The following is a 573222-nucleotide window of genomic DNA, read 5'->3' as shown; positions in this document are numbered from 1 at the left end:
GGAACATTCTGTTCCTCGGTTTCAACTTGTTTCAGAAAACAGTGGACAGCATATTGAACATCTTTTGTGCCAGTCACACGGAAGTTAATAATCCGATTTGATTTAGACTGATGTTGTTTGTGGTTTTTGGCCTCAGGACATTAAAAACCGATGTGAGTGATGCTTTTTATGCAGGTTTTGGCCTCAGGACGATTAAAAACCAATTTTTCCCATCCAATATGGTATGACCCTGTCGTGGTGGGTGGGCTTATGAAACTAACAGTATCACACTTATACACCCATGCAGTTCATTTAACGTCAAATGTACACCTTCAGCGTTGTTGTATGATTCATTTGTCATTTGTAGTCGACCACTATTAAATTATAATGCTTACAGCTCCATCTATTGCTACATTTTGTAACTATTATTTTTCTTCTACCATGCGTTTTCTCCCTTCTCCATTAATATTCCTCTTCTATTTGATGTCCTTCTGACCAGTGTGTTATTTCTACATAGGTTTGAAAGTTTAACTTTAATTATAATCAACTTGTACAATGAGTACTATGCATAATTTCCACGATTACCCTTAGAGATAACAGTTTTTCCTCTCTCATTAAGATGCATACCATGCCTTGTAAAGAGGTCATGGTCCATATTCCGTCTGTGTAGGAAAAGTATATTCTGAAAGGCTTGGCAGATTTTTTAATACAGTCTGTTTGCTTTCCGAATCTCTTTGTTTACACAAGAGTGTTTTGGAAGATTGTATCTGTGCAGTATTTCTACAGCAATCGTTGTTTGCTTCTGCAATAGCATCAGTGTCTTCCTTAAGCATCTTGTGGCTCCTTTGAGATCATTTTCATAAACGTTGTTTGCACCTTCTATTAATACCGTGCACCACTTGTTATTGGAGCAGTTCTGAAGATTTCACACAAAGGAGCTCCTAGTGGCTTCTACTTGTTAATCATTTCGTAAAATGTTTGCAATTCCTGTGCCATGACTTTCAGAATACATACAGGTTTCTGAGTTTTTCATCAGTACATTACATAAAGATGCCTTGTTGTTATTATTGTTATCATCTTATTTGCTACAGGTGGAATAAATGAAGGTTTATTGGCTGCATTTAATGAAGTTAATGATTGTTCTGTGTTGCTCTTGTGTTTATTATTTCTTCCACTATTATATTTCCGTTCTTAATGATCTTTGAATTAGTTATGTTTGGCATCAAATTGTCTTATATGTTGTCCAGCTGCTTTGCTGGGTGGTAATGTGCTTGCCTCCCATGTGGCGGGACCCGGTTTGATTCCCAGCCAGATTGGAGATTTTCTCCGCTTGTGGACTGGGTGTTGTGTTGTCCTCATCATCATTTCATCCTTATCACCGGCACGCGAGTCGCCCAATGTGGCATTGACTGAAATAAGACTCGCACTCGGCGGCTGAACTTCCCCGGATGGAGACTCCCGGCCAACAACACCATACAATCGTTTCATTTTTTTTGTCATATTTGTTACTTGGCAGCACATGATACTTCATCCCGGGCATAGTACAGAAATTTCTCTTGCACTCTTTGATCTTAAACAGTTCATTATTTTTTGACTTCACAGGATTCTGAATAATATTCCTTAACAAATCTTCAACATATTGACGTAATTTTTTGCGTCCTTTTAATTCACTGAGGAGTGATTCTGTCATGGAAAGTTCCACACCTTCTATGCACTTTTGAACTGCTGATTCACGATCGTTATATTTTAGTCCACAGTGACACCTTATTTTCTCTTTTAGTTCTTTTTGCACGAAACCTTAGTAATGGCACCATTTCTGGAATGCTGGACCTATTCGGATACTTTTTATCACGTTTTCATGACACAAAAGACACTTGGTACTGATAAAATTATCATTAAATACTGAGCGTTTTGCCACAACCCGTATACCTGCCGCCATTCTGCATCCAAATTGGATCTATGACGAGGAGTCACATTTTAACGGTGATTAATATCAGCAGGGGGACGTAAAGACAAATTATATACGTTGTGAGGGAAAAGGAAACAACTGACGCAACAAAAAACTAACAGAGGAAACGTGATGTGCTCGACTTACAATGACAGGTTTACTTACACTATGACATTTTTGTTTGGGCCGTTCTAGAATTTCTGCATAGTGAAACAAGGTGATAAAATATCCATAAAGAGCAGTGTTATACACCGAAAGCAAAGAAGTACATAAAAATATAATCTCTATGCTGGCTAAGCCATCACATAAATCTTTAAGTGACATAATTTTCAGAACATATCCAGCTAATAGAAAAAAAACAGGAACGCATGAAGGAAGTGTTCTGATTCCACGCCTCAATGAAAACAATATATTTCCTATGGCTAATGTAACATAGAATGAAATGATTACCGAATTTTGTTATTATTGGTCCACCATAGAAACAGCTTGATCGAATACTAAGGATATATTTTGGAAAAACGTGAGGAGGGTGACGATGATGATGCTGGTGATGAGGAAGAGAGTGCACTCCAAATGTGTAGTGATAAAAGATTGGATGTAGAGGAGAAAAAAAAAGACTAAAAATGATTGCAATTCCGAGCCAGGTTATAACAGCAAACTACAATTGTCAGCATATTCACAAGATCATTGTACATTTTCTTTGTAGTTTCATGACTTGCAAGAGCTCTACACCAATTTTAAATGCTAATTTTCGGAAGTGGTTCGTCTCAGTTAGGGATTAAGTGACAAAGACGTCTTATGTTAAGGGCTGCACCGAAATTTTTTTTAAAAAAAGAATTTGATGTGAGAGCAGGTGCTTGAGAGATTGTCAAAGTGAATCTCACAGTAATGAAAAAAGACTGCAAACTGCGTTGATGTTGATAATAACCTATTATTGAAAGATGTCCTAGGCAGGACAAATATGATTCAGCTCAACATGACTACTTGAAAGTGCTGGAAATATAGAAGGATGCAATGAACAATTTTAGCGTTGCTGAAGAGCAGTGAAGTCATTACCAAAAAGAAATAATAAACCATATAGCAATGGACATTTCAGACACTCCAGTAACAAACATGCTGAAGACTAAGAACTGTAACAGGATCACCAAAAGAGCAACCTGAGACCAAAAAGAAAGTTTCTCAACTATGATGCCAGTGGCCTCAGATTAAGTGATTGTAACGCCAAGGGCAAAGGAAATAAATGCTTTACTGTAGAGTCTGATTATCTCCTCTGAGTTTATGAAGGTGAAGAATACGGTACTTATAAGGTGACAATGAGTATAAACAATGTTAAGGAGAGTACCAACATTAAGAAGTTTAAATTTAAAAATGTCTGTATAAGCAACAAAGAGGGGGAGGTGTTAATTGACTGCGTTTGTCAACTTAATTTATTACAACATAATGCTAATGATACAATGGATACTCTACGATTGCAGGATACACATGTATAATAACAAGATTTGACAACAACTTTGTCTCACCATAAAAGTATTTTAAGATTACTGTTGAGGCTAAAGATGTGAAAACTGAAACAGATATTTAGTCCCACGTAGCTTCTGGAAACTTCTGAATTTAGACGTGGTAGTTGGGACCATTTTTGTAGGCTAAAATACACCTGTATACACGAGCTCATGTCATGCTCAATTTCTGAAATTTCGTGTTGGAGAATACTTTTGAAATCGTTTAAATGTACTTGTCCTCAGCTCACTTTACATGATATCAGACACAACATTTCAAAACGAGCAAGTTCAGCGTTTGACATTACTGGACTGACACGAGTCTCCCGTACTGCAAAGTCACTTGCGGTGTGAATAGAAAATTGGTTGTGGGCAAAGGATGTATGTAGCGTGCTTTATTATATGCCGTGCCCCAGTAGTACAATGTCCACTGACACTGTTAGTGATAACGATATTATAATACAGTATCCCCGTGTGAATATGGCCTTAAAACTTAAGTCTCCAAGCGACTGAGATACTCTGCGACCAAGAGACCCGACATGTGTAATTAGATGGGGTCATTCAGATGGGGATACTGCAGTAGTGGCGTGCCAGAGTCGCTGCGACTTGGATACTATGTGACCCGACATGCTAGTCGCCGAGTCTCCCAGTCTCTCAGTTGCATTCATACCGCTGGGTTGCGTAATGTAGGAACAAATGTTTGATTTTAAATTCGTAGGAAAAATGGAGAAATATTCGGAATTGTATATTTACAAATTGAAAGGGTATTCAAGGAAGGAGGTGACAGAGAAAGCATGGCACGAAGTAGCTAAGGAGGTGGATCATTAGATAGGTTCAGTATCAATAATTAACATTTCTAACATGAAATAAATTCGCCATACTCACTATGCTTTCAAATCCATTTTACTGAAAAACTAATCAACGATTTAAAACTGCCCACTAAACAATAAACGTAACAAATACAGAACTAAAATGGTTTTTATTACTTATCAATACACTAATAAAAACGTACAGAAATACACATTACACATAAAAAGTTTTGTAAAGAAAGACAATTACAGTAGATCTCATCATTATTGATGCAGTACTTGCACTGCCATGGGAGGGAAGCACAAGGTGTCGAAAAGTAGTTGGCTAAATAATTTCTTACTTCTTAAGCTGTAGGATGGAGATGCAGTGCAATGTCTTTCCTTGACTGTATTCTGACTGTTGGCGTTTCAGTCTTGTTGCATTGTTACTCATCACAATTGTATTGGATACCTTCATGTTTTCCATTAAATTTTCCAGTATTACTTTATTATGTAACCACTCTTTCTGTAGTTCGAGAACGAGTAGGACTGCTCCGGACTTGGAACCTCTGTGTTAGGATTCCAAATGCGCATTCCATGCAATTTCTTCCTCTGCTAAATCTACGATAATAAATTGTCCTTCACATTATCGAGTGTCCTTTGTGGGTACGGTATCATCAAGCAGCATGACAATGGAAAAGCTTCATCTCCTACAAAGTAATATTGGAAATGACAGGGTGTCCCATTCAAACCTCCCTGATTTCAAAGAAACAGGAAAAAGGATGCACAATATACACGACAATGAAGAATGCACCACATTGCAGAGCATTTCAAAGAATTTATTTATTTATCATCAATACACCTTTACATGTGAACCATTTGCAGCAGGAAGAATATCGAGTCTATATTCAATTTCTTGCCAGGTTCTTTGTAGCATTTCCTCTGTTATTGTTGCAATGGCATTAGTGATACGATATCGCAATGTAGGAATATCGTCCACTTTAGTCACATACAGGCGGTCCTTCACGAATCCCCACATGAAGAAATCCAGTAGCATAATGTCAGGTGAATGTGGTGGCTAGGCAATGGGTCCACTGCATCCGATCCAACGATTAGGAAATTTCCTATCCAGGAACTTGTGAACAGCCGTTGAGCAGTGCGGCGGGACTCCATCTTGTTGGAAAATGATCTTGGGTTGAAAGTCTTGTATCTGAGGGTACACAAACTGCTCCAACATGTCCAGATACACTGACCCATTCACTGTTTGTTCTGCAAAGAACGGTCCAACAATTCTTTCGGGCATTAGCCCACACCAGGTTTTAGTTTAGGGTTATCACAAACATGTTTAATGACAATGTGCGGATTTTGCAAACCCCAAATCCATACAGTATGCCTATTAACCCTTCATGATAGATGAAAGGTTGCCTCATCTGAGAATAAGTATCTTTCCAAGAAGCTGGAATCAATATCATTACGCTGCATCATATCCGCAGCAAATGGTTGTCAGCGTGGTTTGTCGTTTGGCATCAGATGTTGCATAAATTGCACTTTGTAAGTGCACATATGAAGACGCTGGTGAACTACATGATGCAATGTTGACTGAGGTACTTCAAGTTGCCTAGATGCTTGCGGAATTGACTTAAGTGAGCCACTGAGAAACGTTTGCCTGATGTCCTCCACTGTGTCTTCTGAAACATCGTAACGTGCACCACCAGAATGTTTCAGAACACCTCCTGTTGCCAAAAACTTCCGATACCATTCCTAATTGTTTTCACATGACGTGGATCACATTAATACACACACGATAATTTTTTTGCACAGTAATCGGCGACTTTGTTTCTGAAATCCACACTGCTGCTTGCGCGCACTACTTTGGAGTCACCATTTTCACTACATGCAACTTTATTCTGGCGACAATACTTGGCACATCTGACAAGAGAATATAAATTCTCTGAGATGCTCTACAATGTGATGCAGTATTCATTGTCGTATCTACTGTGGTTTTTCTTTCCTGGGTCCTGGAAATCAGTGAGGTTTGAGTGGGACACCCTGTATATTCATTTTCATCAACTTGCAATCTCGAAGGCAATGGCAAGTTTAATCTTCCATTTGTAATCCAATGTTTAGTTGTTGAAGCACGAAATATCCCTTCCATCACTATTTCTACCTACATTATCGGTTTCAGTGTTAATGAATAAACCTTCAGCATCACTGCATGCTAACAATATTGTGGAGTGGTACTGCTTATAGTTGAAGTTACTTGAACCCGTCCCAGGCAATTTTTCAATGCGAATATGTTTCCCGTCCAATGTAATTGAGCAATTAGGTAACTTTTAACCTACAGTTTATATTATTCTCAGTGTAATTGAAATACTGTATTATAATATCATTACCACTAACGGAGTCAGTGGACGTTGTACTACTGGGGCCACAGCACACAATAAAATTCGCAACATACATCCTTTGCCCACAACCAGTGAAACTGATTTGATTTTCTATTCTCACCGTAAGTGACTTGGCAGTATGGGAGACTCATGTTTTTCTGAGTCTCCCAGTCTCTTGGTTGTTAGGTAGTTGGAGACATGAGTTGATTCTAGGGTCATCACCAGGATTCTGAAGTCTTCAGCCTATGTTTTTAGTAAGCATTTTTCACTAATAAAACTATAAAACACGCTGTCTTATGTAATGGGCACTTGACACATATACAGATATGCCCAAAGATGTACTGCAGCGACAAAACTGGGCTGTAAGGAGTCTTAAAATGTCTGAGAAAACTTAAAGGGACTGTAATAAATTATTTAAAACTGGAAAGACTGCAAATGCAGTAAAATATTTATAGTAACATTTTGCGCCATTAAGATACAAATCATAAGTCGGCATTTCTGATTAATTGCCACTGATGAGCAGAGAATCCAAAGAAAGTAAAGCAAATGGTTTTTTGTTGAGCACATATTATGCGTATTTATCTGCTGTTTATAAGTGTGAATGAATATACATGTGTATAAACTGTCAAAACTTTCCTGAGCAATGGACTTCGTTTCAAAAGCAGCAGGTAACAAAAGGGAACCATCAGGGAAATGCTCCTGTTGGGGAACAAAAAAGGTGAATATGTTCTTGAAAAGATTGACAGAAAAGTGGGGAGCCAACTGGCTCAATCCTCATTCCACTATCCTCACCCAAAATTTTGGCGTGTGAATATATTCACACTTTTCTGTGCCGAAGAAGAATAGCAGAAAGGCAGTGATAGTGCAAGAGAGAGGAGACAGTGCATGCCAGTGGGGGAGAAAGAGAGAGGGGACAGTGATAATGGGAGGAAGTGGCAGTGAAAGAGAGATGGATTAGGACAATAGCAGTGGAATCCAAAGAGATAAAAGGTATTGATAATCAGTGAGAGACAATGGCAGAGAGGAAGAGACGGATGTAGATAGAAGCAGTGGGACCAATAGAGAGCGAGGAGACAGTGGAAATGAAGAATACTGATGAGTGGAGACAATATTTGAGTTAGAGGGATCTGGAGCATCCCCAATCATAGAACTTATACATGTAGGTACAGGGGATGGCGCATTTTGCGTCGAAATTTTAAATGTGTAAGTATAGAACAAAAAGTAAGTTGAACACTCCAGAATTTTCGAACATCCAAGGTGTGGTGGAGTCAGTGGCAGTGGGAAAGAAAGAGAAACGGAGGCTGTGGAAGTGAGAGAGGATACAGTGGCAGCAGTCCTGAGTGGGAGAAAAAGGAGACAGTGGAAGGGAGACTTATATAGACTGTGACACTGAGAGGGAGATACTCAGTATGAAGGCTTAACTACAGATGAAGTCTGGGTAGAAGGACTTAGAATGTTCTGTGTTAAAAAAGTACGAATATGTGGAAATTTCTTGGTGAGGAAAATGGAATGAGGAGAATGTTTGTCCTTTTTTGTGCTCTGACTTGGGCAGTTTTCTGCTGGTCATTCCTGTTTTTAGTGTCAGAGGCATTTAAATCTTTATTCAGTGATATACTATAATATTCCTTCAAATATAGAACTACTTGATTGTTTGAAATGTTAAGATTTTAAGATAAACTTTTTGTGTAATATTCTCATGGCTGTGATTTTGCAATTCACCCTACGCCTTTTTTTGGAGCTTAAGCAATTTTTCTATGTGTTTGTGTATGTATGTTAGCAACACCATTTCAAATCTGTACCATATAGACATAAAAGACCGTGGCACAGGTCCAGTAATGTGTTTTTCTTTAATGTGCTAGTAATCTTCCTTATTAAGAATGTGATGGAGCTAATATTTGCACATAGATTACCTGTGTGGTGTTTTCAAAACAAGTGCTTGTCTACTTCCATTCACAAGAACTTGTAACTGCCTGTCTCATTTAAGTTTGTATTCTCAACTTAAAGGCTAATTTTTCAGTGGTGATATGTCTACTGGCATGGACCTGCATTTACATTGTCTTTGTTCCATTTATGAAATTTTTTTTATACATAAATTCAGGCTTACATGCTTAATATTCAGAACAAGTCTTTTTTCCAGTACATTCTCAGCACTATAATTAGTAATAAGAGATTTAACATCACTACATATGATGACATTTTCACCCTCTAGTGTATCCACTTCGTATATGTAAAGTATGAAAAGCAGTGTGCCCAATACTGACCCTTGAGGCATATTACAAACAATATTTCAATATTACATTTTCATTCATTTATAAACATTCCAATGGCGAAGCATCATTAATTCAATTGTAGAGTGGTCTATAATATCACGTTGAAGATTGATAACATTGATATGTATACATTTTGAATGAACAGTTAAATTGTTTTGTGTTATTCTCTAGATTTATTTGTTTTTATTAAGCTTAATTTAATGTCATAAAACATTTAGTATTTATATTACAAATTAAATCAACAGATTGGCAGATGAGGTAGTAATGTTGTATACATTTTTCTTCCAATTTATATTTATATAAGATATTCTTCAGCTCAAGATACTACAGCACTGACATATGGAAACAGATGATGCACACAATATATTCAGGTTCTTAATATTATTTTCATACACTCTTCCAAACGTATGATACTAATACAGACATACAGATAATAGTAAGTCCCCCTTTACTCAAACCAATATAAAATTTGTATCACATTAAATAATCATTAAGTGGTTTCTGCAATGTCTTTTCCTTCCTATAGCCCTATAGACTGTTAGGAAGACACTTTACCAATTTTAAACCTGAGTATTAGGGATATCTTTCAACAGTTCTCAGTTGTTGTGGTATACTTCTCAGTAACCCTTTATTTCCTGGATCATATGAATGAACATAGGTTTTTTCTAGTAATTTATTGCTTTTGACTAATGAAATTATTGTTCTGTATTTACACATAGCTGGAAAGGCAGGTATTTCTGCAAGAAGCAGTTTGTTTTTAATGAAGGATGGTCATAATGACCATTCTTTTGCAATATAAAAATAATTTTGTATTAATGCTACTAAAGTTACCCCAAACCACAGACCATATTGTAAACATAATTCAAAAAGAGCATGGTACACTGTATACAGAGATTGTTTGTTGGTATGATGTACAAGCTGTTAAATCATATATGAATGTTGCCCCCACTGGAGCTTATTGTCACATAAAATTCCTCAAAAAGGTATGGAAGTAACTTCTTCCAGTCTTGTTTCAACATTAAATATACCTGTGATCTTCCTTTCCCTTATTAGTGAGCAGCATGAATATCATCATTTTAAGATTTATTATTAAGCCATTCTGCACAAGGCACTGCACTGTGTTATTTGTTGAAATAAATGCACCTCCTTCCACTGTTTACAGATTATTCTGTACATTTATTAATGTCATGGCATCAGCATGCAGTAATTTTGTTCCTTCTCTATTACATATTATTTATAAAGTGATTGAACAAAACGGGACCAAGTATAGATCCATGAGGTACACCATCATAAATAGCTGTGTCCTGATTGCAGGTCTGCATGTGAGCTCTGTAGTAACACACATCTCTCAGTTTACAAAATTTGGCTTTATTATCTGCACTGTGTGTCCACTTATGAGACAGCTTTCAGATTTTTCTGTTATTGCCGTATGGGTGATTGTGTCGAAACCTTAGACAAATCCAATAACGTAGCAGATACTGAGTTTCTTTTGTCTAATGCATCTATAATAGGTCCTGTTAGGTTAAAAATAACTATTTTTGTACATTTCCTTTTTTTGAAACCATGTCGGGCCAGAATCAGAGTACCAAATTTCTCTAGGAAACTACTGTGCATCTGCTATTAAAAAAAAAGTATTTTTGAGGAAATATATATTATACATACTAGTCTATAATTATTTCTGGTAGCTTTGATGCCTTTCTTGTTTATTGGTACTACTTTTGGAAGTATACTGAACTCTCACCAATCTGGCACTCAGTAGTCTGGCCTCTCAGTAATCAAACTCACATCCACTCTCTGGTCACTCAGGAAGAAATGAAGTGCACACCAATGAATTATCTTCTGCAACAATGTTGTTAGTTAATTCAGTCTTAAACCATGATATACATACTTGAAATTGTGGTTTTCTTTGCAGTTCAGTATCTTGGCTTCTGGAAGGAAACACGTTGCAGTATGTCACAACTGTAACTCTAAATTTTAGGTAAGCTGAACCGAGGTTTTTTGCAGAAAGCCATCGCTGCTGAGTATACTGCTAGATTAATAACTGTTTATGACATAAAAAAGAAAGATGTTATTCAACAGTATGAAGATGGTTGTTATAATAACAAAAAAAAAAAAAAAAAAGAATTCCAGTCAGTGCCCTACTATTAAAGGTAAAAACAGTTGCATTTAACAAAGGACTTGTAAGCAGTAACTTGTATGCAGCAACATAGTGTGCAGTAGCTGACAGTCACCGGGGAAAGTCATTCAACTAACAAAAAACATGTAGAAGAGTCTGTGAAGAAGATTTGGAAGATAATAAAAGAAGAATATTTAATTGCTGATATCTTGTACAGTGCTGATGAAACCAATCTGTTTTACAAGATGGTTCCTTAAAAACATTAGCTGGCAAGAACGAGAAGGGAGTTCATAAATACAAACAACAGAAATAGCATGTAACATTAATGGTATGATGTAAAGCAAGTTGGAGTGATAAATAGCTGATATTGGTGGCTGGAAATCCCAAAATCTTGCATTAACAGTGCAGTATTTTTCTCAGAAGAAAGAGTGGATGGATTGAGAAATATTATTTGGTGGCTGTACCAGCTGCGAGAAGAGACCTGAAGAAGAAAAAACTTCCACAGATGCTATTCAGATAATTGAAAATGCTCCCAGCCATCCTTCTGATGTGACTCTAAAGTATACAAGCACTCTTTCTTCTGCATGCACTCAAAATGGCCACACAGTTACGAGTGCATGCCTATATAATAGTCTTAGTCTTTATCCACATTTGTTTGTTTTAATAAATGTCAGGGTGCTGATAACCTCACTGCTGGGTGCCCATAAGATCCCAAAACACACACACACACACACACACACACACACACACACACACACACACACACACACACACACACACACACACACACACATAATTTCTTCCACCCAGTGGAACTGCCTAGATTCGGCCAGTGGAGCAAGGAATTATGGAATCAATTAAATGTCACTAACAACATGGAATCCTTGTCTTCCTGCTGAATGAATGTGGAAATGACTCTACCAATGGTATGTTGAAGGTGTGAAAAACAATGAACGTATGTGATGATGTTTTAAAACACCAAAAGTATGGGCTAAAGTGGAGAGCAATACCATAATGAAGAGCTGAAGTAAGTGATGAATCCAGTACCGAGTGACAATGATGAGCCAGTCGATTTATAATCATCAGCTGCTGACACTTTGTACAGCAACATGTACCACAAGCTTCCATGAGGAGGAGAAATTGGTGAAGAAATGTTGTTAAGTGGCTGAATTTGGAAACCTGTGAGGGAGACCAAACATCAACAGATGAGGAAATAATTAAAAGCATGCATGAAATTAATGATGAAAGTTATGAAAAAGAGAAGATTGGAGGAGAGAGCTTGAATATTTCTCACACTGCTAGTGCCGAAGCTGCAGACATCTTCCTGGAATACATTATGCACAACAACCAATTACGTGCATTACCAATGTAATTTTTGTAAGGTGGTTGTATGGTAAAGTATGCCACCATTGTGTATCATTATTGTGACAACTAAAAATTTAGCACATGTTTCATAGTTTGTGTACACTGTATACAGGGTGTTTCAGATGAAAGGTCAATACGATATACTGAGTACAGAGAGTTGCAGGGGAATGATCAATATTCATGAATATGTCAGGTATGATCATTTGAAGCATTCACACTAATGAAGATTATGCAGATGTGGTGGATGTTTATGGGTTCTGAAATGGTAGTGCTCCTGATGCTGTCGAAGAGTACTGTCAATGGTAATGTGATGTCTATGATAATGCTTAGAGATGAATGAGTTTAAGATATGTATTTTTCAACTGTCAGATGCATTTTCTAATGTTTACTGATTGATGTACATGTGCTAATCAAAAATAAATTTAATAATACAGAAAATAAATAACATTGTTTATTTTTGTAGAAGAGCATATATCCTTATGTTTTTGTTGTTGTTGTTGTTTTTTTTTTACTTCAAATGAGCATTTCTGCCATATGCCTGAATATTGACCATTCTTCTAGAGTACCCTGTATGTAATCACTCAAGGACTCAGTTTTCTCTAAAAATGAATGTATCTTTGAATTTAATAAAGTAGAGTCCATATCTGTTATTTCATCCCTCACACATTTTTTTAGGTTATTTGGTATTTCATTATCTCCCGGAGAGTTTTCAGATTTTTGTTTCTCAGTGATTTCTATGATTTCATGTTTTGTCACTGAGCAGGACGGTTGTCCTAGTATTCTAGGGAGCTTTACCTTTGGACCTTGATTTCTTTCCCTTTGAATTTTGTACAGCACATATGAAGTTTCTCTGCTCCATCTGTAAATATGACGTTCTGTTTTCATTCAGTTAATAACATTTGTGTAATTTTTACTATACTTTTCAGTGTTAATAATATCCTATGATCTTTCATTTTATTTTTATGACTCTGTTTATCAATTGGCTTTTACCACTCTTATTAATTGCTTGTATTTCCTCTGATATAGTATATATGTCTCTGTATTCTCTGTATCTCTGACTTTATTCAATCTAGTCCAGAGGCTATTATTTCTTTGTTAATCCATTGCCTATGGTGACCTGCTTTTCTTGATAAATTATTTTGGGGAAGATTACATCAAAGTGATCCATTTATATTTTAAGAAATGCACTATATTTTTCATTTGCTCCTTATGCTTGTATTGTTTCAGTCCAACCTTTTTTCCTCAATGTTATTTCAAAACTGTTCATGTTTTGTAGACTGATAACCCTGACTTCTCTCATCTTAAGTTATTTGTTTTGTAGAGCTTCATATTTTTTTAGATGCAATGCATTAACCCAAGATGATCAGAGACTGCAGAACTTTTACTCCAAAATCATTGATCAGTCACTACAGTAAGTAAATTTATTATGATTTTCATAATAATGTTTCTTTCCGTTCTTCTTCTTATGTTGATCCTGTACTCATGTCTATATATTAGTCTGTGTGCTTAATATATTTTTCATTTTAAACTTCAATAATAATTTTGCTAGTTTTCTTTTGAGGGTGAGGGTGGAGGGGTGGGGGGAGGTTGCAATATTCTCAAACACACATAATTAATTTAAAAAAAATCGTTTTTGTATGAAGCATTATACTGAATGTTGGATATGAGTATTTAAATGAAAGAAGATGAAGTTCTTTTTTCGAGCAAACAATGGTTTGCTGAATAATTTCTACTTATCTTGTGCAGTTGGATTTATTCGTCATTGCTGATCAATCTAATGCATTATTATTGTTTGCTACAGTAGATATTGGTGTGACTTTCTTGGAATATGTTCCATTCTTATGACATTAAAAGCAACTTTCCCACAACAAATATTCTTTTCCAACATTCGTGATTTATTTGCAGTTTCTTTACATCCAAATTATAAAATTTTACATTGACAAATATTGAAAAATTACTGTAGAGAAATGAGCAAAATCTCAAATGCCCAAATGCTCGGACAGTTTTATGTGTGATTACAATTTATGTTATAAGTAAATTTCAATAAAAAAGATAATACAAATAATTTCTCACATGGCACAAAGGTCAACAGAGAACAAAGGTGTCTTTCAAATACGGTACTTTTTTTTCATAAAATATTATGTTATGACTGTTTTCAATTGATTAGTATTAGAACGTGGAAATTATGGTCAGAATTAAACTAATATTTCATTTGCCTACAAGAGTGACAATTTATTCGTCAACTACAATTTATCTATATAAAATAAATTACACCATTTTGTATTCAAAACTACTGAATAACACATGTTTACTTCATGAACAACTGATTACCTCATTTTATACGGTGTGAACAAAAAGCCTTTTAATGTACATTCTGTTTTGTATCAAATATCATTAAACAATAATTATTGCACATTGAAAATCAAGACAGGACCAAAAATACATAACTACATAGCAAAATTACACTATATTGGGCTGTTTAATTATCACATGTATCATGTAGTACAATATTTGAATCTCACTATATTACATTGCTACTTCCACCTTACATTTTGATGTGCAGAAAAAGGGAACCAGGTCATAGTCTCCTGACATTAGACTGCTTTATTTTGCTCTTGCTCACTAATGCATTACACATCTGGTAGTGTTACACTCCGGAGCACTTATACTTCTAGTATTTTGTAGTTTTGGTGTAGGACTTCAGTGCTATTTTTCTTTTGATGAATCTTGAGTTGTTAAGAATATGTTGTAGTTGGAGATGAATATATGATCAATTTCCAGTCATTATTTTGTATCTTGAGTCTCTTCTGCTTCACTGTCTGTGACATAAAAAATATTTTGCTAATTAGTGGGAAACTGCCCATAGACTCTCTGGAGACCACATTGGCTTCCTTTCTATTTGTTCTCATTTTCTCACTGAAGTTGCTGATAGAATGAAGATCCAAATCTTGTTTGAAAATTGTATTGCATAAATGAATTTCTGTCTTTGTGGACCTGAAACTATTAAATTGACTGGACTGAAATGTATATACATGAAGTTTTCACCTGTATAATATCCTAATTTAGTATATAAAATGAGAAGATTAACTTTGCCATTTGCAACTGATTACATTACTTTAAAGAGACTTAAAGAATATTGTAATGAATACATGTAACAATAAGAAATGTAATCACAAATGTAGGTCAACATAATAAAAAAAAAAAAATGTGTTGATGCCTCAAGTTCTCTTGGGGATTGCATAATTTACTTGTATAGTGTATCCCCTACTCCCACATGAATCAGGTATCAGGTACATTATGTAGATCTATGAACTTATCAGTTACATCTCAATCCAAGGAAACTCTCAAACAAAATTTCATTCAGTTTATGTCAATTAATGTCTGTTTCTGGTACCAGCAGGTGTACACATTATTCAGTATACTCTTTGTTACTCTATTTGGCATTTGTACGTGGTTTAACTCAGTGCAAAATTTGACAATATTATCTGTACTGATTAGTCTTGAAACTGATGATGGCAGTTCCCTAAAAAGCATTAGTTCCATTTGATGCAGAATAACTGAGTGCACACTGGACAGTGCTCTCTTTGTGTAAGTGCTCAATGATCACTGATCTCTTTCAGGACTTCCTGATTTCTGTAATGAATATAAACCTTGTTTTTTTCCACATGTCTGAAGGTTCTCCTATGGATGGGACTGACATTACATAATAAATAAATAAATAATTCTTCAGAATGTTTCCCCTTTATTCTTGCAGCATTTGGCATTTTGTTCATAGAAAAAACACACTTGACATCCTACATTGATACTAAATTTTCAGAGCTGTGGATTAAACTAACAAGGGTAATAGGAAAATCACACAGCTTTTATAAGGCAAGGCAAATTGTGAATTGTTTACAATGCACATGGTTTGCATATGGGAGATGTGTCAAAAATTCAGGTATAGCACTAAAATTAAGTATGTATGTACACACAGTCTTAGTGTATGTAAGAAGGTGTATACAGCTCAAATTACTAGCCTGCCCTGCATGAATTAATCTGGTCAGTAATAGTAATGTGAAAAGTGAAATGTGTTTTATTCATCTCATAATGTACACAATTTGAGAACATATGTCTGATGTACAGGAGACATGTCAAGGTTACAATTTGCTTATTTAAAATTTTGTCACACTTACAGTCATACTTTGTGGAGCATTTGCTTACTTGCAATTTGGCAGACTTACAGTATTTACATCTACTATAACTATCATAAATTTTTATTCCATTTTAGGAATCCAGCTCAAAGTATCACTTCATCCTTCATGAAATCTTCCACAGAGTAGTAACATTATTCAATTAGAAAATCTTGTAACTTGCTTTTTAACATACACTCCTGGAAATTGAAATAAGAACACCGTGAATTCATTGTCCCAGGAAGGGGAAACTTTATTGACACATTCCTGGGGTCAGATACATCACATGATCACACTGACAGAACCACAGGCACATAGACACAGGCAACAGAGCATGCACAATGTCGGCACTAGTACAGTGTATATTCACCTTTCGCAGCAGTGCAGGCTGCTATTCTCCCATGGAGACGATCCTAGAGATGCTGGATGTAGTCCTGTGGAACGGCTTGCCATGCCATTTCCACCTGGCGCCTCAGTTGGAGCAGTGTTCGTGCTGGACGTGCAGACCGCGTGAGACGACGCTTCATCAAGTCCCAAACATGCTCAATGGAGGACAGATCCGGAGATCTTGCTGGCCAGGGTAGTTGACTGACACCTTCTAGAGCACGTTGGGTGGCACGGGATACATGCGGAGGTGCATTGTCCTGTTGGAACAGCAAGTTCCCTTGCCGGTCTAGAAATGGTAGAACGATGGGTTCTATGCCGATTTGGATGTACCGTGCACTATTCAGTGTCCCCTCGACGAACACCAGAGGTGTACGGCCAGTGTAGGAGATCGCTCCCCACACCATGATGCCGAGTGTTGGCCCTGTGTGCCTCGGTCGTATGCAGTCCTGATTGTGGCGCTCACCTGCACGGCGTCAAACACACATACGACCATCATTGGCACCAAGGCAGAAGCGACTCTCATCGCTGAAGACGACACGTCTCCATTCGTCCCTCCATTCACGCCTGTCGCGACACCACTGGAGGCGGGCTGCACGATGTTGGGGCGTGAGCGGAAGACGGCCTAACGGTGTGCGGGACCGTAGCCCAGCTTCATGGAGACGGTTGCGAATGGTCCTCGCCGATACCCCAGGAGCAACAGTGTCCCTAATTTGCTGGGAAGTGGCGGTGTGGTCCCCTACGGCACTACGTAGGATCCTACAGTCTTGGCGTGCATCCGTGCGTCGCTGCGGTCCGGTCCCAGGTCGATGGGCACGTGCACCTTCCGCCGACCACTGGCGACAACATCGATGTACTGTGGAGACCTCGCGTCCCACGTGTTGAGCAATTCGGCGGTACTTCCACCCGGCCTCCCGCATGCCCACTATATGCCCTCGCTCAAAGTCCGTCAACTGCACATACGGTTCACGTACACGCTTTCGCGGCATGCTACCAGTGTTAAAGACTGCGATGGAGCTCCGTATGCCACGGCAAACTGGTTGACACTGAAGGCGGCGGTGCACAAATGCTGCGCAGCTAGCGCCATTTGACGGCCAACACCGCGTCTCCTGATGTGTCCGCTGTGCCGTGCGTGTGATCATTGCTTGTACAGCCCTCTCGCAGTGTCCGGAGCAAGTATGGTGGGTCTGACACACCGGTGTCAATGTGTTCCTTTTTCCATTTCCAGGAGTGTATTTATCTCCATATTCATTATGTCACACCCTTTTATTGTGTTGTGAATTTTCATGGCTATATACTGAGGAGTATGAGCATGCAGTTTTAAGCAATGAGAGGTGAAAATAATGTTCTCTTTATATCTTGTGTCATATGAGTGTTCAAAATGATTTTTTTTAATAGATCAACTCTGCCGCATTGGAAAAGAACCATCTCAAATATGCATAAAGAAGGGACAGTTAATAGTTTTAGGTCTTTAAATAATGGTCAACATGATGCCCTGGCTGTGCAGAGCAGTTGCTGTGACTGATTCTTTTTTGCAATTTTAATATTCGTGTAACATTTCCCGAGTTTCCCCAAAAAATTATTCGATATCGAATAACCAATTCAAAGTAGCTATAATATGCTATTTTCCTGGTGGCCATATCAGTGGCACAGGCTAAAATTTCCATTGCAAATGCAAGGATATTCAATTTATTTGCTAGATATTGTATATGAGAATTCCAGCTCAAAGTTCTGTCTAAGTTTATTCCCAGAAATCTGACTGAATCAAGTTCTTCCATTTTTTGATTGCTGTGAGTGACACAGATTTCTTCAGTTTTTGAATGTTTGGTTTTAAAGCTCATCATGTTTTTTAAATGTTTTGCCTTAAGTCATTTTGACTGAACCATGTTTCCAGGTTACTTAATATATTTATGACACTCTGTGGTATGTTGTCAGAATTTTCATTTTCAATTAGGGCAAAAATATCATCTGCAAACGAAGTTAAATGACTATTTATATTGAGATGCAAGTCATTTACATAGAATAGGAATAAAATGGGTCCAAGGATTGAGCCTTGAGGAACACCCCGTGACTCAGTTTTCCACTCATTTGTAAAAATGTCTGTTTGTGTCTGTGTATGTGCTGATGGATATGTGTGTGTATGTGTACGCACGTGAGTGTATACCTGTCCTTTTTTTCCCCCTAAGGTAAGTCTTTCCGGGATTGGAATGACTCCTTACCCTCTCCCTTAAAACCCACATCCTTTTGTCTTTCCATCTTTCCTGATGAAGCAACCATTGGTTGCGAAAGCTTGAATTTTGTGTATATGTTTGTGTGTCTATCAACCTGCCAGCGCTTTCGTTTGGTAAGTCACATCATCTTTGTTTTTAGATATATTTTTCCCACGTGGAATGTTTCCCTCTAAAATATATATATATAAAATAGAAAGAAACTTCCAGATGGGAAAAATATATTAAAAATATATTTAAAGGCAAAGAGTCAAAGAGTCTGTCTGTCTGTCTGTCTGCTTGTGTCTGTGTGTGTGCAGATGGATATGTGTGTGTGTGTGTGTGTGTGTGTGTGTGTGTGTGTGTGTGTGTGTGTGTGTGCGTGAGTGTACACCTGTCCTTTTTTACCCCTAAGGGAAGTCTTTCCGCTCCCGGGATTGGAATGACTCCTTACCCTCTCCCTTAAAACCTACATCCTTTCGTCTTTCCCTCTCCTTCCTGAAGAAGCAACCATCGGTTGCGAAAGCTAGCAATTCTGTGTGTGTGATATATATATATATATATATATACATATATATATATATATTTTGCAATGCTATGGACTACAAATATCTACATTCATACAACCTTTCATGTACAACTAGTACACTTTAATAAACAAATAATTCTAAGAGGTATTCATTTACAGAGTAGAAACTGTGGTCCATAAGATTTGACTTCAGCTTTTTTCATTTGAACAAGCTGTCTTGCTTTACCAACTTGATGTTTTTAGGAAGGTGGTTGTACAATTGTGTGCCTCTATAGACACCTGGTAGGCTGATGTTCTGGCATATGAGACGTGAATGTTATTGCCATTTCTTGTTGTGTAATTGTCCACAGAGTTGTTCAATTGATAGGCATTGGAGTTCTTAAAAATTCTTTTACAAAGACCAGGCATGGAAGATTCAGTATCTTTAGAGTAGGAAAAAGAGAGCGACATGAACCTTGCCTCTTTATGTTGCAGATGATTCTGATAGCTTGTTTCTGGGTTTTGTAAACAGATTGACTACAGTGTGCATTCTCCCAAAATATTAGTCCGCATTGGATTGCTGAGTGGAAATGTGTGTAAGATGCCTGTATTACTATTTCTCTATTACAGTTTGTGGTTAGTATCCATAGCGTGTAACACATTGATGATAGCTTGGTTGTAAGAGCTTTAATGTGTGTACTCCACTTGAGATCATTCTGCAGATATATACTTAGGAACTTAACATCATCAACTAATTTTACAATTTTGTTGTTTATAGTGGCATATGTGAAAGTTCATGGCCACTGTTTTCCCAGCGCTAATTATAAGTTTATTTTTTTCAAACCAGTTTGTTAGCTCCAGCAATGACGCATCTGTAGTTGATTGAAGCTCTTTTTGGTCTGACCCTGTAATCAGAATACTGGTATCATCTGCAAATAAAGTTTTCTGTTTGGCATGGACAGTGTCATTCAGGTCGTCAATATACAAAAGAAAGAGGATTGGACCTAATGTTCATCTTTGTGGCACACCATATTCTTGATGGCAGTTTTTACTGATGTGTACCGTATTTTGTTGTTCTTCAAATGTTTTCAGTTATTGTGTCTTGTTTGAGAACAACTTTTTGTTGCCGGCTAGTAAGATATGCTCTAATCCATTCATATGGAATACATCTAATTCGCTTTCTTTCCAACTTACGTAGTATAATACCATGATCTAAAATGTCACATGCTTTGGATAGGTCCAAGAATATTCCAGTAGCGATTTCATCTACAGCTTTTTGAATGGAGTGCAAATATTCATAGACTGCTGTGGTTGTGGATCTAGATTGCCTGAAGCCATGCTGATGATTTGACAGCAATGAATTTTTGTTAACAAACTCTAGCAACCTATTATAAAAGAGCTTCTTGAAGATCTTTGAGAAGCCACTAAGCTGTGCTACAGGTCTGTAATTGTTAACATTGTCTGTGGCTTCCTTTTTGGACAAGGGGGTTACTTTTGCAATCTTTAGAAGGTTTGGAAAGGTACCTGAGGAAAAGGAGTGATTAAAAATATGTCTCAGAGGTTTTACAATATGATACCGAGTTTGGTTTATAATACAATCTGGAATCTCATAAAAACCACATGAAAGTTTCTTTAATGAGCTCATTGCCAGTATGAGCTCACTCTGTGTGACCTGCTTGAGAAACATAGACCCAATGGGAGGTTTACAGTTCTAAATGTAGTTAATATTAGCATTCTGAAAGTTGCTTTGTATAAGATCATTTGCAGCTTTGCCAAAGAACTCATTGAAGACATTTACTTTTTGCTCATAATTTGCTATATCTAAATCAGATTTTGATACATTGAAGCTCTCAGATATTTGAGCTGGATTTACAATGGATTTTTCCTTAAGTTTGATTTCTAAAATGTCTTGTGTATGATTTTGGGCACTGTATTCAGGCTTAACTACAGACCATACTGCCCTTGTTTTATGTTTCTGCCCTAGAATGAATTTGTTATTTGCCATTTGTTTTGAAGCTTTCACAACTTTTTTTAAAAAAAGTTTTATAGTTTCAAACATATTTATTTCATTATCAAGACCTTGTGTAGCTTTCCTTTCAGTCAACCTAAATTCACGTGCATTAACTTGTTCCCTTTTAATTTACAATAAATTTTCAGTCCCATGTTTGAGTTGGCAGTCAGGAAGCATAACTATTTTTTGTTTTGTTTTTTGTATCATGTGTATGAATAGGATGATTTCCCACAAATAATTCCTGGTAGTTAGATAATAATGATCTTATAAATACATAGGGATGGGAGAGTTAATATTTGAAGTTTTCTAAATCATGGGTAATATGGTTTTTTATAATGTACAGTACACATATTCTGGATGATTAAAATATATCTTTAGTATGTGCACTATGTTAACTGAATTCCCCGCCTCCCCCCCCCCCCCCCAAAAAAAAAAAAAAAATAAAAAAATAAAAAAAAATTAAAAAACAATATCATGCATCATACATTGGTGTGCAGAAGTAAGTTACTGCCAAGTAACATAGCTTGATAAAACTTGGACAATACATAGGAAGAACTGCCACAGTATAGTACAGAAGGTAACTAAAAGAAATAGACAATGAGATCAACAGAAATTGCACTTTTTTTCACAGACAATAATTACTCTGAAGTTACTATGATTTATGATGGTTTCCTGGGTGTTACAAAAAGGTCGAATACGGTTCTTAATAGGACAGCAGTGCATCCTTTGCAACATGCTATCATGCTGGCCACAAAGTTGGTAAGTACTGAGCATGGGATACAGTGACCATGATGCTCAGCTACTGAGCGTTGACATGGAAAATAGTAAAATCATCCCCAAAAAAGTATTTCAAAGAAGAAACTTTTCAGATGGCAATATTATGATTTTTAACTTCGTATTAGCTAAGGAAAATTGGGACAGTGTTTACATGCAAACAACTGTTGATAATATCTTCTTAAGCTTCCATAACACCTTCCTTTATTACTTTAATACAGCATTTTCTTTTGAAACAAAAACTTCAAGCAATCAAAATAGAAAGTCGTGGGGAGCAAAAGGAATCAAAATTTCTAGTGAGAGAAACAGATTTCTCCAATATTGCTCCAAAAAATACATAGTCACTGAAGAATTTTCTGACTATTGTAAAGCCTACAAAAAAACTTATCTTAGTGTGATTAGTCGGGCAAAACTTTTATGGAATGACAATTTAATAAGAAACTCTTCCAACAAAATGAAAGCTATGTGGAAAGTTATTAAAAAAGAAACTTGTAGTTCAACACCTAAAAAGGAAAATTTTTCTCTAACACTTACTGACTCTAAGGTCACAGATCCATACACAGTTGTAAACAAGTTCAATGAATATTTCACCTCACTAGCAGAAGATCTCATTCAGGCAAACTGCAAGGTATCGTTTTTCAATTCCACCAATACGTCAAACAGCAGTAATGCTACAATGTTTGCTTATGAAACAAACCCCGATGAAATTATGAACATAATAAAACTGTTACACAATAAAATCTCTAGTGGCTATGATGAAGTACCTGACCTCATATTAAAGGTGTGTGCTCCCCATATAGTAAAGCCATTATCAACCATCTACAACCAATCATTAAAAACTGGCATTTTTCCAGATGCTCTCAAAATAGCTAAAGTCTCACCATTACTAAAGAAAGGTTCCCCTGATTTAGTATCCAATTATAGACCATTATCCATATCAAGCATCTTTTCAAAAATTCTGGAAAAACTTTTTTATGACAGGCTTGTAAATTTCGTAAAAAACCGTGCACCAATCAGCGTTCAACAACATGGTTTTAGTAAATCTTTATCCACCCAGACAGCAATTTTTGAACTGTTGGACCACATACTGAAATCAATTGACCAACATAATATAGCTGCAGGTATCTTCTTAGATCTCTCTAAAGCCTTTGACGTACTAGATCATAAAATACTGCTTGCTAAATTGGAAAGAAGAGGAATAAGAGGTGTGGCTCACAACTGGCTATGCTCTTACCTACAAAACCGCAGACAGAAGGTATCACTTCACTACGATATTAATGTACAGAGTAAAATAAATAATACAGTTTTCCTCTCGGAGGAAAGAACAATAAGATATGGTGTTTCCCAGGGTTCTGTTCTAGGGCCATTACTTTTCCTCATTTACATAGATGATCTTGTTGAACGTATGAACCCACAAAAAACTATCCTGTTTGCTGATGATACAAGCATAGTGTTGACTGGATCTAGCCCTGAATCCCTTCAGACAATATCTGATAACTCTATGAAAAAACTTTCTGAGTGGTTTAACAAAAATGGCCTAATTGTTAATAGTGGGAAAACTGTATGTATCAACGTCCATCTAATTCCCACATCCAGTCAAAAAACTATCCAAGTAAAGTTAAATAATGAAAAAATTGAAAATGTAAATGCAACAAAATTTTTGGGTCTATGGGTCCAACAAAATTTAAAATGGGACATACATATAAACAACTTATCAAAGAAACTCTCATCATTGTGCTATGGACTAAGAATACTAAAATGTACTACAAGTAAATCCACACTAATGCAAGCATACCATGCACAGTTCCACTCATTACTCTGCTATGGAATCATCTTTTGGGGAAATTCAACTCACAGCGCAAATATATTTAAACTACAAAAAAAGAGCATTGAGGATAATCTGTGGCCTCAAAAAGCTGGAATCCTGTAAATTTCAATTTATAAAACTTAATATTCTAAGCATCCCATCCCTATTCATTCAAGAAACAATCCTATTCACCAGGGAATACCTCTCAAGAACAGGCAAATTAATCCAAAACAATGATATACACAGTCATTATACCAGAGGGCAATCTAATATCCATCAAATTTTTTCAAGGACATCATCATACCAAAAATATATAACTCATCTGTGTGTCGTATTACACAATAAAATTCCAGAACAAATAAAAACTGCTCTAGATCCAATATTTAAAAATAAACTAAAGGCATCTCTGACAAAGCACTGTTTCTATTCAGTACAAGAATTCCTGGAAATGAAAAATTATAAAGTTCCTTTGTAAAATACTGTGATTAGAGTAAAACATTCTGTAGGCAAAATAATAACCTAATTTCTACTATACACAACTATGTTTCAGTTTCACTTCCCAAAATTGTTCAACTCACTTTATGAATGTACAAGTACACATTCTATTAGTATTAAAACTTAATTGTCTGTGAAATCTCAATGCTAATTTCATGTTTAATGTAGTTTTTAAATGACATTGTCCTTCTGTTGTGTTTCCAGTCGACATTTTCACTATTCTGTAATCTCAGTGACTATTTGTGTAAATTTAAAGTAGCACTACATTGCCTACATGTTTCTTAGTTCCCCATGTAAATTGTTTGTATTTTCTGTATGTGAAGTTACTATATTCATCAATGAGCAATTTTGTGTACATTTTTTTAAAATGGCAGTCCATTGCCTATTTTTTTTCCCTCCAAACTACATATTTGTTAAGAAAAATGACTTGTCCTATATCATGTGTACTTTGTACAATATGTGATCCACAGGATAAATAAATAAATACAAGAAGTTCTTGTGGTATGGCATACCACTCCTTCACCAGTGCAGTCAGCAACTCTTGGATGGTGCTTGTTGCATGTGGATATCCTACAATACGTCTCCCAATGCATCCCACATGGGGAATGACCATGTACCCCTGTACAGTGTATGATTCACAGGACCAATAAATAAATATACAATACATTTGTCATACATCCTCTCATTCTGAGAGCTCTTCCACCTGTATTGTACAGTGCAGTTGTACATTGTTATCCATAACAATGAAGTCAGGGCTGAATGTACGGCTGAAAAGTTGGACTTGTGGAAGGAGTGCAAAGTCACAATAATGTTGACCAGTGAGTCTATCATGTTCAAAGTTTTGGAGGTCAGTACGCACATGCAATGCCTCCCCACACCATAACACCTGGACCACCTAAACAATCATTTTTGACAGAATTCCTGAGTGCATTATATGCTTTCACCTCCCACCATATGAGGGTAAGTAATACTTTAAAATAGTTTTAAAAGTTTCCAGAAAAGACGTCAAAAATGAAATCTCATCATTAAAAAACCAAAACTTTGCAAGTTGAGATGGAATACCAACTACAGTTGTTAAAGCATTACACAATATAAGTGCATACTCACTAACACAAGTAATTAATCAACACCTTAAAAATAAGGCCACTTCTCAGAGATACTGAAATATGCTGAAGTTAAACCACTTTTCAAAAAGGGATCAAGAGAAGACATGGGAAATTAGTGTCTTACCTCAGTTGTTGTTGGAGGGGTCTACAGTCCACAGACTGGTTTGATGCAGCTCTCCATGCTTCTCTATCCTGTGCAAATCAATTCAGCTTCAGATAACTACTGGAACACTCATCTATTTAAACTGCTCACAGTAATCATCTCTTTGTCTCCCTCTACAATTTTTATCCCCTAACACTTCCTTCCAGTATTAAATTGATGGTCCCTGGATGTTCTACACTGTGTCCTATCAACTAATTCCTTCTTATGGTCAAGTGCCACAAATTTCTCTTCTCCGTAGTTTTATTCTGTACCTCTTCATTAGTTAGACAATCTACACATCTGATCTTGAGCACTCTTCTGTAACACTACATTTCAAAAGCTTCTATCCTCTTTTTTTCTGAATTATTTATCAACTACATTTCACTTTGTACACTGCTGTACCTTCAGTAAGGACGTCCTAACGCTTATGTATATTTGATGTAAAAAATTTCTTTTTTTCAGAAATGCTTTTCTTGCCATTGCCTCTGCCAGTCTACAGACATCTGTCTCAGAATCTGGCTGAAAACCCAAAGAGATTCTGGTCATACATAAAGCACACCAGTGGTAAGACACAATCAATACTTTCACTGCGCAATAACAACACTGAATTCACTGACGACACTGCCACTAGCACAGAGTTATTAAACACAGTTTTCCGAAACTCTTTATCAAAGAAGATGAAGTAAATATTCCTGAATTCCAGTCAAGAACATCTGCCAAGATGAGAAACATAGAAGTAGATACCATCAGTGTTGCAAAGCAGCTTAAAAAACTTAATAAACAATACCCAAAAAGGGAAGAAGGAGTAATCCACTGAATTACAGGTCCATATCACTAATGTTGATTTGCAGTAGGGTTTTGGAACATATATTGTGTTTGAACATTATGAAGTACCTCGAAGAAAATGATTTCATGACACATAGTCAGGACAGATTCAGAAAATATAATTCTTGTGAAACACAACTAGCTCTTTATACTCATGAAGTAATGGGTGCTATTGACAGGGAATGTCAAATGGATTCCAAATTTTTAGATTTCCAGAAGGCTTTCAACACCGTTCCTCACAAGTGTCTTCTAACGAAACTATATGCCTATGGAACATTGTGACTGGATTTGTGATTTAGTCACAGTTCATAGTAGTAAAGGTAAAGTCATCGAGTAATACAGAAGTAATATCCAGCATTCCCCGAGGAAGTGTTATAGGCTTTCTACTGTTCCTGATCTATATTAACAACATGGGAGACAATCTGAGAAGACCTCTTAGATTGTTTGCAGATGATGCTGTCATTTACCATCTTGTAAAGCATCAGATGACCAAAACGAATTGCAAAATAATTTAGATAAGATATCTGTATGGTCAAAAAGAGGCAGTTAACCCTGAACAAGAAAGAAAAGTGTGAAGTTATTCACATGAGTACTACAAGAAATTCGCTAAATTTCAATTATATGGTAAGTCACACAAATCTGAAGGCTGTAAATTTAACTGTACACTTAGAGTTTACAATTACAAATAACTTAAATTGGAATGAACCCTTATATAATGTTTTGGGTAGAGCTAACCAAAGACTCCGATTTATTGGCAGAACACTTAGAAAGTGCAACAGGTTTACTAAAGAGAGTGCTTAGACCATGCTAGTCCACCCTATTCTGGAGTAATTTTGTGTGGTGTGGGATCCGCATCAGGTGGGACTGATGGAAGACATTAAAAAAGTTCGAAGAGGGGCAGCTCATTTTGTATTATCACAAAATAGGGGAGATGGTGCCACAGATGTGATACGTTAATTGGAGTGGCAATCATTAAAACAAAGGCATTTTTCATTGTGACGTGATCTTCTCATGAACTTTCAATCACCAGTTTTCTCCTCCGATTATGAAAACATTTTGTTGACATTCACCCACATAGGGAGAAATGATCATCACAATAAAATAACAGAAATCAGGGCTCTTACAGAAAAATTTAAGTGCTCATTTTTCCTGTGTACTGTTCATTAGTAGAGTGGTAGATAGATATATTGAAGGTAGTTCATTGAACCGTCTGCCAGTCACTTTATTATGAATTCTTTATTATGAATAGCAGACTAATCATGTAGATGTAGATATCTTCCCAACTTTAGTTGTCATCAGTTATTTTACTGCCTAAATAGAAAAACTCATTAACGACTTTTAATGTCTCATTTCCTTATCTAATTTCCTCAGCATCAGCTGATTTATGCTAACTATATTCAGTCATCTTCATTTTGCTTTTGTTGATGTTCATCTCATATCTTCCCTTCAAGACACTGTCCATTCCATTCACTGCTCTTCCAGAGTCCTTTGGTGTCTCTGACAGAATTAAAATGTCATCGGCAAACCTCAAAGTTTTTGTGTCTTCCTCTTGAACCTTAGCTCCTACTCCAAATTTTTCTTTGGTTTCCTTTACTGCTTGGTCAGTGTACAGCTTGAATTATATTGGGGATAGGCTACAACCCTGCCTCCCTCCTTTCTCAACCATTGCTTCCCTTTCATGTCCCTAAACTGTTGTAAATGCCATCTGATTTCTGTAGATGTTGTAAATAGCCTTTTTTTCCCTGTATTTTACCCCCACTATCTTCAGAATTTCAAAGAGAGTATTCCTATCAACAATGTCAAAAGCTTTTTGTAAACCTACAAATGCTGTAAACGTATGTCTCCCTTTCCTTAACCTATCTCCTAAGAGATGTTGTAGGGTCAGTACTGCCTTGCATGTTCCTATATTTCTCCAGAATCCAAACTGGTCTTCCCAAGGTTGGCTGCTACCAGCTTTTCCTTCCTTCTGTAAATAATTCATGTTAGTATTTTGCAACCAGGACTTATTAAGCTGACAGTCTGGTAATATTCACAACTCTCAGCATCTGCTTTCTTTGGAATTGTAATTATTACATTCTTCTTGGACTCTGGGGGTATTTCACCTGTCTCTTACATCTTGCACACCAGATGGAATACTTTTGTCATAGCTGGCTTTTCCAAGGCTATCAGTAGTTCTGGTGGAATGTCATCTGTTCCTTTCTCACAGTGTCATCACTTGTACAGTTTCTCTATCTACTCTTTCCATCTTTCAGATTTCCCTGCTTAGTATAGGATTGTATTTTCATCTGAGCTCTTGAAATTCATACAGTTGCATATTTTTTTCTCCAAATGTCTCTTCAGTTTTCCTACAGGTGGTATTCCCCTAGTTATGTAAGCTTCTAAATCCTTACATTTGTTCTTTAGTCATTCCTGCTTAACCATTTTACACTTCCAGTCAGATTCAATTTTTAGATATCTATATTCCCTCTTACCTGCTTCATTTACTGCATTTGTTATAATCTCCCTTTATTATTTAAATTTAGTATGTCCTTTGATATCCAAGGATTTCTGCTAGGTCTTGTCTTTTTACCTATTTGATCCTCTGCTGCCTTCACTACTTCATCTCACAAAGCTACCCATTTATCTCCTGCTGTATTCCTTTCCTCTCTTTCAGTCAGTCTTTGCTTAATGCTTCCTCTGAAATTCTTAAAAAATCTGTTTTTTTCACCTTATCCAGGTCCCATCTCCTTAATTTCCAAACTTTTTGTAATTTCTTCAGTTTTAATACACAGTTCATAAACAATAAACTGTGGTCAGAGTCCAAATCTGCCCTTGTAAATGACCTACATTTTAAAATCTCATTCCAAAATCTCTGTTTTATAATTACATAATCAGTCCGAAACCTTCTGGTATCTCCAGATCTCTTCCACGTGTACAACATTGTCTCATGATACTTAAAGCAAGTGTTAGGAATGGTTATATTATGCTCCATGCTAAATGAAGCTTCCTCTCTCATGTCTTTCCCACAATTCTTATATACCTAAAATTTTTCTTTTTCTTCCCTTTCCTCCTATTGATTTCCAGCTCCCCATATAAGCCCCCCTTGGATACTAAAATTAAAAATAAAATCTTATTGCAATCTAGTGTTATACACTGTTTCCTCATCTACATGCACATCTGTGTGCTGCAAATGACAGTGAGGTGCATGGCAGAGGATACACCCCATTTTACCAGTTATACCAGTTATTAGGGGTTCTTCCCATTTCATTCACATATGGAGTGTGGGAAGACTGATTGTTTGAATGCCACTGTACATGCAGTAATTATTCCAATCTTATCCTCATGATTCCTAGTGAGCGATACGTTGTGGTCTGTAGTACATTCCCAGAGTCATCATTTAAAGCTGGTTCTTGAAATTTTGTTAATAGAATTTCTCAGAATAGTCTATGTACATCTTCAAGAGTCTTCCAGTTCAGTCCCTTCAGTATCTCTGTGACACTCTCCCACTGACCAACAAACCTGTGACCATTTGTGCCACCCTTTTTCTGTATATATTCGATGTCCCCTTTTAGTCCTACTTGGTACGGGTCCCAAATACTTGAGCAGTAGTCTAGAACCAGTCATCTGAGTCATTTGTAAGCAATCTCTTTTGTAGACTGATTGCACTTCCCCAGTATTCTACCAAAAACAAAGCCTACCGCCTGCTTTACCCACGACTGTACCTATGTTAGCATTTAATTTCACATCCTTACAAAGTGTTACACTCAGGTATTTGTATGAGTTGGCAGATTCCAACAGTGACTCATTGATATTATAGTCATAGGATCCTGTGTATTTTTCGTTTTTGGAAGAGCACAATTTTACATTTCTGCACATTTGAAGCAAGTTGCATATCTTTGGACCACTTTGAAATCTGATCAAAATCGACTGAAAATTTATGCAGCTTCTTTCAGATGGTACTTCATTTTAGATAATTGGATCATCTGCTAAAAGCCTGAGGTTACTATTAATATTGTGTGCATGATCATTAATAAACAACATGAACAGCAAGGGTGTCACAACACATCCCTGGGCACACCAGATGTTACTTCTACATCTGACGATCTCATCATACAAGATAGCATGCTGCACCCTTCCTACCAAAAAGTCCTCAATCCACCCACAAAATTCACTTGATATCCCAAATGACCATACATTTGACAGTAAACATACGCATAGCAGTGAGTGGCGTGAATGGAGGGACGAATGGAGACGTGTCGTCTTCAGCGATGAGAGTCGCTTCTGCCTTGGTGCCAATGATGGTTGTATGCGTGTTTGGCGCCGTTCAGGTGAGCGCCACAATCAGGACTGCATACGACCGAGGCACACAGGGCCAACACCCGGCATCATGGTGTGGGGAGCGATCTCCTACACTGGCCGTACACCTCTGGTGATCGTCGAGGGGACATTGAATAGTGCACGGCACATCCAAACCGTCATCGAACTCATCGTTCTACCATTCCTAGACCGGCAAGGGAACTTGCTGTTCCAACAGGACAATGCACGTCCGCATGTATCCTGTGCCACCCAACGTGCTCTAGAAGGTGTAAGTCAACTACCCTGGCCAGCAAGATCTCCGGATCTGTCCCCCATTGAGCATGTTTGGGACTGGATGAAGCGTCGTCTCACGCGGTCTGCATGTCCAGCACGAACGCTGGTCCAACTGAGGCGCCAGGTGGAAATGGCATGGCAAGCCGTTCCACAGGACTACATCCAGCATCTCTACGATCGTCTCCATGGGAGAATAGCAGCTTGCATTGCTGCGAAAGGTGGATATACACTGTACTAGTGCCGACATTGTGCATGCTCTGTTGCCTGTGTCTATGTGCCTGTTGTTCTGTCAGTGTGATCATGTGATGTATCTGACCCCAGGAATGTGTCAATAAAGTTCCCCCTTCCTGGGACAATGAATTTACGGTGTTCTTATTTCAGTTTCCAGGAGTGTATATATAGTGACTTTAATATTGATTTCTCAAAATCCAATAAATTCAGAGATTACATTAATCACTACAATTGTTCATTGTCAGTGCAATGGTAACTGAACCAACTCAAGAAACACCACCCTCTGCATCTACACTCCCGGAAATGGAAAAAAGAACACATTGACACCGGTGAATGGAGGGATGAATGGAGACGTGTCGTCTTCAGCGATGAGAGTCGCTTCTGCCTTGGTGCCAATGATGGTCGTATACGTGTTTGGCGCCGTGCAAGTGAGCGCCACAATCAGGACTGCATACGACCGAGGCACACAGGGCCAACACCCGGGATCATGGTGTGGGGAGCGATCTCCTACACTGGCCGTACACCTCTGGTGATCGTCGAGGGGACACTGAATAGTGCATGGTACATCCAAACCATCATCGAACCCATCGTTCTACCATTCCTAGACCACAAGGGAACTTGCTGTTCCAACAGGACAATGCATGTCCGCATGTATCCCGTGCCACCCAATGTGCTCTAGAAGGTGTAAGTCAACTACCCTGGCCATCAAGATCTCCGGATCTGTCCCCCATTGAGCATGTTTGGGACTGTATGAAGTGTCGTCTCACGCGGTCTGCATGTCCAGCACGAACGCTGGTCCAACTGAGGCGCCAGGTGGAAATGGCATGGCAAGCCGTTCCACAGGACTACATCCAGCATCTCTACGATCGTCTCCATGGGAGAATAGCAGCCTGCATTGCTGCGAAATGTGGATATACACTGTACTAGTGCTGACATTGTGCATGCTCTGTTGCCTGTGTCTATGTGCCTGTGGTTCTGTCAGTGTGATCATGTGATGTATCTGACCCCAGGAATGTGTCAATAAAGTTTCCCCTTCCTGGGACAATGAATTCACGGTGTTCTTATTTCAATTTCGAGGAGTGTATTATTGATCAGATCTTGAGAAATATGTGCAAATACGCCTATAACATACAAGTTGTAAACACAGTGTTTAGTGATCACAGTGCTCAAATTCTTGCAATGAATATTTCAGGACACTCAATTCACAGTAGAATATGACACACTGTAAGGAATTCAGTACAAAAAATTTGGAATATTTCTGTTCTCTTCTAAAGGGTGAAAGTTGGAAAGATATATGTGACTCTAATGATACCAGTGAGAAATATGATAAGTTTATGGCTACATTCAAAAATATTTTTGAAATGGCTTTTCCCAAGAAAATAATTACATTTAACTCTACTCAAAAAACAAACAAGTGGATTACAAATCGTATAAGGATATCATGTCAAAACAAAATGAGATTGAATGAGTACTCCAAGCAAAATACTAATCCTGATTTTATTACGTATTTCAAAAGATACAAAAGGATACTAACACGGGTTACTTCAAAAGTAGAAGAACTAGAGAAAGATAAAATATTGTGTAATTCCAAGAATAAAACTAAAGCAACCTGGCAAATTATAAGGAAAGAAATGGGCATCAGGCCAGTTAATCACAGTAATATAGAGTTGATTATGAATGAAATTAAACTAACTGACCCCAGAAGTGATGTTGTACACCAACCTACATTATTATGCATTTTGATTATGTCAACAATGTAGTCAAAATGACTACTGTATTGTAAATTAACTAGGTTTACCACTATCCTACATCACTTGTACAAACAATGTACTAAAATGACTCTTGGACAAATAAATGAATAAACATTCACAAGTAACTGGACTCTAGCTTTGGTGGCACTAACAGTTTTTACACATGAGCAAAATTTCTTTGGGTTTTTTGAAATATCATTTGACAATATTCTGCTATGGTAGTCATTGAAGGCATCACGCATTGCTCTCATGACAGCCAAGCATGTTTCATTCAGCATATCTCTTCCTATAGCCCAACACTTTGTTTCACACCAATTGTGCAGTAATCTTTGTTTCTTTTGAAGTTTCTTTATAGTGAATTTATACCATGGAGGTTTCCTACCATTTTGAAATGTTCTGCTGGATGCATACATATCTATCCAATGCATGGTCAACTATTCTTTAAGTTGAGCCATAGTTCCTCTACATTCTACTGCCCTGTGATGAAAGTTTCAAGTTTCTCACTGAGATGTGACACTACTGATTTTTTATGTACTTTACTGAACGTACATATCTTTCTGCTTGTTTTAGTGGTCTTTTGTACTTTGGCAGTCATTGTTGCCACAACCGTGTCATGGTCACTACACCAGTTTTGATGTGGACATCCTCTACGAGGTCAGGTCTGTCTGTTGCCACTAAATCCAGTTTATTCCTATTATGAGTGAGGTTCCTAACTTTCTGTTCTAGGTGGTTTTTGGAGAAGGTATTTAGTAAAGTTTCACAGGATGTCTTATCATGCCCACTACTAGCAAATCTGTAATTTTCCCCATCAATTGTTAAATGATGAAAGTCTCCACCAATGATTACAGTATGATTAGGTTACTTACATGCAAGTGAACTGATGCTTTCTCTAAAGTTTTTGGTTACATCAGATGAGCCTGGTGGGCAATACAAGGATCTAATTATCATTTTATCCCAACCCTGACAGGGAGTCTTGCTCAAACAGTCTCACATGCACCTTCAGTTTCTATCTTGATGGCTTTGATTTTCTTGTCTGCTGTGACAAGTAACCACCTCCATTAACAGTGAGCTTTATCATGTCAATTTTATGTGGCAGACAATTACATAAAGGCATATGCTGTAAACTACAAACAACTTGCTTCATTGCATTAATCAATAGATATCCTTTCCATAATATTATAATTATTCCATCCTGGATTTTCCATTGTTTGATTTTAATCAATAGATGTTGTTTATGTATTGACACAGAACCATACAAGCGAAGCAATGTATTTAATTCAAGACTTTTTACCCCATCTTTATTTGCAACAACCACATTACTCAATAATATCTTAAAAGTTTTTCTGTTTCCAAACAAAGCTTAGAAAGCCTTTCCAGTATGCCAATTATGTGGAAGTCAAATGGTAAGGATTCCAAGTAACACTACCTGGAGTAGCTGCTGACACTGAAAAGACATCACCTGCCAGATCATCTTGAAGCTGGTAAACTGAAAATGACGCTCCCTTGACAGTAAGGCCACACATAGTGCATCCGATTCTAATGAATGAGCCTTTAACAGACTGGAATTTCAAAGTTATTAACATAGATTCCAATCTGAAAGATACCCTCATCTATTCCTGCTAATATTGGAACCCCCTGACCACTGGGGCAATTTGTAGTTTACTGTACAAAAGAATGCGTTTGCGTCCAAACTCTCTGAGTTTTAAGATCATCTGCCAGCATTGTTACTCCTCAGGTGAATGCAAATAATTGAGAGAGCACGGTGATAGTACTATTACATTTAGGTGCCAGAGATTATTAATATCAATATTGAAACAATGGAAAATCCAGTATGGAATGTAACAATTTTATGAATAGCAAAGTTGTCAGTCACCATATGGCAAAGATGCTGAGTCACAGGTAGGCAAAACAAAAAGACTGTCACAGATAAAGCTTTTGGACCCTAAGACCACACACACACACACACACACACACACACACACACACAGAGAGAGAGAGAGAGAGAGAGAGAGAGAGAGAGAGAGAGAGAGAGAGAGAGAAGCTTTATTTGTGACAGTTTTTGTTGTTGTGCCTATCTGTGACTCAGCATCTCCACTACATGGTGAGAACCACAAGTGTGTGGTCACTCAAGGGAAATGGAAGTCCAGCTAGAAGGGAAAGTTAGGGTCAGCCATAGAACACAGCTGTTCAGCTCTCATGTAATAGGCCAGCCCAGTAGTTGGCTGAAAGTGAACATGATGGCTCATGTAATGGTGCAAAATAGAATTGACTTAAGAACAAAAAAATTACTAAAGCAATATTTTTCATAGCACTTGCCATTTAGATTGCAATATAATCTGCAACACATTATGTGAGCTAAATGGAAAGAGTGTCAGATTCTTGACTGACAAAAATTTTTAGAAAATGAAGTCCAAATGTTAAAAAATAATAGAAATGAAGGAGCACCATCACAAGGGAGTAATGGGGTAGGACTGCATTGATATTGTGTGTGTGTGTGTGTGTGTGTGTGTGTGTGTGTGTGTGTGTGTGGCGAAGGGGGGGGGGGAGACAAGTTGCTAGGTTGCTTGCATTGCTAATACCAGAGCCAGACGAGAGATGTACATCATTAAACATAATGCCTGCTTAAGGGAATATTTAAAGCCTTGAAAGCTTCTTGACAGCTAAGTGGCCATTTCAAAAGTGCACCTTGGCACAACAGCTGGTTAAGTGGGTAGGAGAGTTCTGCTAGGTTTGCACTGAACAGTTGATCTTACCTTGAAACACATGTAAGTCCTCGATGGTCATGGGTGGCTATCACTCCCGCATAATCCTTCATCTTGGTTTCTGTCCACTTAGTGAGAGTTTAAACCCTAAATATGTCAAAGGAGATTATGTACAAAAACACTTGTGAATGTTGCATTCAAGCTCTCTTTGTGACAGCCTCTGGAAAGAAATCTCAATGTTGTGAAGGTGATCCTCTCGAGTTGCATCTGTCACCAAAAAATGGTTGAGGTACCTAGTACAGTTGGGAATATCATGTAGCAGTTGAGCCATGAAATATTAAAATACGGCAGAGACTGAAAAGATTCTAAGAGATAACAGTTGGCTTGTTTAACACTAGATAAGTCTGTGATACTGCATCCAATGGGATTTGGAAATATGTGTTTATGAGGTCAGTTTTAGTGAATAAGATGCCATGACCTCAAGTTCCAAAGAGATCATCTGGGATCAACAAAGGATAAGTTTCCACTTCATCATAATCTTTGAAATCACCATTAAGTCTCAAGGCACTATTAGGTTTACATATTGTTGCCAGGAGAGTGGCCAATTGATGAGGGGTGTAGATGGTAGCACATCTCCATGAATGAGCCTATCCAGCTCTGTTTTGAGGGTGTCCTTGAGAGTCAAGGGCACCCCGTGAGCTTTGATAAAATGTGGGACAACTGTCACTAAGAATGACATGACCTTCAAAATCAGTTGTCTTCTCTACTCCAAAAATTTGAAGTTAATTGTAACACAGAGTCTTTAAGATAGTACAAGGCCCATCATTTTGTGTAGGATGAACTCTTTCATGATTATAAAACCAAAAGTGTGGAAGGAGTCTACCCTGAAGACAAGTCAACTACTATCAGAAAATTTACTGGCTATATGTTATATGTAAGTAAAACTGGAAACTTTACTAGCAGAGGCAAATGATGACATTCATAGGCTCAAAGACTTATTTTAGTTGGCTGTAGTGGCAATGTCCCTAAATTTAAGTAAGTAGATTGGTGCAGCAGTGACACAGTAGCACTGTGTCATTCTCAGTGAATTTATCCAAGAACATTTTCTGGGCTATGTTTTGAGATGTAGGTACTTCTGTAGACTGCTCTCTCACTTGTCTCACTTATACAGGTTGGGACATATCTGTATTGGAGCCGATACAACATACCTCTTTCAAGGGCCTTTTTCTTCCACACCTATGGCATTTTATGTGTTTCTGGGGAAAGCATTGCGTGTATGATATAGGACACAATGTTTATAGCTGGGCAACAGTGTTACTGCTGATGTGGCTTATTGCCACTGATGTAGTTGTTTATGAGGTTGTCTGGGCCACTGACTTGGGGGCCCTGCCAGAGGGATGTAACACCCCTGTAACTGGTGCCAAGAATTGCCTGCCGTGATGTCTTCTTTCATCATAAACAAATTCTGTGTTGCATGGAGCGTTTTGTGGGTTTCAGCTATTTACATAATTTCCACCAGAAATGAATCTGATTTCTTCAATATGTGGTTTCTCACTTCTGAGTCAGGCATTAGCCACAATATTGTGTTCTTGATTGGTCATAGGGTAGCTTACATGCTGGAGTCTGCTGTGGTCATGTTGTTGGGTTGGATTAGTTGAGTTACTTATGTTATGGATATTTTTGTAGTGGTACTTTCCCAGTGGGACTCTGGGCCCATGTCACAAAAAAGGAGACAAAACATTAGTAAAAAACTGATGACCCAATTCATTATTGTTAATATTTTGAAATTGTCTTAAAAAAACATGTAAAATAATTTTTATGCACTCAGTAGCAAAAAGTTGGATTGCAGTTATGATAATCAACTGAAAAACGTAATATTTACATTGACAGTTGATATCTGTTGTCAATAAATCAACACTCACTACCATTGGGAATATTTTATGACTTGGACAAGCCTTTAGATTGTGTGGAACATGATACCTTCAAGCAAAAATTGAAATATTATGTAATAGTAAATGCAACAGGTTCATGATTTTTTTTATCTGAATGACAGGAAGTATCATTTCCAGGTCAATAATATAACAGACACTGAGAATTTGAAGCAATCAGACATCTACATCTACATCTACATCTACATCTACATCTGCATCTACATCTATACATAGCAAGCCACCCAACGGTGTGTGGCGGAGGGAACTTTACGTGTCACTGTTATTACCTCCCTTTTCTGTTCCAGTTGCGTATGGTTCGCGGGAAGAACAACTGTCTGAAAGCCTCCATGCTCGCTCGAATCTCTCTAATTTTACATTCGTGATCTCCTTGGGAGATATAAGTAGGGGGAAGCAATATATTCAATACCTCACCCAGAAAGGCACCCTCTCAAAACCTGGTGAGCAATCTATACCGTGATGCAGAGTGCCTCTCTTGCAAAGTCTGACACTTGAGTTTGCTAAACATCTTCGTAACACTATCATGGTTACCAAATAAACCTGTGACGAAACGCGCTGCTCTTCTTTGGCTCTTTCCTATCTCCTCCGTCAACCCAATCTGGTACGGATCCCGCACTGATGAGCAATACTCAAGTATAGGTCGAACGAGTATTTTGTAAGGCACCTCCTTTGTTGATGGACTATATTTACTAAGGACTCTCCCAATGAATCTCAACCTGGTATCGGGCTTACCAACAATTAATTTTATATGATCATTCCACTTCAAATCATTCCGCACACATACTCCCAGATATTTTACAGAAGTAACTGCTACCAGTGTTTGTTCTGCTATCATATAATCATACAATAATGGATCCTTCTTTCTATGTATCCGCAATACATTAAATTTGTCAATGTTAAGGGTCAGTTGCCACTCCCTGCACCAAGTGCCTATCCCCAGCAGATCTTCCTGCATTTCGCTACAATTTTCTAATGCTGCAACTTCTCTGTATACTATAGCATCATCCACGAAAAGCCGCATGGAACTTCCGACACTATCTACTAGGTCATTTATATATATTGTGAAAAGCAATGGTCCCATAACACTCCCCTGTGGCATGCCAGAGGTTACTTTAACGTCTGTAGACATCTCCCCATTGATAACAACATGCTGTGTTCCGTTTGCTAAAAACTCTTCAATCCAGCCACACAGCTGGTCTGATATTCTGTAGGCTCTTACTTCGTTCATCAGGCGACAGTGCGGAACTGTATCGAATGTCTTCTAGAAGTCAAGGAAAATAGCATCTACCTGGGAGCCTGTATCTAATATTTTCTGGGTCTCATGAACAAATAAAGCGAGTTGGGTCTCACATGATCGCTGTTTTCGGAATCCATGTTGATTCCTACAGAGTAGATTCTGGGTTTCCAAAAAAAACATGATACCCGAGCAAAAAACATGTTCTAAAATTCTACAACAGATCGACGTCGGAGATATAGGTCTAAAGTTTTGCGCATCTGCTCGATGACCCTTCTTGAAGACTGGGACTACCTGTGCTCCTTTCCAATCACTTGGAACCTTCCGTTCCTCTAGAGACTTGCAGTACATGGCTGTTAGAAGGGGGGCAAGTTCTTTCACATACTCTGTGTAGAATCAAATTGGTATCCCATCAGGTCCAGTGGACTTTCCTCTGTTGAGTGATTCCAGTTGCCTTTCTATTTCATGGACACTTATTTCGATGTAAGCCATTTTTTCCATTTGTGCGAGGATTTAGAGAAGGAACTGCAGTGCGGTCTTCCTCTGTGAAACAGCTTTGGAAAAAGGAGTTTAGTACTTCAGCTTTACACGTGTCATCCTCTGTTTCAATGCCATCATCATCGTTCCGGAATGTCTGGATATGCTGTTTTGAGCCACTTATGGATTTAATGTAAGACCAGAACTTCCTAGGATTTTCTGTCAAGTTGGTACATAGAATTTTACTTTCAAATTCACTGAACGCTTTATGCATAGCCCTCCTTACGCTAACTTTGACATTGTTTAGCTTCTGTTTGTCTGAGAGGTTTTGGCTGCGTTTAAACTTGGAGTGTATCATAAGGCTTCTCTGTTGTTTTTGATATTTATAAATGGCCTTTCACTGGCAGATGCAGTTTTCTTCATTTTTTCAGATGATAGAAATATAGAAATAACAAGTAATACCAGTTCCATTAGTAAGTCTATTGGACATGCAGGTGGATTATAAAGATGTAACAATATGTATAACATTGCACACATCAGTGAGCATACCTGCGATGGAACAAGGGTGAAATTGTAGGCCAATCGCATGAGCTTCCACAGTGAGATACACTCCTGGAAATGGAAAAAAGAACACATTGACACCGGTGTGTCAGACCCACCATACTTGCTCCGGACACTGCGAGAGGGCTGTACAAGCAATGATCACACGCACGGCACAGCGGACACACCAGGAACCGCGGTGTTGGCCGTCGAATGGCGCTAGCTGCGCAGCATTTGTGGAGAACCAAATGGGAAATGAAATGGAGTTGCACTTTTAGTAAACAAAACCATTGTTGACAAGATAACAGTATTAGAAGAAATTTCAAGCAGAATTGCACACTTGGTCCTAAAAATATCAGACAGGTATAAGATCAAAATAAACCAACATCAAGAAGTATGAAGAAGAAACACTAAAAGCCAGTCTTGAGTATAAGAAAGAGCATGAAAGACAACATCAAGAAGTATGAAGAAGAAACAATAAAAGCCAGTCTGTTCTATGAATGTCTGAACGAAACATATGAGAATGGCAGAGACTGTTTTTATACATTCATAATTGGAGACTTTAATGCCAAAGTTGGAACATACAAATAAGGTGATTCAGTTGCTGGCAAATGTGGAGAGATTGGTACAATTTGCAGAATGCATGAAAACAACAATTATGAATATGTTTCTCAAGAAGCACCCAAGTCACATATGGACTTATAGGAGCCCTAACTTTGAAGAGAAAAATGAGATAGACTTCATTCTCATCAATAGGCCTCAAAACATTAAAGATGATCATTGATCATTGATTAGCAAGAGCAAGATTTGAATTTAATACAAAACATGAAATATTAAAATTAATTAAATGAAAAAGTAAAATTTTAAATTTCAAAAATCTTGGAGAATGGAAAGAGGACTTTCAAGAAAGAATTAATAGAAAATTAAAAGAATGTGAAGCAGAAGAAGTATCAAAGGCACTAATTATGACAGTTGAAGAAGTGGGTGGCTTATTAAAATCTCAAAACCAACCCAAGAAACTGACAAATAAAACAACAGGTTTGATGGAAAAGAGAAGAAAAATGAAAGTTGATATAGACAAAGATAATATAGAACATGCAGAGCTGTGCAAAGGTCTGAGAAAGAGCATGAAAGACAACATCAAGAAGTATGAAGAACAAACACTAAAAGCCAGTCTTGAGTATAAGTCTAGTTTAAAGAAAGCCAAGTGAATGCTTATGATTGGAAGGAATCAGCTAATGGCATTAGACACAAATCAAGGATGAATTACAGATAAGAAAAAAAAATAGTTGAATATATTGAAAATTTCTATACTAGCCTATACAGTAAAATCAATGATGATACCTTGATCCTAGACAAATTGGATGCTTCTATCTCCCAAATTCCAGAAATGCACTCATCAGAAGTCAAACATGCAACAGACAATATGAAAAAAGAGACTGCTCCAGGTAGTGATGAACTCCCAGTCGATGATCTTAAGTTGATGGATGAGGAATCCATAAAGTATTTAGCTAAGATATTTTCAGGTTGTTTGCACCATGGAACATTACCAAGAGACTGGAATAAAGCCAAAATAATTGTAACACATTAGGAAGGTAGTACCAAAGATATAAAGAACTATCACCCTATCAGTTTACTCTCTACAGTGTACAAAGTGTTCGCTAGGATCTTGGCTACCAGATTGAGCACTACACTTGACCAGGCTGAACCCATTGAGCAAGCCAGTTTCCAATCAGGATTTAGGACATTTTCCATATCTTCATGATATGGGAAATAATTAGTAGGACAAATTAGTACCATCGACCCCTTTGCCTTGCTTTTATAGACTTTGAAAAATCCATTGATTCAGTCACTCAGCTATGTTTGCGGCTCTAAAACAACAAGGAGTAAAACAGCACTATATGAAAATCCTACATAACATTTACAAAACCTCCACAGTCTTTGTGAGCATTACCAAAGATAATGATGAATTTCCCATTGAAAAGGGTGTAAAGCAAGGTGATTCTATACCTCCCAAACTATGTTCAGCAGTCTTGGAAACAGCCATGTCTAAATAGAATTGGGTAGAAAAGGGAATTCAAGTTCTCAGAAAAACGCTGAACAACTTGAGGTTTGTGGATGATATTGTCCTATTTGCAAATGACATAGAAGAACTTCAAGTATTAGTTAGTGAACTTGCATTAATGTGCTCTGAAGTTGGACTAAAAATGAACATTGATAAAACCAAGATAATTATCAACAAATGGACACCTGAGGGAAGTATATCTGTTGGAAGTACACAACTCCAAAGAGTCACAGAATATATCTATCTGGGTCAACTGATAAACATGAAAGGAGATTTAAAACCAGAAATATTATGATGAATTAAACTGGGCTGCTAAGCTTATGGGAGGCACTGTTCAATTTTGAAATCTAAGATGTCAGTTGAGCTGAAGAAATCTATTTTTGACCAATGTATATTGGCAGTAATAACTTATGACTGGGAAACATGGACATTAAATGAGTTCATTGATAGGAAGCTAACAATAGCCCAAAGAGGAATGGGAAGATCAATGTTGGGTTACATGAAAGAAGACAGGAAGAGAGCAGTTGAAAAAAGATGAACAAAAAAATGGCTCTAAGTACTATGGGACTTAACTTCTGAGGTCATCAGTCCCCTAGACTTAGAACTACTTAAACTTAATTAAGGACAGCACACACATCCATGCCCGAGGCAGGAGTCAAACCTGCAACCATAGCAACAGCATAATTCCGGACTGAAGCGCCTAGAACCGCTCAGCCACAGTGGCCAGCTAAGACAAACAACGAAAGTTCATCGACATAATGGAAAGAGTGAATACATTGAAATAGCAGTGGGCTGGTCATGTTGCTCAAACCAAAGATGGTCGATGGGCTAAACAAGCCTTAGACTGGAGCCCAATTCACCAAAAAAGACCTAGAGGAAGACCACCAGACAGATGGGACAGAGATATAAGGAAGACAGTTGGATTCATTTGGCAATGGGAAGCTCAGGCTCAGAAGTAATGGAAGATCTTACTGGGATGCTTTGTTACATGCTGACTCAAAGAGGCCACATCATTAAGTGATAGAACTGGATGGTGGTGGTGGTGACGACGATGATGAAATAAAGTAAGATGAAGAACAGTACTGCAGAATATCAGTTCCCATATTGGTTGTGGCTGCTGCATTAGCCAAAAACAATTTTAATACTCATCTGATTATTTGAAGACTCTGCAGCTCAACTCACCATTGAAATATGAGAGGGGTGCTTATAATTTCTCACACTAAAATTTAATCTTATGATATTTGGTTAGCTTAATGTGCAACAAACACACTGTAGTAGCTTCATTGTTGGGACTCTTGGTTCCCACCTGTGAGAGGCAAGCAAGGTCTGACATTTTCAGTAGCGCCTACTGCTGCAATGGAGATAACACGTGAGTGGCTTTAAAATTCTGCTTTCATCTCAACAAATCTTCATCTGAGGCTTATACAACATTACAGGAGACCAATGGGGAGTCTGTTCTTCCCTACAGCACAGATTGAAGGTGGTTTAAAATATTTAAAGAGGGGAGACAATCAATTTCAAAGATGTGTGGACCCGGTGCTCCAGTTACTGCTCTTACGGAAGAAAACATCAACATTGCTGCTGTCGTTGTGAGACAGGATCAACAAATTGCCTTATGATCACTTTCTGAAATATTGAACATTTCATTGTGGGCCACCCACACACTGGGGACAGAAAAATTACACGACACATGTTTGTGCATGACGGGTTCCAAGTTTGTCGATTCCCGAACAGAAGGACATTCGTGTGCAGGTCTGCATGCAGTAAAAGTTGATGTTGGAGGAATATCTGGAGTTTCTTTCAAATGTAATCACTGCTGATGACACTTGGCTACATCATTTTGATCCTGAGAGCAAACAGGAAAGCTCAGTGTGGAAATTTCCTTCATCACCAATGCCCAAAAAAGCAAAAGTGGTTGCTTCTGCTGGGAAAGTTATGGTTATCTCATTCTTTGATATTCATGGAATGGTTTATCAGCATGTTGTACCTGCACATACATCAGTGACTAGACAATACTACAGGCATGTCCTGAATATCCTGCAAAAATCAGTGTGAAGTATATCCTTCACCCTCCCTATAGTCAAGATTTAGCCCCATGAGACTTTTTTCTATTCCATAACATGAAGAAACAACTTTGTGGGAGGCATTATCAATCATCAGAAGCAGTGACTGTGGAGGAAATTTTGAAGGAGCTCTCATAAAATGGTTTCCAGCAAGTATTTGAAGACTGGCAGAAACACTGGAACAAGTACATCACATTCATGGGAGACTACTTTGAGAAGGACCATCAAAACTATGAGGATGAGTAAAGACACATTGTCAAGAAAAATTATGATAATTCTTTATTGAACAGCCCTCATATATTATAAGGTAGGAGGTATGAGGTCTGGGTATGTGGAGTTTCAGGGAAGATATTAATTTGCAATTGAAACAATCTCATAATTTAAGGCCAGGTACAACATCATCTACAATTAACTTCACATTCTAAAATTTAAGTTCTTTGCTAAGGAAGTCATACTTAAATGAACACTGATTTCACAACTGATGAGAATGCATTGCTTTTCACTTCCATGTTTCATTAATAGTATAGAATTAAATATAAATGATGTTTGTTTTACACACAGATTCACAGTAATCAATCCAAAAACTACAACTCCACCTCATGACTTCAAAAAAACTAGACTCAACTATTTTCTACCAAATGTACACAAAGACTGACTCTTGAAATACTACTAAACAAAGACATTACAGCTCATTTTATTTTACAGGTCCGACTTGATCACATAAATTTTTACATTTCACTATGATTGGTTTTGGCTACTGCCATCTTCAGATCATAAAATATTCTGATGTAGTATCAATGTCAAAGTAAAAATGTAGGTATATAGTAAGCACTTACTATGACCTGAATCTTTTTTGGTGAAAATTTCCTCCAATGGCTGACACTCCATTATCATCCCCATTTGACATCTAATTCTGGACATTAATCTGGCCAGCGACATCTCCTGTTCCCAGGCAGGATGTCCACATTGTCACCTGACTGAATGCAAGATTTTTTCATCGATGGCATTGCCTGCTCTGCACCTTTGTGAGGGTGGGGGTGTCTCTGCGATGATGATCAACCATTAGAACACTAGCATTCATCTTTGATATTTTGATCTTTGACTCTGCTCTCTTTTGTCTTTGCTTCTGCTGTGCACCATTACAAGTTGTTCAGTTGTATTGTGCATCTATGTTTCATTAAAGTTATTGATAATGAATCACTTGTTGGTGTTTCACATTTTCTACCACATCACTGTTATGACTGGAATTACTACAAGTTCTTTAAAATCAAAGATAAAAATGTATTTCCAAAATATTGCTGAAAACTTAAAATGGAATCAAATTTCAAATGCATTGTCCCAAACATATTGATCCCAGTGGCTCCCTTTTTCAGCATAGACTTGCAGTTTTCAGTAAAAGATAATTGAACAATGAATGGAATCATAAATTTTGTTTATAAGTATATTTATTGCAATCTACTACTGAACAGGTCACTGTGTTATAGGTTCATTATAGGTACTTTATGTTCAAATGGAAATATGGATGTACTGACAGTTATAAAAGTGCCTACATCTGGCACGAACACCTACAGTGGGAAAGCCAATTATATCATAGGCCATTTCTGTGAACTTCTGCGATGGGCAAATATATGGCTCAATCTCAATTGCTATTATCCAACTTACCTCTGCAACTGGGCTGCTACTGGTACTGCTGTTTGTATGTACCAAATTAGCCTTCCGTTGCATAGTGTCTTGGTTGATCAGCATATTGTTTCTACCACTATATAACTTAAGTGTAACTGTGCTTAATATCAATTTCCAAACACGTGTACAATAAGGAAGTAGTATTGTAAACTGGGGTGAGGTTGGTCCTGCAGGGTAACATTGTGCCACTGTGGGTAGTTTGTTATAAATTTGTTTCCTGACAGACGTAGTGGGGAAATTATCATTTTGATGATTAGCATCTACTGTAGAATGTATGTTGGTAACATTGCAACTGGTGTTTAGAACTTCAGGAAAATTCCACTAGGGGCAGCAATAGTATGTTTTGGATCCATCATTTTCTAGGGGAAAAAAATGAACTTTCATGTCTGTGACCCAGAAGATAGCAGACAAAAATCTGGTAGCAAGTATTTGGTGCTTGATACTGTGCTAATGATGTTACAGTTTGAGTTTTAATGCTGAAAGCTCATATTTCTCAATTAATTGATATATAAGTGAAAGAGGTAATTTTGTGGTTAGCAAGAGGTGATTTTGGTCCTGGAAGAATGTCATCCCATTGTCTACTTCAGTAATAAAATGTTGACATACATAACATTTTACAGACTTTCTTAACATGAATTGTCTTAAATGTTTTCCATTTCTTGCCTATCAGTTCATAATCTCCAGAAAGCCAAAACATGTGCCTGGACCTCATTCATATGTTGAGTATCCACCAGAAACTTTACAAAAATGCCTGAAGACATCAAATGCAAGCATCTCTCACATCATGCAGCTGCGGAGAAATATGGTATACTTCAGCCAATTGAACAAATCAATTGAAGGGTACACACAGCTCTGATCTTGGAGGGTGAAGGGTGTTTACTCAAGAGGAAGAAGAGAGTTTTAAGAACAATGCCTTGAAACTTGCAGAATTTGGGTTTCCTGCAACTAAAATAGATTTAAAGATTTTGTGCCAATTAGTTCTTACTGGAAACAGACAGAAGTGTTCCCAGGTTTAAAAATAGTTTTCCAGGTTCAGATTGGGTGCCATCCCAGTCTGAAAGTGCATGTTTCTTCGAATACACAAAGGGTATGAGCTGCTTCAGCGAAGAAGTGCTTGAAGAGTACCAAGACAATCTGCCAAGAAAAGTTAACAATATTCCACCAGCACACATATGGAATTATGATGACAAACCTTTGAGACAACCGAGCGAGGTGGCACAGTGGTTAGACACTCGACTCACATTCGGGAGAACGATGGTTCAATCCTGCGTCCGGCCATCCTGATTTAGGTTTTCCGTGATTTCCCTAAATGCAACACAACACCCTTTGAGACAACCCAGACATGAGACAAGTCATTTATCGCAGGGGATCTAAAAATGTAGAGCAAGTTCACAATCCACAAAAATATCTGTTTCAGTGGTGTTTGCAGCCAGTGATAGTGGTGTACAGATGTTGTATACAAAGACAAACATCTGTGGGTCATTGGGATGCTAAATGGACCCAAATATTGTCATTACAATGGAACAAGTAGTGGCTGGTTGACAATGCCAAATTTGAGACTGGTTTATGAAGGTGATGGTACCAAGACTAAAAACGAGCCCAAAAGCTTCTCACATCACTGAAAAAGTCCTATAAGCTTAAGAAGAATTTCATATTAACTTCATGCCTGCAATCAAATTGTACAGATGTAACACAACCACTGGATGTTGCTGCATTTAGTCCATTGAAATTGGCATGGCAAAATATTCTCCAAGTGCAAAGAGATTTTGAGAGTGGTAGCAAAACACCTGAAATTCCTGAAGATTTTTTCCTTTGTATTTAAAATAATTAATTGCAATAATCTCACTAAATGTGAAGCAAAATCTTATTTCAGATTTCAGGAAATTTTGTATATAACCCATAAATAAACTAGAACTCCTGAGCAATATTTTGATATGCGTACAGTAGGAGATTCATTTCTACTTCTGTCAAGCAAAAGAAGAAGTAGCTAAGTGTGCCTGATGGGCAGAGCATTACTGTTGATGATTTGAGGAAGAAAACTGACATAGTAAAGCTAAAGAAGCAGTCTGGACATTCAAAGTAATTGGTAGTCTAAACTGATAGTGATTATTCAACCGAGCTTGAAGATATGAAACTGGTATCTGGTGACTTGACTGAGACCTTCAGTGATGCATAGACTGAAATGGCTACTAATGAAACATCTTGTTTGGTGTTATAAAGAATTGAAGACTGGTGACTTTGTGGCTGTTAGATACAGTGGAGAAGAGTATCCAGAGATTAGCTGGAAACGTTCTGCTAATGACAAGAGAGGACCCACTGTTAGCTGTATGATAAAGTTTGGAAGAAGATGGAAACTGCCTGCTAAAGAAGTTTCTTTAGAATTTGAATGGCAAGACATAATCAGAAAAATAGTGCCTTCTGCACTGTTGAATAAAAGAGAACACTTCATTGTACCACAGTTAAATTCTTTTGTTTAAGCAGAATGATAGAGACAAACTGATGAGGATTTACAGTGAACTTTGTAACTATTGTTCTGTTTTAATGAGATGACTTTATTATTGTACTTAATTTTGAAAAGTATTCATTATTTTTTTTCTTTCTTGAGTTAATTTTGAGATTATTTGCCATTGATCTCTGTATTTTGTCCAAGTAAATAATCATTTGGTATACTTGTACATAATATTTTCTTTCAGTTTTCTTTAACATTCATTCAACCATACTGGGTTTGCGTTACATCATTCCAGAACAAAACATTCACCTATAAGTGCAGAATTCATAACATCGACTGAACTCTCCCCAAGCTTGGGGGAAATTGTTCTACAAATTTTGGAGTATGTGTCTCAAAATGTATTAAACTTATTTTATTTCTAAAAGTAACAGGTAATTCCTACATTCCTTAGGTATCACACAGTTGTATGTTTCCCAATTCTGCTCAAATTTAAATAGCTGTAAGCAAACTACAATGTAAATGGAACCAAAATGTGTATTAATCTCACCTTGGTTTGAAGTACTTGGACATATATTAATTTCAGTCCAGAACTATTGCTTATAGTATATCTGTCAAGAGCTGCTACTGTTTGGTGTCAAGGACTAACAGACAATTTTAATTTGTTTTCACTGAAAGTTTATTTGTGTTTAATAAATGTTATTGCTCCTAAAGTAAGAGATACAATAGTGACCAACATATTTTGTTGTTAACACTTCCCACTGTGGTCAGATATTTCATGATTGAAGCCATGTCAAAATATCTGTGAACTCAGTTGTGTAAATAAATGAAAAAACAGCATCTGAATCACATTTTTTTAATTGCAGAATATCAGTTTTGATATGTCTTGTAAATTATGTTCCGGCATAGATGGGTTTCCGTATCAGCTTTGACAGCAACTGTTTGTCCTGTATTAAGTTTGTCATTTAAATTTTCTAAAATTGCTTGATTTCTTTGGTCTATACTTGGGGATGCAATTTCAAGTTGAGTTGAACAATTACTGTAAATTAAAGGAAAAGAAGGGAAATCCATTATCTATTGTGCTAAAATCTATTATTTATCACAATATAGTAAATAACTAGCTTAGTGCCCATGCTTCACTTGTGTATACGTGTGGCCTCCACAGGTTTGTTTGTGTTTCTTTAACCAGATTTTTTGTTGTTCACCAACTGCAACACATGCTAAACTTTTCACATTAATTAAGGTCATAAAATCATGGTCTTTTCCGATGTACTTTGATCAAACAGCAATTTTGTAGCTTGGGTCAAAGTTTTTGTTCATCAAGTTTTGGTGTTCTTGTGGAGATATTTCCTACAAACTTTCATGCCCTACCAGATATTTCTTTATATCTAATTGAGAAATGAAATATCAATTTTCATAGCTTTAGCTTTAAAATTTTTCAACACAAATACACATTTCTTTGAAAATTTTCATCACCTATTTCACTCCCTTAAGGGCTTGAAATCCAGAACCAGTGAAATACTTCTTTTATTCCTAACAGAGAAGCCAAATACAGATTTTCATAGATTTAGCTTTGAAAGAGCTTTAATAATGAATACATGTTGGAAACTTTTCATCCCCTATTCCACATCTTTAGGGGACTGAATTTCCAAAAACACTGAAAAATGTATTTTTTATGGGTAACTGAGAAGTTAGACACAAATCTTTATACATGTAGCTTTAAATATGCTTTAGTAGTTTCTTTAATAATAATTTAGTTTCAAAAAAATTTCATCCACTATTTTATGCCCAAAGGGGTTAAATTTCCAAAAATGTTTGAAACGTAACAGCCCATTTAGACCCACTTAAAACATACATTCTCCAGATGAATTCGGAATTACACATGCACACAAAATATGTAACTTGTTTACAAAAAATTTCAACTGCAACAATAACAGTTTGATTTCATTTACCTCAAAGCGTTGAAGCTCTGTAAACGAAGGGAACATTTTCCATGAAGGAAGCCTCAAGTAATTAATGAGATATGTAAATGCATTATTGTAATTATTTATTCAAGAAATTATATTCGAATAGTATCACAAATATGACCCAACATAGAATTGTACTTGCTGTTCTGGAGTAAACACACGTTTATATATGTGTTATCAGTTTTATATGTTAATTTTAATTGTTAGTTAATCAAAAAATGATTCTAAACAATGCCAAGGAGTGTTTAGGATTGTTTGGAATATATATAGGGGTAGCCATATTGGCAGAGTCAGTCAGCCTGGTTTTGGTTTTTGAGCAGTGAGGATGCAGCTAATGGATTTAGGACAATGACTGCAGCAGCTCATGAGTAACTATGAGTAGCCCCATTATTAAGTAAAAACAATACGAGTAGTTAAGTTACGTTTTACAGGTATGTGGTGGAGGAACTGGGATGCAGTGTAATTCTGTAAACTGATCTTGTAGTTTGTTTCAGAGTTAATTTGTTTGTTGAAGTATTATTCCATTTTTTGACAACTAGACAATGAAGAAAATAGTAACACTATAAAGAAGGACTTCATGTTGTTTATGCAAAACACAATGTGGAAAAAACTGAGTACAAAATTTATTTAATAGTTTACTTGTGGAAAATTTTGACTGCAGTTCTTATTATGGAGAACAATAGTGAAGTTGACCTTAATGGGGAGATTAATGGAAGTACGCAAAATAGCGTAGATGTTCCTGATAACAGTATGAGTATTAGTGCAACGAAGCAGGAAATAGATAACATGGGAGGGGTAGTGATCACAGTAGTGTATGTTCATCCTTTTGTGGATTTGAACCATATGTATCAGCCTTGGATAGTTTAGTTCAGCTTATAGAAGAACAAAAATGATCAATTGATGAGCATAGAATCACTCTTGGTTAAAAGCTTGATTCCATTGAGAAAAAATTAGATAGACAAGGAAATCAAATTCGCAAGATAAAAGAAGAGAATTTAGAAAGATGCTGGGAAAATGTATACGAGAATACCAGAAATGTGTTGACTATGGAAGGGGAAATTGTTATCTTGAAACAGGAACACCAAGATTTCAAAGAGAGGTTAGATTCCAAGGAAAATTTCGAAAAAGTTGCAACTGTAGAAGTGTTACAATTGAAAAAGCTCAACAAAGAATCTGTAAAGAAATTCACAGAAACAGACAAAAGTATAAAAGATTTCACAAACATCACAAATAATCATTTTGCAGAATTGAAAGAGGAAGTAGGAACTTGTTTAGGCCAAATTTCGAACTTCAAATCTAAACTCCAAGAAATCGAAGATTCCATTGCAACAAAACCTTTCTGTAGTTACAGCTTATTGTGGAACAATGTCAACCCAAAAAATTTTCAAGGAAAGGAAATATACACCCAGTAGATTTCATGTGCCAGATAAAAGATGACTTCATTGATAAAATGAGCGATAATTTGAAAATTAAATTTTTTAAAAAGATTTTAGATGGAGAAGCATTGTCATGGGTGAACCAAGCAATTAGACCTGAAATGTTATTCAACAATGTAGAACGAACTTTCACGAGTAAATTCTGGTCAGAAATTAAACAAGCCAGAATTGAGTCAGAATTTTTGAGTGGGCCAAATTTCAAGCTGGGCAAAGGTCGCATGAGAATCTTTTGTGAACAACAATTATGAACTTCTGTGCATCTTCATAACCACAGGACAAGATGATCCAGATAGATGCACTAAAATGTAGATTGCTGCACAGGGTACAGTGGAGTCTTGTCTACAGACCTGATGACACTGTTGAACAGTTTCTTATGTATACAAATAAATTGGACTTAGCATGGGAGAGAAATGACAGATCTAATGACAGACCGGATGATAGCAGGAATAACAATAACAGAGCTTTCAATGATCATTTTAACAGTAGATTCAGAAATTGTGACAGAAGAAATAGGGAGAGAAATGATAGGCAGAGACCAGAGAATAGGAATTTTGAACCAAGAAATAGGCAGTGGGGGCAAAATTAGGAAAACAATAGAAACAATTTCGGAAATAGAAGAAATGCTCTGGTAAACCAAGACCTATCTCTTTCAGAGCCTGGCGAAATGGTGCAAATAGACATTGGGATTATAATCAGGCACACTGTAGTAACTTCAGAAGGGGAAGAGGCAGAACAAATAGGTCATACCAAAATATTGTACCCAGTATACAATCTAAAGAGAATAAAATAAAGTTTGATAGGGCATTTTTGGAAATTTTTTATCTGAAAACAAAGATGAACAAAAAAGTAGAAAACCTGAATTTTAATTATCAGAAAACACTTTGACAAATTTTTTTAACAGTAGTAATGCAATAGTAGTTGCTGACAGTAACGAGAACAGATCTGATGAGTATGGTTTAGTGAGAATGTTGAGTGACTGTCAAATGAGTGAAAAAGCTGATACTGGTGCTGTAAGTGTGGATGCTGATGTTCATGTACTTGGCAATGAAAATGAGAATGACAGTGTAATTCCAGATGAAATTCCAGTAGACAATAGACAGAAAAATGAGGATGTCATAGAACAGAGTGGTCACAGTGTTGAGTTTGTTGAAGAAGGGTGTGGAGAGAGAAATGAGCTTTGTGTTGAAAATAATATTAAGTGTGATGATAATGTTTCTGATGATGGTGATAATGATGTTGTTGATGATATGTTATTTACAGAATTAGATGGGATGGTATATGCAGAAGTTAAGGTAGATGATTATGTGCTGAATGATTCTGAAAAATCTGATGTAAGTTTGAGTTATGAATTAGAAACCAGTAGAGCAGTACTAGATAGATTAATGTTGTCAGTTGATGTTAGTGATGTTGTGACTGAATGTGTTGGTGAAAATGGAAAAGAAGATTTAATTAGTGATCAGTACTAAGTGTAGTTAGTGACTATAGTAACAGATGTAACCATAGTAACCAAAAGTTTGAAGTCATAAATGAAATTTGTCAAAATGTGCATTTAGGAAAGGAAAGTTGTTTTGGAAATTTGGAACAGGTACCTAATAGTAATTCAATCAGTGAATGTGTACAAGTAGTGGAGAAAGAGAGTGTGTGTGTTGAAATCAGTAGCTTATAGACAGATTTGAGAGACTTTTGCAAAAACGATTACTCAGTTATTGAAAGTAACACAAAACGAAATGAACAAGCAGCAAATGTAAACTTATGCTAAAGAAGTTATGTCCTTAGCCACTCAGACAAATCCATGATATACACTTTGTCATGCCATGCTATGCTATGCTATGAATACTTTGATCCAATAATAATAATAATAAAAAAAAACATTAGTTGAAAGAAAATTACAACTCATAAAAAGTGCAGTTAATGTTCACTGCTTTCTGCAAATTCAAACACTGAGAAGTGCATAATTGGATAATTCAAACTGTAAAACATTTTTTGTAGTTTATATTCATATTTCTTTTATGTGTGAATATTTGCATATTTTTACCTATATTTTGTCTATTCATAGAGTGGGGGTTGAAAAGGGTATATTTGAACATCTGTGTATGCTTTTACCAGGCATAGACTGGGGGTTGTTTGATATTTATGTAGGACCATTTGAATTTGTTGTTATTTGGACTCAGGAATGTTACACAGCTGAAATTATACAGACAACTTTGATCACACATGTAACATCACAAAAATTGTTTTTCCTCAGGAGGTTGCAAGCTCTTTCTGCAATTTGGGCATAGCGAACCCAAGGCTTGGAGCTGGTGTGACTCTTTCCTTTTTCGAGTCACATCCACTCTTACTTTTCTGTCGAAACTCACCCTCCTTCCTCTGTCCATATCCTCCAATAATTAGCAAGGCAATGATTGTATTGTTTAAATGAATACAGCTAGTCAGAAAATGTAATAATTCAACATAAGTACGATTTTTTAGGAGAGTTGGTCTGATATTTACTTGTGATGTCTGTGCAGTTATACTGTAGTTCTGTTACTTTACATTTTGGATATAATACTCTCATTGTGCTGATAATGTTATACTCTCCTTGTGCTGATGATTTTGTAAAAAGTTGAGAATATGTTTAGAATTGGTGTGAAGTTTACTTAAGATATTCGTGTAGTTATTATGAAATTCTATTACTTTACATCTTGGATGTGATTACAATTTGGTTAGAGTGTTTGCAGACTCATATGTGTTCTGATTTAAACAGTAAGACTGAATAGACATGCTAGCTTGTCTGTTTATTCATTGGCACTAATGTGTACATGGCAAAGGAACATTTCTCAGAAAGAAATTTATTATGTTTATATTACTAGAATGGCTCCGTCTGTGGAGCATGAGGAAGATGGAAAATTTTGTTGGAGGTAGTTGTTGGGACAGAAGTGTTTCTGATTCACAAGTTTTGATATTCACACAGAGATTCCTAAAAGAATTACCTAATAAATATTCAGTGGGTGTTGATGTGATACCAGATGCTATTATCAAAGCTAGTGCAACATTTATTGTGGAACTACTAACAGACATAGTAAATTCATCTTTTAAGAGTGGTGTATTTCCAAATAATCTAAAAACTGCAATAGTAACACCTTTGCATAAGAAGGGTGCAAAAAGTGATATTGCTAATTATGGAGCAGTCTCAGTTTTGTCAGGCTTCTGCAAAATTATGGAAAAAATGTTCCTTAGAAGATTAACAGTTTTCTTAAATAAAGAAAGCCTAATAAGTGACTCCCTACATGGGTTCAGAGCTGGAAAGTCAACTCAGTCAGCAATTTTTGCCATCTTAAATGAAGTATTAAAAGCAGTGGATTATAAACAACATATATCTGGGATATTTCTGGATCTAAGTTAAGCCTTTGGTGTAATTAATCATTCTCTTGTCTAAATTAAGTAATTACAAAGTTAGAGGCCAGTCTGAAAAGTGGATCCAGTCGTACCTCAGTAATCATCAGCAGATTACAGAAATAAAGCACAAACATAGTGGAAAAACAAAAAAATCTAGTTTTTACAGTGATGAGCAGAAAATCAAGTATGGAGTCCCACAAGGGTCAGTTCTAGGACCTGTCCTATTTCTGCTGTATGTAAATAACTTGGGTAGCAAAATAGATGATGGAACTGCTGTACTGTTTGCAGATGACACTAATATTCTAATGAGGAAAATCTGCAGGAGGCTGCAGTATCAGTTATGTGTACCATAACACACTGGTTCAAGACCAATAGGCTCATCATAAATTCTGAAAAAAACTGTGGCATTTAACTTTCATACCACATAAAACCTCCATCCTGAAAACCCTCTTTTCACTATCAAAGGAAAAAATGTGTTGAAGATCAGTCATACAAAATTTCTAGGTGTACATGTTCAGGCAGATCTGAAGTGGGAGGTACACCTAAACAATAGAGGCTGAATTCACTAGCATATGCTGTTATGATTCTCACTCAAAATACAAGCTGTTCATCAGTGCTGACAATGTATCATTTCAGTATACAGTCGCTACTTATGTACGGAATAATTTTTTGGGGGAATTCCATAAATTTTACAAAAACATTTTAAATACAGAAAAATATTATTAGGGTGATAAAAAAAAGTGAAATTTAAGGATTCCTGTAGACATCTTTTTAAAACTCTGAAAATATTGCCAGTGCCTTGCTTGTATATGTACGAAATACTAATTTTCACAAAAGGGAGCATCTTAAAAAAGGAAAATCTCTTCAAACACAACTATGATATACACACATATGAAACTAGACAGAAGATGAACCTACACATGAACACAGTAAGTACAAACTTATGCAAAAGAGGAGTTTATCATTCTGGAGCTATGTTATATAACCATATGCCTTCTTACCTAAAATGCATACCAACATTAAATGCATTTAAAATAAAGTTAAAACAGTTCTTGCTTGACCATTGCTGCTATTCTTTGTCTGAGTTTATGGAACATCATAATAAGTAAACCTCATTTACCAAATTTCACTAATTGTCAATTCATAATATAGTTTACATTGTGCTTATCATGTCATCTCACTTAATAACTGCTATTATCACATGTAGAAGCAATGTAGTACACCAACCTACATTATTATGCATTTTTATTATGTTAACAATGGAGTCAAAATGACTACTGTATTGTAAACTAACTAGGTTTACCACTGTCCTATATCACATGTACAAACAATGTACGAAACTGATTCTTGGACCAATAAATAAATAGGTTTTATTTTCATGTTATTTCTACCACTTCAATGAGTATTATGATCAACCATTGGTAGTCTTATTTAATTATTCTTTTGCCATCTTAGTACAATAAGATAGGAATGATGTTTGCTACATGTCTGGTATCTGTATATGTCAAGCTATCTCCTTGGTATAGATATGAGGTGTTCTTTGTCACAATGTCTACACAAATCTGAAAAACTGCTTAGCTATCAACTTCATGTGATTCAAAATGTTTGAGTTAGGTACTGTTCAATACTGCTGAATGTTATAGCAAATCATTGCTTTACAATATATACGTAAATCGATTAGGTTTCTAAGCATTGTAACTTGAGATTTCCATAGACAAGTGTTAGCTTACAATCTGATTTATAATGAAAACTGGTTAAATTTCTCCATTATCTTATTGAAAATACTCTGATGACCACTAATGATTCTGATGTAACGAGTAGCAAAGGAAAAACTAAAGATTGAGAATTTGTACTCATGGTATAGTTATTGCTCTTGCAGACATCTACTTTCAATTGAAGTCTAGTTGATTCATTATTATGTAACTGATGATAAAATATATACATATATATCATACCTTTAGAATGGCTGAACTAACCATTTTGCTCCATTATTATTTTTTTTTTTTTTGCCATTTCATATGTAACTAGTGGTACTTTACCCTTTGCCATAACCTATGTGGGAATCTACCTTACCTATGCCGAGTTTTCTAAGCTATCGGATCTTACGATCCTGCATTATGTCAAATGTGGTGATGGTCAATGAGAAATCTGTCAACTAGTTGTTAGCAGTATGTGTTCTGGAAGTAACCTACTGATACTCAATTTACCAATGTAAATTGAACTCTACAGTTGCATGTGACTATGTTGACTCACAGTCTCTACTGAAAAAGGCTGAAAATTTGGAAAGTCTACATCTAAGCTATGAGGACATGATGCCTTTGACAGTTGCTGTGGGCAGATCCCTCTATCTGTCCTGGTGGTTTCCCCACCTGAAATGTTCATGTCAGTTCAGTTACTCTGAAGTCTGAGTTTGACTTATTTATATGTAGGGACTTTTGATCCTGCAAATGATACAGTCATTATGTCTTGATGTATTTCAACACTTGAAAACTGACTTAATTTTTCCATGAAAATAGATGTCTGAAAGGCTAACAATTACTGTTCTTGTAAGTTGCTTGACAAACACTTTTACATGATATGACACACACGATAGTCATTTTGTTTGACTTAATCTATCTAGACTTAATATAATGATATACTATCACATGTAATATAATTCTTTTAATCATCCATTGTCAATGTATTCTCAAACTTATGAGAGTTTATTCATATGCGCTGCTGCGTGAAATATCTTCCACCTCTACTTATACAATGATATACTGTCATGTGCAACATGGTTATCACCAATCACTCATTATCAATGCTTTTTCCTTTCAAAAGAAATATATTTACTTTAATTAGATGTACAACTTATGGGAACAAAGTTAGAACTAGCAAGGTATAAGTTGTCTAGAAAAAATTATAACTACAAAAATAACTGTTTGATCTCATTTACCTCAAAGTGTTGAAGCTCTGTAAATGAAGGGAACATTTTCCATGAAGGGAGCCTCAAGTATTTAAAGAGATATGTAAATGCATTATTGTAATTACGTATTTGAGAAATTATACTCTAATAGTATCACAAATACAACCCACATAGAATTGTACTTGCTGTTCTGGAGTAAACATATGTTTATATGTGTATTTTTAGTTTTATATGTTAATTTTAATTGTTAGTTAGTCAAAAAATGATTCTAAACAATTTTGAGGATTGTTCAGGATTGTTTGGAATATATATGTATAGGGGTAGCCACATTGGCAGAGTCAGTCAGTCAGTCTGATTTTGGTTTTTGAGCAGTGAGCATGTAGCTGCTCCATTTGTATTGGAAGTATTGTTCACTTCTGTAATGATGCTTTGACTTTGTTTTGAAAGCATAATAAATATATCGAAACATTGTAAAAGATTAATTATTACTTTAACATTATAGTTAAATTTACAATGACTGTTAATGGATTCAGGACGACGACTGCGGCAGATCATGAGTAACTATGAGTAACCCCATTATTAAGCAAAAACAATACAAGTAGTTAAGTTACATTTTATGCTTGAAACATTTATTTCTGACTGAGAAACCAAATACTAATTTTCATAGTCCTAGCTTCAAAACTACTTTAATAGTTATGTATTTTCAGGAAAACCTTCCATCCTACATTTCACACCCTTAGGTGTGGAATTTCAAGAAATCACTTCTTAAACTATGCCTACAGTATAAGATCAACATCATTTCCAAATTTTGAGTTTCTATCCTTAGTGGTTTGGGCTGGGTGCTGATGAGTCAGTGAGTCAGTCAGTCAGGACTTTGTCTTTTATACATAGAGATTGTACCAAAAAGGAAATTTAGTTGAAAAAATTATAAAATTGTAAGTATTTACCTCCAGAAGGTAAAATTCCAAGTACTTCTTCTAGATAGACTTGAAAGGAAGACTTTTCTTCTACTTTTAAATTACCTATTGGTAAGAGATGGAGTTTTGCCTTCTGAAGGTAAGTATTGACTTTGCAATTTGATGGTTTTCTAGTCAGTTTTTTTTTCTTTTAAAATCTATAAGTGGGGAGAAAAGCTGCCTGGAAAAAAATCACTGCTCCTCTTCTTATACTATTCAACTGCTCATTTTATATGTAAAACTTTTGCACTTTTATATTTTTAAATAATGACAGTATTTGGAATAAGTGCAGTCACTGGGATAAGGGTAGAAGTTTTAAATGATGACAGTATTTGGAATTACTGTAGTCATTGGGATAAGGGTAGTTGTGAGAATGAAGAAAAAACATCTGTAGAAGTAGGGTACTATGGCATTCTAGAACACTACTGAATTATATAGCAGAACACAGTTGTACAGGAATTGGTTTATTCTGTAAAGTGAATTTACAGAGCTTCCATATGGTTACAATGCCAAGAACACACTACTCTTTTCTGCTTTTTCTCCTCTGAGGACCTGCTTCCTGGGTCTTTTGAGAATTTTCACTGTCTAGATGCTCTTCCAGATCCTTAAAAAATGATGTGAAACAATAAACATAAATTTGTGATACACCCTTGTACATACATTTACATGTCAAAAAATGGGTTTTGCAGCAGAGATCAGGGTCTGTCAGTAGGGCCACATAACCTATAACTTTAACTTAAGAAACATTTTCAATTACAGTTAGAACATTATACTGTAATAGCAATAGTTAAATCAGAATTCAAGGTGAGAATGACAAGTATTTTTGTCATTTCAGAAAGTATGTTCATTTAATAAAGTTAACTTGTATGACAGGCAGAGATAATGTACTCTTGTAGTGGTCACAGCTATTATCTATGACAATATGACAATGATACATACAAATTATCCAGTTAATAAATATTTTAAAACAAATAAAATGGTATTTGTAATAAGATAATCTGAAAAGCGAGTGTCTTGTTTGTAATTAATAAGTTAGCTTCTTAAAATATAAGTATGAAGCTGGGCATCTGTGATGCCCTTTCGCCTGTGGTAAGTGAATATTAAACAATATATATATAATAGAGGGAAGCATTCCATGTGGGAAAAATATATCTAAAAACAAAGATGATGTGACTTACCAAACAAAAGTGTTGGCAGGTCAACAGACACACAAACAAACACAAACATACACACAAAATTCGAGCTTTCATAACCGACGGTTGCTTCATCAGTAAAGAGGGAAGGAGAGGGAAAGATGAAAGGATGTGGGTTTTAAGGGAGAGGGTAAGGAGTCCTGATGAAGCAACCGCTGGTTGCGAAAGCTCGAATTTTGTGTGTATGTTTGTGTTTGGTTGTGTGTCTATCGACCTGACAGTGCTTTTGTTTGGTAAGTCACATCATCTTTGTGTTTAGATATATTTTTCCCACGTGGAATGTTTCCCTCTATTATATTCATATCATTAATTTGAACCCAACAATTAAATTTGTTATTGTCACTGTTGCATTTCGAAATCTTTTCTGTCGTCTTATTTCCTCTTTGTTTTTGCCAGTAGTTTCACTTTGTATTCACCTTCTCCTTTTTACCATAAGCTACTGTACAATTTTATCCTGCCTATTTATACCCAATAATACGTAACCCACTTCCAAACCATAACAAAAAAAAAAAAAATATTTCCGCTTTCAACACTACCGCTGCTATAAAATCAACCGTTTCTAGTTCACAAACAGTTCCTTTCACCTATGAAACAACGATTTTGGCTAAATTTCGCTTTATTTCCATTTCCGTTTTTCCCACATCACTGGTCATTTTTAGCAGCTTCCCACAGGTTTTAACATCATTACTTCTTCGTCAGACAATTGTTAGCCTCATTTTCGTAATCTGCCACCACAAAACCACTTCTTTTAATACATTTACATGGAGTTTTTTCGAAAATTTCCCGAAGTTCTCCATCCTTTAACGTTTTGACGGCAACACAACCACCTAACCATTATGCACATCGTTGTCTGCCAACCCAAGTTCACCACAGGATCAACATAGCCCAGCTTTAACAAACACTTTTTCGCCTTTTTTCACACCAGATCACCAGGTGCTTTCTAGTTCACCTTTATCTCCCCCATATATTTCTATTTTCATTTTCATTTCAGCCTCATGTTACACTTTCCACCTTCTAATACCATGTCATCCTCACAACACCCCCACAACGATCCCATTAAGTTTTATTTACATTCCCTCCACAAACATGCCTTTGCCCTAGTCAGACTATGCTCTTATATTTTATTTTTTCAGGCTTGTCTGACATTTGGTATTACCCCCAAAGGCCTCACACTTAAAGTTCCCATCTCTGGCTGCAACCCTTCTTTCCATCAGTCCCTATACCAGTTCCAAACTGAACAATCCATTGCCCTCATCCACCTAATCCTTCACCTACACAAGAAACCCTGAAGTAAGTCTTTCCGCTCCCGGGACTGGAATGACTCCTTACCCTCTCCCTTAAAACCCACATCCTTTGACCTTTCCCTCTTTCCTGACGAAGCAACCGCCGGTTGTGAAAGCTCAAATTTTGTGTGTGTGTGTATATATATAGTTGTGTAAAATCTGAATATTTGTAATAGGTATGGTGCAAAACCCAATATTGTGCCTTATTAGGTACAATGGTACATTTGTATCATGTATATGTAATCACACATGTATATATGACTGTACTAAACTTGTAAAAAAATGCTATGACGTTTGCAAAAGACATCAGTTTGTGTCTACATGCAAAAAAATACAATAAATAAATAAATAAGTTAACAGCCTCTTTCACATTAAAATTTTCCACAAAAAATAGTTTTAGCACAAAACAGATATGCAATGACACAAGCCAGTTAAAACAAAATTCCTAACAATTTCTCATTCACTCCTCTAAGTGGGATAGTGACTTGAAAAATAGTATATTTGATGGGGCACATGAGTATTTTGTAAGGAGTCTGCTTTGTAAACTGATTGCATTTTCCACGTATCCTACCAATGAACTGAAATCTGGCAGCTGTTTTACCTTGGTTTGAGTCTATGTGACCATTTTATTTCATATTCCCACAAATTGTTACAGCCAGGTGTGACATGGTTTGTTGATATTGTTGTCATAGGATACTACTTTTGTGTGTTTTATGAAGCACACAATTTTACATTTCTGAACAGTTTAAGCTAGCTACAAATCTTTGCTCGAACTTTGAAATCACATAAAGATCAGACTGAATATTTGAGCAGTTTTTCAGAAATTACTTCAGCACAGGTAACTGCATCAGATGTGTAAAAAGTACAAGGTCATTATTAATATTGCCTGCCAGCTCATTAATAAACTACATGAAGAGCAAGGCTCCGAGTACACTTCCCAGAGACATGTCTGATAATATTTTGCATTCTCCCTACTAAGAAACCCACAATCTATCACAAGTTTTCTTTGATACTCCTTATGATCATACTGTATTGTGTCTGGGATGCAATGACCACTACAGAGAGATGAAAGAGCTGTTCTTCTAATGGTCAGGATGATTATGGCTCTCCCACTAGCATTGCAAGTTCAAAGGACTGGCAAGGGCTATGGGAGTGAAGGTGGCTGCAGCAATACAGATTGAAGGCATGTAAACTCTCTATTACTCCATAAAGCTACAGCAGTTACATGTGCATGCTCTCATCTGGAAATGTGGCCCAGCGTTGACCCATGGCATCCCTGTTCCATGGGTATAGTCAGGTGTCAATCTCGTGGCCCATAGTGGTTAGAAATGGTGTCACAAGGACAGCGGTAGATGCTGTCCCAGCAGTGTGGACCCATCATATGTTTGGCATACCGCATAGGGCTGCATCATATTGTCGGTTGTATATTATTGTTACACTGGTGGGGGGAAGGCGGGTCTGTGTCATGCCCAACTGAGGTGAGTGTGAGGAGCTGCTGGGCCCCCATGTCTTGGTGACTAGAAGGGCATTGGTTCAACACCAGTTGGAGGCAACCTGCAGCAGGAAGAACATCGGTGGTTTCACAGCAGCAACCAACACACAGAAGACACTGATTTGAAGTCCGGCTGTGTCAACATCCCAGCGTGGCTAAATGAACATTTTTTATACATATTTGGGCACGATTTATTGCAGTGGAGGATATGTACACAACCCGTCAAGCACTGATGAAAGATCTCAAAATGCTAGTTTTTGTACCAGTGCCCTGGTTGTGATTGCAGAGCTGTTGGTATGGCATGAGTGCTGAACTTGTGGGTGTTGACAAACATTCAGATTTCTGCTTCTGGCCTTAGTTTGTGTCCGTGCTGCAACATTCTTCCCTTCCTGGAGAAATTAGGCCCACTGAATTCCTGAGTGGCTAAAATCTGCCTGCAACCAAGAAACTGTTCTTACATTTCATATTCTATAACACACTAGTCTGTATTACAAGTCCTAAATTAGCTACAGTGTGTTATTCCCCTTCATTCCCCAATTTATATTTACATTATTTTCACTGTTCCAGATTCTTGGGCTTAAACACTCTGACATGATTATGAATGATAAGTTTCTCTATATTTCATATAGTCCTAGTTACAGACTGAATTCTGTAACACTAGTCTAACTGACATATTACAACACTTTAACTCTAATGGTTATTTTTGTCTACACAATTCACGCTTTGGTTCATAGTTCATATTCCACTTACTGCTTCATGTAACACTTTCTATGCTGTCTCACTGAGTATCTACACAGAGCTAGTTCATAAAACATTTACAGTCCATGACATTCACTTATTCATTTGGTAGCAGTGGTATACTGCCTCATAAAGATAGGAGTTTAGGGACCTGCGAATAATCCTACATTATGAACTATGCACCCACTCCTCCTCATCTGCTATCCTACTTAACCTTAAAATGTACCACATAACTTCTTCAACCTAGTTATCACACTTTGAAAAAATGATCAACTTGTTGCACTATGTAACATCAATACTTCCCTACCAGAATAAATTAAACACAATTAAGTTTCTACTAAAGTCATTACAACAGTAGACATTCCTTGAAAATAGAAAGCTTACTTACAATTAAGCACTTATTCTCACTTTAACTACAGTACTTAATATTACAGAACGTATACAGTAACCTATCTTCATCACATATCACTCATTGTCAATATTTCCTTCACACATCACTTTTTTTAACAAATTATGTTATCACTTTGTTGTGAAGTCACCAACTTAAAGTGGAGGAATTCAACAAGAGGAACATAAACCTAAACTATTTACTAGAAAATCTGTTGTAAAGCCACTAAAGCTGCATTTGTAATCATAGTGTTTAGAGAACTATCACTCTAACCTTAGACTATATCTATCACCCAGAGAGGCCTGTCCAGGATATCTCTTTTTGAGCTTTTTGATATCACTGACATGTCTAATTACAGGTGCTTTCCCAGCCAAAACCTGTGTATCTTACTACCAAGCAACAATACTCGATAATCCTCCTTTGTCTTAACTCCCTAATACAGTATGTTCACTACAAATCCTCAATGCTTCATAATAAATTCTTAATGTCTCACCTCACAATTACCTGAGAGATTAGTCCAGCATATCATTCTGCATGAGCCCCTTGACATCACTGACTTATTTAACCACAGGCACTTCCCAGATACAACCTGTGCCTCTTAATACACCTATGATACTTCATAAAATTTGCTAGTACCCAACACATTCTCCCTTACATCAATTCTGACTGTTATCCCAGGTGGGTTTTATGGTCTCCTATGACATTCATTCCCAACATATTCTATACAGGAAAGGAAAAAGGGACAGTCACAAAACTAGAAAAAATGAAAACAAGGACGCCACAAGAGTTTACCAAAAGCACATGCTGCTACTTGCTTGTACTGCCTATGACCATACAACCCACTAAAAAGCAAACACAAACTCCACCTAAGGGGCCTGTTGGACCCTCTGGTACTGACTGACCACAATGTTGTCCCCTGCCAATCGTGGCATTGGATACAGTAAGATGTGTAGGGTCAGCACAACTCTCTCCTGGTCAAAAACAGTTTTTGTGACCTGGAGCCACTACTCCTCATCCAAGTAGTTCCAAAATTGATATCACAAGGCTGAGTGCACCCTGTTCCAGTTCTCCCACAAAGGAAAAATTGCTGGCAGTACCAGTAATCCAATACAGGTTCTCTGCATGGCAGTCAGGTGCAATGAACGCTCAGCTACAGGGACAGTCTGCCAATCCCAGTTCTGTCAGCAAAATGTTGTGATGCTGCAAGAACTGGTAGTTGGTACAAAACATGAAGGCAACAAATGGTAACAAACAGTTTATTAACTTCTATGTTGGATGGGCATAGATACAGTGTCCACAAGAGGTGAGCAGTGGCAAAGGTCAGTGACCCAGACTGGGACAGCAGGCAAAGAGGCGCTGGTGTCAGAGCTTCCTTCAGTATGACATGGCATCGACCTTGCAAACTGTACATAGTTTAGTCTCACACAGCATCAGGAGGCATGCTTCTGTTCTCATAGCTGTGTTCAGTACAGGCCTTCGTCTGGCCCCAGTGGTGGAAGTTGGTGACAGAGGGTCAGACCTGAGTCCATTGACTTGGAAGCAGCAGCAGATGCTGGTGGACCCTGGTGGCTGGAGCCGAGAATATGTTAGTTCAACCTCTGGCCCATCCAGACTGCTGCTGAACACTGCAGAGGGTCCCGACAAGATGATGGGTAGATGTTGACGGATGTCAACACACTGAAGATGCTGATTTAAAGCCCAGCTGTGTCAACATCCCAGGTTCGCTGGACAGATGGCTTTGATACACAATTGGGCATGGTTTATTGGAGCTGAGCTCATACATGCTATTCACCAAGTGCTGTCAAAATATCTCAAAAACACTAGTTATTGCACCAGCACCTGGGTTTGATTGTAGAGCTGGTGGCATGGCATAATTGCTGAACTAGTAGGTGTCAGAAAGTGCTTGGATTTATGCATCAGGTCAGCTTTTGTCTGTGCTGCTTCAATACTTTCTTTAATAAAGGCTGATATGGTACTGAATCAAATGCTTTTCAGAAATCAAGAAATACTGCAACCACCTGATTGCAGTGATCCAAGGTTATCAAAATGTCAATAGCATGTACAATGCTCAGGAATGGATAAATAAATAATCGTATGAGAAAAGTGTGGACTGGGTTTCACATAGGCCTAACTGACAACTTCAGCATCCAAGCAAGTTTCACTTTTGGGTTCAAAATCAAAAGATGGATGGCAAAGGTATTGGATGGTAGTTTTGTGTATCACATCTTCCGCCCTTGTTGTAGAGAAGTGTGACCTGCTCTTTCTTCCAACCACTCATCACAGTTCTTTTTTTAGAAGGTGAGAGATCTACAGTATGCAATATTTAAAAGTAGGGGGCTACCTCAGCATCAAATGTTGTAGAAAATCTGACAGGAATGCCAATGGGCACTGAAGCCATGTTAGATTTAGCAGATTCACAGTCACTGACACTAATACCTGTGTCACTCATGTCTGCTGTGGAGGTAGAATTAAACTTAGGTTGTTGTTGTTGCTGTGGTCTTCAGTCCAGAGACTGGTTTGATGCAGCTCTCCGTGCTACTCTATCCTGTGCAAGTTTCTTCATCTCCCAGTACCTACCGCAACCTTAATCCTTCTGAATCTGCTTAGTGTATTCATCTCTTGGCCTCCCTGTACGATTTTTACCCTCCACGCTGCCCTCCAATACTAAATTGGTGGTCCCTTGGTGCCTCAGAACGTGTCCTACCAACCGATCCCTTCTGCTAGTCAAGGTGTGCCACAATTTTCTCTTCTCCATAATTCTATTCACTACCTCATCATTAGTTGTGTGATCTACACAACTAATCTTCCTGCTTATTTGTCTGTGTGCAAATGCCACAAATATTTTCAAAAATATTGGCGCAATTGAGACTGCTCTGTCACTTTGGGGAAGTTGTTTGGCCACTTTTTTGAAAACTAGGATAACTTTTGATACCTTGAATAATTCCAGATATACTCCAAATTCTACACATTTATTAAAAATAAAAGCTAACGGTGTAGAGACTGAGTGCATTGTCTTTTTAATGATGTAATTCAGCAAACAGTAGCAGTCCATACTTTTAGAATTTGAAAATTTGGAAACAGCTTTTATTATATCAGCAGATGTGATGATACTCCATTGAAATATCTGGTTACCTGGCAGTGGGGCTCCAATGAAGTCCATTGCTGATGAACGTGTTGCTTTAATATTGTTTCCTGTTTCCTTAACTGAGTTTAAAAAGCAGTGATTTAATTCCTCGGGTTCTAGCAGAGATGCTTGTGTGCATTTTGACGTGTCCCCCCCATTTTATTATTTACCATGCTCCTTTGCATTTATTTGGGGCCTTTTCTATATAGTTTTCCACTGTCAGTTTTTTTTTCTGTGAGGAGCTTAGTATTGTAGAATTTTATGCATTTAAAATAGGACCTATATATGTTCTCTCTCTGTTCTGTCCTTTGGGTACAGGCATGCTTATGACTCTGGTACAACATGGGCATGTTTACTCTGATTTCACAAGTTCTTCAGAAAACCAGTTCAGCCTTTTATTATTAGGTATCCTTGGATATCTAATTTTTTTACTGGAGAAAAAAATACTAAAAATATGTATATTTCTTTAAAAGTTATTAAAGGCCATTTCAGCTCCCCTTTTCCTCAAGTAGCAATTGTATATGAAGTCCCAGTTTGCACTATCTAGTCTCTCAATAAATGCTTATATGTTCTCTTCATTTTACTCTTAACTGCGCCACTTTAGGTTCTTCGATTTTAATTGGTTGTCTCTTATACGGTGCAAGGAATAAAGGCTCATGAACTACCAGACCTTCTCCTGCAAGCCTGTCTGTGAAGTCTTTCCTATGGAAACTGAATATAATATTGTCCATGCAGGCATTCTTACATGTAGCACAATCATTTGTGCAATATGGGTCCAATCATTTTAGCATATTCAGAAATTTCTTTGTGATTTGCCCCTCTGTGTTTGCCATTTTTATGTTAAAATCACCACATACAGCAACTTTTTGCTGTGAGGAGCTTAGCTTTGTAGAATTGTTTTCTTTTAAGATAGGACCTATACATGTTCTCTCTCTGTTCTGCCCTTTGGGTACAGGCATGCTTATCCATTTTCTAACAATTAAGTCACATTTTTCAATAAAGAAACTTACATCTCCATCTGGAGACCTACACAGACTATCATTTACTATATTTTCATTCTCTAGTTTTACACAACTAAACTCCCCACCCAGTTCTGAGCAATAAGTAGATAAATCAGTTCTGGTAAATTTTACTTCTTCTTGACAAAAATTTCAGTCCCACCATTCTTTCTCTGTTTTGTACACATTATGTCTGCAACTACATACCATTGGGGGTATGTTGTATCTTCACAGTTTTACACCTTCACTATTTCACTTCTGCAGTGTACACAATGGACAGACTAATCATTACTATCTTACACTATGCCAGCCTCACTTTGTAGCACCATGTCTGTCCAAGGCAGCCAGAATAATAAAAAAAGAGCAAGCAGGAGCAGCAGGATGGTCCTTATATAATAAAAAAGTTCTATATTATAAATTTATGCTACCTGATTTATGAATACACAGACATTTTATGATGTCCTGTTTAGCATGAAGGAGATCACCTCTAGTGTTTACCTTCTAGGTATTGTTTTAGGCTATGTAGATATAAAGAGACTAAATAACCTCTTAATTTACTTCTGAAAACTAATATCTTCTCAATGCATTTTTGCATTTATTATACAAAATGTATCCAGGAGTTGAGGGATCTCTTTTGCTTTACTGAGGCCACTTTGTACATAGATAATAATAACCTCTATTTTTTGTATTGTCATCATGTATGTATCTATTTGACAATGTAGTACTATTTGCTTTCAAGCACATAACTGTTGCAAATATATGTAGTTACGGGACAGTCACAATATTGTTGTTGTTGACTTCAGTCTAGAGACTGGTTTGATGCAGCTCTCTACGCTACTCTACCCTGTGCAAGCTTCTTTATGTCCAAGCAACTACTGCAACCTACATTCTTCTTAATCTGTTTAGTGTACTCATCTCTTGGTCTCCCTCTACGATTTTTACCCTCCACGCTGCCCTCCAATACTAAATTGGCGATCCCTTGATGCCTCAGGACATGTCTTACCAACCAATCTCTTCTTCTAGTCAATTTGTGTCACAAATTCCTCTTCTCACCAATCTATTCCACTTCTCCTCACTAGTTGTGTGATCTACCCATCTATTCTTCAGCAGTCTTGTGTAGCATCACATTTCAATAGCTTCTGTTCTCTAATTGTCTAAACTATTTAAAGGTCTCTAAATATGTTTCTGCAAGGTTGTCTTGGGATCAGATTTGCAATGCATCTACCAGACTTCTTTTGAAGTTTGACTAACCTATTAATACATACATACGCTTCAATTCCTCAGACTATAAGGCACTATGATAGGTGTGGTAGACTAGGCCATAGTACATTGTTAACTGTGTGTCTATGTTCACTGCCTTAGACACTATCTCTTTAAGAATATGCTGGTGCTTACTATTGAACATTCTATGCTGTTGTGATTGTCCCATATCAAGTGTTTATGGCAGCCAAGAATTTGTGATTCCCTACTTCTTTGAGAACTGAATTACCTAGTTCACGGGAGATATTGTCTGCCTATGTAGTTTTAGTTGCTTGCAACTGTATATATGTTGCATGATTTGTATTTACAAACAAGTTTTTTTCACTGAAATATTTATAAGCCTCATTCAAATTTGCAGCAGCACTTTTCTTTGGATTATGGTTTTAGGGCACAAAACAGCTATGGTCATAAGTGCCCATTCTGTGCCTTAGTGAAGGGTAAAAACAGGAATTTAAATCAACAGCAATGGGAGCAAAACTTAAGGAGAAGGGAAACTAGAGACAGAAGGAAATCTTAGGTAAGTGCTATTGAAGGGGGGGAAGGTGTTTTCCCCGAAAAGAGCTTCAAATGACCAATGTCATCTCACTAAAACTTATAAACTCAAGGACGTGATCGGCTGAGCGCACATCATCTGCTAAAAGGTTAGTTGGTTGATTGGATTAAAAGAGGGGTGAAGGGACCAAACTATGAGGTTATCAGTCCCTTATTCCAAATAAAACAATGCCATAAGTGTGAGAATAAAACAAATGAGACTGACAACTCAAAACGAAATGAAAGGAAAAATCACGAGAACGATGAAGGGCAACAGACATGTAAGTGAACAAAAGGGGACAAGAAAACAACAGAAACACAAGAAACAGGATGAATAGATTAAAACAACAAAGCAGATTGCCATGGCTGGCTGATCACGAGAATAAAAAAGGAGAAGCCAGACACTCTGCAACACATTAAACCTCCACCCTAGAAGCACTCGGGTGGAGGACACAGAGGGACAAAGGACATGCGCTAAGACTTAGATCAAATGATAAGACCCACCCGCAGTAATAAAGTATAAAACTAAATCAGCCAAGGAGGTGTTGTCTGATAAAATTAGCGGCGCCATCAAAGTAGAACAGTGCACCAGAATAAGGGTCACTGTCAAGCGGGCACCGCACCGACACTCAGACAGGTCTTCACAGTGCAGAAGGTAACTGTGGGTTGGCCAAGTGTGGCCAATGCAAGGCCGGCAGAGGACAACTGATTCCCTGCAAGAGGCCCGCATGGAAGACTTCCACACATTCGTAGTCTCCTTAATGACACACAGTTTGTTTTGTTGTTTTGTGTACTGTTATGCCATTCATCTCCCAAAGCCAAAAAACAATATGGTGTAAGTGAGAACACAGGTCAGGTTCAGAGGTGCCTATCTCAACAAGCAGTTTCCGTGTAGCCTGTTTCGCCAGCCTGTCGACAAGTTCGCTGCCTGGGATGATGACGTGTCCTGGGGTCCACACAAACACCACTGAACGACAGGAACAGTCCAGGGCATAGATGGACACTACCAAAGGATGGCAAGGGTAGCATTGGTCAATAGTTTGTAGGCTGCTCAAGGAGTCAGTACACAGAAGGAACTATTCCCCAGGGCATGAACGGATATACTGAAGTGCACAAGAGTTGGCCACCAGTTCTGCAGTGAATACACTGCAGCCATTGGGCAAGGAATGCTGTTTAAAATGGCCTCTGTGGACATAGGCAAAGTCAACATGACCATCAGCCATCAAGCCATCAGTGTAAACCACTTCAGAGCCCCAGAACATGTCAAGAATCGAGAAGAAGTGACAGCGGAGAATGGCATGAATAACTGAGTCTTTAGGGTCATATGAAAGGACCAGATGAATCTGCAACTTAGGTGTACACCATGGTGGTGTATGGGGATGGACCTGGATGGGAAGTGGTAAAGGGAAGGACTCCAGTTCAAACAGAAGAGAATGCATGAAAACGGCAATTTTTAGCCTTGACCTGGGCTGCTGAAGTGGGAAATGAACTGCCGTGGGCTGCCGAAGTGGGAGATGAACTGCCGCAGGTGGAAAAAGGACACGGTAATTTGGATGCTCAGGAGAACTATGAATGTATGCAACATAACTGGCGAGCAGTTGTGCATGTCAGATCTGCAATGGAGGGACTCGGGCCACCACCAGGATACTGGTCACCGGGCTCATTCTAAAAGGTCCCATTGCTAGGCAAACACCACTGAGGTGCACCGTATTCAGTACATGCAATGCTGAGGGCGCCACCGAACCATAAAACACACTCTCATAGTCAAGGCAGGATTGAACAAGGGCTCTGTACAGCTGAAGCAGTTTAGAGTGATCTGCACCCCAGTTGATGTTGCTGAGGCAGTGGAGAGCACTGAGGTGCTGCCAGCACTTCTGCTTAAGCTGATGAAGGTGAAGTAGCCGAGTCAATAGTGTGTCAAAACCCAGTCCTAAGAATCGAAATGCCTCCACTACAGTGAGTGGATCATCATGAAGGTAAAGTTCTGGTTCTAGATGAACAGCACGACGCCGACAAAAGTGCATGACACACGACTTAGCAGCCAAAAACTGTAAGCCATGGGCGAGAGCCCATAACTGTGCCTTGTGGATGGCTCCCTGTAGGTGCCACTCAGAAACATCAGTGCTGGCAGAGCAGTACAAAATGCAGAAGTCATTTGCATACAGAGAAGGTGAGACAGATGGCCTACAGCTGTTGCTAGACCATTAATGGCCACTAAAAATAGTGATACACTCAATACAGAATACAGAGCCCTGAGGGACCCCATTCTCATGGATATGGGTGGGGGTGGGGGGGGGGAGGTAATGGGAGTCACCAACTTGGACATGGAAAGTACGGAGCAACAGGAAATTCTGGATAATAATTGGGAGCGAGCCTCTGAGACCCCAACCGTATAATGGGGCTAGGATATGATGTCGCCAGGTGGTGTCAAATGCTTTGCGTGGATAAAAAAAGATGGCAACAGGGTGTTGGCATCTGGAAAAGGCTGTTTGGATGGCAGACTCAAGGGACACAGGATTACCAGTGGTAGAGCAACCTGGGTGGAAGCAGCCCTGATATGGAGCCAGTAGGCCATGAGACTCCAGGACCCAACACAACCGCCATCACACCACATGTTCCAGCAGCTTAGAAACAACATTGGTGAGGCTGGTGGGCCGATAGCTATCCACATCAAGTGGGGTTTTGCTGGGTTTGAGCACCAGAACGATGGTGGCCTCCTGCCATTCTGAAGGAAAGACACCATTGCACCAGATGTGTTGTAGATAACGTGAGATGGGTCTTGTAGTCAGATGAGATATGTTCAGTCATCTGACTGTGGATCCGATCTGACCCAGGAGCTGCGTCGGACCAATGTGCTAGCTCCTACTCCATAAATGGGGCATTACGGGGTTCATTGCGGCGTGTAGTGAACGCCGTTTGTGGGTGCGGAAGGCAAGGCGGGAGGGGGGGGGGGGGGGGGGGTGTAGTTCTCCGACACGGAGGCTCGAGCATAATGCTCAGCAATTGTGTTGGCATCAGTACATAGCAAGCCATTGATGGTAATGCCAGGGACACCTGTTGGGGTCAGGTACCCAAAAATTCGTCTCATCTTTATCCAGACTTGGGAAGGTAACATAATGGCACACTATGGTCGACATGTGCCTCTCCCAACTCTCCTGTTTCCATCGTTTTATAAGATGGCATACATGGGCACGGAGCTGCTTAAGGGCTACCACATGCTCTAGGGAAGTGTGCTGCTTATGTCACTGTAGAGCTTGCCAATCCTCTGTAATTGCCTCAGCGACTTCTGGCAACCACCAAGGGACTGTCTTTCGCTGGGGGCACCCTAAAGAGCAAGGGATTTCATTTTCTGCCGCAGAAACGATTGTGGTAATCACCTGCTCAACCATCACATTGATGTTTCCATGTGAGGAAGATTCGTTGGTGACAGCAGAGGTGAAAGTTTCCCAGTCCACCTTGTTTAAAGCCCTTCTGGGCAGGCATCCATGTGCCTGACGCTGGGGCAGTGACAGGAACATGGGGAAGTAGTCACTACCACACCGGTCATTATGTGCTCTCCAGTGGATAGATGGGAGAAGTCCTGGGCTGCAAAATGATAAATCAATGGCCAAGTAACCACCTTGAACCACACTGAAATGTGTGCCACCCCCAGTATTTAAGAGGCAGAGATCAAACTGAGACAATAAAGTTTCAACATCTTTGCCTCGGCCAATAAGCACAGTGTCACCCCGCAATGGGTTATGGGCGTTAAAATCTCTCAAAAGTAGGAAAGATTTAGGGAGTTGATCATTCAGTACAGCTAATACATTCAGGGGTACTGCACCATCTGTAGGAAGATATACATTGCAGACAGTTATTTCCTGCATTGTCCTTATTCTGACAGACACAGCTTCAAGAGGGGTTTGAAGGGGTACAGTTTCACTATGGACTGAGTTTAAGACATAAACGCAAACTCCACCTCACACTCGATTATAGTCACTATGGCTCCTTAATATCCCTTATAGCCACGGAGGGCAGTGGTGTGCATTGCTCGGAACCAGGTTTCCTGGAGGGCAATGCAGAAAGCAGGTGTAAAGCTTAACAGTTGCCAAAGCTCAGCCGGGTGGTGGAAAAAAACCACCACAATTCCACTGGAGGATGACATGATTGTGAGACTGGGAAGGGATAAAATACTCGATGAGGCAGACTATGCCTCAGGGTCACCTGCTGCCACCACCTAATTTCCTGAATGGCCTAAATCCATCGTGTCTGAGGGTCCGGCGAGATCTAGGTCCTCAGCAGACGCCAGAATCTCCACCTCATCTGCAGACACAGAGCTTGTAGGTAGCAGTGGTGTGGGTGCCACCACAATGCTCTTGGACTTGGGGACCTCCTTGTTGGATTTCTCTCACTGCTCCTTGGGTTTCCCTGTCTGGGAGGACTTCACTGATTCAATCTCCAGTACTGAGGATGAGCATGAAGCCTTACGGCCAGTTGCTTTTGACCTCTTCAGCCACTAGCAGGTGTCATCTTTCCCACTAGCAGAAACCAGGGAAGTGAGTGACCCAAGGGACCCATTCCTAGCAGGAGGAGCCAACGAAGACTTAGGCTTCGCTGGCGCAGAAGTGGGGACTGATATCCGCGATGGTTTCGGGGGTGTTGCTCCCGAAGTATGTGGGGCAGCTGCAGCAGATAGTAAAGTGCCCTCCCAGGTGGAGGGCAGGTGGAGTCCTTCAGCTCTGAGAGGTGACTGGGGTTGGTGGAGCTGATGGGGCTAGAACTGTTGTACGTTCAGGATGTAGACATTAAATTTCCTCTTAGCCTCAGTGTAGGTCATTCAGTTCAGGGTCTTGTACTCCATGATTTTCCTTTCTTTCTAGAGAATCCTGCATTCAAGTGACCAAGACGAATGGTGCTCTTTGCACTTGACACAGATGGGAGGCGGGGCACGTGGAGTATTGGGATGTGAGGGGCATCTGCAATGTTGACATTTGAAGCTGGAAGTACAGTGGGAAGACACATGGCCGAACTCCCAGAATTTAAAGCACTGCATTGGGGGAGGCATATAGGGCTTTACATCACAGCAGTAGACCATCACCTTGAACTTCTCGGGTAATTTGAAGGCCAAGATGAAGGCACCGTTGGCAACCTGATTATCCGTCAGACCCTGATGGACATGCTGACCAAAATGTACACCTCACCACTCTAAATTGGCACGCAGCTTATCATCAGTCTGCAAAAGAAGGTCCCTGTGAAATATGATACCCAGGACCATATTTAAGCTCTTATGGGATGTGATGATTACAGAAACATCCCTAAGCTTGTCACAAGAAAGTAATGCCCATGAGGACATAGGATGCTGGTTTGATCAGGACTGATCCAGATCTCTTTTTGGACAGGCCTTCCACCTCCCCAAACTTGTCCTCTAAATGCTCAACAAAAAACTGAGGCTTCATCGTCATGAAAGATTCCCCATCAGCTCTCAAACATACAAAGTACTGGGACGAATAAGAGCCACTGCCATCCTTAGCTTGATGGTCCATGGTGTGGCCAGGGAGGGAACGATTTGGGGTTGTACCTGTGTGTGTTGAATTGGGCCCATGAATGCGTAGAGACTGCTGGTGTTTGACCATCAGCAAGAGATGATGTACTATGCTTCATCATGTGTCATCCACCCTGGTGCCACCCATTCTGAACAGGAGCCCTCCCCACAGGCACCACCCAACTGCAGCAAAGGTCACCTGGCAGGGTAGCCATTGCTGGGTGTCCCGATGCCCCAGGGTGACAGGCATCTACTCATTGGCATATGTGGGGAGTTAAAGGAGCAGGTATCAGCAGAGTGATCCCTGTGTGGTCAGGGGGCTACAACCAACAGGGTACATGGTGGCCCCACCACAATGGACCAGTGACCAGCAACTGTGCTGGATATCAGGTGCAACCAAGCAAACAAGTCCATTATCATCGTTAGCATAGAAAACACTACTGCGCAGTTGATGGAAAAATAAGCACCCAGGTGGATGACCTTGCCCAACAGCTGGAGAATGAGCAGAAGTGCAGATCCACGTCGATGAAGGATGTGATATGTCTCAGCGCATGATGGACACAACGCACCATGTAAGGTGCCCTTCCCCAATTGGCTCGCTCTGCAAAAAATTTGGAAAAATGAGGTCAAACCCTACAGGGGACCATCACATACAGGCCAAAATGTATGAGACTCCTCTTAGTTGCCTCTTACGACAGGCAGGAATACCTCAGGCCTATTCTAACCCCCGGACTCGCAGGAGGTCCTTAAGAGTGAGGGGATGGTAGTGGGGAAATGGAACGGGTGATCTTTTAGCTGGCCAATCCAACGACTGTGGTGCTAAAGGTGAGATCACAAGTCTGCATGGCTACCTCCTTAGTAAGTCAAGGAGAGGCGAGGACAGTACTATTTTTACCTCTTGGGTGCACAGTGGGCTTTCTACTAGCAAATAACTTATGAACAGGAAAGTTAGAGACTTTTCCTTCACTCAGATTTCCTGAATAAATCTTTTAAACTAGGGCAATCTCTAGCAGAAGCAGTGTGGTCACCCATACAGTTAATGCAAAGAGGGGATGGGGGTGAACAGTCATCCTCGTTGACATCCCTGCAACAGCTAACACATTTGGCTGTATTGGAACATGACTGGCTGTTATGATTAAACGTCTGACACTGATAGCAACACTTAGGGTTGGGGGTGTAAGGATGAATTGAAATGATCTCATATCCCGCTCTGATGTTTGATGGACGTTGAACTCTGTCAAACGTCAAGGAGAGAGTTCAGGTTAGTACCAATCCCTTTTCATTACTTGATGGACGGGCATTACTCCATGCTCAGACAGGTAATTTTGAATGTCCTCATTTGATAATCCATCAAGTGACTTGTGTAAACCACCCCGCACAATAAGTTTAAAGTACAGTGCCATTCCACCCGGACAGGGAAGGTGTGCAGCAGTGTAGTGTGAAGAAATTTTTGTGTTTGGAGGGCACTGTGTTTCTAATAACTAGGTGCCATTTTGTAACCTGGAACAAAACTTTATAGGACCTACAATTGCGTCAACACATTTCTAAATAATGAAAGGGTTGACTGTTGAGAAGTCTTGACCTTCATCAGACTGAGAAACAACTAGGAACTTTGGCACTGATGGAAGAATTTTCTGTGGCTGAGACTCATCAAGCTTTTTCTTGTAGATAGAAGTTGTAGAAGTAGAGGGACTGATGACCTCAGAAGTTAAGTCCCATAGTGCTTAGAGCTATTTGAACCATTTTTTGTAGAAGTAGAAGAAACCATTCTGAAAGTACCCCCCCCCCCCCCCCCCCAGCATCTCCAATGGCACACTCCTTCCTAGTGGGAGCTCTCTATGAGGGTACTCCCACCTTGGGTGATTGTTCACATCTCAGGTCACTCCACCAAAGAAACAGATGGAGGGACCAATTGGCACATTTGGAAGGTACCAGCTCAGGTAATCTCCCTTCACTTGGCCTGATCTTCACCGGGGTTATGTATGTGTCCTACTTGTCTATCCAGGACAGGGAATTATGTGTTACCCCATCACCAGCTACATGCGGGAATGCATGGATCGGCCTTTAGACACACACAGGGAGGAAAGAAAGAAAAAGGGAGAAACAAAGAAAAGGAAAGAAGATAATTCTCAAACGTCACAGCAGAGAAGAAGGTAAAGAGACGAATCAAGGAAAGAGGCAAAGTGAAGACAGATACTTTACATCATAGAGATAAAAAAAGAGAAACAATTTCATTCATTCACAAGCATCCATCTCTAGACATAGGCGTAAAACATATTCCCAAATAGAGGGAGAAGGGGAAGGGAGATGGGGGAGAAGGATCAGGGAAAGGGAAGAATGTGGAAAGGGAAGGCATGCAGCCCAGAAAGGAAAGAGAGCTGCATGAGTTCGGGGTCCCGTGCTCACCACACACATATCCACAAAAGAGTTTTTATTTATTTATTTATTTATTATTTGTCCCATAGATCAAATCAGTACAATGGCTTGTACAACTGATATGGGATAAGTCAATACAAATATACAGTTTCCAGGAGTCTAAAACAGTAAACAAAAACACAGAAGAATGATTATTTTACATTACTTACAAAATTATGTTACTTAAAGTTACGGCTTTACAGAGAATTGTTATATGATGTGACAAAATTGACTTAACAACATTCAGCTTTGATACATTATCATGCACAAAGACAATTTTGATTCCAAATATTCCTGGATGGTATAAAAGCAGTCTTTTATTAAAAGAGTCTTCACTGTCTGTTTGAATTTATTTACTTCTAGGATTTCTTGTATAAAAGTTGGAAGATGATTATATACACTCCTGGAAATTGAAATAAGAACACCGTGAATGCATTGTCCCAAGAAGGGGAAACTTTATTGACACATTCCTGGGGTCAGATACATCACATGATCACACTGACAGAACCACAGGCACATAGACACAGGCAACAGAGCATGCACAATGTCGGCACTAGTACAGTGTATATCCACTTTTCGCAGCAATGCAGGCTGCTATTCTCCCATGGAGACGTTCGTAGAGATGCTGGATGTAGTCCTGTGAAACGGCTTGCCATGCCATTTCCACCTGGCGCCTCAGTTGGACCAGCGTTCGTGTTGGACGTGCAGACCGCGTGAGACGACGCTTTATCCAGTCCCAAACATGCTCAATGGGGGACAGATCCAGAGATCTTGCTGGCCAGGGTAGTTGACTTACACCTTCTAGAGCACGTTGGGTGGCACGGGATACATGCGGACGTGCATTGTCCTGTTGGAACAGCAAGTTCCCTTGCCGGTCTAGGAATGGTAGAACGATGGGTTCGATGACGGTTTGGATGTACCGTGCACTATTCAGTGTCCCCTCGATGATCACCAGAGGTGTACGGCCAGTGTAGGAGATCGCTCCCCACACCATGATGCCGGGTGTTGGCCCTGTGTGCCTCGGTCGTATGCAGTCCTGATTGTGGCGCTCACCTGCACAGCGCCAAACACGCATACGACCATCATTGGCACCAAGGCAGAAGCGACTCTCATCGCTGAAGACGACACGTCTCCATTCGTCCCTCCATTCAAGCCTGTCGCGACACCACTGGAGGCGGGCTGCACGATGTTGGGGCGTGAGCGGAAGACGGCCTAACGATGTGCGGGACCGTAGCCCAGCTTCATGGAGACGGTTGTGAATGGTCCTCGCCGATACCCCAGGAGCAACAGTGTCCCTAATTTGCTGGGAAGTGGCGGTGCGGTCCCCTACGGCACTGCGTAGGATCCTACGGTCTCGGCGTGCTTTCGTGCGTCGCTGCGGTCCGGTTCCAGGTCGACGGGAACGTGCACCTTCCGCCGACCACTGGCGACAACATCGATGTACTGTGGAGACCTCACGCCCCACGTGTTGAGCAATTCGGCGGTACGTCTACCCGGCCTCCCGCATGCCCACTATACGCCCTCGCTCGAAGTCCGTCAACTGCACATACGGTTCACGTCCACGCTGTCGCGGCATGCTACCAGTGTTAAAGACTGCGATGGAGCTCCATATGCTACGGCAAACTGATTGACACTGACGGCGGCGGTGCACAAATGCTGCGCAGCTAGCGCCATTCAATGGCCAACACCGCGGTTCCTGGTGTGTCCGCTGTGCCGTGCGTGTGATCATTGCTTGTACAGCCCTCTCGCAGTGTCCGGAGCAAGTATGGTGGGTCTGACACACCGGTGTCTATGTGTTCTTTTTCCATTTCCAGGAGTGTAATTTTATTCCCATACACTTGACACCATCACTGTACAGTTTTGTTGAGTGGGTAAGTATTCTTAGAGAGGTTTTTGATCTTGTGTCATAATCGTGGTAATCCATATTTTTGCTAATTTTGTTGATACTTTTTTTGGTAAAGAATAATAATTCTAGTATGTATTGGCATGGGAGTGGAAAATATTTAGTTTCTTAAATAATGGTTTACAAGTGTCTCTTTGTTTTTTGAACATAATTGTTCTGACTATCTTCTTCTGCAGTTTGAATATCTTAATTGATTCAGAATTTTGGCCCCAGAAGATGATTCCGTAGCCAAGTACAGAGTGAAGTAGTGCATGGTACATTGTGGTTAGGGTACTTGTGTTAGTGACATTCCTTATTGATCTAATCATGAAGCATACTTTACTAAGTTTTGTGCTGGTAACATCAATGTGCCTTTACCATGTGAGCTTTTCAGTAATAGTGACGCCCAAAAATTTTATTTCATTTTCAAGTTTAACATTATTTTTTTCCAGTGATATAGTTGGTAGTAATGGATTTCTGTTTTGGGCCGTGTGGAAGGTTATTCCAATTGTCTTTTTTGCATTTAGCAGCAGCCTGTTACTTTGAAGCCATCGACTTATTTGATCTGTGGTCTTATCTATATGAGATTGGAGAATTTGTTCGGGTGCAGATATGAGTATAGAGGTGTCATCAGCAAACAAAAGGGTTTTTGTGTTTGGTAGGCTGTGAGGAAGGTCATTTATGTAAAGTAAGAACAGCAAGGGGGCCCAGGACGGAGCCTTGGGGAACGCCTTGCTTTATGGTATGCATGGAGGAATGTACAGTGCTAGCTGTACCTGAGAGCTTAGTTTCATTTAATTCGACATACTGCTGTCGATCTTCCAGATAGCTTTTAAACCAGTCATAGGCATTTCCTCTTATTCCATAGGAATGCATTTTTTGCAAAAGTATACTATGCTTAACCATGTCGAAGGCCTTTGTTAGCTCTAGGAAGACACCTATGGCTGGGAGTTTTTTGTCCACAAGCTCCAGTGCATGATCTAGAAATTCTTGTATTGCATCAGTTGTAGCTTTCTTACTTTGGAAGCCGAACTGAGCAGGTGACAGGATATTTTCTTTGTCTAGAAAGAACATGATTCTTGTGGCCATTATATATTCAAATACTTTACTAAAAGTTGAAAGCAGTGCAATGGGTCGATAATTACTGGGATCCTCTCTGCTTCCTTTTTTGTGGACAGGTATAATTTTTGCAATTTTGAGCATACCAGGAAATGCACGATTCAGGAATGAGAAGTTTATTATATGGGCTAGGGGTTGACTGATAAAGTTACTGCAATTGTGAAAGAGGAAGCATGGAATTTGATCTTGTCCAGCAGATGATTTTTTAAAATTCTGCTGTGAAGTGTCTTTTCTATTTCAGTTTCAGATGTAGGTCTTAAAAATAGAGTCTCAGAGCATAAGTTTGGTTCTAGTTGTAAGGGACAGCTATTTTTAAGATGGTTAGCCAGGTTTTCTACTGTTTCTGTAAAGTAGTTATTGAATTCCTCTGCTGTTTCTTTCCCACTGGAGACTAATTTTCCATTTATTTTTAAGCTAATATCACTTTGTAGTTGTTTTCCTCTATTAGTATTCGTATTAATAAGTTGCCACATGCTTTTGCTCTTATTTGATGACAATTTGAGGCACTTATCATTCTGTAGCTTTTTGGCTGCATTTACTACGTTCCTTAATATCTTTTTATATAGAGTAAAGTATGACTTAAATGCTTCACTACTGCCTAGTTTGGATTTGCTAATGTAAAAAAGTTCTCTTTTTCTTTGTGATGATCTAATGATTCCAGGGGTGATCCAGCTGGAGAGTTTCCTATCTTTGTTGATATGTTTTGTTTGTAAGGGAAAGTGGCAATTAAAATAATAACAGAAAATATCCAAGAATGCTTCATATTTGCTGTCTACTGTTTGAGCCTCATATACATCTTGCCAGTTTTCATTTTGTATATCAAAGAGGAAAGTATGCATGTGGGTTTTATTGTAGTTTCTCCTCTGTACAGTGATTTTATTGTGTTCATGACTGTTATTTTGCAACCAGACCTGCATAATTAATGCATTGTGGTCTGAAAATCCTAGTTTGACAGAGGATACAGTACAATTTATATTGCTTGCCACTTGATCCAGACAAGTGGTACTGTGATTTGTTATCCTGGTTGGAGTGTTAACCATTAGGTCTAGGTTGTAGCTGTTCATAAAATTTTTAATGCTTAGATGGCTAGAGTTTTCTGAGAGAAAATCTATATTATAGTCACCACATATTAGAACACTATATGATTTTCTTTTACTTAGATTTTCTATTACTGGTGCTAGATTTTTGTAGAAAGTCCCTATGTTACCAGAGGGTGACCTGTAAAGTGCTATTATATAAACATTTAGATCTGTAAGCTCTATACCTGACAGTTCTATATCTTTTTCAATACTATACAAATTGCAAATATCAAGAGGTGTAGCAGTAATGTTGTCTTTTACAAATATGCAACTACCTCCACCTTTGTAAGATGTTCTTGAGAAGTGACCTACGAGTTTAAAATTTGGTATCAAAATACCTCATGAAATGTTCATTAATACATAATATCTGTGTATCTGACAGTTCACTTGCACTTGATAACAAAATTTCTAATTCATTAAGTTTGGTTTTGAGCCCTTGTACATTATGGATGTATACTTTTAGATCAAGATTTTTTTTGTTTAATTTTTTTACACATTGGTGAGGAGGTTCAGACTTTACCTTATTTACTACAATTTGCTGATGGAGTCCTTTGCAAGTTTTATGGTCTATCTTTAACTTGTTTGATGATTCTATCTTTAACTTGTTTGGTGATGCTAAGTTTTTTGTTTTCTCAGAGGGGGATAGAAAAAATCCTCCTTCTTGGGTATATTCCGCCTTGATCTTAAATTAACTCTTACAGGTGTAACTGCTGCAGTCCTTTGTGGATCTTCTGATGTCTCCTCTCTCCTGCTTTCTTCATTCTTGTCGAGTTTGCTTTCCTCATTTTGGACCCCCTGGGGGCAGTGGCACTTTATTCCATTTCTTCTACTGAGTCACTTTTTACTATGAGTGAAATGTCATCTGCAAACATTACTACATTTTCAACAATGGCTTATACCATACAGTTTACATCTAGAATGAAAAGAAAGGGTCCCACAACTGATTCCTGAGATACACCAAACTTTGATAACTAAAAATTAGAGTGCATATTTAAATTAGTGCCTTTTGCCTTATGCTTTACTTCTACACACTGCTCTCTGTTTCCTATAAATGGTTTTATAATGTCAGGTACCTTTCCCCTGATACTATAATAGCTTATTTTGTGTATTAGCCTGCTGTGACATATACATTAAAATGCCTTTGGGAGGTCAGGGTAAAATTCACAGGCTTACTTTGTTCAATTGTTGCTCCAATAACACTGGCTATGAAGTTCACTGTGGCTGTGGTGGTAGACCTACATTTTATAAAACCAGGCTGTGCCTCACTGAGTATGTTATTCTTTTCGATAAAATGTAATATTGTATCTTTCAAGACTGTTTCCACCATTCTGGATAAAATGTGTGCAGCAGTAATTGGCCTATAGTTGGCAGGATTCTTCTTATTGCAATCCTTATGAATGAGCACAGCCTTGCTCTTTGTCAGACATTTAGGAATATCTCATTTTTCCAAAGCTGAGTTAGTCAAATCAGTCAGTAGTCCCACAAACCACTGAGCACAGTACTTACTAGACAACTTGCTATTCCATTGAGACCTGTGTTTTTTGGCTTTGCTGTCCCTGGGTTACTTGTTGGCAGCAGGAAAGTATATTCTGTGATATTAAATACATTATTCATATTTCAAGCAATGGAAACCCCAGGTAGGAATATCAACATGTGGCATTCCGGCAGGTTGACATGTCTTCTTTATGGTTATCACTCATATTTCCTGATACTTGGGAGGTATTGTTTTCTTTTATGAGTTCCTCCACTATTTCAACATAATATTGATTAACAATACTGCCACTGAGTGAGGTGGCGCAGTGGTTAGCACACTGGACTCACATTTGGGAGGACGATGGTTCAGACCCTTGTCTGGCCATCCTGATTTAGGTTTTCCACGATTTCCCTACACCATTTCAGGCAAATGCCAGGATGACTCCTTTGAAAGGTCATGGCTGACTTCCTTGCCTAATCCAATGGGACTGATGACCTTGCTGTTTAGTCTTATACCCCAAATCAATCAAAGAACCAACCTACCTACCAACAATACTGTCAACGACATTTGGACCTCTACAAAGCTTTTCACCTTTCTCTAAAATATGTTACTATTATCTTCCCTATCAGAACTTTTCCTGTGCCCTTTAGTGTGGGAGGCTGAAATTTAATTTTGGTAAAAACAATATTTAGTTTATCTTATGATTCTACCATGGGCTCTCTTATTATTTCTATAAGTGTTGAAGCTAGCTGTCGCATTGTTTTCAAATGCCATCTTTAGATCATCCCTTGATTTTACAACATCAGTTGTGATCCCTCTCTTACTATTTCTCTTATTTGGATTTCTGGAGACAATGGGGCAAGCAATATTTATGTGGTAGACTAATGTTGAGAAAAAGTATTTCCACCTCTTCACTATGCACTGAATATATTTCCCTCAAGTTTCCTCCCTTTAGCAATGTTTTTAGCCTACTCAAATTCTCTGTTCCCAAAATTCAAACAGTATTTTTTCACAGCAAACACTGATTGCTGATATTTCAACTACTTGTCTATAATGAGCTCGAATTGTACTGTTTATTACTTTCGCTGTTTGCCTATTCCATTCTCTTTAAAATGCATTAAAATATGGTTTTCTTTTGATCTTAGCTAGCAATGCATTAAAGAGAAGGTGTTAGTAGTTTCATTAATTCATTTCTGCATCCTTTAAGTAATATAGATGATATGCAATCCCAGATGATTTTACTTTAATTTTTGAGGTTATTTTCAGTACTTCATACTCTGTTACACTCCTGACAGTAAATGAAATGTTCATTTTAGCCCAGTTTATTGATGATGTTGAGTCACAGATTTCTTCTTTGTATGCCTTAGTAAAATGATCTATGACAGCCTCACATACTGTGTTTGGCTCACACACTTCCTAGTGATATATTACTGCAACTTGGATATGCTCTGTCTTTTAACATTCACAATTTACTAAATTCCAGGATGTTTTACAAATATTACCTGATTGACTTATCTGTTCCGTATAATAATGTGGTTTTAGAGTCTTTATGATTTCCTTATATACTTCGTTAGCAATTAATGCTATATGGTGTCCCTGGTTTCATGTTTACTTTTAATTTGTCAATTTTAGGAGAATTTTAAGATTCTCTGTATAGTCTGCTTTCCTTAGTGCTTTTACCATTACATGTACCCAATTAAAACTCTGATTAAATATTTCATAGAAGTGACCCTACTTTTCAGTAATATCATCTGCTAGGCTATGTGACAAGTCCTCCTCTAGCTTATTTCAGTTAATTTTTCTTTTGTATGTGAGTAAGCCATTGTCAGTATGAGCTGGGAAATATTTTTCAGTAGTTCTCGTCTTGAATCCTTCCCTATTCCAGTTTGTAACAACATAGTCAGGCAAAGTCTGTGAATCAGTTTTTATTCTGGTTGGTGGCAAATTTGTATGGCTATGGTTACAGCAGTGTAACAAGTCAAAATACCTCATGATTTACATCGTAGCTTAACGACTCTGTGTTCATTGTTTCATTATTATAATCTGGTTGCTGTTAAGAGTTTATACAGAAGTTCCTCTAAATTACAGAAGAATTCATCTACATCACTGGTTGGTGATCTATGCGGGCCAATGATTATTAAGCTGTTTTTACCTAGCTTTATTTTATTGTTGCTGATTCAAAGGGCACCTCCATGGTGAGTTTGTCAGCCCATTCAATGTTTTCACATTGAATGTTGTTTCTGAGATAAACGTCTGCACCACCACCTTTGCGTATCTTTCTACAACAGTCATCCACAATTTTGTACTTATTTAACTTAAAACTCCAAATCTCTTTGGTCTTGCACCCTCATTCATTCACTATATGTAATTGTTGTAGTTATTTTTCTTAATTTTTAACACAAAAAACTCTTACCCTCACAGTTCAAATGTAATTCATGTTTGGTGTACAGGCTTTTATATAATTTACTTTTTTCTAGAATATGATGTTTTTTGTAACCTGAGAAAATTGATTTAATTCTCACATTTCTCTCTGGTAACACGAGTTGTATACTAGTTTCGCTGATTTGGCATGGTAAAAACAATAGTGTTTTTCAAATTGCTTCATTCTAGAAAATTGGCCAAACCTCGTATACAAATATTGGCTTCATTGCATCTCATATCATGTGTGCCTGTTACACTGGTGATAAGAGCACGGTCATGCAACATCTAGGTCTGCTATGATGTTTTTTGTTCTCACTCAAATTTAGATTCTTTATTCATCATTTAGAATTATTACATGCTGTAGACTTTGCTGTACGCTGCTAACTTGAATACTTATTTATGGTTTAAAGAGCATCAGCTAATTAGGTGAAGAGTCACTGACATATGTAGGACTAACTTGAGTTGTATATCAGTGAAATGTGTTGGAACCCTTGCTGTAAATGTTGTATATTAATGATTTGGCAGGCAGTATTAATAGTAACTTCAGACATTTTTGCAGATTATGCTGTTGCCTATAGTGAAATTCTCTCTGAAATAAAAAAAAATATGGACAAATGTTCCACTGGATCTTGATAATATATTAAAGAGATTTACACACTGACGCTTCAAAAATATAAAACTGTGCGCTTAACTAAACAACAGAAAATTTTGTACCCTTTGAATATGATATGGTATTAACAAACCAGATTTGGACGACTATTAATACAAATATAAGGGTATTTTTCTGTAGGGATATCAGGTGGAGGATTGGGCTTAGGTAAGCTTTTTGGCTGACCTTGCTTTATTGATTGGGTACTGAGACAATGGAATCAGTGTGCAAAGGGCACTGCCTAGAAAGCACTCTTCTGTTCTATCTTAAAATATTGCTCAAGTTTTTGGGAGTCATAACAAATAGGACTAACAGTGAATGTTGAACCCTTGCTCACTAATCCATTGATTTATTCCTTCATTGCGTGAAAATAATATGAATACGTTGTAGTCCCCTACATATTACTCCAATAGAGACTGTGAAGTCATGATTAGGTCAATTACAGAGCGCACAAGGGCATTTTAGCAATCATTTTTCAGCGTTCCATATGCGAGTGGATTGTAAAGCATGTCCGATAAATGTTGCAATGAGGTGTACTCTGTGCCATGTATCTCATAATGGTCTGTGAACTATCGATGTAGATATTTTTTGTATGCAAACTTGGGCAGCTGTTTTATTGTCGGTAGTTTATATTGCTTTTTGACTGTTACTGTTCTGAACAATTTCTTCTGAAGCTATTTGATTAGAGCCCATTTTCTATAATAGATGAAAGAATTCAATTTTATACAAGAAACAGTTATTCTGCTTGAAAAGTGCAATATTACAAGTTAACGTCAATGTCGCACTTAAATTTATTATAAAAGGATTAAAAAGACTACTTATTTTTTGATATGCATAATTTATTTAAGTAATGTACTAGGCTTACCTGATATGTGGCTCAATTTACTCTGAATATATGAGCTAGTACAATGACCTTCCAAATTTGTTACCAAGTCGATTCAAACAGCGCGCTTCGAATAGGAACTGCTACACAGTACCACATGCAGTGTATTCCAGAGATCTGAGCGAAGGGATATGCATGTTCGGTTCACTCGGTAACATGTAGATAGCAGCACAGAACTGTACGTCAATAATAACGAAAATCGTAAATCTGTTTAGTTTTACAAGTAAAAACCAATATTTTTATGATTTATATATGCACTGTAGTATAGAAAAGTTGGTACTCGACCTCTATTTTGTCTTACCCTTCACGCGACGAGGGAAATGATTTAATTTGTTCCACTTTCATACAAGAAATCGGTGAGTGGTAAATGTTAAAAGTAGCTGAACTGGTTTTATGAGGATAAGCCATAATCTGCAAGGTGTGTAGAAAGATAAGTATGCGTCCGCTGTATAAAGCTTTGACCTTTTTATTTACTTTGTGCATGTGTGAAGCTCTTATTAATGATGCATGTTGCTTGACACCTATTTTAATAAAATTAGAAAGGTACATAAATCCTTAATATAGGAATATTCCTGCGAATAAAGGAAGAAGATTCACCCAGTCACTCAACGAAAGATAGTAACTCAATTTCTTTAATAACACATCTCTTGTGTGTACCGATGGAGAATAGTCGACAACTTTGTTTTAGAGGAGAAAAATAAATATTGAGGAAAAAACTGTTATAATAATACGCTGGACGGACGTTATATTCTGTGTATTGTGAGAAACCTCGTTTACATTTGATAGGGCATCCTATGGGGGAAAAAATGTGCACATGGTGAGTCGCAACTAGTAAAAGTACATAAGCACTTCATCAACCCATTTTCGGCACGCAATTTGATCTATAGCGCGACTGTGTGTCACTGACGGTAATCAGGTTACGTACTCCCGATTTTTCATTTCAGTTAATTGAGTGAAATGGAGATACATGCCTGTGTTACTATGCAGCTGGTTATAAATTAAACCGCCTGGTTAATACTGTGTCTCTCGGAGTCCCACCCACAAACACCACCACTTTATCACCTGCTGTTAATAACACCTGATTACCAATGGTGTCAACTTGGGTGCTCGATTAAAACTCTTAAGGTTGCAGCTAAAGTACTAAGGATTTAAGTGTCATATAAAAATTCCTGAAATAAACATAATTCACTGGATTAGCCTACTGTGTTGTTTGTGTTAGCTTGCCAATGACAAGTTAATAGTCTGCACTGCGTTTGAAATTCAGAGTTTCTCTCAATCACTTCACATTCAATTTTTTTATGTTTTTGGTCACACAGGGATCCCCTGTATTTGTTCATTACACCTCTGATCTGCTCACTCCATGTAATCCATACTTGTTGTGTTTTGTTCAACCACATTTTGTCAGAGATTATGAACATCATCAGCACTTGAAAGGGCACTAGAATGCTACCAACAGGAAAGAATTTGTTCATTGTTAAGGATAAAGATTGGTGACTTTTATTGTTATTTGTCATTATTTTAAAGTGATGTAATAGTGTAACGAAGGTTATGCTAAATTCTGTTTGTTACCTTTGTCGATTTGGTTATGATAAAAATATTGTAAGTAATATGGAGCCAGCACAGATAGTAGGCCTAATGTTGATTTACATGCAGACAGCAATACCCTAAAGTTATGAATAATTTGCATTTTCTAACATCATAATTAGTTTCACACAAAAGGAATGCATAGAGAGTTGATAATTTTTTACTGGTATATATAATTGTATGTGTTTCTTTAGCTGGCTATCAAGTTTCAGCTGATGAGATATTGCTTATTTATTAATGAGATTTCTACAGATGTGAAGCCTTAAATATTATTATAAGGCATAAAAATCAGTAAATATTCAGCTTAAGTAACTAGTAATAAATCATTATGTAGACGACTTCTTTGTTTTACTCAGGTACCAATTACTAAACCTGTTACAGATCTTCCTATCGTTTTTGTATTTATTTATTGTTTTTGTCTTCGTCACATTATCAGAAAATCTTAAAATTTCAAGCCACATTGCTGCAGTGGTAGAATGATTACAGTCACATCAAGTTTTTTGTTTTGACTACAGATATGTATGCAGAAACAAGAGCTGTCACTTTCTAAGTTCTGTACCATTGTAAACTTACTGATTCTGTCATTGAATCTATTTGTACACGACTTTTCTGGATTAACGATAACACTATGGAGGTAGAGAGATGTTTGGCACCTGGAGTTACGTAACTGTAATATCTCTGAACCATTTCATAACAATATGAGGTGGAATGAAGATTTTTCAGCTGTCTTCAACAGAAATATTTGTCCTGCTTTAACATAAATATTTGTTTCTTCTGTGTATATTTATGATGTTGGAGGTGCTGAGGAAACAAATATTTTTGTTCATAGTTCAAACTCCTTGGCTTTGTCACAATTCATTTTGATCTTGAAATTTAGGGATTTCATTGAGGATCACTATATATTCCACAAAAGATTTATTATGCTTCTGTAAGGTTTCTTTCTCTGCCTCCTGAATTGTTTCTACAAGAAAAATACATACTTAAAGTTTACTATCATTAGCTATCGGTCCGTTATGATCCAGTGAACATTGTCCATTTATGTAGGCCAAGTCAAAAATTTGAGAGAGAGAATAAAGATATAGCAAATTAATCATAAATTACAAATCTAGTGTACAACACAGCTTAAATAGTACAATGATACAATAATTTGAATTCCTGTTTGCAGATGCTAAAAATAATTTATTTACTGGGTGAAAGCAGTTGCCCATCAAAAATGACTTAAGCTTATTTTTAAAGGATTTTTTTATTTAGCTGGTGTTTTAAATGATTGAGTTGGTTGTTGAATAATTTATACTGTTGTATGTGAAATGTTTTTCTGATACAATACTGGTATAGACTGAATCATGTGCTCCTTTTATGTTGTGGCCACGGACATGTTTATTTTATTGTAGTTTCTCATTCATGTTTGAAAGCTGCTCATTTTCAAATTGGCTGGATTTGTAAATATGCAGGCGGGACAGACTCATTATTGTCAACTGAATGAAGAATGCTCTGGATCATTGTAGATTGTTTCTATTACAAAGATCTCTGGCAGGCCTTTTAAAGACTTCATTTGAAGGGGGATAAGTTTTCCCAGAACATGGATCCACACTGAAGAAATGTAATTATAATATACTTGAATCTCTGTTGACCTGATCCTACTCTGATTTTGCACCCATAGACCCTACCAAACTTTGTTTCATTTCACATCATAATCTCATTTCAAACTCTTGCAGAAGTGAGCAAGTGTGTGAATTCTTGGCTGCACATTTTTTTTTTTTTTTAAATCAACATTTTTTTTTCATTTTTTAAAACAGTGACATCAAAGTGTACAGTGCTGTTTAATGGACATCATGCTTTAGCTGTAATTAAACTACCTATGTTGTTTGCAAATAATTATCCTTTTTTTTCTACCTCCAGTGTAATTGTTTACATTGTTAGTGTAGCTTGAAAGAAGGAACAATTAAGGCCTAAGCCAGAACCTTGGATAAATGTATTATTCTAATCACATCTTCTGTCTGTGACTCAGCATCACCACTATAAGGTGAGTAGCAGTTTACCCTTTTCATAATATTGTCATTATTCCATCCCAGATTTTCCACAGTTTGATTACCAGTCTTACATTGTACTAAGAAGAGAGTTGAACACAATTATTGTCATGCTCACTACTACCAGTTTGTTGTGCTGTGTAGGGTGTTGTTAGCCTCTGAGTAACACCTGCCACATGCAATTTGTCTTGAACTTCTTTACTTAATTAACCAGCATTGTCATTTAGTAGTCCATGAGTGAACCTACACTTTCGAATGCCGAAGAACATGTTCCAACACATCACTTTAGACTTATGCCTTATGAAATAGAACTACCAAAATTTCGTGTAGCTGTCCTTGCACACAACCACATAGTTCTTCATTTTTAAAGATGAGTTCATGTGCTTTGCCATAAATGCATGGCACCAAAAATTCCTTTTACAGAGGAACAGTTATGCCTCATTTCTTTGACATGGTGTTTCTGCTGGTGTCCCTGTCTGTCATGGTACAATTGCAATAACGAAATCTCTTCAGTGGTGTTGACTTCAACAGTGTTTTTGTGTAAAGTGAATTGATTGTCCACTTTACCTGATTTCCAAAAGGCTCTGTGGCTCCAACAACAATTTTAAGCCAGCATTGCCTTATTTATGATTTAAATTCACCTATTAGATGACTTTTTAAAGATTCAGTTCATGTCAGCTAATGTTAAAAAAAAGTTTCTAGACAGCTTAGGAACATCTACAGAATGATATCTTGCACATCAGTTTCAGATTATGACCAGTTTTTATTGGCCTTTCCCAAAGCCATGAAGTTTCTTTTCCAGCTGCATTTACACCACCTGTCAAATTTTAGAAAATATGTAAAACAGTCTGAACAGTTGGTTGCATGCCTTGTAACTCTGTAGTCGACCCATCATGTTGCTGAATCTGCTTCAGCTGAGTATACTTCTTCACAGACAACAACAACATAGCACTAGTTACTTCACAATTATAATTATGTCTGTTTAAATTTTTTCTTTGTTTTCCATCAGAAATCTACTTTTTGCAGTCCTTTATCCATTGACCCTGTCTTTTACAGTAGTTCTTGTGTTAAAACAGTTACTTTGTACTAATGAATGTTGTACATAACTCAGCTGATCTTTATGTTCTCTATTTTATCCCCTTGCCTCTGAATTTCTACATTATCATGATTCATATAATGTTATTAGAGGCCTGGTTTTGCTCTATAGGTGTCAGTGATGCAGGAGGGCCTTGCTTTATTCATTTAACAAGTATTGGAAATCATTGAGCAGATTTTGGAAATGACTTCTACATGCCATCAAGTCTGCTTAGTTAACCTTCGTACATATCTTGCCTTGAATGCATGAGAAGTCAGAAGCTTTCTGATTTACCATCATAGTAAGTGCAAAAGTGATCGACAGTAGCAAATTTTAATAATACATAACTTTTAAAATGTCAGACTTTCTCAAGCATTTTACATATTATAAACACTGAGATTAAAAAATGTCATGGTTTATCTCCTAATATTGTATTGGACCTACTTTTGCCTAGTGTCATGCAGCAGCTTGATGTGACATAGACTTAATAAGTCATTAGAAGTCCCCTGCAGAGATATGGGGCCATGCTGCATCTACAGCCGTCCATAATTGACAAAGTGTTGCCAGTGCAGGATTTTGTGCATGAACTGACCTCTCAATTCTGTCCCATAAATGTTCAAAGGGATTCATGCCAGGTGATCTGGGTGGCCAGTTCATTCACTCGAAATATCCAGAATGTTCTTTAAACCAGTTGTGAACAATTGTGGCCTGTTGACATGGCACGTTGTCAGCCATAAAAATTACACTGTTTATTTGTAGCATGGTCTCCAAGTAGCCGAACAGAACCACTTCCAGCCAATGATCAGTTCTGTTGCTCCAGAGGACCCAGTCCATTCCATGTAAACACTGTGCGCAGCGTTATGGGGTCACCACCAGCTTGCACAGCACCTTCTTGACAACTTGGGTCCATGTCTTTTTGGTGACTGCACCATTATCGAACCCTACCATTAGCTCTTACCAACTAAAATCGAGATTCACATGACAAGGCCATAGGTTTACAGTCATTTAGGGTCAACTGATATGGTCTTGAGCCCAGGAGAGGCACTGCAGATGATGTGCTGTGAACAAAAGGCACTCACATTGGTTGTATGCTGCCGTAGCCGATTAACGCCAAATGTTGCCACACTGTCCTAAGATACTTTCGTCATATGTCCCACTTTGAATTCTGTGGTTATTTCATGCAGTGTTGCTTGTCTACAATGCAGGAAAAGATAGATTGCTACTTACCGTAAAGAAGACATGTTACTGTGCAGACAGGCACAATTAAAAGGCCCTTACATAAAGCTTTCGGCCACAGCCTCCATCAGCAAAAGAGAAACACATACAAGCAAGCAGGTCTCATGCACACACAACTGCCAACTCTAGCATCTCAGGCCAGAATGCTTAGTGTAGCTTATCTATTAGCACTGACAACTTGGCACAAACACAGCTGCTCTCGGCCATCACGTGAAGGTTGTTGGCCACTACATTGTCCATGGTGAGAGGTAATGCCTGAAATTTGGCATTCACAGTACATTCTAGTAATATTGAATAACCAAATTATTTCCGAAATGGAATTTCCCATGAGTCTAGCTCCAACTTCCATACAAACAGTGAAAAATCCATGATGGAATAACACAGTATTATGAAAGAGGTACATTACTACTTACCATATAGCTGAGAAGCCGAGTCGCAGATAGGCACAACAAAAAGACTGTCAAACAAGTAAGCTTTGAGCCAAAAAGGCTTTCATTGGTATTAGACAACACACTCTCTCTCTCCCTCTCTCCCTCTCTTTCTCGTGGAGAATGTGATAATGTGATTCAGTTGCACCAGTCCTGGGTGGTACTGAGTCACAATGGGAATGCTCCTATGCGGCTGGATGGTGAGACCTTGGGAGGCCGTGAGTGACTAGAGAGATAATGCACGGGAGATCTGTTTCTGTAAAAGGTTGGGAGGGTAATTGCTGTCTGTGAAGGTCTCAGTGAGACCCTTGGTGTATTTCGAGAGGGACTGCTCATCATTACAGATGCGACAGCCATGTGTGGCTAGACTGTATGAAAGGGACTTCTTGGTATGGAATGGGCAGCAGCTGTCAGAGTGGAGGTATTGTCTTGCAGATGTCCATTGCCGTGCACTGTGGATTACTTCTCCTTTGAAGGCATCACCTAAAAACAAAGCCAGGGTATGCAATGGGCACCTGCATGACACCATCTTATGCCAACCTTTTTAACCACCAAGATTCCTAAGCCCCCACCTGGTTCAGATTCATTGATGACATCTTAGTGATCCGGATTGAGGAGAGGACAGCCTATCCACGCTGTCCCAGAATCTTAACACCTTCTTCCCCATTTGCTTCACCTGGTCCTTCTCAACCCAGTAAGCCACATTCCTTGATGTTGACATCCACCTCAAAGATGGCTAAATCAGTACCTCCATCCATATCAAATCTACCAACTACCAGCAATACCTCCACTTTGACAGCTGCCACCCATTCCTTACAAAGAAGTCCCTTCCACACAGCCCAGCCACCCGTGGCCATTGCACCTATAATTACAAGCAGTCCCTCTCAAAATACACCAGTGGTCTCACTGAGGTCTTAACAGGCTGTAATTACCTTCCCAACCATGTACAGAAACATATCTCCTTTGCCTTATCTCTGTAGTAAACCTCCTAAAGTCCCACCATCCAGCGACAGAGGAGCATCCCCTCGCAACTCAGTACCACCCAAGGCTGGAACAACTGAATCACATTCTGCTACCTACAGAACAAATCATGTGATCTACAAGCTAAGACACAACCACAGTGCTGCATTCTAGGTGTGCATGACAACAAACAAGCTATCTATACACATGAATGGCCACTGACAAACTGACCCAGAAACAGCTGGACCAGTTACTAAGCAAGCTGACCAACACCAGCTTTTCTGAATTGTGCAGGTGGTAACTCTCCCTGCAGCATATCCTACGTTCCTGTAACCCACCTGGCCTCAACCTTCATTAGTCATTGTCCTACACCCACATATCCCCTACTGTGTTCTCTCTCCGCCACTACACAACTCTTTATTCCAACTACAGTCCTGCAGACATTCTACTTCTCACATTTCCGACTAACCTATCAACTGCACCTAGCTGCTTTATGTTCACTCCACTCCATCCCTGTATGCTTCAATAAGCAGCACTTTACCATTCCCCATCCCTACCCTGCTATCTCTCCCATTCCCATGCCATCCTCTTCCCTAACCCCACCCCTCAGATTGATTCTCCCATGATGCACTGCTGCTGCTCCCAGCAGCCAAGTCTTTCTCTCTCTCTCTCTCTCTCTCTCTCTCTCTCTCTCTCTCTCTGTGTGTGTGTGTGTGTGTGTGTGTGTGTGTGTGTGTGTGTGTGTGTGTGTGTGTGTGTGAGAGAGAGAGAGAGAATATTGCCAATGAAGGCCTTTTTGACCAAAATCTTATTTGTTTGATAGTCTTTTTGTGTTGCCTATTTGTGGCTCAGCATCATCAACTACATCACATCACATTGAAAGTCTGTTAATTCCCATTGTGTGGCCATAGTCACGTTGGAAACCTTTTCATGTGAATCATCTGAGTAAAGAATGACATCTCTGCCAATGCATTGGACCACAAAATGTGCAACAAAGAGAATTCTCAAAGTTTGTTTCTCTGCCAATGCATTGGACCATAAAATGTGCAACAAAGGGAATTCTCCAAGTTTGTTTCTGCTCATTAGACCAAGTTGTTCCGGCCTTCAGATTTTCTGCCCAGCCAACTGTCAAACTGCAATTTAAAGATTGTGCATAAAATAGAAAATACTTGGCTAAACACCCAGAAGCAACCCTTAATGTTTTAGTTTTACTGCAGGATTACTCCATGTCAGTTCAGTAAAAAAAAAATCTGGATCAACATCTCAGATTTGAACTTTGCTCATGTGTTCTCCCTGTGGAAGCAATAACCATACGAGATTTCAGCATGTTATCTCTGTTTCTTTTTTATGGTACTTTAGATTTGGAAGCTTGGCCACTTGTAACATTGTGATGACACAAATTGTTGCTTGCTTACACTTGGATAAAAGTTACCATTTTTTATTTACTACCCAAAGAAGGTAAAATTTGGAGGTCGTACACTCTAGTATAAGGATTGTAAGTAAAACTGTCAATGCCTGGAGAGAGAAAAAACAAATATTCTTAAATTGAATATCACACAAAGGAAAAAGAATAACCAAAAAATTGTTTCTCAGGATAACAATCAAAGCATGAGCTGTCGCTTGGAAAATAAAATTAATGGTATTTTTGTCTTTTATTCCAACAAACAACTGTTCCTAATTTTATCTTGAAAATCTAAAATTAACTGTTGAAATTTCATTATTCCTGAATAATATAACTGAAATTTTAAGTGCAAATGGCTCTGAGCACTATGGGACTTAACATCTATGGTCATCAGTCCCCTAGAACTTAGAACTACTTAAACCTAACTAACCTAAGGACATCACACAACACCCAGCCATCACGAGGCAGAGAAAATCCCTGACCCCGCCGGGAATCGAACCCAGGAAGCCGGGCGTGGGAAGCGAGAACGCTACCGCATGACCACGAGATGCGGGCGAAATTTTAAGTGATTAAACTAATAAAAACAAGCTAGCATGACCAACTTTATGTTTAAGAAACTCAAATTAATTCATTTTTTAAAAAAAATATCACTTCTTACAGTAGGCGTAATTTATACAATAACTTTTTTCTGAATAGAGCACATACATTCCTTTGAAAATTGGTAAGTTCTTCCAGTTTGTTTTAGAACGTTCAATAACATCAAGAGTGCTAGTAAAGGGAACTAGGCAAATATCCTCTCATTTGGGCCAAGTGAATGGCAGCGAAGGTCCTGAAGGAGGCATAAATTATATGGTAACATCATTGCACCACTTATTGAAATATTTGCAGGCTACATGGATTGATGGGATCAGATTATCTTTTCTAACAAAGGATAGTAATTTATTCCACAAATTAGGTTTGAAGGTGAGCTCCACATCACTATTGATACTCCCTCCTCTCACTTTCTTTAAACAATATAATGGCTTAAACTTCTGGAAACTTTAGCAAAGTTTGAAATTCTGCAAAATCAAAGTGTATTTGATTTATAGATTCTTCTTGAATAAAATAAAACTTAACTTTGGTAATATTAACATTATAAAACTAAAGCAAATTTGATGCAGATAGTATTTGGTTTCCTCAATGTCTTGGTAAAATTTCCTTTTACGAATTCTTTTAACCCTTCTCAATTTTTCTGTGACTAGTTGCAGTGACCACTCAGTTCTGACATTAAAATCATTTTGATGAAGACATAAGTTTATAAAATAAAAATTTTTTTTTTATTATCCTGTAGAACCATCTCAAAATTATTTTTTTAAGCATTGGTGTATGTTTCTGTGATGAATTCAGGCACAGTTCTTGCATTTTGTGGACCATACACACATTGTTTCACATCATCGGATATAATGCCAAGACACTAAAGTAATCTTACATTACATTTTTTTTTTAGATTAATTGTAATAATATGTACAGTGCAAGAGTCAGATGTCCAGTGTTATCACTGTCTTTGTCGTGGATAGTAAAAGTAATTTTCACTCGTGAAAGTTAAGGGTTTCATCTTCATCACAGTTACTGTACTAGTGTTTCTATTGGAGGGCATTCATTACAACTCTGTAGCATATATGGAGAGGTCACATTTTCACATAATAATATTTTTGTTTGATCTTTATAGCTTTCTACAAATGCTACTGTGTTGATTAATAAAATTATGCTATGATGAATGGCTAAGACGTACTAAGAAGGTACCATTAACACCTGTTAAAACACACCACTTCAGGGTAAGTGAACCCAACACAGGAAAAAGTACTTTATTGTCTAGATGTTCAATACAATTGGAATAATTTTTAAGTAAATTGCCTAAAAATCTAGATTTGTTATTCATTAGATTAGATTAGATTTACTTTCATTCTAATTGATCTGTAGTAACTGGGTCCTCCAGGATGCAGAACATGTCAGAAAAACAACAATACATGACAAATATTTACAACAAAAACAAATGAGCTAATGTACTATTCAACGGGTCCCAAGTGGAAAGATCGTCATTTTTTTCATGAACACTATATAAAAGAATCATTTTGCAAATACTAATGCATTGAATTTAAAATAAAAAGGTTTATTTATTGATTTATAAGGTAAGAATATAATAGAGGGAAACATTCCACGTGGGAAAAATATATCTAAAAACAAAGAAGATGTGACTTACCAAACAAAAGCATTGTCAGGTTGATAGACACACAAACATACACACAAAATTCAAGCTTTCACAACCAACGGTTGCTTCACCAGGAAATAGAGAAGGGGAGGGAAAGACGAAAGGATGTGGGTTTTAAGGGAGAGGGTAAGGAGTCATTCCAATCCCGGGAGCGGAAAAACTTACCTTAGGGGGAAAGGAGGACAGGTATACACTCGCATACACACACACATCCATCCGCACATACACAGACACAAGCAGACATTTGTAAAGGCAAAGTGTTTGGGCAGAGATGTCAGTCGAGGTGGAAGTACAGAGGCAAAGCTGTTGTTGAATGACAGGTGAGGTATGAGCCGCAGCAACTTGAAATTACCGGAGGTTGAAGCCTGGCGGGTAACGAGAAGAGAGGATATACTGAAGGGCAAGTTCCCATCTCCGGGGTTCTGACAGGTTGGTGTTAGCAGGAAGTATCCAGATAATCTGGACGGTGTAACACTGTGCCAAGATGTGCTGGCCGTGCACCAAGGCATGTTTAGCCATAGGGTGATCCTCATTACCAACAAACACTGTCTGGCTGTGACCATTCATGCGAGTGGACAGTTTGTTGCTGGTCATTCCCACATAGAAAGCTTCACAGTGTAGGCAGGTCAATTGGTAAATCACGTGGGTGCTTTCACACGTGGCTCTGCCTTTGATTGTGTACACCTTCCGGGTTACAGGACTGGAGTAGGTGGTGGTGGGAGGGTGCATGGGACAGGTTTTACATTGGGGGCGGTTACAAGGGTAGGAGCCAGAGGGTAGGGGAGGTGGTTTGGGGATTTCATAGGGATGAACTAAGAGGTTACGAAGGTTAGGTGGTAGGTGGATGGCGGGAAGACACTCTTGGTGGTGTGGGGAGGATTTCATGAAGGATGGATCTCATTTCAGGGCAGGATTTGAGGAAGTCGTATCCCTGCTGGAGAGCCACATTCAGAGTCTGATCCAGTCTCGGAAAGTATCCTGTCACAAGTGGGGCACTTTTGGGGTTCTTCTGTAGGAGGTTCTGGGTTTGAGGGGATAAGGAAGTGGCTCTGGTTATTTGCTTCTGTACCAGGTCGGGTGGGTATCTGCGGGATGCGAAAGCTGTTTTCATGTTGTTGGTGTAATGGTTCAGGGATTCCGGACTGGAGCAGATTTGTTTGCCACGAAGACCTGGGCTGTAGGGAAGAGACTGTTTGATGTGGAATGGGTGGCAGCTGTCATAATGGAGGTACTGTTGTTTGTTGGTGGGTTTGATGTGGACGGACGTGTGAAGCTGCCCATTGGACAAATGGAGGTCAACGTCAAGGAAAGTGGCATGGGATTTGGAGTAGGGCCAGCTGACTCTGATGAAACCAAAGGATATGAGGTTGGAGAGGAAATTGTGGAGTTCTTCTTCACTGTGAGTCCAGATCATGAAGATGTCATCAATAAATCTGTACCAAACTTTGGGTTGGCAGGGCTGGGTAACCAAGAAGGCTTCCTCTAAGTGACCCATAAATAGGTTGGTGTACAAGGGGGCCATCCTGGTTCCCATGGCTGTTCCCTTTAATTGTTGGTGTGTCTGGCCTTCAAAAGTGAAGAAGTTGTGGGTCAGGATGAAGCTGGCTAAGGTAATGAGGAAAGAGGTTTTAGGTAGGGTGGCAGGTGATCAGCGTGAAAGGAAGTGCCATCGCAGTGAGGCCCTGGATGTGCGGAATATTTGTGTATAAGAAAGTGGCATCAATGGTTACAAGGATGGTTTCCGTGGGTAACAGATTGGGTAAGGATTCCAGGCATTCGAGAAAGTTGTTGGTGTCTTTGAAGAAGGATGGGAGACTGCATGTAATGGGTTGAAGGTGTTGATCTACGTAGGCAGAGATACGTTCTGTGGGGGCTTGGTGACCAGCTACAATGGGGCAGCCGGGATGATTGGGTAAAAATTTTAGGAAGAAGGTAAAAGGTAGGGGTGCAGGGTGTCGGTGGGGTCAGGAGGTTGATGGAGTCAGGTGAAAGGTTTTGTAGGGGGCCTAAGGTTCTGAGGATTCCTTGAAGCTCCGCCTGGACATCAGGAATGGGATTACCTTGGCAAACTTTGTATGTAGTGTTGTCTGAAAGCTGACGCAGTCCCTCAGCCACATACTCCAGACGATCAAGTACCACGGCCGTGGAACCCTTGTCTGCCGGAAGAATGATGATGGATCGGTCAGCCTTCAGATCATGGATAGCCTGGGCTTCAGCAGTGGTGATGTTGGGAGTAGGATTAAGGTTTTTTAAGAAGGATTGAGAGGCAAGGCTGGAAGTCAGAATTTCCTGGAAGGTTTGGAGAGGGTGATTTTGAGGAAGAGGAGGTGGGTCCTGCTGTGACTGAGGACGGAACTGTTCCAGGCAGGGTTCAATTTGGATAGTGTCTTGGGGAGTTGGATCATTAGTAGGATTAGGATCATTTTTCTTCATGGCAAAGTGATATTTCCAGCAGAGAGTATGAGTTTAGGACAGTAAATCTTTGACGAGGGCTGTTTGGTTGAATCTGGGAGCTGGGGCTGAAGGTGAGGCCTTTGGATAGGACAGAGGTTTGGGATTGGGAGAGAGTACTTTCTGCTGGAAATATCACTTCATCCCCTTACTGAATCAGTTAGTATGTGTTTAAGTTAGTTCCCCTTTTTTAGGCTTGGTTATGCTAAGAAACACTTTTATTTAAAAGATTCTATGTGAGCAAACCATGCTAAGTGCTCAGAAACTTTCAAAGTATTTCAGTGACACAAGAATAGTTAGCAGCTGAATGTCTCTTCTTTGTACCTTGATGTAAGTTGTTCCCTGTGTTATCAACCAGCAAGTCCGTACCCAGCAATTGTGTAATCATTGAACTAAATACGGCAGAACATGTTTCAATATTATTTATGCATCCTTAAAGACCTATAGCGCCATTCTTTTGGCACAAATGAGAGGATACTTTCCCAGTTTCCAGTACTCATGTGGTTGTTGTTGTTGAATGTCCTGATACATAAACTGGGTAAACATAACATTTTTCAAAAGAACTTATGCTAAGTGTGAATTTTAAGAACTTTCTCTCCAGATTGTTACATGAAATTTCATGTGAAGTGCCAGAAGTCTGTAACTTGCTGCTAGGATATTGGGGCACTTTTCTGGCCAGCTTCTGGTGAATACTGGCAAAAATATGCTGAGTTCTTAAAAAGTCTTAAATAGTCTTAAATAGAGGAGCCCAGCATATTTTTGCCAGTATTCATCTGAAGACTTCGTGCTGAAATATTGTGGCAGCAAGTTATGGACATCTGGCATCCCCTCTGAAATTTCATGAAACAAACATATTGCTGTTAGAAATTATATCTCCTGTATGTAGTGTCATCTAAGAATATGAATACACTTGAGCTCTTTAAAAATTTTATCGGTTGAGGCTATTTCTTTTAAAACTAATTAAATTTTTTTTATTATATTATCCGGGATCTCCGAAATTTCAGTGGTTTATTGTAGTTTCTCAAGTAAAAATTCAAACCTTTATTTGTTACAAAAAATAAAAGTAATAAAGTAACAAAAATGCTTTAATTTTATTTTTCCAAGTTACAGCTTATGCTTTAGAGAATATTTTGCAAAACAAATTTTTAGAGATAATTCCTTTCCCTTTACGTAAAATTCAATGTAATGATGAACCATGTCTTTTACTTTTTTAAATAAAAAAAATGTAAGTACACATTTTTATCCCTATCCGGACAGTTTTCTTAAAGGTATGAAGTGTTCCTTAAAAAAAAAATCTTATACTGTAGAGTATATTACGACCAAATTTCACACAAACATAAAAAAAGGGTTGTTTATGTTCTAAGTTTGAGCAGGAATTGTTTTTGCCATTACTCCATTAAATTGAGGAAACTTCCAAATTTGAAGCACCATGAAATGGAAACAGAGAGAGAGAAAATGCTAAAATATGATACGATTATTTATATCCATAGGTTGAATAAATAAGGAGTTTCATCTAGACTTGTGATAGTGGATGAAATGGTCTGCATGGCTTGACATGGGATGAACCTGCAACTTCCATAGAATTCCAGTCTTTCTACTTAGTCTGATTGGTTCCATTCTTTTCATATGTTTTTAGAATTTTAGCCTGTGTCTTTTCATATCAAATGAATGTTGCTATACTTCACAGTTCCTGTATTTGCTTTTAGTCTTTCTGTTCCTTCTTCAACATAATTTGGACCAGAAATTTTGTTCTCTCTTCTAAATTTTTTCAGTGTTTCTTTCTGTCTTTTTCTTTTTTGTGGTTATCTCAGCACCATAAAGACACTATGATTTGATGGCTGTGTTGTTTTTATGCAAAGTTTATAATATATTTAAAATATTATGGCTGCCCAGAACATGCAGTGTAATTCATAGACTCTGGAATTCAGTTTTGACATTTTTTTAGTCCTCCTTATAAATGTACACTTCTGTAGACATGCATATTCAAATACAGAGATATGTAAACAGGCAGAATACGGCACTGCAGTCGGCAGTGGCTATATAAGACAAGTGTCTGGTGCATTTATTACATTGATTATTGCTGATCAAGATTTGATTGAGTTTGAACATGGGGTTATAGTTGGCAAATGAGCAGTGGGACACAGCATTTCCGAATGAGTGATGAAGTGGCGATTTTCCCGTACGATCGTTTCAAGAGTGTACTGTGAATATCGGGAATCCAGTAAAACCTGAAATCTCAGACAGTGCTGCGGCTGGAGAATGAACTTGCAAGAACAGGACCAACAATGACTGAAGAGAATCGTTCAACATCACAGATGTGCAAACCTTCTGCAAATTGCTTCAGATTTCAGTGCTGGGCCATCAACAAGTGTCAGTGTACGAACCACTCAACAAAACATCATCTATATGAGCTTTTGGGGCCGAAGGCCCACTCTTGTACCCTTGATGACCGGTGGAGGCTCTGTTATAGTGTGGGGCATGTGCAGTAGGAATGATATGGAACCCCTGATACCTCTAGATATGACTGACAGGTGACACATATGTAAGCATCCTGTCTGACCACCTGCATGCATTCAAGTCCATTGTGCATTCCGACAGACTTGCGACACCCCACAGGCCCAGAATTGCTGCTGAGTGGCTCCAGAAACACTTTTCTGAGTTGAAACACGTCTGCCGGCTACCAAACTCCCCAGGCATGAACATTATTGAGCATATCTGGGATGCTTTGCAATGTGCTGTTCAGAAGAGACCTCCACTCAGTCGTACTCTTACGAATTTATGAACAGACCAGCAGGATTCATAGTGTCAATTCCCTCCTGCACTACTTCAGACGTTAGTTGAGTCCATGCCATGCCATGTCATGTTTATGGCACTACTGCATGCTCGCAGGGGCCCCAACGTGATATTGACAGTTTCTTTGGCTCGTTAGTGTATATAACAGTGAAGATACTGTATCCACTTTTATTGACGTATTTGACTGTGAACTTTCATGTCACTAAGCTTAATTTTTAGAGTCAGTATCCTGTTACTTCCGTGGCAGCTACATTCTCTCCTGTCATAGTAGTGGGTAATGATTTTTTTTTTTTTTCTGTTGCATGCTTTATCCACTATTTTGGTCATGCCATGTGTCTAATTCCCAAATGCCCTCAGGTGTCTGACAATTCTTCTGTGAGTATGTGTGCAGTGAACATGAGGCCCCAAGCCATTGCTGTACTTCTTCCTTTCCTGTGCTGCAATGTTACTCTATATCTTTTCTCAGGCTCTCTCTCTTGGACAGAATCCCTGCTGGAGACTTAACTTGCTCATAGGATGTTGACATGGATTTTCCCACTCTGTTGTTGTTGTTGTTGTTGTTGTTGTTGTTGTTGTTGTTGTTGTCTTCAGTCCTGAGACTGGTTTGATGCAGCTCTCCATGCTACTCTCTCCTGTGCAAGCTGCTTCATCTCCCAGTACCTACTGCAACCTACATCCTTCTGAATCTGCTTAGTGTACTCATCTCTCGGTCTCCCTCTACGATTTTTACCCTCCACACTGCCCTCCAATGCTAAATTTGTGATCCCTTGATGCCTCAAAACATGTCCTACCAACCGATCCCTTCTTCTAGTCAAGTTGTGCCACAAACTTCTCTTCTCCCCAATCCTATTCAATACCTCCTCATTAGTTACGTGATCTATCCACCTTATCTTCAGTATTCTTCTGTAGCACCACATTTCGAAAGCTTCTATTCTCTTCTTGTCCAAACTAGTTATCGTCCATGTTTCACTTCCATACATGGCTACACTCCAAACAAATACTTTCAGAAACGACTTCCTGATACATAGATCTATATTCGATGTTAACAAATTTCTCTTCTTCAGAAACGCTTTCCTTGCCATTGCCAGTCTACATTTTATATCCTCTCTACTTCGACCATCATCAGTTATTTTACTTCCTAAATAGCAAAACTCCTTTACTACTTTAAGTGTCTCATTTCCTAATCTAATTCCCTCAGCATCACCCGATTTAATTTGACTACATTCCATTATCCTCGTTTTGCTTTTGTTAATGTTCATCTTATATCCTCCTTTCAAGACACTGTCCATTCCGTTCAACTGCTCTTCCAAGTCCTTTGCCGTCTCTGACAGAATTACAATGTCATCGGCGAATTCCAGTCACCCATTACTATTAAATTTTCGTCTCCCTTCACTATCTGAATAATTTCTTTTATTTCATCGTACATTTCTTCAATTTCTTCATCATCTGCAGAGCTAGTTGGCATATAAACTTGTACTACTGTAGTAGGTGTGGGCTTCGTATCTATCTTGGCCACAATAATGCATTCACTATGCTGTTTGTAGTAGCTTACCCGCATTCCTATTTTCCTATTCATTATTAAACCTACTCCTGCATTACCCCTATTTGATTTTGTGTTTATAACCCTGTAGTCACCTGACCAGAAGTCTTGTTCCTCCTGCCACCGAACTTCACTAATTCCCACTATATCTAACTTTAACCTATCCATTTCCCTTTTTAAATTTTCTAACCTACCTGCCCGATTAAGGGATTTGACATTCCACGCTCCGATCCGTAGAACGCCAGTTTTCTTTCTCCTGATAACGACATCCTCCTGAGTAGTCCCCGCCCGGAGATCCGAATGGGGGACTATTTTACCTCCGGAATATTTTACCCAAGAGGATGCCATCATCATTTAATCATACAGTAAAGCTGCATGTCCTCGGGAAAAATTACTGCTGTAGTTTCCCCTTGCTTTCAGCCGTTCGCAGTACCAGCACAGCAAGGCCGTTTTGGTTAATGTTGCAAGGCCAGATCAGTCAATCATCCAGACTGTTGCCCTTGCAACTACTGAAAAGGCTGCTGCCCCTCTTCAGGAACCACATGTTTGTCTGGCCTCTCAACAGATACCCCTCCGTTGTGGTTGCACCTACGGTACGGCCATCTGTATCGCTGAGGCACGCAAGCCTCCCCACCAACGGCAAGGTCCATGGTTCATGGGGGGTTTCCCACTCTGTTTCATTATTTTACAGTAAGTTTTTTGGTTGACTTATGTTTGGAACCCACATATGGGTTTCTACTCTGTTATTTCAAAATTGGCTTGCTGTGAGGCATATTTTGTACAATATTCAGCATGGTAGCAACTCCATTGGTATCTACATGGTTGTAGCTGTCTGACTATACGGGGAATGCAGAAAACTGTCATACAGAGTAGGCATCAGGGCAAATATTTGTCGCCATTAAAGACTTTAAGTTATCACCAGGTCGCCAAGAGACTCTGGCAGTCCCTTCAGACAGACCAAAATTTTGTAGTGGGAACTTGCCCTCTTAGGCCACACCATGGGAGGAAGGCAAAATAAAGTGGCTTGCAGAAACTTACTTCCCTCAGTTTCTGGTTTGCACTTTGCACGTGGACAAATTATTGATGTGGGAAGGGGGGGGGGGGGGGGGGGGTCCAGTCTCTCTACTAAGCCAGTGTTCACTGTGGAGGATATTGAAAGCGTATTTGGAGACATTTCTTTCTTTAGTAAATTATGCCGTGTTTGCATCTTAATTAAAGTGGTGAACCCTACTCAGTCCCATGCATTACTCTCTGTAACACCCTGGAGATCCCAGATCCTCCCACGCTGTCCGACTCTCAGCTGATGTTCATTGATGTTGTTCTAACCCCCATTGGTGGCAGATAGTGATTCTGGGGTATGGCCTGGTGTGTTTGTGCTTAACAGGACATTCTCAATGTGATAATTGATGGAACTGCATAGATATTTCTGTCACCTCCCAGAACAAAAAAACTAATTTCTTCGTGTTCTCTCTCCAAGAAATTCATTTAACTAATGACCATTCACCAACTCTTCGAGGATACCATGCATTCTGTCGGAACCATATAGTTCCTGAGATAGCATCTCCAGGACACTGTAAGTTGGTTTTCACAGATGTCATCAGTGAATAGATTCCCCTCCGTCCCACAAGGGAAGCAATAGCAGTACAACAGCAAATGAACCTAGTGATAATCACTTGTCACTTTATTTCCTCTCAGGGTGGGCACTGGCATACCTTGAAATTATCACCTTAATCCAACAACTTCCACCCCCTGCCCCCCCCCCCCCCCCCCCCCCCCCCCCACTTTTTCTTCTACTTGCAGATTTCAGTGTGCATCATGCCCTGTGGGGAAGTACTATATTCGGTTGGAGCCTTCTGACTGACAATCTTCTTTCCAATCTTGATGTTTGTCTCCTCAGTGATGTTATTCCTACTCATTTCAGTGTCACACATGGCACCTTTTTGGCTATCAGCCTTATGACCTCCTTTCCCAACTCGTGGCTTTGCTATGTTAATTATCTCTTTAACCATGACCACTTTCTGGTGATCCTGTCACTCCCTGATCAGAAGGCAAAGGTTGGCATACTGGGCTCTTTGCAGAGCCAGCTGGTAGCATATAACTCTGCTGGTGCCTTTACCCCCTCTCTGTGAGGAGGTTGCGCCCAAGAGGTTGTGGGAGATGCCTCTGATTTGACCACCCACACAACTGGAACTGACATTCTGCTTTCTACAGGCCCCCATCCAATGCTGACTGAAGTCATGGTGGATCAACAGCATAGCTCTGAAACATCTCGGGCGACACACTCACAATACTTTTCAGTGGCTTCATGCTAGCGCTCACTGCCTACTCAAAAGTAGTAAGAGGAAATGCTGGAAGTGTTAAATTTCCTCCTCATGAATGTATGCTTCTTCATCCCAGGTGTGGGCTCTCCCTCAGTAGCCTTGTGGGCTTCCAGTTGTTAACTGTTCCAGGTCTTTTCCATATGATGATATTTCTACCAGTGCATTGTTTCTTGCTTGAATACTTCCCAACCCACTTTGTGAGAGTCTTCGTTATCTTCTTACGTGGCTACCTTTCAAACACATAGAAGTTGCAGACATCTGTCTGTCTTTTATCTCCTGTCTCAAATCTTCCAATAATTGGTAACAGGTTCTTGACTCATCACTTGTTACAGTCCCAGTTTCCGATTTGATTCATAATCTGATGATCTAGCTTCTGACTGTTACTCAAAGGTTTCATATACTCGGGTCTCTGATGGTATTTGGCCAGAAGGTGTTTTTTCTTCACATTAGCGAGATGGCATCGTGTTATCACTCCTTAAACCAGGCAGATAAATCCCGTATGTCAACAGCTAATGACCGGTTAGCCTCACCAACATGCTCAGCAAAGTGCTTGGAAGGATGGTAGCTCAACAATTATGCTGGGTTTTAGAATTGTGGGGACTTTCTTTTCCATATCAGTGTGTTTTCCATAAGGGATGATCTACAATTTACCATCTGATTAGGTTGTAATCAACAATCAAACAGGCTTTTTCTGCATGCCAACATCTCATTACATTCTTCTTGACTTACATAAGTAATAAGACACTGCTTGGTGCCACACATTTTAATGCTCCCTACCAATTTTTATTCACCAATTTTTATGCCATCAGTTGTTTCAGGTTGGAGTTGATATATTACTCAGATCCCGACAACTCTCTCTGCACATGACGAAGAAATTGAAGAAATGTATGATGAAATAAAAGAAATTATTCAGATAGTGAAGGGTGACGAAAATTTAATAGTCATGGGTGACTGGAATTCGAGTGTAGGAAAAGGGAGAGAAGGAAACGTAGTAGGTGGATATGGATTGGGGCTAAGAAATGAAAGAGGAAGCCATTTGGTAGAATTTTGCACAGAGCACAACTTAATCATAGCTAACACTTGGTTTAAGAATCATGAAAGAAGGTTGTATACATGGAAGAACCCTGGAGATACTAAAAGGTATCAGATAGATTACATAATGGTAAGACAGAGATTTAGGAACCAGATTTTAAATTGTAAGACGTTTCCAGGGGCAGATGTGGACTCTGACCACAATCTATTGGTTATGAACTGTAGATTAAAACAGAAGAAAATGCAAAAAGGAGGCAATTTAAGGAGATGGGAAGTGGATAAACTGAAAGAACCAGAGGTTGTACAAAGTTTCAGGGAGAGCATAAGGGAAAAATTGACAGGAATGGGGTAAAGAAATACAGTAGAAGAAGAATGGGTAGCTCTGAGGGATGAAGTAGTGAAGGCAGCAGAGGATCAAGTAGGTAAAAAGATGAGGGCTAGTAGAAATCCTCGGGTAACAGAAGAAATATTGAACTTAATTGATGAAAGGAGAAAATATAAAAATGCAATAAATGAAGCAGGCAAAAAGGAATACAAGCGTCTCAAAAATGAGATCGCCAGGAAATGCAAAATGGCTAAGCAGGGATGGCTAGAGGACAAATGTAAGGATGTAGAGGCTTATCTCACTAGGGGTAAGATAGATACTGCCTACAGGGAAATTAAAGAGACCTTTGGAGATAAGAGAAACACTTGTATGAACATCAAGAGCTCAGATGGAAACCCAGTTCTAAGCAAAGAAGGGAAAGCAGACAGGTGGAATGAGTATATAGGGGGTCTACACAAGGGCGATGTACTTCAGGACAATATTATGGAAATGGAAGAGGATGTAGATAAAGATAATATGGGAGATTCGATACTGCGTGAAGAGTTTGACCGAGCACTGAAAGACCGGAGTCGCAACAAGGCCCCCGGAGTAGACAACATTCCATTGGAACTACTGACGGCCGTGAGAGAGCCAGTCCTGACAAAACTCTACCATCTGGTGAGACAGATGTATGAGACAGGCGAAATACCCTCAGACTTCAAGAAGAGTATAGTAATTCCAATCCCAAAGAAAGCAGGTGTTGACAGATGTGAAAATTACCGAACTATCAGTTTAGTAAGCCACAGCTTCAAAATACTAACACGATTTCTTAACAGACGAATGGAAAAACTAGTAGAAGCCGACCTCAGGGAAGATCAGTTTGGATTGCGTAGAAATGTTGGAACACGTGAGGCAATAGTGACCTTACAACTTATCTTAGAAAAAAGATTAAGGAAAGGCAAACCTACGTTTCTAGCATTTGTAGACTTAGAGAAAGCTTCTGACAATGTTGCCTGCAATACTTTCTTTCAGATTCTAAGGGTGGCAGGGGTAAAATACAGGGAGCGAAAGGCTATTTACAATTTGTACAGAAACCAGATGGCAGTTATAAGGGTCGAAAGACATGAAAGGGAAGCAGTGGTTGGGAAGGGAGTAAGACAAGGTTGTAGCCTCTCCCCGATGTTATTCAATCTGTATATTGAGCAAGCATTAAAGGAAACAAAAGAAAAATTTGGAGTAGGTATTAAAATACATGGAGAAGAAATAAAAACTTTGAGGTTCGCCGATGACATTGTAATTCTGTCAGAGATAGCAAAGGACTTGGAAGAGCAGTTGAACGGAATGGACAGTGTCTTGAAAGGAGGATATAAGATGAACATCAACAAAAGCAAAACGAGGATAATGGAATGTAGTCAAATTAAATCGGGTGATGCTGAGGGAATTAGATTAGGAAATGAGACACTTAAAGAAGTAAAGGAGTTTTTCTATTTGGGGAGCAAAATAACTGATGATGGTCGAAGTAGAGAGGATATAAAATGTTGACTGGCAATGGCAAGGAAAGCGTTTCTGAAGAAGAGAAATTTGTTAACATCAAGTATAGATTTAAGTGTCAGGAAGTCTTTTCTGAAAGTATTTGTATGGAGTGTAGCCATGTATGGAAGTGAAACGTGGGCGATAAATAGTTTGGACAAGAAGAGAATAGAATTTTTCGAAATGTGGTACCACAGAAGAATGCTGAAGATTAGATGGATAGATCACATAACTAATGAGGAAGTATTGAATAGAATTGGGGAGAAGAGAAATTTGTGGCACAACTTGACAAGAAGAAGGGATTGGTTGGTAGGACATGTTTTGAGGCATCAAGAGATGACCAATTTAGTATTGGAGGGTAGCCTGGAGGGTAAAAATCGTAGAGGGAGACCAAGAGATGAATACACTAAGCAGATTCAGAAGGATGTAGGTTGCAGTAGGTACTGGGAGATGAAGAAGCTTGCACAGGATAGAGTAGCGTGGAGAGCTGCATCAAACCAGTCTCAGGACTGAAGACAACAACAACAACAACAACGACAACATCCCGACAAACCTAAGAGAACACCATTCTGCAGTGCTTCGTGCTGAGTGTTATTCTCTTGCTCATCGCCATTAATACACTAGTGAGCTCCATCAGACCAGTGATCATCTCTGTGCTGTATGTCAACAACTTTTACATTTGGTGCAGCTCCAGTCTGTAGCTGTGGTTGAACACCAGTTCGATGACACATTCCAAAGGCCCTCCATTTGGGCCCGTTTTCTTGGCTTGCAGTTCTCTCCTGCAAAAACACAAATCGTATATTTCTGTTTCATATCGTGGCCCATCTTGACCCAGACCTCTGTTTGGGTACAAAACACTTTGATGTTGTTACATGGGCCTAATATTTGGGAGTTCTCTAATAAAAAACTAACTTGGTTGCCCAATTCATCAACTGAAGACTGGATTCACGTGAAAGATTAACACTGGATTTCCTTGCCCACACTTGTTGCGGTGCGAATCGCAGTGCTCTCGGCCCTGATCTCATCCTGATTGGACTATGATTGCCAAGTTTATGACTCAGTGGCACATTCAGCTTTGAAATTATTGGTCCAGTCCATAATTGTAAGACTGGTCACTGTAGCCTTCTGGACTAGTCATGTAGATAGCCTCCTTACTTACGCAGAGAGTTTACCTCTTCAGTTCTGATGGTACCAACTCATGTAATCACCATTTAACGATTTCCCAAACATTCAACTTATCACATTATTTCTTTATACAAGGGGTATCAACCACCTGACAGCTGGTATGCACCTTGAGGTCGATAGCCGCAACCTCCACCGTTTCCAATTAGAATGTGCTCCCAATATTTTTCACACACTCCTTCCCTCTAGGTTAGTACACCCACCACAAATTAGGACAGACTTATTTCAGGGACCACAAATTTCAGTTGCCCTCTTGACCTTTTGGTATCTCTGTTCTGCAGAAGTATCAGAGTGCTTCTGTCATGTATGCTTACACTTCTAAAACTGTGGATAGGATGGAATGTACTCTGTACACTTCTGCTGGTCAGGAAGAACATTTGTTGCCAGGAACATGTAGTGTTTTTATGGTGGGGCTGATAGCTATGACAGAATCTTATGGTGTATTAAACAGACCTCCATCAACAGTGTTTTAATTTATAGTGACTCGGTGAGCAGTCTCACCCCTTGGTTGGTACATCACATCTTTCTCCATCCTTCCCTAATCCAATGAGACTAATGACCTTGCTGTCTGGTCTCCTTCCCCAAAATAACCCAACCCAACCAAAAGATGGCACTATTACAACCATAATGATGCCAAAGACTTCATTTGAAAGCAGACATTTTTACTGAAGCTGGTCTGACAGTCTCTGTTAAGATATTCATCTACAGAGTAGGAGGAGCTGCCTATCGAAAAGTCTCTCAAACTCTGTTAAGCTGTGCTTTATTTGGAACCAAGTTTTTAATGGTTTTGGAAATATATTGGCAATGTTTGTTCCTGCACATTAAGCCCATTTTATTTTAACAGGTTAAGTAATTTTAGGTTTTTATGTAGATTGTTCATACTCCTAGTATTGACACTATGTTTTGAGCTATTGGTGGGAAATACACATACATTACTTGCAACAAATTTCCTTAAGGAATAAATATACTGAGATGTGGTGGTTAGAATACCAAGTTCCTTGAACAGGTTTCTACAGGATATTCTTGAAGCTGCACCACAAATGAGTCTTATTACATGCTTTTGCACATTAAAAGCTTTTGCTTGGTTTGTTGAGTTACTCCAGAATATGATCCCAAATGACATAATAGAATAAAAGTAAGCGAAGTATGAAACTTTTTTGTATTTAGATCTCCTAAATCAGACATCATTCTCACTGCAAATACAGACTTGTTTAGGCGCTCCAGCAGTGCTGTGGTATGCCCTTCCCAAGTTAATGTATTACCAACTTGTAATCCCAGAAATGTAGCACTGTCACACTCTTCGATCTGCATGTCTTCTTATGTTCTACTCATGCTGGTAGGAAATCTCTTACAGGTTCTGAACTACATGTAGTGGGTCTTTTCAAAGTTTAATGACAGTGAATTAGCTTTAAACCATTTATTAATGTGCATGAAATTTGATTAGCAGCCATTTCTAAATCTATACATGACTTGCTATTTACTGCAATGTTTGTGTCATCTGCAAACAAAACAAATTTAGCATCTGGCACTATAATACGTGAGAGGCTATTAATGTACACAAAGATGGAACCTTGAGGAGCACCACACTAAGACTGATTGCTTGCTCCACAGGCATTTCGCAGCAACGCCCTTCGTTTCCTGTTAGTTAGGTAAGACTTAAATCATTTCGCCCCAGTGTTGGTAACTCCATAATATTCTAATTTATTTAAGAGGATGCTGTGATTCACACAGTCAAAGGCTTTTGCAAGGTCACAAAATGCCAGTAGTATCTATTCTGTTGTCTAATGACTTGCGTACATTCTCACTGTTTGTGTAAATAGCTTTATCTGTTTCAGACAACCTAAACTGTGACTTGGACAATATATTATATGCAGTCAGATGCTTAAGGAGATATTTAAACACAACCCTTTCAAATATGTTTTAAAAAGCCACAAAATAGAAATCAGTTGATAATTTGATGGTATCTCTTTATCACCCTTCTTTTAAAGAGTCTTAACTTCAGCATATTTTAGCCAGTCTGGAAATGTTCCACTGAGAAGAGATTGATTACACAAATAACTTAAGACAGAACTCAACTCACTTGAGCACTGTTTGAGTAACTTCAGTGAAATGTCATAACCACTAGAATAATTTGATTTTAAAGGTTTTTATGATGGATCCTGCTTTGGGAGATGTAAGTGTCATTTCTGTTCTGCTGAAGTTATTAGTAAAGACTTGTCTCAGATATTCCATTGCACTGTTAACTGAACCTGATAACCCCAACCTGTCAGTAACACAAGTACTTGTTTAAGAGGTTTGCAACACTACATGCTCTTGTTACCAATGTCTCATTTATTTTTCCAGCTATCTGTTTCTCCTCCTTTTTGGGTCCATGTGTGTCTGTCTTCACTATATCCTATATAGTTTTTATTTCGTTATCTGATGTAATTATTTTTTTCTCTTTATAAAGCCGTTTAGATTTCCATATTACTTGCTTCAATATTTTGCAGTATTCTTTGTAATGCATTACAATGCTAACATCAGAGGTGTTTGCAGATAGTAGATACAGCCTCCTTTGTGTCCCACATGATTCTTATTCCTTGTGTAATCCGTGGTTTATTTTTAGACTTGAGTTACCTTTAGGAAAAAATCATTTTCAAAAGAGGAAGTACTGTTATTTATGAATGCTTCGTATTTTTCATTTGAGTCACAAGTATTGTAAAAATCTATACAGTTCATGTCTTTGAGTACTCTGCTAAAATTCTCAAGTTTTGACTGACTTATTACCCTTCTGTACTCAGATTTAATAGATTTTTTGTACTGACAAGTGCAGAATGTGCTGCATGTGATGATCAGATAGCCCATTTAGTACTGATTTTGTGATATGTGTTGTTTGCCTAGATTTTCTACAAAGATATTATTAATAGCAGTCTCAGAGCATTCACATATCCTAATTGCAAAGTTCACAGCAGGAATTAATGGAAAGACACTGTTACTGATTGCAGTAATTGTTCAGTAACAGAGCTATTCAATAAATCCACTTTAAAATCACCAGCAACCACGGTTTCCTTTTTTTTTTAATGTGAGTTCAAGATTTTTAATGAAGAGTTTAAAGTTTTCGCATGGTGCTCTGCATATACTTACTATTGTAAAGAACTTGCTATGAAATTCTAATTCTTATGCTTAAGCTTCTAAGTGCTGCTCTGAGCAAAATTAATTAATAAGCAGTATTCTTGAAATTAAAACAGTTTCTGCTGACAAATGTGGCAATCTCTCCTTTCTCCATATTTTCTCCACAGGTGTAAAAAGCTAGCTTGAATCCTGCAACATGTAACATACCTTTGTCATTGTCTGCTTTTCAGAAGTCCAAAAAATGGACTCATTAGAGAGAGAGAGAGAGAGAGAGAGAGAGAGAGAGAGAGAGAGAGAGAGAGAGAAGGCTGATTTGGTTAGAAAATATAACTGCTTGCAATGGGCAACTTGCGCTTGCACAGTAGCATGCACAATAAACAGTGTTTGAGAGCCAAAGTGATTTATATTTTGTGGGCTTCATTTTGTAACAATGTCTACACTCACTCTCTCTCTCTCTCTCTCTCTCTCTCTCTCTCTCTCTCTCTCTCTCTCTATGTGGGTTATGACCAGTACTTTATGCCTCCATGCAAAATGGCATAATGTGGCTGATGGGTTTCTGGACCCTGTGTGATGTCTTTGAACAGCAGTCAGTATATGTCAGTATAGAAATTCATTCAAATTTATCAAAGCTGAAAAAATAAAAATAAAAACAGTGTACACAGAAAACCATGGGGCAAAGTTGATCTCTTGCTCGTTTTTAGAGTTGCAAAAATGTGTGTGACTTAATGCAGTAATGTCAAAACTGAGAAATTCCATTCAGAGTCAACACATGGAAATCTGAAGTTTGGAGCTGTCTTCGTTCTTTAATGTGTGATCATACATTGGTTACACATTTTGGAATTTCAAGTATAGATTATATAAACATCCCCTCCCCTCTTACAGTTCTTTTGTTGAAGTGTAATATTTCAAGAAATGGCTCATGCCTCATTGTTTTGAAGGTAGTAAAGTGAAATCCAATTTGAGACAGGCAAAAGTATCTATTTATCAAATTGTATATAGGAGGTTTAGAAAATCTCTTTCCATGGTGTCAGACATGCAAGTAGGCTAATGATTAGAAAACAGAGCAGAAGGTGTTTGTGTCAGTCTCAACATAAAATTTTAATATGAATCTTGTTGTAATCTCTTCTAGATGTGTAGTCTTCACAGTGCAGAAATGCCTCGCTGTTAGGAGTGTGAAAGGAGAAATACATGTTGAATGCAAATTGAAGCTGCATTTGTGTGGAAATGAATATGAACTTCATTTTCATTGATTGTTAATTAATGCTTAACTTATCTGATGTAGTGTCTTAAAGAGTGATTTTTTTCTGCAGTTCAACAATGGCAGATGAGCAGCAATTCTGTCTACGCTGGAATAACTTCCAGATGAACATAACATCCCAGTTTGAGGCATTACGTGATGAAGAAGACTTTGTGGATGTGACATTGGCTTGTGAGGGACAGCGTCTAAAAGCACATAAAGTTGTATTGTCAGCTTGTAGTCCTTACTTCAAGGAACTTTTCAAGGTGAAATACTATTGAGGACCTTTACGATTTTATAAAATTTCACTTAATCTGGAAATATTAGGTAGGGAGTTATTTTGCAAAGTAGTCTGTGGTATTTGTAGATTATAATTCATCCTACAGTGTTGAAATGTTATCAGTGACTGCAGAATTATGTCAGAAGGTAATTGGAGTGACTGTAGCACATTTTGACTCAGTGACCCCATTGTACTAAAATTTATGGTGTGCTATGTAACAGAAATGAGAAATAGTCAACTATTTCTAGGAAGAGATCTTTTGTTTTCGTTTAGTAGTTCAGGTGAATAAAATTTCTTTGTGCACATAATGAATTCCTTTCACCCTATGGGAGACAGATGTTTAGCTTCCCGTGTCCAACCCCCTCTCCTCCCAGTATCTTAAAAAGAACATATGTGGACTTCATTGCAGACGATTTTCATTTCACTTGTCTGTATTTTGTAGCTCTGGTGTAAAATATTAATTTGTGTGGGATGAAATACATGTTGTTAATTTCTGAATTACTGGAAAATAATTAATATTTTTCATTGGTTCACTTGCAATGCTTTCTATGATTTCTTTTTTATGGAGTTGTATATGAATTTATCTATTTTTGCAGAGTAATCCTTGCAAACATCCTATACTGTTCATGCGTGATGTGGAATTCAGACATTTGAAGTCTCTGGTAGAGTTCATGTATGCTGGAGAGGTCAATGTTGCACAGGCACAGTTATCAGCGTTCCTTAGAACTGCAGAATCACTACAAATACGTGGACTCACAGAAGCACCACAGAGGCATTCAAGGGTGAGCAACAAAGTTTTTCTTAGAAATTTACTTTACCTGTTCCTACAGTTTCTTTAGAGGAAAACTGTATATGCTTTATAAAGTAGTTGTTACTGCAACTTGTCATATTGTTTGAGTGCCAGAAGATATTCACAACTACTGGACCAGTGGTCCAATTTCCAGTCTGACGTAATTTTACACACAAGTTTCTTATACAATAATAGTAACCTACAAAAAAATTTGAGCTCAAGATACAAAAATTAAATGTTTATGTGCTGTTATTAGGGCAATGTATAATGTTATGCAAGCTCTACAACAGTCTCAACCAAATTTAAGATGGCTAAGAATTGAAACTAGTGGTACTTCAGAGGAGATATTTGGAGCAGATTCACACACACATGAAAATTTCAGGACAACGTCAATCACTATTTTCATATTACGTAAGGTCAAAGTTGTGGAGGAATCAGCCAGTGTTCTTGTTTGATTGCAGTCATTTTTGGACAGACACAATTTATTGAGTGATCTTAAGCAGTCACACAGTGAAGTTAAGTGTTACCAGTTGTACCAATTAGCAGCAGTTGTTTGAGAATATTCTATAAGTTCCTGATACATAAACATGCCATAAAATTTTTTACACCAAATTAGTGCATACCTTGATGTGTTCTGCTAAATATTACCACATATTATTTTCTTTACTTTTGTTTCATTAGAAAGAGCTGTTTTTGTCATCAGTAGGTGATTTTTATGAATGTACTCCACATGTTATGCAATTCAGTATTGAAAAATTCCTGGTGCTTTTAGAAAAGAAAAAACAACAGCCCAGTGGGTTAAATTGGGTTTTGGGATTTTTTTGTTATTGACAATTAAACAGTGCAATTTAAGTGCCACTCATTTTCTCCAACAACTGTCAAATGTTTCGTAGCCCTGGACCTTTTTAAAGCAGACAGCATGAATATTGCAGAAGCTGTCAAAGTATGGATGGATATTTTACCGATGTGGAACCCTATAGGAATGTAATGAAGAGCGAAAGGAACAAGCGCTAGAACTCTTTCATTGTCTTGTTAATAGATTAGATTCAAGATTCAGGGGGAGAAGATTATCTGCTGAACAAGAAGAAAGTGTAGAAAACTGGCTTGCAGAGCTGCATCCAGAGTGGATTGGAAGTTTTATGTCTTTTGGGAGTGATGATTATGATTATTTTCCTGCTACTACGTTTTCTGATGCAGGTGTAACTTAGTTCATGTACATCCATACTCCGCAAGCCACCTGACGGTGTATGGCGGAGGGTACCCTGAGTACCTCTATCGGTTCTCCCTTCTATTCCAGTCTCGTATTGTTCGTGGAAAGAAGGATTGTCGGTATGCCTGTGTGGGCTCCAATCTCTCTGATTTTTATCCTCGTGGTCTCTTTGTGAGATATACGTAGGAGGGAGCAATATACTGCTTGACTCTTCGGTAAAGGTATGTTCTCGAAACTTCAACAAAAGCCCTTGCCGAGCTACTGAGCCGTCTCTCCTGCAGAGTCTTCCACTGGAGTTTATCTATAATCTCCGTAACACTTTCGCAATTACTAAATGATCCTGTAACAAAGTTGGATCTTCTCTCTCTCTCTTCTATCAACCCTATCTGGTACGGATCCCACACTGCTGAGCAGTATTCAAGCAGTGGGCGAACAAGCGTATTGTAACCTACTTCCTTTGTTTTCGGGTTGCATTTCCTTAGGATTCTTCCAATGAATCTCAGTCTGGCATCTGCTTTACCGACGATCAACTATATATGATCATTCCATTTTAAATCACTCCTAATGCCTACTCCCAGGTAATTTATGGAATTAACTGCTCCCAGTTGCTAACCTGCTATTTTGTAGCTAAATGATAAAGGACCTTTCTTTCTATGTATTCACAGCACATTACACTTGCTACATTGAGATTCAATTGCCATTCCCTGCACCATGCGTCAATTCGCTGCAGATCCTCCTGCATTTCAGTACAATTTTCCATTGTTACAACCTCTCGATACACCACAGCATCATCTGCAAAAAGCCTCAGTGAACTTCGGATGTCATCCACCAGGTCATTTATGTATATTGTGAATAGCAACGGTCCTATGACACTTCCCTGCGGCACACCTGAAATCATTCTTACTTCGGAAGACTTCTCTCCATTGAGAATGACATACTGCTTTCTGTTATCTAGGAACTACTCAATCCAATCACACAATTGGTCTGATAGTCCATATTCTCTTACTTTGTTCATTAAACGACTGTGGGGAACTGTATCGAACACCTTGCGGAAGTCAAGAAACACGGCATCTACCTGTGAACCTGTGTCTATGGTCCTCTGAGTCTCGTGGACGAATAGCGTGAGCTGGTTTTCACAGGACCGCCTTTTGCGAAACCCATGCTGATTCCTACAGAGTAGATTTCTAGTTTCCAGAAAAGTCATTATACTTGAACGTAATACGTGTTCCAAAATTCTACAACTGATCGACGTTAGAGATATAGGTCTATAATTCTGCACATCTGTTCAATGTCCCTTCTTGAAAACAGGGATTACCTGTGCCCTTTTCCAATCCTTTGGAACGCTACGCTCTTCTAGAGACCTACGGTACACCGCTGCAAGAAGGGGAGCAAGTTCCTTCGCGTACTCTGTGTAAAATCGAGCTGGTATCCCATCAGGTCCAGCGGCCTTTCCTCTTTTGAGTGATTTTAATTGTTTCTCTATCCCTCTGTCGTCTATTTCGATATCTACCATTTTGTCATCTGTGAGACAATCTAGAGAAGGAACTACAGTGCAGTCTTCCTCTGTGAAACAGCCTTTATTCTGTCATCCTCTGTTTCGGTACCATTTTGGTCGCAGTGTGTCTGGACATTTTGTTTTGATCCACCTACCGCTTTGACGTAAGACCAAAATTTCTTAGGATTTTCTGCCAAGTCATTACATAGAACTTTACTTTTGAATTCATTGAACGCCTCTCGCATAGCCCTTCTCACACTACATTTCGCTTCATGTAATTTTTGTTTGTCTGCAAGGCTTTGGCTATGTTTATGTTTGCTGTGAAGTTCCCTTTGCTTCCGCAGCAGTTTTCTAACTCGGTTGTTGTACCACGGTGGCTCTTTTCCATCTCTTACGATCTTGCTTGGCACATACTCATCTAACGCATATTGTACAATGGTTTTGAACTTTGTCCACTTATCCTCAACACTGTCTGTACTTGAGACAAAACTTTTGTGTTTCAGCCGTCAGGTACTCTGAAATCTGCTTTTTGTCACTTTTGCTAAACAGAAAAATCTTCCTACCCTTTTTAATATTTCTATTTGCAGCTGAAATCATTGATGCCGTAACCGCTTTATGATTGCTGATTCCCTGTTCTGTGTTAACTGTTTCAAATAGTTCGGGTCTGTTTGTCACCAGAAGGTCTAATATGTTATTGCCACAAGTCAGTTCTCTGTTTAACTGCTCAAGGTAGTTTTCAGATAAAGCACTTAAAAAATTTTCAGTGGATTCTTTGTCCTTGCCACCCGTTATGAACATTTGAGTCTCCCAGTCTGTATCCGGCAAATTAAAATCTCCACCCAGAACTATAACATCATGGGGAAATCTACTCAAAATATTTTCCAAATTATCCTTCAGGTGCCCAGCCACAACAGCTGCTGAGCCAGGGGGCCTATAGAGACATCCAATTACCATGTCTGAGCCTGCTTTAACCGTGACCTTAACCCAAATCATTTCACATTTCGTATCTCCGTCAATTTCCTTCGATACTATTGCACTTCTAATCGCTATAAACACGCCTCCCCCTTCACTGTCTAGCCTGTCTCTGCGGTATACATTCCAATCTGAGTTTAGGATTTCATTACTGTTTACGTCTGGTTTCAGCCAACTTTCTGTCCCTAGTACTATATGGGCGTTGTGACCGTTGATTAATGAGAGCAGTTCTGGGACCTTTCTATAGACGCTCCTGCAGTTTCCTATTAGCACATTAATATTGTTATTCCCTGTTGCATTTTGCCTACTCCTATCTTGCCGTGTCTCAGGAGGCGTCTTGTCCGGCCTAGGGAGGGAATTCTCTAACCTAAAAAACCCCCATGTGCACTCCACACGTACTCCGCTACCCTTGTAGCCGCTTCCGGCGTGTAGTGCACGCCTGACCTATTCAGGGGGACCCTACATTTCTCCACCCGATAGCGGAGGTCGAAAAATTTGCGCCCCAGGTCTCCGCAGAGTCATCTGAGCCTCTGGTTTAAGCCTTCAACTCGGCTCCAAACCAGAGGACCGCGATCGGTTCTGGGAACGATACTACAATTAGTTAGCTCTGATTCCACCCCGTGAACGAGGCTTTCCGCCTTCACCAATTCCGCCAACCGCCTGTACGAACTGAGGATCACCTCTGAACCCAAACCGCAGGAGTCATTGGTACCGACATGAGCAACAATTTGCAGTCGGGTGCACCCAGTGCCCTCTATCGCCGCCGGTAGGGCCTCCTCCATATCTTGGATGACACCCCCTCCAGCAAGCAGGCAGAGTGAACACTTGCTTTCTTCCCCGACCTTTCCGCTATTTCCCTAAGGGGCTCCATCACCCGCCTAACATTGGAGCTCCCAATAACTAATAAACCCTTCCCCCCGTGTGCCTGCTCGGACCTTGCTGAAGGAGCAGCCACATGTCCTCCCACAGGCAGAGCGGGCAATGCCACACGGCCAGCCTCCACATTTACCCTCCGCCTTGAATGCCGCTGAACCCGCCACTCCCCTTGGGGAGAGGGTGGCCCAACCGCGCCCAGTACCTGCGAAGATGTCTAGACAGCAGGGACAGTGGGTGAAGCATGTAACACCTGGGGGGTACCTTGCGACGCATCAGACTCCCCTCTGCTGCTACACTCCGAAGCAGCAGCCTGAAGACGGCTGACCGCGGCCATCAACACGCTCAGCTGTTTGCGAACAGTGGCCAACTCCTCCTGCGTCCGTACACAGCAGTCACACATCCTATTCATCCTAAGGAATCAGTTTACTGTAGAGAGTTAATCAACTTTTAACTAGACTGCTAATTCACTAAAGGTGGCTGTTTATTGACTAAACTGTGGTTGCTAGCCACTTCTTGTAGAAAACAATGAAAATAGCACTACCTGTCTCTGCACTGTATTGAAAAGAAACACAAAATCAATGGAACACAATTAAAAGCACTCGACAATTAAAGCTTCCTAAAAGCAATTGCCCAAACAAATGGTAGAAGATAATGGAACTGAAAACTGCAATAAAAAAAGGAAACATACCAACACAGTTCATTACTTCTGTGAAAGCCTCATCTCTTGCCCCACCAGCACTATATTCTCCTGCAGGCGTCTTTGATCAAAATTAAGAGTTAATTTAGGAGAGGAAAGTGAGGAGAAATTAGTGATGATCTTTTTTTTTTTTTAGGAGCATGGTTTTTTAGTTCTGGTTAAGTTGCAACTACCCTGGTATGAGCCACAGTTTTCGTAGGGCTAAGCTCTGCACCTGATGCTTTTTTGTTTTGATTTAAATCATCCTTTTGCTTGTAAAGTCTTGGACGTGTATAATAAATATTTCTAGACAAACTGTGCAAGAAGGAGATTTTGCATGGTGGTGGGTTGAACGATATGACGAATAGTGGCACATGTTGATTGCAGCTTGGTTGGTAGGTTTGTATAAGTTGGTGGCAGTTTCCAACAGTTAAAATGTAGTGCACATGCATATAGTCAGTGTGCATCTGGAGCAAGTGTCTAGGATTCATTTGTGTAATCATATGTAAGTTATTAGCAGCCTCTTCTCATTTTTAACTTATTTCCACCTTGGAATTTCACCATCATAAAAACTTTTAGCTGTGATTAAGTATAGACATAAAGTAAATATATTGGCAAATATAGAAGATTGTGACACCTAAAAATAACAAAAACTGTCAAATAGTAAATGTAACAACAGTTGGTGAATATTTCACAGTAGTATTTCTGAGTTCATCCAGAGGGTCTCCAAAACAAGCAAAACCTCTTTTTAGTATAAAAAAAACTACTCTATCTAACTAAACAAAAATTAAGGAAATAGGTGGTGACAATATGTAGCAACAGAATAAAACCCAAAGGGGAGGAGAGACATAGGTCTATCAATGAAATGATTGACATACGTATAATTATTTGAATATGGAACTGGTGTATGCCTAATGACAAATTTGATAAGATATTTAGATGTGGTTGAATAGTTACCACTTCTGAAATATTCAAGAATACTTTCTGCAACTTGATAAAACTGATAGCAGGTAACTTCTCTGCAGAGCCACTAAATGGCACTCCTATGCCACAAATTTTAAGTGTATTGGGCACAGAAAGCTATGTATCTAATCCAGATATCTCTCTTGGATTACTACTAGTTTCAGTTCTAAGGCATATTAAAATTGGTCTAAACTTTTGTATAACACACATACAATTTTGCAGCCTACCACTGATAGTCTCCTAAAACTTTCAATGTTTGTATCTTGAGCTTAAATTTTTCCCACTGAAGTTTTATTATACAGACAAGTATGTGCAAAATTTTATTCGGGTTGGAAGTGGTGAGGTGAGGTGAGGCTGACTCATAAAACTGATCCACTTAATGTGAAAGGGTCCTGTTAAGCTTTATTCTGGATTTAATATTCTACACATGGCAGCTTTTGTCAGTTTGACTGCTTAGGGAACCTTTTAGCAGTATTTCTCACTGCCTGCATTGCACTCAGTATATTGAAGGTGCAACTGTATAGGATTGAACTACTGACTGAGAAATACTACTGTTAGACATACAAAGTGAAATGGTAACAGTCAGAATGTCATTTGTACGTGCACTTGGTACTTGTGACTCTGCAGTTACACATTTGAACAACAGAACTCCATTTTTGTAATAAAAGGGAAAGTTGTAGAGAATTCATTGTAATCTGAAAGTTATTCCATGTATTTTTAAAATATCCTTGATCTTAAGAGAGCTATCCATTGTTTTTGCTTTACCGTATTGTACAGGGTGATTGTAGTTAAAGCTATACTTTCTAAATGCTGTAGGAATAATACCACTGGTCAGGATGATGTCAAATTGCAACAGAATATTATTGAAGAAGGGGGAAAACGTATAGCAGAAGGAAAAAAAAAGTGTGAGAATTGATCAATAGATATGTAAATGAAAACACCTGTCATGTGCGTGACCCATTGAAGTTGGTATAAACACACTAGGTACATGGCTTTTCCTCCTTTCCCACGTGTGACAGTCACTATGACTGTCTCAATGCAGGGTCGCACTCTGCTTGTAAAGCTGTATTACAAGAATGATGAATGTGCACACGTTGATCTGCAGAAGTTCTGGACACTGAAGAGTTTGATAAAAGGCGTTGGTTCGATGATTGCCGTGGGTCTGGAGAAAATTGTTCGAAAATTTGAAAAGATGGGTTCTTTTTGTGTGCAACCTGGTAGAGGGAGGAAACAAATTAATTCTATGTCAATGGAAGCAGTGGCCACATCAATCCAGAAGGAGATGAGTGGTGGTGTGCAAATGTGTAGTGCACGGAGAATTGCCCGAACATTGGACATACACGTGAGCACGGTGTGTAAAATCCTACGAAACATCCTTCTTTGCTATCCATTCAAAATTACCCAGGTGCATGAGTTGCTTCCTGTTGAGCTGCCAGCAAGAGAGACCTTTGCTTTAGAAATTCTTGCTCGAATGGAAGTGGACAGTGATTGGCTGTGGAAGATTTTGTAGACAGAGAAGCCCACTTCCATTTAACAGGATAGGTCAATACACAGAATTGTTGAATATGGGCAATGGAAAATCCACACACAAATCAAACAGTACCACTTCGTCCTGAAAAGGTCACTGTGTGGTTCGGGTTTTTGGCATCATTTATCATAAGGCCATATTTTCTTGAAGAGACAGGTGCTTCTGGTCCTGTTACCTGTACCGTCACTGGTAAGCACTATGAGTGTCTTTTGCACAATCATGTCATTCCAGCTCTCCAACAGTGTGGATGGGATCATTATTATGCAACATGGCGCACCTCTGCACATTGCAAATCCAGTTAAGCAGCTGCTGAAGCGCCATTTTGGAAATAATATAATTGTTGTTGTTGTTGTTGTGGTCTTAAGTCCTAAGACTGGTTTGATGCATCTCTCCATGCTACTCTATCCTGTGCAAGCTTCATCATCTCCCAGTACCTACTGCAACCTACGTCCTTCTGAAACAGCTTAGTATATTCATCTCTTGGTCTCCCTCTACGATTTTTACCCTCCAATACTAAATTGGTGATCCCTTGATGCCTCAGAACATGTCCTACCAACCGATCCCTTCTTCTAGTCAAGTTGTGCCACAAACTCCTCTTCTCCCCAATTCTATTCAATACCTCCTCGTTATTTATGTCGTCTACCCATTTAATCTTCAGCAATCTTCTGTAGCACCACATTTCATAAGCTTCTATTCTCTTCTTGTCAAAACTATTTATCGTCCATGTTTCACTTCTATACATGGCTGTATTCCATACAAATACTTTCTGAAACGACTGCGTGACACTTAAATCTATACTCGATGTTAACAAATTTCTCTTCTTCAGAAACACTTTCCTTGCCATTGCCAGTCTACATTTTATATCCTCTCTACTTCGACCATCATCAGTTATTTTGCTCCCCAAATAGCAAAACTCCTTTACTACTTTAAGTGTCTTATTTCCCCATCTAATTCCCTCATAATCACCAGACTTAATTCGACTACATTTCCTTATCCTCGTTTTGCTTTTGTTGATGTTTATCAGCTGCAGTTTCGCTACAGCCTGGTCGTCCCAGTCACTTGACCTTAATACATTTGACTTCTGGCTGTGGGGCTATCACAAAGATGTTTTGTTCAGTGTTCCGATTGCAAACTTAGCTGCACTGAAGGCATGCATTGTGCAACACTTACTGAACGTGACCCCGGAAACTCTCCGATCAGTTGTGAAACATATGTTTCTCAATTTCAACTTGTTGCAGAAAATGGTGGACAGCATATTGAACATGTTTTGTACCAGTCACATGGAAATTCATAATCTGATTTATGCTTTTTATGTGGTTTTTGGCTTCAGGACAATTAAAAACCGATTTTTCCCCTCCAATGTAATATGATCTTTCTGTGGTGGATGGGCTTACGTAACTAACAGCATCACACCAGTACACCCATGCACACCAAGTAGTAGAGTTTGTTTAACGTTAAATGTAAACTGTAGGCATTGTTGTATGATTCATTTGTCACCTGTAGTCGACCACTGTTAAATTATGATGCTTACAGAGCCATCTATTGCTGCATTTTGTAACTGTTTATTTGTCTTATGCCATATGTTTTCCCCCTTCTCCAATAATAGTCTGTTGCAATTTGATGTCATTCTGACCAGTGGTGTTATTTCTACAACGGCTTGAATGTTTAATTTTAATTATAATCACCTTGTATGTGTCCCAAGAATAAATCACTTTTAAATAAAACTTTGTTGGCCGTATTTGGTTATTCTTTTTTAATAACTGATTGTGGTCTTGCACTGCATGGTAACTACCAAAATATAGTATTAAAGAAGGAGAAGACTGAAGAAATCCAACATGCGCTCATGAAAGAATTTTTTATATTAAAATGAGTGACACTGACAGCCCTAAAGAATCTGATCGTGTTTATGATAAAGGAAAATGGCATAGCTCTTGATGCTGTCTTTACATCAACTCAGAGGTGTAATTTACAGTTTGCATGAACTTTAAGGTGTTGCCACAAGAGCCAATAAATTAACAAAACGTATCATAGAAAGAATGCCAACATAACATAATAGGCTAGTTAAAAATATCCTCTCGTCAAGTGTTTGCAGCAAAAAACACACAGAAAACATGGTAAAATGCATGAGCTTTTAGAGCCAGTGGCCTCCCCAGGGGGCTCACCACCCTTTGGCGGGTTTGTGCTTGTCTACCATGGGGCCCCAGCCTTTGCAGCATCGTTTCACTTCCATGCTGCATGTCTATCCTCTTGCTATTCTTTTTCCCCTCCCTTGGGGAACATGTCTGGGTTGCTATTGGGAATGTTCCGCATTGTCCATCGCTGATGTAAGAACAGTCTCACCACTGTTTTTCGCTACCTTTTTCTTTTTACCTTCTCCTATCCTTCCACCATTTCGAATTTGAGGTTCCCCCCTCTTCCTCCCCATGCGCTTCTGAAGGCCGATCCACACATCTTGACGTATAACAGGTGACAGGGTAACACGTAATTCCCAGCCCCAGCTCAACAGGTAGGGTTCGCGTGTAGCCCCTGGTACAGGCCATGCCCAGGGTGGAGTGATTGCCTGAGTTGCTACCTTCCCAAATTGCAGATTGATACCTCTGTCAAGTGTTTGGGAGGTGTGAACAATCACCTAATGTGGATGTGCCTCTTCTCAAGGGGGGCCGCCAGGGAAGGAGTGTGCCTCTGGAGACGCTGGCAATCGTGGGGATTTTCTCGCAATGAGCCAATCATCTTCACAGTCAACCCCTGAAAAATGTAAATGGAGTGAGGCTAACAATTCAAAGACCCTCCCAGCTGCACTACGGTTCCTCGTGATTTCATGTACTGAAGACTGTCAGTCTTTTGCTACGGTAAATCAGTTTATTATTATTAAGAAAGGTGTTGATGCAATTGCTGGCCCTGTGAAATCCTGCTCTTGTTTATGCAATGCATGTTGCTTTTGGAGACTACTTCTGATTCTCAAGCACAACAACTGCTTGCAGCTTTGCTCCTCTGTGGTTATCCTGTTGTGTTGAGGCCCAGAGAACTCTGAATTCTTCCCATTGTGTTCTTTACACTAGGCTGCTCGAAGGTCTGACCGTGGCCAAAATCCAATTGTACCTATCTGATCAGGGAGTTACCGCCATCCATCGGGTGATGTAAAACATTGATTCCTTCTTAGTGTCCACATGCACTCTTTTCCTCACCTTTGATAGAGTTTTGCTTCTGTCCAAGATCAAAGCAGGTTATGAAATTATCACAGTTCGACCATACATTCTGACCCTGATGCGCTTCTACCGGTGTCACTCTCAAATGTCATACCCAGCCAAATGTGTAACCTGTGGTAGGGGTGTGCACGAGGGCGATTGTCCACCTCTTTCTCTCCGTTATATCAACTGCAGTGGTGGCCATGCTGTGATCAAGCAAGCTGGGATATTTTTTTACTTCCAATCCTCTTTTGCCATCTGCATCCTTAAAATTCGTTTTTCTTTTTGACTAATTACTATTAACAGACGTGAGTATGTATGGTAAGACAGAGATTTAGGAACCAGGTTTTAAATTGTAAGACATTTCCAAGGGCAGATGTGGAATCTGACCACAATCTATTGGTTATGAACTGTAGATTAAAATTGAAGAAACTGCAAAAAGATGGGAATTTAAGGAGATATGACCTGGATAAACTGAATAAACCAGAGGTTGTACAGTTTCAGGGAGAGCATAAGGGAACAATTGACAGGAATGGAGGAAAGAAATACGGTAGAGGAAGAATGGGTAGCTTTGAGGGATGAAGTAGTGAAGGCAGCAGAGGATCAAGTGAGTAAAAAGACGAGGGCTTGTAGAAATCCTTGGGTAACAGAAGAAATATTGAATTTAATTGACGAAAGAAGAAAATATAAAAATGCAGTAAATGAAACAGGCAAAAAGGAATATGAACATCTCAAAAATGAGATTGACATGAGGTGCAAAATGGCTAAGCAGGGATGGCTAGAGCACAAATGTAAGGATGTAGAGGCTTATCTCACTAGGGGTAAGATAGATATTGCCTACAGGAAAATTAAAGATACCTTTGGAGAAAAGAGAACCACTTGCATGAATATCAAGAGCTCAGATCGAAACCTAGTTCTAAGCAAAGAAGGGAAAGCAGAAAGGTGGAAGGAGTATATAGAGGGTCTACACAAGGGTGATGTACTTGAGGACAATATTATGGAAATGGAAGAGGATGTAGATGAAGATGAAATGGGAGATACGATACTGCGTGAAGAGTTTGACAGAGCACTGAAAGACCTGAGTCGAAACGAGGCCCCGGGAGTAGACAACATTGCATTAGAATTACTGACAGCCTTGGGAGAGCCAGTCCTGACAAAACTCTACCAGCTGGTGAGCAAGATGTATGAGACGGGTGAAATACCCTCAGACATACAGAACAATATAATAATTACAATCCCAAAGAAAGCAGGTGTTGACAGATGTGAAAATTACCGAACTATCAGTTTAATAAGTCATGGCTACAAAATGCTAACACGAATTCTTTACAGACGAATGGAAAAACTAGTAGAAACCGACCTCGGGGAAGATCAGTTTGGAAACTGTAGAAGTACTGGAACACGTGAGGCAATACTGACCCTAAGGCTTATCTTAAAAGATAAATTAGGGAAAGGCAAACCTACATTTCTAGCATTTGTAGACTTAGAGAAAGCTTTTGACAATGTTGACTGGAATACTCTCTTTCAAATTCTAAAGGTGGCAGGGGTAAAATACAGGGAGCGGAAGGCTATTTACAATTTGTACAGAAACCAGATGGCAGTTATAAGAGTAGAGGGACATGAAAGGGAAGCAGTGGTTGGGAAGGGAGTGAGACAGGGTTGTAGCCTCTCCCTGATGTTATTCAATCTGTATATTGAGCAAGCAGTGAAGGAAACAAAAGGAAAAGTTCGGAGTACGTATTAAAATCCATGGAGAAGAAATAAAAACTTTAAGGTTTGCCGATGACATTGTAATTCTCTCTGAGACAGCAAAGGACTTGGAAGAGCAGTTGAATGGAATGGACAGTGTCATGAAAGGAGGATATAAGATGAACATCAACAAAAGCAGAGCGAAGATGATGAAATTTAGTCGAATTAAACTGGGTGATGCTGAGGGAATTACTTTACAAAATGAGACACTTAAAGTAGTAAAGGAGTTTTGCTATTTGGTGAGCAAAATAACTGAGGATGGTCTAAGTAGAGAGGATATAAAATGTTGACTGTCAATGGCAAGGAAAGTGTTTCTGAAGAAGAGAAATTTGTTAACATCGAGTATAGATTTAAGTGTCAGGAAGTCGTTTCTGAAAGTATTTGTATGGAGTGTAGCCATGTATGGAAGTGAAACGTGGGCGATAAATAGTTTGGACAAGAAGAGAATAGAATTTTTCGAAATGTGGTACCACAGAAGAATGCTGAAGATTAGATGGATAGATCACATAACTAATGAGGAAGTATTGAATAGAATTGGGGAGAAGAGAAATTTGTGGCACAACTTGACAAGAAGAAGGGATTGGTTGGTAGGACATGTTCTGAGGCATCAAGGGATCACCAATTTAGTATTGGAGGGTAGCGTGGAGGGTAAAAATCTTAGAGGGAGACCAAGAGATGAATACACTAAACAGATTCAGGAGGATGTAGGTTGCAGCAGGTGCTGGGAGATGAAGAAGCTTGCACAGGATAGAATAGCATGGAGAGCTGCATCAAACCAGTCTCACGACTGAAGACCACAACAACAACAACAAACAATACGTGAGTATAACCTGCATTTTCATAAAAGAGAAAAGTTGGGTCTCAGTTTTAAAGAATATAACAACAGATCTAATTTTGTGCTTAGTTTTATGTATGTAATTGATTTTCTAATTTAGTTTGAATATTACTAGTTACTATCTACTATTAGTTATAGGGTGAAATCAGCAATTGTTTCGTAACTTTAATTCTACTGTTGACTTATAAACAAATTTAAATGCTGTACTGATTATAAATATTTGAAAGACGAAATACTAGGAATTTTAAAGTACCTATTTGGCTCTCTTCCGAAACATGATTGCAAAACCAGCCCTTCATTAATTCCAAAGTAATTAACAGTTTTGCCCAAAGTATTGTCTCATACTAATATTTGTTAATTTCTTGATTTGAACAAATAATTCGGCCTGATTCTCGTAGAAGAAGAAAGTGTTAAAAGGAACAAATTTTTTGATGTATCAGTTAATTTAATGAGCTAAGTAATTGTAACTTCTGAAAATTTAATTTTGAATAATGTTTAGTTTCAGTGCCTATTATTGTGAGGATATATAAGGGTCCGAATGCTGGTCACGAGACAGTCAGTCCACGGCTGAGTCTCAGACGAGAAACCTATGTTGGTTAGATCAACAACAATGCGTCCATGAAATAAATGTAATCCATGAAATAAGTGTAACACTATTAGGCTGTGTGTTGAAACAATGACAGTGTCTGCTCCATACGTACCATTCTATTTTTCAAGAACTGTGAAATCTCTGGTTAGGTTTCTACTGGTGATAGGTGTTCAATAGTAAACTAGTGTAGCAGTATGAGGAGGTTTGTCTACAAACTATTAATGAGTCTTATGGAAAGTTAAAACAGTATCGAACTGGCCATATTAAGTGTGTATATTGGGGGGGGGGAGTGAAAAGTGAAAGTAAACAACTGTGAATTGCAAATGTGCACCTGTCGGCTACATTATTTAAAGTAGTCAGAGTTGTACTTCCACGCCCCATTTTTCAGCCAGTGTCTCAGTGCAGTATGTTGACACAGAGGACAACAAACGGAGAAGCAACGAATGCAAACAGTCACAACGCCATCTCATTTCGAGATTGTCCCATGTATCTCGATGAGTGGGCTTTTCAGGAGTTCTGGGTAAAAGAAAAAGTTCCTTGTCCGCTCGCTTGCAAGTTAGTGGCTAGTCGCAAACACTGCGTTATACCATCTGGCACTTGCAGTACTGTTTTTGGTACTTCTTGCTCCATAAAGGACATGGCCACGCAGACATGTGACTTCAAATTCTGCTCTGGGGTTTTGAAATTGCCCATTATCAAGGTAGCATCGCTGTCCCCTCGTCCCACTGTGCAACAAGCCATCAAACTCTTACTTCAAGGGGCGATGACACCAGCTGCGCAACCAGCAGGCTGGAAAGGACAGGAGTTCTCCTGTGAAGACTTCTTATGTCCTTCCAGCCAACCAACACCTGAGTCTTCCTCTGCCAACCATAAAGGCTCGAAGCAGTCCATCAAAAGGCGAACTGTATTCTTCTTCACCAACTTGAAGAGCCTCTTTGACAGTGTTGCTACTTGATACCTTCGCACAGCCGGCCTTCCTGTCGCTGATGCATGCCACCAACCATTTTTCTGCATTGGACTCTGCATACTGACAGCACAAGAGAGCAGATGCTTCTGTGGATCTCATGGAGCCAGGATCCTCCTGCCTCTGTGTCCTGTAGCTGCGAGTCTTTGAAGGCTGTCACTCGGCAATCACTGAGGTGACACCTCTTTATTTTTTCCTTATCATGATTCTCCTCCAATGAAACATTTGCAACCTTCGATCTAACAAAGAGGATTTACGGCTGCTTTTAGAATTGCAGTGTCCCCTTGTATTCTGCCTTCAGAAAGCAAAATTGCATCCTCATGACCACGTTGATCTTTCACATTTCTTCCCAGTCTGTTTTGACCTTCCCCTTGAGGCCAGCACTCTACCTCATGATGGGGTCATCCTGCTCATACGGGACAACGTTCATAGTCAAACCATCTACCTGACTACCTGCCTTCAAGCTGTTTCATTTCTCCTTTTCCTCCCTCACATGACATTTTTCCTTTGTACCGTTTATATCCCTCCGTCATTCGATGTCACCAGGGCAGGCTTCCTCCAGCATATTTGGCAGCTACCTCACCCATTTCTGCTGCTTGACGATTTTAATGTGCACCATCTCCTTTGGGGTTCTCCCAGAACCTGTCAAAGAGGTGCCCTCTCGGCTGACCTTCTCCATCAACTTAACACAGGAGCACCCATACTCCTTTCCGATTTGACTCACACCTATTACCATTTAGACCTATCCTTCTGCACTGCCCAGCTTGCCCATCTTCTTGAGTGATCTGTTCTTTCTGAGACCTACTCAAGTGATCATTTTCCATGCGCTATCTGTTTGCTGACTCCTACCCCACCTGCGTGCATACCCAAAAGGCAGCTTACTAAGGCCGACTGGCAGCTTTACTCCTCCCTGGCGACCTTCGAAGAACAAGATTTCGCCAGTTATGATAACCAATTGGAATATCTTAAAAACGTTATTCTTACCACTGCAGAATGTTCCATTCCTAGCACCTCCTCTTTACCATGCAGTGTCTCAGTCCCTTGGTGGACTGAGGCATACCGACGCAATTTGCAGCCGAAGATGTACTCTCCATGTTTTTAACAGCCATTCTATGGTGGCAAACTGCATTCATTATAAACAGATGTGTGCACAATGTTGTCGCATTATTGGAAATAGCAAAAAAACTTGCTGGATTTCATTCACTAGTTCTTTTAAGAGTTCCCCCGCATCCTCCGTCCCGGGGCCCAACCTCCGATGGCTCTCTGGAACCACAATCCATTCCCCAATTTCTGGTCTCACAGCAGCAGACAATGTCATCATGGACACTATTGCTATCTCCAATACCTTGGGCCACTATTTTGTGGAAATTGCGGGCTCCATTGAAAATGAGCAGAGAAGGCTTGGGCGATACTCTTCTCTTGTCAGAATCTGAGTGCTACAATGCCACATTTACTATGAGGGAGCTAGATCATGCTCTCACTTCATCCCGATCCTCTGCCCCAGGGCCAGAGACTGTTAACAGTCAGATGTTGCAGAACAGTTCTCTTGAAGATAAGCACTTTCTGCTTTCTTCGTACAACCGCATCTGGGCAGAGGGCACGTTTCCCAGACGCTGGCATGAAGTCACTGTCATACTCATACCTAAGACCGGTAATAACCACCACCTTCCTTCTAGCTACTGCCTTGCCTCTCTCAGCAGCTGTGTAGGTGCTGGAACATATCAGTCATGCCAGGCTGACATGGTGGCTCGAGTCTCATAATTTACTAGCCACTGCACAGTGTGGATTTCGAGTGTGCCGTTCTACAGTTGACCACTTTGTCACTTTGTCCACCCATCTCATTAATGGTTTCCTGTAGAAATCCAAGGCTGTGGCCATGTTTTTCGATTTGGAGAAGGCCTGCAACACCTGCTGGAGAACTGGTATCCTCCGTACTCTCTACACATGGGGCCTTCCATGGCCGCCTGCCCTGTTTCATTGAGGAATTTTTAAAAGGGGGCTTCTGCCTTGTCGGACACCTTTATCCAGGAAAACAGTGTGCCTCAAGGTTCCGTCCCGAGCGTCATCCTTTTTGCTATCACCATTAACCCTATAATGGCCTGTCTCCCACCAGTCATAGCCAGCTACCTTTTTGTTGACGATTTTGCCATCTATTATAGTTCTCCACGGACCTGCCTCATTGAGTGACGTCTTCAGCAGTGTCTCGATCGTCTTTACTCTTGGAGCATCGACAATGGCCATAGTTCTTCTGCTGACAAAGCCACTTTGTATGAATTTCTGGTGATGCAGTTGGTTTTTCCCACAATCTTCAGATATTGGGCCTGTTGCCCTTCTGTTCGTTGAAACTGAAATTCCTGGAGCTCATTCTCGATAGGAAACTCTTCTGGTCCTCCCATGTGTCTTACCTGGTAGCCTGCTGTACGCGGTCCCTTTTTGTCTTGTGTGTTCTCAGTGGTGCTTCCTGGGGTGCAGAACGGACCACCCTCCTCTGTACTGGTCCCATGCCCGTTCAAAACTAGACTATGGGTGCTTTGTTTATGCATTTGCACATCTGCCCCTCTTATGCCATCTGAACACTATCTACCATCGCGGCATCTGTTTGACCACTGATGCCTTTTATACCTCCTCAACAGGTAAGCATGCTGTTTTGTTTCCCCTCCGTGGCCACCTATCCTATCCCTCCTTCAACTATGACTCCTTTGATCACCAGTATGGGGTGTATCCCTCTTCCCTGTTATCTCCTGGAGTTCGCTTTTGGCTCTTGCTTCAGCTGTTTAACTTCACACTGCCTGTAACTTTCCCGGTGGGTGTGCACCCTCACTACCTTGGCTTTGTGCGGCGGCCCATGTTCATTCACCTTGGCCTTCATTCACTTCCTAAGGACACTACTCAGAGTTCACTCAATCACCTTCAATTTCATGACCTTTGCATGGAACTTCGCGATAGTACCTTTGTGCATACTGATGGCTTTCAGACTAACTGTGCTGTGAGGCATGTCTTCAACACTGGCACCGATGTTTTTTGATATCTTCCTCCAGCACGCTGCTCGATATTTACAGCAGAGCTCACTCATCCCTTAGTGCAATGGGTCCATCCCTTAGTGCAATGGGTCCAGGAAAACTGTCAATTGCTCACTCTTGCTGGGGCACTGTAATGTTTATATGGATTCCCGTCATATTGGTCCGCCAGGGGACAAGGCTGCTGATGCTGCTGCCAAGAGTGCAGTCCTCGTACCTCTGCCCACTAGTTCCTATGTTCCCTCTGATGATCTCTCTGCTGCTGTCAGGAGGTGGTGTCACTTCGGCATTGCCATTGGTCCTTCCTTCGTTGAAGTAAACTCAAGATTATTAAGACTCTCCCAGCAGCTTGGATTACCTCCTCTCGGCCCTCTCAACAGGAGGAGGTCATTTTAACTAGGTTGTTTTTTTAGCCATGGTTATTTATTAAGTGTCACTCTCCCACCACTTTGTACAAATTGTGCTCAAGTTTTAACTGTCAGCCATTTCCTGACAGAATACCCATTTTTTAACCATTTACATTCCCACTTGGGTTTGCCATAAGAGTTATCGGTCGTTTTAGCAAACGACGCAATGACTGTTGACTGTGTTTTACTTTTTATTGGTTGTAGCAGTATGGCAAAGGCCATTTAATTTTTAGTTCTGGACCTCCGTTTCTGTATGGTGTCTTTTATAGCTGTATGGTGTCTTTTATAGCCCTTTCTCCAAATCCCTGTTTTTAGCTGTCTTCTCTTCTGTCAACTGGGATTGACATAAAGTAGTTTTTTAACTGCTCACTGTCTTAGTATTCTGTAGTTTTGATTTGGGTGTGTAAGGTTCCAAATGATTGGAAAAGAGCACAGGTAGTCCCAGTCTTCAAGAAGGGTCGTCGAGCAGATGTGCAAAACTATGGACCTATATCTCTGACGTTGATCTGTTGTAGAATTTTAGAACATGTTTTTTGCTCGAGTATCATGTCGTTTTTGGAAACCCAGAATCTACTCTGTAGGAATCAACATGGATTCCGGAAACAGAGATCGTGTGAGACATAACTCGCTTTATTTGTTCATGAGACCCAGAAAATATTAGATACAGTCCCCCAGGTAGATGCTGTTTTCCTTGACTTCCGGAAGGCATTCGATACAGTTCCGCACTGTCGCCTGATGAGCAGAGTAAGAGCCTACGGAATATCAGACCAACTGTGTGGCTGGATTGAAGAGTTTTTAGCAAACAGAATGCAGCATGTTGTTCTCAATGGAGAGGTGTCTACAGACGTTAAAGTAACATCTGGTGTGCCACAGGGGAGTGTTATGGGACCATTGCTTTTCACAATATATATAAATGACCTAGTAGATAGTGTCGGAAGTTCCATGTGGCTTTTCGCGGATGATGCTGTAGTATACAGAGAAGTTGAGGCATTAGAAAATTGTAGCGAAATGCAGGAAGATCTGCAGCGGATAGGCACTTGGTGCAGGGAGTGGCAACTGACCCTTAACACAGACTAATGTAATGTATTGCGAATACATAGAAAGAAGGATCCTTTATTGTATGATTATATGATAGCGGAACAAACACTGATAGCAGTTACTTCTGTAAAATATCTGGGAGTATGCGTGCGGAACGATTTGAAGTGGAATGATCATATACAATTAGTTGTTGGTAAGGCAGGTGCCAGGTTGAGATTCATTGGGAGAGTCCTTAGAAAATGCAGTCCATCAACAAAGAAGGTGGCTTACTAAACACTCGTTCAACCTATACTTGAGTATTGCTTGTCAGTGTGGGATGCGTACCAGATCGGGTTGACGGAGGAGATAGAGAAGATCCAAAGAAGAGCGGAGTGTTTTGTCACAGGGTTATTTGGTAACCGTGATAACGGAGATGTTTAGCAAACTCAAGTGGCAGACCCTGCAAGAGAGCTGCTCTGCGTCGCGGTGTAGCTTGCTTGCCAGGTTTCGAGAGAGTGCTTTTCTGGATGAGGTATCGAATATATTGCTTCCCCCCTACTTATACCTCCCGAGGAGATCACGAATGTAAAATTAGAGAGATTTGAGCGCGCACGGAGGCTTTCAGACAGTCGTTTATCACGTGAACCATATGCAACTGTAACAGGAAAGGGAGGTAATGACAGTGGCATGTAAAGTGCCCTCTGCCACACACCATTGTTGGCTTGCGGAGTATAGATGTAGATATAGTAGAAGTTCCAGTTGGTTTTGCACAGGAAAAGTACTGGTGAGGTTTAGGAAATAGGAAGAGTTACAGAAAAATTGCCCAGAACCCAGTCTCAGGAGAAACTTACTGAACAGGGTGAGGAGGAAAGACTGATTGTTGGTGCCTGAACTGAACTGGACAAGATTTGAAAACCTGAGAACTTAGAAGGTGGAAAAAAGGTGTAAGATAGGTAATAACCAAGAAAAGCTCACTAAAAAAATCGACAGGTCAGAAAATGACAAAGGAATAGTTGTTGAAAAGAAATGCTGAGACCAATGAAATTAATGTAAATTTAAGGTAGCTATGATGTGAGGACAAAGCACATGTCATAAAGCTGATTGCCACCTGCAGAGTTCTGAGAAATGGGTGTCAGGAGTAAGGATCCAGAGGGCACTTATAGTGATATAAGCACTGAGGTCATGTTATCGAGCATGCTCGACAAAGGTTTTGTGTGTTGCCAGTCTACGCCCTGTCTCTGTGTAAATTAATTGTAACCATAACTTGGTAGTAGTCATACCAGCATAGAAGATTGGATAGTCTTTACATGACAGGTCATTTCACATGTGGATCTCCCTTTGATGGTGTGTATTTTGCAGTTACAGTGGTGTTGTATGTAGGTGATGGAAGGAGGATGCATGTGCAAGCCTTACACTGGGGATGGTCACATGGGTAAGAGCTATAGGGCAGGGAAGTGGGTGTGGAAGGACCATAGGGTCTGATCAGGTTATTGTTAGGCGGGAGGAGGGGGGGGGGGGGGCTAAAAGCTAATCTAGATGATATGGAGAATATGTTGACAGAATTGAATGGACCTCATTTCAGAGCATGATTTAGGAAGTGGTAGCCCTTTCTAAGTAGCTGATTAATACATTCAAGACTAAGACAGAACTGAGTGACAAGAGGCATATTTCTAAGTTGTTTTTGGAGGGCTGTGAAGGCTGAGGTGTGAATGGTGGTGTATTGCTGTGAAGTGTCTGCATCTGAGCAAATAAGTTTGCCTCAAACATAAGACTGTGTGGGTCAGAACTTTCACATTAAATCTACAAATAAACAACAGTACTTACATTATGACATTTGTTCGCTTGCTGACACTTAGTACTGCCCTGATCTTTAATGTATTAGCTAACCACTTTGATAGGGCTATGACTTCCTAAAATCATGCCCTAAAATAAGGTACATTCTGTCAATATTTTGCTCACCTCACCTAGAATAACTTTTCGTTGCTCCCCTCTCCTTACCAGCTTCAATCTGTGCAGTATCCTGGTCAGACACTACACTCCTTCTGCACCCCATTTTCCTACCCTATGGTTCTTTACCAAGTGACTGTCTTTCCTGTAAGACTTGCCAGATGCACCGTCCAACCACCACCTACACCAGCCCTGTAACTGGCAAAATATATATCAAAAGGGAGAGCCACTGGTGAAAACACGCATTGCATAGCAGCTGTTATGTAAACACTGTCCAGAGTTTCCCAGAACTTTGGAAGTAGGAACCAGCCTTGTAAGATGTGCTTGGTGCTGGCCACCTAACTGGCTTAATTTTCTTTATGTTCTCAGCATTTCTGTTCAATAACTATTCCTTTTCATTGCTCCTTTCTTATTTTCCAACCTGTCCATTTTCCTCTGCCCCACTCATCTGTCTGCCACAGAACGCACTTAACTTTTCACTTGTATTGGCTTTTTCAGTAATCTCTTTTTGGTTGTGATCCTATCTTCCACCTTTTAAGTTCTCACAAGCTCCTGAACCAGGGTTCTGAGCAACTTTTCCATAAGTCTTCCCATTTTCTATAGCTCACCAGTTCTTTCCCTTCAACCCTTCTGTCAGGAGGAGTCACAGTCCCAAAAGCTTGTTCATTTCCACTTTTTTTTGTTTCTTTTTTCCCTGTCACATGATGAGTAGCTTTCTTTGTCCTGTTGTATTATACTTTTATACATGGAGCTATTTGTGTTGAAGAATGTCCACAGGATTGTTCTAAAGCAGTAATGCTGACAACTAGAGTACTAAGTTAATCAGTTACTTATTTTGTGTGGATGCAATAATGCAAAAGAAATTTAGGGTAAATCATGCATTCTGTTTGAACATAAAATCAAATATCATGTTAACAAATTAAAAACTTTGTCCCAAGTGTGATGAAATGGAATGTATTAGCATAGATGTGGCAAAACTACCAAAGTTTCTTGTAGATATATCTGATGCATAAAGTGTTATGACTGAAAGAACACAGACTGGATCACTGATACATGTTTATTACACACACCACAAAAATCAAGGTCCAGTTCACAAACCAAAGTCCATTTTTATAAACGATGTCAGGTAGTCTGGCCAAGCGTAGACAGTAAATGATCGAATATACCAAAGTTCTAGTCCATGATTTGGAGCATGGTTGTAGCTCTGTCATTGGCATAGGTAACAGTGTAGTGCAGCGAAGTGAGGTGAATTGGCTGTAGTGGCCTGTGTACTTCTTTAAATAAGGATGCTTCGCATTTGTGTGAGCACGGTGGTGGCCGAAGGCGAGACTCACTTCCAGATCACAATGATTTATCATATATTGGATGTATCAAAGTTGGCCTGTCTGGCCAGCCAGCAAATCTTTCCAACACGCTGTGGCTATTGTTGTTGTTGCTGCTGCTGCTGCTGCTGCTGCTGCTGCTGCTACCAATCTTTTTGGTAGAGTGGCTGACGTAGCCATAGCCGGACACGGTGCTGCCACTGGTTGGATTGTCTTGCATCTTATATCCTGCTACGATGTGAAGTGGTGGTCACAACATAAACAAAACACGAAGAAAATACATTCCCCAAAAAGATTTCATTTAATCTACATTTCGCAAGGAATGTATTATGTTAGCTTTAAAAATCTTTGGAACATAATAACATAGGAAAAATGGAGTTTTAATTTATTCAATGATACATGCTGTATTATTGAACTGTGGGAACAAAATAGGACAACTACAACTCTTGTTCAGTCCAATGGAAGAAAAATTCAAGTAAAGGTGCCAAAACAAAGAAAATGTTTCATCTAATAAATGCAAACAACTAGGTCAGTGGACAGTTCTGAAGCACTAAGCCAAAATTGTGAGTAGAAATGCTATATTTACTTAATGTGTCTGGGACATATAAACTTGTAAGCACATTGACACAAGTAAATGGTATGATTAAAAAATATTTCCAAGAGAATAGCTGTCAACCTATTGGTCTAAAAAATGTATTATGTTATTGTTTTGTATTGAATAAGATGCATAAGAAATCTTTCAACTAACTGCCATTACTGGTAAATCAATCCAGGCATATGCAATGGATTAGTAAGGGCAGAATTTGGCTAAAGTTTATGGCGGTCTATCAGTGTGCTGTGTTAAGTAGACCAGATGTCAGTCACAAGTTCTTAACCAAATGAGATCCGTATGCTGGAAAACACTAATTTCTCACAATGTATGGATTTCCCCTACTTCTCTTTTTGTGTCTGCCAAAGATTGACAGTTTGTGTGTGTGTGTGTGTGTATGTGTGTGTGTGTGTGTGTGTGTGTAGTACTTTTCAGTATTATGAAAAAGTTGCAACTCCCCATGTAGTGGAGATAATGAGTTGCAGATAGGCTCAACAGAAAGACTGTCACAGATAAAGCTTTCGGCCCATAAGGCCATCAAAAATAAATGAAATGTGTGTGTGTGTGTGTGTGTGTGTGTGTGTGTGTGTGTGTGTGTGTGTGTTTTGTCTATTTTTGACAAAGGCCCTGTGGCCCGAAAGCATTATTTGTGACAGTCTTTTCATTGTGCATATCTGCAACTCAGCATCTCTCCTATATGGCGAGTGGCAACTTTCCTTTTCATAATTTTGTTACATTCCATCCTGGATTTTCCATTATAGTACTTTTCTCAAATTTATCATATTGAAACATTTATTGATGAGTTCTGTTTGAAATACAAAATCATGGTTGTGGTGACAGGCTAATCTGCAGCAAAGTCTGAGGTCAAAGTTAGATTGAAAAGTTACAGTTTGCTTATGAGTTTTTGAAGCCAACAAATATGATTCTGAAATCCTGTTTGTTTTAAGGACTGGTGTGCAATGTATCCCGAACTGTATGTTAGGTATGGAGCTGCTAGCTGTATTTGCCATGAGCAAAGCTTAATTAAATAAATTTGTATAATTATTCTGAGTAATGATTACTACGGGTTGTCCTTGTCTTGTGGTATAGTCTGCAGGTTATAACATAAACTGTGATGTCAGCTAGCTCAGTCAACATGCACATAGTCTTGTGCTGGTTTTGTATGATGGGGAAGGAGCTTATTCAGACCTGTGCTGACTGCCTTTGCATTCACAGAGCATCTCTAACCTTGATTAAGAAAACATAGAGTTGTGTATGTAAGCTTATGAAGTACGTGTCTGATCTAAATTGGCCTATTTGTTTTAAACTTGTTGAGTCATACTGAAAAACAAATACTGCCTGAGGGAGGGCCAGAGGATATAACAAAGAAGCTGGATCATTTTCGGTGTGAAATAAAACTTTCTCAGAAGAAGCTGCAGTGGAACCATGGTTAATTCATTGGACAATATATTTCCATGGTATGAATGATGAATACACTTTGTTGAGAACGAAGCTTCCAGTTTTGAAATTACACTTTGTTGAGAACGAAGCTTCCAGTTTTGAAATGGAAGATAAATTTTTTAGGTAGGCTCCACAAAAGATTGTTGGCAAATAGAGATACAGATGGGGAAAATGGCAGAAAAGCTGAAATTATTTATGAGAAAGGACTATGCTGTCAAATTGTGGGTGCAATATTTGAAATAAGTGTGGAAAGAGTGGGAGGTCTATTATGTACTTTAACAAGACTTATGCGAACTCATTATGCACTGCATGTTCTTGTAGTGCTGATAAGAACAAAGGCATCATGCACAACTTTCAAAGGTAAAATGAACTGTCATTGTGAATGCCGGTGGTGCTAGGTGTTCACACCAAATGAATTATTAATAATTAAGTACAGGGTGAGAATATGTGATTTTGCTTTTCATAGTATTGAAGATAATCCATCGCCTAACTTTTACTCTCAGAATGACGAAATAATTAATTTCATGAAGTTGTATACAAAGCAGAACTGTGCTCTTTTCTTAAATAAGCAGAAGAAGATTCAAAACATTTAAAATTGATGTTACCCATGCCAAATATGAGCTATCAAATCGTAGGTCATCTCTGTACCATCCAAATTTAAGTTCACTCCATCTGCTCTGTGCTACAATGAAACACTATTTACAGACGAAGAATATTACTTTCATGTTGTATGGTATAATTAAAATAGAAAAAGAATGGTTTTGTGTTATGAGTTTAAAGAGGATTATCTTTTAGTTGAACAAACAATTGACAAGTGTACAAGCCAGTTCCACTGAGAGCAAAAGTAATAATGTAAGCATAAGTGATATTGGAAGTGACTTATAATGTGCCGACAATAGCTGTTGACAATATCGTTATCTAAGTGTCCTTAGTCCCCTCCTACAGTCCTACAGGTGTGTGCAGCCTGACACAGTAATATACACTCCTGGAAATGGAAAAAAGAACACATTGGCACCGGTGTGTCAGACCCACCATACTTGCTCCGGACACTGCGAAAGGACTGTACAAGCAATGATCACACGCACGGCACAGCGGACACACCAGGAACCGCGGTGTTGGCCGTCGAATGGCACTAGCTGCGCAGCATTTGTGCACCGCCGCCATCAGTGTCAGCCAGTTTGCCGTGGCATACGGAGCTCCATCGCAGTCTTTAACACTGGTAGCATGCCGCGACAGCGTGGACGTGAACCGTATGTGCAGTTGACGGACTTTGAGCGAGGGCGTATAGTGGGCATGCGGGAGGCCGGGTGGACGTACCACCGAATTGCTCAACACGTGGGGCGTGAGGTCTCCACAGTACATCGATGTTGTCGCCAGTGGTCGGCGGAAGGTGCACGTGCCCGTCGACCTGGGACCGGACCGCAGCGACGCACGGATGCACACCGAAGACCGTAGGATCCTACGCAGTGCCGTAGGGGACCGCACCGCCACTTCCCAGCAAATTAGGGACACTGTTGCTCCTGGGGTATCGGCGAGGACCATTCGCAACTGTCTCCATGAAGCTGGGCTACGGTCCCGCACACCGTTAGGCCATCTTCCGCTCACGCCCCAACATCGTTCAGCCCGCCTCCAGTGGTGTCGCGACAGGCGTGAATGGAGGGACGAATGGAGACGTGTCGTCTTCAGCGATGAGAGTCGCTTCTGCCTTGGTGCCAATGATGGTCGTATGCGTGTTTGGCGCCGTGCAGGTGAGCGCCACAATCAGGACTGCATACGACCGAGGCACACAGGGCCAACACCCGGGATCATGGTGTGGGGAGCGATCTCCTACACTGGCCATACACCTCTGGTGATCGTCGAGGGGACACTGAATAGTGCACGGTACATCCAAACCGTCATCGAACCCATCGTTCTACCATTCCTAGACCGCAAGGGAACTTGCTGTTCCAACAGGACAATGCACGTCCGCATGTATCCCGTGCCACCCAACGTGCTCTAGAAGGTGTAAGTCAACTACCCTGGCCAGCAAGATCTCTGGATCTGTCCCCCATTGAGCATGTTTGGGACTGGATGAAGCGTCATCTCACGCGGTCTGCACGTCCAACACGAACGCTGGTCCAACTGAGGCGCCAGGTGGAAATGGCATGGCAAGCCGTTCCACAGGACTACATCCAGCATCTCTACGATCGTCTCCATGGGAGAATAGCAGCCTGCATTGCTGCGAAAGGTGGATATACACTGTACTAGTGCCGACATTGTGCATGCTCTGTTGCCTGTGTCTATGTGCCTGTGGTTCTGTCAGTGTGATCATGTGATGTATCTTACCCCAGGAATGTGTCAATAAAGTTTCCCCTTCCTGGGACAATGAATTCACGGTGTTCTTATTTCAATTTCCAGGAGTGTATTTTAAGGTGATTAGCAGTATGGGACTCACTCACACTTCTAGTCCCCATGCACTGCTTTCCATGAAGTGTAGCTCACATTTCATGTAACACCTCACCAACTACAAATCATTTCCTAAGTGTTTGTTTATTTTGGAGGAGGAGGAGGAGGAGGAGGAGGAGGAGGAGGAGGGGGGGGGGGGAGATTAGATTATGATTTTATTACATTCTGACTGCTAGCAAGTCAAGAAATTGTTTTCCCATTAGTAACAAACATTTATTTTTCCTACAATCAAAAGAAAATTGTCTCATTAGTATGACCTTGGCTGCCCATAATCTGCCTTCTGAATCCCCATGATTTATTGTAACAGGCATTAACATATTGTACAACCTCTCGTAAACTTTTTCCCACAATTGTTTGTTTCGTAATATGTTTTAAATCCTATTTCAGTGAGTTCTGCGGAATTTTCTTTTTGAAACAAGTAAGTGTATGATGAGCTTGAGCAAGTTCTAAATGAATCTCAGACTAGAGGATACATTTTTAAATATCTAAATGTGATGGAGGTAAATAATGTAGGGCGAGTCACCGAAATGGTACACTTTGTTGGCTACTGTCCTAAGATGTAGACATGCTCGCACCATCTAATATGTCTGAGACCTGCATAGTATGCCATTCAGTTCAGTATGGAATGTTGGCGAGTGCAAGTGCATACTGAGGCAGTGGAGGAATTCTGTTGTGGCAGAGCATTGTGGCTGTCCAACTTGATGTGGAGGACACCAGCATTTTCATGTTCCAGACAGAAGGACAATATCCAGGTGGATAAAACAGTGGGGTGAGACAGGTTCTGTAACCAGTGCAAAACATGATGGAGCTGAAGAGGTAATTCGAATGCCGGAAAATATCTGATGAGTTCATACAGCTCTGCAACAAAACCCCCAGCAGTTTGTCCATCACCATTGCAGAACATTATAAAGCCCTTGCAAGTCTTTGCAGGGGATGAAGAAACAGTTTTTAAAATTTCATCCTTATAAACTGCAAGTTGCTCAACAGTTACAGCTGACAGATAAAGTGAGTGGTTGCAATTTGCGCACATTACTGGACAGAATTAACAGGGACAACCGCTGGCCTGCATGTGTCAGTTTTGTTTGGTATGTGTCCATGAATAACAATTTCTTCATCTCACAACTGCAGAGACCGTGGTTTTAGATGTGATATGGTTTCAGAAAGATGAGGCTGTAGCTATTAAAGGTAATGTCAGTGTAAAGTATGTGATATAAACTTGTGAGTGGACTGTTGACCTTCCCCCAGGAAAGATTTCTGCTACTGATTTGATAGCAGTGTGTGTGTGGTCCTGGGATTGTCATGGAGGAAATGGAATGAGGGGAAAATCCCCATCCCTATCTAGGATTGAATGCAGGACTTCAGGATCATAAGAATTTCAGAGTATTCAGTGTCATTGGGTTGTTCATCAAAAAGCTGCAGCTGATAGGAAGTACTTTAACTTAAAGCTCAATTCAGTGCTATTGAACTTCATTAAATTAAGCTTTCTGAGATGTTGATCCTTGAAAAACTTCATGTGAATATAATTTTTTAGAATTAAATATTTGAAGCTTAACTACATGGTGCAGCCACATTAATGTTACTGCTGCCTATGTTAGATGTCAGCATGCAGTAAAAAATCGCAGATGGCTAGTGGCATCACTAGCAGCGGAGCATATGTAAAGCATGTCGGGAAGATGTGGAAAACAGTTCAGTCATTGTCATAATGGGGAAACAGAGTGATTTTTGTGGCATCCGAAATGTGGAAGCACTTTTGAAACAGTGAAGTTTGTAAACTGTTCATGTGCCACAGTATACTGTGCGTGGCAAAATGATGCTGTGCAAAACTGCTGCTGAGTGACTGTGGTGCATCACAAGCTGTAGATGACGTGGATGAATGATGGCTGCAGAGATGTGTTTAACTGTTTAGCAATTCACTGCCCAGATAAACCAAGGGGCTACCAACAATGTCTCGTCAACAACCGTTCAGCAGTGTTGCTGTGTATGGGCTTCTGCATCAGGCACCTGGTTCATACACCCATGCTGACTGCTGTTTGTCAGCAACAAAAACTGGAATTTACATGCTAGTACTGCAAATGGCTGTCCACTGAGTGGCGACTGGTGCCCTTCTCAGGTGACAGATAGCCATTTGTGTATAGGGTGTGAAAAGTCTGAAAGCAAAATACCCTTCAAGAGTTGTCAGAAGGATTGAGGTTGGAGGAAGGAGTGTTATGGCCTGGTGAATGGTTTCATGACATTTCCTGGGTGATCTTGTTATTCTGGAATGCACAGTGGAGCAACATAAAGTATGCATCTATCCCTGGGGCCATGTCCACTCCTACATGCACTTTATTTTTCCTCTGAATGTTGACATCTGCCAGCAGGACAATGCAACATGTCACACAGTGCACATGCATAGTTGAAAGAGCACCAGGATAAGTTTGCAATACCCTTAAGGCCACCACAGTCCCTGGATTTAAACTCAATCAAGAGTGGGACCACGTTGATCGGGCTGTTCGTGCCAGGGATCCTAAGCCAAGAAGCTTAGCACAGCTGGCCACTGCAGTGTACTTGGTAGTTTCCAGAACCTCATTGACACTCTTCCTGTACATCTTTCAGTGGTCTTTGCTGCAAAAGATGGTTATTCAGGCTTTTTACAGGTGCTCACATTAATGTGACTGGACAGTGTAAATATGTAACAACCAGAAGGTTTTGAAGAAGTGTGTGCCAAAAATGAGCCTTTGTCAACTTAAGTAAACACTTTATTGCTGTAACAAACATTTTCTGTGAGTCATAAAGAAATTGGGTTTGTGAACTTCATTGATGGCTTAATTTTTAGTTGTTTTTTCTAACAGTTTATAACAAGAAAGTGATGAAACAAAAGTGAAGCTTGACAGTTTCTTTGGCATAAAAATAAAACAATATGAACGGAGAATTATGAAATACATTGAGATTTGTGTAACTTTTGTGATATGAATGAACAGAAAAACATCCGTCTGATGGATCTACAGAGGCACTTTGCTTGCTCTCCAATAGTACCACTATTTTGCCTGCTTTTATTTTACTTTGATGGAGCACCAGAATGAATAATCTGTTTCCAAAAGGCATATGTCGTGTACTATTTTTGATGCTGTTGGGCTTTTTACCGCCAGCAGTTTTAATAAGTCCATCTACTTTCTTTGTTTTTTAATGGAGAGTGACTCTTTTTCTGCTTATCATTTGTTTTTTCTTTTATAGTTTGATGGAGCAACATCAGATACTGGACACAGCCGGCGTGGTACACGCAGTGGCATTCCGACATCACCTATAGCAGGAGCTCCAGAAGAAGATGATATTCTGAGCCTAAGCCCTCCTGCCTCCCCATCTCCTCCTGCCAAACGCCCATGTACAGCACCAGATCCAGCAAATATCAAGAGAGAAGCTCCAGATATTGTTGAGGTGTGTATGTGCCTTTTTGGCAGATTTTTTTTAATGATAGAAAGAAAATTATACACTTTCAGAGTTACACAATGAAATCACCTGCTGTTTTAAGTGGAAAATAACAAAGTCGACTGAATGTGTCTGTGACAAAAATTTCCATATAGAAGTAGAATGTCATAGAGAGAATTAAGATGAATAACAATGTCTCATCAGTAAACTGGCCACAGTATAGTGGAGAACATAAGTAGTTTGATATGAACCTCTGAAAACATAGGTTTTTTCAAAAGTTTTTGATATTCCATACAAGTCAACTTGTTTTATTATGAAGTAACTGAAATGCTGGCAATGAGTAAACTGCTATTGTCAGTTACGGTGAAGTAAAGTGGAGTGGAGTCACTGGAGCAAGCCAATGTTTTTATGTTAATATTCATATTGTACATTTGTGATATGAACATGATAATGGAAAATTTTGTGTGGAATAAAGATAATTCAGAGAGTGAAGGTAACCAATCACCGTACAGTTAAGGCAGTTTGCAATTGATAGGCACATAAATGAGACTGAAAAAGTTGCCAAGCTTTGGACATTGCCATCCTTCAGAGCTCTCTCTCTCTCTCTCTCTCTCTCTCTCTCTCTCTCTCTCTCTCTCTCTCTCTTTCCATCTACATCTTCCCTCCACCCCTCTCTCATGCCTTTCTCATCTCACTCACTCCATGTGCCACAACCCCTCACCCCATTCAAGTTACTTTGTACAGACAATGTAGTCGCCTAGGACACTGTAGCCGTGTATTTTTGTGTGAATGCGTGTTTTTCAGCATATGACAGATCGGCACAGAATTTGATATCCAAAAGCTGAATGATGTCTTCAACCTCGTATACATCGTTGTCAACCATTTAACATCTGAACTATGTGGCGATTAGTTATATTTACTCCTTCCGTTGTTAGCGTTTATGATATGACCACATCAGGTGGAGACACTCAGACATCTTACAACACGCTAATCTTTTGGATGCCGCATAATTGTGGAATATGTATCATAACAAGGTGTCCCCTTTATATGCCGTACAATATATTTGTTTGCTCTGTAGTCATTTTCTAATGTTTGTATGCATTAATGCTTCTTAGCATACTGACTACATTTGTGACCAGTTTCTGTGTATTATTGTTATTATCGTTGTTATCATCATCATCATCAGCAGCAGCAGCAGCATCGTAAGTCGCCCCTCAAAGAGAGCCCTAAAATACAATCAGTTTTTATGGCTTTTTTCTTCCAGCTCTTTATTCTTTCTTCCCAAAAACCTCTCATATATTCACCGACTTTCATCTTCCTCTCTTCTGTCCTGTTTCTCATTGGATACTTGCTCAAAATTTTGTTTTCTGATTTTATAACCTGCCTTTACACTGATGTGACAAGTCATGTGGTGACATATGCACATATACAGATAGTGGCAGTATCACATACATGAAATATAAAAGGGCAGTGCATGGCAGAGTTGTCATTTATACTCCAGTGATTCATGTGAAAAGGTTTCCAGTATCATTATGACTACATGGCAGAATTAACAGGCATTGAATGTGGAATGGTAGTTGGAGCCAGATCCACAGTGTCAACAGTGCGCTAAGAATGCCACTTTTCAGGCATTACCTCTTACCACAGACAATACAGTGGTCGATAGCCTTCATGTAATGGCCTATAGCAGCGGTGTTTGTTTAGAGTTGTTCATGCCAACAGACAAGCAACACTGCCCGAAGTAACCACAGAAATCATTGTGTGATGTAAGACAAACATATCCCTTAGCACAGTGCGGCAAAATTTGGTGTTCATAGGTTATGGTGACAGATGAGCAATGGGAGTGCCTTTGCTAACAGCACAATGTTGCCTGCAATGCCTCTCCTGGGCTCATGGCTCATGCCCATATTGAGTGGACCCTAGATGACTGGGAAACTGTGGCCTGGTCAGCTGAGTCTCTGTTTGAGTGGGTAAGAGCTGATGGTATGGTTAGAACTGCTGCAAACTTCACAAAGCCATGTACCCCAGTTATCTTCTTGGCACTCTGCAAGGTGGTGGTATCGCCATTATGGTGTGGGCTGTGTTTTCGTGGAATGAACTGGGTCCACTGGTCCGATGGAACAAATCATTGACTGGAAATGGTTGTGTTTGGCTACATGGAGCCCATTTGGAGCTATTCATTGACTTCATGTTCCTAACCAACAATGGAATTTTTATGGATGACAGTGCTATGTCACCTGGCCACAATTGTTCATGATTGGTTTGAAGAACATTCTGTACAGTTCAAGTGAATGATTTGGCCAGCCTGATCACCCAGCACGAATCTCATCAGATTTTTATGGGACATAATTGAGAGGTAAGTTCATGCACATTCACAGTTATGAACTGCTACAGATGCAGCATGGCTCAATATTTCTGCACAGAACTTCCCATAACTTGTTGAGTCCATGCCATGTCATATACTAAGCAGGCAAAAAGTATTATCCTGTATCCCATGAATTTTGTCACCTCATGGAATAACTGTCTGTCATGTTTTCTGAGATGATGTTTATTTTCTTGAGGTCTTTCACTGTTTCCTTTACACAGCAGGTTTTCACTGTATTAGTCATCACTATGTTAAAAATCTTGTTTGTCATTGTCTCTTTGTTCACCCTGTGTTCATGTCCATGGAACTTTGGCCTCCTCCTCCTGTTGTTTCTAGTTGTCATCATTTGTACAGTTCTTTTTTCAGTCTCTGTATCCAGATTCACTCTTTCTGAACTGGTCTATAGATCTTTCTCATTGTTTTCCTCTCTTTGTTTTCCATTCTTCCCTTGATTGATGTCATTTCTGGGGCATACAAGACTAAAACAGTTATTTTTGAATGAAATTTTTTGAAAGAAGGTGTGTCACAATCTGCAACATTGCAGTTCATAACCATTTAATTTGACTTTATCACAAGTTATTTGCTGATGTGGATGGAACAACATATTTTCAGTAGCCCTATTTCAAACACTGCTGAGAGTCTTGTACACTAATACACTCTTGTTGACCAAAAAAAACAGTTTTTGAAAATAATGCTAGTATTTAGCACAAAAACTTCAAAATGTACAGATCTGACATTAATACTCCTAGTACACTTAGCTCCTTTAGCATATATACATTGTTACCACTCGAGGCACAACCATTATATAAGTCATGAGCAGTTAAATGGTTAATGTTAAAAGTGAGTGCCTAACATGGTGTGCCAAAGGGTACTTCACAACTTCAACGTCCTATAACTTGACTTGTGATTGACTTGAAGAAAAAAATAGTCAGTCTGATGCACCAACTAAAAAAGTTTTATATGTAAGGTAATCAATAAATGTTTTGCCTTTCCAGGTGACAAGAGCAACATATGTGAACAGAAATCTATGTTATTGCAGTGTGGCAGGAGCACCATAAATGAATTGAAGACTGGAGTCTGTACTGGACAAGATGCAGGGTGCGGCTTGGTTTATTGAAACGAAGTCGGACACACAAGTTCAGAGAAAGTTCAGGATGCAATACAGGAAACCACCACTCTCTGTCATCCATAAGAGAACGGCACAGGAACTTCATGCAAACAGGAAGCATGGATTTGAAGCACTATGTAATTGTGACAAAGATACGAAGAGAATTCAACATGTTTTCCAATATTCACCACATAAGCCTGTTCATAAGACATCAAAAGAACTGTGAATCCTTTGTACGACAGAGCAACAGATACTCAAAAAGTGCACAAACTGCAGTAGTTACAAGAAATCAAACCAGACAAATACTGCAGTAATGGCCTTGCAAGATGTTGCTAATTTAATTTTACAGTTTTGCAATATGATTTTGCAGTTGTGCAAGATTTCTGACATTCAGCAAACTATTGCTTTTACGGTTTGATTCATACCACTGAGAGCAATGTTTATTAACTATTGAAGAGAGTACAGTGGGTATTTCTATCGATCAGCTGATAGTGTGTTCAACTGATACATCTGGCTCTACTGCATTCTATGGCTTGTGGCTAATTCTAATGGAAATGACATGGCTTGAGGCTAATGGTAATGCAAATGAATGACTGTGCCACGGTGCTGTTAATTGAACTCACTTCACTAAATGGTACCTTTTATTAGTCAATCTGGCATATTCTGCTTGTTCTGATGTTTCTTCCATGAGCTACCTTGGATAGTACACTTTACATGGCAGTTGAACAGAGCGGTTTTTGCACTGTTTGCTATCAACTTTACTATCAAGTAACCTCTCGCAAGAGTGAAAAGAAGCCGAGTGTCGGATTCAGAGATGTAACACTGGTTTTACTGAGAGAAATGGTAACTTTGATGGCAGCTCTGTGAGCTGGAAAGAGAGGAAATGTGTAAAGTGAACTATCTGATAAAACTGGAAAATTACAACAGTCACCTGAATCTATTTTTGTGTACAGGAGTTCATCTCAAAGTCTTTTGTCTACTGGTAATAAGAATGGAACAAATCTGCCACTGACAAATTGTTGTGCATGTTTTGTTGAACTCTGTGCAAAGTATTAAACAAACAAACTTATACCCACATCAGAACACAGCTTCTCATTCTCCATCAGGAGTAGGATCAAGGGCTCACAGTTAGCAAGATACAATGGAATTGGAATATTTATACTCCTGGTGATTTTCTGCAAGCCAGAAATAAACCCTACTTGTCTAAGAGGAGTCGCCTGCCACATCTTTAGAAAACTTATGAGTAAAGGAGGTTTTACCTTTTTGATGAAGTTCTTACACTATACTTCATATGACCCTCAGTCACAGTGAAAAGAAAACATTTCATGTGCAAAAAATCATTATCTGAGATGTATATTCAGATCTAGTGACTTTTTTCCATAGTGTAGGTGATTTAGCATCATCCAGTTTTATGAAATATGTTAAGAGCTGCTCTAGATATGCCTGGGATTTTATTACTTGCATTGGAAAGTGAACAAATTATGGTAGCCACTAAGCTAAAGAGAAAATAGCTTCGAAAAATGTTTCTGGGTTTGCATTAGATTTGCTCTGAAAAGTCACTGTAACAATTAAAACATTATATATAGTCCAAATCTGGCCAAGAGACTAACGAGGAGGAATACTGATGTCAGCATACTGCAGCAGCACATACAGGACTTTGATGAATGAAATACTCATGAAAGGAAGGACGCACAACAATCTACAGTTGCAAACAGATAATGACAAAACGAAAGGGCAAAAGAGACATTGTAATGATCTACATGTTGCACAACTCTGCATTTATAGAGGCATATTCACAGAACAAGTCATGCAAAAGTGATATGATGATGTGGATCATCCAACAGATATGAGAGAGATGGACAAGTGATTTCCATTAGCAGTCATAGTATTTGTTCTGGAGTGAAATGAAAAAGTACTATCACAAGCTTCTTCACTATTAACTGGACATTGCACACTTTAATGTACACATTATATTTTACAACATGATGGTGAAAATTCAGAATGGAATTAATCACTGGTCTCAGTGACCAGTTAACTGCATCTCTTTACTACAAATATCATCTTCAAACACAAAAAGTGTGTAGCCTCACAGTATGACATTTTTTAGATTTTTTGAAAAAAAATGTAACAGAAAAGACCAAAAAGAGTGTGTAATATAACTGGATTGATAAAAAAGCTACTCTCAAGCAACAGCAAGAGAAAACACAAAAAAGTTATGGAAATTTGCAAACTTTTTGAGCCAGTAGCTCCTACTTTTGACAGAAGGGTTGAAAGGGAAGGAAGAGGAATGAAGAAAAAGGACTGCGAGGTATAGAAAATGGGGAGAGTTACAGTGAAGTCACCCAGAACCCTGCATAGGGGGAGGCTTGCCAGAAGAGTTGAGAAGGAAAGGCTGCCACATTTCCATAACTTTTATATGCATCTTTTCCTCTGGCAACTCTCTGAATAGATTTTTTATCCATCCATTGGCAGTAATAGTGGTAACAATGTATATATGCAACAGGAGCTAAGTGTACTAGGAGTATTAATGTCAGATCTGTACATTTTGAAGTTTTTGTGCTAAATACTAGCAATGTGGCAACATGATGTCACTTTTAGAATTCCATGCAGTGGATAGGATTACTAGCGCTTCCTTGATGTGATTTATACGGCAGAAGTGGTAGTGTATGGGCCTCTTGGCTTGCTTTCTATTGTTGCATTGTGTTTCGATATAAGTAAGTACACGCTGTCTGACAAAAAATAGAACATATTCACATGGAAAGTGGTAGTGAGAGAGAATCTCCTCCTGTTCGTCTGAAACTGAGGACACTGTGCCTCTTGATTCTTATTCTTTGACATCTCAAATGTTGGAAAGTCAGTTTTGTCATTGCATACCTTTGCCTTCCAGAAGTACAACTGCAGCAATAATGAAGGCGAAGATGACATGCCACCAGGGAAGAAAGACAAGTTTGAGGACAAATTTCTGTGGTACAAGATGGAGCCAAAGCCTCAGGTTATCGATTTCGATAGAATGCATTCAGGTGTGACTTCCAGAAAAACACTAGTGCACTAAAAGTTTTTTTAGAGATTATTCACAGAGGAGTTTGTCTCGATTACTGTAGATGAGACTAAGTTACTACACAGTTTGCAGTACTCTCTTTGTGATAAAAGCTGTTTGAAGGCCTGGAAAGATATGTGCCTAGTAGAAATGTATTATTTCCTGACAGTATGTCTTCTCATGACAAGATTTATAAACCTAAAACATTCTGAATATTGGTCAAATATTGGTCTCTCAGAACACTAATAGTGGATTAATGTCTCATGACAGATATTTATTGTTACTCGGAGTGTTGCATTCCCACAATAACAATATTCCTGCTCAAGCTGTTTTATATCTAGGAGGGAAGTTTAGGACAGCACTCACTCCATTCCAAATGTTTCATCATTACAAAGTCCCCCATTTTTCAAGGGAAACTTAGGTTTCAGATGCGCATTCCATCTAGAAGTCATTCTGGTATTAAAATGTTTATTCTGTGTGGTTGTGAAACAGGTTTTATACTTGACTTTTTAGTTTATACTGGCACAAAGTGCGACATAGTAGTCAGTGAATGCTACTTGGGAATTACAGGCAATATTGTGACAACACTTTTCGAACCTTATTTGGAAAGATGGCATGCGCCATATGTGGATAATTGTTGCACAAGTACATCTCTGTTCCCCTTCTTCCACAAAACAGGAAGAAATGCAGTAGGTACAGTTACCTTGAACAGGAAAGGTGCACTAAAACTTGAGGCCAAACTGTGAAGAGGAGACAGAATTTAGGTCAGAAGACATGATGAAAGACATATGTCTGACAACATGTCGTACAGCTGGAATGAAATCGGGGCAATATGGGAAAATGGACTGCCAAAGTGATACAAAAAGTTTGAATGAAAATGTGTATTGAAATGTAATGAGATTATTGGTCCAGTGGACAAAATAAACATGCTACTTAGTTCAGTGGAATGTGTTTACGAAACACTGAATTGTAAATGTGTTACATTCACACATTATTTACAAGTTTCGCACCGAGAAGAGTACTTCACTTGTACCAAGAAAGGAAATCAGCAGGAGGTTGCTGGTCAAATGAGGAAAAGTCTTTGTGGCTTTTAGAACGGCATTTTTCAAGCTCCATCGAATCATCAGTAAAACAACATGGATCTGTAAGCAGATGCATCATATGCAGCAAAAACAAAAAAAAAATTAAAGGAATCGTGTTACTGCTATAAACAATGTGAAATGCGACTGTGTGTTGTAGCTTGTTTTGAAATATATCACACAAAAAAGTCTGAAATGTGCTTCTTTGTAATGTTATCTGGTTTTAGGAACTCCATCAATAAAGATTATTAAAACTACACTTTATTTTAAAAACTTATTGGTGAGAATAAATTCAGAAGAGCCGGCTATGATAACTCGATGCAGCAGATGTGGCAGTATTCAGCGTCATATCGTGTTTAACATGGCAAGCATACTGCATGGAGCAGCCATCACACACACGGATGTGCGTACTGTTGTAGCAGTGAAGGATTAAAATACAGTTAGCATTGAAGGTCCGCTGTCAAAAGTATCAGAAATGAAAGAAGAGTCTCAAGCTTATTTGTCATAGCAAAAGAGCTATGTGATGCAATATCATACCAAGTAAAGCTTTTCATTAGTAAATTTCAGTTCTATATTACCCTTTTTGTTGTAGTACTTTGTGGTATATGTGAATAATTCCCCAATATAAGCATATCCATTTGTAGGGAGGCAATATCTAAAAACTAAACTATCTACAGGTGGCAAGACTACTTCTGTCATGAGTGCCAATACTAACATTTTTCAATTCATAAGCAAAAATGTTGTGGAAACATGCAAGCTTTTGAAATTTTTCTAATGGTTATTGTTGAGGCTGAAAGGTGCTTATCAACTCTGAAGGTGATGAAGATATTTTTAAGAACAACACTGATTGAGACTAGGTTGAGTGTATTAATAGTGCACACTGGAGGAAAGAACATAATTCAAAGCCTGTCTCATTTCAGTGAAAAGGCTGTTGACTGTGACTGCTTTGAAGAAAGGCAGAAGAATGGACAAATAAAATTGATATTGATTCAGGAAAATGTAAAGCTAAAACTGAAGAAAGAAAGAAAAAAAAATCTGCAGTAGAACAACAGCCGAAGAAAGCAGGAATAACACAACTTGATGTAACAAGCAGGAAATATATTGTCCAGAAAATTCACAGTTGGACAATTGCCCTGGTAGAAAAACTCAAGAAAATCCAAACAACTTGGTCTGATGAGTGGAAAAGAGCCCATTCTGAGAGACTGATAGGAATATGGGCACAAAGAAGCGGTGTTTTAACTCTGAAAAAGCCTTTTGTTGTACATCTTGTGGTCCAGTAGGGCCCAAACATACTATTATTATTATTATTATTATTATTATTATTATTTTTATTACCACCACCACCACCACTGCTGCTGCTGCTGCTACTACTACTACTACTACTACTACTACTACTACCACAACTGCATTAAATTGAGCAGTTGACAGTTTTATTCAAATCTATCCAACTGCCAACTAGTCACTGTGAAAAATGTGTGTGTGTGTGTGTGTGTGTGTGTGTGTGTGTGTGTGAGTGAGTGAGTGAGTGAGAGAGAGAGAGAGAGATAATAGTTTTTCATTTATTTAGTATCGTATCTGAATTTATTAGTGTGCAAAACAGTGTTTCCGCTTTTCATAAAGCTGCATAATGATCTAATATTTTCTGAAACTTAAATATTTTTGTATGCTTCTCATAGCATTTTTGGAATAAAGCCATAAAAAGTTATAAAATAATTATCTGTAAACTAATGTTGTAGCCAAAACTGGAAGTCCCTGACTATAGCAGTGATGGAGAAAGCAGAACTGAAAGTGGAAATGGAGCTCATTATGGTGGAATAGAAAATCCTCTTGATGCGAAATCAGCATATGCAACTGGAGGACTACAAGGTATTGTGTGTGTAATTTTATGTATAATTGTCACTTTTTCCTTTCATTGTGAATACTTCAAAGTGTGCTAACAGGAAAAACAGTCAACAACTGTTGAATGCATGACTCACTTTGAAATGACAAAAAAACTAATATTTCTTTTGCTTGCTAGTCATTTTAGTGAATGCTTGTATTATAAAACAAATGGGATACAATAGTATTCATGTCTACACTCTTGAGTTCGATGTTCTACAGATTACGCATCTTACTTTTATGAACACAAGTTTACTGGAACTGTATCACTCCACACTGTATCTTTAGATCATATATTCATTTACCATTTTCAGTACCCTCTGTATACTAACCTTCCCCTCTCCCACTCCCACTCCCACCTCATATTTTTTTACTACCTACTATTCATAATATTGCCCTTATACATTACTTCAGCACATTAGTGTACTACTTACTGTTACCAGATTTGGATTGCTCAATTTAGCTACTATTCTATTGTTTTCCTCTGTTTGTGTGATATACTGCTTGTTAAATACACACAGAATTGATTACTGTAAGATCTGGTGAAGTGCTTGGTTTAATACACCCAGCGCCAAAGGTTATTGTACTGTAATATGTATTGTCTGAGTGATTAGTGAAAAATTCACACTGACAGTCTAAAGACAGAAATAGTATGAACATCTAAAGGCGGAATCCAGTTATTTAGGGCGCTGTGTCTTTGGTAGTATATGATGATATGTAGAGATATTAATAAATGATTGGTAGAAATTCAAACTCCGTAGCATTACTGAAAAGGTAGGTCAATGATGAGAGCTAAGTTCAAAATAAATAATATGCATTGAAGAGTAACAAGAACTTGATGGAAAAAATTGAAATGGAAGTAGAAAAGTGTGTAACAATAAATCAAATAAAAGAGATAATTGATCCTTCTTTATCCCACCAATCCTTTCTTACTTTTCCTAAAGTCACTCCACTGTACTTCCACATAGTTACCCTGTCAGTGAATGATGGATAGTTTTCCTAGGTTGGTGCTTCACTTTATAAAAGCATCTGCAGATTCATAATGCCCTCTACAACATTTAGTTGGTGGAGTCTTCTAGATCAAAAAGACACATTAGTGTAATGCCAACTTCAAATCACCAGTTATACAAACGGCATTCATAGTGATAAATGCAAGAGAACAATTAGTGATACCTGTTTATGATGATTGTGCATCGTGATGACTGTTTTATTTCCAAGATGCATATGCTGTGAAGGTACTATTTGTTGTTGTTACACTGAATTAGTACTTGTGCGTTGTTGGCATCACAGGCTGTTGTAAATAATTTTTGGAATTTTCCAGATCTTAGACTAGATCTGAAGGCTTAAAACATTTGATCATTTATAATCATCCTAATCTGTCCCTTAGGAAATCTGTAATGGGCCTAGCAGTTTTAACAAAGTTTGGCTGAAAGCTCCCTAGCAGTTTGCCTTATTCCAGGAGACTGTTGGCTCATTTGGTCATTGCTGGGAAATAATGGACTGCTGCCAAAATCATTTAGAAATCTTATATGTCTGTAGCCAAAAACGTAAACCTCAATACAGTGTTGATCTCTGATCAGCTTAATACTGAGTTGTCTATCCAGTGAAGCCAAAAACTCAACAAAATCCATTACTGTGATTCAGATATCGGGTTTCAGTGCTAATTTCACTGATTTTACTTCAGTGAACAAAATGTCTACAACATGTATAGATAATATTTTAACCAGTTGTATTTATAACGAGGCAAATAAGTTTTATTCAGATAGGACTTACTGATCATTCTGCTCTGTTTATGGAGTTACGTAGGGAACTAAAACATAACAAGTCCAGATTTTGTTACCTATGTAAAAAATTACAAAAATATATAAAAAAATTGTGAATGCAGCAAAAGAACTGGCAAATAATAGATTTATTTTGGATTGTGACAACAAATCAAAGGCATTATGGTCAGTGATCAAAGTTGAAGCAGGTTCCACAGCCAGAGGCCATGATATTTCCAAAATCAAGATAGAGGATAAAACTATTGTAAAACCTACTCAGATTTCTGAATTATTTAATGAATTATTTATGAATGTAAACAAAGCTAACCTCAGTGAAGAAGATTATTCAGATAAGGTAAATTTCTTCAACAGTGAACAGTTTGAGGGTGAACCTTTCAGTACATTTACCAAAACTACTGTAAAAGATATAGAAAATTAATACCAACAAAAGTGTTAAAAACAGTGTCTAAAATAACTGCACAACCACTATCTACAATAGTTAACCAGTTACTTCAAGGAGGTTAGTTTCCAGACTCATTGAAGTGTGCAGTAGTTAAGCCACTATTCAAAAAAGACACAAAAGAACATATGGGAAACTATCGCCCAATCTCACTTCTTCCATCATTATCAAAAATATTTGAAAAGGTCACCACCATACAAATTCAAAATTTCATAAAGAAATTTAAAATAGTCTCAAAAAATCAGTATGGATTTCAAAAAGGCAAAACCACACTATCTGCTGTAAACGATTTTCTAGATAAAATTAGCTTCTCTCTAGACCATTCACTGTACACCACAGGAATTTTTTGTGACCTATCAAAGGCCTTTGATAGTGTGAACCACTACTTCCTACTCTGTAAACTGGAAAAGTATGGAATTTCGGACATGGTACTAGAATGGTTTAAGTCCTCTCTAACAAACGGAAGACAAAGAGTGGTTATATCATCAGAGAGAGGAACTTAATACTTTAAAGTGGAAACCATTTCACATGGAGTACCCCAAGGTTCTGATTTATGTTCCATTCTGTTTCTGTTTTCATAAATGATCTACCATTTAATATTTGCAGATTATACATCTGTAATCATTGAAAGTAACAGTACTGACCAAATTCTCCAAACTGTATTAAATACTTTAGAAAAATTGAATACCTGGCTTAATTTAAACGGGGTAATATTAAACATAGAAAAGACTCTGTTAACGTAGTTTGAAACAATACAAGCAAAATTAAAAGATATTCAGGTCAGTCACAGAAACCAGGATTTGCAGAAAGCTAGCTGTGTGAATTTCCTAGGAAAGCAACTGCATAAAAATGTGTCATGTGGCTCACATATACAGTACCCTGCAAATAAATAGCGTAGCATTTGCAGTGAGGGTATTGTACAATGCTGCCAGTATGGGCATAAGTAAGGTGGTATATCACAGCTACTTTGAGTCAGTAAAAAGGTGTGGAATTGTAATCTTAGGTAATCAAACCATAAGTGCCAAATATTAAAACTTCAGAAGACCATTATTATAAACATACACAATGTAGGGTGATGAAAATCGTTTCGCCCACTCCTAAAAAATCTAAGTATGTCAAGTGTTCCCTCACTATACATCTGTGAGCTGATTACCTTTGTGTACAGCAACCTTGATTTATTTGTAGCAAATTATTTCCAACATGATTACAACACAAGAAATCAAAATAATTTTATGCTGACCGCCCACTGTTTAAAACTTTATGCTCAAACTTCGCATTATATGGGCATGAAAATTTATAACAGAGTGGAAGGAAGATAATTGCTCAGCATAAATTTAGAAACACTAAAAAAATCCTATGTGAAAAACTAATGCAAAAATGTTTTTATTTATTGGAATAAATTATGAATGACCACCTGAAAATTTGAGCAGGAGAGCATAAGTACTTAGGACTGTTAATCTTTAAAAGTTTGTTACTTTTTAAGAAAAATATTAATTGCTTAATTAATTATCCAGTACAGTATATTATATTTCTGATATTGTAAAGAAAGTTGGAAACCAGTTTTTGTGTTTTGTCGAGTCTCCTGGTTGGTAGTGTGTTTACATTTTGCGGCGTTTGGTTACAGTTGTAGCGGTTTCAAATACAAGTACTGTTAAAGTTGTTTGTGCACTGTTATATATTTATAAACTTTAATAGCTTTTGATGGTGTTTTGTGCTGTTTGTGGTGAAACTACGATTTAATAAATGTTTGCTCGCTTTGTTTTTTAGAGTTTTCTGTGCATTGAAGTTGTTTGGTAAATTTTGTGCTTTAATTTTCAGCTGATGTTTCTTATTGTTTCTAGTGAAAAATTTCAGTAAAATTTTCATTCATTCTTTTAAGTTCGTTGAGTATTCCAGTTTCCACTTGAATTTTTGGTTTCAGCTAATAAATTTTGTGAAGTTGGTATTGGTATTAGTTGTGGTTTAGTAGTATTAATAAAAGTAGTTGCTTTCTTAGTATAGAGAGAATTGTGGGAGCACTATTGTTAGTTCTGTAAATGGTTTTAGTGGTGTAACTGAACTTAAGCAACGTAGATGCTTTTTAACTTCAAAATTTTGGCATGAGTGAGAAGTGTGGGCTCTGTCATAGGTGTGGGATTTATTCAAAATATTTTCATTGTGTGTGTGTGAGGAGGGGGGGATGCAGTGGGGAAGCCAGTGGACATTCTAGCAATCTAGCAAGATCTTCTCCTGTGAATGCAGAATCTGTAGAAGAAATAAGTTGATATAGAAGCAGGAGCATAAGATCTGTGCCCTTTGGGTGTAGTTACACTTTGCAAAGGAGGAACTAGATAGGTTGAGGGTGAAGGATGATGGGGAATGGGAACTGGCAGTTGGCATGAAGGCAGGTAAGAGGAAGAGGTATTCAGAGAGTTGTACTTTGCGTATATGCAATAGATTTGTCCAACTGTCAGAGTTGAGTGGAGAGGAGCCTCTTGTAGCTGTAGGTGTAGGGAACGTGCAGCAGTCCTCAGCAGTTAGGAGGCCTAAGTCAGTTGCAAAGTCTAACAGTACGGAGGTGGTTCTGCTGCTAGGTAGTTCACATGGTAGAGATGTGGGCCAGCAGTTGCAGGATGTGTTGGGGAGTGAGTACCAGGTCACCAGCATTGTGAAGCTTAGTGCAGGGTTGGCTCAGGTGACTGACAGCATAAGGGAGTTAAGTAGGAATTTTACGGAGGAGGATCAGGTAAAGATAGGGGATGGAGCAGAGACTAGTCTTCATAGGGACGGGGAATATGATGTAGGTGGTGACTTGCTAAATATAGCTACTCAAACTGGTGGCACTAATGTGCATTACGTGCAACTGTTTCAGCGTCATGATCAGCCTCGTCTTAAATGCAGCTGTTGGCATTTTAACATGGGGCTGGAGAAGGCACTGATGGCAGAGGGCATGCGGAGTGTATACGACCTGGGAGATCCAGGGAAAAACCTGGGAATTTTTTCATCCAGGAGAAAACCAGGAAAAACCCGGAAATTTTTTAGAATTCCAGGCATTTTTCATTGTTTTAGTTTTCAGTTAAATTTTTGTGATTTTGACTGATAGTAACTAATACTCTAACAAAGGATATTACTGTATCCTGCTTCTGCAGAATAATACTGCAGCAACAAAACATGAACGAGAGGGAGAAAAATGAAAATAGAACTTAAGTTGCAAAGGAAATGTGCCATATACAACAACAAAAAATGCCGCTCAGACAAGTGTCTGCCAGCAGCAATGTGTATCGAAGGCTGTGTATCGAAGACTATGCAATCTTCCTATCAATAAATTGCTTCCGATGAGTGTGACGTGACAACTGTTTACATTAGATTTGTGTGAGCAATTGTGGGCAGGCTCTTGTGCATGCACAGTGGAGTCACATATGAGTAGTACCTTCTCCCACTTCTGACTACATATGTGTGATTGGGCGCCACTACCTAGTATTGTCCTGGTTCAGAAATATCGTAGATCCGAGGCTGATGCACAGAGCAGTCTGAGTTGTAGTGGGGAGGTGGGTAGTCTCCACGTGACCAGTGTTTACGTTTAGTGATTTCGCTGTGTCCTCTTCATTTATTGCTCTCGCATCAAATGAAAACAAAACAGATTTCAGTGGCCAGGAGCTACCACATGAATTAAAATATGTTCGCATAATTGCGGAAGGCTAAAATATGATACTAGTTTCAGATTTTATTTCCACCTTTCTGACAGTCAAGTATTAACTGCCTTGCAGAACAATGAAACTATTTTTGTCGGTTTGCTAAAGAGATTTGGCTTTTATTAATCTTTTTGACTGAGGCAGTCAATTTATTTCAAATAAAGTGTTTAATTTCACACTGTTGGCTAGTTTCAACTGTTCGCTGCATTTTAAGTGCATGTTTTCATCTACTAGCTCGTTTGGCATTATGCTGTTATAAAGAGCCACACATGAGATAATACAGTACTGGTACTCCAAGAAAATTTACATCTCAATCTGGACATACGAATGTGCTCTTTAAGCTGAATTATGAATTTTAGTATGGTTCATGAAATTCCAATGCTCTTGACGTACCCTCTCGTGTCTTGTTTCTTTTATGACATAATGCGAGATCTTTTAATATTTTACACGTATGAACATACGGGCTTCCTGCATCATCATAGCTGCACAAGCATAGTGACACCTGTTATCTCTCTGCCAGCTTCTGAAACGAACCAATTTCTAACAGGTCTCAGGAAAATATTTCAAATGGTTTGAAAAGAGTTACTTTCAAAGTAAATGTCCTTTTACGTAAGATGAACTACTTGCAAGAATGTATTATTAATTTCTTAAATCACAGAGCGTTTGACTCTCATTGAAAAATCAACTTTCTGATGATGACCACCTAGAAGAATTTTGAACTCAGGAGATCAGACATTTACGCCGTTACTCAAAATTTTACTGGCTCACTGGCACATTTGCGTGATATATCTTAAAGTGTAACATGCACAAAAAAGATAAGCATTATATGTGGAAGCTTAGCTTCTCTTGCAACTTATTAATCTTAGAGACCAGTATTATATGTGAAAGCTTTGCTTTTCTTGTAGCAACACTATGTATATTAATTTAAACTATTAACTTTTCATATGTGTGTGTTTGCACTACTTAAAAGTGATCTTGCTATTGGCTGACTGCATCACGTGTCCTGTGCTGTCATCATCTGGTGAGATCATGTAACACGAGCTATGACTGGCTTACAAAAGCGTGTCACAATCTCAATTTCAATGCTTCGGAAAGTAACATGCGGTGTTTGGTGGAATTCAAATTCATATATTTGTAACACAAAAATATGCAGTGTACATGTTGCTGCGCTTCAAAGATCTTTCCAAAACATGTTCCCCCCCCCTCCCCCCACCCCAAGTTTCGTTTTCTAAAGTCACAGGAAATTCTGCATCAGTGTATAAAGCCATAAACATTCAAATGATTAATAAGTTTTACAGTGCCAAGGAAAATTATACTGTCATTTAACATGGAAAAATGGTTTTTCACCCTGGAAATCCAGGAAAAATCCGTGATTTTGTTTTCCTTGTCCACGTTTACACCCTGGCATGGGTCACATTGCAGTGATGCCAGTTTAGTCTATCAGTAGAGTGGGTTTCACTAGACATGGCCTTCACCTCAATAGGTATGGGAAGGGGAGGCTGGCAAAGCTTATAGGTACTGTGTAGTGGGTGGTGGTGGTATCACTCGTGGAAACATTCCTGTAGTAGTTGGTGTTACAACTGCACCTTTTATAGACTGAAGTCAGCTGATAGGTGTACCTGCTTGAAGGAAGTCCCTCTAGCTAAGGAATCACCTTCAGAGGACATCATGTTTCCAAGTAGAGAAAGAATTAGCATATTTCATCAAAATATAAAAGGTATTAGAGATGAAGTTAGTGAACTGCTTATAAAAGTTGACTCTGAAATTATTGGTACATAGGAGCACCTCTTGAATAACTTGACAATTCAGAGACTTCCTTTACCAGGATACAGATTAGCTGGCTGTTTTTCGAGGAGTTCCTTGCGGATTGGGGAAGTGGCAATATATGTAAAGATAGTATTCCTTTTGAGGCCATAGACACATCACGGCACTGCACACATATATGACTGTTGTGCAGGGGCAGTTGAATGTAGTAAATCTGAACTTGTGTCTTTTATTGTTTATAGGTCCCCAACTCTGACTTCAGAGCATTTCTGCTCTAGCTAGAGAGGGTTCTTGATTTCATTTTTTGGGAAGTACCAGAAATTAGCTGTATATGGTGACTTCATTATTAATTTTGTATATGATTATGCAAGAAAAAAAGGATGTTGGTAGATCCACTAAATTCATATGGTCTGATGCAGACTGTGTTTTGTCCAACTAAGGTGCAGGGGAACAGTAGCATAATCATAGACAATATTTTTATTCATTCGTCATTACTAGATGGGCATTCTGTTAATAAAAAGGTGAATGGCCTTTCAGACCATGATGCACAAATTTTAACACTAAAAGGCTTTTGTATTCAAACAAATGTCATTTAATTACAAACTATGTTGGAAAGTTAATACAACGGCAACAGTGAGTTTTATAAACTTCGTCAAGGAACAAGAGTGGCAGAATGTTTTAGTGCCCATAATATAGATGACAAATATAGTGCTTTCCTTAAAAAATTTCTCATGGCCTTTGAGAGATTCTTTCCATTAAAATGTTATAAATGGGGTACCAGCAGTAAAAGGCAGCCTGGGTGGCTGACTGGTGGGATAAGGATATCATGTAGTACAAAGTGGGAATTATATGAGAATGTTAGAAGCAGTCACAATCAAGCTACAGTAGCCCATTACAAACAGAATTGTAAGGTGCTTAAAAATGTTATTAGGAAGCAAAGAGTATGTGCTACACAAATAGAATAGCTAATTTACATGATAAAATTAAAACCATATGGTCTGTTGTGAAGGAAGTGTCTGTTCAGCAGCACAAGGTCAATGATATAAAGCCAGTTTGTACCAGAAATATTTCTGTTGCTGATAAATCAGATATATGTACAGTATTTAACAATCACTTTCTGAGCAATGCTGGTGAACTAAATAAAAATTTAGTTTCTACAGGGAATTGTATTACTTTTGGGAAATACCTTTCCAAGATTGATGTCTGAAATGCTCCTCTGTGATACAGACAAGGGGGAGATTGAGTCAATAAGTAAATCAATGAAGACTAAGGCCTCTCATGGATATGATGGAGTGCCTAGCTGAATATTAAAGTACTGTGCTGCACATGTTAGCCCTGTATTTAGCTACATTTGTAATTTTTCCGTTAGGAATGATCATTTGCCTGAAAGATTAAAGTACTCAGTAGTAAAGTCGCTTTATAAAAAGGGAGAAAAGGATAATCAAGACAATTTTAGACGTATTTCTATGCCATCAGTGTTTGCTAAAGGTATTGAAAACGCTGTGTTCGTAAGGATAATTGATCATTTCATATCACACGATCTGCTATCATATGTGCAGTTCGTCTTTAGAAGTCACTTAACATATTCTCTCTTCTCTGTGAGGTACTGGATGGGTTAAATAAAACGTTTTGAATGCTAGACATGTTTTTTTTTTTATTTAACTAAGGTGTTTGATTGTGTTGAACACAAAATATTGCTCCAGAAGTTGGTTCATTATGGAATAAGTGGACTTCACCTCTTACTTTAACAAAAGACAGCAAAAGGTCATTATTCACAGTGTTGAGAATGGCTGTGATACGGGGTCTGAGTGGGTATGGTCAAATGGGGGTACCCTAGGGATCAGTATTGGGGCCACACCTGTTCCTTATTTATATAAATGATATGCCCTCTAGTATTAAGGATAACTCTAAAATATTTTTGTTTGCTGATGACATTAGCTTGGTAGTAAAGGATGTTGTGTGTGACATTGGCTCGGATTCAAGTAGTGCAGTTCATGACATAAGTTCATGGTTTGTATAAAATAAACTAATGCTGAATCACAGTAAGACTCAGTTTTTACAGTTTCTAACACACAGTTCAACAAAACCCAAAGTTTTAATTTCACAGAATGGGCATATAGTTAGTGAAACTGAACAGTTAAGATTTCTTGGTGTTAAGATAGATAGTAAATTCTTGTGATAAGCCCATGTCCAGGATGTTTTTCATAGACTTAATGCTACCATTTTTATTATTTGAATGGTATCTGATGCAAATGATCATTTTACACAAAAATTAGTCTGCTGTGTTTATTTTCATTCACTTAGGTTTTATGGTATTGTATTTTGGGGTAATTCTTCCCATTCTAAAAGGATATTTTCGGTTCAGAAATGGGTGGTTCAGGCAATAAGTGGTGGAAGTTCGCGAACCTTTTGTTGACCCATGTTCACTAGTGTGGGTCTTTTGAAATTGGCCTCTCAACATATATATATTTTTAGTGTTATTTCTTGTTAACATATCAACTAATTCCAAAGAATAAGCAGCTTTAACTCTGTTAATACTCAGCAGAAATCCAACCTTCATTTGGATCACACTGCCTTAATTCTTGTGCAGAAAGGTGTGCAGTATATTGCTGCATCTATTTTCACTAAGCTACCACAAGAATCCAAAAATCTTAGCAGTAATCCACGCACTTTCAAATTGAGTTTCCTCGTGGGTCACTCCTTCTATTCTGTTGAGGAGTTCTTTGAAAAATTAAGCTGATTTTTTTTTTTAATGTTGATTGCATATACTTAAACTTATGGCATGACTTTTTTGGGTTCATAAACATTTTACTTTTATCTCATATTACTTTTATGTTATAATTGCATGTACTGTCATTTTCCATGACCTTGGAGATTACATGATGTGTAAGCAAATAAATAAAGTCAACGACTTGCAGTTGGATGTTATGAGATAATAAATGCTTATTCTATTCTATTCTATTGTGTTGTGTTCTGTTTGACACAAAATTGGGTTGAGTTAAGGTAGGCATTGGTGTAATAATGAACTAGAAAATAGGAATTTGGGTGAACTACTATGAACAGCTTAGTGAAAGGATTGTCATAGTCAAACAGTGGAAAATCCGGGATGGAATAACAACAGTGGATAAGGATAGATCACTACTCACCACGTATGCGAGGCATCAAATGACATTTAAATGCAAATTAAGATATCAGACAGAATCATCCCCCCTCTCCTCTCTCTCTCTCTCTCTCTCTCTCTCTCTCTCTCACACACACACACACACACACACACACACACACACATTGTCACTGTTGTCTCCAGGTTTCCAGATCCAACATTTCACACTCCAACTCTTAGATTGCAAGAAGTTTTAAGTTTTGCTATTTCTGATGATTTCATTGTCCATGGAAAATACTTTTTTTTTCTTCTTCAAAATATTCTAGAGAATGTCTTGAACACTAGATTCAGAGCTGTTGCCCTGTGCCATTTGTGACACGACGAGATTGACACACTGTGACAGCACATCCACTATTTACTACTGTCTGCTCGGAACTGGTATTTTAATCATTTGCTGTTACATTTCTGCAGTTTTTGCAGTTCACAGTTGCATATTTCTGAGCATTTTAAAACAAGTAGATAATATTTGCATCACTTTGTATCGTACCAAGATCTGACTGATTATTTGTGTGCAGTTTTTTTCAGGTCGTAATTCATTGTAGGTAACTGCATGATCTGCAAAAAGTCTAAGGATGCTATCAATATCACTTGCTAGATCACTAATATATAACATGAAGAGAGAGAATCTCAACACACATCTGTAACACCCAGCTGAATTTACATTGGAATGGTGTAGTGATTAAGAAAATGGACTCACCTTCTGGAAGACTAAGGCTCAAATACCTGTCCAGCTATCCAGATTTATGTTTCCTAAATCACAAAAGCTTGAAGTCAGAAAGGTTCCCTTTTTAGGGTGTGGTCAGTTTCTTTCCTTGTTGTTCCCCAGTCTGAGAATGTTCTTGCTATCTAATGATCACAAGCTTATCCTACCCCATCAGAAGCCAGGCCACCTGGTAAAGCAGGCCTGTCAATTACAACTCTGCTGCAAACAGTGAACAGCCTTTTATGTTGGTATGACCACCAGCTCGCTATCCTGCAGGATAAATGAGCACCACCAAACTGTTGTCAAGAACAAAGTTGACCACCAGGTGGCACAACATGCTACTGAGCACTAAGCACCACTTGCTCCATTTCAATTTCTGCTTCACAATCTGAGCCATCTGGATCCTTCCCTCCACCAACAGCTTCTCTGAACTACGCGAATGGGAGTTATCCTCACATCACATCCTCTACTTCCGTGATCGCCTTGTACTCAATCTCAGGTAACCCATTCTTTGCACACCATTCACCCAGGAGTTTCCCCTTCCTCCATCCTGTTGTCAAAAACTAGCATTGTCATTGCTCGTCTAAACAACACCATGTAGGGGCATAGGTGAGTGAGTGAGAGAGAGAGAGAGAGAGAGAGAGAGAGAGAGAGAGAGTGTGTGTGTGTGTGTGTGTGTGTGTGTGTTACTCTAGCTCATCAAAGGATAACTCCGAAATCCTGCAAGTTTTCTTTCCTTTGTTGGTGCATATCAACTACTCAGCACTTCTGCTTTAACCCTAAAGTGTCACCATTTGCAAGATCTTACCTACAACATTAATAATAAAAAATACAGAGTTTTGCTCTTCATTGCTGCACACACTAAGGATACCCACTGATGACTTCTAGATCATGAAGGTAGTGCTATGCCCTTTGCATAGCACTAGCCAGTTCGGACAATCTATTTCTGGGCCACTGACATTAAAGTATACTCCATGTCTCCTTCCTGTCCTTCCCTTTGTCAAAGATTACTACCATGCACTTTACTAGATCCTGAAACATGACTTTTTTGCAAAAGCAGTAAACCATAATCATGATAAAAATGTGAATGGTTGTTTTAGTTAACCCCTTCTGTTATTACCCACTGCTCTGAGTCCTCCAAGTAATCTTTACTTGTGCACTCTGCATTAGTTATGAAGAAGGCTTTAGCTGCCTTTTTGAACAAATGTACTTAAGTAATGTTTTTGTTTTTCATTTTTTGGGCAATTTATTATACAGTTTCATTCCCTGATGTATAATACTGTTTTGTGCTTTGTTTCTTGTTTCTTAGTCTGTGGTAAATGTAAGTTCATACTGACTCTTGTTCCATAATTATGAGTAGAACTAAAATTGGAACACTGCCCTGATAGGCACCACAGATTGTTATATGTACTCATGTGGTGCAGTGAGGATGCCCGGTTTTCTAAATAGCTCTTTACAAAGAGCCTGTCGTCTGCTTATAATTATTATTCTTATGGCCCTTTCCTGCAGTTTTAAAAACAGTGACAATGTTTCATGCTTTTGATCACCAGAAAAGACTCTCATAGCTAAGAATTGATTAACATAGGAGTTGTATATCACGACAAGACATTTTGCTGCTACAAATTGATGATAATACCCTAAGAACATGTAAAATACTGATGACATTCTTTTTGTCAGTGTCTTTGTGTCCTCATTCCACATTAGTTGGTACTCAATATTCATCCCTAAAACTTTTGTGCTTGTTACACAATCTGTAGATTCATCATCTATGGTTAATGTGACGTTGTTTTCCGTCTTTCTACTGATATGCACTCTGTACATCTCCTTTGTGTTCAGTGCCAATTTATTATGTGCTGCCAAACCATAAGCATCTGTTTTGCTTTCTATACTAGGAGCTCTGGCATTTTATCAGTGACCATGATGTTGCTGTCATCAGGAAAGAGAACATTTTCTCCGTGTCTGATACTATATGGTAAACATTGATATAGATTAAAAACGGAACTGGAGCCAATACACTATCCTGAGGAACACCTATGTTTATTTTTTAAAGGACGTCCTATTCACCATTGACTGTAGAAATTATTCATTTTCCAATTGCAATGTCGGACTTTATGCCATTTCCATGTGGTCCTGCAAAAGCTAAAAGAATATAAAAATGAATTACAGCGTGTCTATACAGAACTGTATAAACGTGTCATGCAGACAGAAGTACAATACGTGTGTATGTATTTCTTGTTTGACAGTTGTTTTACAAAAACATTATCAGCAGATAGGCAGACTATCTCTACCTTTTGCACCCTTTGTATCAGTTAACACAGGAACCATTTGTTCGCTGTATTCCTCATAGCCAGTGCTTCTAGCTTGTTTAGCAATATTTAATGGTCAAACATATGAAAAGAGTTGGACAAGAACATGCCTGAAACAGTCATCCTTGTCAAAGGCTTCAAGTATCACTTTTGTGAACTTGGTAACAGCCGATGTTCTACTTTTTCCACTTCAGAAACCAAACTGTGATTTGTTAAATATTAGGTAACTAATTAGTTGATCCTTCAGAATAGAGTAAATGATTTTTGGAAAACAAGACAGTAGTGAACCTGGCTAGTAGTTTTCAGTACTTTCTGCATTATCTTTCTTTGTACTAAAGGATAACTTGTGCATGCTTTAGGAACTCTGGAAAAATACGTGAATTGAAGGACTCATTTATTATCTTTGTTAATCAGATTTGTATGCGATCATACACCTCTTCAGAACAGAAACATTACTCTCATCTAAACCAGCTAACTTCTTGTTTTTTAATTTCTTTACTGTTTTCCAGACGTCTAGCTGTGTTGTGGGAAATGCAGTTACATGTTTCATAGATCATTTGAACGCTTCTCTTATTGAAATGATGTGAAATGAGTCAGTTTACATGGTGTATATATACTTGATTGGTGTTAACATTAATGAATTCATTTTTTCATTACTGGTTTCATATTCAGTACCTGTGTTAATATACTATTCTCCACATAATATTACATTTGTTTTGGGTGTGAGATTCTTTCCAGAATGTTGGTTAATTTGTTAAGGAAAATTCCCACATCACTAAGTGAGTGGAACACACATACACAGAATAATTTACTACTTGTAGGTGTCTAACTTTGTTAGTTAAACGTCTGCCAATCAAAAGGTTTATCCACACCAATTGCAATCAGATCATCTCTAGCTTTAAAATATGTGCCAACTCTGGTATAAATACATGATCTCCTTACATTTAATGTAGTTCTACAGCAGCAACTAGCATGTTCATGTGATGACAACACTATATGATGCAATTCACTATTTCTACCCCAGTGCTCTGTAAAGTATTCCACCACACTGGTCAAACATTGTAATTCAGCTCCAAGCTGGTGTATGTTATTTGTAATGAACTACATATTTTGGTGAATAATAGATACTTCCAAACAAATTTCTGTGGTGTTTGTGCACTCTGATGTGGAACAATCTATCTTCTGGACACACCATGAAAAAAATCCCTAAAGTGGTAGAGATAGTTACAGAAGAGCGGAACCTGTTGTTGTGACCATATTTTGTGTAGCCCCACCTCCCAATAGTCCCCAGTGATACCAGTTTAGTGTGCACCCGATCAACAATTGTCAATGCCACCTACTCCTCTGTAGTGACTTACCAAACACCAGTGTCAAGACAAGATCAATTGTACCACTGGAACAGACCAGCCATGCCCACATTGATGCCACCAGTTAGGGAAATTATCTTACTCAGGTCACCACCTGTGTTGTATGTCCTGTCCCTACCCAGAGCTGTTCCTTGCCCCATCAATTATCACTACCTGATCCTCCTCTGTAAAATCCATACACAAAGGCCCTAAACCTTAACCTAGAACCAACTAGCCCAGCACATGGCTTGAAAATGCTGGTTACCTGATACCCTTCCCCTAACTTCTCCTGCAACTGTAGGCCTACATCTCATCCAGGACTGCTGCCAGCAGCAGTACTCACTCTTCCTAACATTTGTGCTCTTCCTGGCCTTCCTATATAGGCATAGTGTCTGTTGCACATTCCCTACTTCTACACCATCTTAGACTTTTGCCCCCCTCATCTCTGGCTGCTGTAACCTGATCACATCCTCTTGCTAGCCTACCTACCAACTGCCAGTTCCCAATCCCCCCCGGCCCTCCCCACCTCTTATTTCTTTCGTCCTCACTGAGTCTGATCTTGATCGAAATGTGGCTGAAGAGCAAAGAATTTACTTTCCTGCTCCTCTATCACACTATTATTGTTGCATATTTTACGGTTCCAGGAGATGGCCTCAGTGATGTTCCCATAGTTCTCCCCACTACATTCCCCAAGTAAAGCCACTTGCTGCTCGCACAGTGCATCCCACTATTTACTTTCCTATGACAACTCCCACTGTTTCCACTCATGGTCAAACAAACATCTAAAGCAAAGGCGCAAAAAAAAAAAAAACTGCCAAACTAAAGGGATACAATGAGATTTATTATGTTTACTTCACTATAAAAATAATGTAACATCTGACAATGTGTTGCCTTTGTTATTGGCATGAGCTCTGTTATGTCAGATGTATATAAACAAAAATGTTGGACAGATGTCACACATAACGGAAATTCAAACATGAGATATTTCGTAAATGTCAGGCAGAAATGCCAATTCTCCATTCGAGCAACAACAAAAGAGACACAAGTGCAGTTCCTCACAGCAAAAGGTATGTATAGATATACATGCAGATGTGTGCAGTTCATTGTAAGTGTTTAGTTCAGTACGTAAACTTAAATAAGACCATTGGAAAAACACTATACAGGCAAACCTTCAGGGCAATAACCAAAAAATATACTGCAAAAGCTCTTAAAAATGTGAAACATGTAAAAAAAGAACTCAGATGCAATAAAAAATCATCAAAACTTATGTTTTAATGAGTAGAATTATTGCACTTGTCGCTTGACCACAATCTTGCCAAAAGTCTTTGTTGAAAGTCTCCTTTATAGGAGTTTTGTGGTAGAGATTCTCAGCAATTTCCACTGAAATACTACGACTATGATTTCCTACACCAAGAAAAGGCTGCTATCAAATTCTGGCAATGTGTCTTCACTGTTGATTTTAATGATTTTATATGTATTATAACTTAATACATATACATCTTTCTGGGTGATTTGTTATGTTGCTTTGGAGATGCAGCAGATACATGATGAAATGCTGAATTGGAATGTTCATAAAGTTGTGTTGATAACTACCATCCTATATATCTCTTGTAATAATATTTCGAAAATAGTAGAAATTGCTTGTACCAGCAAATTTGCCAATATTTCACCTGCAGTGGAACTCTGATAAATACTGGTATGGTTGCATATATATGCTTGAAGCACTCTTTTATGTTTTTCCAGTTGTACCATTCACATCAGTTGTTCTGTTTCTTGTTATGTGGAGAGCCATGAGAGGCTGATTTCTGTTATTGTACAGATGTTTATGAATAAAGCCTTATTTGTTACTTGGATTGGTTTTGTGTATTGCTTGGTTACTACACGACTGGCAACATGTTTGGAATGATTTCCATGTGTGCTGTCTCTTAAGTGTGGTTTCGTCAAGTTCATCGCTTATGGACACAGTACTACCGGCCGTAATTGAGCAGCTTACTTTGGCAATGACCACTTTGTCGGCTTCCATTAACAGACAGGTACCATTCCACCGATCCGTCCACCCACTTTTCCTCCTTATGATGATTCATCTGAGGTTTGTAATCTTATGAAAAGAGATTAAAATAGAATCTTTTGGTTTTCAGCATGACAGACTTGAATTTGTGCTCTGCCTTCTTCGTCTCAAGGGTTCCACCTAAAGCTTGTCCCTGGGCAAGAACCAGCAATTCTGTATCTTTTTTTTTTTTCTTTTTTTTTCTTTAAAATCACTTGAGCAGTTTCCTGTCCAACTACCATCGCAAATGAACACGTCATAGTGACATGAGTTGAATTCTACTGATGCCACAAGAAACCAAATCAGTCATAGATGGTCTGGGCAGCCAAACTTCATGGTCTTATCCATAAGTGTCAGTTCAGTACTGGTTGTGCAGACTCTATGGTGCACACCACAATTATCTATTTAGCTCCAGACAATGAAGTGCGGAAGAAGATTTTATTCTATTGAAAACCTCCTTTTCGTGGAAGTTTTTCAAATAGCACAGTCTTTTGAAGTTTCTCAAGCAGTGGGTGATCAAATTGAAGTGTGGGGCGTTGTGGCAGTAATGTCACAAGCTGGGCCCACTAGGATGACAGATAGCTTTCATGAGAAAGCAGGAGTGGCGACTGGGCTATTTGTGATGCCGTATGGCTGACGGGCTGGTGTCATGCCACTTCGATCAGTTGTGCCCCCCGTCGCTACACCCTGCCCCACTGCCCACCATCTCTTGCCCGTTCTTGCCTGCTGTGGAGGCACCCCCATCCCATTGGCTGCCTCCTCCATGTGTGGACCCCTCGTGTTCCAGCTTCCCAGTACTAGGTGCCAGAAGAAAGTCCACATCGCCTCTGTGTGTCTTTCGCCAAAGGTTGCTCGGGGTTTGGACAAAGACCTTCACTGTTTGACTCTAATACTTCTGACTTCTTCCAAGTTGTTTATTGAGTTAAGTGTTTCTTGCCAAGTGCTCTGGCTACATGTTGAAACAGGTGCTGCAGTGATGTCATTGAATTATCAAAATTTTGCGAATTTGGGCTCACTTCCATTGACACCAGTCACACGGAAGCTGGTCAGTTATAACAAACGAAACATTGTGCTGTTGGGACGACTTATGGCACCTACCTCTTACAAGTCAGTAGTTCGTTCCATTGCATTTTTGGTGGTTGCAGTGCCGGCATTCAGAACTTGTTTGGGATGGACTCATTTCAGGCATTTGGATTTTCTGTCACTGACACAGTTCACCCTGTGTCCAGTTAGGTACTGTATTCTCAGTTGCAAACATTGTGTGAAGAGTTTTAGGAGTTGTTTTTGGAAGTTAAAAGGGTTTGCTACAAACTTTTCTGCTCAGATTTCTTTGAAATCCATGGTTTGGACTCCTTTTTGTTGTGCATGTCCTGTTCCTGTCGCCATGAAATCTCAAGTGAAAGCAGAATTGGACAGCCTTCAATCTCTAGGGGTGGTGCAACTTGTTATGGATAGTGAATGGTCATCTCTGCTGGTTGTAGTTCAGAATCCATCAGGGAAATTTCGCCTGTGTGGTGACTTCAGTACTACTGTCAAAACATGTCGATTGCGGATACTTATCCTCTCCCTCGCCAGAAGGAACTGTTGGCGAAAATATTGGGTTGCGAGTACTTTTCTAAAATTGATTTGTCTGAAGCATACCTCCAGGTTCCTGTGGACAAAGAATCTTTGTGAATTATGGTTTTAAATACTCCTTTTGGTCTCTATCAATATTTGTGCCTTCCGTTTGGTGTCACCAGCACCCCTGCTATTTTCCAATTATTTTTAGAACAATTGACTATGCCTGTCCCAGGTTGCATTAATTATGTGGATTATATTGTTGTCTGGGCTCCTCCAGAGCTAATCACTTGAAAAAAATTGCGCACTTTGTTTTCTGTCTTACAATCTGTAGACCAACAGTGTAATCTCGCGAAATCTCGGGTTTTTCAACCTTCTGTTGTGTATTTGGGTTCGAGGTCTAATGAGATGAGGTTTGCCCTCTTCCAGACCACATCTCCCATTACGTCTATGCCTCGCTCATCCACAAAGGAGCTTAAGGCCTTCCTAGATAACCTAATACCGTAAATTCATGCAGGGGCGGCCACATTAAGCCATCTGTTGTATACCCTGTTATGCAACATTGTGCCTTTTTGCTGGAGCCCAGATTGCAAATGTTCTTTTCAAATGTTGAAATCCAAACTACTCTTGCCACATTGTTTAGCTGTGTTCTCTCCGGACCAGCAGTTTTTGCTTATCAATCCAGCTCAGCAGTGTTACTCTCATGGAAAAAAGATGCTCTTGTCATAGTCTATGCTCTCCGGAAATTTCATGGTTTTTTTCCCTCTATAGTTTCAAGTTACACCTTATTGCTGACCATAAACCCTTCATTTCTTTGTTTAACCTTCGCATTTCATTTCCTTTTAAGGCAGCACACCATCTACAGTTCTGAGTGCTGTTCTTGTCTCACTACAATTACTAAATCCATTTTCAACCTACTTGTAAACATGCCAATGTGAATGCCTTGTCTCGCCTTGCTGTGGACTCTGATCCCAATTTTGATTGCGAAGAATTGCTTTGCTTCCATCTTGATTTTGAAAATGCAGGCCACAGTCGAGAGTTTCCCAATTACCAGCTCATGCACGGCAACTGCTGCCCAATTCTACACCAGGTGGTTCAGTTTCTTCAACAGGGCTGGGCAGATAAATCGCCAGATTGGGCTCCATATCCCCTGTTTTGGGTGGTGTTTTGCTGTTGTTGACAAAAGACCTAGTCCCATTCTAAACAAAAGACCTCTCTCGCAGAGTAGTCATTCCCACTGCGTTACAGGCGAGGTTCTACGCCTTCTCCACTAGGGCCATAGGGGAGTTTTGTGCACTAAACTATTAGCTAGGGGACATGTTTTTTGGCCAAGGATTGGTGGCAAAATTGTTCATTTTGTTGTGGCTTGTGAGCAATGTACCCAACAACAGGCAGCTCCCAGGGCATCCCTGTCCCCCTGTGCCACTCCCTGCCAGCCTTGGGAACGCATTCCTGTAAACAATGAAAGTCTCTTCGTGAATTCCTGTTGGCTCACGGTTGTGGATGCATTTTCCTGGTTTCCTTACATTCTCATGTTTGTTTCTACATTGGCGGAGGTCACAATTCTTACACTTTTGATGATTTTTTTTTTCTAATGAGGGGTTGCCCTGTGCTGTAGTTTCTGATAATGGGCCCTAGTTCGTTTCTAACACCTTTCAGATGTTTTGTCCCTGTCATGGCATTCATCATGTCATGGCTCCCTCAACCAAACGGCAAGGCAAAATGACTAATGCATGCATTCAAGTCCCAAATCAAAAAGTTTGTTGTAGATTCTTCATCAGACGATGCCCTCCTCCGTTTTCTGAGCAGCTCTGTCTTCATGCCTACAGGGAGCTGAGCCAGACCACTTTGCTTCACAGCTGAAGCCATGCATGCTCCTCAACTTCTTGCCCGTGTTGCTCCTGTCACAGGCGGGTTCGTCCGTCTGCAGCCCACCAGGATCACCAGTGTGGGTGCGAGATTTTGGTTGCTTGCTCAAGTGGATACCAGTCACTATTGTCAACTGCTAGGGTCCACCACTGGGGATGCTGTCTTTTTGATGTCTGTAGGCCTGACGGACTGGTGTCATGCCACTTCGATCAGTTGTGCCCCCCGTCGCTACACCCTGCCCCACTGCCCACCATCTCGATCCCGTTCTTGCCTGCTGTGGAGGCACCCCCGTCCCATTGACTGCCTCCTCAATGTGTGGACCCCTCAGGTTCCAGCTTCCCAGTACTAGGCGCTAGTCTGTCTCCAGCCTTGGTCCATTGCTGCAGCCTGCTCTTCCAGTTGAGCCCCCTCCATCGGCCCCCTCACCATCATCACCTCAACTGTCATCACCAGTAGGTCCAGCTCTGTCTCCCTCACATTGGGACCTGTTTGCTGATGATGATGCTCAGATGACTGTCACCCTTCTCTCTGGTGCTGTCATAAGGCGCTGTACAAGTCCATTGCCCTCAGGCTTGCCTATGTCCAAGCACATTCTGGCACTGTGCTCTGGTGCCTACCTGGCACATCATGGCACCGGCTGCTGCCACTCCAGATCCAACAGATGCGTCTCTTGTTGGGCTGCTGGTGGCTTCTGCATTGCCTGGGCACCCAATTTGCACGAGGGAGAGGTGTGCTGTATCCTGCTACTAGTGAAAACACACACACACACACACACACACACACACACACACACACACACACACACACACTCTCTGTTCTCAGAGCTTTACTGTTTATAAATTATATTAAAGACCTGCCTAGTATCATGCCGTGGAAATCTGTTCTGTATGTTGTTGATACCAGTTTCATTGTGTGTGCTGCGAGCTGCTCCAAATGTGGTGTTGCCATGCCTGTGTGCTTGTATCAACCACCAACTGTAGCAGCGTGGGCTGGCAGGTGGCGGTCGCCTGTGTGAGGTGTGTGCTCGGCGCAATCTACACTATGCTGTCTATCAGCAACTCTCACATATATCTGATCAGAGCAGTGCTTTCTGACCCGCTTTTTTTTTTTTTCTTCCAGTTGTATCATTCACATCAGTTGTTCTTTGTCTTGTTGCGTAGGGATCTAAGAGAGAGTGATTTCAATTATTGATCAGAGGTTTATGAATACGACCATATTTGTATTACTTGATTACTGCACTCTTCAATGGTTACTACACACTTCTGGAATTCCAGATGTTTCAAGACGCATGTCTCAACAAGATTCCATTCTCAGAGCTTTACTGTTTATAATTTATATTAAAGACCTGCCTACTATCATGCTGTGGAAATCTGTTCTGTATGTTGTTGATACCAGTTTCATTGCAACTGCAAGTGACATAGAGGCCCTAAAGGAGCAAAGCTGAGCCAACCATTCTAGTATCTGGTTTAAAGACAACGAATTAACTGTAACCAGAATAAAACTGAAAAAAATTTTCAGATCATGCAGTACTGACAGTGACTGTACAGCTGTTAAACTTCAGTGTACAGTGTTTCCTTCTGAATTAACCTGAAACCTACACACAGATTCTTTATGCACTTAGTTATAAAGAGTAATACACCTGTTATATAAACATAGAGCATGTATGAGTGAAAACATGATGCTCAGCTCCTATGCATTGTTTTCATAGCCACATAACACACTGCAGCTCCATGGGGGTAAAAAGAGTTTTTGTGTGGCAAAAAGAGGCTATCAAATTGTAGCAGGTGTTTTCAAAAACAATGTATCTTGTAGGGTGCTGTTGGAGGTGTCACAAAAGTCCCATCAGTGTTTCTACTTAGTTGCCTAGTCTACGCAGGAGAAAACCAAGAGATCTATAAATTAAGGCAATCATTCCATTGTCACAATACATGTCACAAAGAAAAGATTGACCAGCCCTTTACAAGACTAAGCAAAACTCACAATAACTTTAAATATCTTGGAGTAAATGCACTGCCACCAGAAGCACATAGTGCCTCATTAAAAGCCACTTTCTATCCCATAGAGGAATTTTTTGATTGTGCAAAAGATGATTTAAAATTTTAACTTAAACTCATTTATGTATGTACACAAATCCACCAGATCTAACCATTTTCTTTGCTTAAGATGTAGGAAAAGATAGATTGCTACTTACCGTAAAGAAGACTTATCAAGTTGCAGACAGGCATGGTTAAAAGACACTCACATAAAGCTATTGACCACAGCCTTCATCAGAGAGAGAGAGAGAGAGAGAGAGAGAGAGAGAGAGAGAGATGCACGCGTGCGCGCGCGCACACACACACACACACACACACACACACACACACACACACAGCAACTACACCTCACAGACACATGACTGCCAACTCTAGCATTTTGTGTGTGTGTGTGTGTGGTTTATTGACAAAGGCTTTGGCCAAAAGCTACATGTGAGTGTATTTTTTATTTGTGCCTGTCTGCAACTTGATGCATCTCCTTTGTGGTAAGTAGCACTCTATCTTTTCCTACATTGCTGATATTCGTACCTGGAGTTTCCATTGTTTAATTTTCCTTATTATTATTATTAGTACACGTCACATTATGTATTATTCAAGTTGCACTAACTTTTAACATCAATAGCATGCAAAATGCTTGAAGATGAAATTAATAATAAAAAATCAAAAAAGTCTGACGGCTTAAATGCTAGTAACGTGGCTGTCACTTGTATATAACCTTATCTACACAGAAAATATCAATTTTCTCCTATTACAGAAGCTTGCAAAGAAACAGTAATAAAACAATGAAAGAGAGCTTGATAATGTTTCTGTTTCTTAACTGGTAGTGTTAGACAAAGAAGTGTTTTGATTATTATATTTTGATTTATAGGTGTATTTTGTATAGCCTCCGACTAGCATAGCAGTTTTCCTTCTTGTGTATGCTCTTACAATATTCTTATTTGAGGGAAAGTATTGTACTTAATTCTGTCAAGACTGTCAGTTATCATTAAGTGCAAATTATACATTTATATTAAAAAATAAAAGCTTTAGGAAGTTTGAAGTTGAGAAAATGTTCAGGTAGCCTAGAGAGAGAGAGAGAGAGAGAGAGAGAGAGAGAGAGGGGGGGGGGGGGGGGGAGGCAGACATCCTCTAGTTCAGCAGAGCAGGGTATAGTTTTGGATAACTCACTTGTAATTCCATAATTCCTATTGTACTTTTCTCTTCCATGAAAATTTCCTCTTCTAAACACTTGCCACATGTGTGAATTGTGCAGATTTTTCCTATGTAGAATTTTATTTTCATCTTACTTGACAGTGGCCCACCAAATAAAATAGTACAGTGATTAAGGTGTTGGACTTTCTCTAAAGAAGATTGGGATTCAGATGCCAACTTTGGCCATCAAGATGTAGGTTTCCATGGTTTCTCTAAAGCAAATGTCCTGATTTATTCCTTTGAAAAGGCCATGGTGATGTTCCTTTCACAATTCAGGCTTGTGTGCTCTCTCTAATGACTATGTGGTTGGTGAAACATAAAATTGTAATCTTTTTTCCTTATTATTGTAATCCATATCTCTAGTATACAGTAGCATTACACCATGGAGAAGGCCAATAACAACTTATCCCTCAGCCCTACACCGTTAAAATTATTTTTTATGGAAACATTTAATTTTATTTAAAGCAAATGTAGAGTTGCCCACCAGTATCTTATATTTGATAGGGAGTCTTATTATTTGCAGGTGGAATGGAAATGATTCCTGGAACATCCGCTGCACACAATTTCCTCTCAGACGTGTCAACACTGCCACAGGAGCCAGCTTCACAAGGTAAGTACCCAAATAAGACTCTGTCCTGACAAACTTAGTGTTATGTTTGATCCTGAGGGATATCCTGCCTGCTTTCCTGTTTTACTTGCCCTTCTCCTCACCAGCCGACACTTCCTGTCCATTTTCCCGTGCGGGTGTCCCGGGGGTGCGGTTTGCAGGCGGGAGAGCTCTGACACGGTTGCTTGTTGTGTGTGTTACAGCAGCTGACCACCGCAAACTGCACTCCCTGGACCCGCGGCCGTGCCCCATCTGCTACCGCATGTACAGTAACCTGTCGAACCTGCGCCAGCACCTGCGCCTCATCCACAACCCCCAGACCGTGGCGTGCCCCCTGTGTAGCAAGCCGTTCAAGACAAAGCTGTACCTCAAGCGTCATCTCATGAGTTTCCACGAGCTGCTGTGTGGACCACCGAAACAACAGCAGCAGCCTCCACCACATGCTGTTCCTGCTACAGCAGCCAGCTCTGGTCTAGACTTCTTCCCTCCGCCACCACAGGTTGTTTTGTCTGAAGAGAAAGAGGAGTTTATTGGGGCCAATGGAGGTGGTGGTGGTGGTGGTAGTAGCAGTAGTAGTGCATCCAACTTTCGTGCACCACCACCTCCATTTGCCTCCCAGGACTCTACTGTTTTTTCTGTTGCTCCCACAGCCAATAAGCAACCTGCCAACTAGTGAAATTGTTGCCTTCAGAAGTGGCCCAGTTCTTTTTATTTCTAATACTGTTCATTATGTAATTAAAAAAATAATAGAGCATATTGCGTCCTCTGGATCATTTTCTCAGTCTGTGCTTAATGATAGATGATGCATCAGAGGTTGATGATACTCCAGCTACTGTGTAGTATAATAGTGGTGCTCACTGAGCTGGTTGGTTCTGACCATGTCACTGTGGGGTTACTGATGTGCATAGTTGTGTAATAGGAGCCAGTTTTTTTTTAATGTATCGTAAAAGTGAGTAAAAAGTGCAGGGAGTAGTCTACCTACTTCCTGTTTTGTGCAATAAGCCTCTTGGCAACTTGTAATTGGTTATCCATCTTTGTATGCTTTACCATGTTTGGTCAAGATAAGAATTTTGTGTCTTGGAGCACTGCATGACTTGGTGCAAGTTCATGGGGCATTGTGAGGGTAATTTTTTGTTTGTTAAATTTGTACCTATATACATTGAATTATGCACATAATCTGATGACTTGGATATATGAGTGTTGCCATAGGAGTAAGATTGAAAACTTCGGGAATGTCTTGAAGTTTACTCACTATACGAGTAATATTTTAGACTGAAACCAGTTTCCAGAAGTGCTTATACAAATTTTGTTTTGCCTCATCGTGTAACTATAGGAGAGAATAGTACAAGACTTGCAATTAAAGCAGCTTCAGTACTACAAGATGTCTGGTTTGAGTTAATTTTACCAAAATTGGGACAAAAATTACATGTCTTCTCTTCAGTTCTTCAGGCTTTTGTAGTTTTCAGAATATCATTCCACAGTTTACATATTTTAGTGTAGATATGATTCTGGTGTTATTGGGAAATCTTAAGTAGCTCAAAATTGCTGGTTTTTTTATTTGTTTGTAAGGAGTGGCCGGGGAAGCCAAAACCAAGACCAATATGAAAAATGCATACCTGTGCATGTCTTGAATCCTCTTGTACTACAGATTGCAAAGTTCATGATTCTTCTCGTGTGATTTCTACTCAGTTGCAGGATCTTTTTGATCTCCATAAATCATAGATTTTTAATCATTTACACAGCATTGTGCTTAAATATAAGTGATAGATAAAAGTTAGTGAACTATTTGACTGATTGGGATATGCAGTTCTTTGACAATCAAAGAACTGCGACTGACGCCCAAGCAACTGGGAACTGACATGCATTGAGACTAGAAAATAATGCATTGATAATGGCTAGGCACTAGCCAAAATCTGGATTTGCCAAATAAAACATGCAAAAAAGGATGACTGACTGCTGTGCTCTATCATTTATAAATCTCTGCTTTAGTTGGTTTCAGTTACTGAATTTCAATATAGATCAGAATCAATGTAAAAGGCAGTTAAAGTAAATTGCTGTTGTGATATTTTCTTGGAGATCATGCGTCATATTTAGAGGCCTGCGTACGTAGAGTCATGTCACAGTTATTATCCATGGAACATGCAAGTAATTGTTGCATCTGACGTGAGAAACAGGGATCATAATTGTGAATGTGTATAGATCAGAAAATGAAACTCTGAGAACTACAGTTCCTTTGTTGGCAGCTATAGTCAAATAGTGTAGGTAGAAAAGGACATGTTAGGAGGGGTGCAATATAAGAGACAAAAATAAGTCATTGTTATGTTATCCATGTTCAGTTTGCAGATGTTAAGATCTTATCTGTACATATCTGCAATTATATCTGAAGAAACAGTGAATGATTTTTTTTAAAATCTTATCTGTACATATTTGAAGTTGCATCTGAAGAAACACTGACAGTAGTTATTTACTGCATGTCATCTATCTGCATTGTGTTATTCTACTTCCCTGTGAAGAAGTGTGTTATTTCAAAAGTTCAAAATTAATTTTTTGATGTTGCATTCATAGCTGAGTCTATTTTAGCTGAACAGAAGTACCTCTTTGAATGTCATCATAATTAACACTTTCTGCTCCTGTTTTTGTTTTGAGAGTCTAACGTTTCTTTGGTTCAGTTTTTCCTTATTTCACTTCTTTCCCTCTCCAGTATCCAGTTGTTCACCAGTTAAATAGGGCTATAATTGATTCCACTAGTCCGCCCCTGGTAGCTGAGTGGTCAGCGCGATGGAATGTCATGCCTAACGGCCCGGGTTGGATTCCTGGCTGGGTCGGAGATTTTCTCCGCTCAGAGACTGGGTGTTGTGTTATCCTTATCAACAACATTTCACCCCCATCGTCACACAAGTTGCCGAAGTGGCATCAACTCGAAAGACTTGCACCAGGCGAACAGTCTACTCGACGGGAGGCCCTAGCCCCTCGGCATTTCCATTTTATTGATTCCACCTTTTTTAAATTCAATTTTTGCTGTCAGTTTTGTCTTTCCTTGTGCAGAATTTAGATGTTTTCAACACATCTGAGCAGTTTTCATGTACTTCATCCCATTTGTTCCAACATGGACTTTGTTAGTTCTTCCAGAAATTATATTTTCCACTCTTTTTGTTCAGATGTAATTAAATGTAATTATTATCAGTACTAGATAATCACATCAAGTTTCTTTATCATCATCTCACTCTTAAAATATTCTCTCTCTCTCTCTCTCTCTCTCTCTCTCTCTCTCTCTGTGTCTGTATGTGTGTGTTTGTTTCTCTGTCTCTGTATGTCGGCCTGCCTGTTGTTTTATTTATTTACCTATCTTTCCAGCAATAAACTGTATAATGATCACTATATTGTGAAGGTACCCATATTGCTTTCAGATTATTAAAAAATTATGTCCTCTGTTTCTTTAACTCATGTCTGGACAACTTGTAGTACTGAAGCAATCTTTGAGGAACTGGTTTTGAACAGGAGAGAGACTACTTGATTCATTACACTTCAGCTAGAACTATATTCATAATATTTTTTAATCTTTACTTTGATGGCATCAAAGGGAAGAGCCTTGTTATGCATATATTACAATATTATCTACAGATTTTATCTGTAGTATCCTTTGTGCAGGATTTCTGTTTTGTGGCAATTACTTTACACTGCAGATTAGACATCAGTGATGGTAGTGTAAATGACAGAGTGGTTCTTTTCGTGTTCATGTGGATAGAACATGAGACTAAAGAAAAGTGAAAAGATTTTTTTCTCTTTCACTTCGCAATAATATTTGCCTGGAAGACTGTGTAGAGGACAGACTACAGTATTAAGATGCTGTTATGTGTATCTGAGAGGAAAGAGGCTTGTATATTAACTAATATATGGAGCATAATTTATTTTTTATGCCTTTAGCAGTTATACAGTTCCACAGACATATCACAGGTGAAGCGGTGAGAGGTTCCTACATCTTTCACTGCTGGTGTATATTTTGTTTATTTCTACACACTAAACTGTTAACCTCATATCACAATAAAGGAAGCTTGGTCAGCTTTTTTGCAAGAAAAGTGGCCACAGATTTTCAAGCATTATTTTTTTGTGATGTCTTTTACTACTTACAGTTTGAAAGTTCTGTTGAACTGAGATTTTTATATAAACTGTTCATGACAATAGGCGTTTGGCCGCCTTGTCTTGCAAATCCTGGCCAAGCTTCGTCAACAGACAGGCTCAACTCAGGTTAATTGGTAGAATATACAGACTGTACATATACTATATTGCAAAGCATTACACGCTTAACATACAAGACTAAAACATTATGTTGTTCTGTTATGTCATAGGCATCAGTAGAGTTTATCAGATGTTTTAAAATGCTTTGGTATTAAATTGTATATTACAAGACTTATGGTACTGTGTGACAGATATTTGTACAATGCTGCTTGAAGGAGTTGATATTTTACCAAGAATTTAGCATCCTGTTTTCTTCACACCATTGTTTAAGTCTTAATTGATATGTTTACTTTCAGTGAATCTGACTATCCTCAGAAAACAGTAAACTTTCTTGTTCTTAAAGTCTAGGTACAATTGGACTAAAATGTGTTGTTACTGTTATTGTTCGGTAACTTCTATCATACCTAAGTGCATGTACTTAACAAGAGGCGTGCCTCAGCATAATGCTGCCAGTGTGCGTGCCTTTCTCTCAGATTTTGTCATAAGAAAGTGATAAAATCACATAGCTATTTGATGTACTATTACATGTACTTAATACTGGCTGTGCAATTGAATGGACTCCCCAAGTATTTGCTTCATAAGTTCCTTATAAACCTGTAGATTCAGTAACATACTCTGAAGTAACAGTTCTTTCAATGTGTAATTGTATGTAAGCTGAAGTAATCAATCTGAGACCAGTGTTGGCATTGAATAGTAGCCATGAATTTAATTTGCTTCCACAGACTGGATTGAATGCAGTTTATTAACTCAGGAAGAAAGTTCTGAAGAACTGAGCAGGAAGTCTAAACTAGCGCTTAAAATAAGGACTTAGGAATTGTGAAGCAAGTTAATATTATCTAAACCTACAATGAAATTTGCTACCCATATCCAAACAGATTATTATGTTAGTACACAATAAAGCAATGAAAAGCTGTGTTTACTCAGAGTGCTAATAGAGGACAATAGTAACAAGAGAAATGCAGTACCCCATGTAATTTGAAAATAGGTATTGCATGTTCTTGTTGTGTTACTGATCCAGGCTTCATTGATCAGTAGACATGACTTGTACAGCTGAATGATTAATCTTTTTCTGCTGCAGTGTGTTGTGTTTCTTTTTGGAAGAAAATTGTATGAACAAATTTTCGTAATGTGTGTGTGTGTGTGTGTGTGTGTGTGTGTGTGTGTGTGTGTGTGTGTGTGCACAGAGAGAGAGAGAGAGAGAGAGAGAGAGAGAGAGATTTCATGAAAGTATGGATGCAGTTGCTTGCATTTGCAGCAATGTATGTTGTATTAAAGAAAGTGTCTTGTTTTAGAAAACTGGCATTTGTGATTGGTTGTGACAAGTTATTGCATGAAATGATCATTTTTAGAATAATTTTGTTGAAATATTTATCTGAGTAATAAGGCTGATACTGTTTTCATACTAAATAACTTTTGTTTGTAAAATGTAGTATTAACTGTACACGATTCTCATGAGAAGTAAACTAATTAAATATGTTCCTCTGTGTATTGTTCAACAAGATGCTTAGATTGTTAATCGGTAGAAGTGTTCATAACAAACAAAATTTTCATGAAACTTTTAAATATTGTAGTAGTTTGATATTAAGTGATAGTTCATAAGCAATGGGAAGCAAAATCATAAATAAGGAAGTTATTTATGGATTTCTTGTTGAGTACAATTAGAAGTAGCAGAAAAGGGTACACAAGCTCATCCTTGAAGTTGCATTTTGTCTCTGTGTAACTACCTACTTACTCCACTCTTTGCCCCCGTCTATTTTCCCCCCTCTCTCTCTTAAAGCTCTTGAGGTATTTGGAATCTTGGTGGTTGCCATCCATTTTCAGTAATCATTTGTCAAATAATTTTGTTATTTGTTGTTTACAATATTGGCAGCTTTATGTTCTCACACAACTGAAGCATATACTGATAAAGTGTAGTAACTACTTGAATTCCTCATTTTTCAAAGAGAGGAAGTTCATGTTTGTTTTAGTGTGAGTAGCTTGAATATTTCTGTTTTAGAAAGAAGCTTGGACTTTTTCATGCTATTTAACGTGCTTCTCATGATGATCTGGTACGTTGGTTTCTTGTATTATTGTAGTGCTCTATTTGTGGAATCCTTATCTGATAAATTTTTCTTATAATTAACTTATATTCTGGTAGTTAAATGTGTATAACATCACATTTTGCCCCTATTGCTGTAGATAGTGGTTTTATATGCATTACTAACGACTGTGTTACGAATCAGATGTCTTTAGTAGACTTGCAGACTAGTCAGGATTTTGAGAAATGTAACTTAAGATATCAATGAAAATGACTCGCATACAGGCAGTCTGACAGTCTTTGCCATTACTTTACTGATAATTTTGCTATGATCGGAAAGTTTGGCCCAGAACTAAGTAACTCAAATCAGGCAAGTTGAGCATTTTTATAAGTCTTGAAAACATATTGTAGGTGTTTTTCCAAATTATGCGGAATAAGAAATGATTTCCTGCAGCAAGTTATTGAATACTGAATTTTGATATTTTTGTTTTCTCTTGTTAAATGTGGCTTCTTTAAGCCAAAAATGTTTGACCTACAGTTACCACTTGTGGCTTAGCAATCAATTGAAACTTTCTGAAAAGAGAGAAATTTTATTTTCAGTTCTTGTGACATGCAGTTGAGGAAATATATTGTGAAGCAGAATTTAAATGTATTGCTTGTAAAATGTGATTTTTTGAGATTTCCATCATTTGTTATTGACATGTGGCAACTGAACATTTTAACTGTGCATTTTATCATCTGCCTGCATGTCTATAATGATTAAAAATTGTCTTCTTTGAGAACCACGTGGATATTAAAAATGTATTGACACACACTGTGCAACAGTAGCAAACTTTTAACATCTATTTGACTTTGTGTGTCCTATTTACCTTAATGGACTGAACAGTGCACGTTTTGTTTTTCAAAGCCCTTGTTGTCACTAAGTCATAAAGCCTCGAACACGAGATTCAAGCAACAATGAACTAACTAAACAAGAATAGAGTGTAGTAACGTTAAAAAAAAATGTAGTTACCTGTTTATAAGAGATGCGGGAAGTGGTGACCATGAGCATCCAAGCCACTTCACTAGCAGTTTGATTAGAGATAATTAACTGGTACATGAAGCACACTGGTCTTTTGTTTGGGGCTGTTTTAAATGCATAAAGAAAAATAGATAAAAATCAAACAATATCTGACATTTTGTCACGTATTTACGAGAATTGGATTCCCGAGTTGTTATATAACAATGGATTGCTTCAGTGAAAACAGACAAAGTTCAAAATAAAACTCTTCGAGAATTGTAATTGGTATGTGCTAAACCATTGACATACGCTACTGTTGATGAATCAAAGCAAAGTGGTGCAGGGCTTAAGACACTGGAGTTGCATTCAGGAAGACTGGGGTTCACATACTCCCTCCAGTCATCCAGATGTAAGTTTTCCATGGTTTTCGAAGTTTTGCATTACCAACCATGAATTACAGCTCTGTTGACCTCATCATTAATGGGACATTAAATTATATAGTCTCCATTCCTTCATTGAAGAAGAATCTGAGAAAATAGTCTGTCCGTAGAGGAATTTCGGTCTTTGTATGTTTATTATTTCTATGGGCTTTTGTGAAAGCTTGCACTGATGTCAAAAAGACTGAATTATTTTTAATTAAGAAATTGGGACTGAGTGGACCTCAATGGAAGTGGTGTTGGGAGTTGTTCCGGAAAAAGACAGGTAGTACTGAATGCCAAGTTCTCATTAGAAATTGTAACACGCAGTTGGCTGCTGATGTGCAGAGTTTAGTGTCATTGCTATGGGAAAAGATGTTGTCAAGAGTTCTCCTGTTTTACTCTTCCCTTTCATTATCTTCCATTATCTGCTTATTTAATTGGTCTTGCCTACACTAATGTGTTATCTTTCTTGCTGAGACGCCATTATTAAATGGAAGCTGCATTGAGCAAAAAAAAAATTTTTTTTCTGCAACTGGCTTTTTAAAATGAGATACTTGGCTCTATTGGCAACTAACTCTTTTCAAATTTGATAAGAGTTTTTTAAAATAGTGTAGCATTTTCATTGTCTGAATTAGACTTCCCTTTTATTTTGAAAAAAACATTCTGCACTGACCATGACACAAGCTCAAATGGAATTCTTACAGGGAAAAAACAGTAATTTAGGATTTTGTCTGTTTGTGGATGTGGCTAAAGTTTCTTGTAGTGGTGGTTCTATTGAAAATGTGCATCATTTTTTACTCCTGAAACAGCTGATGTCTTTTGTTTGGCATGAGCTAAATGAAATTATAATCATAAACAGCTGATTGCCGATGAACTTGTCGATTCAATACCAATATTGGTACTGTTTGTTTTAAATAAGTATCATTAAAAAGCAGCAACCACCTAGAATTAATACTTTTCTTTAGAACTAATCCGTATCTTTACAAAGCTGTGAGCTCATAATGTCTCAGTCTTTCGACAAAATTGCAGGAAGTAGTAGTTGTTATGTTTTACTGAGAATGAGTGCAGTTTTGTCTGTGTGTGCGTGTGTTGTGTTTTTCTTTTTTGCTGCTATGCTCTTAGTATGTGAAATACCTCAACTGCTGCAGTCACAGAACTACAATGGATTCTCTCTGAGACATAGAAAGGAAGAGCATCTGAGTAGACAATCAAAGACACAAAACATGGGTTTCATGTTAAGTAACTCATCACAATAAAATGCCATTGTCTTTCATACAGAAAACATATATGTGCAGTGTTTTGATTGTGTACTGATAAAAAAGTTACGCAAATCACAAGAAAAGTTTCACCATTTTTGCTGATATTTCTGTGATCTGAAGTAAATAAATAAGTGTTGTGTTAATCTATGAGAGAGGATCTGAATGAAATCTCTGAATTTATGAAAGATCTAACAACTTTTGTGAAGGTGAGAAACTGGCATTGAATGAAACAATTTAGATGGCCATTTTGATGAAACAGCCCTAGCTATGCTGTGGTACATGTTCCGAGTGCATTAGTGTATCTGCTGTGCAGTAAAATCCTTTCTGCTGTGTAATTCTAATTTCAGAATTATTTTATGTAACAGGCAATGACACACACACAGTTCCCAATGCTTTACAAAGAATGTCTGTGTCTAACAAACTGTGGGTCTTTCTTTTCAGTAATATTACTCTAAAGTTTGTAGAAAATGTGGGTAAAAGGTTTGAGTATGTTGGGAGGTTTACTATGATTTGAATTGCCTGGGTGCTAGGTAGGAAACCTTCATAGATATGTAGATATCTTGGAAGTATGGCTAGCCGTAGTGGCCGAGCGGTTCTAGGTGCTTCGGTCTGGAACCGCGCGACCACTACGGTCGCAGGTTCGAACACTGCCTTGGGCATGGATGTGTTATGTTCTTAGGTTAATTAGGTTTAAGTTGTTCTAGGGGACTGCTGACCACAGATGTTAAGTCCCATAGTGCTCAGAGCCATTTGGAGGTATGATTTGCACACCGGTATCATTACACATCATTGCAGGTGTTGTATTTATAAATGTGATTTTGTATGTTCTCAGTTGACACTGTATCTTCTGAATGAAAGTTTAATTCTGCTAACTACCCTGACCCTGTGGTCAAATCGTTCCCTACCACATCATTTATCCTAGGTATATTTAATCAGCAAGCAGGAGAATCCTTGTAAATTTTGGAAGAGTGGAAGGGGAGAGGTAATGATGAATTGAAGGTATAAATTGATCTCTGAGATGTATTTACATGGATCAGTAGAAACATCATTGTTCATAAGGTTCAAATAAAAACTGGTCTGAAATAAAGATTTAATAATTTTTCAAGCAGTATTTATTGGTATTTGTGGTGACTGAAAATACTCATGATTGAAAAAAATAAATATTGAATTGTGCACTACAAAGATTTGGCAGGTTTTTTCTGTGGCAGCTTTACTGATACTGATCAGTTAGTAATTCTTTCGCTTAAGATCGAAATGTAGTCTCTCTCTCTCTCTCTCTCTCTCTCTCTCTCTCTCTCTCTCGTGTGTGTGTGTGTGTGTGTGTGTGTGTGTGTGTGTGTGTGTGTGTGTGTGTGTGTGTGTGTGTGTGTGTGGGTGGGTGGGTGGGTGGGTGGGTGGGTGGGTGGGTGGGTGCACGCGCTCTCCTTATTGCAAAGATTCAGCAATATTAGGAAAAGGATAGATTGCTACTTTTCTTAAAGATGGACAGGCACAGTAAAAATACTTACACATTACAGCTAAAGGATAGATTGCTACTTTTCTTAAAGATGGATAGGCACAACAAAAATACTTACACATTACAGCTTTCAGCGAAAGCCACACACACACACACACACACACACACACACACACACACACACACACGGAAACATACCTCACCCCACGTGACCACAACTAAAGGCAGCTCCAACCTGAAGTATTTTGGTGTTAACACAGTAATTTTTCCCTGTACTGTATCTCTTCAGTAAACAGTTCAATTTACATTGTAATGTCTCTGCAGACAGTGTATCAAAATCTTCATTCTTTCTTGATTTCCTATATTATGTTGAGGTAATTGTTAGAGAATTACAGAGCCCATTTGTTTGTAAGTAGCCTCAGTACAAGATATTTATATATTTTATCCCAGTATTTGTTCTGCCCCATATGGATCAAGGTCTCAAAAAGCATCATAAGTAAAAAAATGTACATTTTCAGTACAGCGGGATTACTGGCAGATGTTAACAAATAGTCAAAGTTTGATTGCTTGTTAAGCCATTATCTCCTTTTGAGTGTGATACAGTGGGCCATAATTTTTATATTTACATCATTTCTGTAGGTGCACATCTACTGCAATGCGGCAGCATATCAGTTATTTTTGGAAAGGAATTCCAGATTTCTCCTGCATTTTTGCTATACTAAACTGTGGTTGTTGCGTGGGGTGTTCTTATATTTTGTGTAAGCACAAAATTATAAAAAAATGGAACATGAACTTTTAACAGTAAAGGCACTAAGTAAATATATCTTAAGTGAATATAAAATTTTCTAATGAATAGTGAGTTAGACTTTCAAATGTCATGGAGAAAGAGCCTTTCTTTAAAATGGGTAAAAAATGAAACTTACGTTTGTTTATAACAGTGTGATGTATCTATGGTAAAAATTAGTATGATAATGAAAAGATTGCTGCAGAATCATCATTTCTTTTTCCTGTATTACTTGTTCCATAATATTCTAGGGAGCATGTACTTGCCATATTTATAGGTTATGGTTTTATCTAATGCTTTGGAGACACTCGTGTAATTAATCTCAGATTTCAAATAACTGTTATTGTGTATATTTGTTGTTCTTCATGGTCAATTGATCTTAAGCGTCATCAAAATTTGCAGTAATAAAATTGCTACTTCTATTAAAAGTATTGTCAATTTGCAATGTAAATTGATTCTTACTGAATTAAAATTAATGAAAATGCTCAATGTTTAAATTACTTGCAGAATCTCATCCCTTGTGTGTAAAAAAAAAAAAAAAAAAAAAAGTGGACTTTCCACTATCAACATCACAAAGATAACATTATAATAATCACTTTAATTTGATTTATATGATTTGAAATGTAGTTTGTACCATAGGAAGCTAATAGGTGTGCCAGTGTGTTCAGCCAGACCACAATAGAATCTAATGAACAAAACAGTTTTATGAAATACGTCCCATACAAGATGTGTTGTAATGATAAGAAATGAACACTAATGTTCACTGTTTACATATACAAATAACAGGGCATTGGAGTAGTTCTTTTTTAGACCTTCCTCAACCCCAATCCATCTTGTCTTCACCTTCCAAACCCCATCATCCTCTCACTATTTATGTTTCTTTACACTCACTGGACAAGATTTAATGGCTGCAAATGCAAAATTTTTATGGTGTGCTCTGACTTGAAAACAGCTTTGTGCTGAGTGTAGGAAAGATGGTAGTACCACATTTACAAATAGTAACACTCATACCATAAAGACAGAATTGAAATTAGGATTAATAATGTTTGACAGAGCACAAATTTATTAACTGTTGACAGTGGAACAGTTGTATCATGGTTTGTACTATATATTATGAATTACCAACATTTTAGGTTGTGACTTCTATATTTCTGAGCAATGGCAGAAAAACAGATTAGAGAAAATTGAGAACTGGTAGGTACGACAAATGAAAAAAAAATAAAAAAATTCTTGAACCCCATTTTAGAACATTGTCCAAACTAACACTTATTAGTTACTCAGTAGACAGTTGAGGGAATATTATACACAGCCAGAAAGAAGGCAACACTCTCAATGACAAGGTCATTTTATTGACAAGTGAAGTGACAGGTTGTTCATCATTGTAGTAGTGTACAACAAATTCAGACCAAACGAAACACTCATCACAGTAAAGAGTGCCTAAATAGTCACATCAGTACACAGTGTATCATCATACAGTAGCAGTGCAGGCATGTATTCTCATGTGCAATCAATCACGAAAGTGCTGAATGATATCCTGCAATAGACTGTCCCAAGAATCTTGCACCTTTTGTTGTAATTTAACATTGGTTGTGGATGCCATGGAACATGAATAAGTTCCCACTTCATCGTGTCTCTTATCTGCTTAGTTCATGAAAGATCTAGTAATCTTGCTGGCCAGAGTAGTAGCACTTCACAAAGAGCATGCGTCACGGCAGACATATGTGGATTTGCATTGTCCTGCTGGAAAAAAATGGATGGTGTTCCTGTTGAAGAAATGGTATTAGCACGGGGATGATGGCCTCTGTAATGTAGCAGGCACTTGTTACTTTACACCACAGAAACGCCAAATGTGATCGCATGGAATGGCCTGGGATGGCACATGTGCATCACGGACAAATGCACTCTGGAATAGGCAGCTCACTGGTTCTGTGCCATACACTAGATCCATCACTCGCATACTAGCAGAATCTCATATAATCACAGAAGACAGCAGAATGCCATTCCACTCTCCAGTCAACTCTTTCACAATATCAGAGTTGCCATGCTTTGTGATGTTGTGTCATTGCTAACTTGGCCAGAGTCACATGTGATCTTTATCCTACTCCAAACAGGTAGTTCTCAATGGTGGCTTCTGATGCAACATGTGTCTGGATGTCATCCCTGGATTATGTTCAGTTGGCCATTACTGCTCACACAATGCATCAATATTGACATTTGTCTCTACTACACAGCTGTCAGAATCTGGTCTACAGGATGGGAGAGGAATGTTCCACAGATCACTCTTGAAAACAGTGACACACCACCAACACATTGTGCCCAACATTTGCAGTAGTCGGTTTGTGGGTCCATCCAGCTTCGCACAGATCCACCATGCAACACCATTCATATAGCTGAAACTGTTCAATATAATTACATACTAGTCAGTGGGGCGTGGTTGTATGCTAGAATGAATGTTGCAAACATTTCAGAGTCAAAATGGAGACATAGACAAAGGTTTCACTAACAGTAGAACCCCTCACAAGGGAACCTCCTCATCGCACCCCCCTCAGGTTTAGTTATAAGTTGGCACAGTGGATAGTCTGTTCGCTGTAATAAGTTTAGTGTCTGTTTTTTGCAAATGCACCGCAAAACCGTGCGATTAGTAGACGAAAGGACGTGCCTCTCCAATGGGAAATGAAAACATTTGATAGCAAGGTCATAGGTCAACAGATTATCCACTGGAAAACACGTCTGATATATTCTATTCTACACTGGTGACGGCATGTGCGTCACATGACAGGAATATGTTATCGACCCACCTAACTTGTACACTTGGCGAATGGGTAAAAAGATTCTTCTACCTTGCCCGATTTAGGTTTTCTTGTGGATGTGACAGTGTCACAAAAAAGTGATGAAACATAAAGAGTTTGTCACATCAACTGCAAGAAATGAATGCAACAGTTTCACAGTAGCACAGTTTTCCCTGTGCTCTGTCAAAACATATGTTTTTAACGTTTTCAAATTTTTCCGTGTGTAGACCGTCAAATCCTGCATATGTCCAAACAAAACTGAACATGTCCTGGAATTTTGGAGAGTGAAGTTGATTGTGTGTGAGTGCCTGAACTTTGATAATTGTCTGTAAATAAAAAATTAAACTTTTCACTTGAGGGAAGACTTGACCCAAGTTCCGCAGCTGCTCATGCTAACCATGGCACCAGGGCGCTCCTCGATGTTGTCTATCTTGCGCATGGACTAATCACTTTGTATATTTTGCTTATTTTTTCATAGTTCTACACAACTTCTTCCTGGTTTCTCGATTGATCTGTGTTCAGTTTTTCAAGGCCTATCCACTGTGCCAACTCATAACTAATCTGAGGGGGGTGCGATGGGGAGGTTCCCTTGTCAGTATGCACATATTATACCTTGGTGGCACTGAACACAGACCTTTTTTCCCCAGCAGAGTATGAATGAAATGAATATTGAAGTAGTAAACCTTCACTTTAAACAATGGAAAATCCAGAATGGAATGATGAGAATATTACAAAAAGGGTAGATTGCTACTCACCATCTAGCAGAGATGTTGACTTTCAGACAAGCACAATAAAAGGACTACTAAACACGTAAGCCTTCAGCCATAAGGCCTTCAGAAATAAACATACACATTCATGCAAACGCGGCTTATACATGCATGACCACTGTCTGTGGCTGCTGAGGCCTCAGCTTGTGGTCGCATGAGCTGTGTGTGTGTGTGTGTGTGTGTGTGTGTGTGTGTGTGTGTGTGTGTGTGTGTGTGTGTGTGTGTGTGTGGGAGGGGGGGGGGGGGGGTTGGTGTCTATTTCAGAAGGTGGTCTTCTGGCTGAAAGCTTACGTATTTAGTAATCTTCTTGTTGTGCCTTTCTGCGACTCATCATCTCTACTATATGCTGAGAAGCAATCTATCCTTTTCGTAAATCTTCATTTTAATTAGATAACCATTTTCAAGATTGAAATAGTGAAATATAATTTTTATGCTTTAAACTTGGTATTATTTATAAATATAGGAAGGAAAGTTGAGGGAGAATGTAAATATTTAGGAGTGAAGGAGATCACTCACTTCATAGCAGAAGCACTGAATCAAAAACAGGTACACTCAAAAAAGAATAGCAAATTTATTTATTTATAATCATGCCTGATGGTTGAAATATTTTTCAAAGTTTGCGGGATGCTTAAGGTCACTAGTGTACCTGGAAGTTTAATGTTAGTTTTTACTTAAACAAACACACACACACACACACAGACATCAATATTATTTTCCTATGACTAGACATTTACATAAATTCCTTACAGTGTCAGGCAGAATATCATGTGAACAGTTCTAATGAGCTGGTAAAAGATTCCCTAGTACCTGAATAGGTTTATTAATAAAGTGTTTAACACCTTTAATGTGACGATTATGATGAGAATAGTAAGTGGGAGAAACGTAGCTCTAAACTCCGTACGACTTTCCTTCAGATATTCACAAAACATAAAAGTGAGGAAACCTCAGTGGGGGGCCATTAACTATTGGGTTTTCAAAACAGTTACCAGAAAATAGAGCTAAAAATGGAAGATAGTTTCATATTTCTGTGTAAATCTGATTTGTTACACTTCCGTGTATGCATGTGACCTTGTGATAACAGATGTGAGAAGAAGTCATTCGTATACTCAGTGTGTTGTGTAATTTTATTCATCTTATTACCACTTGTTTTTTCCCCTTTATTTACCAAGTGAGCTCTTGGAATTTGAAAGCATATAATCGCTCAATTCATGCGGTTTAGCACTACTTATTATTTGAAGTGTATCGAAATGAAATTGCTATAACTGATGTACTATCCCGCATTGTGTCATCCATGTGAACATTTTTGAACATTTTGAGTAATGATAGTGCTGAAAACATTGAACATAATTTAATTGTCTCATACACTGGAGTTTTCTGATATAAGAGCTGTGGAGGGATATTATGTAAATAAAATAGAAAGAAACTTCCACATAGGAAAAATATATTAAAAACAAAGATTCCAAGACTCACCAAGCGGGAAAGCGCTGGTAGACAGGCACAATAAAATAACACACACACACACACACACACACACACACACACACACACACACACACACACACACAAAATTTCGAGCTTTTGCAACCGGCGGCTGCTTCGTCAGGAAAGAGGGAAGGAAAAGGAAAGATGAAAGGATGTCGGTTTTAAGGGAGAGGGTAAGGTGTCATTCCAATCCTGGGAACGGAGAGACTTACCTTAGGGGGAAAAAAGGATAGGTATATACTCGCGGGCGCGCACGCGCACGCGCACGCGCACGCGCACGCGCACGCGCACACGCACACGCACACGCACACACACACACACACACACACACACACACACACACACACCACTGTGTATGTATGTATGGATGGATGGATGGATGGATGGATGGATGTGTGTGTGTGTGTGTGTGTGTGTGTGTGTGTGGTGCGCGCGAGTATTGTTGCATCATGTTACATTTATTTCTTCACTTTTGAAATATATTCACCATTAGTTTCTAGACATACTTTAAGAGGACATTCAGACTCAGTCTGTGTCTTATGAGTTACAGTTTCTGATTTGTTGTGTTAGGTGTGTGGAATTAGTAATTTTTAACTGTAAGGAATGTTGTCAAAGTATGTATTGGAGAAGAGGGTGAGAGGTGCAAAATAAGAGCTCCAGCGAGGTCACGGCATTGGACTGTCCAGTCAGATTTAGTATTCATAAAAATTCATATTTGAGGTTGTATGCACAGATAGGAAGACATGTGGAGAAGCCCTGTCATGTATTAAAACAATCTTATTCCAAGTTGCACCTTCAAAATCTTCTATTTGTGAGAAAACACAATTTTCTTTGCTGTATCTCTGAGGAACGAAGGTCTAACAATACAGTTTTGGAGATGGTCGTTCCCATATCGTTTTGCAGTCATCTACATTCTGACTGGTTTTTGTGATCTTCAGCTGCAGTAGCTAAGCAGATTGCTGTACGTATTGTTGTGAAATATCACCTTGTCAATGAAAAGACTATGGTCGTAAGGTTCCTTCATTATCAAAGTAAAAACTCAACATGCTGTGGTCTGTTCTTTGACTTAATCCTGCATGTTAGTGAAATTTTGGAGTTGTGACATTGTAAAAAATTAACAAAGGACAGTTTGAATAGTAATATTGAAGTACTCAGTGATGATCTTGTTAGGACATTTAACACACGGGCCACAGACTGTGTTTTCCTATAAGGGCCTGGTTTGCACTGGAGATTTTCCTGTTGCTCTGAATCTAGTTGCTTTGAATAGTTTTGTCCATCGATTCAAATCTCTTATCATTTGCAGCCCTTTTTCCTGAATATGACATTGCCATTTATGTTACATTGGTACAGTTGAATTCAGTTTGCATGCCACAACACCAATTGTGCTCTTTGTTGCATAATCCACTTTTCCTAGTGTGTGACTACTTGACATGTACCACCAACAAACAACATTCCTTAATTCAGTTTTAACCAGGCAGGCCGGGAAGGGGGAGGGGGGATTTGAGATGAGATGGTTCTCACCTAGTGCACAGGCACAGAGGTGGGCATGAAAACAGGCCAGGGAAGGGGAGAGGGAGAAAGGTAATTTAAGAACTACCTGTTGTATTCCTAGCTTCTGCCTACGAGAAGAAGTGCACACTGTTGCCATTGCCATTTCTTCCAAGTAGCATAGTGAAGAAATAGCTACTACCAAACAGATGTCTACTTCTAATGTGATTTAAATCAACCCGTGGAAACTCCAGGTAGGAATTTCAACAATGTAGGAAAAGGCAGATTTCTACTTACTGCAAAGAAGACACAGGGTGCAAGTAAAAGACACTCACATATAGCTTTCAGCCACAGCCTTCATCAGTAAAAAAAAACACACACACACACACACACACACACACACACACACACACACACACACACACACACACACCCTGACCATCAACTCCAGACGGTCCAAGATGCTGGAATTGTTGGTGGTCGTGTGTGTTTCTGAAGGCTGTAGTCGAAAGCTAAATGTGAGTGCCGTTTAATTTTGCCTCTTTAATGTGATTTATATTCACTTTGTTAACACAACTGTTGCTTAAACAGATTGCTCATGATCAGTGATGAAGTTGTGCATTTGATTTATGGCATTGTACAACGCTTGTGCAAGAAGTTCATACCGCTCAGTTGTAAGTGTGTGCCACTGTCAAATGCCGAGTGGCAGTGCTGTGAATGTGCTTCTCATGTGTAAACAGCACATTGTAGAGTGAAGGTGTTGTGCACATGGTTTAGACCTAAAATGGATCAGCAAAAATGGCTTTGAGCACTATGGGACTCAACTGCTGTGGTCATTAGTCCCCTAGAACTTAGAACTACTTAAACCTAACTAACCTAAGGACATCACACACATCCATGCCCGAGGCAGCATTCGAACCTGCGACCGTAGCAGTCGCACGGTTCCGGACTGCGCACCTAGAACCGCGAGACCACCGCGGCCGGTGTGGATCAGCAAATGAATGTGCTGTTCCATTTCAAACTTGGAAGAACATTGAAAGCTACTCATACTGACAGCAGTTTATGAAGAACTTGTTGTCACCTTGAAGTGTGTTTGTGTGTTGTTGAAACACTTCTGTGATGGGCACAACACTATGGAAGACAAGGAAACAAAGAAACCTTTGTACCAGGATTGTTGTGTGACATTGCAAATGATAACAGTGAAAGTGGGCATTTGTTGTAGCAGGTACACCAAATGAGGCGACTGGACCCTGCTCCACAATAATGTCCAACCACACTGCCTTTCTGGTGCCGCAGTTCTTATGCAACATAGGAGTTTCGTCACTCGATCACCTACCGTACTCCGCATACTTGCCTCCCCCGATTCTTTCCCCCAAATTGAAAACAACCCTAATGGCCTAGAGGTTTTTGGACAGCCAATGTGTAGGACTTGTACGTCTGGTAGCAGACGTGCATTACTGTCCATGGGGATTACTTTGAAGGACAGTAACTGCTTTTTTCAGACAAGCCAACAATCCATTTGCACTATAGACACATTCACTGAAATCTTGACAGAGGTTGTAAGATCTCAAAGGCTGACGAGCTGATGCTGAAACAATATGTTATTTGAGATACGGATTTCTACAAGGTGAGGACTGGAGCGAGACAAGGTGGTGGAGGTATTGAGCAAAAGAAATGAAGAGGATATGTGATATACTTGCCTCTTTAGCCAGTACTTTTGCTGGTGGTTGGTACAACCTGTTGAGAAAATTTAAAAAAAATCATTAAAAAGCCTTGTGTAGCTGATTAAAAAAATGTGGAAATTGTTAGTCATTGTGAATTGTGGTTTATTTCTCTCATAACATACATAATCTAAATGATTTGATCCAGGTACAGGAGACGTCTCAAATTTTTGTAAAATTTCACCATATACAAAGAACAGCACACATTAAGAAACAGCATAATAATAATAATAATAATAATAAATAATAATAATAATAAAAATTCCATATCAAAATCCTTGCAATCCAGGAAACATGATTTACGGACGAAAACCATTTTGATACAGACAACTACAGGATCTACAAAGGAAAACCAACAGTTAAAACTAATGAGAAAGGGCTCAAACAGTTTGGCACAGCATTTGCAGTCCACAAATCTATCAGCGACTCTGTCATTGACTTCCAGTCTGCCTCAGAACGTATGTCAACGCTCTCCATCAAATCGGCCAACAAAGCATATACCTTGATCAACGCACACGCACCCACAAATAACTATAACAAGAAGAACCGCCAGAAAGTGGATGACTTCTGGAATGACCCTGAAGAGACGACAAACAAAATTGCCAAACACCATGTAATAATATTGTTAGGCGACTTTAATGCACAATTAGGTAAAGAGAAAAAATACAGGAAAATCACCGGAATCCATACAGCTCACAAGAGAACTAACAAGAATGGGGAAAGATTGATAAGCTTTTGCGAAAATTTCGGCCTCGTAATTATGTCAACACAATTCAAAAAACCCAATAAGAAACTGTATACTTGGAAGTCGCCCAACACAATGTTGGGTGAATTCCAGATAGACCATGTGGCCATCTCCAAGAGTAACACAGCAGAAATTCTGAATGTGAAAACAAGAAGAGGATTTTTTGACTCGGACCACCATCTTCTAGAGATAAAGGCCAGAATAAAACCCAATAGAAAAAAGCCAAAACTAAACAAAGTGCTGAGACCAGACCCCGAATACATAAAACTCAACAAGGAAAACATCTTACAGGAAATTAGTCAGACAAACACCACAAACTGGACAGAACTTGTGGACGTCCTCAAATCCACGATGAAATTGGGTCAACTTCCGAGAAGGAGAAAACACAGGTGGTTGAATATAATATGTGACCAAGCAATAGAAGAAAGGACCAATGCCTGGCAAAACTTCAATAGTCGCAAAACATCAGAAAATTTGCAACAATTTCTAGTAATCCGAAAACAAACATCGAAAACTATTCGGAGGGAAAAAAGAAATTATGACAAACGGCGATTAGATGAGAGAGAACAAGACTTTAAGAAAACAACATCAGGAATTTTTGTAAGACATTTAAAGAACATATTTCAGGATACCAGCCACCCAATATTTGTTTCAAGTAACTGGCTGGGTCACTAGAAACTAACACGAAGAATAACTGCCAAATCCTCACAGACTATTTCAAGAAACTTCTCAACTGCGAAAGACCTACAGAGGATATTCACTATGAGACGTCTACACCAAATCCTGACGCTAAACCGCCAACCATCAACGAAATAGTAGAAATTATCAAGACACTCAAAAACAATAGAGCCCCAGGAGAAGATGGAATTATTGCAGAACTATGGAAACTAAATGATGAAAGATTAACAGGAAAAATTCACAAAATCATATTAAACATTTGGGAAACAGAACAGATCCCTTCTGAATGGAAATGCGCTCTCATCCATCCACTCCACAAAAAAGGCGACAAAATTGAACCAAATAATTACAGGGGTATCTCACTCGTACCGGTCACATATAAAATCCTATCAAAAGTTCTCATGAATAGATTAGAAGAACAAGCTGACCCACAAATATGAGAATACCAGGCTGGTTTTCGCAAGGGACGACATGCATAGAGCAGATCTGGAATCTGAAAATGATTCTCCAGATGAGAAACACCCGAAACACAAAGGTTACTTTTGTAGATTTTAAAAAAGGCCTACGACTGAATAGACAGATTAGCGCTCTGCAAGATGCTGGAAAAGTTCAGCATTGACAGAAAGACAAGAGCAATCATTCGGGAAACATTAACTGACACAGTCTCCAAGGTTAAATTTATGGGGGATATCTCGGAACCATTTGAAATCCAAACTGGAGTGCGACAGGGTGACGGACTTTCACCATTACTCTTTAATATCATTCATGAAAAAAATAATCAGGACATGAGAAAAAGAAGCCAAAGGAATCCAAATTGGCATTAGAAAAGACAATAGATTCAATGTGAAGTGTTTAGCTTTTGCGGATGACCTTGGAATCCTCACAAATAATAGAAAAGAAGCCACTAACGCCATAGAGAAGTTACACGAAATTGCACAAAGAACTGGCCTGCAAATCTCATGTGAGAAAACCCAGTACATAGAAAGAGGGCCACAAGACAAATTGCCTATTGTGACAACCCATGGGAAAATCGTACAAGAACCATATTTTAAGTACCTGGGAGAAATCATCCAGCCATCAGGGATCAAACTAAAGGCCAATGAGGAAAGAATAAAAAAACTACAGAAAGCATATAAACTCACGTGGAACTATTATAACAAAAAGTCCATATCCATTAACGCAAAATTGAGGCACTACAACACTGTCGTACTTCCGGAGGCACTGTATGCATCAGAAACAACACAAAGGTGGGCAAACCAAAATCAAAGAAATAGAGAAACAAGAAAGGAAAATTCTCAGGAAAATTTTTGGCCCGATACAAGAGCAAGGAATCTGGAAGAAGAGACCAACATCAGAATTATATAAATACACAGACAAAATTAGGGATACAAGAAGGAAAAGAAGAATGCAGTTCTACGGACATATCCACAGGATGAACGAAAACAGAATTTCAAAGCGAATTCTTAAAGTCATCAACTCAGGCAGGGGAAAAACAAAATGGATAAAAGAAGTTGAAGAGGACCTCAGACAAGCACACACAACAGTAAACGATGCAGAAAATAGAACTGAATTCAGGAACATCATCAAAAAACATAAATTTGACACCACAACACAAAAGAGACCAGGATGCAAATGGACAGCGGAGTGAAAGAAACAACACAGTGAACACATGAAGAAAATTTGGGCTCAGAAAAAAACATAAACAATCATCATAAAGGAATTCAAGTTCAAACACACTCTTAAATGGGAATAAGCGAAAATAATAATAATAATAATAATAATAATATAACTTGCTCAAATTATCATTTCATCCTCTATGAATTCTTCTGTTGAATAGTAGCGTTTCTCCCAGAGTATCTGCTGTAGCATCATTTTTAAATTTTCTGGCTTCATATTAAATGTGTTTTTGCCCATTAACTTGTTATACATTATCTGATCAAAAGTATCCAGACACTGGGATGAACATGGCTTACAAGTTTATGACGCCCTCCATCGGTTAAGCTGGATTTTACTATGGTCTTGATGACAGTTTTCTCGCAGGCAAATGTTCAGTCAAGTGCTGGAAGGTTTCTTGAAGAATGGCAGCCCATTCTTCAGAATGCTGCACTGAGGAGAAGTATCGATGTCAGTCGGTGAGTTCTGGCATGAAGTCGGCATTCCAAAACGTCCCATAGGTATTCTATGGGATTCAGGTCAGGATTCTGTGCACACCAGTCCATTACATGGCTCTTATTGCTGTGTAAACGCTCCACGAAAAGCCGTGCATTATGAACAGGTGCTCTATTGTGTTGAAAGATGCAATCAACATCCCCGAATTGCTCTTCAACAGTGGGAAGCAAGAATGTGCTTAAAACATGTGCTGTAATAGTGCCACGCAAAACAACAAGGGATGCAAGCCCCTTCCGTGAAAAACATGACCACACCGCAACACCACCACCTCTGAATTTTATTGTTGGCACTACATGTGCTGGCAGATGATGATCACTGGGTATTCGCCATACCCACACCTTGCTATCAGATCACCACATTGTGTGCTGTGATTCATCACTCCACACAATGTTTTACCACTGTTCACTAGTCCAAGTGAGGTGTCATTTGGTACTTACTGGAGCAATGTGTGGCTTATGAGCAGTCGCTCAACCATGAAATCCAACTTTCTCACCTCCCGCCTATCTGTCGTAGTACTTCCTGATGCAGTTTGGAATTCCTGTGTGATGATCTGGATAGGTGTCTGCCTATTACACATTACGACCCTCTTCAACTGTCTGCAGTCTCTCTCAGTCAACGGACAAGGTCGGCCTGCATGCTGTTGTGCTGTATGTGTCCCTTCATGTTTGCACTTCATTATCACATCAGAAGTTCCAAGCATTTTGAATGTTTGTTATTGAAATGTACCGTATGGGTTTTTGCAATGTTCAGTTTCAACCCATTTAAATGGAATCAGTTTTTAAGGTGTCCAGTGTACATATGATGGAGCTTGGGATTTTTTTGTGCATCATCATCTTCAATTAAAACAGAAGTATCGTCTGCAAACCAAACTGATGGGGAATTTATATTTATAATTCACTGCATCTGAGGTGATAGTTGCCCTTTGTTTTCTGTTGTGATAACTATGATGTTAGCCAATTTAGAGCATTGTCCTTAATCTCGTATTTGTCTAATTTGTAGATAAGGAAGACATTGTTCATGGAGTCAAATGCTTATGTGAGATCACAGAAGATATGTGCAACTTTACTCCTCTGATCCAATGATTTGCCTCTCTTTTCAATAAAGTTATTCATTGCATCCAGAGTATTTTTTTTCCTGGTTGAAATCCAAATTGGGTACTTACAATAATATCATGTTGTACAATGTAATACTTTTGACAGGACTGGAAGAATAGACATAGGCTGATAGTTTCTCAGATCTTCACTTGACCCTGTCTTAAACAGAAGTCTGACTTCGACATACTTCAAAACATCGGAAGAGCATTCGAAAGACTGGTTGAATATTTTAGTTAGGTGCTATTATGCTACACACTGTTTTGATCGCTTTAGTGGGTATCCCATTCCACCCACAGAGTTTTTATTTTTTAATAGTTGTATAACATTTTCCACATTCCTTATTGTGACTTCTTTTTAAATCCATAAGCTACTCAGCCTCTTGGTGGATTCCAAAGGGATTTGTTTAACTCTGATACTCTGCTACATCAACATTTGACTTTGCCACATATATAAATAATTCATTTAAACACTCTGATATTTGAGCCGTGTTTACAATAAAGCTATCATCTACTTTAATCCTAGCTATTTCATTAGTACTAACTCTTAACACCTAACTCTTATTTGACAACAGGCCACTCTGCTTTCCAGTTCATTGTGGAGTTTCCACTTCCTGGCATTAGAAATTTTTATACCGTGGGCTATACACTTAAGTTTATTAGTCATTTTGTTGCATGTGGTTCTAAGTGGACAAGTTTCATTAAATATTTCAAGAAAGCAACTTAAAAAATTGTTAAAGTTACTATTACTCGAAATACAGCTGTTGTAAGGCCATTCGATGACTCTTAACTTATTTCTAAATGTAAATGATTTTTTTTCACTGAGGTTCTAAATCCTATGGCTTTTGTTACATGAAATTTCATTCTTAATTTTCGGTATTTCAGTACATAATGCATAGATTCCTAAATCTATGCAAGATTTATAAACATATTCAAATACATAATTTGGTATAATACTATCAATACAGGTGTGCATTTACTCTAGCGGGTTGCATGAAGTTTATTTTGAAGTTAAAGTTTTTTATTAAGTCAATGATTTGGACATATCATTGCTTTCAGCTATAATGTTATTAATGAAGTCAGCAGCAATTACTATTGTTTTCGTTTTTTCATTACTGAGCTTTTCAAGTAGGCGATGAAATTTCACCAGAAAGGCTTCAGTTGTGGCTTTCTCTGGTACTCTGTAAATAGGAACTACTATGAAATTTAGGTCCCTCAGTTCGATATAGTTTCTTTCAAATATACACTCTTCGTTCAAAAGTATACAATCATTTCTTATTTCATATTTTATATCAGAATAAATTAGTATGCATTTTGCCTTTAGATAACTATACTTTGTTCCTTGAAGTTGAGCCCTTTTCTGAACAAATGTTTGTCCTACTATTGGTCATTGGCTCTCAAGCGTCTGCTGTAAGTAGGCCTTACTTGTGTGTTAGGTACTTTATTTATTTTCTAGTACAAATGAAACTTGGACACATACTGAAGCATCAAAAGTTGTAGTTCTTTTCAATGTTTGACCCATGTAGTTCTTGTATCAATTTTTACTTTACTTCTCGGTGGCTCAGTTATATTAAACCTACTTAGAAAATTATAAAATTTACTTAATCTCCTAAGAAGAAAGGTAGCTTTTTGGTGGTAGTGTTGGGAGGGGGGAGGGGGGGCAGAGTAAGTTTGCCAGTACTGTCAGGAAAGCAGGATCACCTAGGTACAGCTTTGATATTTCAGCACAATATTTCCGTAAGTTCATCATTTAGACATAAGGAATTGAGGTAATGGATGGTAGTAATTGAAACCATGTGCCTGAATTCCCACAACCAGAGTCTGCATTCCAAGTAAGTGATCAGAGGCGGGGACAGAAAGAAAAGTAGATAAAGCAATAATAGTTGAAAAACTGAACTTTAGCAGCACATTTTGTGTAGTTACTAAGCTGAAATGTGAAATAATCATATATTCTGTGGATGTTTGCCAGAGCATGTGGCTCCTGAGATGTAATTCAGTAGTTACAGCACCTTTATAAAATGCGAAACAATAGCCACACTGCAGTCTGTAAGTAAATAATCCTTTTTTGGTGGCATAGGTACTGCTGCATCAGGACCTAATGCAGAATCACTGGCCATTAGTGAAAATGTGTGCCAGACTGGGACTCGAATCCTGGACCTCCTGCTTACTAGGCATTTGCATTAATCACTGCACCATCGGTACACAGTGTTTATCGCAAATGCGCGTACTATCTCAGCATATTCCCTGGCTGACTTACACTCCCACCTATCCACTGTCCCCATCCATGTCATCTATACTCATTAATTTTAGATTCCTGCTGGAGTTAGAACATAAAATGCACCTGCATTGAAGTGTGTTGATCTACTGGCTATCAAGGCAAATATGCATGCATTTCTACATCCGAATGGTTTTAGATTTGGAGGTTGCACACCAGTTGGATGAAAGTTGATAAGAAGTAATTTTTTACAGAGCATTCAGGGTGATTGTGAGGTATAAAGGCATCTAAGACTTTGTCCTCATGTAAGAAGCCAAGTAAAACAGATTAATTTGTTGCAGACAAAGGACATTTATAATTTGAAAAAGATACCAGCTGTCAAAATGGAGAGAGAGATACACTACGGCCATTAAAATTGCTACACCACAAAGATGACGTGCTACAGACATGAAATTTAACCAACAGGAACAAGATGCTGTGATATGCAAATGATTAAAAAAAAAAGTAAAAGTGTCCTGCCAAACAAGAGCACATAGAATACTGCAGCTTACTATAAGAGATCTGTTCATTAATACTTCTCTTCTAATAGGAATGGCTACTATAAGTGGTTTACTTGTTAAAATACTCATTTATATATGCATCACATCAGTACTCAATAGAAGAGAAAGTTTTACTGTATATGAACACATAGATCCTGCCTCTCACATCCAATTTACCTGCCTATTTAGTTCAGTTGTCCAAGGTTTTTTCCTTTTTCTGCTATCCATTATTCAGTTTTTCTCTGTTTTTTAGTTTCTCTATCATTAAATGCTGAGGTGGTAATTCTTACATTTTAGTTGAGACATGCTGTGTTCAGTAAATATCATTTTTAGATATGTACTTACAGCATGTTACCTCGGTGATGACATGAAGGCGTGCAAATAAGTTCTGTAATTGTTTACTGCATACTTTCTATAATGTTATCTAGTACTAGTAATCAATGTGAAAGGCAGTACGATTATTATTCACTGCATGTGGTCGGAAGATGGTGATATACTGTTTATTTGGACTGACGTGCAATCTGTCTCATTTGATGACATTTGAATAGTCTTTTCAGTTTGACAGGGGATGTAAATCAGAGATAGGTATGGTATTTTTCATGTGCATTAAGTATTGTCCAAAATGGAAGCAACATTTAGTGCCAGAAAAACATTCTAAGACTGTGAGTGGAAACTTACTGCGCTGTCCATACTCAGATCAAAGCTTGAACTTATATTTTTTAAATGAATTTCTTGTGTCATTTGATCTGTGTGTGTGCACTTGTTATATTGAATTGGAGTGAAAACAAGAAATTTTATATTAAATGCAACTGCTTTACAAATTTGAGTTCATTTACTCAGTTGTAGATTTGTGTTTTGCACTGCTTTAGTTTTCAAAAATCTTTCAAGCACCCATTAGTTTTCTTATCCATTGATAAACTTTATTATCTGGTGTCTTTGTTGGAAGTGGCAGTCTAGTGGGAAAGCACATGCCTAGAAACCTAAAAGTCATGGGTTCAAATCCTGGTCAGACCATGACATTTTTCAGTCTGCGTGTAACCTAGCCTTCACCTCTCAATGATGTGAAGATAAGCCAGGAATGACACATGGTTTGGATTCCACATTAAGGTGTAGATACTTATTCCCAGCTACAATTACTGGACTAGGTTAGGGACACACAAGTCACCTAAATGGCGTTCATTTGAAAGACTTGCACCAGGTGGCTGCACAGCCCTCTTGAGGAATTCTCAGCCAATCATGCTGTATGACCCCTTTTTTTATTAGGGTTTCTTTGATTGGTATTTATGCAAATGTATAATTCCTCCATTGGATAAAATCTTTCAGTTTGTATATATAAAGCATATGTGCTTGTATGTGATGGATTTCAGCACTGATTGATTTATTCTGCATCAACTCTGATTAGATTTTGCCACTGTTGTTTTACAGTGAAATTTTCTTTTGTAAGCATAGGAACCACACACAAAAAAAGCTCTCTTTTATTAATTATTTTTAATCTTTCACTTGCAAATGTTTATGAGTGTATTCTTTGTGTTATCAGATTGATTCTAGGCAGCAGTCGCTGAAAGCAAGTTACATAAGTAGTTGACTGGCAGAAACACTGCGTGCTACTTTCTTCAGTTACAGTTCCCTGGGTCATTAATTGCTTCATCCTGTTCTTGGATTACCAAGCTAAAATACTTACCTTTATTGATGATGGATATGTGATATTGGAGCCCAGTTGAGATACATTGACAGAATGAATGAGAAATGTAATTTTCACCAAAATCATTAATTGGTTGTCTGTACATGATTTGTCAGAAACTAAAAAAACACACTGTTTCAGTTTTGCACAACGCAGTGTAAACACCACAAAACACGTCAGAAATGAAATACAGTAAACTGAATGTTCAAAATTCGTGGATATGCATATTGAAAAAACTGCTAGTGATGGTGGTGGTGGTCTCCAAAGACTGGTTTCATGCAACTTTCCTGATAGTCTGTCCTGTGCAAATCTCTTCATCTCACAGAGTTGATACAACTGTTACACCATACAAATCTTTCTTCAATTCAGTACATCTTAATTGCTTATATAATCTACCCATTTAACATTTACCATTTTTCCGTAGCAACAATTTTCAGAAACTTCTGTTCTTGTCTGAACTGTTTATCATTTAAAGTATATATGATTTCAGTATTTCATTTCCTAATCTTATTCCTTTAATATCACCTGAGTTTTTTTTACTACATTTAATGAACAGTGTACTTATTTGGACCTGGTAAAGACTCAAATGATATAAACAGTTTTTCAAAAATAATCCAGTCACAGAAAATTCACTACAAATAGGAGAACAACTTATCCAAGCCATTTCAACACTGCAAACAGAAAAATAGGGTAATCTCCTCGAAAGTTGGGACATGAAATGTAGCAATCAGGAAGCCTGGAAATTATTTAAAAACCTTGATACTAATCTTACAGTTCCATCCTTAAGATTGGTCATGGTCACACTGACCAATTAGCACCCCAACAGCTGCTGAATGGCAAAAGGTCAAACATAATGAAACTTGAATGGAACGAAGAATAGAATGATTATCTCGACATTCTGTTTACATGTGAATTGAGAACTGATATTGATCAAATCCTTGGGTAACAGAAGAAATATTGAATTTAATTGATGAAAGGAGAAAATATAAAAATGCAGTAATGAAGCAGGCAAAAAGGAATACAAGCGTCTCAAAAATGAGATCGACAGGAAGTGCAAAATCGCTAAGCAGGGATGGCTAGAGGACAAATGTAAGGATGTAGAGGCTTATCTCACTAGGGGTAAGATAGATACTGCCTACAGGAAAATTAAAGAGACCTTTGGAGAAAAGAGAACCACTTGTATGAATATCAAGAGCTCAGATGGAAACACAGTTCTAAGCAAAGAAGGGAAAGCAGAAAGGTGGAAGGAGTATATAGAGGGTCTATACAAGGGCGATGTTCTTGAGGAAAATATTATGGAAATGGAAGAGGATGTAGATGAAGATGAAATGGGAGATATGATACTACATGAAGAGTTTGACAGAGCACTGAAAGACCTGAGTCGCAACAAAGCTCCGGGAGTAGACAACATTCCATTAGAATTACTGACAGCCTTGAGAGAGCCAGTCCTGACAAAACTCTAACCATCTGCTGAGCAAGATGTATGAGACAGGTGAAATACCCTCAGAGTTCAAGAAGAATATAATAATTTCAATCCCAAAGGAAGCAGGTATTGACAGATGTGAAAATTACCGAACTATCAGTTTAATAAGTCACGACTGCAAAGTACTAACATGAATTCTTTACAGACGAATGGAAAAACTAGTAGAAGGCGACCTCGGGGAATTTCAGTTTAGATTCCGTAGACATATTGGAACACGTGAGGCAATACTGACCTTATGACTTATCTTAGAAGCTAGATTAAGGAAAGGCAAACCTACGTTCCTAGCATTTGTAGACTTAGAGAAAGCTTTTGACAACATTGACTGGAATACTCTCTTTCAAATTCTAAAGGTGGCAGGGGTAAATTACAGGGAACGAAAAGCTATTTACAATTTGTACAGAAACCAGATGGCAGTTACAAGATTCGAGGGGCATGAAAGGAAAGCAGTGGTTGGGAAGAGAGTGAGACAGTGTTGTAGCCTCTCCCCGATGTTATTCAATCTGTATATTGAGCAAGCAGTAAAGGAAACAAAAGAAAAATTCAGAGTAGGTGTTAAAATCCATGGAGAAGAAATAAAAGCATTAAGGTTTGTCGATGACATTGTAATTCTGTCAGAGGCAGCAAGGGCTTGGAAGAGCAGTTGAACGGAATGGACAGTGTCTTGAAAGGAGGATATAAGATGAACATCAACAAAAGGAAAACAAGGATAATGGAATTTATTCGAATTAAGTCGGGTGATGCTGAGGGAATTAGATTAGGAAATGAGACACTTAAAGTAATAAAGGAGTTCTGCTATTTGGGGAGCAAAATAACTGATGATGGTCAAAGTAGAGAGGGTATAAAATGTAGACAGGCAATGGCAAGGAAAGCATTTCTGAAGAAGAGAAATTTGTTAACATCGAGTATAGGTTTAAGTGTCAGGAAGTTGGTTCTGAAAGTATTTGTATGGAGTGTAGCCATGTATGGAAGTGAAACATGGACGATAAATAGTTTGGACAAGAAGAGAATAGAAGCTTTTGAAATGTGATGCTACAGAAGAATGCTGAAGGTTAGATGGGTAGATCACATAACTAATGAGGAAGTAACACTTTAACCAACAAAACAATCATGTGTGACTTCGCTGGATATCCATCATGCGACGAGAGGTGGAAACATGTAATGCACCCAGGAACATTGTGAAACATGATAATATTGGTGGTCCAGGAGTTAGTGTTTGAAGGCATTTGTGAATGGGATTATTGACCACAAAAAACTTTGAATTGCACCATATGAGCTGTATATATGTTAGTTCTCTGTGATTTATTCCTGTTTCATTGCTCACCTGGAAGAATCTTCAGGGATGTGATTTAAGTTATCAAGAAAGGTGGCATGATGATAATGCACTGTGTTTGCAATTGGAACAGTGCGGCTCAAATCCCTGTCTGTCCATCAAGATTTAGGGTGTTCATGGATTTCCTAAATCACTTAAGGCAAATACTGAAATGGTTCCTTTGATCAGCTTCCCCTTCCTTTCCAAGCCAAGTTTGTGCTGTCTCTAACAACCTTGTTGCTACCAGGATGTTAAACTCCAGTCTTTGTATCCTCCATATTCTTGTGATATAAGTGAAAGATACACATTGACAGAGATAAGCAGCTGCTTTAAACAAATTCCATAAGAAATAATAGCAATTAATTATTTAAACTGCTGTCATCTGTTTCTGCTTACACAGTCTGTAAACATGCATAATAAAATTGCCAAGAAACCTGCTGTTCTGGGGAAACGTGAAAAAAAAAAAGCTTTCACTGTTTTTGTTGTGCTGAATATCATTAATACAACATGGCTTTGCATCTATCCATTACTGTAACAATAGAACCATTAATAGAGAATTTCACGTGCTGTATGTTTCATGGTTTATATAGTTTTTATTTATAATCCACAACTCATACTGGTCTTCACTTGTGTTCCATTTTTGCCACATTTATTTCCTTTTTGTGTAGAGCATTTCAGAAATACCAAGAAAAAATCATTAAGCAAATAAATGAAGAAATAACACACAATTCAGTAAACAAGGCTACTATTGTGATACGACAACGTATGTAAAACAAGAGTAGGTTAATATATGAGACAAGTTTGGTGGGTAGCTCTAGACTGTTTTCTTTCCTGCAGAGGTCAGTGACGATTGAAATCCTAATGAATGTTTATTGGAGAAATATGTTTGTGAACAAGTGACTGGTAATTAAATTACAAGACATGTGATTTTCTGCTAGAAAACTTGCTTGTCTCTTTGTGTGCTAAATTTTTGTTAGTATTGGCATTTTACTGAAACTAATGGCACATTTGGAGCAAATATGTTGCATTGAATTGTACATCACACCAGTAGATCACCAGCTAGAAGCATGTGGAAGATTAAATTGGTTTCTGGTAGTAACAGGAAAGAGATAGAGGAAAGGGGTGTGGGGGCAAGTAAAGATGAAAATGTTACCAGTTAAGTGCAGTGACTATCACCAGATCAGTCTTAAAGTTTGAACACATTAGTTGAATATGAGTTGTCCATGTAATAGTTCAGCCAAGAAAGTGTTTCCCTGATGTTAAAGACTGATATATTTCGAGGTTTTTTAAATCATCAACTCTGTTGGAGCCCTGAAAACACTCCATCAATTTATTTTCATTCTGTAATATCTTCAGTTTAACTGAAGTATTACTGCTGTAGCATTGCTGAAAGACTAGGAGGGTTATACAATGTCAAATTGATACAGAGTCTAAACCACACCATCTCAGATTTTGGTGTACTGTTGCCCAAAAACAGGAAACAGCGGTTTTTATATTTCCTGTAGAAGTTTTCCTAATTGAGCTACAGACTTGGGACAAGTACTATTTTACAGCATTTTGCATGCCCTTTTGCATGGTATACAGCAATATATCAGTTAATATAAGAAAATTCTTTTGAAATTTAAAAATTTTAATTTAATTTTGTTCCAAAAAGTACACACTTTAAATTTTCAAATTTATTCCATGAATAGCTAGTATTATTGTAAATCACAGGTCAAAATATAAATATGGGATGATAGTTTCTTCATAAATGAAAAAATTAAGACTGAAGCTCTATTTCCAATAATTCGACTGTGTGCTAATGTTAATTATTACAAGATTACTAATATTGACATTTTCGTGAAAATAAACATGAACACTTGTGATAAAGATTCAAGTAAATAGCCCACATTGAAACTAACTATTAAGTAAAAAGAGCTGTTTATCCTTTTAATTTTGAAAAGGCTTTATTTGTTTGATACACACCATTATCAAATAAACTATAAGTTTTTCAAGTAGAAGTCATGGGATTTACTTTCACCAGAACATCCGTTACTCATACCCAGACAATATCAGTTCTCCTTGGCTCGATGAAGAAAAGTCACATTTACTTACCAAGTTTTTAATTTTTCTGCAAGACATAACCAAGCCACAAGTTTGCTTGTACACAACAGTGATGTGGCTTTACATGTCTTCAAATTTTAATTTATTGGCAGGCTTTGACACCTCCTTTTTGCAAACTTCTGAATCCAAAGAAAAGTTTTTCCCAACATTTTTTATCCAGCTTTTAGAATGAATGTGTGGTACTGATGCGTTCCTTTGTTAGTAAATGCTTGTTCAAACCTAATATTTGAGAAACATGATTCAACCTAGTCTTGTTGGGTTGAATATGTAAAGTCTGCATTGGTAATGTTTTCTATTGCCCTATCAAAAAGGTGCAGTGGGATTTGTATTTGGTTCTCATTGGGTGTTTTCAAACAGATCCTCCAATACCATCAAAAGCCCTTTTGCCAAGTGCTTTGGCAAAAAGGTGCCTCTCTGCTTCCACTTTAAAATATTTCTCATGGAAACAGAGATTTAAGAAGTTCTTTCTGGTTTTGTATTGGACAGCAGACCCATCTGAAAAATAGAACATCTCTTTTGGAAGCTTGTGAAATTTGGCTGTCAGAAAAGTAATTACACTATTGGCCATTAAAATTGGTACACCATGAAGACGACGTGCTACAGACGCGAAATTTAACCGATGGGAAGAAGATGTTGTGATATGCAAATGATTAGCTTTTCAGAGCATTCACACAAGGTTGGTGCCGGTGGCGACACCTACAACGTGCTGACATGAGGAAAGTTCCCAACTGATTTCTCATACACAAACAGCAGTTGACCGGCGTTGCCTGGTGAAACGTTGTTGTGATGCCTCGTGTAAGGAGGAGAAATGCGTACCACCACGTTTCCGACTTTGATAAAGGTCGAATTGTAGCCTATAGCGATTGCGGATTATCGTATCGCGACATTGCTGCTCGCGTTGTTCGAGATACAATGACTGTTAGCAGAATATGGAATTGGTGGGTTCAGGAGGGTAATACGGAATGCCATGCTGGATTCCAATGGCCTCACATCTTTAGCAGTCGAGATGACAGGCATCTTATCCGCATTGCTGTAACGGATTGTGCAGCCATGTCTCGACCCCTGAGTCAACAGATGGGGACGTTTGCAAGACAACAACCATCGGCATGAACAGTTCAATGATGTTTGCAGCAGCATGGACTATCAGCTCGGAGACCATGGCTGCGGTTACCCTTGATGCTGCATTACAGACAGGAGCGCCTGCAATGATGTACTCAACGATGAACCTGGGTGCATGAATGGCAAAACGTCATTTTTTCGGATGAATCCAGGTTCTGTTTTTGGCACCATGATGGTCGCATCTGTGTTTGGCAACATCATGGTGAATGCACATTTGAAGCATGTATTCGTCATAACCATACAGGCATATCACCTGGCTTGATGGTATGGGGCGCCATTGGTTACACGTCTCTGTCACGTCTTGTTCGCATTGACAGCACTTTGAACGGTGGACGTTACATTTCAGATGTGTTACGACCCGTGGCTCTACCCTTCATTCGATCCCTGCGAAACCCTACATTTCAGTAGGATAATGCACGACCGCATGTTGCAGGTCCTGTATAGGCCTTTCTGGATACAGAAAATGTTTTTACTGCCGCCCTGACCAGTACATTCTCCAGATCTCTCACCAATTGAAAACGTCTAGTTAATGGTGGCCAAGCAACTGGCTCGTCACAATACGCCAGTCACTACTCTTGATGAACCGTGGTATCGTGTTGAAGCTGCATGGGCAGCTGTACCTGTACATGCCATCCAAACTCTGTTTGAGTCAATGCCCAGGCGTATCAAGGCCGTTATTATGGCCAGAGGTGGATGTTCTGGCTACTGATTTCTCAGCATCTATGCACCCAAATTGCCTGTAAATGTAATCACATGTCAGTTCTAGTATAATATATTTGTCCAATGAATATCCATTTATCATCTGCATTTCTTCTTGGTGTAGCAATTTTAATGGCCAGTAGTGTAGTTTTTTTGAAAATATATACAGCAACTGTGTTGTGCTCTAGTGAATCTGAAACATTGTATAACTAAGGTGCTCAGTTTTGTTTTCCTCTCAGAAATATGTAACAGAGGGATGGATTGTGACCTGTTGGTTTGTTCTGTGGTAACTCTGAGCTTTATCTTGTAGAACTGTGCTGCAATTTTCAGAAAAATCAAATGTGACAATGAATTCTGATTCTTTCAGATTTTCTTTTGTGCAGTTGAGAAAATATCAGTGCTTCTTGGTAATAAAGTCATGCTGAGTCAAAGAGGACAACTTGCAGCAGAATAAATTGATAAACTCTTCTCAATCTTTTGCCAAAGTCTCTAAATGACAACAGTCAACTGAAACCCACTGGAGAAAAACTGCACTTTTTCGGTTGCATTTTCAGCAAAGGATTCTTTCAAAATTTTAAGCATCTCAGTGCAACCTGGACAGTAAGCACATTCCCCCATGTTGCAATAGATAAGTAATGGGTTACAAAACACTTTTGCGAGGCATTGCTTGTAATTTTGAATTTTACTTTTTGTTACAGTTTTGAATTTAGTGATTTGTGCACACACAAACAGTATGTGTGCCACTTTGCCAGCTAACATACAACGTTTAGGTCTCAATTCATTAGAGAAACCTATTTTTATGCTGGAAAACTTCTCTTTAAACTCTGTGTATGCTTCCTTAAGGTTACACACTATGAGTCTTTTCAAAATAGTTGATTTACTTTGGTCTGATTCAGTAACTGTCACATAGTCTTTAATTCCTGGTATTTTCCTACTAACTAAATCATCTTCATGAAATGAACATACAATTCCCACTGTCTCTGTTGGCAAGCTTTTCCCTGGTTTTATTCACATTTCTCAACATCAGTATCACCGTCTGGTGACACTCTTTCAGCAGAAGCAGAAAAAAGTATATGTTTCATAGTTGTGGAAATTTTTCTTATTTTGTTGTGCAGTACTTATTGTATTTCATTTTTCCTTTAGCAGTGGGAGACTTGCCCAACTGTTCAAGAGATATATCAAATGATTGAACATCCTCTGAAGTAGTTATAAATTCTGTATCACTGTGCAGTAATGTTTCTGAGTGAGAATGATCATCATCAACATTATTGTCAATTAGGGAGTGGACTGACATTTTTTGACATAGTAATTTCCTTCCTGCATTTATCAAAGGTTTTTGAACCACTGATTATTTGCAGATACAATTAGACATTCATGATGTGACTTTTGGACCTTTTTGCTGTCTCTAACAAAGTGAATTGTTTTCCATAACGGGTTCCATAACTGTATTCTCAGTGAGTCTGTTTCCATTTTGAGAGGCAATGTGTCAATTTCCATCTTGGGAGAGGAGGGGGAGGGGGGCGGGGCACTCAAACACACTTAATGTGAAAGTAGATGTAGAATATCACTTGTTAAAAATTAGCCAATAACTTTTGCATTCAGAAATGAGTTGACATATCTTAGTAAAACAATTTTCTTCTTCTTCTTCTTCTTCTTCTTCTTCTTCTTCAAAGTCGATACCAAAAGTACACCTGTGCCAAATTTCAAGAAAATCTGAGATGGTGAAATACAAAAGGTCTTTTTCTGTGGTGAATGACCATGGACTACTATGCGGTAAAATTAGAAGAGACTAATCTTTATTGCCTTTTCTTCCACCCCCCCTCCCCCCAGCTCTTTTTGATCTTTTACTTACTTCACATGTTTTATTTTGTTATAACTTTTTGCATGCATTATAACTGCAGCAATAACCTGGTAAAATTTGCTATGATAGATTTCTGACAGCTGTTTTTGCTCTGTTCACAACTACACCACTGAAGCATATTATCACCTTCACCCCTCAATCTTATGACCAATCATCACATTTTCTTGTCTTTCAGTATCAAGAGGAAATAACGTACTACATGACAATGTGTCTCCATACTATTCAGGAGTGTCTCTCATAGGTATCGCAAGTAGGGGATGAAGAGGAAAAGGACTTGAATTGAATGAGGTTGCGATGGCTGAAGGGACATTTGATTTGACCCTAAAGGCCACATTACTTTACAGTAATTGATAACAACTGGACATTTTGAGAAATTACTGATCTGATGATGTCAGTGGGATGTAGGTCTGTCCTTTGCTGCTGTTATAGCATCTGCCCTTATTTCATCATCTGCCTCAATTGGAAGACTTTCCATTAACTTGCAGGAGGTTTCTGTTTCTTGTGAAGAAATTGATGAATCTGTCTCATCATCTTAGTAGATCAGAGAATGAGGAAAAGGTAAATTTTGCAGTTTCACGGTAGCCTAAATTAGTAGGACAGTGATTTTAATATGTTTCAGGGTGTCTGTTTCATCCTATGTTTTATGTCCTCAAGCAGCTGTGCATACCTGCATAATTTTTTTATGTTTCTCTTTTAATATGTTTTAAGCAGCAACAAATTGATGCATTCAAAAGTGTAGGAATAAGAATGTTTATACAGGTAATATGTGACTTGAATATAATATGTCGATACAGAAAGATACTGGAGACTCACTGTTGAACAGCCTAATGTAAAGATATCCATCTGTTTTGCCCATGTGTGCTCTGTTGGGTTGAAATAAGGGCTTTGCCTCACTGCTAGATTTTATTGTCTCCCATTTCTTCAAACCTCTCTGTAATGATTTCTAATTTGCCATGCTAGAAATTAAATCATCAGTTCTAAAGTACTGGCAGAGAATTTACAGTATCTAATAGAGTTCAGCTTCATGCTCCAAGAAATGAAGTTGATAGAGTGAGCCCAAACCACTACAATCCTGTTCATACCACGATGCTTCCTCAAACAAGTTTCTACTGTAAATATTGTGATTATTACTGTTTTCTTAATAACATTGACAAGACTAATGTGTATTCATTGGACTGTATTTGGCAGTATTTGATGCCTCATTTTCATTTTTCTGAAATGGTCAAATAATGTGTCTGGTACTAATGTAATCAGATTTGCCCCACAACTTCTGGATAAGTTTGAAGGTGCCAACAATTTTGCAACATATAGCCATGCACAACATACATCCAGTTCATTTTTCAGAGCTAGATAGCCTATATAACAGGAGACACGTGAAATTAATGTAATTACTTTCAGAATGGGTGACATTGTGGAGACTTACAAATATCACTTTAAATACCTTCCCCTTATGTTATTGTTTGTTCGTTGATGTGTCCCCTGAAAACTCTAAAAGCAAAAATTATTATACTTGAGGAAAACAGTGGAACTGGTTAATTTATTTCTGTAAATTAATTTTACCAGATAGACCAAAAGGGATATTAATTACTCTAGAATAAAAAACGTAACAGTTATCTCAAGCAAGGGTGTAAATGATAACAGTTTATGACAAACAGTTTTGTACGGACACTAGTGCTCTATCAAGTCAGAGAATTATCTTGAATTGGACCACACCACCACCCGAGATATAGTGCTTGTGTGTCGTGTGAGATTTTCCATATTCTCTCACTCTCTTTGAACAAACTATTAGTCCTAGAGAAAAAATGAAGTGGACGTATTTTGTAGAAAGTTCAATATAATTTAATTTTGTACTGGGAAATGTTTTTGCTAGAGACCCTGGTTTTCTAGAAAAACACACTGCAATTCCCACACTGAAACCCCACTGATCAGGATTTTTAGTGCATTGTTCATGGCACAGGCTTGTACCATATTACAGTAATTTGCAGCTACATGAATTATTTCCCATATTGACAGTTTGTGATCTTCATCAACAGTTCTGTTATGCCATCTGCTTAGTTAACTGTTTTGTTAATATTAATTATTTAAACTTTTCTTTGAGGGTAGTGAAAGTAGAAAGTCTTTTGTATACATTATGCAGAAGCTAATTACATATACAGTGTTATCTAAACTTAATGCTTAAATACATAGTAGTTTCATATTGAGAAAGCTAGACAAAGAAAATGATTTAATTGTTAATTTTATGGAAATTAACACAGACATGTATTTTACAGTTTGTAAGTGCACAACTAATCTGGTACCTTACATGCCCAGTCAGTGAAGACAAAAAAAGTTCGACCATGGGAAATAATTCCTGTACCTACAAATTTGCAAGGGCTGCAATGAACAACATAGTAAAACTCCTTGAATGTGGGGGCAGGGGTTCACTTGAATGATACTTCTGTATATTTTCCTTTAATAACTCAAAAACTGTGACTCCACCAAAAATTTATCCCAGTACAAAATAAAATTACATTAAATTTCCTACATAAAAATCTGTATTAATTTTTTCTCAAGGACTAGTAGTTTATGTAAAGATAGTGAGAGAATATAAAAAAAAATTTCAGGCAGTGTGTGTGTGTGTGTGTGTGTGTGTGTGTGTGTGTGTGTGTGTGTGTGTGTGTGTGTGCGCGCGCGCGCGCACTGGAGCTTAAGTGATTTTTGTAGGCCTATTTGAGGTAATTTTCTGACTTGATGGACCCCAAGTGTCCTGTATCAAACTGTTCATCTTGATTTCCTCTACACCACTGTGCTACACTGTAAACAGTTATTGTTTACACCTTGTAGAGGGCGATCAGTATAGTGCCTGGAGAGACACATAGAAATTGCTTAGGTACTTGATGAAGTGAGGAAAAAAAATGGAATAATGCTTGAATATCTCATTATAGGTATCGTCAGAACATTCTTCATTGGCATAGATTTCATCACAAGCACTCCATATTCAGTGAAAGTATTCATACTTAAACTGTGGTATACAATATGTCTTCCAGTATTCAGCTTCTGTGAGGTATAACAGTGATCTTCTGAAGAGTCTCCCCTATTTGCTGGATATCCCGTTTTATAGCAACTTTTTTCATTCCTCCTGGCTCCCTTACTGAGAGCTTTGTTTCTCATGTATATTTCTTATGATCATTGTTATAAATATGATCCCCCAAAGTATTATTGATGGCTTAAATTGCCTGACCAACAGATCTTGAAAAGTTTTCATATAATAATTGATACCATTGTCAACATAAAGCCTATTCTCTATTCACACTTCTACTGAAAGAAGGCAGTTTTGCTCAAGAGAATGTGAGGAATGGAGAAAGAGTGACTCACAGCCTATCCGTCTATCCGTCTAGAGTGCTTGTGAGGGCAGGGGCGGGGGGGGGGGGGGGGGGGGGCGGCATTTGTTTCTCAGTCGGTACTGGCAATTGATGGATGCACTCACCTCTTAGCAATCAGCAGTGCACAGAAGTAACAAGGAGACTTATTACTTCAACCAACTTCGTTAAGAAATGGAAGTACTGAGTATTCTTTGAATACGTTCTTGAATTTACATCACAAATGAGTCTTATTAAATGCTTTTATTCTCTAAAAACATTCTCTCTTTGTGGAGTTACCACAAAATATGATACCATATGACATAATAAAGTAAGAAAAATATACTAGTTTTTTATGTGTATATATCCATTGTCACACATTCCAAGAAAAAGTTATTTATTGTGACTAAATTTCCTATAAACCACCTTTAAAATCATGGTCAGATGTTGGTTATCTCCCTTAAAACCATGATCAAATGTTACTCACCGTAGTCCATGAACGTATCATCAAGTTTCCTGATCATAAAAGAAGTACATGTAAACTATGTCACTGAATATAAAAATCATCAGCTCCAACACATACATCCCTTTCAGGATGAGAATAAAACAGATGTGATCCGTTCTTTACATTAATTTGGATTTTTAATGTGAGACAATATGAAATCAAGATTGTGCCCCCCACCTCTAGAGCCAGGTGAGGAAGCGCACTTGCAAGTGGGGGTGTTTGTATGTTGCAGGGGGGCTGGCCCCGCGCAAGTATCGCTGGGAGGACCCACGTCCTTGTCCTGTATGCTACCGCATATACAGCAACAACAGCAACTTGCGGCGACACATGAAGACTGCACACCCTCCATATACACCAGGGTTGCAGGACGACAAATATTCATCTGCTGATTTTCCATGTCTGGGAAGTGCTGCATTTTAGCCAAAGCAGATCTATAATGAGCATGTAATCAGTGCTTGAGAGCGCGGCACAAACGCAGAGATTTTTCATCAGTCTGGTAAAACTGAATTGGCAGACATGATATGCAAGAATTCACTTAGCACAAATTTTACTCATTGTTTGTGAAGATAAGACTGCTTGTGTGCCTGAGGAACACAGCTAGAAAAGGACTTGCACAGGGCTGAGCATCACTTGAGGAAGGTGGTGTCAGATCTCCAAAGCAAATGAATGGCCACTGTTGTTGTGTGGGTAAAACTGGTCTTAGATTGTAAGATGAAGTAAAAGTATTAGTGTCATTACTAGCATTGTGTTCTATTTCTTCACTCATTTCACGTGAAGTCTTGGAGAGTCTATTTGCACTGACAGATATCTAGTACTGTTGCTGGGTTTATAGTTAATAGAATGTATTTTTTAAAAAAAATTAAATCTGTTGGGGAAATGAAGGCTTACACACCTACTTGAATAAACCTTCACAGGAAAACAGCAATGATAATATATTTGAATGTATTTTAAATGAAAGAATGTTTTGTAAGCCATTACTCAATCTATATATACTGAGAAATATCTGGTATTGAGTAATGGCCATTTCTACATGTGTAAATGAATTTTTTTTTCGCTCTGGTTTATGAATCTTAATCAATTGTTACCAAAAATTTTGGTACCCTTTTTATGTCATCATCCTCCTCAATTCCTTACATTTCTTTCCTCCGAACCTCCCCTTTTGGTGTGAAAGTAATTAGTAGTCTAGAAGTGATTATAACTAAGAGCCTCCTAAAATATCTTCAGTTCTTTTATCTGTTAGGTAATATTTTATTTTGAACCTTATAATTTTTTAATTGACATATCTTGCCTCCCCCACCCCCTCCCTCTCTCTCTCTCTCTCTCTCTCTCTCTCTCTCTCTCTCTCTCTTTCTGTCTCTTTCACTCTTCCCTCTCCCTCCCTCCCTTTTTTTAATTGTCACAAGTGGTCATGCTCTAACTTTCAAAGAAACTATTTTTAAGTTATTCTTTTTACGTCGCTAAAAATACTATTAACATTTTGTCCTAAAATGTCTTCTTCTGATCTGTCATTAGTTTAGTTGGTATGTTACTTGTACATTGCAGATACTTTGTGACATATTTGATAGTGGTCTAGTGGTCTAGTGTATGACCAGAAACGTGTTCTAATCAAGCAGTCAGTGGTTAACAGTAAGATTAATCCATATTGTTGCTTTCCTTATTCACATGGTGTATGTTAAGATGTGAAGCTGCAGACACTTCCATCAATATTTTTGTCTTTGTCACCGAAATTAATAATGGGGATACCCTTGTTGTTAATTTCTGTGAGCAGACAATTTCAATAAAAACATTTGTTAATATTAGATCTCTGCTCCATAGACAGTGTCTAGTTTCACGAGACTTCCATCAAAGCTGCTCACTATTAAAAATGGTTTATATTAATTAAACAAATCTAATTCGGGAAAGTACTGTTGGAAATTATATGCTTAAAATTATTTATTTTTTGTTGAGGAAAAATATATTAGTAGATTGACCCATTTGAAAAAACACCAAAGAATCAGTAATTATCTTTACAATTAAGTGAGATACAAACAGTTGCATTGTACTTGTAATCGTTAAGATTGAATTACTGAAATCAACGTATATAGTTCTTTTTATGAAATGAATAATTATGTATGTTTGTGGAGGTAATTGTCATGAACTACAGCAGTAACAACAAAATGTATGCATTAACTTTCAGATTTTACATGCAATGCTATTTCTGTTGTCTTTCAATTACGAGAGTAAAATTTGTGGTGCATATTGCTGTCATTTTTTGCCTCCTAATTGAACGTTTCTTTCAGTAATATAGTTACATTTTGAGTTAACACGCTGTGGCATCAAAAAGAAAAGATCCAATATTTATTGGAGTTAAAACCCAATTTTTTAAAGTAAAGCTGATGTCAACCTGAAGGTTTTGTAATACTACAGTGCTTTACTAGGCAAGGTCCAATTGGAGTCGGTATTCCCTTGCCTTCCTTAGTCAGTTATAGGGGGACACCAAAACAGAATTTTGAAATCAACATACAATGCTTACATTAGATAAATTTACACTTCACATTAACAGTGCTAGAAAAAAAAAAAAAAAATCATCCACACCCAACAATAACAACAATAGAAGCAGCATCAGCATGACAAATCTAGTGTCTTTTGTGTGAGTTAAAGAAAGGTGTAGATAGGGAAAGGCATATGAAAAGAGTAGACACAAGGATAAATTATTCGAACAAATAGTTGAGAAAAATTCAGCCATTGATGTATTTTAATTAGATTTCATAGTAATTTATCATCCTCCGCCATGTTTAATATTCTCACCATAGTCAACATAATCATCTCGAGAGATTCAGTAACTATATAAATATTTAAGATAATTCTCATTTATTGTTCCATACTAGTTGCACATTCTTAATTAGATTACATGTTTTGATCACTCAGGATCATCTTCAGATCCAATAAAGATCGGTTCTGGTATGTAGTTCTGAGTAGGCAAGACAGGTTGCTGTTGCAACTGCTTGAATCTGAAGATGATCTTGAGTGACCAAAACATGTAATCTAATTAAAAATGTGCATCTGAAATGGAAAAATACATAAGAGTTGTTTTAAACAATCATACATTTTTCTCTTTCTTGATTTTCCTTTGACTATCAAGAAGGTATCCCCAATACTGAAAGTTTGAGACGCAACAACCCATGACACCATTGCCCAAGACATCATAATTTCTCCTATTTCTTCTTCTGATAATTACAGACATATCTTTGCCCTTGTGGTAGACCATATCTATTTAATTTACTAATGAGCTAGTGAGGAAACTCCTATCAAGAAGGTAGTTCACAAAGACAACAGATAGGTCAAGTGTCACGAATATGGAAAAAGACATTAAAGTTGCTGTGAACTTGACCAATAGTGAATTGTGCAAATTTAAATGGATGCAGACAGTCTTTTAAAATAGCTTTACCTAGCACAGAATATATATTTTGCTTGGTTGCATGTTCGTTTTTCAGTTATCATGGTATATATGTTGTGTCTTTGATTGAACAATTGTGTATGCCAACAACTTAATTGTGTCTTTCTTGTAACATTAGATCATGTTGCGGCCATTTAACAGAGATCTGTACCTTGTTAAATGATGGAAGTAGTAAAGGTAGCAACTTACCGTTGTCGTCTACAGGCAGATAAAAAAGAACAAAACTGTTATTGAATCCTTTTTCTGATCTAAACATACTGGACAATCAAGCTGTAGTCCTGGCACCAAAACACACACATAGTAGGCAGTCACGCTCCAGTGCTGGCACAATGTTATCAGCTTGGACAATATAACCATACAGGTGTGAGCGAGTGAGTGAGTGACTGTCTCAAATGCTATGAAGAAATGCATGTATTACAGGTGAATGACATTAATTCCCACCTAATTATACTTACAGTAAATAAAATAAGTTACTTTGAAACCAGTATGTGAAGAGATATAACAAGCAGGCTATGTAGAAAGGAGAAGAACTGTGGTCAAAAATAATAACAAGCAAAACCTGAACACACTGCGAGAAGAGGATAGGGCAAATGAAAAATGAAAAGAGCATCTTTACGCTAAATACTATTAAAATACAAGGTACTATGTACTTTTGACTCACATACAAAGAAAAGTAAAAAATCTGGTTTTCTTTCCATTTTGTGGAAGTATTTATTCACCACTGGTGTTGAGTAGCTTCCTTCTTTTCTTCAGTTACATTATTTTAATTACATCTTAAATGACATTTAAGATTTCAGAATATAACTTTAATTAATACAAAAACCATAATGGTTTTGCATTAAAAATTTGTCCCTTATATTTATTACAAAGGCTTAGTGGAACGAGGGAGCATCCCTTAGTGTGGTGAAATCTGAGCTATGTGCATATTATTTGAGCTGGATCCATCTGGCATCAGTTTATTGATCTGCCAGTGTGTTGGATAGCTCCATGTCAATACTAAAAAGCATAAGGTAACAGGCTTTACAAAGCAGTCTCAAACTTCTAAGCAGAATAAGGCAGTATCCCATATCTATGTGATACCTGGGTTCCAATTGGCTAACTGATTAAAACTAATTGACAAGTGGTAGAGCAGCTTTATACCTTGGGTTTGTAATCAGTATGGCTGACACAGAAAGAGAGAGTTTAATTATAAATGATGAATGCCTTGTGATGCAGATTTTGGCATCATTGAAAAGTTATAGCAATGTTCACAGTATGTTTACAACCCTCAAGAATGGGCAAAGCTGATTTAAAATGCAAGGAGAAACAAACCCTCCTCTATAGGGGAAATGCAGAAAGAGGATTGTGTTATTTTAACTTTATTAACAAAAAAAGCTAATAAAAACAAACAAAAACACTTCTGGCATCAGTGTGAACTTCAGAAAGGCATCTGTTCTAAGATACCATGTATGGTTCATGTATAGAGATACAGGTAACTATACTGCCATAAATGTACCGAAGGATAAAGGTAAGGTACAGAAAATAAATGGCACTTTTCTGGAACCTAAGTATCCCAATGGTAGGTCCATCAAAGCTGCCAAACAGTGTGCTATAGTGTCGTGTTGAAGTTTGTATCTCCGTTTAACCACAGCTTTTATCAAAATTTGAAATCAGGCAATGGAAATGAAACAGAAGAAAATAAAGCAAGAAAATTGTGTAATTTAGTTTTTTTTCTGTTATATTTTAAAACATGTGTTGGGTCGGCAATATCATCTATATGTCATTAGTCAAGTGTAAGTTTTTTACAATTATTGTTGTATTCTGCATCACATTTATAGGAAGGTAATACATTACCTATATAACCTAACCCTTAAAATATTTTCTGATTTTTATATTTTCGATAAAATTATAGACAATCTAACAAAATGTTAAATATCTCAAAAGTACGTTTTTGAGAGATATCCTCTATTCCACTAAGCCCTTCAGTTCTTAAATTCTTAAAAGATTTTACTAATAATTAATTGTTATGTATCACTACTTTGTTGGTTTTTACTTTCGTAGACTAGCAAATATGAGTATACTTTTGATAGTACTCATTACATATGCACCTGTTCTTCTACGCAAACATTTCACCAGTGTGTGGGCCAGGAAGACAGATTCTGTATGTTCAGACCTTTTTCTCTCATCAGACTGGTAATTTAGTACATGAATGAGCATAATTATGTAACTGTATTTTGTTAAGTATCCAGAGTCTGTATATTACTTTGATGTGGACATAATAGTATTACAGCATTAGTCTTCTGCAATACTTCTTGTTTATAGTTAGTTCTGATATTGTCATTTGTAGATTTTTAATCATTAATGTCATAAATACTTTAGTGACATAAGCAATTACAAGACCACATAGTAAGTTATTGTCTTCCATTCCCATGATGCTTTGTTTAAAGCATATTATCATTTTATGGCAGAATATCAGCTTTTGATGTGATCTGTGTCATGGAAAAATTGGCAGCTGTAAACAGTAACAATTGGGAAATGTTCATTTTTATTAAGCTTTAAGCTGTTACTGTTCAGCATAGATGAGCGTAGGTATTATAAATATCAAAGTGTTTCAGGTATCTTGTCAGTCATTGAGTCTTATTTCTTCCCTCTGGTTAAGGTATGCTCATAAGGGTACTGTATGTGGAACACCATTTTTATTCTGTGGATATTTTTTTAGCTGTAAAGAAGATGACTCATCAAAAAACAGAAGCCTTAAGTGATCGACAGGCACGCACATCGAGTGATTTCCTTCATTTTTAAGTGTCAACATTCTACCAGAACTTTCAAACAATAATAACAATTTTTATTTTGTTTACTGCTGACAGTAAATTAAGTAATTGAGCAGATGAGCTTGCCATACCAGTTTTCTTACTTGCAACTATGCAGTGAAATCACATTTGCTGCTATGCGGTGACTTCACATTTGTTATTGTGTTAGTAGAAGAGCATCATTTGTAATTTAGATGGCTTGGGGATATGGTAGAATGCTCCAATTTGGTCCTGTACGTTTAGTTTGATTTGCCTCTTTGAATAACTGTGTTGTGATTTCTATTGACATCGATAGCTTACAGTCATTGAAAGACGTTATTTTACTCTTGTGAAGTATAGTTAATATCAAACAAATTCTTTAAAAAATATGTTAACTCTTTTTTGCATAAACCGTATCACATTGTGTGATGAATCACTTCCATTTTCACGTTCATGGCACCTTTCTTTGGGCGCTCTGCCCGAGGACTGTGTGTTGGTGTGTGTTGTTATCATCATCATCATCATCATTTCTTTGGGTAAACTCTCAAAATGGCTCTTTTTTTTTTAAAAAAAAAGAAAGAAAGAAAGAAAAGAAAGAGGTTTTAAGAAGTACACTATCTAAGTGTAAACATGTACCTGCATTATTGCATTTGTTTCTGAATATCATTATTTTCATTTCTAGTTAAAATGGAAATATTGACATTCTGAAGCAGATCTGTGTATCAGATTGATTTTTTTAAACAATATAAACCTTTAAAGGAATCTTGGAATGCTTGTAGAATTTTCTTTCTATTGGTTGCTTTGTCATCTGACACCTTAATTGAGGAAAACCAACATTTTTACCATCTTTGGTGGTGGTGATTTTGTGAAGGTGCACCATATAGCTTCCATTACACACATGAAGATATTTTGGCATCATTTACTATGTTGCACTAATCATTTAACATTCTCTCTGCATGTCAGATGTTTCACTTAAGACTTCTGGGTTCCAAGCTTCATTTGTCACATGCTGAAACTACTATATTTTAAAGCAAAATTGCATCAGAACACTATAAACACAGATCACCAAGCAACTTGATTTTCAGAATTTCACTGAAAAGCTCAGTTTTTAATGATATGTGTCCCAATGTAATAATTTTAATATTATTGTATTATAATGCGACTGATGGCAGTATATAACAGATTATTCATAGCAGTCATGGTACCTGTGCTTAAGCACTGTGGCCACAGTTAATTGTTTAATTAAATGTGTTTTACTTGCCTGTTCATAAATAAATTCTCATAATCTTCATTTCTGTAAATTTGTGACTTCCTGCTTGATAAGACTCCATCCCACACACAGTTACTTTGCTACCTGTTTATTACTTTTTTCTCCACCACTATTACCTTTTCTTGTGATTTGCCGTGGACTTCTTCTGCACAACCACATTTTTATTCTTATAGTTTCATACACTGTGTTTAATTTATAGCTCTCCTTTCATTTAGTTTCCTTTTTTTCTGTACTTATTTCCCACTTTTCAAATATGTTGAGTCCTTTTGTGTATTGTTTTGTTTTTGTAAACTAATCTTACCATATTTTTGTCTTGTTACTTCTCTGTTATACAACTTTTGACTATCAGCCTTTCTAATTCTGTGCATTATCTTCAACAGAAATTAATTAACTTCTGAGGGATATAAAACTTATGTCTATTGTGGCACTTGCTTTTTCTTGAGTTCCTGGTCTTTTATGACCTGATATTTTTGGTGACTTGGGGAACTTCCATAGGAGAATACTAGCTTTTTGTCCTTTGTTCTCTCATTCATTAACTGAATAATTCTAGAGTGCTTACTGTTTATTGTCAATGAAGATTATTTCGTGACTTCACTGCAGCCACTTGACCCATTCATTATTCACTTCAATAGTCATTTCGTAAATAACTCTCAGAGACTGTGAATGTGTGAAACTGTTGTGGAGGGATGGAAGTCGCTCATCATCAACGTGCACAATAAGGGACTGTGTCTTTTTGTTTGTTCCATCCCCTTCAAAATTTCTGAAGCCATCTCTTTATTGCTCTACCTAAAGACCTTTTGCCTCTTTGTTTATGTTGTATTGTTTTTTTAGTGCCTATCGCATCTGATATATGGTTTATGTGTTCTTTCCATTTTATCTTACATGTTGTTATTGTTTCAGTTTTGTTCTGCATATTCAGTTCATATTGAATGTTATCAGTTCTCTTTTCATCCATTAAAGTATACCCAGCCATGTATCTAAGGAAGTTTATTTCACATGCTTCTTTTCTCTTTTAATTTCTGTTCTTAATGATCCAATTCTCATATCCACAGAGTAGTACAGGTACAACCATAACCTTAGAAAACTTCCATAGAATATCTCTGTGGATCCAATTCTCATATCCACAGAGTAGTACAGGTACAACCATAACCTTAGAAAACTTCCATAGAATATCTCTGTGGACTTTCTTCCCAGTGTTCTGCTTATAATTCCACAGAAACGGTTGAAGAGTTCTAACGTATTTTTTATTTCATTGTTTGCCATATATGTAACATCTCTGTGGATCCAATTCTCATATCCACAGAGTAGTACAGGTACAACCATAACATTAGAAAACTTCCATAGAATATCTCTGTGGACTTTCTTCCCAGTGTTCTGCTTATAATTCCACAGAAACGGTTGAAGAGTTCTAACGTATTTTTTATTTCATTGTTTGCCATATATGTAATATTACAATTTTGAACTTAACTTGCGTGATGCCCGAAAAATGCCATTGATTTTCTCTTTGGAATGAAGATTGTATTCCCTGGCTGTTTCTCCTTCTTCTTCTTCTTCTTCTTCTTCTTCTTCTTCTTGTTTTGGCAATCTGAGGATCTAGTTTATTTGTGTCATCTTCATGACTTCTAGTCTTTCTCCTTGCCCAGCATTTTTCCATTCTCGTATTTGGCTACCTTCTATGCTCTTATGTCCATGATGATTATGTTCTGGGTCTAGTTTTGTGCTCCAAACCTGTAAAAACCTAAATTTTTCACTTAGAAATCATCCTGTTGTATACGTCTGGTTCCTGTGTTCCCATTTCTTCCAGATCCTTCTGTACCTCATGGATTTGGCATGCTTCGTTTTGTTCACAAGAAACTGTGTTATTTGCTCTTTCATCGCCCCAAGGTCCATTCTTAAGGTGTATCCGAAGAACGTACTACTTCTTTTCTTGATGATGTCCAACAGTCCCGCTATCTTGGTTTTCAGTTCCTGGTTCGCTAATCTTCCAAATTGGCCAATTTCTGTTCTTTTTGGTCTCAGTACCTTCCTGAGAATTTTTTGTTCCACCAATTCTAGTCTCTTGAGCACACCTGTTTGTACTAGGTTAAGAGTTTCTGCTGAGTATAAGGCTCAGGGCAGATGACCATCTGGTAATATCTCAATTTCGATTGACTTAAATATTCTTCATATTATAGACATTTGTAGTTAGTTTGTATGCTAAATGTGTTTGGTTTATTCGTGCTCCCATTCTTTCCTTTTCTGTGAGCCCAGTTTCTATCCATTCTAGGTATTTAAAACTCTTCACCTTCTGAATTTTCCCTCCTCCTATTGTCATCCATCTACAAGCTGCCATGATGTTTGTGATGTAGTGCATCTTCTTGATGAGGTCTGTATGACTGCTTAGACAATCTACCTGTTTTCCTTTTTTCATACACCTTAGTCATATTGTACCCATTCCTTTGATATCTCGTTGCCACTATGTGATTGTCTTATCAAGTTCACAGTTAAAGAGCAAAGGGGGGTATAGTTCTAAACTAGAAGGCCTCCGAAAACTTACCTTTGAACTTACCTAGGATGTTGTGTTGCTTAAGGTGTGTTTAATTAGTTCTCTGGATTGTCCATCCAAACTCATATCCTCTAAAATTTGGAATGGTGTTCGCCTATTTACTGAATCATGAGCGTTATTGAAGTCAATGAATGTGCACAGAAAAATTTTGCTCCTCTGTTTTTGATATGTGATTATAAGTTTCAGATTCAAAATTTGTTATACACCCAATCTCTGTTCTAAAGCCTCCTTGATACTCATCAGTTTGTGAATGTAGCTGTTTTTCCACTCTGTTTAGCAATGCTTTTGAGGTTACCTTGTCTGTCATTGGTACTGACAATATTGCTCTGTAGTTCTCAGGCTCTGGCTTACCTCCTTTTTATGTATGTGGATGTATTAGTGCTGACATCCATTCTTCTGCCAGCTGATCTTCATCCCAAATTTTACTTGAAATATGTGTCAATTCAATGATCATATTCTCATTCACATACTTGAAGAGTTTTCCAATGAACCCGTTTTCCCCAGGAGCTTTATTATTCTTCAAGGTATTGATAATGCTCCTAGCCACATATAGAGATGATGGTTCTGAATTGGCGTTTGGTTCTTTCTCACAGTAGCTGAATGTTCCAGATGGTGGTTGACAATACAGGAGTTCTTCAAGTTACTTGCCCAATATCTGTCTGTCTTCTGTGCCTCTATATATTACCTTTCCTTCTTTGTTCTAAGCTGAGGTTTGGTGGATCATATCTACTTAGATTAGTTTTGAATGTTTTATAAAATTCTTGTATATTGTTCCTTTGTAAGACTTCTTCTATTTGAGACTCATATTTTCTCTGCAGCTTTCTGATAATGTGGTGATATGTTTCATTACTTTTTGGAATGTCTTTACATTTAATGGCTGTTTTACGTAAATTAAAAACAGCATCTTCTAGATTATTTTCATTCTATTAATTACATGATCATCAACAAAAAGCACTATATTAACATCCATGTTATTAATTTTAAAATGTGTTTTTGTCTTTACCCAATCTTTTTTTACATCATCGGTATATTAAAAAGTGTTTGGTGAAACAGGCACCATTGTCTAAAACCTTCATTTATTTCAGCCATATTGTGTCTGCCGTCCATTGTTTTTAATTTGTATTTTGTTATATATAAACATTGTACAGCAGTTACGAGATAGAATTCCTCTGTTTCGTAAAATTTCACACAGTTTGTTTTGATTTACTTTAAGAAGTGTTTTTTATTGGTTGTGTCATAGTGGACAAGCTTTACCTTCAGGAAACAAATTAAGTACTGCCAGTAGGGATAGACAGAACTACACACATACTACCCTAGCTTTCAGAACTGTTAGTTCCTTCTTCTAGGAGGAGAGAGAAATAAGTTAGTGAATGTTAAAAAGAAAGAGAAGGCACCTAAGACCCCAAGATGAGATACATTTAAGATTCAAAATTTGACAACGCTTTGCTTTTCACTTTCATTAAAATGGCTCCATCTTTTTAATATCGTAACATTACCCAATCCAGAAGTAGTACAAGTGAAACAGGGGGAAAAAGGTTAAACTGAAGTTGTCAGGAGTGAAAGTTTCTGTTTGAGGATGATGAAGCAAATTATGAAATGAAAATAGATGAAGAATTATGTGCTATGTGTGTGAAGAAGAAAATGTCGCTCACTGTCCAACATTCTGATGGAGGCAAATGATGTGCAAATTACAGATGAGATGTGGTATGTAATATGTAACAACCAGATTTAAGTTTAAAAGTTCTGTGCTGCAGGTAATAAGTTCAACATAATAAATAAATACAAGAAGACTATCAAAAATTTGGGCTGAGATTGTAGGTACTGGGAAGAGACAAATAAAGCAAATAAGAAAGGAAAGGAAAAGCAAGATTTTAGAACAAGAGAGAGGGATAATGTAATTAAGACCAGTTAGATATGAGATGCTTGTTAGAATTGTGTCTTATTTTGAATTCTCTCTGAATGTGTTTGATGTTTTATTTCATTTAAAAATACTAATTCCATGTGACTTTACTACCTTTTTATAAATTGATCCTAGTTTTTACACACACACACACACACACACACACACACACACACACACACACACACACACACACCACACACACACACACACACAAACAAGCTGAGACTGAAATTCAGAATTTGTAGATGAAAAATGTACACTTACAAAGAGATGTCTTAACTTCAGAATTTTGTATAGCTCTTATTAATTTTCTGATACAGCTTACTAAAAATGTGAAAACAAAATTACTATTAATTCTTTTTGACACCATACGAGTGGTATTTGAAAAGTCCGTGCAATTTTTTAACATAGTCTCAATTTAGACTTATACACTTTGTCCAATGCTGTTCTAATTCGTTGATCCCTTCCGAATAATAGGGATTGTCCAAGTCTGCAAAATAGCTGTTAGTTGCTGCAATCACATCCTTATTTGAATAAAACCTTTGTCCCGTCAGCCATTTCTTCAAATTGGGGAACAACCAGTAGTCCAAGGGAGCCAAGTCTGGAGAATAGGGGGGATGTGAAACGAGTTGGAATCCTATTTCTATTGATTTTGCGACCACCACTGCTGAGGTGTGTGCTGGCGCATTGTCGTGATGGAAAAGGACTTTTTTGCGGTCCATTTGTGGGTGTTTTTCTTGCAGCTCGGTTTTCAAACAGTCCAATAACGATGAATAATATGCACCTATAATAGTTTTACCCTTTTCCAGATAGTCGATGAGGATTATCCCTTGTGAATCCCAAAAGACAGTTGCCATAACCTTTCTGGCTGAATGAATGGTCTTCTCCTTTTTTGGTGCAGATTCTCCCTTGGTAACCCATTGTTTAGATTGTTGTTTGGTCTCAGGAGTTAAGTAATGTATCCATGTTTCATCCACAGTGATGAAACGACGCTTAAAGTCCTGCGGATTCTTCCTAAAGAGCTGCAAACCATCCTTTCAACACTTCACACAATTCCATTTTGGTCAAGTGTGAGCAATCGTGAACCCATCTTGCAGATAGCTTTCTCATGTCCAAATGTTTATGCAAAATATTACGTACCCATTCATTCGAGATGCCCACAGCACTAGCAATCTCACACACCTTAACTCTTCTGTCATCCATAACCATATCATGTATTTTATCAATGATTTCTGGAGTCATAACCTCCACAGGCCGTCCAGAACATTCAGCATCACTTGTGCCTATATGGCCACTCTCAAAATTTTGAAACTACCTGTAAACTGTTCTAATCGATGGTGCAGAGTCACAGTAATGTTTATCAAGCTTCTCTTTAGTCTCCTGAGGTGTTTTGCCTTTCATAAAGTAATGTTTAATCACCAGACGAAATTCTTCTTCATCCAGTTTTTGACAATCACTCAACTTCCTTGATTCACACGAATGCCAAACACAAAGAAATTGACAAATATAGCTGTAACTTGGGGTACGTCATTTCCAAGGATGCTAGTAACTAAACCTGACCTCGATACGCGCCAATGGTGCCATCTCTAGGACTTTGCGTGGACTTTTCAAACGCCCCTTGCATATGCTATAGTATTTGGCATGCCTTATAATATATTATTCAAAGATTTTTTTTTACTGTGATGTGTCCTTGCTTGTTTGACTTGGCGAAATGTAATGTCTTAATATAAAACATTTGTTGCTACTGTGTTACATCCCACTTCTTTGTCTGCTGTACATTAATAAATTATGAGACAGAATTCCTGGCCAGTACTTACATTCAGGGGCAAAATGTGTTGTGCACTAGACTCTTGATACTCCGGGCATTCCTTGCATATGTGAGTGCCGGATTAGTGGAAGTGTCAGATTATTAGAATTTCTTAAATTTAGTGTAAACACCTAGGAATTATACTTTATTAAATCCAAAGATACATTCATTTTAGTAGAGAACTTAGTCCTAGAGTATGTACATATACAATAGTATCACTATGAAAAATATCCCAAATTTTTAGTTGTCACAATGATGACGCATGACTTCATTATGGTTTGTCACACAATGGCGTTACAAGCATTATATCAGTACTGCGTGTTTCTGATTGTTGCGTAATGTGCTCCAGAAAGACATCTACAGCTTCAGTACCAGCAGTGCAACATATCTTCATATTCTCTCCTCCTATGTCCTCTCTTTCATCACTTTCATCATAACTTTCCTATTCACTTTTAATTATCTCTTTATCTATTAAAGTATTTTTTTAAATGGTTGCTTATCCAGCATTGTACTCAGCAGCAGTAGCTTTCTTTGAAGAACCTCAGTTCAACTTATCTCAAATCTCGGGTTTTTGCTTGAGGTCTAACATCGCATATTTCCTCTTAGAAGCTGTCATACTGAACTATAAAAAAGGTAGAATTTCAAACAAGTATAGCATTGTTTAATATTGTAATTAACTAACAACATTATTGCACATGAACATTTATTATTGTATGTGTCATTTTTGCTTGGATCAGCTACAGACTGGATGTGGGCAGGGTTACTGAGAGGCTGAATTAGTGAGAGCTTAGTGTACTACCGATAGACATATACACTCCTGGAAATGAAAAAAGAACACATTGACACCGGTGTGTCAGACCCACCATACTTGCTCCGGACACTGCGAGAGGGCTGTACAAGCAATGATCACACGCACGGCACAGCGGACACACCAGGAACTGCGGTTTTGGCCGTTGAATGGCGCTAGCTGCGCAGCATTTGTGCACCGCTGCCGTCAGTGTCAGCCAGTTTGCCGTGGCATACAGAGCTCCATCGCAGTCTTTAACACTGGTAGCATGCCGCGACAGCGTGGACGTGAACCGTATGTGCAGTTGACGGACTTTTAGCGAGGGCGTATAGTGGGCATGCGGGAGGCCGGATGGACGTACCGCCGAATTGCTCAACGCGTGGGGCGTGAGGTCTCCACAGTACATCGATGTTGTCGCCAGTGGTCGGCGGAAGGTGCACGTGCCCGTCGACCTGGGACCGGACCGCAGCGAAGCATGGATGCACGCCAAGACCGTAGGATCCTACGCAGTGCTGTAGGGGACCGCACCGCCACTTCCCAGCAAATTAGGGACACTGTTGCTCCTGGGGTATCGGCGAGGACCATTCGCAACCGTCTCCATGAAGCTGGGCTCTGGTCCCGCACACCGTTAGGCCATCTTCCGCTCACGCCCCAACATCGTGCAGCCCGCCTCCAGTGGTGTCGCGACAGGTGTGAATGGAGGGACGAATGGAGACATGTCGTCTTCAGCAATGAGAGTCGCTTCTGCCTTGGTGCCAATGATGGTCGTATGCGTGTTTGGCGCCGTGCAGGTGAGCGCCACAATCAGGACTGCATACGACCGAGGCACACAGGGCCAACACCCGGCATCATGGTGTGGGGAGCGATCTCCTACACTGGCCGAACACCTCTGGTGATCATCGAGGGGACACTGAATAGTGCACGGTACATCCAAACCGTCATCGAACCCATCGTTCTACCATTCCTAGACCGGCAAGGGAACTTGCTGTTCCAACAGGACAATGCACGTCCGCATGTATCCCGTGCCACCCAACGTGCTCTAGAAGGTGTAAGTCAACTACCCTGGCCAGCAAGATCTCCGGATCTGTCCCCCATTGAGCATGTTTGGGACTGGATGAAGCGTCGTCTCACGCGGTCTGCACGTCCAGCACGAACGCTGGTCCAACTGAGGCACCAGGTGGAAATGGCATGGCAAGCCGTTCCACAGGACTACATCCAGCATCTCTACGGTCGTCTCCATGGGAGAATAGCAGCCTGCATTGCTGCGAAAGGTGAATATACACTGTACTAGTGCCGACATTGTGCGTGCTCTGTTGCCTGTGTCTATGTGCCTGTGGTTCTGTCAGTGTGATCATGTGATGTATCTGACCCCAGGAATGTGTCAATAAAGTTTCCCCTTCCTTGGACAATGAATTCACGGTGTTCTTATATCAATTTCCAGGTGTGTATAAAATTAAAAGTGACACGCTATCTGACTAATAGTTCCTTCCACATGGAGAAGACTGGGGAGATTGGGGAAGGTTTAAAAGGAAGGGCAAGTTACTCAGACCACATGATGAGAGACACACACTTGTAATGAAGACAAGGACAAACAGATCGAAAGGGGAAGTATAAATAATGAAAAATGACAGACAAGAATCACTAAAAATACACAGACAGAAAAAAAAAATTGTGCCAGAAAGATGATTACATATATCAAAACCTACATTATTCTGTCTTCAGGAAGGATATGTGACATCTAAAACTCATTTGAAATATCTGCATAAGTGTGTTCATAGAGCAGTGAACATTGTCATGCAAGTTTGTATCACTCTGTTGCCTTACTATGCTTCTTTATTGCATTATAAATTAATCTGCCATCCGTCCCCAACTATATATGACTTTTATATGTATTATTAAAATTGTATATTACAATATTAAAAGCTGCACACATATATAAAAATAATATTGTGTGTTCTATCTGTTGCATTATAAGTGGCACAATCTATATCACTTCAGGCAGCAGGGTTACCTTCATAGTCTCGGATGTTATTGAATTTAGCATATGTTAAAATTCAGGAGTAAGTAAGAAACACACATTTTTTTGCTTTCTCCAAAATAATTCTTGCCCTGTGACATAGGCCTCAAAAAATGACTCTGTGATCACCATTTTGAAGATGTGAATTTCAGAAGAATTTTTAAATTGCTGTGTCTCTCTAACAGTTCTAGATATTTTGTTACAATTTTTTTTTATTTGAAAGATAATTGCTTTATGATTACAATGGTATCCTCCATTTGGACATATCTGTCAAAGTTCTTTTACTGTCACCTTTTGAATTTTTGTTATAATCTACAGATTTTTTTTCTTCGAAAAAACCAATCCAGAAAAATCTAGATTTATCTGTTGATTAGTACCATGCAGTACTATATTCTCTGTAAAGGAGAGCTTCCACTTTTAAGTTGGACAGGTTTTATTTTATAAAATCATTTTTTTTAACTTTCAAGTGTAATGTATGTTTTCACTGAAGTTGTTTCTTACTAATTTATTTGTTACAATGTTTATTTCTACTGTCTTTGTTGCAGTTATTTCTTTTCACTTTCATTGTTGCAGGTATTTCTTACACTTCGTTGCAGTTTCTTGATAGTATCATTGTTGTGATTGTTCATTGCAGGTTTCTGTATTGTAGTTGTTCAGTGCTAATTTGTTTACTGAAGAGGCTTCTAAGAAATCTGAGACCATCCAGTGAGTTCTGTGTTTTCGTGAGGAATTTGCATGTTGACACAGTTGTAGTGTGTTATTTGAAAAGGACTATTTGAAATGTCTTCTGACTGGGGCCACAGGAGAGTGAAGTGTGCTGACTATTTGCATATCCATGAAAGGGTGATATAGAAGACAAAGAAGGAAACAGACATTGTTCAGGTTGGGAATAAGTGCTCACATTTGAAGACTCTGTTTCAAAGTGAAGATCTTTCCAGAGATGACTTTTTGTGCTCTAAATGTTTTGACAGAATAACAGGAATGATAGTATGTGGACAAGGTGAAGCTTCCCATGGTGCAGATGATGCAGGTGTTAGTCCTGTTAAGAAACCGTGGTCAGTGAAGTCGGGTCATAAGCTCTATGCATCAAGAAAGCGCAGAGAAATTATTAAAGCTATGGATGAATAAACTACATCAAAACTGACCACATGCTTCAAATTAGAAATTCCATCTTCAGAAGAAAATGAACCATAGCACTCGTGCACCTCTTGCCAGGAATTTTTCACAAAAATCATTTCAGCTGTTGAATATTTTGCATCCTACATTGAAAAAGTGCAAGTTTTAACTATTATTCCAGAGACATTTTCAAAGAAAACAATTTTTAACCACATTCCATCAATATCAAAGTACAAGGTAGACAAAGCAATAAATGTGAGATCTGTAAAAGGAGTCTTTGGAAGACCAGATCCCTATTATGGTCATCCTGTAAAAGCAGCTCAAGTTCAAATATTGCAGTCATTTTATCTGGAAGATAAACAGGACTGTTCTCACCAGAGTGCCAACAGAAAATACACTATAACTGTGACAGTTGAAGATCAAAAAGTTGTGAAAGTGAAGAGATATATGACTTGCAATATTAAAAAAACTTTCGCAATTTATAAGAACTTCACCTATCGGAAGATCAAAATTTTATGCACTACGACCTAAATGGGTAGTCCCATGGCCACACCTTTATGTGTGTACTGCACAAATTTTGAACTTTGTATTGTAACTTTGAAGAACTTACTAGAGCACGTGACATATGACACGTTGTTTCGGCATATGAAGTCATTATCAATCTGTGATGTAAAGCAAGAGACTTGTTTGTTTCAAGAATGTGGTGACTGTCCTGGAAAGGGAGGGTGTTCTGTACAGACACTTGGCCTGGAAGATGTAGCAGATAACTCTGCAGAAATTACATATGTGACGTGGGAGGAAAATAAACTAATTAAGAAAACTGTTACCTTTGACAGTTTCATTGATGAACTTGGTAAATGGTCCGTGAAAGCAGTAACACACCGGCATCTGAAGAAATTGCAACAACAACATGTTGCAGAAGTGGAAGGGTGTGTACAGGCTGAATAACTATGTTTAGTGCTTCATTGTGATTTTGCTGGGAACTGGTCTGTAATTCTCCCACAAGAAGTACAGGGGTGTCATTGGAGTAATGACCAGGTTTCAGTTTTTACAGGAGTGACAAATTTTCAGACCAAGACCACAAGTGTTGCAGTTATAAATCATCACACAGGACATGACCCAGCACATGCTTTGGTAGCAATGCGCAAAATTCTTCAACTGCAAACAAGGGCAGAAAAGATCTTCATTATTGCTGATGGTTCTGTTAGTCGTTTTAAAAGTTGTTACCAGCTGTTTGAATTGAGTAAGTCACTTGTGCCAACTGACTGGTCACAGGAAGGGGCCTTGTGATGGTGTAGGCCTGCTGAAGCACCTCACTACAAAACAATCTTTCCAGATCAAATACAGCTGTGATTCAGAATGCTGAGGTTTTTATGAGAGTCATGAAATCTTACACATCCACAGCCCGTATTCTTTTGTCCAAAGAGGAAATCGAAGAATTCAGTGAGTAGAAAAAAGAAGAATGGTCCAAACAAACTACTCCTGTGAAACGAATTCAGAGGACATATTTTTGGACTCAAAGTGATGGGCGAATTCGTATTGTATGCACTTTAAAGAGCAAGAAAGAAAAAATTTCATTCATTCGGCCAACACCTCAGAAACAGCAGGATAATATTCAGATTCACAGCCTGAGAAGGGGAATGTTTAATGTTTGTGGTGTGTGTATGTGTGTATGACTGTGACTGGAGGATTGCAGAGATCATAGACACCAGTTATGAGTTAAACGAAATTGTAGGGAACTTTACACTACAACTACCCCCCTTGGCCTAGCTGCTGGATATAGGTTTCCTGCTGAAGGACAGCAACAACGCTATCAATGCTCACTTCCTGTTCACAATGTTTTATGTTTGTAAGTGCTCCAGTTCCTATTGGTGCAACAGGGAGACATCACTTCATATCAAAGGAAGATACTGTAACAGTGGAATACATTTTTAGTTTATTGACAGACTGATATTAGTAAAAAACAGTGTGCACTGAAGTTGTATAAATTGAAACCTTTAAGTTTTTGGGCCTTTCACATACATTTTGGAACCATTTAAAGTGCCTGAAAAATGAGTCTCTTACTCATCTTTCAAAACTAAAATTATGTTAAATAAGGCTAAGTTTTGACATTTTTTGGCCTTTTATGTGATAATGTGGTAACAAAACAGGCTTTACGTATGGCAAAAATTTCAGTTGTTTCTAAAACCTGTTCAGGAAAATGTGAAGAACTAGTGGACATTATGGAAAGGAGAAAATTAATGATACTGGGGATGATAGAAACAAAATGGAAAGGGAAAGGTATGAAGAAATTAAGGAAACAGTACACACTGTATTGGCGTGGAAATAACAAAGAGATGAAGAATGGTGTCAGTTTCATTGTGAATAAAGCTCTGGGACATTCAGTACATTAGTGGGAGACTAGTAAAGATGACTGTACATTTAGGGAGAGAAAAACTAACTTTAGTATTGGTGTATGCACCTCAGACTGGATAAGAACCAGTTTATTGTAGGTTTGGAAAAAGTCATTAGTAAAGAGAGAGTGATCATTATAGGAGACCTAAATGCATAGATTGGGACAGATAGAACAGGATATGAGAATGTCATGGGACCCCATGGATATGGTAGAATAAATATAGAAGGGGAGCATCTCCTTGACTTCTGTATGAGAATGGGTTGGTGGGGAAAAATAGTTTGTGTGAGAAGAGGCAGAGCCGTAAGACAACACGATACAGTTGAGATGGATTACAAAAGACAGTAATTGATTATGTCATCACAGATGAAGAGAGGAGTAGAATGGTAACTAATGTCTAAGAAGTCCCTCGTGAGAGACTTGACAGCAATCACCATCTATTAGTAGTGGACCTGAGAAACTTCCATGTACCAAAAGTACAGACCAAGAAGATCCCAAAAATCAAAGTATGGGAACTCCAGAAAACAGAGAAGAGATCCGAATATCAGAACCAGATAAAATTTGTGTTACCAAAAGGTGAAAGTAAAAATGGAGATACAGAATGGACCAGACTAAGATACACATTTGTAAAGGAAGCCATTGAAGTTTGCAAAAAGACAAGTATTATGACAAGATAAAAGGAAACACCTTAGTGGAATGAAAGTATAAGAGCAGTAATCAGGAAAAGAAATCTCTTCAGGAAAGAGAGGGATAGAGAGAAAAATAAAATGGATAGGCAAAGATCAGAAACCTCGAACAAATGTACTGAATCAAGAAACTGGAACTTAAAAGAACAGTTGCAGAAGAAAAGACCAAGGCACTGAAGATATTCACTCAGAAATTGGAGTAGGACAGTAGAGGCAATAAGAAACTGTTGTATAGGGTTATCAGGGGTAAAAGGAAACCAATGAATACCATAAAAGCACTTGAAGATGAAAATGGAAGTCTGGTTTGGACAGAAAGTGACACGAAAGAAGTCCTGAAAAATCATTTTGAGCACCTATTAAATAGATCAGTTGAAGAACCAAATATTGAACTGGAAATCCACACTTATAATGAGGAAACTCCCATCACCTGGGTAGGAACAGAGGCAGCCTTAAAATCTGTGCCTAAAGCAAAATCTTCAGGTGCAGATGAAGTGAAGGTAGACATGCTAAAGGCAGCAGGTATCCAAGGCATACAATGGCTGCACCGAGTACTCAATTCCATATGGGCAGATAACAAAATACTTGAAAATACTTGCAGTTTGGAGTAAGAGTGTAATAATTCTCCCGTTTAAGAAAGGTAGCAGGCGGAAACCCACCAACTATAGAGGAATAACCCTATTGTCTTATGGCCTGAAAATACTTGAGAAGATCGTAGAAAAGAGACTGAGAACTATCATAGAACCTTAGCTGGAGGGGGAACAATGTGGCTTCAGAAGTAACAGATCAACAATAGATCTAATTTTTAGCACCTGCATGTTGATGGAAAAGTATTGGGAGAAAGGCAAAAACCTGGTCTTTGTATTCCTGGATATAGGAAAAGCCTGTGATAGTGTTGTAAGAGATAAGATCTGGTAATGCCTGAGGAAAAAGAATGTGCCTGTCCCCACTACTATTCATCACTGTTACGGATACTATAATGAAGAACGTCAAGGAGACATCAGGTGAACTGAAGGCATTTGCCTTTGCTGATGACATCGTGATATGGGGTGAAACTGAATAGGAAGTACAGATCAGACTTGATGAATGGAAATCTCAGTTCCAGAAATATAACCTCAACATCAGCAAGACCAAGACAGTGGTGATGGCAGTCTACAGATATGGACAACCAGCAAGTGTAAAACTAGGAGACCACCAGCTAGACTGTGTGGACAGTTTTCCTTACATTGGATGTTTAATCTCTAGTGATAATTTGGTCAGAAATGAAATCACCTACAGAGTGCAAAAAGGATCTGAATTCTACCAACAAGTAAGGTCACTTTTATGGGATGACTTGAATCCAAAACCAGCCAAACTGATGACGTTCAATAGCTATTTCATATCAATATGGACCTATGGTTTGGAAACATGCACCCTCACAAAAAGAGGATCACCAAAGCTGCAAGCATCAGAGATGAAATTTCTTAGGTCCACTGTCCAGAAGAGCAAGATGGACAAGTTAAGGAATGAGGTGGTGAGGAAAGAAGCCGGAATAAAGACATCCCTATTAGATCGAATTGGCGCATCTAGACTTCGATGGTACAGGCATGTGATGAGAACGGCGCCAACCAGAACAGGCAAAATAAATTTGGAAAGGCAGGTGGATGGGGAGAGACCTCAAGGAAGACCTCGAACCCGATTGATAAACTTGATTAAGGTCAATCTAATGCCCAGAGGATAAACACTGGATGATGTCCTCTGTGAACAGGTGTGTTTGGACAGGACGAAGTGGAAGAAGCTCATTATAGTACCCGGGAAACTGGAACTGTTAAATGATGGTGATAAAACCTGTTCAACCTAAAAGTGGAAGCTCTCCGTTTCACAGAATATAGAGCTGTATGGTACTAATCAACAGGAAAAAAATAAAAAAATTAATGATTGGCATTTTTGGGGAAAAAATAATTCATAAATTGTAAAAAAAAATCAGAACGCTGTAATAAAAGAATTTTGACAGATAAGTCCAAATGGAGGATTTATTTGTAATTATAAAGCAGTTATCTTTCAAGTAAAAAAACGCAACAAAATATATAGAATTCTCCAGATATTATTATTACTATTATTATTATTATTTTGCAAAATTTGCATCTTTAAAATGGTATGCACTTTTGGAGGGCTGTATCTTGGAGCAGAATTTTTTTTTGAGAAAACAAAAAATACATGTTTCTTACTTAGTCCTTCATTTTAACGTATGCGAAATTCAATAACACCCATGACTCTGAAGGTAAGATTTTTTTTCTAGCCTGCCTGAATTAATATGGACTATGCTAAGTCATTTTAGATGACATACATCTGTTTAAAAGTCTACATGTTTTGTGTATCTCTGTTCTGATCTTTCTTCACTTTTTGTAAATATATTTATCTTATGTTGCTTCACATTGGGGCATCTGTAGCATCTGGGTGACAGTAAATTGAGAGTAAAATATAATTGCTTTCAATTCCTAATCTTTTTGCTCTGTGGAGTGCAGTTAATTTACCCCTTCAGTAGATATTTTGGTTGTGTCTGGCCAACATAATGTGAAATTCCATGTTAGATCATCAAACTTCTAGATGGTAGCTATTTTTAGTATTGATGTTATGCCTGAGAGATTCATCCTTTGTGCAACTTTCTGTAGACTTTCTTGTAAACTATTACCTTCAGCGGATAAATTTGCAATATTATAAGAATAAAAAAGAAGCAGTCAATAATGATTACACAGAAAGTATTGTTAATTACAAATATTTGGGTTGTTTCCAATTAAGATTCATGCAGACCCTTTGCACCCATTATCAGATGTCAACCATTATTTCTCTTGCTCTTGAGCAGATTGAGCTCAGGGAAAGTGTGTTCCTGTTACGTAAAGGTTATAACAGTATAAACTTTTACCCATGTGTACTGTTTGCTTGAGAGTAAGGGAAATTAAGCAAAGAAATTAAAAAAGGTCCCACAGGGCCCAGAATGCCTGATGTAATACAGCAAAGCACAAACATCTTTGATCACCTGTAATTGCAAAATTTGGGCAGAATTAAGCACTAATGATCAATGGGAGTAACCTGCAACTTATACTTTTGCTTGTATAACTTGGGTGTTTGTTGCATAGGGATAGACAAATTGACTGTCACTTTTCAAATTTAGTTATGTCCTAACAGTATGTTAATACATTCTCAACATGTAGATACTGAACTGACTTTCAAGGAGGGACATCCATATCATTGATGGTGTATGTTTTTTCATTCAAATCCAAAATATGATTATATTCAGTTTGCATAACAGTATCTCCAATTTTTTTTCCACCCGTAAGTGATGGAGTCTTGTAGCATTTAATACCATTGAACATACTGGAAATGAATAGAACCATTATTGGGAAGCTGTAAATTTTAAAAAGATTGTGATGATAAAATGTTAGAAACTATACACACACTCGTTTTTAAATAATACAGGCCTTGTTGTGGTTGTTTGTAAACCATTTCAGTTTTGGCACACAGTAGTTTTTGCAGTTAATGTTACAGCACTCAAAGCAGTGATGAGTAATTTCACATTAACTTAGAAAAGTGAATCAATCTGATTGTCTTTCTAGTTAGATTATAGCACCAACAATAGTCAAAAAATAAGAAATCTGTTCCTGCCCAGAGGTGATTCCACAAGTTTTAGTCTTCTTTTTCATTTAACCCACCTACTCCACTTTACCTTTACTCTTGAACCCAGGCACTGCTAGCATGCCGAGTGTTTCAGCTGGACTTGCTTGCCAGGAAACCGTGTGGGCTGGTGTCCACCAACACTGCTGCGGCATGCCATGTCTTCCTGGTCCAGGGACCACTCTGCCCGATACTTTGGAACTCCTCCTAATTTTGTTGGTGATGAACAAGACTCAAAGGAGATGGTAAGTCTTATAAAAATAGTTTTTATATGTTATGCTTTCTGTTAAAGTTGAGGTGAGGTGTATAACAGCTTCACTTTATAAATAATAATAATAATAATAATAATAATAATAATATGTCAAGTACCAGTTACTCACATGATAGATGTCATAAACTATTTACAGATGAATGGAAAGACAGGTAGAAGTTGACTCTGGGGAAGATCAGATTAGGTTCCAGAGAAATACTGAAACACGTGAGATAATACTGAACCTGAAACTTCTCTTAGAAGATAACTCAGAGAAAGACAGATCTGCATTTGTAGCACCCATAGATTCAGAGAAAGCTTTTGATACTTGGGAATGAAATACATTCCATGAACTTCTGAAGGTAGCAGAGATAAAATACAGGAAGAGAGAGGTTACCTACAACTTGCACAGAGTCCATACTGCAATTACAAGTAATGAAGAGGATTATTTTAATACAGAAGTTGAGAAGGAAATGAGACTGCATTATAGTCTGCCCTTATGTTATTCGACCTGTACAATGAGCAGCTCAGAGAGGAGAAATAAAAACTTTGACATTTGAAGATGATATTTTAAGTCCCACAAGAGACAGCAAAAGACTTGTAAGATCAATTAAAAGCAATGAATAGTGTGTTGAAAAGAGTTTTTTGGGGTGAATATCCACAAAAGTAAAATAAGGGTAATAGAAGGCATTCAGATTAAATCATTAATAGATTTTAAAAAATCTACTTCACTTGCCATTAATTTCTTATCTATTCCACAGCCAGTTTTGAAACCTAAAGCTGTAGCTTAAAGTGCCACCAACTATGAGCAAGAAGAGGAGCTACTGGTGTATGAGTACTATGGGGTTAACATAATGTAAAAGGTAAAGCCATGAAAAGTGGCATACTCATACAAATGTGTAGCACTCAGAGGGTCACATTCACTTTGAACAAATGCATGGGGCTGGAACAAAGACGCTAACATAGAAGGAAGGTTCTGGACAAAAACGAATGTGATAGTGGATAAATAAATAAATCACTGCACTCATGCCAAGGACCAGCAGTCACAGCGCCCGCCTTGACAGTATGACACAAAAGTGACCAGTGCAGTCAGCCAGGGAGACAGCTGACCACAGTGGTGGAAGTGAGTAATGTAGGAGCCAGTGAGGTGGGGAAACCAAGTAGACAGCCTGAAAAGCAGGGGAGACAGAGGCTGATTAGTCCATCTGCTACGTAAGTGTGGCTTGCAATATCAGTGCAGAATAGAACTACAAATATAAGAATAAATATAATAAGATTAGTGTTTGGCAAAAATGCCTGGAAGTCAACATGACAGAGTGAATTGGAATAAAAATATAAAAGATAAAAATACAACTAAAACAGGGGAGACAGATAGTGTATGGAAATATATCAAAAAATTAAGCAATATGACAATGACAACAGGTGAAGTGTGGCAGGAGAATGATGTCAACGATTAAGATCGGTAATAATGTATAGACTAATCTTAAACAGCCAAAACAAGTCTAAGTATAACAAGTTTAGTCAGAATTAGAATGAAATACATAAAGGAATAGCATCACACCCATATAAACAGCATGGTGCATCTTTGCAGCACCACACATAATAAAAGTAAGCAAGGAGAAAAAAAAAAGACATACAAATTAGGACTAGAGAAAGCAAGTAAAGAAATTAAGCCTATGTCTAGTGGTTGAGGACACTTATGATTTGGACATAATGCAGTGACTGAGTCGTTAAAATGAAATAACATAAATTTGATACGCGGCATCGTTCTCCTACCACACTTCACCTGTTGCTGTCTTATTGCTCAATTTTTAGATACATTTCCATATACTATCTGTGTCACCCGGTTTAGTTTTAATTTAATAGTTTTATCTTTTTATTCTAATTCACTAAGTCAAATTGACTTGTTGGCATTTTTGCCGAACCTCATGTTGTAATATTTATTCTTATATTTCTAGTTCAATTTTGTATCAGTCTTATGAACCACATATATGTAAGTGGATGGACCAGTCAGCCCCTGTTTCCTGCACTTTTTCGGCTATCTGTTTGGGTTCCCCACCTCATTGGCTACTATGTTGGTCACAGCTGGCTCCGTGACCAGCTGCATTAGTTTCTTCCATGTTGTGCTGTTGAGGGAGGTGCTTCAGTTGCTGGCCCTAAGCATGAGTGCAGTTACTCATTTATTTACTTATTTCTCTACTATCGAGTTCATTTTTGTCCAGATCCCTCCCTCTAGGTTAGTGTCTTTCCTCCAGCCACATGTGTTTGTTTGATGTTGGTGTGACCTCCCCATAACTGACTGTACTGGCCACCACACATTTATGTTTTCATAATCATGTGAGTACACCACTTTCCATGGCTTTGCCTTTCAGTTTGGTATGTCAACCCAATAGTTTGTATGCACTAATAGTTCCTCCTCTTGTCTGCAGTCCGTGGCACCTGAAGACAAAGCTTCAGGCATCAAAACCAGTCATGCAATAAATAAGATATTTCTGGCAACTAAAGCAAATTTATCCTATTAATATCTTCCTCAGTTGTGGATGTTTGCCTGATATTTTATACCAAATTAAATCAGGTGATACTGAGTGATCCACATTAGAAAATGAAACACTAAAAATAGTAGAGGATATAAATTGCAGGCTTGCAGTAGTAAGAAAAGTTTTCCTGGAAAAGAAAAATTATTTTAAAAATTAATTTAACTTTTAAGTGCTGTAAGCTGCCCTCTTTTTTATATCAGTTTGGTGGAAACGTTTTATTCTGGCTTTCTGATATGTTTAGACATTGGACATGTAGATTAGTCAGTTCTTGAAAGGCAAACTTACTCTGAAAATATATGCATTATTAGTTAGAGGCTCAACAGTTTAGCCTGTATCCTACATGCCCTATCTACTCCACTCCCACTACAACAAATCAGTCTTATCCAAAAGCTATCAAAGTGATTTAGGATATAAATTAGGTAACACCCTTGTATGGCACACTCGATTTTATTTGTTCCTTGTTTGCATATCACTTTAACACGCTTTCTAACACCACTTGGACTACACTTGCATATACTCATCATTCATGATATAAAATGAGTTAGCCATTGCAATTCTTTTTGTTACAGTCGCCTTTACAACATTAAACATTTTATAATCAACAAATTAATATTTTTAACACAGTTCGCGCAATCATGCTCTCATGTATATTTGTGTCTTGCTCATGTGATGGTTCTGGATATGGCTTGAGTGTAACAGACTCACTGCCTGCCTCCAACCAATCTCTAGGCTCCCACTTCTAGAACTATGGAGCATCCCCATCAGGGATGTCACTGTGCCATAGCAAAGAGGCATACTCTGATGTAGGAAAAACCCCAAGGGATAGATTCGATCAATTGAATGCCGGATTGTCCCCCTAATTTTTTTTCCAAAATCGCTGCAAAAATGGCAATGGTGCCCTCATTTTCACACAGTATCATTCTTCAGTAACAGTAGGATTATCTCATACACGCTCCACAGCCATTTATACCAAGTAATTTGCAAAATCTTTACAAAGTTTGAAATATTTGACAAAAATGTTTGGGAAATTCATTAAATTCTTTTCAGTATGACATATCAAGAGTGGAATTCCATATTTCTAGCTGATAGGAGAATGACACAAAACAAATCTTGAAATTCAAAAACAAGTCACTTATGAGATCAAAAAATTTATGAACAGTTCAGATTTGTTGCAAAGTACTACATTTTTAGGCAAATGCTTTAATTGTAATGTAGTTGGTCATATCAAACATAATAAATTCTATAAAAAGCAGGGAACGTGAGAGATACAATTTGATAGCTTGAAAACTTTTCTCTGGAACAAAACATAACACAAAATACTAAAATGATCCTAAGCTTTTAAAATCATATTTTTTCACTGGGCTCTGATCAATGTAAATGACTATATAGACAAACGAAAACAGAAAATTTTGCTATAAAGAAAGTACTGCATTTACAGAAAATAGAACAACTTTACGCATTTGTATGCAAGTTTTTGCAACCTATAGTAGACGCACAGTGGGATAACAGTTGTTATGAAAGGGAGCCACACACAAGAACTGTGAAGCAGAACAGTGCTGTTCATAGCTGACTGCACATCTCCTTGCTGTCATTGTCACCTGAGGAGGTTTGGGTACCTCGTTTGCCATCAGTGCCCTGTCGGCTGCTGTATTCTCCCCTGCAAATGGTTCCTTCAGTCAATGCCTAAAACCTTGTTCACTGTGTAATCTGCCCCTTCCTCCCCTTGTTATCTTGCTGTGCAGCATCATTGTCCTGGCAAATGCAGTGCGCAGTCAACGCCAGTTCCCAGCACGAAACAAAATTCATTGTATGCGCCGTCTGCTTCTGTGGTAACACTTTACTGTTGCTTGTACTTGTCACGCAACCTAGCAAGCGTCACAAATTCTATGCTTGCCTCCCTGTTAACTCGATCATCACTATGTTTTAATATTTTTAATATGCAACACTCTAAATACTTGGCTGTGTATATTTATGTTCACATTGTGCAGTTGTATCAATATACATTTAACACTTCCGCTATTGTTCTTAATGATAATTAATATTTCCATAGTGCTTCATCTTTTTAAAAGAAACATTTCGTTACAACTATGTTTCACTGCTGATTATAATTAACAGTCACAAATATTACACATCAAACACTTCATTTATAACACTAATTGTTTTCACTGCTCTTCTCCTCTTCCTCTTCAGAAAGAGACAGTTCCTTGGTAAAATATTTCTTTGCATTTTCAATGTGTTCATTACCATGGATCCTATCACCCTGGCACATGTCAAGTTCGAAAGTATTAGAATGCTTCAAAGCAACAACCCTATAGGGTTCCTTCTGCACATGGTGAAACACTTTTTTAATCTATCATCCCTCTGTGATTGAACATGTGTATTAAAACAGGTCCCTAACCATGTACACTATAGGATGCACTATCTTGTTATATTGTCTTTTTCGTGCTTCAGCTCTCCTGTGAAGCATTTGTTTGGCCCTTTTAATTTTTTCTGCCCTATATTTAGCAATTAATGCAGTGCTACCCTGTCAAATGTGTTTTCATCAACCAATTGGTGGTAAAATCACAGAGACCAATGAAGCTTCTCAGCTGCTTCCTATTTCTTGGTGTCAGAAAATTTCTTATTGCTGTAAGCTTCCTGGGTTGGATTTTATTCGTGCTGGCCTAATAATGTACCCCAGGAAAGGTATTTCTGAATTCTGACATATGAAAATTAAGTATGGCGCCTGCATGTTCACATCTTTCTAATATCTCCTCCAAGATCCTTAATTGTATCCTTCACATTTTACTGGCTGCTAACATTGATAGCATTTCAGCTGCTTTTCTATCAATATTCCTAATTCCGTATATTTTGCTCCTGACTTCTTCCCATGAGCTCATTTGCTTCTTGTGCACTGACAGGAATTGTACTCCTGTGTCTATGGTTTACTAAATTTTCCTCTTCCATTAAATCTTCACTCAGCTAGCTTTACAAATTGACCAAAGACTAGTTGTGTGCCCACATATTTTAATTTCAGTTATTAGAATAATTACCACCTTATCTTTTACACAACATCTTCTAGTTTATATTCTTGTTTTTCATGTAGTTATTCACCTTTATTACATAAATATTTCTTTCTACTCGGTCTGTGTTTGGAGGCCCTACCATATATGTTTCACAGCAGATTCTGCTCCACCGCTTTGCCTCCATCTGTTGTAGCTTTCTTCATGCATGCTACATGTTTATTCCCCTCTACCACTTGTCCCTCACTCATCATGAGACCTGAAAGTGTTACTGCTGTGTCCTCGACCTCTGCTGGTTCTCTATTTGTTCACCCATGTTCGTAATGTGTTCCGCGCTGTGGTGCTGCATCCTGAAACAGTCTTTGGTCACTTCTGGTGGCCTATCTTCCCACTCTGATTGTGTAAATGTAACGCTGGCCTGGCCCACAGAGTCAGTAATAGTTTCTATTAAATGATTACATACTTCATGTGGCAGCCTTTGTATTACCCATCACACCACATTTGTCTCATCATACAGTGTGTCAAGATACTGATTCCTCTTTAATGGAAAACTACATATAGAGATTAATATGTCATCGTGTTTGCTCATAATAATATTTTAGGAACATCATCTCAAATTCTGAGTAGGTTAAATGTTTCTTATCTAAGTGTGTGCCCCAGTTATATGCTTTGTCCTCCATTTCATTTATGACATAAGCGATTTTATTCCTTTCATCCCATGATTTTGGTGACAATCCCTGGAAATTCCTTATAAACTAAACAGGGTGCAGCTTGCCTCTGGGGTGGAATTTACCGAACTTACAACTGTTTCTGAACTCCACTTGAGGGTCACTTTTGGTCACAACTGCAGTTTGGCCACGTAATGATTTCATTTTGCTGCTCAGTCTCTCAGTTTCAACCTACTCGGTCTGTTGATTGATATTTTGTTGTACTTTCTGTGCTTTGCTGCCGCCTTGCTCCATGTCTTTCAACTCATTCTTGATCTCTTCTACTCATTTATTAATTTCCTCTCATCCTTGTGCTTTCATATTTGTGAAAACAGCTATCGCATTTATCTTGAGTGTTAGGCTCTTCTGCATCTGTTTTTGTAGTTCTTTTATTGGTGTGACTACTTTTTCCTGTTTTCCCACTTGCAATTATACCTCCTTGTTTACTTTCTCTTGTTCTTCCTTCTCTTTCTTTAATTCATTATCCATCTCTTTCTCCCACACTTTAAACCTTGCCTCAGAACTTGCAAATTGTTTTCCATGATCTTATTGAAGTGCTTTAATGTCTGATTTAAGTTCACTTGACATTGATGATTTCGTTTCTTTTGCTCCCCTGTCTGCTTTTTCATCTAACTACTTGAATGCCTCCATGAACCAGTTCCTCCTCTTGGTTTGGACATTCATCGAAAACATCTTTGATGACCCACGGCTTCCTGCCTCTCTGTGTGGTCTGACTTCCTGCACTTTCCTGCTCCATGCTGTCTTCGAAGAATAATTTTGTTGAGTTAGCTGTCAGACTTTCTTTCCCTTCAGATTCATTTTCTTGTTTAATTTCACTACCTTACAACCAATTTTCCCATTCTTCTAAATTTGATTCATTTGAAGCACTATTCTGTTTGATTTCCTCTACAAGCTATATTGGTTCCATTTTACACTATTTGACATTTACTACTATTTTTCTGAATATTATCCCAAATTTACTAATATCCACAGTTCTAAAATTTCACTGTTTCATCACATACAATTTTACGTATACTTAATAGATTATGCAGCACCTCCCATTGAATATTTACGGCTAGATTATTAATCAATATTTACGGCACTGTTTTTTCGTTAATGGCCTACAGCAACTTACAACACTTACGTTTTGTACTTGTGCTGCTGTTGGCTGCTGGCTGATGATCATTGTGCTGTGACATCTGCTTGATCCGTTATTCGTCAGTTTGTCTGCTTTCTTCATCTTTCTTGCAATGGCTCTTCTGTCATATCCAAAATGTTTAGGAAACTGTTCCTTCCTTTGTTCTTCTTACAATTGCACCCAAGGTTCTTGCAGTCCAGGTTGTCACACGTCGCCATGTGTATGCTGCCTCCTCCCCCTTTTTTTTATATCAGTTTACTGGAAATTTTTCCAGTTTCAGTCTGGCTCTTTGATATTTTTAATACATCAGTAGTTAGAATCTCAACTCTGTAGCCTGTGACATATGCCCTATTTTCTGTATCCACTCTTAACACAAAACAGTCCCATCCAAAAGTTATGAAAGTGATTTAGATTGTAAATTAGATAACATTTGTACAGAACACTTGATTTTATTTATTTTATTTGTTCCTTGTTTGCATATCACTTTAACATGGTTTCTAACACCACTTGGACTACACTTGCATATACTCATCATTCATGATATAAAATGAGTTAGCCATTGCATTCTTTTTCTGTATGATCGCCTTTTCATTATTAAACATTTCATAATTGACAGGTTAATATTTTGAACACAGTTACCACAATGGCGCCCTCATACTTATTTGCTTCCCACAATCGTGCTCTCGTAGCACATTCATGTCCATTCCTAGCTATGGATCAAGTGCAACAGACTCACTGCTTCTCACCAACTGATGTCTAGGTGCCCACTTGCACCTTCCAGGACTATGGAGCATCCCCGTCAGTGATGCCACTGCACTGTAACAAAGAGGCACCCAATGCTGTATCAAAAAGCGTAAGGGTAGATTTGAACTGTCGAATGCTTCATCGACATATGTACCCTTATAGTGCTAGACAATTTTTTCTAAAAGTATTTGCATGGAGTATAGCCTTGTATTGAAATGAAATACAGGCAGTAAATAGATCAGGCGAGAACAGAATAGAACCTTTTGAAGTGTAAAAAATGGTGGGATTAAGTGGGTAGATCAGTTAAGTACTGAAGCGATACTGTGCTGAATTGAGGAGAAAATAAATTTATGGCACAATGAGACTAGAAGAAGGTAACAACTGGTAAGACACACTCTGAGGCATTTAAGAATCCTCATCTTGGTAATTGAAGTAAGTATTGGGGATTGAATTGCAGAGTGCGACCAAGGCTTGACTATACTAAGCAGATTCAAGTGGATCTGCAATGCAGTAGTTATGCAGATGTGTAGAGGATTACATACAATAGATTAGCTTGAAGAGCTGCACCAAACCAGCCTTTGAAGAAAAACAATAACATTAATAAACTAATGATCTGAGCCATACATTGTATCCTATTTCCAGGGGAAATAGGAGGGAGCATTATTTAGTTCGTTAGTTAAATTTTCCATAGATTATGATCATGATACATGCAGTAATGTGGACTGTGTTAACTAACTTAATATTGCACACACAATTAAACAAAAAACATTTACAGGGTTAGGTGCTGGCTGCTTATGAGTTTGTAATGGACTATTTATTTACATTTCAAGAATTCCTCTATGACGTAGTAGTAGTTGTTACAGAGAAACAACTTAAATCTACATTTGGAATCACTTCTGCTGTTTGTAAGATATTTTATTCTCAAAGACAGATCATCAAGAGTTTATGGTTGTGTATATCTCTTGTGTGTGTGGCAAAGTTGATACATCAGAGAGTGCCAATCATTCTAGTACTGTGTTTATAAATATCTCTATTATTCTCTAACTGCAGTGGATTGTAAACAATGAAGTCCATCAACGAATAAATGTACCTTGAGTCTGCGGTTAATGTATCCAACTGCTTAAATAGATACTTGCAAGGTCTGTATGTGTGAACCCTGTCATAATTCTAATTACTCTAGTAATAGAATGAATATCTTTTGTTTTATTGAGGAGGTACATTAAACTATTATCGCTTAGGACACAATGAAAAAGTACAAAATATGTTAACATACTGATTCTTATATCTTAAAAATTGGAAATTATTCTCATGGCAGAACTAGTTCAATCCAAACATTTTAACTGGTCTGCTGTATGGTTTTTCTGCTTATAAAGTTGTCATCAATATGCAAACCCAAGAACTTACAACTTTCTGCTTTGTTGTTATTTCTTGTTAATACACTACTAGTGTTACCTGTTAGTGTCTATTAATAGGGAAGGTGGTGTATTTTTGTCTGTATAAACCTGGATGAATAGTGTGTTTTCTAATCACATTTATGCAAACCATTTAGTAACTTAAACAAAATATATTTTACTATTTTTTCTGTTAATATTCCATTTCTTGGTGTGACAATAATCTTGCAAAACATATTAAAAGAAGTAATTGTGTTTTTCAGATTTGAATATAAAATGGCAAATCATTAACATGGAACAAGGACAGCAGTGGTCACATGATTGAACCCTGCAAAATACTTTTTGCGATATATCCCCATGCGGATGACGGGTGTCCCCCCTTATATTATCTGAACATCCTAGTGTAACTTTCAGCACACTGTTTCATAAATAGTAACTAAACCATGCACCCCCCAAAAACGTAATTTATTATTTTAAATTGTATTATTTGCTGAGTAAAAGTATTGGTTGCTGCCCTAGTAGTGCAACCCTTTTGAAACTTAAGCTACTATTGGTGACTATCCCATTACTACACAAGTGGCTGACAACCCAAGAGCACATCACCCTATCAAAAATTTTGGACAGTAACAAAAGGAGTGAGGCTGACTAGTAGGTATTGACATCCATGCAGTCTCCTTTCTTATAGAGAGACATAACAATGACATATTTTATTCTGTCTGGGAAAATACTCTGAATTAGTTATAACTGACACATATTTTTGAAAAATCATGATTTGCACAATAACTGTGTGTTACTTTATTGAAATCAATCAGTTTCAGTTAGAGAGTAGGTCATCCAGTGGTGTGTATATAGTTTGAAAGAGACCATAATTTGGCATTACCAAGCACAATCATCATATAGGTATACAATATTCATCACATAATATTTGCTTACAAAACATCTTCAGTTACAGGATATATGTCGAATCATGATTACTTGAATCTATGTCAGTGCTGAAGACCAACTACAATATGCTGGAAAGTATCCAGTGCAGACAGGTTTTGGTAGAGTTGGTTGTTAATGTAGATTCAGGATGTCACAATTTGAATTGTGTGCTGTAATTTAAGTCATTTTGTAAGTGTAATACTTCAAGTAATTTCATTGTTTTTCCATTAATTACTCTTATAGTTTTCTCGAGTGTTTCTGGACTGTATGTGCAGCTCGTTGACATAACACGTATCATGAGCTGACAAACCATTTGCCACGAGATGAGCTTGTTGTATGCACACATTCTCTATCAGGTAATTTCCAAAATACCGTATGGGGACTGCATACTGTAACTGTAACAGATAATACCTTTCCAATATTAACAGGCCTCTTCATTCTGATTTGTACAGAATTTACTTACACTGACAGCCAGAACATTATGACCACTGCCAAAGAGGTAGAAGGATAGTGGAACCACCACTAGACACTAAATGGTTGGATGACCATGGCTCTTCATGCAGCACAGGGTTCAGAGGTTTGTCTGCTCTGCAAAGTAGGATAGATGGTGATCTGTGGCATCTCTGTTGAAGGAGCACAAAGCTGGTGAACGCATAACTGTTTTGGAGCACACTGTTCATTGTAAATTGTTGAACATGGAGCTCTGCAGCAGACAACCCTTGCGAGTTCATATGTTGACCCAACAACATTGTAATTTATGGTTACAGTGGGCATGGGACCATTGGGATTTGACCATCGATCAATGGAAACATGTTGGCTCTTCAGGTGAATCACATTACATCGATGGTTGTCTCCATAAACGCTGTCATAAATGGGAACGGCGGCTCAAAACGCGGAGCATGCCATGGACGCAGGCTAGTGGAGCAATATTATGCTATGGAAGAGATTCTTCTGTGCTTTCATGGGACCTGGGGTAGAAATCAAAGACACGCAGACAGCTGCAAAACACCTACATCCGTTCACATTTGATGTCTTTCCCAATAGCAATGTCATCTTTCAGTAGCATAATTGTATGTGTCTCAGAGCTGGAACCATGCTACAGTGGTTTGAGGAGCATTACAGTGAAATCACGTTGATGTCTCAGGAACCAAATTCACCTGATATAAATCCTATGGAGCCCGTCTGGCTCACTATCTGGCACCATCACTGCATACACAAATCAGCGGCCCACTATTTACGTGAATTATGTAACCTGTGTTTAGAAATCTAATGTTGCACACCCGCACAAACCTTCCAACGAACTGTTGAATCCCTGATACTCAGAAACAGTGATGTATTTTGTTCTAAAGACTGACAGACAAACCATTAAGCACATAGTCATAATGTTTTCACTCATCAGTGTAGTTCTGTGTTTTTCAAAGTCTATTTAGTTTTTAGGAATGCGGTGGCTTCTTTTCTATCCCTAACAGATCTACATCAATACGTATCTGATTTATAACCCCTTACTTTAGGATTTTCTATCCCTGTGCTCTGACAGACAAATGCTGTGAATATGTTTACAGTTACTGAGTCTGCAAAACAAACTAACGACTCCTTTACTTTATTTTTAACCCCACCAATATTTTGATGAAGCAAGTTGATTTTCCCTTTCTCTTTACCTTTCCGTGTATTCTTAAACGATGAATTGGGAGTCTCTGACAATTAAATATGTTTAATACTTTCTTTCTGAATTCCAAATTTAACCTAAAAGAGAAGTCTCATCTGGCGCCAACAACCAGAAGGATTAGCCTTTGTGTGGTAGTAGACACTTTATGCTGCTTTCTTATACTTTCTGCTAACAGATCTAGCTTTTCTTTAAACCTCCTATTCAGTTGTAGATGATGAGAAGAATATTTCCATCTTCCTGTAGCATCCACTGGGCTCAACAGTATAAGATTTTACAGTCATCACAATGAGCCTGCCCAGCCATTTACTCACCCTACAGCATAGTTAATTCTGGCTGGTCATGGTACCAAAAAACCTCCATGAAACCCACATTTATGTGTTCAGCATCAGCTCCTATTTTGCACAGGTTACATACCAGGTTGTTTCAAGCTCTGTCGGTCAGCACCTGGTCATCTTTGCTAGAATCCTTAAACATTTATCTTAGCTTTCTGTTAGATGTTGAGATTAGCACTTTGTTTCACAAAATTTGTGACCTGGAAAACTTAATTTTTCCTGTAGCTGTTGAATTACATCTTTCTTATGACAGCTGTCTACCAGCAGATAGAGAGAGAGAGAGAGAGAGAGAGAGAGAGAGAGAGAGAGAGAGAGAGAGAGAGATAATATATCTAATTTTCATTGATTATTAGATATTACACTGTGTAGAAATGTTAATTTTTTGATCTGGACTACTCAGTAAATAAGTTTTGGCCTCTTCATTCTAGGTGCCTTTGGCTGCTGGTGTCCTGGTACCTGCTTCTCTGCTGCAACGAGTTAATCGAGCTGACTATCGGAAACTCACCCGCGGTCTTGCATCAGCTCTTTTCTCACCCCTTGAACTAGGATCAAGTTCAGTGACTGGTCAGCGGTGGACTCGAGCAGGTTATTGCTCAGGCCGACCAACGAAACCTGCTCTGGATCGGCGTCGTGTGGAAGCCATTCTCGGTGTGTCTATGTTGATACAGTTGTACCATTCTTTATAACTTAATATCAGAAAAGAAGCATTAAGTAGACATTAGTGGGAAATAGTAACCTAAATCATAGAAAGTAATATAAATGCATGAGAAAAAATAAGAGGTGATGATTTTTGAATTGGTGAAGATAATTCAAATAAGTAACAAATAAGAGAACATATTAAGGAGGACACACAAGGAGAGTGAAAGAATGTAGAAGTAGAAGAAATTTTATGATGAGATTCTGGGTATGATGGGAAGGGATGTCAGTGAAAAGTAGTAGAAGAAATGTTAGGAAAAATAAAATAAAGATATGTAATGTAATAGAGAAACAGAAATATAAAATTTTATTTTTATTAACGGCTAAGATGTAGTTCATAGTAGTGTAGTTTGTATCCTCCTACCCAGTCCTAATTTCATATCCTGGTTTCCACTCCTTTTTTGCAATACTTAAAACAGTTTACTTTTTTTTCTATAATTACACTATACATGATACCTGAAATAAAAGCTCATAAAAAGGTTAGTGAAATTCGAGCTTTTGAAGGTAATTTTCATTCTCTGAATTCAATGTCACAAAGAAGAAAAGTAGCAGTTTCATGTGTTGCTGCAGTCTTCGCATATTTTGTTAGTGCAGGGCATTTGTCAGTGTACCTCACTTATCTTGTACTGTCGGTTGTCTTCACCAGTTCCAGTGACCATCAATATGATAAAAGTATTCCTCAAGTTGTATAGAGTTCTTACTGCATGCCTTCACTAACTTAATTCTTAGATTTCCTTTCAATTTTTGACTATTTTGTATGATTCATACATTTCAAGATATAACTTCTTACCTCTCTGCCCAGTGTCTTGTGATATATCTGTATATTTATTTCATGTTCATTTCCTTTCTTTGAAGCTAATTTCTTTCCCACTGTTTCATATCTTGACCAGCAGTTAAACTCAAGATGTCACCTTAAAATGTAAAGATTTGTCCTCCACTACTCACTATACAATCTTTCATAACGCATATGTTTCATATTGTTTATTATCCTTACACTCTTCATGTTAACTATGTTACGAGAAGAGTTCTTACCGAGAATGTTTTAAAGTATGTATGTATACACATCTCATTTTTTCTGACTTGTTGTTTCACTTTTTTAAATAGTTTAGTTGTATTCACCTTGTTTTAATCTTATTGATTATTATAAGACAAATAACGCATTTTAGCACAGTAGCAACATTGTTCTCCTGTCTTCACAGATGCTGCGTTAGTGGGGAGTTATACATGACTTTCAACACAGTAGCCCCTTAGAAGTTTTGTATTTCTTATCCAAGAACCTAAGCAAAAAAGAAAACTGACAAACTAGATGCTCACAAGGGCAAACTCAGACACTGTGTAGTCTGTAGACTGCACTTCAACAATTAGACAGTTTTCAGGATTGAGTAAATCACATTACTAATAGCGTGTAATCTGTCACTCATGCCTCTATGAGGGTCTACCCAAAATCTCTGAGAATTTCATTGTAAGAGTCAGAAATCTATAGTTACGTCCTAGTGTCCTCCATCACCTTCAAAGTAGTCACCTCAGGTATGCATGCAATTATCCCAGCGCTGTTCCCATTTTTGGAAGCATTACTGGAAGCCCTCGAGGTGAAGGGTGTTCAGGACCCATTGTGATTCCACATGGATGTCTTCAGTCGAGTCAAAATGTTGCCCTTGCAAGATGATTTTCATCTTCAAGAGCAGGTAGAAATTGAATGGCGCTAGATCTGGGGAGTAGGGAGGGTGGCAGCCATTTCCATGTTGTTTTTCACCAGGAATTCTTTCACAACAAGTGAAGTATGTGTGGGTGCCTAGTCATGGTGCACCAACCAGTCTTTCTTTTCCCACAACTCTATCCATATGCACTGAACATTTTTCCCTCAGTTGCCTCAAAACCTCACTGTAAAACTGCCTGTTGATACTCTAACCATGTGCAATATAATCCTTATGCACCATTTCCCAAATGTTGAAAAAAATCATCAGCATTGACTTTGTTTTTCTGTGAACTTGTCAAGCTTTTTTCAGCATTGGAGAAGATGGCGTTTTCCATTGTGATGACTACTGCTTCATTTCAGAACTGTAGACCCAAGATTCATCACCTGTTATGATTCTAGATAAGAATTTTGGACACTCTCGAACTCTTTGTTGCAGTTCAGTGCACGTCTGAATCCTGAGGCTTCATTGGACGATGTTGAGAGGGCTGTAATTTGTCATGTTCAGTTCTTCAGCTAGAATTTGTTTACATGTGATGTATGACAGCAAGTCTGTTACAAACATCGTGAATTGTCTGCCTTCAGTCTTTGTAAAACACTTCATGCACTTTCATGATAATGTCCGGTGTTGTGAATGTTGACGATTGACCAGAATGCTTGTCATCTTTGACAGATTCGTGGTCTTCCTTGAAGCACTTGAACCAAATGTTCTTGTTTGTCTTAGTGCACTCTCACCAAATGCCTCTGTCAGCATGCAGTGAGTTTGAGCTGCAGTTTTCTTCAACTTCAAACAGAATTTTGATATAAATCTCTTGCTTCTTCACTTTAACCATTTCACAATTTGCAGAAACACTGAAACACATCCTGACAGGCACCACTACAACTCACAACTACATCCGCCAAAGATGGCAGAACTTTGTGCCACAGTAGCTATAATGTCTACCTCTAGACACCTAGCAGCGGAATGTCGTACTGCTACTGGTTTGGGTAGCACCTTGTATAACAAAATCTTCAGGGTATCACAGAAGACAGCCCATTCATTGTTGGAACAGGCAGTCTACTATAATGACAAATGATTGGCACTGCAGGCTCAAGGGCAGCTTATCTGCATAAACAACATGCATGCCTTGAGGCAGTGTGTTGATAACTTGACCAATCATCGAGGGAAGGTCCACAATTATAGTATGGGAACATGTTGCAATACTGTGCCAACAAATCACCTTCCATGAATCCAGTTCCAGGAGAACGAGGGAGAACAGATTTCCATTCAAGAAATGATTAGGACAATAACCTTCACTACTCATTGTCTGCAGTGGGTAAGTGGATACCATGGTATTGATGGTACATGATAATATCCTTCACCAGACTTGTTTTATTATGGTATCCTGTGGAAACTTAACTGAAAAACCAAGGATAATCTGCTTGCCTTTTTTCAAATAAAATACACACCAAAGGCCAATATCCTGGCATGGGGAGGTCACAAATAATTGATCCTCTCCTTAAACCGGGAAACAAGTGCACAAATCCTAACTGTTGTTGATTTCGTCGTTACTGTTGTTATCATCATCATCATCTCACCCTTACCAGCTACATTGATAACCCACTAGAATAGGTGACAAAATGCCTCCTCATCAGCTCTCTAGTATCAAAAATCTTGTAAGATGATTCCTGTCTGTGCTTAGAATATACCATTCAACTCTGATAATATACCCTACTGGAGCCATCCCTACAGGAAATGTTTTTAAATGAGCAGTGTGATGTAAGTGTCTTCTTTGGTACTGAAAAAGGCATGGAGTAATACCTGTAGACACAACATTATCAGCAATTATCCAGATGAGGTTTCTGCCTTTGTTTCCCCATTTTTGTGCAAATCTTCTGTGAGGCAGTGACAGTGGTTTTGAATATTTTTGGCCATAACTGTAATTCTTAGCTGACATAAACAACATCTTTCCTGCTACCCACTCAACAAGAATAAGCAGAACATTTGTTGGTAACTGGAAAATAGGAAAAAACTGATTATGTGTAATTGCTTTTCACTTGCTGACATCTCAGGTGGTATGCCGAAAAAGAGCTAACAGCAACTCTTAATGAAATAGGACTGAAATCTAACATACCACATTTAAATTAAAAAAGAAATCTTTCAGAGGTAAAAAACTCTCTATTAATTCCCAACCATCTCTCTCTCTCTCTCTCTCTCTCTCTCTCTCTCTCTCTCTCTCTCTCTCTCTCTCACACACACACACACACACACACACACACACACACACACACACACTAGCCACTCACTCACTCTGTATATAACCTCCTCCCTTCCCCACCCCTTCTTCGCAAAAACACCTAACAACACCTTGCACCTCTTGGAAATGAAAAGGCTATAATGTTTCCATATCAGAATACAATTAATTAAAAGTTATAGGCATTTAAGCTCAGTAGAAGCTTGCTCCCCATTAAATGAAAACTACGTTAAATTAATTTCCAGTTGTCACGTGTTACGTAAAACAGGCAGGCACAGTAACAAACACACATATGCCCTAATATCTGTGAAGCAACCAGTTGTAAACACTTCATAGTTCCATAAGAGAAACACAAACAAAGCATCAGTATTATGAGAGCCATAGAAACTCGCACATCTTCCTATTATCATGTAGGGCCCCTGTGAGCGTGCAGAAGTGCCGGAACATGACATGGCATGGACTCAACTAATATTTGAATTAGTGCTGGAGGCAATTGACACCAAGAATCCTGCAGGGCTGTCCATAAGTTCAGAAGAGTACAAGGAAGTAGAGATCTCTTCTAAACGGCACGTTCCAAGGCATCACAGGTATGCTCAGTCTGGCGATTTTGATGGCCAGCAGATGTGTTTAAACTCAGAAGAGTGTTACTGAAGCTACTATGTAGCAGTTCTGGACTTATGTGGTGTCGCATTGTCCTGCTAGAATTGCCCAAGTCCATCGAATGCACAGTGGACATGTCTGGATGTAGGTGATTAGGCAGAATGCTTACGTATTTGTCGCCTGTCAGAATCATATCTAGATGTATCAGGGGTCCCATATGACCAACTGCACATACCCACACCTTTACAGAGCCTCTACCAGCTTGAACAGCCCCCTGCTGACACGCAGGGCCCAAGGATTCATGAGGTTGTCTCAATAACCATACATGTCCATCCTCTCAATACAATTTGAAACAAGACTTGTCTGACCAGGTAACATGTTTCCTGTCATCAACAGTCCAATGTCTGTGTCGGTAGGCCCAGGCAAGGCATAAAGCTTTGTGTTGTGCAGTCATCAAGGGTACATGAGTGTACCTTTGGCTCAGAAAGCGCATATTGATGATGTTTTTTTTTGACTGGCTCACACGCTGCCACTTGTTGATGGCCCAGTATTGAAATCCAACAACTTGTGGAAGGGTTGCACTTCTGTCACATTGAACGATTCTCTTCAGTCAGTGTTGATCCTCTTCTTCCAGGATCTTTCCCTGCAACAGCATTGTCAGAGATTTGTGTTTTACCAGATTCCTGATGTTCATGGTACACTAGAGAAATGGTCGTACAGAAAAATCCCCACTTCATTGCTACCTCGGAGACGCTGCATCCCATCACTCATGTGCCGACTATAACACCACATTCAAATTCACTTAATTCTTGATAATCTGCCATTGTAGCAGCAGTAACCAATTTAACAACTGTGCCAGACACTTGCATTATATAGGCGTTGCCAACTGCAGCGCCATATTCTGCCTGTTTACATACCTCTGTATTGGAATACACTGCCTATACCAGGTTCTTTGGCACTTCAGTGTATATCTACATCTATTACAGCTATACTCTGCAAACCACATGAAGTGCATGGCAGAGGGTACATCCCATTATACAATTTATTAAGGTTTCTTCCCATACTGGTCACATATGAAATGCGGGAAGAATGATTGATTGAATGCCTCTGTGTGTAAAGTATTTATTCTGTTCTTATCCTCATTATCCCTATGTGAGTGGTACGTAGAGGGTTGTAATATATTCCTAGAGTCACCATTTGAAGCTGGTTCTTGAAACTTTGTTAATAGAACTTTTCGGGATAGTTTACACCTAACTTCAAGAGTCTGCCAGTTCAGTTTCCTAATTGTCTCTTTTACACTCTCCCATGGATCAAATAGGCCTGTGACCATTCATGCTGTCATTCTTTGTATACATTCAGTATCCTCCATTAGTCGTATTTGAAATGGGACTCACAGACATGAGCAATATACTAGACCTGGCCACACGAGTGATTTGTAAGGAATCTGCTTTGTAGTTTGATTGCACTTCCCTGGTTTTCTACCAACCAACCAAAGCCTACTACATGCTTTATGCTCAACTGAACCTGTGTGATCATTCCATTTCATATCCATATAAAGTGTTAAACTCAGCTATTTATATGAGTTGGCTGATTTCAACAGTGCCTCATTGGCATTAATAGTCATAGAATACTATGTTTTTTGTTTTGTGAAATACACAATTTTATATTTCTAAAAATTTAAAGCAAGTTTTCGAACTTTCCACCAGTTTGAAATCTTACCAAGATCAGACTGAATGTTGATGCAGCTGCTTTCAGACAGTACCTCATATGGAAAACTGCATCATGTGCAAAAAGGCAGAGGTTACTATTAATATTGTCTTCTTGGTCACTAATATACAACATGAAAAGCAAGGCTCCCAACACGCTTTCTGAGGCACACCTGTAGTTACTTGTATGTGTGAATATGACACTTCATCCAAGATAACATTCTGCATCGTCCCTACCAAAAAGTCCTCAATCCAGTCACAAATTAACTTGATACCCTATATGATCCTTCTGTTGACAATAAGTGTAGATGTGGCACTTATTCAAATTCTGTTTGGAAATCAAGAAATACTGCATCTATCTGGGTGTCTTGAACCACAACTTTCAGTATGTCATGTGAGAAAAATGCCAATTGGGTTTCACATGATCAATGTTTTCGGAATCCATGCTGGTTAGCATGGAGGGGGTCTTTCTGTTTGAGAGATCTCATTATGTATGAGTTCAGAATATATTCTAAGGTACTACAACAAATCAGTGCCAAGGATATTGGACACTTGTTTTGTGGTGATACAAGAATTAAATTGGAGCAATTCCCCTGCGTTTTTCCTTTGTAAGGGAACATTTGAAAACAAAGTTAATCATTTCAGCTTTTGCTGTGCTGCCCTATATTGCAGTTCCTCTCTCATTCACTAGGGACTGGACACTAACTTTGGTGGCACTAACAGAGCTTATATACAATCCACTTTTGTGCCTCTAAAAGCCTTGACATATAATCAGAAGATCTTTGGGTTTTGTGAAAGATCATTTGACAATATTCTGCTACAACAGTCCCTAAAGACTTCATTCATTGCTCTCTTTCATGCTCAAATGAATTTCATTCAGCATCTCTACCTATAACCTTATGCTTTGTTATCAAAGCTTGCTCTGTTTTTGTGACCATATTTTAAGATTGTTGTTGTTGTTGTTGTTGTTGTGGTCTTCAGTCCTGAGACTGGTTTGATGCAGCTCTCCATGCTACTCTATCCTGTGCAAGCTTCTTCATCTCCCAGTACCCACTGCAACCCACATCCTTCTCAATCTGCTTACTGTAGTCATCTCTTGGTCTCCCTCTACGATTTTTACCCTCTACGCTGCCCTCCAATACTAAATTGGTGATCCCTTGATACCTCAGAACATGTCCTACCAACCGATCCCTTCTTCTGGTCAAGTTGTGCCACAAACTTTCGACTACATTCCATTATCCTCGTTTTGCTTTTGTTGGTGTTCATCTTATATCCTCCTTTCAAGACACTATCCATTTCGTTCAACTGCTCTTCCAAGTCCTTTGCTGTCTCTGACAGAATTACAATGTCATCGGCAAACCTCAAAGTTTTTATTTCTTCTCCATGGATTTTAATACCTACTCCAAATTTTTCTTTTGTTTCCTTTACTGCTTGCTCAATATACAGATTGAATAACATCGGGGAGAGACTACAACCCTGTCTCACTCCCTTCCCAACCACTGCTTCCCTTTCATGTCCGTCGACTCTTATAACTGCCATCTGATTTCTGTACAAATTGTAAATAGCCTTTCGCTCCCTGTAATTTACCCCTGCCACCTTCAGAATTTGAAAGAGAGTATTCCAGTCAACATTGTCAAAAGCTTTCTCTAAGTCTACAAATGCTAGAAATGTAGGTTTGTGCTTCCTTAATCTAGCTTCTAAGATAAGTTGTAGGGTCAGTATTGACTCACGTGTTCAAACATTTCTACGTAATCCAAACTGATCTTCCCCGAGGTCGGCTTCTACTAGTTTTTCCATTCGTCTGTAAAGAATTCACGTTAGTATTTTGCAGCTGTGACTTATTAAACTGATAGTTCGGTAGTTTTCACATCTGTCAACACCAGCTTTCTTTGGGATTGGAATTATTATATTCATCTTGAAGTCTGAGGGTATTTTGCCTTTCTCATACATCTTGCTCACCAGATGGTAGAGTTTTGTCAGGACTGGCTCTCCCAAGGCCGTCAGTAGTTCCAGTGGAATGTTGTCTACTCCAGAGGCCTTGCTTCGACTCAGGTCTTTCAGTGCTCTGTCAAATTCTACATGCAGTATTGTATCTCCCATTTCATCTTCATCTACAGCCTCTTCCATTTCCACAACATTGTCCTCAAGTACATCGCCCTTGTATAGACCCTCTATATACTCCTTCCACCTTTCTGCTCTCCCTTGTTTGCTTAGAACTTGGTTTCCATCTGAGCTCTTGATGTTGATACAAGTGGTTCTCTTGTCTCCAAAGGTCTCTTTAATTTTCCTGTAGGCAATATCTATCTTACCCCTAGTGAGATAAGCCTCTACGTCCTTACATTTGTCCTCTAGCCATCCCTGCTTAGCCATTTTGCACTTCCTGTCGATCTCATTTTTGAGACATCTGTATTCGTTTTTGCCTGCTTCATTTACTGCATTTTTATATTTTCTCCTTTCATCAATTAAATTCAATATTTCTTCTGTTACCCAAGGATTTCTACTAGCCCTCATCTTTTTACCTACTTGATCCTCAGCTGCCTTCACTTTCTTTCCCCCATTCCTGTCAATTGCTCCCTTATGCTGTCCTTGAAACTCTGTACAACCTCTGGTTTAGTCAGTTTGTCCAGGTCCCATCTCCTTAAATTCCAACCTTTTTGCAGTTTCTTCTGTTTTAATCTACAGGTCATAACCAATAGATTGTGGTCAGAGTCGACATCTGCCCCTGGAAATATCTTATAATTTAAAATCTGGTTCCTAAATCTCAGTCTTACCATTATATAATCTATCTGATACCTTTTAGTATCTCCAGATTCTTCCATGTATACAGCCTTCTTTTATGATTCTTGAACCAAGTGTTACCTATGCTTAAGTTATGCTCTGTGCAAAATTCTACCAGGCAGCTTCCTCTTTCATTTCTTTGCCCCAGTCCATATTCATCTACTACGTTTCCGTCTCTCCCTTTTCCTACACTCGAATTCCAGTCACCCATGACTATTAAATTTTCATCTCCCTTCACTATCTGAATAATTTCTTTTATTTGATCATACATTTCTTCAATTTCTTCGTCATCTGCAGAGCTAGTTGGCATATAAACTTGTACTACTGTAGTAGGTGTGGGCTTTGTATCTATCTTTTTTGGATTTTAAGATTATATTTTAATACTAAGGGTATATGAGAGAGGTAGTCATAAAATTTTAACTATCACATGAAAAACATGAAGTTACATAATTAATAGTTACAGTGTGGAAGTTTTGTAACAAACATATATGAAAAGGCTGCATGTAGAATCATGTTTTTGTGTGTGTTTGTGTTTGTGTGTGTGTGTGTGTGTAGGGGGGGGGGGGGGGTGATCTTGGTGCTCTGTTCCTATTTGAACTAGAAACATGGGGTAAAAAATTTTGGCTTAGCCTAGACTAGCACCCATTTGTATAACCATTCAAACATTAGTCTTCCTGTATCTATGTTACAGCATATTAAGCAATGTTTGAACAGTGAACCAGAGCTGGCACCCAGGCAAACTGTGTGAATCAATTAATTCATTTTGCAAAAGACCATAACTGGGCTGAAAGTAATGCTCAGCTAATAACAGTATTTGTATGTACACATGTCGAATTTTATGTGGGAGAACAACTGCCCTCATTCTATTTTTACAAGCAAAAACAGTCACCTTTAAATAACTCTGGACTGGAGCAAGACTTATGCTTCAAATTTGGTTCTCTGGTGTATCAGACCTTGATCTAAGATAAGCTTCAATTACTTGAAAACTCTTGCTTCGTTTGGAAATTACATGCAAAAAACATATTTCTGGCAGGTTTTTGCAACATGCAATAAAGTCATCCAAAATGTAGCTTGTAACATTTGTTTTTATATGAACTGAATACACGGAAACAGTTTAATGTGAATCAAATAAATAAAAAATCCATTCTTATGATAAAATCTATCTTCATTCATTGTTTACTTGCAAAAAAACATGTTTTTTGTGAGGGCCTTTTTTTACATGTGCCACCTCTGTGCTTCATACTTGTGCGAATCAGTTCAAACTTTGTAAGAAGTTATATCAATACATATAATTAATGGGTGTCCTGTTATTTTGTGAAAGCCTCGTCCATTGCCTTGATATAAGCAGCGTGGTTCAAATGTCACTAAAAAAATCGATACTGAATCAGTCAACCCCAGAGTTAACAAAAATCTACTTCAGTTGCCAATCTGTGGCAGATTATTGTCAAAATTGCAGTAGAGTAAAAGTTGGGAACCAGAATGAAAAATACTGCTATCATGGTACAGAAAAGGGAAATAAGTCCTGGGCAGAGTTACGGATATAAAAGAAAGGAAGTAGCTTTTTGACTTATCTGGCAGCTTAAGAGAGATTTAACTCAAAACATCTTGATACATTTGCTGTTTTTTTATGTGGTAACCCTACTTCCCCAATGCAGCAAGCTCTCACAGCTGCAAGGTGTCGGCTCATCGGCATCTTGAAATTAACGGCTAAAGTCCCTGATACTGAGACCGAGATTCAGAAAATTTGTCAGCCATTGTAAGCAATATAACATTTTATCTTATGGCTGAAGAGCATACATGTAGTACCTAAAAAAGTTTTTGGAGGTATTAAATTTCTGGGGATGGATTTGTTCCTTGGGGGGGAAAGGGGGGGGGGGGGTTGTAAAACAGTTATTGCTTTCTGGGTTAGTGGGGAGGGGGAAGGGATTTTTTCCCTGAGGTGACCATTTCTACCCCAAACACACCCCCTGTTATATGTATAGTAGGGGTGAAAGAAGAAATAGACACAAATTTATGGGCTTCTAGAGAGTAAAATGCATCTGAAATTGGAAGTATTGGAGGGTGGAGTGCATCCATAATAGGAAATATCCCAGAGTAATATGACAAATGACATGTGTAGATTGCACAACACAAAACATCTACATCTACATCTACATCCATACTCCGCAAGCCACCTGACGGTGTGTGGCGGAGGGTACCCTGAGTACCTCTATTGGTTCTCCCTTCTATTCCAGTCTCGTATTGTACGTGGAAAGAAGGATTGTCGGTATGCTTCTGTGTGGGCTCTAATCTCTCTGATTTTATCCTCATGGTCTCTTCGCGTGATATACGTAGGAGGGAGCAATATACTGCTTGACTCTTCGGTGAAGGTATGTTCTCGAAACTTTAACAAAAGCCCGTACCGAGGTACTGAGCATCTCTCCTGCAGAGTCTTCCACTGGAGTTTATCTATCATCTCCGTAACGCTTTCGCAATTACTAAATGATCCTGTAATGAAGCACGCTGCTCTCCGTTGGATCTTCTCTATCTCTTCTATCAACCCTACCTGGTGCGGATCCCACACTGCTGAGCAGTATTCAAGCATTGGGCGAACAAGCGTACTGTAACCTACTTCCTTTGTTGTCGGATTGCATTTCCTTAGGATTCTTCCAATGAATCTCAGTCTGGCATCTGCTTTACCAACGATCAACTTTATATGATCATTCCATTTTAAATCACTCCTAATGCGTACTCCCAGATAATTTATGGAATTAACTGCTTCCAGTTGCTGACCTGCTATTTTATAGCTAAATGATAAGGGACCTATCTTTCTATGTATTCGCATCACATTACACTTGTCTACATTGAGATTCAATTGCCATTCCGTGCACCATGCGTCAATTCGCTGCAGATCCTCCTGCATTTCAGTACAATTTTCCATTGTTGCAACCTCTCGATACACCACAGCATCATCTGCAAAAAGCCTCAGTGAACTTCGGATGTCATCCACCAGGTCATTCATGTATATTGTGAATAGCAACGGTCCTATGACACTCCCCTGTGGCACACCTGAATTCACTCTTACTTCGGAAGACTTCTCTCCATTGAGAATGACATGCTGCGTTCTGTTATCTAGGAACTCCTCAATCCACATGACATGATGGCAGGTCTCATGTAATACAGCATGACATCATGTAACATGTTACTTGACACAATGAATTATATTACATGACATTTGTACTGATACTAACAAGTAAAAAAGCACAAATATGTCAAGATGTTTTGGTTTAAAAGTTTTTGAAGCTGTCAGATAAGTCGAAAAGCTAGCTCCCTTCTCTTACAGCCCAAACTCTGCGCAGGACATGTTCAACTTTTTTAGTTCTGTAATAGGAGCCTTTTTCATTCCGGTTTTTTATTTGTTTGTTTACAGGCACTTATATGCATTCATGGTACACTCTGACACTCCCACATCAAAATATTATAACGTGTCACTAGAGGGGCAAAAACAGAATAGTGCAGCCCATCTCCACTGTATCAGTGGGCTGTGCCATCTTGTTTTGGCCCTTCTAGTGACTTGTTATGGTGCTATTGTGTGGGAATGTCAATGTGTACCATGAATGCATTAATTAGGTAACATCATTTTTATGTGCTGATTAAAACATTATCACCCATTGTCTTAATATGTTTTAGGCTTTGTGTGAACAAATGTGAGAGATTGAGTTTTAGCAAATATCTTATGATGATATTATTTCTGTTTAAATATTGTAACAACATTTGTCTTCCAGAGCACTTTCAAAAGCGCTAATAACTGTGCTTTTAAGTGTCCCAAATGAACAAACCAGAAAACACTGTACAGTGTATGGCAGAGAGTACTCATGCCAAAGCGGTCCAGTTGTAACAAGAGTCAAGTCAAAATCCAAAAGTAGGGTCATCAGTGAAGTACAACATTTAGCATTGAAAGCACTTCCTTACGAACGCCAGTGTGCAGCCAGAACAGAACAGAAGTGATCTCTTGGATGGAGAGTGCTGGGATTTAAACAGGCATCAAATATTTCATAACATACAAACTTTATAAACATAAGGCATTCTCAGAACCATCCAGAAATGATAAATACTAAAATAATAAATAATTGATCGTGGTCATGTTTGAACTAGAGACCCGAAGCATGCCAGCCAGTGACGCTAACCGTTACATGCAGCACAGCTTGTGGCAGTATTGGTGATTAACTGTCATGTATTTGACTTATTATTTACATGCCTCTATACACAACCTAACCTCTCATTTTATTCTTGTAGGGATTACACATGATATCTTATGGAACAGCAGAATTGTTGTTAAGTCTTCCTTGAATACTAATACTCCATATTTACATATCACAGTTTTGTATGAATATTGTCACATTCCCAATTATTTTCTGTGATCATCTTTGTTACATTTTTATTTGGACTATACCAGTCAATTACAGTACAATCGTAACAGTGGGTCTATGAATTTGTTCCTGCTTTATGCCTCAAACTCTCAAACAATATTCAAGAATTGGTTTACATCTACATCAAATGGATACTTGGCAAATAACACTAAGTGCCTGGAAAAGTCACCCAGAACTGCAGGTCAGGGGAGACTTACCAGACGGACAAATTTATTTTGTCAAAAATTGATTGTTTTCGTGTTATATAGGTATTTAAGTTGAATTTACAGCCTTTAGATTTGACAGATTTATCATGTAACTGAAGTTTAATGGATTCCTCTTAGCACTCATGTGGATGATCTAACACTTCATTATTTAGAATCAATTGCCAATTTTTGCACAATCAAATAACTTTTTTAAGCCTGCCTCTTATGGTTTTACCATCAGAAAGTGTCTTGTGTCTTGAACTTTGTTTCAACTTCCTCAACCTGGTGCCCATCCTCTTCTGGACGTGTCCAACACATACCAGTTTTGTGACAATCTTCTCACCATAAGGCTGAGTAGCTACTATACTTTATATGCTTTTGAGTCTCCATCACCTAAGAACTTGGTGTAACACACTCCCCTTTCATTCACAGATAGACTAAAAATGTCAATATCTGCAGAGACCTCCATACCACCACTTATTCCTTCATAATTTCTTTCACAGATATGCCCTTCTTTAGTCCCTGATTTGCACTTATAACAATGTTTGGTTAAAATCTGGAGATCTATTACCTTTCCAGTATCCACACTGGTCACCATAGCAACAGAATTCTTTGAACTGTAGCTGTGCTTCTGCCAAGGGCCATCAAAAGCTACTGGTATATCAGTCACACCATCATTTATTTCAGCAGCTTTGTTTGCAGCACCCTTCATTGACTCATGTGCAAGAGATTCCATGGCAGCTCCAATAAATCCTGCATAATTGTCGATTTTACAGGGTGGACATGGCATATTCATCATGGCACACATTGCTTCTGTTGCAGTGTGTCCTTTGGCAATAGCTCTCAATCCATAAAACCACCGAACGTTTACTTCAAAATAATTATCTTTAGACTTATCAGAATTCCAAAATGAATGAGCATATTTACAACTGGCACAATTAATGATAAGTTTCCTGGCTAGCCCATTTGATACCTCACTGTCTTCATGTAAACTAACTGGACCTCCACATATTTTACAACACACACATTCACCTAACACTCTTGTTAGGACGCATAAATCTAACAGAATATAACCTAACTTACCATTTACATCACTTTTGTTTTGAGAAAACTATGTATAACAACGTTTTGTTTTAATCTTCGAAGTACTAATGGGTGTTTCTCTAGGTAACTGATGAGTTTGCCTGTATTTCATTGTCTGTAACTTCACACGCCACATGTGGAACACAATGTTTCCCTTTATTCAAAAGTCTATTACCATGAAACCCACATTTCTAAAAAACACTTTGTTTTAGCATCATACTTTACTTTTTGAGAGATTTACCAATCTGTTTCTCACTTTTCCTCGGAGAAACGGTAGCACTTTGACATACAATGCATGTTTATGCTATGAAATGATATGATACTGTTTTGACAGTGCTACCAAAACAAACACGTAATTTAACCTTTATAACACAGCAATGCACGTAAAAATTTTAAAATTTTCAACCAGTGTAGATTATATTTAAATAAGTAAAATAAAATACTTCCCATGTGAGTTTTGGAAAATTGCATATTTTATAATGAGAGAAAAATCCAAAAATGTGAACAAAAAAAATTTTCTTTTGTAAGTCCCCTTAAGAATTCAGTCAGGAAGCAGTGTAAATCAGAAGCATAAAACAGACAGGCTAAAACTCTACTATTCAGTGGCGTGTAACTAAAGGCTTCAAAGATTAGTGACAGCCTGACCAGAAGGTGCCTGGCTGTGGTATTTACAGGCAGTCTCACATCAGTAGAGAGCTCCATGTGACATGCTTGCAGCGGCAGTGCCTCGAATGGAAGCAAATTGTTGCTTCAGTATGTAGCCTGAGTATCTAGGACCTGTTCTCCATACCAGTACTCAGCTTGGTGGAGAGTCCGAATCACTGTCAGATACTAATCCCTCTCCCTGCCATTTTAATCAGTATATACAACCAGAAGTGGCAGGCCTGTGCCAACTTTGTTGAGAGGAAACGGGGGGAGGGGGGGGGGGCACTAGAAGCCCTGCTAAAGGCCCATGTAGAAGGTCATCGCATGGGTGCCGACTATGTAGGAAATGTGCACAATTATTTGGCCTCCTTGGTCACCTGGGTCTGAAAATAATCCACCTCATTCATAATGTGATGAGGGGATTACTGGTGTCAATGGGAGCCACAAATGGTCTACGGGGTGGAAGTGGTTTCACCTCTGTCAGTTTCCATCACTAGCCACTGTCCCCCAAGTGTTGGTGCTGTACATGAGAGCAAAAGTTGCAGTGGCAGCAGGCAGCCGTGTCACTGGTGTCATGGCATATGTTGCGCATTGCCAGCAGTGGAATGGTTGGAGGGAGGGTTGATACCCCTCGCTGCAGATAGAGCTGATTTTGAAGCTTCATTAAACATCCCTGACCATCTACAGCCTTCAAAACACAAGTGTGCAGGGTCTGCACATGTGTAAAAGCTTTGCTGATTTGCATCTGTTTACCATGGGGGTGGACTGGTGGGTTCTGAGGAAGCTGGTCATTGCTTCACTGGAATTGCTGTTGTTATTATTTTGTGTATCAATGTTTTGGAGGCCCTGACCTCCTGCTCAGCCTCTGAATTGGATACAGGACGAAAAGTGATGGTGGTAAGTGCCAATGCATTTACAAAAATCAGTAAACGCAGATGCCATGAATTGAGGGCCATTGTCAGAAACCAGGGTGGAATGGACAAGGCATAGATAGTAGCTACTGTGGTACATTGTTCCCAATAACTATTCAGTGAAATTAATATGGCAGGTGTGGCCAGGGTTTAAAGACTGTGCTGGGGCTGGTTCATTATGGCTGCAGCTTCAACAGCAAGCCAGTACAGAGACGCCACACTTGCTTTCGGCCTGAACATTCCCCAGTGAGGGGCTTCAGTACCCCATGGCACAGCGTGGTAGAGACTTCCAAGTGGCATTCAGAATTGTCTGTAGGTAACAAACTCACAACACCAATGATGTTAAACCAGTGCCGTAAGAAAAAATAGTTGTGCAATTCTGGTCATTGCCCTTAGGCAGGTGCTCCAGCTGACCCCACTGTATAGAAGACTTCATACTGTGGAGTAACAGATTGCCACATGTTTTTCCACATTCTGTAATCAGGAATTTGTGAAGCATGTGTCACTAATTTGCATCTAAAGTAGAACACAATGCTTCATGCCTATCAAATGCTGCTTCTGGGTCACACAGCAAGTGGAACAGGTTGTCAGCTTTTGAAAGCTGCATGATGGGTTGGTAATGGATCTTGTAGATTTAGTTACTAAGGAAAAAGACCACCATCGCAGCCACTATGCTGTTTTATCGAGAAGTTTGGTATGGGGACCAAACAGCAAAATGAAAAGCTTGTGATCAATGATCAGGTGGAACTTGGTACCATAGAGATGCACATAAAATTTTGTGTTGCCATATATGATAGCCAACACCTCTATCTCAATTTGCAAATAATTTTTGTAGTGCTGCTTTTAATGTTTTAGATGTGATTTTAATGGGCTGTTCTGTGTCATTGGCATATTCGTGGGACAACATATCCCACCAATGACACAATCTAACTCATCAGCAGCAAGTGTTAAATGTTTCCTGGGATGGAACATCACTAAACAATGATCCAACCTAAGGCTCTTTTTAAGTTGCAAGAAAGGCTTCTGGCACACACCTGACATCATCTTTTTTATGCACGTGGGAAATCTAGGCTGCATTGGGAATAAACTTTACATGCTAATTGACTTTGCTGAGGAGTGACAGTAGTTTTTTGAAGGTCTTAGGAGCTGGTAAGTTAGTGATTGTGTCGGCATGATCCTATGTGGAAGTGGTTCCTTCTTTACATAATATATGTTCCAGGTACTTGACACTCGACTCAAAGAAACTGCATTTGTCAAATCGACAACGAAGACCATAGACCTAGAGCTCCTGAAACAACATTTGTGCAGGTCCTGCTCTCATGTGGTTCCAGTAATTAGTGAGTGAGTTAAAACACAGTTGGGGATACCGTGGGTGAGTTGCTCTGGGTATCTCAGAAATATTGCAGGAGTGCTTGTGACCCCAGGTGACAGCCTTTTATAACAATACATGCCGAATGGTGAATCGATCACATAAAACTCCTACATCTGATCTTCATTAGTCATTTGAAAGTAGGTATCAGTGAGATCTATATTTGCAAAATAATGGTCCATAGCTAATTTTGCCAGCAGTTGCTCTGGCTGAGGAATTTGGTACAGACAGACATGTGCTTGAGCATTAGTGGTAGACTTAAATCACCAAATATTCTGAGTGATCGATTTGGTTTCTTAAATATGACCATGGGGATAGCCCATTTATTAAACAATATTGGAGATATAACTCCCATACTTTGCAACTTATCTGGTTGCCCTTTAATTTGTTTGTTCATGCCAAAAGACCCCAGACAAGTTCTAAGAAACTTAGGCAGTGCCATTTGCTTTAAGGATATGTGGCCCTGGATCTCTATTGTACAAAATAATGTAGGTTCAAACAGTTACTTAAATTGCTCACATAATGTATAATGTTCTGTGAAAGCTAGCATGGTTGATGCTAATTCACCTTGTCCTGAATTTGAAAACCAAAAAGTGCAGAAGTTTCTAAGCCAAAAACGTTAGTCGTCATCCTAGGGTTGACCGCTAGCTGGATTAGCTGCCCAGCTACATTTTTATACTTGGCTTGGATTATGATCTAAGCCTGCAATGGGACTGACTGGCATCTGTATGTCAATACCCTGCATTGAAGGGACTTCAGATGATGAGAGATATTGTGCTGGTACATGCCCTCATGTACCAGCACATGCCATGCCAATGTCTAATTGGAAATCTCGTGTTACCCATTAATTACCATTGAAACATGAGTATTGACATCCCATCTACTGCTGCCAAGGGCACTGGCGAGATAGTGTGCAGCGCACTGACAACTGAAGTTGTTGGCCCATGCTCGCTGAAACAGACACTCATGAGGTGATCCAGTTTGCAGCATGCGAAGCAAGTGATGTCATGGAAAAGTCAGTAATGGGTAGTGACAGCATTGATACTATGGGCTGCAATCCAGACATGATTTGATGGCACAAACCTTTTTTGGACCCTTTAAAGATAATGGGGAGGAAACTGTTTTATGAGCTTCTGCTCGTTTTGGGACACATTGATGGCGAACAAAACAATTCTGTTTTTGCTTGTCTGTGGACAATAATGGTGGTGGATCCCTAACTACTGAATCCTGTATCACTGGACTACATCTACATCTACATGGATACTCTGCAAATCACATTTAAGCGCCTGGCAGAGGGTTCATTGAACTACCTTCACAATTCTCTATTATTCCAATCTTGTATGGCGCACGGGAAGAATGAACACCTATATCTTTCAATACAAGCTCTAATTTCCTTTATTTTATCTTGGTGATCGTTCCTCCCTTTGTAAGTTGGTGTCAACAAAATATTTTCCCATTCGGAGGAGAAAGTTGGTGATTGGAATTTCATGAGAAGATTCCGTCGCAACGAAAAGCACCTTTCTTTTAATGATGTCCATCCCAAATCCTGTATCATTTCTGTGACACTCTCTCCCATATTCCGCACTAATACAAAATGTGCTGCCTTTCTTTGAACTTTTTCAATGTACACAGTCAGTCCTATCTGGTAAGGATCCCACACCGCGCAACAGTATTCTAAAAGAGGATGGACAAGTGTAGTGTAGGCTGTCTCCTTAGTAGGTCTGTTACATTTTCCAAGTGTCCTGCCAATAAAAGGCAGTCTTTGGTTAGCTTTCCCCACAACATTTTCTATGCGTTCCTTCCAATTTAAATTGTTCGTAAATGTAATACCTAGCTATTTAGTTGAATTTACGGCTTTTAGATTAGACTGATTTATCATGTAACTGAAGTTTAACACGTTCCTTTTAGCACTCATGTGTATGACCTCACACTTTTCGTTATTTAAGGTCAACTGCCACTTTTCACACCGTTCTTCTAAATCGTTTTTCAGTTTGTTTTGATCTTCTGATGAATTTATTAGTCGATAAACGACAGCGTCATCTGCAAACAACCAAAAATGGCTGCTCAGATTATCTCCCAAATCGTTTATGTAGATAAGGAACAGCAAAGGGCCTATAGCACTACCTTGGGGAATGCCAGAAATAACTTATTTTTTTACTCGATGACTGTGTGGTACAGTGTCAAAAGCCTTCCGGAAATCCAGAAATACGGAATTCATCTGAAATCCCTTATCAATAGCACTCAGCACTTCATGTAAATAAAGAGCTAGTTGTGTTTCACAAGAACGATGTTTCCTAAGCCCATGTTGACTGTGTGTCAATAGATGGTTTTCTTGGGGGTAATTCATTATGTTCAAACACAATATGTGTTCTAAAATCCTTCTGCATATTGACGTTAACGATATGGGCCTGTAATTTAGTGGATTACTCCTACTACTTTTATTGAATATTGGTGTGACCTGTGAAACTTCCAGTCTTTGGGTACAGATCTTTCGCCGAGTGAATGGTTGTATATGATTGTTAAGCATGGAGCTAATGCATCAGCATACTCCAAAAGGAACCTAATTGATATACAGTCTGGACCAGAAGACTTGCTTTTATTAAGTGATTTAAGTTGCTTCACTACTCTGAGCATATTTACTTCTACGTTACTGATGTTGGCAACTGTTCTCAATTCGAATTCTGGAATATTTACTTTGTCTTCTTTTGTGAAGGCATTTCAGAAGGCTGTGTTTAGTAACTATGCTTTGGCAGCACCGTCTTCAGTATATCTCCATTTGTATCACACAGAGAAGGCATTTTTTCTTGCCACTAACATACTTCACCTATAACCAGAATCTCTTTGGATTTTCTGCCAGGTTTCGAGACAAAGTTTCGTTATGGAAACTGTTATAAGCATATCGCATTGAAGTCGATGGTAAATTTCGAGCTACTGTAAAAGATCACCAATCTTGGGGATTTTGTATCTGTTTAAATTTGGCATGTTTGTTTTGTTGTTTCTGTAACAGTGTTCTAACCCATTTTTTGTACCAAGAAGGATCACCTCCATCGTTTGTTAATTTATTTGGTATAAATCTCTCAATTGCTGCCAATACTATTTCTTTGAATTCAAGCCACATCTTGTCTGAACTTATGTTATTAATTTAGAGTGAGTGGAGATTGTCTCTCAGGAAGGTGTCAAGTGAATTTTTATCTGGTTTTTCGAATAGGTACATTTTTTGCTTATTTTTTGAGGATTTGGGGATTACAATATTCCAATCTTGCTACGACAACCCTGTGTTCACTCTTCCCTGAATTGGTTTTGATGCTCATTATTAACTCAGGATTATTTGTTGCTAAGTATGTTTTCATAACCGTGTACTATTCGTGTGGGCTCATGAACTAATTGCTCGAGATAATTTTCAGAGAATGTGTTTAGCACAATTTCGGATGATATTTAATGCATACCTCTGGAATTAAACATGTATTTTCGCCAACATATCGAGTGTAAATTAAAGTCACCACCAACTATCATCGTATGATTCGGGTAAGTGTTCGAAATCAAACTCAAGTTTTCTTTGAAAATTTCAGCAACTGTATCATCTGAATTGGGAGGTCGGTATAAGGATCCAATTATTATTTTATTCTGGTTGCCAACAATGACCTCTGCCCATACTAACTCACACAAAGTATTTACTTCAATTACGTGACAAGTTAGACTACTTCCAACAGCAACCCCACTGCCAACCATATTTAGCCTATCCTTTCGGAACACCGTTAGGTTCTTTGCAAAAATTTTGGCTGTGCTTATATCCGGCTTTAGCCAGCTTTCAGTGCCTATAATGATTTGAGTATCAGTGCTTTCTGTTAGCGCTTGGAGCTCTGGTACTTTCCCAAGACAGATATGACTATTTACAACTGTTATACCAATGGTTCTTGTATCTACATTTTTCCTGTGTTCAGCCTACTCCCTTTGTAACTGAAGCCCTTCTTGTCTTTTCTTGAGACCCTCTAACCTAAAAAACCACCCAGTCCACACCACAGAGCCCCCGCTACTCGTGTAGCTGCCTCCTGCATATAGTGGACACCTGACCTATTCAGTGGAACCCGAAACCCAACCACCCTTTGGCAAAAGTAGAGAAATCTGCAGCCTACATGGTTGCAGAACCGTCTGAGCCTCTGATTCAGACCCTCAACTCGGCTCTGTACCAGAGGTCCACAATCGGTGCAAATGATCAGCTCTGCTTTCATCTTGCAAGCAAGACTGGTAGCCTTTACCACTTATCTTAGCCGTTCGAAACCAGAGAGAATCTCTTCTGATCCAAAGTGACACACATCATTGGTACCGACGTGAGCCAGCACCTGCAGTTGGCTGCACCCTGTGCTCTTCATGGCATCTGGGAGGACCCTTTCCACATCTGGAATGACTCCATCCAGTGTGCACATGGAGTGCATATTGGATTTCTTACACTTCTTGTCAGCCAAGTCCCTCAGGGGCCCCACAACACGCCTAACGTTGGAGTCCCTAACTACCAATAATCCTACCCTCTGCGATTGACCAGATCTTGCAGGCTGAGTGGCTTCCTCTGAAACAGGACAGGCGACAGCATCTGGCTCAGTGACAGTGTCAGCCACAGAAAAACTGGGAGGCCTTATGTGCAGCCACCTGAGAAGTCTTTCGCCACCTGCTTCGCCCCAGGGTGACCTCCCACTCGACCACAGGTGAGGGGTCAGCCTCAGTGCGAGCAGTAACTATGTTGGCCATTGGTGAGGACCGATCGGAGGACTCTGACGTGCTGGACGTCCGTTGGATCCTGCGGCCGGCCCACAACAGTGATACCCATCCACTGCAGCCCCAAGCTGTGTAACCGAAGCCATCACAGCCTGATGCTGAGAGCGAAGTGTCACCAACTTGGCTCGCATCCGCACACAACAGTCACAGTCCCTGTCCATACTAAAGACAGTGGAAAACTAAACTATGCAGATAAACGTACTATCAGCACGTGCTGTGCAACTCTACTGTAGAACCTGACAAAAATGCACGAACTGGATGAACGGGTCCTCGGTAATGCTGATGATGACATTGACTAGAAGTCATCTGTTGATCATAGAGCACAATGTCAACTAATACTACTAACAGTGGCAACACTAGAAGAAGTGTGAAACATAGCTTGTACCAATGTAGTTACATTGTGAGGTTTGGTAATTTGTAACACATCTCTCTGGGCTGGATTATACAGCTCTAAGGTCTTTGTACTAACTTCTCTGTCAGTAGTGAGGCATATAATATCATGCGTGAAGGGTACCACATGTGTTGGGCCACACTGTTGAGAGGAAAAAGCATACTTATATGTCAAAATCCTACAAGACAGCAGCCCATACTGCTTAGGAATGCTGATGTTGCTCAAAACATTCATTAAATTGTAGTCTGGTCTCAGTGACATGGGTTTGACGACTGTAATAATCAGTCAGCAAATCAAAAACCTCAGAAAGACTCAAGCCACTAGGTTCCTAGAGTGAGCATAGTTTCTACACAACTGCATACAATTAGTTACTAGAAGACAGTAAGAGCGTGCACTGACATTTAGGGTCAGTTATTTGGCTTATATTGCAGTGAAACAAAAATGATGTTAATAGATCTCCAAACTCTTGTCTTGTCAAAACAAGCAAATGGTATAGGGGGGGGGGGGGGGGGGGGGGGGAGCAAGTAAACTGCAACTGCTGGCTGTTGTTTTTAGAGCAATTGTAACAGCAATTTCTGCTGTTGCTGGTGGAATTCCATGGTTTTTCCTGTTGTTGCTGGTGTTGCAGCTGTTGTTGGTGCTGCTGCTAGGAGTCCTACTTTTTTCTTGCTGTTGCACTTGCAGCAGTAGTTTAAACTCAGGATCCGTGTTCCACTGAAACAGTTGCATAGTGAGAAAGTTCTCATCACCACTTTTCTATCCTACTCTCCACAGATAGAACACAGTTTATGATCACTCACACTGGTGATAACAACTCGGAGACTGAAGCAGCAAACAGATGATCCCAGAGGTTGATGATGTCAGAGTACACAAAACGGATGCCTAACCATAAAACAAGTCCAGGGTATATCAGAGTTATTTTAAGCATATACAACATTCCAGGGAGCAATCCAAATCACAAACATAAAACAAGGAAGGTCAAAACTCAACTGTTCAAAGGCCCATAATTAAGGGCTTCAAAAACCAGTAAGAGACTGACCAGCAAGTGCCAAGCTAAGGCATGTAGAGGCAGTCTCACATCAGTGGACAGCTCCATGTGACATGCTTGCTACAGTGACGCCTTGGGCAGCAACACACTGCTGTTTGAGTATGTAGCCTGAGTATCTCTGACCTGTTTTCCACATCAATACTCAGGCTGCATGGGGAATCTGAATCAGGATCAGATACTAAAATGATTAAGCCGTGTCCCAGTTTATTCACTTCAATGAAACACACACAATGTGACTACTTTTACATCTACATCAACCTAAATACTCCACAAGCGACTGTACTGCACATCGTGAATGGCACGTTGTACCATTGCTAACCATTTCCCTTTCCTGTTCACTTGCAAACGGAGCAAGGGAAAAACAACCGTCTATTTGCTTCCATGTAAACCCTCATTTCTCTTATGTTGTCTTTGTGATCATTACACAAGATGTATATTGGTGGCATAGAATCGTACTGCTCTCTATCGCAAATGCTGGTTCTCTGAACGCTCTCAGTACTGATTAGGGAAAAGAATGTCTTCAACTCTCCAGGAATTACCATTTGAATTCACTTTTCATTTCTGTGATGCTCTTATCCTGATTGAACCTACTTACTGGTAACAAATGTAGCAGCATGCCTCTGACTTGCTTTGATATCTTTCTTTAATCTTGACGTGTATCCCAAATGCTTGAGCAATACTCCAGAATGGGTCTGGCAAGTGTTCTGTATGCAGTGTCCTTTATAGATGAACTATGACAAGCAGTCTTTGTCACAATTTCATAGTTCACTACTGGCAATACCTTTGTCTCTAATGAACATTGACAATTTAGGATAACATACTGGAGCCTATTACTTAAAAAGATTTCAAGCTACTGATGTACGAGAACTTATTCAATATTCCTTTGTTAACAGGCTAGTGTGTAGTGTTGTGCCAAGTAATTTCTGGAAATCTAGGAGTATGAAATCCGCCTGTTGCCCTTCAACCATGGTTTGCAGGGTATCATGTGAGAAAAGGCAAGTTACGTTTTTCACAAGTTGTGTTTTCTAAATACTTGGCAGTTTGTGGACAGAATCTTTTCTCTCCACAAGAAATTTATTAGATTCACACTTAGAATATTCTCAAGAATTTTGTCAGAAAGACATGAGGAGGAAGAGACTAGTGTTTAATGTCCCACAAGCTTGGATGAGGGAAGGTTGGGGAAGGAAATCAGCCGAGCCCTTTCAAAGGAAGCATCCCTGCATTTGCTTAGTGATTTAGGAAAATCACAGAAAACGTAAATCAGGATGGCCGGACTTGGGTTTGAACCATCATCCTCCCGAATGCAAGTTCAGTATGCTAACCACTGTGCCCACCTCACTCATGGGGGATGAGGGTTGTGAATGAGGGATATTGGTCTGCAGTATTGCAGGTGCACTAGGTAACAGATTAGCAATAAATGCATGTTAAGTGAAGGGCTAATGCCAAAGAGTATTTTCTGTAAATAGTGTGGGGATTTGATTTGGACCTTCAAATTACCTGTTTTTAACACTTTAAGTTGTTTTTCAGTACCAGTGATACTAATTTATGTGTCCTCTGTATGGAAGTTTGTGTGGTGTATGATTTTCTTGCATGAATGATTTTTTAAGTGTGAAATTTAAAACTTCAGCTTTCCCATCACTGTCCTTTACTGCCACAACAGGCTGGCTGCTAATTTATAATGGTGCAAGTTATTGTATGCCAACAACTAACATTGCATGATCAGAATACTTCCACACTACAGAAACTTTCTTTGAATAATTCTACAATTGTTACCTTGGAATCAGGTGCCTGGTAAAAATTTATGATGGTTAATTTTCATTCATCTAGACCGGTTACTCAGTCCTGATAACTTTGCAGTCGGACCCCATTTTACCTGGATACACACATTGTTTTTGTCAATTGCAATGAACCATCCCCATCCTATGATGTTTAATCAGTCTTTTCGAAATATGTTCCATGCCGTGATAAATGTTTTGGAGGTGCCTCCTTTGTAGTTCATCCAGCCCTCAGTTCCGTGTATGGGTATGACAGCTTTCCTGGAGAGCAGTGGATTCAGGGAATTTGTTATGAATGCTTTGTCAATTTTTTGTTAAAATCTTGATATTTGAAATATCTTCATTTTGTATGTGGTCTTATTTTGTTTGTTGTATATTGAATGGTGAATGTTCATCAAAGGACCCCTATCACTTGCCCTAAAAATGCAATCAGCACTTACTGTGCTTCCTGAACAGCTGCTTCCTTTCTATATTGCACACCATACTGTAGGTCCGAAAATGGGCAGCCAAGATGACCACAGAATTGATGGAGCATCTTGTTGAGATCCTTCTTTCAGCTCCAAACTGAAGGATCCCAATCAATTCTGTCAAATTGTAAGCTCTGCTTGTACCCTGCAAACAAAGTCAGCAGTCTTCATCAGTTTCACCAGCTGTCTGCAGGAACTGAGGATGGCCTTAGAACTAAAGTAACAGGCATCATTGGTGCCAACATGTTCCACAACTTGGCTTTCTCTCCATCCTTGGCATATCATCAAAACCATTCCATAAATCAAGAAGACATTTCACTTACATCATTGTGCAACATGTACTGATATAACAAAAACAAAATTTCTTTGTTATCAACACTAGCTCTGTGTAGGGATGAGAAATTTTCTCGTTTTGCTCATACTGGTTCTTTTTTGGCACTTCCTTGTGGCTGTCAGAACTATTTTGTTTATAAGGTTTATTAAATATTTTCAGACCTGTAAGAGTGAGTCAGCCATTCTCTGCACTTTTGTTGTAGCTAACTGCTAGATGGCACCATTCTCACTGCTAGATGGTGGCATTCCCTCTGTTTAATTCAGTTTTAAACATTACATCAGTTCACAATAAGTAATCAGTAAACAATTAGTAAACAATTAGTAATCAGTAAACATGACTATGGCTCTCTCCACTTGTGCTAATGAAAAACAGTTTGTTGTAATCTGCTCTTTTTTTGGTTTGAGTAACACTAACAAAAATCCATAGAACACTTTCAGCTCTATATGAGGGCAGCATTTTACCGTGGGCAAATGGATTGCCAGAGCATTTAACAGTGCACAAGCAATGGAACAGGCTTGAAGAACAATGAAACAGCAGGGTCCATCCACGTTCATTGCTAATGCCATCATTGAACAAGGCTGATTGACTGATAAGTGACTGTCAATGAAGTCACAAACCATGTGGGCTTTGGTCATGGTTCTTCATGGGAAATAATGCATAATAGATGTAACTTTCATAAGGTTTGTGTGATATTGGTACCAAACTAAGGGGAGAGCACAAGAGCAACTGATTGAGTATATATCAGAGCCCATGGGACTGATAAACTAATGTACATGAAACTTTTCAGGAATTAATCATCACTAACATTAAAATATGATTATTACAACTGATACCGTTATAATAAATATTTTAAAATTTTGGTCACTTGGAGAATCTCCCACGACAGTATGTCATCCAGTATTAATGTACTATAGATTCATCACTTCCAACTAGAAAGCAAATACCAGATCACAAAATAGCAACATCTTCATTGGTGTGTCATTAGTTTGTTTCACTAAAATTCATGTTAAAGAGGCCAACAGTTTGCATCCAGTCAAGAGGCAAAGGAAGTGGTGCATACATGACTTGTTGCTCAACTGAATACTATTTTTTGTTCCTTAGGTCATTAGAAAACTTGTGCAGTGATGGACAAAGTGCCTCAAAGATCTGGATGAAATCCGGGTGATCAAAAAGTCAGTATAAATTTGAAAACTTAATAAACCACGAAATAATGTAGATAGAGAGGTAAAAATTGACACACATGCCTGGAATGACATGGGGATGGTGCTGGACAGCAAAATGTCAGTGACTGTGCATGACAATCGCGTATAAAAGGAGCTGTAATTATAGAGAGAATCAGATGCGCCAGCAGTCGCAGCATGTTGACGTTATCTGAAAAGGACATTTTAGTGAAGCTGTATTATCAGAATGGGGAATGTGCTAGTTCAGCGTTATGATCCTATTGCCAAAGGAAGGGGATTCGAATGGGTAAAGGTCCGTTGACAAATGCAGCTGTGGCGAGAATGATTTCGAAGTTCGAAGGCATGAGTTGTTTAGACGATAGACCCCATAGTGGCCGACCAAGCACAATGCGTAATGCTGCTGAGACACTTCAGGAAGAAATGGAGACTGTAGCGGGTTCATCTATGCATGGGGAAGTCAGCGCTCGTGCAGTCACACGTCGCACTGGCATTCCATACACTATTGTTTGGTTGGCACTTAGGCGTACCCTCCAATACTACCCGTACAAAATCCATCGGTGTCATGAACTGTTACCTGGCGGTGCGAAGCCCATTTCGTGCTCTGAGGGTCTGTCAACACCCACAACTGCAGAATTTGGGCTACCGAAAATCCTAGATCTGTCGTGGAAACTCCATTGCATGACGAGAAAGTCACGGTATGGGTTGGATTTACCACATCCACCGTTATCGGGCGTTTTTCTTCGTGGAAATGTGTGATTCTGGTTTTATAACTGCTACCATGATGGGTGAGAGGTACGCCGATATGTTACAGAATCGCATCATCCCCAGCCTGGCTGATAAAGACCTGCTGGAACGTCATGCTTGGCCTCCCAGGTCCCCAGACCTCGGTCTGTGTGATTATTGGCTTTGGCGTTACCTGAAGTCGCAAGTGTATCGTGATCGACCGACATCTCTAGGGATGCTGAAAGACAACATCCGACTCCAATGCCTCACCAAAACTCCGGACATGCTTTACAGTGCTGTTCAAAACATTATTGCTCGACTACAGCTATTGTTGAGGAATGATGGTTGACATATTGAGCATTTCCTGTAAAGAACATCATCTTTGCTTTGTCTTACTTTTTTATGCTAATTATTGCTATTCTGATCAGATGAAGCACCATCTGTTGGACATTTTTTGAACTTTTTTTTTTCTTCTCTCTCTCTCTCTCTCTCTCCTCTCTCTCTCTCTCTCTCTCTCTCTCTCTAATAAACCCCATGTCATTCCAAGCATGTGTGTCAATTTGTACCTCTCTATCTACATTATTCCGTGATTTATTCAGTTTTTCAAATTTATACTGACTTTTTGATCACCCGGTATTTTAAAAAATAATGTCATTGTAATTGTTTTTGCTGCTGCTGTAACAAATTACACACATAAAAAAAAGTTTTTCATCGCCTCAGTTCCAAGAGTTCTGGAACATGTACAGAAATTTGGATTAGAGACCAACATAAACATTATTTCTGCCCTTTTTATTGCTCATGAAAACAACACATTGCATGTTGCACCACTATACAGCGAGACCTTCAGAGGTGATGGTTCAGATTGCTGTACACACTGGTACCTCTAATACCAAGTAGCCCGTCCTCTTTCATTGATGCATGCTTGTATTCATCGTGGCATACTATCTGCAAGTTCATCAAGGCACGGTTGGTCCAGATTGTCCCAATCAATGGTGATTTGGTGTAGATCCCTCAGAGTGTTTGGTGGGTCATGTCGTCCATAAACAGCCCTTTTCAATCTATCCCAATGTGTTTGAAAGAGTTCATGTCTGGAGAACATCTGACCACTCTAGTCGAGTGATATCGGTATCCTGAGGGAAGCCATTCACAAGATATGCACTATGGGGGCGTGAATTACCATCCATGAAGACGAATGCTTTGCCAATATGCTGCCGATATTGTTGCACTATTGGTCGGAGGATGGCATTCACATATCGTATGGCCATTATGGCACCTTCCATGATGACCAGCGGTGAACGTCGGTCACACATAATGCCACCCCAAAACGCCAGGGAACCACCACCTTGCTGGAGTCGCTGGACAGTGTGTCTAAGGCATTCAGTCTGACCGGGTTGCCTCCAAACATGTCTACAACTATTGTCTGGTTGAAGACATATGCAACATTCATTGCTGAAGAGAACTTGTTGCCAATCCTGATCGGTCCATTCGGCATATTGTTGGGCCGATCTTTACTGTGCTGCATGGTGTTGTGGTTGCAAAGATGGACCTCGCTGTGGACGTTGGGAGTGAAGCTGTGCATCATACAGCCTATTGTGCACAGTTTGAGTCGTAACACGACATTCTGTGGTTGCACGAAATGCATTATTCAATATGGTGGCACTGCTGTCAGGGTTCCTCCAAGCCATAATCCATAGGTAGCAGTTATTCACTGCAGTAGTAGCCCTTGGGTGGCCTGAGCAAGGCTTGTCATCGACAGTTCCTGTCTCTCTGTATCTCCTCCATGTGCAAATAACATTGCTTTGGTTCACTCCGTGACACCTGGACACTTCCCTCGTTGAGAGCCCTTCCTGACACAATGTAACAATGCAGACCATCTAGGCATGGTTGAACTACAGACAACACAAGCTGTGTACCTCTTTCCTGGTGGAATGACTGGAACTGATTGGCTGTTTGACACTCTCTGTCTAATAGGTGCTGCTCCATTCATGGTTGTTTACATCTTTGGGTGGGATTAGTGACATCTATAAACAGTCAAAGGGACTGTGTCTGTGATACAGTATCCACAGTCAACGTCTATCTTCAGGAATTCTAGGGGTGATTCAAAACTTTTTTTGATGTGTGTATAAAAGCTGTTTTCAGATACTTAGTGACTTACTTTCTGTTATTCTGCTATATTTGTGCATAGTCTCATCTCTCAAAGATTGTTGGCAATGTCTCTCATAGTTTAATTCTTTATGACAATAGTTTCATTGAGAGTTGTGGGAATTATATTTGGGAATCTGGTAGCAGCAGTGCACAGAAATGCAGGCTAGTTTTTAGAATTTTCAAAACTTTTTATACTGTTTTTTATTGAAAAGGAAGAAGGAATAAAGTGAAGAGGAGAACACTGAAATGAAAAAAATGTTAGTGACGTAAATGGTTAACTTGTTGGTTTCTAGGTGAATTATTCTCTGTTTTAGTTACTTTTGTTTACCATTTTTTCCCTTTTCATTTTTCTTAGATTTTTTTCCCCTGTTTTTTAGTATTGTATCCATCTTTAACAACAGGAGTCCTTCTATAATGAAATAATAGGCAACCAGTTGCATATAAGAAATTTAATTTCTTGGCTGGTTTTGGGCACTTAGTGCCCTTCTTCGGAAGGTCCAGTCACATGTTCCAGCCTCAAAATGCGCTCCACACTTTGTTTTTGCCGACAGGTTCCCTACTTTGTTATGTTTCCTCTAAGAAGAGATTGCTATTTGGAAGACAGTTAAATGTACTTTCATGCTGCATGTTCTTAGTAGCCCTTTGCTTTTTCATTTGTTAGAGATTACAGTATTCGGTAAAATATTGTCAACTGCCACTTCAGACTTTTCTTATAATAAGAAAGGTAAGGCTGACTTACACTCAGATGTTGAAGTGCTCTCCAGAGTGCTTTACAAGGCATTATCTGATGGGAGATATATCCTGGGAACTGGCTCACACAACAACTTATATGGCGGTGTTCACACCAGCTTTATTTTTTTATTCATATACAATGGACTGACAAATGTGAACATCATATCAATAAACAAAAAATAATCCCAGGGACAAAGGGAGACTGAACATTCGGCCTTGGATTTGTGTTATGATCATTACGCGGAAAAACATTTTTTTGTAAGGGAAATGGTGAATCGTGTGCTTTGAATAAAAATCCTTCTATAATTTATCAAAAGGTTTAGACTCGGGAATATAATGTGTGGTTAATAGTAATGTGGCCAGTAACACATCAAAAGAGGGTGTGAGAACTGTGGTAATCAAAACAGAAACTAAAAGATGAAAGGGTGCTGGCCAGTGAAATTTGTTGATGCAAATTAGCACAATTAAATTTGGTTATATAATTTGTAAGACATGTAGGTAGTATAATTTCTATATATTTATTACATTTTTACATATCCTTTACAGCATATGTTGGTACACATTTTCCCACCATCGAGCGCAGCAAAGTGAAGCAGGTACTGGCATACAAGTGTAAAGAAAGTGCTGCTGCGCTGAGGGTACGTGGATCTAAACTCCTTGGACTCAAGTAAGCATCTAGTTTTAGTGTTTAATATATTAAGAACAGAAGTAGTTTCCAGGCTCTTGTTAGATTTCTTGAGTTTGTTCTGCTTTGTTCACTATTTTACAATAATTGTGTTAACCATATGTCCCACAAAATTTTTCCATTCTATTCTTTATATGAATATCTGGCAGACGCTCTTGACCCACATCTGATCCGTGATCCATAGCTCCAACCTTCTTTTAACGGTGGCAGGAGGAAAAGAGCATACAACCCAGACAACATCTTTGTTTCTTCAAAGGTAGCTGTACAGTGTATGAAGACTGTAGGAGAGCCCATCCCCCGTGCACAACATAGACCTGTCATATGCACTGTGAGTCCTGTAGTAGTGCCTGAAGTGGTACCATTCAAGAGGAGGTTTAACTTCAAGAAGGCTGACTGGCAGACATTCAGTGAAGAGCTTGACTCAAAAGTGATAAATATTCCACCGCAACCTGAAATGTATGAAACCTTCATCAAATGTGTCCAACAAATTTCGAGGAAAACTTCCGAGAGGATGCAGAACTCAGTATGTTCCAGGCATGTCCAGTGATGAAAAACTTTTGTTAGAAAGATACCAAACTCTCTATAAAGATGATCCATTTGCAGAAGAAACAATCCAAGCTGGTGGACTATTGCTGCAAGCCATTTCAGCAACTCCCAAGGCCAAGTAGAGTAACCTGGTAGAGAACCTCAACATGAAGCTGAACAGTAGACAAGCCTGGAAACTGCTTAAAAACCTGAGAGGCGACTCTGTAATATCACAAGACAATTTTACGAGTGTGACTCCTGATACAGTGGCAACCCAGCTCCTGTGGAATGGCAAAATAAAAGGAAGGATGCCCCAAGACGCTCTTCTGCATGATCCAGAAACAGATCATTATTTTCTTAGGGCTCCCTTCTCCATGGCTGAACTTGAAGCTGCCATCTCCAGTTTGAAGATGCATAAGGCTGCAGGTGTCGATGACCTTAGAATTGAACAGATAAATAACTTCAGCTGTAAAACGATGGAGTGGCTACTAAGCCTAATGAACACTTGTTTTGCCAAGCTACACATCCCCAAAATGTGGTGAAAGTCTCGATCATTGCAATACTTAAGCTTGGGAAGGAACCAAATGATCCAAAAATTTATTGACCTATCTCCCTTTTATGCCACGCCTTCAAGATATTAGAATGGCTGGTACTTGACCGAATCAGTGCCACCCTCAAAGTGAAGTTTATATCCCACAACAAACAGGCTTTTGTGTTGGCGAATCATGCTGCAGTCAGATCTTGAATCTAACGCAGCACATCTAGGATGGTTTTGAGTGTGGTGAGATCACTGGAGTCGCTTTTGCTGATCTAACAGCTGCGTGCGACATTGTGAATCATAGGAAACTGTTAAAGAAAGTGTATTACCTTACTAAGGACTACCAACTAACACCCCTTATTAGCACCTTCCATCAGAACAGTAGGTTCCAAGTTTCATTACAGGGTAAGAGGCAAACACAGAAGAATGGTCTCTCCCAAGGCAGTGTGCCTGCTCCAGCACTGTGCAATATCTGCACAAATGATCAGCCAATACCAGCAAGTACTAGGCTCTTCATCTATGCTGATGGCACAGCAGTAACTGTTCAGGGGCAAACCTTTAAAGAAGTAGAGGGAAAACTGCCTCTAGCAAAGGATGAACACTCCAATTACTATGATACCAACCACCTGAAGCCCAATCCCGGTAAAACTCAAGTGATCACCTTCCACTTACGAAACAGGGAAGCGCAGCAAAAGCTAGACATCAGATGGTGAGGAGAGCAACTGAAATATTACCCAACACCAGTGTACCTAGGTGTCACACTGGACAGGGCTCTAACGTACAGGCAGAAATGTCTAAACGTAAACAGAAAGCTATTGCTCACATGGGATACTTAAGAAGCTGATTGGCAACAGTGGGGAAGCCAGTCCACACCTCCTAAAGACTTCTGCACTTGCACTTTGTGTATCAGCCGCTGAGTATGGTGCTCCTGTGTGGATCACTTCAGCTCATGCTAAGCAAGTCAATATTGCGGTCAATGATTCAGCAAGGATCATCTCAGGATGCTTGAAGCCAACTTCATTTCAGAAATTGTATCTGATTGTTGGAATAACACCACCCAACGCGTGGAGGGCCATTGTTGCAGACAATGAGAGAACAAAGCAGGAGAATGACCGTTAACATCCTCTGTATGGTCATCAGGCAGCAAGATCCCACCTTAAATCTCGCAAGAGTTTCCTTGCTAGGACTTTGCCAATGAAGGGAGCACCAGTGACAATTCGTCTTGCAACATGGAAGAGCTCACTGCCTGTAGACATCTCTCCAAAAGAACAACTAGCTCCTGGCACAAACCTACAATACCCTGTATGAAGGTCCCTCAACTGCCCAAGAATTGGCATCCCCTGACCAACCTGAAGAAATGAGGAATCCTTCCAGCGAGTGCTGACACCTTATGCAACTGTGGGGCTGAAGAAGATCCAAGCTCCTGCTTGTATGCCCCCTCCTGGACAACCCATGCACAATACAAGATATTTACAAAGGAAATGACAAAGGTATCACAGCTGCTATTTTTTGGAAATGCTGACTGGACACACAAATGAATGATGAATAGAGTTAAGAAAATGAAGATCTGATATGGTTGTGGCATAGGAATAAGTTATTTATTAATACTTGACTTCAAAATATTGAAAGATCTTAAGTATTCCATTGAGGAAAATGTGGTCATTGCAAAATGCAGAATGGAATGTAGTATGTATTTGATGGGTACTACTAAGTAGACAGAAAGAACTGAAAAGCAGGCAGTCCCATAGGAATGATGAGGAGTTTATTAAGATGATCCTACTGGTATCTGTGAATCAAAGAATAAGCATTAGCATGTGATCTATTCCTGAACTCTTTTCTGTTTAAACAAATACTATTTCTGTTTCCCATTCAAATATTAGTAATTTTACAATAAATATCTATTTCTTAAACAGGTGACAGAGTTTGTAAAACATTATAACACAACTTGTAGGATGTTCTGTTCTGTTTAACATAATGTTCTGTTTCATGGAGTGGATTGCATCCTCCTCCTCCTCCTCCTCCTACTACTACTATGACGCCATGGAAGAGTTCCTTTTTGTAGACAATGTCTTCAACTTTGATGAGAAAGTCGTTCCCTAACTGTATTAATGTACACTTTGCAGACCTCATCTTTCACCAACCATATATAAACAATTATTTTGGAGGATACAAGGACTGTTATAAGTTTAATCATTGAAGTCTGTTACTATTGTCAACTGTTGATGGGCTTTTATTCTAAGGCAAAAGTTCTACCTTTTACATATGAACATATTTAAGGTCATTTAACAGAGTAAACAAATACAGCACCATTCTTACTTGTTTTCCATGCTATGCTGAAATCTCTTTATTTTCTTTGAACGAAGATAGTAGCTGGAGAAATAGTACTGTTCTGTGGATAATGTGTTGTCGTCACCAATACAAAAATGTTTGCAAGAAGTGGATTGTAAGGTCCTGTAGCTTAAGCATTTAATATCACTGGAGGATACCAACTCAGTTTAGTGTTGGAAGGCTATGATTTGATTGATAATTCATAAGCATTATGGATATTAACAGGACTCTGTAAGAAAACTCAGTCATCAAAACTAACATGTGGCTCTCAGTAGAAGTAGTTTCCACTATAATGTTTTAATAGTGTGGTAGATTGCAGATATACTAATCAAAGCCTACATCTGAATTAATAACTGCCCATAGTTGTATCTTTGAAGTTACATTTAATAACAATGTACCATGTAACAGTTTTTGGCAGGCCCCAATTGAACAGTCTGTAATAGACTACCAATACAAAGAACACACCTAATGGCCCCCACCCCTCTGAGTCCACCCTCTCTCCTTTTGCTCTTCAGTTTATTAATCTCACATCAGAAAAAGTACCACTTCATAAATGGCTCAAGGCTCGTCAATCAGTTTTACTGAATTAGCAAGAGATCATCCATTAACAAGTATTCCAGTATTTTGGAACACAAATTGCACACTTTATTTGTTAATTAAGAGAAACTGAAGGCGTGTGTGTAATATAACTCACCAAAGTATATGCCAATATCACTGAACAATATTTTTTTCTGAAATTACTTACATCTTACAAAACAAAACACACTTTTGCTCACCATTTTTACTAAAGGTATGGAAGTTATGTTAGTGGTACTGGAAACTTCAGTTAAGCATATGTTTCTTTTATAAATAGTTTATTGAAATATTAATGAAGTATCAAAATGCATAAAAATAATTTGCTGTACTTGTCCCCAAGCACGAGAGAAGGTTTTTAATTACTTCATCTGTGAATATTGCCTGTAGGTATCCAATAATTTGATATTAAGACCGTTTCAGTTTCTCATATGAATCCTACAGTATTCGTCTGAAACAGAGTCAACTGGAGCTTTTCTTTGTTTCAGTGAACTTCAAGACCAGTAGCACCTGTCTGCACTCAAACCTGGATACTCTGATAACATTTATAGTCTATAAACAATAGCATGCCTTTGTAACAGCTGTCAATAATCACAACTGTACGAGGTGTTTTGTTCTGAGATTCTGTAAACTATGATACTTGAACTTGGTTCATTTGCACCTATTTTAAGTTGTTAACATTGTTTTATATTAGACTATTTGAGCAGTTACACTGCATTTATCATTTTTTATTCTATCTAGTTTATGTTTAATTATCTCTCTAGCTATTTGGCCATGTCTGTTTTCAACATGCATTATGTCACTGTGGATGTACCAGGCACATCTCAGTCTGTATTATGTGACAAATTAAATATTATTTGCCTTCTGAGACTGGAGAGAACAGGTTTTTAATATAGATATGTAATGTGCATTAATGTAGCAACAATTATGAACATCAGAAAGATCTCAATGTTGCTACACTGGAAATGAGTTTTGTGGCTCAAATTAAATAATAATAGTAATAATAATAACAATAATAATCATATGAAATGTGCCTTACTGAACTGTCTTTTCCCTGAGTAGCAGGGCTCAACTTGATTAAAACATTCCATCATGTTTTTATATCTGAATAATACTGGTAGCTATCATATGATCATAAATTGAGGTATGATGAAATGTTTTTGCTCTGTAGTTAGAACTTTTTGTTAACTTCTGATAAATTTCTACTTTTTTAATGGGAAAAAGTTGGAAAACTCTATGTTTTAGTGTGTAGGCACTATTTAGCATGTCCTGTTGTATTTGGATCCATCATTGTAGTGACAGTATGTTAGGGAGGTGATTGTAGTACTTAATCTGGAGCAGTTCATTTCTGAATGAAAATAACCAGTTCAGCTGCTATATGATGCCAGTATAAAGGAAGTAATTTTAAGTTTTCAGATGTCTGCATGCTGATTCTTTCATTGTGAAAAAAAAACACTGTGCATTGATAAAATAAAAAAGAAGGCTTATTTGAATTGCCATTGGCTTATCTTCCTAAGTTATTGGGAGATGCCTATTCAGATAAGGCACCATACATATTTCATTGGAAGTGTTTCATATTGGTCATTTATTCCCTGTGTGAGACCTTGTATACATCTTAAATATAATGTTCTTTGCGTTCCATTTGTATGTATCAGACTGAGTGAAATGTTATAAATGTTCCTGAGTTGTGTAGTTGCTATTGTTTGTATACATATAGGATTGTCACACTTCATTTGTGAGTACTATTTTGACTGGGAAGAAGTTAGTTGACAAGCATAAACCTGAAGATAGTACTGACTGATCAGTAATTTTCTGCATTTGTTTCTACTTGGGGACACTTCCATTATTTTAATGTTTTAAAATACCAATTTTATTGATTAATGTTAGATTTCAACATTCCTCTTTTACTGGCAGAAGTTCAGATGTGTATGTTTTATATTGGTGTGGTTTAACACTGTCATTGTGGAGTATTTATATCGAATAGTAGCAATGCCAACTCTTCTCTATAAGAATTAAATCTGAATATGAAAGACAAGTGTTAAGCTTGAGGTCAGACAGTTGAAGTTACTGGGAGATATTAAAGACCATAGATATGGACTGTATCCATGAATAAAGAGAGCTCAAGCAACAGGCTGGGGTAAAGTAGTTGGCATGATGAGGCATGTGAGTATAACTTGAGGAAAAATGACAGTAGCGATGACAAATCTGTAGCAGTAGAGTGCTTACAGTAGTAGGCATCATGGGGCATGTGGTTTTAACTTGAGAAAAAAAAAATGACAGTAGCAGTGACAAATCCAGAGCTGTAGAATGCTTGGAGAGTCTTCAAGCCTTCATAAAACTCACTCTTCAGGCTCACTCAGACTAGACTGCAATTCGTGAGTACAATGAACCTATGCACAATGTGGTCACACAGCTCTGTGCTTTGTTAGTCCCAGTATTCTGTTAGGCAAGAAAATGAATCTATGTATATCGTATAATCACTGTGAAGGGAAAGATAAACCTGAAGTTTGAAGAATGTAAAAGCAGGTGTTCTTCGCCACTTATCCATAATTCCACCACCATGCTAGATCCACTCCACACACACACACACACACACACACACACACACACACACACACACACACACAGAGAGAGAGAGAGAGAGAGAGAGAGAGAGAGATGTTCTTGTTGCAAGAGCTCCTTACTGGGACTTAGTTATTCATTGTTACTGTTCATGATTAATGTCATAAATGTTACTATTTGCTGCTCACCTAATAGTGATTATACAGGTCCAAGATGACGAATGCCGTTGGGTTTTCCTATCTGATAATACTGAGCAAGATGACACAGTTGTTAAGGTTTAGGGCTCATATTCAGTTCACCTTGCCATGCAGATGAAAATTTTTGCACAGTTTCCTTCAATCAGTTGATACCTTGGTGGTTCACTGCCAATATCCAATATCCTTGTTCACCAATGTCCTATTTCATCTTGTGCTCCTTTTCTCTCCTCTTTTTTGTTTACTGTATACATATCCCACAGCGAAGACCAATAACACAATTTTTCATTGTTTAATGTAAATTTTCTGCTTCTTCAGTGATGTAAGTGTTCATTTATTTCATAGAATTTGCATTTAGCAGCTAGGTGAAAAAAAATTTCAGCCACGATCAGTTTTTCTTTTATAGTCAATGTATGTGGGATATTCAATAATTGATACAAACTGTTGAGAAAAAAGGAGAATAAAAATGTATTCAGTGGCAGTTAAATTTGTGCTTCATTTGAATATAATCTCCACCAGTCTTAAGACATTTTACATTTTTCCCACAGCTCTGCTGCCTTTCTAATTCCAGTAGTGAAGAATATTGACTTTGTTATCTGAGTCTTTTATGCGCAGTGCATCTGCTCATCTTACAGCTTTGCTGTCTTCTAACTTGGTACTGTGTAAAACTGTTTTAATGGTCAGATCAGATGAAAATTGGATCGGTTAGAGGCCAGGATTGTATGATGTATGTGGCATCTGCCAATTCAAATTTTCTGTCCTCGTTTTCAGGGAATTTTAGGAATGGTCATTATCATGCAGCAATTTTATGAGTTTGTAATTCCTGCCACCACCTTTTACATATTACAGTAATAGAAATTCTTCTGTGGGATAGAAAGAGTTGTCAGGGGGAAACTTTTTCAGTTTATTTTCGTTTTACTTTGTTGTCTGTCAGATATTTTATATCACTCGGTAAGTGATCAAAAATTGTTGTTGCAGTATTGTGCACCACTTTATGTGCTAAAGACAACCTTAATGTGGAGTAATGACTGTCATTATTTCGTCTAGTGTTGCAATTATGTACACCACTGATCCTTTTGAAATGTAGTGGGGTGTTTACAAGAAACTTCAGTAGGGAATAAATATATACTGTTAAACTGTAGTCTGTATGCCAATCTCCTTAAACATATGTCTACAAGATGGCCATGGGTGAGCACCTCATTTTATTCTTACAGCACATTTATGGGCAATTAAAACCTTTGTTAAAGACGAGTTACCCTAGAACATTATTCCACATGACATTATTGAATGAAAATATGCAAAATATTTCAATTTACTGATTTGTGTGTCCTCAAGAAGCGTTAGTGGGCAAGTCAAAATGATTCCATTGAAGTTTCTTATGTTTGAATTCAGGGTAACAGAGGAAATTCCAAATGCAACCTCAGGCTGTAACACGCTAGAAAGTCATTACCAACCACTAAAATCTGTTGTTTGAGTGCGTAACAAATGCAAGCATGAATGTCTTTTGAACTCGAGTCAGTTGTCTTGGACCAATCTTGAGTATGATTAATTATAATTATGTTTATCATGAATGACTAATAATAATCAGTAGTTTTCCCAGTAACTCATTGTCCCTCATATGCCACAAGAGACAGTCGTTTGTGTGTCACATATGACTATTATTTTCATTATTAGCATAGGGTATGAGGAAACAATTGACCTCTTCTCAAGCACATTTAACTTACTGACCTTGATAACATTTAGGCTTCATGTAAGCTGCTGCTGCTAAGTTATTTAACTATGATATTAATTACACTAATTTAAAATTGTAGAAAATGAGACATCCAACAGTAAGAAGACATGTTGTCTGTGCACTACTGCACAGTGGGGGAAATAAATCTAATGGCAACCACTTCTTCACTATTTGGGCAGTGCCAAATTAGAAATTTCTATTATTTCAACCCCCAAACTACAATACTTATGGGCATAGCAGGTTAATATGTGTCAAATCCCACTACCTGTAGTTGAAACTGTTTTTTCTTTAGAGGGAAAGAAGTAGACCAAGGTAGTGCTGCACCACTTGATTTTTCTCTGGTATCAAAATGCATGTTACACTACTGCACATCATATACATAACTTTTTGTAATGAACGTCTTTTAAGGCAAAATGCCATTACAATAGAATTATTATTATTATTTTTAGTGCACCAGTTTTCAGCTGTATGTACATTTCAGATTTGGTTTAGTAATCACACTCATGAATCTTCAATTACAGCTAAACTAATGTGATTTAAATTATATTTCTGAACACTTTAATCTTGTTGTGTTAATCTGTGCTGCATTTTCTTTAGCTAAATATCATGTACCAAATTTCCATCAGTAGTTTGTATCCTACAATTTGGTTTTATCTTAGTTATCCTATATTTGTTTATTTTGTTTCCTTTCGATTTGGGAATATTAATCCTCCATTATACGTATCATGTGTCAGTCATGCAATTTTTGCAGAAAAATGTGAAGTTTATAAATGTATGTCCATTTTGCTTTTATTAGACTCAGTGCTGAAATGAGGGTCACTGTAGGTAGGTTAAGTTGTTACACTCATTAAAAGTTTCCTATTTGGTTACCATGTTGGTGCCTGACTGCCACTAAATTAGTTTTCCTCCCATGATCCTTTTGTAGTCTTCAAGGAAGTCTAGAGTGTTTTGGAATAAAATGTGTCAGGTTCCTTGCCAGATTTGCTGTAGAATACCACAAGAATTCCACTGTAAATATTCCAGTCAACTGAATATTTTTTTTAGTTGGAGAGTTTTGTAAGAATAACTTAATCTGAAATTAATGCTGTAGGAAAAGATTTACTGTAAAGAAGATATGATAAGTTGTAGACAGGGACAATTAAAAGACATTTATTCAAGCAGACCCGAGTGCCAGATATGGTAATCATGTGTGCATGAAGTATACCTGCTTGTGTGTATGAATGGTGTGTTTCTCTTTTTTTGATGAAGGCTGTGGCCAAAAGCATTATGTAAGGGTCTTTTAATTGTGCCTATCTGCAACTTAACATGTCTTCTTTAAGGTAAGTAGCAATGTATCTTTTCCTACATTGTTGGTATTTCTACCTGGAGTTTCCATTGTTTAGTCTGAAATTAACTACCCTCATTTCAGTATTTGCACTTGGAAATACTTGTATGTATATGGTAAGTTACTGTTCTTTTTCTTGTGCCTTTGTCTTGCATCTATACACAGTCAGCATGGTTATAAATGCATTTAGTAGGGTTAATTTTAAGGGGTGTCTTAATGCCCTTTCTGTTGCCACTCGTTACCCCCAGGACAGAGTGTGTGTACACCAACTGTCTGCGTGGGGTATTAATCTTGTGAAAGTTTTCGAAATGTTTTTGAATCATAAAACTGCAGTGGGATTTTGGTGACTAGCCCAGTATTGACTTAGGCTGATGTAGTAAACTGCCTAAAAACAATATCCAGGCTTGCCGGCATACCGACCCAAGTCCTTAATCCACCAAGCAGATTCGATCTGGGGCCAGCATATGTGACCATCCCAGAAGCAGCACTTCAAGATGCACTGCTCTCTGTGTGGTTTGTATTGTAAATTCTTCATGCACAATTTTATGTTTATCTGACTTTTTGAGGCTGGTTTTTTTATGCATCTCACCTTTTCATTCTCATTGCCTTTGTGATTTCTCCTTCATCCTTATTTTACCCAGCTCCCACATTTGTTTCATGTTTTCCATATTTGTCTTTTGCACATTTTGTGTGTCTGAATTTCAAGGAGTGCTATTAAAAGTTGGTATCAGTAGTCACATAATGTCATCATCGGTTAACCATTGCTGTGTTTAATCAAGCCATGAACACACTTCTCAGATATTTCAGCACTATTTCCTTTGAGGCTGTTCAGTTATTAGTCTTTCCTGTCTCTTAGTTACTGTTGTTACTTATATTTGATATTTTACCGAGCTCCCACATTCGTTTCATGTTTTCCATATTTGTCTTTTGCACATTTTGTGTGTCTGAATTTCAAGGAGTACTATTAAAAGTTGGTATCAGTAGTCACATAATAGCATCATCGGTTAACCATTGCTCTGTTTAATCAAGCCATGAACACACTTCTCAGATATTTCAGCACTATTTCCTTTGAGGCTGTTCATTTATTAGCCTTTCCTGTCTCTTAGTTACCGTTGTTACTTATATTTGATCAGATTTTATACACAATTCATCAGTTATTTCCACAGGCTAGCTTAACATATCAGTTCATCAGGGGTTTACTTTGTTTGCTCATTAAAAAAATGGAAGCTCCAATGTACTGTAAAAATCAGCCAAATATTGATTAACCTCTCTATTCTCATTAAGATCTTCATATCAAGTAGTATGTAGTAAACCTTATTGTATCAAGAAATAATTTTCCTACAAAACTTTTGAATCATAGAATTGGAATTAGTTTTGAGCTAATGAGATAAAACTCTTTATATTAATATTTATTAACAATTTTAACCTGGAATGCTTTTAAGTGGTTTGTGGGTATAGAATGATTGTGCATAAAAATAAAAGTGAGTGTTTTCAAGCAAAGAGTACAATTTGTGTGGTCGGCTTATCTGCCCCTTCCAATGAATAAGACACAGTAATGATTAGGGACGCTATTTATGTCTTAAAACTATAGGTACCATGTGAACTTAATATTTTGTGTGGCATGTAGGAAAAATAGATCTTTTCAAGTTAAGAGTGACACATTTCCTTCAGTCAGTTTGGTGGGCTTAGCTCCTCATTCCAGTGAATAAGACAGATAATAATACATTACATTATTTGTGTACAAAACAAAACTGTGGCACTTTTTAAATATAATTTTATATAACACACTATATTTAAATACCCTAGTTACAGAAAACTCTACAATATTTTACATAGTGTCTCCTGAGGTTGACCATTCCAAAATAACAACATAAAAGTCAGACACTTCATTGCTTTCTTAATATCTTCAAGTTTCTTTGCATTATTTGGGACATGGCCTTGTGAATGTGCTCCTGGCATAGACAGTTGGATATTTTGTACTGTTGGCAACATCACTCTATGCTCTTGCTATGACTGCTCCTGGGTTTACTGGTTTCACTCTGTGAAGGACTCGTAACCATTTTCAAACAACATCAAAATTATACAGGTTGAATACCTCGTGTATAAACACGAGATCTGCTTCCTTTTTCTGCAGAGTGCCGTACTACCACCAACTCAATTTCAGAAAAACTGTGACATTATGCCATTTTCCAATTCCTGACTCAATTTTGTTAGAAGTGTATGCAATATGGGAAGAGAAGTAAGTAGTATACGGTTAGAAAAAGACATTTAGTTACATATGTCAAATGAAAACTTTCTTAGTTTATAGAATCAGATCTTCATATCTAATTCAGATACCTCTTTGTCATTGCTGGTATTATAACTTCATACTTACTCTCCTTTCAAGTTCTCAAAAACAATGCTGTTGCCCATATCATCTGAGGAACTAAAAGTGACAGATATGAATGCATAACCTCACCTCACTACCCCAAGAATACTTCTGCTGTTGTGTCCAGTGTGTGGCAGGAACAGTGGCCACTACAAAGCAATAATTACGTCAATATTAATATAATAGATTTTCTGTAGAGGAGTAAAATACCTAAATCTGTGTAGTGTTGATCATCATCTTATCGGAATGAGAAAAAACGGAGGGTGGTTTGTGTCATGTATACGTAGTGACAGGAAGACTGAATAACTGTTAACTTTATTGACAACTCAGACTCAAAACCATTTTCTCATTTACAGTAGTGAAATATTACATTTGTTCAACTCAACTTTACCCGCTGTAGTTGTTGTGTATTGTTTTATCAACTGTTAATCTGACTGCATGATATAAATGTGCACTTTGTCCCTTACTTGTTCAATAATAATAATAATTTCAAGTGTTTCAATGGCCTGGTGCAAGGCTTTCAGTTAGATGCCACTTTGGCAGTTTGTGTTTCCCTAACCTATCCCATTTATCCAGCCAGGGAAAGGGGACCTACAGTTTAATGTGGAATCCAAACGTGTCATTTCTGGTGACTCCTCACATCATTGAGAGGTGAAGGCTAGGTTAATATTTGGACTGAAAAATCTGTGACCCAACCAGAATTCAATTGCTGCAACCTCATGGTTTCCAGGTACACACTTTACCACTTGATCACTAGGTCTGACTACTTTTTCAATTATTAGTAAAAAGTCTCTCTAGTTTAATCTGTATTTCATTTCATTCTTTGGATTGATATGACTTTGTGTAAGTACTTGTGAAGCGGAATGCATACATCTGAAATCATGAACTACTCCAAAGAGCTCCAGTAATACAGACCAAAACAAATCTGAGATGAGCAATGAAATACTTTGACAGAATTCTGAAAGGTGTAGATACTCAGTTTTTTTCATGTGTAGCTTATAGTAAGCAAACATACAGACATTGTGGTGATGGCTTTAAAATGTCTTCCTAGATTTTTGGAAGATCTGATATCCAAGGTGTTGTGCATTTTTTTTTAGAAATTACTATTTGTGTTTTATATTACATAAAAAATTTATTATTTATAAATGTAATATGTTCTCTTTCTGTGTTTCATATCTGTGGTATCTTTGAAATGTCATGTTCACATTTAGTGTTCAATTCCGTTTTGTAAAGAAACCAAAGGAAAAGTGCAAGTGTTTCGCAATGAATTGTGGGAACTTATGTTTTGCATTTGTTCCAGAGCATTTATGCTTCTCACAATTTGGGGCTGTTGCCATAAAAATATTCATTAGTTACCAGATACTGTACAGGTTAGACCACAATTTTATTGCAAATGGTCTGTTATCATGCATGTCAAGCAGCAGACTTTATTATTTACTGTAGGTTTAGTAGATGAAGAGAACTATGTATATTTAATTTTGCAACCTCTAAAAAATATAATATCTAAGTACTGTATTTGACTCATACCTTTAAACTTTGAAATCTTAATAAAGTTTTCCAGTTTGTAATATTGTGACATTAAACAATCTTAAACATGTGATCTAAAATTGTCAGAAATTTTGAGAATTGTTTAGTAGAACAATAAATTAATAGACCAGTTTTTCTTTCAAAACATTTTAGTGGTACAATGAATCTTGCTGTTACTAGATGTTATAAACTGTTGACTAAATTGTAGAAAATATTTCGTCTTGTATCATGTTGTATATATTGTTATGTGCTGAAATTAATAAACTTTGTTAAAATACAAGAACTGACAAAAGGGTTAGTGTCTCATTAGTATAGAGTTGAAATATGTGTATTAAACATTCATAGTAATATGTAAAGCAGTACATTACTCATGTTAATATGTATATATTACAAAATTTTAACATAAAATTTCTATTTTGTATGCTTCAATCAGTTTTCATTTATCATGGATGGAAATATATTATGAGATTGCAGCCTATCTGTAACCTGCATTTTTATTGACTCTTCCATACTAAATGTTTATAGTATGTGAAAAATGAGTGCTATACATATTGAAATACATCTTAATATATGGCTTTCTTGTAAAAATCCCCATGACAGGTGGTTGTAATCTTAATGTAACTATGGTCTATTTTTATGAGAAATTGCTGTACATTATCAGTTCTAATAACGTAACTGCATCATGGGCACAAAACATTGAAAGTGATTGTCTTCATTAGTACAATGGCAAGTCAAGAAGTAAGTTCCCTAAGTGTAACTGAATATGCCTCAATAAAAAAAAGAAATTACCATTTTTATGTTACTTCCACTTTTTTTGTTTTTTGTATTACTACAAAAGTTATTTATGCATTTGGTATAGTCTAAAGTGGAATTTCGCATTCCAGTAACAAAAACTGGTCCACACTGAGTATAAGAGTGTTGGGCCTCTTACCTTGTGACTAGACTAATAACCAAGAATGTTCACAATTCATGTTCTATACAACAAACAAATTAGTTCAGAAAAGTACAAAATAAGTCTGTCACAATGTACTTTTCTGTATGTTGAATATGCTTTCAACACCTAGCTTTGGAATAATTTGTTGTACACATGATGATCCTGTTGTAAATGACTTCCTATGGCACTCATATATTGCATTCATCATTTTGTCCACTTTCATCTTCACTACAGTTGAATTCCTCTCATCCCTCTCAGCCTGAGTGACCAGGCCTTCCTTTTTAAACCTCCTCAATCCATCCCTCCCTACTAATAGGGATAATAATGCCATCTCTTGTATAAAAAAAGATACAATGCAGAAACCACATAAACTTTGAGAAATGTGCGCTAAAATAGGCATGTGGCAAGATTTGCTACATATGCTGGTGTAGAGCAATAATCAAGAAGAAAATGAGCTCCAAGACCTCATCACCTGTTATTGGTGATTTCTACCCAGCACAGTTTTTGGGCTGGAAAATTGATGGTGCAAGACTTTGACAAACTCAAGGAGTATTTAACACTTTTCTCTCAAAGCATACCTCATGAGACTTACGAAGATTCACACAATTTTTTATCATACGTAGTAGACTAAGAAGGAGAAGAGACGTTTACTTCTTGCCCAGTGAGGCAACAAGATTCACAGATGGCATTCTGTTGATAGTGAACTGGAAATGTACATGCTGGTTGATCTGCAATATCATGCAATGTATGAGAAAGAATTCATGTCATTTCATTTGAGACCTATGATTCAACTGATCTGGGTAGATTATAATAAGTGCATCCGTAAGCCATAGGTTAGCATCAGCGGTTTCTGATATAAAAGCTTAAGAATTGATTTCCGACGAGCAACATAAATTTTTTTCTGTCAAGGGAAAATCTCAGAAGGTATCAACAGAGCCTCTTGACAGTTAATGGGAAGCTTTTTGAGAAAATAAGCAGTAAAAAGTAAATCTGAGTTGCAAATTACTTAAATGCTGTTCAGTGCATATTGAACGATACTGTGTGTAAATAGTGGATCTGTGTAGTCACAAATGTCCTAGAACATAAAATCTGATGTGACAAACTCTAATTTAATTTTCATATTGAAAGAAAACAAGAAACATAAAAATGAATGATCTAGACAAAGTGTTTTCAGATCTATGTTTATAGTGTAAATTCTTGGCAGGCCACAGTATATAGCCACAGTATATAACTGCTGGCAGCAGTGGTCACGGCAATGTATGGTCATGAGAAGACCAGGCTCCAGATGGCCACATGGCACTACTAAGAGGCAAAAACATTGTATTTGGCTTATGGTGCATTGTGCTACATCTGAAGGAGCAATTTCAGGAACAGCTGGCACCACAGTGAGACAACAGACTGTTACAAATTGGTTACTTCAAGGACAGCTCCAAACCAGTCACCCTGTAATTTTCATTCCAATGACCTCAAATCGCTGCCATTGGGAACTTCAGTGGTGTCGAGTGAGAGCTCATTCAAGGGCAGTGTGGTGGTCTGTTATCTTTACTGATGACAGATGGTTGTACGTCGGTGCCAGTGATGGCTGTGTGTTAATTAGGAGGAGGCTAGTTGAGTGCCTGCAACCATCCTGTATGCGTGCTACTCACATTGGATCTACATCTGGAGTTGTGGTCTGAGGTGTGATTTCATATGACAGCAGGAGCACTCTCGTGGTTATCCCACCCACCCCTGACAGCAAATTTGTACTTCAGTCTGATGATGTGACCTGTTGTGCTGCCATTCATGAACAGCATTTCACGAGGTGTTTTCCAACAGGATAACACTCGCCCACATGCTGCTGTTGTATTCCAACGTGCTCTACATAGTGTCAACATGTTGCCTTGGCCTGCTCAATCACCATATCTGTCTCCAGTCGAACAAATATGGGACATTACTGGACAACAACTCCAGCACCATCCACAACCAGCATAAATATTGTCCCTGTATTGATTGACCAAGTGCAACAGGCCTGGAACTCCATCACACAAACTGACATCTGCCACCTGTACAGTGCAATGTATACACGTTTGCACCCTTGCATTCAACATTCTGATGGTTACATTGGTTATTAATGTACCAATCTTTCATATTTGCAATGGCTTATCTCACCCTTACAGTAACCTGCAATATTGCATTGTTACTCACTTAAATACACTGATCAACCATAACATTATGACCACCTACCTAATAGCCGGTATGTCCACTTTTGGCATAGATAACAGCGATGATACTTCATGGCATGGAAGCAATAACACCTTGCTCGATATGTTGCTGGAGGGAGCTGGCATCGCATCTGCACTTACAAGTCATGTAACTCCTATAAATTCCGGGAAGGGTGCCCGATGAGCTCTGACACCACATTCAGTAACATCCCAGATGTGTTTGATTGGTTCAGATCTGTTGAATTGGGGGGCCAGCACATCAATTGGAACTTACCACTGTGTACCTCGAATTACTTCACCACACTACTGACATTGTGACACTGCACATTATCTTGAGAAATCAAACTGCCATTGGGAAACATGATCATCATGAATGGGTGTACACAGTCTGCAACGAGTGTATAGTACTCGTTGGCCGTCATGGTGCCTTGCACAAGCTTCACTGGATCCACGAATGCCCATGTGAATGTTCACCAGAGCCTAATGGAGTCACCACCAGCTTGTCTCCAGTGCACTGTACAGGTGTCAAGGAGCTGTTCTGCAATACGATGGATTTGTGCCATTCCATTGCCATGGTGAAGAAGGTATTGGGATTGATCAGACCATGCAATGCTCTACCACTATGCCAACGTCCAGTGCTAATGGTCTTATGCCCATCTCAGTCGTTGTTACTGATATTGGCACACGCATGGGTCATCGGGTGCGGTGGCCTATTGTTAAGAGTGTTCGGTGCAGTGTGTGCTCAGACACACTTGTACTCTGCCCTGTATTAAAGTCTGATGTTAATTCCACTACAGTTTGCTGACTATCCTGTTTTACCAATATGCCCAGCCTACGACGTCCGACATCCGTAATGAGGGGTGACTGCTCAGCCCCACAACGTCTGGACGTGCTTTCACCACATGGTGAAGACGCTCACTACAGCACTCCTTAAATATCTGACAAGTTGTGTAATTTCTGAAACACTCATGCTGAGCCTCTGCACCACTGCAATCTGCTTGGTCAGACTCAAATTGTGCATGTTTCCCATTCTACAAGCAGACAACATGCTCACTGATACTACATGCAATGTACTTTTGTCTGACTAACAGTCATTCCTTGCCAAGTGACACTGCTATTGTCTGGTTGGGTTTGTTTCGATAGTTGGTCACTGGTCATAATGTTCTGGCTAATCAGTGTACGTTAGCCAGAAAAACATATTCCTGAAACTTCATTACCCCACATTATTTTTTTTAATTGCATTTTTGTACATCACTGTACAATAAGTCAGTGGAAGAGCAATGCATGACTTCATTCTGTGTTGTGAAAGAATGCAGTGTATCTATTTCTGAAATTCATCTAAACTGACATTTATTCTTTTTTTCCCCCTAAATAAGCAGTTTGTTCTTGTATAATATCAAAGCAAATGCTCCATGTCTATTTTGATAGGTTAACAGAAAAGGAAGACATTTAAAACAACCTATCTGTTGTGCTTCTGTAGTACAGTTACAGTGTAACACTATTTTGAGATTCACACACGTACTGCAGAGACTATACATTTTCTCTCAGGATGCGCTATGACATTCTTGAGATTTTTTCTCAAGGTTCTTGAGTGACAGATCTTCCCTATCCTAGTGAATGCTCCTGTGGACCACTGTCAATCATTCTTTTATATGTTGTAGTCCATATTTATTGCTTTTTTATGAAGCATCTTTTACAAGCTCTGATTACACCATTACAGCACTATCAGTAAAGAGTGTGTGGTTTTTGCAAAACTTTCAAAATTTAAATGAACTATAAAATGCTCACTAATTGCTGACTTTTAATTATATGCTCAATGCAGTTTTTTGTAGTTGCATTAGAGGCAAATCAAAACTTGCTGGTAACGTTACACATAAAACTTTACTTTCTTAGAACTAGTGCAACCACCAAAATACAAGAATAATTATTGTAATATAAAGTATCTCTGAAAGCATTTTGAGTTTTCTTTAATTCCATTGGACATGATTTCATGTCTTTCTGGTTTTAATAAAATTGCATAAATGCCACCAGCTTTTTATAACATTGTCTGCAATATGTAGATGTATGTCCCTCACATGCTTCTACCAGTGCCTCAAACCATTAGGCCATGAAATCAAAGATGTCCTGCAGTGTGTACCTTGAGAATCTCCCTCCATGCATGCAGATTTTATGTATGGCCACAAAGAATCCTCAACAATTGTTTGGGAACCACACTAAACAAGTTGCTGGCTGACTATATCCCACACATGTTCAGTAGGCAACATCAGGTGAACATGCATGGCAGGAACACTACCTGTAGTTCTTCAAAGAAGGCTTGCATATTTATCACTACATGTTGTGGTTGGGCACTGTATTACTACCAAACAGCTAAGATGTGTCTTTGGCCGAAATAGCAGCTACTCCTCAACTTCACATCAATACTTTTAAGTTGAGATTGCACATTGGTGTACGATAGAATCCCAAACCATCATTCTTGTCTGTCTGCTATGTTGCCCAACAGTTCATGACTTACAGACTGTGGTCACCATTATAACAACTAATACATGCATAGCCATCACCACAGGGCAGACAGAAATGGAAGCCGTCGAAAAAAAAGGTACAGTTTGAAGCTCAGCACACCAGCAGTGCCCCATGGCAGTCGGTCTGAGATATCTGTTTTCTAATCAGTGAAAGCTAGCACAGTGATGTACTAACAGTGCAGTTCACAGTAAATAGAACTGAACCATCAACACAGATGGCAGTAGGTTGAACCTACCTAGATATTAGCTTGCACCCGTGACATAAGGATGTGATGACATGGCATCATACATGCACAGAGAAAGAACAAAACACTGTCAGTATTTATTTTGTTTCTATATTATGTTTTAGGCTCTAGTGGCCAGCTTATCTGCAGTATAGTCTAGGTCTAGGTTAAGTTGAAAGGTGGCACTGTTGTTATGAGTTAGTGAAGCCAACCATTGTCAATATGAAATATTGGTTTGTAGTGACATGGTTTTTTAGCTTAAACTAACATTATGGTCTTGTTGTGAGTTGTTAAGAGAAAAATGCTATTATGAGAATAAACGTAATTCTTTTAATGACATGTATTTTAAGCATATTGGATTTCAGTGAGTGTTTTACTTTCACCATTGTGAGTCAAACGACAGACATTTATCAGCAGGTTCAGTATTTCCAAGTCAGGTCTGCTCCTGCTACAGTGCTCCGCCATTTGGGAAAACATTGGAGACAAAATTGTACAAACTATCATGTTGACAATGTGAATGTGATTCGGTTGTGTAGACACATTGCTTAGTCCCGTTCATTCTCATTACATGTAGGACTCTATTCTATGCTAGAAGAACTGTAACATTATGAACTGAAATGTCATGGAATGAGAGACCCATTTCCTGGAAAAAGATAATTCTGTCCTACTACTCCTTCCTCAATTACTGATGTTACTGAGGCATATTGGTTGTTGCATTCACTTACATGTATGCTGTCTCATGGCAGTAGCAGTTCCTTACTTCTTACTTTAGATTCATGTAGTGATGAAATTTTGGCAGCCATTAATGCATTATGCGGTACAGAAAAGGAAATGCAAGGGAACTGAAGGATTTTTTAAAATTTTGTAATTTATTTGTATTTTTCAATTAGAATAAATTTTGGGCAGTGAAATAACAAAAAGCAATAAATATTAGGACTGATAATCTCTCTCTCTCTCTCTCTCTCTCTCTCTCTCTCTCTCTCTCTCTCTGTCATTATATTTAGCTCACAGAATGTTTCTGAAATTTGTACAGAAAGTGTTGTAAAAGTAAGCAACAAATAATATTTACTATATTGGCAGTTTATAATGTACCTTTGAAGTAATGTAGTCTCTGCCTCCTTTTATTACCCACCACACCCTCTTATTTCAACACTATAAAATTAGTAGCTGGGTAGCCATGGTCTGTCCTCTGTTCTCCCAAATGCCCTATTCCCTTTTCTTTTCTTTCATGAACATTGTGTTCATTGTGTATGAATTATTATAAGACGTGAAGATGTTTCATAATTTTGCTCTTATTATTTATTTCTATCTGAAATACATGATTCATATTTAAGGAACTTTACAGTTAATTCAATAATGAAAGAATTAAAGGTAACAGCTCACCATAAGTGTAAGTGTGTTGAGCACTAAACAGGCTCAGCAAAACACACACACACACACACACACACACACACACACACACACACACACATACACACACACACACTGTGTCAGCCAACTAAATTATCCTGTACTGCAAGTGAATTGGGAATTGTGTTGGGTGGAATAGATGAGAGGAAGAAGAAGACAGGAAGTGAAGAGAAGCTGGGAGCCAGAGACAGTAAATGACAGGATAGGAATGTGGCCCCATTGGGCTCTCTATTGGCATATGAAGTGGAAGAGTAGGTGTGTAGGGAGATTAGAACAGAGGGAGAAGGGGTACTGCAAAGAGAAAAAGTGTAAGTGTAGATTAATGAGTGGAGTAGGAGGCACGGAGAAAGGAGTGAAAGTTTGCGGGATCGAAGGTTGTGTTGCACATTCAGCCTACATCAGGATGTAATCTGACTGCTGTCTTAAGCCATGGCATGTGAGGTTTCTGATTTTTATATCAATTTCATATACAGTATGAAGTGAAATTTGCACACTCAGGCTTCGCAGCACGATTCCTCACATGCCAGTGATAAAAAAATGTCTCTCACAAAATTTCGGCTGGCGAGTACATCCAACAGGAAAAAGATGTTAAAGAGAGGCAACTTGGTAATGCTGTAACCACATGTGTGGTAACTACCTCTTTCAGCACATATTAGCTGTGCTGTATAGTTGGTGCAGTCGATAGAGTTTTGGGTTACCATGCAGGAGGTCAATGGTTCAATCCTGGGTTGAGGCATATGTTTTTTATTTGATAAAAGTAGTCCAGGTGGTGTGGTGTCTGGTATCTTAATCGCCAACAGCGATTGCAGCAGTTCCTGTGGAAAACATTTGCACTTACATACTACAATCGCAGAAATGGAAGATTGGTCAGCTTTGAAAGAAGCCCTTTCCACGTTGTGGGTGTGAATTTATTCGCACCACTTCATGTACTAGATGCAAAACCTGTTTTTTTAGTACCCTCCTCCAGTGCTTCCATGGATTAGTACTAACTATTATTCTTGCCTCGTTCATGTCCATTGCATTTTGTTAGGACCTTACGTTAGCAGTAGGACTAGCAACATGCTTTGCGAATAATGTCCAAACTTGGTTACTATTTGTATGTGTTAGCACCATAGTCTCACTAATTATGCCTTTCAACATTGAGTCTAGTAACCGCATGCTATTTAGTACGTATCTCAATGCATTATTTTTATTATTATTATTATTATTATTCTATCAATGGGATTGTGTAAACATCACGTCTGTTACTGTTAGGGAAAGAGTGTAATTCAAAACCAGACATTTCACAATTAGTAATGTTAGGATGAATCATGCAGACCAATATCTGTCAGAGGAGTAATCCACATTGATGGAACAGTGCACAGGACTGACAGTGCATTTATACTGTAAGCGCTGTCCACCAGACAGGGACCAGTTTCAAGTGGAGTAATGCACCCGTGACAGACCCCAATGTACATGAATACACACATAGAATTTTCTCACTGTAAACCTCAAAACCAGTGTGGCAGACATATGGCCCACAAAAACAGTAAATATGTGGATATGCTTATGGTCCTTGATGCATATGATAACCACGCTGGTGTTGCCACTCATAAATATACTGCTAGATATCCTGGTTGACACCATACAGATAACAATGTGTTTCATCATCTGTACATTCACGAGTCAGGTTCTCTCCTTCCACCATCACGTGTCAGAGATCATCCATAGACTCACCGTACTCCAGCTACTGAGGAAGCTATTCTGGAGATCATACACCAAAAACCTCAGCGAAGTACACATAGTGTAGCAAGGCAGTTGCCTGTCTCACAATACACAATCATCAGTGTGCTGCACGAGCTTGGGCTGCACCACTATCATTGTGATTTCATGCAACACCTGCATCCTGCAGATCATCATTGGTGGATACAATTCTGTGAATGGTTCCAACAACAACACGAAGCCAACAATGACTGATGACTACGTAAACACCGTAATATGGTAGGGTGCAGCACCATTCACTCAGGAGGGTGTCTTCAATATGCATTATGCCCACCATTGTTGTGAGATTAACCCGCACGCTACCCGTGACTGTGGATATCAAGTTCACTTTGGTATCAACTGGGCCAGAATATTGGGTGGCAGGTATTTGGGTCCCTACATGTTGCCTGCCTGGTTAACTGCGTGAATGTATAATTCATTCCTCTAAACTACCCACCTGATCCACTGGAAGATGTTCCACTACATGTTTGGCAGAGGATATGGTTCCAGCATGATGGTGCACTCCATAATGTGCGACAGTGTTTGGACACTGGGGAAATGTCATGGACATGAAGGTCCAGTTGTATAGCCACAATGTTCACCTGACCTAAATCCCCTGGATTTCTTCCTGTGGGGGCACCTGAAGGAATACATGTACTCTACTCCACCAATGAATGTGGAAGAATTGGTAGCACATGTTCACGCTGCTGCTGTTACTTTGGACACAGGTTTGCTGTGACTGGTCTAGCGCTGTATTATCCAGCAGGTTGTGCAATGTTTGGATGACAAGTACATGTGTTATTGTACTGTACCCTCATTTTTAGCATCTCAAAATTGATATTGTTTTTGTAGTTATAGTTTGTAGTTGTAGTCAGGCAGTAGTAGCCGAAAGAGACACAAGCAGGAACAGGGAAGAAACTGCTTGGAACAGAGAAGAAACTGCTTTTGTGACATTTACGAGTTCCTAACCAGGAGCAAATTTTATAATATCATCTGTGTGCTTTTAATAATTTAGTTTCTTGAGTTTCTGCTTGTAAATTTAATATCTAATAGCCACAGTTCTTGCGTTTTCATTTGCGTTGGAAAGTAAGTCGATTTTGTGACACGTTGTTGTTGTTGTTGTGGTCTTCAGTTCAGAGACTGGTTTGATCAGCTCTCCATGCTACTCTATCCTTTGCAAGCTTCTTCATCTCCCAATACTTACTGCAACCTACATCCTTCTGAATCTGCTTAATGTATACATCTCTTGGTCTCCTTCTACGATTTTTACCCTCGACACTGCCCTCCAATGCTAAATTTGTGATCCCTTGATGCCTCAGAACATGTCCTACCAACCAGTACCTTCTTCTTGTCAAGTTGCACCACAAACTCCTCTTCTCCCAATTCTATTCAATACCTCCTCATTACAGAATGAGATTTTCACTCTGCAGCGGAGTGTGCACTGATATGAAACTTCTTGGCAGATTAAAACTGTGTGCACCGACCGAGACTCGAACTCGGGACCATTGCCTTTCGCGGGCAAGTGCTCTACCATCTGAGCTACCGAGGCACAACTCACGCCCGGTCCTCACAGCCTTACTTCTGCCAGTATCTCGTCTCCTACGTTCCACACAGTTTTAATCTGCCAGGAAGTTTCATATCAGTGCACACTCCGCTGCAGAGTGAAAATCTCATTCTGGAAACATCCCCCAGGGTGTGGCTAAGCCATGTCTCCCCAATATCCTTTCTTTCAGGAGTGCTAGTTCTGCAAGGTTCACAGGAGAGCTTCTGTGAAGTTTGAAAGGTAGGAGACGAGATAATGGCAGAAGTAAGGCTCTGAGGACTGGGCGTGAGTCGTGCTTCGGTAGCTCAGATGGTAGAGCACTTGTCCGCAAAAGGCAAAGGTCCCGAGTTCGAGTCTCGGTCGGTGCACACAGTTTTAATCTGCCAGGAAGTTTCACCTCCTGATTAGTTATGTGATCCACACATCTAATCTTCAGCATTCTTCCCTAGCACCACATTTCGAAACCTTATATCTTCTTTTTGTCCGAACTATTTTTCGTCCACGTTTCACTTCCATACATGGCAACACTCCATACAAACGCTTTCAGAAACGACTTCCTGACACTTAAAACTGTACTCGATGTTTTCTCTTCTTCAGAAATGCTTTCCTTGCCATTGCCAGTATACATTTTATATCCTCTCTACTTCGACCATCATCAATTATTTTGCTCCCCAAATAACAAAACTCCTTTACTACTTTAAGTGTCTCATTTCCTAATCTAATTCCCTCAGCATCACCCGACTTAATTCCACTACATTCCATTATCCTCCCTGTATTTTACCCCTGCCACCTTTAGAATTTGAAAGAGAGTATTCCAATTAGCATTGTCAAAAGCTATTTAGTACGTATCTCAATGCATTATTTTTATTATTATTATTATTATTATTCTATCAATGGGATTGTGTAAACATCACGTCTGTTACTGTTAGGGAAAGAGTGTAATTCAAAACCAGACATTTCACAATTAGTAATGTTAGGATGAATCATGCAGACCAATATCTGTCAGAGGAGTAATCCACATTGATGGAACAGTGCACAGGACTGACAGTGCATTTATACTGTAAGCGCTGTCCACCAGACAGGGACCAGTTTCAAGTGGAATAATGCACCCGTGACAGACCCCAATGTACATGAATACACACATAGAATTTTCTCACTGTAAACCTCAAAACCAGTGTGGCAGACATATGGCCCACAAAAACAGTAAATATGTGGATATGCTTATGGTCCTTGATGCATATGATAACCACGCTGGTGTTGCCACTCATAAATATACTGCTAGATATCCTGGTTGACACCATACAGATAACAATGTGTTTCATCATCTGTACATTCACGAGTCAGGTTCTCTCCTTCCACCATCACGTGTCAGAGATCATCCATAGACTCACCGTACTCCAGCTACTGAGGAAGCTATTCTGGAGATCATACACCAAAAACCTCAGCGAAGTACACATAGTGTAGCAAGGCAGTTGCCTGTCTCACAATACACAATCATCAGTGTGCTGCACGAGCTTGGGCTGCACCACTATCATTGTGATTTCATGCAACACCTGCATCCTGCAGATCATCATTGGTGGATACAATTCTGTGAATGGTTCCAACAACAACACGAAGCCAACAATGACTGATGACTACGTAAACACCGTAATATGGTAGGGTGCAGCACCATTCACTCAGGAGGGTGTCTTCAATATGCATTATGCCCACCATTGTTGTGAGATTAACCCGCACGCTACCCGTGACTGTGGATATCAAGTTCACTTTGGTATCAACTGGGCCAGAATATTGGGTGGCAGGTATTTGGGTCCCTACATGTTGCCTGCCTGGTTAACTGCGTGAATGTATAATTCATTCCTCTAAACTACCCACCTGATCCACTGGAAGATGTTCCACTACATGTTTGGCAGAGGATATGGTTCCAGCATGATGGTGCACTCCATAATGTGCGACAGTGTTTGGACACTGGGGAAATGTCATGGACATGAAGGTCCAGTTGTATAGCCACAATGTTCACCTGACCTAAATCCCCTGGATTTCTTCCTGTGGGGGCACCTGAAGGAATACATGTACTCTACTCCACCAATGAATGTGGAAGAATTGGTAGCACATGTTCACGCTGCTGCTGTTACTTTGGACACAGGTTTGCTGTGACTGGTCTAGCGCTGTATTATCCAGCAGGTTGTGCAATGTTTGGATGACAAGTACATGTGTTATTGTACTGTACCCTCATTTTTAGCATCTCAAAATTGATATTGTTTTTGTAGTTATAGTTTGTAGTTGTAGTCAGGCAGTAGTAGCCGAAAGAGACACAAGCAGGAACAGGGAAGAAACTGCTTGGAACAGAGAAGAAACTGCTTTTGTGACATTTACGAGTTCCTAACCAGGAGCAAATTTTATAATATCATCTGTGTGCTTTTAATAATTTAGTTTCTTGAGTTTCTGCTTGTAAATTTAATATCTAATAGCCACAGTTCTTGCGTTTTCATTTGCGTTGGAAAGTAAGTCGATTTTGTGACACGTTGTTGTTGTTGTTGTGGTCTTCAGTTCAGAGACTGGTTTGATCAGCTCTCCATGCTACTCTATCCTTTGCAAGCTTCTTCATCTCCCAATACTTACTGCAACCTACATCCTTCTGAATCTGCTTAATGTATACATCTCTTGGTCTCCTTCTACGATTTTTACCCTCGACACTGCCCTCCAATGCTAAATTTGTGATCCCTTGATGCCTCAGAACATGTCCTACCAACCAGTACCTTCTTCTTGTCAAGTTGCACCACAAACTCCTCTTCTCCCAATTCTATTCAATACCTCCTCATTACAGAATGAGATTTTCACTCTGCAGCGGAGTGTGCACTGATATGAAACTTCTTGGCAGATTAAAACTGTGTGCACCGACCGAGACTCGAACTCGGGACCATTGCCTTTCGCGGGCAAGTGCTCTACCATCTGAGCTACCGAGGCACAACTCACGCCCGGTCCTCACAGCCTTACTTCTGCCAGTATCTCGTCTCCTACGTTCCACACAGTTTTAATCTGCCAGGAAGTTTCATATCAGTGCACACTCCGCTGCAGAGTGAAAATCTCATTCTGGAAACATCCCCCAGGGTGTGGCTAAGCCATGTCTCCCCAATATCCTTTCTTTCAGGAGTGCTAGTTCTGCAAGGTTCACAGGAGAGCTTCTGTGAAGTTTGAAAGGTAGGAGACGAGATAATGGCAGAAGTAAGGCTCTGAGGACTGGGCGTGAGTCGTGCTTCGGTAGCTCAGATGGTAGAGCACTTGTCCGCAAAAGGCAAAGGTCCCGAGTTCGAGTCTCGGTCGGTGCACACAGTTTTAATCTGCCAGGAAGTTTCACCTCCTGATTAGTTATGTGATCCACACATCTAATCTTCAGCATTCTTCCCTAGCACCACATTTCGAAACCTTATATCTTCTTTTTGTCCGAACTATTTTTCGTCCACGTTTCACTTCCATACATGGCAACACTCCATACAAACGCTTTCAGAAACGACTTCCTGACACTTAAAACTGTACTCGATGTTTTCTCTTCTTCAGAAATGCTTTCCTTGCCATTGCCAGTATACATTTTATATCCTCTCTACTTCGACCATCATCAATTATTTTGCTCCCCAAATAACAAAACTCCTTTACTACTTTAAGTGTCTCATTTCCTAATCTAATTCCCTCAGCATCACCCGACTTAATTCCACTACATTCCATTATCCTCCCTGTATTTTACCCCTGCCACCTTTAGAATTTGAAAGAGAGTATTCCAATTAGCATTGTCAAAAGCTATTTAGTACGTATCTCAATGCATTATTTTTATTATTATTATTATTATTATTCTATCAATGGGATTGTGTAAACATCACGTCTGTTACTGTTAGGGAAAGAGTGTAATTCAAAACCAGACATTTCACAATTAGTAATGTTAGGATGAATCATGCAGACCAATATCTGTCAGAGGAGTAATCCACATTGATGGAACAGTGCACAGGACTGACAGTGCATTTATACTGTAAGCGCTGTCCACCAGACAGGGACCAGTTTCAAGTGGAGTAATGCACCCGTGACAGACCCCAATGTACATGAATACACACATAGAATTTTCTCACTGTAAACCTCAAAACCAGTGTGGCAGACATATGGCCCACAAAAACAGTAAATATGTGGATATGCTTATGGTCCTTGATGCATATGATAACCACGCTGGTGTTGCCACTCATAAATATACTGCTAGATATCCTGGTTGACACCATACAGATAACAATGTGTTTCATCATCTGTACATTCACGAGTCAGGTTCTCTCCTTCCACCATCACGTGTCAGAGATCATCCATAGACTCACCGTACTCCAGCTACTGAGGAAGCTATTCTGGAGATCATACACCAAAAACCTCAGCGAAGTACACATAGTGTAGCAAGGCAGTTGCCTGTCTCACAATACACAATCATCAGTGTGCTGCACGAGCTTGGGCTGCACCACTATCATTGTGATTTCATGCAACACCTGCATCCTGCAGATCATCATTGGTGGATACAATTCTGTGAATGGTTCCAACAACAACACGAAGCCAACAATGACTGATGACTACGTAAACACCGTAATATGGTAGGGTGCAGCACCATTCACTCAGGAGGGTGTCTTCAATATGCATTATGCCCACCATTGTTGTGAGATTAACCCGCACGCTACCCGTGACTGTGGATATCAAGTTCACTTTGGTATCAACTGGGCCAGAATATTGGGTGGCAGGTATTTGGGTCCCTACATGTTGCCTGCCTGGTTAACTGCGTGAATGTATAATTCATTCCTCTAAACTACCCACCTGATCCACTGGAAGATGTTCCACTACATGTTTGGCAGAGGATATGGTTCCAGCATGATGGTGCACTCCATAATGTGCGACAGTGTTTGGACACTGGGGAAATGTCATGGACATGAAGGTCCAGTTGTATAGCCACAATGTTCACCTGACCTAAATCCCCTGGATTTCTTCCTGTGGGGGCACCTGAAGGAATACATGTACTCTACTCCACCAATGAATGTGGAAGAATTGGTAGCACATGTTCACGCTGCTGCTGTTACTTTGGACACAGGTTTGCTGTGACTGGTCTAGCGCTGTATTATCCAGCAGGTTGTGCAATGTTTGGATGACAAGTACATGTGTTATTGTACTGTACCCTCATTTTTAGCATCTCAAAATTGATATTGTTTTTGTAGTTATAGTTTGTAGTTGTAGTCAGGCAGTAGTAGCCGAAAGAGACACAAGCAGGAACAGGGAAGAAACTGCTTGGAACAGAGAAGAAACTGCTTTTGTGACATTTACGAGTTCCTAACCAGGAGCAAATTTTATAATATCATCTGTGTGCTTTTAATAATTTAGTTTCTTGAGTTTCTGCTTGTAAATTTAATATCTAATAGCCACAGTTCTTGCGTTTTCATTTGCGTTGGAAAGTAAGTCGATTTTGTGACACGTTGTTGTTGTTGTTGTGGTCTTCAGTTCAGAGACTGGTTTGATCAGCTCTCCATGCTACTCTATCCTTTGCAAGCTTCTTCATCTCCCAATACTTACTGCAACCTACATCCTTCTGAATCTGCTTAATGTATACATCTCTTGGTCTCCTTCTACGATTTTTACCCTCGACACTGCCCTCCAATGCTAAATTTGTGATCCCTTGATGCCTCAGAACATGTCCTACCAACCAGTACCTTCTTCTTGTCAAGTTGCACCACAAACTCCTCTTCTCCCAATTCTATTCAATACCTCCTCATTACAGAATGAGATTTTCACTCTGCAGCGGAGTGTGCACTGATATGAAACTTCTTGGCAGATTAAAACTGTGTGCACCGACCGAGACTCGAACTCGGGACCATTGCCTTTCGCGGGCAAGTGCTCTACCATCTGAGCTACCGAGGCACAACTCACGCCCGGTCCTCACAGCCTTACTTCTGCCAGTATCTCGTCTCCTACGTTCCACACAGTTTTAATCTGCCAGGAAGTTTCATATCAGTGCACACTCCGCTGCAGAGTGAAAATCTCATTCTGGAAACATCCCCCAGGGTGTGGCTAAGCCATGTCTCCCCAATATCCTTTCTTTCAGGAGTGCTAGTTCTGCAAGGTTCACAGGAGAGCTTCTGTGAAGTTTGAAAGGTAGGAGACGAGATAATGGCAGAAGTAAGGCTCTGAGGACTGGGCGTGAGTCGTGCTTCGGTAGCTCAGATGGTAGAGCACTTGTCCGCAAAAGGCAAAGGTCCCGAGTTCGAGTCTCGGTCGGTGCACACAGTTTTAATCTGCCAGGAAGTTTCACCTCCTGATTAGTTATGTGATCCACACATCTAATCTTCAGCATTCTTCCCTAGCACCACATTTCGAAACCTTATATCTTCTTTTTGTCCGAACTATTTTTCGTCCACGTTTCACTTCCATACATGGCAACACTCCATACAAACGCTTTCAGAAACGACTTCCTGACACTTAAAACTGTACTCGATGTTTTCTCTTCTTCAGAAATGCTTTCCTTGCCATTGCCAGTATACATTTTATATCCTCTCTACTTCGACCATCATCAATTATTTTGCTCCCCAAATAACAAAACTCCTTTACTACTTTAAGTGTCTCATTTCCTAATCTAATTCCCTCAGCATCACCCGACTTAATTCCACTACATTCCATTATCCTCCCTGTATTTTACCCCTGCCACCTTTAGAATTTGAAAGAGAGTATTCCAATTAGCATTGTCAAAAGCTTTCTCTAAGTCTACAAATGCTAGAAACGTAGGTTTGCCTTTCCTTAATCTTGCTTCTAATGTAAGTCGTAAGGTCACTATTGCCTCATGTGTTCCAACATTTCTACGGAATCCAAACTGATCTTCCCCAAGGTCGGCTTCTATCAGTTTTTCCATTCGTCTGTAAAGAATTCGCGTTAGTATTTTGCAGCTGTGACTTATTAAACTGTTAGTTCAGTAATTTTCACATCTGTCAACACCTGCTTTCTTTGGGATAGGAATTATTATACTCTTTTTGAAGTCTGAGGGTATTTCACCTGTCTCATGTTTTCTACTCCCGGGGCCTTGTTTCAGCTTAGGTCTTTCAGTGCTCTGTCAAACTCTTCATGAACTATCATATCTCCCATTTCATCTTCTTCTATATCCTCTTCCATTTCCATAATATTGTCCTCAAGTACATTACCCTCGTATAGACCCTCTATATACTCCTTCCACCTTTCTGCTTTCCCTTGTTTGCTTAGAACTGGGTTTCCATCTGAGCTCTTGATATTCATACAAGTGGCTATCTTTTCTCCAAAGGTCTCTTTAATTTTCCCATAGGCAGTATCTATCTTACTCCTAGTAAGATAAGCCTCTACATGCTTACGTTTGTCCTCTAGCCATCCCTGCTTAGCCATTTTGCGCTTCCTGTCAATCTTGTTTTTGAGCCGTTTGTACTCCTTTTTGCCTGCTTCATTTACTGAATTTTTATATTTTCTCCTTTCATCAATTAAATTCAATATTTCGTCTGTTACCCAAGGACTTTTACTACTCCTCGTCTTTGTACCTACTTGATCATCTGCTGCCTTCACTACTTCATCCCTCAGAGCTACCCATTCTTCTTCTACTGTATTTCTTTCCCCCATTCCTGTCAATTGATCCCTTATTCTCTCTCTGAAACTCTGTACAACCTCTGGTTTAGTCAGTTTGTCCAGGTCCCATCTCCTTAAATTCCCACCTTTTTCCAGTTTCTTCAGTTTTAATCTACAGTTCATAACCAATAGATTGTGGTCAGAGTCCACATCTGCCCCTGGAAATGTCTTACAATTTAAAACCTGGTTCCTAAATGTCTGTCTTACCATTATATAATCTATCTGATACCTTCTAGTACCTCCAGGATTCTTCCATGTATACAACATTCTTTCATGATTCTTGAACCAAGCGTTAGCTATGATTAAGTTATGCTCTGTGCAAAATTCTACCAGACAGTTTACTCTTTCATTTCTTACCCCCAATCCATATTCACCTACCATGTTTCCTTCTCTCCCTTTTCCTACTCTCGAATTCCAGTCACCCATGACTATTAAATTTTCGTCTCCCTTTTGCTACCTGAATAATTTTTTTTTCTCCTCATACATTTCATCAATTTCTTCATCATCTGGAGAATTAGTTGGCATATAAATTTGTACCACTAGTAGGCATGGGCTTCTTGTCTATCTTGGCCACAATAATGCGCTCACTATGCTGTTTGTAGTAGCTTACCCACACTCCTATTTTTTTATTCATTATTAAACATACTCCTGCATTGTCCCTATTTGATTTTGTGTTTATAATGCTGTATTCACCTGACCAAAAGTCTTGTTCCTCCTGCCACCGAACTTCACTAATTCCCACTATATCAAACTTTAACTTATCTAGTTCCCTTTTTAATTCTAACCTACCTGCCCTATTAAGGGATCTGACATTCCACGCCCCGATCCATAGAACGCCAGTTTTATTTCTCCTGGTAACGACGTCCTTTAGAGCAGCCCACACCCGGAGATCCGAATGGGGGACTATTTTACCTCCCGAATATTTTACCCAAGTATACACCATCATCATACTGTAAAGCTACATGCCCTTGGGAAAAATTACGGCTTTAGATTCCCCTTGCTTTCAGCTGTTCGCAGTACCACCACAGCAAGGCCGTTTTGGTTAGTGTTACAAGACCAGATCAGTCAATCATCCAGACTGTTGCCCCTGCAACTACTGAAAAGGCTGCTGCCCTTCTTCAGGAACCACATGTTCACATGTTTGTCTGGCCTCTCAACAGATACCCCTTCGTTGTGGTTGCACCTATGGTATGGCCATCTGTATCGCTGAGGCACGCAAGCCTCCCCACCAACGGCAAGGTTCATGGGCGGGTAGGGGGGGAGGGCTGTGACATATTGTAATATGTGACATATTACAAGCTCCTAATCGAGGCAAACTATCAAGTTTCACTTGAGTGCTTTGATAGTTAGGCTTTTGATTATCTGTGTATTATTAGACAAAGTTCCTGCGTTTTTGTCAGGGTCTACAGTGGGTTTCCATAACTCCAGTCGATAGTCTGTTTGTCTGCATAGTTTAGTTTTTCACGGTCTTTAGTATGGCAGGGACTGTGATTGTTGGGTGGAGGTACGAGCCGAGTTGGTGACACTTCGCTCTCAGCGTCAGGCTGTGATGGCTTTGGTTACACAGCTTGAGGCTGCAGTGGATGGGCACCACTGATGTGGGCCGGCTGTGGGGATCCAACAGTCATCCAGCAAGTCTGAATCCTCCAATTGGTCCTCACTGGTGGCCAGCCCAGTTACTGCTCGCACTGAGGTTGACCTCTCACCTGTGGTCCAGTGGGGTGAAGCAGGCAGGTGGCAAGAGACCTCCCAGATGGCCGCACGTAAGGTCTCCCCAGGCGGCCGTACGTAAGGCCTCCCTGGTTTGTCTGACAAACAGGTTCCTGGTGTGCTGTCTGTGGCTGACACTGTTGCTGAGCCAGATGCTGTCGCCTGTCCTGTTTCAGAGGAAACCACTCAGCATGCAGGATCTAGGCAATCACAGAGGGTGGGGTGATTGGTAGTCAGGAGCTCCAATGTTAGGCGCATTATGAGGCTCCTTAGGGACATGGCTGCCAAGAAGGGAAAGAAAACCGATGTGCACTCCATGTTCATACTGGGTGGAGTCATTCCAGATATGGAAAGGTTCCTCCCAGATGTCATTAAGAGCACAGGGTGCAGCCAGCCAACTACAGATGGTTGCTCACATCAGTACCAATTATGTGTGTCACTATGGATCAGAATAGATCCTCTCTGGTTTCAAGCAGCTCACAGAAGTGGTAAAGGCTACTAGTCTTGCTTGCAAGATGAAAGCAGAGCTGACCATTTGCAGCATAGTCGACAGGACCAACTGTGGACCTCTGGTACAGAGCCGAGCGAAGGGTCTGAATCAGAGGCTCAGACAGTTCCGTGACCATGAAGGCTGCAGATTCATCTACTTGTGCCAAAGGGTGGTTGGGTTTCGGGTTCCGCAGAATAGGTCAGGTGTCCACTATACGCAGGAGGTGGCTACACAGGTAGCAGGGGCTGTTTGCCATGGACTGGGCGGTTTTTTAGGGTAGAGGTTCACAGGGAAAACACAAGAAGGGCTTTAGGCACAAAGGGTGCGGTACGAACACAGGAAGAACGTAGATACAGGAACCATTGGTATAACAGTTGTAAATTGTTATAGCTGTGTTGGGAAAGTACCAGAGCTCCAAGCACTAATAGAAAGCATTGATGCTCAAATTGTTATAGGCACTGAAAGTTGGCTAAAGCTGGATATAAGCACAGCCGAAATATTTTATAAGAACCAAACGGTGTTGCGAAAGGATAGGCTAAATATGATTGGCGGTGGGGTTGCTGTTAGAAGTAGTCTAACTTGTCACAAAATTGAAGTAAATACTTCGTGTGAGTTGGTATGGGCAGAGGTCATTGTTGGCAACCAGAATAAAATAATAATTGGATCCTTATACCGACCTCCCAATTCAGATGATACAGTTGCTGAAAGGTTCAAAGAAAACTTGAGTCTGATTTCAAACTCGTACCTGACTCATACGATTACAGTTGGTGGTGACTTTAATTTACCCTTGATGTGTTGGCGAAAATACATGTTTAATTCCAGAGGTATGCATTAAATATCACCCAAAATTGTGCTAAACGCATTGTCTGAAAATTATTTAGCGCAGTTAGTCCATGAGCCCACGAGAATAGTAAACAGTTGTGAAAACACACTTGGTCTCTTATCGGCAAACAATCCTGAGTTAATAACAAGCATCAAAACTGATACAGGGATTAGTGAACACAGGGTTAACGTAGCAAGATTGAATATTGTAATCCTCAAATCCTCCAAATATAAATGAAAAGTATACCTAATCGACCAAACCAGATTAAAATTCACTTGATGCCTTCCTAAGAGACAATCTCCACTCACTCTAAATTAATAATATAAGTTCAGACCAGATGTGGCTTGAATTCAAGCCTTCTCTGTGTGGTACAAATGGAGATACATTGAAGACAGTGCTGTCAAAGCAGAGTTACTAAACACGGCCTTTCAAAATGCCTTCACAAAAGAAGATGAAGTAAATATTCAGAATTCGAATTGAGAACAGCTGCCAACATGAGTAACGTAGAAGTAAATATGCTCGGAGTCGTGAAGCAACTTAAATCACTTAATAAAAGCAAGTCTTCTGGTCCAGACTGTGTACTAATTAGGTTTCTTTCGGAGTATGCTGAAGAATTAGCTCCATACTTAACAATCATATACAACCAACCACTCGACGAAAGATCCATACCCATAGACTGGAAAGTTGCGCAGGTCACACCAAAAGGCTATTCAAGGAAGATAGTAGGAGCAATCCACTTAATTACAGGCTCATATCTTTAACGTTGATACGCAGCAGGATTTTGGAACATATATTGTATTCATACATTATGAATTACCTCGAAGATAACTGTCTATTGACACACATTCAACATGGGTTTAGAAAACGCTGTTCTTGTGAAACACAACTAGCTCTTTATTCATATGAAGTGTTGAGTGTTATTGACAAGGGATTTCAGATCGATTCTGGATTTTTGAATTTCCGGAAGGCTTTTCACACTGTACCACACAAGCTGCTTGTAGTGAAATTGCATGCTTATGGAATATCCTCTCAGTTATGTGACTGGATTTGTGATTTCCTATCAGAGAGATCACAGTTCGTAGTAATTGATGGAAAGTCATCAAGTAAAACAGACGTGATTTCTGGTGTTCCCCAAAGTAGTGTTTTAGGCCCTTTGCTGTTTCTTATCTATATAAATGACTTGGGAGACAATCTGAGCTGCCGTCTTAGGTTGTTTTGCAGATGACGCAGTCATTTATCAACTAATAAACTCATCAGAAGATCAAAATAAATTGCACAACGATTTACAAAAGATCTGTGAATGGTGCAAAAATTGGCAGTTCACCCTAAATAACGAAAAGTGTGAGGTCATCCACATGAGTGCTAAAAGGAATCTGTTAAACTTTAGCTACACGATAAATCAGTCTAATCTAAAGGCCATAAATTCAACTAAATACCTAGGTATTACAATTACAAACTACTTAAATTGGAAGGAATACGTAGAAAATATTGTGAGGAAGGCCAACCAAAGACTGCATTTCATTGGCAGGATACTTCATAAATGTAGCAGATCTACTAAGGAGACTGCCTACACTACTCTTGTCTGTCTTCTTTTAGAACATTTCTGTGCGGTGTGAGACCCTTACCAGATAGAACTGACAGAGTACTTGGTAAAAGTTCAAAGAAGGGTAACACATTTTGTATTATCATGAAATATGGGAGAGAGTGTCACAGAAATGATACAGGCCTTGGGCTGGATATCATTAAAAGAAAGGCATTTTTCGTTGTGACGGAATCTTTTCACAAAATTCCAATCACCAACTTTCTCCTCCGAATGCAAAAATATTTTGTTGACACTTACCTACATAGGGAGAAACAATCACCATGATAAAATAAGGGAAATCAGAGCTCTAACAAAAAGATGTAGGTGTTTGTTCTTTCCGTTGTACAAGATTGGAATAATAGAGAATTGTGAAGGTGGTTTGATGAACCCTCTGCCACACACTTAAATTTGATTTGCAGAGTATCCATGTAGATGCAGATGTAGATGTAGATTCTGTCCTATGACAGGTCATTTGTTTCAACTGTCTATTTCTTATTTGTCTAGCCACTTATTTGTTATGTTCCACATTACAAAATCTTGTAAATTTAGGGTACATGTGGCCTAAGAAATGGTGTATCTTACAGTATGAAATGTCAGAATGAAATTAGCAAATAAAAAAAATGCACCCCAATCCAGGATCAAACCCTCGACCCCCTGCATGCTAACCCAATTTCTTCCCATTGCACCAACTGTACAGCATGACTAATATGTGCTAACAGAGGTAGTTATCATAAATGTGGTTACAGTATTGCCACATTGCCACTTTTTAAAGTCCTTTTTCATATGAATGTAGACGATTGTGAGAGACGTTTTTTATCGCTGGCATGTAAGCAGTTGCACTGTGTAGCCTGAGTACACGAATTTCGCTTCATCCTGTATATGACAAGAGCTGCTGAGCATCAGCTAATGTAATTTACCACCATGTTATATAACAAGTGAGTATGTTTACATCACAAATATTTTTCTATTATTAATATTTTGTTATATCTGTAAAAATAGTTTGTATTCATTTATCATTTTTAGGGCCCATTCCTTCTGAAGACGACATTGTAGAAATATTGAAACCAAGGTTAAATAAACCTTTGGTTTGCACTTGCTTGGCAGGTCATTTTTTTTTCCAACTTTTTCAAATTTATACAGTTGCTGAATCACAGCCATGTTTAAGATTCCTCTCATTATTTGAATTCCACCCAGGACATTTTGGCATCATATTAACCGTTAATATAAATCATAACTGTTATCAGTGGACTACAAAGACTCTTACTGTAGTTCTGCCAGTTATTCTATGTGTGTTACAGTATTGCCACATTGCCACTTTTTAAAGTCCTTTTTCATATGGATGTAGACGATTGTGAGAGACGTTTTTTATCGCTGGTATGTGAGCAGTTGCACTGTGTAGCCTGAGTACACGAATTTCGCTTCATCCTGTATATGACAAGAGCTGCTGTTGTTGAATATCCACCCCTTTTTATATATACATACTTTAGCGTTTTGTGTGTATAATACCTTTTCATAAAAGTTTCAGTAAGAATTGGTGCATAGGTCTATAATTAATTGTATAGGAATTGTTATTTGTTAATAAAAGGTCTTTCAGTGATGATCAGTTTTTATTCAACTTTGAACTAGTATTAATCTATATATTTGAGGTGTTCACCCCTTGTAAACATTACATGAGGTAATTATATCTCAGGCATTAATGTGCTCCATACCTCTGAAATATGATTTGTCCTGTATTCTTGAACTGCTGTCTAGTATTCAACCAGGTGGCATAGACCAAATGGTGTAATATTCTACCAAGCTGACTTGTTTGCCATCGTCAGGTTGTGCTGATGACTGACTGATTTCTGAGTGTGCCATCTTATATTCTAGTGTTGATCCTGGGCCCTCAGTGGCCCTGAGAGCAAAAGCAAGAGGTTGCAGCTAAGCTGACACTCACATTAAGACATTGTCATCAGCACCACCTGAGGATGGCCACAAGTCAGTGTGCTGAAAACTGGACCATCTATACAATGCCCCCAATACACAAGACCAGTTCAAGATCATATGCTTAGAAAGCATAAGGTCACACGTTGTCTTTAGCTGTTTTATGCAGTTGTCATGTTTACAATTATCTCACCCATTTCTACATAAAATTATGAAAAGTGGACAGTTGACTACATATCCAAGCAGTGTATAGCAAACTGAAATAATAAGGTGATTGGATAGATAAAAAAAATCTACTCGCCAAGCAGTGCCAGAACAAACTCATAAAAAATATAATTAAGCAAGCTTTTGGATACAGTGGCTCCTTCTTCAAGCAGCAGGGTTGAAGGGGGAGACAGGGTGGTGAAGGAAAAGGACTCGATAGGTCTAAGAAAAGGGGTAGATTTCAGGAAAGTCACTCAGAACTGCAGGTCAGGGGAGGCTTAGTGGAAGGGATGAGAAGGGAAGACTGATCATTGGGGACTGCACAAGACGAGATTAGAAAACCTGAGAATTTGATGGTGGAAGACAGGGTAATAAGCAAGGCAGAGATCACTGCTTAAACATCATGCATGAGTTTATAGTGAGAAGCTAAGTGCATTGTATGTAACAGAGGAAGGGGAAGGGGCATAGTATAATGTGTCTGGTTGCTGTAATCTTCTATGTAAGAGTCAACCTATACTGGGGATGTGTGGTTTGGGTGGTGCGAGAAGTTCTATGGATTGAGGAGTTATTTCTTGTGAAGAGCCTGAGTTTTTAAGGGCAGAATGCAGGCCAGTTCGAATCACAGAGATGGGATCTTGATCACAGATACTGTATGTAGAGGTGTCAAACAGCTGGTATAGACGTTCATTAACATATTCCATTCAGCCAAGTACCACAATGGTAGATCCTTTGTCTCCTGACAGGATAATGATAGAGTCAACAACTTTTAGGGAAAGTGGAGCATGGAGTTATGCAGAGGACAGGCTGGGGTCATCTTGTAGCGACCTGACGAAGGGTTGTGAAGCAGTGCTGCATGTGAGGAATTCTTGGAAAGCTTGTAAGGGATGATTTTGAGGTAGTGGTAGTGTATCAAGTTGGGACTGTGGTTGGAACTGTTCAAGACAGGGTTCAATGTCATGTTTGCTGTTGGAAAGGTTTCAAGGTTGGGTTCCGAAGCATATTTCTAGTTGACATTACGGGTGAAAGAAAGTAGGTCCTTCGCCAAAGCAGCATGACCAAATGCCGGTTTAGAGCTGAAGGTGAGACCCTTGGATAATATAGATAACTCAGGAGGGGAGAATGTTTTAGAAAAGAGGTTGATAACACTTTACTGTTGTGACTGGTTCTTGGTATAAATTAGCTATTAAATCTGGGAGGCAGTGGTGAAGGCTGTGGAATGTTAAGGAGGGCAAGAAGGGAAACATCACAGTTCCATCCAAGGAAACAGAACTCCACAGGTGGGAACTAGCGTTACAATACGTCCTTAGTTACTGCCACCCACCTGGCCTTAATTTATGTTAACTTTTTCTGCCTCGACATTTCTTCACAGTAACTACTCCTTTCTTCAATCCATTTTAGTTTTCTACATCTTTCATTTTCTTACCTGTCTATTTTTCACTGCCTTGCCCTCCTGTGTTTCATACAATGCACTTATCTTTTCATTATTAACTCATGCACAATGTTTAAGCAGTAATCTCTGTCTTGCATATTACCATGTCTTCCACCTTTAAACTCTCAGGTTTTCAAATCTCATCCAGTGCAGTTTCCCAACAACCAGTCTTTCCTTCTCATCCTGTCTGGTAAGTCTGCCCTGATATGCAGTTCTGGGCAACTTTTCCGAAATGTACCCCTTTCCTAGACCTCTTCAGTCCTTTTCCTTCACCACTCTGTCTTCCCCTTGAACCCTTCTGTCTAAAGAAGGATCCTCTGGCTTCAAAAGCTTGCCTAATTATAATTTTTCATGTGTGCATTCTGCCGCTACTTGGTGAGTAGATTTTTTTATCTACCCAATTACCTCATTTTGTCAAAAAGTGATTGTTTTCGTTCTTATATTAGCCCTTGTGACCATCATTCCATCTTATGTAACCCTCTTGTTAGTAATTGTCGTCTGTCTTGTTCAAACTGTCTTCTGTTTACTATCTTATGTGCTAATCTGTTCGTTTACTTACATGTATCACCAAAATTAATCAACACTTTGCCCCTACATTTTTCTAGTACTGACTTCTGTGCGCGAATACGGGTCCATTTTTATTTGCATGTAACAATTCCATTGGTATTTTGAATTTGGATATGACAATTTGCAGTTCACTACACTGCTGGGCCTTGTCCCAATCGTCTTTGCTGACTTGTTCACAAATTTGGCAGCTATTTTCTTTCCCTCCCTCCACTTACCCTGTTTATATGTAATTCATTCACGTTTTTGTGCGTTTGTTTTTTGCCAAACCGCTCTGGTCGACTTTTACTGCCGTCTCTTATATTACTTTAATTGTCAAGCTAAGTAGTTTTCATTTTCTTCAATGACTTTCTGTTTCTGTTCACCCAGATTTTAAAATTTTGTCTTCTGACGACTTTCATAGTCGATTTTTTTCCCCAATCAATTTTTTTCATACCATATAGACCACTTTTCTGGCGAGAATTTCTCTCCCACTCAATTCTTCTTGATAACAATCATCCGTTGTCACGATTTTCGGACGATTTTTCTGATTTTTGCCGAATTTTTTCTGTGCTTTTCTTCCGATTTTCTACCATTTATCCTCGCTCTGCTCATCATTTTTGCCACTCCCACGATTTCTAATACTCCAAACTGTCCCCTCTTGCCATAATGTACCCCATCACATATTACAGCCATTCTTTCCGAAAACATTTCTTTGCCCTATCAAAACTAGGCCCCACAGTCTTTTTTTTATAAATCTGTTTGTCTCTTGGAGTTACTCCAAAAGGCCTAACATTGAAAGTCCCCATTTCTGGATGTAATCATATTCTACACTAGGCTCTTTTTCAGTTTCAAACACAGCAATCTCTTGCTCTTACCCGGCTAATCTGTGACCTGTATGTCCTATCAGCCAATTTCTACTCCACCAGACTTGTCTCATTCTACAAAACCCTGCAGTTATCTGCCCCTCATGTTTCCTTGAATGGTATCATCTGCCAAGCCAACTTCAACCTGCAATAACATGTCAGACTTCATCTCAAAAAGCTACCCCACTGGCTTATCTGAACATTGGTGTTTCTCTTCCGATCCTTGTGCAGCTCCTTAAACAGCCACACCATCAAACACCACTCCTCTCCTACAAACCAAACGTGGCCAATCTCCTTAACATTCCACAGCCTTCACCGTTGCCTTCATACCAATAATAACTCATTATCACAAGAACCAGTCACAACAGAACAGTGTCCTCAACCTTTTGTCTAAAGCATCCTCCCTTCCTGAATTATCTGTATTATCCAAGGGTCTCACTGTCACCCCTAAACTGGCATTTGATCATGCTACTGTGGTGAAGGACCTGTTTTTTTTCTTCACGCATAGTGTCAGCTGGAAATAATACTTTGCAACCCAATCCCTTTTAAAGAGCAGCAAACTTGATATTGAACACTGCCTTGAATAGTGCCGACCACAGTCCCAACTTGACCCACCACCACTACCTCAAAAATATCCCTTACAAGCCTTCTAAGAATTCCTCACATGCAGCATTGCTTCACAACCCTTCCTCAGGTTGCTACAGGATGATCCTAACCTGTCCTCTGCAGAACTCTGGGCTCTACTTTACCTTGAAGCTGTTGACTCCATTGATGGATAATGATCATTATCCCTCCAGGAGACAAAGGATCTGCCACTGTGGTACTTGACTGAAAGGAGTTTGATAGTGAACCCCTACACCAGCTGTCTGACACGTCTACATACAGTGTCTGCCATCAAGATCCCATCCCTGTGATCCCTGCCTGCAGTCTATCCTCAAAACCCAGCCTCCTCACAAGGACTAACTCCTCAGTCCATAGACTTCTCATCCCCACCTAAACCACACACCCCCATCTTTTACCTGCTTCATAAGATACACAAACCCAATCATCCTGGCTGTCCTATAGTTGCTGGCTTCAAAGCACCTATCGAACGTATATCTACCTTAGTTGATCAGTACCTGCAACCCATAGTACAAAGACTTCCCTCTTATGTCAAAGATACTAACAATTTCCTAGATAGTCTGGAATCTGTACTCATCCCACTCCTACCACACAGCTCTCTCTATGCCAACATCCCTCATGTACATGGTCTCTCTGCTGCTGAACATTTCCTCTGTCAGGCCCGCCTGATTTCAGACCTATGGCGTCCTTGCTACTCACTTTAATTGACTTCATACTTACCAACAACTCCTTCACCTTTAAGCAAACAGATCAGGGTACAGCCATGTGAACCAGGATGGCTCCTTCCTACACCAACCTTTTCATGGGTCACTTGGACAGGGCTTTCCTGGGATCCATAAATCTTTAGTTTTGGTTTGGTTTAGGTACATTAGTGACATCTTTACCATATGGACTCATGGTGAGGCTGACCTGTTAAAATTCCTGGAATCTCGGAATACCTTCTCCCAATTAAATTTCACATGGTTGTATTCCGAATCACGTGTCTCTTTCCTTGATGTTGATCTTGTCCTCACTGAAGGCCAGCTGCATGCTTCTGTCTACATAAAACCTACTAACAAACAACATTATGTACATTTTGACAGCTACCATCCATTCCATGTCAAACGTTCCCCCCCATACAGTCTTGGCATTCAAGGCAAACATATTTATTTGGATGCAGACTCTTTATGGCAGTACACCACCATTCTCACCTCAGCCTTCACTGGACGTAATTACCCCACCAGCCTAGTTCAAAAGCAGGTTTCCTGGGCCACCACATCCAATCCTGGTATTGCTGAACCCTCCAAAAAAACAACTTCGCAGCACACCACTGGTCACTCAGCATTATCCTGGTGTGGAATGTATTAAACAGCTGCTTCAACAAGGCCATGACATCCTAAAATCATGCCCTGAAATATGTTTGATCTGTCTGAGATTTTGCCCACAGCACCTGGAATAGCTTTTCGTCAACCTCCCAATCTGTGCAATACTCTTGTCAGACCCTATGCACCTTCTGCACCCATCTCCCTACCCTATTGCTCCTACCCTTGTGAACGTTCCTGCTGCAAGACTTGTTCTATGCACCCTACCACTACCAACTATACCAACCCTGTAACTGAAAAAACATATAATATTGCTGGGACAGCCACCTGTGAAACAACGTGTCATTTACCAACAGTTATCTAATCACTGTTCAGACTTTTACATCGGCATGAGTAGAACCAAACTATCAGTTTGGATGAATGGGAATAGGCAGAGGGTGTATACTGGCAACATGCAATATCCTGTTGCAGAGCATGGTCTACAATATGACAATCGTGACATTGGCGCCTGTTTCACCACACGCACCATCTGGATTCTTCCCTCAGACACCAGTTTCTCAGAACTCCCCATGTGATTCTCACTACCCACCTAGCCTTAATTTGGGTTACTTTCTTCTGCCTCAGCATTTCTTCACAGTAACTTCTCCTTTCTTCACTCCATTTTAGTTTTGTACATCTTTCATCTGTCTATTTTTTGCCACCCCCTCCCTCCTGTATTTTGTACAATGCACTTATCTTTTCACTATTAATTCATGCACAATGTTTTAGCAGTAATCTCTGTCTTGCATATTACTCTGCCTTCCACCTTTAAGCTCTCAGGTTTTCACATCTCATCCAGTGCAGTTCCCCAACAATCAGTCTTTACTTCTCATCCTGTCCACTAAATCTCCCCTGACATGCGGTTCTGGGTGACTTTCATGAAATCTACCCCATAGACCACTTCAGTCCTTTTCCTTCACCCCTCCCGCTTCCCCTTCAACCGTTCTGCCTGAAGAAGGAACCACAGACTCTGAAAGCTTGCAAAAATTGATTGTTTTCATTGTTATAAACTGAAATGATATGTGGTGTACAACTTCGCTTCTGCCGTTTTTATCTCCAACATTTGCGCCTTTAATGAAACAAATTGGTTACACATGTAGCATTCAACACTTTGCAAAATGGTTTGATAACAAGCACCTGTGATTGCTTCACTTGGTTTTAACACCTCATAGTACACAATGCCGAGCTGGTCCCAACAAATGCAGAGTATGATCTTGGAGCCATGAATATTCGGTTTGGCCATTGACGTGGAAGCATGGACGGGATATCTCCATGATTTTTTGCATTCAGTGTTATTGTAATGAACCCATTTTTCACTCCCAGTCACATTGCAATGCAGAAATCCCTTCCGTTTTTGCCTCTGAAGCAACTGTTCACAAACACACAAACGCCGTTCAATGTCTCTCGGTTTCAGCTCACAAGGGACCCAAGTTTTTTCTTCCTGAATCATTCCCATAGCCGTGAGACATTTTGAAATTGCCTGCTGTGTCACTCCCACTAATCATGCCAATTCTTCTTGTGTTTGACATGAGTCTTCACTCAGCAATGTCTCCAACCAATTCTGCATCTTCGAAAGCATTCTCTCTTCCACCACTAAGTTGGTGTATGGTGTTAAAATCACCATTCTTGAAGTGTTGAAACCACTCACATCACATTCTTTAACTAGTAGCACCCTTACCATATGTACTTGAGAACATTCAATGAGACTCAGCTGCTGTTTTCTTCATATCGAAACAAAACAGTAACACCTCCCGCAAATGGCGAGAATTAGGCTCGTAAACTGACATTTTCAATCAAGAACAACTTTATGATGCAGACACAAATCAAGTATTGTTTAAATGAGGTTATGTCGACCAAGGTCCAAGCTAACTGCCTGATATCTGCGATCTGTTTCTTTCAACCGCTACTTACCGCTGTTGCCACCTGTCGACAAACAGAGGCAAAGTTGTACACCTGGTAGTACTCTTAGACCATGCAAATTAACAATATTGTCAGTTCAATCACATCCGTTGAGGCTTCAGTGGTTTATTTAAGGTATTCTATGAAACCGTTCTTTTACTTCTTCCTATGCCTTTCTAGCTATCTTCATCATATGTCTGTTTGTTTTCATTTAATGTGGCTATCTGTCTTGTAAATATCTTCCTTTTTTCTCAAAACAAAAGGGGAAGAAGAAAATTCTCCTATTTAACCTCCTAACATACCTATTTCTGTCACAAAACCTTCTTTTTTCCTATGTAATTTTACACTTTTTTGAAAATATATTGCTTTGGCACTCAGTTCTACATTTAACTTGAAAATTTAAGGAGACATTGTAGGTGCAAATGGATAGCTCAGGATCATCACAAGCTCTGGAAATACTCATTGCAAAACATTGCTTATCAAAAAGATGATTTTTTTTATTTGAAGATACATATCAGAAGGTAGATAACATATAAATATGAAAACCATACTAGAATTGTATTAGAAATCTATTTTTATATGATAGATTCTGAAGCATGGTGTGTTGCCCAAGGGGATGTGGCACTGGGTGCAGTAGTATCGTGTTTCTCCCCAGACATGCTTCACAAGTGTATTCTGCTTCTTGGAGTAAACTGTAAACACTCATATCACATTGCTCTTCTTCAGTGTTGGTTCAGTGACTTCTGGGAAATGTCTTTCTGTCAGTAGAGAGGGTGGGACATTCATCCTAGGTGGGCTCGCTTTCTAAATTCCAGGGAGTCCTTTTGCTCTCAAGGTTTGTCATACAAATAAAAGAATTCCACACAGAAATTTCCAGCTAATGGACAAAGGTTTCTTGTAGTATTTCTCGCATTGCATTCTGGGTATTGGATATGATGCCATTCTCTGATTTTCTTGATCCACTCCTCCCACTGTATTGTTGTAGTCAAGCGCAAGCCTTGACTTCATTATTTTCTTGACCTGTACTCAGTCTCCTCCATATCCGTAGTGTGGATAGTTGAAAGAAGTACCATATTTTTCTCGTCTTTCCAATGCAATGCTAGAACTTTTCCTCACTTTTTGCCTGCAATTTCCACTTTTCATTATTTTTTATTTCAGAGAGATTGTGCCATATCTTTCTGGATAATGTCTACTGTTCCATAACTCTCAGTGGATTTCAAAATTAAAAAATCTCCCACTGTGGGCATGTATAAAAGCTATCTGTCACTGTGCAGTAGCTTTGCATCAGGAGTGGTTTTACAAGTGTCAAAACAACCTATGATGACATAGCTTTGTCCCTTTCATTCTGTAACTATTCAGGGACCACATATATCTACCAGATGATTCACACAGCATGTAGAATTGTATTCCAGTTCATGCCCTTTTTATCAGGATATACTCGTACTGTACAAACCCAGTCAGCCCTAGTACAAAAGTAGACTTTCATCCACTGTAACGTCCAGTTCAGGAACATAAGAAGCTTTGAACTTATTTCCAAGGTTCTGTAAACTGGCTAAATTTTGTTCAGTGATTTCGCAAAACCTTTTGTAAGACATTATGTCATTGAAAAATGGAGTTGATATGCCTACATGCCATGTCTAGTAGAGCCATAATTCAGGTTTCTGAACAACACTGCAAAATGGTTAGAACAAGGAAAGTTCAAAGTTCTTCACACGATAGCAGCAAGACATAATATCCGGTGGTTGAAACACACTGGCTGATATCTTTAACTGTTTCCACCTGTATCATTTCCATCAAATCCCTACCAAAAAGTGTTACAATATATTAACAATATACGAAAAGGATAGTTGCTGCTCACCATATAGAGGAGGTGCTGACTCGCAGAAAGGTGCAACAAAAAGACTGTCAGAAAGTTAGCTTTCGGTCAACAAGGCCTTTGTCAAAAGTAGACAAAACACACACACACACACACACACACACACACACACACACACACACACACAGAATTAACACACACACACGGCCACAGTCTCTGGCAACTGGAGTCAGACTGACCGAGACTGTGGTTGTGTGTGTGTTAATTGCATTTGTGTGTGTGTGTGTGTGTGTGTGCGTGTGTGTGTGTGTGTGTGTGTGTGTGCTGTCTACTTTTGACAAAGGCCTTGGTGTCTGAAAGCTAACTTTCTGACAGTCTTTTTGTTGTACCTTTCTGCAACTCAATATCTACACTATATGGTGAGAAACAACTGTCCTTTCTTTCATTTATTGTTACATTCCATACTGGATTTTCCATTGTTCAAATATGTTAAGTTCATCATCAGCAAAAGGAATTATACTGCCACGATTAGCAGTAAGTGGTAATCTTGGTGGAGCCTAATCAGTATCTGGATCAACAACATGCCACTAGAGACCAGTCTATATCAGTGTCTTCCTCAAATTCTTTCTCAATTGATGAAAGTGCAAAAGAGTCATTACCATATTCTGAAACACAAGTGTCTTCCCACTGCTTTTTCGCACTGCAACAATCACGATTCATTGACGAAAACTGCAAGTACACGTAACACTGCAACAATTGCACTAGTTTCAACAACTTCATGAGCACAAGCCAGTAGCTTACACTGCAATAAAATATGAAACTTCTAGAAACACTAACTTATGACAGCAGAAGTAACTGTTGTTGTTATTGTGGTCTTCAGTCCAGAGACTGGTTTGATGCAGCTCTCCATGCTACTCTATCCTGTGCAAGCTTCTTCATCTCCCAGTACTTACTACAACCTACATCTTTCTGAATCTGCTTAGTGTATTCATCTCTTGGTCTCCCTCTACAATTTTGACCCTCCACACTGCCCTCCAATACTAAATTGGTAATCCGTTAATGGCTCAGAACATGTCCTACCAGCTGATCCCTTCTTCTAGTCAAGTTGTGCCACAGATTTCTCTTCTCCCCAATTCTATTCAGTTCCTCCTCATTAGTTATGTGATCTACCCATCTAATCTTCAGCATTCTTCTGTAGCATCACATTTCAAAAGCTTCTATTCTCATCTTGTCCAGACTATTTATCGTCCACGTTTCACTTCCATACATGGCTACACTCCATACAAATACTTTCATAAACGACTTCCTGACCCTTAAATCTATACTCGATGTTAACAAATTTCTCTTCTTTAGAAACGCTTTCCTTGCCATTGCCAGTCTACATTTTATGTGCTCTCTACTTTGACCAACATTAGTTATTTTGCTCCCCAAATAGTAAAACTAATCTACTACTTTAAGAGTCTCATTTCCCAATCTAATTCCCTCAGCATCACCTGATTTAATGCGAGTGCATTCAATTACCCTCGTTTTGCTTTTGTTGATGTTCATCTTATATCCTTCTTTCAAGACAATGTCCATTCCATTCAGCTGCTCTTCCAAGTCCTTTGTTGTCCCTGACAGAATTACAATGTCATTGGCGAACTTCCAAGTTTTTATTTCTTCTCCATGGATTTTAATTCCTACTCCAAATTTTTCTTTTGTTTCCTTTACTCCTTGCTCAATATACAGATTGAATAACACTGGGGATAGGCTACAACCCTGTCTCACTCCCTTCCCAACCACTGCCTCCCTTTCATGCCCCACGACTCGTATAACTGCCATCTGGTTTCTGTACAAATTGTAAACGGCCTTTCGATCCCTGTATTTCACCCCTGCCACCTTCAGAATATGACAGAGTATTCCAGTCAACATTGTCAAAAGCTTTCTCTAAGTCTACAAATGCTAGAAACATAGGTTTGCCTTTCCTTAATCTTTCTTCTAAGATAAGTCATAGGGTCAGTATTGCCTCACGTGTTCCAATATTTCTACGGAATCCAAACTGATCTTCCCCGAGGTCAGCTTCAACCAGTTTTTCCATTTGTCTGTAAAGAATTCGCGTTAGTATTTTGCAGCTGTGACTTATTAAACTGATAGTTCAGTAATTTTCACATCTGTCAACACCTGCTTTCTTTAGGATTGGAATTATTATATTCTTCTTGAAGTCTGAGGGTATTTTGCCTGTCTCATACATCTTGCTCACCAAATAGTAGAGCTTTGTCAGGACTGGCTCTCCCCAGGCTGTCAGTAGTTCAAATGGAATGTTGTCTGCTCCCGGGCCTTGTTTCGGCTCAGGTCTTTCAGTGCTCTGTCAAACTCTTCATGAAGTATCATATCTCCCATTTCATCTTCATCTACATCTATATCCTCTTCCATTTCCATAATATTGTCCTCAAGTACATCACCCTTGTATAGACCCTCTATATACTCCTTCTACCTTTGTGCTTGCCCTTCTTTGCTTGGAACTGGGTTTCCATCTGAGTTCTTGATATTCATACAAGTGGTTCTCTTTTCTCCAAAGGTCCTTTAATTTTCCTATACTCGGTATCTATCTTACCCCTAGTGAGATAAGCCTCTACATCCTTAGATTTGTCCTCTAGCCATCCCTGCTTAGCCATTCTGCACTTCCTGTCGATCTCATTTTTGAGACGTTTGTATTCCTTTTTGCCTGCTTCATTTACTGCATTTTTATATTTTCTCCTTTGATCAATTAAATTCAAAATATCTTCTCTTACCCAAGGAGTTCTACTAGCCCTCGTCTTTTTACCTACTTGATCCTCTGCTGCCTTCACTACTTCATCCCTCAAAGCTACCCATTCTTCTTCTACTGTATTTCTATCCCCCATTCCTGTCAATCATTCCCTTATGCTCTCCCTGAAACTCTGTACAACCTCTGGTTTAGTCAGTTTATCCAGGTCCCTTCTCCTTAAATTCCCACCTTTTTCCAGTTTCTTCAGTTTTAATCTACAGTTCATAACTAATAGATTGTGGTCAGAGTCCACATCTGCCCCTGGAAATGTCTTACAATTTAAAACCTGGTGCCTAAATGTCTGTCTTACCATTATATAATCTATCTGATACCTTTTAGTATCTCCAGGCTTCTTCCATGTATACAGCCTTCTTTTATGATTGTTGAACCAAATGTTACCTATGATTAAGTTGTGCTCTGTGCAAAATTCTACAAGGCAGCTTCCTCTTTCATTTCTTTGCCCCAGTCCATATTCATCTACTACGTTTCCTTCTCTCCCTTTTCCTACTACTGAATTCCAGTCACGCATTACTATTAAATTTTCGTCTCCCTTTCGCTACCTGAATATTTTTTTTTATCTCCTCATACATTTCATCAATTTCTTCATCATCTGGAGAATTAGTTGGCATATAAACTTGTACCACTGTAGTAGGAATGGGCTTCTTGTCTATCTTGGCCACAATAATGCACTCACTATGCTGTTTGTAGTAGCTTACCCGCACTCCTTTTTTTTTATTCATCATTAAGCCTACTCCTGCATTACCCCTATTTGATTTTGTATTTATAACCCTGTATTCACCTGAGCGAAAGTCTTGTTCCTCCTCTCACCGAACTTCACCAATTCCCACTATATCCATCTTTAAGCTACCCATTTCCCTTTTTAAATTTTGTAACCTACCTGCCCAATTAAGAGATCTGACAGTCCACGCTCCGATCTGTAGAATGCCAGTTTTCTTTCTCCTGATAACGACGTCCTCCTGAGGAGTCTCCGCCCGGAGATCCGAATGTGGGACTATTTTACCTCCGGAATATTTTACCCAAGAGGACGCCATCGTCATTCAACCATACAGTAAAGCTGCATGCCCTCAGGAAAAATTATGGCTGTAGTTTCCCCTTGCTTTCAGGTGTTTGCAGTACCAGCACAGCAAGGCCGTTTTGGTTAGTGTTATAAGGCCAGATCAGTCAATCATCCAGACTGTAGCCCCTGCAACTACTGAAAAGGCTGCTGCCCATCTTCAGAAACTACATGTTTGTCTGGCCTCTCAACAGATACCCCTCTGTTGTGTTTGAACTTACGGTACAGCTATCAGTATCGCTGAGGCACGCAAGCCTCCCCACCAACAGCAAAGTCTATGGTTCATGGGGAATAACTACTACAATTATGATGGACATGTTGGTGCTAACTGGTGGCAGTTAAAAGAACTATAATGTTTATAATCAGCATATTTGTGCAGGAATGCATAAAATTTGGAGGTATGAGTTATCTTGGGATAATATTTATCAGCAAAATGGATTATCTTGGAATAATCAGTTAGAAGATTAATAGCTAACTTTGTAAAATGGCCCTCAGTCTTCTTTAACTGGGTTTTAAACGCTTATTTTTGCACTTTGTTTTAATCTGTGGGTGGTGATTTTTTTTTTTTTTTTTTAAAAAGAACTGATTCTCTCTTTTGAGTAATGACTTTGCAGAATAGTACACATACTTTGATCCTCCTTATCAGGTTAAGATTTGGAAGTGACTAGTGCAATAGTTACTTTTATGTGCTGCAATTAACTAACATCTCCTACAGTCTTTTAAAGACCGCAACTTATTTGTAGATCTAGCATAGTCATGTTATTGGGAGTGATTCATAATTTTAGAGGAACAGAGATAAAGGCAATATCTCTTAAATTAAAAAAAAGTCTCAGGTAGACTGTTGTTCCTTTTTTATTGCCATTTATTTATACACTGATGTGCCAAAGAAACTGGTATAGGCATGCTTATCCAAACACAGAGATATATAAACAGGCAGAAAATGGCACTGCGGTCGGCAATGCCTTTATAAGACAGCAAGTGTCTGACACAATTGTTAGATCAGTTACAGCTGCTACAATGGCAGGTTTTCAAGATGTGAGCGAGTCTGAACATGGTGTTATAGTCAATGCACAAGTGATGGGACACAGCATCTCTGAGGTAACGATGAAATGAGGATTTTTCAGTGCAACTATTTCCATGAGTGTACTGTGAATATGAGGAATCCAGTAAAACATCAACTCTCTGACATTGCTGTGGGTAGAAAGAGATCTTTCAAGAACGGGATTGATGATGACTGAAGAGAATCATTCAACATGACAGAAGTGCAGCCCTTCTGCAAATTGCTGCAGATTTATGTGATGAGCCATCAAAAAGTGCCAGCATGTGAACCATCCAACGAATCATCATCGATGTAGGCATTTTGAGGCAAAGGTCAACTCTTGCACCCTTGACGACTGCATGACACAAAGCTTTATGCCTTGCCTGGGCCCATCAACACTGACATTGGACTATTGATGACTGGAAACATGTTGCCCGACAGACGAGACTCGTTTCAAATTGAATCGAGTGGATAGACCTGTATGGGTATGGAGAAAACCTCATGAATCCATGGATCCTGCATGTTGGCAGGGAACTTTTCAAGTGGCTGGAGGCTCTGTAATGGTGTTGCGTGTGTGCAATTAGAGTGATATGGGATCCCTAATACATATAGATATGACTCTTGACAAGTGACATGTAAGTAAGCATCCTGTCTGATCACCTGCATCCATTCATGTCCATTGTGTATTCCAACGGACTTTGGAAATTCCATCAGGACATTGCCAACCCCACACATCCAGAATTGACACAGAGTAGCTCTAGGAACACTCTTCAGAGTTTAAATGCTTCCGCTGGCCACCAAACTCCCCAGACATGAACATTATTGAGCATATCTGGGATGCCTTGCAACGTGCTGTTCAGAAAATATATCCACCACCTTGTACTCTTAGATTTGTGGACAGCCCTGTAGGATTCATGGTGTCAGTTACCTCCAGCACTACTTCAGACATTAGTTGAGTCCATGCAACATCATGTTGCAGCACTTCTGTGTGCTCACGGGGGCCCTACATGATATTAGGCAGGTGTACCAGATTCTTTGGCTCTTCAGTGTAAATAGACACTGACCAGTGTGGCACAGCAGTTCTGACACTGGACTAACTTTCAAGAGGAACATGGTTCAAATCTCTGTCAGCCATCCAGATTTAGGTTTTCCATTTTCTCTAAAACACTAGGATGGTTCATTTGAAAATGAATGGCCAGTTTCTTTCCCCATCAGAGGCATACCTTAAGTTGTTCTCTTTCTCTAATGACATTGTTGTTGAGTGGGCTTTAAAGACTAATCTTCCTTTTCCTTATAAAGACAAACCTGACATTAGCTCAGACTGTTTTATAGCTTCCATAATTGCTCCAACCTATTCATTTACTTTTTCAAAAAATTGGTTGCCTTTCTATAGTATTAATTTGCCTCAAGTAATTATGTATTTTTGTTTATTAATATGATAAAAATTAATTTATTTATTTGTACAAAAATTAGCAATTTTATTTCCATGTATTTATTACAAAAGTTTCCTTAAGTAAAAACAAACAATGGGAAGCCCAAATTGGAATATTGACAATTGTATGAAAATAATAGATTGCTACTCACCATAAAATTGATATGTTGAGTTACAGACCAACACAATGAAAAAATTGCTACATATAAGCTTTCATGAACAGCCTTGTTCAGAAAAGAAAAATACACACACATTCACACAAGGAAGCACAACTCACACACACGATATCACCATCTCTGGCAAGAACACAACAGAAATGTGTCAAATAGAAGCAACAATCCAAAGTGGAGTGAAGAATGGATTGCACAATGCTGGTAGCAGGAAGAGGAATCAGTGCTGCCTGGCAGAGCATGCAGGAACTAGAGGTGGCAGAACAGTCACAGCATCAATGGTTTTGGGGGAGAGGAGAATGGGGGACAGCAAGGAGAAGAGCAGAGAAGGGGAAAGTCCGGTAGATGCACCAGAAGAGAGCAGTGCACAGTGAGGATGAGAGGAAGGGAACTGTGAGGAGGTGGCAGGACAGAGGGGGTGGAAATAGTTGGGTGGAGTGTGTGGGGACAGTAGGTTACCATAGGTTGAGGCTGGGATGATTTTGGAAGCAGAGAATAGGTTTTAAAGGATAACTCCCATCCACACAGTTCAGAAAAGCTGGTGATGGAGGGGAGGATCCAGGTTGTGGAGCATCCAAAGAAATCAAGCATGTTGTGCCACAGGGATGTCCACTTTGCTCTTGACCACAGTTTGGCAGTGGCTATTCATTCTGGTGTACAGTTGGTTGGTAGTCACACCAATATAAAAAGTTGAATGGTGACTGCAGCAAAGCTTGTAGATGACATGGCTGCTTTCAGAAATGGCCCAGCCTCTCACGAGGTAGTGTACGCATGTGTGCATTTGCTTAAGTAACATTTAATTGGATGTTCATTATGTGTTGTCACCTTCTTGAAACTCTTCTTAACATGGCAATTTCCTGCAGTACCTGTTTTTTTTTTTTTTTTTTTTTTTTTTTTTTTTTTTTTTTTTTTTTTTTAATGAAATTTGCCTTCTTGATACTGAAAGATGAATTAAACAAAGCCTCCAATTCAGTAATATTCTCAACTTTAAGTTTTACTTGAGCATCTCATAATTTTCCTGTTTTTACAAATTACCAGTGAGGTAGCTGATAAACAGTGTTTTTCACCTTGTCCTGATTTGCTTTGGCTCACGCTTTGCTGTATATTTGTTAACATATTTAGAAATGGTAAGTGAGCAGTTTATTTATGTCTCATTCTTCTTCTGCTTCTTTTTTCATTTTGGCCATCTTAAGATCACATAAATTCGCTTCAACTTTGTTTCTTCTGGTATTTCATTTTTCCCAATATTCTTTCATTCTCAAACTTTGCGACCATTATTATGAGCTCTAGGATTTATTTTTTTATTCACAATTGGTGGATTAACGGGTCTAGTACTAGCAAATTCATCTTTGTTCTTCTGTCCAAGATGATTTTGTTAGGGGCCTTATCCTGTCCTCAAAATCTTTGAAGGCCTGAATTTTTTATTTAAAAATCTGGTTCCTTTATTCTTATTTCTCCCAGATCTCTTTGTATCTCTTGGATCCACCATATTTTGGTTTTCTTGTTCATCAGAAATTGTGTGTTTCACTGTGTTAACTTCCCCTGGTCCATTCTGAGAATGTGTGTGAAGCACATGCTCCTTCTTCTCCTGAAGACATCAGAATTTTTTTCTATTTTGGTATACAGTTCCTGGTCGGCTCAACCAGGTAGGGTTGATAGAAGAGATAGAGAAGATCCAATGGAGAGCAGCGCGCTTCGTTACAGGATCATTTAGTAATTGCGAAAGCGTTACGGAGATGATAGATAAACTCCAGTGGAAGACTCTGCAGGAGAGACGCTCAGTAGCTCGGTACGGGCTTTTGTTGAAGTTTCGAGAACATACCTTCACCGAAGAGTCAAGCAGTATATTGCTCCCTCCTACGTATATCTCGCGAAGAGACCATGAGGATAAAATCAGAGAGATTAGAGCCCACACAGAAGCATACCGACAATCCTTCTTTCCACATACAATACGAGACTGGAATAGAAGGGAGAACCAATAGAGGTACTCAGGGTACCCTCCGCCACACACCGTCAGGTGGCTTGCGGAGTACGGATGTAGATGTAGATGTAGATGTAGATGTAGACCATCTTATGTTCTTCGAGGTCCTAATATTCTCCTGAGAATCTTGCATTCTATCAGTTCTAGCCTCTTGATCACTCCGGTTCTTACTAAGTTGAGAGTTTCTGCTGCATATAGAGCTTCAGGGCGGATCACTGTTTTTAATGTTTCAGTTTTGCATTTATTAAAATATTCTTCTTATTGTAGGTGTTGACAGTTAGTTTATATGCTAAGTTCATTTTGTTTATTCGTGCTCCCATTGCTTCTTTTTCAGTCATTCCATTGTCTATCCATTCTCCAAGGTATCTGAATCTCTCCACCTTCTGAATTTCCCCTCCTTCTGTTGTCATCCATCTAGGAGCTGTCATGATGTTTGCCATGTAATGTGTTTTCTTGATAGTGATTTGTAGGCCTGCTTTAGCTGCCTGTCTCTGCAGTTCTGTGGTTTGGTTAACTGCCTCTTCTAGTGATTCAGACAAAATCACAATGTCATCTGCGAATGCTAGACAGTCTACCTATACTCCTTTATTCTTACACTCTAGTCATATTCCACCCAGTCCTTTCATTCCTTGTTGCCACTCTCTGATTATCTTATCGAGGACACAATTAAAGATCAAAGGGGAGAGTCCATCTCCCTCCGGTGTTAATCTTAAAGGCCTCCAACAGCTTTCCTCAGAACTTGGATGTTGTGTTGATTAGGGTCTGTTTAGCCAGTTCATTGGATTTTCTGTCCAAATTCATCTCCCCTATAATTTGGAACAGTGTGTGTGCATCTACAGAATCATTGGCTTTCTTGAAGTCTATGAATGTAAGCATGAACATCTTGCTCCTCTGTTTTTGATAAGTGATTATTAGTTTTAGATTCAGGATCTGTCCTGTGCATGATCTCTCCTTTCTGAAGCCTCCTTGGCACTCATCAATTTGTGGATTTAGTTGTTCTTCCACTCTATTTAGCAGTGCTTTTGAGAACACCTTATAGGTCACAGGTATTAAAGAAATTCCCCTGTAGTTCCCAAGTTCCATCTTATCGCCTTTCTTGTGTATGGGATGTATTGGTGCCAATGTCCAACCTTCTCGAAGCTGCTGCCCTTTCCAGATTTTTCATACAAAAGTTCTCTGATCACATTCTCATTCACATACTTTTTTGTGATGATCCCATCTTCCCCAGGTGCTTTGTTATTTGTCAAGGTTCTTATAATGTTCTTAACCTCTTCTATAGTTGATGGTTCTGAGTCAAGGTTTGGTTCTTTCTCATTGTAATTGAATGTCTCAGATGGTGCTTCACAATTCAGGAGGTCTTCAAAGTATTCCACCAAGATCTGACTGTTTTCCATGTCTCCATACACTGTCTTTCCTTCATTATTCTTAAAGCTGAGTTTTGAAGGATCATATCTACTTAAGTTGGTCTTGAACATTCTATAGAAGTCTTACATGTTGTTCTTCTGGAAGTCTTCTTCTATTTGAATTAAACATTCTTGCAAATATTTCCTCTTGAGATTTCTGATAGTTTTAGCAGTGGTTTTACTTACTTCTTGGAAGTTCTTTAGATTTTCTGGTGTTCACCAATCAACCCACACTTTTTGCTTGCTTTATCTTCTTCTATCAGCCACCATGCATGTTTCTTCCTCTTCTCCAGGTGAACTGTTTAAGTTGTCAATCAGTACACCTTTCAACTGTTTCCAACCTTGATAGTTCTTCTGATTCAAGCTCTCCTTAAAATCTTTGCTAGTTCTAAGTTACTCTGTATCATACTTCCTAATAGAGGTAGTGTATTTAGTCTGATGGGCTCTTGGTAGAATTTTGATTTTTATTTTTGATAGAAAGCGATCTGAGTCTAAATTTGCACTCTTGAGGACTTTGAATTTCCTTCTCTACATGTCTTGATAAGGCTACATGGTCAAGCTGAAACTCTCCTAGTACTGGTTTGGGGGATACCCATGTTTTCTGTTTTCTTGGAAGGCATTTAAATGCCATTGATCTCATTATCAGGTCAAAGGTCTTAAAAATTTCCACTAGTCATTCACAATTCCTATTAGTCCTGTTGTGGGCTGGATAGTTCCCAATTATGTTTCTGAACTTCCTCTCTTTCCCTAGCTGAGCATTGAAGTCTCCAAATAGTATGATAACATTCTTAGTTGGAATCTTCGATAGTGTTTCCTCCAGGTCTTCCCAAAATTCTTCCACTTTCTCTGGGTCAGTTCTATCAGTCTCATTTGTGGGAGCATCTTCATTGACAATGATATAAATCTTATTTGCTCCCATAAAGGTAAGTGTGGAAAGTCTACTGTTTCTGGATCTGGAATCAGTGATGGCTCCCAGGATTTGTTTATTGATTATAAAGCCTGTGCCCAGTTGAGGTATGTTCTTCATTACTTGTCAGGTTTTCCCTTCAGATTGTGATATCCTTCTGATTCAAATGCTGCTTCGTCTGTATATCTTGTTTCTTGTAATGCAGTTGCAATGATTTTTTGCTTGGCCAAAGTAACAGTGAGATGTCTCAGTTTTGAGGAGTGAGTTAATGTTGAAGGTAGCAAAGTATGACACTTTCTTACTTTGCAATCGCTTGCATGCTGGTGCGAATTCCCCAGAATCTGTTGGCTCACTAATATTGTCATTGACAACAGTGGATTGGTTACCACATGGGGTAGTGCTTCCTCTAAGAGAACTTACCATCATGCTGAATCGAATGATTTATGTTGGGGTCAACATCTAGGTGTTAACAGGCTTACAGCTGGGGTAGTTAGCTTCAGAGGTGCCTTGAGATGTGACCTGGCTTCTCTTTTATGGATTTTTGGGTACCAACCCTCCTCCTTTATCCAGGCTTGGGACCGGCAGCAGCACTTTCAGATTACTCAGTCCATCCATCAGTACTTCAGGCAGATGTTATTATTATTATTGACTCTTTTTGTTTTGATTTCAAGGGATGAAGGAATAAAATGCCAGCCAGCTTGAATGTGGTTTTCAGCCATTTTGTCAGTAAATAACAGGCAAATTCCTATGTCCAAATGCACAAGCATTTTGCAGAACAATGTGACATTTGACCATGTGTTTACACTAGCTGCAGGCAGAAAGGGTAAACAAATTCATCCCTGGTTGGGAAGAAAGGGAGGGGAGGGCAGTGAGCTGTTAGTAACATTAAAATGCCTTTGGAGATGGTGACACTTTCATAATAATGGCCTATATGTAGGAATGATTGATTCTCCATAAAATAGTGGTCCCAACCCTGCATCAGTTGGATACAAGGCACCAGAAAGGAAGGATACATGAATAAAATTTCATGTTTGCCTCTTATGTTATGTAATTGAGCATCTGAATATTTTATGTGGAGATTTTCATGTAGTCATGTGCTATCTAGCACTCAAATGTGACCTAAAATACAAAGTGCATCCATAATGTAAGTTTCCTTGGTGTTGTGACCAGAAACAAAGCACAACTGAAAAAAATTATTGGAACAGGTACAGGAAGTCTCAGGCTGTTTTTCAACGTATTCATCACCAAAATTCATACATTTGTCATATTGTGGAAGCAATTTTTGTATCCCTATGTCATAGAAGTCAGTCATCTGAGATTGGAAACATGGTGTGTCAACCATCTCAGCCTCTCTGTCAGACTGAAAATGCTGACTCTGACCAGATAGTAATTTTTTGAGGTTCAGGGAAAGATGGAAATCACTGGGAGAAAGGTCTGGGCTAAAGTGGGGATGGTCAAACATCTCCCAGCTGAACATCTGCAGGAGCTCTGTTGTTTGTCGAGCCATGTGTGGATGTGTATTACTGTCCAGCAAGATAACATTGGCACTGAGCATCCTCCACCATTGCAATTAATGCATCATTTTGCAGTAATGCTCAGCATTCACCGTCTCATCTCTGCTTAGAAATTAAATAAGGAGAACTTGCCATCTGTAACAGAACACTGAACACAGTACTTGCTGTGTGACAATCTGCTTGAATTTCATCTTGCAGGGAGAGCATTGAATGCTACTTTCTCTGTGGTGTATCGTATGCAACCCACAACTCATCACCTATGATGATACAGTCCAGAATCTCATTACCTTCATCATGGTGCTGCTGAAGGAAAATCAAGGTTGTCTACACATGCTGCGCTTTGTGGTTCTGGTGTCAGCTGCTTCAGCACCCACCTGGTGTGCAATTTCTGGAGCAAGTGCTCCATAATAATTTATGTAACAAGAAGTGACTGCTGAGTTCCAGTGTTGTGAACTAACAATACTCCATAAAACATCCCCACATAATTTGCCTGTAATGATGAATAGCCTCCAACTGCATTCCTCATCATGAACATTTTGGTGACCTGCTGCAAAATGTCTGCATCAGTAACGCACCACCTGTTTGCTGATGACATTAGGCACACGACCTGGGACAGCTGATTATCAAATTCAGTCAGCACTATGTTCAGTGCATTCAAAACCTTTATCACTGACTGCACTTCACACACAGCAGGAGCTGGAATATGAGCCTCCATTTTCAACCACTGCTACAAAGCTACTGTGAGATCTAGGGAAGTTCCACTAGGACATGTACCATGTCATGTGATTACTCTTACCACGTACAAGCAATTGCTCCATGCAACATATTATTTGATAACTGTAGTACCAGTAGCAAACTTACTTTATGGATGTCCCACAAACATATCATCAACTGAAGGACCTTTATCTGACAGTGACGCAATTTCCACCTCCAGACTATTGGTTTTGGTCAACTTAGTATTCTGAAATTATGTGCTGAATATTTTGCCATTTTTACTTGATATATCATTTTAAATATGTAAAAGACAATTTTAATGACCAATTTGGCATGTTGCCTCATATTGTTACATTATGATACCATGATGCAAAACTGGGGTTCATTAACACTCTTAATATATAATTTATGTATATTGGAAATCTGTTTTCAGTAATTAAGCCATGAATAAAGCTTCTGAAAATAACAGTGTTTACTAAGCATTTTTGTTCACTTCCTTAAAATAATTCACATCCACATGGTACATTCCTCTGTTATACAATGAGGCATAATAGTGATTACATCTCTTTATTAGTTGTTTGCTTCACACTCAAACAAAACAGTGATATACACACAGCTTCACTGCACTGTAATTTAACATTCAACTGTGTTGGAAAAAATTAGCTTTATGTTTATTTGCTAGCTTCAAAGAAGGACATTGTCCGAAGCTTAAGCTAAAGTTGTATGATGTGTGATTCGAGTGTACCGGGATCCGCTAGAAGCTGTAAATTTGTGCCGCTTCATATAATGGACAAACAGAATGAAAAAGTAAAGATAATGGATAAACTAGAGACAAGAATTTGTACCAGATATCAATTTCTTGCACTGGATTGTTCTGTCTATTGTGTCTTTGCATCCAACTTTATATGACTTGCTATTTTTTTTCTTATACTTCTCCTTGTTTAACACACTTGTCCCACTTTACACTCTTGCTTTACAGTGGTGCTTCCTGTCCTTGATTTCCACATAACTTAACTGTCAAAAATAAGGATATCAAAAAATGAGAAAGTTGTGTGTCTGTTGGATTGTTTCTGTCTTATAGTTTTTTAAAGAATGGTTTAAATAGTAACAATGTAACTACTATATTCAATCCATTGTGTTCACTGTTTTCCACTCACAAGGAATACAATAGATTTCAGACATAGCATATTATTGCATCCACTTTTTTATTTTCAGTAGTTTCTATACATTATCAAATCCTGATATTTTATGTATGAAAGGTCATACAGCTGCTACACCTTTTTTCCACAGAGAGTGAAGTAAACAATGGAAAAATGTATTTTTCTATTTCTCACTTTTAATCTCTCTAATGACTTCTGCAGTAATTAAAAATAATTCATGGTCTGATTATTTGAGAACCTTTTGAAGACAGCAGGGATTAGAGTTGAGTGATTCAAGGAAATGCTGGAAAACAGGAATCAGTTACAAAAAGACTGCAATTTAAATCAAGCTCTTACCAAATAATGAGTATAGTGTGAACAATGTGTCACTTCATTTAGTGTCTTGAATATAACAATTATCTTTTAATTGCTGTTGAGCTTAATGCCACATCTAACTGCTAAATATTATGTAAAAAAATATTAGTGACCAGAGCATTCAGTCAATAAAATTTTACTTTATTTCAAACATTGGGCTGTAGATATGCTAACTATCTCAACAAGCATTATGACTGACAAACTGTCTATTGGCTTCTGTCTTGGGTTCTTCGGCCGACTTTCATCTAATGATTTTTTTGACGTTTCGCCAGCACGAGTGGCTGGCACTGTCAAACAGAGAAACCTGTGCAAAACAGAAGCCCTACCACCTAGGCTGTATGGATTACCCAAGATCCATAAGAACAATGTTCCACTGAGACCTGGATCACCGTCATATAAACTGGCAAAACACTTGGCCTCTCTGCTCCAGCCACACATGGGGAAGACCGACACATACATTAAGAACTCAGGACATTTCATTGAGAAGCTGAAGAAATTGAAACTTGCACCAAACGACATCCTGGTCAGCTTTGATGTTGTATTGTTATTTACGAAAGTGCCTCTCAGTGACGCTCTGGAGCACATCAGTTCCATTTTCCCGCAAGACATCAGAAAGCTCTTCCATGCATGTCTCACCACGAGCTATTTCACGTGGAATGGCGATTCCTACGAACAGCTGGAAGGCATCGCCATGGGTAGTCCTCTCAGTCCAGTGGTGGCCAACTTCTTCATGGAACAATTCGAAGCACAGGCACTGGACTCAGTGACTTGCAAACCTAAGGTGTGGTACAGGTACGTTGATGATACTTTCTTGGTGTGGAGCCATGGTGAAGAACAGCTCGGTGACTTCGTAAGACACTTGAACAGCCTCCATGCCAACATAACATTTACCATAGAAGTAGAAAAGGACAAGAAACTGCCATTTCTAGATGTGCTGGTTACAAGGGAAGGCAAAAACCTGGGACACAGCGTGTATCGAAAACCGACACACATGGACCGATACCTGCACAAACTGTTAAACCACCACCCAAGCCAGAAAAGAGGCATGATTAGTATGCTCGTAACAAGAGCAGGACGAATATGTGAGCAACACCTCAAACGAGAAATGCAACACCTGGAAACTGTCCTGAGGAGCAATGGGTACTCCACAAATTATATTAAAAGTGTAACAGAGCCAAACACTGGGCGAAGTAAGGAACCAGAAAAAGAAATGTCGGGTACGGCCTTTCTGCCATACATTCCCAGAGTGATGGACAGAATCGGCCGTATATTGTGCAAACATGGCATAAAGACGATTTTCAAACCGACAAGGAAGATCAAAGAGTGTCTTAGATCGGCGAAGGAGAAAGGAGACCCACTTGCAATGTCGGGAATATACCGTATCCCATGCACATATGGAAAAGTTTATGTCGGAATGACTGGACGATCCATTAACACCAGGATCAAAGAGCATTAGCGACATTGCAGGTTGGGGCAGGTGCAGAAATCAGCCGTGGCAGAGCATGCACTGAATGAGACCGACCACGTAATAAAATTCGCCGACACAGAAGTTCTGGCTGTATAGAAGCACTATCACATACGCTTGTTCAGAGAAGCTGTAGAAATACAAAAACACGCAAACAGTTTGAACAAGAAAGAGGAAAGCCTTAAGGTAAACAAGGTAAACAGATCCTGGCTTCTCGTACTGCAGCAAACGACCATCGCAGGTAGCAAGAGGAGAACTGCACCGGAAATGACCGCGGAGAAGCCCTCGAACATTGGCGCGCCAGGTACATATAGTCTGCGCCCGCGAGCTTGGCTCCAGTTCACCCCCGGCAATGGAGGGTGAAGCTTTGACAATGGCAGCCACTCATGCTGGCAAAATGTCAGAAAAATCATTAGATGAACATCGGCCGAAGAACCCAAGACAGAAGCCAATAGGCAGTTTGTCAACAAGTGGCCACGATAGCCTTAACAATTTTGTAAGCCTTATGACTGTCAAAAGAGAGAATTCTGCAAAGCCACTATCTTTCATTTGGAATATGAAGCAGTGCTGTTATTGTAGCACTGTCAGAAGGCATTTTCTCATTAATCACTAGATTCTCCTTTATTCATTAAATAATCATATTTTATTTATTTTTATTTGTTGTGTACTGCATCACTTCAACAAAATCATCCCAGTGCCATACTAATAAATAAATGAAAATCCTTTTGTCATGGCTAAGGCTATGGAGGAAAGCTTCATGACTGTGTTTCAGGTTGAGTCTGATTAATAGGGTTGGTTGCAAAAAAGTGTTTCCACTTGAAAATCAGTTCATAATTTCAAATGTCATTATAACAAATTTTGAGTGAAATACTAACACTGAAATGAGGAAACAAAAATGCTCACCATGTAGTGGCTGCATTGAATGATAAATAGGTATGTAAACATGAATTGGAACACGGTAACTCATATGTGTGTTTGGAGGGGGGGATACCTAACAGACCAATGAAAGTAAGAATAATTTGTTATATTATACAAAGAAATGCTTTGGCACTGACATCCACATAATATCTTACATTTTGAATGCTACTCATTTTTTGTATATAAATAATACTAGGGTGAGAGTTATGAATGGTCTGAAAAGTAAAAGAGGCTACCCATGGTGGAAACAGTAAATGAGACACATTAGTACTCTCAGCTGCACTTATGATTTGTGCATGAATGTTGATCTTGGATTCTGAATAATTTATCTTCCTCTATCCTACATGAGTACAGTAAAGGAAAGTCCTTGGGGAATTACAAATAGTGGAAAGAGTAAGAGTAGTGTCACTTAATAGTTGAAACAAATATGAATAATGGAAAGAATAAAAATAGTATATTGTAAATTATTACCTTTACTCCTTTCACAATTATTTCTTGCATCAGTTATCTCCTTAAATCAGTTCCTTCATTATTCTTTCCCCTTAGCTTCAAATGAAGGAATGTGAAAGTGTTTCAGTAACATTACCCTTAAGGTTCTCTTGGCCTTGTTCCAATTTCTGTTTTACACAAATGGATTCTTATTTACTTTGTGTAATATGAATCATTGTGCAGTAGTTTTTGTGTTTATAATGTAGTATTTTATTCTTTTACAGGGTATTGTCCTGAATATTTATGTGAATAAAAATTGTATTTTTTTTTTTTTAATCAGGAGAACAAAGTGAAGGACCTATGCCATGCCAGGTGTGTGGGAAACTCATATCTCGTCGTACAAATATGTACAAGCACATTGCTCGCATGCATACTGCCCTTCCTACTGCTAGATGTGAGTACTGTGGGAAAACAGTGAAGAACAAATTTGCCATGCGAGACCATGTGCGTATGCATCACATACAAATAATGAGTACCTCATCCATGGACACCAGATGCTCTCCGACCTTCACTACTTCCACTGGCAGTTCATCAGTTTCTGGGAATCCTAGTACACCGTAGTCTAGCATCTCTAGATGAGATTGATCATTATAGATACTAGTAGTGTGTTCAGCTGCCTTACTGTCTTTCACTATCGACAAAAAGTCATCTACGTAGCAAAATGCTAAGTAGATTGTCAGTTGCACCATACTGCTTGGACTTTTATTATAATATTGCATATTCAGTTGCTCTTAGCAAAATATCCCCAGTTCATTAAGAATAAATAAAGTTTTGCAAACCATTGTTAGATGTTTCAGACCCAGTGTATAATGTGTGAGAAAGATGTTTGACAACCAATGTATAATATGTGAGAAAGAATGACGTTCAAAGTATAATATAACTTTAAATCTCATAAGCTGATGCACTGGTACTAAAGCACAAAAAATTCTGCAGACCAGTATGAGTCAACAAGTGAAAATGTTTAACAGAAAAACATTTTTAAAGATTGCATTATTGATGAAGTAATTGAAAATATAAATTCAAATTAATTTCACCAAGTGATGGTGGTAAAACTTACAGCGTTTCCTTTTTTCTGTACCATTCCAGTTAACGTATTGAGTGAGATAAAACTGTCTATATGCCTCTGTAATCACCCTAATACCATGTATCTTCTTCTCATAATCTCTGCACGAGATGTACGATGGTAATAGCATAATGCCGATGTTTTAGCAAAAAACTTACTGACTGCTGTATGACTGAAAACTGTCTTGGATGAAAATAACTTAGTACATCAAACTGTAGCAGATAGACATTCAAATGCATAATACTCAGGCACAACAACTCACCAAAGTCTGAAACAGTCCTCTATCATATTTAAATATGTAAATGAGGCTGTTTAGGCAGATTCACAGTCTCATATATGTTTTCAAACAAGACTGCAAGTATGGGGGCATTAAATACAGACACATCTGTCGCCTAATTATAGCTTTCTTTCATGACTCCCATCATTTGGCTTAGTCAAAGAGGTAGAATGGTTTTCATGGTGACAAAATGTAAAAATCATACTTGTAAATAAAAAAATTCTTTATCTTTATGAAATTAATCTAGAATGCACATATCCCTTTTTTTAAAAAAAATTGATGATGCTCAGGTAATAAAATAACACACATTCAATACTCTTTTTTTCCCTCACACACTAATCTTTTATGTGTGGAATAACCTCCTGGGAGTCAAAATCATAAAACATAATAACTTTTTTTTTTAAACTACAGAAAAATGGCATAAGAGTAACTAAAAGGAAGAAATTGGATTCATCAATGACATACCATAGTTAAAAAGTTAAGACTATGCATCAAACTTTAGTGTATATAGACACTAATACACTACTGGCCATTAAAATTGCTACACCATGAAGATGACATGCTACAGACATGAAATTTAACCGACATGAAGAAGATGCTGTGTTATGCAAATGATTAGCTTTTCAGAGCATTCATGCAAGGTTGGCGACACCTACAACGTACTGACATGAGGAAAGTTTCCAACCAATTTCTCAGACACAAACAGCAGTTGACCGGCATTGCCTGGTGAAATGTTATTGTGATGCCTCGTGTAAGGAGGAGAAATGCGTACCATCATACTTCTGACTCTGATAAAGGTCGGATTGTAGCCTATCACGATTGCAGTTAATCGTATCGCGACATTGCTGCTCGTGTTGGTCGAGATCCTATGACAGTTAGCAGAATATGGAATCGATGTGTTCAGGAGGGTAATACGGAACGCCATGCTGGACTCCAATAGCCTTGTATCACTAGCAGTCGAGATGACAGGCATCTTATCTGAATAGCTGTTATGGATCATGCAGCCATGTCTTGATCCCTGAGTCAACAGATGGGGATGTTTGCAAGACAACAACCACCTGCACAAACAGTTCGACAACATTTGCAGCAGCATTGACTATCAACTCGGAGACCATGGCTGCTGTTACCCTTGATGCTGCATCACAGACAGGAGCGCCTGCAATGATGTACTCAACGACGAACCTGGGTGCATGAATGGCAAAACGTCATTTTTTCGGATGAGTCCAGGTTCTGTTTATGGCACCATGGTGGTCCACATCTGTGTTTGGCAACATCATGGTGAATGAACATTGGAAGAATGTATTCATCATCACCATACTGGCATATCCCCTGGCTTGATGGTATGGGGTGCCATTGGTTACACGTCTCGGTCACGTCTTGTTCGCATTGACAGCACTTTGGACGGTGGACCTTACATTTCAGGTGTGTTACGAACCGTGGCTCTACCCTTCATTCGATCCCTGCGAAACCCTACATTTCAGCAGGATAATGCACGACTGCATGTTGCAGGTCCTGTATGGGCCTTTCTGGATACATAAAATGTTTTGACTGCTGCCCTGACCAGTACATTCTCCAGCTCTCTCACCAATTTAAAACGTCTGGTTAATGGTGGCCAAGCAACTGGCTCGTCACAATACGACAGTCACTACTCTTGATGAACTGTGGTATCGTGTTGAAGCTGCATGGGCAGCTTTACCTGTACACACCATTCAAGCTCTGTCTGACTCAATGCCCAGGCATATCAAGGCTGTTATTTGGCCCGAGGTGGTTGTTCTGAGTACTGATTTCTCAAGATCTATGCACCCAAATTGCATGAAAATGTAATCATATGTTAGTTCTAGTACAACATATTTGTCCAATGAATACCTGTTTATCATCTGCATTTCTTCTTGGTGTAGCAATTTTAATGGCCAATAGTGTATATATTGATAACTACTCCACAAGCTATTTTGCTCTTATCGTGAGATGCAGTACATTTCCAGAAAAGAAGATATTCAAAAATAACTTGAAACAGCAAGTTCTGTCAAGGGTTCAGAATATAAAGTAAATTTGAACAATAGATTGATGCTGGTAAATAATAGGTATTTGAAGATATCACGAATGACACAGAATATATGAGTAGTGTGAGGAAAGTAATGAGACTGACAACAGTGCGAGTGGTGTTGCAACACTGTGTTGTTCTTGTGTAGACCTTTGTGTGCATCCCTTCCAGATGCTCAGTCTGCGTTTCAGCTCTGTACAGCAGTCACGCGATTTTTGAGAGTGCCATCAGTAAATTTGTGTTCTCGTTGCATGTAACAAAACTGGAACAGCAGAATTTAGAGCAATGTTATGCAATTAAGTTTTGTGTTAAACTTGGAGAAATACATGAGTGTGACCTATGAAAAGTTGAAACAGGCCTATGGGAGATATTTCTTACCGAGAGCACTAGTTTTTCACTGGCACAAATAATTTTTGGAATGGCAAAAACACGGTGAAGATGAAGCTCACAAACTTGTTCATGCTCTTTTAAGTTCTAACTGACATTTAACAATAAGGATGATATGTGACCTGTTAAACATAAACACTTTCATTATACATCAAATTTTGCCTGAGGATTTGCACATTTGAAATGTTTGTACCAAAATGGTGCCAAAAAGGCTCACAGTGGAGCAGGACAATCAAAGAAACATATGCATCAATCTCTAGAGGAATGCTTGGTTCAGTCGTGTGATCACTGGTGATAAATACTGGATTTTTTTAGTACGATCCTGAGACAAAGTGGCAAAAAGAGAAATGGCACACTGAGACATCTCCTCGACTGAAAAAAAAATATCAAATGAGCAAATCAAAGATCAAGACAATGCCGATTTGCATTCTTGACAGTAGGGATATCATGAATAAAGAATATATTCATCCAGGATAGACTGTCAACCAAATGTTTCATAAAGATGTCCTTGAAACGCTCAGGAAAAGGGTGCATCAAGTGAGACTGGACATTGCAGACAAATAAATGCTGCATCATGACAATGTCATAAATCACACAGTCACTTCCATCATGGAAATTTTGATGTCTAAAGGCATTCCTGTTGTTCCATAGCCCCACCCCCATTAACACAGTCTGTGCTCTTATGACTTTATTCTTTTCCTGCGATTGAAAAATGTCTTAAAACAATCCCATTTTGGGGCTCAAAAAAACGTGACTGACATGTGAAAGGATCTACCAGTTGAAGCCTTTCAATGACGCTAATAAGATTGTGAACAATGTCTCTATCTGTGTATAGCTGCTGAAGGAAATTATTTTGAAGGGGACAACACTGTTTCTTGAAAAAAATAAAACCTTCGTTACATTTCTCACACACGTTGTATATTTGTGAAAAGATTATGTAAACAGGTAATAAAGTGTGTTATTTTTTCAGAGACTAAAAACAAAGTAAAATGCATCTGACTGAAAATCTTACATCTATTGTAAAGACCGTAATATTAATCTCTGTTATTGTTCATAAGCTGAGCAGTCCATTAATTTTGAATCAGTGCTCGTATAGTATTCTGTGATGTCGGTATCAGTTCAGAGGCAGAGACCTTAGCATTATCTGAGTCAGTGCCTTTTGATAAAGTCCATGCTAGTTATCAGCATTGGGCAAAGTGGGCACGTCCACTAACAAGCAAGCTGTAGCTATGTATGGCCTCTGACTAGTAGTGACTTCTAAGTCATGCACAGTTACCAAGTTGTCACTTGCTATCTGTACATGATGCCTTAAATTGTGCCATTACAGTATCAGTACAATGACACAGTGATCATATTTTGTATTATGCTTACAGTCTTTTCCCTTGGTACTATAGACTTAGCTCTGGGTTGTTTCCAGTTTTTGGTTGCTCTACCAATCTACTCAAGCATTCTACTTGCTGGCTGGACTGCCTCCAGTTCCAGCACCTTGTGCTACTGCAGTGTGACTGCTTCAGTTTTCAGTTGAGCTGCTCCATGCAAGACACCAAGTACAGGTGTTCCTATTCTGGCTAATAGATGACTGGCGATGAGGAACATTCCTATTGCGCAGTGTTTGATCACTGTGGATCCACACTTTCTCACATTTTGAAGACAGCCTTTGCAGCAACAGCAGACATCAGCATCAACAACTAGTTCAACCACTAAAGCAGCAACAATGGTTACAACTGTTACAGCTACTGCATCAAAAACAAAAGACAGCAGCATTATCATTGCTCCAGCCACTGCTGTCAAAGAGGCAAAGGAAACATGGGACCTTCATTTACAATATTTCTTAATGTATCATAAGGCAAATGCTGTTTCTGATTCAGTTTAACAGTGTGCTACAGTGCTGTCTCCCAGCAGTCAATTATAAGAAGTAATTTAAAATTTGCAGCCTCTACTTGATCCCAGTATACTAAAATCTTACATGAAAAACAATTATTGAGCGGTTCTCTGGAATTATTTCCTAACTGAAATCGGGCTACATGCCTCAAACATTTTAAGTTGTTTTTTATTCACTTTAAACTCTCATATATAGACTAAATTTCAGACACATATAATTGCAATATTGTGGTTTCAGAATATGTGATGTGATAGTCTAACATGTTAGACTCAGCATCTCATTTGAAGTGATAATATAGTACTAATTTTTCCATAAATAGTTTTTTTATATAGATGACTGTATAATATGAAAAATAAAATTAAATTTGGCATATTTTACTGTTAAACATTAAGAAAAAATAAAGGTACTATTCTTAGAATTTAATCCAGCAAAAACTATATTCTTACCAAACAAATTTACTTCGCAAAATAATGGGTTATTTAAAGTTGTTCTTTAAGTCATTTTATACAATAAAGAGCAAAACACATAACATTTCTCTTTAAAAACCTATTAGTAACAGTAGCATTTACAATGTGAAATAAATACCTTTTCAATAAAATAAACAAATAAATAGCATAAAATGACTTTCTCTCAAATGATCTTCAGTAATCTTTGTATGGCTATTAATTAATGACAAGTTTCCTGTTTCGCATTCAGAGAATTCACATTTCTTTGTGGATGCATAGATATTTTAATTGTCTATAGCATTTCTGCATTTTGTTCTCTTAGGAACTTGGGTAGTGCAAAAATATATTTCTTCTTTGTGCCTGTCAACTCAGGATGTGATATCTTTCACATCACCATTTCAGTCTTCAGCATTAGGAATGTACACCCTCTTCCCATTGTATTTAAGGCTAACTGAGCTACATTCAGCCTAAGTTCTCTATATGTATTGCTACAGCTTTTTGTGTATGCTACTGGTTCCTGCTGAATGTTGGTGAAATATTGTGCACAAGTTTTCAATGCTTCCATGGAATAAAGTTGTTTTCAGTCTATGTTCGGGTTTGTATTTACACTTAATATCAATATGATCGGCAACAAGTGTGATCTTGTTTTCCATGCAGATTTCTACTATGGCTGATGGCATTATGAAGAACATTTTGCATCAGTTGGTCGAACAACAAGAATCATTCGCCACAGCATTGCACCACCAATCACTGGATAATCAAACTCAGGTACTTCAATCATTGGCTTCTGTTTTGTCTAGTCAGTGTGCTCCTCAGCCTGTGTTCCTTGCATTTTTGCCCTTCATGGCCCCCACAGTTTATCTGCCTCCCTTTTCTACATATTATGAATCCATTGAGGAATGGGGTGCATACAGGAAATGTCTGCGACAACACTTTCAAGCTTTTTGGATTGCTGATGCTATTTTATGTTGTGCCTTGTTCCTTTCATGGATATCGCCAAGAATGTATCAAGTCCTATGTTGAATTGCCCCTTTGCAGGATCCGTCTTCTTTAACATTTGACCAAACGTGTAAACTTCTTTCAAAATACTACTGTAAAAGCACCCATGTTATTGCATGCTGGGTTGAGTTTCACTGCTGTAGGAAGCAACCCCATCAATCCTGTTGAGCAAAGGAAAGTGAGCTCCATGGATTAAGTCATTTTTGTCATTTTGTGGCCAATGTGCATAAAGATCTGTATGCTGATCAGGTGGTGAGAGAGACTGTAATTTGTTTAGCTCCAGATAGTGAGGTGTGAGAGCAGGCCCTTTAGTGTGAAAATCCACACCTCTCCAAGGTTTTAGCTATTCCACAGTCGTTAGAGGTGTTGCAAGCTGTGGGTAACCAAATTGAGTCAAACGTGTAAACTTCTTTCAAAATACTACTGTAAAAGCACCCATGTTATTGCATGCTGGGTTGAGTTTCACTGCTGTAGGGAGCAACCCCATCAATCCTGTTGAGCAAAGGAAAGTGAGCTCCATGGATTAAGTCATTTTTGTCATTTTGTGGCCAATGTGCATAAAGATCTGTATGCTGATCAGGTGGTGAGAGAGACTGTAATTTGTTTAGCTCCAGATAGTGAGGTGTGAGAGCAGGCCCTTTAGTGTGAAAATCCACACCTCTCCAAGGTTTTAGCTATTCCACAGTCGTTAGAGGTGTTGCAAGCTGTGGGTAACCAAATTGAGTCATGGTGTGAGGTATCAGCAATCCAGCCGTCTCCTCCACACCAAGCTTCAGATTAGTTCGCACGCGGAAGACATCGTGGTGGCGATCAGCCCATGATCACAGCATCAAGGCAGCCAGCCTTGTTCCCTGCAGCAGCCACACCAACAAAGTAAACAGGCTAGTAAATAGCAATGTAAACATTCCACGCTCCCAACCTGCTCGTATTGTTTCATTAACCATGAGCACCCAGACTGCCGACAATATTGGGCTATCTGTCATAACTGCAAGAAAAAAAGGTCACATTGCTTTTATTTGTAATGCAAAAATTCAGCACAGTGACAGTGATGTGGATATGGGTGTAAACATCATATCTGTAATTCTTCAGGCTTTCCCAGTGATCTAATGACATCTTGGGTTCTCGGGTGTTCTGCCGGATATCAGTGTCGTACTTGCACAATATTTTGATAACATAGCTCAGTACCATCATCAGGTGCAACCAGAGACTATTCCTCGAGTGGACGTGGTCCAGTAATTATGCCTGTGGCCTTCCCCCTTCACCAGACGCTCCCTCCGTGGTCCACGCCTGCTCGCTGTGATCTTCTGGAGCATTGCTTTCCCTTTTCATCTGCTGCAGTCCTGAGTGTTCTCTTTGCAGTCAGGCATTGCAGGAAGTCTTCTGAGTTTTGGATGTGGTGAACACATTTCCCCACATACAGAGACAGCAGATTTTTCAAATACTTGGCTGTTGCATACGTAGGTACCCCAATGGTACTGACAGTTTGGCGTAGAGGCACGCCCTCCAGTCTAGGTGGTGCTGGTTCTTTTGCCTGAAGTTGTCTGATGATCTTCTCAGGCATTCCTGTCTCCTTCAGGAGAGCCCTGGTCTTCTTGTCCAGCTTGTCAGTGGGGTCACACTCTGAAGTTCTGTATGCTGGGTTCTCCAGAAGTTGACGTACTTTCTCATCGTAATCCACCCACTGTAAAATGACTGTAGAGTTCCCTTTGTCTGCTGGCAGTACTAAAATACCATTGTCTTCCTGGAGCTTCTTCAGTGCAAGCCTCTCCTCAGATGCGATGCTCAATTTTGGAGGCCTGGCATTGGTGAGTGCCCTGCAAGTCTCAATAGAGATAAAACTAATTGATAATCTCATGAACCATTACACGGGGTACCAGCTAAGTAGAGTCTGGGATCCTGCTTTGGAATTGTTGAAGAAGCAACAGGGACAGCTGCGGCACTCCACAAATAGAAGAACTGAAGGCACGGACATGGAGAACAATCCCCATACAGCGTTCCAGGAGCACCCAGGTTCAGGTCTGATGGGAGCGGACCTCAGAGGGAGCATCTAGAACCACAGCAGACCAAAAATGGAATGGCAACACTCCAGCAGATCACAGTGAGTGGGAGAGGACCACAGGGGGAATGCCTGGTACCACAGGTGGGATTCCAAATGCACCAGACCAAAGATGGAACACTCAGGACTGCAGTGGGTGAAAAGGGAAGGCAATGCTCTAGAAGATTGCAGCGATCAGCTGCGGACCACAGAGGGGGCATCTGGTGAAAGGGGAAGGCCACAGGCATAAATAATGTACCAGGTTCACTTGAGGAGTAGTCTCAGGTTGCACCTGATGAAGGTAATGAGCTACATTACCGAAATATCATGCAAGTATGACACTGATATCCGGCAGAACACCCGATATCATATCATCTGTTCTTATTATGCCAAACAAGCTTTTCTTGATGTTTTTTTTTTGTAAAGTTCTGCACATGCAAGTGGATACGGGGGCTGCAGTATCCTTGTTAAATTCACTAACTGATTGGGGCTTGAGCTCCACTTTGCTTCTCCCTGTGTCATGAAAGTTAGTAAATTAAATAAACAGAGTATTCATATTCTCTTCCAATCCTCTGCCCCAGCGACCTACAAGTCAGTAGTCTTGTCACTTACATTTCTTGTTGTAGATAATGCGTGTGTGGAGAATCTTTTTGGATTAGTTTCTTTTAAGTTGTTTGGTTTTACCATTTCAGATGAAGTGAATTTAGTGTATGAAAAGTGCTGTATACAAAGTTATATGCATTATGTACTGTATCTTCCTCTTTGTTCTCTTCTGAATTGTGCTCCCTGCCGCCGTTGGATAAGAAGCTGCAGCAGCAAGTCGTATAACCCTAGCTTACTTATTTGTTAGATAGTTTAATTAATTTCTTTGCGTGTTTTTGGGTACTTGCATTGTTTAATTCATATATTTCGGGCGTATTATAATATTTGAGGGTTGTAGCATCACGCCTTAGTACCTGAATAGTGCAAATTCGCGTAGTCGTCTGTCTTCTGTTTTTGTTGTGAACGGCCAGTGTCGGTTGGTCAGTCAGTGTGCTCCCTGCCGCCGTTGGATAAGCAGCTGCAGCAGCAAGTCGTATAACCCTAGCTTACTTATTTGTTAGATACTTTAATTAATTTCTTTGCGTGTTTTTGGGTACTTGCATTGTTTAATTCATATATTTCGGGCGTATTATAGTATTTGACAGTTGTAGCATTGCGCTTTAGTGTTTACTTCGTAGATTCTTATTTAAATTGCGTTTGAGTTTCGTATAGGAGGTGCAATTTCGAGTTTTAGTTACTGTAATCGTAAATTCAGCAGATTGTAGCGCAGTCGTTAGGCACTTGTACAGGTTAGTTGATACATTCTTTGCGTGTTTCGCTTGCGTTATCTAGGCACGGACTCGTGTTTCGGTAACTGTTGTTAAACATCGATTAGAATGGACAGGGCCTGCGATTGCTGTGCTTGGATGAGGGCTGACTTGGCATCCCTTCGCTCACAGCTGCAATTGGCGCTGACTTCGGTCGCGCAGCTTGAGGCTGTTGCCAATGGGCACCACTGTGGGGAGCCGGACTTGGGTATCACGGGGATGTCAACCTCGTCCGGTCTGTCCCCAGATCGGTCTGCCGCTGTAGTTGCCCCGGTTGCTGCCCGCAGTGGGGCTGAGCCCTCGCCTGTGGTTGATTGGGAGGTCGTTCCGAGGCGTGGCAGGCAGCGAAAGGTGTCCCCGGAGGCTGATCAGAAAGCCTCCCCGGTGCGTCTGACAAACCGGTTTCAGGCACTGTCTCTGGCTGAGCCAGATGCAGCTGCCTGCCCTGTTTCAGAGGATCATTCTCAGCTTTCAAGGTCCGGGCAATTGCAGAGGGTGGGCTTACTGGTAGTTGGGAGCTCCAATGTTAGGCGCGTAATGGGGCCCCTTAGGGATACGGCGGCTAAGGAGGGGAAGAAATCCAGTGCGCACTCCGTGTGCATTCCGGGAGGAGTCATTCCTGATGTGGAAAGGGTCCTTCCAGTTGCCATGAAGAGCACAGGGTGCAGCCAGCTGCAGGTGGTGGCACATGTCGGCACTAATGACGTGTGTCGCTTTGGACCTGAGGAAATTCTCTCTGGATTCCAGCGGCTATCTGATTTGGTGAAGGCTGCCGGTCTTGCTTACAAGATGAAGGCAGAGCTCACCATCTGCAGCATTGTTGACAGAACCGACTGCGGACCTTTGGTGCAGAGCCGGGTGGAGGGTCTGAATCAGAGGCTCAGACGGTTTTGCGACCGTATTGGCTGCAGATTCCTTGACTTGCGCCATAGGGTGGTGGGTTTTCGGGTTCCGCTGAATAGGTCAGGAGTTCACTACACTCAGCTGGCGGCTACACGGGTAGCGGAGGCTGTGTGGCATGGACTGGGCGGTTTTTTAGGTTAGAAGGCATCGGGAAAGTGCGGGATGGGCTGCAGTGTCAAAGGGTGCTTGGCAATTACAGGACGTGCTTGGATCAAGGAACAGTAGGAATTATAGTTGTAAATTGTTGTAGTTGCGCTGGAAAAGTCCCTGAGCTTCAAGCGCTAATAGAAAGCACAGAAGCTGATATCGTTATAGGTACAGAAAGCTGGCTAAAGCCTGAAATAAGTTCTGCAGAAATTTTTACGAAGTCTCAGACGGTGTTCAGGAAAGATAGATAAGGCAGAATTGGTGGTGGAGTGTTTGTGTCTGTCAGTAGTGGTTTATCTTGTAGTGAAGTCGAAGTAGATACTCCGTGCGAATTGGTGTGGGTGGAGGTTATACTTAACAGCCGAATTAAGTTAATAATAGGCTACTTCTACCGACCCCCAGACTCTGATGATACAGTTGCGGAACAGTTCAGAGAAAGTTTGAGTCGCGTAACAAATGAATACCCCACTCATACGGTTATAGTTGGTGGGGACTTCAACCTACCCTCGGTATGTTGGCAAAAATACTTGTTCAAAACCGGTGGTAGGCAGAAAACGTCTTCCGAGATTGTCCTAAATTCATTCTCCGAAAATTATTTCGAGCAGTTAGTCCACGAACCCACGCGAATTGTAAATGGTTGCGAAAACACACTTGACCTCTTGGCCACAAACAATCCAGAGCTGATAGAGAGCATCATGACTGATACAGGGATTAGTGATCACAAGGTCATTGTAGCTAGGCTCAATACCATTTCTTCCAAATCCATCAGAAACAAACGCAAAATTAATTTTATTTAAAAAAGTGGATAAAGTGCCACTAGAAGCCTTCCTAAAAGACAATTTCCATTCCTTCCGAACTGACTATGCGAATGTAGACGAGATGTGGCTCAAATTCAAAGATATAGTAGCAACAGCAATTGAGATATTCATACCTCATAAATTGGTAAGAGATGGAACGGATCCCCTGTGGTACACAAAAAAGGTCCGAAGGCTGTCGCAGAGGCAACGGAAAAAGCATGCGAAGTTCAGAAGAACGCGAAATCCCGAAGATGGGCTAAAATTTACAGACGCGCAAAATTTGGCACGTACTTCGATGCGAGATGCCTTTAATAGGTTCCACAACGAAACATTGTCTCGAAATTTGGTAGAAAATCCGAAGAAATTCTGGTCGTATGTAAGGTACACAAGCGGCAAGACGCAGTGAATACCTTCGCTGCGCAGTGCCGATGGTACTGTTATCGACGACTGTGCCGCTAAAGCGGAGTTACTGAATGCAGTTTTCCGAAATTCCTTCACCAGGGAAGACGAATGGAATATTCCAGAATTTGAAACACGAACATCTGCTAGCATGAGTTTCTTAGAAGTAGATACCTTAGGGGTTGCGAAGCAACTCAAATCGCTTGATACAGGCAAGTCTTCAGGTCCAGATTGTATACCGATTAGGTTCCTTTCAGATTACGCTGATACTATAGCTCCCTACTTAGCACTCATATACAACCGCTCGCTCACCGATAGATCTGTACCTACAGATTGGAAAATTGCGCAGGTCGCACCAGTGTTCAAGAAGGGTAGTAGGAGTAATCCATTTAACTACAGACCTATATCATTGACGTCGGTTTGCAGTAGGGTTTTGGAGCATATACTGTATTCAAACATTATGAATCACCTCGAAGGGAACGATCTATTGACACGTAATCAGCATGGCTTCAGAAAACATCGCTCTTGTGCAACGCAGCTAGCTCTTTATTCGCACAAAGTAATGGCCGCTATCGACAGGGGATCTCAAGTTGATTCCGTATTTCTAGATTTCCGGAAAACTTTCGACACCGTTCCTCACAAGCAACTTCTAATCAAGCTACGGAGCTATGCGGTATCGTCTAAGTTGTGCGACTGGATTCGTGATTTCCTGTCGGGAAGGTCGCAGTTCGTAGTAATAGACGGCAAATCATCGAGTAAAACTGAAGTGATATCAGGTGTTCCCCAGGGAAGCGTCCTGGGACCTCTACTGTTCCTGATCTATATAAATGACCTGGGTGATAATCTGAGCAGTTCTCTTAGACTGTTCACAGATGATGCTGTAATTTACCGTCTAGTGAGGTCATCCGAAGACCAGTATCAGCTGCAAAGTGATTTAGAAAAGATTGCTGTATGGTGTGTCAGGTGGCAGTTGACGCTAAATAACGAAAAGTGTGAGGTGATCCACATGAGTTCCAAAAGAAATCCGTTGGAATTCGATTACTCGATAAATAGTACAATTCTCAAGGCTGTCAATTCAACTAAGTACCTGGGTGTTAAAATTACGAACAGCTTCAGTTGGAAGGACCACATAGATAATATTGTCGGGAAGGCGAGCCAAAGGTTGCGTTTCATTGGCAGGACACTTAGAAGATGCAACAAGTCCACTAAAGAGACAGCTTACACTACACTCGTTCGTCCTCTGTTAGAATATTGCTGCGCGGTGTGGGATCCTTACCAGGTGGGATTGACGGAGGACATCGAAAAGGTGCAAAAAAGGGCAGCTCATTTTGTATTATCGCGTTATAGGGGAGAGAGTGTGGCAGATATGATACACGAGTTGGGATGGAAGTCATTACAGCATAGACGTTTTTCGTCGCGGCGAGACCTTTTTACGAAATTTCAGTCACCAATTTTCTCTTCCGAATGCGAAAATATTTTGTTGAGCCCAACCTACATAGGTAGGAATGATCATCAAAATAAAATAAGAGAAATCAGAGCTCGAACAGAAAGGTTTAGGTGTTCGTTTTTCCCGCTCGCTGTTTGGGAGTGGAATAGTAGAGAGATAGTATGATTGTGGTTCAATGAACCCTCTGCCAAGCACTTAAATGTGAATTGCAGAGTAGTCATGTAGATGTAGATGTAGATGTAGATGTAGATGGATTGGGGTGCACCAACAATTTTCAAGTGCACATTACCATGAAACCTTCTGCTCAGCTTTTTCAGGCCCGTGTGGTTCCAGTGGCACTCACAGAGGAAGTCTAAGATGCTACCCTCTTAGTTATAGTAGAGAAACCGTTGGGCGATTTATGACTTTGTGGCAATTTTAAAGTTCCTCACAATGCACAATCTATAGCAGATACATACTCAATACAGCACCCAGACAAACTCTTTGCAAAGTTATCAGGTGGTCAATATTTCTCAAAAATTGATGTGTCAGATTCCTATTTAATACTCTTTGTAAATACAGAATCACATGTATTAGTTATCAATACCTCTTTTGGATCGGACTAGTATCTGCAATTGCCTTTTGGAGTCACCAGAACTCCAGTTATTTTTCAACATTTTTTGCAACAACTTACAGTGTCTGTTCCAGGTTGGGCAAACTATTTGGATGACACTGTAGTTCCTGGTGCCTCCACTGATGAACATTTAAAAATCTCTGTACTCTTTTTTTCTGGCCTCCAAGCTGATGGGCTGAAATGTAATTTAGAAAAGTGTCAACTTCTTCAACCTTATATCGTTTATCTTGGGTCTGATGTTTTCCATGAGGATTTCAAACCCCTTCATCAATATGCTCCTGCTATTGTGTCACTTTACACTCTATGCCAGCCAAAGAACTTCCTGTTTTTCTAGGCAAAGTCGCCGACTACCTTAAATTTTTGCCTGGAGCAGTAACAACCATCCAGCTGTTACATGCGTTGCTGTGCAAAGGCACTCAGTTTTACTGTTTACCAGCTTGTGAAACCACATTTTCTTCCCTTAAGACCCTTTTGTAGTCTGCGCCCTGCTTAGTGACATACCAACCAAGCCCCACTTGGTTTTCGTGGCAGAGACTTCACAGTATGGGTTGGGAGAAGTACTGGCTCATAGATATCCCGACGGCTCTGAGCAGCCTACTGCTTATGCCTCCAAATCGCTGACTCTTGCTCAAATGAGGTACTCTCAGTTCGAAAAGTAAGCTTTTGCATTATTACCTGCTAAAGCAGCACATCACATTCAATGTTGGGCCTGTTTCCTTTTGTGTTGCAACTATGAGATTAATTCCCACCCGACAAATCAACATGCAAACACCGATGCTTTGTCCCCACTGCCGGCCAGTCTGGAACAATGATTTGATCAGGAGGAATTGCTTTGTTTCCACATTGATGTCCCGCAAAGCAGATGATTTATGGTTTTCCTGTAACTAGCACATGGATCACAAAGACTATAGCTTCATATCTCAATTTGCAGAAAGTCATAACTTTTGTACAAAATGGTTGGCCAGATTCGCTGTCTTCTCATGCATTTGACCCCTCCATAATTATTACGGCTTTCGACACTGATTCTCTGTTGTGGGTGGTGTTCTGCTTTTAGACACAGATCATGCTGCCCCTTGTGTAGTGATCCCCTCAGTGCTTCATTCGAAGGTTCTCCATTTATTAGATGTGGATCATTGCGGTGTATCAATAAAAAAACATTGGCTGGTTGACACATATTTTGGCCGGGCTTGGATGGTGACATTGCCTGTCTGGTTGCCTCCTATTCACAGTGTGTGACACACAAAGCAGCTCCTCGGTGTTATTGTCTCCTTGGCTGATGCAGTCACATCCATGGCACCATATAAAATATATATGGATTTTGCTGGCCCCTTTCTCAACACTTGTTGGTTGTTGGTCATTGACTCATATTCTTATTTCCATATGTTGTTCATTATGTTTCCATGTACACAACAGCCAGCATCACAGCCTTGTCCTGAGTTTTTTCAATTGAAGACTTGCCCCCAATGTTAGTGTCTAATAATTGTACTCAATTGTCATTGCAAGAGTTTTCAAAATTTTGCGATTCTTGTAGCATCCATTACATCCTCACCCAACTGTTCCATCCACAATCCAACAGTGAGGTGGAACACCTAACATGAATGTTCAAAACTCAGTCAAAAAAATAGGTTGCCAACTCTTCATCTGAAGTTTCCTTAGATCAGTTTCTCTTCTTGTACCCTTTCACACCATTCAGCAAGAAGAGCACAAGAGCTACGCCACGGGCACCAGTTGAGGACAATGTCACACCTTGTGTATCTTCCACCTGGACATCAACCGATGCAGCAGCTGCGCCTCCTGCGGCTGTCTGGGTGGGCATTTCCAGATATCATCCTAAAAGGATTCCACCTGTCACCACCAGATGCCAGGGCTGGCGTCTCTGTGACATCTGCATGGAGGACAGCCTCTGCTCAAGGAACCATGATCAGCTTCACCTTCACATGGACAGACAAGTGCCCCCTGACATCACACCATCACCTCTGAGCCCTTCCACATCAGGCATCACATCACATGCTGCTGCCAGTTCTCCACTCCATGCAGGGGAGGGCATCTGTCCTCGGTGGCCAAACCAACAGTTCCTCTACTGCTTCTGACATCATCATCTGGGATTCTGTCACCTTTTCCTGAGCAACCACTGATACCAGTATCATCAGCACCATGAGCATCGTCACCCTGAATCAATGCCAGAGATTTACATGGAAATGGCCCCAGCATCGCTGGGTTGCCATATGGTTCGGCACAGAAAGGTGGGCGCAAAATCTGACTGCGCCTGAAGTGCTTCAGACTGTACGCTCCTATTGCAGCCCAACACCCTAGCCAGAGCCCAGGGGATGAGGAGGACAGCATGGATGCCTTAAGAATCCATTATCTCCATAAGAGAGAAGGAGTGCAGTTTTGTGTCACTGTTAGAGCCCCCTTCCCCCACCGGTCTCAGTCTATTTAAGGTTAGCCAAGCTACACTCAGCCTCCATTCTCTTTGTGTATTGCTACAGCTCTTTGTGTACATAATTCTTTCTTGCTGAATATTACTGAAATACTGTTTTCAGTAGTTAATGCTTCTGTGAAATAAATTTGTGTTCAGTCTTCTGGTTGTGATGTACTTATAAATAATTATAACAATTAGTATATGTTGTAATACAAAATAACACACTTTTGTATTCCGAATTGTGACTTCCTTTGAGTTTCTTGTCATAGCATGGTGATAAAATTGATGCCCAATCCTCAGTAATGTCCATTTGTTCTTCCACTTCAAAGTGTGGTGGATTCTTTTGTGCAGCTCTGAAGCTCTGTAAAATATTGGTGTACATTGTCAGTGTTTTAGATATCTTTTAGAATTTTTCCATACAGGTCAAAGTTATGGTCGTATTGACTCTATGAAATGGTGTATCGTTATGTTTTTTGATACTGAAAGGTGTGTACAAAATCTTAACACACACATATTTTCATTTTGCCCTGAACATGAAGTTGATGGAAGTATAATGGTATTAATATTGTTTGGAGCTTTGATTATACTAGTTATGAAATTGTATAAATATAAACCTGAAAAACTGGAATATTTTTTGCTGCACCTTCTAGAAAACAATAATGGATTGTTCATTGTGACAGTGAACATAAAAAACGTAGCACCACACTAATGCTCAGTTTAGGCAGAGGCAAGTCTTGCATGTAATAAAAGTCAAGCACTAAGGTATCCATGTTTTCATGATTGAACAACCTCAAATTCTTTTCCTTTAGTTCTTGGTACTAGACAACTTTTATTTTTCATTCTTCATATACTTGTTTACAAAGATTTTTTTCATTGACACTCACTGTAACTTCACATTCCTGACAGAAATCAGCTCTTGGTATTTGAAATGAATACAGGGTATTTATTCTCTTTAAAGAATATGTGAAAGGTTTTTCGCTTTAACTGGAGTACTATATTAATTGCATGCAGAAAATAATTTTGGAGACAATGAATAATTTTTTTACACTAAAGTCAGGATTGACAAAATATTTCCCTATGGGGTTTGATTTGATAATAAGGCAATGGTTTGGAAGAACACTTTCCCAGTGAGATCAGACCATTTCCCAAATTTCCATTGCTATTTTGTTCGATCTGTTAGTGGTCTGTCTCTATTGTTTTCTAGTGTAAGAGCATCAGCATTCAATACCATTTTAAAAAAAGCTTTTCGATAATGAGCAAATTCATCTGGAAAAGGGATTTGCAGACTACATTTGTGCTATTCTTGTTGCATTTTACATGGTAAATAAATGAAGAGCTACAGTTCTCACCAGACTTAGTTTGGTAGACGTTCAAGATTCTTCTTGACTTTTCAGTTACACTTAAAATCATTGTATCTTGCCTGTGCTTTGCCCCTGTAGCCCAAAATCTTCCATTAATCTCTTCTTGATGTTTTTAGTTTGTTTTTTGTAAAACAGTCCTTTGTACAGCATCTCTTACTGAATCCAAATTTCTTACAAAGGAAACTTTCATTCATGCCCCTGAGATTTAATGATAAGATGGTCCAGTGAATAGGCCATCAAAAACTGAACACAGATCAAGCATGAAAACAGAAATAAAATGTGCTGAACTTTGAAAAAAGAAGCAAAACAGAAATGGAGATTGGTCGGAGCTCAAGATGTACAACACCAAGCGACTTGGCAGAGCCATGGCGTCATGGTTATATGGTCATGGTGCTGGACTACAGAATGGGAGATTTGCATTCAAATCTCGCTTGTGCCACTTTGTTTTTCCTTTTTTTTCCACAAAATTATGAACTGTCCATCCAGTCATTGATGTACTTGTACTCTTTCTGTATCTTGCAATTGTCGTACTATACATTGTTATAGAATATGAGTCATTCGGTAAGAATATATTACTGTCACAAGTAAATGTAATGAATAGTGGGAGTGGGCAAATTGCTGCACAGGCTTTTCACAGAAATGAAAACAATAAATAAACAGATGTGAACTATGTTAAAACAAAGGAATTCAAGAGTGAAAACTTCCATAATGGAAAACAAGAGCCGTAACATGTGGTACTTGTGTAGAACAAATCGGAGGTGTGTACATCTGGAGGCTAATTGCCTCGTAATCATGGGTCTCCAGTATCGAGTACTAGTGGAAACATACAAGATCTTGGAATCTACTTTCATTATAGGTCCCTTCCTTACACCTTGCAGTTGCAAATGGATGTTACACCACAACACAGACTAAAATATGAATATAACAAACAGATACATTCATAATTTTGTGGGGAAAAAATCATTTTTTGGCACTAGGGAGATTTGAACACGTATCTCCCCTTTTGCAGTCCAACATCAGGACCACATAACCATGACGACTTGGCACCACCGATCTGCTTGGTGTTACACATCTTGAGCTTAGGCCATTCACTGTTTCTATTTTACTTTTTTTCACAGTTTAGTACACCTTCTTCTGGTTTTTATGCTTGCTCTGTGTTCATCTTTTGACGGGCCGTTCCACTGTTTAGTGTACATGTTTCACTTTCACACAAATCTTCCCTTCAGAAAAGGCACATAAATCCGTATTTAATGTTAGCAAATATCTCTCTCTGAGAAACTCTTTTCTTGCCATTGCCAACTTGCATTTTGTATCCCCTCTACTTCAGCCATTTTCAGTCATTTTGCTGGCCAAAGATCAAAACCTGAGAACAAGTTTCGGTATCTCATTTTCTAATCTAATTCCCTCAGCATTTGCCTGATTTAATTTGACTATATTCTATTTTATTACTTTTGTTGATGTCCATCTTATAACCTCTTTTCAAGAAAGTCCCCTTTCTGTTCAACTACTATTCCAACACCTTTCCAATCTCTGACACAGTTAAAATATTATCATCAAAACTCAAAGTTTTTATTTCTTCTCTCAAAAATTTGATTCACTTTCCAAATTTCTCCTTGGTTTCCTTTACTGCTTGCTCAGTGTACAGATTGAATGGCTTTGGGGACAAGCTCACGCTGTCTCGCTCCCTTCTCAGCTACTATTTCCCTTACATGTCCTAAGACTCTTATAACTGCAGTCTGGTTCCTCTAAATGTTATAAATTTTCGCTCATTGCATTTTATTCCTGCAACTTTCAGAAATTCAAAGACTGTATTCCCATCAACATTGTCAAAAGTGACAGCTAATAAATATAGAATTTGAACAGAAGTCTGTAGCTAAGGTAGAATTTTCAAAATTTTTAGGTGTGTCCATTGATGAGAGGTTAAACTGGAAGCAACACATTGATGGTCTGCTGAAACGTCTGAGTTCAGCTACGTATGCTATTAGGGTTATTGCAAATTTTGGTGATAAGAATCTCAGTAAATTAGCTTACTATGCCTACTTTCATTCACTGCTTTCGTATGGCATCATATTCTGGGGTAATTCATCGTTGAGTAGAAAAGTATTCATTGCACAAAAACGTGTAATCAGAATAATTGCTGGAGCCCACCCACGGTCATCCTGCAGACATCTATTTAAGGATCTAGGGATCCTCACAGTAACCTCACAGTATATATATTCCCTTATGAAATTTGTTGATAATAATCCAACCCAATTCAAAAGTAATAGCAGTGTGCATACCTATAACACCAGGAGAAAGGATGATCTTCACTATGCAGGGTTAAATCTGACTTTGGCACAGAAAGGGGTAAATTATGCTGCCACAAAAGTCTTTGGGCACCTACCAAACAGCATCAAAAGCCTGACAGATAGCCAACTAACATTTAAAAATAAATTAAAAGAATTTCTAGATGACAACTCCTTCTACTCATTGGCTGAATTTTTAGATATAAAGTATAAAAAAAAAAAAAAAAAAAAAAAAAAAAAAAAAAAAAAAAAAAACTTAATCATTAGTGTCATGCAATATTTTGTGTAATGTAATTTCTTGTACAGACATCTTTTATTAACCTGACACGTTCCACATCATTACGAAGTGTCGTATTCATGATCTATGGAACAAGTATTAATCTAATCTAATCTAATCTAATCTACAAATAGGCCCCCTACTGTAAATCTGGTTTGATTTCTTCAACCTATTTTGTAAGATAATTTGTGTGTTCCTGCAGTTATCCTGAGCCTAAACTGATATTTTCCAAGGTTAGCTTCAAAGTATTTTTCTTACATTTTGTAAATATTTTGCAGCCAGACACGTAGTTTGGAAATATTCATACCCTTCAGCATCCACCTCCTTTGAAACTGGGATTATTATTGAAGTGTGAGGGTATTTTGCCTTTATCATATATCTTGCATACCAGGTACAGATAGCTCTCTCAAATATCTCAATAATTCTGAGGAAATTTCATCGTGTTCTGACTCAGGTTGTGCAGTGATCTGCCAAATTCTTCTGGCAGTATAGTATCTCACATCTCATCTTCATGTACTTCCTCTTTCCTTTCTGCAATATTGCTTTGTAGTTCTTTTCCCTTGTACAGACCTTATAAATATTGATTTCAACTTTTCATTATTTCCTTAGAACCTGCTTTTCACCTGAGCTCTTAATATTCATGGAGCTGCTTATCTTTTCTCCAGAGATCTCTCTGTTTTTCCTTCTCGCTCTTTCAGTCAACCTCATTTTTTAAACATCTTTATTCCCTTTTGCCTCCTTCATTTTTATCTTTCTCCTTTTGCAAATTAAATTCAATGACGAATAGTTATCTGAGGGTTTCTACGGGGTGTTGTCTTTCTTTTTACCTATTTGATCATCTGTTGCCTTCACTGATTCTTCTCTAAAGGCGGCAATTCGTATTCTGTTGTGTTAACACTGCCCAGTCACATTCTGTTTACTGCTAGTGAACAATACTGTTTTGTTCGTACAAAGGTTAGATTATATTAGTACTTGTTCCATAGATCATGAATACGACACTTTGTGATGATGTGGAACATGTCAGGTTAATAAAAAGTGTCTGTACAAGATATTAAATTACACAAAATATCATATGACACTATTTTTGTGAGGGTTGGGGAAATTAACCCTTACTATATCCAAAAATTCATCTAATGAGTAGACGGAGTTGCCATTAATAAATTCTTTTAATTTCCTTTTAAATGCGATACCTGTCAGACTTTTGATGCTATTAGCTAAGTGACCAAAGACTTTTGTGGCAGCATAATTTACCGCCTTCTGAGGCAAAGTTAGATTTAACCTTGAGTAGTGAAGATCATCCTTTCTCCTATTGTCATAGCCATGTACACTGCTATTATTTTTGAATTCGTTCTGATTGTTAATAACAAATTTCATAAGTGAATATATATATATATATATATTGTGAGGCTACAGTGAAGATCTCTAGCTCTTTAAATAAGTGTCTGCAGGATGATCTTGGATAAGCTCTAGCAATTATTCTGATTACAAGCTTTTGTGCAATGAACACTTTTTTACCCAATGCGAGTTACCCCAGAATATGATGCCATACGAAAGCAGAGAATGAAAATAGGTGTGGTGAGCTAATTTACTGAGATGTATATTGCCAAAATTTGCAATGACCCTAATAGCATAAGTAGCTAGAAATTTCGAATATTCTACCTTAGCTACCGAATTCTGGTCAAAGTCTATATTTATTAATGGTGTCATTCCATTTACTGTGTGGAACTGTGTATACTGTGTTTTGTCAAAGTTTAATGAGAGCCCATTTGCAGAGAACCACTTAATGATTTTCTGAAAAATATTGTTTACAATTTCAGCAGTTAATTCTTGTCTGTTGGGTGTGATAGCTGTATTTGTATCATCGGCAAAAAGTACGAGCTTTGCATCTTCATGAATATAGAATGGCAAGTCATTAATATATATTAAGAACAGCAGAAGACCCAAGATCAAACCTTGCGGCACCCCATTCTTGATTGATAGCCAGTTTGAGAAATCACCGTTTTTTGCATATTGTGTGAACTGCTTATTTCAACTTTCTGCACTCTTCCAGTTAGGTATGATTTAAACCATTTGAGCACTGTCCCATTCATACCACAGTACTTGAGCTTATCTAGAAGTATTCCATGATTTACACAATCAAAAACCTTTGAGAGATCACAAAAAATCCCAACAGGTGACTTTCGGTTACTCAGAGCATTTAATATTTCGTTAGTGAAAGTATATACAGCATTTTCTGTTGAAAAACCTTTCTGGAAACCAAATGATGTTTTGTTGTGTGAAGCTACTCTACAATACATTAGTTTTTCAAGAATTTTGGATAAGGCAGTCGGAAAAGAGATTGACTGGTAGTTATTGACATCAGACGTATCCCCTTTTTTATGCAGTGGTTTAACAATGGCATACTTCAGTCCATCTGGGAAAATACTCTGCTTCAGAGAGCTATTACATATGTGGCTAAGAATCCCACTCATCTCTTGGGAACAAGCTTTTATTATCTTGCTGCAAACGCCATCAATTCCATGTGAGCTTTTATTCTTGAGAGAGTTTATTATCTTCCTAATTTCAGAAGGAGAGGTAGGTGGAATGCCAATTGTATCAAACTGTGTGGGGAAGGCCTCTTCCATTAACTGCCTTGCTTCTTCTAATGAACATTTAGATCCTATTTTCTCTACAACATTTAAAAAATGATTATTCAAAATATTTTCAACATCCAGCTTGTTGTCTGTCAAGTTTCCATTCACTTTGATAGTAATGCCGTCCTGTATTCTTGGTTGCCCTGTCTCCCTTGTAATAATATTCCAATTGTTTTGATTTTTTTATCAGAGGTATTAAGCTCAGACATGATACACATGCTTCTGGACTTTTTAATAACCTTTCTTAATGTAGCACTGAATTTTTTATAATATTTGGCTGTTTCTGGGTCATTACTCTGTCTTGTTGTTAGATACAGTTCCCTTTTGTGGTTACAAGATATTTTTATTCCTTTAGTAATCCAAGGTTTCTTGCATGCTTTCTTATAATTAGATTTAACTACTTTCTTGGGGAAACAGTTTTCAAATTCTCTTACAAGTGTATCATGAAATAAGTTGTATTTTAAATAAGCATTGGGTTCATTGTACACCTCATCTCATTTGTACACCTCATCCCAGACTAACTGCTGAAGATTTTCCCTGAAATTTCTAATTGTTGAGTCATTAATTGAACACACAACTTTGGAGGGTAGTTTTGAATTACTGAATGGAGCTATGTCATATACTGTAACTAGCTGAGCGCCATGATCAGTCCTTCAGTTATGTAAATCACTAGCGTTACTCTGTTTATTCACCTCTTATTATTAAACCTAAGTGCAATATGATATTTACATCTAAAAGTGATTTTGAAAGACAATCACATGCTAGAAGCAGCAAAACAAATAGTTTTCCCATTCTATCAATGAATCACCAGGGTGAAGCTCTTTGCAGACGACCAATGCGTTGTCTTCTCCAAGCTGAAAGCAAGAACATCAATAAGACACTCTACAAACTTACTGAGAATGACGAAACAGCTGTTGTTTAAACTTACTGAAAATGATGAAACAGCTGTTGTTTAAGTGTGCCCTCCCTGTGTCCACATGATGTCTCTTTCTCATGTGCAAAAATGAGAGCAAAGACTGTACTGTACACATGTGCGCACTCGTGTATTCATGTTGACCTATTGTGCATCCACTTCTTTGCTCAATAGTTTGTGTTGTGTCTATCGAGATGAAAGGCTGCAGCATAAGCAAACACAAAGACAAATATGGGTAAAACAGTATCTTGTGCATACGATGCAAACAGTGGTGCCCCTGCTGGTTGCATCAATTTGAAAGAAAGCCAGATACATTTTTAAAAAATTTCGCCTGGTGTACATTTTGATGTGACTTTATTTGCATATACATTGCCGCAGAGTAGAAATATCTCTGCTGTGAACTTATGGATGCTCAGAACAGATTTTGTGTTGTCAACATACAGGAAAGCTTCTTTTCACCCAAACAAGCTAAGGAAGTGACGTCAAAATGACGTAGCCCAGCGTTCGCGAGTTGACGTGAAAGCTTACGCCAGCCACGGCCTTTTGGGTGCAGTCTCACACGGAGTGTGCAGGAAGGAGGAGTGTGTGTTAACTATGTAATAAAAATACGTAGTTAACATGTGGATCAGTTATCGAGTTTTCTGTTGTATTCTAACTAACTCTGCTGTGTCTGTTCATTCACCCGTGGCAAAATATGCATATGACTTGTTGTGCAATTATATTTGCCAAATTTTACGTGTTTTTCCCTAGTTGACTAATGAAGTGTCATTAATTGATTTGTTGTAATGCATTCACCAGTCTGATTAAGAAATGAAAGTTGTCACAGACTCAAAGATGTCTTACTCTATATTTGCTGCTGTATATATGAAACAACTTGTGTCAGCACATCATTTAGAACATTCATTCCCACGCCATATCAGAATTGAACGTGGATGTTCAGTCGATTATTAAAAAAGAAATGTAAATAAATTATGAAACAATTACCAATACTCTCATGTGAATGTTATTTCTTCTGAAAATGTATGTATTGTTTTACTGCTTTCATTAAGAGCAATGTACAGTCTTCAGTCACACTCACAATCATGGCTCCATACATACAGAACTGTACAAATAGTGTGCAATAAGGTGTTAATAAAAAGTGAAAATAATATATGGCTACCTTCTGAGTGGTAGTGATTAAACATAATTCACAAACTAAATATTGAGATAACTGTGTGATTTGACTGGCTATTGGTTGGCATAGTATATCAGCTTCTCAACCTTTTTTACTCTTAGGGGTGGGGTGGATTTTGTAAACAGCAACAATTTGTATTGTTTGAAAAAAGTGCATCACTGAATTTATTTCTTTGTGTACTGTATCATATATAAAGTGCTCATCTCTGTTTGGAATGTATTCTCATTTGCCAATACTGAATGGAAGTTGCCAAAGTAGTTAGCTTCTTTGGAAGGTAGCTGGGTAGCCCATACAGAATGTCAGTTACACAGCCACAAGTGTGTTTAATTTGTTTGTATCCAGATACTGATATTGCAGACTGTTGCAATAGTGACAACATTGTTTTAATATTGATTCTTCTATGCACCCCCACAGAATTTAGTGCATGTTGTTAATTGCTGTTCCCTCAGTCTTAAAAAGGTTATTTGCAATAGTTTAAGCCACACTTGTGACATTATTTTATGCTAGGACACTGAGAACCTCATTCTTCAGTGGCATAAAACCAGTCAACTTCTTGGCATGAAAGTGAGATGTAAAGCAAAAGTCACAGAGCTTGGTTTCCTCTACAAATGTAGTAGAATATCAAATGTCCAGTTCAGTCTGGTGTCAATCATTCTCTATTTTATTTATTGTGATTAAAATTATGTTTTATAACTGTTAGCAAGACAGACTGACAAGCCCTGTACAAAGATTAATGGTAACAGTAAACAGTGGATGCACAGAATACTCTTTATCCTCATCCTTTGACTATATTTGCTTATTCATGGAGGAGATGAGGGAACCAAAACCCAGTATGGAAAAAGCTCCTAGCTACACTTTTACAGAACGGCATGGAGGATGGGGTGCAGATCAAGACAGTAATAGCCACAGTACAAGAGGACAGAATTTCATGGGTTGCACTTGTCTGCTCTGTTCCCAAAGGAGTTTTCAGTTTCCTTATCAAATACTAACCCTTGCTACTATTTGTGGCAAATAATTTTGTCATCTTAGATATTGAAATTAGGTGGTTGTGGAAATACCTCTTAAAATTGTGATGAAAACTCATTTATGCATGTTTAATATTAAACTGTCAGTACTATACACAGGAGACAGTCATAAGCTAGAATTTATGGTTGCAGATTTTTCATTGTACCTCTAAATGGTTCTAAACTGCAAAAACACTGAACAACTAAGGTCTTTCTTAGTGCTTTCATTTAAATAATGTACATTAAGAACTCCCCACAAGATTATTTCTCTTATAGTACTAGGTGAAGCAGGTATGTTTCTTAACTTTCATGAACTTAGTAAGCAGACATGGGCTATTTGTAGGAAACTCTCTACCAACAAGAGGAGTTATTTGTCTAGACACAATTGTGACAAACCTAAGTAGTTGGGACTACAAAGTAAAAGTGGTGGCCCTATACTAGCAGATCACCATGCAGTAATCATGAAGTTATGGACAAACTCAGTAAGTACACAACAAATTCCAAGCTGGCATTCAAATTATGTATTCAGAAATAGTTACTACAAAGAAATGCTTAGATGATTTCAAAACTACAGTGTCTTCTATAGATTGGCACCAAATAATTGATGAATTGCCACAAAATTCTGCATTCAATCACATGTTCCAGAGTCTTAAAGTGAAATTTGATGAACATTATCCAGTAAAAACCAAGAGATGTTCAAATGATAAATCAAAATGTAGACAAAAAACTAATAAAGTAAAGAGGTGATATACTCCTAGACTAGCCAAAATAAAATGTATTGTCCAAATACTAAATGACAAGGTCAAAGCTGCTAAAGATATAGATATTAAAAATAGACTTAACTCTAGTTATTTACAGACCAAAAGATCTACAGAAAAGAAGTAGAAAAAGCAAAGAAGGAAAGGAATGCCAGATTTATTGAAGAAGCTCACAATTCTTGTAAAGCAGCATGGGATCTGGTCAATGAGCACAGGAAAAAACCCACCTCTTCCTCTAATTCTTGCAGTCCAGATGAGTTTAATGACTATTTTACAAAAATAGTGGAAAACACAGGAGATGAAATTCCCGACTTTGGAATAGATCCTGCAGTTGCTGTAAAATTTGAGAATAAATGCAGCATGGTAATGTGGAAGAGAGAGTATACAAAAGAAATAATAAAAATTGTAAAAAGCTATAAATCTTCAGGGAGTCCTGATATTTATGGCATGTCCTGTACTATGTTAAAACTACAACCAGTGAAATTGCCCAGCCTTTAACAGTAGTAATAAATAAAAGCCTCCATGCAGGGGAATTTACAGACTTCCTGAAAGTAGCATGCACAGTGCCGGTTTACAAAACAAAGGCAGTCCACATGAGGTGTCAAGCTACAGGCCCATATCTATAATACCAGTACTAGCGAAGGTGATGGAGTCGATAATGAAAGAACAATAAAGGAAATAGTCTCTTTTATGATGCGCAATGTGGCTTTTGGAAGGGCAGGTCAACAACAACAGTTGTACTTAACTTAGTTATAAACATAAGTCACGCTTTTGAAGACAAAGAGTCTATAGCACTAATACTCTGTGACCTTAGTAAGGCATTTGACTGAATCCCACATAAGGCCCCACTCAGAAAGCTAAAAACATATGGTATAAGGGGATCTGTCCTGCAAACTCTTGAATCCTAACTGAGAAACATGCGACAGATTGTCTCTGTGCAAGGAGCTGATTCAGGTGAGAAGAGGCTACAGCATGGTGTGCCACAGGGATCGGTAATAGGGCCCCTGCTGTTAGTATCTTCGTAAATGACATGGGCTCCAATGGGCACACCTTGCAGTTCTCAAAAGGAGAGAATGTTGTACAGGCAGTCCAACAAGCCCAAGTCTTGTTCAATGAAGCTAAGGCCTGGTTTATCATGAACAAAATGAAAATTAATGAAGAAAAAACTCAAAGGATGATAATTTGGCCTAAGAAATACAGGAGCACTGAGTAATGCAGCAGATGTTAAACTTCTGGGCTTTCTCATTGATACCATATTAACCTGGCAACAGCACACCAAACATGTATGTTCCAAACTTTCCCCGCTCCTGTAGCTCTTGAGGAAACTGAAAAGTATAGTACCAGAACAGTACCTGTTAACTGTGAACTATGCAATGTTACACAGCCACATCAGTTATGGGCTGTTGTTTTGGGGCCATTCTGCAGACTGCAAGAATGTACTTTTACTGCGAACAAAAGCAATGGGGATCATTACTTCAAGCAAAAAAACAGACCACTGTAAACCAATTTTCACCAGGTTAGGAGTTCTGACTGTTTACAGCCAGTATAAATTGAACTGCCTCTTCCACATAAAGAGAAACCACGAAACATATAAAATACATTGATATGTACAATAGTATTAACATTTTAAAAACACTGTAACTATTAGTCATTTTGAACAACAGATTGTGTGTAAGCTTACAGGAACAATGCATTTATAAGAGTATACACTGACAAAGATGATTTGAAAATTGCTCTTCCCTCTAATGTCATATTTAACTCATATTATTCATCGCCAAAGGAAATGATAATTACATAATTGAATTTCTTCTTTCCAATAGGGCATAACAAAAATAAGCATGTGTATTCTGACTACACAAGAAATTATAGCAAAGCCAAAATGAGTGATGATGACTTGATTACTGTTTTCTAAATGTAAAACCTCTTCTCAAATATTGTTTCACCACACAGCTTAAACAACTTACACTCATGTGTACAGAGCTTATTTGTTGTAAGGAAGTCAGTGAGTGACTAGGAAGCAATACAAAAAGACACACACTTGCTGCAAATAAAACATAACTAAAGTTTGTTGGTTAACACTTTCAGGGTTTGTGCACATTAGTGTTGCTGGAAAAACAGACCAGATCAGATGAAAATGTTTTACTCAACAGAAGAGCCTGATATGTATGGTCATAAATAGTATTATTTGAGTTAAAGAAAACAGTTATTGACACAAATTGCATTACGGAATCAAATTAATGAGTGGGAAAAGGAATCTAAGGATGAGAGACCATTTTCAGGTGACAATGAAAAAGTGCAGCCATTGCTCTTTGTTAGCGACACAAGTGACAAATGGAACTTTTTCAAAAGTATGGTAGGGTATGTTTGCTTGATGCAACATACAAGACAACAAAGTATGACATTTATTATTTTTCTTAGTAGTGAAAGCTAATGTATGCTGTTTAGTAGTTGGAATATTCTTCATTCAAGTAGAAAACAGTAGATCAGTTAAAGCGGCTCTAGAAATTTTCAAGGTTAATAAATGTAAACATGGTATGTAGTAAGCTGTAATGCACTGCTTAAGTGTTTGATCAGCTAATTTCGACTAAGCATCGTCAAGTCACATTTGTAACAGTTATGTTGTATATAGAGCAAAGTTCAGAATACGATCTTAAAGGGTGTCACTGTAGTGTGCATCCTTTGGTGAAATGATGGAATATGGCTACTTCTTACTTCTAATTAAGTGATCTGAAAATGACACGAAATACAGATATTACAAATGTACTACAGATATTACAAATGTACTGGACAAAACAGCCAAAATTTGGTAATTGCACAATCAAACAAACATTGTATTACAGCCTACTACAGACCATGTTTACATTTATTTAGCATCTGGAAGCTGTGTATCCCCACAAATACAAAATTTACAATTTCATGGGTAACAGATTTCTCTGAGCCTGAGATACGGACAATTGAAAGAACATTTCCAATGTCAAGGGTTAATTTTTGTTTATTTCACTGAAAGCATGCATGCCAATTGTGGCTTAGCAAAAAGAACAATTTAACTGCACTAAAGCTGTGGGAAGAAATTGCTACATCACCATGTGTGAAAAAAAAAATCTTAGCTGGAAAATAAAAGCTTCAATCTCATAAATTATTAACTGAGTTTATGATGATCTTTACTATTTTAATAAGCAATGGCTTTCAACTCTGAAAAGTGGGTGAAGGCCTATGAGGACAAAGAGAATTCCTTCACCAATATAACAACTAATGTTGATGAATCAGTGCATAAGATTACTATTTTAATAAGCAATGGCTTTCAACTCTGAAAAGTGGGTGAAGGCCTATGAGGACAAAGAGAATTTCTTCACCAATATAACAACTACTGTTGATGAATCAGTGCATAAGAAGACAAAACATTTTGCCTTAAACACTCAGCAGACAGACCAATGACAGGTTAACTTTTAGTAAATGGTTTCCTCCCTAGCCTGTTTAAAAAATATTGTCTTAAGAATTCAGCTGTCAAATGTTTCAACAGAGAGATTCCCCATTTCTTGCAGAGATTTGTGAATCATGCAATGAAAAGGTATTCGTCAGCACAAACTGAATTTACCAAAAGCTCAGTGAGATAAATGGGTGAGGCATTGTTTTATGTTGAAAGTGCCAAGTCTAGGAACCGTTATTATGTGGTGACTTTTGCAAAGCCTAATTGCATGTGTGAAGACTTCCAAAGGTAAAAATATCCATGCAAACATATCTGCACTGTTTTCATTTGTTACCCTTACTGTGGCTTTCATAAACTGAATGAAAGTTACAAGAATAATGCTTTAGTTTGTCTTGATGGGACATTGGTTTGGCTCAAGCAGCAGTTCGTTTATATATGCCAGTCCCGTATTACAAAACTTCTGAGGGTACTAGCAGTGAACAGCCAGCAAACTAAGGCAGTGACAATCTCAGAAGCTCAACTTCACCAGAGGAACAAGATGAAAGGCAGTTAGCTAGGCTAGTTATAAACCTGACCTACAACACTAGAAACATTAATAGACATGTTCATCAAAAATTCAGAATTTTGCCTTTCTGTCTTACTTGAACACCAAGACCACTTCTGCAGCTACCTCAATCATTGATTTAGGAATACCATTAACATGTAACAATAAAAAGCTGTCAAATAATGTACAGTGAAGTGGTTTGATAACAAGTTCTTACAAATATAATTCACAATCAGATATTATACTCACTTCTGTTTCCCAGTGATAATTTTCTCACTGAACAGAAAACCTGGAAAATTCAACCATTTGTGTGAAACTGTGACTGAGCACTCACTCATTTGTATTCATCATGTTTTTTCTTAGACTATTACGGTCTGACTAAGTGTAGAAAGCAAAATGAATTAAAAAACTTGCCTTGTAATAAGAATTTACATAAATAAATGTTATCACTTTACGCATCTTGATATTACACAACCAAATAATGTTCCACAGTAACCTTATTTGTAACAGTAGGGGCAATTGCACCTGGATATGCATTGCGTGTCGGTTACACTTTCCACGAGAGAAGGAGGTACAGATAAACGACCGCAGTATTGCCTCTCACTGCTGGGAGAAGACAACTGTGTCACCTGAATGGGAATACAATGATTAACTTTAAAATAACTTGGCCTGCAAGTGATATTTTAATCAAAAAATCAACGCAGATATTGACATACTTTGATGTTGCTGAGGTGATCTGCAACTCTCTTGTAAACTGTACTTGTGGCTTCTCCACTGCTTCCAGGAAACATGAAAGAACAAAAAATCTGATCTGAATGTTGCTTTTAAATGTGGCACAAGAACACAACCAGAGCACCTGTGAACTGTGAAATGATGTTTTTCACGAAGTAAGCAAAAAAGGGTAAACAATACATATTTAATGATGAAGTACATATGTAACATGTTTAACTGCAAAAGGGGATAACTCCAACACCAGTCACAGGTTTAAAATAAAAGATATATTGCAATTCTTACCTACTGATACTGCAATCTATATATTACTGACAAGGTGTTGATAAAAATTTCCTTTGCAATATAATGATCTGTATTTACACTGAGGAACTGTGGTAAACACTATAAATTCATTCTACTTGATGCAGAGTGCACATAACATATATAAGATTTGTAATATTATAACAATAGAAAGTCCAGGATGGAATAACAACAATATTACATTGTTATCCATCTTGGCTTTCAGCCAAAGCTCCTTCAACTGAAATACAAACTAAACAATGGAAAATCCAGGATGGAATGTAACAATATTAAGAAGGAAAGTTGCTAGTCACCATATAGCGGAGATGCTGAGTCGCGATAGGCACAGCAAAAAGATTCACACAATTATAGCTTTTGGCCATCAAGGCCTTTGTCAGCAACAGGCATACATACACATCTATTGCAGACAAAGGCCTTCATGGCTGCAAGCTATAATTGTGTGAATCTTTTTGATGTGCCTATCGTGACTAAGCATCTCCGCTATATGGTGAGTAGCAAGTAGCAACTTTCCTTCCTAATATTATTGAAATACAAATTAGACACACATTCTGGCCACAATAGTGAGAGACATCAGTCATGTGTGTGTATTTCCTACATCAGACAAAGGCCTGTGGGCTGAAAGCTAAGATTTATCAGTCTTTTTGTTGTGCCTGTTTGCGAAAACATCTCTTATTTTTTTCGTAACATTAATATCCTACTTCATTAAGCCTGTCACAATTGGGAAGTCCTCAATCAATGTTGATCTTCAACAGACTTTGTCTTCATACAATTTCTAATTTTTGGATAGTGAATGCCAATCACAGTGTGTGAATTTGGAATTAGCTGCAACATGTCAGTTCGTCTTTAGCAAAGAGTAAAACACTGCCTGCCATGACATACAAATTAAATTGTTGTAAATTCCGATTTACAGGATACATTTATCAACAGTGATTAAGGGCTTAGCCTGTTGTCTATAATTATCAACCATCAAAGATCCACTTGCAACACTGTATACATTGTTTACTATATCTGCAAGGTTGCTTTACATCATGGTTGGTAGTCTTAACAAGTTGTTTTACAGAAGTAATTGCAGATGTAATATCTCATTAAAATTTCAGTATGGAAAAAATAAAGTGCTGTGTGTGAAATGACTTCTACCAAGCACCCCTACATTCTATACAATTAATTGATAAAATATTAGGAGTTACCCACAAAGAATGAGTGGTATCATACAACAGATTAATATTGCCATTTTTTTTTTTTTTTACGTACTTGTCCCTGCACTTCATACATCAATGCAAATGACAGAGCTACCTGAGGTAAATCTTTCCACATAGGTAAGGCTCTATAACAGCTCACTGTTAAAAGTTAAAGGGGCAGGATAACAAATGAGGGCAGCTCAAGGAGTGTGTGTCGATCTCTCAACAAGATTGGCAAGAAGGGGAAAAAGGGGCTACTGGAATGATTACTACTGAAAAAAATAGCAATACTATTAGTGATTAATGGATATACAGACCAGAACCTCAGACAAATTCGTGTATGTATACACATACAGGTAGCATAATTGAATAATCTTTGGGAATTTTATATAACATCCAATTGTGTGTAAGAGTAACTGTACAACAACATTTAGTCCATTCATGCATGTGATGAGGCATTAGCTACCTAAGACAAGGGCTCCTTTCGTCTGATCACCACCAGAATGTATACAGTAAATTCCACAAGCGAAAAGATTGAAAACTGTACACCACAGTATAAGAAACATGTAAATTGAGTCATCCTAGGTGCCTCTACCTTTCGGTAATTATAGTAATATGTAGTGAAAGGCAAGACAAGAATCTATACAAGAGATAAGGTGGAGAGAATGAGGGCAAATAGAGAAAGAATTTGCTTACAGTAATTTTTATAAGGCACACATTATTAGAAAAATTTTTGGTAAGGTAAGACAAACTATGAGAGGACGAAGGGGGGGGGGGGGGGGGGGGGGGGCAAAACAGTTATTTAGGGGCAGATGGCACTTGTGCAGGCTAGACAAATGGGTGTTATGTGGAAGCAGCCCAAGTTGTGAACCAACTATTGTGAAAAATATAGACTAGGGCCAGCAGCATACTTACGCGTTTTGTGCAGGAATGTTGTCAGCACTTGTTGTGAGGTATCGTGGGAACAAAAGAGAGTGTGTCCACTGTATTACACAGCCAACGAGAGAGCAGCAGGCAGACTACATGTTTCGATGTAATATATTTGAAAGAAAGGATGAAACATTGTTTTAAACAAGAATCATATATTTAACTGCTCCCTGTTTGAGTCACAGCTATTTAAACTGTGCCAGTATCGGCAAAGTAAGTATAGTGTCACAACCCATGGTATATTTCAGAAAGCAGTGAAATATTTCTCTCCTCTTGAGTTGGTATGCAGTCTACCTACATGAGAACAATGAGTAAGTGGATCAATGTTTTTTTTTTAATTAAATCAGGTGGATCAGTGTTTTTCAATGTATAACATGTGCAACTATCAATAAATACTGATCCACCTACCTTCTTCCATGATGGAATTTAAAAAAACATTGATCTTGTTACTGAGAGTGGAGGCTTATGCTGCACTTCCAGATGATTCCACAGACATTTCACCATCACATCTGACATTTTCACGTATCTGCAATTAATCCATGAGATATACACAAACAGATGACATCATCATGTAGAACAATCACTGAAATCAGTAATTTATAGCTTGCATCCTTTATCACAAAATATTTCTCAAAACTCACGAATACACTGAAATCCAGCAAACATGACAATGCTTTACAATTTCAATACTAGAAGTACATTGTGTGAGTTCTCGCCTCTCATTGAATATGTCAAAGAATCATTCTTCTGGCTATGCAAAACTGTCGCGTCGCCAACCAATGCGCAGTTGATAAGCACCTCTGTGACTATTGCTGGCCCTGATCTAGATTTTAGCACAAATTATTTAAAATTAAATTGGTTTTTAGCAACTGGTTTATTACATTTAAATAAATACTACTGGCTGTCTTGCTATATTCATGCCTAACTGATTCATGGGGCTAAGATGTATTTTGAGTTTTATTTATGTTCCTCTTTTAGTCCAGGGTGATCAGTATGGGCATCAATGCAAGTAAGTAATTCTTTCACTGATTACAGTTATAGTACATTAGTTTTAGAAAATGTATAACTATACAATTTATTTTCACTTACATATTCTTGGAGGTAAATTTGCTTCAGCAGAGAGGTAGGATACTTCAGGCTCCATCTGTTTGAACTAAGCATGTTTCTTACTCCTCCCTTCCATCCATTTTCTTTCACACACACACACACACACACACACACACACACACACACATACACACACACACACACACACACACACACACACACACACACACACACACACACACACACAACCCTTTGTAATACAAGGCTGGCACGTTCAAACCGACTGCTGCTTGAGCCAAATCCAAATGTCTCAATGAGACCAATTAAAGGGCTGTTCTTGTAACTGTCATTCAACTTATGAAAGCCCCATCTAGGGTAAAAATGAAAACAGTTGTAATGTACCCTCTTCCGTTCGGGGGGTGAAAATCAAATATCAAGCGACAAAATTTAAATTCATTTAAATGCTATTTTCAAACCCTGAGATTATGATGATCAATTGACGACACCCCACCAGCTTGGGTGGTCTGTATCTACAACAGACGATGTTAAGCTTAATATTTAGACAAAAGAATGATACATCACAGAATACTAAAACTAATTAAAATACCTTACCTTTAGATGCTGAATTCGGTCTCATTGTCTTGATTCTCGCCATGATGCGTTCCATCCATCTATCATTGTTAATATTAGGTCCGGGTCTTTGTGTGCTAATGAAAACTGGTACTCACTTTTTGTTTTACTATTGATTCTTCATTTTTATTAATTTAACTTTTTCACAATAATTTCCATCTTCATATCACATACTATTTATAAATACTCTCTATATAAGACGACAGACTTCCTTCCATACTCCCATCAACAGTCCACCTCACAAAAAACACGCTCTCCCCACAACCGCCCAACTAACTCACTCCAACAGTCACCTTAACAATGTCTGACTCTCTACCTTTCACACACAAATGTCTTTGTCTCACACTGGTGCCAACATATTCTCCACAAATAAACAAATAAAGTTCACATTATAGAATAATATAATAAAAAATATTTGGGCAAAATTAAATACTACATACAATAATATTAAATAAAAAAATCACAGAAATGAAATTGCAAGGGCAGATGCGACTATAAGGGTGGTATCGCACTCTTCAGTAATCCATTACATTACACACACCCCTCGAGATTTCATGCAAAAGTATTTTGCAAGAGATCTCGACAGATACGCAAAGCAACGAACCACTGTTCTTTTCTTTTTTTTTTAATTAATGTAATCTTCAATAGTTGTCTCCTCGTCTCTTTCTGCTGGTCTTCTCCTCTTGAATTTGTCCCCTTAATCGCCTCATCTGTCAAATTATATCATGGTAATTTTCCTGAAATTAGTCACATATAAATACATTGGTATCTCATCCATGATGCCTCTTTCCTACCATACTGGGTTTGATTACCAGAGTTCACTTACATATTTATATAATGATTGTACAAATATATTAGACACTAAAAGTAAGACATAAAAGAGATAAATGTGGTCTTATATCGACTTGGTTTTAACATCAGCTAAAAAGGTTATTTCAATTTAGTTCAGACATCTACTGAGAAATATGTGGCTAATATTTTTTTTTATGTAAAGAGTATCATTTGAACAATCTCAGTTAAATAAGCGTCTCAGCGTCATATCAATAAGTTTTCCATAATGTAATGTAAAATAGCTAAAAAGTGAGAGTTTAGAACTGGCAGTGCAATGGGATCATGTTAACCCAGCCATCATCAGTGGTATCATGCTTCACTTGTACATATGTATAAAATAATTCAAATGTACAAATTCAGAGGTGGCATTGCAATGGGAATCTGTAAACCCCGTTAAATGTAGTGGGAAAATACTTTTCTCGCAAATATAAATTAAATGGTAATAAAGTGAATACATGTAAATACTACACTAAGTTTTGTGTTTGTCAGTTCCTGCATGTACTTTATCCTCTAATCCTAATCCACTCCATGCTGACACTCATCCAACCTACCCTTATCTCATATTGTGTGTCTATACAAGATCAATTTCTTTCAGAGTTAGTGTCAGTAAAACATAAATCTGCGGAGATACAGAGCTCCATCCACATAAAAGTGTTGTTGTTTTCTCAACTGATCAGAACAGAAGCTAGCAATTGCTTGGTCAGGTCAGTTTTTCAATATAAGATAATAAAATAGCAAACACACTTCTAATCCTAAAATTCAAAGAAAATATAAATACATATATATGAAAATTCCCTCTACTCATGGCATAGGCAATGTGTAATCATGTAAAGTGTACATCTATGTACAGTGTGTAGTCCTCTCTGAATACCCAGTTCCTTTATCACATAAAACATGTAGATTAGTTAATTATATTGCAGAATCATCCACCTTCTGCCACCAATACTCAGCCTTCAATCAATCTTGGCCATATGCACAGGACGCAAGACTAAACAGTATGCAGAAGTCCAACCAGTACCAAGGTGCACGGTGTCTATGTGTCTCCATGAGAACCACATAGTATACACAACTGTGGCAAAACAGGATCACCATCACTATTAGAGTATGAACACTGGTTCACTCAAGATTAATTGCAGTTTTTCATCCTCATACTTCAACCCACATAGTTTGTAGTAAAGACAGGTTACTCTGGTCATAACTTCTCGCAGTCACATATCCATATCGTAGCATATAAGTCACTTCACAAGTGTAAATTTGTGGTTAGTGTAGTTGTCTATGTCATAAGACATGGCGTCTACTCCCCATTTCATTAACCCCTACTGAGCTGACCACACAACAAAACCAAAGTTTCATAGCTTTGTGCATAAGTAAGTGAAATAGTCAGCATTTTGATATCTGCAGTTTCAATGTATATCTTCAGTAAGTGATTAATTCCAGATTTCTAATGTCATTTAGAGTGTACAGTTTTATCATATATACACTGCTTTCACAGTTATTTTATAGATCTCAGAATCAAATCTTGACAAAATTACCTAAGTGTTTGTGTATTACAGACACAACATTGTCAGTGGCAAGGTAAGTTTCGAATGAGATGCCTCAGTGGTATAGAACAAACGTCACACCTCCGGAATTTTGACTAAGTAATAACACAAGACATAAAGAAATTTAAATATTACATAAAAAGGATTCACGAATAAAAGTTTACCACTGAAAAATCTCATCTACTGTTATTTCTCTCCAGTCCTATCATTGTGTTTTTATGTTAGGTATCAGTGAATCAAAATGTAAATTTCTAAAGGGTATGGTATCCTATTAAATCCATATATACTTGAGGTAATAGTAGATAAGCCTCACAACAGGCAATGGTACAAATTATTATACTTAAGTACTCATATTTTGTGAGTTTGAGTTATGCCTCAACAAGAAAAACAATGTATAGCATATATAAGTGTTCTAAAACTATAGTTCAGGTAAGTTTCTCACAGAAATGATAATTGTTTCACTGGTTCAAGAGTAAATGCCTGTCCAGGTATCTACTTATGTGCACAGTGCACATGTTTTCAAACAAGATAAGACTAGTGATCTGTCTTGAAGCAACATGGCCCAATACTGTGTTAAAAGTCCATAGTTAATGGACAAGACAAAGCTATGCAATAAAAATGATAATACAAAAGTTAAAACTCCATAAGCATAAACAAGAATAGAAACATGAAAACTTCTCTCCCCAACACAAATACTTAGCATAAGAGTGTGTTGGTCAGTTACTCATAAAGTCTGGTTCATAAAGGATCTTCAGTAACAAAATGTTACAAACAGTTTACACTGTGTATAATAAATATCAATAACAAAGATATTAAGCATAATGTCTAAATAAATAAGCTCTTTTGAGCACAGCATAGCCATACTCAAACAGATGAAGTATGGCCTCATCAACTTAAACTAACACAATGATACTACGACTAAAAATCTATATTTTCAAATCACATGAGTATAAAGAAACATTTAAGTTTTGCACTCATCGTGCAAGACAAGAGCATAAGATATTCATTGTAATAACCATAAATATACACTTCTGGAAATGGAAAAAAGAACACATTGACACCGGTGTGTCAGACCCACCATACTTGCTCCGAACACTGCGAGAGGGCTGCACAAACAGTGATCACACGCACGGCACAGTGGACACACCAGGAACCGCGGTGTTGGCCGTCAAATGGCGCTAGCTGCGCAGCATTTGTGCACCGCCGCCGTCAGTGTCAGACAGTTTGCCGTAGCATACGGCATAGTGGGCATGCGGGAGGCCGTGTGAACGTACCGCCAAATTGCTCAACACGTGGGGCGTGAGGTCTCCACAGTACATCGATGTTGTCGCCAGTGGTCGGCGGAAGGTGCATGTGCCCGTCGACCTGGGACCGGACCGCAGCGACGCACGGATGCACGCCAAGACCGTAGGATCCTACGCAGTGCCGTAGGGGACCACACCGCCACTTCCCAGCAAATTAGGGACACTGTTGCTCCTGGGGTATCGGTGAGGACCATTTGCAACCGTCTCCATGAAGCTGGGCTACGATCCCGCACACCATTAGGCCGTCTTCCGTTCACGCCCCAACATCGTGCAGCCCGCCTCCAGTGGTGTCGCGACAGGCGTGAATGGAGGGACGAATGGAGACGTGTCGTCTTCAGCGATGAGAGTCGCTTCTGCCTTGGTGCCAATGATGGTCGTATGCATGTTTGGCGCCGTGCAGGTGAGCGCCACAATCAGGACTGCATACGACCGAGGCACACAGGGCCAACACCCGGCATCATGGTGTGGGGAGCGATCTCCTACACTGGCCGTACACCTCTGGTGATCGTCGAGGGGACGCTGAATAGTGCACGGTACATCCAAACCATCATCGAACCCATCGTTTTACCATTCCTAGACCAGCAAGGGAACTTGCTGTTCCAACAGGACAATGCACGTCTGCATGTATCCCGTGCCACCCAACGTGCTCTAGAAGGTGTAAGTCAACTACCCTGGCCAGCAAGATCTCCGGATCTGTCCCCCATTGAGCATGTTTGGGACTGGATGAAGCGTCGTCTCACACGGTCTGTACGTCCAGCACGAATGCTGGTCCAACTGAGGCGCCAGGTGGAAAAGGCATGGCAAGCCATTCCACAGGACTACATCCAGCATCTCTACGATCGTCTCCATGGGAGAATAGCAGCCAGCATTGCTGCGAAAGGTGGATATACACTGTACTAGTGCCGACATTGTGCATGCTCTGTTGCCTGTGTCTATGTGCCTGTGGTTCTGTCAGTGTGATCATGTGATGTATCTGACCCCAGGAATGTGTCAATAAAGTTTCCCCTTCCTGGGACAATGAATGCACGGTGTTCTTATTTCAATTTCCAGGAGTGTATATACAAAGCAAAATGCAAGATTAAACAGCAAAGATACAGATCAAGACAGAGTCCCAAGTTTTCAAAATTGTGACACTGTAAACTTAGCTTGGACTTTTATAATGCTTCAACTCCGTGATGTTACGTATACCAAAAAGATTTCTAGATTCAGGATAGATCAAACTATAGGCATTTGGATGTGGGTTCTCAGATATAACAAATGGTCCTATATATATATATATATATATATATATATATATGTCTGCTTGTGTCTGTGTATGTGCGGATGGATATGCGTGTGTGTGTGCGAGTGTACACCTGTCCTTTTTTTCCCCTAAGGGAAGTCTTTCCGCTCCCGGGATTGGAATGACTCCTTACCCTCTCCCTTAAAACCCACATCCTTTCATTTTTCCCTCTCCTTCCCTCTTTCCTGACGAAGCAACTGCCAGTTGCGAAAGCTCGTAATTCTATGTGTGTGTTTGTGTGTTTTGTTCATGTGCCTGTCTGCCGGCGCTTTCCCGCTTGGTAAGTCTTGGAATCTTTGTTTTTAATATATTTTTCCCATGTGGAAGTTTCTTTCTGTTTTTTATATATATATATATATATATATATATATATATATATATATATATATATATATATATATATATATATATCAAAGAATTTCTTAAGTTCCCCACACAATGATTTTGACTTTTCTACTGTTTTCACTAGGACTAAATCTCCCACATTAAACTCGCACATTTTCCCCCTCTTATCATGTCTACTTTTCCTAATTTCCCCTTGCTTTTTCATGTTGTTCCTTACAATCTCCTCTCTTTCTTCTTTTGACAAGCTGTTACATGCTGGAAACACAATCAATTCACTATTAAGATTTGGTGGCTTTTTATCATAAAGTATCTCATGTGGAGAGAATCCTGTTGAACTGTGCTGTAAGCTATTCATCACATCTTGAAGTTTGCTAATGTAATGTATCCAAGTGTCGTGGTCAGTATGACAGTATGTCCTAAATAATATCCCAATTTCACGCTTGTATATTTCGGCTGGGTTGCTGGATGGGTGATAAGCTGAAATAAGTATGTGGTTGATCTCCTCTCTATATATAAATGTTTCCCAACTTTTGGATGTAAACTGTGATCCGTTGTCACTAAGAATTGCCTTGGGTACAGCTACACATTTAAAATAGTCACGGGAAAAACATGAAATGTTTTTGCTAGTATCATTCCTCAATGGGTACAACTTAATAAATTTGGAAAATAAGTCCACCACTACAAAAACATACATAAACCCTCCTCTAGTGGTTGGCAGTCACCCACACAAGTCAATTGCTACAACATCAAGCTGCTGTTTCGGAAGTATATTTCACATCTGACCTCTACTCGTTTGATTGGTTACCTTGACTCTGACACAAGTCACAAGTGGACAAGATTTTCCTCACAGTCCTCGCCATATTGTAAAAGTAAATGTTTTCTTGAATCTTTTGTATACATTTTGCTGCCCCACAATGACCATAACTTGCATGGGTATATTTTACAAGTAATTTGACAAATTCATATGGCCAACACAACTTCCACACCTCACTATCTTCCTTCATCCTCCGAAATAATATTCCCCTATGAACTTTGTAATACTGCCCTACTTTTTCTTTTCCCTTCTTTCCAATATAACGTTTTACCAGTTTCCACTCTTCATCATGATTCTGAAACCGTCTAATGTCACTGCAGATTTTCACGACATCTTTCTCCTCATTTATCCCTTTTAAATACATAATTTTAAATTCATTCCCTCCTTCATCACCATTGTCACCAATAGATTCTCCCAAAGGATGCCTTGAAAGAGCATCTGCTATGCAATTTTCATCACCTTTAATATATTTGATGGTGTAGTTAAACCGCTGAAGAAAAAGTGCCCATCTCGTGATTCTACTATGGTGTAATTTACATTCTTGTAAGTAGGATAGTGCTTTATGATCTGAAAAGACTATCACTTCATGACCCAATAAATAATTCTTAAATATGGAGAAAGCCCAATGAATTTTCTGTAATGGTGTACTGCCTCTCATGTTTCTTCAATGTCCTGCTGGCAAAAGCAATAGATCTATGTTCTTCCACCCATTCTGACTTCTCACTTGGAAAAGGTGTGCCCCTAAACCATAGTTACTACTGTCAGTCATAATACAGAAAGGCAACCCAAAATCAAGCCTACATAAGATTTTACTATTTACCAACTGGTGTTTAATCTCTTCAAAAGCAATCTGACAATCTTTATTCCAATCCCATATAGTATTCTTTTTAAGCAAATTCCCTAAACAAGGTGCATTAAGAGCCTGAGTAGCACAATACTTCCTATAGAATCCACAAAGTCCGAGAAATGACTTTAGCTGTTTCTTATTCCTAGGTGGTGGAAACTTTGCAATTGCTTCAATTTTCTCATCATCTGGCATAATTCCATTGTCAGATATAATGTGCCCCAAAAATTTTAATTGTCTCACTGCAAATTTACATTTTGACAACTTCAGTGACATTCCTCCTTTTGTAAACTCCTCACAAATTTCCTTAAGTAACCCTATGTGTTCTTCCCAACTTTTACTGGATACCAAAATATCATCTACAGATATAGTTAATTTATGTAACAATTTCTTTCCTAACACATAATCTAAAGCTCTGATAAACTCTGCAACAGATACATTCTGCCCAAATGGTACTACACTAAAGGTATAACATTTTTCATTATATAAGAATGCTGTGTATTTCTGAGATTCCCTTGCTAATGGTATTTGATGAAATCCAGAGGTCAGATCGAGGCTAGACATAAACTTTATATGTTCAAACTTGTGTAGTAATTCATCAATGTTTTCAGGATGATCAGTTTCCCTACATAATAATTTAATGAGGAACCTAGAATCTAGGACAAGTCTTACACTATTATCCTTCTTGGCAATGACTATGATAGGATTATTATATTCGCTATTACACCTCTGAATAACCCCCCAAGTCTGCATCTTTTCCAACTCCCTCTCTACAGCTTTCCTCCTGCTTAATGGAATCCCATAAGGTTTAATGAAAAATGGATCATGCGGTTTGAGTACAAGTTTACATTCATACCCTTTCACTCTGCCAGGTGTGTCACTAAATACATCAGAATATTCCCATAAAAGTTCCATGAGATCAGATTGCTGTTCCCTAGTTAAACTCTCTGCTTCAGCAATCTTATTTTCTACTATGCTTTGATAATCTTTGTCATCAATAGAAGTGTGTTTTTCAAAAGGATCAGTGCATCTCCCATCATCTAAATAATCCATCCCCCTGATCTGATTATGACTATTACTATTCTTCTCAATGAAGCTCTCTGTATACAACTTATTTTTATCTGTTGGTTCCCTAAATTTGTCAGTTTTGTTTTTCCAATTAAATCCCATATCCACTTTTACTATCCAATCCATACCTAGAATTATGTCCTCACTCAGGTCCGGAATGACAAGACAACCCTGATCAAAGACCACATCTCCAACTTTGAAAGACAAAAGAATTTGACATTTTACTGTTTTACTGAATCTTCCTGTCGCTCCCCTAATTTTAACCCCAACTACTGATAAATCTGCAAATTCACGGTTTTTATTTATCCTATCCCTCAATTTTTCACTGATTCCTGATATTGGGCTTCCAGTATCAATCAAACAATAACCTGTCCAATCATTAATACAAATTTACATGTATGGGCTACATACAATTTCACTCTCCTGCTCACCAACATCTTCATGCATCAAGTCATCTTCTACGCTTTTAAAATTCAGATCATCATTTGTTTGACATAAGTTCAACTATTATCAGTCTGCACATTGTGCAGAAGCCAACTAGGATTCTCAACACAAACATAATTAGACACATTATTATTATCAGTAATCATAGGCAATTCTTTACATTTTATACCAGTTTTTGCTTTTTCCCACCAAATAGGATATACCTTCTAGCAGATGGATAACAATTGCATCCAAAACATATTATGTTTATTAGCCTCATTAAGGCTGTCCCACAATCTACAAATGAACTCTTGTCCCTGGTTTCTTAAGTTAATAATTACCTTCATTTCATTCGCAATATTAATGTCATCCCTGTCTATCCCCTCGATTACTGGTGATGTATTAACCCATGTGACTGCAGCCTGATCCTCTTGTACTGAATGATTATTTTCTCTAACACTATTACCCTCCTCCTTCATAACTACATCTGCATCATTCTTAATCACAACAAATACTCTTATCTCACTTCTATATTCCATATCATCACTATCATTTACTGCCTCCTCCTCAGCATCATTTAACATCTCACCATTTCACTCAACTTTCCTAACCTTAGCTACATCAGCACGACTTCTCACATCAACATCACACTCTACTTCTTCTAATTCTACAACCTTATTATTCAGTACTTGATTGACATTCTCACCCACAGAAGTTTTTACATCACTCAGATCTCGATTTACTGCAATTTCATCAGAATACATTAATGCATTTATTCCGAAGGTATCATAACTATTATTACCTACATCCCCCCTCACATCACTTTCTTCCTGCCTAACCAAATTATTCATTATCTCCCCACTAACCTCTGAATCTTCATTACTAATGTGTCTAGAATTATCTGTGCTCATAGCCTTCTCACTGACTTGCTGCCAAAACTGTTTATCAAATGGTCTCTTATCAATTTCCGGTGCTCTTGTCATGTTATTACTATGTCTGTTTCTGTAATCATTTTGCCCATACCTATTCTGATTCCACTTAGCCTGATTTCTAGCATTATATCTGTTCATCCCAAACTGACAGGCCCTCATTGGGACGGCTCTTAGTTTAACCGGCCTTGCCCATTCCCATCTTGTCTTCTATCTGGATTTTCCCATTGTCTATTTCTGTTCCCACCATAATAATTACCTCCCTTGTTCTCATGTTGACGCCAGTTGCTATTCTCTCCTCTATTGAAATCTCTCTGAAAATTACCTTGACGATCCTGTTGATTATTCCCATTATGATTATTTCGCCTACCATTACTCCCATTATTAAAATTTTGGTTCCACCCTCCATGATTTTGTTCATAATGACGCCCATTAAATCTTTTGCTTCTTTCTAATGCACGATCCAATTTCTCCACATATTTCAAAAATTGTTCAACTGAATCATCTGGCCCATATACCAAGTCCCACTGAACTCTATTTGGTAACCTCCTTTTTAGAGCGTCTATTTGCGTTAGTTCATCAAAAGGTCTGTCTAAATGCGCCAACTTTCTTAGCTGTTTCTCGCAAAATCCCCTCATTGTACCATCACATTCTTTATAATTAGGCCCATTAAGAAAATCGCTTTTGATTTTGGCCTGAACAGACGCTGAGAAAAATTTGTTCAAAAAACTTTTTTCAAATTGACTATAGGTTAAATCAGAACTGGTGGTTAGATTAGCCCACGACAATGCTTCTCCATCTAAGAATTTTTTAACAAATTTGATCTTTACAGTGTCACTCATTTCAAACGAAAAATTGTCACGACACTTCATAATGAAATCAACTGGGTGTAATTTTCCGTCTCCCGGAAAATTACGCACGTTTGTACCTGGCCATAATCCGTTAAATGAAGTCGCTACCGATTTCATAGCTAAATCTTCCCGAATTTCATTTAATTGTTTCTGTAGTCGAACTACCTCATGCTCATTGTCTTTAATTACATTGTTACAAGAATCTACATTATGTTCAATAATTTTCACTTTTTCTGTTACCTTGTTTTCGAACAATGACAATTTGTCATCGACATTTTTCGTATGTAAGTCAATTCTCGTAATCATTTCCCTATCTTTAATTTTTCTCTCACTCGAAAATGATTCAAAATACTTCGCGGTTTCTTCCACTTCCCGTTTGATTGTTAATTCGACTTCATTGAGTTTATCTTCCACATTGTCTACTCTATCTTCAATTTCGTCTGTCCGCTCCTCCAAACTGGTTTTCGTCTCTTTCATTTCCGATCTGATAGTTGAACATTCATTAAAGAATTCCTCGGCCAATTGGCTATTTTCTTTTAAAAGCTTCTCTTCTAAATCAGACACTTTCTTTTCCATACTTTTCGCGTTTTCTGTAATTACATTATTCAAGAAACTAAAATGTTCAGAACATTGCTTATTCAAACAACTAAACCGTTTGTTCAAAGTATCGATTGTTCAGCATTCTATGTTAACAGTAATTGCAACATAGCGGACATATCTAATTCTTCAACCTTTCCTTCCGATTTCTTACCTGCCGTTTCTGTACTAGCACTTGCTTGAACACTTTCGATAGACTTTTTATCCCCCTGCTGATTTTTTTCCAATTCGTCTGTCACGGTCATTTTTAATCGAATTAAGAAACTCTTGCTCCGACAAAACGCCCAAAATGTCAACAATACAAATAACTTGGGTCTACTTATCTCGTTTTTCCGCATGGTCCCACGTCCGTTATTATTTACTTTTCTGATTCTTGTTGGGTTGTTACTTCCATTTGTCAGTAGATTATATTTCCTTTCATTTAGATCGTTCTCCTCTTCTTTCTAATACATTATTAGTCCATGCCTATTAACATAAAACGAGTATCAGTCCAATAATGCAATGGATCCCGGACAAGAGCCCCCAATTGTAATGTACCCTGTTTCGTCCGGGGTGAAAATCAAATATCAAGCGACAAAATTTAAATTCATTTAAATGCTATTTTCAAACCCTGAGATTATGATGATCAATTGACGACACCCCGCCAGCTTGGGTAGTCTGTATCTACAACAGACGATGTTAAGCTTAATATTTAGACAAAAGAATGATACATCACAGAATACTAAAACTAATTTAAATACCTTACCTTTAGATGCTGAATTCGGTCTCATTGTCTTGATTCTCGCCATGATGCGTTCCATCCATCTATCATTGTTAATATTAGGTCCGGGTCTTTGTGTGCTAATGAAAACTGGTACTCACTTTTTGTTTTACTATTGATTCTTCATTTTTATTAATTTAACTTTTTCACAATAATTTCCATCTTCATATCACATACTATTTATAAATACTCTCTATATAAGACGACAGACTTCCTTCCATACTCCCATCAACAGTCCACCTCACAAAAAACACGCTCTCCCCACAACCGCCCAACTAACTCACTCCAACAGTCACCTTAACAATGTCTGACTCTCTACCTTTCACACACAAATGTCTTTGTCTCACACTGGTGCCAACATATTCTCCACAAATAAACAAATAAAGTTCACATTATAGAATAATATAATAAAAAAGATTTGGGCAAAATTAAATACTACATACAATAATATTAAATAAAAAATCACAGAAATGAAATTGCAAGGGCAGATGCGACTATAAGGGTGGTATCGCACTCTTCAGTAGTCCGTTACATTACACAGTGCAGAAATGTTTGCATGGATATTTCCAGCTTTGGAAGTCTTCACACATGAACTTAGGCCTTGCACAATTCTCCACATAGTAATAATCCTTGGACTCAGCACTTTCTATGCAAAATACTCCCTCACTCATTTCTCCCACCGAGTTTTTTTAGTAAATTCAGTTTTCGCTGAAGAATATCTTTTCATTATGATTCATTATGATTCAGAAATTTGTGTGACTTGTTATGTAAGAAATGAGGAATCTCTCTGCTGTAAAATTTGACACCTGAATTCTTCAGACAATATTTTTTATACAAGCTAGGGAGGAAATCATTTATTGAAACTTTAACAACGGCTGTCAATGTTTTATCCACTGAATGTCTAAGAAAAAAATGTTTCACTCTTTTATTTACTGATTCAACACCATTAGTAGTAGTTACATTGGTGAAGAAATTCTCCTTGTCCTCATAGGCCTTCACCGACCTTTCAGATATTGAAAGCCATTACTTATTAAAATAGTCAACTGCACCAAAATTTCTAGTTAATAATTCACGAGACAGAAGCTTTGTTTTGCAGTTAAAAATTGTTCTTCAGATGGTGATGCAGCAATTTCTTCCCACAGCTTCAGAATTTGCTCACTATCTCCCGGTACATCTAAATTGTCCTTTTTGCTAAGCCACTGTAGCCAGGCGTGCTTTCGATGACATAAACTAAGATAAATCCTTGACATTGGAAATGTTCCTTCGATTGTCCATAACTAAGGCTCAGAGAAATTTGTAACCCATAAACTGGATTCCAATCTTGGTTCCATGTCTTGAAAATTTCTAGAGCCTCTGTAATTGATGTATTTTCTACTTGAATGAAGAATGTTCCAACAACTAAATAGCATACATTAGCTTTCAATACAAAGAAAAATAATGGAATGTCATACTTCGTTGTCTTGCATGTTGCTTCAAGCAAACATACCCTACGATACTTTTTCAAAAGTTCCCTTTGCCACTTGTGCTGGTAACAAAAGAGGAATGGCTGCACTTTTTCATTGTCATATGGAAACGGTGTGAAAAAAATTCTCCCATCCTTCAATTCCTTTTCCCACTCGTTAATTTGATTCCTTAATGCAACTTGGTCAATAACTTTTTTTTTATCAGACAGAGCCCGATACATATATTGGTTAAAACATTATGTTTATCTGATCTGGTCTATTTTCCCCAGCGAAATTTTTGTCCACAAATCGTTCCAATTCTAACTCAATAATTCGAACTGAGTTTTTCCCCTTTCCAACCATATACACGATCTCTCTTGAAAGCAAAGGGTGTACATGTCCAATTGCTTTCACACATTCAGTGACATGATTATGGCGGCTTGCTTGGGAGGCAGATAGGTTTTTGGAGCCAGTGTCGACTCCAAGTCTCGTTTCAATTTCTCCATACCCTTTAACACAATACAAATTTATCAATGAATTACAAATATTTATAAACAAGAGCTAGTCAAATGACATACATGTAACTGATCATGCTAATATATCCACACGCATTTTTCAATTGGATACTAATTTTCTTTTCTTTTTTTAGCCGTCTGTTGCAGACTTTATTGCATAATTGGGGAATAGCCGACACACTTAACGTCCAGTGTCGCTAGACAGTCTTTCTTTCTTGTGTCCATGATCACTTTTCTTTTTTGGGTTAACATGGTTCACCTTTATGCATAAAATGATCCTAATTTAATACACCCTTGCCTGTAACTATTGCTTTTTGATTGAAAATGTATATAATTGCAACTTAGAGCTTTATTTTACTTACCAGACGATCTGCAACAGGAGTCTCATTTTTACTGTGATATAATGGGCATGAGTACGCTCTCTTTTTACAAGGCTTTCTATACAGAAAAAAGGCCAAAAATCTGGATCTGTATGTTTGCTTTTGTATAGCTATAGTAGAAGCCTGCCTTGTCTGGTAAAAGCATAATTTTAATAAAACCTACAATCATGTGATTGCACATACATGAAACTGGGGTAGGCCACTGATGTACATGGAAACTATTATGTAGCAGGCCTATGTAAAATATAAATGATAGGATCATGCAAAACCAACAGAATTTAGTGCAAAAACCGATTCCTTTCGCAACAGGAACTAGCACAATCAAGATCAGTTTATTGATACATGAATGGATACAGTTTACTATTGGATACAAGTAGATGTCTTTGACCACGGAAGCAAACAGCATGGAAATGATGTCAGTACTTAAGTTACAGTATTTTCACGCACTAATGGGTAGATAGTTTCGCAAATTTTGCTGTTTTAACTGTACAGGAACTATGTCCATGAGTTTTAGGATACGCTGTAAAGAGCCTTGACAGAGTAGAGGCACGAAGATTGGCGTTTCGTGCGTGGATGCTGTTGTTGCAATACTCAATAAAAAAAAACTGTATCAGTTTCTACATTTGAGCTACATTTTAATCCTTACATGGCTAAAAATGTTTCCAAAATCAAATTCTTTCATTTCTTCCATTCCCACATGCCCTTTGTTCACTGCATTCTGGTTATTCTGTTAATGTGGGCATGTTTTTTTCTCCCACATTTATCACTTCTCTTGCATATGGAGAAAACTAATTGTTTTCTCCACACTACACTAACAAATTCTATTTGTACATTCTATAAACTTTGACAATGGTATTCCTGTTTGAAATTTCATTCTTAGTTATCCGTCACAAAAAGCAATTTTATTATCTTTAGCTACATAGCCATTAATGTTATTTGGCGATTGTTACTTTCGTGTGTGCTACAAGGCCTGCTGCCTTCTCCATCCCACTACGATTGATTAGCCCAACTGAACAGTACATACTGCAAGAATGAAAAGTGTAATGTATTCACAGAATGAAAATGGGGAACGGAAGCGTCCGATTCTACCTGTCTGCTCTGACCCATGGCGTAAAGGTGTTGTGGTGTGTGACTGTGACGTCTCTCTCTCTCTCTCTCTCTCTCTCTCTCTCTCTGCGCGCGCGTGTCCTATTTAGCAGTAACTAAATTTGTTGGTGGTAAGTGTTTTTTGGGTCTATTTTTCTCTAGTTGTAATGTTTTGTTTTGTGTATTCTATGTGTTTCAATTTCCGTAGGGATCTTTGACTTTCGAATTTTTGAGGTGTTGTAGTACTGGTTTTGTTTTTCGTAGTTGTAGTTCCTGGATTTTTCGAATCAATAGTTGTGGTTGAAATGACCGATTCCAATTTTCTCTCTATGAAGACATACCTCTTTCAGAAATAACCACATTAGTCTCTCGAACACGCCTACTTCCCGGTCTACAACACGATCAGTAGGAACAGTCGAAGAAGTACCTGAATCAAAAGTTCACGGCATATTGCTGCGACAGAACTCTACATCACACGAATCTCCCGCCCCTTTTACGTGAGCTCGATTCTCTCCCACGTCAGCTCTATTTGTAGTCGCCGATCGATATATCGACATAATTTACGAACGCTAGGCTACGTCACTTTGACGTCACTTCCTTAGTTTGTTCGGGTGGAAAGAAGTTTTCTCCCTATTCATTAGAAGTGATAAATGTGGCAGAACAAAACATGCCCACATTAACAGAATAACCAGAATGCAGTGAACAAAGGGCATGTGGGAATGGAAGAAATGAAAGAATTTGATTTTGGAAACATTTAAGCCATGTAAGGATTAAAATGTAGCTCAAATGTAGAAACTGATACACTTTTTTTTTATTGAGTATTGCAACAACAGCATCCACGCACGAAACGCCAATCTTCGTGCCTCTACTCTGTCAAGATTCTTTACAGCGTATCCTAAAACTCATGGACTACAGGTGACTCTGTGTTGTGTATCTATTGTCATTTGGTACATAGTTCCTGTACAGTTAAAACAGCAAAATTTACGAAACTATCTACCCATTAGTGTGTGAAAATACTGTAACTTAAGTACTGACATCATTTCCATGCTGTTTGCTTCCGTGGTCAAAGACATCTACTTGTATCCAATAGTAAACTGTATCCATTCATGTATCAATAAACTGATCTTGATTGTGCTAGTTCCTGTTGCGAAAGGAATCGGTTTTTGCACTAAATTCTGTTGGTTTTGCATGATCCTATCATTTATATTTTACATAGGCCTGCTACATAATAGTTTCCATGTACATCAGTGGCCTACCCCAGTTTCATGTATGTGCAATCACATGATTGTAGGTTTTATTAAAATTATGCTTTTACCAGACAAGGCAGGCTTCTACTATAGCTATACAAAAGCAAACATACAGATCCAGATTTTTGGCCTTTTTTCTGTATAGAAAGCCTTGTAAAAAGAGAGTGTACTCATGCCCATTATATCACAGTAAAAATGAGACTCCTGTTGCAGATCGTCTGGTAAGTAAAATAAAGCTCTAAGTTGCAATTATATACATTTTCAATCAAAAAGCAATAGTTACAGGCAAGGGTGTATTAAATTAGGATCATTTTATGCATAAAGGTGAACCATGTTAACCCAAAAAAGAAAAGTGATCATGGACACAAGAAAGAAAGACTGTCTAGCGACACTGGACGTTAAGTGTGTCGGCTATTCCCCAATTATGCAATAAAGTCTGCAACAGACGGCTAAAAAAAGAAAAGAAAATTAGTATCCAATTGAAAAATGCGTGTGGATATATTAGCATGATCAGTTACATGTATGTCATTTGACTAGCTCTTGTTTATAAATATTTGTAATTCATTGATAAATTTGTATTGTGTTAAAGGGTATGGAGAAATTGAAACGAGACTTGGAGTCGACACTGGCTCCAAAAACCTATCTGCCTCCCAAGCAAGCCGCCATAATCATGTCACTGAATGTGTGAAAGCAATTGGACATGTACACCCTTTGCTTTCAAGAGAGATCGTGTATATGGTTGGAAAGGGGAAAAACTCAGTTCGAATTATTGAGTTAGAATTGGAACGATTTGTGGACAAAAATTTCGCTGGGGAAAATAGACCAGATCAGATAAACATAATGTTTTAACCAATATATGTATCGGGCTCTGTCTGATAAAAAAAAAGTTATTGACCAAGTTGCATTAAGGAATCAAATTAACGAGTGGGAAAAGGAATTGAAGGATGGGAGAATTTTTTTCACACCGTTTCCATATGACAATGAAAAAGTGCAGCCATTCCTCTTTTGTTACCAGCACAAGTGGCAAAGGGAACTTTTGAAAAAGTATCGTAGGGTATGTTTGCTTGAAGCAACATGCAAGACAACGAAGTATGACATTCCATTATTTTTCTTTGTATTGAAAGCTAATGTATGCTATTTAGTTGTTGGAACATTCTTCATTCAAGTAGAAAATACATCAATTACAGAGGCTCTAGAAATTTTCAAGACATGGAACCAAGATTGGAATCCAGTTTATGGGTTACAAATTTCTCTGAGCCTTAGTTATGGACAATCGAAGGAACATTTCCAATGTCAAGGATTTATCTTAGTTTATGTCATCGAAAGCACGCCTGGCTACAGTGGCTTAGCAAAAAGGACAATTTAGATGTACCGGGAGATAGTGAGCAAATTCTGAAGCTGTGGGAAGAAATTGCTGCATCACCATCTGAAGAACAATTTTTAACTGCAAAACAAAGCTTCTGTCTCGTGAATTATTAACTAGAAATTTTGGTGCAGTTGACTATTTTAATAAGTAATGGCTTTCAATATCTGAAAGGTCGGTGAAGGCCTATGAGGACAAGGAGAATTTCTTCACCAATGTAACTACCACTAATGGTGTTGAATCAGTAAATAAAAGTGTGAAACATTTTTTTTCTTAGACATTCAGTGGATAAAACATTGAGAGGAGTTGTTAATGTTTTAATACATGATATTCTCCCTAGCCTGTTTAAAAAATATTGTCTGAAGAATTCAGCTCTCAAATCTTACAGCAGAGAGATTCCCCATTTCTTACATTATAAGCCACTGTGGTCATGTGATCTCCTGACATCAGGAATGTCATTACATCGCTAGTACAAACATATTCTTTTCGTAGTTGCTGTAGATTTGGTAGACACACTTCGTAAACAACGTAACAATTGGCATTCGGCACCTGGAATAAATCTTACTCTTTATCCTTGAAAAGAAAAATTAAGAGGCATTTTTGCTTGTTTGCGACAAGTGTCACAGTTAAGATGCACTCATTTTCTCTTATCCAGGACAGTCACCACTACCTTTGCTTTTTATACGGAACTTTATCGTATTGACAAGTCTATTGTGGTAGATTTTTGCTGTCACAAATATTGGAAAGCGCCTTAGCAGCAAGCCATTGGCTTTGACATGTCCCAAAAAATACTCACTCTGTTCACATTAGCAATTATTTAACCTGGTTCTTCCTCTTTTTTCCCTCCAGTTTTTGTGTACTTATTGTCGTCTTTACTGTAGGTTAGAGCACAATTCTGCACAATGGTAACACTTTGATATATTTATTTAGCGAATTTAAATTACATACTCCCACTACATTACAGACAATGGTAAGCAGACTTGAAAAAAAAAATGCCGATCGTTCGTTAAATGCACTACAAAGCCAAATGGATCCCAAATATGTATGACACATTTCACTAGAGTTGGGCAACACGAATCTATTTCCAGATTCGATTCCTACGATTCAATCCCACATTGCGATTCTATTCCTACGATTCGTTCACGATTCTTTCATAATTCATTCTAGTATGCGATGGCACGATTCTTACAGAATGCAAAAAGCTGTACATCTTACTAACAGATGGCAGGACATGTCTGAAATTATCAATGGGGTTAGAATCAACTTGTATCATAAGATGTGAGATAAATAGTTTATTTATGAGTAAACATGCATATGACGTTACAAGTGTGATTCTCGATTTATACGTGTAATGCCTTAATTGATGGAAGGTCGCGTTTGTTTTGATTGCATCTATTGTTTTATTTCAGTATGTCAGGAAAGAGGAGTCGATTTGTGCGAAAGGCGGTGCAAAATTACGTGGTATGCCGATTTGTTTGTGTGGCTTGAATGTATCTAATACAGACGTCTGTTTTATAGTAACAAAATCTAGCAGTGAGGCAGACGTGGTTTGGCTCATATCATCCTTAGCTTTCTGTGCTAATATGTCTTTTCAAGTCCGCATCACCATTGTAATTCATGACGCAGCTGACAGCCCTCCCACACAGCAAATTTAGCTTCACTTTCATTTCTTCTAAATACAAAGCATAGGTATTTTTCTTTTAATTTGTCTGAGAACTTGCCGCTGTCACTACTATTTACGTGAGAAGACGACATACCTCTAAACAGTAGATTCAATCGTATACAGCGACATTACTTCACTAAAATTTAATATGAATCTGAACACAATAACATTCGAAACTCGAAATTGAAATTATTAATTAAAAAGCTTTTGTTTAAAGACGGTATTACACGGCGATCCGCCAAGAAAAGTATTGGTTAGAGAGCCTTTATTCTCTCTATATAGGGTCTGTAATAGTGGTCTAGTGCGACAGACATTTAGTGGGAGCACTGATGGAAGTAACAGAATTAGCAGTGAAGTAATGTCGCTGTATACGATTGTATCCTACACTTTAGAAGTATGTTGTCTTCTCACATAAATAGTAGTGGCAGAAGCAAGTAATCAGACAAATTAAAAGCAAAATACCTATGCTTTGTATTTCGACGAAACAAAAGTTAAACTAAATTTGCAGTGTGGGAGGGCTGACAGCTGCTTCATTATGAAATATAAGGTGCTGTGGAATTGGAAAGAGCACAGAAAAACTTAGGATGATACTAATTCATGCATGTGAACTATATAGGGATAACTCGCGCATGCGCACAAGGGGGTACTACAGTCAGCTTTCTGCCTATTTGTTTATGGTTTACTGTTGCTATTAACCTCTGTGACCAGATCCCAACTTCAAGTTTTTATATTGAAGATTTTGTCCATTCTTCAAAATTTCATAAATGCAGCAACTAAACAATTATTTTCGAGCAGACTTTCTTTACTCAAGCTATTTTCGAAAGAGATTCTTTGTACTGTGATTGCTTCGTATTCTAGAAATAGAATGGATCATACAAGCATTAATAGTCTTAATTCAGGCATATTCCGAGGAATGGTATTTGTATTCTTCTCACGATCCACTGTATCGTGATAAGATACGCCACCAATCGTTTATTTCTGAGTAATGATACATATGACTTTACAAGTGTCATTTGCGATTTGTATGGGTAATGTCTTAAAATTGACGATAGGTAACGTTTGATTTGATTGCATATTATGTTTTATTTTAGTACGCCAGGAAAGAAAAACTGACAGAAGTCAGTAAGATGGTCCGATCACGAAATGAATAAATAAACTGTGTGGACCTGGCTTCTTCATTGATAGTAAGATATGAGCCACATCACGTCTGCCTTCGTCCCTTCTTCCCCGTCAGGGTTTAACCCAACAACGTCTGGCTTTTCGTCGTCGTCATCCTGCCCCAATCTTAAGGGTTACAGGCCAGCAGCTCGAATAACAATGCGTCAACCATGGGCGAAATGCTGTCTAAATGTAAATTTAGATAAATATATGCTTGTGCAACAAATAGTTGAGACCATAAGTCAGAACACTAATACTGTAGCATAATTCGGTGACATCTCTATGAGAGAACAATTACTCAATAAAAAATATAACGACTACTTAATAAATATGAACTTTAAGCTCTCAGAAAATTTAATTAAAATGAACGGCTTCACAAAAAATCAGATGGTTCCCTATGAGTTTCGCATGGTATTGTCATCTAGTATGGATGCACATTTTCGCGTGAGGACTACCATCCGTGCATTCTCTGATCGGGCAACGTAAACCGGTCTGCAGTTCCCGATGTTTACGTTTAGGAAAGACACCTGTACACAGATAAACATAAAAACCAAAACCTTAACTACATTCAATACGTACTAACCAAGTTTTACAAGATCGCGTTATAAAAACATGTGAAATAGCGTTTCTATAATATAAAATTGCGTTTTCACGAATGGAACTATATAGGATATATATTTTGTAAAATTGACTTTTTACGAAGGAATGGAACTATGTAGGTGAACTCAAAAAGCAAAAACAAGTCTAAATATAAAATTTCATCGAAATCGTTAGGGCCATTTTCGAGATACACGAAATATCATACATAATCCAAGTGCTAATGCTCGTGTGTAAAGAAGGTGTGTGTGTTTTGCATTGCATCTGCAACAAATAAGAGATACGTATTTATTCATCATACTTGGATTTCTTGATTTTAATCGTGTGTATTGGGAGCTGTGTACTCGCTGTACAGTATACCGTTTCTGTCATCACTAGTTTGTGTATTACTCGCGCAAGCTAAGCTATCGTCGGCGCGGTGGCTGATTGTAACGATAGTAAATGGGAAATGCCTTTACGCTCGTTCCTGTCAGTCATCGCCAAGTGTCAGCTTGGTTTTCACGAGTAATATCATGGCCCACGAACTTCGTTTGTTCATTCCGAGCTTCGTTTGTTCACAAGCATCCTCCACTTGACTGCCATCTGGCGGACGTAATCACTCGGCACGTCTCGGCATAATTCGGAAGTTGCCTTCGAATCATAACTTTCTAAGAATCGATGAATCGTTGGAACTTGGAATCGTCATGACTCGGAAACACGCAATCGTTCTTTTGAACAACGATTCGTCCGTATCACGATTAGATTTTTACGATTCTTTATTTAGAGTGGTCATATGAACGACTCATTCACGAATCGCAACAACTCTACATTTAACTCTCCTCGATCGCCCCCCCCCCCTTTACCCCTCCTACGCGCGCGCAAACACACACACACACACACACACACACACACACAAATCTAATAGACGTTCAACACAGTTGCCTCCACGACATCTATTTTAGCTCCTTAGCGGTCATCTCTTACATACATAATCTCCAACCAATAGTGGAATTTTTGACGAACATTTCGATTTTGCATAAAACATGAAACTGTTTTTTCATGCCACATATTACCATAGGAGAAGCCTAGTTCAGTTTAAAACAAACAAACTGACCATAAATCACGCAGGTGTGAGCTATCAGAAAAGTATAAAAAGGAAAAAAGTCAACTTCTACCAGTCTTTTTTTATTTATGTTCACAGCTGTCAAAAGAAAAGCCTGTTTTTTGCGAGCTGTAGGTTTCTCGCCTTATATGTGTACAAATATCAAGAAATGGCTGCCGCAGATGACCAAAGACTTCACTCAACAAACCTACATATTCTGCACATATAATAAAGTATTTAAAACATTTACTAAAAACCCAACCAAAACAGCACACTACGGTATTGGTACATCTAACTATACATATAATACCAGCTTTCTCTCCTTTTGTGTATTTCTCTTTGCACATGTAGCAACTACAGTAAATCTCCATTGCTGCCACGAATAAACAAACAGTGAAAAGCATCAAATATGTGTAATGTTAAATGCTGTGAACTCTGTAGCAAACACAAACACCATCCTCCCGAAGTCAGTGCCACATGCAGTTTATAATGTTGACATTATGCGCTGAACTCAATGTGCAGACCAGAGATATTTCTACTCTATGTACATTACGAGATGTACTCTATCTGCATTCCTTTCAAAGTTATATTTTGGCTGAAGCTCTTGCGTTAACCTTACGGATTTCGCCAAGCCCGCATTTGGTGAGTTTTGTATTATAACTGTACTATAACTAATGGCCTATAAATAAATGCTGCTCCACAACACTAGTACACTGAGAATCTCTCAAAAAGGTGCAATTTATTGATATTAAAAAGCAGATAATGAGTTACTAGTCTTTCAGTGATGTGTGACATAAATCAAAACTGGTCACTGTGGTAGAGTGGGTCACATCATTACATTTTTTAAAAAATTTCTTAAGAAATACGCCACTCTAGACATCCTTGCAGTAACATACTTAATGTGTGGGTACCGAGACAACTTTCTGTCAATGGCAATACCTAAAAACGTAGTACTAACTAAACAGTCTTCTGCTGGCACATCTCTTAAAATAAATGCAGTTTCTTCAGTTGTACTCTCATTGAGGAAGAATCCATTAGCTCTAAACCAGATTGATACTTGTGACAATGTGTCTTTAGTCATAATTTGAAAAGCTTCAAACTGTGAACTGAGACTGAAAAAAATGTATTAACAGTGTAGAGAATGAAATAAGTATTTATATGAAGTGGCAACTCACTTATAATTAGAAATAATAACAAGGGCCCAAAACCTGAACCTTGCCACCTACCATCTCTCCTTCTCAATGCAATTTGTTTAAAGTTGTTAAGAAATGATTAAAAATGTTACATATAATGTTGTTAATTATCCCCTAATAAACTAATTTGTTGAGAAGCGAATCATGCTGTACACAGTTAACTGTGAAATGTAGTCTGAGTAAAGTTTTTCTCCTCATAAGCACTAAGCATCTTTTTAATCAAAGAGTCAATAGCATGAACAGCAGATTTGCCCTTCCTAAAGCCATACTGTGTAGCAGAAAGAATGTTATTATATTCCAGATAATCACATAACTGGCAATATCTGACAGATTCTGAGACTTCAGATAAAATTATTGAGAGATGCTGGGCAATAGTTGTAGAAGTAATTTCTATCTCCCTTCTTATAAATGGGCACAACTTCTGACAATATTAGCACATCTGGGAATACACCTTCAGTTAAACATTTATTTGTGCAAATAAATAAAAGGAAATACTATACACTCAGCTGTCTTTCTTGACATATTATTAGGAAGATCGCATATATCTACGTTGTCAGAAGGCTTAAAATTATTTATAATACTTAAAACAACGTCTGGTCCAATACAGCGAAAAATATTTTGTTTCTATGCATAGCTTGCATACGACATTTTATTGTATCAGTTTCATGAGGCCTAACAAAGCTTCCACAAATTTCATTAAAAGAAGTGATTAAATTCTACTCGTGATATAGCTAAATTCTCTTTTTGTTCGCTTTTAGCCACTGAGTGTACTACACTTCCTGGTTTGTAGCATCTATTTTTGGACGATTCTATACTAAACAAATTATGTTGTTTCTTAGCCTCATTGACTGAATATTTATAACACTTTCGAGCTCTTAGGTATCTTAGCTTAGCCATATCTGTTGTGTATAATCTGTAAAAATCGAAATACGTTAACATCTGTTTTTCACATTGGCTAGTTGAGATGTATACGATGAATTCTTATGCCTATGCTTATTTATATTGGGATTGATGTAACATTTCTACTGAGTAAAGTTTGTCTCAGACATATTTAAGAAAGCATAAAATATCTATAAAAGGTTTTATTAGCAGAACAGTGACTATCATTGTTAAACAATTGTTTTCCAATCATAATTCTTGAGCAGAACTATACAATTAGAATTTTTGATCGGAATTCATGGTCTTGTAATGGGCACTTTAGGATGTTTGAGTTCTTTAGACTTCATATTAGGTTTACTTATTTGTACGAAAATTGAACCATGATCTCGGAAAGCAAAAATAGTTACATTAGAACAAATTAAATCTTTACTAACATTTGTATTTATATTGTCAAGACAAGCTGTCTCTCTTGTAGGTTTACACTTAGTAAAACTAAAATTAAAGTGTCTTAATAGATGTTTTAAATTCATTTACATTGTCTGTATCTTCCGTCTTATCAAACGAAGCCTTTATATCACCATCAATCACTATACTATACTTTCTTCATTCAGGACTGTGATAAAACTTTATAAATTCTCATGTTTTCGAAGAAAGACTACTGGATCAGCATTTAGTAACCTATATGTTGATACAACAACAATTTTTAAGTGCTAAGAACATATACCTGTAGCTTCAAAGTGCAAGTCAGTCCACAAAAAACCTGGGTCTAATCCACTACTACCAATAACTAATGCTTTCTTAACATAAAATGACACAACCTTATGATTATGCTGCTCTCTGCTGCAACTATTAACAAACAGGAAATCATCTAATACATGAAACGAAATTTCATTCATATTGCAGCAGTGTTTGCTCAAACAAAACAAATGGACCATATTCTGATTTGCAAAATATTTTAAAACTACATGTTTTCCAAACGTAGTAGTAGTAGTAGTTTTATTCATCCGTAGATCTCTTTTTACAAGGATATAGGACATGTCAAAGTATTTACAAGCTTAGATCAATTTACAATAAGCTAATTCGTATACACATATATTTACAGACTTCTAGTTAGAGACAATCATTAGATTTTATTCCTGGTATACAATAATTTATTTACAAATAACTCATTAAATAATGTAATGACACACTATTCACTCATATTTCACTATCAGTCACTGCACACACTATACACACATTGTTTCATAACACTTCACTCACTACATACACACACACACACACACACACACACACACACACACACACACACACACACACACACACACACACACACACACACACACACACAAGTGATCCTTGGGCCATTTTCTGTACTGCAAGTTCCCATTTGCTATCCTGAAAACCTGAGTCAGCATCCCTTCATAATGAGTGAGATGTTGAGCTCAGAAAGAGGAAGAGGTGTTAGTATTGTGCTATGCATAGCTTGAGGGGAGAGTGTCTCTAGAAAGGAAAAATAATAAAGTGAAGGTGTTATGTGGAATATTGGATGTTTTATAATCATCACTATTATTATTATTTGTTTGTATAACATTTATTATCAAACCCCTACTGTGCTTTATCTAAGTAATCCTTCAATGTATAAAATGTATTGCATAACAGGTACTTTTTAGCTGCCTTCTTAAATAAGTGTATTTTTGAAATTTCTTTAATCTCTTTTGGTAATTTATTGTACAGTTTTATTCCTTGGTAGAAAATGCTGTTTTGAGTTTTATGTTTATTTTTTCTTGGTAAATGTAAGTTGAGTCTATCTCTTGTTGCATGGTCATGGACAGAGCTGTTTGTGCAGTAATTGCCAATGTTACTTTTGATGTGTACAACTGACTGGTAAATGTGTTCACATGGAGCAGTTAAAATTCCCAGTGTTTTGAACAGATCTTTACAATGAGCTCGACTACTATTTCTGGTTATTATTCTTATGGCTCTTTTCTACATTGAAATAGCCTCTCTTGAATGACTAAAGTTTATGAATAAGTTCTGTTATAAGGACAATCATTATTCCTTGTACTTTTCTCGAAACAATGATTAACTTCCGCCTGGATCACGTCACAAAGTGAAGAACTATGTGCAAAATTCTCAAGCCTAATTTTATTCTGAACCTTTGATATTTTCCCTGACCATCTTATGGGACCAATACAGATATTTACTAAATCTTGCTTATCTTTAAGTTGGTTCTGCATTATGAATCTAGTTAAAACAGTCTATGCCTTCTATGTTATATCTAAAAAATAATTTTCCTTAAAGCTAAGTGGTATTGACTCTAACCTACCAATTTGTGCTAAGCCTTAAGTATCATCTAGATTTATGATTTAATCTGAATGACTGACTCCATGACACTACGGTCCTCCTCAATCACAGATTTCCAATCATCCCAGTCTTCAGCACGTCTGCGCCACCTCCTCACTCCCACTGCTCTCAGGTCAGCTTCCACATCTGCCAGTCATCTCACACATGGTCGTATTCTACCTCCAATATGTCTCATCATCTTCTTCTTTGGGGGCTTTTCTTCTGCCATACAATGGACATGTCCTAACCATCTTAGCCTTTCCATTTTGATATAGGTTACCAAACCAGGTTCTTTGTACAGAGCCATTATTTCTTCATTAGTCCTAATTTCCCATATCTCACTTTCTTTTACAGGACCAAAAGTCTTCCTCAGCACTTTCCTTTCCCATATACTTAGTTTCTTCTCCAAAGCCTACGTCAGTACCCATGCCTCGCTGCCACACATAAGAACTGGTTTGATCACTGTTTTGTACTGTGTCAGCTTTAATTTCCTATGTAGGTTCTTGCTTTTGAACATTGTATACAGTGCTCTATATGATCTGTTTGCAGCCTTAATTCGATTTATTATATATGCCTCCAGTTTTTTCTGATATTATTCCTGAGCCAAGATAAATAAAGCTATCTACTCTGTCGAAGTTGTACCCTTCTAACTGTAGAGAACCTGTGTTTCTTCTATCTCTCTCAGTTACCATATGCTTAGCTTTTGTCTCACTAATTTCTAAACCAAGATACTTTGAAGGCTGATGTGGGCACCTACATACTTCTAGCACTTATTACTACATCATCTGTATAGGCTAATATTTCCTGAAGTCTATTGTAAATATTGCCTCCTGGGTTTGTGGTTATTGATCTTACTGCTTTCTCTAATACCAGGTTGAATAGTACTGGGGATAGTGGGTCTCTCTGTCTTAGTACTTCTTCCATTGGGAACGATCTCGACAGACATCCCTGAACTTTAACCTGGCTTTTGCTGTTTTCCACAGCCATCTTAGTTAATTTTACTCGCTTATTAGGAAATGTGGATGTCTGCATTGTTCCCCACAGTGCTAATCTTTCACTCTGTCATAGACCTGTTTAAAGCCTAGAAAGAGATATTCTAATCTAACACTATATTCGTAAGTATTTTCCAGCATCATACATACTGTAAAGATATGGTCAGCTGTAGACCTCCCAGCTCTAAAACGTGCCTGGTACTCACCTAGAATCTTTTCTACTCTTCTACTTACTCTCCTTGTTATAGCTGTGGAAAGGATTTTGTAGGTGATACTAAACAGAGATGTTCCTCGGTAGTTCTTACACTGCGTGTGTGATCCTTTCTTATGTATGGGGCAGTTGGTTGCTAACGTACAGTCCTCTGGCATTTTCTCTGTTTTTCAGGCCATTATAATTATTTTATGTATCCTCCATACTAATATTTCAGTTCCGTGTTTTATCATGTCCTCTTTTACCATGTCATATCCAAGAGCTTTGTTATTCCCAAGTTGCTTTATAATTACTCTTAGCTCTTCTATCGATGGTGGTTCTGTGTCCACCACATCATCATCTCCATTCACCTCTTGTTCTTTGTTTCTTCTCTAGCCCCTCAATTTCTTTCTTCACTTATGATGTGTCTGTTTGACAGTAACACTTCAAAATGTTGTGACCATGTTTCTATTATTTTTTCCTTTCCAACTATCAAACTGCCTGTCTCATCTTTCATCACATCCATCCTTGGCTGATATCCTCTCTTTATTTGACCCAACCCATAACAGAATTTCCTCCCCTGTTTATTTTAAAAGTTCTTCTGTATTTCATCCACCTTTCCCCTTTCCTCTTCTCTCTTTTTAATCGATGCTAAATTCTTAGGTACCCTTTTCTTCTCTTTAAACATAGCCACATTACTTCGTAAAAATTTTTGTCGAGCTTGATTTCTATCATCTAGCGCCTTTGACATTTCCTCACCAACCACCCATTTCTTTTCTGTTTTCCTCTTTCTCCAAGTACCTCTTGAGCTGTTGTATTTAAAGCTATCTTAGTTTCCTCTTATAGTACGTTGATATCCTTTCCCTCCATCCCGCAAATCTTTTGAAACTTCTCTTGCACTTAGTTCCTGTACTTTTCCTTTTTCTTCTGATCTTTGAGCATCTCCACTTTGTAGACCTTACTTTTCTCCAACCCAGCCCTTGTGCCTTTAACTGCAATCCTTTCTAAGGTTTTGATTCTTACCAAAAAATGGTCTGAGTCAATATCCAGTCCTCGGCAGCTAATCACATCCAAAATATCTGAAGCATGCCATCCATCTATCAGTACATGAGCTATTTGATTTCTTGTCAACCCATCTGGTGATATCCAAGTCTACTTATGGATGTCTTTGTGTGGGAAACATGTGCTTTTAATCAGTAATTTTTGCTAAAAGCAAATTCAGTTTCCAACCTTGGTTATTTGATTCCAGGTGTTTACTATGAAGACATAACACCAGTTGGTTCTCTTTCTCATAATACAGGATGTGAATACATATCTACAGTATCACAGTTTCAGCCATATTATCTATCTTTTATATGCACTCATATCCCGTAATATTACAACTGGTCTGTAAGACCCCAAATATGTTTTTTTTATGATGATGTGTCATGTACATAACTCAGATATATTGTAATGTTTAAGTAATATTTTCAAACACATAATGACTTTTTAATCCTGTGCCCTGTACTGTCTGATATGAATGCTTTATTAATTTCACTTCAGCAGGCAGTTGAGGATGGTTCTAAAGCCAAAGTCGTGTTTGTGAAAAATAATGAAGAGTAATTTACAGTCAAACGTTGGAAATTTATTTCAGAAAGCTTTACATGAATGTGGTCCCCCACAAAGAAAAAATAATTTAGTTTTGTCTTCGAATGTTCTTTGACAAATTTAATGAAAGAATTGTCGCTATTCAATTATGAGAGACAAAGTGTGTCAGGTGGAACATTAATAGATTGAAAATTCACAATGGAAATATTGGGAGTCTAGCATATATAAATAGATTCGTCACTTAACACTGGCGTCTAACACCAGACTTGCAGCACTGTATCTTCCAGTATATGTCACTTCAGGTTATTCAGCATCTTTGTAATGCTCTCCCATGAGTCAAAGAAACCTATCACGATTCTTGCTGTTCGTCTTGGTATACGTTCTGTATCCCCTGTTAGTAAGTACAGTTCCCTTTTTTGTCATCAGTCTTCTAAATGGTTTGGTGTCGCCCGTCACGAATTCCTCTCCTGTCCCAATCTCTTCATCTCACTGTAGCACCTGCAACCTATTCCAATCTTTGTCTTTCTCTATAGCTCCTTCAGGACCATAGAAGTTATTCCCTAATGTCTTTACAGATGCTCTTCCTTCTTGTCCCTTCTTCTTGTCAATATTTTTTATATATTCCTTTACTTGTTGATTCTATAGAAAACCTCCTCGTTCCTTACCTTGTCGGATGGGTTAATTTTCAACATTCGTCTGTAACATCACATCGTGCAACTTCGATTCTCCTCTCTTCTGTTTTTCCCACAGTCTATGTTTCACTGCCATACAATGCTGTACTCCAAATGTGCATTCTCAGAAATTCTTCCTCAAACCAAGGCCTACGTTTGCAACTAGTAGACTTCTCTTGGCTAGGAATGCCCTTTTTGCCAGTGCCAGTCTGCTTTTGAAATCCTTCATGCTCGGTCCATCATGGGTTATTTTGCTGCAAACCATAGTTCATAGTTTCTCACTGTTCTCATTTCTGACATTTCTCACTACTTTTTCTTTCTTCAATTTACTCTTAACCCATATTCTGAACTCATTAGACTGTTCATTCCATTCGGGCAGATGCTGTAATTCTTCACTTTCACTCTGGATAGCAATGTCATCAATGAATATTAGCATTGCTATCCTTTCCTTTAATCTTTCTTTTGTTTCCATCATTGCTTCTTCAATGAATAAATTGAACAGCAAAAGTGTACAACCTTGTCCTAAACTCTTTTTAACCTGAGTACTTAGTTCTTGGTCTTGTTGTTCCCTCTCGCTCTCATACGTATCATACATTATCCACTGTGTTACGTACTTTACCTAATTTTGCATTTGGGGAAGTGTTCAGTTTTATATTGTTGAATATTTGAAGCAATGTGCGAAAATTTGCACCAAGGTGAAACCTTGTCAAGATCTGTCTTGATATTTGTGCAGCATTTTTAAGGCAGACAGCTGTGTCATCTGAAAAAGATTCGAAGTTAATTTTATCTGCCAGATCATTAACATAAATACATATTGGAAGGGTCCCAAAACACTTCCTGGAGCGTGTCTGAATTTCCTTCTATAGCTGTTGATAACTCTTCATCCAAGGTAACATGCTGTGTCCTCCCCACCCCGAAATCATCAATACAGTCACTAATTTTGTTTGTTACATCTTGCACCATAGCCTACTTTACACAAGCCAGAGTCTTCAGTATTCCAACATCGTGCTGTTTTACATTCTAATGCAAGAAAATGTGCGTTTAACACATGCACACACGAATGATTCGTTCACATTTTATTATTTAAACCTCCAGAAATGTATTTTTAACAGATTATGTAGCACAGGGACAAAACACGGTGCACAATGCAGAAATCAACTACCACATATGACTGGTTGTGTCATATGCTCAAACATCAAATCAGTGCCATGATTAACACATCTGCAGAAGATCAAATCGATAAAACTGCTACTATTTACATGGGTAAGATGGGTCTTCAATGAAGGATGAACATTATGTTATATGAAAACTAAATATTATGCAGCTATCAAGTATAGGGCAGAATGTGTGGCATGCACATACATAACACATTATAAACATTCATAATGTTATTATACAATCGTTTAATTCAAGGAATTTTCAGTACCTGGTTCTCTAGAGTAAACAGTAAGACATAGAGATGTTTGGTTTAACTAACAATACCACTCTGATGAACTGCTTGGTAGACTCATTCCAGGTGTTTGTACATCCAGAAGTCACTCTTGAAAAGGAAAGTAAAAAATAATGGAAAAGAGGAAAACATACACAATATGAACATAAATTCCATTTTAGCAACTATTTTTAACTTTTATGACAGTATATGGTTTTTTTGGTGTTGTTTGAAACTGATATATACTTCGTTTTTCGCCGCCATATAGCCACAGTTTCTTAGTTAAAAAAAAAGATTAGATCATATGTATGAAGCAAGATACAAGATTATCTGAATGTAAATTCCTCTTAGAATCTGCCTGGCTGTATTTGCAGGTAAGACACTGATTTGTTAACTTTCTTGAACCTGCTCTCGTGGATGGTGTAAAACGCTTTTGTTGTAAACACACCATGACCTATACCAACTTTCTTCAGCACTTTAATTCTACCATTATTTCCATTATTGCAAGATGAAAATGCATCAAAGACACCTATTTCGAGTACTGGGAGTCCACCGAATGCCCTTTTGAGTATCTAATCCAAATTAAATTCTTGAGGCTTTAATTTGCATTTTGTGTATTTCTGTAAAGACACTTCCTCAATAAACCAAGATTGGCAAGAAACCTGAATATGGGCTTAATCGCAGTCAGAACAGGTTCTGGTAATTAGTGTTTATATGAATATGTCTCATTTCTGTTGCTGAACTTACATTAATGTCTTTCAGACACAGATTGTGCATTGGTGTTTAGTCAGTGGATAGTTTGTGTCAAATAATTATCCACACAGCACGCCTCATTGCCTCTAAATTGTGTTTGTTTTTCCTGATAGCTCTCCCATAAAATAACTGAAAAGAACCAATGTCTTTCAGAGTAAGCCTCGATTTTCCTTCTATTGGTTTTCCATTCTCAGTTACTTCACCTTTCTTCTCTTTCAGCAAGTGACGAAGACTTCCACCATGCCTCTTTTGGATGTGGCCAATACATTCCAACTTCTCTATTGTTGTGTTGTACAGATTTTTATCTGTGGCAGCTTTGAATGTAAAGGAGTCCCCTATCAGCAAGGTATTTAGTATATCTAACACTATATTGGTTCTCAGATCTGGTGAACATCATCCCAATTTCAGCAGTCTCCACTTGTGTCACTATAATGTTTAGAGCATGCTACTGAATGCATTTCTTGCCACCGTTTCTCACTGTCTTCGTTGTTAGACATTTTCCTTGTAGCACACTGGTGGCAATATTTAGACATAATTTCTACATCTAAAACGCTACCTAAGTCAATACTGTACCAAGAACAGTTGCAACTCCATACAAAGATGTGTGACCCCTTTTCATCCAGGTCCCATCTACTGACACACAAGGGCCAGTAACATTTGTAGTAGAGTCGCTGTGATGAATACGTACCTCAGCATCTATTTCTTTTTCGTTTATTTCCACCAATTCCTTCACTGCTTTCTTCATAGAAACTTTGAAAGTATCGCATACAGCGTCAGACACTTCTTTATTTATCTTTTCAAACCTTGCACAAGTTGGAGGCATGTTCAGAAAACTGCACAATAAATTACTACCTTCCCCTGCCCTGCCCAAGGCACCTCAGAGCATATGCTAACGTAAAATAGCTTTCATAGGTGCCAGTGTCAGTTTGTTTGGAGGAGGAAAATGTAAATGGTCACACGAATTACGAATTCATTTAAAGATCACAAGCTATTCCCACTCATCTTTCTTCAACAACAATTGTGCATTGTGTATTTTTACAACTAACACATGGATATTAAAACTTTATAGCCTGGCAGAGATGCTCTAAACCAGTAAGTCTGAATCCACTGTAATTCATATCAACACCATTCACAAACCTGTACAATGCTCCTGTCCCAAGTTTCAACACTGAATCTAACAGCTTATGTTCTTCATTTCGAGCTGCTTCCTCTTTTTTGTTGATAAACCGATTTCTATGAAACCTCAGTTTCCTAAACACAGTTTTTCCACCACCCATTACGCATAATGGTTTCCGAATTCAACCTTCTACTTTCTAATTTGGGTCAGTATTGTCAAAACTTAAATAAACCACATGCAAGAAAGTTTGCAGGCAAATATATAGATGCCAGCCAGAGATATAGATGTCAGAGTTAAGCATTTTATCAATTTAAAGGTATTTCTATAGCTGCTATCACGATAAAATTCACACACAACATAGATTAAACTGCATAGATCAAGAAAATAATATTGTGGAAAAATCGAGTTTTTGGACCAAAATCCAGTGCATCCCCCATTAATATTGTCTGCAAGGTCATTAATAGACAAGATGAACAGCAAGGGTTCCAACACACTTCCATGGGGCAGACCTGAAGCTACTTGTACATATGAAGACGACTCTCCATATAAGATAACATGCTGCGTCCTCCCTACCAAAAAGTTCTCAATCCAGCCACAAATTTCTGTTGGTACTCCATTTGATCCAAAGCGTTCAGTATGTCATGTGAGAAAAGTGGGAATGGGGTTTCACATGACCCTTGTCTTTGGAATCTGTGCTGGTTGACATTGATGAGGTCATTCTGTTCAAGATACCTCAATATGTTTGAGCCCAGAATATGTTCTATGAGGAAGAGAACCTGGCTTGACAGGCAAATCAGTAGTCTGTGGTTGCCTAGGAGAGACATTTTGACAGACATTGCTCATATTACAACAACTGAAGTCAAAATTCGTATTTCACTGAAGACAACACTGCCTCAGTTGTAGGCTTTCTTCACAGCTTTGGCTCTTGCCAAGACTCCAGCTTGTATAAAGTCAGCTGTGATTAGTTCATACTTACATTAATAAGTATTGATGTGCCTGTGAGTTAAGTACTTTTTGAAAGCCTAGAAATACTACATCCACAGGACTGCCTTGATCCATAGTTCTTAAGATGTCGTGTGAGAAAAGTACATGTTTAGTTTCGTGTTGCCAGTGATTCATTTGAGCCAGGGCTAGAAAGGGGGGGGGGGGGGGAGTCAGGCGAACTGAGCCACTGACCAGTATGGCTGCTTTTCAGGGGGCAGCAGATTCTTGAATTTTAATATGGTTCCAAAAGGACAGATTAAACTTCGCAATGAATTGTGTTTTGCATAAATGAGGAATTGTGAAAATAATTTGGAAATACAAATCATTCATATAATCTGAAAATATCTATAGTATTGTGAAATACACAAGAAATGAAACGCTGGAAATCTTGGGTGCATCTTTCAAAATAGCAACACTTGCTTGAGGCAGTTTTGCCAACTCATTTTCTACCATGTGCCTACTCAACTCTTGAAATATAGCTACACCAGCTTGAAAACCTCGTTCACAAATGGAAAACTTTATGGCGAAAAAATAAAGATAAGTGTCATTATAGACTAACAGTTCCTATGCAGGAAATGTAAACAACTATACCACTATCTGTGAGAAAAATTCTTTGTTATAAATAAGCAGTGGGTTAGTAAAATATGGACTGCCCATCATATGCGATAGTCTTTTGATTCCAGACTTCGTGTTTATGTGACGTTTACACAGGGAAAGTTGAATGGCATCCTTCTCAAACAACTCCCTCTCCTTTAGAAGTGACATTATTCTTGTTCTTGGCACTCTTCTCCAATTAATTTTTTTCTGGTTTGCTTGTAACAAGTTTCCTTTCATTCCCTTTTCTTTCTCTGTGTTGAATCACTAATCAACAGATACTAACATTAAGGTCTTATGGAAAAGAAATATAAATCCTTATTTTGGAACTGAAGCAACTAATCTGCACTGCACGAATTGTATATCCAGTTTCGTCGTATTTCACAGCGTTTGCGTCCTAAACTTTATTTAGAATTTAACTGTTGTTTTTCGCTACAATAAATGAAAGTTCTTTCAAAAAAGCTTGTTTTGAGCTATAAATAATACCCTTTCGTTATCCGACGACCGTCATTTTTGCTTCACATCCTACAGACAAATTAAACGGGCACTGAGGATTTATAGACTTTTTCAATAAATAAAGCATTTATCGGAAAGTCACTTAGTTCTATAACCTTCCACGTCATACAGGAGAAGTGGCAATGTTATCACCGACAATGCAGTACTCAAATGTGGATGTCGCTACAGGTCTCTTGCCGTAGTTATTGTCTCCAGAACTGTCACTCTGTCTTCAGGGTTGCGTTGTAAATTTCCTTGCTGCCAGCAGCCAATCGTAACGATGTTGTTTCGTTTTATTTTAACCAGATGATGACCATACAACGTGGAATCTGAGATATAAGCGCAGTTTCTGTCACAGAAATATTGGAAGTGCCATTTCACATACCATAGCCTGTTTACTGTTTCTTGTTCCTTGAACTCCATAGCCCTGCTCAGAACTCGCTGACATAATTCAGAACGTTTTGTGCCTTTTCCAACTTCGGCAACGTAAGCGATCTACCACTGCCCTGCCCTGCAGTGAGGCGTTTCAGTGCGCAGTGAACAGGTGTGCATTTGTTTCTTTTACTTTGTAGTGTGCTATGAATATGTACTGCATGTGGAGATATATACGCACTTTCACGAAAATTGTCTATCCTGCACATCATTTACATGTCCACAAGCTATCAGTATTCAACACAAAATGTGAACGTTGAAAGTACTGCGAGAACTCTACTCACCTATGAAAGCCAGGCCATAAAAGTAGATAAATCGGACTCGGCGCTATATTTAGTTGGACATTTGTTTCGAAAAGTCAGACTACCGATTTTAAATAGAAGTAGAAACAGTAAGATATTTTCACTCGTTTATTAATAATGAAATACAGTCTCTGTTTGTTGCAAGTCTTACCTTAAACATGCTTAAACTAAAAAAGCAAAATCAGTAAACAGCTTTATAATCCGGCAATTATAATATCACCAGGTGCTCAGACTTCTTAACACATATATTTTTATGTTCTTACAGAATATCTCCTTAATCTGCTTCATACTTTTGTCTACTTGCATCATTAGTTGGGTACAGGTCTCTGTTGTGCAGCATAACTTGTGCTTTCTGGAGTTCATAACTAGAAAGCCTAAAAAACCTCAGGTTGGCTGGACTCTTACAAATTTGGCTGGACACGACCGTAAAAAACTGGACATAACTGGTTATAGCCTAAGCCATGTCTCCGCAATATCCTTTTTTCAGGAGTGCTAGTACTGCAAGGTTCGCAGGAGAGCTTCTGTAAAGTTTGGAAGGTAGGAGACGATGAACTGGCAGAAGTAAAGCTGTGAGGACGGGTCGTGAGTCGTGCTTGGGTAGCTCAGTAGTGGAGCACTTGCCCGCAAAAGGCAAAGGTCCCGAGTTCGAGTCTCGGTCGGGCACACAGTTTTAATCTGCCAGGAAGTTTCATAACTGGTTATAGCCAGACATCTAACAACTCAATACACACCTCTTCTCCTCACTTGTTAATCTCCCTGTGGCTGTCCTGGTGCTCCTCCCTCCATACTGCAAGCTCATCTGGGATCAGGAAACAAGAAAAATTGAACATACGTTAGTTGTGTATCCTTAATTTTGGTTAAAACAGTTTATTTTGAGGTTTTTACTAAAAATGTATTATACTGCAAACATTTCAGTTCTGTTTCTCTGACTATCTCGTGCTTTAAATATGTATCAAGTCAGAAATATGCATGATTAAATATTATATGTGAAAATAAGACGTCATGGGTGAATGATATTATGAAAAAGGTGTGAAAATACGAAGAGCGGCTGGACCCGAAATTTTCTCATTCGACTGCAAAATCTCTGGTTGGACCTCAGAATACTATCCAAGATACTTATACAGATGGATGTCAACGATAGTGGACAGTAGTTTCACGTATCACGACTGGAATCCTTCTTGTAAATCGGGAGATGGTCCAGTGTTCTTCTTGCCATGACAAATGTTTTGTGGTGGCGCTTTTCTGTATAAAGAGGAATTATTCTTCCTAAAATTATAATTATGTCTACATCAGATTAAAGACTAATTTTATTCTGACACTGTTTTAAGTTCGCCACTTTTCCACCTTTTAGACGTACCATAGACTGAACAAAAGATTCCTCGTCGTAGCCTCTTTGAGCCGCTACTATGCTTTCATTTACCATTGTAGTTCGATTCCTATTGCTCACTGATTTTATTTTTTGCGCAGTTGTTTTATTTCTGATTATTGTTATCACTTTAAACCTGATTAGATCAGTGATCCGGATGTTGAAACATTGATGTTTTAGTTTAGCTATTTCCAAAATCTTTTAAAAATATTCGGGATCAGCGTTTTATGTTAAGAGTTTCAGTTTTTAATCAGTGAACTTTCATACTGTAGTTTGGTGCCCTTCCTTTTACACGTAGAACAGTTTAGGTTTTTTCTCCTTTACGAGATAACATGAAGCCTGTGATCATTGATTCTAGCTCATTAGCAGCAGAAGCGCAGATAGGTTACTTACTATCGAATGTCTTTGACTGTTCGCTTTGGTGTTGAAATGACAGGTAGTGCACTCTAGTATATGGCAATCTTGTAGAGAGTAAGCAATGGATTCCCAGCTACTTGGGACATGGGAGGTAAGCAAAGTGCGGAACATTTGTGTAGTTTTGTGTTAGTGACATGTTTAGACAGAACTTTGTGGTTAGTGTGATGGCTGGTGCCGTCAGAGAAGCAGTTGTGATGTTTTGGTTGCAATTGTCACAACACATAACATGTAGAGGTTTGACAACTTCGTGTTGTACGAAAAGGTGCGGGATATAGCTGAGTTCGTATACTGCTTTACAGGTTGTTTCATGCACTCCTCGCCAGACTGGACTAGTGGAAAACACTGGTGTTGATGGGTAAGTAGTGAATCTCGTATTTAAAAAATATTAAAACAAAACAAATTCTTTATGTGCAGAGTATTTTTCTTAACCAGATTTGTGTTTGCATTTTAGGACCCGCTTTTGCCTGGATGAGAGTGGTGATGTTACGTGGACAGTTCCGGATGACGCTGAGGCTGTACCTCTGTTTAACTGTGAAACATATGAAGTTTATAATTCACCTCCCATGGGCGTTGTGATAAGATTCGGAGCGTATGCGGGTCACGTCATTGAGTTTCGGGTGGGTTTTTTAACATTTAAAGTTTTTGCGCTTTTAAAATTCCTTAACCTGAGTATCAGTAGTATTTCTTAAAAAAGGATCCATTCCTTTATCGAATAAACCTTCTTGGTCTTATTTGGAATGTATTTACTACATTATCCTATGTATCATATGACGAGCAGTTGTCGGTAGGGGTAACAAACAACTAATTTATGCAAACAAGATTGGTAAAAGAGCGCTGTCCTCAGAAGGAGTGCTGAATTGTTAAATACAGACTAAATTTGTGTAGTAACTAATTTCGTTGATTTTAGATTGGATGCTGTACACAGACGAAACAAGCATTAGCTTTTGACTGAGGTAAATAAATGGAGAACATGAAGTCTTAATGACACTGTAAGCTTGAAATGTTCATTGTAACCAGTGGCTTTGTTAGAAAATGTTGCATGAGATTTAAAGAGAAACCGAAATTCTTAAAAAAAAAAAAAAAAAAAAAAAAAAAAAAAAAAAAAAAAAAAAAAAATTAGACTTGATATGTTTATAGAGATATGACCTAGTTGCTCCTTTTAAGCTGCAAGATGAACCAGGAGGTAACTGAAGTTTTGTTGGGATACATGTCTTGTGATCCAAAGATAAATATAAAGATTTGGAGGATCTGGCTAAAAACTGTCAATACGTGTAGGCCTATAGGAAATGATGGAGAGTCTTCATCACATGTAGAGTAACTTCGGGTGTGCCCCAAGGAAGTGTGTTGGTGCTCTTGCTGTTCATATGATCAATTAATGAACTTGCTGACAACATTAGTATTAAAATAAGGCATTTTGCAAATTATGCAGTTATCTGTAATGAATTAATATTGGAGAAGCAGCATAAATATTCAGTTAGTGATAGGATTTCAACTTTGTGCAGAGATTGGAAATGTAAAATTTTGCACTTTACAAAACGAAAAAATGTAGTATCCTATGACCATAATATCAGTGATTCTCTGTTGGAATTGGCCAACTCATACATATACCTGGGTGTAACACTTTTTAGGGATACGAAATGGAGTGATCACATAGGTTCAGTCATGAGTAAAGCAGGTGGTAGACTTATGTCTATTGGTGGAACACTGGGGAAGTGCAGTCAGTCTACAAAGGAGATTGTTACCAGTTCTAGAATATTGCTCAAGTTTATGGGACCCATACCAGACAGAACTAAGGGGGGATATTGAATGTATACTGAGAAGAACAGCTTGAATGGTCACAGATTTGTTTAATTCCTGGGAGAGTCTCTCGGAGATACTGTAGGAACTGAACTGGAAGACTCTTATCCCAAGAAATTCTATTAACAAAATTTCAAGAACTGGCTTTAAAAGATTACTCTAGGAATATACGACAACCCCCTATGTATCACTCACACAAGAATTGTGAGGATAAGATTAGAATAATTCTGCATGCACAGAGGCATTCAAACAGTCATTCTTCCCGCACTCCATACAGTGATTTGCTGAGTATAGATATAGAACTTCCTTACTCCCATTACCAGTTTTCGAACTACATTATGAAGTAGCTAAAGCAGCTGAAACTAGAAAAATATTTGTATGGTTTCCTCTTTTGTGAATGAACCAGAAATGTTTACCTATTTTTATTCGCTGCATTAGTAAAATTTTCCTTATGATGCTCTGAGAAAGAATTTGTGTGTTTAACAACAGTGAGCATTACAGCTAATAGCTTGCAAGCACTTACTTTCCTAATGGAACACTCATAAGATTGATAACAGAACTTTTTAATTTTTTTGTTTTTTATCATTCTGAAGAAGGAAAAAAAACATAATTTACTTTATTCTATAAAACTCCTTTCCTTGTGCATTGAAATGTTGAATTACAACTCTAGGTGCCTGTAGTTAGACCTTTGCTTGTTTGTCAATACTTTGTTTGAAATTCTTTTTAGGATCTCCAAACAATGGAAAATCACTGGATGAAGTGCCAATATTATGAGAAAGATACAATGTTCTTCACTACATGCAAGTGATATTGAGTGACAAACAGAAACAATGAAAAAGACTGCTAAATATTAATCATATGCTGGATTATGTCATTCATCAGACATAGACAGTACAAAAGCCACTCAGCCCAGTGATATTTACTGGGTTGGATGGTATCGGACAGGGAAGGTGAAGGCCGGTAAAAGCTAGTGTTGCGGGAGCATGCAGGGCTGTGGTGGGGACAGGATAGTGGGCTGTTAGGTATGGCATCAGAAGACTGTGCTATGGGAGGCTGTGTTGTGGGATGGGGAGGAAGGGGAGAGGAGAGAAGTAGACAGGCAAAGGACTCTACAGGTGTTGCACTAGTGAGATAGGTGTATGTATGGCTGGAATGGGAGCATGTCATGGGATAGATAGGTGGAGGACAGGGACCAGTGAAGATTGAGGCCAGATGGATTACAGTAAAGGAGGATGTGTTGCAATGAGAGTTCCTACATGCACTGTTCAGAAAAGATGGTGTTGATGGAAAGAATCCAGATGGGAAGGCTTTGAAGCAGCCATTGAAGGCAAGCACATTGTGTGTGGTGGTATCTTCAGCAACTGGATGGTCCCACTGTCTTTTGTCCATAGTTTGGCTGTGGCTGTTATTACAGTCAAACACCTTGTTAGTGGTCATGCCCACATAGAATGTAGCGTTGTGGTTGCGGCTAAGTTGGTAGACCACATGGTTGCGTAAATGTGTCCCTACCTTTAATTGGATGGGAGGTGCCTTTGACTGGACTGGAATAGGTAGTACGATGATGATGATGATCATAGGGACAGATTTTGTATTTAGGTGTATTGCAGGGATATGAGCTGGGGCAATTTTTTTGAGAGCAGATGTGGAATAGGGATGGTCAAGGATATTTCAGTGGGGAGGTGTCAGAAACTTGCCTAAGACAGGGAAGGAGAGGGTCTTTCTCCCAACTTTTACTAATGCCTGTCCTCCACAAACCTATCAGCTTCCTTACTTTTGTAAGAAAACTAATCTTGTGGCTGTGTTGTGAGATTGGGGTGAATGACATCATTTCTTTGCTGCCTCTGCTGCTTGATTAAATTTGGTGTATATTGTATATTTGTAATACATTCAGGTTAATGATCAACTCATGAATGTATCTTCACTTCTAATGCTCTGATGGTGGGAGGGACACAGAGCTGCGCCATACAACTGCTGAAAGGTTGATTTTTTTTTTTTTAAGTTTATTCCTGCAACACCATGTTGGACGTAACTTCTTTGCATAGTCTTTTTTTTTCAATTTATGGCAGCACTGATTTTTTTTTCTTCCACTTGGCTTTACGTCACAATAGTGATTTATTGTTAACTATTCCTACAGGTAGATCAGTGTCAAAAGTTGAGGTTAGAAATACCCTTTTTGCTCCGTGGCAATTGGCAATGCTCGTTGCAAAGTTGCACAAAAAATAATGTGTTGTAAACGAGCCTCTTATGTTATGGATGAAACTATTTTCTTTGAAAATGCCAATGTTTTCAACCTACTACTGAGAGAGAAACAATAGCAGAAACCCGAAGAAGCAGATTTTGTTTATTTTTTCCGAAGTGGTGGTGGCCATCCTGCTTATTGACTAAGACACTTTGGATGGTATTATCACAAAGAGTACTAAGCAATATTTGGATTGTTTGTTGTTACAATGTGTTCAGATTAAATTCCCAAGTTTTTCTTTTTCTAATGTCTTAACTCCTAGCACATTTGTGAGGGTTCTCACTTTTGATTGGGTGCACAGAACATTTCGAATGAAATAATTACACTACCTCAAAAAAATACACTTTCATGACGGTGACTGCCATATTTATTCTTGACAGTATTGCTTTCCTTTTTCTCTCTTGACAGTGTGTTACCTCACAGTAAAGTAATTACACTTAGAACTCTCCAATTTGTAGTAGTTATGCTACTCACCATATCGCGGAGATGCTGAGTCGCACCGAGCGAGGTGGCGCAGTGGTTAGCACACTAGATGCATTTGGGAGGACGATAGTTCAATCCCGCGTCCGGCCATCCTGATTTAGGTTTTCCGTGATTTCCCTAGATCACTCCAGCCAAATGCTGGGATGGTTCCTTTGAAAGGGCACAGCCGACTTCCTTCTGCATCCTTCCCTAATCCGAGCTTGCACTCCGTCTCTAATGACCTTGTTGTCGACGGGATGTTAAACACCAATATCATCCTCCTCCTCCTGCTGAGTCGCAGATAGCCACAGCAAGAAGATTGTCAGAAGTGAGCTTTCAACCAACTAGGCCTTCATCTTAAATAGACAAAACACACCCACACACACACACACACACACACACACACACACACACACCCTCAGGGGGCTCAGCGTTTAGTTGCTGGTTCGGGCTTGGCGACCCTGGGGTCCCTGAGCTGGGGAGTGGGAAGAGCCACCAGTCCTCAATACCGTAACCTCTGAGTGTGCTTCAACGACCACTGTAAGGCGCGACGGTGGAATGCTGTACGGTACAGAGACCGGGGATCTTGGCTTAACTGCCTGGATCACGAGACTGGTATAAACCTCTATAAAAAAACTTCAACCTCGAGGTGTGCTGCGTGCTGAGGAGACACATGGCTGTTGAGGTAGAACAGTTGCTAGCAGCGACCTCTGGGGAACCTGCCACCCCCCAGTTGTATTAGGCTTACCCAGGCAATTGGGGCTCTGTCTGGGTGGACATTCCTTTCCCTAGCTGCTCGTGGGACGACCATGAAATGAAATATGAATAGTATGCAAGCACAAGACTCTAAAAAGGAAAGTTCAATGCTTCAAAGTAGGACCCCCCAATTGTTCCCTTCCCTGCCCACACCAGGGGAGGAACGGCGGTCTAAATTACCTGGTGACACGTATTTTAATAGATTTCTGGTTTGCAGCCGAACAGATGGGGACTCATTTCTGACCACAAAGCCTCAGTTTTTTGTGGAAAATTTAGAGGACAAGTTTGGAGAAGTTGAGGGCATATCTAAAATGAGGTCTGGAGCAGTCCTCATACAGACAACATCCCCAGCACAGTCACAGGCATTGCTTGTTTCTGACAAGCTCGGTGATGTTGCAGTCTCCATTACGCCTTATAAGAGCCTCAATATGGTTCAGGGACTTATTTTTCATCGTGATCTGTTGTTGCAATCTGACGATGAGCTCTGTGCAAATCTGGAACGCTGCGCTGTCCACTTTGTAAGATGTGTCTTGATGGAACCTAAAGGTAATAGGGTCGCCACCGGCGCCTTCATCTTGGCTTCCGAGGGTGACACACTGCCCGAGAAGGTCAAGGTATATGATATATTGATGTGATGTTAAGCCTTATGTCCCTCCTCCCTTGTGCTGCTTTAAGTGCTGGAGGTATGGGCATATGTCATCGAGATGTGACGCCAACCCTACCTGTCGGGATTGTGGACGTGCCTCCCACCCCAACGCTTGGTGCCCTCCCTTCCATGGTTACTGCCTCTCCAGACGTCAGCCAGTGGCTAAAAAAGCCACCACTTGTGGGCCTTAGGGCTTCCAGGTCTTCCTTGGTCCATGAGACTGGATCAGAAAAGCCCACCCAGCCTGATAAACCGAAGTACAAACGGGACCCTACCAAAAAGAAGAAAAAGCAAAAGGAGGAGGAGGTAGAGACAGAAAAGAAGTTCACCACTGTACCTGAAGATGATGTGGAACATCTAGTGTCCACTCAACCCGCAGTTCCTATGGAAGTTGATCAGGCTACTTCGCAATCGGTGGCGGTGAGCACTTCTAAGGTGTGACCTATCTCCCCTCCCCAGGTTCTCTCTTGTCTTCGCAGTCGGATACCATTATCCTTCAATGGAATTTCTGTGGTTTTTTCCACCACCTTGCTGAGTTGAAACAGCTTTTGTGCTGCTTCCCTGCCACTTGTCTGGCCCTACAGGAAACCTGATTTCCTGTTCGGCAGACCCCCTCCCTCTGTGGCTACTGGTGTTACTATAAGAATCACGTAGAATATGACAGGGTGTCTGGCGGTGTCTGTGTTTATGTTCTTGCCACTGTTCCTAGTGCTCCAGTGCCACTTCACACGGCTTTAGAGGCTGTGGCTGTTAAAATCTGGGCAGGAATGGAGCTCACCCTCTGATCTCTCTACTTTCCCCTGGATGCGGTTCTCCCTCTTGTCGACCTAGCTGCCTTGTTCGCCCAGCTCCCCCCGCCATTTCTCCTTTTGGGGGACTTTAATCCCCACCACCCTTTATGGGGTGGGACCCAGACCTCCGGCCAGGGTAGGAACGTTGAGGCTCTCTTGGCACAGCAGGACATTTGCCTCCTTAACAGTGGTGCTCTTACATATTTTGGCTTGACTCATGGCACATACTTGGCCATTGAACTCTCTCTTAGTACCCCAGGTCTTCTTCCGTATCTCAGTTGGATGGTCCATGACGACCACTTTCCTATCCTGGTTTCTCTTCTTCAATCCGAATCCCCTGAGCAGCTGCCACGATGGTGTCTTCTTGGAGCTGATTGGGCAGCCTACACCTCAGCTACCATGGCCATTGTTTCTGCTGCTGAGGCACTTGTCCCCTGCTTTTAAAGTATCCTAAGGCATAAGTCAGTCCCTTGGTGGACACCAGAGATTGCAGAAGCTATCCGGGACCGCCAGTGAGCCCTACGATGACACCAGTGTCGTCCTTCCCTAGAGAATCTGGTTGCCTTTAAACGGCTGCGGGCCCAGGCTCGGCGGTTAATCCGGCAGAGCAAACAGGGCTGTTGGGAATGATATGTTGCCACCATAGGTTCTCGCACCTCCCCATTTCAGTTGTGGCCGTATGTTCGGTGCATTTTTGGCTTTCGCCCTCATACGTCCGTCCCTTGCCTTTCTCTTCGGGGTTCACTTTGTACTGACCCAATCGCCATCGCCAAACATCTGGCAGAGTACTTCAGTCACATTTCTACGACAGCAGGCTACAGGGCAGAATTCCGCGCCATAAAAGAGCAGGCTGAGCATACGCAGTTGTGGTTTCGCACGCACCGTTGTGAGTGATACAGTGCCCCATTTAGTGAATGGGAGTTCCAAAGTGCCCTTACTGCTTGCCCCGATACCTCTCCATGTTCAGACCGAATGCACAACCAGTTTCTGTCAGGGTGAATTACTCGCCCTGTTTAACCGCATCTGGACGGAGGGCTTTTTTCTAACTCATTTGCAGGATAGTGTTACCATCCTGGTGCTGAAACCAGGTGCAGATCCGCTGGTGGTTGATAGCTATCGCCCTATCAGCCTTACCAACGTTATGTGCAAACTCCTGGAACGGATGGTGAGTCGGCGGCTCATGTGGATCCTCGAAGCTCAGGGCCTCCTAGCCCAGCAACAGGGGGGCTTCCGTCAGGGCAGCTCACCGATCGACAATTTAGTCTTGCTAGAGTTGGCTATTCGTACAGCTTTTACCCGGCAAGAACATCTAGTTGCTGTTTTCTTTGATCTTCGGAAGGCGTATGATACCACCTGGTGCCATCATATCCTTGCTACGCTGCACAAATGGGGCTTAAGGGGTCCACTTACAATTTTTCTACGGAATTTTTCTCTCCAATTGCTCCTTTTGGGTTAGAGTTGGCACTTATTTTAACTCTGCTCATATTCAGGAGAACGGTGTCCTGCAGGGCATGGTTCTCAGTGTTCCCCCTCTTTTTGGTGGCGATTAATGGTCTTGCGGCTGCGGTGGGCTCATTGGTCTGATCCTCTTTATATGCCGATGACTTTTGCCTTTATTACAGTTCCCCAAGCATCAGTGTCGCTGAACAGCGGCTGCAAGGAGCTATCCATAAGGCCCATTTTTGGGCATCCAACCATGGTTTTCAGTTCTCGGCCTCTAAGACCCGAGTGATGCATTTCTGTCATCGGCGAACAGTCCACCTCCATCCAAAGCTCTACCTTGCTAATGAACACCTTCGTATTGAGGAGACGCATAGCTTCCTTGGCATGTTGTTTGATGCTCAGCTCACTTGGACACCTCATCTTCTCGAGCTTAAACAATGGTGCTGGTGGCACCTCAACATCCTTCGCTGCCTCATCCACACTGTTTCGGGGGCTGCACAAACAACCCTCCTACAGCTCTATAAGGCCTTAGTCCAGTTCCGTTTCGACTACGGGAGCATGGTGTACGACTCAGCAGCACCTTCAACATTGCAGATACTCGACCCGATTCTCCATTGTGGCGCCAGACTGGCGACAGGTGCCTTCCGCACTAGTCCGGTGACTAGCCTTCTAGTAGAAGCTGGAATCCCTCCCCTGTGATTCCATCGACAACGTTGCTTGCATCATATGTCATCAGAGACCATGCCTTGCCCGACCACCCAAACCACAGGCTCCTTTTCCATCTTCTGCACTCCCCTACCCAAGACGGCGGCCTAGGTCGAGTCTCCTGATCGCAGTCTGCGTTCGTTCCCTTCTCTAGTCACTAGAGTCCTTTCCCCTTTGTCCATCCTTCCGGCCCCTCCTTGGTCCCTCCCTTGCTTGTGGCTTTGCTTGGATTTGTCCTGCGACTCCAAGTCCTCCGTTCCACTTGCCAGTCTTCGCCAACAATTCCTGGCTCTTCTTGCCTCGTTTCGCAATGCAGATGTAGTCTGCACCAATGGTTCTGTGGTCGATGGATGCACTGGGTTTGCTTTCATCCACAGAGACTGTGTTGAGCAGCATTCCATGCCTTGAGGGAGCAGTATTTTCAGTGCGGAGCTGGTTGCTCTTTATCGTGCTCTCGCTCATCTTTCCTCCTCCCCTGGGGAGTCATTTGTCATATGCAGTGACTCCCTGAGTGTATTGCAAGCACTCGACCAGTGTTTTTCTTGGGATCCTTTGGTGCGCGGTATTCAAGATGCTGTTTTTGCTCTCACCGAGTGTGGTCGTTCAGTGAAGTTTGTGTGGACCCCGGGCCACATCGGCATTCCAGAAAACGAACATGTCGATCGGTTGGCCAAGCAGGTCACCACTTCACCGCCCCTGGAGCTTGGTCTCATGGAAAGAGACCTCTGGTCAGCCCTAGATTGCCAGGTCCGCGATGTCTGGAGCTCTGAATGGTATGTCTTGAACATGCCAAATAAGCTCCGCATGGTCAAGTCGTCCATAGCTGTATGGAACTCATCCTTAAGGGGCATGCATAGGGACTCGGTTATTCTCTGCTGTCTCTGAATTGGACATACGCGGTTGACCCACAGCTCTCTCATTCGTTGTGAGAACCCGCCCAAGTGTCGCTGTGATGCAGGGCTGACATGGTACATCTTCTGATGGACTGCCCCCTTTTAGCCCCCTTGCGGCAGTCCTTTAATTTACCAGCTGCACTTCCTTTAATTCTAGGTGTCGATGTCTCTATAGCTGACTCAGTTTTATGTTTTATCCGTGCAGCTGGGTTTTCTTACTCGCTCTAGTGTGGGCGTTCGCACATGATTTCTCAGGCTACACCCACTCCAGCGACTTTTAATTGTGATTTGGATACCAATATAGCGTCTTTTATGGTAACAAGTTGTGTTGGTACCTCTATCAACGCTTTCCAGCTGGAGGTACTTCGTTTGTAGTTGATTGGTTGACCTTTTACCTGATCCATCAACTACTGTAGTCTGTTTTACTCTCGTCAACTATTTGCTCTGCTCCTTTTAAGTGTGCTCTATTTTGTGTTGTTGCGGTGTTCATTTTAGCTGGGTGCAGAGGTTACACTTTTACTGTATAGGACTCTTACAAGTATGTCTGTTTGGAACAGGGGATTGATGTCCTTGATGTTTAGCCCCCATCAAACCCCAAAACCAACCAACACGCACACGCACACACACACACACACACACACACACACACACACACACACACACAGTCTATGGCTACTGAAGCCAGGTACAAGCAACAGTGCATGTTGTGAGAGGCAACCAGGTGGTGGGATAAGGAGGTGGCTGGGGCAGGGAGGGGGAAGGATAGCAGGGTACGGGTCGCAGATAGTAAAGTGCTGCACAGCTAGGTGCAGTCGGGAGTTAGACAAACGTTGGGGGAGGGGGGGGGGGCTAGCAGAAAAGGAGAGAAGTGAATGGACTGAGGGTGCATTGGTGGGATAGAAGCCTGTATAATGTTGGAGTGGGGACCGGGACAGGGCTGATTGGTAAGGACAATGACTATCGATGGTTGAAGCCAAGAGGGTTACAGGAATGTAAGATATATTGAAGGAAGAGTTCCCATCTCCACAATTCAGAAAAGCTTGTGTTGATGGGAAGGATACAGATGTCACAGACAGTGAAGCAGTCATTGAAATGAAGAACTTCACATTGGATGGAGTGCTCAGGAGCAGGGTGATCGGTGGCCATTCGTGCAGACATGACAGCTTATGGCTATCATGCCAACATTAAATGAAGTGTAGTGGTTGCAACTTAGTTCTAGATCACATGACTGTTTGTGCAGGCAACCCTGCTGTTGGTGGGATAGATGGCACTTATGACCAGACTGGGGTGGTGATGGTGGTGGGAGGATGTGGGGCAGGTCTTGAATCTAGGTCTATTACAGGGATATATGAGCCATGAGGCAAGGGGTTGGGAGCAGGACTCATGTAGGGATGAATGTGGATGGGTTCGGAGTAAGAGGGGGTGGGAAGAGTAATGAGTTGGACATTCGTTTAGGGCACAATAAGAGGTAGTCAAAACTCTGGTTGAGAAAGTGATTCAGTTTCTCTAGTCCTGGGTGGCTTTGAGATACGAGGGGAATGCTGCTCTGTGGATCAATGGTAGGACTTTGGAATATGACAGGTGACTGGAGAGATAAGGCATGGGAAATCCATTTTTGTACTAGATTGGGAGGGTAATTATGGCCTGTGAAGGCCTCGGTGAGACCTTTGGAATATTTCTAGAGGGACCACATGACACTACAGACGCAACAGCCTGATGTGGCTAGGTGTACAGAAGGGACTTATTGGTATGGAATGGGTGGCAGCTCTTGAAGTGGATATTGCTGATGGCTTATAGGTTTGATATAGTTGTACAAACTAATTTAGCTGTCTTTGAGGTGGAGGTCAATGTAAGGAAAGGTGTTGCGTTGGGTTGAGTTGGACCAGGTAAAGCAAGTGGGGGAGATGATGAGTGTCTGGGGGACTGTGGATAGGGTGATCACACCCTCAATCCAGGTCACTAAGATATCATCACTGAATCTGAACAAGGTGACAGGTTTGCAATTCTGTGTGTTTAGGAAGGTTTTCTCTAGATGAACCATGAATAGGTTGGCGTAGGAGGATGCCATGCGGGTGCTCATAGCTGTACCTCGGATTTGTTTGTAGGTAATGTCTTCTAAAGAAGTGAGGATATAGTTTGTCATGGCAACTAGGAAGGTTATAGCTTTGTAATTCATTGGGTATTGGGAAAGGTAGTGCTCAATAGCAGTAAGGCCATGGGCATTAGCAATGTTAATGTAAGGGAGGTCGCGTCAGTAGTGGTAAAGGAACAGGAACCTTGGAGAGTCAGTGGTTGGTATTTTTAATATAGGTGGGCAGGTTGCAGGTAATAGACTGAATGAGTTGGTCTACGGGAGTAGAAATTCTCTGTGGCATCATTAAAATTGGACACAATGAGTCATCCTGGGATGCTTACTATCCCACTAAATGAGCCACTGGATGCAGATGGACAGACAGCACTCTTTGGGGCTCTCCCCCCATCCATTCCTTCTTGTGGGTGACTTCATTGCACAGAATGTGCAGTGGGGCTTCACTACCACTTGCTGCGGGGGTCAAATTATCGAGCACTTCATCCATCCAGAGAATATCTGCCTGTTGCACTCTGGTCAAGTGACACACTTTCCTACAGCTACAGTGTGATTATCAGCCACTGACCTTTGTGTTTGCTCCCCCGCTATTGCAGACTCAGTTCAGCGGGAAATTTCTACAGATTTGCATTCCAGTAACCACTTTCCGATGTGGATTTTTCTGCTGACTCGGATGGTGGTTGACAGGAGGCCACAAAAGTGGATGGTTCAGAGGCAAATTGGTTGCGACTCATTCAGCAGGCCATCTTCGAACAACAGGATTGTGCCCTGGAGATAGTCGACTGTATCATCTGTATGATCCAACGAGCTGCCACAGATTCTATTCCCCAATCTAGCAACCACCTCAGAGGACAGCCCGTCCCTTAGTGGAATGATGATTGTCAATGGCAATCGGAGCCAAGTGTACAGAAAAGCTTTGTACCATCAGATCTGTGGGAACACAAGTTAGGTGAGTGATAAAAAATGGAAGAGGAACTCCTGGAAGGAATTTATGACTTCCATTAATCAGTCCACTTCCACTGCTCATTCTTGGGACTTAATAAGCTGGATTTCAGGCAAGGGCAGTTCACATCCCCTTACGGCCTTGTTGAGAAATTTGGTCTTGTTGGAAGCGTGTAAAGATACAGCTTAGGTTTTAGCTGATTATGTTTTTACCATCAGTGTGTTATCTAGACAAACTCCTGCATATCAGGAGTTCTGAGCACTGTGGAGATAAGGCAACTACCCTTCTTCTCAGGTATTGAGACGGTCTACAATCTTTCATTCTCCTTGTAGGGAGTGGAATCATCTCTGTGCATAGCCAGAGACAGTACTCCAAGACTGGATCAGATTCCTTTAAGACAGGCTCTGTTATCTGTGCTCTGGAGCCAAAGGAGCTCCTATCTTGTTTCAATAACATCTGTTTTGATGGGCCGTACCCCGTGACTTGGAAAGAGGCAATATTAATTTCATCATGGAAACCAGGCAAGGATCTACTGACCCTAACCATTACCAGAGTGAGACCGTACCAGTTGTACAGGTAACACTTTAGAGCATGTGGTTAACCACTACCACAAATGCCACCTTGTCGGATTTCCGAGGTCACCTGTGCCCTCCCATTGTGCTACTGTTCTGCCCTTGACAACTTAATTCTGCTGGAGAGGGCAATACAGTATTCCCTCTCTGAAATTGGTTGGTGTGTTTTTTTGAGCTCGCAAAAATGTACCTGCTTGGAGGTATAACACCCTTTGCCAACTTCATGAATGAGGACTACTTGGACATCTGCTACTTTTTATCCAGTCATTCCTTAAAGACTAGTGCTTTCACTATTACGTTGGTGATACTTTGACTGATTGCTGTGCTCAGGAGAATGGGTCATTCTATGAACTGCACTCAGTATCACACCATTTACAATCCCTATCAATGGCATCTGCTCATCATTCCGTAGCTCTTTATTTGTGGATAAATTAGCAATCTTCCACTATTCCTCCAGGTGTAAAATGACAACATAGCTACTGCAGCTGAGCATCAGGAGGCTGGAAGCTTGGGCCAATAAAATTAGTTTTAGGGTCTCACAAGAGAAGACTATGTATGTCAGTTTTAATTGTGCTTGTTGATGTTTTATTTATCCAGAGCTCACAATAGCGAAAAATTTTTCACATCTTAAGGGTGAAGTGCACTTTTTGGGCCTGTAATTTGAATCAAAATTAACCTGGCTCCTGCACCTGAAAGATCTGCAAATAAAGGGCTTCAGATCATTGAATAATTTGAAATGCCTCGGCAGATAGGTGAGGGGAGCTGACATGTTTCTCCTCCTGCAACTTTATAGGGCATTTGTCAGATCACTGTTATTTTATGGCAGTGTGATTTATGGATCAGCCCATATTTCTTGTCTCAAGATGTTGGACACTGTCTTCAGTCTCTGTGTGCAAAGGCTGGTAAACCACCACTCTAGATTTGGTGGCACCTCTTTCTGGCTCAGCAGACCCTGAAAATCTGTGTTGGTCATTGGCATTTAGTGCAGTAGTCCATCCCAATTTTGAGTGGCTGTTCAGAATTAGACACAATGTGACTAAGCCTTTCGAGATTTGTGCTGTTGACTGTCTCGAGGATTTGCTTATACCAGACCTCAGAATACACATTTGGTGAAGGGACAGATTGCAGCCTTGGTGTCTTTGTATGCCCAAAGTGATTTTTAGCTTGACACAGTACAAGAAAACTTATACTTCAGATTACATTTATACAATTGTTTTCTTCCATTTTAAGAACTTAACACAGTTTTATTGTTCATATGGATGGATCTTAGCAAGAGAATGCCCTAGGTTGTTCAGCCGTTTCTCTGATTGGGTTTTTAGAGTGCACGTTTTGGATCAATGTACAAATTATGAAGTGGCATTATGCGGCATTATGATGATACTGGAGTGAATATACAGGTGTCACAGTACAAAGTTTCTTATTCTGCCTTGCTCAGTGCACTACAAGCTGTCCACACACTAATTGATTGATACCATTCCTAACTCATTACAGTGGCCCTAACACCATGTTAAGGTGGTGATCTTTTGCTGACTATCTGGATACATTGGGAAAGAAGGAAATGACGTACACGATAGCACAATAGTGATAAAGAAGCATGTCAGGATGGAGTTTTATGTTGATGTGCCGTTCCCTTACATGATGTCATCTCCTTTTTGACAGGTGAATAACATGTCTCTGGGAAATTGAATGTTTGGAGGTGACAGAAAATAAACTGTGGTCACTCAAGGTGCTGGCAGACTTCATGCCCACCTCACCAGTGGAAGGTGGTAGTGCTCATCAAGCTTCACATGGGACATATGCATTTAACACACAGTTTCCTCTTGTGGCAGGAGGGTCCACCACTCTGTGAAGTTTGTGGTGTACCACATTTGGTTTAGTGTATTTGGCTTTGTATATCTTGTGTATGACATCGGAGCAGCCCTTGGTTTAGCTGGAGACCTGTTCACCATGCACACGGACACTGACACCAGTGTTACACGGGTACTGTTGTTTTGTGAATTGTCGGTCCTCATCCCTAAAGTGTTGGGAAGGAAAGGTGGACTATAATGCATTACAAACTACTCTACCGCCCACCCCACTCCCCTCGTGAGAATGACATATTGACTTTTCATCAGGGCATTGATGTTAATGAAGTTGAATACCCCACATCCAAAATAATCATTGTCGTCGTCATCAAGAATGGAAAAGGCTTCCTCTGGTGGTGATAACACACAGGCTGAGAATCAGTGTCCTGATCCCTGCGTTATACTTATTGTAATTTTCTGCAGTATAAGTGTTCTGCACATCAACTTCACAATTCCATGCCATAAATTAAGGTATGGGAAAATTTTGTGTGTTCTGCACATCAACTTCACAATTCCATGCCATAAATTAAGGTATGGGAAAATTTTGCCTTGTGAAACTATTCTTAATGTTTTGCTGGCAGCTGCTTTTGATACCGTAGGTGCGTGAGCAGATATAAGCCACAGCTAATTTTCCCCTCTTATCAAGCTTATGTGGTTTACCCATGTAAGGCTTTTGTCTAGGTAGGAATTTTAATGTTGCCAATGCGAGTGGACTGTTTTAAATTTTGTGCAGAATATTATGATTTTTAATTGTTCTAACATTTAAAGTGATCAAAGATCATCAGATAGAGAGTAGAAATAAATTCAAAGTTGGAAAGAAATTGATTAGACAGGAAGTCCAAATTGTATATCATGACTGTGTTCTTAACAATAAGGTTTCCCTATAGTAAGTTAAGTTTTGCCACAGGGTCCTGGGAAACAAGTTTGTTCAGATATAAAAAGTACAGCTATTTAACACGGATGTTTTGGGAAACACCCAAAGCTGCTCTAGGCTTTAAGAAGGTAAAAGAAATAAAATCTCAGTAGGAACGAGGTAACAATAAAGCAAGTTTCAAGCAAATGATAGGAATATCTTAGAGTATGCTGTGATAAAGGGAACTGTTGGGCAGTTAACAAGAGAAGATGTAGTAAAAAAATTGATGAGAGAGTTGATTGAAAACAATGAATGTGAAAAAGATATGGAGTTATATTAATGTTTTTGATTGCCTTTTGCCTGTTCACTCATTTACCATTGCTATACTAGAGGTTGAATGTGGCCTCCTGTAGTCATTGACAGTGTCATTTTTTGTTTGGCATTCGCTAAAAGCAATTCAGTCATGTACTGATGATGTGTTGTATCACTTCACTGTCTAATTTTTGGCTGCATGACAAAATGATCTACAAAATATTTCAGAATGAAGTTTAAAATGTCAAAACCAGACATCTGAGTAAAAATTGTTGATAGTGTCCATTGAAAGGTGGTTTACTGAGTTCGTGGGACATTTAAGGCACAGAAACCTACAAGAACTGTTAAACTGTGTGAGCCATTGAATGCCAAATAATTTATTCATTTGGATGTGCTTTTTTATCTAGTTTTTATTGGGAAGCAGCCTTAATCTATGGAAATATGTATCTAGAAATGCGTTAAATTTAGTATTACTGTGACAGGTTTTGGTTTGTATCATTTCACTTGTCACTGCACAGACTCCCCATAAATCAGTCTGTTGTGAAATCATGAGGTACTTTTTCATGTTAATACTTGGCTGCGATATTGCCGTGTTCTTGCAGCTCAGCGTGATTCAAAATCTCATTTATGACAATCTAAATGTTAATCTATTGTTTATAGTCTTTAATACAGGAATGTTATCTACTATGTTTCTAGTCTCGTCCACGCTAATCGTAGCAAAATTTACAATTGCTGACTCATTGTAACAGTTTCGTGGTTTTTCTCTTTTGCTTAAGACACACACGGGGTAGTTCCTCTGAAAAGGTCATGGTTGATTCCGTTTTCCGTTCTTGTCAAATTGGAGCTTGCACAATGTTTCTAAGATTTATGAGTGAAAATATGTCAAAGCTCAAATTTTCTCTGCTTTGTAGTTTGGTAGTGTGTGACAGACTGTTTCTACCTGATATTGTCATGTTTCACATAAAAGATGATTTAATGGTGGTAGTGTCTCAATAGGTTAATAACCTAATTGGCAGTCATTATTTTGTTATGTAACAAATTTCACACTTTGCTATGTGTGCTGTTCATTGGTAACTGTTACTTTTGCTGTGAAATTAGTAACTATGGAATGGTATGAATTATCCTTACATACTCTAGGAATGCACATCCAGCCTTATACTGTTTGCAATTGTCTGTGGAACAATGATGGTATACAGGCATACACCTCTTGAAAGCCTCAAACATCTTTTCTTTAGGGCACAGAAAATATCAAAACTGTACGGGGGAGAGATCAGGACTGTATGGAGGGTGTATAAGGGCTTCCTAGTGAATCTTCTCCTGCATAGTCAAAACTACCTTGGCAACATATGTGTGGGCATTTTTTTTGGCATGTTGTTTCAACTATGCTGCAGGGAGTGTTGCTGGGAAGCCCTTACACATCCTTCATACAGTCTCAACCTCTCCCTGTGTGATTCTCATATTTTTGGAGCCCTGAAGAAAGACATTCATAGCCAATGATAAGCTTTGGATGACGAGAGGCATGTCTCAGTACAGTCGGGGTTCTTAGGCAACCACAAAATTTTTTCCGTGAGGGCATTGACCATCTTGTCTCATAGTGGAATAAATGTATTAATGGTTATGGTGATTTCTATTGCAGTAATAAACAGTTCACCTCCTTTTTGTCCATTGTCTCATTTTCATTTGACTGTCCTTTATAATTGGTAAGAGATGTAAAGAAATATTTGCTAGAGTTTCAAAATTTATTCATACTGTTTAATACAGTCTTTGCCATCTAGACATAATTTCTTTCAGGCTATAAATATAGTGTCCTTCTCGTTAGTTTCATTTCACATTTTTACCCCAAATTGTTCTGTTGTATTTGTCTGAAGTTTTGGGTCTGAAGAATTGGTATATGTACTTTTTATTGCAGGTAGACCATCCTGATGGTCAGGATACAATGGTGCTGACTTGTGATGCTTGGTGCATGCTACGGTGCAAACGTGTGGTGGAATCTGACCCTGACCCACCTGGAGATGCTCCATTCTCACTGTTACCAGCTCTTGAGGATGGCTATTTTTCTGATGTCTCCATCACTGCCAGTAATGGTCGCATCTTTGCGGCACATTCGTGTGTGCTCAATTTGTCTGCTCCTGGGGTATGTGTTGGCCATTATGTTCAGTTCTTGTCACATGTGATTCAACTTTTATTATAAAATATATGTACAAAATAAATTTATTTATATCTTTCACATAATTAATTTTTGTGCACTATCTGCAAATATCACACAAATTGGTGGGTAAAAAAGTAAAAAAGACAGCAACTTTTGAGTGAGGAATGTCAACATTTTGGTGATTAGTAGAAGCCTCGCCGTTAAATGATTCCTTGAACTCTATAAAATGTGAGCTATTTCATTCATTGTGAATTTTTATCCACCAAATCACTTTTCAACTGTAACAGTAAATTATTGCAGTGTCCCAAATTTGGAGGCACCGTGGATGAAGTAACTGTAGGACACCATGACAATTTTTGTTGTAGCAATTAAACAAGATCGTGGATGTTTCAGATTGGTAAACAAAAATCTTATGGTTCACTAAAAGGGTTTACTTTTCAACTAGTCATTTGTGAAATTCTGTGGAAATGTTTAATAATGACCTTGTTTATCAGTTGACAGAATAGTTTTTGTCTGCATTGTAGCATATTACAGTGGGCCAAGTCTGCATGTTTTATAGTTTCTTTCTTGAGGGTGGGCTGTAACTTATTCACATTTTACCATGTCTACAACAGTGCCTCAAAAACTGATGAGGGTTGCACTGCTGAGAAATATTCACGCAATTCAATTTTATGTCATGCATAATCAGTCTGGATACTTACTTTGTTGACATCACCACCACATTCAAATCGATATTAAATTCTTGTTCACCTGGGTACTTCCAGTATGTTCCAGCATGTGGACTTCACTTAGCAACCTTCATACAAATAATTATGATGTTGTTGTACCACTTGTTTGTCAAGTTGGCTAAGTTGTCTTGGGCACTTACAGTCATGTATACTCATAAGATCATTCTGAATTTCAGTTAGTTTTTCATGGATTACAACCTGGCAGCAGAGCATCAATTATAATTTGTCAGCTCTTCTTCTGTTTCCTCCTTTGTTTCTACAAGCAGTAAGTAGTGCTCTGCGGACACTCAAAATTCATTTAACAGTTTCACCAAAGACCCATTTTATCTACTTTGAGATGCTGTTAATGAAGTTCTAACAAGAAATCAGTAAATTCATTTCATGTCTGAGCTGAGAGAGAAAGGTAAAATGCAATCTCAGTTCCAAGTGAGTTGCCTACTAAACAGTCCTCGTGTTTTTCAAAACTAGGAATTTGGGAATGATATGTCAAGTGCATTTTTGCTTTGGAATTTTAAAGTGCTGCAAACTTCCTCCCAGGAGGCTCGCAACTCTCTTGTTGGTATGTGTGTGGTTTAGGTTGGGTCCCCAAGCTACTGCAGTACTTCTTCCTTCCCCTTGCTGCAATTTTATTCTCAGAGGATCTTTTCTCAGACTTGTTTTCTAGGACTGATTCTCTGCCGACAACTTGGCTCACTTGTATGGTATATGTTATGACTTCTACCACTTTGTCTCTTGTTTTGCATTGTATATTTTGATTAACATAAGTTCAGTCCCCACATTTGGGTTTGACCTCCACCTTTTCAAAACTTTGTACAGAATTAGAAGTCATTAGAGAAAGATTACCAAACGTCTAGCATGGTAGCCAGTCCATATGGGGTTTTGTGATGTACCCACAAAGTAGTAGACCCCTGACAATGCAGAGATCGCACTATAAATGCCTGAGCTGTCACTTTCCTGTATATGCCAATGAATAGGTGCCTGTCAGTTGGGAGCACTGGGTCTCCCATCACTGCTTTGTGGCATCCATGGGGAGAGCGGCACTGAGAGCAAGTAGGATCATGGTGGGTATCTGGTGATATGAAAAGACTGAAGTTATCAGCTATGATCATAAGGCCCTGGCAATCTCTTTCCATAGATTGCAATTTAGTGCCAATTGTTACAAACACAGGAATTTTTCCACCTTGGCACACCAGTGAGGAATGCAGCCACATACTCTTGTATTTTTCTAGTTCGTGCTTGAGCAGACGGAGGGTCCTTAATTAAGGTGCAATTCCCACCAAATCCTGGGCATTATTGTCTTGCAAACAACTTGGTGATGTACCTCAAAACTCATAAGAACCTAAAGGTGGGGCAAGGTTTAATTTTCACCTCAATCTAATGCTGCAGGTGGATGAAGAATCATTCAAACACTTGATAAAGTGATGAATACACTTCGTATGTCACAAGCCTGCCAGACGACAAGGTTGATACTGTAATATTTGTCCCTACTTTCGAGGGTGGGGGGGATTCATTTGGAGAGAAGACTAAAATCTTGCTTTATGGCTATGATGTGAAACTGTATTTCCTACTCCAGGTGTGATGATGTAAACACCAACATATCAGGCATATGTTTCCCAGTATTCATGTGACCCAATTTGTAGAGACTGTTCCTGGCCACTTCGTGACAGCCCTGTCCACTGCCATGTGTCTGTGTCAATTGTGGGATCAGTCGTCCTGCCCAATCCTCGAAATGTGCTGTTCTGTTTAAAGAAAGTGACATCCAGGGAGGTCTCCAATTATATCTCATATTTTGAAACTTTTATGATTGAAAATATCATGTGAAGGGTATTGACTTTTACCACTACTGTGGTCAAAACATTGGCAGTACCTGGTATACTTACTCACTCAACATCAACTTCCAGTAGTTATGCAGATAAATTAGACGACTGTGGGGGTGATAAGCCCTCTCATCTCATGGTTCCTGCAGTACCATATTCAGGAACAATGCCCCGCTCCTAGCCAGAGAAGCAGCTTTGTCCTCCATTGTCAAATAGTGACATGGTTCCCTTCCAGCAACTCTCCTCAGGAAACCTGTTCAGAAGTGCTCTCTCCATTTTCTGTGCTACACCCACACTGGATAAGCTATTACAAGAATATTGACAGACAGAAGCAGTGAAAGAGAGAGAGAAAAATCTTGGAAGAAGGCTACTAGGGTGTCCTCAGATTACAGTTCCTCCCACACGGGCTCTGAACTGGTGTTAGTTGATATTTTTTCCACTCTCACCTCTGTTTGTCTTGGGACATGACCTGTTTACCTGACCCCTCCACACTTAATCAGAATGCCCATGGTGATATAATTCAATGGAACTCAATATGTATTACTATCACCTGTGAGAACTAAACTGCAGAGCCAAAGAAACTGGTACACATGCCTAATATTGTTTACCCCCCCGCAAGCATGCAGAAGTGCCCAACATGACGTGGCATGGATTCAACTAAAGTCTGAAGGAGTGCTGGTGGAAACTGACACCATGTATCCTGCAAGGCTGTCCATAACTCTGTAAGAGTGCGAGGGGGTGGAGATCTCTTGAGAACAGCACTTTGCAAGAATCTCAGATATGCTTAATAATGTTTATGACTGGGGAGTTTGGTGGCCAGTGGAAGTTTTTAAGCTCATAAGAGTGTTCCTGAACCACTCTGTAAAAATTCTGGACATGTGAGGTGTCACATTGTCCTGATGGAATAGCCCAAGTCTGTCGGAAAGCACAAAGGACATGCATGGATGCAGGTAATAAGGCAGGATGCTTACATATGTGTCACCTGTCAGAGTTGTATCTAGATGTATCAGGGGTCCCATATCACTCCAACTACACACGCCCCACACCATTACAGAGCCTCCACCAGCTTGATCAGTCCCCTGGTGACATACAGGGCCCATGGATTCATGAGGTTGTTTCCATGCATGTACACGCCCATCCACTTGATACAATTTGACACAAGACTTGTCCAACCAGGAAACATCTATCCAGTCATCAACAGTCCAATGTCCATGTTGACAGGCCCTGGTGAAGTGTAAAGCTTTGTGTTGTGCAATCATAAGGCATGCGACTGGCCTTCGGCTCCAAAAGCCCATATCGGTGATGTTTCATTGACTGGTTTGTACGCTGATACTTGTCGATGGCCCAGCATTGAAATCTGCAGCAATTTGTGGAAGGGTTGCACTTCCGTCATGTTGAACGATTCTCTTCAGTCATCGTTTGTTCTGTTCTTGCAGGTTCTTTTTCCAGCCACAGTGATGTTGGAGTTTTCATGTTTTACTGGATTACTGGATTCCTGATATTCGCAGCGCACTCGTCAAATGGTTGTACAGGAAATTCCCCACTTCACTGCTACCTCAGATATAGTGTGTCCCATCACTCGTGTCCCTTTTAAACCCACTTAAATCTTGATAACTTGCCATTGTAGCAGCAGTAACCAATCTTAACAACTGCACCAGACGCTTGTTGCCTTATATAGGTAGTGCCGACCGCAGTACTGTTTTCTGCCTGTATTTGAATATGCATGCATTTATCAGTTTCTTTGGCACTTCATTGTAAAACAACCAATTTCATCCTGTTCTGTGACCTGCTCACCAAGAAACACATCTCACTGATGACCATTCTCCATGTCTTTGAAGTTACTATGTGTTCTGTCAGAAATGCATTGCTCATAAGAGCATCTGGAGGGGTCTGTCTATTGGTTTGTACAGATGTCATCAGTGAGTGGATTCTCCTCCATAGTGCAGTGGAAGCAGTCATTTGTAACCTTTCTTTACCATGAGGTATGGCATTTAAATACCTTGAGATGATCACTTCAGTCCAACAACTTTCTTTGCCCCCTCCCCTCCCCTTTCCTCCTGGTTGAGGATTTCATTGTGCTCCACTCCCTGTGGGGAAGTAGCATGTTGTCTGACAGGGGCCTTCTGATCAACCAGCTTCTCTCCAATCTTGATCTCTCTCCTCACTGATTGTATCCATACCCACTTCATTGCCATCCATGGTGATGATTTGGCCATCAACCTGACAGTATCTTCCCTGAAACTTTGGCTTCAATAGAATAGTCATTCTACGATGATATTCGTGGCAGTGATCACTTTCTGGTGATCGTGTCATACGTTGTGATCATTCACATTGAGTTGTTTGAAGAGTTAACTGACTGTTGTACACCTCTTCCCTCACTTCCATCATCTGTCAGATAGTATTGACAAGGTTGTAGGAGACATTTCGTACATGATCCCTCACAGTAAGTACTATTTGTCTATCTGCAGGCTCCCCACCTCCACCCCGAATGGTGCTGTAGTGGACTAAAGACATTGCAGCGATTGTGTAGATCATCGAAGGGCCCTGTAACATCTGAAGAGTATCTGTCAGTAAACTCTCATAATTTTCAAGCAGCTTTGTACTAAGCCTCACTGTCTAATTAAACACAGTAAGAAAGAATGCTGGGAGTGCTACATCCCCTCCTTCTGAATGTATGCATTTTTATCCGAGGTGGACCAAGCTCCGTAGCCTGCTGGGTTGCCACAGATCAACAAATGTTCCAAGTTCCCTCCTTTATGGTTGCATTTCTACTGATGCATCTGTTCTTGCTAAACACCTTGTGGGTCACTTTGCAACAGTATTGGCATCCTCTTCTTATGCATCTACAGTGTGTTAACTGTAAGATGGCAGAGTTGTGAGGGGAGTGCGGGGAGAGGAGGAAGCAAGCATTGGCTGGCGAGGGGAGAGGAGCCGTTGGTGGGGGGGGGGGGGGGGGGACAAGACACGCCTACTAGTTGCAGTACTGGCACTACAAATTGCGCGTCATGCTTACACGAAAGCAGGCGAAAGGCTTGGAGGTAAAACTCGCTTTAAATGTTGTTCGTAAACGAAACTGAAATTGTCAGATTTGTAAATGGGGTGAAGCAATTTTTTCTTCTCCTTTTCCCTTTCGCAGCATTCTGTCACATGCAATATAATTTTGCGAACATCGCTACGTAATATTGGTTTCCTTCTAACCGTAAGCCTACCGGCAGGGTTATTGGCGACTCCCGAGATGGGCCAGCAATTGCCTCTTCACTCATTTTGATAATTTTTAGCACAACTGCACAATAAAAACACGCAGAACAGTACAGCACAAAACAACAACGAAGCAGACGACAATGGCTACCTTGTACAACACAGTCAGCTATGTAATGTTGGCAACAGTCGGAACTGCGTGCCTACCGAAGACTCCCGACGTTTGCCGACTTCTACCAATTCAGGTCTAGGGAGAGGTCTGCCATCTAAAAGTTTACACGCTGTAGCTTCTGAACACACGAGAAAAGATGGAGACATCCCCCTATCATTTGCGACTTTTCATCGAGTGGGATCTCCTTCAAGCTCTTCACTCATCACATGATACGGTCCCAGACTCTGACTTTTAATCAGGCAATCCAAAATCTTAATGTTACTCGAAGACTCCATCTACTCAGGGTCTTTGTCAATAACAACTCACTCACAGTTGAAACATCATCTGGCAGGCTACTGCCTCCTCTAATAATCTCTGCATTATCCAGGAGGCTACTGCTGCATGGTGATCCTCATTCTATTCCTCGTGGAAGGATTCCACCGTCCTGTGTTGCCCTTTCATCAGTCATATTGGATTAACTTGTAGTATTATTTTATAAAATGAGCTGCCACTGCATTGCGCTTGAAGAGTCTCTCAGACAGTGATGTAATACCCCACCTTCTGGGTCTCCATGCGAACCATGATTTTCCGTATTCACGCCTCTAATATTGGCGGACAGTTGTACTGGTTATCTCTTTTCTCTGTGAAAGTAGTTTTCATTCTCAGATGTAATGTTTTGAACTAGTTTTGGTCCGGGGCAAGGTAGTTGGGGTAGGGGTGGCTTCTGTCGCATGCTGGCTCTGGAGACCTTGACCATCCTTTGCCGGCTGCATTAGTCACCCCATTTTCAGATGCGGTTAACCGCTTATTCCGTCACACCATTTCTTCTGTTTTAGGGTTAACACTCCAGTGGGTGGTGGTGGTGGTGGTGGTGGTTGTCTGCTCTGTAAGTGGATCAGGAGTGGGATGACTATGGGAGGGATGACCCCTGCAACATACAGAGTCCATACGGACACTCTTCTGGCACCACCCACTTGCTGATCTAATTTGTCTCACCCTATTTTATTATTGTCAGGGTATATGATATTCATTACATTTTTAGCTTCCTCTCATTTACTATTATGAAACTCCTGGCACAGCCTTTCTTTCCTCTGTTACTGTTTTAGCCCGGGAGTCAGAAGCAGGTGAGCCTTCTCTTGCCAAAGAAGAGCCCTGGGAGAGCCTTGGTCTGCTTCTGACCTGCTTACTGGTCCAATCTCTCTCCAAATTTTTTCTCAGCTCTGGTGTCAGTATTGCTGTCAGTGCCTTGATTTAACCTCTCCTGCATGCTTTCATAATTTGAGCAAATTTTTGGCTGCCATTGCTGACTCTAGATGGACGTCAGTGACTCCAGATGACCTATCTATTGACAGAGGTCTGATGTAGCTTGCTGTTTAGCCCTTTAACCCACTAACCAACCAAATATGTAGACAGTGAATAGAAAACTTTGGTTACATTTTTTATGGTGTTTGTTTGTTGTATTTGAAATAGCCATTAAATGAACAGTGCTCTGGAATGCAGTTGTCTGTTTTTTCCCTTATAATTAAATTTTTATTTATTTCATGGAATAATACAGGATGTTACAAAAAGGTACAGGTACTTTCAGGAAACATTTCTCATACACAAATAAAGAAAAGATGTTATGTGGACATGTGTCTGGAAACGCTTAATTTCCATGTTAGAGCTCATTTTAGTTTCGTTCTTCCACCAATGCTCAATGGAGCACGTTATCATGATTTCCTACGGGATACTCTACCTGTGCTGCTAGAACATGTGCCTTTACAAGTATGACACAACATGTGGTTCATGCACGATGGAGCTCCTGCACATTTCAGTCGAAGTGTTCGTACGCTTCTCAACAACTGATTCGGTGACCGATGGACTGTAGAGGTGGACCAATTCCATGGCCTCCACGCTCTCCTGACCTCAACCCTCTTGACTTTCATTTATGGGGGCATTTGAAAGCTCTTGTCTACGCAACCCCGTTACCAAATGTAGAGACTCATTGTGCTCGTATTGTGGACGGCTGTGATACAATACGCCATTCTCCAGGGCTGCATCAGCGCATCAGGGATTCCATGCGACGGAGGGTGGATGCACGTATCCTCGCTAACGGAGGACATTTTGAACATTTCCTGTAACAAAGTGTTTGAAGTCAAGCTGGTATGTTCTATTGCTGTGTGTTTCCATTTCATGATTAATGTGATTTGAAGAGAAGTAATAAAATTAGCTCTAACATGGAAAGTAAGCGTTTCTGGACACATGTCCACATAACATATTTTCTTTCTTTGTGTGTGAGGAATGTTTCCTGAAAGTTTGGCCGTACCTTTTTGTAACACCCTGTATAAAGATTGGAAGAAAATAATAACTATGTGTATATATTCGTGTGGTTCTTGCCTGTATAAAGTGGAAATGAAATAAGAGGTTGAAACTTGGTGACATTTTAAAACTGTCAGATTGAGAGTTAGACTCGGATGTTTATCTTGTCTATTGCAAAATGAAAAATTTGTCTCTAAAATTGTGCACTTGGGTATCTGGTGAGGGAATATTAGCCAAAAAGAAAACTTCAGTATAGGAGTTACATAAAAGACCTGACTAATTAGTTGGAATATGGCACTATACTTACACACAAAGTGATGAAATTTTCATATTTACAAAAAGATACTGAGTGAGGTGGCACATTGATTAGCACACTGGACTTGCATTTAGGAGGACAATGGTTATTCAGATTTAAGTTTATAGAAACTTCTCTAAATTGCTCCAGGTAAATGTCAGGATGGTTCCTTTGAAGAGGGCACAGTTCATTTCCTTATATGGACTTTTGTAATCGTATATTGTACTCTGTCCCTAATGACCTCACTGTTGACAATACATTTCTCTCTAATCTTCCTTCATATATATATACAAGGGAGAGATAAGGTGATAATTTTTAGTAGTGATTGGATAGGTGCAGGAAGGTCATCCAGGAACTGTTCAAAAGATGGGGGGGGGGGGGGGGGAGGGGGGGGGGGAAACAAAAAACTGACAGTGGAAAGCAATAAATCTGATTTTGAAATCATTCTCTGAATTGTTTTGTGACCATAATAAGTATGTTTCTGCAATTTAGAAAGAAGATTACCACAAATGCTTCAATGGAATACCTGTTAAAACTTGTGCTTGCACAGGTGGATTGGGGGCGTCAATTGGCTGGTCTTCCAGAGGATGTATTGGGCACTGTGCTACACTACCTGTATTCAGAGTGCCTCCCAGCGAATCTGGCAGAGGGCACTGCACGCCAGTGTGCTGTCGCCACCCACGCTCTGCCAGGCCTGCAACCTCTCGCTCGTCTCTGCGAACTCTACCTCAAGAACATGGCACTCAAGCAGCGTGAGTAGTTTGTTATACATTCTATTGGAAACTGGAATGTATGCTTAAGATGCAGATTCTTCAACTGCCCACATAAAATGTGCGGTGTAACCTGCAACTTTGAGTTGGAAAGAGTGAGTTCCTTTATTCAGCAGATGAATTCGAAGTTTTCCTTACTGATGACTGCAGTTTCCTACAGTTCAATAAGCTCCTTAATGCACATACAATTCTTTAGTGTGGATGTAGTTTGTGAATGCGGTACCCTTGAGCCCTCGTTGGGGTTAACAATTCTATTTTAGAAGGTGGGACAAGAGAAATGATTGGAGAAAAAGAACTAAATAATTTATCCATTTTTTGAAGTGCCCTAAAACTGATGAAGATTCCTAGATAGTAATAAAACTATTATTCTTTGTGGGACACATTGAAGTAAGTTTACAGATAAAAATTTGTTATCTACTGATTAATGATCAGCTACTACCCAATTACTGTCACTTCAAAAGTATGATAATGTGGGAGACATTCCAGTCACCATTGTTTCCTTAATAGTGTTAACATCATGCAAGGTATCTTTTTCCACTGAGATCTTTCATATCAGAAAAATGATAAATTGCAAGACAGGAACAATTAGGGAGTCCATTCTGTTCAATCCATTCTTATTGACTTGTACTGGAGGTGGATTCCAGAATGAGATTTTCACTCTGCAGCAGAGTGTGCGCTGATATGAAACTTCCTGGCAGATTAAAACTGTGTTCCGGACTGAGACTCGAACTCGGGACCTTTGCCTTTCGCGGGCTAGTGCTCTACCAACTCCTCTAAATGATCGACAGGGAACTGTGGCTTCATTGTCAAGAAAGATTCACAATTAGCTCTCGAACATACAAGGTACTGGGGAAAATAAGATCCGCTGCCATCCTTAGCCTGATATCCTCCCATGGTGTGGCCAGGGGAACAATTTGGGGTTGTACTTCTGTGCATTGAATTGAGCTCATGAACACTTAGAGACTGCTGGTGTTTCACCACCAGCAAGAGATGATGGACTATGCTTCATTGCATGTCATCCACCCTGATGCCACCCACTCCGACCAGGGGCCCTCCCCACTGGTGCCACCCAGCCTCAGCAACGACCACCTGGCAGGATGGCCATTGCCGGGAGTCCCGATGCCCCTGAGGGATGGGCATCTACCCCTTGGCATTTGTGGGAGGTTAACAGTGCAGGCATCAGCAGAGCAATCCCTGTGTAGTCAGGAGGATACAACCAACAGGGTACATGGCGGCTCCAACACAACAGACTGGCTACCATGCTGGATATCAGGATCAACCAAGAAAACAAGGCCATTATCATCATCAGCGTAGAAAATGATACTTGATGGAAAATTACGCACCCAAGAGGGTGACATCGCCCAATAGTTGGAGAATGAACAGAAGTGCAGATTCACAGTGTCAAAGGATGCGATTGGTCTCGGTGCATGATGGACATCTACATCTACATCTACATCTACATCCGTACTCCGCAAGCCACCTGACGGTGTGTGGCGGAGGGTACCCTGAGTACCTCTATCGGTTCTCCCTTCTATTCCAGTCTCGTATTGTACGTGGAAAGAAGGATTGTCGGTATGCTTCTGTGTGGGCTCTAATGTCTCTGATTTTATCCTCATGGTCTCTTCGCGAGATATACGTAGGAGGGAGCAATATACTGCTTGACTCTTCGGTGAAGGTATGTTCTCGAAACTTCAACAAAAGCCCGTACCGAGCTACTGAGCGTCTCTCCTGCAGAGTCTTCCACTGGAGTTTATCTATCATCTCCGTAACGCTTTCGCAATTACTAAATGATCCTGTAACGAAGCGCGCTGCTCTCCGTTGGATCTTCTCTATCTCTTCTATCAACCCTACCTGGTGCGGATCCCACACTGCTGAGCAGTATTCAAGCATTGGGCGAACAAGCGTACTGTAACCTACTTCCTTTGTTGTCGGATTGCATTTCCTTAGGATTCTTCCAATGAATCTCAGTCTGGCATCTGCTTTACCGACGATCAACTTTATATGATCATTCCATTTTAAATCACTCCTAATGCGTACTCCCAGATAATTTATGGAATTAACTGCTTCCAGTTGCTGACCTGCTATTTTGTAGCTAAATGATAAGGGACCTATCTTTCTATGTATTCGCATCACATTACACTTCGCTACATTGAGATTCAATTGCCATTCCGTGCACCATGCGTCAATTCGCTGCAGATCCTCCTGCATTTCAGTACAATTTTCCATTGTTGCAACCTCTCGATACACCACAGCATCATCTGCAAAAAGCCTCAGTGAACTTCCGATGTCATCCACCAGGTCATTTATGTATATTGTGAATAGCAACGGTCCTATGACACTCCCCTGCGGCACACCTGAAATCACTCTTACTTCGGAAGACTTCTCTCCATTGAGAATGACGTGCTGCGTTCTGTTATCTAGGAACTCCTCAATCCAATCAGACAATTGATCTGGTAGTCCATATGCTCTTACTTTGTTCATTAAACGACTATGGGGAACTGTGTCAAACGCCTTGCGGAAGTCAAGAAACACGGCATCTACCTGTGAACCCGTGTCTAAGGCCCTCTGACTCTCGTGGACGAATAGCGCGAGCTGGGTTTCACACGATCGTCTTTTTCGAAACCCATTCTGATTCCTACAGAGTAGATTTCTAGTCTCCAGAAAAGACATTATACTCGAACATAATACGTGTTCCAAAATTCTACAACTGATCGACGTTAGAGATATAGGTCTATAGTTCTGCACATCTGTTCGACGTCCCTTCTTGAGAACGGGGATGACCTGTGCCCTTTTCCAATCCTTTGGAACGCTTCGCTCTTCTAGAGACCTACGGTACACCGCTGCAAGAAGGGGGGCAAGTTCCTTCGCGTACTCTGTGTAAAATCGAACTGGTATCCCATCAGGACCAGCGGCCTTTCCTCTTTTGAGCGATTTTAATTGTTTCTCTATCCCTCTGTCGTCTACTTCGATATCTACCATTTTGTCAACTGTGCGACAATCTAGAGAAGGAAGCACAGTGCAGTCTTCCTCTGTGAAACAGCTTTGGAAGAAGACATTTAGTAATTCGGCCTTTAGTCTGTCATCCTCTGTTTCAGTACCATTTTGGTCACAGAGTGTCTGGACATTTTGTTTTGATCCACCTACCGCTTTGACATAGGACCAAAATTTCTTAGGATTTTCTGCCAAGTCAGTACATAGAACGTTACTTTCGAATTCATTGAAAGCCTCTCGCATAGCCCTCCTCACACTACATTTCGCTTCGCGTAATTTTTGTTTGTCTGCAAGGCTTTGGCTATGTTTATGTTTGCTGTGAAGTTCCCTTTGCTTCCGCAGCAGTTTTCTAACTCGGTTGTTGTACCACGGTGGCTCTTTTCCATCTCTTACGATCTTGCTTGGCACATACTCATCTAACGCATATTGTACCATGGTTTTGAACTTTGTCCACTGATCCTCAACACTATCTGCACTTGAGACAAAACTTTTGTGTTGAGCCGTCAGGTACTCTGTAATCTGCTTTTTGTCACTTTTGCTAAACAGAAAAATCTTCCTACCTTTTTTAATATTTCTATTTACGGCTGAAATCATCGACGCAGTAACCGCTTTATGATCGCTGATTCCCTGTTCTGCATTAACTGATTCAAATAGTTCGGGTCTGTTTGTCACCAGAAGGTCTAATATATTATCGCCACGAGTCGGTTTTCTGTTTAACTGCTCAAGGTAGTTTTCAGATAAAGCACTTAAAAATATTTCACTGGATTCTTTGTCCCTGCCACCCGTTATGAACGTTTGAGTCTCCCAGTCTATATCCGGCAAATTAAAATCTCCACCCAGAACTATAACATGGTGGGGAAATCTACTCGAAATATTTTCCAAATTATTCTTCAGGTGCTGAGCCACAACAGCTGCTGAGCCCGGGGGCCTATAGAGACATCCAATTACCATGTCTGAGCCTGCTTTAACCGTGACCTTCACCCAAATCATTTCACAATTCGAATCTCCGTCAATTTCCTTCGATACTATTGCACTTCTTATCGCTATAAACACATGATGCACCAAGTAAGGCACCCTTCCCTAATTGGCTCGCTCTTCAGGAAAATTTTGGAAAAATGGAGGTCAAACCCTACAGGGGACCATCACAAAGGCCAAAACATTTGAGATTCCTTTTAGTCGCCTCTGAAGACTGGCAGGAATACCTTAGGGAGGTGGAGGGATTGTCCAAAATGAGGTCTGGGTCAGTCTTGATCAAAACAGCATCCTCTGCCCAGTTACGGACATTACTAACTTGTGACAAGCTGGGGGAAGTTTCTGTAACCATCACACCCCATAAGAGCCCTATGTTCCTCCTCCGATGCTGTGCTTTAAGTGCTGGAAGTTTGGCCATGTCTTCCCACTGTACATATGACATCGTCTTATGCCACTGCTACAACAGTTCTGGCACCACGAGCACCGCCAATCCAGGTCACCTCTCCTAGCCGGAAGACCACACCTGCCCCCTAGATGGTGTGGAGCATTTGCTCCTGTTCCATCTACTTCTGGAGCAACATCCCCCCCCCCCCCCTCCCAACCATCAGGGACATCAGTCACCACTTCTAAGCCGGAGAAGTTTCTTTGGCTTCTCTCGGTAGGAATGGGTCCCTTCGGTCACTCCCTTCCCACGTTTCGTCTAGTGGGAAAGAAGACACCCGCCAATGGCTGAAGAGCCAAAAAGCAGCTGGTTGTAGGCCTTCATGCTCATTCTCAATCCCCGAGACTGAGCCAGTGAAGTCCTCCTAGCCAGGGAAACCCAAGGAGCAATGAGAGAAATCCAAAAAAGAAAACCCCTAATACCAAGGAAATTGCGCTGGCACCCACACCACCACTATCTACAAGCTCTGTGGCTTAGGATGGTTTGGAGATTTTGGCGTCCGCTGAGGACCTAGATCTTGCCAGACCCTCGGACCCCTCCTGCGGGTCCGGGGGTTAGAATAGGCCCGAGGTATTCCTGCCTGTCGTAAGAGGCAACTAAAAGGAGTCCCTCCCCCACAAGGGGGTAGTTAGCGCCTGCGTCCGGAGACGGACGTTTCTACAACCTATATTTGCGGTCATTTTGGTTTTTCTCTTCTTCTGGTTTCTTCCTTTCTTTGTTCTTCTCCATCTCACTGTCTTACTTACTCTTTCCCTTGCCTTCTTCTCCTTGCCTTCTCTGGTCTCTGCTTTGGCATTTGAGACAGTCTGTCCTTTCTCTCCCCCTCGCCCTTGTTTTTCCTCTTCTTCCTTCCTCCCTGTGCGTGCCTGAAGGCTGACCCATGCGTACGCACGCGTAGCCTTTTATGGGGTAACGTGTAATTCCCCAACCTGGGTAGGCACGCACGTACCCCCTGGTACAGGCCAGGCCCAGGCAGGGGTGATTGCCTGAGCTGACACCTTCCCTTCCGACCATGCCGATTGGTCCCTCCGTCCGTTTCTCGGGAGGTGTGACCTGAAGTGGAAACATTCACCTAAGGTGGGAGCGCCCTCTGAGAGGGTCCCCACAAGGAAGGAGCCCGCAATTGGAGACGCTGACAATCATGGGGGATTCCTCCGCACTGGATTTCTCTTCTTCTTCTCTCTCAAATTCTGCCCACAAGCGGAAACTTGACCAGCTACCAGTGACAAAAGTACTACCACCTGCACCACAGTTCCTCGTAGTTTCTCGATCTGAGAACGGAAAGGATTTTTCCTCTGTCAACCCTTTCGTTATCCAGAAGGGCGTAGATGCCATAGCCGGATCAGTCAAGTCTTGTACCAGGTTGCATCGCGGTACCTTGTTACTAGAAACTGAAAGTGCCTTTCAGGCACAAAAACTGCTTCGGGCCACACTCCTGTACACGTTCCCTGTCCGGGTGGAGGCTCACGGCACTTTGAATTCATCTCGAGGTGTGGTATATACTAGATCACTCGACGGATTGACTGATGAGGAGATTGTCTTTCCTCGCTGAGCAGGGCGTGATGGCTGTCCATAGGGTCATGAAAAAGGTCGACAATGACCTTGTACTGACCTGGCACTTTTCTTGACCTTTGATAGTGTTCAGCTGCTGTCGCGCATCAAAGCGGGCTACGAGGTTATTTCTGATCGCCCCTATGTCCCGACACCTACGCGCTACTATCAGTGTCAGCGTTTTAATCACACTCGCCACTCTTGTTCCAATGTGGCTAAATGTGTCACTTGTGGCAGGGATGCCCATGAGGGTGACTGTCCACCTCCGTCTCCTCGTTGTGTGAACTGTCAGGGTGACCATGCAGCGTCCTCCCGGGACTGTCCCATCTACAAGGAAGAACGCTGTATGCAGGAAATTCGGGTCAAAGAGAAAGTGTCCACCTCGGCTGCTCGCAAGCTATTTGCAAGTAGGAAGCCCACGCTGCTCCCAGCGGGGAAATACAGTATTGTCCTCGCATCTCCTCGGACTACCAGGGAGGTGGCGAAGCAGGCATGCGATCTGACCTTCAGCACTATGGTCGTCCGTTCGGCCAGTGCTAAGATCGCCCGGTCAACGTCTCCTCTTCCTCCCGTCACCTCTCAGGCACAATCACCTTCATCAGCTTCTGCCAAGACGAAGACCCAGAAGTCAGATGCACGGACCTTCAAGAAGGAACCGTCCCGTGCAGACTTCCTACGTACCTCGAACTCCCAGCCATAGATGTGTACTTCCACAAAACGACCTTCCAAGAAGGCTAATAGGAAGCACAGCTCTCCTTCTCTGCCACAGCGCATTTCTTCTCCTGCGCCACCCAGCGGTTGCCGCCCCAGGCCGTCATCCGTTTCGCCTGGCTGCACTGCTGGTAGCCGAACATCTGGCCATTCACCAGCGGACGAAGCCCCCCCTCCTGGCCATCTTTACAAAATGGCCAATGAACCTATAGAACCAATGAACGACGACTGTCCACCTACAGATAGCGGTGGCAGTGCTCGCTTGAAGCCAGGCTCTCGGCGGCCTTCGAGGTGACCCCTTCTTGCATCTTCTTCTTCTTCTTCTTCTTCTTCTTCTTCTTCTCACGATGGAACTTATTCACTGGAATATTTGCAGCATTCGTTCCAACCAAGAGGACTTAAAGTTGCTGCTCCGTTTGCACTGTCCGCTCGTGGTAGCCCTCCAGGAAACGAAGCTACGCCCATGCTATCAAATTGCCTTGGCCCACTACACCTCTGTGCATTTTGACCTACCCCCTGTGGTATGTATTCCGGCTCATGGAGGGGTTATGTTGCTGGTCCGGGATGATATTTACTACGTTCCCATCACATTGCACACCGGCCTGCAGGCAGTTGCCGTCCGAATTACTCTCCCCACTTTTACATTTTCCATTTGTACGGTTTACACTCCATTGTCGTCTGCCGTTACCAGAGCAGACATGATGCAAATTATTGCTCAGTTACCTGCACCATTTTTGTTAACTGGAGACTTCAATGCCCTCCATCCTCTTTGGAGCCCTCCAGCATCCTGTCCGAGGGGCTCCCTGTTGGCAGACCTTTTCAACCAGCTCAATCTTGTCTGCCTCAATACTGGCGCCTCTACTTTTCTTTCGGACACATCTCACACCTATACCCATTTAGACCTCTCTATATGTACTACCCAACTTGCACGCTGGTTTGAGTGTTATGCACTTTCTTATACATATTCGAGCGACCACTTTCCGTGTGTTATCCATCTCCTGCATCATACCCCCTCTCCGTGCTCAACTAGTTGGAACATCTCCAAAGCAGACTGGGGGCTCTTCTCTTCCAGGGTGACCTTTCAGGATCAAACCTTCACAAGCTGCGATAGTCAGGTCGAACATCTCACGGAAGTCATTCTCACTGCTGCTGAATATTCCATCCCTCACACTACTTCTTCTCCACGTCGCATCTGGTCCCCTGGTGGACCACAGCATGTAGAGACGCTTTACGTGCTCGTCGACATGCTTTACGCACCTTTAAATGCCACCCTACTATGGCGAATTGTATCAATTATAAACGATTATGTGCGCAGTGTCATTGTATTATTAAAGAAAGCAAGAAAGCCAGCTGGGCTGCTTTCACAAGCACCTTCAACAGTTTTACTCCTCCTTCTGTTGTCTGGGGTAGCCTGCGCCGGCTATCTGGCACTAAGGTCCACTCACCAGTTTCTGGCTTGACGGTCGCGAATGACGTCCTTGTGGCCCCTGAGGATGTCTCCAATGCCTTCGGCCGCTTTTTCGCAGAGGTTTCGAGCTCCGCTCATTACCACCCTGCCTTCCTCCCCTGAGAACAGGCAGAGGAGGTTAGGCCACCTAACTTCCGCTCCTCGAATTGTGAAAGTTACAATGCCCCATTCATCATGCGCGAACTCGAAAATGCACTTGCCCAGTCATGGTCCTCCACTCCAGGGCTTGATTCTAATCATATTCCGATGCTGAAAAACCTTTCTCCTGCAGGTAAAGGTTTCCTTCTTTGTACTTCTAATCGCATCTGGATTGAGGGACATGTTCCCGCATGCTGGTGCGAGTCTATTGTTGTACCGATTCCTAAGCTGGGGAAGGACAAGCACTTGCCTTCCAGTTATCGACCCATCTTGCTTACCAGCTGTGTCTGTAAGGTGATGGAGCAAATAGTTAACTCTCATTTGATTTGGCTGCTCGAATCTCGAAATCTACTTACCAATATACAATGTGGATTTCGTAGGCGCCGCTGTGCTGTTGACTATCTGGTTACCTTGTCGACCTTCATTCTGAATAACTTCTTGCGGAAGCGCCCAACCGCAGCTGTGTTATTTGAGAAGGCTTAAGACACCTGTCGGAGGGCGGGCATTCTCCGCACCGTGCATACATGGGGCCTTCGCGGTCACCTCCCTCTTTTTATTCGTTCCTTTTTAATGGATCGACAGTTCAGGGTATGTGTGGGTTCTGTCCTGTCAGACACCTTTCGCCAGCAGAATAGGGTGCCACAGGGCTCAGTTTTGAGCGTCACTCTCTTCGCCATAGCGATCAATCCAATAATGGATTGCCTCCCAGCTGATGTATCAGGCTCCCTTTTCGTGGACGATTTTACCATCTATTGCAGCGCGCAGCGTACATGTTTCCTGGAGTGCTGTCTTCAGCGTTCTCTTGACCATCTTTACTCCTGGAGTGTTGCCAATGGCTTCAGTTTTCTGCCGAGAAGATGGTCTGTATTAACTTCTGGTGCTACAAAGAGTTTCTCCCACCGTCCTTATGACTTAGTCCCGTTGCTCTCCCATTCGTGGAGACAACAAAATTTTTAGTTCTTACATTTGACAGGAAACTTAGCTGGTCTCCACATGTGTCATATTTGGCTGCCCGTTGTACCCGTTCTCTAAATGTCCTCGGTGTTCTCAGTGGTATGTCGTGGGGAGCAGATCGAACCGCCCTACTTCGCCTATATCGGTCGATCGTCCGTTCCAAGTTGGATTATGGGAGCTTCGTATACTTCTCCGCACGGCCGTCCATCTTACGCCGCCTCAACTCCATACAACATTGGGGTTTTCGTCTTGCGATCAGAGCATTTTATACTAGTCCCGTTGAGAGTCTTCATGCTGAAGCCAGTGAATTGCCACTCACCTACCGATGCGATATACTGCTTTGTCGTTATGCCTGTCTGCTACTGTCAATGCCTGACCACCCGCCGTATTGTTCCTTTTTTGACAACTCTCTCGACTGTCAATATGGGTTGTATGTCTCTGCCCTGTTACCCCCTGGAGTTCGCATTCGTCGCCTCCTTCAACACCTTGATTTTTCACTCCCTGCAACCTTTAGAGTGGGCGAGAGCCACACGCCACCTTGGCTCCAGGCTCAGGTTCGCGTTCACCTTGACCTCAGCTCACTCCCAAAGGAGGTTACCCCCGGTTCGGTTTACCACTCCTGTTTTGTCAAACTTCGTTCGAAGTTCATTAATATGACCTTCATTTATACAGATGGCTCTTAGACCAATGACGGGGTCTGGTATTCTTTTATTGTCACTGCACAAAGTTTCAAATACCGGCTACGTGGCCATTGTTCGGTCTTCACAGCTGAGCTCTTTGCCCTCTACTAGGCTGTTCTTTACATCTGCCGCCACCGACATTCTGCTTATGTCATATGCTCCGATTCTCTGAGTGCCATCCAGAGCCTCAGTGATCCGTATCCGGTTCACCCTTTCGTGCACTGGATCCAGCGCTCACTTCAGTAGCTGGTGGACGACGGTTCTCCGGTTAGCTTTATGAGGGTTCCTGGCCATGTCGGTATCCCTGGGAACGAAGCTGCAGATGCCGCGTTCTGCCCATGTGGGCAATTGCTGACGGTCCGCCACATTTTAACGTCCTGTCCGGATTTTACTACACTGCATCTTGATCTTGGCCTGCCATGTACTCTGGATGCCATTTTAGCAGATGACCCAGGAGCAGCTGCTCGTGTTCTTCGTTTTATCAATTTGACAAACCTGTCTTGGGACATTTGATTATGCTGTTGTTTTTCTAATCCTATGCCAGTTAATACGTCTTTTATAGTGTTGCCCCTTTTAGTTGCTGTTTTAGCCTTGTGCCTCGCGGTGCATTCCTAACTTAGTTTGGGCGCTAATGACCGCTGTAGTTGTGCGCCCTAAAACCACGGAAAAAAAAAGAAGACCCACAGACACAATGCATATAGGTTGCTCAGGCAATAAATTGGTTGCAGCAGGCGACTCTGAGGCGTAAAGTGCCTCACTGAATGTTCCATGCCTTCCCAGTCTCATGATGTCATCCTCCAGTGGAATTGTGGTGGTTTTTTTTCCACCGCCTGGTTGAGTTATGGCAACTGTTAAGCTTTACACCTATCTGCATTGGCCTCCAGGAAACCTGGTTCCCAGGAATGCGGACCACTGCCCTCAGCAGCTATAAGGGATATTACAGGAACTGTAGCGACTATAATCGAGTGTCAGGTGGATTTTGCGTTTATGTCCTAAACTCAGTCAGTAGTGAACATGTGCCTCTTCAAACACCTCTTGAAGCTGTGGCTGTCAGAATAAGGACGATGCTGGAAAGAACTGTCTGCAATGTATATCTTCCTCTAGGTGGTGCAGTACCCCTGAATGTATTAGCTGCACTGATTGATCAACTCCCTAAACCTTTCCTACTTTTGGGAGATTTTAATGCTCATAACCCCTTGTGGGGTGGTACCATGCTTACTGGCAGAGGCAGAGATGTCGAAACTTCATTGTTGCAATTCGACATCTGCCTCTTAAGTACTGGGGTCACCACACATTTCAGTGTGGCTCATGGTAGTTACTCCGCCATTGATTTATCAATTTGCGTCCCAGAACTTCTCCCATCTATCCACTGGAGAGCACATGATGACCTGTGTGGTAGTGACCATATCCCCATCTTCCTGTCACTGCCCCAGCATCAGACGGATGGATGCCTGCCTAGATGGACTTTGAACAAGGCGGACTGAGGAACTTTCACCCCTGCTGTCACCGCAGAACCCTCGCCCCCCCCCCCCCCCCTCCCCCCACAGTAACATCAATGTGATGGTTCAGCAGGTGACTAGCACAATTGTTTCTGCAGCAGAGAACGCGATCCCTCGCTATTTAGAGTGCTCGAGGTGTAAGGCAGTCCCTTGGTGGGTGCTGGAAGTCGCTGAAGCAATTAAGGAGCATTGGTAATCTCTACAGCGGCATAAGTGGCACCCTTCTCTGGAGCACCTCATAGTCTTTAAACGGTTCCGTGCCCGTGTTCGTTACCTTATCAAACAACCGAAGAAAGAATGCTGGGAGAGATACGTCTCCACCATTGGGTGCCACACGTCACCTTCCCAAGTCTGGGAAAAGATCAAACGTCTTTCGGGGTACCAGGCCCCAACAGGTGTCCCCGGTGTTACCATAAATGGCGAGCTATGTACCGACGCAAATGCGATTGTCAAACACTTTGCTGTGCACTATGCTTGAGCCTCTGCGTCCGAGAATTACCCCCCAGCCTTTCACACACTCAAACGGCGGCTGGAAGGGAACGTCCTCTCATTCACAACACGCTACAGGGAATCCTATAACACCTCATTTAGAGAGTGGGAGCTCCTCAGTACCCTTGCACATTGACCCGACACAGCTCCTGGGCCTGATCGCATCTACAGCCATCTTATCATCATCTTCACCCGGGTCTGGTGCGATGGTGTCTTTCCATCACAATGGCAGGAGAGCGTCATTATTATGGTGATCAAACCCAGTAAAAGCCCACTCGATGTGGTTAGCTATTGGCCCATCAGCCTCACCAACATTCTTTGAAAGCTGCTGGAACGTACGGTATGGCCGCGGTTGGGTTGGGTCGTGGAGTCACTTGGCTTGCTGGCTCCATGTCAGGGCGGCTTCTGCCAAGGTCGCTGTACTACTGATAATCTTGTGTCCATAGAGTCTGGCATCCGAACAGCCTTTTTTAGATGGCAACACCTGCTTGCCGTCCTTTTTGTACGTGAAGCATACGACACGACTTGGCGACATCATATCCTTGCCACATTGTATGTGTGGGGTCTCTGGGGACCACTCCCGATTTTTATCCAAAACTTCTTGTTGCTCTGTACTTTCCGTGTCCAAGTTGGTGACCCCCATAGTTCCATCCATATCCAGGAGAATGGAATCCTGCAGGGCCCTGTATTGAGTCTCTCTCTATTTTTAGTGGCCATTAACGGTCTATCTGCAGCTGTTGGGCCTTCCGTCTCACCTTCTATGTATGCAGATGACTTCTGCATTTTGTACGGCTGCTCCAGTACTGTTGTTGCTGAGTGGCGGCGCCTCCAGGGAGCCATCCACAAGGTACAGTCATGGGCTCTAGCCCACGGCTTCCAGTTTCCAGCCACAAAGTCATGTGTCATGCACTTCTGTCGGCGTCGTACCATTCATCTGGAACCCGCACTTTACCTTAATGACAATCCATTCACTGTAGTGGAAACACATCAATTTCTAGGACTGGTTTTCAACACTTGATTGACTTGGCTCTCTCATCTTTGTCAGATTAAGCAGAAGTGCTGGCAGCACCTCAATGCCCTCCTTTGCCTGAGTAACTCCAGTTTGGGTGCAGGTCGGTGTATTCTGCTGCAGCTCTACAGAGCCCTTGTCCAATCCCGAATTGACTATGGGAGTGTGGTTTATGGTTCAGTAGCACCTTCAGCATTGCATTTACTCAACCCTGTGCACCACAGTGGGGTTTGATTAGCGACAGGAGCTTTGAGGACGAGTCCAGTGACCACTGTACTGGTGGAGGCTGGTGTCCCTCCATTGTAGATCAGACGTGCACAACTGCTCACCATTTATGCAGCACACATTCATAGTTCGGCTGAGCATCTGAATTACCATCTCCTTTTCCCGCCCATGGCAGTCCGTCTCCTGCATCGGCTGCCCAGATTGGGGCTATTGACTGCGGTTTTCAAGCAGTCCCATCTCTCTGAACTGTAGTCCTTTCCTTTACCACCTCTACTTGCGGTCTGTTCATGTACGCCTCCATGGCGTACACTTTGGGTGCAGCTTTGTCTGGACCTTTTGTATGGCCCTAAGGACTTCATTAACCCCGCCACTCTCCGCTGTCATGTCCTCTCAATTCTTCACGTGTTCCGGGGCTCTGAAGTGGTTTACACTGATGACTCAATGGCTGACTGTCACGTAGGCTTCGCATATGTTCATGGAGGGCATATTGAGCAGTATTCCTTGCCAGTTGGCTGCAGTGTTCTCACTGCAGAGCTGGTGGCCATATCTCGTGCTCTTGAGTACATCCGTTCATGCCCTGGCGAGTCATTTCTCCTGTGTACTGACTCATTGAGCAGCCTACAAGCTATCAACCAGTGCTACCCTCGCCACCCTCTGGTAGCATTCATTCAGGAGTCCATCTATGCCCTGGAATAGTCCTGCCGTTCTGTGGTGTTTGTGTGGACACCAGGACACGTCGGAATCCCCGGCAGTGAACTTGCCGACAGGCTGGCCAAATAGACGACGCGGAAACAACTTCTAGATATAGGCATCTCCGAAGTGGACCTGTCTTCTGTCTTACACCATAGGGTTTTCTGGCTTTGGGAGATGGAATGGCATAACAGCATGCACAATAAACTGTGTGTCATTAAGGAGACTACGAATGTGTGGAAGTCTTCCATGCAGGCATTTTGCAGGGAATCGGTTGTCCTCTGCCAGCTCCGCATTGGCCATATGTGGCTAACGCATGATTACCTACTCCGTTGTGAGGACCCACCTCAGTGTTGCTGTGGCTCCTAAATGACAGTCATCCACCTATTGCTGGACTGCCCACTTTTAGCCGCTCTGAGACAGACTTTTAACTTTCTCTGCACCCTGCCTTTGGTGTTGGGTGACAATGCCTCCACAGCACCTTCAGTTTTACGTTTTATCCGTGAGAGTGGGTTTTATACTTCTACATAGGTTTAGTGCATGTCCTTTGTCCCTCTGTGTCCTCCACCCTAGTGCTTTTAAGGTGGAGTTTTTAAGGTGGTGCAGAGTGGCTGGCTTTTCCTTTTTATCCTCGTGGTTGACCAGCCACTGTAATCTGCTTTCAAGTTTTACTCTCTTCTGTTTCTAGCATCTCGCTGTTGTTTTCTTGTCCTCTTTTGTTCCTTTTAGTGTTCATTCACTTCCCTTCGTTTTTGTGTCTTTTCCTTTCTTTCCATTTGTGTTATGTGTTTTGTCTGTTTTATTCTCACACTTGTGGCATTGTTTTATTAGGAACAAGGGACCGATGACCTCTTAGTTTGATCGCGTCCCCCACTTTTAAACCAACAAACCAATCAGTCATCTAACCATCTGAGGATAGGGTGGAGATTATGACATCCGCTGAGGACCTAGATCTTGCCAGACCCTCAGACACAACGGATATAGACTGCTCAGGCAAAAAGTTAGTGGCAGCAGGTGACCCTGATGTGTAAACTGCCTCATTGAATGTTCCATTCCTTCCCAGTCTCACGATGACGTCATCCTTTTGTGGAAATGCGGCGCTTTTTTCCACCGCCTGGCTGAGCTACAGCAACTGTTAAGCTTTACACCTGCTGTCTGCATTGCCCTCCAGGAAACCTGGTTCCCAGATATGTGGTCCCGGTACTCCATGGCTCTAAGGAATGTTACAGGAACCGTAGCGACTATAATCTAGTGTCAGGTGGAGTTCGTGTTCATGTCCTAAACTCAGTCTGTAGTGACATTGTGGCCCTTCAAACCCCTCTTAAAGCTGTGGCAGTCAGAATAAGGATGACACAGAAAGTAACTGTCTGCAATGTATATCTTCCGCCAGATAGTGCAGTACCCCTGACTGTATTAACTACACTGATTGATCAACTACCTAAACATTTCCTACTGTAGGGAGATTTTAATGCCGAGCGCTCTGTTTGCCGAGCGCTCTGTTTGCCGAGCGCTCTGTTTGCCGAGCGCTCTGTTTGCCGAGCGCTCTGTTTGCCGAGCGCTCTGTTTGCCGAGCGCTCTGTTTGCCGAGCGCTCTGTTTGCCGAGCGCTCTGTTTGCCGAGCGCTCTGTTTGCCGAGCGCTCTGTTTGCCGAGCGCTCTGTTTGCCGAGCGCTCTGTTTGCCGAGCGCTCTGTTTGCCGAGCGCTCTGTTTGCCGAGCGCTCTGTTTGCCGAGCGCTCTGTTTGCCGAGCGCTCTGTTTGCCGAGCGCTCTGTTTGCCGAGCGCTCTGTTTGCCGAGCGCTCTGTTTGCCGAGCGCTCTGTTTGCCGAGCGCTCTGTTTGCCGAGCGCTCTGTTTGCCGAGCGCTCTGTTTGCCGAGCGCTCTGTTTGCCGAGCGCTCTGTTTGCCGAGCGCTCTGTTTGCCGAGCGCTCTGTTTGCCGAGCGCTCTGTTTGCCGAGCGCTCTGTTTGCCGAGCGCTCTGTTTGCCGAGCGCTCTGTTTGCCGAGCGCTCTGTTTGCCGAGCGCTCTGTTTGCCGAGCGCTCTGTTTGCCGAGCGCTCTGTTTGCCGAGCGCTCTGTTTGCCGAGCGCTCTGTTTGCCGAGCGCTCTGTTTGCCGAGCGCTCTGTTTGCCGAGCGCTCTGTTTGCCGAGCGCTCTGTTTGCCGAGCGCTCTGTTTGCCGAGCGCTCTGTTTGCCGAGCGCTCTGTTTGCCGAGCGCTCTGTTTGCCGAGCGCTCTGTTTGCCGAGCGCTCTGTTTGCCGAGCGCTCTGTTTGCCGAGCGCTCTGTTTGCCGAGCGCTCTGTTTGCCGAGCGCTCTGTTTGCCGAGCGCTCTGTTTGCCGAGCGCTCTGTTTGCCGAGCGCTCTGTTTGCCGAGCGCTCTGTTTGCCGAGCGCTCTGTTTGCCGAGCGCTCTGTTTGCCGAGCGCTCTGTTTGCCGAGCGCTCTGTTTGCCGAGCGCTCTGTTTGCCGAGCGCTCTGTTTGCCGAGCGCTCTGTTTGCCGAGCGCTCTGTTTGCCGAGCGCTCTGTTTGCCGAGCGCTCTGTTTGCCGAGCGCTCTGTTTGCCGAGCGCTCTGTTTGCCGAGCGCTCTGTTTGCCGAGCGCTCTGTTTGCCGAGCGCTCTGTTTGCCGAGCGCTCTGTTTGCCGAGCGCTCTGTTTGCCGAGCGCTCTGTTTGCCGAGCGCTCTGTTTGCCGAGCGCTCTGTTTGCCGAGCGCTCTGTTTGCCGAGCGCTCTGTTTGCCGAGCGCTCTGTTTGCCGAGCGCTCTGTTTGCCGAGCGCTCTGTTTGCCGAGCGCTCTGTTTGCCGAGCGCTCTGTTTGCCGAGCGCTCTGTTTGCCGAGCGCTCTGTTTGCCGAGCGCTCTGTTTGCCGAGCGCTCTGTTTGCCGAGCGCTCTGTTTGCCGAGCGCTCTGTTTGCCGAGCGCTCTGTTTGCCGAGCGCTCTGTTTGCCGAGCGCTCTGTTTGCCGAGCGCTCTGTTTGCCGAGCGCTCTGTTTGCCGAGCGCTCTGTTTGCCGAGCGCTCTGTTTGCCGAGCGCTCTGTTTGCCGAGCGCTCTGTTTGCCGAGCGCTCTGTTTGCCGAGCGCTCTGTTTGCCGAGCGCTCTGTTTGCCGAGCGCTCTGTTTGCCGAGCGCTCTGTTTGCCGAGCGCTCTGTTTGCCGAGCGCTCTGTTTGCCGAGCGCTCTGTTTGCCGAGCGCTCTGTTTGCCGAGCGCTCTGTTTGCCGAGCGCTCTGTTTGCCGAGCGCTCTGTTTGCCGAGCGCTCTGTTTGCCGAGCGCTCTGTTTGCCGAGCGCTCTGTTTGCCGAGCGCTCTGTTTGCCGAGCGCTCTGTTTGCCGAGCGCTCTGTTTGCCGAGCGCTCTTTTTTGCCAGAGAATTACCACCCAGCCTTTTGCACTCTCAATCGGCGGGTCGAATTGAAAGTCCTCTCATGAACCGCACGCCATAGTGAATCCTATAGCACCCCATTTACAGAGTGGGAGCTCCTTAGTGGCCCTGCACATTGCCCCGACACAGCTCCTGGGCCTGATAGGATCCACAACCAGATGATTAAACATCTCTCACAGACTACAAGCGACATATCTCCATCTTCAACTGGGTCTGGTGCGATGGCATCTTTCCATCCCAATGGCGGGAGAGCACAGTCATTCCAGTGCTCAAACCCGTTAAAAACCCACTTGATGTGGATAGCTATTGGCCCATCAGCCTCACCCACGTTGTTTTTCGAGGTTGGTGGAACATATGGTGTGTCGGCAGTTGGGTTGGGTCATGGAGTCACATGGCGTGCTGGCTTCATGTCAGGGTGGCTTCTGCCAGGGTCGCTCTACCACTTATAATCTTGTGTCCCTTGAGTGTGCCATCCGAACATCCTTTCTCAGATGCCAACACTTGCTTGCCATATTTTTTGACCTAAAGCATACAACACAACCTGGCGACATCATATCCTTGCCATATTGCATGAATGGGCTCTCTGGATCATGCTCCCGATTTTTATCCAAAACTTCATGTAGCTTCGTACTTTGCATGTCCGAGTTGGTGCCTCCATTCTCCTGCATTTTGCTGGAACTATGGGAGTCCTGTAGGGCTTTGTATTGAACGTCTCTCTCTTTTTAGTGGCCGTTAATGGTCTAGCAGCAGCTGTTTGGCTCTCCGTGTCACCTTCTCTGTACGCAGACGACTTCTGCAGTTTGTTCGGCTGCTCCAGTCCTGGTGTTGCTGAGCGTCGCCTACAGGAAGCCATCCACAGTGTGGAAGCATGGGCTTTAGCCCATGGCTTCCAGTTTTCCGCCACGGAAACGTGTGTCATGCATTTCTGTCGGCATCGTACCGTTCATCTGGAACCTGCACTTTTAATGATGATCCACTCACTGCAGCGGACTCACATTGCTTTATTAGGTACAAGGGACCAATGGCCTCGTACTTTGGTCCCTTCTCCTCTCTTCTAAATCAACCAACCAATCAACCAACGAACCATTAAATATCCTCGTTTTCTTTGTCTGTGGGATAGTAGTGTGAAAAATGGGCATTGGAGTAGCAAAGCCTGGCCACAGGGGATGAACCTGACTGTAGGAAAAGATAACATCGTTCGTGAACCATTTGTCATTCCGGAAAAAATCATTCTCACTCCACTGCTCCTATAAAACATTTTGTTAAAGCTTTACAAAGGAATGGCAATCGCTTCAAATACATTTGTCAATCATTCCCTGGTTAAAAGCAGGAATTTTTGATGGGCCACAAATCTGTACTCTTATAAACAATGATTATTTCACAAACCGCGACTCAAGTTAAATTAAAGGTGTGGACAACCTTTTTATCAGTTCTTCAATAGCAGACAAAGTGCTCCAGAATTTCCAAAAACTAGGAACTAGTATGAGTGACAAATTGCATTTTTTTCCACAGTCATTTAGATAAATTTTTTGACAACTTGGGCAATTACAACCAAGAACACGGGGAACAGTTCCAGTTGGACATCAAGGAAAGATATCAATGCCGTTGGGATCACCATATGATGGCAGACTACTACTGGAATTTGCAGAGACACTGGCCAGATCAAAAACACTGAAGAAAATCTCGTACAAAACCTTTTTCTTAATTCTTATTGATATGTTTTTGTTGTTATGATTAATTTTATTATTCCTTGTATAATTTACAGCAATTTGCTTGTTGAAATAATCTGATAACTTTAAAATAAAAGATTTAAAAATATTCTCCTATTTTTTAATAATTTAATTGCCATTATAAATGGATTGCCTTTATCTCAAAAAGTAGAATTAATTCAACAAAAATATTGTTATTTTTGTATTCTGGAAATCAAAATTGCTTGAAATTAAAGAACCCCATGTGGCAGAATCGGTGTTAATCTGTGTTGTTATAACGTATTAACACTGTTTGTGGCATTAAGATGATGTAAAACTGTGTACCATATGTGTAATTAGTCATTTGCCTTTAGCAAGAGTGTGGTTTTTTGTAGTGCTAGAAAAGAAATATAACTTTTAGTTCTTCTAACCTCACATTAAGGGCCATAGTCATCTCGCTGAGAGATGTGCTGGCTGAAGTTAACACACACACATCCTGAAGCCCCAGCTGCCACTTCTATAATCTGTTCAGAGAACATCAGCCCTTGCCAGAATTATTATACACATTGACCATAAACATACCAGTTTTGTTACGAATCATGAAAAATCAGCACCACTAATGCAAAAATACTGTACATAACATTTGTCGTCCCATGTAAGGAGGTTATCTAAGAAGGAGCAGTGACTGTGAGACCTGGATGAGATTTGGGAATGCATTTCATACAGTACTCCAGTCTAGCTTCAGAAAGGTGCCCTCCAGGGGGAAGGAAAACTAAATCAAGAAGTGCCTTGAAAGAACAATTGATTGTGTGTTTGAGTCAAATCTCTCTACTTCAGTGCAAATGTGGGGACATTCGCTGTTGTTTATTGGATCATGATATTTCTTTGTTGTCCCTGTGTTGGCCACAAGCTTCCAATTATTGATATACCAGTGAACTAAGGGGAACAAATAGTACTACACAAGAAATAAAATTGGGATTGTTCATAGCAATACTATTTCAGGAGAGGAAGTCCACAGCTGTTTCATTATGAAATTTACCAACTTGATCAAGAAAAGCACTGAAGTACATGTTGAGGTGAACACTCAGAACAATGAGCTCTCCAGCAGTCTCGTACTTTGATTAAAATAACTTTGTGATTGACATATCAGCTAGTCAAGCAGTAGAGGCCTGCCGCCAGCCAATAGTCAGTCTTTATTGAGTGTCATGTACTGCAGTGTTGCCTATTTTGTAGGTACATGCAGAGTCTTGTGAATTGCAATCTGTTAATCACAGAGGTACGTAGTATTTTATGCAAGGTATAATCATGTTAATGGAGTTTACTTCTATTTTGTTGCACAGTTAAGATAATTCTGCCATGGATGTTCATTTACAGTGTTTTGGCTTCTGTAAATGATGGTGATTTATGTATGTTTTTTTCTTTTAGTCATCATACATTTTGACAGTTTTGAGTCAATTATGTGAAACTAATTGGCATACTACATGTTTTTCTTTGTTTCTTCCAGAAATAATTGGCCTAGTTTCCGACATGCATGCCAGTGCCAGTCAAATCATCGAACATTTCAGCGCCAAATCCTCCACAGGCGAGCATTCTGCAGATAGCCTTAATTCTAATCCGGCCAAATTATGTTTTGTTGTGAAGCAATCTGTGAGAGAAGCTGCCGTAGGTTTGTTCTTACAGGTTTTTTACTTAAATTTACATTAACAATAATTGAAACTTCCTGGCAGATTAAAACTGTGTGCCGGACTGAGACTTAAACTCAGGACCTCTCAGGAGAACTTGTGTGTAGTTTGGAAGGTAGGAGGGTGATACTGGCAGACCAAAACAGGACGGGGTGTAAGTCGTGCTTGGGTAACTCAGATGGTAGAGCACTTGCTCACGAAAGGCAACAGTCTCAAGTTCGAGTCTCGGTCTAGCACACAGTTTTAATCTGCCAGGAAGTTTCATAGCAGTGCACACTCCACTGCTGAGTGAAAATATCACTCTGATTAATAATAATTAATTTTTTAATCTTGCATTATTAGTAATTTATACATAAATCTTGAATGACCAGAAGCAGTATCAGTTTATCTGTGCCAGAGTGACTGAATATAATAATATAGCTTCAGTTGAAAGGTTTAATGCAAAGTGATTTTTTACATACCTTCTGAAAGCTTAACAGATTCTGCTACACAAGTCTATCTCCTGGAAGGGATAACAAGCAATAGAAATCCTTCATGTAAGGATCTTATTGTGAAACACTAGTAAATCAATGAAGTAAGAATTCTTGTAAGGCAGATAACATGTGCTCAATCAAAAGTTAGACAACTTGAAAGTATTGGAAAAGAGAATAGTAAAATATATTACCTTTGCTTGCAGCAGAGCTTTGTAGTTACAAAGCAATGTTGAATTTACTGTTTTTGTAAAAAGTAGTAAAAACATTATGGAGGAGACAGTGAGACTTCTCTGGATATTTCCCCTGGGATAATTCCATGTCAGTTAAATGTAACACTCAACCTGACCCACTCTGATTTCTTTGAAATTTAGTGCATACCATGAGCCCAATAAGAGACAGAAAACTACTAATTTTCAAATATATTTGAGAATTGTGAAGAAAGTCACAGGTCAGCAAAGTTTGGAAATTTTGTGAAATTTACATAAGTGTGTCATAAATGACTGTGTTACTCTGCATTGGCGCGGTCTGCCAGCCATGCAGCAGCAGCGCCACCTAAGCAGCCAGCCAGCTAGCGGCTGCTAGACTTGGACTCTGTTATGATTTGACTGTTAAAGTGTATACATGTCTTACTCTGTTTACTTGATCTGTGACTTACATGTATTGCGTCGTCCTTGAAATATATTTTTTCATCTTGAAGTTATAACAATTGGCGAAGAGGTAGTGAATTTTTATTCATCATCGTTGACCCACATGTTTCTGTGGCTACTTTAGAGCAACTATTTCAAGGTCTTATTGAACAGCAATCGCTTCTCACAAATGCGATTCATGATTTCGTTGCCGCGTCAAACGCGGGGCCTCTCTCATCGTTGTCTCTACCTCCTTTTCCTCCTGACGACTAGATGGCGGAAAACTGGTCTGATTACGAAAAACGTCTTGAACAGCACTTCTTGGCATTTCATGTCGTGGACGACCAAACATGGACTTCACCTCAAATGTATCGGTTGTTGTTGCAATCCATAGATAACTCTGTCAGTATCGTCTCTGATGCTATTCCTTATGCTCAGTTGGATTCCTTGTCGAGGACATTTTCGTCCCTTTTTTCTCCTGGGTTAGGCCGTGCAAATGACTTTGAAGCTCATATCACACTCAAACCCATGCTCGGTCTAAGTTTTTTCGGGCTCGGCCCATTCCTGTGGCCCTTCATTATCAGGTTAAACGGGAGATGGATCATCTCACTGCTTCAGGGGTCTTGCTTCCTGTCACTTGCAGTGAGTGGTCCTCTCCTGTTGTCGTCGTTGCTAAGCCAAATGGTGATCTTTGTCTCTGTGGCGATTTCAAAGCCACTGTAAATGCTCAATGCCTTATTGACCTGAAGAATTGTTCACTAAACTTGCTGGAGGCCAGTAATTTTTCTAAACTTTACCGGTCAGAAGCTTATCATCAACTTCCTCTTGACACTGCTTCCCGGCAGTTTCTTGTCCTTAACACGCCTTTCGGCCTCTATCAATACCAACGATTGCCATTCGGGGTTGCCAGCGCCCCTGCTCTCTTTCAGCAATTCTTCGAACAATTATTGCTCACTGTCCCTGGGTGTATAAATTACATGGACGACATTGTTGTCACTGGCTCCACCACTGAAGAACATCTTCAGAATCTCTGCACACTTTTTCATGTCTTACAGACTGCCGGTATTAAGCGTAATCTTCAGAAATCAAAATTTTTTCAGGCATCTATCGTATACTTGGGGTTCAACTCTCTCGGGATGGTATTCGTCCGCTTCAGTAAACTGTCACTGCGATCAATGCCCTTCCTCGCCCTACATCTGTCAAGGAATTGCAGGCCTTCTTGGGTTCAGCCAATGCATCGCCTGTTGCATAAAAATGTGCCTTTTCACTGGTCCGCATCATGTGATGTGGCTTTCCAGAAATTGAAGACTATGCTGAAACAGGCCCTGTGCGTGGCTACTTATCGACCTGGCCAACATCTTGTTCTTGCCACAGACGCCTCGCAATACGGGGTTGGTGCAGTCCTTGCACACTGTTTGTACCGAGCGAGGTGGCGCAGTGGTTAGCACACTGGACTCGCATTCGGGAGGACGACGGTTGAATCCCATCTCCGGCCATCCTGATTTAGGTTTTCCGTGATTTCCCTAAATCGCTTCAGGCAAATGCCGGGATGGTTCCTTTGAAAGGGCACAGCCGATTTCCTTTCCCATCCTTCCCTCACCCGAGCTTGTGCTCCGTCTCTAATGACCTCGTTGTCGACGTGACGTTAAACACTAATCTCCTCCTCCTCCTCCTCCTCCTCCTCCTCCTTGCGCACTGTTTTTCTGATGGTTCTGAACAACCCATTGCTTATCCCTCCAAAACACTCGCGGATGCCCAACAAAAGTATTCTCAAATTGAAAAAGAAGCTTTGGCCATTATTTATGCTCTTCATAAGTTTGGTGTTTTTCTCTATGGATCCAAATTACATCTTGTTATGGATCACAAACCACTTGTTTCCTTGTTTCATCCATCAATGTCATTTCACGACAAGGCTGCACACCGCCACCAGCGTTGGGCTCTTTACTTGTCTCGTTTCAATTATGAGAATCATTTCCAGCCGACGGTTCAACATGCGAATGCTGATGCACTGTCTTGTCTCCCCATGGGTCCAGATCTGGCATTCGATAGGGACAAACTTTTGTGTTTCCACCTGGATGTTGCTGAGCAGTGGGTTGTGGATGGGTTCCTCATCACCTGGGACCGGCTGGTGGTTGCTTCGGGTTCTGACCCTACCCTGTCCTGGGTTTTACGCTGTACTCAGAAGGGTTGGTCAGATCGTCTGTCCACTAAGACTTCTGATCCGTTGTGGAAATACTGTGCTTTGTGTTACCACCTCACGGCTAGGGATGGTGTTACCCTCCTTTCCACCGAAAATGCTTCGCAGCGTGTTGTGGTCCCTGCCTCTTTGTGGGTTTCAGTCTTGTGCCTCCTTCACCAAGGGCACTGGGGTGTCTCTTGCACAAACTCTCTGGCATGCTGTCATGTGTACTGGCCCGGCATCGACTCTGAAATCGCGCACGTGGTCGCTGCCTGCGGCCCTTGTGCGTCACAGGCCACTGCCCCGAAGTCATCTTTGTCACCGTGGCCTTCGCCTGAGAAGCCCTGGGATCGTATTCATCTGACTTCGCGGGATCTTTTTTAGGTACTTATTGGCTTCTCGTTATTGATGCCTACTCTAACGTTCCTTTCATTGTTCGTTGCACGTCGCCTACCACTGCGGCAACCACCAATGCACTAGCTCGCATTTTCTCTTTGGAAGTCCTTCCCTCTACTCTTGTTACTGGTAACGGTCCGCAATTTGCCTCTTCTGATTTTGCGGATTTTTGTGCCCGTCACGGCGTCATGCATGTCACAGCCCCTCCGTTCCATCCACAGTCAAACAGTGAGGTTGAATGACTGGTCCGCTCATTTAAGGATCAGATGAGGAAACTCCTGACTTCTTCTGGTGCTAATGATGTGCTTCTCCAATTTCTGGCTTCTTACCATTTCACCCCCATGGGTGACTACAGCCCGGCTGAGCCCTTACATGGCCGACAGCCCCACACGCTACTTCAAATTCTGCGGCTTTCCACCTCACGGCCGCGGGTGCCTTCGCTTGGCCGGTTCACTACCAGCGACCTTGTATGGGTACAGGGATATATAGCAGGTGACCAAAATGGAGTCCTGGCCACATCTTACAACACCGTGGCCAACACCTGTATGAAATCCAGACGGACACAGGTGTTGCAGTACGTCATTCGGACCAACTTCGGCCTCGTGTTCCAGCAATGCCTGTTCCACCTTTGGCTGTACCTGACGCTCAGGATCCTGGAATCTCTCATTACTTACAACGCAGTCCTCTTACCATCATATCGGTGCCAGCACAAGAACCGACACCAACAGAAGATGCACCCATGCAGGAACCAGATGACCATCTGTCGTAGCAACTCTACTCGCCTCCTCCTCCTATGGATGCGGACACATTTCCCATGTCTCCTGTTATATAACATCTGGACTTGCTGCAGTGGGCAGATTGGTACACGGGGCCCCAGCAGATTCGACCCCCACGTCTCCTGTCATCTCGACCCGTTATCATCGGGGACACTTCTGTCCGAATGGGAAGCCTCCTCCTCGAGACTTTACGGCCAGTCAAACAACACCTATGGACATCAGCAATCTACTGGCCACCTCCATCAAGACCTGTGCAAAAACTTCAAAGGGGGGAAAAGTGTTGTGACTCACCGATCTTTCAAAGTGCCGCCGCGCAGTTACGTGCGTCCTCTACATGCAGCACTGTCTGCTAGCTGTGCAGCAGCAGTGCCACCTAAGTGGCCAGCCAGCGAGCGGTCGCTAGACTCGGACTCAGTTATGATTTGACTTGTTAAAGTGTATACACGTCTTACTCTGCTTGATCTGTGACTTACATGTATTGTGCCGTCCTTGAAATATATTTGTTCAACTTAAAGTTATAACAGTACCACAGTTCAGGGCGTATATGATTTTGGAAAACAAAGTATTGTATTGTCTCAATATGTTACCATAAACATGGTAAATATCAAGAGACACACTTAAGGCATCACGACCAAAAATTTGTTTCATCTACATCACTACACTAACAAAATGAAGTAAGCAGCTATGTATCTGGGTTTTCCCAGAAAACCAGGCAATAGAAATTACTGTAATTCTGACAAACTTGTGAAAAGTCCTGCTGTGAACAGCCACTCACAGAGACTTTTATTTCAACGTCATCATTAGCTTGTTTCATGCTTGTGGATCATTTACTGAGACTGCAGTGTAGAAGTGCTGTGAAGTATTATTTAGTTGTTGTTTGGAAATAAAAATAGATTTCAAGTCAGAACTGTTCTGTTGCAATCTGTTTTTTGAAGGTCGTGCAAGAGTACAGAATAATTTGATTAGGTGAAAAATTTTGCAGCAAATCTACTAAGCAAAGACACAAAACTCATTAACCCCTCCAGTTGTTGGATCAGCATCAGAACTGGTTTTAGATTCTTTAAATAGCTTACTAGCCTTCAGGTTTCAGGTGAATCTCCTGTGAAGAAAGAGAGACCTCAGCATGAGGAAAAGTATCCAAAGCAAAAATTGGAAAACGTTGTCACAGTGTTGGCCTGTACTTATGTGGCACAACTGGAAAAAGAAAAGTGTGAAAAAATGGAAAAAGAGAAATCATTGCCCAGGTGAAAGATAAGTTTCACACTATCATACAAATCTGTGACAAAATACAAATTTTGACAGTACTTACAAAAACATAGGAGTATGAGGAAAACTGAAAGAATTTTCTGTTTCAATTACATGGTGTGAAGAGCAAAACAGTTAGTAGCAGAACATGGTATATTAGTGACACCAAATCCAAAGCCAAGTAAGACATTGTGAAAAGCCTGTTTAATTAGATTACTTTCGCTGTGGTCGTAATGTGAGCTGTGTGATGCCAATTGGGGAAGGGGGGGGGGGGAGGGGGAGAGACTGTGTCTGTGAAAGAAAATGGAATTGGCATACATAAGCAGGGGAGCTATGGTTGCACAATCTTAAGGAACTGTACTCATGTCTCAAAGATACATATCCTGGTGTAAATATTGCATTCTTCGGTGGACAGTCAGTGATTGCTATGTGGAAAGAAATGCTGTTAACAGACATATGTGTTTGATATTCATTTGTGGGTTGCATAAGTCTTGTAGACTTGTGGAGAAGCAAATGAAGTGCAAACCAGCTTCCTGCATTTATGTGGATCATCTCTACGACTTGTGTGTTTCCTGCCGTACCAGACACTTTGGTTATCAGAAGATTTGACATTTTCAGAAGACTGAATGCAGTGATATCGACTGGAAGAAAGTACTCTCTCCCTATATCAGATAAGGTGAACACTAACAATTTAATTATTGGGGACTTGTGAAACAAGATGTAACCAACTTTTATTGCCTTTTCTTTGAAGCTACTCCGTAAATGGGATATAATATCACTGCAGTAATTACTTATGACTTGTAGTTTTTAATAGTTTGCGTTTCATATTTATTGTGCAATTTGATAGTGTGCTGTTCCCGACAAAATAAATTTTTGGGCATGATGCGTTGATGTACCATGTTGATATTTACCATGTTTATAGTAGCTTACTGTGGCAATACAATATATTTTCTGAACTTGAGTGTTTTGAGGATTCAGTGTCACCTTGGATGTGGAGATTCTTAGAAAAGATTCTCAGAAACCTACCATGTTGCAGATCAACATGAAGCTGTACTCATTATCTTTTCAATTATAAAATGTCCATAGCTATATCTGGATTAGGACCAGAATTATAGTCATTTATGTTGAGAGAGAAACTCGTAAATTTCACACAATTTCCAAATTTTTCAGACCTTTAACTTCCTTCAAAGGTCCTTTATACCTCTGCAAATTGGTAGTTTTCCATCTGGATAATTGTATGCACCAAATTTGAAAGAAATCAGAGATGCTCTGGTAGAAAATGTTGTTTTCTGTGTTGCACTGACATGAAATTAACCCCAGTTATCTTCGAGGGAAATAGCTGTCGGCTTTGTAACTGTATTCAGAACTACCTCATACATACAAAACTCAAAAATGATCCAGTGAATAAAGTAGGAAGGTCTGTAAGGCTATTCACATGAGTTGCTGCTGTACACAGAAAATTTCAAGACAGAAAACTTTTTCATGTAATAAAAACTGCAGATGATTGATGATTGGTGCAGGGACAGGTTGTTGGCATGTAATACATCATGCTTACACAGTTGTGAAGACCAGTGTTTGTTTCATTACATTGTTGAAAATAAATCTCTGGATACAGTAGCACCCATAAAATACCTGGGAATATTTTTCGTGAGTGATTTGCAGTGGATTGTCTGAGTTCTAAGGAACTGTAGTTCATACACAAAAGTGGCTTATTTAAACACTGGTTCAGCCAATTATGGAGTATTGCTTGTCAGTCAGGGCACTTAACAGATAGGATTTATAGAGGAACATATCTATTATGTAACTGTGTTCTTGTTGTTTGTTGTGTAAACTGGCACAAGAATACATTTTGTAACAGAACTAATGTGGGATTTTTTCCCCAGCTGGTGCAAAATTGTTGTTGCTTTGTGATCTTTTCACAAAGCGCAAGGCTGAACTCTCACGTGAGGAACGGCATGAAATCATCCGCTATGCGAAGTCGCGGTTACCGGTTTTCATGAGCCAGCTGCAACGTTTCCTGCAAGGTGTAAAATCAACTTTCAGCAGTATGTCACCCAGCCAGCGACAGGAAGTCGCTACTTATCTTGTGCCTGAGGTTAATGTCACAGTTATTATCATACTAGAGCCAGTAATTAGTTCAAAATGGAAATCACTGTTAATTAGGTGAGGGCATATATTCTACCACATTTGAAGCTACACTGAAACCCAAATAGTGTGTTAACATCCTTGTATGTATCTTGATTTTTGAATGTGTTTGGACTCCAGTCCTTGTCATCCTATTTAATACAAATTTTCCTTGGAACTTAAGTTCAGTTTTGATATTTGAAAAATATGCAGAATTTGGTTTGTTAAAATAATAAGATTTTAAATGGGTTTTGGTCTATACTCTATACTTGTGTGGATGTATAGGCTTGTAATTTGTTTTGTACATAAAATATCTTACGTCAACTAAGTACCTTTAGTGTGCATGTGTGTTCTAGCTGAAAAACTGAAATGTGTGACATGGTCTGTCAAGAATTGCCAAGGTATGCTGAATTTGAATTAAGATAATCTGTATAAAATCTAAGGAGCAAAAATATTTTGCACACAAAGTGCTACAAAATATTAAAAATATGCGAAAATTTGGTGTTAAAATATCATCTAGATAAATTTTAAAATTTTTAAAATATCGTTTACAAAATTATAGATTAGGATGGAACATGATGAAGATGATAGAAATAGTTGTATACTAAATGAATAAGTAACCTATAAAGGACTTGAACTGTGTTAATGAGAGTATGTGTAAGATAAATTGTAAGTCACTGTTATATTGCAGATAGAGAATATGGTGAGTTATCTAACTTCATTCTGGTTTCTTCTTGCACGCAGATTGAAACTATTTTGGATACTGTTTCTACACTAGTAGTGCAAGTGAAATCAGCCCTGGAACATATTATAACTGTTCTTTCTCCATCAGAAAACCCAAAAAGTCAGAAGGAAAAAGTTGGTGAAGTACTCACTAAATCTTTGAAAAATGTAAGTGAACTGTATTTATTACCTTTTTTTCTGTTTTCTGGATATCAGTTTTTATGATAGACACTTCATATGTTACAGGTTTTGTACAGAAGAGAACTTAGCAAACTGAGAAATTTTCATCAGAGAATAACTTTCAGTTTAGTTCATCTTCTACAAAAGAAGTAAGTAGATAACATGAAAATATAGCAATATATAAAGTAATATGTACGGAGAACAAACAAACAAATGTTCTTAAGTACTCAGTTTAGTGATAATTTGCTTTTGCAGTGCTGGATTATTAATAACAATAATTCATCATTGTTTGAAATACCATGCCATTCAGAATCGTCTCCTTACTGTGATGTACAAAAGCTGCTTTTCCACTGTCTGTTATCTGTCTCTTGCAGTCAGCAAAAGGAAAGGTGTAATGCTGGCACTGGACTGTCTTAGTCTTCTTCTTCTCCTCCTCCTCCTCCTCCTCCTCCTCCTCCTCCTCCTTCTTCTTTTCTAAAAGGCTAAGCCTTCTCTCCTCAGCAGTCATTTTCATCTTCATGTATAACATCATTCTATTTCACAGGTTATATTTTTTAAATGAATGTTCTCAGTCGTCCCCTAATTTTTTGCGCTAAGACTTTGCCTTTGAAGATCTTTTACAGAAGAATATCACATGTGATCAAGTGTCCAGTGATTTTTTTTTTTCCTCATAGTACCATCTCATTTGTTTTACTGTCTGTATGTCAGGACATTCCATGCAAAGGTTTTCACAAGTCTTTCCTTAGTTAGATACTTATATGTTTCTTAAGCAAAAGATTATTCTTATATGGAAAGCATTCTTGGCGACTGGTATTCCTCTCTTGATTTCCTTGAGATACTTCTTGTTTTCCTCCACAGTGCTACAGAAATAGCAAAATTCATTTATTTCATCATGTTGCTCACTGCCTGTTTTTATGTAAGTCTTATGTTCACCTCCTTTCTCACCTATATCTGTGACTTCTATCTTCTTGGTAGTGTGGTTTCAGTTGCATGAGACTGCAGTCGCGTGTATGTGTGTGTGTGTGTGTGTGTGTGTGTGTGTGTATTGTTGATGAAGGCCTTAATGGCCAAAAGCTTTAATTGTGAGAGGCTTTTTGCTGTGCCTATCTGTGACTCGGCATCTCCACTATATGGTGAGCAGAAAGTTTCCTTTTTTGATATTGTTACATTCCATCCTGTATTTTCCATTGTTTGACTTTTGTCTTCTTGGTATTTATTTTCAGTTTGGTTATCCCTTGATTTAGTTCTTTCTGTGAGTGTGCAAATCTGAGGCAGTAAATCTGCATACCATGAATTTTGATTCCAGTCATCTCTCATTTCGTTATTGTTACTATCTCCTCAATGAACACATTAAATAAGGCTATAGAGGACACCATTGTCCAATTCCCCTCCTGATTTCTGCTTCTTTCTTGCCATCATTAATATCTAGTGCAGTACTTTGACTTTTGTGTATAGTCAAAATTAGTTGGCTGTTCTTCCAGTCCAATTGTCCTTGCTTTAAATGATAGTCCCCATCAGCCAAATCAAAAGCTTTCACTAGGTCAGTAAATGACACACGTTTTTCAGTCAACCACATATAATGCTTTTCCTAAGTCAATAAATACTACATATGTTTTCCTGTTTACTTCTAATTTCCGTTCCAAAATTTGATGTTTTGTCAATATTGCCTTGCTTGTTCCTTTCCCTGATCTGAAGCCGAACTGATGATTGGATAAGTTCCAGTCTTTTCTTTTTAATCCCCTTGTTAACCATTGACAGTAATATTTTTGATGCAGGTGGCAGATGAGCTGGTGTTCTATATCTAAGATAGTCCTTTGTACCTGCTGTCTTGGGCAATGCAATAGTTCGACTTTCTCTTACAGGGTGTATGCGACCCGGGACATACGGGAGAAAACCGGGAAAAACCCAGGAATTTTTACATCCGGGAGAAAACTGGGAAAAACCCGGGAATTTTTCATTGTTTGAGTTTTCAGTTGCATTTTTGTGATTTTGACTGATAAGAACTGATACTGTAACAAAGGATATTATTATATCCCACTACTGCAGAATAATACTGCAGCAATAAAACATGAATGAGAGAAAAAACGAGAACAAAACATAAATTGCAAAGGAAACGCCCCATATATGGTAACAAAAATGTGTTCATACAAGCATTTCTCAACTGCAAACTGTGTCAAAGGCTATAAGAAGACTATGCAGTGCTTTGCAACAACAAATTCCCTCTGATTAGTGTGACGTCACAACTGTTTACATTAGATTCGTTTGATCACTTACGAGTGGGCTCGTGCCCATGCACAGTTTAGTCGCGTATGACTAGTACCTTCTCTCACTTCTGGCTGCAGATGTGTGACCTTCGGCTATAAAGTAGTGGCAGCAAGCAGCCAGATGCTACCTGGAAAAGTTTTACTGGTGCGTCGAAGCTGCCAGATTCACACATGTGCAGTGGGCCCGGATCTTGGGGGCGAGGGGGGACAGTAAACTCATATTCTTGAGGGGAAAAAACCTTGTTTCACAAAGTACCTAGCATCCAGCGCACATTGGTCTATCGATAATTCATATTATTTTAAATACATCCCTGTTGGTTTTTAACCATTTTTGAACACATTCTAAATTGTTTTCTGAATGAATCTGAGGATAATTCCAAAAGTAAGATTTCCTATTTTTTTTTTATAAGTAAATAGAGGTCTTTATTTCTACAATGGTTTACATTAGTTTACATCTTGAACATTTAGCTATTTTTCGACACAATCACTATTTCTGTCGATGCATTTTTTGTAAACACTGTGGCAGTTTTTGTATGCCCACATTATACCAGCTTGCCGCCATGCTGTTCAGAAAGTTATGCACCTCTTCTTTCACTCGTCATTGGAGGTGAATCGCTGGGACCATAATTAATGCTGACAGGTACTGAGAGACTCTGAAAAAAACTCAAATGGACAATTCAGAACTGGAGAAGAGGAATGTTGAGCAAGGGTGTAAACATTCTCCATGACAATGCTCGCTCACACATCGCTCAGCAAACCGTTACTCTCTTGCAAAAGTTTCAGTGGAACATAATCACCTATCCATCCTATAGTCCTGACGTGGCGGCCAGTGACTATCAACTGTTCCCTAGGTTAAAAGAACATTTGGCCGGAAAGCGATTCAGCTCCAACAACGAGGTGAAAGAAGAGGTTCATAACTTTCTGGATAGCATGGTGGTGAGCTGGTATGACATGGGCATACAAAACTGCCACAGCGTCTACAAAAATGCATCGATAGAAATGGTGATTATGTTGAAAAATAGCTAAATGTTCAAGCTGCAAACTGATGTAAACCATTGTAGAAATAAACAGGTCTATGTACTCATTAAAAAAATAGGAGACCTCACTTTTGGGACTATCCTTGCAAGTTGATTTCTGAATGCGTCTCTGACAGGGCAATCCTTGTCGCATCTAAAAATAAACTTTCCTGCCCACAAAGAGGGATGGGGCTATAAAAGCTGAGCGGAATAAGACCAAATGAATGAATGCCAATCGCTGTTTTGTTTATGTGATTCACTGAGTTTGCGAATGATCAGCATTGTCATAATTACATGTTATCTTCTCGGAGTATCCAAGACAATGAAATTTTGACAGGAAATTTTTGGTCACATTGCTACACTAGCAAGGGCCAGTTGTACAGTCCCCGGCCAGCAGCCGCTTAAGTTCTATTCTAGGAGTAGTGTGGAAAATGCGTTACACCAACACGTAATAACACTTAACTGGAGAGTAATTGCAGGACAACTAAACTGGTGATTGTGGCAGGGTTAGTGAAGTTAACCAGAGAATAAGTTTAGACAATGACAGGAATAGTTACAGAATTAGGGATGACAAGATTGTTTGTTAAAACAAGGAAGTAGAAGAAATGGTGACATTACACAAATCATGAATGAATATGATTATTTCAAATTTATTTGAAAATTTCGTACTACTACTTTTCGATCTCATGCTTGAGAAACTGGAGAGTATGAATGAAATGTGAAACTGCTACCGAACATAAAGCTTTTTGCTTGTAGTAGGGCTAGTAGCCATTTGATATTGGTACTTCATGAATTATGTTCTGTCATGGTATAAAATTGACCTTTTGTGCCAAAACAGTCTTGTTTATTTGGTGTGTGTTAAAATTGCTGCACTATTAGAAAGGCCTATTTTGTTTTATCTGGCAGACAGTTACAAAATATATGTAATCAGATCGAGAAACCCCACCAGTCTTGGGTACTATTTGTATTAACAGCTTTTTCAGTATTATACAGCGACATTTCGATTTTTCATGTAGCTTTCATGGAAAGGAAAGAATGCCATGTAAAGATCTAGCAACATAACAAGGTGAAGGGAGGGAATGCTAGGACCTAGGAATTAAAGAAATGTGTACTGTCTTGCATATCTCTTGTCTTTACAGGTTTTATGTACTCTATATGTAATTTTATGTTACACAAAACAGCAAGTAAAGAAATTTGGCTTTTATTAATCTTTTCTGCTGAGGGAGTCAATTTATTTGAAACAAAGTGTTCAATTCCACAGTATTGGCTAGTTTAGAGTGTTCACTTCATTTCAAGTGCACATTTTCATCTACTAGTACGTATGGCATTATGCCATAATAAAGAGCCGAACATGAGATAATACCGTGCTGGTACTCAAAGAGAATTTGCACCCAGAAAACCACACTGAAAAGCTTAATATCAGGTTTAAGCCTACTTCATTGGGAATCTGGACATGCGAGTGTGCACTTTAGCATGGTTCACGAAATTCTGATGCCCTTGGAGTATCCTCTGATGTCTTGTTTCTTTTATGACATAATGTAATATCTTTTAATGTTTTACACGTACAAACATACAGGCTTCCTATGTCGTTGTAGCTGCACAAGGGCGGTTACGCCTGTTGTCTGGCCCTCTCTGGTAACTGCTGAAACAAACCTATTGCTAAAAGGTTGCTGGAAAATATTTGGAATGGCGGTTTGAAAAGTGTTACTAACAAAGTACACTTCCTTTTACGCAAAATAAAATAAGTGTGAAAATGTACAATGAATTTCTTAATCTCAGAGCATTTGACTCTCATTTAAAAAATAACTCTTTGATGATAAGCCATTTAGAAGAATTTAGAGCCCAGAAGATCAGACATTAAGGTCGTTATTAAAAATTTTACTGGCACATTTGTGTGATACATCTTAAAGTGTAACATGCGCAAAAAGTATCGATATTATATGTGAAAGCTATGCTTTTCTTGTTGCAACACTGTGTATATTAATTATGATTAACTTTTGCTATTTGTGTGTTCGCACTACTTAACAGAGATGTTGCTATTGGCTGACTACATCATGTGCCCTATGCTCTGAATATCCGCTGTCACCAACTGGCGAGGTCATGTGACGTGAGCTATGACTGGCTTACAAAAGTGCATCGCAACTTGATTTGAATGCTTCGTAAAGTAATGTGCGGTGATTGGTGTAATCTGAATTTATACTTTTGTAGTACGAAAATAAGCAGCGTACATGTTACTACACATGAAAGATATTTACAAAACGCCCCCCCCCCCCCCCCCCCCCCCACCCGTGAGTTTTATTTTCTAAAGTGCCGGGGAAATTCTACGCTAGTATATAAAACCATAACCATTCAAAGGATTGATACATTATACAGTTCCGAGGGGAAGTATAAAGTTGTTTAACTCGTCCAGTATAAAGTGTATTTTTTATCGGGAAATTTTTTTCCTTGTCCGCGTATACATCCTGCAGCTCAATAAATACTATATATGTTTTCCTGTTTACTTCTAAATTCCTTTCCAAAATTTGATGATGTGTCAATATTGCCTTGCTTGTTCCTTTCCCTGATCTTGAGCCGAACTGATGATTGGCTAAATTCCAGTCTATTTTCTTTTCAGTCCCCTCTTTAACCATTGACAGTAATATTTTTAATGCAGGTGGCAGAAGAGCTGGTATTCTATATCTAAGACAGTCCTTTGTACCTGCTATCTTGGGTAATGCAATAGTTCGACTTTTTCTTATGTCAGCTAGTGTGATTCCTCCCATATAACATTTACATAACACAGTACACAACTGTGGTGTAAGACTTTTGCAAGAATGTCATCAACACCCAGTGCTTTATTTGATTTTAACCTGTTTGGTGCATGCATCAGTGGTCCTTTATTTATTTCAATCAGTTTTTCATCTTCAGTAACCTCATGTAAACTTTGTTTTAGCATATCTGTACAGGCGCCTATCACTTTAATCTCCTATGTCAAACAGCAACGTTCCATTTTTATCTCTCACTATGTTACTCATGGTTCTGTCTGTGCTGCAACAGTTTAATCTTCAAATAAGCTTCACCTTGTTCCCCATATTTAAAGTCGTGTTGTATTTATTTGCTAATTTTGCCCAGTCTTTTTTCTTTGAACAGCACATTGTTATGTTTTTTGAATGGTTTATATTGATCCAGGCACTTTAAGTCTTTTCCTTTTGTCACATTTTGTCAGTGAGTTCAGTTATTTCTGGGGTCATCCAAGATCCTGTTTTCATTATTCCTAATTCGACTGTCATATTTGACTTGGTATCATCCAAGCTGGTTTTTTCTGTGTCTGATTCCATTGTTGTATTAGTGAATTCTTGCGCAACCTCTGCTTCCATCAGTTTATAATATTGCCCATTTCGTTGGATATTTCAGCTAGTGCTTCTTAAATTTAATATTATATCTTCCCACAACAAGTGGTTACTATCTATATTAGTGCCAGGGTAACAGTGTGTACATTTTACTTGATTCCTGTACCTGTATGTCACTATTATACAGGGTGTTACAAAAAGGTACGGCCAAACTTTCAGGAAACATTCCTCACACACACAAAGAAAGAAAATATGTTATGTGGACATGTGTCCGGAAACACTTAATTTCCATGTTAGAGCTCATTTTAGTTTCGTCAGTATGTACTGACTTCCTTGATTCACCACCAGTTGGCCCAATTGAAGGAAGGTAATATTGACTTTGGTGCTTGTGTTGACATGCGACTTATTGCTCTACAGTACTAGCATCAAGCACATCAGTATGTAGCATCAACAGGTTAGTGTTCATCACGAACGTTTTTTTGCAGTCAGCGCAATGTTTACAAATGCGGAGTTGGCAGATGCCCATTTGATGTATGGATTAGTATTGGACAGTAGCCGTGGCGCGGTACATTTGTATCGAGACAGATTTTCAGAATGAAGGTGTCCCGACAGGAAGACGTTCAAAGCAATTGATCGGCGTCTTATTGAGCACGGAACATTCCAGCCTATGACTCGTGACTGGGGAAGACCTAGAATGACGAGGACACCTGCAGTTGACGAGGCAGTTCCTTGTGCAGTTGACGAGGCAGTTCCTTGTGGATTTGACGAGGCAGTTCTTTGTGCAGTTGACGATAAACCTAATGTCAGCGTCAGAGAAGCTGGTGCTGTACAAGGTGACGTTGACCACGTCACTGTATGGAGAGCGCTACGGGAGAACCAGTTGTTTCCCTACCATGTACAGCGTGTGCAGGCACTATCAGCAGCTGATTGGCCTCCTAGGGTACACTTCTGCGAATGGTTCATCCAACAATGTGTCAATCCTCACTTCCGTGAAAATGTTCTCTTTATGGATGAGGCTTCATTCCAACGTGATCAAATTGTAAATTTTCACATTCAACATGTGTGGGCTGATGAGAATCTGCACGCAATTGTGCAATCACGTCATCAACACAGATCTTCTGTGAACGTTTGGGCAGGCATTATGGTGATGTCTTTATTGGGCCCCATGTTCTGCCACCTACGTTCAATGGAGCACGTTATCATGATTTCATATGAGATACTCTACCTGTGCAGCTAGAACATGTGCCTTTACAAGTGCGACACAACATGTGGTTCATGCACGATGGAGCTCCTGCACATTTCAGTTGAAGTGTTCATACGCTTCTCAACAACAGATTTGGTGATCGATGGATTAGTAGAGGCGGACCAATTCCATTGCCTTCATGCTCTCCTGATCTCAACCCACTTGACTTTCATTTATGGGGGCATTTGAAAGCTGTTGTCTGTGTTCATATTGTGGACGGCTGTGATACAATGTGCCATTCTCCAGGGCTGCATCAGCGCATCAGGGATTCCATGCGACGGAGGGTAGATGCATATATCCTCGCTAACGGAGAAAATTTTGAACATTTCCTGTAACAAAGTGTTTGAAGTCACGCTGGTACGTTGTGTTGCTGTGTGTTTCCATTCCGTGATTAATGTGATTTGAAGAGAAGTAATAAAATGAGCTCTAACATGGTTTCCGGACAAATGTCCACATAACATATTTTCTTTCTTTTGTGTGTGAAGAATGTTTCCTGAAAGTTTGGCTGTACCTTTTTGTTACACCCTGTATAATCGATTTCCCATTACCACCAGGTGTCTTCCACATTTGCCACAATTTTATGTGAATGAACGAGTGAGTTGCAGTAATAATTTGTGATGTATCCTATATCTAGGCTTGAGACATGTGAATCAAAATTCACTGCTGCAAGGAGAAAAAGTTCGACACATCGTTAAGGTGTTTCTGATTCAGTTTCTCACAATTATATTTTATGAAGCTTGCATGTAATAAAGTTACCAGTCAGTATATCTTAATGTAGTTTATTTTCTGATTCCTTTTACAAATCATTTGTTTCTGAATCTAGTTTACAGCTAATGACACAAGAAAAGATTGTGTTCCTTCAAAATGTGTAATTTTTGTTCCACTGCTGTGTGACTGGGTGATATTCTTCTTTTTCAGGGAGAGTTTCAATGAAATGACTAGTGCCAACAAAGTACGATCTGTGGCTCGCAACCTGGAGCAGTTAATAGAGGAACTGCCTATCTTTCTCATGAGGCTGGAAGAAGTAACAGCTGCCCTTGATGATAGATTGGAATGGCATGAATTCAAATTTTGCTTTAAAGTTGGAACTTCCAAAGTGGTGAGTGTCTGCAGTATCCTGCACAGTAGTACTTAAAACTGACCAATGAGCATTTTCAACCTTCAGTCATAATTATAGAATTATTTTAAGAACTAAAATAAACAGATTATTCAACAGGAACTTGATTACAGTAGAAATATGGTTGCATTTTTTTGTACAAATTAAATGAAGTGATTAAGCTAGTTTGTTTTAACTTTTCTTGAGTAGAAAGTCGTTGTGTTACTTTACAAAGTTATATTTGAGAAACTCTAATCGTAATTCCATATTGTTAAATTATCAGACAGCAGAAAAAGACAGCCTGAATGGTTGACTGTAAGATTAAACAATGGTTAGCCCAGGATGGAATAATAATAATATGGAAAGGATAGAGTGCTGCTTATATTGTGTTAGGGAGCATTGGATCATGGAACGGCGTAAAGAAGAAGAATGCTCAACTTTTAAGCTTTTGCACAGAGTCTTCCAAGCACAACTCACATGTGGTCACTGTCTCCGGGAACTGGGCCCCAAGTGCCGAGATACGGTTGCCTCCTCCTATCCCCCCCTCCAAAAACTGTGTGTGTGTGTGTGTGTGTGTGTGTGTGTGTGTGTGTGTGTGTGTGTGTGTGTGTGTGTGTGTGTCAATGTGAGAATTTTTGGTAGAAAAGGAGCTAGTCCTTGAAAGTTAGTGTGAATGCTGTTTTCTGTTATGTCTTTCTGGGCTCCACACATTCTTCCCCTATTGGATGAATGGTCGCCTAGCTCCCTTATTTTACATGCTGCTCCATCCTGGAATTTCTATCGATCCCGTCTTCGGTGAATGGTCGCCTCTCCCTTATTTTACATACTGCTCCATCCTAGAATTTCTGTTAATGTTATAATGTTTTTTAAAAAGATATTTTATAAGAGGAAGCACAATAGTGCCAGATTATTCTTTATTAATACCGCAAGTGGAATTGGTGATTTTGGTCATTTTTGAATTAATCTCCTCAGATTTTTCATTATTTACGTTAGTAGATTTAATCTTATGTAGCAGATATTACTTTTCCCTACTGAACTGAGCTAAATAACTTGCACCATCTCTGTTTACACTTACAAAACTACTGTCAAAAGTACCAACACAATATTCTCCAAGAATTATACATATTGGTACATATTGCGAATCCTTTACAGATGAATGGAAAAACTGGTAGAAGCCGACCTCTGCGAAGATCAGTTTTGATTCTGCAGAAATGTTGGAACACGTGAGGCAATACTGACCCTACGATTTATCTTAGAAAATAGATTAAGGAAAGGCAAACCTACATCTCTAGCATTTGTAGACTTAGAGAAAGCTTTTGACAATGTTGACTGGAATACTCCCTTTCAAATTCTAAAGGTGGCAGGGTTAAATACAGGGAGTGAAAGGCTATTTACAATTTGTACAGAAACCAGATGGCAGTTATAAGGGTCGAGGGACATGAAAGGGAAGCAGCGGTTGGGAAGGGAGTGAGACAGGGTTGTAGCCTGTCCCTGATGTTATTCAATCTGTATATTGAGCAAGTAGTAAAGGAAACAAAAGAAAAATTTGGAGTAGGTAGTTAAGTCCATGGAGAAGAAATAAAAAGTTGAGGTTTGGCAATGTCATTGTAATTCTGTCAGAGACAGCAAAGGACTTGGAAGAGCAGTTGAACAGAATGGACAGTGTCTTGAAAGGAAGATATAAGATGAACATTAACAAAAGCAAAATGAGGATAATGGAATGTAGTCGAATTAAGTTGGGTGATGCTGAGGGAATTAGATTAGGAAATGGTTCAAATGGCTCTGAGCACTATGGGACTTAACATCTATGGTCATCAGTCCCCTAGAACTTAGAACTACTTAAACCTAACTAACCAAAGGACAACACACATCACCCAGCCATCACGTGGCAGAGAAAATATCTGACCCCGCCGGGAATCGAACCCGGGAACCCGGGCGCGGGAAGCGAGAATGCTTCTGCACGACCAAGAGATGCGGGAGATTAGGAAATGAGACACTTAAAGTAGTAAAGGAGTTTTGCTATTTGGAGAGCAAAATAACTGATGATGGTCGAAGTAGAGAGGATATAAAATGTAGAATGGCAATGGCAAGGAAAGTGTTTCTGAAGAAGAGAAATTTGTTGACATTGAGTAGATTTGTCAGGAAGTCATTTCTGAAAGTATTTGTATGGAGTGTAGCCATGTGTGGAAGTGAAACATGGACGATAAATAGTTTGGACAAGAAGAGAATAGAAGCTTTCGAAATGTGGTGCTACAGAAGAATGCTGAAGATTAGATGGATAGATCACATCTAACTATTGAGGAGGTATTGAATAGAATTGGGGAGAAGAGGAGTTTGTGGTATAACTTGACAAGAAGAAGGGACCGGTTCATTGGACATGTTCTGAGGCATCAAGGGATCACAAATTCAGCATTGGAGGGCAGCATGGAGGGTAAAAATCATAGAGGGAGACCAAGAGATGAATACACTAAGTAGATTCAAAAGGATGTAGTTTGCAGTAAGTATTGGGAGATGAAGCAGCTTGCGCAGGATAGAGTAGCATGGAGAGCTGCATCAAACCAGTCTCAGGACTGAAGACGACAACAACAACAACAACAACAACAACAAATTTTAATCTTTAAAAAAATGAAATGATCGTATGGCGTTGTTGGCTGGGAGGCCCCATGCCGGGAAGTTCAGCCGCCGTATTGCAAGTCCTCTTTAGTTGATGCTGCTTCGGCGACTTGCGAGTCAATGATGATGAAATGATGATGACGTAAGGTCTGTGACAAAGACACTTGTGTGATATTACTATAGGCCTTCAGTGTGACTGCCATCTGTAGGTTATCTGTGGAAAGTACATAGTTTGGTACAATATTTCAAATTTTTAAGCAGATAATTTAATGTGTTACAGAATTATGGTTTGCTAAAAACATCAGGTGATCTCGGTATCCATATGACGTCTGTGTCTCAATTGCTGTCACACTATCGTATAAGTTTGCTCCTTTGACGTTATGGTAGGTGTTAAACATTTGCTGGAGCATTATTTATGGTGTTGTGAAAGTATGAAAGATTATTTCATGATGACATTTTGTAATAGCATCTTGATCTCATGATGTCCTTCTATGACATATATGATGCAATGGGCCTAGATGACTACAAAATTAAATAATTTATGTGCAATGTAGAATTTTGTATCATACTTTTGTGTTCAAATGTATGTAAATAAAAATGGAAATAATAAATTGAAACGTGTTAACTTCATAGGTCAATGGAAAAATAAAAATAAATATTAATATCTGATTCAAATGGGACAAAAACACATCAGAAGGTGATTTATACTTTGAACTGTATGCATGAAAATGACAAAACTTACCAATTAGTACCACTTCTCAGTTATATATGAATAGGCCAATATCTAGTAAGGTCATCCGAAGACCAGTATCAGCTGCAAAGCGATTTAGAAAAGATTGCTGTATGGTGTGTCAGGTGGCAGTTGACGCTAAATAACGAAAAGTGTGAGATGATCCACATGAGTTCCAAAAGAAATCCGTTGGAACTCGATTACTCGATAAATAGTACAAGTCTCAAGGCTGTCAATTCAACTAAGTACCTGGGTGTTAAAATTACGAACAACTTCAGTTGGAAGGACCACATAGATAATATTGTCGGGAAGGCGAGCCAAAGGTTGCGTTTCATTGGCAGGACACTTAGAAGATGCAACAAGTCCACTAAAGAGACAGCTTACACTACACTCGTTCGTCCTCTATTAGAATATTGCTGCGCGGTGTGGGATCCTTACCAGGTGGGATTGACGGACATCGAAAGGGTGCAAAAAAGGGCAGCTCGTTTTGTATTATCGCGTTATAGGGGAGAGAGTGTGGCAGATATGATACACGAGTTGGGATGGAAGTCATTACAGCATAGACGTTTTTCGTCGCGGCGAGACCTTTTTACGAAATTTCAGTCACCAACTTTCTCTTCCGAATGCGAAAATATTTTGTTGAGCCCAACCTACATAGGTAGAAATGATCATCAAAATAAAATAAGAGAAATCAGAGCTCGAACAGAAAGGTTTAGGTGTTCGTTTTTCTCGCTCGCTGTTCGGGAGTGGAATAGTAGAGAGATAGTATGATTGTGGTTCGATGAACCCGCTGCCAAGCACTTAAATGTGAATTGCAGAGTAGTCATGTAGATGTATATGTAGATCTATCAGAATGAATTCTCTTACCTCTAAAAATTTTACAAGCCTTTAAAAGATTTTTAGTCTTAACCTGAGTTCAGTCCCACAACTTGTTCCCGTCTTTCCTCTTGTTCTGTCCATTGTTTTTTGTTGTGGTCTTCAGTCCTGAGACTGGTTTGATGCAGCTCTCCATGCTACTCTATCCTGTGCAAGCTTCTTCATCTCCCAACACCTACTGCAACCTATATCCTTCGAATCTGCTTGGTGTATTCATCTCTTGATCTCCCTCTATGATTTTACCCTCCACACTGCCCTCCAGTACTAAATTGGTGATCCCCTGATGCCTCAGAACATGTCCTACCAACCAATCCCTTCTTCTTGTCAAGTTGTGCCACAAATTTCTCTTCTCCCCAATTCTGTTCAATACCTCCTCATTAGTTACGTGATCTACCCATCTAATCTTCAGCATTCTTCAGTAGCACCACATTTCAAAAGCTTCTATTCTCTTCTTGTTCAAACTATTTATCGTCCATGTTTCATTTCCATACATGGCTACACTCCATACAAATACTTTCAGAAAAGACTTCCTGACACTTCAATCTATACTCGATATTAACAAATTTCTCTTCTTCAGAAATGCTTTCCTTGCCATTGCCAGTCTACATTTTATATCCTCTCTACTTCAACCATCATCAGTTATTTTCCTCCCCAAATAGCAAAACTCCTTTACTGCTTTGTCTCATTTCCTAATCTAATTTCCCCAGCATCACCCGACTTGATTAGACTACATTCCATTATCTTCATTTTGCTTCTGTTGATGTTCATCTTATACCCTCATTTCAAGACACTGTCCATTCCATTCAACTGCTCTTCCAAGTCCTTTGCTGTCTCAAACAGAAGTACAATGTCATTGGCGAACTTCAAAGTTTTTATTTCTTCTCCATGGATTTTAATTTCTACTCCAAATTTTTCTTTTGTTTCCTTCACTGCTTGCTTAATATACAGATTGAATAACATCGGGGAGAGGCTACAACCCTGTCTCACTCCCTTCCCAACCACTGCTTCCCTTTCATGCCCCTCGACTCTTATAACTGCCATCTGGTTTCTGTACAAATTATAAATAGCCTTTCGCTCCCTGCCACCTTCAGAATTTGTAAGAGAATATTCCAGTCAACATTGTCTAAAGCTTTCCCTAAGTGTACACATGCTAGAAATGTAGGTTTGCCTTTCCTTTATTTTTCTTCAAAGATAAGTCGTAGGGTCAGTATTGCCTCATGTGTTCTAATATTTCTACAGAATACAAACTGATCTTCCCCCGAGGTCAACTTCTACCAGTATTTCCATTCGTCTGTAAAGAATTCGCGTAAACATTTTGCAGCTGTGACTTATTAAACTGATAATTCAGTAATTTTCACTTCTGTCAACATCTGCTTTCTTTAGGATTGGAATTATTATATTTTTCTTTATGTCTGAGGGTATTTCACCTGTCTCATACATCCTGCTCACCAGATGGTAGAGTTTTTTCAGGACTGGCTCTCCCCAGACTGTCAGTAGTTCTAATGGAATGTTGTGTGCTCCCGGGCCTTGTTTTGACTCGGGTCTTTCAGTGCTCTGTCAAACTCTTCATGAAGTATCATATCTCCCATTTCATCTTCATCTTCATCTACATCCACATCCTCTTCCATTTCCATAATATTGTCCTCAAGTACATCGCTCTTGTATAGACCCTCTATATACTCCTTCTACCTTTGTGCTTTCTCTTCTTTGCTTGGAACTGGGTTTCCATCCAAGCTCTTGATATTCATACAAGTGGTTCTCTTTTCTCCAAACATCTCTTTAAGGGTATCTACCTTACCCCTAGCGAGATAAACCTCTACATCCTTACATTTGTCCTCTAGCCATCTCTGCTTAGCCATTTTGCACTTCCTGTTGATCTCATTTTTGAGACGTTTGTATTCCTTTTTGCCTGCTTCATTTACTGCATTTTTATATTTTCTCCTTTCATCATTTAAATTCCAAATGTCTTCTGTTACTTCATCTCTCAGAGCTACCCATTCTTCTTCTACTGTATTTCTTTCCCCCATTCCTGTCAATGGTTCCTTTATGCTCTCCCTGAAACTCTGTACAACCTCTGGTTTAGTTAGTTTATCCAGGTCCCTTCTCCTTAAATTCCCGCCTTTTTCCAGTTTCTTCAGTTTTAATCTGCATTTCATAACCAATAGATTGCGGTCAGAGTCCACATCTGCCCCTTGAAATGTCTTACAATTTAAAACCTGGTTCCTAAATCTCTGTCTTACCATTATATAATCTATCTGAAACCTGTCGGTATCTCCAGGCTTCTGCCATGTATACAGCCTTCTTTTATGATTCTTGAACCAAGTGTTAGCTATGATTAAGTTGTGCTCTGTGCAAAATTCTACCAGACGGCTTCCTCTTTCATTTCTTACCCCCAATCCATATTCGCCTACTATGTTTCCTTCTCTCCCTTTTCCTACTGTCGAATTCTAGTCACCCATCTCCCTTCACTATCTGAATAATTTCTTTTTTCTCATCATAAATTTCATCAATTCCTTCATCATCTGCAGAGCTAGTTGGCATATGAACTTGTACTAATGTAGTAGGCGTGGGCTTCATGTCTATCTTGGTCACAATAATGCATTCACTATGCTGTCTGTAGTAGCTTACCTGCACTCCTATTTTTTATTCATTATTAAACATACCTACTCCTGCATTACTTCTGTTTGATTTTGTATGTATAACCCTGTATCCACCTGACCAAAAGTCTTGTTCCTCCTGCCACCGAACTTCACTAATTCCCACTATATCTAACTTTAACCTATTCATTTCCCTTTTTAAATTTTGTAACCTACCTGTCCAATTAAGGGATCTGACATTCCAAGTTCCGATCTATAGAACACCAGTTTTCTTTCTCCTGATAACAACGTCGTCCTGGAAAGTCCCCGCCCGGAGATCCGAATGGGGGACTATTTTACTTCCGGAATATTTTACCCAAGAGGACGTCATCATCATTTAACCATACAGTAAAGCTGCATGCCCTCAGGGAAAATTACAGCTGTAGTTTCCCCTTGCTTTCAGCCATTCGCAGTACTAGCACAGCAAGGCCGTTTTGTTTAGTATTACAAGGCCAGATCAGTCAATTATCCAGACTGTTGCCCCTGCAACTACTGAAAAGGCTGCTGCCCCCTCTTCAGGAACCACACGTTTGTCTGGCCTCTCAATAGATACCCCTCCATTGTGGTTGCACTTACGGTACGGCTACCTCTATCGCTGAGGCACACCAGCCTCCCCACCAACTGCAAGGTCCATGGTTCATGGGGGGGGGGGGGGGGGGGGGGTGTTCTGTCCATATTCATAGCAATTACTTCCCAAAAATTGCCAAGTTTTTGTAGTATTGTTAGTCCTTAAACATGATTAAATTTATAGATAAAATGTATGTTTCTGTGTAACTAAAACTACTGAAATACATCCCGATGACAAATGGAGATACTTTTTACTTGGACTAAATCTTTAATAAACTGTTCGTACTTCAGTGGCAGGCTCTATTGGGAGAGTTGAAATCTGCAGTTACAGTGCAGTACCACTCTGTCAGATTGTCAGCACTAGATGTTCAGTGTGCAAAGGTTTGTTATGTTTTGGTGCAACTGGAAAGAATAAACAAAAAATCAATTAGAAACAGTCTGGTTATTACATTATATTAATTGCTTTAGTTGTGCTACTTTGTGTTTTATGTCCATCAATGGTGTGCTTTGGCAATATGTTGCAATCAGATCATCTGCAGTGATTTTAAATTTGTATTAAGGATTTTTAGTACTTTGAATGAATGAATGATAACAATACAGCACTTCAAAGCATTGTTCTTCTGGTTGTTTAGCTGAATTGTAGTGCCAAAGTTAGCCTTGTAGGAAAGTGTAAGTCTTCTTTAAAAGTGACCATGTATAGAACATTAATGTGATCCATTCTTGTGCCATCCTGCTGGCTACCTTGTTTAGATTGTCGAGTTGTTTCCTTGTGTCTTCTTTTGTCTTGCTGTCTATTGGTACACTGCCTGCATAGGCTAGGCAGACCATTTGGGCTATATGTGCATCTTTTGCATTCTTATTTCATAGTTTATTGCTTTCCACTATCATCATGGTTAGCAAAATTAGTGACAGTCAAATTGAAGTTCTGCACTTATCTTGATCTCAAACTCTTCATTTAGTGCTCCTCTCAATCATACCTTCACCATGCATCTGTCAGAGTACTCATATACAGTTTGGTGTAGTGCCATCTGATCCTTTGTTCTTAAAGATCATTCAGAATCTGTCTGCCGATGGAATTGTGTATTTCTTATAATCTTGGAAGTTTGGTACCACCTTTTCGTTCTTTAAGATCCTGAAATATATTGGCTGTTCAAGGGTAAATATCCATTGCATGCATCTTCCCGCCTTTCTGAGTCTCACTTGATATACTCCGAATATACTGTATATCTGTTCGGCTTTCTTTAGTGATAGTTTTGACAATGCGTTGCAGCCAATATCTAGTTGCAATATTTCTCTGCAGATGTTTCATCCCTCTCATCTCCCTTCTTATATCAGAATCTTGATGGTGTTGTTTATCCTCTCCACTTTATTGTCTATGCTGCCATTCCATCTTTTCCAGTTGCTTCGTTATTGTATATTGCAGATAATACATTTGAAACTTATTTTTCACTGTATGATTTCCTATAATAATGAGTTTCTGAAGAAATTAGTAGTAATATTGCAGTCAGTTTGGAACTGGTATAGGAATGTTGAAAATAGAAATTCAGAGATTCAGTAAAAAGGGGAAAAAATTGTTACTGCTAAGTCACATTTATATGCTCTCATTGTTGATTTGTTTGATGTATGGGCTTAGTGTTAAGTTCATTAGTTACTTCAGTACTGTCTGCCTTTTGTCTTCACAAATAAGTTCATTTCCAATATTTAAAACTTTCATGAAAATTAAACGTGAAGCTGTACCAAATGTAACAACTAACACGGTTGACATATTTCAAGAATGAAGCAAATTTAAAAAATTGCATTTATTTTTGTGTTGCAGTCAGGGATCCTGCAGCAGTTACTGACACATCGTGAGACTTTGCAAGAAGTTATGGTTCAGCTATGTGACTTAGTGCAAAGGGAAGCATTCACGAGATCACTCTTTGCCCTTGAGCTCCTTGATCCAGCTCATTATTCAGGAGATCATCATAGTCATCCAAGTGGGCATTTTCACTCTACTCCCAAACAGCATGGGTACAAGGTAGGTTAATTAGGAAATAAGACACAGGGATGTATGATTTGCGTAGCACTTTCGCTGTTGACACCAAAAGCAGTGCTAGATGGATTATGAAGGAGGTGGTATTTAAGGTAGTTTAATCTCCCAGAGTTGACAGTAGAAATGGATAAATGAAATATGAAGGGAATAGTACTGGTACCACAAGCTTCAAGGTTTAACAATTTTTACCCTCTCCTTTTAGTGCTGCTGCTGCTGCTGCTGCTAATTCCCTTGTCATTTATTCTGCATATTTGTTTTCCTTATACCTACTCTAAATTTCCCTTTCTTGCCCTTTTTATTTGTGATATGTCTTTTTTTTCTCACTCCTGAAGCATCACAATCTTGTTACTGGCCTCCATAATTTTCTTGTGGTGTATTCTAGTTATGAAGTGACTGATTCATTCCACATCATAATGAGAATGGGACATGGGACATGCAAGTAACTCACTATTCAGCAACAGTCTGTGTTTACAAGAAGTGTTTCTCCTGGTACCATTTCATATCTTCTAATCATTTAACCTCTATCTTTTACGTTTTGATGACTGTTAGATCAAATATCACATTTCACTACATTAAAATTGTTTTAACGGCAAGTAAACTACTATTTGCAATTTGTGATGTTATCAGACAGCTCTTTCTTCCTTTTATTTTTAGATTTCATGATAGTGTCCTATAAACATGCATATAATGATAATACTTTTTATTTCCAGCTAAATCTTGTGGAGTCATTGTGTATACCACCACTTTCTCGAAACAGTAGACTGTCTAAGGCTGCCGTCCAGTTACTGAGATCGGGTCAGGACACTGACATGGTCTTTGAAGTTGTCTCCTCTCCAGGTAGGATGACTGGAAATTTATACTTTTTTTTTATTTTATGCCCAGTGGGGCACATCCACAAAATTGTGTTAACTTGGTCATTTATGACTTCGCTACTGGGGATATGGCAAAGAAATGTAATGTATTGAAATTTTCTAGTTTCTGAACAATTGAGCAAATTGATGTGTGAGGGGTGTTAAAAAAAAGGTACAAAACAACATTGTGGGTATAATTGAAGTTTTTTTCCCAAAATAATCACCAGCAGCCTGAGCACAACTTCTCCACTGTTTTACAAGCCAAAGGATTCCATGCTCCCAAAATTCCTATGTTGGGGACAGGAGCCAGTCCTCCATTGTGTCCTTCAGTTTGTAGGTTGAGCTGAAGTGCTTCTCACTGAAATTTTTTTAGTGGATTTGAACACATGGAAGTCACAGTGTGACATGTCTCGGCTGTATTGCACATGCTTGAGATATTCCCAATTGAATTTGGCCATTAAACTTTCTGTGATCTTGAAGACTTGTTGGAAACATGTCACCGTGGAGCAGAATCGCTCCCTCCATGAGCACCCCAGGCACCACCTTGCCTGGTGACGCTGCTTTGAATTTTTAGGGGGAGGTGACAATGCTCACTTCACATCCCTATGTGTCTCACTACATTACCAGAGTGTGGTGTACGCAAATTCAATCACTTCAGTTGTTAAGGCTTTTCGTACCTTTTCATCGGAACACATAGGAAAAAATACAGTGGCACAATTTTGGCATGTTCTGGTGACACTAAAGGTGACTATTGGGGCAGATTTCCTTCCCCTTAATGGGATAAATAATTATCTGACCACAGCAATGTAAATAATTATCTTGCCACTGCTGACTCTGCAGTACAGTTGAGGTTTACCTATGAAGTAGTACAGTTATAGTAGTTGCACCATTCGTTTTGTACACTTTCTCTCTCTCTCTCTCTCTCTCTCTCTCTCTCTCTCTCTCTCTCTCTCTCTCTGCCTTCCTTGGTGAATTGTGACTTTCAATTAGGCTTTTCCAGCATTGCTCTATAGAGGACGGGCACATCTGGCAGCCCATCATCTCACTCGCAGGCTGACACAAAATGGATAGGCTACCTACGTGCTGGCCCTGTTGCACACATTTAGTGCTGTGCTAGCCACTTGGTCACCTCTGCCTACAGGCTCCTGGTTGCTGTAGTATGATTACAGACACCACAGGTCAGCCGTCTGCTTGCTGCCTGTGCCCATGAACGTCCAACTGTTCGTTGACGGGCTTGCAAGCTGAAACAGTCTACTTTAAGTCACTGGCTTGAAGTTAATTTTTCGAGGATGCGCAGCAGTAGGTGCTTGGATGTAACATATATTCTGTCCTCATATCTTAAATAAAATTTGCATTGGTGAATGCAGCTAGGCAGGTCTTCCTCTTACAAGATGGGGAATTATCTGAAGCACAACAGTGCTAAATGTACACTCATTTATTTAAAAAAATTGTATGTCAAATAATTAAATTAAACGCAACTGCCACTCCATTGTCCAAGGCCCCTAAACAATCTTGACAGCTGTTGACCATTACTAGTGGTGGGAACAACTGAAAGAAGCAAGTCAATTACGTGAGTTGTAGGAAAACAGTCAACTCATTTTGTTGTAGTTTTTCATTGATGTATTCATTCGTTCTTTCGAGTGAATCTGGTCTATTGGAGGAAGCATGTGAAAACAATCAAAACATTGTAGTTTTGCGTACTGACTGAGCTACTCATTACTTCTTTTCAAGCGAAAGCAGTCTGCCAGTTTGTCAGCCAGTCAAACCATTTATTCATACTTTGAATTGAAACCACTCTTAAGTGTTGCAGTTGACTGAGGTATCCATTCATTTGTCTGAATGAGACCAGTCTGTAGTACTTTCATTATTCCTCAAAAAATAGTGGTATACAACCAGGATACACACACCTAAAGATGGTAGCCCTACTTCTGGGGGGAGAAACTTCTGACAAGTGACAGTACATGTTTAAAAAGCAAGTGATTATGTAATCAAACAATTTCTGTTCACAATAACACTGCATTTACTGAGAGAGAGTTGTTGTTGGTGGGTGCAAAGCAGCAGGAAGACACAGAGCTTCAATAAATTTAAATAAAAAAAGTAATTGTTCAAATATAATGGACATTCCTGGGTAAAATAGGGGTGGGGCCACAACTCATCTATTGCAGACTGATAGCAACACATAACAGGGAACTACCTTCACACTAGCTTCCATATTGTTTCTCTTCTTTTAGGAAAAGCACATGCTTTCACACACACAGAACCCCAAACCCACTTTCTGCCATAGCCACGTTGTGTGGTGTTGAGGGTGCTCTTAAGTTGTGCAGTAGCAGTGACGGGTATGTGGTTAAAAAGTGGATCCTGGCTTTTCAGGCACCAGTGTTCTTAATTTATTGAAACCAACTGCAAATGCTTGTCACGTGTATTTTGCAGAGAATAGGGTGAGAGGGGGAGGGGGAGGGAGAGAGAGAGAGACACTGACTTTAACTAAGTCTTTTATTCAGGGGGAGAATGGTCTTACATCTGATGAAAGCTTCGAATTAATAATTTGATATGAATAAAAGTGCTGCAGGGATCCTCAAACTGCTCTCTCGATGAAACAAACAGGGAGAGTATCATAAAGAATATTTTCTTGCAATGAAATAAGTTGCGAGCTGTGCTGATAATAACAACAACTTGATTATTCCAATTTTTTACTGACTCTTACTTTTGTTTTCAATTGTTGGCTTAAAGGTGTGTGCTCTTTTACAATTTTTGAGAGCAGTAGCCCTACCCTCATTCAGAACTATCATTCGCTAATTTCATTGTTTAGTTATGTGAGAAAGTAATTTTTGAGAATTTTCGAATGTTTACAAAACTAAATTTTTGAAAATTTTCGTAAGTGACCAGTGCAAATGTTGGGGATAACTTCTTTCATAACAAATCAGTGTTTGTGATTCACAATTGTAGCCAAAGAATAGATGGCCCTGAATTTCAGAATATGTCAGTGCAAATAAATGTACATTTTTGAGAATTTTTGAAAGTTGCGATTGTCCTGTGCATAATCCAATTCTCAGTAAATTGGCTTTTGTGATTTAGTTACTGTAGCAGATGCTGTAACTAACATGTTATGTTAAATCTGATTTTTCCCTTCAAGAGGAGTATATATGACCTACATTTATCATACATTAACTCTAGTTTCGAGTTTGTTAGCGATTAAAATTAACCTCAAAAATATTTAAGAAACGAGTAATTTTGACACAGATTTTTCTGTTGCCCTAATAGAAATCTTGTTTTGCATATTTGCTTCACTTCGTAGAGTGAATTAATATTCTTTAGCTCGGCAAGTTGAAGATAGTTAATAGGCTTAGTTTAAAGTTCAAGTGTCCTGTGATACATTGCACCAGCCACAATGTGTCCATACAACGCAATCGAGGTGTTACTGCAATTTGAAAAATCAATAACATAATAATTATACAAAACAAGGAAAAATAATGTTAGACATTATGTCTAGGCATAATCACTAAGACTTTTGCGTTCTAGATCTTGATGCACAACAACTGTATCTCTGCCCCCCCCCCCCCTTTCCCTCGCCACCCCACTTCTCCCTAAGTGCTAACAATACTCGTGATTAAACTTGACATTAGTCCAGATTGCATGGTGACCGGTTTTGCTGTTGTGGAGCCATCAGAGGTGTAGTACTTGATGCCTGTGGTGCTTTGTTGGTGACAGGGTAGCAGGTGATTCTGTCATGTCTGAAGGTGATGCAGTAGATATCGTGTGTGCCTTGGTGAAAGCAGTACTGAACGCAGATTTTAGGAGATCAGTAGAAACTGTTGTTGGTGTTCGCATGGCATCAGTTCTAAATGTTTTATCCTTTCTGCTAAGTACTGTATATAGCCCACCATACAGTGGTTTCAGATATTAACATACCACACCATGTTAAATGAACACTGAGTCTCTTGTTCTCTTACTGAAATAGGCCAAAGTGGCAGTACCTGTGAGTGTAGCAAGCTGACGAAGACTGCTTCATTGACGGGTGTATCCAGCATGTTGCAGAGGAATTAATCATGTAGTCTATTTGTTGTCCATAGACAAGGTCAGCTGCAGTTGTTTTCATATTTTTCTTGATGGCTGTGCAGAGTAAAGCTCTGAATAGGGAAAGTACGGCCAACTTGCCAGTGGCCGCCATTTTGGGTCCACTGCACCACTGGTGAAACATTGCCTTCTGCAGCATATTTAGTTGTGTATATTAAAAAAGTACACTCAACTGTCTAATGCACTGCTAAAACTCCTCAGTGGCTTAAAATGGAACATGTCAGATATTTAGCAACAAAAAATCTCAACAAATTCGAGTTAATGAGTTGAAAAGCATTTGTTGTGGCAAGCATGAAAAACAGCTTTTCCCCCTGCTATCCTTTATTAAAAGTGAAAGCAGATTTCACAGTTATTATTGCAGTATCAAGTTAGTACATCTGTTTTTGTATTTGGCTTAAATTGGTCCTGTCCGATAGTCAGCATGACGAAAGGGAACCAATATTAGTTCACAAGTGCGAGGAAAAATCCATCGCTAACTTAAATCTCTATATCTACTTACTTCTTGTTCCTGCTAGTCGGTACTGTGAAAATTCGCCCAATGTCTCTTTTGTTATATGAAATGAAGGATTGGATTCAAATATATGTGCACGTTGCCTTAGTAAATAGAATTAATAAACCTGCTTATATGATTACGCGTGATTTATATTTTTGTCAGAACTATCACATAAAACTTTGTCTGCAAATTGTTCTATGACAGTAGGAGAATAGTTACGAAAGTACAAGAGAACACCGTATTTTTAAAATGTGTTTGAATAAAAGTAGACCTACAAGCAAAAGTAGGCTGTAAGAAACAGTAACAACTGTGTTTGTGTTAATACTCCGTGGATTAGCAGGCGGGTTAATGGTTACTGAATCAAAGATGGTAGGTACAGTGCTGGCCACTGTGGCAGAGTGGTTCTAGGCGCTTCAGTCTGGAACCGCGCAGCTGTTACGGTTGCAGGTTCGAATCCTGCCTCGGTCGTGGATGTGTGTGATGTCCTTTGGTTAGTTAGGTTTAAGTAGTTCTAAGTTGTAGGGGACTAATGACCTCAGATGTTAAGTCCCATAGTGCTCACAGCCATTTGAACCATTTTGGTAGGTACAGTACTTACCTAGCGCACATTTTTTTTTCTTTTTTTACATTATATTGTATGAAACAAAGTAAAATTTATTATTGTAAGCATTGTAAATGTAAGTTTAAAACGTATTGCATAGTCAATTGGGTCAAATATTTTGCCAGTCATGTTAATTTTGTACAGTCCACTTACTATTTTTTGTTTTAAATGCTAACAGTGGCAGTTTTATCGCTTAAGATTTCTATTTTGTAATTAAACTACCATTAAACCATCCAATTAGCTCTTCTGACTTTTTTTGCTGTTCAGATGGACTGGAAACTAAGTAACAAAAATGTAAAAAGGAGACAGAGACAAAAGGCCAGAAATAAATAAAATTAATTGATTGTTTAAGTCTAGTTCCTGCAACCTTTCCCGTTGTGACCAGTATTCTCCTTCTTCTCGCATCTCTCCCTTTGGAAGGAAATCTGTACAGTTTTCCTCTCGTTTTGCCTCTAAACAAGCAGCCAAAAGCATAGCACTGAGGCATTATTGTACTTAAAGCTTCAAAGATACACAGCACTTCCTATGCTTCACACGTATTGCTTGGGCCCACAATGGCTGGTAATGTCATGTGATGCAGTTTCAGCCAATCCTGAACTGCAGACGGCAGCAAACGCAGGGAAAAAGAATGGCCATACTTTCTTTTATACAGAGCTTTAGTGCAGAGGGCTCAGTAGCATGATTGGCAAGGTCTCAGTGCAACACTGTTAGTCGGGTGATAAGAAGTTGTCCAGATCAGGTTCGTGCCTAACATGCTGGCGAGTGCCTTGAATAGATAAGATTCAAACTGCTGGCCCTCTTCAGTGGTAATTGAAATATGCTCACTATTTTTATGTACTTGAATTTTGCATATTTCATGACAGGACTCACTTTTCCGTGAATATTTTTGTGTTGGCTTCAGTCGTCTAGTGGAAGTACGATTCCATTATGCTGTTTCATCGGCTGTGGAAATGTCCTGGTTCAATGCATTTGCCTCATTTTTGGTGCTTCAAATACCATTTCTCCGAATGTGCTTCCTTCTTGACGTTTATATAAAAGTAGCAGAATAACTCATTTTTGCTGGCCACTTGCAAATTATTACAACGGGGACCTGTTCACTGTTCCATTGTCGCACACCGAGAGTTCACTGCCGACTGACTCCAGCGTCAAAGACATTTCGCACAACACACAATCTTCCCCTTGTGACCAGTCTCTTTGATATTCTTCGTCACATATACTAATATTAATCAATATGCTGTCACTCTCAAAAATATAAGCAAATTAGCATAAAATAAGGCAAATTACAGTTCACAAAAAATATTCTGACAAAAATATAAGTAAACATTTACAACCTCCCTCATTAGATTTGGTATTGACAAATCTGGTAGAAAATATCACATCTCCCAGATCCATTACATAATGCATAATGGTATGCTGAAATAAGCAATTCAGTCCCAGGAGAATGTAGTTGCGATGGACTCGGCAGTGATGTTGGATATGGATAATACCTCCAATTAGTGAGTGAATCAGTCTATTGCAGTGAGACACTAATTTCATCCCTCTGATGCCAGGAATTGTCCAGTAACATTTCGAATTGTTGATATGGGGCAATGAACATGCTGAGGGGTGCGCTAATTAGATGAGTGATTTTGTTACTTTGACAGACCGTGCATTGATGGACAAATGTCTTAAGAGTCTCTGTCAATGTTGAGCCACATGAAAATTCTTTTCACCAACTGCGCTGTAGCACAAACACCAGGATGAGACATGTTATTCAGAGATGCGCCCTGCTGTGGCAAACCGTGAGTCACAAAGGGTCATGACTTCGACTTGAAGACGTCACAGTACAACAGTATGTTTTCTGGTGGCACTTGAATGAGATGGAGCTGAAGACTAGATGGCTGTGCCAGTATATTATACATTCATCGGACTGATGTTCAAAGGCCAGTACCTCATAATAGATTGCACGCAAGATCACCTCAATGAGAGAGTGTGTGTCTGCCAGGGTATTAAGTTCTACCTCGGTGTGGGTAATGTAAATTGTAAACTGTCCAATGAAGCTGGTGTGGCAAACCTTTGTCTGAGTGTTAATGAGATGCATATGTCAGTGGTTTGTTGAGCATGACAAGAGTGAAGTGTGTACCTTCGAGCATGCATCCGAATTTCTTGATGGAAGCATATGCTGCTTAGTTCAGTTGTAAGTAGACAGTTCTGCTGTGATGGAGCTAGCTTTTTGCTGTTGAATGCCAAAGTTTGCTGCTGATTGTCTCTCTGCTGTTAGTGCAGCAACTATTGCGGTCACTAATGCAGCATCCATTAAGGCAAGCAGCACTTCTGGAAGAGGGTGCACCAACAGAACAGCCTTGTCTTTGCATTGTTGAAAGCTGTCTCATCTTCACTACTCTGGTCTGTGTGAACCTTGTTGAAGATCATTCTGAGAAGCAGCTAACAATGCACGGTTCTACACCTGGCAACGGTAGAAATCACTGCAATAAGAATAGTTGCCGATCATGGATAATTAACTGTTCTGTCTACCTTGTCTTGGGGTGGCTGAATTACATGAGCATTGGTTGTGTTGCCCAGGAAGCAGATTTCAGAAGCTTCAAAGACACATTTTGAAGGATTGACAAGCAGTCATTGTGAAGGAAGATGTGGGAATATCTGGTGCAGGTGTTCCATGTGTTTGGCTTTCGAACTGGACGTAATTAATATCTCATCAATGTACACGTAGCGAAAGTCCAAGTCTGTCATTGCTTCATACACGAAACATTGGAATGTTTGTGTGGCATTGTACAACCTGAATGGCATTTTTGTGAACTTGGAGGCCAAATGAGATGGTGACAGCAGTTTTAGTAGTATCTTCTGGCAGTACCAGTACCTGATAATATGCAGGCATGAAGTCTAAGATAGAGAATCGGTGCTTATCACAGATATTAAATGTAAAGTTCTCAGTGTGCTGTACAGGTAGTGGTCCCAGATTGTCCTTGCCTCACAGACAACATCCAATGTTCTTCTTGAGCACTATGAGTAGCATTGAGACCCACCTACTGCTCGATAGTTGTTGGATGCCCTGCACAAGTGTGATAGACAAATGACAAGGGCATTCTTCAGAGCCACGTATCAGTCAGTATTTGATGGTAGGTCCAAAATGTTGTGAATCTTGATAGCCACGTCTTCATAAAGTGCAACGACAACGTAGCTGTACTTTGTTTCATCATCTGTGATGTTGGCAAACATGAACTGACTCTTGAGTTGTGCAAACCATAGCAAAAGGTTCTGCTGCCAAAAAGGTGCTAGTTTGACAGTGACTCAGTTAACTGAAGCGCTTAGGGGCACGTCAGCAAATGGTACTGGTTTTGACATGGCTAAATCTCAGTAAGTGGATGGTGCATGGTGTAGCTAACACTGCAGATCAGCTCTTGACATTCAAAGTACATTGGTGGTGCAGTAAGCAGATGATGTGTGATTGGCATGCTTGATTTTTGCTTTATGTTTGGAATGATACAGCACCAATAATACCTTAGTTGATGTTGGCTGCCATCTACGATTATGTTGGGGTACCACAAATGTTGTAGCTTGTTAGAAATTAACTTTAAGGCTACATTTATTGCACAATGTGTTCATACAACACAATCCAGGAATACATCAATGTAAAAAAGTAAAAAAAAAAAAGGAATAATTATTAAAAAAGGAATAAACGATGTCAAAGATATTATGTCTAAGTGTAATCACTGTACAGCTTGTGCACTTCTACACCTTGATGCACAACCACTACAATTACTACTTTTCAATTAACAAAATACGCATTTGGAAAAAAAATGTAAAACATGAAATAAAAATTTAGGAACATAATATAAATATAAGTGAAATAAATAGACTCATAGTGAATGTTTAGATAATTTAAGTGGGTATGTTGAAAATATGCGTGACAGCACATTGTGTACAGTTTATTTTCCAAAAATGGTATTTCAGAAACTAGCTTTATTATACAGAAATGTATGTGGCTTGTGAAATCTGCTTTAATTTGTGTGTAACAAAAAATTTTCATTTTTTCAAAATCAACAGTGGTGGGGTATTTTGCAAAATTTCGAACTGCTACAGAAGTTGATTACACAGTTTTCAAGAACATTGATATGGAAAAACGTTTTTTATGTATCATCATTTTCAATATATCCCCTCTAAACCTAATATGTCAAAGCACCCTTTGGGGTGTGTTTATGTCCCATAAAAGTAAAATAGGACCCCCCCAAAAAAGTATTGCATTATTTTGCACCCTCTACATATCTGCCAAATTTCATGAAGTTCATGTATTTATTTAATTTAAGCACCAATGTCTCCATTTAGGAAACAGAAGATGAAAGAAAATTTGTGTTGTAGTGAAAAGAACTCATTTGCATTTCAGTATAAAAAATCTATCACAGACGTACATCTAAGTTCCTTTGCAATATTTATAGAAAATAGACCCCTTTTCCAAATGCAGTAATCTGACTTGAATTCTGTGCTGTAGAACCTACTACACAGAATTCAGAAAGCATAGAAAAAGCACATTATTGGGCATCAGGCAGCTGATTGTCACTGTTGTTGTCCAGTCCTCAGTGTTAAGGAGAACCAAACTTCTTTCCAGTGAAAGAGGATAAATTTTAGTGATTTCACACACTAATAACATGAAATCGTTGAGCTTGTTCATGAGACAGTACATTACACTGTTAAATAAATTGAAAGGAAGCAAAACAAGAATATACCTGATTTGACTGGCAAGGTGAGACGATTGATTCCCAGTTGTGATAAGTGCTTGGTTGTGAGTAAGAAAAGGCAAGTGACTACTCCCCTTCTGACTTGGATGACGATCATTATGGCCAAAACAGGATTTGGATTCTGGATTTAAATGTTTACCTGCTGGTGAGACAAGTGACACTCTAGAGTAAAAGAATATTGCACAGAAACTCCCTCATTTTAAGCATTTATAAGTTTTGAGGGATTGCCTCTTCACATCTTTCCAGATTGTTACCTGTGTTACAATACCTCCTTTGTGAAGACTGTGAAAAATCTAGGATGGAGTGTAACAATATTATGAAAAGGAGAGTTGCCACTCACCATATAGCGGAAATGCTGAGTCGCAGATAGGCACAACAAACACACACACACACACACACACACACACACACACACTGCACTGCACTCTCTGGCAACTGAAGCCACAGTGCGACAGCAGCAGCACCAGTACCTGATGGAAGTGGTGACTGGTGGAGGTGAGGAGGAGGTTCGGGCGGGGAGGGGAAGGGACAGTAGGGTAGGGGTAGAGGACACTGAACTGCTGCTGGGTATTGCATAGGGATAAGGTGGAGAGAGAGGGTAGGGCAGCTGTGTGCAGTCATAAGGTTAGACACGAGGCAGGGGAGAGGGTAGTAGGGGAAATGGAGAGAAGTAAAAAGACTGGATAGGATGGTGGTATGAGGGCTGTGTAGTGCTGCAATGGAAATAGGGAAGGAGCTGCATGGGTGAGAACGAAGACTAATGAAGTTTGAGGCCAGAAGGGTTACGGGAGTGTAGGATATGTTGCAGGGAAAGTTCCCACCTGTGCAATCCAGAAAAACTGGTGTTGGTGGGACGGATCCATGTGGCGCACAGCCTGTGAAGCAGTCATTGAAAATGAAGGATGTTTTGCTTGGCAGTGTGCTGAGCTACAGGGTGGTCCACTAGTTTCTTGGCCACAGTTTGTCGGTGGCCATTCATGCGAACAGACAGCTTGTTGGTTGTCATGTCCACATAGAATGAAGCACAGTGGTTGCAGATTAGGTTGTAGAGCACTTGACAGGTTTCACAGGTAGCCCTGCCTTTGATGGATTAGGTGATATTTGTGACAGGACAGGAGTAGGTGGTGGGAGGATGTATGGGAAACACCTTGCATCTATTATAGGGATATGAGCCATGAGGTAAGGGGTTGGGAGCAGGGGTTGTGTACAGACCGAAGAGTGTATTGTGTCAGTTTGGTGGACAACGGAATACCACTGTGGGAGGAGTGGGAAGGGTAGTGGGCAGGACAGTTCTCATTTCAGGGCGTGACGAGAGGTAATCGAAAACCTGGCAGAGAATTTAATTCAGTTGCTTCAGTCCCAGATGGTACTGAGTTACGAGGGAATACTCCTCTGTGGCCAGACTGTGGGACTTTAGGAGGTGGTCGGAGAATGTAAAGATAAGGCATGGGAGATTTGTTTTTGTACAAGGTTGGGAAGATAATTACGGACAGTGAAGGCTTCATTGAGACCCTTGGTATATTTTGAGGAGGACTGCTCATCACTGCAGATGCAGTCATGGGTGGCTAGGCTGTATGGAAGGGACGTCTTAGTATGGAATGTGTGGCAACTGTCGAAGTGGAGGTATTGCTGGTGATTAGTAGGTTCGATGTGGACAGAGGTACTGATGTAATCATCTTTGAGGTTGAGGTCAACATCTATTGAGGTGGCTTGTTGGGTTGAGTAGGAACAGATGAAGCAAATGAGGGAGAAGCTGTTGATGTTGTGGAGGATTGTGGATAGTGTGTCCTCACCCTCAATCCAGATCACAAAGGTGTCATCAACAAATCTGAATCAGGTGAGTGGTTTAGGATTCTGGGTGTTCAGGAAGGACTCCTGTAGATGGCCCATTAATAGGTTAGCATAGGATGGGCCATCTAGAGGAATCCTTCCTAAACACCCAGAATACCAAACCTTTCACCTGGTTCAGATTCTTTGATGACATCTTCGTGATCTAGATGATGACATGCTATAGACATTCCTCCAGAACCTCAACAACTTTTCACCCATTCGCTTATTCTCTTCACCTGGTCCTATTCAACACAACCAACCCCCCCCCCCCCCCCCCCTCCGTCCTCGATGCTGACCTCCACCTTAAAGATGGCTACATCAGTACCCCTCTGGCCATATTAAACCTACTAACTACCAACAATACCTCTACTTTGACAGCTGCTACCTATTCCATACCAAGAAGTCCCTTCCACACAGCCTACCCACCCGCTGTCGTCACACCTGCAGTGACAAATAGTTGTTCTCAAAATATATTGACAGTCTCACTGAAACCTTCATAGACCTCACTTTCCTCCCAATCTTGAACAAAAACAAATCTCTCATGCCTTGCCTTTCCTGTCTCCCACCGCCTCCAAAGATATCACTGTCCGCCCACATATGTGCATTTCCTTCATAACTCAGTACCATCTGGGACAGGACCAACTGAATTACATTCTCCACCAGGATTTTGATTACCTCTCATTATGCTCTGAAATGAGAAATGTCCTGCCCACTATTCTTCCCACCGTGGTATTCCACTGTCCATTGAACCTACACAATATACTCGTACATCTCTACACAACCCCTGCTCCGAATGCCTTACCTCATGGCTCATGTCCCTGTAATAGACTTAGATGCAAGATGTGTCCTATACATCCCCACCACCTCCTACACCAGTCTATTCACAAACATCATCTATCCCATCAAAGGCCGTGCTACCTGTGAAACCTGTCAAGTGATCTACAAGCTAAGCTGCAACCACTGTGCTGCATTCTGTGTGGACATGACAACCAACAAGTTGTCTGTCCACCGACAAACTGTGCCCATGAAACTAGTGGGCCATCCTGTTGCTCTGTGCACTGCCCATCACGACATTTTTCATTACAGTGACTGCTTCAGTTGCCAGAGACTGCAGTTTGTGCTAACCTAGTTATCATATATGAGACTTAAATAAAAAAAAAACCCTTCATAACGTTATGAAAAGTAGAGCTGCCCCTCACCATATAGGGAGATGCTGAGTTGCAGATAGGACCAACAAAAAGATGCTAGAAACGCGCACACACGCACAGACTGCAGTCTCTGGCGACTGAAGCCACACTGCATGCAGCACCACCAGTGCATAATGGGAGTGGCAACTGGGTGGAGCTGAGGAGGAAGCTGGGGCAGGGAGGATGACACTAAAGTGCTGCTGGCGAGTGTGCAGAGATGAGGTGGAGCAAGGGTAGAGCAGCTATGTGCAATTGGAAGGTTAGATGGAGGGCAGGGTAGAGGTGGGTGTGGAGGGGTAGTAGAAAATAAGAGAAGTAAAAAGACAGGGTATGATGGTGAAATGAGGGCTGTGTAGTGATGGAATGGGAACAAGGAAGGGTGCTGGATGTGTGAGGACGATGACTAACGAAGTTTGAGGTCAGAAGGGTTACGGGAACTTAGGATATACTGCAGGGAAAGTTCCCACCTGTGTAATCCAGAAAAGCTGGCGTTGATGGGAAGGATCCATGTGGCATAGGCTGTGACTGAAATATTTAGCATTTTCATTGTATGTGTCTGCGATTTAGTACCTTCTCTATGTGGCGAGTGGCAATCTGTCCTTCTGCAATTAGTTGTTGTTCCATCCTGGACTTTTCAGTTTGACACTGAAGGGGGGAAAATCTTAAAATACTGTTGATCTAATGTGACTGGTTAGATAAAAAAAAAATCTACTCAAGCAGCGGTAGGAGAACACACCCATTGCTTATTTTCATTGTTAAAATACTGTTAGTTTGCCCAGAATGCTCAGATTTACTGATGCAGGAAACAGTGAATATATAGTCTTCTAATTGTATTACACAGTTACTCCAAATGGAAAAAAGTTTATGAATTTTATAGACTGATAGGTAAATGTCCTGAATAGAGGACTTGGAGGTACTGGCATTGTATGCCGTTCCCGCTGCAGTGCAGTGTGGCTAATTGCCTGCACCCTTCAGGCCAATTCTCATCATTGGTGGTTTGTGTTGTGCTTGCAGAACTGTTATGGTGCAACAGAAAATTTATTCATATTAATATGTATGAATATTACACTCTTGGACAGTAACAAGAGACAGGTTGCAGGTATTAAAAACAAACTATAATCAAAATCTACAAGTAGGATTGACATTCATTTATATTTTGCCAGTATTTAATACATGTGTTTAGCTCTATCAGACATTTTTGTTTGGAAGAAATACTTGTCACTGTCTTTAGAGTGGCTTTAGGACAGCAACCCAGCGTGATACTCAGATCTCCAGCATTCAGTGCTAGTGATACATATGTTCCAGTAATGAGAACTCGATACTTTGATTTTAATCAAAGCAATATTTATGCATTAGTAGCTGATAATTGTTCACTTTAGGGACTAATTATACATTTGTACACAGCCTACACACCACAAAACACTTTTAACCTGTAATTTTTATAAACCCATAACATTTGGGATTCAGGCAGGCTTGTAGTCTAGTGAAACATCTGCCCTAAGTATCACAGATAGGTTCCTCCTTAGTTAACATATACCAGCTTAGTAATATTTATGTAAAAACCTGAAAATTAAAAGATGAGTGTGTTTTATAATTCTGTTAATGGCTGCTTTGTCTTTTAGAAAGGCAATTATGAATGCTTTTTGTAAAAAAAAAAAAAAAAGTTATGCAAAAACAAGTATGTGCAATTTTTTGATCAATTATTCACCATGAAATTGTCCTGATAATTGCTTACATTAGGAATTTCCAGCATGATTGTATCATCACTCATAAGAGCTGTAAGTTTGCTTCAACAATTACAAGTGTGTCATTTTTTCCAGTGGTGCAAGACAGTTGTAACTTTCGTGCTGTTTTCAACAATGTGCGTAAGGATGTTGAATGCTGCAGTATAAAAGAGTTTGTAGTGATGAGCAAGAGTTAATTGGAGTTGTTTACTATAGGACACAAAACCTAATTGTGTATGGGCCATTTCAGATTACATTTTACTATATCTGATTAAGGTTAGGGTATAGTCACAAATTTTACCCACGTTAGTTCTTCACTGAAGACGTTTGTTAACCTTATTCAGACATTTATAAGATAGTAGTTTGTACTTCTTAAACCCAAGTCACTAACAGATGCAGCTGCATTATCACCATATTTGTCAGTTGTTGACATAAATTTAGTGTGACTGCCATGCTGCAAATGTCCATCTTGTAAACTTGCAGATGCTCCAGATTGTGTGATAGATCACACAGCTAGTCAGACAAAGCAGACTGCAGCTGAGGAGGGTAATGAAACTTCAAGACATGGTGCCAAGGAGAGGAGCAGGTCTGAAGAAGCACAACAATCACCTTCCAGTGAGCCACAGCTACAGTTACCCCAGCCACAGCCACAGCCCGAACCTCAACAGTTAGAAGAACAGCCTGAGGAAGCGGCCAGTGTGAGGGCACACAGAGTTATAGTTGCTGCTCGATGTGACTGGTTTCGTCGGGCTCTCTTGTCTGGGATGAGAGAGGCAATTGATAGGTACATAGTCTATGAGGCACAGAGTAATGCACAATCTTGGATTAACTATGTTTTATTATGATCATTAGTACAATATAATAAAAGGTAGAAGGTTTACCAGTTATTTTATCATATACAATATGAGCATTTCAACTTGAATCAGCTGCTCTGCTAGCAACAGATGCAGCCTGAAAAAGTCACGCACTGGGGCTCTATTCTATATTGTTCATACCAATCGGTGCAATAGGCTAGTCTCGGTAGTGACGTAATTTTCAGTTCTTTATCCAAATTTCCTATTCAGTAAGCTTCTGAGACCTGTTACCGAATGGTCCTCCCGCCAATTTTTCGACAACTGTACAGAGAGATTTTGGATTTGTTCAGTTACCGTATTTACTCGAATCTAAGCCACACTTTTTTTTTTTCAGTTTTTGTAATCCAAAAAACTGCCTGCGGCTTAGAATCAAGTGCAAAGCAAGCGGAAGTTCTGAAAAATGTGTAATGCATGCTTTGTAGGCACAATGATAAATACTGGGGCCAAAACCTCTGCATAAATAAAAAAAAAAGTGGCAGACGAGCTTTTTTTCTCTGCCCCGAGTTTTGACCACTGCATTTTCATACATTATCCAACGAAGTAAATACAAATTCCGTATTGCTCGTCTTCGAATGTAGCAGAATTTCAATGTACTACGAAAATCCGACTGGTAAGACTGTTTGGGATGTTTGTCAATATGGCCAACTCTATGTTCTGAATTTTTTCCTACCTGTGAGAAAAGATGGTTGCTAATAGGAACATGATGAAACGTGAATCACATGCATTATTCTCTTCACCATAACAATAATACAAATATAAACATTTTGCCATGTATTCTTTCGTGTTTGCTGCTATCTCGTTTAAATCCTGTCTGCCTAATAAACTACGAAACTAGAGTGAGACAACAACGAACGTGGAAGAATATATGTATCATGTCATGTTTATATTCGTATTATTCTTATGCCTAATAGTGATACAGTCAGAAATGAGGCACGATAACTGACTAGATTTTTAAATCTAAGATGACTCTAATTTCTGTGCTGAATTTGATGCACTAAAGAAGCGGCCGCAAAGATTTTCAAACAGAGAGAAATTTTCGCCTAACTCTCGTTCAGAACATGTTCTATCATACGCAGTCTATTATTTGGTTCTCGTTGATAATTATCAAACAAAGCAGCAGTCTAAGTAACAACAAATAGCAGTCTCTTGCTATTGTTTCGCTAATGAGACGATTCCTCTTTTTTTCTTCTTTAAAAAAAAAAAAAAGAAAAAAAAAAGCCATGGCGCGAGCGGCGACAGGCCGTAAACACTCACTATCAGAATGCGACAAACAATGCATGATACAGTACAGTAATGCATTTTCAGCTTAGTGACATAAACACCTATAACAAAGAAAATGGCACTTATCAGATCAAAATAAGCAATCGATTCAAACCAGACGAAGCACGTGAAAAAGGAAGGGTACCCGTATAAATACGGACGGAGCGCCTAATGTATAGCAATGGCTACCTGGTAAAGCTTAACTGCTAAGCTTACGACTCAAACCAAACTACTGTAGCTGTATCATCATTCATTCAACCTAAATCATGTCTCATATTACAATCAACCAACTTCGTTCCGATTTGGAGGTACGGCCTAAAACTTTTATCTCCCCTTGAATTTCGATTCTCAAATTTCAGGTGCGGCTTAGATTCGGGAAATTTTTTTTCCCTTTATTTCGAGTCTCATTTTTCAGGTGCGGCTTAGATTCGAGTGCGGCTTAGATGCGAGTAAATACGGCAGCTGTGGTTTATTTACACCTATCATTTGTTATTTTAAACATATTGAGCAGTTTTAGCTGTTGATATAATGGTTGTGTTATTAAAGAATCACCATAGGATGCGTCTGGTGGGAAAGTGAGTTCATAATAGACTATTATCCTTTGTTAGAAATATGGTTGGTTAGGTAGTTACTGCCAATGATTACAACATAAAAAAAAAAATAAAAATAAAATAAAAAAAAAAACGTTTTCGGTCAATATTCTCTCAAAATACCTGTTATGTTTATGCAATTAAGAGTTTAAAGATAATTAAATATCAAGACACCAGCTCTGCTTAAGTATATTACGTGTTAGCTTATGTATATTACGTGTTGGCTGAAATTACTAGTGACTTTGTGTACTTTTCTGCAAATGATTTACATATTAATTATCAAAAAGTGTTTAAAACTTTTAAGTGACAATTCAAAGGAATTTTGTGGAGTCTGATAGAGGAAACCTTCCGAAATTTCAAGCATTTACGGCTTACATCCGTGTCATTCGGCAACGAAGTCAGTCTGTGTCTCTCTCAACCAAAATTGCGTAAAATACAGCACCACCAGCAAGAAAGTTGTAGCAGTGAAGTTGGTAAAGTGATGGACTGCTGTGGCAAGGGGTGTAGGTTCATATATACAGCTGGATGCGAAGATTATTCACATTTTGAGACTTCGTTAATCATCGAATTTAAGCATTTTTCTGAAATATTCATTGGAATTTGCATATAAGAGTGCGCTTTCTCAGTAATGAGTATCTCCGATTTCGTGACTTCCACATGCTTAAGAAATGAAGGATGAAATTACTGTGCATGAAACAATGACAGTGACATTTAAACTACTACCTGTCACAAATAATTCACCTTTTTTTGAATACATAGCGATTTACGACAGTGTGGTCAGACAGGAATCTAAGAGCACAACGTTACTTACTCAGGCTTGTCACAAGTATTTATCTGCGATCAGTTCCTTAATAACAGTAGACAGATGAAAGGTTCCCACTACAATATTTTCAGACTATGCCACCATATATGAAACATTTTGATTCATCAGATGCATGTTATAAACAACAACAAAGTTCTATTGCTGCACTCACCACACGCTCTCGAAAAATTGATTTTTAAAATTTTGTTTTTATGAACCAAATCGTTGATATACCCTATAGGGAAGCAGACTGCTTCATCTTTTGGATCTCTAGGAGTGAGCTATGACCTCATTCTATGCAACTTGTTGTTCTTTGACACTCTCTTAAACAATTTTTCGGGTTCTTCGATTTGTGTTGTGTCTATGCGACTAATTGAAGACAGTTTATTCCCGTGTGAGTTTCACTTCTTTTATTTATGAAAAATCATCAGGGTTAAAGGAAGTGAAATGTGTGTGGCAATAAAGAAACTGCCTTCAATTAGTTGCTTAGAAGGAACGTACCTCCATGAATTTTGAAGCAGCTAAGGAACAACGGAAAACAGAAAAAAATGACGAATTTTTTGTGTTTCTACTGATATATTTGTACAATGTGGTACTACGCTCCATTCCTAATGTAACGTAAAATCCAAAACAAGACGTTGGTGTGAATGAGAATAAAATAACATAATGTGATATATACAACATTTTCCAGAACACAGTAAATATTCTATTGTTATCATGCATTCTTGGAATCCCGTGGTCAGCAAAATTTGAACAGTATTCGTACTTTAACCACACTTTTCGGTACTATGAAGAATGGCATGCCTGTGTCGTCTGCTAGCCACTTAGAGTTCGTGCCGCTAAGGCGCTGCAGTGCGCATCGCAGATCTGAGGTAGATTGCTTTTCATTGGTTGGCGCGAGGAGAACTGACAGCAGCATTTCAGTTCACTAGGATCATTCGGCAACACTTTCGAAATGCTTCCCTTCTGAAAAGGAGTAAACAAAAACGACGATTGCATGTTTGCCAAACAGACCCTGAAGGCGGCAGATACCAGCACCCCGGTAGATGCTGTGTTTCTTAACTTTTGTAAGGCATTTAGTACAGTTCTGCTCTGCCATGTAATGAATAAAATAGGAGTGTACGGACTATCAGACCAACTGTGTGATTGGATTTAATAGTTTCTGGACTTTCTAGCATGTCATTCTCGTGTGTGTGTGTGTGTGTGTGTGTGTGTGTGTGTGTGTGTGTGTGTGTGTGTGTGTGTGTAAAAGTGTGCAGATGATGCTGTTGTATACAGAGAAGTTGCAATGCTATAAAATTGTAGAAAAATGCAAGATCACCTGCAGAGGACTGATGTTTAGTACAGGGAGTGGCAATTGACCCTCATCATAAAGAAATGTAACATATTGTGTATACATAGACAAAAAGAGCCATTATTCTAAGACTACATGATTGTAGAACAATCGCTGGAAACACTTATTTCCATAAAATATCTATATTCTGGATCACGGTGTGGGTTACTGTTGAAGCTCTGAGTTTGTACATTGCTAGGAGAGTCAACAGGTGTATTACTTTTTCCTCTGTAAATCTCATGAAAAGACTCTGAAGATAAAGTTAGAGATATTTTAGCCCAAACATTGGTTTACTGGCAGTCGTTCGTCCCATGAACTTTTCATGACTATAAGTGGTACACAGTGTACCCTCCACCACTCGCACCACAGTGGTTTGTGGAGTACAGATGTAGATATGTATTGTCCTTCTAAACTTACGGCAGGTTCCTGATAGACTACCACAAGGCCCCAGCCATAGCAGCCTGTTTTTCCTTCCATGCTGCATGTCTATCCTCTTGCAGTTCTTTTTCCACTCCCTTGGGGAACATGTCTGGGCTGTTTTTGGAAATGTATTCTTCATTTGCAGTAGTCAATATCCGAATGCCCTCCACTGTTTTTCATTCCTTTTTTCTTTCTTTGTTCACCTTCTCCTATTCTTCCTTCGCTTAGGGTTTTGAGGTTCCTCTTTTTCATGGGGTGAAGTCAACAGCTACACAACTGGCAGGCCAGAAAGAACAGAAGGATTACTCCCGTGAAGACTTCCTATGTCCCTCCAGCCATCCAACATCTGAGTCCTTTGCCGACTCGAATATCCTCTTCAGCAATGTTGTCTTGTGTTACCCTTGCCCAGCCAACATCCATGTCACTGGTGCACAACACCAACTGTTTTTCTGCCATGAACTCCACAGGCTGACAGAAGACTGCTGACACTTCTATGGGCCTCATGGAGCTGCCTCTGCAGCGAGTCTTCAGAGGCTGCCACTCGGCAGCCACCAAGGAGCTACCCCTTTGTTTTTTTCCTTGTCTTGACTCTCCGCCAGTGGAATGTTCAGTCTTCGATCCAACAAAGAGGATTAATTGCTGCTCATAGAATTGCTGCATCCACTTGTTATCTGCCTTCTGGAAACAGAATTGTATCCTATGACCGTTTTGAGCTCTCGTATTTCTTCTTGGTCCATTTTGACGTTCCCCAGAGGATGGCGTCCCATCTCGAGGGGGAGTCATGGTGCTTGTACTAGATGATGTTCATAGTCAACCCATCTACCTGATATGCACCTTCAAGCTGTTGCATTTCACTGATTCCTCCCTCACTTAATCTCTTCCCTCACTTAATCTCTTCCCTCACTTAATCTCTTCCCTCACTTAATCTCTTCCCTCACTTAATCTCTTCCCTCACTTAATCTCTTCCCTCACTTAATCTCTTCCCTCACTTAATCTCTTCCCTCACTTAATCTCTTCCCTCACTTAATCTCTTCCCTCACTTAATCTCTTCCCTCACTTAATCTCTTCCCTCACTTAATCTCTTCCCTCACTTAATCTCTTCCCTCACTTAATCTCTTCCCTCACTTAATCTCTTCCCTCACTTAATCTCTTCCCTCACTTAATCTCTTCCCTCACTTAATCTCTTCCCTCACTTAATCTCTTCCCTCACTTAATCTCTTCCCTCACTTAATCTCTTCCCTCACTTAATCTCTTCCCTCACTTAATCTCTTCCCTCACTTAATCTCTTCCCTCACTTAATCTCTTCCCTCACTTAATCTCTTCCCTCACTTAATCTCTTCCCTCACTTAATCTCTTCCCTCACTTAATCTCTTCCCTCACTTAATCTCTTCCCTCACTTAATCTCTTCCCTCACTTAATCTCTTCCCTCACTTAATCTCTTCCCTCACTTAATCTCTTCCCTTTGTACTGTGTACATCCCTTTATAATTTAATGTCCAGCTTATTGGGCAGCTACCTCACCCTTTTCTGCTGCTTGGTGGCTTTAATGTGCACCATCCCCTTTGGGATTCTAACAGAGGCTGTCTGAGAGGTGCCCTCTTAGCTGACCTTCTCAATCAACTTCACTTCTGACTTAACACTGGAGTACCCTTATTCCTTTCAGACTCCACTCCACCTTTTCCCAATTGGACATATTCTTCTGCACTGCCCAGCTTGCCCGTCATCTTCAGTGGTCCGGTCCCTCTGACACATACTCGAACCACCATTTCCTGTGTGCTATCCATTTGCTGACACCTATCTCACCTACTTGCACACCCAAATGGCAGCTTACTAAGGTCTACTGGAGGCTTTACTCCTCCCTGGTGGCCTTCGACGAAAAACATTTCCCCTCTTGTGATGACCAGGGAGAATACCATAAAAAGTTATCCTTGATGCCACAGAACATTTCATTCCTTGCACTTCCTCTTTACCAAGCCATGTCCTGGTCTATTGGTGAACTGAGGCGTGCCGTGACGCAATTTGTGCACGGAGACATGCTATCCATATATTTGACCGTCATCCTTAGGTATCAAACTGCATTCCTTATAAACAGTTGCATGCACGATGTTGTTTTGTTATTTGGGATAGCAAAAAAGCTAGCAGGATTTTATTAGCTAGTACTTTTAACAGTTCCACTCCCTGTTCCGTCATAAGGACCAACCTCCGATGGCTGAGACAATGTCCTTGTGGGCCCATTGCTATCTCCAACATCTTAGGCCGCCATTTTGTGGAGATTTCGAGCTCCTCGTCCTGTCTTCCTCCATTGGAAACGAGTGGAGGAGGCTTTGGTGATACCCTTCTCATCTCTGAATCATGATTGCTACAAGCTGCCTTTACTATGAGGGATCTAGGTCATGCTCTCACTCCATCTTGATCCTCCACCCGAGGCCCAGATGATGATCACATTCAGATGTTGCAGCACCTTTCTCTTGTGGGCAAGCACTTTCTGCTTCTTACATACAACCGCATCCGGACAGAGGACATTCTCCAGATGCGCGCATGAAGCCTCTGTCATACCCATACCTAAGCCCGGTAAGGACAAACACCTTCCTTCCAGTTACCGCCCCCACTTCTCTCAACAGCTGTGTTTTTTGAGATGATGGAACGTACGATTCATGCCCAGCTGGTATGGTGACTAGTCTCGCAATTTACTAACCACTGACATTATGGATTTTGAATGCGACGTTCTACAGTTGACCATCTCGTCACTTGTCCACCCATGTCATGAATTGCTTTCTACAGAAATCCCAGACTGTGGCAATGTTTTTCAATTTGGAACCAGCCTAAGACACCTACTGGTATCCTCCGTACTCACTACACATGGTACATCCGAGACTGCATGCCTCGTTTCCTTCAGGAATTTTTAAAAGACTGAGTTTTCTAGTAATATGTGGGTTATTCCTTTTCGGACACCTTTATCCAGAAAACTTGTGTGCCTCAGGATTCCAACATGAGCACCATCCTCTTTGCTATCACCATTAACCCTATAATGGTCTGTCTCCTGCCAGGCATCTCCAGCTCCCTTTTCATTGACGATTTTCCCATCTATTGCAGTTCTCCAGGGACTTGTCTCATTGGGTGGTTCCTTCATCGATGTCTTGATTGTCATTGCTCATGGAACATCAACAGTGGCTTTCGTTTTTCCACTGACAAAACCGTTTGTATGAATTTCAGGCCCTTCCATTCATTGAAAATACAAAATTACTGGGGCTCCAGCCCAATAGGAAACTGTCTTGGTCCTCCACGTGTCTTACCTGGCAGCCCACTGTATGCAGCCCCTCAATGTTCTAGATCTCCTCAATGGTACTTCCTGGGGAGCAGATCGAACCACCCTCCTCCGTTTGCACCAGTCCCTTGTCTGTTCGAAACTAGACTAAGGGTGCTTCATATATACATCTGCACATCCGTCTCTCTTATGCCGTCTAAATACTATCCACCATCGTGGCATCTGTTTAGCCGCTGGCATCTTTTATAGTAGCCCATTCTGTATGCAGAAGCTGCCAAACTATAGCTGTCCTACAGCCGTGGCTTTCTCCTCTGCATACGAGCATGCCGTTTGTGTGCCATGCGTGGCCACCCGTCCTGTGCTGCCTCCTTCTATGACTCCTTTGACTGCCAGCATGGTTTGCGTCCCTCTTCTCTGTTATCTCCCGGAGTTTGCTTTCAGCTCTTGCTCTGGCAGCAAACTTCACACTACCTGCAATTTTCCTGGCATCATGTTGTGGCCTGTGTTCACCTTGGCTTTCATTCGCTTCCTGAGGGCACTACCCCAGCCTCAATCTATTGCTTTCACTTTCATGACCCCTTCTCACGGAACTTTTTGCTAGTATCTTTGTGTACATTTATGGTTCCCAGACTGACCATGGTGTTGGGTGTGCTTTTGTCATTCCAGAACACTTCTCAGTATTTAAAGCAGAGCTCTTTGCCCTGTATCAGGCCACACAGTACATCTGGCCACACAGACTTTTCAATTGCATCATCTGCTCAGTCTCTCTTGGTGCCCTTCTAAGCCTCTTGTGTGCTGTGCACTGTCCATTCCTTAGTGCAATGGGTCCAGGAAAGATGCCTCTTGCTCACTCTTGATGGATGTGTATGTGGTTTTCTGGTCATGTTGGTCTGACACGAAACGAGGCCACTGTCGCTACTGCCAAGGCTATTGACATCACCACTGGTCCTCCCTTCATGGGAAGAAGCTATGGGTTATTAAGCCTCTCCCAGCAGCTTGAATGCCCACCTCTTGGCCCCCTCGCCACAAGGAGATCATTTTAACTAGGTTACGTATTGGGCACTGTCTTTTTAGCCATCATCATTTGTTAAGTGGTGCTCACCACTACTTTGTGCACATTGTGCTCAGCTTTTGATGGTCCACCATTTCCTGATGGAATGCCCTTTTTTTAACTGCTTATGTTCTCGTGAACATAGGGTGAACATCAACAAGAGCAAAACGAGGATAATGGAATGTAGTCGAATTAAGTCGGGTGATGCTGAGGGAATTAGATTAGGAAATGAGACACTTAAAGTAGTAAAGGAGTTTTGCTATTTGGGGAGCAAAATAACTGATGATGGTCGAAGTAGAGAGGATATAAAATGTAGACTGGCAATGGCAAGGAAAGCGTTTCTGAAGAAGAGAAGTTTGTTAACATAGAGTCTAGATTTAAGTGTCAGGAAGTCTTTTCTGAAAGTATTTGTATGGAGTGTAGCCATGTATGGAAGTAAAACATGGACGATAAATGGTGTGGACAAGAAGAGAATAGAAGCTTTCGAAATGTGGTGCTACAGAAGAATGCTGAAGATTAGATGGGTAGATCACATAACTAATGAGGAAGTATTGAATAGGATTGGGGAGAAGAAAAGTTTGTGGCACAACTTGACCAGAAGAAGGGATCGGTTGGTAGGACATGTTCTAAGGCATCAAGGGATCACCAATTTAGTATTGAAGGGAAGCGTAGAGGGTAAAAATCTTAGAGGGAGGCCAAGAGATGACTACACTAAGCAGATTCAAAAGGATGTGGGTTGCAGTGGGTTCTGGGAGATGAAGAAGCTTGCACTGGATAGAGTAGCATGGAGAGCTGCATCAAACCAGTCTCAGGACTGAAGACAACAACAACAATGTTCTCGTTTGTGTTTGCTGTTGTAGTTATTGGCCGTTTTAGTGGAAGATGCGCGAGCTGTTGATCGTGTTTTACTCTTTGTCTGTCATAGCAACATGGCAAAGGCCATTTAATTTTTAGTTCTGAACCTTCGTTTCTCTATGGCACATTTTTATAGAACTTCCTCCGCGTTCCTGTTTTTAGCTGTCTCCTCGTCCATTGATTGGGATTGATATGTAGTCTTTTTTAACTTCTCTCTTTTGTGTTAGTGTTATAGGGAACGTACGACCCTAATTGTTTTTGTGCCCTAAAACAAAACAACATTTGAGATTGCTTCCTTTTTTTAAAAAAAATTGTAACTAATTTGGTGCAAATATTTATACATTTTATTTTCTCTGTGTTTCTGGTCTTAATAGCAATACCTCCCTAGTCTTTCCTTCATATCCTTTGCACTTTATATAGACCCTTGTCTTTATACAGTATTCTGAACTGATTGAAGATTGGAGAACTAGTGAGCCAGTATGTACCGAGGAAGTGCGTACCATAATAGTAAAACATATGAACTGTTACATTGACACCCTCAATGTTATATTAAAGCTTTCAGTGCAGATAATCCTAGTGGTTGCCCAATATGTTTCTATTTATAGCAAAATTTGCATGTTGTATTTGTATTGAATTTATGGTGGTAAAAGGGGTAAATGTTTCGATTTTTACAGGAAAATAGTGGTCCATGATACAAATCCATTCCTTTTCTCAACATTTCTTCACTACCTGTACAGTGGACAGTTGCGTACCCGAGAGCTGACTGCTGATCAGTTAGCTGACCTTATGCTTCTCAGTGATCGATATGAGGTTGACTCATTGAAACAAGCATGCGAACAGGGATTAAGAAGACACATTGATGAAGATTCAGTGCTTTATTTCCTGAGTATGAGTGACCAAATTAATGCAAAAACTCTTCGGGTAAGTTAGAGATTTTATTTCATTTCATTTTAGAACTGAATTTGATGTAAGATTTACTACATATTTATTGAATGTGCTGCTTTATTTTAGGATCATTGTAATTACAGTATAAAACATTATAGCTACGTGGTGTTCAAGTTGTCATGTGACTTCTACATCTCTGATAAAACATTCATTTTCTGTAAGTCACTTCAGAAATTATGTATCAGGTACTTAGGTGAGAACTGCTCATGAATACCAATGTTAAAACCACTTGGAAAAATGTGCAGAATAGTTATCATGACCATGCTGTCACTCCATTGCTTCTCAGTCCACAGCCATAGCTATATCCTGCATTCTCTCTGCTCTCTAATGGCTTTATGTTGTTCTTAATGCAATAGATATTAAGTGAGAAAAATAAATTTACATAAACTAAAAAATAAATTTACATAAACTAGTGTGAGACAGGAAGATAATTCTTCTTTAACTTGGCATGATATTTTCATTCAAAATATCTGTGTAAAAATGTTGCAACCACTGGTACATGTATTTAACATCCTTTTTCAAATTTTTCTCTGTTACTAGTGGATGATTGAAGGGATTGGAGTAGGCTCAGTATGGTACACAGACAGTAGAGGGGAGAGTAATGATATAAGAGGAACAAGTTCCAGGCAGTACCATTACCACATTGTACTTCATCCTTCATTCAGAGCATTTGCAAAAGAAGTAATGCACAGAAAAAAGTTTAAAGATTTTGTAAAAGTGAAGAGTAGCCCACTGCAGGCCTGGAATTGTTGGACCATGCATGTCTAATCAAATAGATAGCACAACAAAACATTACATTCAATAATTGTTACTGTAATGCTGTATACAGTATTGCAGTTGTCAGATCAGAGATTGGTGTGAGCATACACAAAACAGTAGCATCCCAGAGTCTTCAAACTTCTATGATTTATAACTAGTAAACCTAACAATCAAGAATAGTTTGACAAATATAACAATGAACATAATGTAAACAACAAACGTTGCAGAGTACTTTATTAATTATCCATTATTTGTACATATCTTATGTAACTTTTTACAGCTGACGTTTTGTGATATCCCCTGACTATGAGATTGTGCTATGGTAAAGGTTAAGGTCAGAATGGACGATTTTATAAGTGATATTTGTAATGTATATCTAAGGTGTTCATCACTGGTTAATTAAATGTTACATTGGATTGCATTTGTATCCTTCTAGAGTGCCTGTTTAAACTTCATCTCCTTGAATCCTGACATTATGGATAGTGAATTATTTGAAGAGCTGCCTCAAAACCTGCAGGCTGAGATCTATGATCTAGTCATATGGGCTAAACCCAGGTAAATATGCTAAACAATAAACTAAGAATTTTTTTTCTTAGTTCATATTTTATACAAAATAATTACAGACAGTGGGTTTTTACAATTAAAAAAAAGTTCAACAATGAGAGGTGGTTAGTTGCTGCATCTCACTTGTAATGGTGCACATACTTAACATCTTTCAGTTGTTGTTTTTGTTCTGATGTTGACAGTGTATTAAGAAGTGGCTCAGTGATGCTTACTTTTGCAACTTATATTGTATGTGAGAGATTATTTTACTGATATTAGACCAAATGTGGTGGTAATGGTGGCAGTGTAAGCAACCAATTAAGATGTAACTTCTTGTTTATTTATTTTAATTGTAAATTTGTTGTGGAGAAGAGGAGTGACATGTTTTCTTTAAGTTTGCAATCAAAATGTTCAGTCTGTACTCTGGATGTTGCATCTAGAAACACTGTGAACCACTGTGAAGCATGTGGCGGGGGGTTCACTGTACAACTGCAAGGCATTTGCTTTCCTGTTTTCACTTGCAAATGGAGCAAGGGAAATAATGATTTGCTGATTCTCATGGCACATGTTACTTAATGTTTTTTTTTTATTTCTGACATTGTAAAGTTGTGATTATTTTGAAGAACAGTATATAGCAGCAAATTGGAACTTTTGAACAAGGAACTGCTCCTGTGGTGTTTCAGCATGATCTTTTAACGAATGTTCTTGATATAAGGTTGCCATATGTGTGCTTCCCCTGTGTGTGCATTATTAATTTCATCTGCAAACCCCAGGGAGAAAGCTTAACATAAAATATGCTTGGTTTTGAGCAGACAGAGAAATAATTGTAAATAGTTATCTCTCTTATAGGCAAATTCTGTTGGCAGCATTGCAATTGTAATAAAATTTAGAGGACAAAGGTACTCATCTTCCTCGTACACTTTATTCGCATATGAAAAAGTGAGAAATTATGTGTTAAACTTGCTTCCACAGGTACTGTCTGTCATTAAACTGGCCAAGAGTTTGTAAAAATTGATGCAGTCTGCTATTTCACATTTTCAGTTGTTGTGTAATGGTGTCTGTTTTGATGTTTTTGTGTTACTGTTGAGGTAAATATGCCTATTGTTTGTATTTCAATTTGTCAGGAAATCACAAACAACTGAGAAGTTACTGCTTTACCCACATTGTCCTAGTCCTGAGACACCAACATCTGTATCATCCAGTCTGGCTGACATAGAAGAAATGGCTTCCAACATTCATATTAACAGTCGTGAGGTAAGAGAAGTTTTCACTTAATAATTCAAACAAACATAGAACCTTTTTCTAAAATCTTATAACATGATAAAAACAAGTGTCATTTGTGGTGGTGGGAGAAATAATTGTTCTGCTCCTGTGATAGATGTGAGAGTAAAATTTGTGGTTGTATAAAGATCAGGTGCTAAAAGCACTGCGGCCTTATGTAAAAGACAGCAGAACTGGAAATTCCAAATAATTTCAGATGTACAAATTCTTATAAAGCAGGACCCCATTATACTTTTGCAGCCACTGTTCATACCATTTAGAGTTTTGACTATTTCAAGACTTTATTTATACTTCTGTCATATTTATCCCCCATGCCCATTGCCAGTTTTTCTATATCCAACACTGATTTCCTGTGTTATGCTATTGTGCTACATTTACCATTCAGTATGTTTGTTCTGCCGGACAGGGGAGAAAAGGAGAGAGAATTTCAGCAGAAAATAGTTTAGAAGAAAAGCAGAGGAAAAACACAAACATTATTTTAAACACTTTCTTTTCAAAATAATAAAGTTACATGTGGCTAAGTGCAGATTGCATTATTGTTATACAGTGTTTCAGATTCCAGATAGCCGTATCAGTTATTGGCAATGATGAATTTCACAATGAAATTCAAATGATCAAATAAAAAGGTGGGACAAGAAAGAAATATAGAGAATTATGTTTCATGATTTGTATTCATTCTGAATAAAAGTTTGACATAAAATGGAAGAGTTTACCTGAAGCCATTATTTGACACAAATTGGTTAAATACTGTAGTCTCCATTTCTTATTGTATATATTTGTGCTCCTCTGTCCATGTTATGGTGAGCAGTGGAGCATGTATTGTGTATTGAACCGGGGACCTAGAAATGACGGAGAGGGTTTGTCTCAGCATAGCCCTCAGTGGTTCACAACCCCATGATAGGCCACAGCAGTCTACCCACCCCACTGCCACCCCACACCAAACCCATGGTTATTGTGCATTTCAGCCCCCAGTGGACCTCTCCCTGGGAATGTCTCATGCCAGATGAGTGCAGCTCCAAATGTTTGCGAGGTAGTGTAATTATGGTGTATGCGTATGCGGAGACAGTGTTTGCACAGCAACCTCAGACAGTGTAACTGAGGCAGAATAAGGGGGACCAGCCTGTATTCACTGAGGCAGATGGAAAACCGCCTTAAAAACCATCCACAGTATGGCCGGCACATCAGACCTTGACACCAATCCACTGGGTGGATTTGTGCCGGGGACCGGTATGCCTTACCGCTCAGGGTGCAGCGTGTTAGATCTCGTGGCTACCCAGGTGGGATCAGTGGAGGGTGTTTTTTTAATCACTGTCATTTCTGCCTTTTCCTGCCACATTTGGAACAGTTTGTAGGAAATGAACACCATACTTTTTTGGGGGAATGTGAAGGAATTCCTGAAACACATCATGCTACATGTGAGTAAATGTAATTGGTGCTGTATGTATTATTTAAGACATTAGTTTCAACCTTTCTGGAGTCCAATTAACATGGCAGTTTCTTAGAGAATTGTATCTTATTTATATAAATTCTTTTTTCTAATCTTCATTACCAATTTTTGATACTTGTCTTCTGAACTGCAATTAATAACTCAAGTATTCATGCAGGACCTAACTCAAAACACTGTTTGAGTCTTCTCATATTTTTCTATCTGAACCCTTCTCTTTAAAATATTTTTTTTAAATATTATTATTATTGCACTATCTTGCCCTCCATTGTATATGTGATCCCAGAACTTTATCCCATCACTCAGTGTGTACTTTAGGGGAAAACCTGGAATTTACAGCAAACCATCTTGTTTTAGAATCACTCACAGTTTACTTGATATAGTATGTGAAAGACTGTTGTTGTATACTGAAGACTGTGAAATTGAAATGAAAACTGGGGTTGTGTAAAACATTAATCCCCATTTACCCACTGGTGTTCTGTCTGTCTTACAGTTGCTGCCAGTGAAAAGTGTCATTGTATTTGTCTTCAATAAGTTTAGGATGTTATCATTATGGAAATAAGTTTGCAACAAGGACACAGTATTTCTTCTTTTGCACTGACTCAAAAATATATTGCGTTACTGCATATTTTATGCTAAGAAATACTTTCAAAATATTTGCTGCAGAAGTAAGTTGAGAAAAATTGCTATATGTAAATCTTATATGTTTGAAGTTACAAAAATACTAATAATTTGAGAAAATAACTATTTTATGTTGAATGCCTTGGTAGCGTAGCTCACTAATCCTGTCATTTCCATTATCAGTTTAAAAAAAAATCGTATATGTTGTGTTGGAAATGTCAGTCTGAAACAGTTTTCTGGGTTTTTGTTTCACAGTTATGAATTTGGAAATTATTAGTTGTCCAGACTCATTCAGTACTATATCAGTGCGTGCTTCACTCATTAGTTACTCACACAGTATTACCACACTCACCTTTGAAATATCAAGGTCTTGGTGTTTATTCATTGCTTACAGTTATTTTGTTAAAAATGGATGAAACTTCTCACATGAAGTCATTATTTTTTAATACTGATCTCAGTTGCTGCAATTGAGGCTGATATTAAGCTATTTATCACTGTTAGTGCTAAACACTTCATCTAACTCTGTCATTATTTTCCACAATTTAACTTTCATTGGGCTCATTTTTGTTGTTGTTGGCATGTTTCTAAACTGGTCTTATATCAGGGAAACGGAAATTTGAGTCCATTTTACCTCTCTGTAACCAGGTAGAAGCATCTGATAGCAGTTCACTGGAGGATCTTCCACTAACACAAGACTCTGCCCGTTTAGAAAGCTGCATTGTGCAGCTGAGGGACATAGTTGGTGAACAGGCATCGCATGAAGAACTTGTTCAGGTAATAGTTTAATAGCGCGCGTGTGGTTGCGCGTGTGTGTGCGTGCGTGCGTGTGTGATCACCAACAAATGAAATCTATATGTCTTACAAAAACACCTTAAGACTAATTGAAGAGTTTTATATAGTTGATGAATGTTTGATATTTTACAGCTTCCAACTTACTGACACTATGTTTTAAGTTCCAGTGGGTAAAGACAAACATTTGTAATACTGAAACATTAATTTGAATGTAGAGTTAGTAAATCTTTAAAGACATTTCTTTCTGGGTAGTCTGAGCTGCTTTTATAAGCACCTGAGAGAACTTAGGTCTTGTGTTTTCATACATTCTTCTCATATTGATCATCAAAGTGCAAGTCTGTAGCTTCAGTGAAGTGACTAGAAGGCAGAAGAATGGAACAGCTCACACTTATGATCTGGACATTGTGTCTTTACTGAAATATTGTGGGACAAGTATTCAAACCGGTGTAGCATGCCCACATTTTTTCCTTGGCTTGGTATGCCTACTGTTCGATTTTGGTGTGTTTTAATCACTTAGGTTCAGGAAAAGCTGCAGCTGGTGAACAATTTTTATTACATAGTATTGGTGAAACAGCAGCTGTAATAAGCATAGGTCTGCGAGTCAGTTCGTGAGTCAGTTCGTGAATGCAGCACAGTGCAAAAGAGGTTAACTGCAATTTTAAGATATCGTTTCTCTTTATAATGTCAGTAGAATGTAAAGGTAGACTGTCTTTCTGTGAGTAAATCGACTGAAAACATATTACGGAGACAACCTTTCAACTGAAAAAGATGGGGATAAGGGTTTCTTTAAAATATAACGTAAAAAGGCAGGTGAAACGAAACTGCTGAACTCATAGCAATTGAGAAAAGTGTGTCACTCTGTGATTAACTCAATGGTTTTTTCCTCAAGTAACTAGCAATAGAAATAAATATTAACTGAAATAAGAAAGCTCCAGATGTATCTTCAAAAAATATTTGTATAAAAGATTATTCTGGATGACGCACATAAGCTGGTATGTAAAGTAAACAGCATTTATGTTTCAGTGCCCCTGTGCTGTGCGTTTAGTAAGAGTTGATCCTCTTTCAGTTGGCGCTTGCTGCTGATTATGACATCAACCGGGCTGCAAACTTCTACTATTCATCCTGAAGGTGGCATCGAGGTCGCCCCTCCGTGAGGCGCACCTAAGGCAGTACTTAGCAGTTGCTATTGTCACTGGTAACTATTTCTAACACTTGTTGGTGGTACATAGAAGTTACGAACATATAGAAATAACACACAATCATAACATAAGAAAAGACGTGTGAAGTTGCTACACCTTTACTCATTACTGAGGAAAATCTTAGGGAAAGAAGGAACATCTTGGCTCTGAATGTTTCATAATATTATTACATTTTTCACTGGTTGAAAATACTATGGTGTGGTGCAAAATAAAGAAAATACCAAATAACACTAGTACGTTTCTAACCAGTTTAGTCTGCATAGTTGCATTATACTAGGGACTCTCTTCTGTCCTCTCCATTACAGTTGTTAAATTCTAATTAGGGTTGTAGCATTTCCTACAACAGTTCAGGATTAGGAGCATTTGTCAAGGCATCAATATCATCTTCTGTTGGTAAGAACTGCAGGCTGCAATGATCTCCATGTGTTAATTGGTGACATGAGTATGTAAGACAATTGTCTTATTGTGAAAGCGAGGAAGTAGTATGAAAAATGGATTTAGTCAGCCATTATGTGATTCCTGGCAGGGGGAGCTGTTTTACATGCTGTATTGCTTTGAGTATCATCCTCGTACTAATCTTTTGTGTGCCATTGGTAGATGAACACAACCCAATGTAAGTGGTTGATTTTTCAGCACACAATATCCAAATGGCTGTCATGTCAGTGCGCACATTACTGCTGTGCCTCATGTTTCAGGAATGGAAAGGCCACCTTAACTTACAGGTATTTTATATCAAATGGGAAATTAATCTAAAAAAAAAAACCTGTAAAATTACAGTGAGACAGAATGCTTGTTGGCTGGGAGGCATAATTCTAAGTACTGCCAATAGACACACGCAAAATAATAAAAACTGTTCTGCATGCAGAACTGTTAGTTTCTTTCTCAGGGAACAAAGACAGAACCTCTTACCTGTGGTCGAAGTGAGCTGAACCCCCTTTCCAACCTTTCACAACCTGTCCCTCTTTCTTCTCTGAGGAAAAAGCAAAAATTTCTACTTTCGTGTGTGTCTATTAGCAGTACTTACGAGGGTGAGTCAAATGAAAACGTTAATTATTTTTTAAGTATTATTTATTGTGCATAAATGGTACAAAGCTGTATCACTTTTCAACATAATATCCCCCACGTTCAATGCAAGTCCTCCAGCACTTACAAAGTGCATAAATTCCTTTAGAAAAAATGCTTTTGGTAGTCTGCGCACCACATGGCATACCTCTTCATCAGAACGGAACTTCTGCTGATGGTTCTGTCCAAAACTTCTTTGGTTTTGGTGACGTGGAATTGCACCATTCCTTGCTTGCTCTCTTTGTTTCCGGTTGGTGAATGTGAACCCAGGTTTCATCCCCAGTGAATGATTCCTGCAAGGAAGCCATCACCTTCTCATTCAAAGTGCCGAAGAAGTTCTTCACAAGCACCAACATATCATTCTCTCATTACAGGAGTCAGCTGCCATGGCACCCATCTTGCAGATTTGCGGAACTGAAGCACATCATGCACAATGTGGTGTACTGACCCATGACTAATCTGTAAACATGCTGCAATGTCATTCAGTGTCACTCGGCAGTTTTCCTTCACTATGGCTTCAACTGCTGCAATGTTCTGTGGAGTCACAACTCATTGTGTGTGACCTAGACGAGGAGCATCTCCCACTGACTCATACCATTTGCAAACTTCCTACTCTATTTATAGACTTGCTGCTGTGACAAACATGCATCACCATACTGAACCTTCATTTGTCGATGAATTTCAGCAGGTTTCACACCTTCACTACGCAAAAACCGAATAACGGAGTGCTATTCTTCCCTGATCCAAGTCACAAGTGGGCAGCCGTCTATATACTGATACTGCGACGGTAGGTGTGCATCTGCACTATGCTGCCACCTACAGGCCATTCTGCACGCTGTTTGTAGCACGCTTACCAACCTACAGGATAACGCCGTGAAATTTCAATTTGTTACTACAAATTTAAGGTTTTCATTTGACTCACCCACATAGATTTTTCCTCCTACTGGTAAGTACTGGCCTGCCATTCCGTCTAGATCAGGGGTGTCCAATACACATGCCACATGTAGCTGAATGCAAGTATCAGTGCTACTCAAAAGGTGAACATCTCTCACACAATTGCTTATGCAAAGTTATGGTGACTTGAATATTTTCAATTTGAAACTCTCGCTACACAGTCACATGATGCTGTTCTCTTGTTGGTCTGTCCTGTGGGTTCCCCCCCCCCCCCCCTCTCAGCAGTTATTGTTAGTGCTTAGTACATTGAAGTGCCAAAGAAACTGTTATAGGCAGATATGTAAATGGGCAGAATATGGTGCTGCAGTTGGCAACACCTATATAAGACAACAAGTGTCCAGCGCAGTTGTTAGATCAGTTGCTGCTGCTGCTGCTACAATGGCAGGTCATTAAGATTTGAGTGAGATTGAACATGGTGTTATGGTTGGTGCAAGAGCGATGGGACACAGCATCCCCGAGGTAGTGATGGAGTGGGGATTTTCCCTATGACCATTTCATGAGTGTGCTGTGAATATCAGGAATCCAGTGAAACATCAAATATCCAACATTGCTGTGGCTGGAAAAAGATCGTGCAAGAACGGGAACAACGATGACTGAAGAGAATCATTCAGTGTGACAGAAGTGCAACCCCTCTGCAAATTGTTGAAGATTATAGTGCTGGGCCATCAACAAGTGTCAGCGTGTGAACCATACATCGAAACATCATGGATATGGGCTTTTGGAGCTGGAGGCTCACTTGTGTACCCTCATTGACTGCATGAGACAAGACCTTACACCTTGTCTGGGCCCATTGACACCACTATAGGACTGTTAGTGACTGGACACATGCTGCCTGGTCGGATGAGTCGTTTCAGATTGTATCGAGCAAATACTGCCTTGTGAATCCATGGACCCTGCATGTCAGCAGGGGACTACTCAAGCTGATGGAGGCTCCAGAATGGTATGGGACATGTGCAGTTGGAGTGATATGGGACCCCTTATACATCTGCATATGACTCTAGCAGGTGAAACGTACGTAAGCATCCTGTCTGATCACCTGCACCATTCATGTCCATTGTGCATTCCAACAGACTGGGATATTCCAGCAGGACAATGCGATACCCCACGTGTAAGAATTGCTAGATAGTGGCTCCAGGAACATTCTCCTAAGTTCAAACACTTTTGATGGCCGCCAAACTCCCCAGTCGTAGACATTATTGAGCATATCTGGGATACCTTGCAACGTGCTGTTGAGAAGAGATCTCCACTCTCTCATACTGTTAAGGATTTATGGACAGCCCCGCAGAATTTATGGTGTAGTTCCCTCCAGCACTACTAAAGACATTAGTCAAATCCATGCCATGATGTGTTGGAGCACTTCTGCTTGTTTGTGGGGGCTCTACACAATATTAGGCAGATGTACCAGTTTCTTTGGTTCTTCAGTGTGTGTTACGTTAAAATACTTGTCTTTTTTGAATGTGGCCAAGGTAAACTAACAGGTTGGAAACCCTAGGTGTAGACTATGATACTCCCTGCCTGCTTGCTTTAAAGTAGCAGCCACGTAGCCTTGGTGGTTAGCCTTTGAAAATACCACTACTGCTGGAATGAGACAAAATGGTGCCTGCACTCGTGTTTGACTCCAGATATTAAGTACCTCTTTGGCTGTAAGCGTTATGTAGTGTGAAATATTTAGAGACATTAGGACTGTTTCAAAAACATGAAAAGGTTTCTCAGAGATTGCTGCTACCAGTCAGAATTATGCTGACTAACAAATTATTTAATTAATCAACATGTTAAGAGGTATAAACCTCACCTTCAGGCTGCAGTGGCAATACAGAAACATTTGTAACTTTCGCCACCAATAACTTAGGAAGAAACCTGTACATGACATCTCACAATCAGCTGACACACTTAGCTGATCGGGAATTTATAAAGTAACATGATGCACTCGCTTCAACAAATACTTCAGACTTGATAATGTTAACAAGTCAGCTATAGTGAAAACATAGATGAAACAACACACAGTGTTTCAATAGAAACCATTTTAAAGTAATGTGTACTTTTGAGAAGAGCTGAAGAATGGACATCTTGGAGAAAGTTGAAATATTCAAGTGGAAAAATGAGATCCTAAATGTAATTACAATATGTTAAGAACCCATATTTCTTCACCAACTTCAATTCAATACTATTAAAATAGAAAATCTGTAAAAATAATAATGTATTAGTATTGGTGTTCGACCAATATATTTGTAATCCTTTAAAATAACTTTTACAATACTATTTTCAAAAACAACATTATCATTCTCTCTTATGGTAATGAATTTCAACAACATCAGAGGTAAGATAGCTATGTGGAGGAGACATTGCAACTGGCTGACAACACCAGTATTGACTTACTGATAAAAAACAAAAACAAAATGAGGAGTGATATGTTTGTGTGTCCTTTGGAAATTTATGAACAGTGGTTAGCAAGGCTCAAGGAACTATAACAATGCAGGTAACTGAAAACACCACAAGAAGACAGCCATTTTGTGTGAATGGAGTGAGTGATTAATAATTCTTATTTTATTTGAACAGACCTCTTATTAGGTTTTTCTACTCTTTCACTACAAGATGATCGCAGCACATCAGAACTCAAAAAAACAATGTTAATATCCGTGTGTACTTACATTAAATATGTTTTGTATTGCGTTGCAACTTAAGGACAAATTTTGTACCTTAAAGCATGTTGTTTAATTAAATAATTTTAGCAGTTGACATATTTTTTGACTTTTTCGTAATCTGAGCTATATTCATATCTGTAAAATTACAAAAATAAACAACCCCCCCCCCCCCCACACACACACACACACTGAAAAGACAGGTGTGGAAGATTGGAAGGTGGTTCAGATAATTCATGAGAAAGGATCTAACAGTTCTGTAGCCAGAACTGTTTTCCTATTTTGAAATATTTCCATTGACAATACTTAGAATTTTGCCTCCCAGTTTTAATTTCCAAATTGAAATAGTAAATGTGTAAGTGTCTTCTCCACTCTTGAAATACAAAACACAGCAGTAATGTATGCACTGATAGGTGCTCAGACAAATTTGTGGCATGCCATAAACTTCCAGATATAGAGCGTACTAAAGAATCTGTCACTTACTGTATGATGTGGTATTACTCTACTAGTGGCATACAAAATATTAGTAGGCAGCAGAACACACACTTAAATGAAGGTAAAAGGACTAGAGAGTTGTAGGAAAAGGGGTAGATTCCAGGAAAGTCATCCAGAGCTATGGCTCAGGGGAGACTTACTGCAGGCGATGAGAAGGAAAGACATCCCATCTCCCCAGACCCATTGTTCTAGGTGATTTTCTTGAAGTCTACTCCTTTTCCTAGACTCCCCTAGCCCTCTTCCCCTAGCCCTCTTCCCCTAGCCCTCTTCCCCTAGCCCTCTTCCCCTAGCCCTCTTCCCCTAGCCCTCTTCCCCTAGCCCTCTTCCCCTAGCCCTCTTCCCCCAGCCCTCTTCCCCCAGCCCTCTTCCCCCAGCCCTCTTCCCCCAGCCCTCTTCCCCCAGCCCTCTTCCCCCAGCCCTTCTGCCTGGAGGAGGAGCCACTGGTTTGGAAAGCTTGCCTAGTCATAACCTTCCTTTATGTGTGGGTTCTGCTGCTACTTTTGAGTAGATATTTTTATTTATCTATCCAGTTACATTATTTTGTCAAAATTGATTGTTTTCATTGTTATAGAATATTAGTAGGGAGTTATGCCCTGTCAAGGAAGTATGGGATGCACAGCTAGAGATCAGGCGCTCCACTTTGCCTTCATCGATGGCCCTTGATCTGTGCTAATTATGTAATCCTTAGATGTTCAGTGTACTGTTGGTGCCCAGTTGGATTAAATTCCAGGGTATATCACAGCCACTCTAGTTGACCAGTGCAATAGTACCATGTGTTCTTGACCACCAGATGGGGGGTGGTTCGGAATGCACTAAATGTGCACTTACTATTCTAACCTCCTAACTAGGATGTCACCCAAGATTAACATGATGGAGGTTGCAGTATTGCATATTAAATATATCAGATGTTTAGGTGACAGGACTCATTGACAAGGCCAAAAATGTAAATCGCTGTGTTCTGTTTGGTGGTGCTTAGGGGTGGGGATGCAGATGTGTCTGGCAGGTCACTGTGCATACAGATGCTGGACACAGTTTGGTAGGATGTGTGTGACCTAGTCAGCTGTGATACCTGTAGCCTGGAAGGTGATGCACTGGTTGGAATTTTTTGGGTGCTTAAGACAAGATAACAATCCTTCACTAGCTTGTGGTGTGGCTTATTGTCAGTCATTCCTGCGCTGCCATTGAATGTTTTCTCTCTGCTGAAATATTCTCCATAGAAACAAAATTATGATGAAGATGATGTTCAACTCCTATTTCAATTTGTAATGACTGTGGCTGGTCTCTAGTTTGCCACTAATCTAGCCATAAGTAATGAAAGCCAAAAGTATTAGCTGTGTTATCCTTCATCATTAAGACATTCACAGTGCACACTCGGAACCATCATACTGCATACCTGTGTCCATATACATTATGCATGTAGACCAAGTGATCTCCTGCTGGTGTGCCAGGTACTTCCTTATATGCTATTCATTGTCACAATAACACAATTTAATTTTTTTTTACAATTTTGGTTCACTAAAGTGACCCTCCATATTTGATTAAAAGTGCATAAAAACCAACAGTGTTAAGTGGCAAATACATTTTACCTTAAATAATTTTTAGTTTCTTACAGATGAAAGATATATTCTTTTGCTGACAGTGAATTTTTCTAGGTTGTTGCCATGAAGAATGGTTCGTGCAGAACAGAACCTGCCTGCCATATTGGCTGTGAACTGGAGTGGAGCAATCGAAATCAGGCGTCACGTTCCACAACAGTGGCTCCCAAAATGCACTTCAAAGCCTTACCAGTTGTGACATTTCCCTTAAAGTATCTTCTTTGAATGGCGATGTCGTGCTTCGAAGGAACGGGTTTCTTGTGATTCTGCTGTATTGTTACTGAAATGAGATGGAATGGAAACAGTGTTAAAGTATCTGCTTTCATGAATACAGGCAGGCTTGAAGTTTGCATATTTTCCTGGTTAAGTTGGAGATGCTGGTTGCCATGAAATGGTTTTTTAGCAGTTCAGTGGGCTGTTGGTATCCAGAAAATGAGGGCTTGCTCTGGGTGCCAGTGACAGGGTTTTTGCCATTCATTGTGACATACTACGGAGTTCTCATTTTGTTAAGAGGAATTATTTCTTAAGAACTGCAGTTTTTGTCTGGCTAGTCTCAAGCATTTCTGATATGGAAGTGCACAGTATTTTTAAATTTTATCAAGGTATAATATTCTAAGCACTATTTTTGCCATAATTCTTTAAGACTTTTGTCTGTCATAATATAAAATTTTGTGACTTTTTAGAAACTGTGCAAGATTGTTCAGTGCATGGTTATGATAAATGGTCATTAAGTTTATTTACATTTTATGCAATGAAAATATTTTATTTAGTGACATCACCTCATTTTATTTTATGAAAGTATTTTTAGAGGCAGAACTGTTTTAACACGTAACCATATTGTAAATATTTTCATTGTGTACTGAACCCAGAAACCATCTCAGACACACTAATCAATGTGACAATCTGTCCATTACTGAAATGTGAGATGTAAAATTGTATAAGTAAATTGTTATGTTATGTAGATGTCCTACACATTTCAGTCTTTGCTTTTGAGAAAATTCAGGAAATTTTGCCAGTTTTGCAGATTTGAGTGCCTTACAACAACAGAAATGCTTTAAAATCCTTTGAATATACTTAATTTAACTCCAGCGCCAATTTTCACTCAGTGTGTTAACATTCATGTATCTGGAAAACACTTTAAATGTTTCTGGAAATGAAATTTTTCACATGTAAATTATGTTCTTTAGTGCAGAAAAGTTACTTGTATTGCACCATTAGCTCAGTAAATTTCATCATCGACTACCAAAAAAGTCTTCTTGTTCCTTACTGATTTTTAAAAATTTTTGAAGAGCGTTTTATATTGTTGACTATATCTTGTTGAAATCCATAAGCAGATTAATAACAGTGCTGAGCATAGTTCTAATAATACTAGGGCATTATGTCACTGGGAAATATTATACACTTCATAGCAAATAGAGAGAGAGAGAGAGAGAGAGAGAGAGAGAGAGAGAGAGAGAGAGAGAGAGAGAGAAAATAATATAAAAGTTGTATTGCCTTTCATCTGTTTTTTTCCCTCCTCCAAAGTGTCTCTAGACACAAAGAAGAATTTTCTGATGTTATCTCATTGTGGAGTTTTATTCCCCCATGGTCTTGAGAATTTGTTGCGTTGACATCTTTACAGAGTTCAGCTATGAGAAAAACCCACTGCATTTTTTGATGGTGGACGTCATACCAGTACTCTGGTACTCTGTGCAATGTAACTAGTCATTTCCGGCATTGAAGGTATTGTGTAAAGTATGTGCCACTAATATGCACCCGATTAATTGCTTTGATAGAGTTGTTGAAAGTTTTGTTGATGTTGATAAATCTCTCATTTTTTTTATTTACTTGCATGTTCTTGACACAATCACTATGGTATGGCTTGCTATGGTTAAAATTAGTTGATGATTTCTTTAGTTTATCATCAGTATTGCCCCTTCCCTTTCCCTCTCCTCCTCCCTCTTCCTGTGTCTCCTCCTCCCTCTTCCTGTGTGTCACACACACACACACACACACACACACACACACACACACAATGATAAAGGTTCTTGTTTCAACAGCTGTTAGTGATTTCATAAGACTGTTAAACGTGTGTCTGGGATGGTTAGATGTGGTAATTGCAGCATTCTCTTTGGTAAATGTCATTATGTAATCATTGTGGAAAACTATGAAATTAATAATAGAAAGTACAGCTATTTTCTTCACTTAACCTTTATTAATTTCACTTTAGAACTACAAAGTATGATGAACATCATAAGCATGATAATTTTATTATCACCTTTAAAAAGTCTTCATGTCAGAAAGCAATGGCCATGTAATAACTATTTTTACTAACAGTATTTGTGTCATATCTTCACATTTATTTGTAGTAGCCCACATTCTTTAATACAGTCAATATTGTTTTTACTTTTGTAGATTTGTACATAGAAAAGTAAAGAAATTTTTTCACAGTTTCTAATTGATATAGGCGTAAGTGATAGACTGTAAGGTTACAATCATGAATACTTCAATGCCAAATGTAATGTGAATTATGTTATGTATTATATGTTTTACTGAAATTGTTAAGTTCATAGGTGAAATTGGCACAAAACAGTTGACAGAGTGGAACACACAGCTATTTAATCTGTTCACTGTCCCAAAAAAAAGTAAGTTACCTTTCCTTTTAGAGTTTGTGCACGGCATATTTGTTGTATTTGTCATCTTTCCTTATACGCTTCTCATCCATTGTTGTCCCTTGTCAACTTCCATTCCATTTGTCTTTAATCTATACCTTTCTTATATTTCCTCCCCCCACTCTTCTCTCTCTCTCTCTCTCTCTCTCTCTCTCTCTCTCTCTCTCTCTCTCTCTCTCTCTCTCTCTGCCCAATTTCACATATGCAACCGTATTTCAGTATTTTTTCAGAATGCAGTTTTGCAACAATAAAATAATTGTATTCCTTCCAATATGCTTGAAACTTGTGTGTGTGTGTGTGTGTGTGTGTGTGTGTAGCTTGACTATATTTTCTATTTGTAATGAGATGATGAATACAGTTGCAAATCAAAACAAAACAATTAAAAATGAGTATAGAGATTGGATAAATGAGTGAGACATTACACTAGATGGAGATTAGTGTTATCTTATGTTTTTAAAAATCAGACATCTGTGCCAGAAAGTATACAAATGGAGAACATAGGGAGTGAACTAGCATGCAAAAATTTACCGGATTGGAAGAAAACATTTCCATCGAACAGGACAGATCATAACTGTTAATTACAAGTTTGAAGAGTACACAGAAAATGCCTTGAAATTATATAAATCTGACTTGGAAGAAACTTGGAATCGGCAGCTATCCATTATTGAGTAACATTTGTAGACAGTTAACTACATAGGTACATTAACTGAGTTTGGTGTAAGTACTGACTTTTTCATTCATTTAGAAGTTGGGGTTAATATCTTTATTGAAGTGTAATACTTTTTTCTGTAAGTAACTGTTCCCTTGTTCTCCCACAAAGCCTTATTCCATGGAAACAACTGTGTGATATATGAAGAAAGGCTTACATACCAAAACACAGTGCCATTGAAGCTTTTTCATCATCACCATTTCATAAAAATTGCTAATATTATTATTGTGATCATTTTAAAAGAGGACAGAACAGTTTCTGAAAATACGAATAATGGTCATTTTAAGTCTTTCCACATCCCAAAGGCCTTGGAAGACAAATGGAATTTACTCCCCATGTGGAAAAATGTGACTTTACATGCCTTTCATTTCCAAGTTCTCCATTTGTCACTTTTGAAGTGATGGAAAACTTTAAATAGTTGTGTAATGTTTTTAACTACTGCATTGTGAGTAGGCACATCACTTCTTAGAGGATGTCATTCACTTATTTACTTGTTTCTCGGAAAGATAAACTGAATAAATCTGTTTCTCTACAGGAAAAAGTTACAGAAAGTGACATAATTTGTGTTGTTAATAGTATTATGAAACTTAGTTCCTAGAAACAGCTGATTTAAAAAATGTCTTCTTCTTTCTGTCTGTGCCTTCTTTATTTTTAAATGGAAAAATGAAAAAGTAGACTGATAATTATATATGGAAAACAATTGTTTCAGATATAATACCACAAGTGAGCTGTGGCATGTTTAGTTAATGTAAGAGCCATTTTTCTGCATTTAGCAGTTGTATTAGTAATACAGTTTGAGCCTTCAGGTTCAGATGTTGATATGTGGCATAGGAAAAAAAAGCGAGTGGATCATTTTCTTATTTACTGTGTTGTTTTCTGTCACTCTTTAAAGATTTGGTTTGTGTAAATTTCACTTGCTGGCACCAGTGCCTTCACTTTTATAAATTTTGTCCCCTTAAAATTTCCTTAATTTTTTGTTATTTTGGTGATAGTAATGTGATTAGAAGAAGTCATATTTCATTTGTTGAGAAATATAAAAGAAGTAAACTGACATGTACAATAGATTCTGCACAATTTCATTAGTAGCGATTTAGATTGAGAAATAACTTTGATTTGTAGACTAACCTTGGACTAAAATCTCTCATTTCTTGAGAGACAGGTGTTTAACATTTGTGTTCAGTATTACTTTATCTTTCTATGAGGAATTAAATTCTGAGGTATCATTGTAATTCCTCTTTCTTCGGCCATTCATTCTAATAATCTAGTCAGAATAAAATCTTTGATTATAACTAATATAAAAATGTAATATTTAAAATTAAGACAGTGATGGAAACCATAGTGATTGTTGTGTACAGAATGTTGAAACTGGAAGAAGTCGTAAACAAACTATCCTATATTTCGTACAAATAAAAAAAGTGATTACCAGAAGAATCACTTGAACTTGAATCTTAACAGCCAAGTCTGTTTGAAGAAAACACAATGTTGTTGCATGTGTTAATGAAATAGCTCGGAAGAACTTTGTTGCCACTGTGATGAGTTAATTTGTTTGTTGAGGGAGAGAGATCTCCATATGTTAGTGTGTAAACGTGTACTGTATGTCTCTTGTTGATACATGGTCAGATTTTAAGTTACAATATACATTTAAACAAAACTACTGTGTTTCTTTCCGTTGTTCCATTTAATGAGTGTCCAGAATTCATACATCACCACAATGTTCTGATGGCACTGAATGGACAGTGCAAACACATGGATGAAGTAAGCATGCTTGTCACATGTGATATTGAAGAACTAATGATTAACAATTTTCACTTAGTAATTTCATTTTGTTGAAACTTTTTTTTAAAAAAAAATGGTGATGTTGCTATCTGCCGAGAACAGCATCACTTTTAGTCAACTTATGTAAACTGTTTTTGTTTAGAACAACATTTTGTGGAAATGTTTACTATAGAATTATGTGTAAATAATTATATATTGTGAACATGTACATTAATCATTTTTAGCTATTAAGACACTGTTCAGGGTATCTTCAGATTTTTCCCCCCGTTTTGAAGCAGTCAGACTCACTTCTAGTGTACATTTTCAAACATGACACTATAAGACATAAGTGTTAATTTTCTGGCACACCCTGGTGGAAGATCTGGTCTGCAAAATTAGATGGACACACTGAATCTTGCCTATTCAGTAAATTTTCGCATCAGAATAATTTCCTATTTCAGAACATAAATGTTAATGTATTTATAACTCGGACAGAAATACTTGGCATCACTGTTTATCAAGTTATGAATGGTTTTTCTGATGATGATAAGCTAAAGCAGTAGACAAAAAGCTCAAATCCACAAGATATACACTGAAGCTGCATGTGAGACTGTTTGGGCAAGACTAAGTATCGGTGGAGGGGGGGCATAAAATGGTAACTCGATCCTTCTATCTCCCACCAGACTCGTCTCTTGATGGAAATGAAAACTTCATAGAAAGGCTCAGTTCACTTGTACATAAGTTCCACAAACATACTGTAATCAGAGGTGGAGACACTATTGTCCAATAATTAATTGGGAAAATTATAGTTTTGTTTGGGGTGGGCATGATAACACATCCTGTGAAACATTACTATATACCTTCTCTGGAAACTACCTAGAACAGGTGGTTAGGAACACCATTCATGATGGAAATATCCTGGATCTAGTGACAGCAAATAGACCTGACTGCTTTGAGGATGTCCACATTGAAACTGGTATCAGTGACCATGACACAGTTGTAATAGCAACATTGATTACCAGAATACAAAGGATGACTAAAACAAGCAGAAAGAAATATATATGTTCAGTAAACTAGATAAAAAAATCAGTAGTGTCATATCTCAATGAGGAACTTGAAACTTTCAGCACAGGGCAGAAGCATGTAGAGCAACTATGCCTCAAGTTTAAAAGAATAATTGATCATGAACTGGACAGATATGTGTCCAGTAATGGGAGGGACCCTCTGTGGTATACACTCACTGTAAAAAAAAACTTATAAGGAAACAGAAATTACTAAATAATAGGTATAAAACAAAGTCTAGTGCTATAGATAGTGAGATGCTAAATAAAACTCATTTGTCTGTCAAGAGGACAATGTGTGATGGAACTGAATTGAATTGAATTTTATTTGAACCTGTAAGATTACATTGTGTACAGTAAATGTACGTGTAATATAGGACATGTCAAAGTGTTAACATTCTTTATCAGTAACTAACATAACAGAATACTGTCAAATGATATTTCATTAAACCCAAAGAAATTTTGATCATATGTAAAGGCTTTTAGTGGCACCAAAGTTAGTGTCCACTCAGTTGTGATCTGAGACAGGGACTGAATATGAGGGTAGTAAAGCAAAAGCTGAAATGCTTAACTACATTTCCAAATGTTCCTTTACAAAGGAAAACCCAGGAGAATTGTCCAGTTTAATCCCCGTACTACTGGAAAGATGAATGAAATAAGTATTAGTGTCTGTGGTGTTGAGAAACAGCTGAAATCATTAAAATTGAACCAAGTTCGAAGGCTGGATGAAATCCCTGTCAGATTCTATACTGAATTTGTGACTGAGTTAGACCCCCCTTTGAACTGTAATCCATAGTAGATCCCTTAAACAAAAAACCATACCCAGTTCTTGGAAAAAAGCACGCGTCACACCTGTCTACTAGAAGGGTAGTAGAAGTGATCTGTGAAACTACTGCCCAGTATCCTTCATATGGATTTGTTGTAGAATCTTAGGACATATTCTGAACCAAACATAATGAGTTAACTGAAGAGAATGACCTCGTCAATGCCAACCAGCATGAATTCTGAAAACATCAATCGTGCAAAATCCAACTTGCACTTTTCTCACATGACATATTGAAAGTCTTGGATCAAGGCTGACATGTAGATGCAGTATTTCTTGATTTCTGGAAAGTATTTGACTTGGGGCCACTCCTATGCTTATTGTCAAAACTATGATTGTATGGGGTATGAAATTAAATTTGTGACTGGACCGAGTACTTTTGGTAGGGAGGACGCAGTATATTATCTTGGTGGAGAATTATTGTCAGATGTAGAGGTAACTTCAGGTGTGCCCCAGGGAAGTGTGTTGGGGCACTTGCTGTTCATGTTGTATGTTATTGACCACGCAGACAGTTCTGATAGTAACCTCAGGATTTTTGCAGGTGATGCAGTTATTAGTATTGAAGTACTATTGAAAGAAGCTGCATAAATTTTCAGTCAAATCTTGATAAGATTTCAAAGTGATACAAAGATTGGCAGACTTGCTTTAAATATTAAAAACATTTAAAACTGTGCACTTCACAGAACATAGTATCCAATGACTATAATATCAGAAATGTGCTGTTGGAATTGGTCAACTCATACAAATACCTGGACATAAAAATTTGTAGGGATGAAATGGAATGATCACGTAGGCCAAGTCATGGGTAAAGCAGGCAGTCAGCTTCGGCTTATTGGTAGAATACTGGGAAAGTGCAATCAGTCTGGAGATTCCTTGCAAATCATTTGTGTAACTGGTTCTAGAATACTGGTACCAAATAGGACTAACTGGGGTACTAAACATAGACAGACAAGGGCAGCAAGAATGATCACAAGTTTGTTTGATCCTTGGGAGTGTGTTGCAGAGATACTGAAGGAACTGAACTGGAAGCCTCTTGAAGATAGAAGTAAACTACCCTGAGAATGTCTATTAACAAAGTTTAAAGATCCAGCTTTAAATGATGACTCTAGGAATAAACTACAATCTCCTATGTATTGGTCACAAAAGGATCATGAGGATAAGATTAGAATAATTACTGCAAGCACAGAGGCATTCAAACAATCATTCTTACTGTGAATGGAATGGCAACGTACCATGGTGGTATGCAGTGTGTAGATGTAAACAACTATAGAAATGATGTTGTAAAGAGGTTAAAATAATAAGAAACTGTTCAGGCATTCGTGTTTCCCAAATGCCATCTGGAATACACCTAGAAATGGCAAGTAACATACTTCACTGTTCTGTGTTCTCTTAGTAGTATAGTCCTTAAACTTAATGTGTGTTTTCTCTCTATTTAAGTGGTTTATTCTTTCATTTTGTAACTAAGTCTAAATTTAGGCAATCTGTAGTTCACTAGTCATTCACATGTTTGTGAAGAGTGAGGAATTTTTCATTTTGAGCAGTGTGTGTGTGTGTGTGTGTGTGTGTGTGTGTGTGTGTGTGTGTGTGTGTCAGTCAGGTTCCTACAGCCATCTGATACACACCTGGAAAGAGCAAGTTACATATTTAGCTGCTTCTCTGATTTCTTAGTAATATAGTTCTTAAATTCAGTGCTTTCTTCTGTTTGAGAGTTTCATTCTTGCATTTATATAACTAAAGTGTTATCAGGCAGTCTGTAGCGTAGTTTTCATTTGTGCTGGACAGCCAGCTTCACGACTCACAAGACCTCAACCTCCATTGGTGCCATGTCAGGAGGTTAGCAAATTGTATATCTGGATTTCTGTCTCTGCTTTTATAGATAGTTCTTAAGTTAGTAATACTGAAACGGGATGGATGTGTCCATGCTGTACTTTTAGCTATAATCAGTTGGCTTCAGGCTGCTGCCTCGTGGTGAAAATCTGGCAGAGAATATGATGCACTGCACGAGACACCTCAGGTGATGTTTGTTTCTCCCAGGAGCTCTGCTACCAAGGCACCTCCCAGTGTACCCAAGACAGTGGATCTGCCCTCACAGGAAGACAAGTAGTCGATGGTAACATGTTGGTGTTCCTTGAGGCAGAGGGCCAATCCAATGTGGAGGCTGACCATCTGGCTTCACCCATTCCTCCTGCAAGTGGACTGGTGGCTATTCTTCCAGCAGGGTCCAAGCAGGCATGTGGGGAATGCTCCAAAGTTAGGTGTGATGTGGAGGTGGCCTAGCCTGGAGCTATTGAGCACACAGGATGCAGCCAGCCATCTGCAAGTTGTGGCTCTCACTAGAGCCAACAGCATCTGTGTCTTGGGTTCAGAAGCAATTCTCAGTTCATATGGCTGGTTGGCAGTGGTAGTGAAGTCTGTTGGCGTGTCATGTGGGTTGCAAGTGGAACTACAATTTGCAGTGCTGTTCCCAGAATCAATTGGGAGTTTGGAGCAATGTGGAGGATTTCAACCAAAGGTTTTGTCGACACTCTGATGGTTATGGCTGCAGAGTTCTGGACATGTATTTTCGGTGGGGTAATTGTAGGACTTCCCTTGACAGGTCAGGGGGCACTACAAAAAGGAAGCAGCATCTCTGGTAGCAGAGTAGAACATGGTGTTCTTTCAGGCTAGGTGACAGGTTGATGTTCTCAGGTGAATAGTTGTCAGAGGACTTCCAGATTGCAAAATCAGTCTGCATTCAGAGTAGACACTTTGACTGTCAAAATTGTATGCGTAAATTGGCGAAATATTAGTAACAAAGTTCCTAAATTTACTTCCTTACTGGAAACTTCTCATGCTCAGATTGTTCTCAGGACCAAGAGTTGGTTGAAATCTGAAGTAGAAAGCTGAGATATTTAGCAGTTCGTGCAACATATATCAAAGAGATGGATTAGGCACTGTAGGAGGGGGGTCTGTGAATTGCAGTTAACAAAAATTTTCTCTCTACTGATGTTGAATTTGGCGTGAAGTTATCTGGTTATGTATAACAGGGAAAATCGGGTTAATTGTCACATGTTTTTAGTGGCCACCTTACTCCTCTCTAATGGTTTTAGTCATAGACATTAAGTCTATGGTCAGTAGTGCAGAAATATCCAGATCGTGCAATATTAGTTGGAACCAACTTTCACCTACCGAATACAGAGTGGGACATCTATGGATTCATTGCTGTGTCTACAGACAGAATGTCTTGTGAAGTTCTTTTGAACACAGTTTTCCAAAAACTGTTTTGAGCAGGTAGCTTGTTAGCCCACATGCCATGGAAACATTTTACACCTCGTAGCTACAAACAGTCCTGCTCTAATCAACAGCATCAGTATTGAGAGAGGTGATCATGACGTTATTGTCATGACTTTGGTTACTAAAGTTAATAAAGAAGTCAAGAGGGTTGGGAGAGTATTTCTATTAGAAAGAACATACGGACATTATTAACATCCCAATTAGACAATGAACTGATCTCATTTAGTGGCAGTATGATGGATGTAGAGGAATTATGGGCAAAGTATAAACAAACAGATAAACAGACTGTGAATCATACTCTGGAGAAGTATGTACCAAGTAAGTGGATTAAGGATGGAAAGGACCACTGCGATTTAACAATGGTTAACGAAAAATGCTCAGGAAGCAAAGACTCTTGCCTTCTCACCTCAAAAGAGAATGCGCAAATGACCACAGGCAAAATTAACAGAAATTTGTGCATCTTTTAAAAACGTCAATGTGCAAAGCTAACAATGACCACCACCTTAGCAATAGATCTTGCCAAGAGCCTGAGAAAATTCTGGTCCTACATAAAGTTGTTAACTGGTTCTAAAGCTTCTATCCAGTCACTCAATGACCAATCTGGTGTGGCAATAGAAGGTAACAAAAGGGACATTTTAACTTTAACATTTAAGAAATGGTTCATGCAGTAAAATAATACAAACAGACCATCACACAGACTCCCATATGGAGGACTTAGCAGTAAGCTTCTGTGGCAGAGACAAGCAACTGAAACATTTGAAAGCAAAGAAGTTGCCAGTTCCTCATGGAATCCCAATTAAGTTTTACAAAGAGTACTCTACAGCATTGGCTCCTCACTTAGCCTGCATTTATTGTGTGTCTATTACCCGCGCAAAGTCATAAGCAACTGGAAAAATGTGCAGGTGACTGCTGTGTATAAGAAGGGTAAAAGAACAGACCCGTGAAATTACAGGTAACTGGAGAATCCTTAAGTATATTCTTGTTTTGAATATAATTAATTTCCTTGAAGGTAAAAAGCTTTTGTTCCCCGAATCGGCACAGTTTTATAAAGCATTGTTCGTGCACTAAGGTTGATCTTTTCTCACCAGATATTCTGCGAACTATAGATGAAGGGCAACAGCCAGATTCCATAGTCCTAGACTTCCAAAAAGCATCTTGACACAGTGTCACCCAGCTGACTATTGAGGAGGCTACAAGAATATGGAATAGGTTCTTAGATATGCGAATGGCTTGATGACTTCTTAAGTAACAGAACACAGTATGTTGTCCCTCAACCATGAGTTTTCATCAGAGACAAGAGTAGAATCAGGGGTGCCCTAGGGGCATGTGATAGGACATATATGTAAATGATATGGCAGACAGGGTAAGCAGTGGTCTGCGGCTCTTTGCTGATGATACTGTGGTATATTGGAAGGCGTTGAAGATGAATGTCTGTAGGAGAATACAAGATGGCTTAGACAATTCTAGTTGGTCTGACGAATGTCAGATAGCTCTAAACGTAAAAAAATCTAATTAATTGCAGATGTTAAGAAAAAACAAACCCATAATGCTCGAATACAACATCAGTTATGTCGATTAAATATCTAGGTGTAACTCTGTAAAGCAATAGGAAATGGAAAGAGCATGTAAGGATTGTAGTAGGGAAGGTGAATGCCCAACTTTGGTTTATTCGGAGAATTTTAGGTAAGTGTGTGAAATATCAGTGAACACCCCTGATAAAGGAACAACTGAATGGGTATGGAAAGGTACAGGCCATTTATCACAAGTCATTTGTTACTTCATAAGAGTCTAACAATGTTTTATTACACAGATAAATTTTATAATTCAGCTGCCTGGTAAAAAACACTGGCCACAGTTGGGTCACATAATTCTGAAAATATATTTGATCAGTCAGAGAAGGCTGCCTGGCAAAAACGTTTCTTCTGAATTACCTTTCTCCATCTTACCACCATGCATAAATAGCATTCTTCAAACATACACTAAAAATGGAAACTCTTCAGTTCAGATTTACAGCTAAACAATACACACAAAGGTTCAATATAAATAAATAATTTTTTTTATGACACTGGCCAAAAATGAATCACATAATTCTGAAAACATATTTGCAAGACATAGAGGTCAATGTGAGCATGACCTTAAGCCCCAACCAAACCTTATGTTTAACAACAAGAATTTTGCAATATGAATTACTAAAAGAATTTACCAGTTAACCTTAATATAAAATATAACAAGTTAATGTAGTAACCAGAAAATCACACAGCCCTAACATATTACCTTTAGTGACTTAAAGGGAACAGACAAATCTTGAAGGCTAACACTGAAACACTTCAATAGGTATTATATTTGAAGCAATTATTATTAATTTTCCTAAAAGGGGCAAAATCTCTCCAATTACCCAAATGAACCAAGATTCACTAGGCTGCTACTTACCACAGCCATAGGCAGTTTTATAATTGCTACATCAGTCAAGCAAGCAATAGTTTACAATACAAATAGGATTTAATTACAATCTCAGTGATCACTAACACATGTGATGGCCTAGGACATATGCTATTAACTTCAGGTGCAACTGACAAATAAGCAAACATTGACTAAGTTGTAATTAAATTTTAAAACACACGAATATGGCACTCGTATAATTTAAAACAGAGGCAACAAAGTGTGAATTTAACTTTTCAACTTTTCAGACACAGTGATGGAGAACCACAGGCAGTCCAGCGTAGCGGGAACAAATTCAACATTGGAACACGAGTCAATCAAGTAATGCATATGTTACCCCCAAAGGGCAGAACAAATGGCACCAGAAAGTGAACAGCACTCCAAAACCCACAACAGCAACTGTGCCTCCTTAGTACAGGGTAAATTGGCTGTGTCGACATAGGCCCGAGTGTTGCCGATGAACTCAACAAAACAAAACACAACACAACACAATCAATGACCAGTCACTTTGACAAATATGTGCCCATAAGCCCCATCAACAGCCCCCACACACCACATCTCCGTCTCCGTCTCCCCGTGCCGCCGTGTCGCCCCTCTCCCCCCTACTGCCCCCCCTCCCCCCCTACTGCCCCCCTCCCCCCTACTGCCCCCCCTCCCCCCCTACTGCACCCTCTCCCCCCTCTACTGCCCCCCTACTGCCCCCTCTCCCCCCTCTACTGCCCCCTCTCCCCCCTCTACTGCCCCCTCTCCCCCCTCTACTGCCCCCCTACTGCCCCCTCTCCCCCCTCTACTGCCCCCTCTCCCCCCTCTACTGCCCCCTCTCCCCCCTCTACTGCCCCCTCTCCCCCCCTCTACTGCCCCCTACTGCCCCCTCTCCCCCCTACTGCCCCCTCTCCCCCCTACTGCCCCCTCTCCCCCCTACTGCCCCCTCTCCCCCCTACTGCCCCCTCTCCCCCCTACTGCCCCCTCTCCCCCCTACTGCCCCCTCTCCCCCCTACTGCCCCCTCTCCCCCCTACTGCCCCCTCTCCCCCCTACTGCCCCCTCTCCCCCCTACTGCCCCCTCTACCCCCTACTGCCCCCACTCCCCCCTACTGCCCCCACTCCCCCCTACTGCCCCCTCTCCCCCCTACTGCCCCCTCTCCCCCCTACTGCCCCCTCTCCCCCCCTACTGCCCCCTCTCCCCCCTACTGCCCCCTCTCCCCCCTACTGCCCCCTCTCCCCCCTACTGCCCCCTCTCCCCCCCTACTGCCCCCTCTCCCCCCTACTGCCCCCTCTCCCCCCTACTGCCCCCTCTCCCCCCTACTGCCCCCTACTGCCCCCTACTGCCCCCTCTACCCCCCTTTTGCTCCTTCTCCCCCCTTTTGCCCCCCCTCCCCCCTTTTGCCCCCCCTCCCCCCTTTTGCCCCCCCTCCCCCCTTTTGCCCCCCCTCCCCCCTTTTGCCCCCCCTCCCCCCCTTTTGCCCCCTCTCCCCCCCTTTTGCCCCCTCTCCCCCCCTTTTGCCCCCTCTCCCCCCCTTTTGCCCCCTCTCCCCCCTTTTGCCCCCTCTCCCCCCTTTTGCCCCCTCTCCCCCCTTTTGCCCCCTCTCCCCCCTTTTGCCCCCTCTCCCCCCTTTTGCCCCCTCTCCCCCCTTTTGCCCCCTCTCCCCCCTTTTGCCCCCTCTCCCCCCTTTTGCCCCCTCTCCCCCCTTTTGCCCCCTCTCCCCACTACTGCCCCCTCTCCCCACTACTGCCCCCTCTCCCCACTACTGCCCCCTCTCCCCCCTACTGCCCCCTCTCCCCCCTACTGAGCCAGGCACCTTGTTTAGAAGAGGCAGCAATCTACATCTACATCTACATCCATACTCCGCAAGCCACCTGACGGTGTGTGGCGGAGGGTACCTTGAGTACCTCTATTGGTTCTCCCTTTTATTCCAGTTTCATATTGTTCGTGGAAAGAAGGATTTTTGGTATGCTTCTGTGTGGGACTAATCTCTCTGATTTTATCCTCATGGTCTCTTTGCGAGATATACGTAGGAGGGAGCAATATACTGCTTGACTCTTTGGTGAAGGTATGTTCTCGAAACTTTAACAAAAGCCCGTACCAAGCTACTGAGCGTCTCTCCTGCAGAGTCTTCCACTGGAGTTTATCTATCATCTCTGTAACACTTTCACAATTACTAAATGATCCTGTAACGAAGCGCGCTGCTCTCCGTTGGATCTTCTCTATCTCTTCTATCAACCCTATCTGGTACGGATCCCACACTGCTGAGCAGTATTCAAGCAGTGGGCGAACAAGCGTACTGTAACCTAATTCCTTTGTTTTTGGATTGCATTTCCTTAGGATGCTTCCAATGAATCTCAGTTTGGCATCTGCTTTACCGACAATCAACTTTATATGATCATTCCATTTTAAATCACTCCTAATGCGTACTCCCAGATAATTTATGGAATTAACTGCTTCCAGTTGCTGACCTGCTATTTTATAGCTAAATGATAAGTTACCTATCTTTCTATGTATTCGCATCACATTACACTTGTCTACATTGAGATTCAATTGCTATTTCGTGCACCATGCGTCAATTCGCTGCAGATCCTCCTGCATTTCAGTACAATTTTCCATTGTTGCAACCTCTCGATACACCACAGCATCATCTGCAAAAAGCCTCAGTGAACTTCCGATGTCATCCACAAGGTCATTTATGTATATTGTGAAAGGCAACGGTCCTATGACACTCCCCTGCAGCACACCTGAAATCACTCTTACTTCAGAAGACTTCTCTCCATTGAGATGACATGCTGCATTCTGTTATCTAGGAACTCTTCAATCCAATCACACAATTGGTCTGATAGTCCATATGCTGTTACTTTGTTCATTAAACGACTGTGGGGAACTGTATCGAATGCCTTGCAGAAATCAAGAAACATGGCATCTGCCTGTGAACCCGTGTCTATGGCCCTCTAAGTCTCGTGGGCGAATAGCGCTAGCTGGGTTTCACACAACCGTCTTTTTCGAAACCCATGCTGATTCCTACAGAGTAGATTGCTAGTCTCCAGGAAAGTCATTATACTCTAACATAATACGTGTTCCAAAATTCTAAACTGATCGACGTTAGAGATATAGGTCTATAGTTTTGCACATCTGTTCGACGTCCCTTCTTGAAAACGGGGATGACCTGTGCCCTTTTCCAATCCTTTGGAATGCTACGCTCCTCTAGAGACCTATGGTACACCGCTGCAAGCAATTTCGGAGGAATCGAATGCCCTATCCTCAGCAACAGGCAAGCGGGACAATGCATCGGCATTTCCGTGCTTATCAGTGGACCGAAACAAGATATCGTAGCGGTACTGCGAGAGGAAAATAGACCAGCGAATGAATTTCTGCGCTGTATGTGGTGGTACAGGCTTGGTCGGGTGAAAAAGCGATGTCAAAGGTTTGTGGTCTGTGATTATGGTAAAGTGACGACCATACAAGAAATCATGAAACTTTGTAACACCAAACACGAGAGCCAATGCTTCTTTCTTGATCTGTGAATAATTTCTTTGAGCAGACGAGAGCAATTTGGACGCAAAGGCAATAGGGCGATCCATCTTTGTGCGCAAGCACAGCCCCGATCCCAAAATCCGATGCATCCACCATCAACAAAATGGGCTTCTGTGGATCGAACGGCATAAGGCAAGTATTGGAAAGCAATGCCGATTTCAACTGGCGAAAGGCGCGTTCACATTCTGTCGTCCAGATGAACGGAACACCCTTACGGCGTAAGTGATGAAGCGGAGCTGAAATGGAAGAGGCATGCGGCACATAGCTGTTATTTTTCCCAGCACACTCTGTAGCTGCTTCAGATTCTGCGGCAAAGGCAAGTCTTGTATGGCACGAAGGTGCGTGGGACTGGAATGTATGCCTTGGGCATTGAGTACATGGCCCAAGTATGGTAAGTCACGAGCAAAAAACACACATTTGTCCTTCCGCAAGCGAAAACCATTTTGTCGCAAGACCTGAAATAATGTTCTGAGATTGGCCAAATGTTCTTCTTCTGTCTTTCCAGAGATCACAATATTGTCCAGATAATTCGCTGCAGTAGGGACCGATGCACAAACAGTTTGTAGATATTGCTGAAACAATGTAGCGGTGGATGCACACCTGAATGGCAGTCGTTTGAATCGATACAAACCAAGATGAATGTTAACCACCAAATCGTGCTGGAATTCGTTGTCTACCGGATTTTGCAAGTATGCTATTGCAAGGTCCAACTTCGAAAAATATTTACCCGAGCACAGTTTGTCAAAAAGATCTTCCAGGTGGGGTAAAGGAAAAGCTGCAATCGCTAGTTGTGGATTCACTGTTGCCTTGGAGTCCACACAAAGTCTCAACTTTCCGGAAGGTTTTGGCAAAATTACTAAGGGTGATGCCCAGAGAGAAGCCTGCACACGTTCAATTACACCTTGTGATTCCAAATCGTGTAATGCGTGGGGAACATTGCGCCCTCTGAAAAATTTCGGTTGCGCGTTTACTTTCAGTTCCAAATGTGCTTTATAGTTCTTAGCGCAACCAAGGCTCGGTGCAAAAATGTCTGCAAATTCTTCACAGAGATGAGAAACACTGTCTGAAGGCACCGCCTGGTTCACTGATAGGACCTGATGTACTATAGACAAGTTAAACAACGGAAATAAATTGAAACCAAACAAGTTCACTGCAGAAGAAGAACGAAGGACGTAAAATGACACAAGTTTTGTTTGTCCTTTGTATGTTGCAAGAAGTCTGCACTGTCCTAACACAGGGATCTCTTGAACTGAATAGTTAGTTAACTTAACATTTGCGGCACGCAACAGAGGTGTGCCCAGCAGTTTGTAAGTGTTTCGATTGATCAGTGAAACTGCAGCTCTGGTATCGAGCTGGAATGGTATCACTTTGCCGTTAATGTCCAATTCTACAAAAAGTTTATTGTCCTGCTGATGACAAGAGCGACTGTCTCGTGCAACGTGAACTGACACTGGTACCAAATCACTTGCGACTTGACGGGAGTTCCGGCGATGTTGACGCACACTATTTTTGGGACGAACACCGTCACTGTTAGAGAGAGTGGCACTGGGCGGAGTGGAATGAACTACTTGAATTTCCATGGACGAAGTTTTGCGAGCCTGAGTATCCTTGGTTCGATTCCGATTCCAGCGCAAAGTAAGGGGCCTGGAATGGTTTTGAGCTTCCGATCTGAGCTTTTTCTGGCAAACACTCTGAACATGCCCTTTTTTATTACAATAAAAGCAAATAGCTTGGCGTGACGGGCAATTCTCACGCGAATATTTACCGTATTTACTCGAATCTAAGCCACACCTGAAAAATGAGACTCAAAATAAAGGAAAAAAAATTCCTGAATCTACGCCACACCTGAAATTTGAGCCTCAAAGTTCAAGGGGAGAGAAAAGTTTTAGGTCGTATCTCCAAATCGAAACAAAGTTGGTCCATTGTAATATGAGACACAATTTAGGTCGAATGAATGACGATACAGCTACAGTAGTTTGGTTTGAGTTGTAAGCTTAGCAGTTAAGCTTTACCAGGCGTTCCGTCCGTATTTATACGGGTACCCTTCCTTTTTCACATGCTTCATCTGGTTTGAATTGATTGCTTATTTTGCTTTGATCTGATAAGTGCCGTTTGCCGTGTTATAGGTGTTTACGACACTCTAGGCTGAAAATGCATTACTGTACTGTGTCATGCATTGTTTGTGTCATTCTGATAGTGCGTGTTTACATGGGTTGCTTTTGTGCGCGCTACCGCCGCTTACAACTCAAAAAAGAGAGAGAGAGAGAGAGAGAGAGAGAGAGAGAGAGAGAGAGAGAGAGGAATTGCCTCATTAGCGAAACAATGGCAAGAGACTGCTATTTGTTGTTACTTACACTGCTGCTTTCTTTGATAATGATCAACAAGAACCAAATAATAGACTGCGAATGATAGAACATGTTCTGAACGAGAGTTAGGCGAAATTTTTTCTCCGTTTGAAAATCTTTGCGGCCGCTTCTTTAGTGCATCAAATTCAGCACAGAAATTAGAGTCATCTTATATTTAAAAATCTAGTCAGTTGCCTTGCTTCATTTCTGACTGTACTACTATTAGGCATAAGAATAATACGAATATAAACATGACACGATACATATATTCTTCCGCGTTTGCTGTTGTCACACTCTAGTTTTGTAATTTATTAGGCAGACAGGATTTAAATGAGATAGCAGCAAACATGAAAGAATACATGGTGAAATGTTTATACTCGTATTATTCGTATGGTGAAGACAACACTGCATGTGATTCACGTTTCATCATGTTCCTATTAGCAACCATCTTTTCTCACAGGTAGGAAAAAATTCAGAACATAGAGTTGGCCATATTGACAAACATCCCAAACAGTCTTGCCATTCGGATTTCCGTACTACATTGAAATTCTGCTACATTCGAAGATGAACAATATGGAATTTGTATTTACTTCATTGGCAAATGTATGAAAATGCAGTGGTCGAAACTCGGGGCGGAGAAAAAAAGCTCGTCTTCCACCTTTTTTTTAAAATTTGTTTACTGATGCAGAGGTTTTGGCGCCAGTATTTATCTTTGTGCCTACAAAGCATGCCTGTGTAGCACTACATGTTGTGGCGGCTCCTGTCAACATTTTTCAGAACTTCCACTTGCTTTGCACTTGATTCTAAGCCGCAGGCGGTTTTTTGGACTACAAAAACTAGAAAAAAATGCGGCTTAGATTCAAGTAAATACGGTAATAGCACACCTCAGGCATGATTTGATCACTGCATTTGCTTGCCGGCGCGGCACACGTGGCTGAGAGCCTGGCCGGGCGCGAGGGCTGTTTACTGCTCCGTGCAGCTCGCTCGGCGGGCTGGGTAACCTGACACACTGCTGGCAAAGTTTCAAATGATTCCTGAGCAAAGTCAAGTGTGTCCTGCCGATCCAATATGGCCATCACTTGTTGAAGGAAGGGATTTACTAGTTTCAAAATCTGTTCCCTTATACAAACATCGGAAACGTTCTGTGCAATTGCATCATGTACCATAGTATCTGAATAAGGGAGTCCACATTGACACTCAAAATCACAATCCCTAGTAAGGCTCTGCACGGTTGCAACCCACTCCCGATTAGTCTGACCTGCCGTACATTTTGTACGAAAGGAAGTATACCTTTTCGCAACTACATTGACTGATTCTTTGAAATATGCATCTAATACAGACAAAATTTCTTCGTAGGACAGAGTTGCTATGTCGCGTCAGGGAAAAAATTTGACTATCACACGGTACGTTTGTACACCGACAGATGAAATGAGAAAAGGCTGCTGCTCGTTACCTTGAATTCTGTAGGCGGCGAGATGGAATCCAAATTGGCGGGACCACTCCGTCCAGCTTTCCAGTGCAGCATCAAAAGGTCGAAAAGTGGGTGCAACAGTGTGTTGTGGCTGCGTTAGCGGTGGAGCGGCGGCTGCCGCATCGTTTTGCGTTGCACGTTGACCCTGGACGAGCTGTCCAAGGAAATCCAGCAATGCCTGCATCTGCTGATTCTGTAAGCGATAAAATTTGGACAGTACATCTGGAGATTGTGGCGAAGCCATTACACAAGTAAATAAGGGCAAGATTGATAAGAACCCGGTTTTGCCTCGTCGCCAATGTTGTGGTTGGAAGGAGAGCCAACACCGTGTTACTAGAGGAGGCCGAAAGGCACGCGTTTAGCTCACGCAGGCTGGCATGAGGTCTGGAACAGGACAAGGAAATTAGAATTTAGAAATAATGGACGTAGCTGGTGGAGTACTTAACTTTAATCCATTAATGATGAATGTCGGTTTGGACGGTACATAGTTCACTATATCAATAGTAACTGATAATGGCGCCTTGCTAGCTAGGTCGTAGCAAATAACGTAGCTGAAGGCTACGCTAACTATCGTCTCAGCAAATGAGAGCATATTTAGTCAGTGAACCATCACTAGCAAAGTCAGCTTTACCACTGGGGTGAGTGCTAGGAAGTCTCTCTAGACCTGCCGTGTGGCGTATGATGTTAGAGAATAAAAGTGATGTTGTTATTCAATGGAAAGTTGGAAATTGAGATTTCGCTTACTGTTTTATCAATCACAATTGGCGTATGAATCATGGATTGACCATTGTCATAAAATATTGCCTTATGAGATGTGAATAGTTTTTACTTGCAGTTTAGCGTGGCTTGAGGCAGTCACAACTAGCATGCTATTGATTAAGAAATTGCGTTATCGTCTTTCTAATTACTTCATGATCGTACGTATGATCATACCCAGTTGTGAAGTTATTGTTATGACAAAACAATTTCCTAACGGACCAGAAAGTTCTTAAGGGCGCAAAACAACTATAACATCACACAAAAGGGAAATTCAATATTAAAGCTGATGCAAGATGACGATAAAACAGTTTTCTTTTTATCAATGTAACAAGCACATTGGACTGCTGATCTTGGTGTCTGTAATCTTAGCAAAATGCGTAATGAAAATGAAAATAATACTGAGGAGATGAGAGGAATGAGCACTGCTAAATAATTCAGTATTCCCAGAACAAATATTTATTATAACTAAAACATATATCGTACCTTAAGCTTAGTATTACAATAACGGTAGATTTTTATGTCTGTATCATGTCCATTGAGAGCTCTTTTATATATCCATTGTCCTTTTGAGTCACCCATGTGTCATCATGATAAGTTATAACAGTTCTTCTTACACTTCACTTAAACTTAGACGGAACAGGTTTTTATTTATTTAGTAAAAAATTAGATCAGACCGCCACAAATCTGCGTCCGTCTTACTTAAGAAAAAACAGTACAAGTCTTTAGCGCTTAAGGCTTCATTTGTTCTCCAGCGAACAAAATAGTGAAGGATCGCATATCTATCTGTATTTTTCTGTTTATATTGCCGCCCAAAGACGACGAATTACATTATTTAGAAAATTCCACCGTCGCTATGAGACGCTTTATTATACATTAACCATTATTTATAAACAAGTATTTGCCTTCTGGCTGAAAGTATTAACTACTCGTATTTGCTGTTTTAATGAAGTCAAAAATAGCGAATATCACAGGCGACGCTCGGTCTGCAATCACTGATAGTGGCGACACGCGGGTCCGACGTATACTATCGGACCACGGCCGATTTAAAGGCTACCACCTAGCAAGTGTGGTGTCTGGCGGTGACACCACAATGATAACTCTAAGGAGGAAGCTGAAAGAAGTGGATAGATCCACTCCCCTCACTGCTGTATGGGGGGTTGGGGGGCTGGGTCAGTCATCTTTCAAGAGATTGTGGATTCTGGGTAACATACTCGAGCATCTGTTGCCTGGAATGTCTGATATACGTATTTGTGAATTGTTAACCAAGACTGCTAAAGACAGTGTTATTCAGCATAAATGCATGTTATTGTTATTATTATTATTATTATTATTTTATTATTATTATTATTATTATTATTATTATTATTATTATTATCGGGGGACTGACTCTCCAATCATTATGTAACTTTAAATCAGTATTTTTTTTTCATCAATGTTAAATGAATTTTCTAGATCTTTGTGTACATAGGTTAGTGTGGAAGACATTTACAAGTATGGGCAATATAATAAGATGTATACATATTTTCTATCATACTCTGATTTTGGTTCTCAAGCTACTGGATTGTGTCATCATTCAGAGCTAACTGTGGCTGTTTACCTGTATTTATCCTCAATATTGCTATGTTGAATCTGATTGGAACTTGAGTTGTGGACAGACTCATGCTTAGCTCTTTTTTGGGTGCCAGTGTCAAAATTTTTTCGCTGGTTTGTACCCATTGTGGTTTGGATCCATGGGCCGATTCCCACATTGTAAGCATAAGCCCTAATATTTTTCCATTATTTTGTTCTTTCATGAATCAACACTAGGATTTATATGGCTGATTGATTCCTACTTATGATTGGGTATATTCTTCTGGTCTGTACCCGTCATCGTGAGTTTTTTGAGTCGGCTCACTCGTCGTAAACTTAGGCTCTGAAATTTTTTCTCCCTTCTTTTGAAGATTTTGAAGGTTTGATTGTATAGATCTTACTTAAAATTTATAAATTCCAGTAATTTTCATAGTCTCTGTAACTATTTCTATAGTTTAGTGGTGTAATGTTGTAGTTGTGATCTTGTGTTATTTGTCTTGTGGCAGTATGTTCCATAGATCTGAAAATCTGAATGCCATATCCTGATATATGTATAGATTATGATTTTTATAGTAAATGTTTTTCTTATGTTTTCTGTAATATGTTATGTATCAGATACTTCTACAGGTATATGTCGATCTGCTATCTTGGGCATCATTTTGTTCACTGTTTGGCAAACCTTATAGTCTGTTACAAAATATTGTAAACATCCTGTTTCCAAATTTTGTGAGGATGATGTTATAATGAGTCACCCTCTTCTAACGTTACCTCCTTTTTATTTTTTTATTTTATTTTTTTTTTTAAATATAGAAATAACTGATACCATGCATACTCTCGATTCTTGCATAGGTTAAAATTTTCTCAGCTGTTGGAATAGTTAGAACTGCAGAAAGTAGGTAGTGGTGGGCATGCTTCTGATGGAAGTAGACGTTTTTATAAACTTGTCAACAACAATGTAATTTTTGGTGTGATAGAAGTGAAAATTGTAAAGTCAGTGTTATTTAGAAAAATGGGATAAAATAAAAAGAAATTAATAGCAACAGGCAGATCTTCATCAGTTATTTAGTGCAACAAGAACCCGCAATGTTAAAACAAAATTTTCAGCAGCAAGAATGTACTCATGGACAAAACAAGATTTTGAGCCAGCATCAACAACAACAATGAGATAAACTAGATAAGTAAAAAGTTCTTCTTTTGTAATCTTACTCTTCTCAAAGTTTTCAAAATTTATGCTAAGAATGAGAATTTTAATGGTAATGTGTGGGAGGGTAAGATTACAGTGTGTAGATATAGAAGTAGATGATTGGAGGCCTGTGTATGATAAAGACAATGCCGTTTATTCAATGGCAAAATACCACCAATATTTGAAAGTACTTTTGCAAAACAAACTTACAGGGTTCAGATCAAAGATTCCATCAATAAACAAAAGATCATTACTGCTACAAAGATTCCATGTAAAACAAAGCAACAGTTGTACATCAGATGAATCATTTGCAACAACCAAGCCCAGCTAAATTGCTACTAAAAATACTGCAAAATACGAAGTAAAACTATTAAAAAATCCAAAGGTTTACATTTCAGCTAAAAAATAAATAACTTTTAGCAATAAAACAAACATTTTTGAAAGGTAATAAGGAATGAGACTGATGCTGGCCATCCAAATAGGACCCCAAGACATTTTTACAAACATTGAAAATAAAAATAAAAACACAAAGATTGAAGGGCAAGTCACTGCAGATGGAGTACCTTATATCAGAAATATGGAAAGCACAAAAGATACCAAGGACTGGAAATGTGCATTCATAACACCCACAAATTAAGGAGATGGGATCTGGATAAGTTGAAAGAACCAGAGGTGGTTAACAGTTTCAGAGGGAGTATTAGACAACGATTGACAAGAACACAGAAAAGAATACTGTAGAATAGGAGTGGATAGCTTTGAAAATGAAATAGTGAAGGCAGCAGAGGATCAAATACGTAAAAAGACAATGCCTAATAGAATTTCTTTGATAACTCAGGAGATATTGAATTTAATTGATGAAAGGAGAAAACATAAAAATGCAGTAAATGAAGCAGGTGAAGGGGAACTATATTAGGAAATGAGACATTTAGAGCAGTAGATGAGTTTAACTATTTGGGCAGGAAAATAACTGACGATGACCAAAGTAGAGAGGATAATAGACTGTCATTGGCAAGAAAAGCATTTATGGAGAAGAAAAAGTTAACATAGGCTATAAATTTAAGTGCCAGGAAGTCTTTTCCTAGAGTATTTTTCTGGAATGTTGCCACATATGAAAGTGAAACATAGATGATAAACAGCGTAAAAAAGAAAAGAACAGAAGCTTTTGTAATGTGGTGCTAGAAAAGAATGCTGATGATTAGATGGGTAGATCAAGTAACTAATGAGGTACTAATAGAGCTGATGAGAAAAGAAACTTTAAGCACAACCTGACAAGAAGGAGGGATCAGTTGATAGGAAACATTCTGAGACAACAAGGCATTGCCCTTTAGTACTGGAGGGAAGTGTGGGAGGTAAAACTTGTAGAGGGAAACAAAGAGATGAAGTAGGCAGATTCAAAATCATGTAGGTTGCAGTAGTTATTTGGAATGAAGAGGCTTGCGCAGGATAGAGTAGTGTGGAGAGCTGCATTAAACCAATCTTCAGACTGAAGATAACAACAACAACACACCCACTCCATAAGACATGCAACTGAGCAGGCCTGAATTACTACAGAGAGACAAAGGATTTTGTTTTTTTATATGGTGATTTCCAAAGTCTTCTAAGAAGAGCTGAACTGTCTGATCACCTCATTGGAGAATATCAAGCTGGTTTCTGAAAAGGCAAATCTTGTGTGGAACAGATATTCACCCTGAAGGGTATTCTGAAGAACAGAGAAATATTAAGCCAGAATACAGTAATTATTATCAATTTAAAATAGCGTATAACTTGACTGACAGACAAACTTTATTTTAGGTCCTAGAGGGATTTGGAATTGATAGAAAATGAGGGAAATCTTCAAACACGCCCTGACAAACATTATTATGAAAGTTGAGCTTTTTGGAGAAATCTCTGAGCTCTTTGAAATAAAGACAGAAATCAGGCACAGAGACTGATTATTTCCAATTCTCTTCATTATCACCCTAGAGAAAATAATGAAAACCTGGGCTTTGAAGTTGGAAAGAATGCATGGAATACACCTAGGGAAGAAAGGAGGCAACCTGGAAATCAGGTGTTTAGCTTTTGCTGATGACCTTGCCCCTTTTAGTCAGAAATTGGAATGGTGTGCAAAGAGTGTTTATCTTGCATGAAATCACTGAAAAAACTGGCCTCATTTAAAAAGATGGTATAGATGAAACACAGTCACCAAGGGGAGAAATAATTTGAGGTAAAAGGTGGGAAAATGGAAAGGAAAGACAAATTCAAATACTTAGGAGAATGGACCCAAGCCAATGGATTAGATAAGGAGGCAGTCAAAGTAAGAGCCAGAAAATTAGACCTTGCTTACAAACTAACACAGAATGGGTGAAACAAATGAGCACTGCCTTAGAAGGTCAAAGACAGGCACTATAACTCATTTATACAACCAGAAGGACTCTATGCTTCAAAATGTTATAACATTACCATTTGTTAATTTACTACAAATTGTCAATATAAATTTGAACTCTGAAGTCGTTGCAGGTGATTTGATTGGAGCATAATGCCAATGTACATTACTGAGAGGATAAGAGATTGACTAGTAACACAGTTGAATCAATTTTTAAGAAGATTCTTAATTTCCATAAATGTAACTCAAATTTTTTCATAGTTTTTATATGTAGTACAACACAATAACCAGAAAAATGTTATCATTTGACATTTATTTTATTCCAGTTGCACAAAAATATAATAAACTTTGTACATGCTGCATGCAGACAAAAATCAGACTGGTAGTGTACTGTAACTATTACATTATTCCACTCTCACAGCAGGTGGTGCCTCCAGACTATAAATAGGTACAATATTTTGATAATGCAGTTTGTTTCATCTTCAGGTTCACAATGGCATACTGAAGCATCAGTTTTTTTCCACACTGTGTGTTTGTTGGGCCCACAACTTTTGTAACTCAC

General features: G+C 39.4%; 2 protein-coding genes and 3 non-coding genes across 15 annotated transcripts; all 5 read left to right on the top strand.

Annotated features, from left to right (window-relative positions):
• Positions 1–87673: 87673 nt before the first annotated feature.
• LOC126355719 (protein abrupt-like) lies at positions 87674–357569 on the top strand. 11 transcript variants are annotated; one of them, XM_050006104.1, is made up of 11 exons: positions 87742–87991; positions 97994–98099; positions 116108–116300; positions 116911–117096; positions 147541–147741; positions 157058–157187; positions 181590–181676; positions 247115–247245; positions 260120–260339; positions 292113–292233; positions 296704–306724. In XM_050006104.1, the coding sequence occupies exons 3-11, from the start codon at positions 116115–116117 to the stop codon at positions 296720–296722; spliced, it is 1281 nt and encodes a 426-aa protein (XP_049862061.1). In that variant the 5' UTR covers positions 87742–87991; positions 97994–98099; positions 116108–116114; the 3' UTR covers positions 296723–306724. The 11 variants fall into 11 exon arrangements, with proteins under 11 accessions (XP_049862093.1, XP_049862110.1, XP_049862071.1 ...); XM_050006114.1 differs by lacking the exon at positions 97994–98099 and having other exon boundaries at positions 87684–87751; XM_050006090.1 differs by lacking the exon at positions 97994–98099 and having other exon boundaries at positions 87720–87929.
• On the top strand, positions 316788–316861 carry Trnal-caa (transfer RNA leucine (anticodon CAA)). Its single transcript has one exon. It is a non-coding gene; the product is annotated as a tRNA-Leu (tRNA).
• On the top strand, positions 319746–319819 carry Trnal-caa (transfer RNA leucine (anticodon CAA)). The gene has a single exon. It is a non-coding gene; the product is annotated as a tRNA-Leu (tRNA).
• Positions 322704–322777, top strand: Trnal-caa (transfer RNA leucine (anticodon CAA)). Its single transcript has one exon. It is a non-coding gene; the product is annotated as a tRNA-Leu (tRNA).
• Positions 357570–430746: 73177 nt separating the features above from the next.
• Positions 430747–551751, top strand: LOC126355708 (uncharacterized). The gene is made up of 19 exons (XM_050006079.1): positions 430747–431139; positions 431348–431403; positions 431500–431665; positions 449300–449524; positions 458577–458778; positions 479187–479348; positions 486943–487154; positions 487928–488074; positions 488153–488235; positions 496857–497037; positions 506273–506473; positions 507199–507325; positions 522465–522765; positions 533085–533331; positions 534551–534669; positions 535782–535911; positions 538649–538777; positions 539862–539990; positions 546797–551751. The coding sequence occupies exons 1-18, from the start codon at positions 431110–431112 to the stop codon at positions 539919–539921; spliced, it is 2778 nt and encodes a 925-aa protein (XP_049862036.1). The 5' UTR covers positions 430747–431109; the 3' UTR covers positions 539922–539990; positions 546797–551751.
• The last annotated feature ends 21471 nt before the right edge of the window (positions 551752–573222 follow it).

This window comes from Schistocerca gregaria, chromosome 1, assembly GCF_023897955.1.
Source record: "Schistocerca gregaria isolate iqSchGreg1 chromosome 1, iqSchGreg1.2, whole genome shotgun sequence".
NCBI lineage: Eukaryota > Metazoa > Arthropoda > Insecta > Orthoptera > Acrididae > Schistocerca > Schistocerca gregaria.
Note: the sequence above shows the minus strand (reverse complement) of the source record. Positions and strands in the feature narration are given on the sequence as shown.

Coding starts and splice junctions, on each gene's coding strand:
- LOC126355719 (XM_050006114.1), top strand. CDS start 116,115: ATGGCAGATGAGCAGCAATTCTGTCTACGCTGGAATAACTTCCAGATG. Junction 147,742..157,057: donor AAGCTCCAGATATTGTTGAG/GTGTGTATGTGC, acceptor CTAATGTTGTAG/CCAAAACTGGAAGTCCCTGA. Junction 181,677..247,114: donor ACAGGAGCCAGCTTCACAAG/GTAAGTACCCAA, acceptor CTTGCTTGCCAG/GAAACCGTGTGGGCTGGTGT.
- LOC126355708 (XM_050006079.1), top strand. CDS start 431,110: ATGGATTCCCAGCTACTTGGGACATGGGAG. Junction 487,155..487,927: donor CTACTTATCTTGTGCCTGAG/GTTAATGTCACA, acceptor TCTTGCACGCAG/ATTGAAACTATTTTGGATAC. Junction 534,670..535,781: donor GTCATATGGGCTAAACCCAG/GTAAATATGCTA, acceptor TCAATTTGTCAG/GAAATCACAAACAACTGAGA.